General features: G+C 32.3%; 1 protein-coding gene across 1 annotated transcript; it reads right to left on the reverse strand.

Annotated features, from left to right (window-relative positions):
• Nucleotides 1–43,508: 43,508 nt before the first annotated feature.
• PRR16 (proline rich 16) lies at nucleotides 43,509–327,622 on the reverse strand. The gene is given in 4 exon segments (XM_074281522.1): nucleotides 43,509–44,738; nucleotides 160,277–160,584; nucleotides 160,586–161,179; nucleotides 327,243–327,622. Coding segments are annotated over 3 exon segments (915 nt in total). The 5' UTR covers nucleotides 327,399–327,622; the 3' UTR covers nucleotides 43,509–44,738; nucleotides 160,277–160,419.
• Between the last annotated feature and the right edge of the window lie 249,094 nt (nucleotides 327,623–576,716).

Here is a 576,716-nt window from a genome sequence, read left to right on the forward strand (position 1 = left end):
CCTAACTCCCAGCCTTACTCTTACTAGAAATTGCTGGGTTATGTCTATGGAGAAGGGTTGGTTCCTAATGACCTCAGAATCCTAGATCCATGAGATACTGCCACTTCTAATAATCCTCAGACTTTATCAACATGTTACTTATTGTTAATAAACCATTTTGAGTATATTAGTTTAACAAATGTGACATATTGAAAAAGTAGAACAAAACAATTGGTATAAAACTATCTCCCTAAATAACTAGAATAACAGTCTGCCCTTGCATACATAATTCCCCTGGAAAGAATGGGTTCAAACTTAAAAAAAAAAAAAAGAAATTACTGAGAAATAGGTGACAAAAAAAAAAGGAAATCCTTTCTCACTCCTTTTTTTGAGTCCTATTTGTAGAGGGTCAGAAGGTCACAGATAATGGGGGAACTCTGAGTGAGGTATAAGATCCTTCAGCCCAGAGAGAACCTGCTGACAATGTCTGGTTCATCTCCCCATTTCCCTTGAGGGCTCTTAGCCTTTCTGAAAAGTCAGGGGATGGTAGCAACCTGTGTTGTAATTAAAGCAGAGTGATATCAAGTGGCAAAGAGATATTTACACACAATAGCAAGTTGGTTATATGGTACCACATGCACAGTATATAGTTAGCACATGCACAGTGTTGCTTTGTTTATATAAGGGTAGTAGGGTACATAAGGCTGAGAAAATTTGGAATAAATGGGTTATATATTTCATCATTCATGTGAGTCCCTTCTCTTTATTCCTCTTCTAAGACCAAGGACTTGGGCTGGTACCAAGATTCTCCAGAGAGCTAGTTTGGACACAGCACTAATGAAATTCATCTTAAGCATGGCTTTCTGTTGATCTCCTAGTACCAGTATCTTCCTTTCTAGAATTCAGTCTGCCCTTTTCTCTTTATTACAAGGTATGAGGCCGCTATTAGCCTAAGTCTTTGCACAATCATCTCAAGTATCTTTGACATCACTGGCTAATATTATCTTTGGTACATTCTGTTAATCAGGTTTTCAGTGGAACGTCAATAGCTCTGATGAATCTGAACAGTGTTATCACTATATTCTAATTCACTTAAGACCAGGAAAGAAAAAAAAAAAAAAGGCAAAACAAAACATATAGACGTGTCAAGTGGAAAGATGGCCCATAACCCCATGAGTGAAGAAATGTAGGTTGATACTGCTTTTTCAACCTAAAACTCAAAACAATTCTTGTCTCCCTAAATTATTGTTCTTCAAACATTTTTAGTCATGTCTGACTCTTTGTGATCCCATTTGAACTTTTTTTTTCTTTTTTTTTTTTTTAAATATTTTTATTTACAAAGCATATGCATGTAATTTTCCCAACTTTGACCCTTGTAAAATCTTTTGTTCCAAATTTTCTCCTTTTTCCTTTCACCCCCCCCCCCACCAGCTGGCAGGTAGTCCAATACATCTTAAATGTGTTAAAATATATGTGAGATACAATATATGTATATATTTATACAGTTATCTTGTTGCACAAGAAAAATCAGATCAAGAAGGAAGAAAAAGAAAAACTGAGGAAGAAAACAAAATGCAAGCAAATAACAACAGAGAGAGTGAAAATCCTATGCTGTGTTCCACCCTGTGTTCCCATGATTCTATCTCTGGGTATAGATGGCTTTCTTCATCACTGAATAAGTGGAACTGGTTTGAATCATCTCAATGTTGAAGAGAGCCACACATTGGGACTTTTCTTGCCAAATATACTGAAGTGTTTGCCATTTCCTCCTCCAACTCATCTAATAAGATGAGGAAATTAAAGCAAAGAGAGTTTTAGTGACTTATCTATAGGCTCAATACAGCTAAAAAGTATCCGACAAATTTTAATTCAGGAAGATATCTTCCTGACTCTATGATCTATATTCTATCTACTACATTACATAGCTGCCTCTATAACTACCAAGAAGGAAAAGAGAGTGAGAGAATTTTGCTATGTAAAATGTCAAACTCTGAAAATAAATGGCGAAAGAGTCACAGCAGTTATTACGCCAATTGTCAAACTCTGAAAATACCAAAGAGCTCATGGAGGTCAAAGGTAGATATGAACCAGTTCTGCCCTTTTGCTGCTGTAAAGTTCATCTAGAGAGGGAATGCAAAGGATTGTTTTTATGCTAATGTCCCTAGACCTAAAGTCAGTAAAATAGGATGTCTCCTAATAGTTAAAAAAAAAAAAAAAAAAAAAAAAAGGAGCAAAAAGAAAGGGTGGTTTTTTCATGGGGATCCTAACAAAAGTACATCCAGCCTATATCTACTGAATAAAAAATTCTTCCTGTTCTAATAAGTTAGGAGATTTTTATTATTATGTATGCACCACTCAGAGATGATGGAGCCATCTTGATTAGTGATAAAAATGTGGTTTTAGATAAACTGAACATTTCCAAAGTGCTCTGAAATCATTACCAGACAATGCTGAATTCACTGACCATTTACCTCAGTTTGAATTTAATCTCTCTCTAGTTTAAATTCCAAATGAAGAAGAGGTTTTGAAAATCTTGAGGTTCCTTTATGTGGCAAAGCACCTGGTGCTAATTCTATTCCAGTTGAGATTTAGATGATGAGGTTGGGGGGGGGGGTCCATTGCTCAAACAAAAATTGACTGAAATTTTCTGAGTCATATGACAAGAGAAAAGTATTCCCTAGGAGTTCAAGGATGCCTCCATTGTCCAACCTTATAAAATATCTGTGACATTCACAGGGTGGTCTTTCTCTTATTCATTGTTGCCAGAGTCTTCCTCAATAGGCTATTCTTCACTTGATAAAGAGTCATTTACTGGAAAATCAGTATGGCTTCAAAAGAGGCCAAAAAAGCAGTTGTGATATGGTATTTCTGTTATGGATATACATAAAGAGTACAAGTATAATTTGATTTTACTGATATAACATAAAAAAGGAAATATAAATGGAAAGGGGATAGCATCAGAAAAAGGGAAAAAGGGAGATAAAAAGAGGGAAACTACATCCCATAAAGAGGCAAAGAAAACCTATCATATCTGAGGGAATTTAGAGAGGGGGAAGAACATTGTGTGAATCTTACTCTTATCAGAGTTGGCTCAAAGAGAAAATAATTGACATATATGGTTTACAGAGAAACTTCTCTCACTTCATTAAAAATGGGAGAGGAAAAGGGAAAAGGAAAAGTAATAAGAGAAAGGTATAAGAAAGAGGAAGGGATTCAAAGAGGGTGGGAGGGATTCTAAAAAGGGAGAGCTGCATGAGGCAAGTGGTGGCCATAAGGTTAATACTGGGGAAGGGGGGAAGAGGGGTAAGAAAAAGAAAAGCATAATCTGGGGATAATAAGATGGAAGGAAATACAGAATTAGTAATTTTAATCATAAATGTGAATGGGATGAACTCTCCCATAAAGCAGAGGCAGATAGCAGACTGGATTAAAAGACAGAACTCTACAATATGTTGTTTACAGGAAAACATTTAAAGCAGGGAGATACATACAGAGTAAAGGTAAAAGGCTGGAGCAAAATCTATTATGCTTCAGATGAAGTAAAAAAGCAGGGGTACCCATTCTTATCTCAGATCAAGCAAAAGCAAAATTTGATCTAATTAAAAGAGATAAGGAAGGAAAGTATATCTTGCTAAAGAGTAGTATAGACAGTAGAGCAACATCAATACTAAACACATATGCACCAAGTGGTATAGCATCTAACTTCCTAAAGGAGAAGTTAAGAGAGTTGCAAGAAGAAATAGACAGCAAAATTATAATAGTGGGAGATCTCAACCTTGCACTGTCAGAATTAGATAAATCAAACCACAAAACAAAAAATTAAGGAGGTAAATAGAATATTAGAAAAATTAAGTATGATAGATCTTTGGAGAAAACTGAATGGTGACAGGAGTATATTTTCTTCTCAGCAGTTCATGAAACTTATTCAAAAATTGACCATGTATTAGGACATAAAGACCTCAAAATTAAATGCAGGAAGGTAGAAATTGTAAATGCTTTCTTTTCAGATCACAATGCAATAAAAACGACATTAAAAAAAAAGTTAGGGGAAAATAGACCAAAAAGTAATTGAAAACTAAATAATCTCATTTTAAAGAATGATTGGGTGAAACAACAAATTTCACCCAAGAAACACAATAATGTCACCCAAGAAAATGACAACAATGAGATATCATACCAAAATTTGTGGGATGCAGCCAAAGCAGTAATAAGAGGAAATTTTATATCTTTCAAGGCTTCCTTGAATAAAATAGAGAAAGAGGAGAGCAATAAACTGGACTTGCAACTCAAAAAGCTAGAAAAAGAGCAAATTAAAAACCCTCAATCAAATACTAAACTTGAAATTCTAAAAGTAAGAGGAAAAATTAATAATATTGAAAGTAAAAAAACCTATTGAATTAATAAATAAAACTAAGAGTTTGTTTTATGAAAAAACCAATAAAATAGATAAACCTTTGGTAAATCTGACTAGAAAAAGGAAAGAAGAAAATCAAATTATTAGTCTTAAAAATGAAAAGGGAGAACTTTCCACCAATGAAGAGGAAATTAGAGCAATTAAAAGGAGTTTCTTTGCCCAGCTTTATACCAATAAATTTGATAACTTAAGTGAAATGGATGACTACCTCCAAAATATAGGTTTCCCAGATTAACAGAGGAAGAAGTAAATTGCTAAAATAGTCCCATTTCAGAAAAAGAAATGGAACAAGCTATTAATCAACTCCCTAAGAAAAAATCCCCAGGACCAGATGGTTTTACATTTTTATTCTACCAAACATTTAAATAACAATTAGCCCCAATGCTATATAAACTATTTGAAAAAATAGGGAATGAAGGAGTCCTACCAAATTCCTTTTATGACACAGACATGGTACTGATACCTAAACCAGGTAGGTTGAAAATAGAGAAAGAAAATTATAGACCAATCTCTCTAATGAATATTGATACTAAAATTTCAAATAAAATATTAGAAAAAAGACTACAGAAAATCATTCCTAGGATAATACATCATGACCAATTAGGATTTATACTAGGAATACAAGGCTGGTTCAATATTAGGAAAACTATAAGTATAATTGACCATATGAATAACCAAATTAACAAAATTGAACATGTGAACATCTCAAAAGAAGCAGAAAAAGCATTTGATCAAATCCAACATCTATTTCTATTAAAAACACTTGAGAGTATAGAAATAAATTGATTTTCTTTCAAATAATCAGTAGCATCTATTTAAAATCATCAGTAAGCATCATATGTAATGGGGAGAAACTAGAACCATCCCCAGGATGGAGCAGGAGTGAATCAAGGTTGTTTACTATTACCATTACTATTTAATATTGTATTAGAAATGCTAGCTTCAGCAATAAAAGCTGAGAGATTAAAGGAATTAAAGTAGGTAATGAGGAAACCAAATTATCACTCTTTGCTGATGATATGATGGTATACTTAGAAAACCCCAGAGATTCTACTAAAAAGCTATTTAACCCACACCTTTAGAAAAGTTGAACATAAGTCATCTTATATATCACTAACAAAATCCAACAGGGTTAAAGTTACAAAAAGAAATTCCATTGTATAAAATATTTGGGAATCTGTCAAGGGAAAATAAGGAACTACATGAGCAAAACTACAAAACACTTTCCACATAAATAAAATTAGATCTAACCAATTGGAAAAATATTAAATGCTCTTGGATAGGGCAAGCAAATATAACAAATGTGACAATACTACCTAAACTAATCTATTTATTTAGTGCTATTCCCAGATTCCCAAAAAACTATCTTAATGACCTAGAAAAAATAACAAAAAAGTTCATATGGAAAAACAAAAGGTCAAGAATTTCAAGGGAACTAATAAAAAAAAATCAAATGAAGGTGGCTTATTGTACCAGATCTAAAATTATATTATAAAGCAGTGGTTACCAAAGCCATTTGGTATTGGCTAAGAAATAGACTAGTTGATGAGTGGAATAGGTTAGGTTCAAAGGACAAAATAGTCAATAACTTTAATAATCTAGTGTTTGATAAAACAAAAGACCCCAGCTTTTGGGATAAGAATTTGACAAAAACTTCTGGAAAAATTGGAAATTAATATGGCGGAAACTAGGCATTGACCCACACTTATCACAGTACATCAAGATAAGGTCAAAATGGGTTCATGACCTAGTCATAAAGAATGAGATTATAAATAAATTAGAATAACATAGAATAGTTTACTTATTAGACCTGTGGAGGAGGAAGGAATTTATGACTAGAGATCATTATTGATCACAAAATAGGAAATTTTGATTATATCAAATTGAAAAGTTTTTGTAAAAACAAAACTAATGCAGATATTAGAAGGGAAGCAGTAAACTGGGAAAACATTTTTATAGTCAAAGGTTCTAATAAAAGCCTCATTTCCAAAATTTATAGAGAATTGATTTTAATTTATAAGAAATCAAGCCATTCTCCAATTGATAAATGGTCAAAGGATATGAACAGACAATTCTCAGACAAAGAAATTGAAACTATTTCTAGCCATATGAAAAGGTGCTCCAAGTCATTATTAACCAGAGAAATACAAATTAAGACAACTCTGAGATACCACTACACATCTGTCAGATTGGCTAGAATGACAGGGAAAGATAATGCAGAATATTGGAGGGGATGTGGGAAAACTGGGACACTGATACATTGTTGGTGGAATTGTGAACAAATCCAGCTATCCTGGAGAGCAATTTGGAGCTATGCATACCCTTTGACCCAGCAGTGTTACTACTGGGCTTATATCCCAAAGAAATCTTAAAGAAGGGAAAAGGGACCTGTATGTGCAAAAATGTTTGTGGCAGCCCTCTTTGTAGTGGCCAGAAACTGGAAACTGGGTGGATGCCCCTTAATTGGAGAATGGCTGAATAAATTGTGGTATATGAATATTATGGAATATTATCGTTCTGTAAGAAATGAACAGCAGGGTGATTTCAGAAAGGCCTGGAGAGACTTACATGAACTGATGTTGAGTGAAATGAGTAGGACCAGGAGATCATTGTATACTTCAACAACAATACTCTATGATGATCAATTCTGAAGGACGTGGCCCTCTTCAACAATGAGATTAACTAAATCAGAGCAGTAATGAATTGAACCAGCTATACCCAATGAAAGAACTCTGGGAGTTGACTATGAACCACTACATAGAATTCCCAATCCCTCTATTTTTGTCTGCCTACATTTTTTATTTCCTTCACAGGCTAATTGTACACTGTTTCAAAGTCTGATTCTTTTTACACAGCAAAATAACTGTTCGGACATGTATACATATATTGTATTTAACATATATTTTAACATATTTAACATGTATTGGTCTTCCTGCCATCTAGGGGAGGGGGTGGGGGAAGGAGGAGAAAAATTGGAACAAAAGGTTTTGCAATTGTCAATGCTGAAAAATTACCCATGCATATATCTTGTAAATAAAAAGCTATAATAAAAATGATAAGATATGAGACACTGAGGTCCTTTCTTGAACTAAACTGTCAAGTATTCAAACTACTGCAGAGAGTACAATTCTGTTGAGCTGTCACATTGTTTGAATACCAAATATAAGCTTACCCAAAAGACTATTTTATGGAGAACTTGCACAGAGCAAGCACTCATGTGGTCATCAAAAAAAAGTGATAAAGGGACACTGAAGGTCTCTCTTTAAGAAATTTAGAATTGATTGTATGTTATGGGAGACACTGACACAGGACCAATCAGCATGATGTACCCTAATCAGAGAAGGTATGGTGCTCTATGATCAAAGAAGAATCAACATAGCTCAAAAGAAACACAAGATGCACAAGGTTAGAGAATCCACTCCAAATGCTTATATGAATCATTTGTGTCCTACTTGTGATTGAGCATTCCATGCTCATATTGGTCCAATCAGCCACAACTGACTTGACTCTCACATAATGATCTTATTTTGTTCCTCTTTCAAAATAAAGGACAACAACCATATAGCATTAGACCCTTTGTCCCAAGTATGATTCCATCTCTTGTACAATCAATCACTTAGAACACGAATGTTTCAGGTCAGAGTTTAACTGGTAAATGTTTAACAACTGTATAAAAGTATATATGGTGTACTTTGAAGTTTCATTTACATTAACATTTTCTTTATCACTTTCTTAAGTCTAAACAATTGACAGAAAGATAAAACAAATTCACATTTATCATTTACCAATTTCCAAGATATAAATGCTATTAAGGCAGCTTCAGCACATCTCTGATTTTGAAAATAAAAACAAACACCACCACCAATTCCTTTAGTAAAATATATTCATTGAATTCATCTAGCCATAAAAATGGTGTCAACATCAGGAAACAGAGCAGGCAGATCAAAAGAACTTGGCCAGAAAATTCTTTGAGGTCTGAAAACTTCCCTTCCAAAGTCTAAAAATTGTTTTTAATATGCTTTTCTTCCAAATAATCCATAGATGGTCACCAGATTAATCCATCTTGGAACAAAGTTCGCTCAAACTGCTACACATCTGTGCCACAGATGACTATGTGGACAGATACATTTACACTAGAATCCTAGCCTATAGTAGTCTATCCCCCCTGACCACTAGTTGACAATTATCCTGGTGAATAAGGTCATAGATGTAATTTTCAGAGAATAAATCTATTGTCCTTGCAGCAAAGCCAAATGGCCCTTACCAAACAGCAACAATAGCCAAGCCTCTTCCTGAGCCATCCAGCTGGCTGAGATTTACATTAATCTGACTCTTAAATCTAAATTTCTAACTCATCATGCTGACTAGGGCTTGCCATTATCTTCTTTGCACTCAAATTATCTTTTTATATCTCCCTCCTTTCCATGGTTACTTTCAATTTGCATCTCACTTAACCTGCCATAAAATTATCAACTACCAAGCTTGGTGAGGCCTATAAATTAGAGTAACCCTGAACCTTCTTCTCTATTGGTACTATGGAGATGATTCCTAAAACCTAAATATTATTATGAACGTTACTCTCTATATGGCCACTGCTACCTTCTCCTTTATATTGTTGATAGTGTCTCTATCAGTTATCAATGTATTATTCATATGACTGCACACTACTACATTTTTTATTTTTTTTTGTTGTTTTTGCCAGTGCTTGCTGAACTTTACCTCATGGAAGAATGTTACTCATTTTTTCCATGTCTAGATTGCTAAATGAGTTTCCTCCTTCTCTTCTTAAGTTGTATTTTGTTGTTGTTTTTAGAGAAGCCATTGATCAGATTCCACCCTTATTAACTATTTTGCTCTTGGCTCCATATTTGATCAATGAGACCCTGAGAGATCAGATAAGCAATTCTTTTCATAAAAATATAGTCAGAAATTTCCAGGTAGAAGAGTTCTTCAGGTTGTAAGTTGTGGTCCAAAAGAAAGTTAAAGCAGGTAAAATCAATAGAACTGAGAAAGATTTGGGTTCAAAGCACAGAGAGTTGTGGGCTAAGAAAATAGAAGGGAAACCTGTGTTCACCTTCTTATTTTCACACATCCAAGTGAGAATATATATTATGAGCTAAAAAGCTATGCAAGCAGATATGGGGAAGATTGAGACAACTTTGTTCTTAAGAAAATTTATCAGGAACCCAGCTATGGCTTTATGGTATAAAGACATCCCTATTAGTGATCCTCTGATATCCTGGGTAGTTCTTTTACAATGACTTTTATGTCCTTACACAAGTTTTTAATTGCTTTTACCTTAGATGTTTTTAGTGGATATTAGCTTCAGTCTTGGTGAATTTTTTAGTTTGTTTGTTTTTTCCTGCTTTAAATAGGATGTGAAACCATAATTGACACAACTGGCAATGAGTATGAAATTATTGAACAATATTATCTTTTAATAAACTGGAGAGGATAAAAGGGAGATGTTGTATGGACTGCATTTCACAATCTGTGCCATACACAGGAAAATGATCTTAGACTAGCAAGTAGCAGTTCTTACAGTGCTGGCAATAGCAGAGCAATGTAGATAGCACTGATACTTTGTCCTGCAGGTGATGTAGCTCTGCAGGGAGTGATTGCATCAGTAATACAGGATAATGGAAAAGTTATTTCAACTCCCCATTTTATTTAATTATTTATCCTCTAAAAGAACTTCTAATTAATTATCAAAATTTTCTGTTTAATATTTTAAATTAGATTTTTTTTTTTGGTTTCAGAATTGTTATAAAGCATTTCCACCCTTCTAAATTGTAGCTTAAGAAATCTCTTAATTTTTTACCTTTGCATTATTGGTGGAGTATTCTAGGGTACATAAGAGAACCCCAAATATATTGGGATTCTAGGATTTCTCTAACATGGATTACCGAAGTGGGGAGTGGTGACTAGATATATTGGGGTTTCAAGTCAGTGTCATGAGATGAATAAAAAGGATTTGTTAACTTAGATCATCTCCAAATTAAGAGGTGAAGATTTTATTATTATAACATTGATGGGCTTGCTAAGAGAAACTAGCTAAAACAAAAATTTCTAGAAAACTTGCTGCCATAAGACAGCCAGCTCTTAATGAACCCAAGACATCATAAGGTTAGTTGTTAAAATGGAATTAGCAGGGGATTATGGCATTGGCTGGCAGGCCAACCCTAAAAGAATAAGTATCCTAAAAGGAATTAGAGAAGTACAACATCAGTAGACTCTTTTATAGGAGGAAAAAAAAACCTTGATTTTAATATCATAATTTGACTTTCTGATAATATACAGTAATTGTTGGGTCAAGGCAACTTTGTCAATGCAAGTAATTTGACAAGTAAACTGTCAATGTTCCTCCCTGTTTTCCCTGTAGGAGTAGCTTGAGAATTTAACTAGGTAGGGGCCCACTCCAACAAAGGGTCACTTAAATTCAATAAAAACTTTCTCTGGTTAGTGGCTCTTCCCATGGGCCCATCTAGTTACTGGGTTGCTAGAAGAGACATGGCCTTTTTCTGGGATCTTATTCACTACTTCATAGCTTTTTATTTTCAAAATATATAAAAAGAATTTTCAACATTCACACCTGAAAAACCTTTTAAAATGTTCTCCCCTCCTCTCTCCTCAGATATCAAACAATCCAATATATGTTAAACATGTAATTCCACATTTATCATGCTGCACAATAAAAATCAGATCAAAAAGGAAAAAAAAAGAGAAACAAAAAGAAAGCAAACAACAACAAAAAAGTAAAAACTCTATGTTGTGATCCACACTCAGTCCCCACAGTCCTCTCTGGGTGCAGACGGGCTCTCTCCATCACAAGTCTATTGGATTTGGTCTGAATCAACCTCATTGCTGAGAAGAGCAAAGTCCACCCTAGTTCATCAATCAGAAAATCTTGCTGTTGCTATGTATAATGATCTCTTGGTTCTACTTACTTAGCATCAATACATGTAAGTCTCCAGGTCTTTCTGAAATCATCCTGCTGATTGTTTCTTACAGAACAATAATATTCCATAACATTCATATACTTGTTCAGCCATTCTCCAACTCATGGGCATTCACTCAGTTTCCAGTTCTTTACCATTTCCAAAAGGATTAGTACAAATATTTTCACACATACATTACTCTCATTAATTTTTTAAACATTTTTGACATATTCCAACTTGAAAAAGAAAAGCTTTTTTATTTTGTGTTTTCCTTCCTTCCTTCCTTCCTTCCTTCCTTCCTTCCTTCCTTCCTTCCTTCCTTCCTTCCTTCCTTCTTTTCTTCCTTTCTTCTTGCATTCCTTCTTTCCTGCATTTCTTTTTTCATTCTTTCCTTCTTAGATTGTGGAATTCTAAATTACTGATAGTATCCTAGAACTTAACCAGGAATGTCCTTTATATGTTTACTTAATCCATTCCCTGACTTCCAGGGGATAATGTAAGAATTGGAAAGGACTTCAAAGATCACATCATGTCACAATTATATGGAAAAAATAATTCTATGACATATTCAACAAATAATCTCACAGCTTTTCCTTAAAATGCTACACGTGAATTAACTCCTAAGATAAACTATTATACATTGAGATAGCAGTAATTGTTAGTAATTTTTCATTAAAGCAACCTATTTTTTTCCCTCTATGAAATTTCTATCCATTAATCCATATTAACGGATCCAAACTAATTCATTTTAATAGTTGAATTCTCTTGGGTCAAGCAGAATAATTCTAAGATTTTTAGCACATGGAAATCCCTCAGATTCTTTAAGTAAGCTGTCTTTTTTCCCTTAACAACTGAAAACTGCAGTTTATTCAATTGATCTTCGTAATGCATAAACTTGAAGTTTTTCATTGCCCTAGTCAGGCTCCTATTAACAATTTCCAGATGATCAATATACATTAATATTACATTAAATGTGGTTTGACCAGAACAGAGGTCAGAGGAATTAATACTTCTTTGTTGCCATTCCCTCATTCCTGGAAATTTGACTTTTAGTTCAATCTGACTAGGATAGTTTTTTTTTTTTTTTTGTTTGCTTGTTTGTTTGTTTGTTTATTTTTTCTGGTTATCATATGCTACTGACTTATACTGTAGACAAACTAGTATTATTTTCCTTTAATTTGTACTCTTATGATTTTTAATGGTATTTGTAAGATTCCACAAATATCTTCTAATAATTTTCATGTTCATTTTATCAAATTCAACTTACTATTCTAACTTGTTACTATGTCTTTTTATCTTGACCTTAAAATCTATTGTGTTAGCTGCTTACCAAGCTATTCATCATCTGAAAATTAGAAAAACTTCCCTTTTTTGTCTTTATTTGAACTATTGAGAAAACTGTAAAAATGGGGCATAATTAACTTTATGTAAGTGATGTTCCACTAGAGACCTCCAAAGTTGATATTGACTCAATTATGAATATATTTGGTGTTGAGCCATTCAACCAATTGAAAATGCCCTCCAAAATACCATTACTTAGTTGACATTTCTTTATTTAATGCATGAGAATAATGTGTTTTATTCAAATGTTTAAGTAAAATCCAAGTAAACTGTAGTTATATCACTCCCTTCATCTAGACTTATCACAGAAAATGATATCTTAAAATACTCTGTTCTCCATAAAACCATATTGATTTTCTTGTTTTGATTACTACTGAAGCCAAATCTTTAATATGTTTTAGATTTTTTTCCAAAAATTAATATCAAAGTCATGAGCTTATAGCTTACAAAATTTACTCTTAATCCACTCCCCTCTCTCTTTTTCAAAAATCAAATATTTTCTCTTCTTTCTATTTTTCATGATTGTTTGAGTTTTCAAAGATTGGTAACAGTTAACATTATTACATTTATTGGACTTAATCTGGCCATGGTGACTTCAAAGGATTAAAGGTAACTTTTTATTCCTTTATTTTATTTAAACTATAACTATACTTAAACTATATTGGTTTTTACTTACCTATCATCTGTTTTTGCTCTGTTCTTTCTGCTGCAAAGATCACCTATAAGAAGTAAGAGGTGAGCAGTTTTGCTCAATTGCCTCCATTCTAAACAGTAATCTTATACATTTTCTGACTCTCCCATTTTTCTTCATTGTAGTTGGGGAAAAGAATCCTTTTTTTTTTTTTTTTTTTTAATGTTCTTATATTTTCTTCCTATCCTTGACTCATTCTGATATTTAGTGCTACTTAAAAAGTTCTAGAAAAAAGGGAAATAAAAACTTCTAATCAAAATCAACATTCATTATCTGTAGGTAATGCTTCCTCATTTTTATTTTTTAAAATTTTGTATTTCATATTTTTATTTTCTCTAGTTTTGACCTCAGTTAAAATAGATAATTATTAGCCAACATCAATATGATTATGAAAACTATTAGTAAATAAACTCCTCCCTGAACTTATCTTAAATGATTTATTTTATCATACTTTCAGAAAACTTAACTCAAATGCCTTCTTATGTAGTCTTTCTTTTATGTCCTTTGTTACTAAGTTTTTTTTTTTTCTCATTTGACTTTACATAGAACATTGTTCTATATCTTTATGATACATTTATATGTAAAATTTTATACTATAATTATTTGTGCTTTTATTTACTACTACACTCTAAAGGTGCAAGGGCCCTATTATTTAAACTTTGTTTCTCTTGGTAATTTGCACAGTGCTGTGCCACATGGATTACAATGAATATTTGTTGCGTTTCTAAATGAATCAATGATTACTCATCATTATAGTTCTCAAGAATCTTTTAGCAGTTCTTTTCACTTTTTTAAAATTGTCAAGTATTTATTTTTTTCACTCCTCAATTACAAAAGACAATGAAAGCAAAATACTTTAAAGAAATGTGCTTAGTCAAACATCTTCTCATATTTTCTATCTTCAACAATGACTATCTTATTTTGAATATTAATCCATTACCTTTCTATTTGGAAGTGGATAGCATTCTTCATCAATGGTCTTCTGTAAATGACCGTTTTTCACAAATGTACTTTGTAATGGAAAATAAAAGGCTGGACACAATAAATGTTCCACATGGTATTGAATACACAATAATTTGAGGCATTATCCTTGTTGTAAAATAATTCTTGGAAATTCATGTCTTTCAGATAATTTTCCAATAATGGCAATATATTTGTTCTAATTCATCCACAGTCTCTTGCTGAACCTCTTGTGCTGAGAAACCTGAATTTTTGAGATGGCTAGTTAGGTTCAAAGGTATAGCCTCTGGCTTTTGAACAGTCAAACTTAACTAGTATACATGGGAATCACTTTTAGCAAGCTTTGATTTCCTTAGGGTCAGAATGTACTATTTTTTTTCCCTTCAATGGCTGATTTTTTTGCTCCTTCTTGTCTGTTTTTGGTATTTTTTTTTCATATTTTGATACTTTGTATTACCAAGCTTTCACAACATATCCTGAAGTGTCTTCTTGCATTTAATTTTTTCTTCTTTTTTAATTTATTCAATTTCAAATTATAAGTTGGGATTTTTCCCATTTTATCAACTAAATGTTTTATTATTTATTATTGCTGTTATTATCTTTTGTTGTATAATGGAAATAAGTAAGAATACTTAAAATACTTCACAGAGTTGTTGGCAAACAGAAATGAGAAAATATATGTGATTCATTTTCAAACCTTATAATGTCAGCTATTTTTGGTTTTGTTTTCATTTTTGTTTTGATCTTGCCTTTTTGTCATTTTAATAGAATTCAGAGAGTAATTGTGGTGATAAGTCAATGTACTGCCATCATTCTATTATATTTGTTCAGTGAATTACTGTAAGGTAGTTAAATTGACTTTCTTGTAATTAAAAAAAAAAAAACAAAACAAAACAAACAAACAAAAAAAAAACTTTGAATGTGAGTTATTTATTTTTTTTTAAGAAACACAGAAAACATCACCAGGACAACTGCAGCAGTATATAGGACAATAAGGATGATATGTACTTAATCTTCTTCCCATATGATTTTGATTTTCTCTATTATGTCTTCATATCTTGAATTTTTTTTTTCTTTCCACAGTTTGAAGACTATGTGTTCTTGGGTGTATTGACATTTCTTTCAAATATTCTTAAATGTGGTTATTAGTTCTATTTGACAAAATCTTATTTTATATCAGTTTATTTGATCTGTGCTCAAGAATATTTTAGGTTACACTAATTTATGGAAGTTTTTTTTTTTTTTTTTTATTCACAAAGGAATAATATTATTATTAACAACATTATTGAATAATAATGACAATAGTTCTAATTTCTGAAGTGATTTAAAGTTTACAAAGACATTTTTTCACAAAAACTGTGTAAGGAAAAGCTGAGCGAGATTAAGTGATTTTTTCAAGATTACAGAGCATAGGTATGCTTTGAATTCAGGTTCATTGATGTACTGGCCAGAGGTACTTTAAAGATCTTCTAATTCAGTCTCCTAATTTTTACAAATGTTTCCTAGGGCCCAAGAGTCTTCCATCTTTTGCAAAGGGGATCTAGTTCTGGCCTCAAGAATAAGAGTAACTGAGTCATTGATAGACAAGTTATATAGAAAAGAATAAAATCCCTGTGGCTTTCCATTAAAAATTTCATTCAAGCTTGTTATCACATTAATCAGTATTTTTTTTTTTTGTTGTTGACTTTATTTTTCTCATATTTATTTATTTATTTTATTTTATATATATATATATATATATATATATATATATATATATATATATATATATATATATATATATATATATATATATATATATATATATATATATATATATATATATATTATAATATTATCCCTTGTATTCATTTTTCCAAATTACCCCCCCTCCCTCTATTCCCTCCCCCCGACGACAGGCAATACCATACATTTTACATGTGTTACAATATAGTCTAGGTACAATACATGTGTGTGAATATCATTTTCTTGTTGCACAATAAACATTAGAATCCGAAGGTACATGCAACCTGGGCAGACAGATATTAGTGCTAACAATTTTCATTCCCCTCCCAGTGTTTCTTCTCTGGGTGTAGCTACCTCTGTCCATCATTGATCAACTGGAAGTGAGTTGGATCTTCTTTATGTTGAAGATTTCCACTTCCATCAGAATACATCCTCATACACTATTGTTGTTGAAGTGTACAGTGATCTTCTGGTTCTGCTCATTTCACTCAGCATCAGTTGATTTAAGTCTCTCCAGGCCTCTCTATATTCCTCCTGCTGGTCATTTCTTACCGAGCAATAATATTCCATAACCTTCATATACCACAATTTACCCAACCATTCTCCAACTGATGGACATCCATTCATCTTCCAGTTTCTAGCTACAACAAAAAGAGCTGCCACAAACATTTTGGCACATATATGTCTCTTTCCGCTCTTTAGTATTTCTTTGGGATATAATCCCAGTAGTAGCGCTGCTGGGTCAAAGGGTATGCACAGTTTGATAACTTTTTGGGCATAATTCCAGATTGCTCTCCAGAATGGCTGGATTCTTTCACAACTCCACCAGCAATGTATTAGTGTCCCAATTTCCCCACATCCCCTCCAACATTTGTCATTATTTGTTCCTGTCATCTTAGCCAATCTGACAGGTGTGTAGTGGTATCTCAGAGTGGTCTTAATTTGCATTTCTCTGATCAGTAGTGATTTGGAACACTCTTTCATGTGAGTGGATATAGTTTCAATTTCTTCCTCTGAGAATTGTCTGTTCATATCCTTTGACCATTTATCAATTGGAGAATGGTTCGGTTTCTTATAAATTATGGTCAGTTCTCTATATATTTTGGAAATGAGACCTTTGTCAGAACCTTTGTTTTTAAAAATATTTTCCCAATTTGTTACTTCCCTTCTAATCTTGTTTGCATTAGTATTATTTGTACAGAAACTTTTTAGTTTGATGTAATCAAAATCTTCTATTTTGTGATCAATAATGATGTCTAGTTCTCCTCTGGTCATAAATTCCTTCCTCCTCCACAAGTCTGAGAGGTAGATTATCCTCTGTTCCTCTAATCTATTTATTATCTCCCTCTTTATGCCTAAATCATGGACCCATTTTGATCTTATCTTGGTATATGGTGTTAAGTGTGGATCCATATCTAATTTCTGCCATACTAATTTCCAGTTTTCCCAACAGTTTTTTCCGAATAATGAATTTTTATCCCTAATGTTGGAATCTTTGGGTTTGTCAAAGATTAGATTGCTATAGATGTACCCTTTTTTGTCCTTTGTATCTAATCTGTTCCACTGATCTACCGGTCTATTTCTTAGCCAATACCAAATGGTTTTGGTGACTGCTGCTATATAATATAGCTTTAGATCAGGTACACTTAGACCACCTTCCTCTGAGTTTTTTTTCATTAGTTCCCTTGCAATTCTTGACCTTTTATTCTTCCATATGAATTTTGTTGTTATTTTTTCTAGGTCATTAAAATAGTTTCTTGGGAGTCTGATTGGTATAGCACTAAATAAATAGATTAGTTTGGGGAGTATTGTCATCTTTATTATATTCGCTCGGCCTATCCAAGAGCACTGGATGTCTTTCCAATTATTTAAATCTGATTTTATTTTTGTGGCAAGTGTTTTGTAATTTTTCTCATATAATTCCTGACTTTTCTTTGGTAGATGGATTCCCAAATATTTTATACTCTCAACATTTGTTTGGAATGGAATTTCTCTTTGTATCTCTTGCTGTTGCATTTTGTTAGTGATATATAAAAATGCCGAGGATTTATGTGGATTTATTTTGTATCCTGCCACTTTGCTGAAATTTTGAATTATTTCTAGTAGCTTTTTAGCAGAGTCTTTGGGGTTCTCTAAGTATACCATCATGTCATCTGCAAAAAGTGATAGTTTAATTTCCTCATTTCCTACTCTAATTCCTTGAATCTCTTTCTCAGCTCTTATTGCCGAGGCTAGCGTTTCTAGTACTATATTGAATAGTAATGGTGATAGTGGGCAGCCTTGTTTCACTCCTGATCTTACTGGGAAAGGTTGCAGTTTATTTCTATTGCATATTATGCTTACTGACGGTCTTAAATATATACTCCTGATTATTCTAAGGAATAATCCATTTATTCCTATACTCTCAAGAGTTTTTAGTAGGAATGGATGTTGGATTTTGTCAAATGCTTTTTCTGCATCTATTGAGATGATCATATGGTTCTTATTAATTTGATTATTAATATGGTCAATTATATTAATAGTTTTCCTAATATTAAACCAGCCCTGCATTCCTGGAATAAATCCTACTTGATCATAGTGTATTATCTTGGAGATGATTTTCTGAAGTCTTTTTGCTAATATCTTATTTAAGATTTTAGCATCAATATTCATTAAGGAGATTGGTCTATAATTTTCTTTCTCAGTTTTTGATCTACCAGGTTTAGGTATCAGTACCATGTCTGTGTCATAAAAGGAGTTTGGTAGGACTCCTTCATCCCCTATTTTTTCAAATAATTTATATAACATTGGGGCTAATTGTTCTTTAAATGTTTGGTAGAATTCACATGTGAATCCATCTGGCCCTGGGGATTTTTTCCTGGGGAGTTGATTAATAGCTTGTTCTATTTCTTTTTCTGAAATGGGACTATTTAAGCAATTTATCTCCTCCTCTGTTAATCTAGGGAGCCTATATTTTTGGAGAAAGTCATCCATTTCACTTAAGTTATCAAATTTATTGGCATAAAGTTGGGCAAAGTAACTCCTTATTATTTCTCTAATTTCCTCTTCATTGGTGGAAAGATCCCCCTTTTCATTTGTAAGACTATCAATTTGATTTTCCTCTTTCTTTTTTTTGATCAAATTTACCAAAGGTTTATCTATTTTATTGGCTTTTTCATAAAACCAACTCTTGGTTTTATTTATTAATTCAATAGTTTTTTTACTTTCAATTTTATTGATTTCTCCTTTTAATTTTTGTATTTCGAGTTTAATTTTTGGTTGGGGGTTTATAATTTGGTCTTTTTCTAGCCTTTTAAGTTGTAAGCCCAATTCGTTAATCTTCTCTTTCTCAATTTTCTTCAAATAAGCCTCTAAAGATATAAAATTTCCCCTTATTACTGCTTTAGCTGCATCCCAAAGATTTTGATATGATGTCTCATCATTATCATTATCTTGGGTGAAATTGTTAATTGTTTCTATAATTTGCTCTTTCACCCAGTCATTCTTTAAGATGAGATTATTCAGTTTCCAATTACTTTTTGGTCTATTTACCCCTAACTTTTTACTGAATGTAGCTTTTATTGCATTGTGATCTGAGAAGAAGGCATTTATTATTTCTGCCTTCCTACATTTAATTTTGAGATCTTTATGTCCTAATATATGGTCAATTTTTGTATAGGATCCATGAACTGCTGAGAAGAAAGTATATTCCTTCCTATTGCCATTCAGTTTTCTCCAAAGGTCTATCATACCTAGTTTTTCTAATGTTCTATTTACTTTTTTAATTTCTTTCTTGTTTGTTTTGTGGTTTGATTTGTCTAAATCTGAGAGTGCAAGGTTGAGATCTCCCACTATTATAGTTTTACTGTCTATTTCTTCTTGCAGTTCTCTTAACTTTTCCTTTAGAAAGTTAGATGCTATACCACTTGGTGCATATATGTTTAGTATTGATATGGCTTCATTATTTATGCTACCTTTCAGCAGGATATAGTTTCCTTCCTTATCTTTTTTTTTTTTTTTTTTAATTTTTTATTTTATTTTATAATTATAACATTTTTTGACAGTACATATGCATGGGTAATTTTTTACAACATTATCCCTTGCACTTACTTCTATTCAGATTTTTTCCCTTCCTCCCCCAACCCCCTCCCCCTGATGGCAAGCAGTCTTATATATGTTAAATATATTACAGTATAATTTAGATACAATATATGTGTGTAGAACCGAATTTTTTGTTGCACAGGAAGAATTGGATTCAGAAGGTAAAAATAACAGTTTACATTCATTTCCCAGTCCTTTTCTGGATGTAGCTGGTTCTGTCCATCATTAATCAATTGGAATTGGATTAGCTCTTCTCTATGTTGAAGAAATCCACTTCCATCAGCATACATCCTCGTACAGTATCATTGTTGAAGTGTATAATGATCTTCTGGTTCTGCTCGTTTCACTCAGCATCAGTTGATGTAAGTCTCTCCAAGCCTCTCTGTATTTCTCCTGTTGGTCATTTCTTATAGAACAGTAATATTCCATAACATTCATATACCATAGTTTACCCAACCATTCTCCAATTGATGGACATCCATTCATCTTCCAGCTTCTAGCCACTATGAAAAGGGCTGCCACAAACATTTTGGCACATACAGGACCCTTTCCCTTCTCTAGTAGTTCCTTGGGGTATAAGCCCAGTAGTAGTATGGCTGGGTCAAAGGGTATGCACATTTTGATAACTTTTTGGGCATAATTCCAGATTGCTCTCCAGAATGGTTGGATTCTTTCACAACTCCACCAACAATGCATCAGTGTCCCAGTTTTCCCACAGCCCCTCCAACATTCATCGTTATTTGTTCCTGTCATTTTAGCCAATCTGACAGGTGTGTAATGATACCTCAGAGTTGTCTTAATTTGCATTTCTCTGATCAATAGTGATTTGGAACACTCTTTCATATGAGTGGAAATAGTTTTAATTTCATCATCTGAAAATTGTCTGTTCATATCCTTTGACCATTTATCAATTGGAGAATGGCTTGATTTCTTATAAATTAAAGTCAATTCTCTGTATATTTTGGAGATGAGGCCTTTATCAGAACCTTTAACTGTAAAAATTTTTTCCCAATTTGTTACTTCCCTTCTAATCTTGTTTGCATTAGTTTTGTTTGTGCAGAAACTTTTTAATTTGGTGTAATCAAAATGTTCTATTTTGTGATCAATAATGGTCTCTAGTTCTCCCTTGGACACAAACTCCTTCCTCCTCCACAAGTCTGAGAGGTAAACCATCCCATGTTCCTCCAATTTATTTATGATTTCGTTCTTTATGCCTAAATCTTGGACCCATTTTGATCTAATCTTAGTATGTGGTGTTAAATGTGGGTCCATGCCTAGTTTCTGCCATACTAATTTCCAGTTTTCCCAGCAGTTTTTGTTAAATAATGAATTCTTATCCCAAAATTTGGGATCTTTGGGTTTGTCAAAGATTAGATTGCTATTTTTATTCACTATCTTGTCCTGTGAACCTAACCTATGCCACTGATCAACTAGTCTATTTCTTAGCCAATACCAAATGGTTTTGGTGACTGTTGCTTTATAATATAGCTTTAAATCAGGTACACTTAGACCACCTTCCTCTGACTTTTTTTTCATTAGTTCCCTTGCAATTCTCGACCTTTTATTCTTCCATATGAATTTTGTTGTTATTTTTTCTAGGTCATTAAAATAGTTTCTTGGGAGTCTGATTGGTATAGCACTAAATAAATAGATTAGTTTGGGGAGTATTGTCATCTTTATTATATTCGCTCGGCCTATCCAAGAACATTGAATGTCTTTCCAATTATTTAAATCTGACTTTATTTTTGTGGCAAGTGTTTTGTAATTTTGCTCATATAATTCCTGACTCTCCTTTGGTAGATATATTCCCAAATATTTGATACTATCGACTGTTATTTTGAATGGAATTTCTCTTTGTATCTCTTGCTGTTGGATTGTGTTGGTAATGTATAAAAATCCTGAGGATTTATGTGGATTTATTTTGTATCCTGCGACTTTGCTAAAATTCTGAATTATTTCTAATAGCTTTTTAGCAGAGTCTTTGGGGTTCTCTAAGTATACCATCATGTCATCTGCGAAAAGTGACAATTTGATTTCTTCATTTCCTACTCTAATTCCTTGGATCTCTTTCTCGGCTCTTATTGCTAAGGCTAGAGTTTCTAGTACTATATTGAATAGTAATGGTGATAGTGGGCAACCTTGTTTCACTCCTGATCTTACAGGGAAAGGTTCTAGTTTATCACCATTACATATGATGTTTACTGAAGGTTTTAAATATATGCTCCTTATTATTTTAAGGAATAGTCCATTTATTCCTATACTCTCAAGCGTTTTTAGTAGGAATGGATGTTGGATTTTATCAAATGCCTTTTCTGCATCTATTGAGATGATCATATGGTTTTTATTAATTTGATTATTAATATGGTCAATTATACTAATAGTTTTCCTAATATTAAACCATCCCTGCATTCCTGGTATAAATCCCACTTGGTCATAGTGTATTATCCTGGGGATGATTTTCTGAAGTCTATTTGCTAATATCTTATTTAAGATTTTAGCATCAATATTCATTAAGGAAATTGGTCTATAGTTTTCTTTCTCAGTTTTCGATCTACCTGGTTTAGGTATCAGTACCATGTCTGTGTCATAGAAGGAATTTGGTAGGACTCCTTCAATCCCTATTTTTTCAAATAGTTTACATAGCATTGGAGTTAGTTGTTCTTTAAATGTTTGGTAGAATTCACTTGTAAATCCATCTGGTCCTGGGGACTTTTTCTTAGGAAGTTGGTTAATAGCTTGGTCTATTTCTTTTTCTGAGATGGGACTATTTAAACTACTTACTTCTTCCTCTGTTAATCTGGGCAAGCTATATTTTTGAAGGTATTCTTCCATTTCATTTAAGTTATCGAATTTATCGGCATAAAGTTGAGCAAAGTAGCTCCTAACTATTGTTCTAATTTCCTCTTCATTAGTGGTGAGTTCACCCTTTTCATTTTCAAGACTATCAATTTGCTTTTTCTCTTTCCTTTTTTTAATCAGGTTTACTAAGGGTTTGTCTATTTTGTTGGTTTTTTCATAAAACCAACTCTTAGTTTTATTAATTAATTCAATAGTTTTTTTACTTTCAATTTTATTAATCTCACCTTTTATTTTTTGAATTTCAAGTTTTGTGTTTGTCTGGGGGTTTTTAATTTGTTCCTTTTCTAGCAATTTTAGTTGTAAACCCAATTCGTTGGCCCTCTCTTTCTCTATTTTATGCAGGTAGGCCTGTAGAGATATAAAACTTCCCCTAATTACTGCTTTGGCTGTATCCCACACATTTTGGTATGATGTCTCATTATTGTCATTTTCTTGGGTGAAGTTATTAATTATGTCTAAGATTTGCTGTTTTACCCAATCATTCTTTAGTATAAGATTATTTAGTTTCCAATTATTTTTTGGTCTATTTTCCCCTGGCTTTTTATTAAATGTTATTTTGATTGCATTATGGTCTGAAAAGGATGCATTTACTATTTCTGCCTTACTGCATTTGATTTTGAGGTTTTTATGCCCTAGTATATGATCAATTTTTGTATAGGTTCCATGAACTGCTGAGAAGAAAGTATATTCCTTTCTGTCTCCATTTAGCTTTCGCCAAAGATCTATCATATCAAACTTTTCTAGTATTCTATTTACCTCTTTGACTTCTTTCTTATTTATTTTGTGGTTTGATTTATCTAATTCTGAGAGTGCAAGGTTGAGATCTCCCGCTATTATAGTTTTGCTATCTATTTCCTCTTGCAGCTCTCTTAATTTCTCTTTTAAGAATTTAGATGCTGCACCACTTGGTGCATACATGTTTAATATTGATACTGCTTCACTATTGATGCTTCCCTTTAGCAGGATATAATGCCCTTCCTTATCTCTTTTAATTAGATCAATTTTTGTTTTTGCTTGATCTGAGATGAGGATGGCTACTCCTGCTTTTTTGGTTTTGCCTGAAGCATAATAGATTCTGCTCCACCCTTTTACTTTTAGTTTGAATGTCTCATCCTGTTTCAGGTGTGTTTCCTGTAAACAACATATAGTAGGATTCTGACTTTTAATCCAGTCTGCTAACTGCTTCCTCTTTATGAGGCAGTTTGCCCCATTCACATTTATGGTTAGAAGGACTAATTCTATATTGCTTGCCATCCTATTAACCCCTGCTTATGCTTTTCCCCTTTCCTTCCCTTTTACCCTCCTATCCAGTATTAAACTGGTAAACACCACTTGCTTTTCACAGCCCTCCCTTTTTAGGATCCCTCCCCCACCTTAAAGATCCTCCCCTTATTTTACCCCTTTTCCTCGAAATTACTGTATTCCCTTCCCCTTAGCTTACTCCTTCCCTTTCACTTTTCAATGAAGTGGAAGAAGTTTCACCATAAATCGAATATGTCTATTGATACACGCTATGTTCATCTCCCTCCTTTCTTTCTCTCAGATATAATAGGTTACCTTTGCCTCTTCATGAGATGTAGTACCACCACTTTGTACTTTTTTATGATATAATCTCCTTTCCACCTCTATTTTCTAAGACAAATTGTACATATGTTCTTTACATATTTTTTTGACAGAAGTATAGTTCTCAAGGTTTCTTTTTACCTTTTTTAGAAGTCTCTTGAGTTCTGTATTTGAAGATCAAACCTCTTATGTAGGTCTGGTTTTTTCATCAAAAATAGATGGAATTCATTTATTTCGTTAAATGTCCATCTTCTTCCCTGGAAAACGATGCTCATTCTTGCTGGGTAAGTTATTCTTGGCTGCATACCAAGTTCCTTAGCCTTTCGGAATATCATGTTCCAGGCCCTGCCTTCTTTTAATGTGGACGCTGCTAGATCCTGTGTTATCCTTATTGTGGATCCTCCATATCTGAATTGTTTTTTTCTAGCAGCTTCCAATATCTTTTCCTTTGTCTGATGGTTCTTGAACTTGGCCACTATATTTCTTGGCGTTTTGATTTTAGGGTCCCTTTCAGTAGGTGATCGATGAATTTTCTCAATGTCTATTTTACCCTCTGTTTCCAAAACGTCTGGGCAGTTCTCTTTGATAATTTCCTCGAAAATGGTGTCCAAGCTCTTTTTTTCCTCCCATTTTTCAGGGAGTCCGATTATTCTCAAATTGTCTCTCCTGGATCTGTTTTCCAGGTCTGTTGTCTTTCTGGTAAGGTACTTGACAGTCTTTTCAATTGTCTCATTTCTCTGGTTTTGCTTGACTCCCTCTTGGTTTCTCCTTGAGTCATTCATTTCTACTTGTTCCAGTCTAATTTTCAATGATGTATTTTCTTCACTCACTTTTTTTATATCTCTTTGTAATTGTCCAATTGAGTTTTTATCTTCTATGGAATTTTTTTCCATTTTATCCATTTTATTTTTTAGAGAGCTGATTTCTTTTTCCAGCTCACTAATCCTGTTTTCCTTGGAGTTGTTTACCTTTTCCAGCTCACTAATCTTGTTTCTCAATGATTTGATTTCTTTATCCATTCTGTCTTTGAATGCATGGGATGACTTCTCCAGGCTCTCTTGCCAAGCTTCCCTTTCCTTTTCCCATTTCTCTTCCAGCTCTCTTGTGAGAGCTTTTTTTATTTCCTCTATGAGGTTCTTTTGTATTGAGGAGCAGCTTATATCCCTCCCAGGGGATACATCTGGGGACATTCTGTTCCTAGTCTCCTCAGCATTTGAAGTCTGCTCCCTCTCCACACAAAAGCTGTCAATGGTTAGAGCCCTTTTGAATTTTTTATTCATTTTGTCAGAATCAAAGAAAACAAACTGACAAGAGAAGCAATTGGTCTGTTTTGCGGGGGATAGGGCTGGATGTTATTAATGGGCTTCCTCTACAGACTGGGGATAGGGCAGCAGAGAGCCACTAACAGAACAGCAATGATTGTACTGAGTCTGCGCTCTGAGGCTCCAAGAACGCACCGAGTCAGTCCAGGTGGGGGTTGGGGGTGGCCGGGCTCTGAGAGACGCTGGCTTTCTGGGGTTTTAATCTTCACCTCCGGTGTTTACACCCTCTCTGCTGCTCCTGGCTTGCTGCCAAGACGGAGCATCCACACTGGGGCAAAAGCCCTTTCGCAGAAACGGCAGAGATCACACCCCTCCCCCTCCGGTCTGAGCTGTGTGAGCTGCCTGTCTTGCTCTGGCTGTCTGCCCTCAGTCTGCGCCCAGTCTGATTGACCCTCCCCCGAACAAACACAGACCTTTTCTGGCGACTTTCAAGGATGTCTTCTCTTGGTGATAATTTGTGGATTTCTTTCTGGGTCAAGCATTAAGTCAGAGGCTTGTCATGAAGTAAGTTCTGAGAGAAAGCGAGGAGCTCAAGCAGCTGTCTGCCTCCACGCCGCCATCTTAGCCGGAAGTCTCCAGGCTTCCTTATCTTTTTTAACGAGATCTACTTCTGCTTTTGCTTGATCTGAGATAAGGATAGCTACCCCTGCTTTTTTGGCTTTACCTGAAGCATAATAGGCTCTGTTCCAACCTTTTACCTTTACTCTGTATGTATCTCCCTGCTTTAAGTGTGTTTCCTGTAGGCAACATATTGTAGGGTTCTGCTTTTTGATCCAATCTGCTATCCGTCTCCGTTTGATGGGATCGTTCATCCCATTTACATTTACAGTTAAAATTACTAATTCTGTATTTCCTGCCATCGTATTATCCCCAGATTATGCTTTTTTCCCTTGACCCCCCTGATCCCCCTCCCCGATATTTAATTTACAGACCCCCCCTTGTGACGTGCAACCCTCCCTCTTTTTTTTTTTTTTTTTTTTAGGATCCCTCCCCCCTCCCTCCAAGTCCCTTCACTTATTCTCCTTTTCCTTTTCCCTTTTCCTCTCCCCCCTTTTAATGAGGTGAGAGAAAATTCTCTGAAAAACAAATATGTTAATTATTTACTCTTTGAGCCTCTTCTGATGAGAGTAAGATTCACACAATGATTCTCCCCCTCACTAAGTTCCCTCAGATATGTTGTATTTTCTATGTCTCTTCCTGGGATGTAGTTTCCCTCTTTTTATCACTCCTTCCCCTTTTTCTGAACCGACCTCCTTCCTTTTACTACACCCCCCTTTTTTTCTTTTATATCAGTAAAATCAAATTATCCTTGAGTATTTTTTATATACCCACAACAGAGTTACAGTTCTCAAGGGTTCTGTGTACCTTTTTCTGTTTCTCTTCAGTCTTGTGGATGTAGATCAAATTTTTTGTTTAAGTCTGGTTTTTTTCTTAGAAACATATAGAATTCCTCTGTTTCATTGAATGACCATCTTCTTCCATGGAAAAAGATGCTAAACTTAGCTGGGTAGTTCATTCTTGGTTGCAGTCCTTGATCTTTTGCCTTACGGAATATCAGGTTCCAGGCCCTTCTATCTTTTAATGTGGAGGCAGCCAGATCTTGGGTGACCCTTATTGTGGCACCTTGGTATTTAAATTGTTTTTTTCTAGCTGCTTGCAGGATTTTCTCCTTTGTGTGGTAATTCTGCAGCTTAGCCACAATATTGCATGGTGTTCTTTTTTTAGGGTCTATTTCAGAAGGAGTTCGATGAATTCTTTCCACATCTACTTTCCCTTCTGTTTCTATTATCTCTGGACAGTTCTCTTTGATAATTTCCTGTAAAATAGAATCTAGGCTCTTTTTTTGGTCATAGTTTTCTGGAAGTCCAATAATCCGCAGATTATCTCTCCTAGATCTATTTTCCAGGTCTATAGATTTTCCCAGTAAGTATTTGACGTTGTTCTCCAGCTTCTCATTTTTTTTGTTTTGTTTGACTGATTCTTGGGTTCTCTGTGAATCATTCATTTCTATTTGTTCCATCCTGACTTTTAAGGAGTTATTTTCTTCTTTCACAGTTTTTAGTTCTTTTTGTAAATGCCCAATTTCGTTTTTAAATGAATTATTTTGCTCTATTGAATTTTTTTCCATTTCCCTAATTTTTTTTTTTTGAGAATTATTTTCTTTTTCCAATTCAGAAATTCTATTTTCTTGAGACTTTTTTATCTTTTCCAATTCAGAAATCCTACTTTCCTGTGTTTTTTTAACCTTTTCTAATTCACTAATTTTGTTTCCCTGCATCTCCTGTGAATTCTTTATTTTTTTCAACTCCAATTTCAGGACGTTGTTATTCTCTATCATAACTTCCCTTTCTTTTCCCCATTTTTCTTCGATCTCCCTCAATTTTTTAAGAGCTTCTTCTAGGAGAGAGTTATGTGATGGGGGGCAGGAATCGTTCCCCTTTAGGTTGTTGTCTGCTGATTCTCTGCTGTCAACTTCCTCGGGGTTGGATACCCGCTCTTTCTCTGTATAGAAGGAATCTATGGTTTTTCTAGCTTTTTTGCTCATACTTAAAAAAATGTTTTGGGGTCTGTCCCTGGGGTAGGAAATTATTTACTTCTTTACCAGCTTCCTCCCAGACCGGATGGATGCAGCGGCTCCTGCGCCTGAGCTAAGATAGAGCTCTGGGAGAGAGTTCCCCACCCCCTCCCTGGAAGTGCCTCAGAGGTGATTAGCACTACTGTGCTTCGAGGGCGTAGAATAGTGAAGACAGCACGAAGCCCAGCCTATGTGTCCGGGTAAGGAGTGGATGTTTGCAGCAGGTGACGTGAGAAGCCCCTGTGCTCAAACTGGAAGTGTCTGCCAGAAACCGCGGTCCCTAGTTCAAAGGTTCCGCTTCTCTGGGACTTCCTGGAGCTGAGTTCCACTCCCTCCAGCTAAGCTAGGCAGTGTGTGTTGCCTTGGGCCGTATCCACCCACTTGTCAATCTCTTAACTATTCTCAGGTGGTAGCTGAGGCCACACCCCCTGGTGCCAAGAGTTCCGCCGAGTCACCCCCAGGATCGGGGAAAATCTAATTTGAGTTTTAAAATATTTTGGCTTTCTCTTCTGAACTGCTAAATAATTAGCAGAGAAGAGCTAACAGCCTGTGCCAGATTCCTTTACCTCAGTGGCTTCTCTGATCCCAGAGCCCTTCCCAGCGCAATGGGCGCAGTGTGCCCCTACCCCACCATCTGTGCTGGTCTTTCTTATTCCTCCCCTGAGAACTGACCTTTCCTGTTGAAACTCCAGATTCTCTTCAGCTGGTAAGTCGTGCTTCCAGTCCTTGTGGTATCTATCAGTCCTGAGCTAATTCTGAGACTTAATTTATCTAATTGGTTGTGAGGGAGTGAGGACGTTCACTGAGTCGTGTGTTTCTTCTCCGCCATCTTGGCTCCGCCCCCAATTTATGGAAGTTTATGGAAGACAGTGAGCTTATGATACATGTCTCATTGGTGCTAAATTTTGCTGTTTGAGGATTCTGAATGATTTTTACTATTCTCTTTCACACTCTGAATTGCTTCCTAAGTCTGGATTCCTTAAATGTTTCTCCTTATGATATCATAGTCTAGAATTGTTATAATAAACCTCTATGTTACTGTAAAAATTGGCATGATAATTATTTTATGTATATTCATAATAAATAGCTATTTATTATTATCACTCAGCTTCTTATTGAAATATTGTTGGTTGAGTACATATGACTGTCCTTTCAATTCTGGTCATGGATCTTAAACATTTTCAATGGCTCCTTCCAGTAGTTGAACACTTTTGGTTTCAATCAACACATTTAGTGGTAGGAAGACAATTTTCATTTTGGGCCCTGAGAACATCTATCAATTATTCCTTTATTTTTAAAAAGGAGATGTTACTTTTTCTTTAGCTTTTCAGAAGATAATAACTTCTGTATTTCATCAATAACAGACATATTTTTGAATCACTACATTATAAATGTTTTCTTTTTTTCTCATCCAAGATGTATGTTAGCATAATATTGTTTAGGTATTGATGGATGCAAAATGTGTTTTTGCCATTAAGATCTGATTTCAAGATTCCAATTAATCTTTTGACACACACATCTTTCTATCTAATAGTTTTATGAAAGTTTTTCTTACTTAAGGAACATTAGAGATTTGTACAGCTCCTTCATAAATTGCTTCAAATCAACTTCTTATTTCCAGTTTGCAATCTATTGTCTCTAATCTTCCTTTGCACAAGTTAAACATCATACATAACATTTTGACATCATTACAGAAAGAATCTATAAGATTATATTTTCAGCTTGTTACTCCTCTTCCCTCTAGCGCTCAGTGAATTGACAAGGTTTAACATATTCTATTTACATTAAGTAAATATTTTGGTATGACTTTCTTTTACATTTGGAAGTCATGTTTATTTCTACTCAGAGAGATCTTAATATATTTAAGATTCGGATGAAGTATAATTAGCTTAAACTTTGTCCCTAAAAATGTTACATAGTAATTGTTCTGGAAATAGTTTTTAAATAGCGAACAGTTTTTTATGTGGACATCAAATACTGTTTCTTCTGTCTGTTTTATATAGTTTCAATATACAGATTAATTACTCCTATGGAACTGAAACAAAAGGGCAAAAGTAAACAAAGCAATAATATGTTTTAGCACTTTTAGACAGCTTGTTCAATATCTAATAAATAAACAACGTTATGATTTATTCCTCTAAGATTTTTTGGCACACTATTTCTTGCTCCTTACCTACTTTATTGTTCTCTTATGAATGTTTATAGATTTTTTTTTACTAATGTAAGTTGTAAATATTTTGTATAAAGTATATAAACATGTCATTTTGGAGAGGTCACTAGTGTTCTCATTATGCACAAGTTCTACCATTCAGTGAAGTAATTTGCATTGATTACTTAAGTTTGTTTTACTTAAGGATCACCTTTCCATTTTTTTTTTCCTAGTATTAATATGGTCCTAATTTGTGATAAAGCCAAATTAACACTATTAAGTAATTCATTGATGGACCATTGTTGGCTAAGTAGCATTTTGAATAATAATTTTGTTCTAGTATGGTTCTGTTAATACAGGTAAAAATAGATTTGTGTCAGAAAGAAAACTGAAAAATTGTCTTGATAATAATCTAATTATCCTATGAAATATTTATCAATAATTTTCCATTTATCGAGCCCCATTGCTTTCTACAGAAAAACTAGAATTTCCATTATTTCCTTTGGCATGTGTCCTATTATTAATTATATCCATGTATCAACTTTCTGTTTCTCATTTGATCCAACTTATGTTTCTATTGTGTTTCATTTCTCATGAGACTTAGATAACCAGAGATATTTCTCACAAACTTCTTCAAGGGTCCTTTCCCATTTTAACCTTTTTTTTGTTTGTTTGTTTTTTTTTTTGTTTTTTGGTTTTCTTTTTACGTCTCATACTTCCATAGTCAATATTTTTTTCATATATGCTTAATTGATTATTTTATCATGTGTGTGTGAGTGTGTGTGTGTGTGTGTGTGTGTGGGCTGCTATGGTTCTTTGTTTACCTTATCCCCTTTGGCTAGTTAAGAGAATCACAAGTTTCTATTTTTTTGTTGCCTTTAATTAGACAATAAATCATTCAAATATTTTACTACATTACCAGCCAGATACTGAATCTATCAATGCCTTTGTGAAAATCTTTAATTGCTTTCTCATCACTTCTGCCATAATAGTATTTTTGCTACATGTTCTCAAAGATAATAATCAAATATTTATCTTCAATTCTATTTTTCTTATTCTGTCAACTACTGCCACATGTTGTTGTGTGCTGATCCTAAGATGTTTTATTACTTGTTGTCAAATACTGCTGAGAAATATGTTTAATCATAATGATATTAAGAAATGCAAACTTTGAAAAATATTTCCTTTAGTATCATTGTTCTGCCGGTTGATCTCAAAACAGGGTTTTGAGAATTCCAGTCTTATGTATGTCCATCTTCCCTGTCCCTTCCATTTAAGTTATTAAAACTTTTATTTTGTTTATTCAATAATTTTCAGAAATTTACATTTAATAACTTTTAATGGCCTCAAGTCCTTCACCTTTTCTTTCATTAACAACTTGATTTCATTTAAAAAAAAATATGTGCTATGTAACCTTAGGATCAAAGTTATATATCTTTGTTTTTAGTTTATTGCTTGTTTGATTATTCTCTCTCTCTCTCTCTCTCTCTCTTTTTGCTGAGGAAATTGTGGTTAAGTGACTTGCTCAGGGTCACATAGCCAGGAACTGTTAAGTGTCTAAGGCCAGATTTGAACTCAGGTTTTCCTGACTTCAGAGCTGGTACTCTATCCACTAGACCAAATAGCTGCCTTTTGTTTTATTATTCTCCAACATAGTTCTTGTAATGAATTACAATGAAATATTTCCAGCAAGAAGATATGGATATTTCTGAATCTATTCTAATAAATCTTGCTTCCTTGTGATATTAGAAAAGAAAGGAATACCTTTCATTCAACTGTACTCTATAATGATAACCATGATTGTTTTTGAATGGGGTTAAGTAGCTCCATTTATTTTTTAGGTTCACAGAAGCATTTTCAACACCCTGGTTAGTATGCTAATTCAATCAGTGCTAGTGCTAGGGACCAATAACATTTCCATATCCTACCGAGCCTTAGGACCATGTCTTAAACCAAAACCAATATGATTTTCATTAACTGGCCATCAATAAGTCCCAGGCTAGATCCCATTTGGTCATTGTTTGGGTCCCAGATTGAATGTAAATAGCAATCATCTCTGCTTTGACCAGAAACACTAAGGGTCTTCCCCTCATTACATTATTTATTTAGTTTAGTTTTTTTTTTTTGTTTGTTTTTTGTTTTTTTTTTTTTTGTTGGGACTAGGTATAAAAGGAAATTGTTTGCCTCAATCCTAGCCTTAATCACTGAATGGGTACAGCCTCAATCAAACCGAGATTTGTTGAAGACTTTTGTTTAAAAAGTCCAATATCTCCCTTTGCATCCAGGACCATCTCTAATTGTACTGATCTGTCTCTGGCACCGATCCAAATGGCTTTGGAAGGGAAAGTGAGCCAGGAATATTGCACAACCTTCCCTCACTTCAATGCAAATTAATAAATTGTGGTTATTGTCAATGTTTGAACTTTGAAGGGAATTGTTTTTCTTATTGTTGTTGTTAACTACCTTTTTTTCCTATCTTCTAATTTGTTGTGATTGGCAAATAGAATGAGTATTTTTTTCTTTTATCTAGGGATCTTTTATCTATAATGAAATAAACACTAGTATAATAGCTACAAAACCTCCATTCTTTTTCTGGCTCTGAGGCATTATATAAAATGGAGAAAGTGATGAATTTGGATTTAGAAAACATGGATACTATCCAAGCTTCGCTGTTTAATATTTATGTAATATTGGATATGTCATTCCATCATTAAAGGATTAATTTTTCTCAACATTCTTTACCTTCTCCGAAATTATTGTGCTTTTTCCATTCAGTTCCTTCTTGGTTGTCTAAATCAAAACTTACTCCATAAATATGTTTCTTCTTCTGTTAGGATATAGATTCCCTGACTATATCTATTATCTTGACTTTTTAAAGTTTGTGTCCACAACATCTAGCACAATAATGGAAATGTAGCATGCAATAAATTCTTGTGGACTGACTGATCCTTAAAATGAGAATATTGGACAAGATAATCTTAAAGATACTTCCTACTAAGTGTTAATTTGGATAATTCACTTCAATCCTCTATCTTCAAAATAAGGAAATTAAAAAATCATCTAATTTCTCTTCTAGATTTAACATCCTACCACCTAAAGTAATTGATCAAGAGTAGTGGTTATTCATGTTTCCCAAATCAACATCAAACCACTGGGAAATAGATATTTATTGATTTTTAGTTTTTCTTTTTGTCCTATCCATATGACTTTTGACAGCTTATCTTTTCACTTTGTTCTGTTATTTTTGCAAAGCCTAGTAGAGGTTGGAATGGACTAAATTTTTAGAGCCATCATTAATTCTTTTAAAGGAATACTATTTCTTTCTTTCTTTTTTTCTTTTCTTTTCTTTTCTTTTCTTTTTTTTTTTTAAGGGAGAGCAGGAGATTAATTACTTAGAGCAATGGTCTTCATTTTTTTTTTTAATGAGACATACCTCAAATAATTTTTTATTTGCTTATGTAATTACATTCAGGAATTCCTATAAGTGCTTCTAAGAGCATTTTTTTTTCAATATTTGAGTTTTAATGTCTATCATAGATTAGAAAGATAATTCAGAAAGATATATATATATATGGAAAGGCAAGTAATGTCTCATTAGCTTCACTCACAAAATCATGATAATTTTCTATCAATTCTATCCACCAATAATGTGAAAATTTTATTGAACTGTGCTTAGCATAGTTTTTGATTTCTTGATTTTCTTGATTTTATTCAGTTTTCACTGTAAAGTAATCAGAAAATGCTATTTTTTTACATTTTTGATATTTTCTCTCTTCATTGAAAAGATTCTTAATCAAGTTATAAAATAGTCTCCATCTTTTTACATGCACAGCTGAGAAATTTTTTACATGTCACATATCATTTTCAACAACAAATTCATATAATGATGTAAACATCTTCAAATATTTATTTTCACAATACTCTCTTTATAGATGTTTCTTTCAAAAAGCTGCTATTTTCTTATTTGTTAGTTTAAATGTCATTTTAAAATTTTATTTATTATTATTTATATTGAAGGGGCAGAGTGTTTTTATTTTAAAATAAAAAATCTGTGAATAGTATATTCCCAACAGACATTTATGACAGAAAAGATGAGAAAATTCCCAATATGTTCTTTTGCAAAAGAAAAATGTGTAAATCATCTTTAATCTACACAATCCTTTTTTTTATTTACACTTCATTTATTGTTCTTACTGGTTCCAACTCCACAGAAACAGATGCCTCCCATAAGGTTTGTCTTAGTGTATCCACCACCCTCCAGACTCTCTCGGTGTAGTGTATCCCTTCATTACATTGTGATCTCCTTAATGACATGCATGTTTTATTTTTTATTAATTATATCTCCAGTGTTTAAAAGTGTCTGGCACATGGTAGGCACTTAATAATTGTTTATCGGTTTATGTTTATTGAATTGTAAAAATTTTGCTTCAAAAACAGAATTAACTAGTGAAATTCTGTGAGATGTAATGATTGTGTAATATATAATCACATATATATATTAGATATATATGAAATATTATAATCATTTGCATAATCATCGTTTACTAGAGTAACCTGTTTGCTTCAGGTTACTTTCTAAGATGATACATTTCCAAAAAGAAAACAATACACATTGAGTATATGAATTTTCTCATCTGGAAATTTCCAATTCCAAGGAAATCATAGGTCCCTATTACTTCATGGAAATGAACTTTTAAATTAATTAAATGACACAACTAGCAAAAAAAAAAAAAAAAAAAAAAAATAGTGAAAGTAATACTGAAAATTCTCTCACCAAAAAAAAAAAACCAACAAAAAAACCAAAATCCAAACAGCTGATGGCTCTTATTTACAAGGCTGTGGCTTCAGAATTCAGAAACCGCAATCAACATATAGAGTAATCTGAAGGTGTGTATATGTGTGTATATGTATGAGGGCAGGGAGGGGCACATGCATAGTGGCTGCAGGTACCCAAGTCATATTTATGGTCCTTAGCATTTGGACATCTGGTGCAAAAGAGTAGTTTGTGCAATGATTCAGGTTAGTGGCAGGAGGTTTTGGAATGTTTGTGAGGTAATAGTAGATTATAAAGTTGGTGAGAGTTGTATTTTAAACATTTATTGGAGCTGGTCAAGGGAAGGTTGTGCTGGTAAATGTTTAGCAGATGTGGTCTGTGAGTGTGTGTGTGTTGTAGCAATTCCTTATTTCTGACCCAAACATGTTTACATTGAAAAAAGGATGACCTGTTCTTGCAAAGTTAGAGCAAGGTCCATCATACTCCTTAGGATTATCTTGATATACCTTATAAAGATAAAATTCTGGTGACACTATTGTCCAACAAAAAAGCTTTAAAAGATTCTAATCTTCCCTAAAAGTTTAGCAGATTTCCTTCCTAGCCACTGATACTGATACTGATAAAATACTGATAAAAGATAGATGAATAATGGACTCTTTCCCCACAGGTTGCTAATTTTTTCTAGTAAATGTTCATCTTAATTAACTAAGTCAGTCAATCAATAAGTATTTATTTCATGCCTGCTATGTGTCAGTCACTGTGCTAAGTTTTGGGAAAACAAAAACAAACAAAAAAAAATGGCAAAAGATAATCCTTGTCCTAAGAGATTATGCCTCACAATCTGATGGGGAAGACAATAAACAAGCAAAACACATTTAAGCTAGCTATCTAGAAGAGATAAGGCACCATAATTAAGAAAATTTGGAAAATTCTTGTAGAAGATGAAATTTTAGCTGGGATTAAAGGAAGCAAGGAAACCAGGAGACAAATATTAGGAGGGAAAGCATTCTAAACATGGTGAACAGTCAGAAAAAATTCCTAGAGTTGAGAGATTGAGTATCTTGTTCAAGGAAGAACCAGGAGGTCTATGCCAGTGAATAGAAAAATACATGGAAGTAGGAAACAAATGTTTGGGTTTTTTTGTTTTTTGTTTTTTGTTTTGTTAACATGGGGGTAACTTAAATGTTTTTTTTTTTTTTTCTTTTCCCTCTTGATTGATGTCTTTTATATTCCAATATATCTAAGAAAGAGGTATTGGATGAAGGTCTAGGCTGTGATTCATGTTATTTGTGTTTTTCTTTCATTTCCAAGAAAACTGATAGCATCACAATGGGTGATTCTTTGACTTGCTCATGAATTGGATTTAAGTAAAGTAGAGTTTCACAAAGTTAATTGTATTTTCCAGTCATTGAAATCCAGTGGTAAGGCAAAAGTCATAGTGACTTGTGATGGTTTAGAATGCAGTGGATGACCTTGGAGTCTGTGATGTCTGATTAAGATCTAAGTTCTCCACAAAGCCCTCTTCTACATTTTCATGAATGTTGGAACAAATTGTTCTCATCTACCCATTCTGCCAAGGGAAAGTTGTCAAATTTTCCTAATTCACTGACAGATTTGCGGTCTGTCAGTTATCCTCCATGTGGTTTAGCCCTGCCCAAGATGGTTTTACTGGGGTGCAGCTGCTGTGGTTGCTACAACTTCTTGGAGTCCACCAAAGTTGGATAAGCAGCTCTAAAAAGGTTCAGAAAGCTCTCACACCAGAGGCACTAATCCTCTCTGGATACCTCTTCTATTCTGTATGATTTATGTAATTGAAAACTCAAGACAGCAATTTTAACTGAAAAACCACAGGGCAACAGGGACAACATTTTCAGATTTTCAAGAGTCTATCCATTATATAAAATATCTGCACAATGCTGAGTTAGCACTGAGAGAAATACAGTTTAAATAAGATAAAATGTCTTCCTTTAAGGATTTTCTAGTACAGTAGCATAATAAAACACAAATACATAATATTACATGATAAATACAAGATAAAGTTGATGTAAGGTCACAGAAAGAAGGCCACCAAAATTTTCACCAGCAGAACATTGAAAATCAAGCTTTCCCGCTTAATTTCCCAATTTAGCAGTTGGGTATAGAAGAATCTAAACTGAAAAGATAAGTACACTTGAAAGCTTCATTGACAAAATGGAGGCTCCTTAGGGCAAGCTTGTTCCCAAATTGGGATAATTTGCCTACTGTTAAAGAGGACTGATGATCTGTAATTAGAAGAAGGTAAAGGTGACCGCCTTTATTCTCTCAGAAGGTTAGGATCAGCATTTCTTCAGACAGCATAGGAGTCATGTTGATAGACAGGCTCTTTTTGCAGAGATTTGTTAATATAAAGCAGCTGCTTCCTCAAATGTTCATCTATTTTCAAATCCAAAATGAAAGCATGCTTCTTTTCCCTCTCTGCTTTGCTTTTTTCTCTGAATTCTAAATTGGGCTATGAAACAGGATTATTTCACTCAGTGACACATCTGGGTATGTAATTGATATCAAACATGCTGGAAAAATACATTTGCAAGGTTTTTAGCTAACATGTCTATGTTAAGTGTGCATAATCCCAAGTGACCTCTCCAGGCAGAATGGACAGTTCTTTTTCTTTTTCTTCTTTTAACTGAAAAAAAAAACCCTTACTTAAAGAAATGAATCCATTTAATTCAATAATTGTTTTGTGTTTACATGTAATAAACAAGCAATCATCTACATCTTACTGGAACAATAAAATAATGGAATTATATTTAGAGCACATGTTTTTTGGGTCTTTTTTGGAGATTACTGAGTTTTTGAAGGATGAAATAGTAAAATAGTAATACTACTTATTTTTGCCTTTGTAAACATATTTTGCTCTTTAAAAGAAATATTTTATTATGTAAATATATAATGGCAGTTAGTCAACATTAATTAGGGGATAGGAATTGGACTCATTATTTCATTGGCATAGGGAATTCTTGGGTAAGGAAACATGTTCTGCCAATATAGATCAGCCCCTTCTCTGCATCATCTGTAATTTATTCTTAAAGAGATTGAGACACTTAGATTGTTAAAAGGTTAAGTGAGTTCCTCAGAATCACAGTTAGCGTATTTTAAAGGCAATATCTGGATGCAGATCTTCTGGACTCAAGATCAGTTCTTGATACTTCTCTCTCCTCATTTTTTTCCTACGGGAAACCTAAGGTCCATAGGGAGGGAGAGAAGAGCAATTTTTGAAGCTAAAAAACACTGTATTTTTATAGTGTTTCAAGGAAGAACAAATCTCACATTTTGGACTACAATTAATAATTTGTTTTATTAAAAAGATGAGTTCATTCCACAGAGACTTTTAATGACATATATTTAAAAAAGATGCCCACATGGTCTTCATGTTTATTGAAACCGCATGCAAAATGGAGTTTCAAAAACATTGTACTTTCCAAGTGTGGGAATGTAATTAAAATAATGTTTTATCTTCCATAATGTATATTTATCTCTTTAATCTTCTGTTACCAAAAGTAGAATCTTCCTCTACATTTTTCTAACATAATCATTTAATGTACAAAGTGACATTTTGCAGAGAAAAAACAATCACCTGTTACCTCTTCAAACCTAGTTTTCCTGGGCTTTCCCATTTCTGATCTTTGTTCCTATAAATTAAGAGGTATTTGTCCATAGAAAAAAAAGCAACTGATGCAAAACAAAAAAACCAATAAAATGCTTAGATACACAATGATTTAGGATGCTTAGTTGATATTCTTTTCCTATGAAAAGATCACATATGTGCTTCATGGGAAAAAAAAACACTCATTGGTTATATTTGCACGTGCAAAATTAACTGGAGAATCAAAGTGAGTAGGAGAATTAAGAGAATAAGAGTGTTTGAGGAAAAATTAAATTTAATAAAAAATATTTTACTTTAATTCTCTGTTTTTTTCAGGTGAAAGAACTTTCTAAAGTTTAAGTTGTAAATGTGATTTCTTTTTGTTTGTTCCCAGTATTAAGCAGTTTTCAATGCCCAGAATATTTTTGACTGAAAATACATTCTTATATCTAGTATACACAATATTATTTTAATTTTTCTTTTTAATATTTGTTGCTTACCATGCAAAGGTCCATATTGTTTCAGAAAAACATCGCTACTTTCATGAGAATGAAGAATATTGATTTGGTCTACAAATTGCCAATTCAGGAATAATATAAAAATGATCTTGTTAGAAATTTATGAATTCTTCAAATCAGCTGTAAGAATAAGCTCTTGGATCAAAACTATCAGTTTTATTTTCAAATTTAAGCAGAGAAATAAGGTATTGTAGTTTTGAATTAAATTAACCAGCAATCATTCTATATAATAATAAACACTTTGATGTATGAAATTCTTATAGGCCTAGTACTTATATACTGTTGCACTAGTGGACTCTAGTAGACCAAATTACTATGCAATTTTATAATTTTCTTTTTTCTTTTATTTATTTTTGCTGAGGCAATTGGAGTTGAATGACTTGCCCAGGGTCACATAACTAGGAAGTATTAAGAGTCTGAGGTCAAATTTGAATTCAGGTCCTCTTGACTTCAGGGCTGATGCTTTATACACTGTGCCACCTATCTGCCCTGATTTTATAATTTTCTTGTCAAAATCTCAAAGCCATTCAAATACCTATAGTCCATTAAGTCTAGATAAGTCCATTTTATATCTGATATGAAGTTTTTGAAGAATTTTTTTAAATTGAATAATGCTGCCAATTTTTGCATTTTAGTTTAGGAGTTAATTTTTTTCCCTACTCCTATTTTGTGTTTCTCAATATTTTTTTTTGTTAATATAAAATACTTAAATAGCTAGAACAGGTTCCCATTCCTTCATTTCCACAACTCTCTTTACTTATGTATAAAATTAAAATAAAGAGTAAAGTGTGAGATAGAAAATATTTTTGGCCCAAATAGCCTAGAACATTTTGCAAACACTTGCATCATATGAGTGAGCTGGAGGGTTACCTCTAACTCTCATGTTGGCTTAATTATGGAAATGCCAAATAAGGAAAAAGCCCTTTTTTTAATAATCAAAATGACATTTCCCCCCTTATCATCAAAGCATATTTATCTCAAATACATAATGTGAAATTGTGTCAATGCCTATTTTATAAGACAAAATAAGGGGAACCCTAACAAAATATTTTAGCATTAAGAGTCATAAACCCAGTTATATATATATTTTTAACTATGAAAAATATAACCCACAAGCTTTATGTCATAATGTACAAATGTTAAGTAAATTTTTAAAATTCCAGGACTGGCATCTTTTTTTTTTTAATTTTTGCCCCACCTAAAACATATAAAAAATGATGTACATGTTAATCAAAGACTCTCAAATCTCATTTATATATGCATTTTTAAAGTTTATAATTTCTTTATTTTTTTTTTCCTGAGGCTGGGGTTAAGTGACTTGCCCAGGGTCACACAGTGGAAGTGTTAAGCGTCTGAGATCAAATTTGAACTCGGATCCTCCTGAATTCAAGGCTGGTGCTCTATCCACTGCACCACCTAGCTGCCCCTTGTTTGTAATTTCTAAAAAAAGTAAATTCTGGAATGGATTATACTGTATCCTCTCCCTCCTTAACATAATATTTTCCAAAACCAATGAAGGCATAAATGATGAAAACAACTAGATTGTATCAAATTATTAAAAAATATATATAGATTGAAGAGATACATGTTCAGAAAAGGAAAGAAGCTGGGAATGTAGTAAAAAAAAAGTAATACCTATAGAAAGATTGCATACTACATGTACTCATAGAATATTAAGTAAAATAGACAAAAGTCCCCCCACGCTGGTAGTTTTCTTATAAAGAATTTATAGGAGGCAATGGGAAAGGGTTATGCAGGATATGAAGTTGAGGATGGATTATCATCTGTTGGAAGAATATCCACATTGCTGAAAAAATATATTTATCCTAATATAGAATAAACCACTCAATGTGTAACATTTACCTAAAAAGAAAATCATTTGTTTTGGTTTTCAAGCAGTTAGATTTTAATATTCAGGACCATTTTAATTCATTCACCTTTTAACTGTTCTGGTGAAATTGTGGATTAATCTCTGGGACGTTGAATTAGCTAAAAATGTTGAATTTCAAATTCCATGTTAGAGTAAATGAGATTTATTTTTGCTGGAAAAATAAATTGTTCAACAATAGTAGTCAACATTTAAAATAGTAGTTTAAAGTATTCAAAACACTTTATATGTATCAGCTTGTTGCATCTTCAAAGTAATCCAGTGAGGTGAGAACTGTTGTTTTCTCTATTTTTCTGCTAGGGAATGTAATACTCTAAGCAGTTAAGGTCTTGTAATATAGTTGTAAAGTTTCTGAGACAGAATTCCAATACTGCTTTTTCTCACTCAAAGCCCAGCACTTCAAACACTACATTTCTAAATGAACATTCTAAAATGAGGAAGAAAATGAAAATAATAAAAACTAAGGCAGTGATGTTGTGAAATGTATATTTCTGAAGTGAAGAAACTGAAAGTCATCAGAAAAAAGATAAGGAAAAATTAAAAGTCTATATCATAGATGTATATCACTAGTGAATAAAATCAAATTGTGTGAATGCTTACTTTATAAAACAAAATAATCATAAATTCAAGGTCATCTTCTTTCTCAGTTTATATGCTTTACACTCTTGTTTTCTTTAAAGAAAAAGCACTAATTTAATTGCCTATTTAGGCAGTTACTGAGTTGGTTAGCTTTAGGAACATTCCAGGCCCAAGTTATAGTTTGGATTTTGAATTATAGTCCCTAAAGCTTCACACACATATTTACTTCATGACATTTACTTAAATGGATGATGATGTTTGTATTTGTTTATTCTTAGTAAGAAAAGGCATTTTAAAATTACTTAATCTCATCTGATGTAAGTAGTAATATAGAGCACCAATCAGAAAAATAACAGATCCATGGTATTTAAATATATATTTGTGTTATGGATATGTAATTTAGGACAGAATGATTAAGTCCTACATTCTTCAAATTTGACTTCTATAAGCTATATGCTTAATTACATTATGTATCATTTAAAATATTCCCCAAATGAATAAAAGTATATATAGTTTTATTGTCTGGATTTATTATTTTGATTTGGTTTTAAATGCTTGGAAGGATTTTGACTCTTCTATATTGGTTTCAAATTATTCATAGCCCAAAGCAACTTAAATGGCTTAAAAAACAATTTGAACCAGCATATACTTCCCTACTTCAACAACCAAGCTCACATGGGGCCTGGAAATGTGTTCCTTATACAAAATACTATATCATTTTCATGTATAAATTCTTTGTTTTCAGTTGATCAAATCATGCATGACAAATTCATTCATGGTTATGTTACAAGATACTGCAGAAATGTCAAGGGAACTTGTAGAAAGTTAAAAGATTTAAGTGAACACAGCATTAGTGCCTCTTACTCTGGAAATGGGGACTTTAATGATCTATTTTTATGGCAAATACTATTCACATTTTCCACAATTTATAGAAGCTATTAACCATTTAAATACTAATAGTCTGAGGAATCAGAAATAAGTGTTTAATAAATATTTATAGATTGAAAAATGAACAATCTTGATCATTGAGTCTAAACTGTTCAGCCATTCTATTATGAACATGGCTTTAGATGTGATGAGAAATATAAATATACCTCTGGTTAGCTTATGTATAATTCTAAGTACCAACAATCATATGTGAAGTCTGACATTTTTATCCCATTTGCCAACTTCTGCTGAATCATATCAGAAAACCCAAGGGATTCAGAGTATTGTTCTGAAAACCAAAATTGTAATAAGAACTCAACCCAAGCCCATTTGTCAAGTGGTCTGTCATCAATATCTGACAATTTTCTTCAGTAAGTCACCTCTCATGAATATCAAAATAATCTCCTAAATGAAATCTATGGTTAAAAATATCCCATTTCCCTTTAAGACTTTCAGTGGAAACATATTTCTATTTTACAGGCACATAGTGTTTGAATTTTCAGTCTGTCAGTTATTCTGAATTAATATGACAAAAGAGTTGCTATGTGTTTCGAGAAAAAAAAATATTCTTCAGGTAATGAAAAGCAATTTGGATACGCAACAGTAAATAATACAAACAACACATTTATTTAGAAAAATAAACTGAAAATGCTGTTTGTTACATTTTTTTTCATGAAGCATAGATAAATGGCTATAAAAACTTTTTATATGTCAAATACATATTAAAAATGATTTTTGTTTTTATTATCAAGTGGGAAACAGTGTCCAAGTTTAGACAGAATGTTTGACTGTACAATTCATTGAATTTGACTTCTTGGTTATTGTAATGATATAAAATGATTATCATGTAAAAAAATAATCAATCCCTTTTAAATTTACTTGATCACACATATTTTTGGGGTGATTTTTGTGGTTTATCAAATTTAAGAAAGGATTATTTTCACTAAATGTAAGTCCTCTCCTCCTTCAGAAGAAAAAAGGAATGTTTTCTTCACAGTTTTTCAATATTCCCTTTTCAGAGCATCTACAAGAAACAGTTTGTTAGCTGTCTAAAATCTCATGGGACCATCTGTGCAAATACCAGCACATATCATTACCCTGAATGGAAGTGACAGTGCAAACATTAGAAGTGCATTGAGATGCAGTTGGTAAGAGCTGACTTTCCCCAAACCCTCTCTTCAAATATGTAGGAAGGATTGGGTGCAGAATCTTTTCAAGCATTGAGCATCAATACTGCTGTTCCTCTATGGCTTTGAGTTTATTCATGGGATGGTGACAATCTTCTTTCTCCAGAAATGGCAATGTTCCTTTTGTCCAATATGTTTTACTACCATTACTTAAGTGCTCTAGCTTTCCATTTGGCTTACTTTGAAAGTTTCTTTTGGGAAAGTAATTCTAACTAGAGGTATCATTTTGTCCTTTCTCCTCCTTGGCAAGATTCCCTCCCCTCTACCTATCATGAACAAAAAAATAAATAAATAATTTTATGGCCTAATTGCTAAAACTTTGTTTCAAGTTTCATAACTCATGAAGTAACTTGCTTTAGTCCTTTTCATCTATATTGTATTTTCCTAATAATCTCTAAGTGAATGAAACTTAAGGCTGTGGCTTTTCTTCAGGGCTTTCAGCTGATGGCTGTTGGGTTCAAGGCAGATGAAATGATGCAAACTATTCCAGTAAAATCTTGTGCTCCATCTCTGAGGGCTTTGCTTCTCTGAGGAGGGTCAGGTTCTTGGTTCCATTAATCAGCTCTAGGTGGCAAGAAGTCATGGTGATGAATCTGATGTGAAAATAATTAACTGACATGCCTCCAAAAGTAGATATTCCTTTCAACCTAAAAAAATATCAGAAAGAAGAAAAATTGAGATTAAATACATTTTAAAAAGGAAATTTATTTCTTGAGCCTCATTTAAAAAACAAAAAATGTTATTAGAAAAAAAGAAATTCATTACTAATACCATGCATGGGCCATTCTAAAAATCATCATTAGAAGTCATTATACTTTGAGGATTTTGGAAACCAACAGTTTATTTTAAATATATAGAACAAAATCAAATTTTGTGCATTTGAAAGCAAAATTAAGTCTGATTATCTTTTTAAATAAAAATCATTTAATATCCACATACTCGTCATCTATAAAATGATAAGGTTAGACTAGATTTTAAGCTCCTTTCAGCTCATAATCTATTATTATTAACCTATGTCTTTAGTTTATGGTATATTGTATAAATTTCTCAATTATGAAAATTTATCAAAGTATCTTAAGCTCATGCCTGGCAATGAGATTTTAAAGTTTCAAATAATTTCATAAGAAGACTAAGTTTTCTAGACAAAAAGTCCTAACTTAAGGAAGAATTCTAAAACATGACTATGAAGGCAGTAATGATTTTCTTATAATGAAAAGTTATTGTAATTGGTAGAGTTTTGAAACATTCTGCTGGGTTTAGAGTTGGGGGATCTGGACCCACATCTTGCTTCTGATACTTATTTGTGTGACATTAGCCAAGTGACTTCTCAAATAATTCATCAACTTATAAATGTAGTAGAGAATTTGAAAGACTTATTATGAGACCCAAATAGATAAACAATATAATACTTTTTGTAAACTGATATTTCTAAATGCTGGATATTAACAAGAATAGACAAAAGATAAAGTGTATTATGAATTTTAAAGTGTTGTGGAAATTCTACTTATATTATTCTATGGAATGATCAATAAATGTTGATTTTATTATTACAAATAAAATGTCCTGTTTGCTTACCTTTAGGTAATTAGGAAATCTTGTAATATTATTATAATTAATTATGGTCAGAGTATCAAATTCAACTAGCTAATGCTTTATTGAATTATTTTTAAATGCTCTATCAACTACTCTGGATGTTACTCTGGTCTAGTGAGTGATAAACAAAGAATTCAAGTTGAATCTTGGATGTAATTTGTTTTTCACATCTTGTGACTTTTAATTTTTTATGTTAAACATGGTGGAAAATATGTTAAATCAATATATGCATGCATATTTATACAATTATCATGCTGCATAAGAAATAAAGAGAAGCAAAATAAAATACAAACAAACAATAACACAAAGAGTGAAAATGCTATGTAATGACATAGATATAATTTATTTAATCAGTCATATTAATCATTAAAATTACGGTTTTTTTAATGGAAGAATGAATTAAGGCAAAACTAATAATTCTGGAATAATATATAAATATTATCTATCAGTTGGAGAGAATGTGGGAAAATCAGGATTCTAATACACTATTGGCAGAGTTCTGAATGAATCCAATCATTGTTGAGATATATTTTAAATTATGGCCCCAAAGCACCAAAACTGTGCATGCCTTTTTATCCAGTAATACCACCACTAGATCTATGTTTCAAAGAGATCATCAAAAAGGGGCAAGGACCCATATGTGTGAAATATTTATAAGAGCCTTCTTAGTGTTGGCAATATATTGAAAATTTAGATGATGCTCATCTATTGGAGAATGGTTAAATGATCGGTGGTATATGAATATAATGGAATACTATTATGGAAGAAGAAAGATTGAACAGATCAATTTCAGAAATATCTGATGCAAAGCGAAATGAGCAGAATGAGGGAAACACTGTGCATAGTATCAGCAACATGGTGTGGTGATCAACTATGAATGATTCAACTCTTTTCAGCAACCTAATGATTCAAGAAATGTGCAAAGAATTCATGAAGCAAATGCTATCTATATCCAGATAAAGAACTAATAGACTCTGAATGTAAATTGAAGCAAATTTTAAGCACTTTATTCTTTCTCATAATTTGCTTTTTCCTTTTGATTTTTTTTTTTTGGAACTGTGAATAACATGGAAATGTTTCACATGGTAGCACATGTATACACTATGTCAAACTGCCTACCATATTCAGAAAATTGAAGAAAAGGAAAGAAGGGAGGGAGAAAAATTTGGCACTTAAAATCTTGTAAAAATGAATACAGACGCAGATAGATAGTGCAGTGGATAGAGCACCAGCCCTGAAGCCAGGAGAACCTGAATTCAAATTTGGCCTCAGACACTTGACACTTTTTAGCTGTGTCACTCTGACAAGTCACTTAACCCCAATTGCATCAGCAAAAAAAAAAAAAAAAAAAAAAAAAAAAAAAAAAAAAGAGAATACAAAAAAAATCTTCTTTTAAATTTACAAGTGAATTCTACCAAGCATTTAAATAACAATTAATTTCAACATTATATAAACTATTTGGAAAAACAGACAAAAAAGGAATTCTACTACATTCTTTTTATGATACAAATATGGTGCTGATACCTAAGCCAGAAAGAGCCAAAACAAAGAAAAAATAATTATAGAAACATTTCCTTAATGAGTATTAATCCAAAAATTTTGAATAAAAAGGTAGAAAATTGATTACAGCAATTTAACATGAGAATACTACACTATAACCAGGTGGGATCTATGCCAGAAATGCAGGATTTGTGCAATATTAGAAGAACTACCAGTATAATTGACCGTGTCAATAACAAAAGCAAGGGAAGTCACATTATTATCTTAATAGATACAGAAAAAGTATTTTGACAAAATATAATACCCATTCCTATTAAAACACCAGAAAATAGGGGAATAAATGGGATTTTTCTTAAAATGATAAGTAGCATACATCTAAAACCATTAGTAATCATTATCTCTAATGGGGGTGAGATAGAAGACTTCCCAATAAGGTCGGGGTGAAACAAATATAGTTATCACTATTATTCAATAAAGCACTAGAAATATTAGCTTAACAACAAGAGAAGAAAGAAAAATTGAAGTAATTAGAGAAGAGATGAAGAAACAAAATTATCACTCTGTAGATAATATGATGGTATACTTAGAGAATGCAGAGAATCAACTAAAGAAGAAATACTTAAAATAAAAACTTTAGCAAAGTTGTAGGATATAAAGTGAATCCTCATAAATCATAATTTTTATATATTTTCAACAAATCCCATCAAGAAAAGATAGAGACATTTCATTTAAAATAACTATAGATAATGTAAAATATTTGGAAGCCTCCTTGCCAAGATAATCCTTGGAAATAACAAATATTACAGTGAGACCTGGTCAAATTCCATCTATTATAAAAATAAAATTGATTTACATTAAATTTAAAAGTTTTTGCAAAAACAAAATGTATGTAACCAAAATTAAAAGAAAAGCAGAAAGATGGGAAACACTATTTACAGAAAATATAATTGATAAAGGCCTCCTTTCTCAAATATATTGTGAAATTGTATTCTTATCTTGAATACAAGACAGTTTTCAGATGAAGAATTTAAAACTACTTATAGTCATATGAAAACATTTTCTAAATCAATATTGATTAGAAAAATGCAAAATAACAAAATACTAAGATCCTATCTATCAGATTGGCTAATATCACAGAAAAAATATAAATGTTGGTAAAGATATGGAAAATTTCAAGCAATAATATGTTGCTGGTATAGTTGTAAACTGATCCAACCAATTGTGGAGGGCAATTTAGAACTAGGCCTAAAAGGCAATCAAACTGTACATACTCTTTCAGCAATTCCACTGTTAGGTCAGTATCTCAAAGAGATCATCAAGAAGTGGGAAGTATCTATATGTTCTTTTCTTTTTTTTTTTTCCCTGAGGCTGGGGTTAAGTGACTTGCCCAGGGTCACACAGCTAGGAAGTGTTAAGTGTCAGACCACATTTGAACTCGGGTCCTCCTGAATTCAAGGCTGGTGCTCTATCCACTGTACCACCTAGCTGTCCCCTATCTATATGTTCTAATATATTTATAGCAACTCTTTTTGTGGTAGCAAAAAGTTGGAATTTGAAAAAAAATTATCAGCAATTATAAAATTGAAATAACTTCAACTGGGGAAATGATTTCTCCTAATTGCCTAATTGCCCTAATTGCCACTAATTGTGGCATATGAATGTAGTGGAGTGTTATTGTGATATAAGAAATGATGAGTAGGGAAATATCAGGAAAAAACAACAAACAAACCTTGAAAGATTTATTTGAACTGATATGAAGTGAACAGAACTAGGAGAATATTATATACATTAATAGCAATATTATGTGATAATCAATTATGCCTAATTTAAAATAAAAAAATGCTATACACATTCAGGGAAAGAACTAAGAAGTTATAGTAGTATAAATAGAAGTATAGATCAAAGCATGCTATTTTTACTCTGTATGTGTTTGTGTGGGTGTCTTTTCTATTTTGTTCTGTTCTTTCACAATATAACTAATGTGGAAATATGTTTAAAGATTGTGCATATATATGTAATCTATATCAAAATGTTGGCTTTTTTTAGGAAGGGGTGATGGAAGATATGGAGAGAGAGAAAGACCTAAACTCAACATTTTATAACAAATATTGAAAATTATCTTTATATATAATTAGAAAAAAGTACTACCCCCACCCTCCGAAAAAAGAATGTCCACTCTGAATAGTGCTTTAATACTATATGACATATAAAAAAGAAAGAAATCAGAACCCTGTTCTTGGAAGTGAGATAAGAAGACCACATCTTAATATAATCTTAGATTGTCAGAAGTAAAGAAAAACTGAGCATGTTTTCTGGTATTTGTCTGGTGAATGCACCGTAGTGCTGTCATTTAATTAAGTTACTAGCCAAAATTTTTTGGAAGTACATGTGTTTAGGAACACATATTCACCAACATCTTACCTAAGAAGGAATTGACAGTTACATGTCAATTTAAAAATACATAATACATATACATGTGTATAAGTGTGTGCCTATTCATATGTGCAATACATATATGTGTATACACATGTATATAATATATACACATATTATATATACATATATTTTATGTGTGTATTCATATATATACATATATGCATGTATGTGTATATTCATGTGTTTGTTCTATGTGCTTAAGGAAGAAAAAGAAAATGCATACCGACAAAAATGATGTTCCAAAGATTCCCAGGGATATAAATATTAAAAAATTCTTTTCAACTTATAATGTTTATAATGTCTTTGTTGATTATCACAAAATCTTTGACTCACTTCTACAGTGATAGTTTATTAAATTAACACATCTATAATATATATCTAAGTACAGGGGAAATGTTACAGTATATTGTAATGTTCTCATTTGGTTTTCTGGAGGTCTTGGAACAGCCTTCCTTTAAGTCGAGTAATCATCACAAGAACAGCCAGGTGTTAAAGTTCAAAAATTTTTATTGTCTCCTTTGGCCTGGTGCTCAGCTAGCTTTCTCATGGCCTTCTTGTGGTTTCAGTGGAGAAAATGCAGGAGGACAGGCCAGGCACCACAAGACTGATGAAGATGGAAATGAATCTTTTTCTTCTTGATTCTGAGAGCTTGAGCTCCTGCCTCCAGTCTGCTTGTCTTCTCTGATGCTCTCTCCGAACCTCTTAATCTCCCAGGAGAGCCACCAGAAGCCTGACTAAGGATGGAATGAATCTCATCCAGTCCTTGCTGGCTGTTATATACTATACTATAATTACATTATCATAGGTGTGAATCTTGTGGAACTATATTAAGTACTAAGTACATGTACTGAACTACAGAAGTATTAAGCACCACGTTAAACTAGATAACCATTGTCTTTATCAATTCCACTGACTTAATACCTTGTAAGAATCCTTGTTTCAAGTTCAGAGTTCTAGGCCATAAAAGTATATAATGTCTACATGAGAAATGTCTCTATTTAAAATTATATCAGCACAGTAATATAAGAATGCTTGCTAGAAACATCATGTTTTTCAGAGTGCTTAAATACATTATCATCTCTCCCAAGTAGAATAAGTGTGGTTTCCAAATTAAAGGAATCAAAGCAAAATATAGTATTAATCACTTGAGGTATATAAATAATATCAAGCAATGTGTCTGCAATGAAAGACAAATTAAAGAGCTCTAACATCTTGCTGAATCTTTTTTTTCCCCATTTATTCTGATTGTTATGCTATATCTGGTAGAATGGATCATTCAGAGCTTGGTGGTTTAAACAATCTAGTTAATAAAAATTGTATTCAAATTACTACCAGGCAAAATGGCTTCCAAGGTGCTTAAAAGGGAAGTTCATGATATTAAAAGTAAATGAAAGCTGATGGAAAGGAAGTAGAAATATTTGGCAGTAAGGTTTGCTGGGATCTCAGGAATTCTTAGAAAAAGTCCTAAAAACTGAACTGTACATTCCACTCACAGATGGATTCCTGATCAATCTAACCACAAAGTTAATTTAAAAATCAGTTAAGTGAAAATGGATGTATTTTACATTTACTAGATACCAAATATTAAGTTGTGGAAAGACAAATACAAATACAAAGAAAAATAGTCCTTGTTCTTTAGAAATGTGTATTCTAATTGTTGCAGAGAAGAAAGACAACACTTAAAATAGAGAGAATGGACGGTTCTTACATGAAGACATTGTATAAAATCCAGAAAGTCATATAGTGATGTAGGATAGCAATAAAGGCTAGTTGGCCTGAGGCCTTCTTCACAATGGAGGTGCCAAGAGTAACTAACCAATGGGAGGAGAGAACTTTAATGACAGATAGATTTTTGTCACAATAAAACAGCTTCAAGGATAAAGGAAACTTCTAATGCAAGGAATGTCAAAGAGACTTCCAAGCTGAAAAGTCATATTAAGTTTAGTAGCAAAGTATTGGGAGTATGAAATAGAGTTAGAAGGTGAATGAAGAAGAATTTGGATTTTATTCATTTGTGGAATAAATTTTGCATAGCCATTAAAACAAACAAACAAAAGCAAACAAACAAGAAGCACACACACAAAGAAAATCTTCTTCCCTGAATTCAAAGAACTTAAGTTCTACTGAGGTATGCATTGTATAAAGCAATATGGAAATAATTGGAAAGAGAAATCATTCAGAAATCATCAAACACCCAAAGGATATCGAAAATTTTCATTTTCATAATATTTTCATTCATTTTTTTCCTGAAAGTTGGTGGTTCATACAATGGCATTATGGGTTCATGTTTCTTTTTATGCATGTTAGTAGTGTCCTAAGCCATCCTAGAGGTACTGCTTGATGACTATACATTTTGAGAAGAATGCTTGCAGGATGCCTACATTTTTTTCTTAAAACAGACATTTTGGAAAATGGCTTGTTGGCAGATGAATTCTATAGCAGTACTAAAAAAGTCACCAGAGCATTTATGTAAGTAATAATCACACTAAGCTTATTTCCCACTTTCATTTATACCAGAGTCAGGTAGAATAGTTCAAAGGGAATTAATAAAGGTTTCATAGCTTTACTTTGTCCAATCTGTCCCAAGTATAATAGATGACTATGACAAATTTTCAAAAAGAGAGCTATTTCAATTTGCCTTCTCCTGGAAATAACAATTTCTGACATTTTGCACCAGAAATTTCCAAATTCCTTTTTCTCTGGGGAAACACACACATACACACACACACACACACACACACACACACACACACACACACACATACAAGATGGATTCAGATTTAGCAAAGTAAATTTAATGGGAAGAATAAAGAATGAATCAGGATGTTTACTTTCTGAGTGGCTAAATTCATCACAATGAAAGAGAAAATTGATGTAATAGTCTTAAAAAAAACTATCCGGATCCAGCCTTAGAAAATGTGCATATATAATGGCTCTAGTAATAAGCCCTTTTCAATTTTGTTAGACTAGTTTTTGCCACAATTAGGCATAAATAGTAATTTAGTGACTAAATGCCATTTATAAGTTATTTTTCAAAATTTCTATTTATTTTCACCATATATTGGATTCAAAATGATAATTTGGAAAATATAGCTGAAATTAGATGGACTACAATGAAATGATTAATGCCAGTTCCAATGATCTTGTGATGAAGAGAGCCCTATACACCCAGAGAAAGGATTGTGAGAATTAAATATGGATCACAAGATAACATTCTCACTCTTTTTGTTGTTTCTGGCTTGCATTTTGTTTTCTTACTCATTTACTTTATTTTTTTATCTGATTTCTCTTGAGCAGCAAGAGAATAGTATAAATATGTTTATACATATTGGATTTAACATATATTTTAACATGTTTAACATATATTGAATTGCTGGCTATCTAGGAGAGGGTGTGAGGGAAGGAGGAGAAAATCTGAAATACAAGGCTTATGCAAGGGTCAATGTTGTCAAATTATCCATGCATATGTTTTGAAAACAAAAAGCTTTATAAAAAAATTAAAAATGATTTTGATCTTAAAAAAATTAAATGGACTTCCTCATATTCTGTACACTGTTTTCATCTTCCTGATTTTTTCATATTCCAAAACATGAAGGAACTGCTCACAAAATGAGAAAGAGGGGTTTGTGTTGTTTTAAAAATAATTAAAACGATGGGAAAATGGGGAAGGAAGAGGTAGAATGGGAAAAATTCTTATCATATAAATGAAGGGCATAATAAAGAGTTTTTATGGTAGAGGGGAAAGTGGTATGGGATAGAGGGAAATGCTTGAATTTCACTCATTAGAATTGGCTCAAAGAGGAAGAATATATATATATATATATATATATATATATATATATATATATATATATATATATATATATATATATACACACACACAACAAGTATGATATACAAAACTATCTTACCCAACAGGGAAATATGAGTGGAAGCGATATTGGGAGATGGATGATAAAAGGGACTGTAGATAAAGAGAAGCAGTGGTGAGAAGCAAAACAGACATTTGAAGTGGGACAGGATAAAAGAAAGAAAAATAGAAGAAAATGAGATAGAGTGAAATAGTCATCATAGCTGTGAATGTGAATGGATGCACTCACCCCCAAAATGGAAATGGATAGCAGAATGGATTAACAACCCAGAAGTCCAACAAGATGTTGTTTACAAGTGACACACTTGAAACAGAAAGATATTTAGGTCTTTATCTCTACAGGTTTAAAATGCTTCAGCTGAAGTGGAAAAAAAAGGCAACAATAGTAATCATGATCTTAGAAAAAGCAAAAACAGAGGGCAGCTAGATGTGCAGTGGATAGAGCACCAGCCCTGAAGTCAGAAGGACTTGAATTTAAATATGACCTCAAGTCACTTAACACTTCCTACCTCTGTGACCCAGGTCAAGTTACTTAACCCCAATTGCCTTAGGGAAAAATAAAAGAAAAGAAAAGGAAAAATACAGAAAAACATAAGGAAAAGTCATTTCGCTAAATCCAAAGACTGCTGAATAATATCAAATGCATTTTACATCAAGTTTCTCTAATAAAGGTCTCATTGCTTAAATACATAGAGAACTTAATCCAATTTACAAATGGCCAAAAGATATGAACAGCTAATTTTCAGACAAAGAAATCAAAGTTTTCTGTAGTGTGGATGTGTGTGTGTGTGTGTGTGTGTGTGTGTGTGTGTACAAGTTCCAAATAGAGAAATGCAAATTAAAACAACTTTGAGGTACCACTTACACCCATCCAAAATGACAAATCCTGAATGGGGTGAGGGAAAATGGTGCACTAGCACACTAATATTGGATTTGTAAATTGATTTTAGAATTCTGGAAAACAATTTAGGACTATGTTCAAAGGGCATAAAACTGTACACACTTATTGATTCAGTAATACCACTACTAAATCTGTACCCCAAAGAGATCAAAGAAAAAGGAAAATGTGTGTATCCTAAAATATTTATTGTCTATTTTTAAACTTTTGTTTATTTTGTGTTTTTTTTTTTTTTTTGTTTGTTTGTTTTTGGTGCAAAGAATTGGAATTCGAAGACAACTGGAAAACGACTAAACAAATTATGGCATATGATTGTAATAGAGCATTATTGTGCTGTAAAATTGATGAGGTGTTGGGTTCTGAAAAAAAAACAAAAAAGCCAAAGTCGACATGAACCTATGCAAAGTGAAACAAGAAAAACTGGGAGATCATTGTGCACAGAAACAGCAATGTTGTAATGTTGATTTATTTTTTTTTCATGATATGGCTAACATGGACATTTATTTTCCATGATTCTTTGTCATTCATTGCTTGTACTTATGAAAAGTTACTGCGTTTTATGGCCTGCAAAATTATATCTGATTAAATTCATTCACTGAGATCTTAATCTAGCTTAATTACATTGTCAGGAGCTTTATTTAGTCATTATATAATTGACAATTCAAAAATATTTGAGACAAAATCTCAGAATTTAATGACCATTAAATTATATTGATCACTTAGAATAGAAAATTCTTGATGGGACCGTAATGTGAAAAATATTGATCTCTCCTTAGCTTAAACTTGGTTTTGTCAAATATAAATTTTGAAAATAACTTTACAATACAGTAAACCCAAAAGCCTCTCGTTAATATAATTGCATAAATATGTTGCAATAACATTTTGAAATTTAACTTAATACATTACTTGCTTAATAGCCTACTATGCCTTTTAAAAATAAATTATATTAATTTGTACTCTGTATTATTTTAATGGAGCCATATTAGAGTAAACTTTAATTGTATAGCATGTTCCTTTCTTAGAAATTTTATCGGTGACCAAACCGAAAGTACCTCTATCTCATAAGACATTTTCAGGAAAAAAGTATTATTAAGTGAAGTAACTTTCCTTTGTTAATATTTTTAAATATTTAAAAAATTTTAGAGTTATTTCTATTTTTCTGTCTTTTGCTTCAAATACTTACTTTCTCCAGTGTACCCTTATAATCATTTGTTTCCTCCATGAAGAAGTAACAAGTACATGGTATCTTTATAGAGCATCTTAGGAAATGGATATGGAGAATTTATTGCTTCTTGGTTTGAAGCAAATGGTCATTTTAACTTCATATAATTTATGATAGCAACATTAAAATTTCAATCTAAAGGTCTTAGGCAAGTTCAACTTCACTTGTATTTGCTTATATGTGTTGTTAAATTAAGTTCTTAACCAAAGAGAAAATTAATTGGATAACAGCTGAATTCCTTATGATAATGATACTACAATATAAATTGTAGACTGATTAGCATATTCCAATATCTCTTATTTATCTAATTTGATGGTCAAATAATGTTTGGAAGACAACCAGAATACTTGATGGGGAAAGATCACTCCAAGAATCCCGGATCACTAGCAATTCTATTAAGTAATGTCAGAAACTATAAGAATGGATTTACATTTCTATTCCAAAGAAAGATCCTTTTCCTTCTAAGGTAAAGGTCTGCAACCTTTTTTTTTTTTTTTTTTTTTTTTCCTTTTTTTCCCTACCTGTTTGGCATGCTGGTGAAACTTATAGACACTCTTACAATGTTTTGAATGCATAAAATAAAATATAACAGAAATAACTATATTGAAATTCAGTTATCAATAAATATATGTGCATATGAGATGAAGTTATTAACATACTTAATGTACATTGTGTATATATATATATTACACATATCTCTTTCTTTAGATATATATTTATATGTATGCATTTATTTGTATATAATTCATGGACATAGGTTTAGAACATCTACTCTAAGGAATAAATATTACAACATATGGGTAGATTGCTTATGTTGGGTCAGTTTATCACCTTAAAATGAGAAAAAAATGTTTTCTTTCTTTGCCATCTCAGAGATAGAGTGCTTTTTTTTCCTAAACCAAGTGACTTTCAGGTTTTTAATTATTTTGGTTCTGATAGTTGATTGTTTTCAATGTTATCAATAATTTTTTTTTTTACCTTTACCAATGATACCTACTCTGAAAGTCATTATGACTAAAGTATTGTAGGTTATGAGCAAAGGATGCTATTATTAATTAAAAATAGGGATGGGCTGGAGCCAGATATACATGGCTTTTGAGAATCCATTGTTAAATTTTCATTGAGATCATTTATACTTCAAAAATAAGTAATCTCTATCAGACAAAAACCTAATTTATTGTTTTGGTGATTACCTAAACTTAAGAAAGTATCAGTAATAAGCACTTAACTTAAAAGTATGTTCATACATTTGTTTTGAGAGCCTAGCAGTTAAACATCTACCAATACATTCATTCCTCTATTGTTATAAAATTATTGCTTGATCTCAACAGATGGGTCAGGGAATGATGTTATTACCACATTGGAAGCCTGATGATTGAATAACAATAATAATAACAACAAAGCTAGCATTTATATAACATTTACTAGCCTCTTTGAACTGAGCTAAGCACTTTATAATATTTGATTTACCTTCACAATAATCCTGAGAGATAATATTATTCCATATATATATATATATATATGAAAATTGAGGCACACAGAGGTTAAGTGACTTACCTGACATAACACAATTAGTAAGTAACAGAGTTTGGGTTTGAATTTCCTCTATAGAATCTCTGGCAAGAGGTCACTCAGAACAAAAGTTTCTTTTTTTTTTTTTTTCTTTCCTTCCTTCCTTTCTTGCTTTTTCTTCCTTCCTTCCTTCCTTGCCTTTTCTTCCTTCCTTCCTTCCTTGCCTTTTCTTCCTTCCTTCCTTCCTTCCTTCCTTCCTTCCTTCCTTCCTTCCTTCCTTCCTTCCTTCCTTCCTTCCTTCCTTCCTTCCTTCTTTCCTTCCTTCCTTTCTTCTTTCCTTCCTTCCTTCCTTCCTTCCTTCCTTCCTTCCTTCCTTCCTTCCTTCCTTCCTTCCTTCCTTCCTTCCTTCCTTCCTTCCTTCCTTCCTTCCTTCCTTCCTTCCTTCCTTCTTTCCTTCTTTCTTTCCTTCCTTCCTTCCTTCCTTCCTTCCTTCCTTCCTTCCTTCCTTCCTTCCTTCCTTCCTTCCTTCCTTCCTTCCTTCCTTCCTTCCTTCCTTCCTTCCTTCCTTCCTTCCTTCCTTCTTTCTTTTGAATTTTTATTATCAGGACACAGCAAAATGACTTAGAGTCTGGAAAATTCAAGACTTAAGTAACTAGGTAGTGCAGTGGATAGAGCACCAGCCCTGAAGTCAGGAGGACCTGAGTTCAAATTTGGTCTCAGACCCTTAACACTTTCTCACTGTGTGACCCTGGGAAAGTCACATGACTCCAATTGCCTCAGCAAAAGAAAAGAAAATTCAAGATTTTTCCAATTCTGATGTTATTCTCTGTTGCAATTTTTCTCTACATATTTAGGTTTTTTCAGACTTTACTAATTACTGCCCTCCATAGTTTACTTTCATAAGTCTGTGCTGATGCTTTTCCCTGCACATGGGATAGTGTTATGTTCTCCACCAACTCAAAATTCATCTCTATCAAGTTACTTAAAGTTTTGTTCAAATCTCGGTTTGAATATTTCCTCCTTCATAAAACCTTAAAAGTATTTTGATATTTGCATTATTGTGTGTGTATGTGTGATAATTAAGAAAAAAAAAATAACACACACAGACACCAAAAAAAAACCCCAAAACCAAAAACTAAAAACCAAAAACATTGCTGTTTCTTGAGAAAAAAACTGGCTATAAAGAGTTCAATATAATAATAGTGTTTCACAGATTTTTACCATGACTCTTGGAGACCAGTTTTACTTCTTTTGCAGTTCCTGGCTGCACTCTGAATGATTTGGCTTGAGGATTAAATTTGCTTCACGTGAAGATGTGGTGGAGATGTTTCATAATGCTAGAGTGATAGAGATGGAGCTGGCCTGAAAGCCAGCAAGATATAGTTCAGGTCCTACTTTAACATACTGATATATGATTCTGGGCTTTCCTGACTTCCTTAAATCCCAAATAAAAATTACAGCTCTTACTGGAAGCCTTCCCTAATCCCTCTTAATTCTAGTTGTTTCTCTCTATTGATTATTTTCTATTATCTTTTATAAATGTTTGGTATATGTGCATTTGTATAGTATCATCCCTTTTAGTTTGTGAGATCCTTTGGTACAGGGGATTGTCTTTTGCCCCTTTTTATAAAACCAATACTTAGCACAGTATCTGGTACCTAGTAATGCTTAATAATGTTTATTGATTGATAGATTAACTGAGCAAATCACTTAACTGCTTCATGCATCAGGCAACTCTCTAATATGTGTTGCAGAAATGACTACATTGATGGAGGGATTCCCTATAACAGTAAAATGAAAAATCCAGTCTCTGTCCTTTTACTGAGCTATAGATTCTGAATATAATAAGGTAACATTTAATAGAGTTAAATGTAAAGTCTTATACTAGGTTAAAAATGAACTTCATAAATACAAGTTAGAGGAGAGCTTAGCCAGGAAGCAGTTGCCTGAAAAAGACCTAAGGATTTTTATAGAGTGTAAGCGCAACATTAATCAATTATATTATATGGCTGCCAAAACAACAAATGTGACCTAAGGATGCATGAAGAGACACATAACTGCCAGAACTGGAGAGGCCTTTATCTCTGTGCCCTAGTCAGAATACATTTAGAGAGTATTGCATTCAGTTTAAGCATCATATTTTAAAAATGACATTAATAAACTGGAGAAAATCAAGAAGATGGTAACCAGAATTGTTGAAGAACTTCAAGACTGTGCCACATGAAAATGAATGAAAGGAATTGTTCATGCTTAGCCAGGAGAAATGAAGATTTAAGAAGAACATAATAGCTTCTTCTTCAAGTATTTTAAGGGTTGTCACATGTAAGAGGGATTATATTTGTTACATTTGGCCTCAGAAGGCAGAACTAGGAACAATAGTTATAAATTTCCTAAAGAGGCCAATCTGGGTTTTGCATAATGAAAAAATAAACAAACAAACAAAACTTCCTAACAAGCCAAAGGTGAAATTGCAAGTTGATTAGTAGTTAACATTTCTACAGCTCAACTTCCCTGTCATCTAATACAAGTCAGTGTTAAAATCATAGATTGAGATCTGGAAAAAACCTAAGAGGTGATCAAGTCTAATCTTCTAAATTTTACAAATGAGAAACTGAAGGCCCCCAAAATTGAAGTCTCACATGCAAGTTGTAACAGAGATAGAATTTGAACTCAGGTTCTTGGATCCAAATCCAATACCCTTTAAATTTATTGTGTTTTGTTATCCCATTTTCTTTCAAAAATATTTTAAAAAAACATTTTTCATCACATAGTTAAAAAAACATCTTTTTAAAAAAACAGATTTGTAATTGCATAGCATTGTTGTTATGAAAAGAAATCTATTGCCACATAGTAGGGGAAAAAAAAAAAACATTCTATCTCCATTATTTTCTGATTTGGCCATTGAATCCATTTGAAAGGATGGCATTCCTTAAATTTCCAAAAGTAAGTTTTGGATTAAATTTTGAAAAGTCATATCTTTCCTCCAATTTTCCTTCATAGGTTTAGACTTTCCTTTGAAGTCAGAAATGTATAACTTTTTCGATGGATTTTACTTGGGATTTTAGCTCTAATTAAGGAAACAAAACATGTAAATTTAAGTAATGAACAACCTGAAATTTCCATAGGAATAGGAAGTTTATCAACTCTAAAATAAATTATTCTAGAAATCAACTAGTGGTTGAACATACTATCTTTAGTAAAGGTAAATCTGTGTTGTTATGAAAATTTTATGAAGTTGTGGTATGAAGGTAATGGAATATCATTGTTCCATAAAAAATGAAAAACAAGTTGATTATAGAAAGGCCTGAAAAGATTTTGAGTGAAACAAGTAGAACCAGGAATACATTGCACACAAAAACAGCAAGAATGTGAAATGATCAACTATGAAAGGGTAAGTTCTTCTTAGTTGTTCAGTTACCCAAAATAATCTTAATAGACTTTGAACAGAATATGCCATCTGCTTCCAGAAAAAGAAGTAAGGAAACAATGTAAATCAAAAAGTTGCAGTCACTTCTTTTTTATTTGTTTGTTTGTTTTTTATCTCTCCCATGGTTTTTCCCTTTTGCTCTGATTTTCTCTCCCAACATGATTCATAAAGCAATGTGTATTAAAAATAAATAAATTTACTACAATAAAAATTGTTTATATGTTCATATAGGGACATCTAGAATCTGGGGATTGTCTTGTAATACATGTTGAAATACATGTATACAGAAATATAAGGAAACCAAAATATGGAAAGTCCCCTTTAGTGCTTGTGCCAATTAGTTCTAAAGTGTTTTTTTTTGGATTTTGTTTTTGTTTTTTATTGCTTTTTTTATAGAATACATTGCTATAGAATCAAGTATTAAAGATGGTCCATGAATCTCAATTACTTTTGCACTAGCCTATCACATTAAAGATAACAAAAATTCTATATTCAAAAGAATGATAAAATCTGATTTGGAAGAGATTACAGAAGCATTTTTGCCTAACTTGTTTCTAAACTGTAATGTCTTTGACATCATCACTCATAAGTAGTCACCAAGCTTCTGCTTGACAACTATTAGTATTGGGGAATTACTCACATCACCTTTTGGATACCCTATTATTTGGGGAAAGGTAGTTAAGTGGTATAGTGAGCTTAGGGTCAGAAAGACTCATCTTCATGTGTTCAAATCCAGCTTCAAACACTAACTGTTTCTGAGCAAGTCAGTTAATCCTTTTTGCCTCAGTTCCTCATTTGTAAAATGATCTGGAGAAGGAAATGGCGAGCCACTCCAGGATCTTTGCTAAAAAAAAGTCCAAAATGGTGTCACAAGAGTGAGACATGACTGAACAACAATAAAAATTATATGGCAAAATCTTTATTTTCAGGCAAAATCTATTCCTTTTTTTCTCCTTCTGATTCATCCCAGTTCTGTTCTCTAAGAATAATCAAAACCAGCATAATCCTCTTTCCATATGACATGCCTTCAAAAAATATTAAGAGATTAATATGATCCCTTTTCTAATATCAATCTTCTTTTATTTAGGGTGAACATCTGTAGTTCCCTCATATGAGCTCAGATTCACAGAATCTCAGTTAGAAGAGACCATTATTTACAACTTATATTGAATGAGAATACAGTTATCTTATAAGGAAGCCAATTCCTTATTATAAGGAATTATATTATATATAAAATAAGGTCTTAACTTTTTTTTTCTAATGTCAAATCTAATTTTGTCACTTTAAAACTTCTCTGTATTGTTTTGAATTCTACCACTTAAAGCCATTTGTACATACCTCTAATTCCTTGTCCATACATTAACCCTTCAAATACTTGAAGAGTAACATGAGAGCAGGATGGTTTAATAGACTGAAAGCCAAGCTTTAAGAAAAATAAGCAAACAAAAAACTCTAATAGTTATCCAATGATGGGCAACGCATTTAAACTTCTAATACTTTAGGCCATTATCTAATTTGAAGGGAAGATGTTATTTGAATAACTAAAGTGAATTACCTCACTTAGAATTCTCTACAGTGTAAAATCACAGGTTAAGAGCCTATTACTATCTATTCCTCTTCTTCTATCTCTGCCTATACACACATACACAAAATCATGTCTCCAGGATATCATCATTTCCTTTAATCTTTCTTCACATGATAATGGAAGAAATCACCATTTATATCATAATATATGGTATGACCAGAGCAAACTGCAGTACCATCATGATCCTAGTCCTGTTCTTTTAATGTAGGTTTTGACTGGAACTGCATTCTTTGCTTTCATAATAATACTGATTATATGTAATTGTATATATAATATGTTATATAATATGTTATATAATATAATAATAAATTGACTTTCACACCAATATTTCTGAATCTATTATAGAGATATGGTTAAAAATTTTATATTTCTTCCTATCTCTTCCCCAGGATCTTTTAAATATGAAAGTTGATTTTCTTTTTAACTCTAATAGTGGATTTTGTTAGAGACCAGAATCAAACTCAGGTTATCTTGACTCTATTGTAGTGCTATATACATTGTGCCACCTTGCTGCTTCTGGGAAGTTTATTTTTAGCTTTCAGTTACAGCAAAAGGAAGATGATATGATCATCACATTTTTAGCAAACAGGCTTAATATTTTTTTTAATATTCAGCTTGTTTTTTTTAATTAAAGCTTTTTAATTTTCAAGAGATATGCATGGATAAATTTTCAACAATAATCCTTGCAAAACCTTGTGTTTCAATATCCTCCTCCTCCCACCCTCCCCCCTAGATAGCAAGAAATCCAATATATGTTAAACATGGTAAAATATATGTTAAATCCAACATATGCATATATGTTTATACAATTATCTTGCTGCATGAGAAAAATCAAATCAAAAAAGGAAAAGAAACATGAGAAAGAAAGTAAAATATAAGCAAACAACAACAAAAAGAGTGAGAATGTTATGTTATGAGCCACACTCAGTTCCCACAGTCTTCTCCCTGGTCTTCTCTTCATCACAATATCATTGGAATTGTCTTGAATCACCTTGTTGTTGAAAAGAGTCACATCCATCAGAATTGGTCCTCGTATAATTTTGCCATTGCCATGTAGAATCTCCTGATTCTGCTCATTTCACTTAGCATCAGGTTCATGTAAGTCTCTCCAGACATCTTTAAAATATTCTGCTGCTCATTTCTTATAGAACAATAATATTCTACAACATTCATATAACATAACTTATTCAGCCATTCTGGGCATCCACTCAGTTTCCAATTTCTTGCAACTACAAAAAGGGCTGCCACAAATATTTTTGCACATGTGGGTCCCTTCCCCTCCTTTAAGATATCTTTGGGATATAATCCCAGTAGAAACACTGCTGCACAGTTTGATAGCCCTTTGGGCATAGTTGCAAATATATCTTGCTTGTTTAAAATTTAATGTTTAAAAATTACAAGCTAGTTCTATTCCTGGCTTTCCTTTTACCTATGTGATCTAGAGAAAACTACTTAATATCTTTTAAATCCAATTTCTTGATGTGTAAATGAGACAATGAAAAGATGTTTGGATTGATTTTAATGAACTCCGTTTCCTTTCAGATCTAAACTATATAATATATGACACATGTTATGTATTTGACAAAATTGGCCAATATAGTTTATTAGTCATAGTGCTTTGAAAACATGGAGATGTGTTTCCAAAATCTAAATTATTTCAAGAAATAGTTCTTAAGGATTTATTATATGCAAAGCATGACTTCTGGCACTGGAGAAAAAAAAAAGACTAAAATGAAAAATAGTCTATGACTCCAATGAAGTCATTTTCCAGTGACTACAACACATAAGTAGAAAAATATATAAGTTAGAGAAAGAGATCACTAAGAACCAGAGGGAAAAGGAAAAGTTTTATATAGGATGTGGCATTAGAGCCAAGTTGAGCTGAATTTCAAAAGAAGTTAAGAATTCTAAGAGGTAGAAATGAAAGAATGTATTCTAGACATGTAGGATATGCTGAGCAAAAACACAGAAGCTTAAGAAGGAATGTGCATGTTGGTCAGAGATAGAATATTAAGTCACTCCAGCCTACTCAATACATGTGTTTTCTGATGTAGATAAAATTAATTTTTAAATTTCCTTCAACCATTTGTAAAATTATCTTCCTTAGAATAGAAATGATTTATTGTACTTGCTTTTTATATCAACAAAATATATGCAATATTTTGAATATAAAATAAATATAATTCACATGTCAATTTAAATGTCAATCTATTTACTGTTACTGGCTTTCTAAGTGCTCTAGTTCTTTCCTTCAATAGGCCAATATTATAGTGAGCTGATCATGCACATCCCATTTTTGTGGCCTTCAAGTAACAAAACATAAGTATACAAATTGGTGAGTGAAAGGAGGGAAAAGAAGAGTGAAAGGGAGGAAGAGAAAAGGAAACAGAAACACAAAGAGATGCACAGACAGAAAGAAACAGAGAAAACACACAGAGAGACAAAGGCTATCAAGAAAGCTTATCTTTCATTTAGGCTTGCTTATACTTACTCAAATGATCAAATAGGTATTTATGATATATCTTGAGTCAAATTCTAAAAGAGATACAAGGTTTAGATTTTGTAATTTAAGGAGATTATTATCATATTTTGATCACATTTAAGGGTATATCTCCCTTTTTGTCATTATAAAGAAATCAATTTTTAATGTAATATGAGATTTTGAAAATGTATTTAATATTTATGTAGTGCTTTACATTTTTTATTTTCCCTCTTGTAAACTTAGGGATGGGGATTTTTATTATTTTTTAGTTTGGTACATTTTTAGTGGGTTAAATTCTGAATGTGGAAACTGTCTCTACCTATGGAATTCAATAATTCTTTTTATTTTATTTTATTTTTAAAATTTTTATTTATAATTTTTGGCAGTATATATGCATGATTAATTTTTTTATAACATTATCCCTTGTATTCATTTTTCCAAATTATCCCCTCCCTCCCTCTACTCCCTCCCCTTGATGACAGGCAATCCCATATATTTTACATGTGTTACAATATAACCTAGATACAATATATGTGTGTAAATACCATTTTCTTGTTGCACATTAAGTATTAGCTTCCGAAGGTATAAGTAACCTGGTAGATAGACAGTAGTGCTAACAATTTACATTCACTTCCCAGTGTTCCTTCTCTGGGTGTAGTTGTTTCTGTCCATCATTGATCAAGTGGAAGTGAGTTGGATCTTCTTTATGTTGAAGATATCCACTTCCATCAGAATACATCTTCATACAACATTGAAGTGTACAGCGATCTTCTGGTTCTATTCATTTCACTCAGCATCAGTTGATGTAAGTCTCTCCAAGCCTTTCTGTATTCCTCCTGCTGGTCATTTCTTACAGAGCAATAATATTCCATAATCTTCATATACCATAATTTACCCAACCATTCTCCAATTGATGGGCATCCATTCATCTTCCAGTTTCTAGCCAATATGAAAAGAGCTGCCACAAACATTTTGACACATACAGGTCCTTTTCCCCTCCTCAGTATTTCTTTGGGATATAAGCCCAATATCAGCAATGCTGGATCAAAGGGTATGCACAGTTTGATAACTTTTTGGGCATAGTTCCAAATTGCTCTCCAGAATGGCTGGATTATTTCACAACTCCACCAACAATGTATTAGTGACCCAGTTTTCCCACATCCCTTCCAACATTCATCATTATTTGTTCCTGTCATCTTAGCCAATCTGACAGGTGTGTAGTGATATCTCAGAGTTGTCTTAATTTGCATTTCTCTGATCAGTAGTGATTTGGAACACTCTTTCATATGAGTGGATATAATTTCAATTTCATCATCTGAGAATTGTCTGTTCATATCCTTTTGACCATTTATCAATTGGAGAATGGTTTGAATTCTTATAAATTAGGGTCAGTTCTCTATATATTTTGGAAATGAGACCTTTATCAGAGCCTTTAACTTTAAAAATATTTTCCCAATTTGTTACTTCCCTTCTAATCTTGTTTGCATTAGTATTATTTGTACAGAAACTTTTTAGTTTGATGTAATCAAAATCTTCTATTTTGTGATCAATAATGATCTCTAGTTCTCCTCTGGTCATAAATCCTTTCCTCCTCCACAGGTCTGAGAGGTAGACTATTCTCTGTTCCCCTAATCTATTTATTATCTCCCTCTTTATGCCTAAATCATGGACCCATTTTGATCTTATCTTGGTATATGGTGTTAAGTGTGGATCCATATCTAATTTCTGCCATACTAATTTCCAGTTTTCCCAACAGTTTTTTCCAAATAATGAATTTTTATCCCTAATGTTGGTATCTTTGGGTTTGTCAAAGACTAGATTGCTATAGATGTGCCCTTTTTTGTCCTTTGTATCTAATCAATTCCACTGATCGACCGGTCTATTTCTTAGCCAATACCAAATGGTTTTGGTGACTGCTGCTATATAATATAGCTTTAGATCAGGTACACCTAGACCACCTTCATCTGACTTTTTTTTCATTAGTTCCTTTGCAATTCTCGACCTTTTATTCTTTCATATGAATTTTGTTGTTATTTTTTCTAGGTCATTAAATGGTTTCTTGGGAGTCTGATTGGTATAGCACTAAATAAAGTAATTCTTTTTAAATATTTGTCTGAGGAACTGAAATTTTAAGTAATGTCCATGTGACTATACAACTAATATGTGCCAAAGGCACTGTTCATAGGAAAGAGATGTTACATTTTATAGATACAATTGATCTATTTTTCATTAAATCCCAAAGAATAATAAGAATATTCATTAGGTTCTATGGTGCTAGAAATAGAATACTTCTCTGGACTATCCAAATATTTTTCTCAGTTCTATCTTTTTCAAATAATTTTATAATTACTGGTTCACTTTCTTGGATAAAGAGCTTGGATACTAAGGAAGGATGCTCTAGATGGTAAGTTCTCTTTCACTGGGAAGAGCTTAAATGCCTTTCTGGAATGAATCAACTTCCTCTGCAAATACCTTTTATACACTAGCTAGCATATGGATTGGCCACTTCTTTTTTTTTTTTTTTTTTTTTGGATTGGCCACTTCTAAGGGGGCTGATTAAAATTGTTTAAGATCTTTAGAGCTGATAAATCAAATTTCCTAAATCCATGTTAGTTGAATAACTTGCCATTCAGTATTAAATCTTGCTTGAAGGAGCTTGTCTCTAGCAACATCACACTAATTAAACCATTAGATTTAATACATAAAATTTATGGAATTGAAACTAGTACCATATAGAATAGATCTGCTATTGTTATTTGACATAAAATTATAAAATTCTGTAGAAGTCATATGAATGAGATATCCTTATCACAGTTTGCTGTACCTGCTCCTAAATCTTTTCTCCACATGTCCCTACACAGCTTACCACCTAAATAATCTTTAACTTTAACACTAATTCAGTCAATTTTCATGAACAGAAATTGACTCATCTAAAATTATACTACACATGTCTGACATTATTTTTTTTAATTTTGTGCCCATAAAACATGGTCTAAATATTTTCCTAACTACTAGCTCTTTCCCTTCACTGACAAACCACAGGCAGACATGCAATAGATAATTTAGTGTCTTTCTTCATTAAAATTGAGGCTACTTGATGTAATCTCATTTAGTTTCTTTCCTCAAAACTTCACAGGTTCATTTTCCATTTCCCCTTCTTATTTCCTGTGTCAGAGTAATAACTATCCTTGTCCTTTGGTACAGCTAATCCCTCTGCCAGTGACCTAAATATGATTTTGTCCTATTCATGCCAGAATCCTACTCTAGCATGATTCTCTTTTCTCACATGAATCTTCACTTTTGATTCATTATAGTTGTCTCCTCTACATTTTTTTTAAATAAATAAACCCCACTATTCCAACTCATTGAAAAACAACTCTCCATTTGCCCATTACTCTATACAGTTCCTCTGTGGTTATGTATGTGCTTCTGTCTCTTTCTGTCTCTGTTTCTGTCTGTCACTCTGTCTCTCTATATCTCTGTCTCTGTCTTTCTCTCTGTCTCTGTATCTCTATCTCTCTGTCTGTCTGTCTGTCTCTCTCTCTTTCTCTCTCTCTCTCTCTCTCTCTCTCTCTCTCTCTCTCTCTCTCTCTCTCTTATTACTCAATGAATCAACTCAAAAGATTCAAATTCTTCACCAAAACGTTTGTTAGTGTACTTTTTTACATTTTTTCTTGTGCACTTAATCCTTATCTCACCTATGGAACTATTGGTTATTCTTTAAAGTATATGAACACTGTGTCATTAAAAAAATCTTTATAAATATTTTCTTTATTAAGCCTTTCAAGATTGCATGAGAGAATTATTATTAATGATATTCATCCTCTTGAGTACATCAGATACTAAGATGGGACTTCTAATTGGAGTTTTAATACCTAATATGAAAAATTCTAGTAGGAGCCTATAAGTCTATTTGGCTATTTTAAATATTACTGAATAGATTGCAGATACAAGTGGACAAATTGTTTTACCAAAAAAAATAATATATATAAGTTCTCTATCACTAAAAAACTATTAGTTAATGATTTAATTAACTATAAGAATCTGGTAAGAAATTTTAGAAATCTTCTTATTTGCCTAAAATAATAGAGGTAGTGGATAGCAAGACAGGCAATTTATCCATGTATTTTGATTTCTGATTCATCATTCTTTCTGGAACATAACAACCAAAACACAGTCTAGATTTCATTAAAATTCTTTTCTAATAGTTAACCATAATTCCATTTAATGAAAGAATGATCATCACTGATTATCAAGGGCCAAAAATATGGCAAACTATATATACATATATGTGCACAATTCATAACTCTGTTTCTAAAAAATGTAATTATTATGTACTGATTTAAAAGGAGCAATAAAGACATTTTAATAATGTAAAATGTGAGCTTCTAATATAATCTTTGTCTAGTTTAAAGTACTATTTTGTAAAAAACATTGATTTAATTAGAATTCTTGTTGAACAAATATTTATAAAAAGCTCAATTATACCCATATTAAAAAAAACTATAGCAGAAATGATTTTTAATGGATATAGCCTAAATTAGGCAAAATAAAGATATTTATTAAGTAGTTAATATGTCTCTAATTTTGGTAAATTAATGGGCTTCGTGGTGGTTCTGTGAATAGAGCTGTGGGCTTACAATCAGAAAGATTCAGCTGTCTCATGAGTTCAAATCCCATCCTCAGACAGTTACAGGCTATGTGACTGTACACACGTCATTTAACCCTGTTTGCCTCAGTTTCCTCATCTCTAAAATGAGCTGGAGAAGGAAATGAAAATTTACCTTAATAGTTTTCCAAGAAAATGACAAATGGGGTCAAGAATAGTTGGATAGGACTTTAAAAAAAGGACTAAATAACAGCAACAATAGCAAAGGGGTCCTTACAAGCAAATTACACTTTTAATTGTGAAGATAACACCTTTTAGAGAAGACAGACAATTCTATTATCCATTGTTGTTTATCTGGATATAGAACAGTTCTGTGGGAATTTAGATGAGGAGAACAAAAAGGCAGACTGGATTTGAGGAAAGATTCAAGAAAAAGACTAAATTTGAGTTCAGAACTAAGATATAGAGTCTAAAATGACAGACCTTCTTATCTTAGTTTTTTCTTATTAAGAAGTAAAATTTTGTTTTTTAGTTAAATTCAATTGAAATGATGAAGAAAACACAAAATTTAAATACTCAGTTTTGTCTGTAAGAAAGAGCTTTCTGAGAGTGTTCCAAATCACTACTGATCAGAGAAATGCAAATTAAGACAACTCTGAGATATCACTACACACCTGTCAGATTAGCTAAGATGACAGGAACAAATAATGATGAATGTTGGAGGGGATGTGGGAAAATTGGGACACTCATACATTGTTGGTGGAGTTGTGAAAGAATCCAGCCATTCTGGAGAGCAATTTGGAACTATGCCCAAAAAGTTATCAAACTGTGCATACCCTTTGACCCAGCATTGCTGTTATTGGGATTATATCCCGAAGAAATACTAAAGAGTGGAAAGGGACCTGTATGTGCCAAAATGTTTGTGGCAGCTCTTTTCATAGTGGCTAGAAACTGGAAGTTGAATGGATGTCCATCAATTGGAGAATGGTTGGGTAAATTATGGGTATATGAAGGTTATGGAATATTATTGCTCTGTAAGAAATGACCAGCAAAAGGAATACAGAGAGGCTTGGAGAGACTTACATCAACTGATGCTGAGTGAAATGAGCAGAACCAGAAGATCGCTGTACACTTCAATGCTGTATGAAGATGTATTCTGATGGAAGTGGATATCTTCAACATAAAGAAGACCCAACTCACTTCCAGTTGATCAATGATGGACAGAAATAACTACACCCAGAGAAGGAACATTGGGAATTGAATGTAAAATATTAGCACTACTGTCTATCTACCCAGGTTACTTATACCTTCAGAAGCTAATACTTAATGTGCAACAAGAAAATGGTATTTACACACATATATTGTATCTAGGTTATATTGTAACACATGTAAAATGTATGGGATTACCTGTCATCGGGGGGAGGGAGTGGAGGGATGGAGGGGATAATTTGGAAAAATGAATACAAGGGATAATATTATAAAAAAAATAAATAAAAAATTAAAAAAAAAGAATTAGCAAGGCAAATTAAGGAGCAGAATTAAAGTAGAAGGTTAGAAGGGATAGGAAATAAGAGCTATACAGAAACTTCACAATTTGTTATGCAAAAAAAAAAAAAAAGTAGAGCTAATAATCATTTATCTTAGCCCAAGTCAAACTTAAAGATTCAATAAAGAGAGAAAACTACATAATATATCAGTCATATTAAAATTGTTCAAGGTGCATATTTACATTTGGATAAATGTGTATACATGTAGAGATGTGTATGTGTATATAGATACACATTTATGTATGTAGATCTGTAGCATTAATATATATGTATATATATAAATATACTAGTGCTTAACTGTACTCAGCTTGGGGTGGGGAGGAAAAAGGGGAAAAAAGAATAAAGACTGTTATATATTTCAACAACAACAAAAAAAAATAATAAAAATCACTCTCATTTCAATGGAAAAAAAAAAAAAGAAAGAGCTTTCTGGCTGGTTGAAGTCCTTTCTCTGGCACATATTGGTTGTATGACCTTGAACAAGCTGTTTACTCAGTTTGAGGCAACTTTTTTAGACCATAAGCTGCAAACAAGGTGTGATTTTGCATTACTAGAGGCAGTTTCCTCATTCTGTAGTTTTTATACCTGGACAAGGAAACTTCTGTGTAGAAACCTTCAATATATGTAATATGTGGCTTTGCATTTGAATCGGCATTGGATCTATGATTTTATTAGTTTGGTGAACTATAGGTCCTTTGCTGCTCTGAATTTTTATGGCATATATCATTACATAAAAAAAAGATCTTATTCTTATTAAACATTTAGGATTTGGTATATTACACTTAGAATTTTTGGAAAATCCATCACGCATTTATATTTGTGGAAACTATTACCCAAAATGTTTGTAAAATTAGAATCACATGCTAGGTAATCAAATAATACATAGTCTATTTTCTATATTTCATTGACTTATTTTATTATGGGAAGATACTCTTTTTCTATAACCATATTCTAACTTCATTTCTTTATTCCTCTGGGTAACTATAAGTATAACTTGTACATTCCAAAATCCTAAACATGCCAGATTTGATAAAACAGAAATAGCAGTCTTAGTTTTATAAAGGACAAACTCAGATACTTTCTAGAACTGCTGATTTTCTAGGCCAATGCTTCCTCCTCCCTTCTTACTCCTTTAGGGAGAAAAGATGCTAAGGACTTGGCAGAAGAGCAGCAGTATTTGAAGAGCTTGTTATCTCCTCTGTTGAGAACTATTTAACTCAGCTCTGCAAGGAGAGGTATTTATCTCAGCTGCCTTTAAAATTCTTGGTGCATAAGAGGAAAGTGCTGAAACACAAAGATCTCATTTCCTCAGCATTGTTCAACAGCATTTTCCAGATAATTGAAGCTTTCATCTTCTAAACACTATTTAAAAACTTTTAATCATATTTAATGGAAGATAAGTTAAAGTGCATTAATTTTCCTCTTTTCATGATCATATATAATTAAATCTATTTTCTGTGGTTTAATTATCCTTATGAACCTTTATTGTTGTAGCAAAAATTATTAGTGGAACTTTGATCAGCTGTATTGGGGCATCTCCAGTGGAACTGGACATTTGCTAAGGAATCTTTTTGAGAAATGAGAGAAATTTGAGAAATGAGAAACTAGAAGGACATATCAACTTGTAATCTATTGCTATTCCTGGAGGAGAGGGTATATGAAAATTAGTGTGCTATCATTTAGGTCAAAATTTTGTGAAGGAATTCATTGCTCCCCTCCTGTAATCTATAATAACCTAGGAAGGACTCTGAGCTCTATTTTGGGACTTCCATTTTTGGAGTGTTCTTTATTATTGTTTTCTCTTCCTTAGGTTTCCAGCAAGACAGAAAAGAAGGAATTTTTTCCCTCTCCCCTCCCTCCAACTTCAGTAGCAATGCTAACTTACTTAAGAAACACATGGCAATGGTAATCAACTTGAAGTTGCATAGAACATGTGTCCCTTGAAGCTGTCTTGATTTCTGATTTTTGTTTTTGTTTTGCTTGTTTTGCTTTGCTTTTCCTCAGTGCATCAGACACTAAAAATTTTGATAAATATGCCTTTGGTATATGTCTCATGTTTTATTTTCAAATCCCCATGCAATCTTCTATTTATAACAGCTCACTATCTTCTGTCTCTCCTGACCTGATCCTCCTCATCTGAACCAGTAATTTAGCCTTCCCCTTACTCCAAAATGAAGCATTTTCTCCCTGGTGTGTTGTAGACTGTAAAGTGTATTTGGGGTGGACTAAGATCTCTGGTATGAGAATTGTTTTTTTCAAGGTTGCTCATACACTTTCAATGGCTTGTACTCAACTCTCACCTGTCGTTCCAAAAATCTATAAAATGCTCAATAGCCACATTGTGGCAAACTGTCTTGAAAGATGGGTTAAACCAAGTTGAAGTTAAATGATGAGCCTCAAGACCATTGGGAGTTAAGGAACTGTGTACTCCAAGCATGTGAAGACTTTCCCCAGTAGTAAATGGGGAAATGGCTAGGAAACTGGCTGAAGCAAGCATTATATAGTTGTTAGAGATTGGTCTTACATTGAAGATGCCATGGTATATTGGGCTATTGCCAGTCATCTTTATTTTTGTTTTGCTGCTGGACCTATATGAGCCTATATGCCACTGGAAAAAGACCTATATGTACAATAATATTCATAAAAACTCTTCTGGTGACAAAAAATTGGAAACTGAAGGAATGCACAACAACTGGGGAGTAGCTGAACCACTTGTGGCATGTAATTAGATTGTAATAGTATTGTGCTATAAGAAATGATGAGCAGGATATACTAAAAATACACAAAGAAAAACTTGGAATACTCATATGAACTGCTGCAAAATTAAATGAGTAGGACCAGACATTGTACACAGTAACAACAATATTGTGAGATGATTATATGTGAATGAATTAGCTATTCTCAGCAATGCAATGATCCAAAACAACTCTGAAGGACTTATGATTTCACAAAAAGACTATCTATCCCCAGGGAAAATAATTGATGGAAGTCTGAATGCAGATCAAAATATATATTTTTTCCTGCTTTCTTGATTTTTCTTGTTTTTTTTTAATCTATGTTTTTTCTAATATGACAAACATGGAAATTATGCTGCATGATTATACATGTATAACATATCAAATTGCTTGCCTTCTCAATGTGGAACAGGAAGAAAGGGAAATAATTTGGAAATAAAAAGTTTTTAAAAGGTTGTTAAAATTGTTTTTACATGTAGTAGAAAAAATAAAAATGCTAGTTTTAAGAAATTAAAAAATCCATTTTTAATGGATAAAAGAACAAATCAAAGAAACAATAATTTCAGTAAAAAAAAATAACGAGACAGCATTGCAAAGTTTGTGGGTTTCAGCCAAAGCTCTACTTAGAGGAAAATTTATTATCTTTTCATCAGTAAAAATCGGAAAGATCAGATCAATGAAATAGCTTTGAAAATAAAAAAAAGAAAAAGAATAAATGAAAAATGCAAAATTAAAAAGGAAAATGAAAACCTGAAAATCAAAGGAGAAATTAGCAAAAAAAAAATATTAAAATAATTGAGCTAAGAAATAATGCTAAGAAATATTTTACTGAAAAAAAACAAGTTGATAAACCATTGGTTAATTGGATTAAAAATAAAAAATAAATAAATTGCCAGTATTAAAAAGGGAAAGGTGAATGCTCTGCCATGATGAAGCTAAAGCCATTCTTCTTAGAAGTGATTTTGCTCAATAATTTGCCTATATCACTGATAACCTAAGTGAAACAGATGAATATTAAAATCAGAAGTGAAGAAAGAATGTCTGTTATCACCAGTATTATTCAGTATAGTACTAGAAATGCTATCTGTATTAATAAGAGAAGAAAAAGAAATTGGAACCCTATTATAGGCAATAAAGAAAACAAAACAAGCAGTTTTTGAAGATGACATGATGACATACTTATAGAACCCTAGAAAACTAAGTTAAAAAAATAATACCTAGCTGAAACAATTAACAAAAGTTGCTGGATACAAAATAAATATACATAATAGGCAATATCATATAATATAAAAAACAAGCAACCAAACAAACAAACAAAAACCCAAACAGCAACAGGAGATAGAAAAAGAAGAGAATATAATGACAGATAGTATAAAATATTTGGGAGTCTACTTGCCAAGACAAACCCCTGAATTATATAATTACAATTAGAAAACACTTTCCCCACAAAGATAGATCTAAACAATTGGAAAAATATAATTGCTCATGAATAGTCTACTTCAAAACAATAAAAATAGTAATCTTGATAATTTACTTCTCTAGTGTCATACCAATATGGTATGCTTTATTAAGCCAGAAAATAATCACAAATTTCATCTGAAAGAACAAAAAGTCAAGAATATTTGGGAAAGGGGGTTAAAAAATAGCCTAGCAATTCCAGATTTTAAACTACATTGCATAGTGGTAATTATCAAAACAATATGGTACTAAAAAATTGCTGGTAAAACTGGAAAGCAGTTTAGCAGAAATTAGCTAGAGACCTCTCATACTATCTATCAAGATAAGATCAAAATGAATAAAACAGTTTGATGTAAAGGATAATATAATAAATTAAAGGATCTTGGAAAAAATTAACCTGTGTGCTCTATAAATTAGACAAGATGTTATAGTCTAAGAGACAGAGGTGATTTCAAGGATTTTAAGGAAATAGACTAGATTACATGAAATTAAAAAGCTTTTGATTTTAATTAATTTTTTTTTTTGAGGCTGGGGTTAAGTGACTTGCCCAGGGTCACACAGCTAGGAAGTGTTAAGTGTCTGAGACCAAATTTGAACTCGGGTCCTCCTGAATTCAAGGCTGATGCTCTATCCACTGTGCCACCTAGCTGCCCCTAAAAATGTTTTTTTGAACAAAATTTTTAAATAAAGTAAGTTTAAAATTAACGGATTTTTTTATTAAAGCTTTTTGCTTTCAAAACTTATGCATGGATAATTTTTCAACATTAATCCTTTTAAAATCTTGTTATAATTTCCTCTCCCCTTCCCTTCACTCCCTCCCCTAGATGGGAAATAATTCAATATATATTAAACATGATAAAAATACATGTTAATTTCAACATATGCATTCAGAATTACAGAATTATGTTGCTGCACAACAAGAATCAAATCAAAAAGGAAAAAAAAAGTGAAAGAAAATAAAAAGCAAGCAAACAACCAAAAAAAAAAAAAAAAAGAGTGAGAATATTATGTTGTGATCCACACTCTGTTCCCACGGTCCTCTTTTGGGTGTAGATGGCTCTCTTCATCACAATATCATTGGAACTAGCCTGAATTATCTCATTGTTGTAAAGAGCCATGTCTATCAGAATTGATCATCATACAATCTTGTTGTTCCCATGTATAATGATCTCTTAGTTCTGCTCATTTCATTCAGTATCAATAACAAAATTTGTAAAAAAAAAAAAAAAAAAAAAAAAGTTTTGAATAAAAACCTTTAAAAGGGAATCAATATAGCCAATATTAGAAAGAAAATAAGAAACTAAGGGGGGAAAAAAAAACATTTTTTTTCCTGATAAAGGCCTTATTTTTCAAACAAATAGTGAACTGAGCCAAATTAAAAAAAAAAAAAAAAAGATATATTTCCTAAATCCAATGATTAAAGGATATAAATAGACAATGTTAAGGGAAAGAAATAAAACCTATCACTATTCACATAAAAATGCTAATAAATATGGTTGATTAGAGAATTGCATATTAAAATAACAAGTCTCCCTCAAGTCTCAGAATGGTTAACATGACAGAGACAAAAAGAACAAATGCTACAGTGAGGAAAAATTGGAACAATAATGAATTGTTGGTGGAGTTGTGAACTAAGCATTCTAGAGAACAATTTGGAACGATGCTTAAAGGGCTATAAAACTATGCATTCCTAGTCATAAGTCATTATACAAAGACATCAAAGAACAAGGAAAATCTCCCATAAATATAGCACCTTGTTTATGGTAGCTAGAAAATTAGAAATCACAGGGATGCACATTAATTGGAGAATGACAGAACAAGTTGTGACATATGGTTGTGATGGGATACTCTTGTGTTATAAGAAATGATAAAAAAGAAAGATTTCAGAAAGAAAATTGGGAGGACTTTTATGAATTAATGCAGAGATATGAGAAGAATTGTGACAACACTGTATAGTAATATTGTAAAGATTGTGAAATGTGAAAGACAGTTGCTTTAATCAAAACAATGACGCATGTCAATTTCAAAGAACTCATTCTTTTAAAAAAAGATGTCCAACTGAATGCAGATTGAAGCTTACTTTTTTTAAAAGCTGTATTTTTTTAAAATTGTTTTATCTTGTTAGTGGTTTCTTTTCTAATCTGACTAATATGTAATACTCGGGCTAGCCTTCTGGAGATCCTCCAGAGGAGCCTTGGTCTCAGTAGGATAGACACCATGAGAATGGACAAGAATAGAGTCGAAAGTCTTTATTGTCTCTTACACAGTCTGTGTCTGTCATAGTCCAACCCAGTCTCAGTCTGACCCAGACTCAGTCTCCTCCAGCAGTCTGCCAGCCTGCCAGTCTGCCAGTCTCAACCAATTTCCCTCTTAGTCTGACTTTGTACCCAGTTTAAATAGTCTGTTATAATTACATCATTACAGGAATATATGTATTGAATATGTGTAAACTAGAGAACTATTACATCACCATGCTAAGTAAGTACTAAGTATATATGTGAACTAGAGAAGGATTACCTCATCAGTTCCACTGAGTTAACACACCTTGTTTCAAGGATACTTCTCCAGAGTTCCTGCTATCTAAATTATTATGAAAATACATTTTTCATGACTTCAAATATATCAAATTGCATACCTTCTCAAGGAGGTGAGAGGCATGGGAGAAAAGGAGAGACTTTCAAAAATATAAATTTTATAAAATGAGTGCTAGTATTTTTTTAATAATTGGGAAATAGTTATTGAAATAAATAATTCAATTATTATTTAACAACCAGAAAGTCATGATAAAAAAGCCTAGACACCATATTTCTTGAAATTATAAAGAAATATTTCCCTAATATTTATATTCAGAGGGTTACATAGAAATTGAAAGAATCTACCTATCAACTCCTAAAAAAGAAGATTCCCAAATTTAATTCCCAAGGACATTTTAGCAAAATTCCAGAGCACTTATATCAAGAACAAAATATCGCTAACAGCCAGAAAGAAGTTATTCATATCTTGTAAAACCACAGTTAGAAGTTGAAAGCAGCAGAAGGGTTTCCAAAGTGGAGTCAAGATGCCAGAGTAAAGCCAGGAATCTACTCCAACTTTCCCACTTTCCCTTAAAAAACAGATGAAACCAAGCCTTTGAACAGAGTCTGATAGAATGAAACCATTCAAGATGTTCTGGAAAATGAAACTAATCAAGATGGGAAACATTTCAAGAAAGGTCAGTCTTACTTGGGTGAAAGGGGTATTAAGCCCAGATCAGATAGACTCTGGGAAAACTGATGAAAGGGTCTTAATCACAGCAAATCAGCAATTAAAATTTCATTCCTCACACAGTAAAATTGCAGATGAGAAAGCTAGGCTTTCAGTCCTAGTTCAAAACGCAAATTCTGGGAAACCAGGTTGTTTCCTGAAAAGAGCAGGCAAAACTACCCCCTGCAAAACCAAGGCTCAGAGTTGCACAGGAAACTTAGGACAACACTCTTTACCCTAGGAGCAGAGCTCAACCATAAAAGTCAAAAAAAAAAATACCAAAAGAAAATGAGCTTGATCATAGAAAACTACTATGTTGACAGGGCAGACCAAAACAATAACTGAGATGAAGACAAATTGTCCATAAAAAAAATCTGAAAAGGTGATATGAATTGGTCTCAAGCCCAAAGCAACTTCTTGGAAGTACTCATAAAAGATTTTAAAAGGCAAAGAAGAGAGGTAGAAAAAAACTGAGAAAGGAAATGAGAAGTATGCATGAGATAGTCAACAGCTTAGAAAAAGAAGGAAATAAATTGTCTGAAAGAACCCTTAAAAAGGAGAATTAGCCAAATTAAAAAAAAAATGAGATACAAGTTAACTGAAGAAAATCCCACATTAAAAACTAGAATGGGGCAAATGAAAGCTAATGACTCTATGAGATAAGCAAGAATCAGTCAAACAAACTAAAAAGAATGAAAAATGGAAGAAAATGTAAGATAACTCATTGAAAAAACAGCTGACCTGGAAAATAGATTCAGAAGAGAAAATTTAAAAAATGTTGGCCTACCTGAAGGCCATGACCAAAAAAAAAAGAACCTGTATAGCATTCTATAAAAGAACATTAAAGAAAACTCTCCAATATTCTAGAAACATGGGGGGAGAAAACTTATTCAAAAAATTCAGTGATCACTTTCAGAAAGAGATCCCACAAGAAAACACCAAGTCACATTGTTGCAAAACTCAAGAACTACAATCTCAAGGAAAAAACATTGCATGCTGCCAGACAAGAACAATTCAAATGTCAAGGAGCAACAATCAGTATTACAGCTTTTTCAATAAAGGACCAGAGGGTCTCTAATACCATATTCCAGAAGGCAAAGGACCTAGGGTTAAAACCAAGAATTAACTACATAGAAGATTTAGCATGATCTTTCAGGGGAGGCAATGGATCATCAAAGAAGTAAGAGACTTTCAAATATTTTTATCGAAAAAAACAGAACTAAACAGAATAATTCATCTACAAACACAGGACCGAAGAGTGGCATGGAAAGGTAAACAGAATAAAATACATATTATTTAAAGGTTAAACTGTTTATATATCAAGAAGAGAAAACCATATTTATAACTCTTGAGAACTGAATCTGTCACTGGGACAGACAGATGGGGTTATCACATGGATTGAGGGTGTGTTGTGAATGGACTCTGATGGGATGAAATCAAAGAAAAGGAAATTAAGTGATGGAAAAAAGTCTGTACTGGAAAAAGAGGAAAAGGGAGGTATAATGAGAATTAAATCACATGAAGAGGTGCAAAAGACATATTATAATCAATGGAAAGAAGGAAGGGGAATTAGCATTAAGCTTGATAATATCAGTTTTGATTCTAACAGAAAAAAACTTAATAATTCACTTAAGTATATACATTTATCAAACCTTATAAAGACATAGGAGGAGAAAAAAGAAGGAAAAGGGAAGGAAGGATAGAAGGGAGGGCAGAAACACTAGGGAAAAAAATAAGAGAAGAAGGGGAAAGGATGATAGAAAATAATGCAGAGGGTAGAATGGATTAAAAAAAACACTAATAAGAAAAGGGGGAAGAGAGATAGGAGATAAGGTAATGGGTGGGATGGGTTAAAACACTTCTAAAGACAGGGTGGAAAGAAAGAACAAACATATATACAAGGGAGAAAGGATGATGGAGGAAAATAGAGAGCTAGTAATCATAACTGGAATGTGAATGGAATGACCCCCCCCCCATAAAATGGAAGCAAATAGCAAAGTGGATTAAAAAATAGAATTCTACATTATGTTTACAAAAAAACAGATTTAACACAGAGGACACATTCAGAGAAAAGATAAAAAGTCTGGAACAGAATTTATTATGCTTCAGATGAAGTAAAAAAAAAAAAGTAGAAATAACAATTCTGGTCTCAGATAAAGCAAAAATAAAAATAGATCTTATTAAAAGAGATAAGGATTGAAAGTACCTCTCAATAAAGGATATCATAAACAATGAAATAGTAACAATAATAAATATGTATGCACCAAGTGGTACAGCAGCCTAATTATTAGAGAAAAATTTAAACCAGTTACAGAAGGAAGTAGAAAGCAAAACTACACTAGTGGGAACCTCAACCTTTTTTCTCAGAATCAAGAAAGAAACTAGGGAGGTTATAGGATCTTAGAAAACCTAAAAATGATAGACCTCTAGAGAAAATTGAATAGGGACAGAAAAAAATACACCTTTTTTCTCATCAGTACCTGGCACCTAGACAAAAATTGACCATGTATCAGAGCATAAAAATTTCACAATCAAATGAAGAAAGGCAGGCATAGTAATTGCTTTTTTTCAGACCATAATGTAATAAAAATTATAATCAATAAAGGGGCAGAGAAAAATAGACTAAAAACCAATTAGAAATTAAATAATCTAATTCTAAAAAATGAGTGGGTCAAACAACAAATCACAGAAACCATCCATAATTTCATCCAAAGGAATGACAATAATGAGACAACATGCCAAAACCTTTGGGATGCAGCCAAAGCAGTTCTTAGGGGAAATTTTATATCTCTGGATAGCTATATGAATAAAATAGAAAAAGAAGAGATCAATGAATTGGGCATGTAACTAAAAAAACTAGAAAAAGAACAAATGGAAATCTCTAATTAAATAACAAATTAGAAATTCTGAAACTCAAAGGAGAGATTAATAAAATTTAAGCTAAGAAAACTATTGAACTAATAAAACTAAGAGCTGGTTGTATGAAACAAAGAATAAAACAAAAAAAAACCTTTTGATTAATTTGATTAAAAAAGGAAAAAAATGCAAAATCATTTAAAATGGAAAGAATGACCATCAATGACAAAGAAATTAAAGTAATAATTAAGAACTATTTTGCCCAACTATATGGCAGCAAGTCTGACAGTCTACATGAAATGGATGACTATTTACAAAAATGTAAATTGCTCAGATTAACAGAAAAATCTTAAATAGTCCCATATTAGAAAAATATATTGAAAAAGCCATTAATGAACTCCCTAAGAAAAAAAAAAATCTCAAACCCTTGTTCCAGTTTTTCCCCTCCTTCTCCCCCTCCCCCGAGATGGCAGGTTGACCAATACATGTTAAATATATTAAAGTATAAGTAAATACAATATATGTATACATGTCCAAAAAAAAAAAAGAAAAAATAAAAAGAAAACATCTCCAGAGCCAGATGGATTCACAAATGAATTCTACCAAACATTTAAATAACATTTAATTCCAGTACTCTGAAAGCTATTTGGAAAAATAGGTAAAGAAGGAATAATGATAAATTCCTTCTATGACACAAATATGTTACTAATACCTACACAAGGAAGATCCAAAAAAAAAAAGAAAATTATAAGCCAATCTCCCTAATAAATATGAATGCAAAAATTTTAAATAAAATATTAGCAAAGAGATTACAGCAATTTATGAGCAGAATAATACACTATGCCCAATTGGGATTTATACTAGGAATGCAAGACTGGCTCAATATCAGGAAAACTATTACCATAATTGACCACAGCAAAAACGAAAACTACAGAAATCATATAATAATCTCAACAGATACATAAGAAAGTTTTAATAAAATAAAACACCCATTTCTATTAAAATACTAGAAATCATAAGAATAAAGGAACTTTCCTGAAAATAATAAGAAGTATCTTATCTAAGAACAATAGTAAGCATTATTTGTAATGGAGAGAAGCTGTACACATTCCCAATCAGACCAGGGTTAAAACAAGAATAACCACTATCACCATTATTTTTCAACATTGCACTAGACATGTTGGCTTTAGCAACAAGAAAAGAAAAATAAATTAAAGGAATTACAATAGGAAATGAGGAGATAAAACTATCACTCTTTGCAGATGATGATGATATACTTAGAAAATCCTAGAAAATCATCCAAAAACGTACTTGCCAACAGTGTTAGCAAAGTTGCAGGACATAAAATAAACCTACACAAATAATCAGCATTTCTATGAATTACTGACAAAGGCCATCAACAGAGATAGAAACATTCCATTTAAAATAATTGTATATAAAATAAAATACTTAAGAGTCTACCTGCCAAGACAAGCTCAGGAAATATATGAATACAATTACAAAATAATTTTCACACAAATAAAGTCAAATCTAAAGAATTGAAAAAATACCAATTGCTTTTGTGTGGGTTGAGATAATATAATAATATGACAATTCTGCCTAAATTGGTCTGATTGTTCAGTGCCCTACCAATTAAGTTGCCAAAACATTGTTTTATAGAACTAGAAAAAAATAATAACAAAATTCATCTGAAAGAACAAAAGAATATCAAGGGAATTAATGGAAAAATACAAAGGATGATGGCTTAGCATTGTCAAACCTAAAATTATACTATAAAACATAAGTCATCAAAACCATTTCGTACTGGCTAAGAAATAGAGTAGAGGATAAGTTGAATAGATTAAATACATGTGACAACAATCAAGACCTATAATAATTTAGTATTTGATAAACCCCTAGACCCAAGCTTCTGGAAGAAGAACTCAGTATTTGACAAAAATTCCTGGGAAAATTGGAAAATACTATGTTAGAAACTTGGCGTAGATTTATATCTCACAAACCTATATTTCACATACCAAAATATGGTCAAAATGGATACATGATTTGGGCACAAAATATGATACCATAAACAAGTTAGTTCTCTAAAGCACTATTGATTAGAGAAATTTAAATTAAAGCAATTCTGAGATACTATGTAACACATCAGAAATGGCAAGTGTTTGATGCGAGAAGGTAAAATAAGTACATTAATGAATTGTTGGTATAGTAGTGAACTGTTCCACTTATTCTGGAGAACAATTTGCAACTCTCTCCAAAGGGCTATAAAACTGAATTCAGCAAAACCATTTTGGGTTTGTACTTCAAAGAAATTAAAGATGAAAGAAAAGTACTGAAGTAAGAAATGATGATAGGAGCTTGTTTCAGAAAACAAAAACAAAAACAAAAACAAAAACAAAAACAAAACAAAAGACAAGACCCATTTGAACTGATGTTAAGTGTAGTGAAGAGATGAGGAAATCATTGTGCACAATAATAGCAATTGAAATGCTGATCAACTGTTAAAGACTTGGCTACTCTGATTAATTCAATGATCCAAGGTAATTTCAAAGGAGACAGATGAAAAAATATGACACCTCCACAGAGAGAACTGAAGAACTGTGGGTGAAAATTGAAATATAACTATCTCATTTTAATTTTTGTCAATATGAAAAAGATAAAAATGTTCTGTCTGATTTCATATGCATAATTGATACCTTATTGGTTCCCTTTTCTATGGATGAAGGAAAGTGGTAAAGAGGGAGAGACAATTTGGAACTCAAAATTTAAAAAGAAAAGACTGTTAAAATAAATAATAATTTGAGAGAGAAATAGAGACAGAGACAAACAGAGACAGAGACAGAGCTACAGAGACAGAGAAAGACATAGAGTCAGGGATTCTGAAGATGAACCTCAGAGAAAAATTCCTGACTTTTTGGTCTGAAACCTTTCCAAAAATATATCTGAGGTCCAATGAGCACAAGACAGAGCTCTTTATGCGCGGGGTCCTCTTGCCATGGGGGTACATAATTGTAGCATACACACCCTTGTTCTGCATCTGCTTTTGAGTTTCTTCCCATTCTTTCTCCAAAGAGAAGCTGTTAGCTGTCACTTCTCCTGCTGTTATAATTGTGATTGCCTTTAATAGCCATCCATCACTATCACCACCCCTTTAATGGCTCTAATCTGTGTGGATATGGTAATAAAACAAAGCTCATTAAATAGAAGCCATGTGGTATAGTATAAAAAGTAGTGGATTTGGAATCTGAAATTTAACAAATAGGTCTAAGTCCTAGATAGGTCTAAGTCCTAGACATAGCATGTTACTTTTCTGGACCTCAGTTTTATCATCTATAACATAATAGATTTTACTAGATAATTTCTAAGATCCCTTTAAGTACTAAGTTGTATCATTTTACAAATACAAGTCAACCATGCTCTTGTGGAGAACATAAAAACTAAGTTTTACTATAGGGTCCTTGTACCAGTTGTTTTAACATTTGAAGCTTTTAAATAAAATATACAATTAATATTTACTTAGATACAAAGATATGTTTCTCATTTTTTCATTAAAGTAATGGCAATAGTAACAAATCTTCATTTCTACATCTATCTGGAATTGCTTACAGCAGAAAAATAACAAAATAAACAAAAAATACTTCTCTAATTCAATCTAGGTTGTGAACAAATATGTGGTTTCTGCCATAGAATAAGTCATCTAACAAAAAACATGTTATAGCAAAAGCGGGATAATTTCACCATTGTGAGCAAAATTGACAAAGTTTTGTCCTATAAAATATGAAATATAGGCTACTGGAAATTCTTACAAGGTAAAAATATATCTCTAAACAGTAAAGTCCTCCACCCAGAGGAATCCAACTAGATGACAATAAACTACCTTAAGATTAAAGAAAAAAACTATAGATGTGTTCATTTAAACAAGCCAATATTTAAATAAACAAGACTATTTATTGAAAAACCTAATGGAAATTGGAATTGTTGAATATAGGTATTTTGTAAAGAAATTATATTTTAAAGGGCAAATCTGTTCTTCAAATCATAGAAGAAATTTATTCTTGACAAAATAATTTAATAAGCAAAATTCAAAGAGGGCAAAATGAACCTACCTAAAAACAAGCCTAAAAAGAATTTTGCTAGTTCTTCTTTTTCCTATGGGTAACAGGAGAGAAACAAGGTTAGAATATTTAATCAAAAAAGATTGTAAACAAAAAAACAGGTTACTCATATGAGAAACCAGCTAACACTTTAATTGTGATGTATTACTAGCTGACATTGTAATTTTTAAAACACACATTTATTTACTATTTTTCTTGTGAATTTGCATTTCACTTTTTATTTGCAGAAAATCTGATTCTACTTAACCCAGTTCAATTAAAAATAGTCTCAAAATTGTTACTGTTTTGCTAAAGACTGTTAAGTAATTTAACTATGAAGATAAAAATAAATGAATAGAAAGATAAAAGAAGAGGGAGAGGAGAGCTGGACAGACTTAAATACAAATTAAAGGAATACAAATACCCCTAGACTAATTGTCAGGAGACCTGAGTTATAATTTTTATCTTGCTCCAACAAAATTCAGTCTCTTTTTCTCTGTGGGTTTATTTCTTCACATGCAATATGAGGGGACTAGGGGATCTTCAAAGTCCCCATCATCACTTTGTTCTAAGATACTTAAACCGATATAAGGTCTATACACCAAGTTGCCTCCTGTGAAAACTGCTTGTTCAGAACATCATTTGGTGACCTGGTGCAAAGAAGATTTCATTATATTATTTATCCATTATTATATAAAGCAGCTTCTTCAACATCACATATATGAGTTATTCCTTCTGGAAATTTGGTTAGCATTTTTTGAAGTAATTAACATTTTTCCTTTATAGCAACTTTGTCACTTTTGTATTGTTAATTATAATGAAAAATATTAAGTAAATCTTTTAAAACCACTACCATATGGAAAAAAAAAAACTTTTGTTGATATAAAAGAATAATAGAAGTATTAGAGGTATTCTTTGTTCTGCATCAACAAAGGAGATTGAAGTTAACAATTCAAACAATAAAAATATGATTAGCTTACATCCCTGACAGGAGCCTAAATTTTTCACATTAAAACAAGCAAAGTCTTAATTCTAATATCTTTCTTTGGAACTGTTTTTATATTCCTAATTTGACAGTAATGAGAATTTGTTTTTGTTTTTTGTTTTTCAAAGAGGGGAAATGATAGATCAGATAATGGGTAAAGTAAAACTTCATTTTATTCTACTTGTTATGTGAACTGAGCTTATGTTTTATATATTAGAATAGAATCTCACCTTTTGGAAACTTTTCAATAGTCCATGATTAGTTATTTAATAGATTTTATAATATGTAATTTCAGATGAATTTTCAATTTAACAAACCTTTATTAAGCAGATATTATGGGTATTCTTTTACTTATTTTAAGATTTTTTTTAAGTTGGTACCAGCAACTGTATTTGGTTCTGAACTTAGATAGAGGGTATGTGTTTGACAATTACATTAGACATGGTATCTATTTTCCTAGAGTGTACCCTATTGGAGGAATAAAAATGTGCCTTCATTTCTAGTTCTTTGAATTTTCTTTTCCTCTCCTGTCAGACAACTCTTCATGCTGGGTGGTCACTCTACCCCTACTCTACTCTACTTCTCACAGTGGATGTACTCTCTGCCTCTGTTGCTTTTCTCTCTGAATGGCTGCTTCATCCAAGCACATCACTTTATAAAGAAATGCTCAGGTTATTTGTCTTCATTTCATTCCAAACTGTACTCCTGACTCTTCAGATTTTCTCTACCATGCTAACATAAAAAATGCTTTCATTTTTTTAATCACCTCCATTTAAGCTTACTTATTTTGTGTGTATTGTGTGTTTTTGTTTGTATTTGTGTACTCAGTGCTAAAGACAATTCCTGGGACAAAGTAAGCACTTAATAAATGCTTTTTTGCTTGACTTTACTTTGATTCTCATTTTCTAAAACCCAAGAAAGATCTGTGAATCCTAATGTTTAATCACTAAGAATTTTCAAAGCACAAACATGTGGGCTTTAAATAGTAAATGATAACATAAAATTAATAGCATTTGAACTAGGAATGCAAATATTAAACCAAAATACAAGATCTTTCCAAATGGATTACCATTCAGATCTTACCATGACCAAAGTGATTTATTAGAGTTGCATTCTATCTAATGAGGATGTATGTGCTAACTATGTGACAACTCTACTGGATACAGTCTCATCAGTACTTACCCTGGTAGATAACCATAACTTCTCAAACTGTTAGTATGTCTTCCCAGATCATTCCTTTATTCTAGGGTCTTCTAATTTTCACCTACATCTTGATACTACTACTATATTTGGAAAATGTTTTTTAGACTTTACTCTTGAGAGTTCTTCCTTTGTTCTTCTCCTTAATAGTTGTTTATTTTTTAAACCAAGAAAATACCAATAATTATTACAAATTTAAAAATAAAGAAATGTTTCTTGCCTTAGTTGAATTCAATTTTATGAGAATTAGTTGTTTGATAATCATATTTTTATTTGCAAGAAATTTCTAAGGGAAACATTTATAAGGGTAAAAGTATTACAAATTTCTTACACTCAAAGTACTTAGTAGTAGTTCAATTATATCTGATTTTTTCTGATCCCATTTGTCATTTTCTTGGCAGAGATACTAGATGGATTTGCCCTTTCCTTCTCTAGCTCACTTTACTGGTGAAAAAAATTGAGAAACATAATTAAATGCCTTGCCCACAGTCAAATACTTAGCGTATAAGGCTGAATTTGAACTCAGGTTTTCCTGACTCCAGCTTGGTGCTTTATCTTTTGAACCACCTGGCTGCTCTTATTCTTAGTAGTTACCATACAGCATTAAATCCTCCTTTTAAAAATCAAGATTGATAAAATATAGAAATGTAATAGAATTTAAAGATTTTTCTCCAAAAATGTTAGTGTAGACATAGGGTACCATTACAGGAAAAGGAAAACCTCACATCAAGCCAACATTTTGACTCAGATCAATCACACACATGGAACAGAATGCCAACTAAAAGCTCAGAATTTATTTGATAATGTTTAGTAAGATAACCAAATTAAGACAAAGGTATAGCTCTTTCTGAAATTATAGGAACAATCTTTCAATAGTACAGAAAATTCTCAGATGAGGAAATTCCTTTAAACTATTCAGGCCAATGGCATCTTTGTAATTAATATTCTTAGGGAATTGTCTAGACTCTAAACCACTGAGACTCTAATTGTTTTATTTAGGATCATATAAAGTACAAGGATAGAGATACTTGAATGCAAGTATTCTTGAAAATAAGGTCAGAGATTCTTTGTATCCTATATTGCATTGCTTCCCATTAAAATATGAAATACAATTTTAAAATGATACAAAAATGTGGAATAGACTTGAAAAATATATTTGAAAAACAAGATACTTTTCCGTCAAGTAAGAAGTTTAAAATCTTAAGAAGATGCAATACAAAATGATTAATGATCCAGGTTTTTTTGTTTGTTTGTTTTTTTGTTTGGCTTTGTTTTTTTTTTTTTTTAATCCTCATTTAGGCATCTCCCTCACTGACATTAAAAAAAGGCATATTAACTTAATCAAAATAATTGCATGTATATTTCTGACATAAAACTTTCTTATGTATGATTAGTGCTAATTTAATAAGAGAAAAATTGATGTTTTTCTTCTCTCATATATTCCATTCAGCAAGAAGATTTTAGTAATCTCTAAAATTTTGCATTTTTCCTATGACTTCAACTTCTACTATACTTGGTCTTGGAAGTTTCATGTGCCTTTTGTTTGTTTATAATAATTATAAGTTTAAAATTCTTGGTATCTACCTTAAAATCCATGCATTATATGATATTTTTGCTACAATCCGCAATTACCAATAATCAGGATTCACTTCCAATTATTCTGCCAAAATTTAATTCAGAAAGGTCACCAATGATTTCATAAGGTTCAAATTCATGAATTTTTCTCAGTCCTCATATTTTTGTTTTCTATATAGCAAAGCATTCCTCTGACACATTTAAATATTTGTACATATTTTTTCCTTTTGCTCCTATAACATGACATTTCACTAAATCTACTTTGGCTTCTCTGAGCTATCATTTTTGCTAGGTTCTCCTTTTTCCTTTTACTCTCCAAAAAGATGATTGTGTTTTAAGGCTTAAGCTCTTATTCAAAATACTCTCTTATTCACTCACATACATGTAAGCATAGCCCTCCTTAAGAATAATCACCCATTTTCATGATTTCAGTTATAATCACTATGCAAACACATTTAAGACACTTATTTTAAAGCTAATTTCTCTTTCACACTTTAGTAATCTATCTCTCTACTTACCCTATTGTATGTATCTTTGTAAACATAAACTCAATACATCTAAAATCTAATCTACTGCATAATCTTCCTTTCTCAATTCTCACCTTGCCCCAATCAAAACTGCAAATGAATCTGATTAAATTTTCCATGAGCTCTATGATGTCAGAAACTATATATTTGAAATATTTATATGGGTCAGCTATATGATGCAATGAATAGAATATTGGCCCTGGAGTTAGAAGGATATAAGTTTAAATATGGCCTCAAACACTTGACAATTCTTAGCTGTGTATCCCTGGGCAAGTCATTTAATTTCAATTACCTCAAGAAAAATAGGGGGGAAAAAATATTTGTATGTCTTCCAGGACCTTTCAATGCTCAAATGACCTATTTTTGTTTCCTTCAACAATATCACTTGAGTCTTAGCTATCCTTGTGTGACTTACCAGTATTCTCCTCAAAGTTTGACACTAACAGTCTAACTAGTGTTGGAGGGCTTCTTTACTTTTTTCTAGCATCATGAGAGTACTAACAGAATACTCTAGAGGGCCTTTTATTGCCCTTCACTCTAACCATTTGATTAGTTTCTTTTCTCTCAGACAATTTCTTGATGATGTCCTTTGCTCCTGTTCTTCATAGTTCCTTATTGGTTTTATATTGCAATCTATTAACCCTTACTATGTCTCACTATTATCCTCTGTGTAATATTATTTTCAGTTTTTCAGAGATTCTGACATTTTATGTCTCCCTGATACATAGGAACAATGATAAAATGTGTGTGTGTGTGTGTGTGTATGTAATGAGTTTCGGTGAATTTATTCAAGAATTAATTCCTTTTAATTTGATGGGTTCATAAAAAATTTCCAAATTCCCAAAACAAGCTAGCCTGATCTTATATCTCTTTTTAAAATTTTGGACACCTATTTATTCATGTTCATCAATCTACCAAAATATAGAAATATGGGGATAGATAGGTTATGTGTTTATTGGTTATTATTCATGTCATCCAAGAGATAGAACTTAATACGATAAGTACCATGCAACAAGTACATCTCAAGAATCTCATTATCCACAAGGAAAGACTTCTGAGTATACTGCATCTCCTCTATCACAATTCTAAGTACTAATTGGAAGCATTTAATTCCCTGTTTTATGCTTTGCCTGATGTTTATTATCAAAGACATTTTGAACAAGTTTATTTATCTTGTTACAAATTTCAATGAATTTTGAATGATAATGACTTATAAATAGAAAAATCTTACTATAAGAGAGTTTATGCTGATTTTTTCCCTACCAATGCTTGTGATTGTTTGATAAACATTGTTTGAATTAACTTGAATTCCACAAATTTTTGATGTTGTTTTTAATGAGTCCCAAAAGAGAAGTAAAGCTCTACACTATCATGTTGCTAGATCAAATAATCACTAAAAGTTAGTGAGTAGTCTTAGTTAATATCTAATAATCTTTAAATTGTTTCCTTTTTTACTTTATCCTATTTAAGCCACTGATTTTCATCCACTCAGTTGAGCTAGAGGCAAAAGTCTGGGTTATAGTTTTATCCTACATTTGACATTTTCTTAATGGGACTTTGATCTTGTGAAGTCTAAAATAAATCTGATAACAAGAAAAAATTTTACTTGTAAATTAACAATATAATAAAGCTCCATTAATGAACACAAGAAGTACATTAATCCGTTATAAATTATCAGCATTAAAACTGGTAAGTCATCCTATTTCAAGACTTTTTTTTTTTCTTTTGGTAATTCTAATTTTAAACTACCATTATTTGCTTGTCCCCTCATTTCAATGCAGATGTTTGCCAAACTCAACATTCCATTGCTAATTTGTTTCATTCCTACATGGCATTCTATATTCCTGGAATATAGTTCTTCCTTAGCTCTGTATCTTAGAATAGAACCAGCTTACATACTATTTCCTCTTTAAGTCTTTTTTTTTCCCCTTCTGATCTTGCCCTTCCATCCCTTATACATAAAGTCCAAATTGTTTGTTCTCTCTTTCTCATTTGTTGCTTTGCATTTATTTGTGTATATATTGTATCCATACCCCTATTCAACAGAAATAAACTTAAGAATGGATTCCTTGATTAGAGAAATGTAAATTAAGACAACTCTGAGGTACCACTTGATATCTTTCAGATTGATTAAGATGATTCTTAGTCTAATAAGAAATTTCTATAATTTTTTTTTTAATCAGTAAGTAAAAGATCCTTTTTTTTAATCAGGGTAAGAATTTGAATCAGAGTTCCTGAAGGTTGTGCTTACAGAGCATCACCCTTGGAAATTTTTTAGCATGCTAAAAAAGGTTTCAGATATATGTCAGGTTAATGATATGATAAATGACATATCTGAACCAATATTTGATGCAGCACAAGTTACTTTTCAGTTGCCTCAGCTTTTATAGCTATATAATAGGCATAATTATAGCACCTATACCTTAGGGTTGTTGTGAAGATTAAATTAGATAATTTTTGTAAGGCAATTGGCACACTATAGATATTTAATAAATATTTAATAAATGTCTATTCCTTTCCTTTCTGCAAAGTGAAGTAAGCATAACCAGAAAAAAAAATGTAGTGGATTACAATATGGGAAGGAATAACAACAAATAAAACATGGAAGACTATAATTATAAAGTTTGGTCTTGAAGAAAGTATAAGAAAAGGTGTTTTTTGGAAGCAAGGAAGTAGAATATAAAAATTGTAGGTGCTCTTGCTTGGTTTATGTTTTGACTAGTTTTGCTAATCTACTATTTTTCCACATTTCTTTTTTTTCTCTACAAAGATTGACTCTCTGAGTAGATGAAAGCATAAGGGATTTATGTGGAAATGAAAGTTGTATAAAATTTAAAAATATAAAGGTTACAGAAGAAAATGTTAAAATGTTTTTTAAAAGCAGAAGATATTTCCAAATTTCCAGAAAATCTCATTTCAATCTTAAACTGTGTTTCTTGATTAAGCAAAATCTATAATTTCAATTTGTAAATCAACCAAAAAAAAATAAGTTTGGAAAAGCCAAAATAGTGAATGATTCATCAGATTTCCCTTGAAAAGTCACTGAAGGAAATTGCCTTTTATGGGTTCTTTTTTCCTCTATTAAGTCACCTCCTATTAGGCTTGTATAACTAGGATTTTATAGGAACAAGTACATGTCAGAGCTGAAATGTTCATGACATCTACCTCTGCTGTGTTAAAGACTTAGACACAGCACTTCAGTGAGCCTCCTTCCATCAATTCCCTAAGCTTCTTTTCCATTATAATTATAATGTCCATAAATCAGGTACTAGCTAGTGCCATCATCAATTTTCTTATGGTTAATTATTATGTTTTATATAATTATAAAATCAATATTTCAATTGTTTCTATGGTTTCACTCAGAGTTCCTGTGATTCTGATGCACAGACTGCCTACATAAAATTCCTTTGCTAGCTAATAAATACCGGGTCCCACTAGATATCTATGTCAGCCTTATTCTTTCCACTATCATTTTCAGACATTGTTTCAGTCTATTTTTCTAGGCTGATCATAATTTATTCTCTGTCTTACAAAATGGTCTCCAGTGGCTACCTTCTTTTCCTCGCTGTTATTACTGTTGGATTATTCCAGTTGTGCCCAGTTCTTCCTGACCCCTTTGGGAATATTCTTGGTAAAAATACTGGAAATGTTTGCCATTTCTTTCTTCAATTCTTTTTGTAGATGAAGAACTGAGGCAGAGTTAATGATTGACTAGGGTTGCAGCTAGTGTCAGAAACCAGATTTGAACTCATTAAATCTCTTATCTCTGTATTTTCCCAAAAGCTTTCTCCCAGGCTTGGAATCTTTTCTTGTCATCTTTGACACTGGGAGTCCTGTGTTTCCTTTAAACTTCTACTGAGCCTTTTAAGAATGCTTTTAAAGTTATCTTTCTGGGTTCCTTAATAATTGTTATAGTCAGCTCCAATTACTGCATATTATATGTGTACATGTCTTGTTTTATTTATCTTTTAGCAAATTATCTCCTCCTTAGAGAGAAAGCTCTTAGAGGTTATTAAGAGTCTCATTTTTGTATTTGCACACCTAGGACTTTTGCATACTCATATTTAACACCTAGCAAATGCTTATTGATGATTGATTGGTGTATTACTACTTGATCTCATTCTTTAATATTAATTTATGTGCACTATAGATTTAGTTGGTACTATTCAAATTTATTTGCAATTTGAAGTTAGCAACATTTGACAAAAATTTAACTCTGTTATGTTGGTTGTTCAAAATGAATGAACACAGTGGGTTGGTCAGACCATGAATGTCTCATGTTGCTGAGTTGATTTCATTGCATTATATTTTCCATGCATCATATTTAAAACAAATTCTAACAATGTACTAGGGTATGCTGAGAACATAATTTTATTTGTGTTAACTTATGATATAAAATTTCCACTTTTGGAATATTGAGAAAGAATTACATTTAGATTGTTCATGGCAACTGAACATATTTATTCATAATTTCAATCTGAATGATCCTATAGCACTGGAATGGTCACAATTATGCTGACTTGGATTTAGAAACAATAGGCTTTGTGTTTCATTTCTCCAAAAAGAAGATAAAGACAATGTAACTCACAAAATAATTAATTAGAAAATCAAAACTGAGGATTACTGTAGTTGTTCTTATTTGTATAACATTTTATAGTTTTGTCTTAAAATATCCTGGTGATATTGTGGTATATGAATTTAATGGAATACTAATGTAACTATTCAAAACAATAGATAACAGAAGAAATGTGAGAAAATGTGACTATTCTGATGCAGAGGTAGTTAGAAAACAAGCAGGACAAAAATATGCAATGAGTATATTCTAAATGAAAAAATCCCATGGGACAATTGCATTTTTACATTAGTTACAAGGACCAATTGGTGGAAAGGTAGTGAAGGTATTTCCTTCTTGCACCATTTGAATGTCATAGAACATCTTGTTTTACTTATCTGTTTTAACAGATTATCCTCCTATTACAGAGAAAACTCTTAGAAGCAGTGAGACTTGCATTTCTATATTAGCACATCTAGGATTTTTGTATCCTAAATGTTTAGCACATAACAAATGTTTATTTGTGATTGATTGATGGGTTACTACTTGAAACTGTTGAGGGCAGTAGCCCCCTTTGATATTCCCTATTTAATCTCCAACTTCCTTGGGCTAGTTTCGGTTTTCAGCCCCCATTCTAATGATCTGAAATTCCTTTCTGGGGAGAGACTGAAGGAGATAACAACAGAGAATTCCTGCCTTATAGACAAATATCTCTAGAACCTCTTGGATAACATCTCTGTGCGAACATTGTTTTGATGACTCTAGTTATGTATATAAGGAAGGATGAAAAATGGAATCTTTGCACTTGGTGTATACCAGCCAGTGCCCGCCAACTGGCATCCCCTTGCAGGCAGTTTGGTCTTCCTGAAGGCCAAATGCCTGTCTATCCCTTTACTATCAATAAAGACTTTGCTTCCATACAGCATTGAGTAGCAAATTCATTTGCTACCGAACCCGCATGGTGGTTACTTTGGGAAGGAGAAAAAGAACTGACCCATCTCGGTTTAGAACCTCAGTTTACTCCTCTTCAATACTAGTCTTTAATATTCAATAATGACACTATAGATTCAATCAGTAATATTCAAATTTATTTGCAATTAAAAGTTAGTAGCATCTGATATTTAACTTTGTTATTCTGGCTGTCCAAAAATTAATGAACACAACGAGTGTACAAACCATGAATGTTTCATGTTGTTAAGCATGCACATGTTTGTGTGACATATATGTGTCTATATGTCTAGGTGTATTTATTATATGTATGTATCTGCATTTGTATGTATACATAAATATATATAATATACATGTATATGTTTATATTTGTATGCATGTATGCATATATATATATATATATATATGTGTGTGTGTGTGTGTGTGTGTATGTGTGTGTGTGTGTGTGTGTGTGTGTGTGTGTGTCTCAATCTCAAACTGAGACCTGTAAAAAACCTTAGCTTTAAAAAGTATCGTCTACTTCCATTCAGGATTATCTCCAGTCATCTTGTTTTTCATCTTGCCACTGAACTCAGATGGCTCTATAGAAGAAAGCAAAGCTAATATTTTGCATAATCCCCTTTCATTAAAATAAAATTTACTTGTATGTCATGGCATCAATTCCCTGATGTCATGGTCCTACTCAAGAATAAAGGATAAATTACAACAAGAGAAATGGGCACTATAGGAGAGGAATTTTGCATATATGAGAAAATATGATGATTTTGTTGATTTGGCAGTTACTTTCCCCCCTTCTTTGTTATATAAGATGACCCCAGAAGTAAATAGTATATTAAGAAATAAGAAAATAATCAAATATATTTTAAATTAAAATTAAAAAATGTTTTTCAAAGTCATTGCTGCAATTTTTATCTCCAAAAATAAAGGATATTTAAAACCAGAGGTACATACTATTAAAATGCCATACCTGGATATTTCAGTAATTTCTTACTTTTGAAATCTTTTTTGCCTTTAATTATGTAGATAATTCAGTTCATTTACCTAAGCATACTCTAAATAACAGAAAATACTTCAACAGAAATCTCTATATCACATGGCTTTTTTCTGAGGAATATTAAATTGCTGCATATATGTGAATATTTATTTTTAGTGTAGTTCTGTACAGAGAAACATTTCATTAAACCTAAGAAACTTGAAGCAAATGGAGTGTATGTTCTGAAAGTATTTTGCAGTTCTGTTTTTTTTTTTTTCCAAACTAAAGATCTCAGAAAATTCATAGTCTCAATTCAAACTGGATCAATTAAGTGTTCATTTTTTGTTCGAGAGAGTGGGAAGATAGAAAAATGGAGAAATGAAGAAGGAAGGATTTGGTTTATTTCATGGTTCAGTAACAAAATTAATATTAGAATTTAATTCTATATTTGGATCAGAATATGAGTAGAGTTTGTTCCAATTTCTTGGTTGATGATTCAGTTAGATTCAAGTCCCTAATTAAAATCTTTACTCAAAAGCATTGATTTCTGCCAAATAGACAAAACATTCATATGCAAAAACTTTCACCTGGAATGTTAGGGAATTGAACTTAATTAGATATATAAACAGGGTTAAGTGGTATTTTCAATTGAACTTTTATTGCTGGGTAAATCAGAATCTATTCACTCTTAGAAGTGCTTGCCCCACTCCACCCCATCTCTCACTGTCCATCTATCTCCCCAACCCTTGCTCTGTATTTGTATTTATATGCATAACTCTTCAGCAATTTCTAGGTATCTGTGGCCCAAAAGCAAATCTCTGTATTAATATGTTTTATATTTTGCACCATATATCTCCCTCCCAGAGATATCATTAGAATTTGGCTCATTTAACACATAATAGGGTCATTTCTGGAAATAGCAAGTCAAGTTACCAAACATTTATTAAATGTTTATTATATACTAGGGACTATGCTAAGCACTATAAAAAGCAAAGCAGAAAATGGTTTTTGCTTTCAAGGAGCTTGCTAAATAAGACAGATGAATAGATTACATATATATGTATATATATATATATATATATATACATATATATATATGTGTGTGTATATACACATATATGATATGGGCATATAGATACAGATATACATATATAGAGAGATAAGTTATACTAAAGATATTCATCAGCGGCAAGTCACTAGTATGAAGGAGGATCAGGAAAAGTATGATTTTGTCTGGGATTTAAAGAATATTATATATATATATATATATATATATATATATATATATATATATATATATATATATATATATATATATATATATATAAATAATTAGCATTATATATTATCAAAATATAGCATACATATTTATAAGATGTTCAGTTAGAGAGTCTATCCCAAAAGTTCATAGGGACTATTTGGGTCGGATCTGTGGCAGGGCATTACTAGCTCATATTGGTTTGATCAGCCATAGTCGAACACACAGTTCTTAACATAGTGATATTTTGATTCTCTTTAGAATCAAGGACAGCCACCATCTATACCATACAATATCCTAGGCTAAAAATATAGTGAAAGCAAAACAATTTTTAACTGAAAAAAGAAAGTACAAATGAGATAAACCTAAAACAGCCAATATAACCCTTCTTCCTACTCTGGTGAGTCCACTTACCCAAGACCTATATAATTCTCCACACATTTAAAACTAATTACTTTGTGTTTGTATCATTTCTTGAAAGAGAAAAGCAAATAGGATAGTTTACAAAATTGACCTGAAGTAGATGTGATAAATAGCATGGAACATTGGAAAGAATATAAGATCAGGAGTACAAGAATCAGAATCTTCATTCTATCTATGACATTGTCTGAATCATTTAATTCTCTTAAAATTTATCTGCAAAATGAGGAGTATGAATTGGGGTGACTTCAAATATCCCTGTTAGATCTTTGTGCCTTTGGATGCTAGATCTGGAACTACAAGATCTGAGTGTACATCCTTATTCTGCTACTTTTTTCTTATGTAACTTTAGCTAAATCACTGAATTGGGGGTGGGGGAGATGTCTTAGTTTCCTCACAGGTAAAATGAGGTGGTAGATTGAGGGAATAGACTAGATAATCTTTAATGATCTTTCGGCATCTACAATTTTAGTTCACTTAGCTCCACAACTAATGCAGATTAATAGTTGGGATTTTGTTATTATGGTGTTGGTTTGTTGTTATGTTCTCCTTACTTGTACCTATTTGGCCCTGAATTTATTTCTGGAATCCAGGAATTCAGTTCTGATCAAGAACTCCTCAAGAGGCTTGTTGATGTAATTCTTTTGTGTGTGTCTCAGAAGTCCTTTGTTTTTTACCACTGTCCCTAGATACTACCATCTCTATGTCCTTCTTCAGCTGAAACTTCATGGTTGCCTGAAAAGATGGCTCCCAGAAGATCACTTCTCTCTGAATTGCACAATTCTTTCTTTACTTTCTTTTTTAATTGGCCATTTCTTAGGATATGCCTTAATTTTATAATAGCCAATTGTCCTCAAAAGTCATCATTCAGACAGTCATCCTTAATGTGATGTCAAAAGATCACCAAGTACCTAAGGCAAGGCTCTTTCATGTCCTATTAAAGAAACATTATGAGTGTCAGGAAAAAAGTCCCAAATATGATGACAAATGGGGATTTTTATACTTCTTGCAGGAAGATATATTAAATGTTAAAATAAAATTGTTTAAACATGTTAATCTTGTCTAGGTTCTTCCTGGTCATACACTTTACCCAACAATGTAGAATATGAGGATAATTATTTTAGATAAATAGGGTCTGTCTTTACTTCAAATATGACATGATCTGAAAAAAACAAACAAATAAAAAAAAAACTTGTTTTCTAATCTTTTCTTTATGTCCCTACATTGGTTTATTCATCTCAAAATTTTTTCCTAGGCAGTATTCTCCAATAGTGCTATTTTTCAGTCATATTTAGTCATGTCAGACTCTTTGTGACTTTTTTTAAAGTTTTCTCATCAAAGATCATTTTACAGATGAGGAAACTGAGACAAACATCTGAAGGACTTGCAGCTAATGAATCATACATAAAGAATATACAGCTAGTGAGAGCCTGAGGCCAAATTTGAATTCAGTTCTTCCTGACTTCAGTCCTAGCATCCTATCCACTGTCCCATCTCTGTGCCTTCTACCCAATGGTACCATTCCCCATTTTGGGAATTTTCCATTCTAAGTTAGAAAAATTTAGATTCCTAACTTATTAGTTTCTCCTTGCTAATAAATCAAATTTTGGAAACAAAGAATTCTGAACTTTTATGAAATTCCTGAGCTTGTTTGATTTCAGAGTGACCATGCAGTCCTTGTAGTTGCCATAACTAAGGAAGGAATTAAATTGTCCTGAAGAATGGATTTAATATTTACCCAGTAGCCCAAGACCTTTGTGAACTCTCTTCAGACAAGGTCTGAAACTATCATATGTGAGATTCTTAGAGACATCTCAAATTGTATTATTCCCTTTCTTTTTTCCCAAGTTGGTACATTACATACAGCTGTGTGAAAACATAAACACTCTATTCTATTTTTCTTTTCCTTTTCCTTTTGCCCTTGCCTCCCACCTTAAGCAGTAAGGAAAAAAGATCCTTTTTTATATACCAAATAAAAGTACCTAGTGCTTTCAACTTTAACCAATTTACCCTTCTGCAAAGTTCCATTAATTATAGTAATAGACCCTCATGATGTTTAATGATAGCTTACAAATATCTCATCTATTGCTTACCTTAGGTTTGATAGTATAAATTAAAAAAAAAGGCTTAGCACTTTTTGAAAGTTATTTTTTTTCCTAAAAATATAATTCAAATTACTATGAAATTAACTGCAGATGAATGAGTCAACTAACACAGCTTTCTGAATGAGGAATATGAAAGATATCAAAATACATGAATAGGAGCTTAAAGCTTACAGAAACTTGCTAATATCTTTAATAAGGTGGTTGGATATTGGAATCTTAATATATCCAGTTTCTGAAATTAAGAATAACTAGATGAGAACTGTTTAGTTTTTGTCTTTGTCTCACCAGTTCCCCATGTATAGTGACATGAATATAGAAGATGACTAATAAATGTTTGTTTTTGTTAAATATCTAATTTATCTTTGATATTTCTATTTTGAGAGCCTTTAAATTACATCAATCACTCTTGCCCAAAGTTCCATCAGCTATGTGGAAGAATCCTCTTTCTTTCCTTCCTTCCTTCCTTCCTTCCTTCCTTCCTTCCTTCCTTCCTTCCTTCCTTCCTTCCTTCCTTCCTTCCTTCCTTCCTTCCTCTCTCTTTCTCTCTGTGTCTCTTTGTTTCTTTCTTTCTTTCTGACACAAGCTCCTAGATGGCATACCAAAAGCTTACTTACCACTTTTGTTTTTCTTTGTGGAGACAATTGGAGTTAAGTGACTTGCCCAGAGTCACACAGCTAGGAAGTGTTAAGTGTCTGAGGTCAGATTTGAACTCGGGTCCTCTTAACTTCTGGGCTGGTGCTCTACCCACTGCACTATCTAGCTGCTTTGCTTACTTGCCACTTTAAAGAATTAATTGGTCTAAGTTAAGTACAAACCACATACCTCATTGACCTTGGAATTCAGTTTCTGCAGCACAAGTGATGATCTTTGAACTAAATTTAATGGTATTTTAAATGCATCTTTATGATTTAAACCTTTAATAATCAATATTGTCTTATTAGTAATATCATTTACCCACTATTCATGTATTATAAAGATTGAATTATATTCCTTAATGCATTTTCTTTGCATTTCACAACATATCCAACTAGAAAACACTAAAGAGAAAAGACTGCAGTCTGAATGACAACTAACAAAACTTTCAGGATGTTTTAATTCCTAATAAATTGACCAAAATCTAACATCACCAAATAGATAGGCAAAAGCATTTATCCTAACTTTGCATTTTAGCAGTGTGGAGACTATGTTGAGTAGCATGATGAAATTATTCTGAAAATTAGAAAACCAAGCTTTAACAATACCCATCCTACTCTACCACAAACAATTGATATGACAGACAAATGAAATAAATTATGTAAATAACAACTTAAACATTAAAAATGTTATATTTTATCAGTACTCCTGTGTAAAGTATTTATTACTAAAATTTTTTACTTATACAAATTTTAATATTATCAAAATAACTTATCAGAATTATTATGCACTCATTTGTATTTTGCTCAATAGAGTTCATGTAGAAATAGTTCTAAAACAAACTTTGACTGTTGTTTTTCATATTTAATTTTTTAAATCATGGACAAAAATGCATTTCTGAAGCTGAATATACATTTTTTGGTATATTCAATTTATTTATTTAATATTTTCTTCCACATACATTTAAATTGTTGTTTTTTTTACATTTGTTTTTAAGTTTTTTGAGTTCTAGGTTCTCTCCCTTATCCCCATCTACAATTAAGAAACCACATGTGAAGTTATACAAAACATTTCCATAAAAGTAAGTTGTGAAAGAAAATATAGATTTCCCACCCCAATGAAAATAAAAATTCTCAAGAAAAAGTAAGTTTAAAAAAGGAGAGAGATAGAGAGAGAAAGAGAGAATACTTCAGTCCATATTCAGACACAATCAATTCCTTCTCTGGATATAGATAGGATTTTTCACCCTAAGTCTGTCATGGATAATTGCACTGTTGAAAACAGTCATTTATATCTGGTCATCCCAGAACTATTTACTATTATTTTGTATATACTACATTTCACTTTTCTTGAGTTCATGGGATTCGTTTGTTTGTTTGTTTCTGAGAACATCCTGCTCATCATTTTCCATAGAACAATAATATTCCACCACAAATACATACTATACTTTATTGAGCCATTCCCCAATTGATTGGCATTCCCTTAATTTCCATTTTTTCCCCTGAGAAAAAAGCTGCTATGAAAATTTTCTGTACATATAGGTCATTTTCCTTTTGTTTTGTTTTGAATCTCTTTTGGTATTCATGCCTACTAGTGATGTTGTTAGGTCAAAGTATGCATGAATTTAGAGCCCTTTAGGCACAAATCATCTTTTGATCATTTATCCATTGGAGTATACTTTTATTTTTTATAAATTTGATTCAGTTCCCTTTATGTTTGAGAAAGGAGGCCTTATAAGAGAAACTTGCTTCAAAATTCTTTTTACAATTACTATTGCCAATTATATTTCCTCCCATTTATTCTCTCTTTCTTTTTATCTTGTCCCTTGTCACAAAGTGTTTTACTACTGACTACTTCCTCCTCCAATATACTCTCTTTTTTAAATCACCTTCCTCCTTTCCCAAGTTCCATTCCCCTCCTGTTTTCCTGCAGGGTAAGATATATTTCTATACCCATAATGAGTATATATGTTATTTCCTCTTTGAACCAGTTCTGATGAGAGTAACTCACTTTACCCTCTCTTCCCTCTCTTCCTCTCCACTGTAAAAGCTTTTTTTTTTTTTGCCCCTTTTAAAAAATTAAAGATAATTTTCACCATTTCACTTCTCACTTTCCTGTTCTCCCAGTAAATTATTTACATTTCAGCCCTTAATTTCATCATTTTAAAAACAATATATTATCCCTTCATATTCAATTTACATCTGTGCCCTCTGTCTATATGTATTTCTTCTAACTGCCACAATAATGAAAAAAGTTCTAATGAGTTACAAGTATCATCCTTCCATGTAGGAATGTAAAAAAATAAACCTTAATAAGTCCCTTATCACTTTCCTCCTTATGTTTTTCCTGAATCCTGTAGTTGAAAATAAGATTTTCCATTCAGGTCTAGTCTATGCTGAATATAAATATTAAATATAACATCATCTTCTACACGCAAACAGAAAGCATGAAAAGTTAATATGATACATTTCTCCCATGATTTCAATATCTTCTAGAAATATATTTCTTCTTCTTCTATATTTCTAGAAGATATTGAAATTATGCGAGAAATTTGTATATGTATATGTGTATATATGTATACATATATACATATATATATATATATATATTAAAATTTTCATTACATATAACTTGGAATTTAGGAGTATTTGATACCATCATTCTTGTTCCATTGTGAATCAATGATTTTGTTTACAATTCAGACCATAATATTTGCCAATTCAACTATATTTTATTACTTGACTTTTCCAGAATATTTTGAACTATTTTTAAAAAGGATATTTGTCATCTATCAGACTACAAAAACATAGAAAGTTGTAGTATAATTATCATACCTACATGATATTAAAATTCTATATTGTAATAACATATTTTACAGTATTGACCATATCTATAAATAATCTACACTGATCACTAAGCCCAGGCTCTTTAAAGTCTATTATTGTGTAATTTTTGACAGCAATGACTTCATCCTGAAGTATCATAATAAAGTATTACCACAAATGAATTCTCATAGCTCATATTCAATGAATATATTATTGATTTACTATGAGCTGAGTTCATACAATTATTGTTTAAAGATGACCTGTTAAAATCCCTCTTGTATCTTAGCGATGTTATAATATTTGTTTGGAAGTAAAAAACATTTGATATTTTATAAAAACCAAACTTTATTGTTGTTTGATGAAGTTATGTTTACTTTTTTTCAAAAATATTTCTATAGTTTTTTGACAATGTTTATGATGTATTCTATTAGTTCTCATTTTTTGACAAAGGAGTGTTAATATTTCCATAATTTCCTTAGTGTGGTGCACCTTTTGTTTAATTATTAGTATAAGTTTATTAGTTGATACATTTATACATTTAAGTATAAAATATACATTGAATTCAGTATTACAAGGAATTAATTTCATTAAAGGCATATTTTTCTCTATCCAGATAAAATATTGTGGAGAATTTGTTCATTATGATTATAGCAAATATCAACTTTATTGAATAATTGTTTTAAAATAACTGACCTGATAATTAGATGATAATGATAATGAAGATGATGACAATGGTAATTTGTTTTCACATTTTAGCTATATGAAGATAGGTATATAAGACAAATCAATATCTAGCTATGATTCTTTTATATTTAATATATAGAGATATATAACACTAGTTACATTTTAAACAAGGTCATATATATTTTTCATTTCTTCTGCTTTATTTTTTATTCTGTTCTCAATTTTAATTATTAGATATGAATTATGGAATTTGAAATAAGTGAATATTTTCACTCTTTCATTTTCCATTTTCAGATTTTAATGACTCCCAGATTATATATCTTACTTTAAAAAATCCAGGCTTAGGGATGAAATGTTTTGGTTTTTTGTTTATTGTTGTTTTTTTGCTGTTTTTAGTCTTCTTTTAATAATTATTATGCACTGCTCAGCAAAACATTGTTTTCTGAATTGGATCTGGGAAGATTTTTGAAAAGAGATAGCATCAAACTTCACCTATAATTGTTGAGATTGATAAGACAAAAAGATAGATTGAGGTAGTAAAATGCTGAGGGAAGGTGGTAGAAATTTAAATGATATTAATTAAAAATCAGAAAGAGAATTTGAATGAATAACTAGTGGGGCAAAGTGACTTAGTGGTAATATGACATTTTAGACACAGATAAATGCACATTTTCATTGGCCTTAGAAAGAAAAACAAATGATTTCACCTAAAATTTCCTCATGATTCTTTGCAATAATATCAAGCTCTTTAAAAACACAAAAAATATTATATTGCTGATTCCACATTCCCCACTTTTTTTGTTCTTTGAGCATAAAAGGAAATCAAAATGAATATAAGGACTCCCTCTGCCCCTCACATACACATAAAATTCACAAGCTTGAAATAGGTAAAAGTTTCAATCACGGCACAGATTGGTAGACATCTTTTTACTGTGGAAAAAATAAAAAGATGGTTGCTGGGTATAAGGTATATGAGAGGTGACAATTTTTATATGTTCTCATGATGGTGTCCATGTAGAGAAAAACTGGTTTCTTTAGAACCTTATAATAAATATCTATATCAGCTTTTTCTTCACTACTAATATTTTATTATTCTAGCACCTTATACTGAAAATTTACTTTTGTTTTTGAGAAGCCATCTGGTTCAATATAATCTTGGACTAAAAACACCATTTGGTGTATACCAAATTGGGGAAGATCTAAATCAGATTAATTTGTGCTCTCTGGATATAGATACTTACATATGGATTGAAGAATCCTCTTCCACTCCAAATATTTCAAAAGCATACAAATTAGGCAGATTATATTGCAATTAACAAGATAGATCTTTACAATAAGATTTTAGACTTTATAGATAACATTAACTATACATAAATATAGGCAACAGGTTGTATGGCAACACACAAGAGGATAGATTCAGTTCATTGAATAATTGGCTCAGTCTCAGGAGGATTGAAATGTGGATTGTAGGAATCATGACTATGTCCTTCACATATATCTCTGACTTATTTTTCAGGGATATGCATAATGCTGGTCCATAAAGAGACAATTTGGAATAAACTCCATTTTTTCTGGGCCAGTCATCATTTTTTTTTTTTTTTGCTAATATTCACTGTGCCTAATGAACTTGAACTATGCATAGGAATAAACACTTGGATTCAGTGATACATTATAGATGTTTATAGTATAAAAGATATTGTTCTAGTCGCAGAGTTATTTCTATCAGCCTGGAGATCTCAGTCTTGGAAGAAAGCAGCATTTTAAAGAAGATTTTATGTGTAACTTTTGAGGCTAACTGTATGTGTGTGTATGTGTGTGTGTGTGTTACCTTTCTTTGTATACTTAGTGGGGTAATTCAATTTGTGCCACAGAGATGGAGAAAAAAAGGTAAAATAAGAATAATCCAAGAAAAACAATAAAATTATGAAAATAAAATCAACCAACTAGAAAAGGAGATCCAGCCTAAGGAAGAAAATGACTCCTTGAAAACTAGAATTGAGCAAGGGGAAGTCAGAAAAGTTATAAGAAACCAATAAAATAAAACAAAATATAAATAATGAAAACAATAGGAAAAATGTGAGACATCTCATAAGAAAAAACAAAAACAAATCTGAAGTACAAATTAAGAAGAAAAACCAAGAATAATTGGACTACCTAAAATTGACAACCAAAAAATTTATCTTGTGATAAGAACTCACTAATTGACAAAATTTGCTGGGGGAAAACTTGAAAATAGCATTGCAGAAACTAGGAAATGACCAATATCTCATAAATCTATACCAGCTACACAGTTGGGTATAATTTGATTCTAAAAAAGCAAAATCATGTAGGAAAAGGTAAAAATAAGTAACCATCTTATATGAATGAGATGCGAAAGTAAGAACTAACAGAAATTTGATGAGGAAGGTGGACTGGTAGTTCTGGAACTCTCATCATGAATGGGTTAAAGATCTAAATTACATATATACATCATACATACATATAGAGAAGACAGAGAGATAGAGACAGAGAGAAGCAGAGAGAGACAGAGACAGAGAAAGGATTTAAAAATCTTCTAAATTTAGAAAGGAAAAAGAGGGTAAGAGTATAGGGAAGGGAGAGAGCATAACATATTTTTAGAGAGAATCACACTTACCTCAAATCTGGGTGAAAAAGAGAACAGCACACACATTTAAAACAGAATAAAAATTCTGAACATATAAAGAAATAATAAGGTGAAGAAATGTGATGGTAGGGATTATATAAGGTTATGTAAATTGACAGGAATAGTATAAGTAAAATAGATTAATGAGACTGTGTTAAGAAGGAGGGAAAGGATGAGGGAAGGTGATAAGAGAGGGGAACAGGTTAATCAGGGGTTCTCAAACTATGGCCTGTGGGCCAGATGCAGCCCACCTGGTTATGGCAAATGGGCTGAGGGGCGGAGACAGAATGTGAGTTTTTGTTTTTACTATAGTACCACCCTCCAACAGACAGTGAACTGGCCCCCCATTTAAAAAGTTTGAGGACCACTGGGTTAAGTAATAAGAAGGCAAGATAGTGAGTATAAAGAAAAGCTTGAAAAGTGAGGAGAGATAGGAAATAAGAGATATGCACAAATAAAATAAAAAGATCAGTTGTAGAATTTATTAGGTTAAAAAAAGCAGGAGTAGCAATGATTGGTAAGATAAAGTTCAAATAGATTGATTAAAAGAGAAAAATAAGGAATATGCTACTTATGCTAATCAATATTGTTTTAAATTATTAAAAATAGCTAGACAGTATGAGGTTGGAATATTGCTGTGTTATAGAAAATGATGATTTGATAAATTTAGAAAAATATGTGTATGTGTGTATAATTATAGCTATCTATGAATGTGTATATATATATATATATATATATATGTATATATACATTTATATATGTATGTTTTTATGTTGTTAGAAGAAATTCATTTGATCCCTAATCTATTCCAATCTAGAATTAATCAATTTGATATAATTATATCAAAGTTCTGTATATAACGTATCTGGGCTGTGAGCTTACTTACCAATAGGAAGTTAGCAAAAGGCTCTCCACCCTTGTTTTTCCTTGTCATGATGACCAAGCCCAGTGTGGCAGAGATCATATCTATATGTAAAGTTCTTTCAAAATATTTTTGTACCTCCAGATCAATTATTGTCCAATTGTCCAATAAAAACAAATGACCATCTTAAGATTTATTGACTGTGATGTTTTGCACTATTTCCTCCTGAGCAAGCTAAGGAGAAGCAGCCCATCTTGTATGGAAATATTTCTTATTTCACCCAACTTGTGACTCTGCTGATATATTATTTTGCTTATTCAATGGAATTATTCTGTATTGACAAGACACATCTAGCTATGTAAAAACAGGACCCTAGAAGGAGGAGACATCTCAGATTGTGAGATTAGAAGGGGCTATGGACCCTTTGATAAAATGCCATTGACTTAGAACTCTGCCTCAGTCTCTTATTATAGGTGAGATAATTTTAATCACACACACATATATCGATACTTAATTGTAATGTTCTTGAGTGGGGGAAGGAAATGGGGTAAAAGAGAAGAAAATAAAAAGTATGCAATAGAGGACAAAAGCAAACTTATAAGCAAGCAAAGATGGACAGCTCTAAATACAAAGTGTCGTATTTATTATATTGGTTTTCTTGAAATGGAAATTTATTTATTTATATTTTGAAATGTTTCCTGTGTTTTATTTTGTGTTCTATTTGGCTTTTAAACTTTAAATAAATATATAATAAATTTAAAGAAGAATAACATTTCATGATTGTACCCCTAACACTCTGAATTCATTTAAACTGTACACACAAGACATTCATGTACCTGGTGAAACAGAAGCAGGAACTATGTGAAATGGGAGGACACCAGTTCTGATGGCAAAGCTCTTGGCTTTAAGTTGTACTATGACACTCATCACTTGTATGACTGGCAAAATCATTTATATTCCCTAGGCCTTAGTTTTCTTATCTGTAAGGGAAAGCAATTCTATATGAGTTCTAGACTGCTTTCCAGATATACAGCTATGATCTTAAAAGAAGGAGGAGGGACATAGAAGAATTAAACCTTTCAGTCTGGTCTAGATCTAAATAATTCAGACTTACCCTTTTTTGTGAATATAGGGAGAAGGCTCCTTTAACTCCCTTTTTTTGTTATATAAATATCAGAAAGTTTTTGGAACTGCTGATTTATGCAATATGACTTCACTTTATTCAATTTCTTATAAAAGTTATGGTTGTGATCTGACAGATGGGAAAACTTCCACTCATAGTGAAGAAAATGGGTCAGGGAGATCCCATCACTACCTTCAGAAAATTCTTACCTGACCTCTCTGGAAAAAAACACATATGTGGGAACTGATTTAAATATGTATGCATCATTTAGCATTTCTAGTTAGCAATTGTTGGTACTTTCCTCAAGGTGAGATTTACCAACAGAAACACTTTTGCCAGGATGGCACTTGAACTCTTAAATAATGCGTTATTCAATTTACAATTTCAAGGGATTCAAACTCACACAGTTTACAGTTAAAGCAAGGTACAATTATCTTTAAGTTAATATCAATAGCAGCAGATATTGGAAATGGTTTCTACCTGTACCATGATACACATTCAGGTATCCAGGGAACAAACTCCCAAACTTCATTATTTAAATTCAATACAGGTAGCCGGTTTAACATTTTTATTATTTTCAAAACCCTGTCAGTTCTTGTGAACTATAATGTCTTTGTGTTTTTAACTTTATAAAGCCGATTCGCAGTATCAAACCAACTGTTTAATACACTTTTTACTGAAATAGTGCCTTCATATTTAGTGGGAAGAGAGAAAAAGGTTTCAGAAACATTCAGAAACATTTTAAGCATTTGTTTAAAACTCTGTGTAGTTTTTAATCACTTTTAACTTATACTGTTTAAAACCAAATTCTTCAATATTCTACCTTTTATATTCATAGGAACTTTAAAATGTCCATTAGTTCTGATTTCAATTTATTTTAGCCACCAATTCATGATGTTTTAGATACCTGACATTTTATTTATCTAGTTCATCTTCTATAAAGGAATATTTATTTTCTAATTTGAGAGCATGATTAATAATTGTTACACATTTTAATTCATATTTTGGGGAAAAGTTTGAAATTAGGACATTTTGACAAAAAATCCAAGATTTTAATGCTTTTTTCTTCTGCACCTCAAAATGAAACCCCTGTTGTTGTTAAGGGAAAACTCCCCAACTAGGGTAATTAGTGTCAGAGAGCTTTCATTTGAATCATGGAACCAAAATTGTTGAAGAATTTTCTTTCTGCTCAAGCTCTTTTTTCTCTCCTTAGGCAAGGAAAATTTTCTTTGACCAAGGAAAAGCTAGACCATGATTATAGAAATATCCATGCCGTCCATCCTTTGTTGTAGTCTATAATTGTTGAAAGAATTATTTCAAATTATTTTTATTAGAAGTCATAATGTTAATAATTTAAAAATAACAAACCTTCCTTTACATTATTGGTATAAAAACAACTTCATTGTTGGATATTTTTGTATCATACTGCTATATATTCTTTGTTAATAGCCAATATTGTATTTATTATATGCACTTCAATGTTCCTTTACGATATTTGTCTATTATTTTTAATTTTTTTAAAAATTTAGATAAAGGGACAATAATTATCGCAGAGAAGAAACATAAGGATACTGATTTAGAATTATGAGAAATCTCAAAAATTAAAGTGATTGCCAACACTGAATCTATAATCCTATAATTTTATGATCATTTTTGAAACAAATACAATTTTGGTACCTAAACTAAGGAGAGATTAAGGATGAAAAAGATAGAATAATATAATTAAGGAATAATTTTGGTAAAATCCTTCTTTATTTTTACAAATAGATTCTATAATATGTTAATTTTTCTTTATGTGTTTGATAGAACTCATTTGGAAAAAAAAATCTATCTTTTCTCCCTCTAACATTTCCTAATTTATTTATGGCTTAATCAATTCTTCAGATCACTTTGAGTTGTTTGGAGTCTTTATTTCCTATACTGTTGAGCTAGATATTTTATTCTTTTAATTTATTATCCAGCTGTACTCCTCATACTATTCTTTATTATGCTCTAGGAACCACTTCATTCTGGAAGATAGCATCGGTCTTTGAACTACTTCACCAATACCCTCTGTCCAGGCCCTTTTCTCTGATTGAAGGATAGAAAGCTCTTCCAAGAATCTCCATTTAAAGGAAGTACCCAGACCATCCATGTCTTTAAGTTCTCTGGACTTCCCATTATCCCTTTTCCCTCCACCACTATGCTCCTGCCCTTGCCACATACTAAAAGGTACATTCTATATGACTTTTTAATAATTATTTTTAATAATAATTTTATTAATAAATAATATATATAATAAAATAAATAAAAATACATTTCATTTATATTATGCCCTTCATACTATATACTAGGCATTTAAAAGACATTCAGACCAGATAAATAAACTATCTGTGCTAATATAACCTTTTTAGATAACAGCTTAAAAAAATCATCTGAACAGGTCAGAGAGGGAAAAAAAGACAATTTTGAGCATAACTATTCAATCATTATGAAAAAAATGTTTATTTTAAAAGAAAAATAAGTTCTCTAACTTCCACATTTTGATCATTATGTTATTGTAATATACCTTCAGAATAAACTATAAACCTCCTCTCTTTATATTTTTAGATTACTTGTTTTCTTAAAAAAAAAATCCAAATGTTAATTTCCTCCAATACAGAAAAAACAATTGACTAGTGTGCTTTATGGAACCAAGAAATAAGGCCGATTTTTGTTAGCTACAAAATAGGGAAGAATATAATTACTTCCTTTTCAACAAATATTTCTGAGCTGAACCAAACATTAACCAATGACCTTCATGAGCTGAAATGATTATGTTGGAGAAAAATATACCACTAACTAGGTGGAATTTGATTTTAAGCTGGGGCACTACTCTGATATGTTTCTGATGATTCTTAACTTGTAGGAATTTTGAGTATTTCTCAGTCACAGAAAAAAGAATCAAAGAATAATTTCTTTAATATATGCATAAAAATTTCCATTTGTAAAGGACTGTTTTTTTAAAAAAACATTTCCTGTTGTTGTTCAGACTTTTCAGTCATGTTTACCTTTTGGATCCCTATTTGAGCTTTTCTGGGCAAAGATATTGGAGTAATTTGCCATTTCCATTTCTAGTAGATCACTTTTGTCAGGCAATTAGATGTTAAGCAGCTTACCCAGAGTCACACAGCTATGTATTTATATCTGAGGTTGTATTTATACTTAGGTCTTTCGCCTCTAGAACCAGTGGCCTTAATTTTTTTCCCATAAGGAAATATTTATATTTATATTTTACAAGGGACAATTGCATTAAAAGTATTGGGTAATCCAGTTAGTTTAGGATCATTAAAGAAATGGTGGATTGTCCATGAAAAAGTTTTAATTTCATACAAATTTTCTTCGGCCATCTTGTAAACTTGCAAGTAATTGTTTTGTTACTCTCTAACATTCTCTGCTATCAAACAGAATATGCAAGAGAGAATGCAAACTAATTTAAACAGTTGAGACAGAATAATTAAAAAGGTAAATTTTCTAGAGAAAGATATTCTAAATATATACTGTTTCATTTATGTACTATTTTGGAATCTTTCTCTAGCTGTTTGTGTAAGTATATGTGTACATTTCAAAAAATTATAAACTCCTATAAAGTAAGCATACATATGTTACCATTATATACATATATATATATATGTATTAACACATATTACATATGAATATACATATGTATATGTGTATATCTTCAAGCAGAGGCAATAAAAGACCTTGAATAATTGGTTTTAAATATGCAGTAATCTTATAAATATATGACATTCTGATATGTAACCAGGTTCCTCTTCTTATCTTGAATTGATGGTCTCCCTTTGTTGGGATGAGTCATGTTTAATATATGGTTATTTTACTGCAAGGAGGCTCTTACTAGGACATTAATAAGTTTAGAGGATTTTATAGGCCTTCTCCATAGGTGGAACTTTATAGGACTTTCCAGAGGCAAGATTTTATAAGTCATCAGAAGGTAGATAGTTTAACTAGGATCCTTGTGTTATTTTCCCTTTAAGGGTAAGGCAGAAACTCAACATGCAACTATAAGTTTGATGGGTCTCACAAGTCCATATGGAAAGATTTTTTTCATTCCTGGTTATGAGCTACAATAGAAGTCTTTCTTTTATTCTGACAAAATCACAGCCTTTGAATTCAGACTTCTTTGTCTAGTTTTCTGGACCCTTCATAGTCTGGAAGATCCTATATAACCATTCTTTATTTCTTCTATGTCACACTGCTACAAAACTGGATGTTCTATGACATACCTCACTCCAAACCTTTTCTATGGTCCATTATATTCTGCTTTCATATTTATTTATGTTGCTCCCTAAGTTTAGAATGCCCTCCTTTGCCAGAATTGTTACCTTTTTAAAAAAAGTCTAAATATACCACATCATTCATGGATCCTCATATTTTTCCAATCATAATAATCATCCCTATCTAATATTAAAAACTTATCTTTCTAGTCTCTAAAGTACCTATCATGCATTATTCTAAATCATAATTTTCTATTTTTGTATTTTACCTTTCTACTAAACTGGAGATTCCCTAAGATACTATGAACATGTTTTATTTGAGCTATATTTCCCTAGTAAGCTTTTAAAGTTTGTTGAATAAATGATACTAAAACCTAAAATGGGCAATATATTTTTACATGCTAAAAATAAGGAACCAATTATGTCTTTTTTTTATCATAAAATAATTATATGATTTTCTTTAAGACTAGTTCAAAATGTGATATGACCTTGTACATTGATATAAGAAGAAAATAGTTGAAGATGAATCTATGATTAAGATTTCCCACATCCCTTTAAAATGAAATGAAGTCACTGAACATTTTCCCAAAACATTTCTAAAGTAATATTTAGATATAAGATAGGCTAAATTTACAGACTCCTTTGTTTATTTGAAGTCTAAAATCCTCTTATTAGATTTCACTTTTTTTTATATGTGATCTTTAGATTTTAGAAAGTAAGTGAAATTTTAGAAATTTCAAAAGTATGGGATACTAGTACATGTTTGGTAGAATTGTGAGTTGATCCAACTATTTTGGAGAGTAATCTGCATCTATACTCAAAGGGCTATAAAACTGTACATAGTCTTTGACTCAGTAGTGCCACTAGTGAGTCTGTATCCCAAAGAAATCAGAAAAGAGAGAAAAGGCTCACATGTGCAAAAATGTTTACAGTAGCTCTTTTTTGTGTTAGCAAAGAATTGGAAAATGAGTAGATGCCCATCTATCGAGGAATGACTGAGCAAGTTGTGCTATATGAAAGTAATGGAATATCATTATTCGACAAAAAATGATGACCAATTTTGATTTTAGAAGTCTGGAAAGATTTACATGAACTGATGATGAGTGAAGCAAGAAGAACCAGGGATATATTGTATACAATAACAGTAATAATGTGCAATAATCTATATTGTGTTTAACTTATATTTTAATATATTTAACATGTATTGGTCAACCTACCATCTGGGGGAAGGGTGGGGAAAAGGAAGGGAAAAATTGGAACAAAAGGTTTTTCAATTGTCAGTGCTGAAAAATTACCTATGCATATATAGTAAATAAAAATCTACATAAAAAAAAGAATGTGTGATGATCAACTATGAAAGACTTGGTTCTTCTCAGTGGTTCAGGGATCCAAAGCAATCCCAATAGATTTTGGACAGAAAATGCCATCTGCATCCAGAAAAAGAACTAAGGAGAGGGAATGTAAATCAATACATGCTATGTTCACTTCTTTTATCTGTTTTTTTTTTCTTTTGTTTTTCCATAGTTTCTCCTTTTTGCTCTGATTTTTCTCCCCCAACATCATTCATAAAATAATGTGTGTTAAAAATAAAAACAAGCAAATATATATACAATAAATTTCAAAAGCATGTAGTTTTCTGGGAGTGAGTGGCTTACTCCTTTATAATTAATCCTTGGTATTGTTACTGATCTTGTGTCTGATCAAATTAAATATTTTTAAAAGTATTTCCTATAGAACCTGACATATAATAAATGCTTAATAAATACTTATTTCATTCATTCATTTTTTCCTTTTTTTTCTTTCTTGAAGAAGAAACCTTCTTTCTTCAGGAGATTAAGTCAACAAGCCCTAATCAAGTACCAATTATATGCCAGGTAAAATAACTTTGCCTTGACTAAATGATGATGACATTGATAATACATATAAGACAACCCTATTCTAGTGAGGGAGAGTATAAAGTTCAGATTCCTAATCTGTATCAGCAACATTTCCAAAAATTGTAACGCCTTCAAAGTATATGCATACACACACACACACACACACATACACAAGCACCAAACTTGGATTTCCTATCACTATTCTTCCTAAGAACTTCATGATTATGATATGAAAGCCTTTATTTTTCTTGTCTCTCAAATAATATTCTATATAGGCTAATAATATGTTGTTGATTTTTCTAATGTACATCTCTTATTATAAAATGTATTATGAACCTACACAGAAATAAGTTGAAGGAGAGAAAGAAGAAGAGGCTTTATACCATCCCATTCTAGTCCCTTTTATTGATAAAGTTGTTGAATGTTAAACACATAATTTGCCTAAGATTCTGAAATATGGATTACAAGCAAGTGTTCAATCTATTACAAATCAACATAGAGAAAGGTGCAGGATATGTCACAATTATTACTACAGTGCAGTACACAAATAAAAGCAAATATAAAACTGAATTTCCATCAACAAATGCCAGATGTTACAACTGACACCATTCCCAAACAAAATCAGAGATTGTAACTAAATAATCCATTCACCTCTTAAATCCAAGGTAAGATAAATTACCATGGGTGTCAACATGTTAGGGTGGGTGAGGGGAATCCTACTGTGGCTGAATTTCAGTTTCATCTTATGTAGCTGATTTTAAGAATAAAAAGCCAAAATTGTCATAGGGTGAATAGATTGATGATTTATGATTTACTTGCCCAGTAAAATACCTTCACCACAGACACTTTGTGATAAGATATTTATTGAACTGCTTTGGGTTTTTTATTTGTTTGTTTGGTTTGTTTTTTTAGCATCTGGAAGGCAGAATTTTACAAATTAAAGATTGTTCTGGTGGTAATTTATTGTAAGGAAGGTGGCATTGGAAACTATTTAGCATTCCTTTCAGCTTCCACTGACATAATAACAGTTGTTGGGTTTAGTTTGTGACTTTAATAGTTTGAAATTTAGAGGCACAAAGGGGATGAAAACGTTTTGAAACTCAAAAGATAGTGTTAAAAATATTTTAGGAAAACATAATCTTAAGTGATTACCAAAAGATTCAGAATTAGTGAAATTGCATCAGCCAAAAATTAAATGTATTCTGAAGAAAAGGAAAATAAAATGAAATTTGACATCTTATTAATTTTAAAAATCTGACTTCCTATGATAAAATTTTATAGGTAAATTGATGTTTCTGTCTATTCTCATAAAATATTTATTTTAAAATTCAAAGATATTCTACAAATGAAATAACTGAAGGAAATACAATAAAAATGAAAAGAAAACTACATAGGTGATGGGAGGATTAGCTCTCCTTTTTGAAACTCATGAGTATATGTTACCTAGTATAGATCAAACTGGGAAAGAAAAGAGGAAGAAAGAAAAATGAATCTATTGTAACACTTACCTGTGCCCAAATTTAATAGTGTCTTTTTAGCCACTTCAGAAAAGCTGTGGGGGGGGGGGGGTGGATAATAAGGCAAGATTTGAGTGGTTTTATAGTAATTACAGTTTGAGAGCTAAGGAAGATTCCAGGTTGTATAATAATAGAGTTACGAAGAAGATAATTTGTGAGACAGTTGAGCGTAGATCTGATGTTGTTATTTATAGACCTTCTTGAACTATACATGAGATATCTAAATAATTTTCTGTAATCCAAGCAAAAATTTAGCTCAGATTAGATAATGAAATTTTAGTGGAACAGTGAGATCGATGATGATCATGACCCTGTGCACATTTTGTGATATTAAGTAAAATAGGTGATCTTCATAAAGAATTTTTTTATTCTTACAAATAAGAACCTTCCAAAATATAGAAAATTTCATCTTCCATATTAAAATAAATAAAACGTGGTTTCAAGGAGCTCATATTCTTGTAGGGAAATTCAGTATTTATTGTCCAGTTAGGATGTTTTTATCTAGGCATCCTCAGGAATTTAGACTCAAGTCCCAATGCACTAGATTTTTCACAGATAACCAAAAAGAGTTTATTATTTATTTTCTATGTATCAAGAGTTTTGCTAAGCACATGAGAATATATACAAAGGTCCCCCAAAATGACAGTTTAGTTTGTTTTTTTTTGAATAAGGATAATAGTAGAAAACCAGAAAAAATGGGAAGAGCAAGGCAAATAGCAAGTTGCCCACATTAGAAAGAGTAGGAAGGAAAACATAATTCACCTGCATATTATGAGCTGAAATGTTTTAAATCACTCCTCCACTAATCAGAACAATGTTAGCCCAAAGTAGAGAAAGTTAAACGAATTAAGTGCCTGAGGTAGTGTTTAAATTCCAAGAGATGGTAAAGTGTAGTAGAAGAAAAGATCACAGAGGGTGATATGTATGTTCCTAAAGGGGTAACATACAGGGATTTTGGAAGCATTAACTTACTATTATTACAAATCACTTCTATGGCCTAGCTTTATTTCTGCTGTCTCCTGAAATGTTAAAGAGAATTTTATGCAGTATGACTCCTAACAATGATAATTTTGTTGTGGACATTTGTACTGTGTGTGTGTGTGTGTGTGTGTGTGTGTGTGTGTGTGTGTGTGTAGAGAGAGAGAGAGAGAGAGAGAGAGAGAGAGAGAGAGAGAGAGAGAGAGAGAGAGAGAGAGAAAGAGAGAGAGAAAGAAAGAGAGAGAGAGAGAGAGAGAGAGAGAGAGAGAAGAGAGAAGAGAGAGAGAGAGAGAGAGAGAGAGAGAGAGAGAGAGAGAGAGAGAGAGAGAGAGAGAGAGAGAGAGAGAGAGAGAGAGAGAGAGAGAGAGAGAGAGAGAGAGAGAGAGAATGAATTAGGGAGACAGAGAGAGGGAAGGAAGGGAAGGAGAGAGAGAGAAGGAGGGAGGGATCGAGGGAAGGAGGAAAGAAGGAGGGAGGGAGAAAAAGAGGAAGGGAAAGAGGGAGAGACAGAGAGAAACTGAATGAGTATTTTCATCTATCTGCTTCAATGAAATTATATGAGGGGTTCTTGAGTGAGGTGGAAATTGCATATTTTGTGTATGCCTTGAACACCTGGTAAATTGGCCTTATTTTCTTACCTAAGATCAATAACAACAATAAAAAGAGTCAGTTGCAGGTGTTTACTTTGAGAATGCTTATAACATTGCAACCAGACATTCAAATAATAGAACTCATGAGCCCTAAATACAATGGTTAATGGTTATGATTTTGAAAGTATGATGTCATTGTTTCAAGATTATACTGGGAAGGGATATAGAGAATGATTGCAAATACAGGGTGGGGTTTAAGACTCTTTTTTGATCTCTGTTGCTGTCTGACCACAAAAAAATATAGTAAAGAGCATGAAGAGAGGACTAATTAATGTTCCCCATAATTTTGTCAGTATCAATTACTAAAATATCATATCACTAGTGCAGCTAAGTTTGATGCTTGATACCTATTTTCTGATACTTGATACGGGCTTTAGTCCCAAGAAGGTATTTCTCTTTCTGACAAACTAGAGAATTCATATGGTAACTAAGACTATCTGACTTTGGCATCAATTATTAAAAATAAAAGTAACTGCTAAATTACTGCATTAAGGCAAATTGCCTACCTATTTTGTTTTTCAGTTTCCTACTATGTAAATGAAAATATTAATACTTGTCCTGTTTGGACAATTGGACAATTGAAAGACAATGGTGATTGTTTTCTAAGGTGATTTTTTTTTTTTTAATACAGGACAGTAATAGAATCCTGGATTTGGAGCCAGAAAGATTAGAGTTTAAATTCTACTTCTATAATTTCCTAGCTCTATGATCTTGAGGAAATCACTTAAATTTTCTTGCCCCAGTTTTTCCATCTGTAAAATAGGGATAACAGTAGATTCTCTCTCTTGCAGGGTTGTGATAGAGATCAAATGAGATAAAATTTGTAAAATGTTTTGCAAATCTTAAAATCCAGTATGTGCTAGATATTTACATTTGTATAAGATGCTTTAATTATTATCATTCTCCTATGTAAAACCATCCTGAAATCTACCCTCCCATACTGACACATGTCCTAAACCTCTCTATATTTCAGGCAACTTTCTGGAATGCATATTCTAAGTCAGAGTATTTATGGATCTATGTTTGTGGAGGGAATTCTCAAATAACTTGCACACAAATAGGTATTAAATAAATATTTGCTGAATTGATTATTAATATTAAATATTTCAGAACATTTTATGGCATTTTAATCACTATTTTTTTTTCTCTTACTTTGCCAGGTCAGAATATAATTTTCACTCATTTTTTAAAAATATAATTCATATATTATAAGACTTCTAGAACTAATATTATTGATCTTAAAAGTAAAATATCTAGAAATAATTACTAATGAACATTCTTTATATTTGTAGCCACTGATTGTAATGTAAATATAATTTGTTGGGATCTTCCTTTATGGGATGGAAAATTTAAATTCTTGATATATCTATTTAGTAAAGGACAGATAAAGATCTCCTAATCACATGCAAGTTTTTACATATCTTTATTTTATTTTTTCCTTCTCACAATCATTAAAGCTAGAGTGGTGAACAGAAAATTCAGGCCAATTGTAGGAGGGAGAGTCTAATGAACAGAGAGCTAGGAGACAGGAAGACCTGAATTCTAGTCTTGTCTCAGATATAAATAACTATGTGACCTTGGGGGGGGGGGCACTTCAGTTTTCAGTCTCTAAATAATTATAAGAAGAAAAAATGTTGGTTTTTACTGGTAAGAGACTTTTCCTTGGTTGAATTACCTATACCAATAAAGTTCTAAATTCATATGCTATTTCAATAAATTTATGCTTTTATACATTTGAAGTCTTTATGATGTTGTTTATACTGGCCTTAAAGGTGTAATACTTTTAAATTTTTTATGATTCCTTGGTTAGATTATTATAGGCACATTTTGGGGTGAAAATGAAAAACAAAACAGTTATGAAAATTCCTAATAGGGTTGAAAGAATGCCAAATTTGGAATATAAAAACTTGAGTTTAAATCTTAGCTCTTATTTCTTACTTTTGTTATCATTGTTCAGTTACTTTAATCATGTCTGAGTCTTTCTGGCCCCAGTTGGAATTTTTTTGGCCCAGAAGCTAAAATATTTGCTATTTGCTTCTCAAACTCATATTACTGATAGGAAACTGAGGCAAACATAGTTCAGTCATTTCCTCAGAGTTAAAGAGCTAGAAAGTATCTGAGATCAAATTTGAATTCAAGTTTTCCTGAATTTTAGTCCTGATGCTCTCTATCACTTGTCTCTGTCCCTGCTGTGGGAAATTGAACAAGCCCCATTATTTCTCTAGGTTTTCAGTTTTCATTATTACACCCACACCCACCCACCCACACACACACACACACACACACACACACACACACACACACATTTATATAAAAAAGATATATATACATATATAAAAGAGGCAAAACAAAACACAGAGATATATATGTGTGTTTTTTGTTTTATTGTTTTTGCTAAGGCAATTGGGGTTAAGCGAACTTCCCAGAGTCAAGCAGCTAGTGTCAATAGTCCAAGGCTGTATTTGAATTCAGGTCCTCCTGACTTCAAGGCTAGCACTCTATCCATTGAACCATCTAGCTGCCCCTCTCTGTAAACTTTTGAGGTTGGACTAATTCATTCCAATATTAGATATATAATAAATCATTTTCTTTAAAAATGAGGACTTTGCACACATAGACATATCCATTGATTTAGGAAATATGTAGTAAAACCAGGGTGGTATTTCAGGATCTAAAATTTATATTTATATAATGTTTTTATAAATTTGAGCCTTTAATAATATTCACATAAATTTGTTTATCCAAATGCAAGGAGTTTTATTTTATTTTTTTGTTTCCTCAGATATCACACTTCTAATGCATTTTTCTGAAATATTTTCTCATTGTTTCCCTGTTTTCAAGTTAAGAAGGTTGGACTAGTTGGCCTTTAAGGTCTCTATTAGTTCTATAAATCTTTGACACTGTTATTCTATAACTTGGATTCAAATCTTAACTCTTCTTCTTACTCCCTATGTGACAAATTCTATAATATTTTCATACCATAGTTTCCTTGTGGAGATTATATAAGGAAATCTTTGAGGTCTCTTTCACATCTAAATATATGATTTCATAATCCTATACTTTGTTCAAATAAAACCACAGTTTTGGACAATTAAAAATATTTTGTTTCATTGGGAAGTATTTGTACAATAAATAAATATATCTGTACAGATAAGAATTTGTCTGCCATTCCATTTGGATAAAACTTTATTGGTTACCCTTAGATATTATACAAGGAAAATGACACCAAAATTAAATGCTAGTAAATTAGTAGAAGAGGTGGAAAATAAATCTTCCATTTGTTGAAGCCTTGTTCATTTCACTTAAAACATGACAGTAGAATTGGTATAGATGATTAGAGATATAGATATATGCACAAACATTATATTTGTAGATGGAGAAACATACATATAATGGAATCAATTGAGTATAGAGAAAAAATACATTTTCTAATAATTTATTACCTTCAAAAATAACTTAATAAATATTCTTAGCATCCTCCAGTTGTTAGAGCATCTCCTTCCATTATTTTTTATCTCTTTCATATATATATATAAAATCTTTCATTTACATGGTGGCTGTATTGTAACCACAACCATACACACACACACACACACACACACACACACACACACACACACACACACACACACACACACACACACATCCTTAAAATCTACAACTCCAACTGGATCCCTATTCAGCCAAGGCTTAGTTTATGAGGAGCTTAGAAACTACTGAGGGAGACGGATGGATTAGGTTAAACATATCCATGGATAACGTAAGATATAGCCAAAATAGATACATAATTTTTTTGGGAAAGTTGTTAACAACTAGAGAGCAAGAAAAAACCCAGGTAGGAGATGACACTGGAATCAAGCTTTGAAGGTGATGGGGGAAACCCTGAAACTGTCCTCTGACTTTGGGGGAGAAGCCATGGGTGAACTTGAAACTCCTTGAACTCTTGAGAAACTCCTCTGGGAGAAAGCATGTCTCAAGGAATCAAGATGAAGTAGTTTCATTCTGTCATCTTGGTGGGACTAGCTGCACCCTCTATTGAGCTGAAAATTAGTCCAGGATCACTCCTACTTAGCTCAAATTTATGTGATCTTATTTAACTGGAAATCTAGGCCTGGGGTCAGTGACAACATTGAAGGAATTTCATTCAATTGATCTTTTATAAAAAAGGGCATTTTTAAACTCATAATTTGCAGAGGCCCAAAGCAGGACCATGCCTTGTCAAAGAACCTCTTTCTTTCTTTCTCTCTCTCTCTCTCTCTCTCTCTCTCTCTCTCTCTCTCTCTCTCTCTCTCTCTCTCTCTCTCTCTCTCTCCTTGGCATAGCTGCCTGTCAGGACCCCTGCCCGCTGTAAAGCTATTCTCTTCTCAGTGTTAACACCTCTGTTTGTCTCTCTGCCAGAATTTCTCTGCTAGGACCTTTATTTCTCTGCCAGGACTGACTTCTCAGTGCCAATAGAGCTTCCCTTTTCTCCGATCAAACTTATTGGATTTGTGAATTCTTTCATGTTGAATCTGCACTGACCAGAAGGGGAATCTCACACCTCAACTCTGCACTGCCACTAACTGCATCATTTGGTTCCCTAACAGCATCAAAGGCACTTAGGCATTCTAAGGGGCATGAGTGAATAAGGAAAGCAATCTAAGTATGCTGGATGACCCATAGCAATAGTTGGAATTTTTTCTGTAGATAATAACAAGTAGGTCAATTTGACTTGAATAGAGGATGCACTAGGAATGGGAAATAAATAAACAGCAGGGTGGAAAAGAAGATTCTACACTTTACAAATATTATTCAACTGTATGCACTCTTCCCCCATATTATAAGTTTTTCCAACTATCTCAACACTATTATTTACCACCAGCTGCACTGTCACAAAATATTTACAAAAGTGAAATTGCAATCATGATTTGTCTGCAACCCACAGATAATTATAATCATTCTTGTGATTCTGAAGGAGGTGGTTTCTTTGTTCTGCTGATCCTTGGTTTTGAAAAACAGTCTTATTTAAACCTTGACTTTCCTGTAGCAGCACTTTTGTCACTTTTCATATTAAAAGGATTGTGTGTTTGCTAAAGCCTGCATCCAGCCCACACGATCCTCCTTGTTCACTATATCTGTCACTGAAATTTTTAAAAATATGTCTTTAATTACCGAATTTGAACTATTTTAAGCTTCTATATAAAATAAACATTTATTGAGTCTAGTGCTCTACTACCTCCCCAGCTACCTACTCATTCTTCTCAGCAATCTGAATTTTCCCAGGGCTCATTCTCAGTTCCCTAGCCTCCAAAAAGTTGTAACTAGTTAAATGCCGGTAATAAATCTGGTGTTTGGAGAGTGTTCACTTTCACATTTGCAGCATATGTACTGTCATAGTAGTTAGTGCCATGGGAAAATGGCTATTTTCAATAGGTACTGTTCCAACATAGGTACTGTTCTACTTCCTAGACATAGCATTAAGCATAGCTTAATAATAATAAATAATAATAAATTATTAATAATAATAATTAATAAATAAGACTGTTTTTCAAAACCAAGGATCAGCAGAACAAAGAAACCACCTCCTTCAGAATCACAAGGACTCTTTCTCCCATTCATGACATTGATGACATTGATGAAGTCCTTGGTAGTTAGGTGGGTGCTGAGAGAGAGTTTGAAATATTGAATCTGAAGCTAAGCTATTTTCTGAGGTAAATAGGGAGGAGCACTGATAGGATTATAAATTGACCTTTGATTTTGATTAGGCTTTTTGTTACCTTTAAGTGGACTTCAATTATTATCTCACCCCTGGTTGAATTCTTAGCTGAATTCTTTCTTTTGACAAAACTATCACAACCCCACAGTTACACCTAATCAGAAAGCCAAATTATGTCAGCCTTTGAAGTTATATCTCCCATATAAAAGAACCTCTTTAATGGTGTTGATCCCCCACTAAAGAACTCAGATATCATCCTTCCTCTTATTAGAGAAACCTTGTAAAAAGTCAGACATTGTATAGAGAACTAGTTTTGGAATAGGGCTTTCAAAAAAAAAAAAAAATTGAGTGATTATTTTAGATGGGGGTTAGAGGGAAATCCATGACTTGCCATTTTTGTACCTGGATGTTATGGACCCCAGTCAAGTTGATCTTCTCCTCACTCCCCCTATTTTTGTCAAACTCAAATAGAAACAGGGGGTCATTAAACCATATATAAGGGTCCCTTGGACCACATATTGACTTAGGAAAAAATCCCACATATTAACATTATATATGTTCTGTTGCATTTTTATTTTAAAAAAACATTTCTTAATTGTACTTTAATCTAGTTCAACTTGTACTCAAGAGTATTGTGGACCACAATGTGACATGTTTGACATTCCTGATGTAAATCATCAGGTCTACTATAAACTTGTAATGGTCCTCAATGCTATGTTAGGAAATGAGTTTGAAAAAAAAAAAAAAAAAAAAGTTCTCCTTGAGTCTAACAAAATTCCATGGAAGATAAAAGAGTGGATATCATTGTTAAAGATACATGATATAACTTGTCTGTCACATTATAACCCTCCTGAATCCCTCTCATACTTGCTTTATAGATTAGGAGTAGGGATAATTTATTCTTGCAGTATAAGCATGGATGATGTTCTGGGAAGAATCTCACCTCAGTTTGCCAGAAGGGCCAGCTATTGTCTTATGAGTAGCAATAATATGAAGGGACCCTAAACCATGGTCAAGTATTATTTGGCAAAACCATTTTTATTTCATTATTAATATAGGCTGTGTGGTGAAAGAGGAATTACTGAAAATTTTAAGAGAATTATCATTTTTCTTATTGTGCATTCCCACTATAAATGTAAAGGCATCAAACAAAATATGCTTTGCTTCACATTGCAAGGAAGACACATAAGATCTAAAGTAGGAAAGAACTATATGAACTAAATCTGATCAATGAACTCTACAGTATTTCAGTGCCAATCAACATCTTCTTATTTAGTATTGATAGAATGATAGTAATGTTGTTAATATTGTTGTTTTTCCACTGATGATCAATTTTCTATTCTCAACTTTGGCATATCCTGGAACTTGCTATGTGCAGAATCATATTGCACCATATAAACCATGTGGCATATTATCAAGATCAGAACTTTTTCTATCAGGAATGAAATAAAATCATATCCCTTGACTCTGACCTTCAACTTTTGCCTCAATGAAGCAACAGACACTGAAAAATTAGGTGGAAAGAAAAAGGTGAAAGCTTATTGTTCTCATCTACTTCTTCCTTCTCTTTAAACTCCTCCTCCTCTTCCTCCTCCTCTTCCTTCCCCTCTTCTTCTTTCTTCTCCTCTTTTCTTCTTGCTTTTTCTCTCATTTAAAAACATTCATATACATAAATGATACAAATGTACATACACACATATTTATGTTCTAAATTTTATACTTCTAGTCTCCTTTCTTTTTAATCTACCTTACAACTTAACTATGTCAATTAAAAATCAGGCACAATTGAAGAACAGGTATGCTAGAAAGGGCTATTAGCTCTCTGAAACTTGGTTTAAAATCTTATATAAATGATCTTCTTCATAACATAAAACCTTCCTAAAAACACTATGTAATGGGAAATATACACTATGTAATATCTGTTACTCCATCTAATGATTGACAATGTAGTGAAGGGAACCGTTGAACAAGCAATGGGGTAATGAATTAAATTATTTTTATTTGTTCCATGTTTTCATTTCATGGCTTAGTTGGATATAGTTAGTGAAATCGCATAATTTGGGAGAGATGGACTAGAAGAGAAGAGTAATCTTCCAGAAGGGAAACATTTGGCAACTTTGGAAGGGAATTAATTCACAAACCATCCAGTGTAATTGCAAATAAATGCTCCTTACATAGTATCAAGACAGTCTAGGGAATTGGTTAGTGTTGAAACAGCAAATGCTGATGAAAATCTCCTCTTAGAACATAATATTATACATTGAAAAACAGAGACATTTTATTTTATGCAACTCCAGCTTCAATCACTCCTTTCTCAGATTTTGGCTAAAATTACTCTTAATTGTCAGAAAGAGATAATTAGGGAAATGGTGGGGGTAGAATGCCAGTTAACTATTATGTTATGAGTTAACTATTGTGTTTTGTGTGTGTGTGTGTGTGTGTGTGTGTGTGTGTTTTGGAAGCAAATGTAGTTAAGTGATTTCCCCAGGTCACACAGCTAGAAAATGTTAAACATCTGAGGCTGGATTTAAACTCAAGTCCTCCTGACTTCAGGGCTGGTGCTCTTCCCACTGTGCCATCTAGCTACCCTTGTATTTATATTTTGAAAATCCATAGATTTATATTTCAACCAGATTTCCAGTGGGGTTCATCACACACAAGCAAAATTATACAAGGTTTAGATCTCTTTTTTATATACATTCTTTCATAGTAAATTCACCAAGTTTCATGGATTTGAACATCATCTTGATATAGATTTCCAACTCTATATATTCAGGCTTAAATTCTTTCATAAGCTCCAGAATTACATAATGAACTGATTTTCATATATCTAGAACTGGTTATCTTGTAAGTATCTCAGAATTAACTTATCCAGAAGAGAATTATATTCCTCCTTAAACCTTTCTTTCTTCCTAACTCCACCTACTGTCAAAAACAATGCCATCTTCCCATTTGCACAAGATCTTAATCTCAATGTTCTTGCATTTACTCCACATGTCTAATCTTTTTCTAAGTCTTGATACATCTTCTTTTACAATATTTTTCTTATATTACTCCCTCACACCACCCCTTTCCACTCATATAACCATTACTCAAGAGTATTCTTCCATTATTCCATGACTGGATAATTGAAATTGCCTTGGTTGTTTTTTTCTGCCCCAACTCTCTACCATGGTGCTCTATCCATTGCGCCACCTAGCTGCCCCAGAATGTGTGATATTTTTGACTAAAACTTTATCAAATATTTGACCCAAATCCATTTGAAGACTTCCCTTTTTGTCCTGTGAATCAACTTTTCCATTTCTTGCAATCAAATTTACATATTTTATCTTTTGTAATTCACTCAACCCAATATTTGATTATAAATGGATCTCCTTTTCATAGCTGTGAGAAATACATGATTAGGTTTCTTCTATTTTTAATAGTATGAGTTTAAATATTGAAGTCTTCTATCCATTTAGAATGTATTGTGGAATATGGAATAAGGTGTTGGCCTATGTCAAAATTCTGACAGACCTGACTTCAAGTTTTCTTTCTTTTTTTTTTTTTTTTTAATCAACTAGGAAGTTTTTTCCTAAGTAATTTGTTTTCTTGTATATTGAACACTGGGTTATTGAATTATTTTTTTCTGATTTCTCTTATATAGTCTGTTCCATTTAATTTAATTTTATGCTTTTGACCAGTATCAAACAATTTTAATGACTGTTGCTTTATTATATATTTTGAGTTCTGGAAATGTTCTTCTCCATTTATCCCCAATTCTTTTCACTATTTCTATTGGTATTTTAGACTTTCTGTTTCCAATGACTTGTTTTATTTTATCAAGTTCTACATAGTACCTTTTATTATTTGATTGGTAGAGTATTGAAAGTGCAAGTTTACTTTGGCAGTTTATTATTTTTGCTTTATTAGTATAGCTTATTGGCCAATTATTTAAGTTGTTCTGTATTTCCATAAAGAGCACAGTGTATTGGAGTTTACACTAGTATTTGTGTGCTTTGGAAAATTAATTCCCAAATAGCTTATACAGCTTATAATTTTTTGGATAGGTTTTTCTCTTTCAGAAAGAGATAATAAGAGGTATTATCTCTTGAATTTTGTAAGCAATTAAATAAAATATAGAATATAATATTAAATATATGACACATTATTATATAAATTACATAATAACTTTGTTGTTATTATATAAAACTCCTATTCATTTTTAATGATTTTTTTGATAGACAAAGCTGTATAGAATTCTATCAATTTTATTAAACCTCAGGGACTTCATGAGGTGCTGAAAATAGAAAGATATAAACAAAACAATCTCTGTCCTGAAAGAGATTACATTCAAATTGTGAAGATGGTATCTAAATATATAGGTATACACACATAACAAGTTTTGAGCTAGTTTTTGAAATGTGTTATCAATAAATCTGAAACAGAATGAATTATTTCTTCCAAATTCACCTGTCTTCGACTAAATTCCCTGTTTCTGTTGAGAGTAGAAAAATCTTTCCAGTCACCCAGACTCAAAACCATAGCATTACATTGTGACTTATTATTCTCCCACAACCTACATATCCAACAAGTAGCCAAAACTTATCATTTCTAACTCCATAGTATAATTTATATCTTCCTTTTCTTTCTGCTCATATGGTCATGCTCTTATCACACCTCTCCTAAATTAATGAAATAGTCTCCTAAATCATCTCATTGCTTTGAATCACCCTTTCCTTTAATTTATATAGTTATAATCTGTCTCATAAAGAGTCAGTCTAACCACATTACTCTTCTACTCTGTACATCCCAATGTCTACTTATTGCCTCTAGAATCATGGGGACTCCTCTGTTTAGCCTGTAAAGTCCTTCACAAATTGTCTTCAATTTAACTTTCCAAGCTTTGACATACTGCTTCCACTTTTTCACTCAGTGATTCGAAGTGTCTCTTTGTTGTTCACATGTAAGACCATTTTATCTGTGCTTTTGTACTAACTATCCCTATGCCTTAAATATGCTCTTCTTCTCATTTCAGTCCCTTGTTTCCTTAGAATCTCTGTTAATTGCTAGTGCCTTCCAACTCCAAAGAATATTCAGCCATTTTAAAAATACTTACATAAAACAGTGGCTAGACTATGACTGACATAATAATCTGGTTAACATTAGGAGAAAAAAAAAAGTAGATGCCACAATTCTGATATAAGTATATTTCCCCCACTCCCCAACTCTACATACCAGATATAAAAGAAAGGACAGATGTTAGTAACATGAAAAAAGTGGTAGTACAGAAAGCATCTTGAAAAGTGGTCTCAGAGTGGGAAGCAGAAGCACAATTACAGCAATGAAGTTGCCAATCTGGAGTCTTGGGCTATGAGGTGTGTCTGGAAGTATCCATTTTTTGATGGAATTTCTGAAAAGGATTGAAAAAATGCTGATAATTGTTCAACTCTTTTTTTTTCCCCTTCTTTCTTCCTAAGAGAGGTGTGGCTATCCCTCAAATCACTATTTCCTTAGGGTTTATTAGCTTTCTGTTCCCTCCTCCCTTTTTTATTTATTTTTTTTTTGGGGGGAAAGATCATTTTCAAAGATATAGCCATTTGTGGATCTATGTATTCTAGGACTCAAATGCAGCAAACAAAAGGCAATAAGAATAAGAAGTGAGAAAGACAGACAGAAACAGAGACAGACAGACAGAAAGATAGAGACAGAGGTAGTAAACACAAAGACACAGAGATAAAGATTAGAATATGAAGAGACAGAGAGAAATGGAGAGACAGAAGAAAGAGAAAGAGAATATCTTAAAAGGGAGTTGGTATATAAAGAATAAGAAAATGATCTTGTTCATTCCCTAAAAGACAACCACCCATTGTCTATGGGATAAAATATATCGAGCATATATAATCATAACAGTATAGATATGTGTTTGTGACATCATACTCCATACCATTTAGAGTGAGTTAACAGACTAAAGATTATTTTATTAGATTATTTCATTACACATGAAAGTTAGATTTTTTAATAATTACTAATAGATGTAAACTTTCAAATTTTGTGTAAAATGAAATATGTAAAGAAAATAAGAAGCCTACAGTTACTTAGCAAGCAAAGAATAGTGTATTCTCTAGTGCATTTTTAGTGAATAAAGGGTAGATAGTTATATTTTCAAAATAAACAGGATCAGCAAACATTATAACAGGAAGGAAGTAAATTGGGATAACCAGTATATTTACAGCAAAAACACATTTTAAAAATCCTACTTAGATGCATTGGATGGAGAGTATACTAAGAAAAGATCAATTTTTTTGTACAGCTAACTGAGAGTATCTGGGGAAATTGTGTGACTATTGCCATTTGGCTCTTTTAGAAATAGATTTAACCAAACATGCCAGTGGGAAATAAGCAAAATAATTCTATCTGTGCTAGTGAATGGACCTAAATTTTTATTGTGTGTGTGTGTGTGTGTGTTTATGTGTGTGTGTATGTATGTGTGTGTGGCAAAAAAAAATTGCACAACTTGGAAGAGAGTGTTTTTTACATAGCCTTCTAGTTCTCAAAACAGATCCAGTTATACAAGACTCCAGCAGCTATGTTTGAAAATATTCCTGCATAGACCAGTTTCCTTAATGTTCATTTTATATGGAAAATGATATGATTTACACTATCTTTATTTTAACAATTTCCTGGGATTAGAAATGGTTCCTGTCCCAAAATTTCCCTTATTCTCCTGAATAGGAAAACTAAAATGGTGAAGAATATAAAATGGAAGTGATATGGGTATATTCCTCTGTAGTCATTTTGAACTGGGAAAATACAAATGTTTTTAAATTTAAATGTTCTTAAACTTATGTTAACTAATAATCAATAATATATCACATAATAGTTTATATTCTTATTTGATAAGAATTCAGCAGTCACAAAAATTTTGGAAAGCCATTTTGATGGTGACTAAACATTTCTATTCCTTCTTCTCTAGAGCTTGGCTCATATCTCCCTTTATGACAGAAATAAACTATGCATTTTCTATAGCACAGGAACTAAAGTCTTAGTGGACTGTGATCAAAGTGCTGTGGAAGATGCTAGACAGTAGCACAAATATCACAACAAATTCAAGCATTGTTATCTACTAACAATTAATATCACCACCAAGTTTTGGTTACTAAATTAGTTAAATTATTTAAGAATAGAGTTTATGACTTCTACAGAAGCCTTCTATCCTTGCACAGATATCTTTTAATAATTCAGCAAATCACTTGGAGTCTATTCTCAATGAGCTACTAATTCACTAAGACAATATGTCAGAAACAATTTAAGCCAACTAAATGATTGTTTAATATATGTAACAGTTCATAGGTAAACTATTGTAGGAAGGCTATTTGTTAGAGACCAACTTTTTGTTCCTATTTGCACTATGGCATAAACATAGATATATCATATTGTAATTTGTTAAAAGGAGAAATATAAAGATCAACTAATTGATGTAGTAGATAGAGCACCAGCTCTGAAGTCAGGAGGACCTGAGTTCAAATGTGGATTCAGACACTTAACACTTCCTGACTGTGTGACCCTGGGCAAGTCATTGAGGGGGGAAAAAAAGGAGAAATACACCCAAGCATATAATGAATTTTGGACCCAGTAAGCAAGTACTGGCAATAATCATTCCTTTGACTGAATCCACCAATATGGACATACAATAGTCTTCAATCAAAGCGACAGGCATAAGTAAACATGTCATCAGTTTAAGAACAATAATGATCTGGGAATTTCCTATTATCTACCTTCCATTAGTTGGTTATCTCTATAGGTGTACTCTTTTTGTTTGTTTTTTGTTCTTGTTGTTTCTCTGCTTCTGGTCACTCTCTCCTTCTCTCTCTCTCTCTCTCTCTCTCTCTCTCTCTCTCTCTCTCTCTCTCTCTCTCTCTTTCTCTCTCTGTTTCCTTACTATTTCAAATTATCTTTAAGGAGTTGCAAAGTCCAATACCAAACTTAAAACGATATTATAAAGTAGCAATCATCAAAACAATTTGGTACTGGCTAAGAAAGAGTCATTGATTAGTAGAATAGGTTAGATACACATGACACAATCATCAAGACCTATAGCAATCTAGTATTTGATAAACCCAAAATTCTAGAAGTTATTTGACAAAACTATTGTGAAAACTGGAAAATAATATGTCAGAAACTCAGCATAGACCCCATACCAAAATAAGGTAAAAAAGACCCCATAATTTGGTCATAAAGATGATACCATAAACAAAATAGGAGAACAAAGGATAATTTATTTATCAGATCTTTGGAGAAGGGAGGAATTTATTATCATAGAAGAACTAGAGAACATTATGAAAGGTAAAAAGGACAATCTTGATTATATTAAAATAAAAGGATTAAAAAGGAAGTACAAAACTGGGAAAAATCTTTACAGCCAATATTTCTGATTAAGATCTCATTTTGTAAATATATAAGGAAATGTGTCAAATTTATAAGAATACAAGCCATTCCCCAATTTATAAATGGTTTCCTTTTAACAAATAAGAATATGATATATATCTATGCCTATGTCATAGTGCAATTTTCAGATGATGAAATTAAAGTCATCTATAAGCCATATGAAAAAAAAAATGCTCTAAATCACTATTGATAAGAGAAATGCAAATTAAAACAACTCTGAAATACCACCTCATACATCTCAGATTGGCTGACAAGAAAAGACAATGATAAATGTTGGAGGGAATGTGTGAAAATTTGGACACTAATGAATTGTTGGAATTGTGAAATGATCCAACTATTCTGGAAAGCAATCTGGAACTATGTCCAGAGAATTATAAAACTGTGCAGACCCTTTGACCCAGCAGGACCATTACTGTATCTGTATTCCAAGGAAATCATAAAGGAGGAAAAGGACTTATATATGCAAAAATGTTTATAGCAGCTCTTTTTGTGTTAACAAAGAATTGGAAAATGACTAGATGCCCATCAATTTGTGAATGACTAAGCAAAATGTGCTATATGAAGATAATAGAATATAATTGTTCTATTAAAAATAATGAATAAGCTGATTTTAGAAAATCCTGGAAAGATTTACATGAACTGATGCTGAGTGAAACAAGCAGAACCAGGAATACATTATACACAAAAACAGCATGAATGTGTGATGATCAACTATGAAAGACTTGGTATTCTCAGTGATTGTGATTTAAACCAATCCCAATAGACTTTGGACAGAAAATGTTATCTGCATCCAGAAAAAGAAATAAGGAAACTGAATGAAAATCAACACATGCTATGTTCACTTCTTTTATCTTTTTTTTAAAATATATATCTCCCATAGTTTTTCCCTTTTGCTCTGATTTTTCTCTCCCAAGATGATTCAAAAAGCACTGTGTTACAATAAACAAATAAAAAAACAAAACTGTTATTTGGGGGGAGAAGGGAATTGCAAAGTCTTTGATATATTCTCTATGATGTTATCTTAATAAAAAGATGTCCTGTTGACAACATTAGTTCCAGGATCATGGTAACCCAGTAATTAAATCACTTTAAGCTCTCTAGCTTACATAAGGAAAAATATTTCAAACATACATCCATGAAGAGGGATTTTTTGAAGAACAAAACATACTAATAACTTGGTATGTTTAAAAATTTGGTGTTTAAAAACCAATTGAAAGAGCGAAAAAAAAAGAAAGAAAGAAAGAATGGTTTTGGTCAATTACATTAAATAACATAGCACCCCAACTATTATTAAATTTTCAGGGTGGGCATTTACATTTTTTAATTTGGTAAACTCTGAAAAATAGGATCTGAATTATTGTCTTATTGGTATATCAACTTAAGAAAGCATCAGTAATGTTAATCTAAAGTGTATCATGGGTACATTTTCCCCCCACTCCCAGAGTTAAACTTAAACCAATCCATCACTACTCCCACCTAAAAGATATTTGAATTTCACTGAAGTGTTAAATGAAAAAGCAAAATATACTATGCTTTCTAATAAGCTTTCATCTGACATGTACTAGTGATTTTTAATAATAATAATCTGCTGAAGTTTATATCAAACCATTCTGTATTATCAGAAAAAATATTCATTTTTAAAATTATCATTAGCTAAAATAATTTCTTTATACTGCATTTTGATGTTTTATTTGAAAATGTCCTGATCACTTTTTGAGCTTTCAAAAATATAATTCTTCTACCAAACAGCATGTTGCTGTTGCTTTTTTTTTTTCCAGTTATTTCAGGCATGTCCAATTTTTGTAATCTCATATGAAGTTTTCTTAGTGAAGATACTGGGAATGGTTGGCCATTTTCTTCTCCAGGTCATTAAACAGATGAGGAAATTGAGGCAAATAAGGGTAGGTGACTTGGCCAGGGTCAATCTGGCCTGAGGTCAGATTTGGACTCAAGAAGATAAATCTTCCTGACTCCAGCAATCTATCCTAGCTGCTTTGAGGAGAAAGGGAAGGTAAAATGAAAATCCTTTCTCAGGTTCTGCCAGTATTTTTCACATACACACTATTCATACCTACAGTAGCTTTTTAATTTAAAAAAAATAGCATTAACTAAATTTAAAAAGACTCCCTAACGGTTAAATGACTAATTAAACTTAATAATTAAATTTAAGAAGAAACATTAGCACCTTGAAAAGATGGTTAAAAAAAAAAGTCTTAAGCCATAAATATATATTATAGGAGAAGAGAACAAACACTTATTAAGTACATAGTATGTGTCAGACACTGTGCTAAGTGCTTTACAAATATTATCTCATTTGATCCTCACAACTCTTTTTAATTCCATCCTAGCATCCTTTCTGCTGTACCATTCAACTGCTTATATTAATTACAATTAATCATTTTCCTAGTGGGTAAAAATATCCTATTTAAAAAGTTAGTTAATTCTCACAAATTTCAAGAAATTTGATAAAAAAGAATAACCCATTATTGAGAAGTCTGTATTACAGAATATGACAAAACATATATTTTCATATACATATATGTGTGTATACATATAAATATACATGTATATATATGTATACACACACACACACACACCAGTGATTAAAATCTGTCAAAGACCTCAAAAGACATTAAGTCAAGGTATTTATTTTATGCTAAGTGAACTGGTCTTGGCAGAGGTGAAATTGTCCACATTTATGAAATTAGTAAGTAGTAGAGCAAGAATTTGAACTGAGGTCTTATGATGTACCTGGGCCTAAAAATTCTAGTACTATACTTTACATATATGGTAGACACATATGATAAGGTAGTTGGATTGAATTGGATCCCTCCTACCATATCATATCTCTATCATTTTTGAAATCTTTTATTTTATACATAATTGAGCAAATAATAATAAATGAGAAAAATTTAATCACATGATCAATAACCTGAAAGTTAAACAGCCCAAGTATTTATAGCTTAATGATCTCCCATTTCTTTTTTTTATACTATAATTGTTCATCAAATTTAAAAGGAAGAAGTGTGTACAATTACTGCCCAATTGCTTTTCTATCCAACATAAAAATGTTTGTCCAGAGTATAGCCATCTTGATCTTTAAGAATTTACTTTGAAGAAGAAAGATAATTAATGGTCAAACCCTGAAACATCCATTCAATAAATACAAGTGAAACATTGTTCTGGATATCATAAAATTTAACCATTACAAAATGGCAAGAGACAGACTTGGAAGTGCAGGGAATTGGAGAGGAAGAAGCAAAAAATTCCCGATGCCATCTGTAATAAATATGAAGCTGTACTTTGAAAATGATGATATCTAAACATCTGAAAATGAGGATCCAGATGTGAACTGACTTACTTTAAAGGGATAGCTAAATTAGATTCATGCATATATTCATTCTATTTTTTTAAACCACATTATACTACCTTCCTACAAATATATAGAAGAATAGTAGTTTCTCAAGGGAGTGAGTTTTCATCATTATCATCATTTACAAAGTACAGCTTCATATTTATTATAGATGGCATGGAAAATGCTTTTCTCCTTCCTCTCCAATTCTCTGAGCAATTACTTATAACAAAGATTAAAAACCAAAGGGAAAAACAAATTTTAGGAAAACTGAGATACTATGTATGACAGCAAATGTTATTTTGTTCTCATTTTAATGTCCCAATTTTTCTATCTTTGTCATAAAAAAGGGATATCAATTCCATCAACTTTTCTCTGGAGACAAAAGTAGTCATTTTAATTTTGGATTGTTTCTTTGTTTCTATGTTTCTTTGGATTTTTTACATTTATCAATTCTTAAATTACATTTATATTCTATTATATAACTTTACTAAAGTTAGTTCAGCCAGTATTCAATTGATGGGAACCTAGTATGCCTCTTGTGCTTTTGCAAAGTAAACAATGCCACTATGAATATTTTGGTATAAATATGCCCTTTTTGTGCTTGTCTTTATTGGATTATATAATAAGATTCCACAATAAGAGTAGGGTAGGATCACTGGATCAAAGCACATGAATATTGATTCATTTTCTTTTATTTTAGAAAAAGTTCAAATTCCTCTCCAGAATGTTTGTACCATTTCAAAATCCAAATAACAGTTCATTACTGGTCTTCTCTTCCTGAAGCTTATCCAACACTGATTATTTCTTTTTTCTGTCATCATTACCAATTTACTAGGTATGGAGTAAAACTTCACAATTGTTTTGCTTATATTCCTCTTCTTTTTAGTAATTTGAAGAAACTCTTCTTAAGGTTGCTAACAGTTTGCAATGTTTACTTCAGAAATTTGTTCATATCATTTGACCACTTAATCCTTCAAGGAAAAGTCCATATTCTTAATTATATGTTCTGATGATGTCACATGAGTGTTTACACTATCCCCTCAAAGCAAATTAGAATCATGGAGGCCCAAAACACAATGGAAAGCTGCAAAGAGAGTGTAAATATAATATGATGTGCTAAGAATTATGGCTTGCATGTGATATGAGATATAAAAGATATATCAAAGACACATACCAAGAAAAAAAAAAGTAAACCGGAAATGAAAAGTGATAGATAATCAAACTTAAGTTTTTTATTATATGGTACATCACTAACAGAGGAATAAAAAATAAAATAAGTCTTTAGCTCAACATTATACCCATAAGATGTAGTTATGATTTTTATTAAAGGATCTGGGGAAAGGGGAAAGGAGAATAATTTAACACAGATGATAAGATGAACTGTCACAAAGAATTGAAACTATACCAATAAAATCACTAAATTTTTGATACTCTGAATGAATGCAAAGATATAAAGTGAAAAAGAAAATATTGATACATAACAAGATATTTAAAACAGCTCTTTTTGTAGTTGTAAAGAATTCTAGAGGTACCTATATAGTGAGGAATACTTGAACAAATTATGATATATGAATGTTATAGAACATTATTGCATTGTAAGAAACAATGAAAGATGATTTCAGCACAACTTGAGAAGACTTATGTGAAGTAATACAGAGTAAAGTGATGAGAATCAAGAGAGCACAATTTGTAATAACACCACTGATTTAAAGAAAAATAACTTGAAAGTTTTAAAAAGTTTAATAGAAGTTATGGTCTAGCATCATTCCATTTCTTTGGGGGGGGTGGGAGCAAAATAAAGGGACTAGCTATTGTATGGTAAATCTGTTTGTTTCATTTATTATTTAACCCATTTCACTAGCCCATTCAGTGATTAATGCTAGGTTAAAATGAGGCAAAAAATGACCTCTTTTACTCAGTCAAAAAATAACATAAAACCCATTTGGGAGGTGAAGACTCTCAGGATATCTGGCCAAAATACAAACAATTACATTCTCCATGAGTTATCAGAATCTAAGCAATGCTCTAGTGAGGCTTGGGCTGGGAGCTATTATATAGCCCAATCAATGAGAGCCTGAGTAACATGAGTTTAAAGATATGGCCAATAAAAAAGAAATCTAGCCCATGAAGTTCAAGAAATTTCTTTGTGAGGAGCACAGATAAGAGTATGTTTCTCTGTGTGAACAGAGGTAGAGGAAAGAAGGAAAAATGAAAGGAGGAAAGAAGGAAAAATGGAAGGAAAGAAGGAAGGAAGGAAGGAAAAAGAGAGGGAGGATCAAAAGAAGGAGCTATATTTCCCAGTAGAAATTGTCAGTTGGGTCCCCAGTGCACTACTGCTACTATTGTTTATCCATCATTTTCTAAGAGGACCCTGATATCAGGAAAGAGATGTCATGACTTGCAAATAAATTAGATGTAAGTGAGGGAAGTGTTGAGCAAATCCTTATGTAAAGGCACTTAAATAGTGTAGTGCATAGAGCATTGGATGTACATTCAGGGAGTTCCAAATTAAAATCCTTTCTTGTGGCAAGTTGTATGACCCTTAGCAAGTAATTCAATCTTTTTGTCTCAATTTCCTCATCTGAATGTGAAGATAATAATCAGGGAGTTCTCATCTTCCTGAATTTTTGTAGGAAGATAATTTTTGTAAAACATTATACAAACCTTCAAACATTATGTAAGTTATAGTGTTATTGTTACTGGTGATATTACATGTTGATATTTTGAGTAATTTTAGTTTTCATTGAGTTTATTTTAAAATTGAAATGTCATGGAATATAATATATGTAATATAGATAACATGTATATAATATAATATAGAGTAGTATAAAATAAAACACTTTTTGCAGACTGGTTCATAAATAACTTACACATTTATATCCTCAATAAAGAATCTCCTGTGTGTATGTGGGGTATGTGTATGTGTGAGTGTATGTATGTATATAGCTTTATATATATATGTAAATATATCTTTTCTTAACTGTATCTTCTTGAGTGTGAAGTAGGGGGATGAAATGGAGATATGTGTGTATCTATGTATGTATATGTATATATATATATATATATATATATATATATATATATATATATATATATTTCTTGACTATAGCCTGCATGGGAATGGGGGAGGGATGAAAAGGGCAAAAAAATAAATAAATAAAAGAAAGTAAAAAAGGTATGCAGCAGAGAACAAAAGAACAATTTACAAGGAAGTAAAGAGAGACACTCATAAATAGAATTTCTTTTAATATACATATTTTCTCAAATTGGCATTTATTGTTATATATTTTGAATCCTCCCTGATGTTCTACTGGACCCATCATAATGTTCTCTTTTCTTTTGTTTCATTTTATTTCATATTGTTTTTCTGTTTTCCTTTTTCCTTATTCTGTTTCTTCAAGTAAAATAAATTTGAAAAAAAAAAAAGAATGTCTTATAGAAATAAATATTTATTCTCCATTTTCTAATATTTAAAAATAAGAATTCAAATTTAATAAATAGCAAATATAAAATATTCTCTGTAGTATTCTGTTTCTCTAAATCATAATCATTCTCTGGGGGTAGGTTTCTTGGGGAGCTCCTGGAGGCAGCCTTAGTTTCAGTTCAGTTCAATAATCCCAAAATGCAGCCAGGAGTTAAAGTCCTTTACTGTCACTTTCCAAATTTTATCTTCAGATCCTTTATTTTCTCCTTCAAGTCTTGTCTCCTTCACTTGGGGCTCAGCTACCTTTCTGGAGGCCTTCCTCTCTCTTTGGTTCCTGAGAGCTCTTGTCCAAGTGTCTCCAGCCAGCACAACAGTGGAATTTGAAATGAATCAGACTCTGAATCACCTAGTGTGGGAGTCAGACTCTGCCTCTGATAGTAGGCTTGTGGGTACTCCCTGGACTTGTGGGAGCTCCTTAAAAGTATACTATCTTAGTAAATACATTACTGAACTAGAGAATTGTTAAGTACCATGCTAAATTAGGTAATTATATCCATTCCAGTGACTTAGCACCTTGTAAGAATCCTAATAATTCTCTTCAATAGTTTGCCAATATCTTTTAAAGAGATTTAAAATTCCTTAGATTATTATTAGATTTTTAGAGAGGTTATTATTCAAGGCCCTCCAAGATTTTATCCTCCCCAAACCTCAGAGATAGCATATTGGGTTGGACTTGGAATAAAGAGTTTGGGCCTTAATTACTGACTCTTTTCATTGTTATTTCATTTTAGGCATATGGTTTTAACTCCCTGTGAATTAGTAGAATTGACAGGAACTCAAGAGTTTTGAGTTCTATTCCCCAACTCTTCCATTGTCTAACTGGTTTTCCTAAGTGATTTAACCTTCCCAGGCCACCAATTTGAAATTTGTATGATAAAGGATTTGGTGAGATTATTATTAATGTATTTTTGTTATGATATTCTGTAATTCCTTATTCCTTAAACTTAAAGTCACTGAATTTTTACATTGATACCTAATCACCTTTATCATTTTCTTTAAAATCACAAATAGTTAAAGAAAGCTAATTCTTTAGTGATCTTTCCATTATAGCTGATGTCTTTGAGTATATGATTCTTTGAGTTCAGCTCATTTCATTCTGCATTAATTAATATATAACTTGTCTCTAAGTTTTTCAAATATCTTTCCTTAATGAACAATATAGCTCTCTACAATGATCTGAAAGTTTTTGCCTTTTAATCTCTGGAACTTTATTTAGTCCTATGACCCCATTCATTCAGCACACTATTACCCCCTACCCTTTTTTTTTTAGTGTTTTTTTTTCTTTTTATTTTATTAAAAAAAACAGAATAAGAAAAACAGAAAAGAAATACTAAACAAAATAAAACAAAAACAAAAGAGAACATTGTCATGTGTCCAGCAGAACATTAAGCAGGCCATTTTGCCATCCATTTCTGTTTTATAGGTGAGTTTGGTGAGGTGTGATAAACTTGGAAGGTCTTAGAAACCCTAAAGCTAGCCGGCCTTGGGAATGCCACAAGCAATACTGGCCAATCACATAACTTAATATTAATTCTGTTGGTCAGTAAGCTGTAGAACTAAAAAATGGGAACTTTCCCACCCCTACAACTCCACATTTGTACTTCTAAACTATAATATTAGCATAACCAACAAATCTTTGTTTCTCTTTCTATAAAATTATCTTCTTTATTCTGACTCTTTGCTAAAACTCCATTGGAACTTTAACCCACTACGATCTTCTTGTTTCTAGGTCTTCCCTAAATTCCCTTTGCTAGATTTCCTTGGAATCTTAGCCCATTTCAATTGAAATCAAAATTAACTCCTTGATTCTTTGTTAATTCTCCTAGCCTGCTGCTTACTAAAACTTTGCCCTATAACTTGGAGACAAACTATGTGTGTGAATTCTTTTACCAAACCCATAATATCAGGGGAACCCTAATCTTGTTGGGATATCTTTCTCCTCAACAATTTCATCTCATTCACATTCACACTAAAAATTGCTAGTTATTATATATTTTCCTCCATGATATTTTTTCTCACTGTTTATTCTTTATTCTTTTTATCCTATCCCTCGTCAAGATTCTAATTTAGTTCTGACCACTGTCTTCCTAACCTATACCTTCTTCTAAAAGTCTCTACCTCAACCTAACCCCTTGTCTCCCTATTTCTCTGGAAGTTAAGAATGCTTTTATATGCTATTAGATTTTTTATTTCCTCAGCTGACTATTTCATAGAGGTTCCATTCTTGCATTTCTTCAGCAAGAATTTCTTTCTCTCCTTTTCCCCCATACTACATTTCTAGAATTAAGATCTAATCAGCTCTGACATTATGACTCCTGGATGTTTAGGAATGTAATCTCATAACCCCACTCATGTTCTCTGTAAACTTTTGGACAAAAATGTTCTTACCTCACCTATTATTTGTGCTGTCTCTACCTATTAAAATGTAAGTCCCTTGAATGAAGAGAATATCATTATTTTTGCATACCCACAGCTCTTCCTTTGTATAAGAACTTAATCATTGCTTATTCATTCATACATTCAACAGTAGTACACTACATTCATGCATTCACACACATCATCACAGGATTTTTCTCTTATTTTTCAACGGGCACTAATTTTGACAACAACACATTTTTGCCCAAACAAGCTGCTATGAGTATTTTGGCTTTTTTTTTTTTTTTTTTATTTCAATGATAACATGTTTTATATGACTCAGTTTGAACTCAATATGAGCTGCCTTCCCAGTTTCCTTGGACAGAGGCATCTTGTAAGTGGTGGTAACCCCTGGAAAAATGACATATTGAAAAATCTATAATTTCTACAGATATGTACCTTTCCCATGAGTCCTTCTGATGAGGAGAGCCCCAAAATTCTTTCTCTTTCTTTCTCTTTGACTTTGGGGGAGAACGCTAAGCTTTCCCTTGAGAGAACTGTCCCAGGGAATCAAGATAAAGTGGTTTTCATTCTGTTATCTAGGTGGAGATAGTTGAGTCTGGAGCTGGAAATTCCAACCCTATTGAATTGGAAATTAGCCCAGAGACACTCATTCAGTTCAAGATTTTCTATTCTGATACTAGCTCAAACTGCACCCAGTCCCCAATAAGAGCAACTCCCAGTTTTTAGCCATAAAATGAGCCATCTTGGGGCTCAGTCCTTGCAGGGGATCTAATATGCCATGCCAAGGAACTTTTCTTTCCCTGGCATAGCACAGATATAAGTAATAGTTTTACCTGAACTGAATCAAATTTATTCAAATCAACTTTATCACATTCCTCTTTTTATTTTAACAAACTCCTTAAAATCATTTAGTTCTTTATGCCCCCTCCCTATTTTCTTCCTAGTTTCAGTTCATTAGATTCTAAAATATATAGTGTTGCATCAAATAATTTCTTTTCTTTGGCAATCACTGAACTTGTTAATTGATTGCCATGCTTAATAATGTGTCACTTTTTATACTTGCCATTCTATTTCCTCTCTATTAATGACTTCTTTGGTCACTTTTCTTGTCTATAATTATTTATTCATAAATGTTGAACTGTGTCACATTTGAATTAAGTGGCTTTTATGTAATTTTAGCAAGAAATAAGGAAATATTAAAAAAAAGAAATAAGGAAATAATAATTTCCTGATAGTTAAAAACCAACCAGACTGTGTCTTATATAAAACAACAACAACAATGGGTTTTTTTATTTATTTCTTTTTAACGAGATGGGGAAGTTAAGTCAGGCTAAATGGGTGAAAAAACTAAATTTTGTCTTCTGATAAATTCATTAATGAATAAGAGAGTTTTTTTAGTTTTTGTCATATTATTAGATGATAAAACAAGAAATAATGGACAATTTTGAATACTTTATAGCAAAGAAGTGACTGAAAATCTGAAGACACAAGGCAGAAATTAAGGATTTTAAACCTGGAAGTGATTAAATTCCAGACCAACCTTACTTTGGAAGTCATTACTGCTATTATAAATTCCTTGAGTGGGGAGGAAGGGAAGTAGGCAAGAATCTATTAACCATTTATAAGTTGAAAGGTAAATATTTGAAGGTGAAAATGCTATGTGTTGCCATACATTGTGAGATTTTATGTACAGAGATATTTCTTCCTTAGAAGCTAAAATCTGAACAGTAACCAATGGGCAATTGGCACTTTAATGTCATTGGTCCATTAAGTTTACAGTTTTCCATATGGAGTAGAGCTGAGGGATTCTTTGCCAGCTGCTATGCCTAATTCTCATATGCTACAGAAACATGTCTAGTTTTCCAGAGCTGTTTGAAGCTTTTCAAATATCATGACATTTGGAACTGTGACAGCACAGTCTTTGTATCTTTTCCATGCATTTACACACTCTAATTTATAATATGATTATCTTAATCTCTAAATATTCTGGATTCCTTAAAATGAAGGACATCTTGTTTATCTTTGAAGCTCTATCATACTTAGCATAGTACACAATAAGAACCTAAATAAGTGTTCATTGAATTGCATTTTTAATGACTTATAAGGAAGTTTGAATATTTTCTCTATAAATGACTGTGGATTCTTTGGAATCTTTTTTATCATTCCCATAGAATAAATATTTAACATTAGCACTGAAATGAAAATCAGGAAGACTATAATTCTAATACTAATCCAATTAACTAGCAACAAAACATTCAGAATTCACTTTACTTTTGTAGACTTTTGTTTATTCATCTTGGAGGAGAAAGAAGGGAGGAGTTAGATTTAATGACCTCTAAGTTTCCTTCAGGTTTTAAGGTATTAATAATGAGTAGAAAAGAGACCACACTCCCTATCTCCTGACTAAAATCTTAAGAGAGCAAAAAAGGCAAGGGGAGTGGAGGAAGGGGAAGATTCTAAGTTTGCATCATAGGCAGAAACAGAACAGAGAATAACTGCAATATGGAAATTGTCACAGAACACTCATCAAGTCAGATTTCTTTAATTTGCATTAAAATTGCTTATAAGAAATTGAATAGTCAAATTAATGAGCTTGTCATACTTGTTATATTTACAACCTCCAAATTTTAAACACAAGAATACTTAGTCAAATAATTTTCTCTAATGGTGAAAATTAGTATTCCTTATTGGAGCAATGTATTTCTTTCCAAGGTCTGGTACTCATTGTGTGATTCTGGGAAAAAGCGTTTAACCTCTCTGAACTTCACTTTAGCCATCTGTAAAATGATAACTCATTACTTTATAGGACAATTATGGCAAAGCAGTTTGTAAGTTTACTTGACTTGGAAGCATCAGTTAATCTGAAATTAGAGGCCATAGGTTCAAACTCTACCTCTTATAATTATAACCTTGGCAATCAGTCAAATCTTTCTGTTTTCTCTTTTGTAAAGTGAGGGTTTTCTCTATAAATTCTTAAGCCATTATAGAATTGGAAATAAAAAGTGTGTGTGTAGGGGCTATCTTTTGAGACATAGGATTTTTCTATTGAATGTAATGGCAACTAATCAATTCATTTGAGTCTAAGACATATCAGTGCCCACTAAATTCAAATCCTTGTGCTAGAAAATAGATACAAAATTAAAACTAAATAGTTCCTGTTTTTAAGGACTCTACATTCCATAATATTTTAAAGTCATTTCATTTTTTTTTTAAACTCAGTGCAGAAATGGTTGATATAGCAATTTGGGATTTAAACCCATTATGATCTGCCTCAAAAATATCTACTACTTTTTTTTTTTTTTTTTTTTTTTTTTTTTTTGTATTTCACTGTCCTTCCAACACTACGCTAGATCCATTACAGAAAGATCTTCACTTCTGGCTCTTCAGGTTCTTCTCCAATTTGAGTATTTCATCTTTTATATTAGAACCTTTGGTTTTACAAATTTAGGGAAATTTGTAAATTTGTGGTATTGATATATCATTTTTACAAAGGATTTCTATTAATGCCACCATATCCTAGTTTGCACTATCTCACAAGGAAAACACACACACACACACACACACACACACACACACACACACACACATTCTTAGAAGGTTGCATAAGTTTCATCAGACTTCCAAGCAAGCTCATGTCATATATACATACACATACACAGAGCTAAGAATCCCCTTTTTAGCTTGGAAAAAAAAAAAAAAAAAAGAATGATGAGTTTGAAAAGATAGCTGCTTCAAGTATTTTAAAGACTGACATGAAGGAAATCTAGTCATATTCATAAAGGTTATATTATGACAGAACCAAGAATAATGGTGAGCATTTGCAGGGAGGAAAATTTAGACTCAAAATTAAGGAAAAGCTTGGAAACAGCAATTAATTTTAAATTCTCTGATCATCATTAATTCAATGACCAACCATATATCCAGAAGATCTGTGCTAAAAGATGCTTAGGTGAAAGACTTAAAATATGTGAATCTGGACATAGTCACTGTGTACTTGATTATGTTTATTATGCCAAAGGATTTTGTATGTTTGTTTGTTTTCTCCATTTTCTCTTGTTTTTTGAGCAAATATCACTTTTTATAACAGACTAGCTGTCAAAGACTCAATCAAAGCTATTAAATTCATAATCAAAATGACCCAAATTTTAAAAAGTCTACCGAAGAATTATTTTTAAAAATTAAGAAGAAAGGAAGGAAATTCTGACAGAAGCACAAAGAAGACATTTTTCAATATAATACATGGGATTGCTAAAATACTTTTTTAAAGTAAGTGGTATGAAATGAAGATTCGTGGTTTATTATATAATCCCTAATATTTTTCTTAATATTTAGAATTTTTTGTGGTTGTTAAGTTTAGGAATTTTTTTAAACACAGAAAGGAGAGGAAAAAAGTCTCTGTCTTTGGTTCCTTCTGATCTGAATAAAATTATTTATCTGTCTCTGAATAAGTTCTAGCAACTAACAGTTACTGGGCTAATTTCATGCCCCAATCAACCATTAAGAACAACTTACCAAATATAACTTCTATTTTCCCTTTTGTGATTTACCAGATGCATAGTAGAACTTATTCAAGTCTATCCTTTTTAATCCATTATTTATGCCTTTACTTTTTAGATGTCTTTTCTTTTAAGCAAGTATGGAAGCTATTGTTTTCTTAGAAGCTTTTAGTTAGCAGCCCATTATAACAATTAAATTATTGGCCTAAATATAATCCTAAAATCTTACTTTCAAGTGTACCTCTTATTTCATTATTACCAGATAAAACACATTTTTTTAATATAAAAATGCACTTTCCAAAAAAAATTAGGAGATAACAGATTAAGGATCATTGGAAGTTTTCAGGCAAATAATTAATTCTCTGGAATATCATAAAGGAAATTCTTGTTCTGGCAATAAGCTGAACTATTTGTCCTCTAAGGTACTTGTTTCAGCTTTAAAATTCTGAAATGAAATGAAAATTCATTCTATAATTTATGGAATACCCAGAATGTATTGTATTCTGGATTTCTTATTAGTAGTGTTTTGGATAGTGGTCCCTGGCCAATGGATGTTGTATTCATATTGGTGTATTAATTAGTGGCTAGATTATAAACCCTAGAGCATTAAAATAAAGAACTATCATAAATCCTGTTTATCATATTCAATTAAATCAAATCAAACTTTATATATTTATCCTGAGTGTAACAAGAAAATATATACCTATATTTTCCATTATACAATAAAACATGTTCTATATCAATATATCAAATATGAGGGTACATTTTTTTTAAAAATTCTTTTTTTCAGAGCAATACTTTTTAAATATTTGGAGTTAAATAATTTTGGAAAAGATATGCATAAGAATTATTATTTATAGATATAATAGTCACAACCTAAGAAGACCCTAAAAATGGCAATTACATCTTCAAATAAGTAACATACATATAATCTTTCTTTTATGCCATTTCATTTTATACTGTTTCATGTCAAAACATTTTAGTGCATCTTTATAGCTTTTAAGTTACTTTTAACTTCAATTGCAAATATTGTTCTTTCATTTAGACATGTATTTACCCCTTTTCTTGGCCTAATTATATTTTATGTAGATAATATTTTCTATTACACCCTTCTATGTTGGGTCTTTCATACTATTCTAACTTGCTAACTACAGAATTCCAAAGTGTCATTCCGCAGTCTAGAAATTGCTCATTTCAAATTCAAATAAGGAATTTTGTGTCACTTGAAACAATAAACTTTTTTATTTTCCATCCATGGCTCTGGGAATTTTCCTGAATCTATCTAGCCATCTTTTTTTTTTTTTTCCTCTGTAATAAGTGTGATATACCAGATAATTTCTAAGATCTCTACCTGTGGTTTTGATCACATTTCTATAATTCCATTTCCTAGGTCATCTCTAAAATATTCACAACTTTTTACCTAACTTTTATGTTCCATACAAGTTCTAGATATGAATTAATATTGGTAGGTACAATATCTCAGAATAGCCCTAGAACTTTTAGGGATATCACTGATATTGTCTATGACTCCTTATGGAGAAAATATTCTTTATTTATTATTAGCTTTTACTTGTTACACTCATTTAACAGAAATCTATTTCATATCTAGTATGGCAATAAAATTGTGCTTGGTGTAACTCCAGATGATCATATATATATGCATGTATGTAAAATATATTTATGAATATGTGTATGTTTGTACATATATATGTATACATGATTCCTTCTCACCAGGAGCTTACAATATAAAAGAAGACATAAAACTAAGTAATGACAAATTGAATAATAATAGAAATCAATGGCATATGATTGGACACATAATGAATAACTAGTGCTGGAAATAAAATTCACAATCATACCTTTGTGAAGCATGCCTTCACTATATACTAATTATATACAGGAATACTATATTCATTGATGAGAAATACACAAAATATAAATAAGATATGAACCACATTTTCATGAAGACTATAATTGGGAGACATGAAATATATCCCCAAAAGCCATACAATTCTCTCCAACTTCTAGACCCATTGGTATAAGGAAATTCCAGTAGGGGAATGCTTTTTTCTCCCCCCCCCCATCCCCAATACACCAAAGAAGATTAAAAACTTTTTTTGTAATTCTAAGACTTAGAAAGTAGTCTGCACCCCAGAGAAGATAAGTGACTTCTCAAGAGTTACACATTATATGTGAATCAGAATTGAATTCAGACTTATCAGTCCTAAGGTCTGCACTCTATCCACAGCTTCATTTTATTTTTACTTTTTATTTATTTTTACTTTTATTATTGTATAAGAAGAATAAATTAGAAATACAGAAGTAAAACCCAAAATTCTATCTATAGACCAAGGAGGAATAAATCATTAACAACTTATGGTTGAAAAAAGATGATCTGTTCAATAAGAAATTTAATTTAAGAGAGGAAAGATAGATGGGAGTTCGAAAAGGGTACAACATGAAAAAAAGGCACAGAAATGAAGGAGGATGAAGCATTCATGAGGAATGAGAAGTAGTCTAATTTGGCTATATTATGTGTAGGTAAGTCTTTTGAAATGTACCTTGAAAGGCAGAGTGGTATCAGATGCATTAAATCATAGACTGGTAGCTGGCAAGGACTTTAGAAATAATTGCTGTTGTTTTTCCCCCCAAGTTTTTCATTTTGCAAATGAGATATCTGAGACCTAAATGGATGAACAAAGTCAGAAATATAGTGTTTTTTCAATTGTATTTCAATTTTGTGAAGATCCATAAAATCCAATTAAGGAATTTAAATCTCATTTAGTAGATAACTAGAAGAAACTAAATATTTTGAGTTTGAGATCTTAAAAGACCAGATTTCATCATAAGAAAGATTTCTCTGTCAGTATAATGAAAGATAAATTAATTAGAAAGGCCAAGAGAAGAGAGGTGGAAGAATTTGTTAAAAGATTAATAGTACGGTGGTTGTTAATGTAGGCCTAAAATAGAGTAAATGTGAGAATAAATAAAAACTGGGAATAAAACTAAGGGATAAATATGAGAGATATTGAAGAAGTATAACTGACAAAATTGGGAATGATTTAGATATGTGATATGAAGAAGAGAAGATTAAAAAAGTAATAGTAAAGTATCAGACTTGGTAAAGTAGATGAATCTTGTGATGGTCAGAAACAATAAAGTCAGAAAGAAAAGATCAGGTTTTTTGTGGAAATGGGAGTGGACGGGAGTATTAATCTTTGTCTTAGACAACTTGAGTTTGAGAATGTGATAGCACATCCATGAAATAAGTTCTGTAGACAATGTGAAATCTGGGTTGAGAGGTCTGGAAAAAGTCTTTGACTAAATATAAATTTGTAAATAATGTTAATATCAAAAATATTTTTAAAATGCAATTTAGGGGAACAAACAACTGGCAAAATAATATACACATGATTACAGCAATGTAACAATAAAAAGTGTAAAACAAAATTGAAATTATAATGGTCAAGCTTGGCCATAGAGAAAAGATGAAAAACTGGGTTTCCCTCAATTTTACTACCGAAGCCAGGGACTGTGGTCCTTCATACAATGTTGAATGTATTTTCATATAGGATTATGCATCAGATGCTTTGCTAGAATTTGCTTTTCTAATCTTTGTTAAAATAGGTTATTCACACAGTAGAGGAAAGAAGTACAATATGGTAAAATATAAAGTAAAACAAAAAGGTATCAATAAAACATATAAACAAGAATCTAAATGAAGGTAATAAATATATTACTGAGGCCATGGGTAAGATAGGAAATTGAAATGAACATACATTTTCCAATATCCTCAGGATTTTTGGAGGGAAAAAATAAAGCAGGGTTTCTTCCTTCTAGTTTGTGTTGGTCAAAGGAATGGAGGACCATGTCAAGGCATAGAAGGTATTGTAGTCATGGTTCCTGAGACTGAAAGGTAGTGATGCAAGTTGCCTTCTTGGATCATGGGAAAGAAATACCACCACTGTTGGATGATTTTTGAAAAAAAGATGGATTCCACAGTGTTTGGATTTGTTTCTAGAAGCTGTATCAGCTAGAGATATGTAGGAAAGATTCATTCATTGATTATCATGATTTTTTTTTCCCCTCAAGTGTTCAAGATGTAAACCTTTACAAAGAGGATTCAATCTTATAGCAATTGCCATTAAACCTTTCACTACCTAAGTCAATTGTAATTTCTTAGGAAAGGAGTTGTAACCTTGGGAAATGGTCAGGAAAAATAGTGCTACAAGTGGTGATTTGTTAGGCAAGCTATCTTTTGACTTTCAATAAATATTATTCTCTATAATTTTTTTTTAATGCCAATGCATTGTAGATAGGCTACAATGACATGGTGACTTTAAGCATTCATTGTAGAACAATGAAGCACTGTAGAGTAGGGAAATATGATAGTTTTGTGATGGTAAATTGGGCCATCTTTTATCTTGATTCTTATTTTCTCAGTCTCAATTAAGTCAAATTCATAGGTAAATCAAAACATTAGCCTCCTGATTTCATTGGTTCTCTGTGAATGAAGGTTGAACCAAAACAATTCCCAAAAAAATTTAGTTCCTTGTTTTGAGTTTGTAAGGCTGGATTATGTATACATACATACATATACATATATATATATATGTATATATAAAATTCCTTTATTTTTGCTCAGAAAATTGGGACAATTTACTTGAAATATAACTCTGAAATAATAAGCTTTTAAAACGACCATTGTGTTTCACACGGAACCATCTGACTATGTCTTTAAACTCAAATCACTCAGGCTTTCATTGAATGCCCACAGTCCAAATTTCTGTGGCTCATTGCTTAAATTTTAATGGCTTAGAATGAGTGGAAATAGCAACTATTTTCTATTCAGGCCAGAACTCTGAAGGTCTTCCCCTAAAAGGTTGATTTTGTGATGGCAAATTGGACCACTTTTTAAAAAATTAATTCTCATCTAACTCTTAGTCATTAAATTGGTATTCCCTCAGACAAAATAAAGTCCAAGGTCACCCAGTGCATTTCAGGCCATTTCCAGTCAGATAGATTTTTGTTTTTCTACAGGCCTTCAATGACTCTAAAGGAAAGAATTAGACTGACAATTTTGCATAGCTCTGCCTCACTTAAATCCAATTCATGTGAAGTCAAATCATCACCTTCCAGATGTCACTGGGTTCTCTTTGAGAATGGAGGTTGAACAATAACAGCAACAACAAGGGAATTACAGTAACATGTCACCAAGATCAAACACTCTGACAGGTTAGATTTATATTAGGAATATAGAACTGGTCTAATATTAGGAAAACTGTCAGCATAATTGGGCATATTAATAACAAAAGCAATAAAAACCAGATGATTATATCAATAGATACAAAAATTCATTTGGCAAAATATAAGACTCATCCTTGTTGGGCAAACTATATATCAAGGGAATCTTTTTTAAAACAATAAGTAGCAGGGGCAGCTAGGTGGTGCAGCCCTGAAGTCAGGAGGACCTGAGTTCAAATTTGGTCTCAGACACTTAATATTTTCTGGCTGTGTAATCCTGGGCAAGTCACTTTCCCAAAGAAAGACAAGTCACCCCAATTGCCTCAGGAAAAAAAATAATAATAAGTAGCATTTATTCAAAAGCCAAGAGGAAGAATTAAGTGTAATTGGTTTAAACTTGAAATATTCTCAATAAGATCAAGACTTAACCAAGGATTTTCATGATCACCACTGATGAGGTTCTGAATGGTGGGTGTATTGAGCAGAGAGAAAATGAAAACTTGATCCTTCTTATAAATAAGAAAAAGGCACTGAGAGAGATCAGTTTAGCTCCATCATCCTACTCTCTATGAAGGTAGTCCAGTTAGAATTCCAAATTATGTCAAACCCCATCCTCTGTAGGAATCTTGGGCAGCTTCACCTTGCCATGTCATGTCAGAAGTTCAAGTCATGTCCCCAAGGGTAGATTTTCCCTATAAAACCTACTTATTACCATACCATACTCACTGCCCTCCTTTGAGTCAGTCCACCTCGAACTCTGCCTCATAATGCCTTTCCCCTTATCCCATGCCTTATGGTCTCTCCTGACCCTATCATGTCTTGTAGTATCTCCCTAATTCTACTATGCTTCTCAACTCCACTTTTCCTCCTTTTAGCTAGTTAATTCTTTTGGGGTACTAAGTTCCTCTCAGTATTTAAGCTTGCCAGCAAAGGGCATGCCCTAACCTCATGGAGTATTTCCTTTTTCCTGACAAATGCCAAGTTCTACTAGGGAACTTGCCCTTTCTATCCCTTTCTATGCTTTCCCAATTTTATTTTATATTTACTATCCCTGGCATATATTATGTCCTTTCATTTTGCCTATACCCACTTCCCTAAATAAATCTGCTTTTTGTTGAAGAGAATGGCCATTGTGAATTCTTAAAATGAACAGACTTCAACATTTGGTATCTACCATCATCTGGTGTCTGCATCAATCATATCAACCATTATTATTCAGTTTTGTACTAGAATTGTCAACTATAGAAATAAAAGCAAAAAGAGAGAAGAGAAAAGAAAAGAAATTGAAGGAATAAAAATATCAATGAAGAAAAAAGCGATCACTCTTTTTAGATTATATGTTGGTATGCTTACCAAAAAATAAAAAATCAACTAAAAGCCACTTGAAACTGTTAACAACCTTAGCAAAGTTTTAAGACATAAAATAAACCCAAACAAATCATCAGTACTTCTGTATGTTACCAATAAAATCTAGCAGCAATAGGAAAAAAAATTCAATTTGAAATAATGGCAGGCAACAAAAAATACTTGGGAAGCTGCCTGCTAAGATAAATCCAGAGTTTGTATAAACACAATTGCAAAACACTTTTCACACAAATAAAAGCAGATCTAAACAGCTTAGGAAATATGAATTACTCATGGGTTGTTGAAGTCAATATAACAAAAATGACAATTTTTCCTAAATTAATTCTGAAAAAAAAATGGAAATCAGTTTTGTATAAACTAGGCATAGATCAACATCTTACTTCATATATAAAAAATAATGAATTTAGGGTAGCAATTCTTAGTTAAAAATGCAAAGCACAAGATGCAAGGCACCTGTAATGAATATACAAGAGCATTTTCTTTGTTAAAAAGTACCTTTATTACAAGAAGAGTTATAGACAACATGAAGAGACACCAGAACTCGTAAATATGAAATAGATTTAGAAGGGTATATGGTTAGCAAATAAAGGGGTTTTTAACAAGTAGAGAGGTAAAAGACAAGTTCCCTAATGGATATCACAATTAAACAGGAGAAAGGGAATATGCCATGAGGTTGCAGTACAACACTGACAGGCACACTAAGTTCATAGAAGAGTTTGGCACACTTTAAGAGTTAGCTATAACAAGAAGAAAGATACCATGAGATATGGAGGAAGGGAACAGAAGAAAGACAATGCTAACCCCAAAAGGATTCAGGAAAGATGATAAAAGTCATGGGTAAATTTATAGGGGAAATTTAACATGAAGGGGTTTGGCATGCTAATTTGACTTTCTGATTGGATATAGTACCTTGGGGTTTCCCAAGATGTCCCAGAGTGAGTTGGATTGTAAGGTTGTGCTGATCCCATCAATGCCCTTCCCTATTTGCCTCAAGGGTTATTATGATCTTATCAGTATATCATGCTTTCTCTTCTAATGCTTATCTAGCTTCTCAGGACCACATGAATAAGGATAAAATTTAAAAAAAAAATAGACATAAACAAATTAGGGAGCATGGGAAAATGTATCCATCAGGTCTATTGATAAGGGGAAAATTTATGACCAAAATAGTTTTAGAAAGAATTATGGAAAGTGAAATAGATAATTTTGACTGCATGAAATTAAAAAGGTTTTGTACAAATAAAATTAAAGCAGCCAAAATTAGAAGGAGATTAGGAAACTGGGAAATAATTTATGGTAAGTTCCTTGATAAAGGCCTCATTTCTCAAATATGTAGGAAATTAAGACATTCACATAAATAAGAGCCAACCTTTAATTAAAAATTGGTCAAAAGATATGAACAGGAAGTTTTCAGGAGAAGAAATAAAAGGTATCAACTTTATCACATGAAAAAAAATGCTCTAGTTCACAACTAATTAGAGAAATACAAGTTAAAATAATTCTGAAATACTGCCACATAACTATCAGATGGGCTAACATAAAAGAAAAGGAAAATTACAAATACTTGAGAGGATTTAGAAAAATTGAGGCACTGATGTACTTTAGATGGAGTGGTGAGCTAAGTCAACAGTTCTAAAGGACAATTTGGAACTATCTCCAAAGGGCTATAGAACTGCATATATCCCTCCAGGAGATCAAAAAATTTTATACAAATATTTTTATAGCAGCTCTTTTTGTATGTCAAAGCATAGGAAATCAAAGATATGTCTATCAATTGGGAAATGGTACATGAGTGTGATAGAATCCTATTTTTCTATTAAAAAAATGATAAACAGGATGGTTTTGGAAAAGTTTGGAAAGACTTACGTGAAGTATAGCAAAGTGACATGGGAAGAACTTTGTACATAGTAACAGAAATATCAGCTGTGAAAGACTTAGTCACTCAAAAACAAGACAATCCCAAAAGAACTATGATGGAAAATGTCAGCCAACTTCAGAGAGAGAGAAGTAATGAACCCTGTATTCAGATAGAATTATCCTTTAAAAAACAAACAAACAAACAAACAAAACAAAACAAACAAAAAAAAAACACCTTTCTTTTTGTACATTTTATTTGTGTTTTCTTTTGTAACATGATTAATAGCATAGTATGCTTTGCATGACTCCCCATGTATAATCAAAATCAAATTGCTTGCTTTCTCAAGGAAAGGCAAGGGATAGAAAGAGGGAAATTGGAAGTCAAATTTTAAATTGTTAATTATTGTTACATTTAATTCATAAATATTTAATTTAATAATAAAAAAGAAATAAAGAAGTGAATTATCCAAGTATAAGTCAATATTAAAATTCTGTCTACCCAAAGATGACAGTAGATTCTCTTATTTATTTTGCTATTGAAAGGGAAAAAAATGTTGACAAATACAAATAACTCCACCTTAATACAGTCTATTTTTGTTATTCTCCTTACATTATATCCCATTGTGACTTAATCACATTTTAAATAGAGGCTCATTTGCTGAGCATCTCCATGCCACTCTTTAAGCTTCTCTTGCATCACAAAAAAGTCAGCATGATAAAATCCAATTGCTTACTATAAAATACACACTGGGTAATTGCTACACAATCAAGCTGTTAAAATGCTGCAGTTTTATGCCCTATACTGCTGTGTACAATATCTGATAGTACTAGACCTGCCATTACTTTAGAAATATGCAGTTTTTCAGTTAGTTAAAATAAATTCTGAGATGTTCCATCCTTGGCTTTAATTACTCCATGTCATACCTTACACACAAGCTCAGAATATACAATAGAGACCTAGGGGCAGCTAATGATTTTCAGATTAAATGTTTCATATAGCATCTTCTATTCAATGATGCTATGTTTTATTTTTAAAGATTTTACTAAAAGAAAATTATTCCTTAACTTGGAAATATTTATCATTTTATCAGAGTATATGATAGCTAAATCTGTGATTACATTAACGACATGAAATTAAGGAGGGATAAAGTGTGAAGACCTAAACTGGAATACTCTAGAACATGATTTGTATCTTAATGGAAAATATTTTATGGTGATTTCACAAAAATGAGGTTTATAATTGGGTTATAACTTTCCAAATTCAATTATACAAAGAGTTCTTTATGGAATCAATCAAGAAAATATAATTAGAACATGCAGATAAAGACTTTCATATATTTTGAATGATATGTTTATAGGGCTATCTGATTATTTAAATTCATGTAATTCCCTCAGACTAAAATGATTAATTGAGCTATCCAAGTGAAGCTAAACATCACTGTAACATATTTTCATTATTTCATCAAGCTATTTTGGCATTAATAAAAGGTCATATGGATATAATCCTAATTCCTTAAGTGAATGGAACTGATTTGATTGACAAAATTGAATAATTCCATATTCATTATTGAGCATTAGATCTAAACTACAGAGCAATGGATATAAATACCTTGTCAGATTTCTTCCTAATACTATAAGGACTGAAAAAAAAATGATACATATTTTTCTTATCCCCACTTATTTTCTTTTTTTGGGGGATCTCTTTGTTTAAAATTAGAAACTATTTAAAAACAAAGAACATTTCAAACTTGTTATTGGCTGGTTTTATCTATAACTATTATAAAAGGACATGCAATAATGTTATTATTTTCATTATTTTTCTCCTGCTATTTTTACTCAAGTTCTTATAGAAATAATGACATCTTCAGTGAAAATAATGCAGCTTGGATTTAAATTCTAAACATGAAACTTATTTCAAGATGAAAAAAAGTCTTTTCAGGTATGTTCAATAACAATAGATGTTATTATAAAAGATAAATAATTGCATAACATCTTTAAGGAATAATGTTTTTACTAAAATACAGATGTTTGGCCTATAGAATACTGAACATTTAAATTAAGATAAAACAGATATTTTTCATTTAAAATACACTGCTCTTGATGTGATTTTTTTTGAACTTAGCACTGAAGGAAAAAGGAAATGAGGTATTTTCTATTTTGTGCTTTATATAGCTTGTGCTTCAAAATTTTATTTTTAGAAGTAAGCTAACTATAAAATGATAATTTGTGTTCTATGTCACCATAATTACAGTTTTCAAGACAAATATGAAGCTTCAGCTTAACTAATTTCCATGTTTTGGAAGATTATATAGTTTTAAATGAAAAGATTACATTCAAATGAATGTTGGAGAATTATCTTTTTGGCAAACTGAAATATTGGTACAATAAATTCTAGAAGTATGTTAATAAAAAAATGAAGTAAAAGAATTCAGCAAATAAATCCTAAATAGATTCCAAATATTAGTAAGAACAGAAACAAACATGAAAATATCTATGCACTTGGAACATATTTTTAAAATAAATGAAAAGCAAAGAGAGAGGGAAGGTCTAAGAATGGGGAACAAGTAGGCCTGTTAGAGATCACACAGAAGGTGTGATTTGACCTGAGTATGAGAAATTAATGGGCTTTTATTTGGTTTCCAGTTATTAAGGGTGAAGGTTATCTCCCCCAAAAGAATCTAAGAATGTAATCTCCTTTGGGAGGAGGCACAGAGGGACTGGCTTTTGTAATCAGAGGTAGTGGTCTGAGATTTGAAAAGAATCTTTTATTCTTTGCCCCAATCCCTCCTCTCTTATCTTCCCCCCTTCTATGATGTAACCTCATTGTGGGCAGGCATTGGCTAGGTAATTAGAGGTAGATATTCTTATAGGGTAACTTCTATAACATCCAATTAATAGGGAATGGGAAGAAGGACTTGTACTTGAGGAAAGGAGGTAAAAACTGCCTTTGTAGTTTCAAAGTAGTAGTGTCTACTAACCCAGACTCCCATTTCCCCCCCCCCCCAAGGCTGGGGTTAAGTGACTTGCTCAGGGTCACACAGCTAGGAAGTGTTAAGTGTCTGAGATCAGTTTTGAACTCGGGTCCTCCTGAATTCAGGGCTGGTGCTCTATCCACTGTGCCACCTAGCTGCCACCTAGCTGCCCCCCCAGACTCCCATTTTTACAAGTATTTAAAATAAATCTTTCCTGCATTCTTCAGTTCTTGGTAAGATATTTGTTTTTTACATGAGTATTGAGGGATGCCTGAAAAGCTAAAGACAAATGAGAAAACAGAACATTCCAGGTGTGAGAAATACTAAAACCTTAGGTTTCCACAGAGTGCTGCATGCTTCAAGGTAGTGAATTATAAGTATCACTGACCAATGGGTTTTCAGAATGTGAGAAATTATGGAAGGTTAAATTGCCATAGACAATTAAGTTTCAATCTCTCAGAAGCCTAGAACAAACAAGGAATTGGGGAGCTAGAAAGGTACAGGTAGACTCAGCCAATCAAAAAAGAGTCTTGTGGTTTGAGAAAACCACAAGCTTAAGATCCAGCTCAACCTGGTTGGCTTCAATGAGCTGATTTAACCAGATCACTATTATGCCTTCTTAGTAGGCTAAAGAATATAACAACATACTCAGCTAGGAGTATTTTTCTGCCATTTTTGCACATGGGATTTATGATGAGGGAGGGGCTACATGCTTATACATATTTAAGAAGAATCATAGAATGGACTTCTTAGAAAGATAGTAATTCAGAAGGGAATGGGACAATCTGTTCTCTGAAGGGAGGGGACTATGTGGAATTAAGTATCAAGTTTCTCTCACTTCTATGCTCAATGCTCCCTTTTCTCTAAGAGGAGCTTGGCCGTCTTCTGGTCAAAGACTTTAAATTTTACTTGATATCTAATTTTCAGCATCAAGTATGGTTCTAACACAAGCATGGCAAATAACTAGTACAAAGGCATAGAATACACAGATAGGGTATTTTATGCACAGTAAGTAATCCAGTGTTTTAGTTCATAGATTATATGGAGCATATTGTAAAAAGACTAGAAAAGTTAGGGGAAGAAGGAAAAGATACAGACAGTGAGGGACTATACATGCCAGAAGACTTTTTATTTAATCTAGGAGCTTTCACTGAAATGGTGCTTACTAAGGAAACATGATGATACCATTGGAGCTATGCTTTAGGAAAAATACTTTTGCAACTTAATTTAGGATAGATTAATATAAAAAGATAGTTGAGAGTGGGAGACAAAAAGATGCTTTGCAAATAATACAAATAAGAGTTGATGAAGGTCTATATGATGGCTATTTCAGTAATGAACTGAACTGACTACACCCAGCGAAAGAACTCTGGGAGATGCCTATGAACCACTACATAGAATTCCCAATCTCTCTATTTTTGTCTGCCTGCATTTTTTACTTCCTTCACAGGCTAATAGTACACTGTTTTGGACATGTGTATATATATATATATATATATATATATATATATATATATATATATATATATATATATATATATATATATATATATATATATAATGTGTGTGTGTATGTATACTGTATTTAACTTATACTTTCACATATTTAGCATGTATTGGTTAACCTGCCATCTGGGGGAAGGGGGGGGGGAGGAGGAGAAAAGTTGAAACAAAAGGTTTTGCAGTTGTCAATTCTGGAAAATAACCTATGCATAAATGTTTTGTAAAAATAAAAAAAATATTAAAAAAAGATGATGGCTATTTGAAAGGACAGTAAATTGGATAATATATTGGACATGCAGATTCATATGAGGTAGAATACATATAATGAGTTCATAGTATAAAGGAAATGGCAAAAACAGAAAATAAGACTGGTATTCTAAGTTTGATTATACACATATTTATGAGGATGGGGATGTGTTTGTTGAATATATCAGATTCTTTTTCTTTGGCTGATAATTAAAGTTTATACCTATTCAATCCTATGAATTGTTCCTTAATACACCACTAATAACAATGATAAATAAAAATCAACAAAAAAGCTGTTTATTCACTTTCTTAATCAATTTGATCTAAAAATAGAATGTTAGTTCTTTAAAATAAATGGTTATAAACAGCTACTTAAATCACTATAATCTTAGAATGTTAGAGTTGCAGGAGATTTTAGAACACCTAGTTCATGTCCCTCATTTTTTAAGGACAAAAGATAATCTTCAAATAATATAAATTGTAAGTCACAAGGCAAAATTCTAAAATAACACAACTTAGAACTATGAAATTAAAAAAAAAATCCTCTCCTTTTATGGATCCCCTATAATTCTGAGGCAATTAGGAGACCAGCACCAATTTAAATCCTTATTATATACTACAGATTTGCTCCAGAATAAAGAATCTCCTGATTGAAGAAGAAAGAAAGAAAGAAAGAAAGAAAAAAAAAACCCAAAAACAACCAAACAAAAAAAAATGGCTTTATTTCAATGGTTGTCTAAGAGAAGTCCAAAGACTTTAATTTGCCACAAGGGTCTGTATCTTAAGCTGTACTCATCAACATGTATAATATGAAAATACCTGTAATTTTATTTCGGGAATAAACTAAGATTTTTCATAAATGCAGATATTTCAAACATGATATAGCTACAATAAAATAGGTAATGTGTTGCTTCATTAAAGTAATCCATGGGCAGAAAAAGAAAAGATTTTAAAACCATATTTTTTTTCCTTATCCTAAATGATCATTTAGTTGCTTCTGCGGTTTCAGACCACTTACTAGTCACACCATCAAATTGAAAACTTTGGATTATAAAAATGTCAATATGTATTAATAATTAGATAAGATGAAGCTATCACTTGGTTTCCTTATATGGCACTCAGAGATTGATATTTAAGCATGATCAAATAAGTTTAAAACATTGCAAATATGATCTTTTAAAAAGGAATATATATATATATATATATATCATCAGTAATATTCCTTACTTTAATTTTTTTGACCAGAGTTAACAACATGACTAAATCTCTGGGCAGAGATTTATGACTTAACAAAAATAAATAAATAAATAAATGAACAACCTTTCTTATGACATATCAATATCAATTTATTTATCTGTCTGTCTAATAAAATAAATAAAATTCATATTACAATTTAAACCACCTATAAGTAAAAAATCCATTCTGAAATCGGTATTAGCACAGAATTTTAATACTAGAAATGTTTTGTTTATATTTGAGATTTAATTATTATTCTCTCCACTTACCAGGTGATTTTATGCCACTTCACTGAACACAGGCTGTAATATATTTGGGCTTCTTATTGCTTGAGTAGAAAGTGCTCATCATTATCTATTATTTTATGTTTATAATATAGAAAAAAATGAAAATAGTTTTCAAGTGGCATACATCACACTGTTGTAGTGGTTGATTTCCTCAAGATGGTCTTCTGTGGTTTAGGTGCAGTGGGTGGAGGCACAGTTGCAGGTCTGAGAGGCGGAAAACTGTTACTGTGGCTTATTCCCAACCCTCCATTTTCCAGAGGAAAAGGAGGGAGAGGAGGTGGGGGGGGGAGGGAGAGGAGGGCACTGGTGAGGAAGCTTTCCTGGCATGTGGAGGGGGTCGCTGTGGATGTGGACCTCTCGGTTTTTTATGTTATACCGGACATCACAGTCGGGACAATACCCATGGTATTGCACCTTTTCACTAAATCGTACCCGTTCCCGTGTTCCTGCCTGGGGACACCTGTCCTTCTGAGGTCTGTGCATCAGAGGTTGCATCTGTACCTTCTCCAAGTTACTACCAGGTATACAGCAGATGTCCCCATTGGGAATTTTGTTTGATGCTCCAGTTAAACCTCCATTTCGGAGAAGTGTGCCATTAGTTTTTACAGGCTTGATGGTTGGCACAGACCTGTGAGGATCATCACATTTCACAGGTGTCAGTCGGGGAGGAGGAGGTGGAGGATTAGGTTTTCTCAGGACTGTGAGGATAGCCGAAGGATGCACAGGTGGCTTGATGAGTGGTACATTGGTATGCACTTTTATCTTCTCTAAGCTGGATGCTGTCGTACTGCTGGAGCTGCTGTTCAGTGTATCCGTTTTGGAACTGTCTGTCATCTCATCCTCCAGCTGTAGGTCAGAGGTCAGTGTGTCAATTTGATCAACCACCTGCATGGAAATCAGAAGGAAAAAAAAAAAGATGAAGAATAGCCTCTTAAAAAAGATAATTAGAACAATTTAGGCTTCCCATTTTCAGTCCTCTCCATGACATCAAATTGAACAAGTGATAAATACTAACCATTCATTGACTTATAAAATGACTTTTGAAGTCACTAATAAAGCAAAAGCATTTATCATGTGACATATCCTGTTCAATTGATCAAAGACAAAAATGAAACAGCTTCTATCCTCAAAGAGCTTACAATTTTTTTGGAAAAAAAAAACACTGTAAAATGAGCAATATCAGTATTTTAGAATAAATAAGGCTAGGTAATATTACAGTTTTTTCCTTTACCTAGCAATTCAGAAATGGAAAGAGAAGGGTAGCTAGGTAGCACAGTGGATAGAGCACCAGCCCCAAAGTCAGGAGGAATTAAGTTCAAATTTTGCCTCAGACACTTAACACTTCCTAGCTGTGTGATGTTGGGCAGGTCACTTAAGACAACTGCCTCAGCTAAAAACAAAACAAAACTGGAAAGAGAAAATTGGAGACTGGTTGTTACAGAATTAGGAAAAAGACTCTGTGCATGAAATATTTATGTAAAGGCAAAAAATCTAAATTCATTGTTTACATAAAAGGAAATAAGTGTCCCAAAATGAGACTGCTAAATGACATTAAGAAAAAGGTTTCTTACATGTTTCATTATTGAGTTATCTAAATTTTAATATTATCAAGAAAAGATAGAGATAAACTAGACTGCTTTTTGTTGTTGCTATTATTTTTAATATTATAGTAATAGAAGTATTAGTATTACAATGAGTTCTAAGTTAGGAAGATAATAGTTTGCTTGGCCAGATGCATTGAGACTAGGCAGAAACCTAAAAAGACAATGGTTTGTAGTAATACTGGTGATGGTGGTGGTAGTAGTAGTAGGATTAATAATAATAGTATTAAGAAGAGAAGAGATAATAAAAAGAAGATGAGAAGGAAGAGATTACATTAAAGCCCAACTCAAGTATCTCTACAATCTAATTGTAGGACAGAAGTAGGACAGAGAAGGACCGAAATGTAAGGGAACAGTAGCCTCCTGAGACTCTGTGTGCCATGATACTATTTACAAAAGCTATGAAGGTCTTTCAGGCACTCTAAAACAGACAGAATTCTGATTTAAAGGATATATTGATTGATACATATTGTGGAAGAGAACAGTAGAATATTTGTACATTTCTAGGTGTACACATTTTAGCACCTGTCAAATGCATAGCAAGACCTGATTAGGTGGCTGAAACACCAGAAGCTTGCCTTCTTTTATAAATTAAGACATAATATATCCCCAAAAGGGACCTGTATGTGCAAGAATGTTTGTGGCAGCCCTCTTTGGGTGGCCAGAAACTGGAAACTGAATGGATGCCCATCAATGAGAGATTGGCTGAATAAATGGTGGTATATAAATAGTATGGAATATTATTGTTCTGTAAGAAATGACCAACAGGATGATTTCAGAAAGGTCTGGAGAGACTTACATGAACTGATGCTGAGTGAAATGAGCAGGACCAGGAGATCATTATATATTTCAACAACAATACTATATGATGATCAATTCTGATGGATGTGGCCATTTTCAACAATGAGATGAACCAAATCAGTTCCAGTAGTAATGAACTGAACCAGCTACACCCAGGGAAAGAACTCTGGGAGATGACTATGAACCACTACATGTAATTCCCAATCCCTCTATTTTTGTCCGCCTGTATTTTTGATTTCCTTCACAGGCTAATTGTACACTATTTCAAAGTCCAACTCTTTTTGTACAGCAAAACAACTGTTTGGACATGTATACATATATTGTATTTAATTTATACTTTAACATATTTAACATGTATTGGTCAACCTGCTATCTTGGGGAGGGAGGAGGGGAATATTAGAACAAAAGGTTTGGCAATTGTCAATATTGTAAAATTACCCATGCATATATCTGGTAAATAAAAACTATTAAAATATAAAAAAAAATTCTAAAATTCTGATTTGGAAGTTATATAGCCTGGATCTGAGGCCCAGAGTCACTATTTATTGGCCATGGAAAATTCATTTAATATCTCTGAGTCTTAATTTCCATGTATGTGAAATTACAAAATTATTGCGAAATTACAAAATCATGAAGTAAAAGAAAACTCAAAATAAAATAATATAATATAATATATCCCCATACAACAGATATAGAGATTGAAATATTTTTGACTATTCAACAAATAATCCTATAGTTGAAATAAAATGGTTCCACAATTTCCTTTGATCCACAAAAGTTTAACTTATTTTAATGAATGTTACCACATCAAATGTTCATAATAGGTAAGATGTGTGAACTGAAAAAAATAAAAAAAATTAAAAAATAAAACTTTAAGAATGTAGGGATCTATTAGAAGAAATCAAAATCACATAAGAAACGTATTAATTACATATAAACCCTGTTATTTTGTTTCCTATTAGGCTTTCTAAATAAGTTTTAATCAGTCTATAGAAGATTGACTTATATACTGATACTTTTATTTATTTACAAATAGCATTTTGATCTGATTATGAAATAATTTCTAGAACATTAAATATAAAACAATTAATATGAAAAGAGAAACTTTTTTTCAGGACTAACTCTACCCAAACTCCATAGAAAAAGATGCGAGGGAGATAAATAGCAACATGAACAACAATAATCATTATTCACTCAAAATCAAATCAAGTTTTGATGGTGTGAGATAATTTGTCATAGGAGAATTGGGTAACAACAGTCAGAGAGATTTATAGTGGAGAATTTATGTGCCTTTGGATGGTTAAAAAAACTGGGAGGATTTAGCGTACAAGAAGCAATGGATTATTGGGCTAAAATATATGACTCAATGGTTCATTCAATCGGTCAATGAAATGCAGCTACATATTTAAAAAAGAAAAGAAATATAAAAGATGTTACAATATTACAGGATGACTCTAGTTGAAAACATTATGATCCTTGAGGACAGCAGGACAAATAGTGTTCCCTTTTCTTCTGAAACCATACCAAGGCAAGACAGGAATAAATGAGAATACAAGACCTACCCTCTAGAAATACTTCTATACCTGCATTACTGACTGTAAAAGCAGACAGATCACAAGTATACATGAAATGGACTGAAGATATGAATGCTTTCATTAAGTTTGAGAATTATAGAGATAAAATAAAATTGGAAACATCTTACCAGTAACTAGAAAAAGCTATTTTTTTTTTTAGTCAATAACAATCTCAGCTCTGAGTCAAACAAAGCATACTGAAAGACAGTGCAATTACAAGAATTAATTCCATCATTAAACCAAGATTAGGTGAAATAAGACTGGAAACAGAGAACTTGTTAAACTCTGTAGACAAAAAGTTTAAAGAACCTGAAGAGATTAAATCTTCTTAATGTAAAATTCATATATTCTACAGAATAATGACAGAGAAAACAAAAATAATGCTAAGGTCTCAAACAGTTTAAAGAGATGATATACATACTTAGACACTGATTTCAAATAATTCATTTTGAGTTCAATATATTCAACCACTGGGTTACTATACCAAAATATAATACAAAAATGTTGTTTGCCAAAAATTGTAATGAATAAATTCATTTTCTAATATTACTTTACAGAAAATATAAAAGTACTTTAGGACATGGTCCACTCTATTATGAATGGTGGATACTTCTATGGTATGAACTACAGGAAAAGTAAAGCAATTAGAATCTTCCCAAGGACAAGAATCATCCATCATTATGGTAAAAATGCCTAGAGAAAGTTATTAAAGCCCTAAAGAAAGACATTAGAAGATTAAATCAGTATCTAGAGTGATGTGCAAATTACTTGGTAAGAAAGTAAATAGCTAAACATGCTGACATATAATAAGCCTTACAACTTCTGATTTATTTTTTTAAAAATTTATATGTAATGTCTGCATTATGCCAGAATGATTTATTGTACATGATTTGCTATTGAGTTAACAAGATAGTAAGACCTATTCTTAATTAAACATTATACAAGGATACATAATAGCTTTAATGAAGAGTTTATTTTCCCCCTGAATCTAGATTTGATTATGGCCAATATATTTCCTTTTCTTAAATTAATTTTTTTTAATTTTAAAGCTTTTTATTTTCAAAACATATGCATAAGTAATTTTCAACATCCACTCTTGCAAAACCTTATGTTCCAAATTTTTTTTCTCCCCACCTTTTCCCTCACCCTTTTCCTTAGATAGACAGTAATCCAATATATGTTAAACATATGCAGTTATTCTATACATATTTCCATAATTATCATGCTGCCCAAGAAAAATCAGAACAAAAAGGGAAAAATGAGAAAAAAAGCAAATAAACAACAACAAAAAAATGAAAATACTATGCTGTGATCCATACTCAGTCCCACAGTCCTCTCTCTAGGTGCAGATGACTCTCTCTATCACAAGACCATTGGAACTGGCCTAAATCACTTTGCTGATGAAAAAAGCTACATTCATCAGAATTGAACATTATATAATCTTGTTGTTGCTGTGTCCAGTGTTCTCTTGCTGTTTATTCATTTCACTTAGCATCAGTTCATGGAAGTTCCAGGACTTTCTGAAATCATCCTGTTGATCGTTTCTTATAGAAGAATAATATTCCATAATATTCATATACTGTAACTTATTCATCCATCCTCCAACTGATGGGCATCCATTCAGTTTCTAGTTCCTTGCCACTGCAAAAAGTACGTACTATAATTTTAGAGAAATTTGAATCAAATGAGTTTCTGCATCACTTATGCTTGTAAACCTTCATCTTTTGGTTTAATTTCTTAACCTTAACTTTTTGTTATGTTTTCGTACTATAAAAACTTGTCACAATTTTTTTTCAATTTTGAGAATATATATTTTCCCAGAAAAGTTGTGTTCATCAGTATATATGTGTATATGTGTATATACACATATATATATTATAATTTAATCAAAATCTCCAGATTTTATAAACTTAGATGGAGTTTAAATTAAAAAAAAGATTGTCTTGATGATGATAAACATTGTTTTTTATTTATAACAGTATTTATAAGGTTTTTTAAAAAAATATATTGGTCTTTTTATTATTCTCCTAGCTTCAGGAAACCTATATGGAAAAGGAACTAACAAAATTTTCTTCAGGTGCCAACTCACTCTGAAGACCTTTGCTTGCTTTATACTTATAAAGCATTAATAATCTCATCAAAAAAACTATCAAAAAAGCATTTAAAAACTCATCAATTAAGCTCTTTTGCCTTAGCAATTGTTAATAATTGTCATTCTTTTTCTTTTTTTTCATTTCTATGCTTTTCTTTTTAACCCTACTGTTCTTTGTGCTTAATGTGGATGATCTTTCATTTTGAGCTTGAATGATCTTTAAAACACTTGATTTCTTGATAGTAATAGTGACTGTAAAAATTGCTGTTGATGTGTCTTTTTCTAAATGCTTTAATTTTTTGTATGATAATATCGATTTTTAAATAAAAAGCAAACAAAAATCCAACATGTGTTTATTTCATGAAATCCAGCACTCACCTGACAGTAGTCTAGTTAAAGGGAGGCAAAGTTACTCAGTTTGATTTCATTTGGTGAAATGCCAAAAAAAAAAAAAAAAAAAAAAAAAGCACTAGTGCCAATAAAAGTATGCCCACAAAATTACTGTTGCACAAAATGAAACTAAATAAAAAATTTTGTTCTTGTCATGTCATTTGCACTCTATAGTAGCTGCTACAGTAGAAATCTGTCCCATTATATCCCACTAAAGAAATTAACACCAGAAACAATAGCAACAAATAAACATGTAGAACAGAATCTAGAAAACAAATGAATATCAAAAATTCTGGAAGCAGTTTATCAGGTATTGAATACAAGCCAAAAAATGAAGTTGATACAAGTAATGTAAACTTTGTAAAGAACAAATAAAAATTCAATATAAATTTAAAATCATTACTACAGAGACTTGATAAAGAAAAACATTAAAGGAAAGAAAGAACTACAAAAGTAGTTATATTTATAACATTTATGGTAAGGAAATTCAACCCACAATAATGAATGCCATGTTATATCACACAAAAAGTTTTTACACAATTAACATTTAAAAAATAAAGGGTTATTTCAAGGAAGGTGACAGAAACTTGCTGACTTGTCAGTAAAATAATTTTACCTTACTCCATCCTAACTCTAGCCTCTGAATTATTGGACAGATGTATAATATTAGCTTGGTAGTAATCTTTTAATTATTTACTCATTTATTTACTTAAATGAATTGAAGCACTGCCTTCAGCTTTTCACATATTTTGAAAAAAAAAGATATTCTAAAAACCATAGTGTATTTTCCAAAAGTACATAAAAGTATTTCATCACAATTTTAATCTTCTTATTTCTTTGATATCAGTCTTTTATTTAATCCTGTATCCTTTTTTTTTTTTGGCACGGTTTCTGAAAAAAAAATCTTAAACAATATATTCCATATAAGAACCATCACTTAAAATAATTCTCCTTTTTTTGAGACTGAATCTATCCAGAACTAGTAATCAATTTAGAACCTTGTAACAACTACAGTTATCTATTTGCTCCCTAATCAATCTCCCTTCTTTCTCATGGAATTCAGTACCTATTTCACAATCTTTCTTTCTATCTAGCACTTGTTCTTATACAATGGGAGTTCAATATAGACACAAATGTTTCCTTCTTGGAATCAATTCTTCATTCTTCTCATTTACCATGATAAGTACCATCCCTCAACTTTATCCTATATTCTACATTACCTGCATATCACTGTAATGGTCACCACTTTAATTTCTTACCCAGAAGTAATCTACTTCCATGATTAAGAATTCCTAAATTTCTTTATCCAACCAAAAATTCCTATTATTTAGTATCTACCTATGTTTTATTTTTTCTAATCCCATTTCTCACCCTCATTGTGACTTCCAGTTTCTCTATCCCTCAGGAGTCCATCAGGTTATTCACCCTGCCCTTGCTTCACTTCTTAAGATTAACCCTGTATTTAGTCACTTCAGGCTTTTCTTCTCTGCCTTCACATTCTTTATCCTTTTTTCTTAATGTAACTGGTCAGCCTGACTCTCCAGGGGTCAATCTGAGAGTCCTGTGCTTGTGGTTTCTCCATAACTATTCTAGTCAAATCTAATATTTTGCTGCTTTCCAACTATCTTTAGTGCCATAAGTCTGCTCATTTTCCATCCTTCCTTCCTTTTTCACTTCTCCTCAGGAGATAGTAATAAATTGATACTATCATTTCTAGAAATAATGTCACTCAATTACCCTATGGCTCAATTGACTTTCTCTTTTATTTTCTAGTTCAAAACAACTCTCACTATCCTTTACTTCCTTATGCGTTGTCTTTCCCTTTCAGAATGTAAACTCCTCTAAGGTATGTATTATCATGCTTGTATATATGTGTGTATGCATTCGTGTGTGTGTGTGTGTGTGTGTGTGTGTGTGTGTAGTTGTAACACATAGCACAGCAACTTGACATTAATTGCTAATAAATACTCCTACCTTGTCAAAACCAAAATCTGCACTATTTTCATTTTTCTCCTCTACATCTACTAATATGATGCTAAAGATAAATCTCATTGGCTCAGTACACTACAAATTCATGATATCTAATCTCAACTGTACCTTCACTGTGGCAAGGCAATCCTTTTGCTGTCTTGAACCTCCACAATGGCTAATCTTGTTTCCTACTCCTCCATCAACTATTAGATGCCATTAATAGGCATTATAATTGTTCTATATGATTCAAGTATCTTTTTTCTCTAATCCATTATTTCCATAACAGGAGAGAAAAGATGATGTTTTTAAGCATAGGTTTGTTTATGTTATAACCCTGATTAATAAGCTATGAGGACTCTTTATTAACTTTTAATGCCACTTTTCTTTTTTTGCATTTTTATCATCACAGATCATTAATTATTTTTTGTGGTATGGGATACTGTGGATCTTGAAAAAATCAGAAAGATAAATACTATTCACCCCTAAATATTTAGTATATAAAAAGACAATATGAAGAATCAGTAAGTATTTAAAATATCTATCATACCTAAAAGGCAACACAGTTTTTAATAATTTCAAAATTATACAATATTAAGACTGGACATAAGGATTTATACTATAAATTTCTTATTTCCATGGAGGGTTTTTCCACTTTCCCAATCATTCAGATCCAACAATAATCATCTTCAACCCTTTATTCTCACTTACCACAAATATTCAACTTGTTGCCAAGTCTTTTCACTTCTGCTCTACATCTATCACATCCATCCATTTTTCTAAATTCTTATTGACTCTACTCTAATCTTGGCTTTATCATCTCATGTTGGATTGCTACATAATTTCCTAATTGATATCCCTGCCACAAATTTCTCCTGCTTCAATACATTCTCCCTTAAGTTTCTAAAGTATTTTTTCTTAAAAGTGTTTTTGCTTAACTACATTTTTAGCTATGTTATTCCATCATTAGTTATTCCCTACTATCTATAAGATCAAATGCAAACTTCTAAGTTTGGAATATGAAGTCTACCACAGTCTGATTCTAACCTACTTTTCCATTCTATTTATACATTATTCCCTTCCATGGTATTTTAAAGTTCAGCGAAACAGTCCCTGTTCCTCACAATGTTCAGTTTCTTGTCTCTGTTTATTTCCACATGCTGTCCTTTGTGTGTAGAATATACTTCCTTTTTATCCCTCCTTCTTAGAACATCTAGTTTCCTTCAATATTGCCCTACCTGACCACTTACATGTTTATGTAATGGTGGTGGGATACAGGGATGATTTATACCAAATCCTACATACATTAAATTTGAGCCTACTCTCAAGAGTGTGTGAGAAGAGGAATGAGCATGATCTTGGACTGAGTAAAACCTTTAGTAATTAATATCCTTGTTGTACAGTACCAGTAAATAGCCTTTTAAAAAAGTTAATTGATATCCACTGGCCAAATAATAATGAGGAGATATTAATTGGATAATCAATAGTGGTGGGAGAACACTGGATGAAGACTCATGAGGACTATGATAAGGAAATTTACTCTGACAACTCCGGGAATATTTAGAGAAAACTTCTGAGGGGGAGAGTAGTTAATTAGCCTCTGGGAATCCTATACACAAATGTGAATATAAATTGGGAGAATGGGTCCAGGGAAAATGTATCTTCTTGGGCCTATATCAGAGAAGACATTCCCCATTAAGGTATAAAGTACTTCAGAATAAGACTTGTTTTATTCTTTATAAACTCAGATCCTATCATGTGCCTGACATTGACTAAGTGCTTAATAAATGCTTATTGATTGATAGATCTATTGCTTTTGTTTGTATTTGTGTGTGTGAGACAAATTTGTTTGTCCTTTGTATTCTCAATACCTAGCACAGTTTCTGGCAGACAAAAGGTTATTAATATTAATAAAATACTTATTGGCTGATTGATTGATTATGGTGGTGAGTTAGGTGTGAATGTTGACCTTATTGCCTCCAAAATCTGTTTTCATCTTTGCATGATTTCTTAGGTGACAACTTTCAACATTTAAAGAAATAGATGGATGGATGGATGGATAGCTGTATCTATATCTATATATCCATTTGTACATCTATAGCTAGCAATCTATTAAAAAACTCAGAACGCAGAATGAAGTTGTTAAAAAATACTGCACATTTTCTAAAAGTATTCCCTGTATCAAGACAAAACAAACAAAATGTTGTGGTTTATTTTGACAAAGCTTCACTAAAAATGAAGAATATCAATAAAAAGCAATTAAAAAAACCCCACATTACTTCTAATGTTCAGGTCAAAAAAGAAAATAAATGTTTTTTTTTTCCTTCTAGCTTGGTGTACTGCAGAAAAAGCCTACAAATCTCTCATACTTATATTAGATGACAGCATTAATCATACTCTCTCTAAGTTCTAAATTTGGTTGGTTGATTGGTGGCTTACTGTGGACTAAAATGACAACACTATGTTAGAGTCAAGTTACAATCCATCCAGTTGTGACTGATGCTCACTTGGAATGAAGTTTTGGAATGGCTTCTCCAACTTTGCATATCTTACATTATTTCTGAGCTAATTCAATTCTGCTCTGTTCATAGAGAACAGCACCTTCTCTGAGGAGAACATGCCATGTTGGGCAGTCCTTTCTTGAACTAAACTGCCAAGCATTGCAATCAAATGCAGAGAGCACAACTCCATTAGGTTGTCCCCATTGTTTGAATGCCAAATGTACACTTGCCAAAAAGATTATTTTATGGATAATTCACACAGGGCAATCACTCACAAGGCGGTCAGAAAATTTGATACAATGACACTCTCAAGTTAACTCTTAAAAACTTTAGAATCAATTATTTATCTATAAGATAGTTGCCCCACCTATATTATGGTTTTCACAAGTTTTTTTTAAGAAAATAAGATAAAATATGCATAGTACTTTTCAAACTTTAGTGATGTGTAAATCAGTTATTATTACTAAAATTTAATAATTTACCTTTTCTATTATAATGAAGACCTCTGCAAAATCTGACAACAGAAAGTTATACAAAATACATTATTCTTGCTAAAGTTTCACAATATTGTAGTTGTGTGAGATATATCATTTTTTTTTGTTCTAACTGGTTTAGATCAATTCCACAAAGATTAAAGGATCAATTTAATGGTACCTCTTCATGGTGCTGACAGAAATATAAAGTTTAGATTAAGCATGGTTTCTGTTTCCGTAGAGTTTATAGTCTCTGGGGAATTCATGGCACAAATTGATTATTATGACATAAAGTAAATTGTACTATATTGCAAATTTACCATGTACATTGTGCTTCTGCTCCCCTACTCAATCAACAGGGAGAGCATCTTTACTGACTGGGTACTTGGGAAGGGTATATGAAGATATTTGAATTTGAGTTTAACTTTAAATTTAAAGTATATTTAAGAATTATAACACAAAGTGATAAAATATTCCAGATTTAGGCAGCTATGTGAGCAAAGACATGGAAGAAACAAAAGGAATATTGGGAGAGGAGCTTTCTTAAGTAGTGGCATAAAGTTTGTAAATATATTATGTGGTGATTATGAGATAAAAGTGGTTCTACATTTTGAATTTTTTTAACATAAAGAAAGGATTTGCTATATAAAGCTTGAACTTTATATAGTAGGCAGTTGGGAACTACTGATAATTTGTGAGTAGAAGAATCTCATGATCATATCCATACATAGAAATTAGTGATAGCTCTAATAGGTATGTTTATCATGAAATATGGAAATGGTATTTTCCAGGACAATAAATCCATGTCCCAATCATATAAGTAGTCTTATAAATACAAAAGCTGGGGGTTTTAAAGAGAGTAATAGAAACATACAACATGTCTACAAAGTGGCAGGTACAGCAACATATTAATAATTCTGATACATATTAGTAAATACCACAAAACTGGCATAAATCAATTAGGGTTACAGGACAGAGAAACAGCAGATTTTAAGATTTGAACTATCACAAAAAGAAAGACTCTGAATACAAAGAACAAGTCTCTAAAAAGGAATAAACTAAAACAAGCTCCAGGCTAGGGAGAAGCACATCTGTAATGCAGCAGTGGAAATTAGGAAGTTAGGCTTTGGATAACTTGCTTTATTAATTCTTATTAAATCAATTATTTTTACTAGATGAAGGAGTAAAAATTCTGTCAGTGCCCTATAAATTTTGATAATGTAGGTTAAAGCACCCATCCCAATGATTCGGGTTTGGTGTTTTTATTTCTTCTAATTACAGTGTATATATTTGTGTGTAAATATATGTGTATGCTTATGTACTTCTTTTGCATTCACATTTTGCCCAAAGTACTTTTGCATCTATAGCAAACATCTTAGAGAAGAAACCTCAAGGGATTTACAGGCATCTGACATTCTGAATAATCCTTTCCATTTAGAAAGAACAATAAGATATTGAGGCTTTTAGTAAAACCTATGAACTACATCTAAACAGGACATCAATAAAAATGAAAGATAAAGTAAAAAAAAAAAAAAAAAAAAAAAAAAAATAGAAAAAAAATACAATTATAATACGGAAAAAGTTGCTTGTCTATTTTTGATAGAGATGATTTTTTTAAAAAAAAGTTCAGTACAATGATGAAATCACATGTCTGGAGAAAAAAAGGTATGTGTGTATACATATACATATATATTTTTTAAAAAATCATTTTAGCATTACTTGAGGTGAAGGGCAATAAAAATTTATATAATAACTACTTTATGTTAGATATTATGCTAAATGCTTTACAAATATAACTAACCTGATGTTTTGATACTGATGATTAGTGATTAACTGTTATTTCACTTAATACCATACATGTGTAATTTGCATTTATATTATTCATTAGACTCAGTTTTTAATCTATTTTTTAAAAATTTATTTAATTACCTAATTTATTTTTTCAACCCCAAACATATCACAAGTTAGAGAGAAAAAGAACCAAGTGGTGTCCATCCTAACACACTAAGGATTCATGTACCTAAAATAGATTTTGTGACTATTATCTAATGACTAGCCCAAGTAAGATTAGATTAATACCACATCAGAAGTTTAAATACAAGATGGATATTTTCGGCCACAGTAAATTACAACTATCTGGGAATCTGGGGAGAATATATGCATACTGAGAAATAATTCAATAGCATAAATATTTAAAGCATTAAAGTAATAAACAGAATAATGATTAAATTTAACATTTTAAATTAGGAAACTGTAACCACAACATAATTTTTGTTAAGCTACTTAAAATATTGTGAACATATATATGTATATATATACATATATATATATAAACATACACACACATATATATATCATGAATGAAATATATAGAGAGAGATATACGAAAATATAGAACCACTTTTCTCTTTAACCATAGTCAAATATAATTTGAATGAATTTTAAATGTCTACATTTAAGGACTTCATTAAAACATTTAGAAATATAGCTACACTAAATCATTCTTTGTTTCTATGAAAGCCAATGTCAACAATATTATTAGAGAAGAAACAAATATATCCCATACAAAAAGTAATATTTAACTTCATTTCTTTTAAAATGTTATTTTAGTATGAGACTAATAAACATTAACAAACATTTCAGCATAAAAGAAAAAAAAAGTTGAGTGCATGGCACTAGTTTTTAGTATAAAATTTGCTGCCTTATTTTCTAGACAAAACAAAAATAAGGTTATGCACATAATTTCTGCTCTAAATATTTAAATAGTAGATTATATATATATATATATATACATACATATATACATGTATGTATATATATATATATATATATGTATGTATATATATATATATATATATATATATAGTAGCCTTAATGAAATTCGAAGGATAACTATTGTTAATTTTTATATTTTGCTAGTGTTGGCACAGAAATCAAAATTTCCTGGAATCTATTTAAAAATCTTCCTTTTAGCTATCCCATTAATGTTTACCACCATTGCTCCCTGACTCTTCCAGCAATCTTTGAAAATCTCCCCATTTAAAAAAAAAATTGACATTTATTTCAATAGTAGATAATAAAGAGCAATAAAGTTCAAAGCTACAATTGCATCACCAATTGTCATAAGAAATAATATGCAAAATTGGATAAGACAATGGGTTTGCATTTGTGTGTGTGTAAATAACTAAGGGGCAGAATCCATTTTCAATAAAATAAATATTTTTTTTCTGTTTCTAGTTTTTGATTTTTTTTTTTTTTTGGCTAAGCAATTGGGGTTAAGTGACTTGCCCAGGATCACATAGCTAGAGTTTTTTTTTTTTTTTTTTTCTTATAAAGAACAACAGATAATTAATTGGGGAATGGCTGAATAAGTTGTGGTATATGAAGGTAATAGAATTTTTGTTCTATAAAAAATTACAAACAAGCTCATTTTAGAAAGGCCTGGAAAGATTTACATAAATAGATGCTGAGGGAAATAAGCAGAACCAGGAATACATTGTACACAATAACAAGAAGAATATGTTTTGATCAACTACAAAAGACCTGATTCTTCTCAAGGGGTCAGTCATTCAAAGCAAGTCTAATAGAATTTGAAGAGAAAAGCCCATCTGTATCCAGAAAAAGAAGAAAAAAGACTGAATATATATAACTTGCTATGTACACTTTTTTTTTTTTTTTTTTTTTTTTTTTAATCTCCAATGGTTTTTCCCTTTGGTTCTGATTTTTCTTTCCCAACATTCTTGATAAAGCAATGTGCATCAAAAAAGTTAATTAATATATTAATAAAAGAATAACATTTTCTAATTTTATTTTATTTTAATTTATTTAAAAAAGTATTATTTAATTAAATTATTTCATTATTTTAATTTATTATTAAACAGAATCTAAGAATAAATTTAATTTAATTTAATTTATTGGATCAAAGATCCAATCACAATATCTTAAAATTTGTATGTATGTGATTTGAATATTGATTTTTACCTTTGTATACTTTCTGGCTTCCCTTTCTGTTCTAAATGGTAAGGGCACTGAAAATGTATTCTAGATTCATGGCATATTAATTAGGAAACACAATATTTTTCTTGTGACCATTAACAATTTGGGGAAGAATCCAAATACATATTATAATTTCATAATATTAAATATTAAACCTACTGATTAAAATAAATATTTATGTAAATATAGATGATATGGGTGCAGATAGATAGTAAGGTATTACACATTTCTCTATATCTAAATCTATCTATCTAACTATATACAGACTAAAATAAACAAATATTATATGTGGTGAAGTACTTTATTCATCCACCCATCTATTTATCTATTTATTTATCTATCTACCTATCTACCTACCTACCTATTTATCATGTAGTAAAATGGGCCTCTAGTTCTTCAACATTTTCAAGAGTTCACGACTCCTTTATTTTGGACACCCCTTTCATGAGTGCATAGGGGAATTCTGCTAAATCCTACTAAAAGATTTCATGAGTTTCCATAACCAAGATATTAATTATCTTGGCCAAGGTTATGCATTAAAACTTGAATAACTTACCTAATCTCATTAGCAAATATCTTTACTGAATTTCTCTACTGTTGGTCATTGAACTTATATTTGATTATTTGATTATTAATGTGATTGAATCTATCATCCTCTTGCTTGGGCTAAAACTACATTTATATAATCTCAAATAGAACTGCTCTAAAAACTTTTAAAAAATCCTTTCTCTTACAAAGTCCCTACTCTGAAGTTTCATATTGATTAGTGTTGAACCTGTACCAGACCCTGTGTCAGGTTGCACCAAGTTGTAATTTTTTTTTGAGAAATGATTTTATCTGCTGTTGAAGGACCAGAATAGAATTTGTACTTTGGGTACAAAAAGGCACATCACCAGATGGTTGGACACCAGGCAATGAATTTATTTTGGTCAGCAACTCATGAATATCCACCAAAGTGTGGAGGGATTGGCAATCTGTTTCAGTTGAGTGGGGTGCCCATAAGAAAGTGTGCATGGAAGAACCGGAAAACACTTGCTTCAGTGTCTTCATACAAATAACCCAACTTTTTTGGACCTCTTCATTTGCTAAATATAAGAACTTATGGTGAAATGGAAATTATTATAACATGGAACTGATTTGAATAATATTATTACTGCTTTGTAATCTAATACAAAGCAAACTTGCACAAGATTATTACCCTGGTGACTCTTCTTCCTAGTTTATTTTGTCCAAAGGAAATAATAAATTAATAGCACTTCCCCAATAGGGGATGGGAAGTACCACACCAGAAGAAACATTATTTGGGGGTGGGAGAACAAAAGAGACTACAAATGACACATTCTAAATATTTTCAAACATTGGTAGAGATAGTGGTAGCATAAAAAAGGAATTATGATTGACTAAAGTTCAATTTTTATTTCCTACAGTAGCTATGGTAACAGTGAAACAGGTAACATTTTCTCCCCACCTCACTTCAAAATAATGTGTTATGACTTTTCTATAATATCATTATTTTATTTTCCTATAATATCCAAATTAAAATATTTCAATAATGGTTAGATAAAGAAAATATATGTATCAAGGAAATATAGTGTTACGGTAGAAAAAGCAGAGCCTATACAGCCAAATAACAAGATTTGAATCCTTGACAGTAGCTGTGATTTTTAACTATAAGAATTCCTTCTATCAAAGAAGACAAGGAAGACCAAGTCATTTGTATCTAACATTTTGATAATTGCTTGAGTTCCAGAGAACTACATGAATTATACAGCTTTCATGTCTGAGATAGCATTTTGAACATAGGTCTTGTGTGGTCTTTATCTACTTTATCTACTATGCCATGATAATAAAGAAGATAATTAGTCTTTGATTCAAGAAAGGAAATCTGAGTATGTCAGAGTACATACTGACAACAGTGACCTATCAGGTAGTTTTATACTTAAATCTGATTGCACTTCTCAACTAGAAATGGAAATCAAATGTCAGAACAACTCAGCTTTTTGTCTAATCACCAGCATGGGAACATTTCAGTAATAAAAATAAATCTAAGTATCCTCATACCACTCTATAGCATTAGAACATTTAAAATGAGTGCTCTGAGGAAAATGCAGTCATCTTTTCCCAGAAATTTCACACTCACAAAACCACGCAAACACATACAAACAGAAAAACCTTACAATGGGGGATACAGAATTCAAAAATTTAGAGAGAACTAAAATATTAGAATTAAACAAAAGAGATGAAAAATTAAAAGATCAAATGATGATATCAATGAATGAAAATGAGAGGTTTAGAAAATAGGATGAAGAAAGATAATTTAGGAGAAAAATATTACTAAACAAAAAACTTTATATCATACTTCAAGAAATGACTAAAGAAAACTACCTGGAATTATCAAGCACAAAGTGAAAATAAAAATTTAAACATACTTTGTGTCAGTCACTTTGTTTAGGTCCTAGTCCTACAGAGAAAAAAGAAAATGAAATTGATACTTCCTCTTTATCTGTTGCTATTGTTTCTTTTACTTAGCATACACAGCTTCAGCAAAGCCTTAGTAGGGGGAAGATACAATTACCTCCTTTTCTGAACCTCTATGGTATTTTATACTTATAAGGGCAATAGATACAGGCTTCTGAAGTCAGGAAGGCCAAAATTCAAATTCAACCTCATATACCCAATAGTTGCTTGACCTCAAGTAAATCATTTAACTTGTCTCCAATGCCTTATCTTTAAAATGAAAACTACAATAATGCATACCTTTAAGAGTTGTTTTGAGAACGAAATAAGATATTTGTAAAGCACATAACATAGTGTTTGGACCAACAAAGTGTTAACTATTAAAATTATCATTATCAAAATTGTTATTATAAACATTAACAAAACGTGTGTCCAAACCAAGGAAATTATGAGTCTTTGAAATATCAAAGCAAAATCAAAAATTTGACTTTGTTTGCTTAATGAAACATATATGTTAAATCTCCACACAAATACTTCTTTATGCTACTTATACAGTGACAATCCTGTGTAATGAAGAAAATGCACATTTACACATTTTCTTCATGGGGGAAAAAGCCAAGAAACTAGACATATCAAAAACATTTTTCTGATCTTTTTCTATGATTTCATTTTAGGGCTGCAACATTTTGGTCTCAATAACTCCTTTATACTCCCAAATTCTTAAGGAAATCAGAGTGATTGTCTATATGGGTTGTACACATCAGTATCTATCCTATAAATAAACCAAACTACTTTGAGGTATTATTTAGATAAAAATTATATAAATTATGGAAATAAATTTTAATCTTATAGACCCAATGAAAGTGTACTGAGGAATCTCAGGTTTACCTATAATTTGAAAGCCATTATTATAGAAAACTCTTAGTATGAGAGAAGAATATATTGGGAGAAAGAGAAAGGGAGAAGTGGGATGATGCAAATTATCTACCATAAAAAAAGAGGCAAGAATTTATAATGGAGGGAAAGTGGTCAGGAAAGGTTGATTGAGTGGGCATAACTCTCATCAGAACTGGCTCAAAGAGGAAATAAAGTAGATGCAATTTAAGATGCTTAAAGAATTACAATATCACATTGGAGACTAAGGAATTTACCCAGATTATATGTAAAAGCAGTATTTGAACCAAAATCTTAACTCTCCAGCTATCTTTCTAAGGAAAACCTCATATTGCTTCTGCCATAGCATTAAGGCTACCAAAGGCCTAAAAGTAGACACAATGAATATATGTGAGTATATTCAGGGGGAATAATAAGACTCAAATGTCAGAGAACACCCAATACCTTTTCAAATAAAAGGGGAACAAAGGAACCCTGGTATACAGCAAACAGTTGTTTCAGATGAGATAAATGAATATTGGGTAAGAGACAAATAGCAGGCTTTCTATCAGGATTTTTCTCCTAGTTTTTAAAATCACACTGAGGCAAGAGAACTTACTGTCTGCAGACATAAAATAAAGTACATGTGAAATCTGGGCAGTTTATGTAATTACCCCCATTATTTCATCTGTCTGGGAAATAAAGGTAACTATCTTGACCAAGAGGGAGTAACAGAAATTCGGTCATGCAGTCACACTTTCTAATATCAGATCAGGTACAGAATCACTTCTAATTCAACATGAAAAATGAGAGGTGACTAAGCATTGGCTCAAGAAGTTATGAAATATTTTGACCCAAGGGGCAACTTTAAATGAAAATATAAATGTAATTCAATTTTCTGTTGATGCAGGTGTAAATGCAGTGTCTAGAATGTCAGATCTTCTGGAAATCCCTGTTTGCGGATACTCTGTGTGTTAACTTGCCCCATCCATCTGCCCGGTTCTCCCTTAAATCCCATCAGCCTGCTTTTTATTAAAAATTTGAACAAAATTAAATATCATTTGTAATACTACCACTGTCTGACATTTTTCCCCAGCTGTTTGCTCAGCATACTTAGACACTTCCAATTGCCATTTTTTTCAGCCATGTCTGCTGTAGGTCCAACTCTTCATACAGAATTGAGGAACCATAAAATTATAAACAAAACCCATTTTTTGCTTCAAACATATCTGAGATGTCAATAGTTATTTGAAACATAATATAGCTATAACCAAGAATATGCTGGTAAATGTTTAACAATTAGTTCTCAAAAAACACATTTTCAGAATATCAGAGCATATGTAATCTGCATTATAGAAAAAAAATTTTCCATCCCTTTTGTAAGTCTAGACAGTTAAGAAAAAAAATCAAGTCCTGTAATATGCCAATTTCCAATGCATAAATACTTACATTGAAAATTTAATAATCTTTAAACAGTACAAGCTGGGTCCTCTACACCAAATCATTTTGGGGCTATTAAAAAAGCAAACAAACAAACAACTTAACACTTTTCCTAGTTTCCTGGCATTGGAAACCATTTCATGATATTATAAAGAGGGAAGTTTGCAATTAATTTTAAAGAGAATACCAATAATCTAGAGTAGGAGACCAATGATAAATTGTACATTCAGCAACACTCTCCATTCCTTTGAATTGCTAATAGTGTTCACAGCATATAATACTCTAATTGCTATTAGTGTTTAAAAAAAAAAAAGCTGATCTTAGAAAGAATTCAATATACCAACATAGACCTAATTAAATTATCTACCACATCTACAACATTCTTCTACTTATTAATGCATGGATGCCTTATAGAATATTCTACTTCAATTACACAGAAAGCACTGTGTTAAGTTGATTCTCTAGGATTCTTTAAGTATACCATCATGACATCTGCAAAAGAATGATAGTTTTATTTCCTCATTTCCTATTTTAATTCTTCAATTTATTTTTCTTCTCTTATTGCTAAAAGCTAACTTTTTTAAGTAAAGCATTGAATATTGTTGATAATGGATATCCTCATTTCACTTCTGATCTTATTGGGAAGATTTCTAACTCATTCCCAATGCATATCATGTCTGCTGATGGTTTTAGATGGATGCTACTTATTGTTTTAAGAAAAACTCCATTTATTACTATGTTCTCTAGTATTTTTAATAGAAATGAGTCCTCTATTTTGTCAAAAACTTTTTTTCTGCAGCTATTAAGATAATCATATGATTTTTTGCTAGTTTTATCTTTGATGTAGTCAATTATGCTCATAGTTTTCTTAATATTGAACAGCACTGCATTCCTAGTATAAATCCCACCTGGTCAAAGTATATTACCTTGCAGATAAACTCTTTTCTAATATTTTATTGAAAAACTTTTACATCAATATTCATTAGGGAAATTGATGCATAATTTTCTTTTACATTTTTAGCTTTTTCTGGTTATGTATCAGCATCATACACATATTTTAAAAGAAATTGTTTTTCCAAATATCTTATATAGTATTGGAATTAATTGTTTTTAAGTGTTTGCTGGAGTTCACTTGTAAATCTATCTGGCCCTGGAGATTTTTTTCTTTAGGAGTTTACTGATGGCTAGATCAATAGTATGATATAACACAATATTAATAATTATATTAAGTTACAAAAAATTGATTCATTCTCTTCCTTCAATTCCTGAAAATATTTTTAAAGAAGCATACAAAAAGAATTGAGTTTACAAGAATTAATGTTTTAAGATATACAACTATCTAAAAATGCTACCTATAACTTCTATAGTAAAAAAAAAAAAATTTCTAACCCACTATTGATAAGAAAAAACACAAATTAAGACAACACTTAAGTACCACTACATATCACTCAGATTGGCTAAGATGACAGGAAAAGATAATGATAAGTATTGGAGAAGATGTGGGAAAATTGGAACACTAATGCATTGCTGATGGAGGTGTGAGCTGATCCAACCATTTTGGAAAATTGTGATCCAAGCCAATTCCAATAAACTTGGGATGAAAAATGTCATTTGCATTCAGAGAAAGATTTATAAAGACTGAATGTGGATCAAAACATGCTATTTTAATTTTTATCTTTATTTTTCCCTTCTCATGTTTTTTCCCTTTTGTTTTGATTTTTCTTTCTCAACATGACTAATATGGAAATATATTTAAAGTGATTTTACATATATAACCTATGTCAAATTGTTTGCTGTATTGGGGAGGAAGAAGGAAAAGAAGAAAGGGAGAAACAAAATTGGAAGTAAAAATCTCATAAAAGTGAATGTTGAAAACTATCTTTACATGTAATCAGCAAAAAATAAAAACTCTTAAGTGAAAAAGAAAGAAATAAGAAGCAAGTCTGAATGCAAATCAAAACATACCATTTTCATTTAATTTTTTTTTATTTGCTGGTTTTCCCTTATGTTTTTTTTTCCTTTTCTGATTCTTCTTTCACAACAGGATTAATATAGAACTATGCTTAATATGATTGTACATATTAAAAAAAAAAAAAGGAAGAGGTAGGGCCAATGGTCAGGTAAATTTGTAGTTAATAGCTTGTAGAGCTAATTCAGTACAATATTCTGATCAGCTTACTTCACCTCTTTTTAACTATAATAATCAAGAAATAACATATGTAGTGATTTTTGCAAATAAAATAGGCTACATGTAGTCTTCATTTTAAGGAAAGGTGTGTCTGACACCTTCTACAGAATTCTATTGAAATATTCTGGACATAAGATTAAAAGTAAAGCAGAAAATTGGAGAAAAAATTTTACAAACAAAGATTCTGATAAAGGTTTTATTTCTAAAATATATAGAGAATTGACTCAAATTTATAAGAACACAAGTCATTCTCCAATTGATAAATGGTCAAAGGTTATGGACAGACAATTTTCACATGAAGAAAATAAAGCCATTTCTAGTCATATGAAAAAATGCTCTAAATTACTGTTGATAAGAGAAATGCTAATTAAGACAACTCTGAGGTACCACTACATACTCTCAGATTGACTAAGAAGACAGGAAAGGATAATGATAAATGTTGGAAGGGATGTAGGAAAACTGGGACATTAATACATTGTTGGTGGAGTTGTGAACTGATCCAAATATTCTGGAGAGCAATATGGAACTATCCCCAAATGGCATGTGCTTCTTCCCTTCAGGTAATGGATGAAGAAAGGAATCCAAGAGAAGAGAGTAAGGAAGAGGGGGGCAGTGGGAAGTCTATGATTAAAAGGTTACATGATTAAAGTAAGAAAAGTCCTACTGAGATTTTGCCCTAGTTTTGTAGGAGTGGTTTTGTCTTGCTGAAATCATACATAAACAGGCAACTTAGCATTTCATGGCCTTCCACGTGCCTTTGCCACATTTTTCCCTTCCTTTTTTTCTCCTCTTCTCTTTCCTTTAGAACTAATACACTGAAAATGGATGCCCCAGGATTCTACTGCAATGTCCTCCCAAAAACATCATGTCCTTTTTCTCTATTAAATTTTATCAATATCATGTTCCATTTCTTCAGAGTCCTGCATGATAAAGGTTGGTTATTTAATAAATGAATCCAACCTAAAATGTTAATGACTTTTATGCATTTTTCCTCTGGGATTCTTTTATATTAACTATTAGAAACTCAATGCTTTAGCTTAAATATTAAGAATTACAGAATTTTAGGGATGGGGAGAGCATCAGATATCAAATAATCTGATCTCATTTTGCTCTTCAAGAAAGAAATACAGTGATATGTAATATTTACCCACTATCATATATGATAACAAGTGATAGTGGTAGACTGATTTCAAAAACAAATGCTTGACAACCAGTCCAAGTGAGTGTTCTTTCCATCCAATTACTGTCTCATTAAATATATACATACATATTGATATTGATACCAATATCAGTATTGATATAAATGTGTATGTTGTATAAAATTTAAAAAGGAAAGGATGCCACTGTTAGAGAAGTCCAATGTACCACATAGATTCTAGGGGTAGCTACAAAGTAGACAACTGTCATGTCAACAGAGAAGATAGTTTTAAAAAGTGTTAATGTTTGGTTGCTCTCTTTCTTATTACATTATCTATTAAAAAGGTTATTTGGGATTGACAGAAATCATTTGCTTAAGTTTCAACAATAGTAATATTAAAACCCAAACTCCCAGATGCTTCTGACCTCAAATTAGCTCTCTATTAAAAATATTATGGTTCTATTGCCTCACCTATAAAACATAATCTTATTTGTGAGTCTAGAGAAAGAAAATGAAAAATAATTTAGCAATTTATCTAAAACAGATATATTTATTTATTTTAAAAGCAGGATCTCCAGTATATAAGAAAGCTGATTTATGTCTACATGACTATATATATATATATATATATTTCCCTATATGTGTGTGTGTGTATGTAAGCATGTTGTGTTGAGAGTGAAAATTGAATTAATGCACATAAAGAAGGATGTAGATGGACAAAATGGATAAATTTCATAATCTGCCCAAACAGATTTAGTGAGATAAAACTGAATTTAGTAACATTGTTTCTTAAATTATGATGTATTATGAAGACTAATAGAGACTAATACTATCTCCCCTTAGAGGGTTTCCTGGGATATTGATAACTTTAATTCCCAGAGACAAAGAGCCAGTGTCTGTCAGAGGCAGAGTTTGACCTCCACTTTTAACTTCCAGATCATTTTTATATCTACTATTACTACCACTACTACTATAAACATTTTCACAATGTAACTGTTAATGAATGATTGTTGAATTAATTAAGAGTTATAGTCATTGTTTTAGAATTTACATAAAGTCTTAAGAATAGTCGATTTATAGAATAAAGAAGTGATACCAATGAGAAAAAAGTCTCTCAAAAATGTAATTTATTAGAAAATATTCTCATTTCCCCTCCAAAAAAAAAAGTCATTATGAATTTTACTTAAGCATTAAGTTTTGTGCCAGATGAATTTTTTTTTAAGTTCTACAAAGTACATTTTTTGGTAGCTGGATAGGTAAAGTACTGAAGTAGATTAATGTAAATAGACTAATTCAGGTAGAAGTGGCATTTTCATTATAATAGCTTGAAGGCCTACCTATGAATAATTGATATTTTCTTAATTGTTTAGATCTAACTTAATTTGTGTGAGAAGTATTTTGTAATTGTGTTCATATAGTTTCTGAGTTTGTCTTGGCAGGTAGACAAATAAATATTTTGTTTTGTTTATAGTTATTTTAAATGGAATTTCTCTTTGTATCTATTGCTGCTGGGTTTGTCAGTAATGTATAGAAAGGCTAATGGTTTATGTGAGATTATTTTATAATTTGCAAGTTTGATGATGTTGTTAATTGATTCTAGTAGTTTTTAGATGATTTTCTTGGATTTTTTAAATATTCCATCGTACAATCTGCAAATAGTGATGCTTTTGTTCCTCATTGCCTACTCTAATTCTTTCAATTTTTTTTCTTCTTTCATTGCTAAGGCTAATATTTCCATTACAATATTGAATAATTGTGTGAAAATGGGCATTGTTGTTTCATTCTTTAATGTTTGCTGATGGTTTTAAATAAAGGCTACTTATTATTTTGAGAAAAAAAATCAATTTATTCCTATGCTTTCTAATTTTTTATTATGAATGAATATTGTATTTTGTCAAATACTTTTTAAAATCTATTGAGGTAATCATATGATATATGTTAGTTTTGTTATTGATATGATCAATTATACTTAATACTTCCCCTTAAATTGAATCCCTTGCATAACTGATATAAATCCTATCTAAACATAGTATACTATCTTTGTGATAAGTTGCTGTAATCTCTTTGTTAATATTTTACTTAAAGTTTTTGTATCAATATTTACTAGAGAAATACTTATAATTTTCTTTTTCTATTCTGGCTCTTCCTGGTTATATCAGCATCATAAAAAGGAATTTTGTAGGATTTCTTTTTCATCTATTTTCCCAACTAGTTTGTGTAATATTGGAATTAATTGTTCTTTAAATGTTTGGTAGAATTCACTAGTTAATCCATTTGATCCTGGACAACTTTTCTTAATAAGTTCATTGATGACTTTTTCAATTTTTTTAAATGTTCCTTTAAAATATTTCCTCTTCTATTAATCTGGGAAAGTATATAATTTTTTGTAAATATTCATCCATTTCATTTAGGTTGCCAAATGACCGCCTACAATTGGGCAAAGTAACTCCTAATTATTGCTTTAATTTACCCTTCATTGGTAGTAAATTCAACATTTTCATTTTATATGCCAGTAATTTGGATTTCTTTCTTATTTTAATCAGATTATCAAAAGGTTTATCTATTTTGTTTTGTTTTTTTTTTCATAAAACTAATTCCTAATTTTATTTATTACTTCAATAATTGTCTTACTTTCAACTATATTAATCTCTCTTCTGATTTAAAAAAATTTCTAATTTGGAGGGTTTTAATTTGTTTGCTTTCTAACATTTTTAGTAGTATGACCAGTTTATGGAACTTTTCTTTCTCTAGTCTTCATGTAATTATACATATATTCATGTATCATAAATATCTAAAATATCCCCCTGAAAACTGTTTTGGCTGCATTCCACAAATTTTGGCGTGTCTCATTATTGTCTTTTGAATGAAATTACTGATTATTTCTACAATTACTTGTTTGATCCATCCATTTTTTTAGGATCCACCTAATTAACCCACCTAATTAATAATCCACCTAAAAAAATCCACCCAATTAATTTTTAATCTATTTATCCATGGCCCTTTATTACACATATTTTTTATCGAATCATTATCTGAAAAGATGCACTTACTATTTCTGCCTTTCTGCATTTGATCATGAGGATTTTATGCCCTAATGCATGGCCAATTTTTGTGTAGCTGCCATGTACCACTAAGAAGATATAGTCTATTCTATCTCCATTCAATTTTCTCCATAGCTTTATCATACCTAACTTTTCTAAAATTCTATTCACTTCTTTAATATCTTTCTTGTTTATCTTGTGGTTAAATATAGCTACTTCTGAGAGGGAATTTGCAATTCCCCAGCAGTATAATTTTGCTGTATATTTCTTGTAACTCACTTAATTTCTCTAAGAATTTAGGTGCTAAATTACTTGGGGCATATATATTTTCAGTAGTGATATTACTTCATCATTTATGATATCCTTTAGCAAGATGTAGTTTCCTCCCTTATCTTTCTTACATAGAACTAATTTTGCTTTTGCTTGGTTTTATCATTTACTATTCTGAGCACTTTTCATTGGATTGGTGGTAGCAAGAACAGTAGGTAGGGAGGCAACAGCCACTGATTCTAGTTACAGCTTTTTTTTTTACTAAACAGCTGGATAACTAGATAAGATATGGAATGTTATGATAAAAATGGTACCAGACATGGAGTCATGACATGTGAATTCTAGTCTTACTTCCTACTAACTAGTTTTGTGACCTAAGGGAAATCATTTCACTACTATGTTCCTCAAGTTCCTCATCAGTAAAGCAGAAATGAAAATATTTGCAGCTTACAAAAGTGCTGAGGAAAATATTATATAAATCTTTCCTCAAAAGGGTTGACACATGTAAAGAAGAATTTTAAAAATCATAAATTTCTCTATGAATGAAAGATCTTCATTATTAAAACTTGATTTTAACTTCAAATTCTTTATGGATTTTGAGAAAAGTTATTATGTATTAAATATCTAAAAAGACAAAACATTTGATTCCCTTAAGAAGCTTATATTCTTTTAAGAAGCTTATATGAACATACATAATTAAATTCAAAATATAAACCACCTAAATACAAAGTAATTTATACTCTGTTGGTTCTATCCTTTCTATGAAATAAGCTTGAGCTTCCTGATGTGGTTCCATTGGAATGGTCAAAAGATAGGCTTCAGACATTTTGGAAGTCCTTAGATATGTGTAGACTTCCTGATAGTCTACTCTTTTTTCCTTAAGATCCTTGTTTCCTCTGTCCCTTATTTGTCAGAGCACTGACTACATGCTCTCATCCCTTTACTTTGCTAAGAAGACCCCAAAGCTTTTGATAGGTGGTCTTCTTGTGCAGTCCTTTGGAAGGAGTAAATTACTGCATTTTCTTTTGGTTACTCCTTATCATTCTTTCTTCTAGTGTATTTTTAGACTGTGGCTATAGTATTTGTAGAAGAGTTGGGTTCCTCTAGGACCTTTTATATTTGCATTTTAACCAGAAGTGAATTTCTCCAACTACTAGTGCTACATCCCCTACTCCTGATCACTTAGTTACTTTCATCCATGATCTACACCATCTATATTATAGGTTTAGGGTCTGTAGCAGGAAATAGAGAAAACCAGTTTTGGATTTACAAGAAGAATACAAAGAAGAGTCAAAGATATGTCGAAGATAGAGTAATAAACTTGCAATCACAAAGGCCTAAATCCAAATTTGGCCTTACTTATTAACTCTGTAACACAGAAAATTGGTTTCCCCAATTGTAAAATGAAAGGTTTGCGCTTGTTGATTTTACTTAACAAACAATGTGAGGAAAATACAGAAAATGAATGTAACAACCCACAAAAAAAAAAAAAAATCAATGAAAATTTCCAGAGGGAAAAAAATATATAGCTTACCTGCCAGAACTCAGAGGGATTTGAATAAAATGAAACAATCAAACTCTGTAGAGGGACAGCAGATAAGACTCCATTCCAGATCTTGAATTTTATAGTAATTTGGCTCACCAAAACTCTCTTTTATTATTGAAATAGCAGACTGCTTATCAACATAATACATTAATTATCTAGCTACTGAAGCAAAATGCAAACACTAATTTTTGGATTAAAGGCAAACCTTTGAATTTAGGACAGGAAAAAGAGCCCACAATAGAGACTAAAGACATTTGTTAGAAAGATACTTGATTCAATGGTATGATCAACTTTACCCTGAATGCATATCTCAACTATTTGTATCTCTGTTTAATTAACCAAGATCTGGGGCTTAATCATTTATATCTCAGTAGATCTTGTTTGTTAGAGCTTTGAAGGGTCCATATTCTGGACTTCTCCACCTGGCCCTGATAAAAGTCACACCCTTCATTCTACTACAGGAGCTGGATTCCAACAAAACTCTGATTTAAAAAGATGGAAAGAAAAAAACTTAAAAATTAACAATTGAAAATCATACCCAAGTTTTAGGCTCCAAAATAGAAGTAGGCAAAAATGATAGATATTAAAATCAAAAGATCAAACAAAACAAACAAAATATAAGGCATATGATATATGTACATTTACATATATACACAAACACATATACACATACACATACTTTTATATATGAGAAAAGCAGAAACACTGTTGAGATAAAAAATACTTTAATTACTGGATTCCCTAAGAATAATCAATAAGTTAAGAAAAAGTACTGGATAATATATTTTTTAAAATTATAAATGAAAGCTTTTAATGTTTACTATGATATAAGCAAAATATAAATAGAAAAATTTCTTGAAAATCTTTTGACATTTCAAATCAAAAACACTAAGAATAGCATGGGCAAATTACAGATCTTTCAATGGGGGAAAAAATAATTTATTGTAAGCAAGATAGAAAGAATTAAAGTTCCAAGAAACTCTAGGCTTGATCATATAAAACTTTCAACTACTATAAAGAAAGTTTTTGAATACAATATCAAAATAAAGGCTTAGGAAAAAATTATAACAAAAAATCATTTACTTCTGAAAATGGAATGTGGTGCATCTGGAGTTGATTTTGTTATGTAAAGGGCATCTCATAAATCTCACTCTCATTGGAATCAGAAGAATAAATGTTTAACAGCCTTATCTTTCCTACATACATTTAAAAAGACTTTGATATAGATATAAACCAGTAGGGAAACCTATGGGGACAGAGATATGAGAAGGAACATATTAAGGGATGCAAAACTGGGAAGAAATACTCTCCTCTAAAACAAAATTTAATGTCAGAGAATTAATCACAAAGGAGTGGAGGGTTTAAAAAGAATAGTAAATCTAAGAACCAATAATGATCAGGGTCTGGATTAAGTAAAGAGAAGAGGTAAACAGTGTGATCAAATGTTTAAAATTTTAGATTATAAGTATTGATTTAATTTCTTTTTAACCTTTTATTTTTCTCTGTTGAGAGGGGTAGATAAAAGAGAGGAATATGCTGAAAGGCAGTACATTATCAATACAAAAATAATACAAATATAATGAATTCACTCATAAAAGAGAGGAGGAAAGAATTACAGAGTAGAAAACAGTATTTAACATATATTGTTTTGTTTTACACAAAACACATACAAAAAACAAATATTTATGCACAATTAAAATGAAAGCTTGGGCCATAATTTGTTATGCTTTAGATTAATTAAAACACACACATAAACACACACACACACACACACATAATGGTGATGAACCCTGCCAAGAAAGCATTAGACATGATTAATAGATAAGAATGATAACTAAGCTATGTTTAAAGGCCTAAGAAATAACATCAATACTTAAAATATATACATCATATTGCACAGAATCTAAATACTTAAAGGAAAAGCGAATGTAGTTAAACAATAATAGGGAAAAATATTGTACTCCTTTAAATCTATTTAATGAAGTGATAAATATTTAAAAACGAAAGAAAGATAAGGACCTGAATTTAATTTTTAGAAAAGTTAATATGACATTGCACTGACTTCCAAACTGAATTAAAATAGAATTTGCATTCTCTTTAACTGCATGTATCATCTTTACAAAAAATTATCACATCCTACAGTAGAAAAACCTCATACATGAATTTGTAAAAGAGAAAACATGAAATACAACTTTTAATGACTATAACACAATTAAAATTATAAGTAATAAAAGAACTTTGAAGGAAATCAAATCCAACAAATGGAGAATAACTGAACTCAAAGGAAATGGTGATATTTATTAAAAAGCAAAAGAAATCCCAGAAAAAGTAGATAATTACACCAAAGAAAATGAAAACAATAAGGCAGTAAGCCAACATTCTTGCTTTTCAACCAAAGTAGTCCTGAGGGAAAAAAGTGTATGTTTTTAAACTCTTTCATATATAAAAACAAAACAAAACAAAACAAAAAAACAAAAACAAACAAACAAACAAACAAACAAACATGCCTTGTATGAGGCTTTATTTTTAAAAAATGCATTTCATACATACACTTATATTCACAAACTAAACACAATGATAGAAATTGTATATCATTGGACTTGGGAAAAAACCCAATAAAGTAAAAAAAAAAAAAAATCTTTAGCTAATGAAATAAATAAAAAGCTATATAACAAATATAAAAATGACACTAGAAAATTCCAACATATAAAGAGGAAATAAATGAAATGTTAGATATAATTTATCCAGTTACATGATAGTAAAATGAAAAATAAAAAAGATATTTACAAAAATGTAAAATACAGCAACATTAATAGAATATATATTTTTTTACTTCTTTCCCTCAATTTTATTTATTTTTTATTATAGCTTTTTATTTACAAGATATATGTACAGGTAATTTTTCAGCATTGACAATTGCAAAACCTTTTGTTCCAATTTTTCCCCTCCGTCCCCCCACCCTTTCCCCTAGATGGTAGGTTGACCAATACATGTTAATTATGTTAAAGTATAAGTTAAATAAAATACATGCATACGTGTCCATACAATTATTTTGCTGTACAAAAGAATTGTACTTTGAAATAGTATACAATTAACCTGTGAAGGAAATCAAAAATGCAGTTCAACAAAAAATAGAGGGATTGGGAACAGAATATAATTTTTAAAAAATTAAAGAAAAAAAAAGTAAATTGAACAAAATATAATAAATTCCCAAAGGACAAAAAAAATCTCCAATATTAAATTAATCCACAAGGAAATTATCTGAAGTAATTAATAAATGATCCTAATTTTATAGAAAGTGTTTTAAAACTAGAGAAAAATGATATCATATTGATAAGGTTTAAGTTTTGGGGTTCTGAGGACCAAAATATGATGAAGTCTAGATTTAGGGTTGTCAGGGAACCATATGATGAGATTAGATTCAGGGAACCAAAATGAGATTAGATTTCTTGGTGGTCAGGGAGTTAAATGATAAGATCTAGTAGAAGGTTCGGGGTTCAGGAAACCAAATGGAGAGGTTTGGCTCTCCTGGGTCCCTTTGGAATTTGGTGCTTGAGTAGGGAATTTTGGGAACCCCTCTTCTGGTGGTGCAAAGATTCTTCATAAAGGAGTTCACAAACCCAAAAAAGCTAAATTAAAAAAAGAGATTTATTATTGGCAGAGAAATCCTGATAAAGAGGAATAGAGAAATCCTGACAGAGAAGCATAAAGTGTCATTAGGAAAATAGGTGAAGATAAAGAGAGGGTAGCACTGGAAGAGAATATTATTCAAGTGGGCAGAGGTTTCCTTGCCATAGCATAGCATGGTATGGCATGGCATATTAGGATCTCTGCAAAGAGAAGGTTTTAGATTGGCTTTTTTATAATAGAAGTTAAGGCTATAAGCCAAAGGGGGCTAGTGAGGGTTAGTGGATGGAGTTCCAAGTTGGCTCTTTCTGTCTACAAGCTGGGTACCTTCAGCTTGAGCTGGAATTGAATAGAAAATCTTCAATATTTAACATCTCTCAAGACAAATATGATCTAGACTCCTAACATAAGAGATGTCAGAGAAAAGAAACAACCAACTAATTAATAGTATAATAAATCTAGAAATAAAGATATTGAGTGAATTGCAATGAAGTTGCTGCATCAACATAAAAAATATTAAGGATTATAATTTGTTTTTGTATTAGGAATTCAGAACTGATTCAGTATATTAGGAACACTATTAATTAGACATGATGGTATATCAAACCAGTTCACAAAATCAGTTTTTTAAAATATTATAAAAATTTATACCTTGGAAATGGGCAAATAGTACAAATCAAGGTCTGACATGATATTGCTGAAATTCTATATTTAAGGAAATTTTAATAATGCAAATTAAAATGCTATGAATACATTTCACTCAAAGAGATGGTTAGTAAGGATTTACTAGCACATCTCTAATTATAAATATATTATTCCACATTAATAATAGGATAATAAAAATAACATGATTAAATCAGGATCTATGGAAATAAAATTTTCTTTTAAATCATCCAACTTTTATGATTTAAACACTAGAAAGCACCAGATTAGATGAATATTTCCTTAATATATTAAAACGCATCTTTCTAAAATGAAGAGCTAGAAATATCTGTGATTTAAAAACAAACAAAAAAAAAAACTAGAAATTTTTTCAAATAAATTAAAAAGTAAAACATTACTATTCATTATTCACCACTACCTATTCTGGGAAATTTTAAAGAACATAGAAGTTATACTTGAATTAATATCTTATGGTGGTGGAGCCAAGATAGCAGAAAAGATACCCTTCTTCCCTCATTACCAATTAGTTAAATCAGCCTCAAAAATAATGCTGGACTGATAAAAACCACAAAGATTAGATGCATAACTTATCAGCTGAAGAGAATCTGGAATTTCAACAGAAAAGGTTGGTTCTGAGGGGAGGAAAAAAAAGACCAGCACATACAAGGTTAGGTGCTAACATACTGTGCCGATTGGACTGGGGAGAACTCTGGGATCAGAGAAGCCACTGAGATAGAGGAATCTGACACAGGCTGTTAGCTCTTCTCTGCTAATAAAACAAAATAATTCATCTAAAAACTCAATTGGACATATAAAAAGAACTAAAAAATGTGAATGAAGAAAATAATCATTAAAAATCAGGAAAGAACAAATTGAAATGAATGATTCATTGAGAAACCAAGAATCAGTCAAACAAACAAACAAAAAAAAAATGAAAAGCTGGAGAATAATGTCAAATACTTACTGGGAAAATCTATAACCTAGAAAATAGATCTAGGAGAGATTATCTGAGGATCATTGGACTTCCCGAAAACTATGATCAAAAAAAGAGCCTAAATTCTATTTTACAGGAAATCATCAAAGAGAACTGTCCAGAAATAATAGAAACAGAAGAGAAAATAGGCGTTGAAAGAATTCATTGAACACCTTCTGAAAAAGACCTAAGAACTCCACGGAACATTGTGGCTAAGCTACAGAACTACCAAATTAAGGAAAAAATATTGCAACCAGCAAGGAAAAAACAATTCAAATATCAAGGTGCCACAATAAGGGTCTTTCAAGATCTGGCTGCCTCCACATTGGAGAATTGAAGGGTCTGGAAGCTGATATTCAGAAAGGAAAAAGAACAAGGATTACAACCAAGAATAAACTACCCACCTAAGATTAGCATTTTCTTCCATGGAAGAAGATGGTCATTAATGAAACAGAGGAATTCCATTTGTTTCTAAGAAAAAAAACAGATCTAAACAAAAAATTTGATCTACATCCACAAGACTGAAGAGAAACAGAAAAAGGTAAAAAGAAATCTTTGAGAACATATCTCTGTTGTGGATATACAGAAAGTTCACATAGATAATTTGATTTCATTGATATAATATAAAAAAGGGAAGTAGTAAAGGGAAGGAGAGAGTATCAGAAAAAGGGGAAGGAGTGATAAAAAAAGGAAAACTACATCCCAGGAAGAGGCATAGAAAATCTACCACATCTAAGGGAATTTAGAGAGGGGAGAATCATTGTGTGAATCTTACTCTCATCAGAGTAGGCTCAAAGAGTAAATAATTGATATATTTGTTTTTCAGAGAATTCTCTCTCACCTCATTAAAAGGGGGAGAGAAAAAGGGAAAAGAAAAAAGGGGAATAAGGGAAGGGTACAAGAAAGGGGAAAGGACTTAAAAGGATTGGGGAGGGATACTAAAAAGGGAGGGCTGCACATCACAAGTGGGGTCTACAAATTAAATATTGGGGAAGGGGTTCAGGGGGGTCAAGGGAAAAAAGCATAATCTGGGGATAATATGATGGTAGGAAATACAGAATTAGTAATTTTGACTGTAAATGTGAATGGGATGAACTGTCCCATTGAATTGAGGCAGATAGCAGACTAGATCAAAAGTTAGAACCCTACAATATGTTGTTTACAGGAAACACACTTAAAGCAGGGAGATACATACAGAGTAAAGGTAAAAGCTTGGAGCAGAATCTATTATGCTACAGGTAAAGCCAAAAAAGCAGGGGTTGCCATCCTTATCTCAGATCAAGCAAAAGCAGAAATTGATCTAATTAAAAGAGATAAGGAAGGAAACTATATCCTGCTAAAAGATAGCATAAACAATGAAACAATAAACATATATGCACCAAGTGGTATAACATCTAACATCCTAAAGGAAAAGTTAAAAGAGTTGCAAGAAGAAATAGACAGCAAAACTATAATAGTGGGAGATCTCAATCTTGCACTCTCAGAATTAGACAAATCAAACCACGAAACAAATAAGAAAGAAATTTAAAAGGTAAATAGAACATTAAAAAAAACCTAGGTATGATAGACCTTTGGAGAAAACTGAATGGTGATAGAAAGGAATATACTTTCTTCTCAGCAGTTCATGGAACCTATACAAATTGACCATATATTAGGACATAAAAATCTCAAAATTAAATACAGGAAGGCAGAAATAATAAATACCTTCTTCTCAGATTGCAATGCAATAAAAACTACATTCAACAAGAAATTAGGGGTAAATAGACCAAAAATAATTGGAAACTGAATAATATCATCTTAAAGAATGACTGGGTGAAACAGCAAATTATAAAACAATTAATAATTTCACTCAAGAAATGAATAGAACCAGAAGATCGCTGTACACTTCAATGCTGTATGAAGATGTATTCTTATGGAAGTGGATATCTTCAACATAAAGAAGATCCAACTCACTTCCAGTTGATCAATGATTGACAAAAACAACTACACCCAGAGAAGAAACACTGGGAAGTGAATGTAAAGTGTTAGAACTACTGTCTATCTACCCAGGTTACTTATACCTTCGGGAATCTAGTACTTAACATGCAACAAGAAAATGGGATTTACACACATATATTGTATGTAGGTTATACTGTAACACATGTAAATTTTATGGGATTGCCTGTCATCTAGGGGAGGGAGTAGAGGGAGGGAGGGGATAATTTGGAAAAATGAATACAAGGGATAATGTTATAAAAAAAAAATACTCATGCATATATACTGTCAAAAAAAACATTTTATATAAAAAAATAATAATAATTTTACTCAAGATAATGACAACGATGAGACATCATACCAAAATCTGTGGGATGAAGCTAAAGCAGAAATAAGGGGAAAATTTATATCTTTAGAGGCTTATTTGAATAAAATAGAGAAAGAGAAGATTAATGAATTGAGCCTGCAACTTAAAAAGCTAGAAAAAGACAAAATTAAACCCCCCCAACTAAAAACCAAACTTGAAATACTAAAATTAAAAGGAGACATTAATAATATTGAAAGTAAAAAAAAAAAAAAAAAAAAACTATTGAATTAATAAATAAAACCAAAAGTTGGTTTTATAAAAAAGCCAATAAAATAGATAAACCTGTGGTAAATCTGATCAGAAAAAAGAAAGAGGAAAATCAAATTATTAGTCTTACAAATGAAAAGGGGGATCTTTCCACCAATGAAGAGGAAATTAGAGAAATAATAAGGAGTTACTTTGCCCAACTTTATGCCAATAAATTTGATAACTTAAGTGAAATGGAGGACTACCTCCAAAAATATAAGCTTCCTAGATTAACAGAGGAGGAGATAAATTGCTTAAATAGTGCCATTTCAGAAAAAGAAATAGAACAAGCTATTAATCAACTCCCCAGGAAAAAATCCCCAGGACCAGATGGATTTACATGTGAATTCTACCAAACATTTAAAGAACATCTAGCCCCAATGTTATATAAACTGTTTGAAAAAATAGGGGATGAAGGAGTCCTACCAAACTCCTTTTATGTCACAGACATGGTACTGATACCTAAACCAGGTTGATCAAAAACTGAGAAAGAAAATTATAGACCAATTTCCTTAATTAATATTGATGCTAAAATCTTAAATAAGATATTAGCAAAAAGACGTCAGAAACTCACCCTCAGGATAATACACTATGATCAAGTAGGATTTATACCAGGAATGCAGGGCTGGTTTAATATTAGAAAAACTATTAATATCATTGACCATATTAATAATCAAATTAATAAAAACCATATGATCATCTCAATAGATGCAGAAAAAGCATTTGATAAAATCCAACATCCATTCCTACTAAAAACGCTTGAGAGTATAGGAATAAATGGACTATTCCTTAGAATAATCAGGAGCATATTTAAGACTGTCAGTAAGCATAATATACAACAGAAATAAACTGTAAACCTTCCCAGTAAGATCAGGAGTGAAACAAGGTTGCCCACTATCACCATTACTATTCAATATTGTATTAGAAATGCTAGCCTCAGTAATAAGAGTCGAGAAAGAGATTAAAGGAATTAGATTAGGAAATGAGGAAATCAAACTGTCACTCTTTGCAAATGATATTATGGTATACTTAGAAAACCCCAGAGATTCTAATAAAAAGCTATTAAAAATAATTCACAACTTTAGCAAAGTTGCTAGATAAAAAATTAATCCACATAAATCCTCAGCATTTTTATACATCACCAACAAAATGCAACAGCAAGAGATAGAGAAATTCCATTCTGAACAAATGTTGAGATTATAAAATATTTGGGAATTTAACCAAAGAAAAGTCAGGAATTATATGAGCAAAATGACAAAACACTTGCCACAAAAATAAAGTCAGATTTAAATAATTGGAAAGACATTCAGTCCTCATGGATAGGTCAAACGAATATAATAAAGATGACAATAATCCCCAAACTAATCTATTTATTTAGTGCTATACCAATCAATCTCCCAAGAAACTATTTTAATGACCTAGAAAAAATAACAACAAAATTCATATGGAAGAATAAAAGGTCGAGAATTTCAAGGGAATTAATGAAAAAAAAAGTCAGATTAAGGTGGTCTAGGTATACCTGATCTAAAGCAATATTATATAGCAGCAGCCACCAAAACCATTGGCTAAGAAATAGGCCAGTCGATCAATGGAACAGATTAGGTACAAAGGACAAAAAAGGGTACAACTATAGCAATCTAGTGTTTGACAAACCCAAAATACAAACATTTTGGGTAACAATTCATTATTTGACAAAAACTGTTGGGAAAACTGGAAATTAGTATGGCAGAAATTAGATATGGATCCACACTTAACACCCTATACCAAGATAAGATCAAAATGGGTCCATGATTTAGGCATAAAGAATAAGATCATAAATACATTAGAGGAACAGAGAATACTCTACCTCTCAGACCTGTGGAGGAGGAAGGAATTTATGACCAGAGGAGAACTAGAGATCATTATTGATCACAAAATAGAAGAGTTTGATGTAATCAAACTAAAAAGTTTCTGTATAAACAATACTAATGCAAACAAAATTAAAAGGGAAGTAACAAATTGGGAAAGTATTTTACAGTTAAAGGTTCTGATAAAGGTCCCATTTCCAAAATATATAAAACTGACCCTAATTTATAAGAAATCAAACCATTCTCCAACTGATAAATGGTCAAAGGATATGAACAGACAATTCTCAGATGATGAAATTGAAATTATATCCACTAATATGAAAGTGTTCCAAATCACTACTGATCAGAGAAATGCAAATTAACACAACTCTGTGATACCACTACACACCTGTCAGATTGGCCAAGATGACAGAAACAAATAATGATGAATGTTGGAGGGGATGTGGGAAAACTGGGACACTAATATATTGTTAGTGGAGTTGTGAAAGAATCCAGCCATTCTGGAGAGCAATTTGGAACTATGCCCCAAAAGTTATCAAACTGTGCATACCATTTGATCCAGCATTGCTGCTATTGGGCTTATATCCCAAAGAAATACTGAGGAGGGGGAAAGGGACCTGTATGTACCAAAATGTTTGTGGCAGCTCTTTTCATAGTGGCTAGAAACTGGAAAATGAATGGATGTCCATCAATTGGAGAATGGTTGGGTAAATTATGGTATATGAAGGTTATGGAATATTATTGCTTTGTAAGAAATGACCAGCAGGATGAATTCAGAAAGGTTTGGAGAGACTTACATGAACTGATGCTGAGTGAAATGAGCAGAACCAGAAGATCACTATACACTTCGAAAATGTATTCTGATGGAAGTGGAAATCTTCAACATAAAGAAGATCCAACTCACTTCCAGTTGATCAATGATGGACAGAAACAACTATACCCAGAGAAGGAACACTGGGAATTGAATGGAAAGTGTTAGCACTACTGTCTATCTACCCAGGTTACTTATACCTTCTGAATCCAATACTTAACGTACAACAAGAAAATTGGATTTACACACATATATTGTTTCTAGGTTATACTGTAACATATGTAAATTTTATGGGATTGCCTGTCATCTAGGGGAGGGAGTAGAGGGAGGGAAGGGATAATGAATACAAGGGATAATATTATAAAAAAAAATTACTCATGCATATATACTGTCAACAAAAATTATAATTATAAAATTAATAAAAAAAAGAAAATCTCTCATATCAGAAAAGTGGAAAAGAGATCTGGAAGATCGGGGTATGAAATAACTTCTCCACAACCACCCAACTGATATGGAGTGACAGAAAAGGAATTGACTGCTATTAGTACATACATTTGTGTATAATCCGTATCCATTAATGCATAACACACATTAAACATAATAGTATCATTCCCTCAAAAAAATCAATATCTCATTCTATATATCATAATGAACTCCAAAACAATATGTTAGACCTAATAAATATATTAGATTATTAAAAAAAAAAAAGTAGAGGATAGGGAGAAACACTTTCTTAACAAGAGGTAGAGAAAATGAAGATTAAAAAAAAAAAAACTATGGGAAAAGATCATAAAGCAATGTTCTTTGAAAAAAAAAACATCCAAATCCAATGAAGGAATAGATATAAAGATATATAAAAAGTTGCATTCTGTAATTAATAAATAGCTAAAGGATATAAGCAGTAATTTTTCAATGCAAGAAATGTAAACAATTATCAACTACATACAAGTGTACTAGATCACTATTCATAACATAAATTCAAATTAAAATACCCATGAAATAGAAACTATGACAAAATAAGAAAATTTCAATTACTAGAGAAACTGCAAAGATATATGCTACTAATGAACTGGGAATTCATTCTATAATTCTAGAAGGGATTTTTAAACTGTACTCTCAAATTTATGACCTTTTTGAAGAGATTATGAGTTAGAAACACTTTTACCAGGTATATACCCCACAAAAATCAAAATAAAACAATGCACACACATACATACATACACACACACACACACAGAGAGAGAGAGAGAGAGAGAGAGAGAGAGAGAGAACGAAATAGTATTAATATTAGTGTGAGGAAGGGGAATAGTCTCAGGCAGGAGGTGGCACTTGAGCTGATTTTTGAGCTGTCAGGAATTTGAAAAAGCAATGTTGAAGACAATATATTGTAACCTTGGAAGACAGTTTGTGTAAAGTAATCAGAGATTCCATGCATGATGAACAGCAAATAGACCAAGTTGGTAGGTACCTAATGAGGAATGTATAATGTGGAAAAAAAAAATATTTTGATTAAATTTTTAACTATGTGGAGGATAGGTTGAAGAGAAAGAATGTTGGATACAGAAAAAAGAAATAATAAATGATAATAACTATCCTTTATGTGTTATTTTACATATGTATGTAAATACATACATATATAAACATACATACACACACAAAAACATACAAATTCTATTTTAGATGAGGAAACTGAGGAAGATAGAGCTTAAATGAGGCTAGATTTGAACTCATTTCTTCATGACTATGGCTCCAGCATTTGCCTCCTGCTGTCAATTTGGATTCCATTGCCATAGTTTAATTAAAAAAAAAAAAAAAAAAAATTGGTGATAGAATGGCTTGGTGTGGGGGAAAATGGGATTTTCCATTGGGAATATCTGGAAGGGGTGAGTGTTTTATAGAAAAACTATAAATATTTGTTAACTGTTTGGTTATGAAAGGGCTTTAAGAAGAATGAATACCTTGACACCTAGAAAGCACTTAATTCTTGTTGATTAACAGAATAACTGACTTTACAATGGGAATATACTAATTGAATCTATTGAATGACAGTATTGAAAACCCCATAGTTACTTTATTCTCTGAGGACTCAATATACTAGTTGGGACAGGGACAGGGAATTCAGATCCTCTTCTACACATGCATGATACTATCTAATTTATTTACTTTCACACATTCAATCAATCCTATGTATGTAGACTTTTTTTGTTACAGAGGGAGGGGAGGAGACAAATGTTTTTAAATGATTAAGGATTCCTTAAATACCTTACTATCATGAGTCTATACTGTAATCATTATGTCTTATTTTGGTCAACACAGATATAGATGTGGAAAGTAGAGTAGATTCGTATTATTTTCTAATAATTCTATACTATTCCCTAGAAGCTGGATTTTGAATTAAATTGCTGACATAAGCTTATTTTTGCCATTATTTGCCTTTTTAAAAATAAAATTAATGACAAACAACAACAAAACAATACTTATTGACTATATATATATATATATGTGTGTGTGTGTGTGTGTGTGTGTGTGTATGTATATATAAAATGGAGCACTAATCTTTGTATATGTTTTATCAATCCTAACAGAAAATAGTTCTTTGAGATTAAGGACTATTATCTATTTACACTTTTAATTCTTCTAGTGTCTAATAGAATGCTTTTCACTTAAAACCAATAAATACAAATTCATCAAAGAAATGAACATTTAAATGACAGCAAACAAATATTGCAGTGAGTAGAAAACTCAACATGGAGTCAGAAAGATCTGAGTTCAAATATGATCTCAGAGGTATAGTTGTGTGACTCTGAGCACATTTAACCTCTCTCTATCTCAATTTTCTCATAAACAAATCTGGGATAATAATTTCAAATGATTATAAGAAGAAATAATATATGTTAAGAAAATTTTAAACTTTAAAACAGTAATAGCTCATGATGTAGACAATTTAACCTGGTTTTTTTTTTTCTTCCTCACCATTTCACAAAGATTAAAGACCATGAATACAATAATTTATTTACGTTATGAATCTTCTAATTTCCTTTCTCTTTTCAATAGGAACTCCTTTTCTATGTATAATATACCTATGGTTGAACATAATCAGGAAATATTTTACTCAGGTTTGTATACATATCTGTGTGCAGAAGGGTGGTGGTAGTGGATTAAGTGTTTACATAGCACCCATGATGTGTCAAACACAGTACTAAATGTTTAGTAAATAATATAAATAATATCTATATTTTAATATGACAATAATGGTTCAAAGTCAATCCTATCGAAATTCTTTAAAGAATTTATGTGAGTTACATCTCCTTGGGTTCTGATGGTAAAAGTCATTATAAAATAAATCAAGCAACCCTGTTATCAACTAGTATTTTTATGAAGTTTCTTCAATAGGTACAAAAGAATAATTTTAGATGCTTCTTTATAGATTGTAAACAAGAATTGCAACTGAATGCCACTATGGTGCCTCATTAAAATTTCTAATTTGAAGAAATGTTATAAAATGAAGACAATTCATTAATGTACTTCATTTGTAGCTTCTAGTGTAGCACATCAAAGAAAATAAAGAAAAATTAATATCAGACAGCTGTGCATTTCCAAAAAAATGAAATCTTCACTCACTGTTAATAATATGAATAATAATTTGCTCAGGTGAGTAGTAAATGCTAATGATTTTTAATTTTATATTACATGTTAACTTCATGGAAGAAGAGAGTTTGTGATTTATGTATGTATGTATGTAGTTATATAGTTTATATATAAGATTTGTATTTTCTAACATGATATTAGGTGTGGTTGGCCCTCACCATTGAATTATACATAAATGATATATTCAATTTTTAAGCTTTTATTCATCTATCTATATCTATCTATCTATCTATCTATCTATATACATATACATATATGTATATATATATACAGATGTATATATATATAAACATATATATGTATATGTATCTTTCCAGAATGATGATTTATCACAGAATACAACAGCATTATTGCTATCCAGAACTCACATAAATTAATCCCTAATGTCTATTACCATTTAAGAGAGATTTAATGTTCTGTTAATCTTATCTTTCTTGAAGAATAATCATTGTATACTACCCTTCACCCTTTTTTTTTTTTTTTATTCTTGAACATAATCAGGAAATATTTTACTCAGGTTTGTGTACATATCTGTGTGCAGAAGGGTTGTGATAGTGGATAAAGTATTTATATAGCACCCATGATGTGTCAAACACAGTACTAAATGTTTAATAAATAATATCTTACACGATCCTCTCAACAATCCTGGAGGTGTGTTGTTCTTCCAATTTTACAGGGAAATTGAGAAAAGCAAAGATTAAGTGACTTTCCAAGATCACATAGCTAGACCATGTAGGAGGCTAGATTTGAATTGAGGTCTTCCTGATGAGAGGTCTAGAATTCTATCTACTGAGACACATTATCTATTTTCATTTAAGCTCATCATCACATCAGATATACAAAGTGTATATGCCTAGGAAGCAGGTAGCCATCTTCATTGTTCTTAACTATGTTTAAATAGGATTAGAAGTGTTGACAGCTGAATTACATAATTGCCTTAAGGAAGTACTTCCTGCTGTTTTCCTTCATGAGTCATAAGGCAGAAAATGGAAGGAAGATACAAGAAAAAAGTAAGAAAGCTACATTATGAGGAATATCCTGCATATGTTAAAAAATATCCTCCAAGAATACAACAAGGAAGTGAGTTTTTATTCAAAAATAGGGTAAGGAGTGAGTCAGGGAAGGAGTATATCCATTATTTCTATACCACCTAAGACACACACACACACACACACACACACACACACACACACACGCGCGCGCGCAGATACAACACACACTCTAAGCAGATATATTTCTAATTGCTATATGCTGAGAATGATTAGTATCAAAAATCTCTAGAGAAAAAGTTTGCAGATTGATTATCTTCTCAAAAACAATATTAAAGTCATTATTTTTCTTTCTCCAATTTAGTATGATGCAAATAATATCTAAATCTCATCAGATAAATATATATATATATATATATGTATATCACTCGTAAGCTCACTAAGCTTAATTTCCTAAATAGCTTATCATCTATTTTTTTTTTTTTAATGGGCTAAATTATCTCTAAAGTCTCATCCAGTTCTAATATACTTTTATCTTGATTTTGGTTTTCCATTTTCATTCCTTAAATTAACTCTAGTATATTCAAAACACTTTTTAAAATTTATTCATGTCTTTTTATTATTTACTATTTTTTCATATTTTCTTTCCTTAAACTAATCATAGCATTAAAAAGTACTCTGAGGAAAAATGTGTGCTACTTCCTCAGGCCAGCAGTGATATAGCACTTAGTTACAAAATTCTGCATTTAGTCTCATTACTATTCCTCATAAGACCCCCAATGGGCAGTAGTCTATGTTATTTTTGTCTTATTGCAGGCACTATCCAATATAATACTTACCTCTTGGATATATTTTCTTTTGTAACAGTGTTATTGGTGATGCAAAGAATAATAAAGTGAATAGTTACCCTCTTGATTTAAAATATATATTTTTTCTTTTCTGCTAGTTATCAGTTTTCTAATCATAGCAAGAAATCTGGAAATGTATCAAAAAAAGGATTATTGAAATCCCTCTTTTTCTCTTCTTTTCTCTACTCCTCACTGTATCATTAAAGAACACAAACTTGTCAGGAAAAAATGCATGCAAGCCAACCTAAACAAATTTCCATTTTAAGAAAAGGAAAATAAGTTTTTGTTGTGTCCACAAGTTTATTTCCTTTTTAAAGAGTTTTTTTTTTCCAATTACATATAAAACCAATCATCTTTTTAATTGTTTTTTTATTTCTGAATTCTTTCTTTCACTATATCCTCTCACCCATCATCGAGGTTAGCAATTTTATATAAATTGTACATGTGCAGTCATGCAGACATATTTGTATATTATTCAAATTGTGAAAGAAAACACAGCTTTAAAAAAAGAAAAAGACAGTAAAAGAGAGAGTGCATTTTGATCTGCATTAATATTCCATCAATTCTTCTTTGGAGGTGAATAGCATTATTCATCATAAGTATTTCAGAAATTTCTTAGCTAATTGTATGATTGAGAATAAATAAGTCATTCAAAGATCATCTTACAATATTGATATGTAAAATAAGGCCCTGGCTCTACTCATTCGACTTTGCATTAGTAACTCCAAGTTTTCTGAAAGTATCTTGCTCTTCATGTCTTATAGCATAATAATATTCCACCAAAATAATATCAAACAATTTAGTTGTCTTCCAATTGATAAGTATCTTCTCAATTTCCAATTCTTTGTCACCACAAAGAGCTGCTATAGTTTTGATACAGCTCCTTTTCATTGATTTATTTGGGATACAGGTCTAATAGTTGTATTAGCATAATTCCAAATTGCTGTCCTGAAGGGTGAGATCAGTTCACAACTCCACCAATGATGCATCAGTTTGTAATTTTTTCTTAAGCCATATCACTACAACATTAGTTATTTTCCTTTTCTGTTACATCAACTGCAAAGGTTTCTTGGGAGCTCTGAAAAATTTGGAACTAATAATCTCGTAAAAATAAATGGTAAAAACATGTCTTAACATGGAACAGGGGGAAAATAAAATGCTACCAATAAAAAATAAAATCAAAGTATTATTTAATATGATTTTCTTTTATTTTTAGAAATATTATCCTTGGAATTTACAGGTAACTTTTCAGGTGAAAATTAGATTGCATTTTTTTATAAATGGGAAATACAATTATAATTTGGGGGAAATAGTAAGGTGTAATTTGATCTGAATTTGGATTCCATAAGTTCTTTCTCTGGAGGTATATACGATTTTTATCACGAGTCCTTTGAAATTATTTTTAAACATTTTTTGCTGAGAATAGCTAAGTCATTCACAGTTAATCGTTGTGCAATATTGTTGTTACTGTGCACAATCTTCTTCTAATTCTTTTCACTTCATTTTGCCTCAGTTCATGTAAGCTTTTTCTGGCTTTTTTTCTAAAATTGTCCTGTTTGTCATTTCTCTTAGCACAACTTGTTCAGCCATTCCCAATTGATGGATATTCTCCCAATTTCTAATTCTTTTACATCACATAAAAAAATTCTCTCAATATTGTTGTACAGATGTCTTCTTTCTTTTTAAAAATCTCTTTAAGATATAGACCTATTGATGGTATAGATGGATAAAAGAGTATTCATATTTTCATAGCCCTTTGCTCATAGTTCTAAACTGTTATCCAGAATGGTTGGATCAGTTCATGATTACATCAGCAGTGAATTAGTGACCCCCAAATCGTATTGTATTTTGAGAATTTAACACTAACTTATTTTTCATGCTTCCTCTTGAATATTTAAGAAAAATAGAAGGGTTCATGTTTCTACAAATAAAACTGCCTCTTTTAGTTTCTTTTAAAAAATGGACAAGAAATTGCAATAAAAGGTACTAGATTAAAAGGTAGCTGGAAGTTATTAAAGTTATTAAAAGTGACATTCTTTATCCATTTCATTTCTGCTCTTAGATTTGTTACAAATTAATGAATAAGGCCTTCATATTTTGATACGTTGGTAAAATATCTTTAGAAGGAAAAGAAAGAGAAAGAAATGGAGAGAATAGAATTAACCTGTAGTATTAATATGATAATCTCATAGAAACAAAAATTATTCCAATGTTATTTGATAATATTTTAAATGAACAAGATTATTGACTTTAATTTCCACCTAATTGTGAATGGATTAACACTGTCATTAATGTGTAGGGTTTTCATATAATAATGAGAATAGACCAATTGATGTCAACCTCCTTTTTGTACATCTTATTATTTCAGCTCTTTTAAAGCAAGATCTCTCTCATTTTTGCATCAAGAATGTTCAAGATTCTTTGAAAAATGAACAATAGAAATACTTATATTAAATAACTATATATTTGAGATAAGTATGATACATTCTGATGATGGAGATCCAAGGCAGAGATGAAATAGAAGAGGGATTTCTTATTGACAATAAATTTCTCCAGTAATCCATTTATATCAGGATATTGTATTTATTGCATCAAGCTCCAATACAAGAGAGTGAATCAAGAAAGAAATCCATAATCACTCAATGAGGTTTAATTTGCCCATCCTTCCAAGAACAACCAACTAAATAAAGGATATATATTGTACCAATCTCAACACATCTGAATGAATATCATATGAAGATTCTCCAACTCTGTCTTGGATTCCAAATGAACAAAAAACTGGACTCAAATTTATAAAGGAAGAGAACAATAGGATTCATTGATATTAAAGAAATAACAATGCACTTTCAATAACTCTAAGCTTCCCACAACTGTATAAAATTATATGTTTAATAGAGAAAAAAATACTGATTGATACCATGTATCAGCAAGATCTAGCCTAATATTGTTAGATGAGAATCATGCAAGGAAAAAGTGAATAACTGATGTAGGCAAGCTGTAATAAAATCAATGAGTAGTTCTAAAGGAGGAAGTATAACAATATAAAGAATTATATGACAGAAAAAGAATAAGGACAGATTATGTAATAAAGATGACAAATAAGTGGATGACCAAAACACTTCACTGCTACCTTCATTTTGAAAAAAAGTGAAGAAGGTTTCCATCATGTTGGGTAGGTAACTTATGCAAACATATCGTCAGAGTCATAAAGAATCATCAGTTATGCTGGAGGATGAATGGATGTCCATCAGTTGGAGAATGGTTGGGTAAATTGTGGTATATGAAGGTTATGGAATATTATTGCTCGGTAAGAAATGACCAACAGGAGGAATATAGAGAGGCCTGGAGAGACTTAAATCAACTGATGCTGAGTGAAATGAGCAGAACCAGAAGATCACTGTACACTTCAACAACAATACTGTATGAGTATGTATTCTGATGGAAGTGGAAATCTTCAACATAAAGAAGATCCAACTCACTTCCAGTTGATCAATGATGGACAGAGATAGCTGCACCCAGAGAAGAAACACTGGGAGGAGAATGAAAATTGTTAGCACTAATATCTGTCTGCCCAGGTTGCATGTACCTTCGGATTCTAATGTTTATTGTGCAACAAGAAAATGATATTCGCACACATGTATTGTACCTAGACTATATTATAACACATGTAAAATGTATGGTATTGCCTGTCGTCGGGGGGAGGGAATAGAGGGAGGGGGGTAAATTGGAAAAATGAATACATGGGATAATATTATAAAATATATATATATATATATATAATAAAAAAAAAAAAGAATCATCAGTTATGGATGGATCATGATTTAGATAATTGGATGCAATGTCCATACTGTGATTTTATAGTTCCATTTGCATATCAATCATTCCCACTTTTAGCTGGGAACTCCCAGCATGTTTTACCATTTCAGTTGCTGACTTCCTTGCCCACCCTCCCATAAATCCTGCCAAAATTTAATAATACGTGTATTTCATATACTTAATAAGTTCAACAAGTTCATATTTTCTTGTAAAAAGTTACCAGTCTGGCAGGGGCAAAGCCAAGATGGAATAATAAAGGAAGGATATAACCAAACTTTCATAACATTCCCTTCCAGATTTTACAAGAATTTCTCAAACCAAAATCTAGATTAGCAGATTCTATGATTAAAAGATCAGATTGAGATATTCTTTAACCCAAGATAATTTAGGAAATCAGAAGGAGAGATGTGTGACATTGTGGTAGAGACTGACCGAGAGTCCATTTGGATGAAACAACAGTTATGAGACTAGACTAAAGCAGCAGCAGCTTTTGAATCAATCAAGTCAGAGATCAGAAGGGGATTTAATAAATGATCTGAAGTAAATTACAAGAAACTCTATGTAGTAGCAGTGTCATGGTGGCCCATAAAAGCACTATTATTTTGAGGTGACAGGAAGTAGGAACCCTGAAAAGCCATATCAGTTGCAAGTCTCAAGAAATCAGGTACCCTTCCTGATAATCAAAGCACAGACCATTAAAATATTAACCATGTCTTTCCTCTGGATTAGTACTTGGATATAGAGAAAACCTCCAAATTCCAGAATTAGCTCTGAAAACAATAATGCAAAAGAAATGTGAATTTGTCATAGGGCCCATTCACTTATATTTTAAAGACAGAAGTTAATTTTAACATAAAGTTCAAAAAGTAAAAAAAAAAAAAAAAAAAAAAAAAAAAAAAAAAAAAAAAGGAAGGTGAAAAAAATGAGCAATCTAAGAAAAAAAAAAAAAGATATAAGGAACTAAGCTTAAAAACCTACTCTATTAGCAGGGAAGATCAAGATACAAATTCAGAAGAGAATGAAATCAAAACAGCAAAGCCTCAAAGGAAAATAAAATGTGAATTGTACATAAACCAAAGAAAAATTCTTGTGAAACCTTAAAAAACAAAACAAAACAAAAAAAAAACAAAACAAAACAAAAAAAAACTCTTTTTTCAAAAGCAAATGAAAGTGGTATAAAAATAAATGAAGAAATAAGAGTGAAGAAGTAAACTATGAAAAAAAGTAATAGCATATCAAAAGAGGTATTAAAATAGTAAATTAAAGTAAAAAATGAAAGTAATAAAAAAGCAAAATATACTTTAAAAATAGAATTGCCAAATAGAAAGAGGAAATTTAATAAAAACTCACTGAAGAAAATGCTTTCCTAAAAATTAGAACTGGGTAACTAAAAATTTTTGACTTTATGATACATCAAAAAAATAAAAATAAAACAAAGTCAAAAGAAAGAAAGGAAGACAATGTAAAATGCCTCATGATACTAAAAAAAAAAAAAAAATAGAAAAAGAACAAAATAAAAATCATTGATTGAACATCAAAAAAAAATCCTGAAAATCAAAGGATAGATTAATAAAATTGGGAAAAAAAACTTATAAATAATGGTAGAGTATCATTTTATTTATAAAAAAAGAATAAAATTGACAAAAATTAGTTATTTTTCCTCAATTATATGGGAGTAAAACTGACATGGATGAGTATTTCTGATACAACAAATTGTCCAAATTAAGAGAAAAGAAATAGAATACTTAATTAAACATAGCTTAGAAAAAGAATTTTTTAAAGTTATAAATTAGCTTCTTAAGAAAAAAATCCCCAGAAATAGATAGATTTTCATGCAAATTCTACCAAATATTTTTAATCTCAATATTTTATAAGTTATTTGAAAAAAATTGGTAAATAGATTCTACTAAATTTATTTTATGATAAAAAAAAAATAGTTTTGATATCTAACTCAGGAAGAGCTAAAACCCAGGAAAAAGGGAAAGAATTTCCAGTTCAGATTTTAAAAAAAATGTTTTATGTGTATATGTATGTGTCTCTGTACATATGTAGATAGATAGATATACACTGATATATAGATATGGATAGATAGATAGAAATATATATATATATATATATATATATATAGATATTAATTGGGAGATATTTAATTAAAAATGTAAATATATTTAAAAACAAAACAATATAATTACATTCTAGACAATCTGAAAATGTTTCACATTATATTTTGGGGGTGTTACAAACTACAACATAAGTAAACAACAAAATTTGCCAATTCACTTTATTTTTTTACTCTAGAAATTTATTACCTACTAAATAACACTTGAGCTAAACTAGTGCAGAAGCATGTTGTTATTAATACTATTTTATTCATTTCCTAAAATTTAACTCATCAAATTTGATATTTTCCTATATGTGCTAGCTTATATACAGTTTAAAATATAAACATTTTTATTTGAAGTCTTTTTTAAATATAGAAATTGATGAATTCTGCTCTATTAGGGTTTGTGTGTGTGTGTGTGTGTGTGTGTGTGTGTGTGTGTGTGTGTGTGTGTGTGAAGCAAATTATGAATCAATCTTGGGAGTTAATGAATCAGAAATAGTGATAGCTCCTTCCAAAGCTTACATTTCACACACAATAAAGGGGTCAAACAACTGGCCAAAAGGAGATTACAAATCTCTTTGATGGTACTAAAGACAGAACTCTGTAGCTTTGCACATACTAGGACAGGGGCATAATCCTGAGTGGCATTTCTATTCCTATAAGGAATACAAGTGTCTCAGAGCTTCCAATCACAGTGGAGTACACAGCACAGGACAGGAGAGTAGTAAACACATCTCTCTTTCAGATAATATCATGGGAAGAATTGAAAACTTACAAGTCCCTACAAGTATCTTTGAAAACAGGTGCATAAAGAAGAGTGCGTCTTCCATCATCATGTCAGATCTTCATGTTAGCAGAGTTAAAAGTCAAGAAATACGGTAGATAAATCAGCAAACAACAGAAGAAATCTGTTACTATGGTGACAAAGAATATAAAAACACACTCAGAACAAGCCAAAAAAGTCAAAGCTGCTACACCCAAGGTTTAAAGAATATATGAGTACATATCAGATCACAGAAGACCTCAGAAAATATTTTAAAAATCAATAAGAAAGGTAGAGAAAAAAATTGGTAAGATAAATGAAAAGTGCTGCAAGAAAATCATGAAAAGTGGAGACAAAAACAATTCTAAAGAGAGTAATGCATTATAAACCAATATAGACCAAATAACAAGAGAGGTTTGAAAATTCAATGAAAAGAACTCCTTAAAAAGCTAAATTAGCCAAATGAAAAAAGATATACAAAAATTCATTGAAGAGAAAAAACTACTCCTTAAAAAGCACAGGCTCAAAAATTCACTGTTGAAAAGAATTCCTTCAAAAATAAAATTGGACACATGGAGAAGAAGGTACAAATTTTAACTAAAGAAAAGAATAACTTGACAAGTAGAATTGAGAAAGTGGAAGCTAATACTTTCATAAAATATCAAGAAACAATAAAACAAAATGAATGGGGGAAAATGTTTAAGACAATGTGAAATATCTCATCAGGAAAAAATTAACCTGGAAAAATCCAGGAGAAATAATTTTTAAGATATTGTAATCCCTGAAAGCCATGATCAAAAGTAGCCTAAAAATAATCTTTTAAGAAATTATAAAGGAAAAATTCCCTAATATTATAGAGCCAAAGGGTAAAATAGAAATTGAAAGAATCAACCAATCACCTGCTGAAAGAGATCCCAAAATGAAAACTCCCAGGATTATTATAACCAAATTCCAGAGCTTCTAGTCAAGGAAAAACTATTATAAGAAGCCAGAAAGAAACAATACAAGAATTGGGGAGAAAGAATGACGCAAAATTTATTAGCTTCTATATTAAAGGATGGAAAGACTTGGAATATGATATGCTAGGGCGCAAGGGAAGTAGCATTACAACCAAAACCTACCCAGCAAAACTGAGTATAATCCTTTAGAAGAAAAATGGATATCCAATGAAACAGAGGACTTTCAAGCATTCTTGATGATGAAAAAAAAAAAAAAAAAACAGAGCTGAATAGAAAATTTGACTTTCAAATACAAGACTCAGGAAATACATAAAAAGATAAACAGGAAAGGGAAATTTTAAGGACTTAAGAAAGCTAAACTGTTTACATTCCTAAGTGGGAAGATGAAATATAATTCAAAAGAACTTTCTTATTATTAGAGCAAATGGAAGGCATAGGTGTGAATTGAATATGATGGAATTATAGCAATTAAAAAAAAAGAGGTGAGAGAAGAAAAATGCAGTGGGAAAAATGAAAACATAGAATAGAGATAAATTATCTGATGTAAAAGAGGCAAGAAAGAATCTTTGCAGTAGAAGGGAAGATAGGGGGGGATGTTTGAACATTGCTATCATCAGAATTAGCTCAAATTGAGAACAACATACACACTCAATTGAATTTCTAAATTTATATCAAAATATTTTCTTCTTAATAAGGGGTTTAGGGAAAGAGAGAAGTTGAAGCTCAATTTTAAAAACAAATATAGAAAATTAATTTACATGTAAATGGAGAAAAATATTATTTTTAAAAAAGAAAAATTTTTGAACTGCATCTCTACATTCCATGAAAATCAAATGAGAATATTAAACAATTATGTTTTCAACTAGTAAGAAAAATATCCATAAATATTTACCACTCTATACACTTCTAGAATTGTAGAGAACATTTTATGAAAAGACATGCTCTTTGTATTTCTGTGCTTGTTTCGAACAAATATGATGACAAACATAAGACATCTTAGCTGATAAAAACAAGGTCATGGATTGTGGACTATAATAATAAGACATTAGAACTAAAGAGAAATAGACTGGAATGCTCTATCACATTGCAAGAGAATGGTATCACTAGAATTAGAGATTCTAGTCATAGAAGTATGAAATGTTAGATTTAGAAGAGGTGAAATATTCTTTAGTTCAGTGATCTCATTGTATGCATAAATAAATGAATATTTCCCAACTCCAACCCTTAATGCCCTCAAAAAAGGAAATTGATATACACAAGGATACGGGACTGGAAACACTCAGATCCAGAGTTAAAACTGGATGTCAAACTCTTTTCCTAGGGACTTTGAACTCATACTATATTGTGTCTGCCCTGTACAATACATCCTATAAACTCACTGATTATGTAGTCACATTCATATAAAAATTTTAATTGAAAAACAGAAGGAAAAATTGTGATGATTTGCATTTATCATTGCATCATGTTAATATTGATAATTATCTTTAAATCAAAGTATGAAACAATTTCAGGGTCCCTGCAAAGATACTTAAAAGTATATATAATATAAAGTATATAGATTTTAATGTATTTTCTAAATTCTGTAATAAAGATCATAAGCTTTTATATATGTTAGAGAGTACTGAAAGCCAATAATTAACAGTAGAAAATTTATCTAATTAAATTAGCAGTAAAAACAAAAATAAGATAAGGATGACAACATATACGGATTGGAAATAATATGCTTCCATCCTGAAACATTAGCATTACTAGAAATGAAATATCTTTCTTTTTCTCTTCAATTTAATTTAGTTTCTCAAAAACAAAGAAAAAAAAAGTAGTTGAATGATCCTAACAGATCTCAGAGCTCTAATGAAAATGAACTTTAATGTTCACATTCTTAATTGAGAAAATTAGAATAACTAGATGCCCTTTGGGGGTAGATAGTCTGAGGGGGAGTGTAGTTGTATGAGCAACAAAACATTCTTAAAGACTAAACACATGTCCTTTGATACAAAGGAAAATATTTTTTTATGAAAAATATTGACAGCTTTTTTGTGATAAGAAAATATAAAATTACAATGAAAAAATTTTGTTGACTTTAACCAGTATATGTAATGAGTCCATTAATCTTCACTTTATAAAAAGATAATGATGTTTGTAGTCGTTACATATAAGTAACCTACCATCAAATCCTCATTATGAATAAGATATATGCTCTGAAAATCAGCTTTTAAAAGATTTCTGATACAGTGTCTCTGATACATGAAAATTTTAATAGGATTTTTTTATTCTCATCAGGACAGAAGAATGAAGTTGCCTTTTCATAGTGTATACATAATAACTATTAATTATTTTGTTTTTTAGAGAGCACTTAAAATAAGCTACCAGTGAATTAGCATAACTTTTAGTACTCAGGAAGTTATAGTTTGAATTTTTAAAAAGTATATTCCTTTAGATTATGTTAGACTTCTATCAAATTTCAAATTTAGGAAAAAATACCACAGAAGTTTTTGAAAGTAAGAATATTTTAGCAAATATTTCCCCGTATTAATTTAAAATGGGAAACTATGCTGATTTTATTTTTGTTTTGATAATGTCTGCCATGTTTCCAATCTTAATATTATTAATCTCAACTTTTGAAAATGTTCAGAAAGAATATTTCAGCTAATTTAAATATACTGGATGCTTTGTCCAAAGTATTGAAAACATCATTTCAAGTTGGGTGGGGCTGACCTTTTCAAGTATTTCCTGTTGTCCTGTTGTCATTGTCTGCCTGCAGCATTGTTTTCCCTGTTTTCATCATGTGGGGAGGTGGGAGTAGGTTATGGAGCTTCTGTTAAGAGAATTAGAAAACTTTTAAAAATAGTATATTTACCTCATATTGTCCAAAACATACTGAACAAGGTGCTGAAGATTATGAAAAGAAAGGCATTACTCAGTGAGTATGAATCATTTTACTTAATGGAAAAACTGAATGGAACGCAAAAAGGATTTGTTAGAGAAGTTGACCATATAGAAAATATATGTGGAAGGATTATGGAAAGAAAGGAACATCAATAATATAATCATTCAACAACATCTCTTGTCAAAAATCAAGAAATTTATTTTGATCATTTTGAGTAATTTAAAAATAATCTATCAATTTTTTTGAATTAGAAATAAAGAGTTCTTAAGTGCAAACTGTTACCATTTTTCTGTTTCATTTCTTTTTATAAAGTACATGATGCAAACATTTTGTTGAAAATTGTTTTTTAGAAATATGAACCCTATGATTGGATTGCTTGTTTATTAAACTCTTATCCCTCTCTTTCCCTCTAAAGGTGAACAAGAATTCTTTACTTAGATCTCAAACTAAAGAAAATTTTCTCATATATGTTGAGGTTATGTTTTACCAAATTTATTAGAGCAGAAAAGAGAAGAAATGTATGAAAGAACAAACTCCACATCTTAAATTTAATTCCCCTTCCTTTCTAATACTATACTTGAAGAGTAAGCACAGATCTACCTAGATAAAAGATTATCTCTCAACCTGTGTTCCTTATATTTTTGAAATTAAAGTGAATTACACAAATTGCAATTATTATTTTTTTCTCTTTTTTTTATTATATATATATATATATTTTATAATATTATCCCTTGTATTCATTTTTCCAAATTACCCCCCCCTCCCTCTATTCCCTCCCCCCGACGACAGGCAATACCATACATTTTACATGTGTTACAATATAGTCTAGGTACAATACATGTGTGCGAATATCATTTTCTTGTTGCACAATAAACATTAGAATCCGAAGGTACATGCAACCTGGGCAGACAGATATTAGTGCTAACAATTTTCATTCCCCTCCCAGTGTTTCTTCTCTGGGTGTAGCTACCTCTGTCCATCATTGATCAACTGGAAGTGAGTTGGATCTTCTTTATGTTGAAGATTTCCACTTCCATCAGAATACATCCTCATACAGTATTGTTGTTGAAGTGTACAGTGATCTTCTGGTTCTGCTCATTTCACTCAGCATCAGTTGATTTAAGTCTCTCCAGGCCTCTCTATATTCCTCCTGCTGGTCATTTCTTACCGAGCAATAATATTCCATAACCTTCATATACCACAATTTACCCAACCATTCTCCAACCGATGGACATCCATTCATCTTCCAGTTTCTAGCTACAACAAAAAGAGCTGCCACAAACATTTTGGCACATATATGTCTCTTTCCACTCTTTAGTATTTCTTTGGGATATAATCCCAGTAGTAGCGCTGCTGGGTGAAAGGGTATGCACAGTTTGATAACTTTTTGGGCATAATTCCAGATTGCTCTCCAGAATGGCTGGATTCTTTCACAACTCCACCAGCAATGTATTAGTGTCCCAATTTCCCCACATCCCCTCCAACATTTGTCATTATTTGTTCCTGTCATCTTAGCCAATCTGACAGGTGTGTAGTGGTATCTCAGAGTGGTCTTAATTTGCATTTCTCTGATCAGTAGTGATTTGGAACACTCTTTCATGTGAGTGGATATAGTTTCAATTTCTTCCTCTGAGAATTGTCTGTTCATATCCTTTGACCATTTATCAATTGGAGAATGGTTCGGTTTCTTATAAATTATGGTCAGTTCTCTATATATTTTGGAAATGAGACCTTTGTCAGAACCTTTGTTTTTAAAAATATTTTCCCAATTTGTTACTTCCCTTCTAATCTTGTTTGCATTAGTATTATTTGTACAGAAACTTTTTAGTTTGATGTAATCAAAATCTTCTATTTTGTGATCAATAATGATCTCTAGTTCTCCTCTGGTCATAAATTCCTTCCTCCTCCACAAGTCTGAGAGGTAGATTATCCTCTGTTCCTCTAATCTATTTATTATCTCCCTCTTTATGCCTAAATCATGGACCCATTTTGATCTTATCTTGGTATATGGTGTTAAGTGTGGATCCATATCTAATTTCTGCCATACTAATTTCCAGTTTTCCCAACAGTTTTTTCCGAATAATGAATTTTTATCCCTAATGTTGGTATCTTTGGGTTTGTCAAAGATTAGATTGCTATAGATGTACCCTTTTTTGTCCTTTGTATCTAATCTGTTCCACTGATCTACCGGTCTATTTCGTAGCCAATACCAAATGGTTTTGGTGACTACTGCTATATAATATAGCTTTAGATCAGGTACACTTAGACCACCTTCCTCTGAGTTTTTTTTTCATTAGTTCCCTTAAATTGCAATTATTTTTACACAAATAAGTTGCATAGAAAGAATAGACCAAAGACATTAGAAAGGGAATGAGGGCTCCTAGTTCTGAAAATCTACTCATATTGGGGAATGGATTAAATAAGTAATATTACCTGTATGCCACAAAGGGTATAGCACTTGCCAAAATCTATAAAGAAATGAAGGGGAAGGGATTTGTGGAGTGGGAAGCAAAGGGTGTGGGAAGAAGACAAGGAAGGAATCCATGGGTGGGGGGAGATTAAGTAATAGCAAGGCAAGTTGGGAGCAGAATTAAAGCAAAGAGTAGGCAGCAATAGGAAAGATATGTGTGTGGGGATATGTGGGGATGTTTTATGTATGTATGTATGTATATATATATATATATATATATATATATATATATATATATATATATACATAAATATATCCTTTATTAACTATAGGCTGCTTGGGGGAGGTATGAAAAGGGGGAAAGAAGAAAGTAAAAAAGATGAGCAGCAGAGAACAGAAGAACAATTTATAAGGAAGTAAAGAAAAGATGGACACAATATAATTTCTTCTACTAACATACATATACACACACACATACACACACACATACACACATATTCTGGATCTGGTAATTTGTTGCTACATATTTTGAATTCTCTCTGTGGTTCTGCTGTTCACATGACAATATTCCCTTTTGTTTTTGTATTTCTTTTCTGTTTTTCTTCTGTTTTTTTTGTTAATAATATATATATATATATGTATACATACATATATATATATATATATATATTTTTTTTTAAGTGAATTACACAAGGAGAAGAGGAAGTTGAAGAGTAGTAGGAAGGTACAGCTTGGATAGGGCAGGTATAGGGAACAGTAATTAACCTTTGATCTAAAATTGACCCAACTGTCAAAGGACATAGTATATTGATAAACTAAAACTATGGTGGTTCATCTAAATTAAGAGTAAAAGAAAATTAAAGCATTACTATTTATTAAACCAAGATATTTCACACAATGGCAAAGAAATATTAACTAGATTCCCTTTCAGGTTCTTGAGAACTTCTCAGTTGTGGAACTGTACCTTATATTTCATACCAACAGAAGTAAAGAAATGGTGTATAGGAAAGATTTAGAGGATTAAAGGCTAGATTGTTGATTAAAAAAAAATGAGTTCTAGGCAATAATCTACCATGGTATGGTTATATGACCTTGGAAAAAATATTTCTAAATCTAACATTCTGTGTCCCTTTTAGATTGTCAAAATTATAACACCAGTGATATGCTGGCTGAGTTTGAAAGTAGAGCAGACAGAGATCATCTCCTACAGGGTCTTTATTAGCAGATGGAACACAGTCAGCCTCAGCCCCTTGCTGCTTTACAAGTCAACAGCCTATTAACTCTATGAACTTAACCTCAGAACTGTGATGTAAGAAAAAAAACCTATAAATAGACTAGAGATATAATTCAGGAGAAAAAAAAAAAAGATTGATAGGCCTATTTACCACCAAAAAAATATTTGAGATAGTTTCAAGAATCATGTTGGAAAGAATTTGTAATATTGCAAAATGAAAGAACAAATTTATATTGAATATTTATACATTTTTGAAATTATATCTTGAAATTCCATCTCTCTAATTACAGTTTTAGGATTATGTGACATTTTTATAAGATTAAATAAAAAAAAACTTATTGAATCAAATGTTCTTATTAAACTGAGTTCTAAGTTAAAAATGGAATAATTATCAGTATAGAAATGAGTAAATAATAAAATTATACAATCTACAACTACCATAAAGAAACACTTCCTATGATATTTGAGAAGAATATTTTTGATTAAATGGGGGAAGAATGGTCAAAATGTTCTTGAGTTTAAATAAAAATAGATTACTTTTTCAATTAAAAAAAAAAAAAACTTCTAAAATTAAGCTCTCATCTGTGCTTCTATCCACAGATTTTATGTATTTAGTTTATAAACTTACTTTATGAGGAAAAAGGGCAGTCCTCATATTTATATTGTGTAACCATTGCTCAGAACATTCTTTGTCAACAGAAGCTCCCAGAACTCCTGGGATGAATGACTCAAAATCACAAACTCACTCCACATGTCTTCTGATCTCCAAAAAGGTCAAGGAATGTGTGTGTAGCAGAAGCACGACCAAGTCCTAATTGTTGGCACTCACGTGTCACTATACTCAAATAGCACAAACGCTCAAAGAATTTCCTAGCTTTATAGATACTATTTCTCTTTATTTTTTGTGTGTTTAGTATGTGTGTATAATGATGTATGTATTTTGTGTATACATGTACATATATAAACTTGAAAGATTTGTGATTTCATGTATGTACAATCCTTTAGCCACTGAACATTATAATCCCATTTGCATTTCAGTACATTGTCTTCATGAATTTCTGTCCTTTTCCCCAAAAAATGATCATCTCATGGTGAAATTTTACAAAGAGACACTTTTCACTTAACTAGGTTGGTAATCCTTGAATGACAGATTTATAACAGAGCACATTTCAAGCTCTTTCAACTTGGTATGCATTTCCAGAGTTTGCATTCTCTACTGAAATAATCTTTGAAAAGCAAGAGTTCTCTCTATGACACCATGAAGAATTAAAGTAAGATTATAATTGTTTTAAAAACAAATTCAGTTTTATTGTTTTACTGTTAGTGCCTATTTTTCTGGAAAAAAACCTGTTAGTGAGTCATTTCAATCATCCCTTGTTCAATTTCCAGCAAAGGTGAGTTGAAAAACTACCTCATTTGATTTAAAAATGTTCTCAGGCCAAACCAATTTAAACTGCTGAATCTACCATACTTAAAAAAAAATACATGCAAGCTTATTTCGTTTCTCTATTATTATGTAGCCATAATCAACTGGAAAATTTCCCAGTTCTAGTTGATGTTATTTGCTTCTATTTATCTGATAGTAAATGAAGAAAAAAGTTATTGCCAAAACAAATGATATTGGGTGAATATTTGTTTTTTCCTCTTTTCAGTCAGTGAGCATATGACTATTTTCTTCTTTATGGGGAGGGAGGTTAGGAAGGGGAGTGAGCAATGTCAGCACATTTATTTTCCTTTAAAATTTTATCAAAGAAACAGTTTATCTCAGAATTAAAAGTCTGACTAATAAAACTTTTATTAGGATCATAAAATTATATCCCTTTACCACCTTGAAGAAACCATTGCCTGACCTCTTTCGCTGCTAACTAGTGACTCCATCACCAAACAACTGTTTCAGGAAGGAACTCAACCAAGCACTTACTCCCAAATTCACTTTTCCATGCTGTCTTGTACTTGTAAGGATACCTTCCTATGCCCATTTCCAGCCTCTCTTTATATGCTATCTTCTCCCAACAGAATATAAGCTTTATGTGGGGATCAAAGTTGGATCAAAAAGTTAGTCTTAATCATGGTCAATCAGTGATCTTATAGTAAAGAACTGCATGTCTCAAGTAATTTATCAAGTTATTTATTTGAGATAATTAACAAATACTGTCATATACATGACAGTAGCATAAGGGTTAAACTTCTTAAGAGACATTTTAAAAATATTTAAGTATCTCTTTCTAAAACTAGCAGCATGAAATACATACCTAAGCCTAACATTATGTACTCATCCCCTATATTTGCTTTGAACATATTTTAAGACAGTGATATGCTTATAAGTTTTTGTCTGGGTTGGGGGAAATATACAGGACACACTTTTAAATACAGGATACTTTTTAATATATATGCTGCATTGGTAACCTTTTTTTCATTTCTTTTGAAGTTTAAATAGTCAAGAAAATAATCTTCAGAGATTCATTTATATTATTTGTTAATTTCTGAGATATAAATATTCATCTGTAAATTTAACCATCAACTCTCAGCTGGCTTCAGCAGAGCCCTGGAATGTTATGCAATATAAGTCATTCTTTTTTCCCCCCAATTTTACCTGTAAAATCATTTTATCTTTTTTTCCCTAAGGTTCAGGTCTAAGAAAGTAGTGTTCAGTATAGAAGTGCAGTACCATGTAATTGAATTTCTCAATAAGCATATAAAAGTCTGTATATCTTAAAATAGATTACAATAGATAAATAACTTACTATATGCACAGATTTATAAATTGGCAAATAATTCATATATCACTCTAAACACAAAAGATGATATTACAAGGAAAAATAGTGGTAAGAAATAAAAAGACAAAGTATTTACATAATAAACTTTATTTCTGTTCATGTCTTTCCTCTTCAAATTCCTAAAATACTTTGTCTAGACCTCCCATTTGCCCTTATTACATTCTCTCTCAGATTTATAGAATCTCAGTGTTTTGGGGGTCTCAGAAGACAGCTAGCTCAATTTGTATGCGTATAAGAATTCACTATACAACATAATCCAAATTTTATCGAGCCTATGATTTGAAAACTTTTAGTGAAGGAGAACCTACTTTATATTGATTCTATCCACTCCCCTTTATTTCAGGTTTAATTTAACCCTATTCGAATTCTCATCAATGGCTTCATTTTAATTCAATTTATATAATCTTATCCTAACATAATTTAAGTTCTTTTCTGTCTTGTTTGCTTGTATTTGTATCCCAATCTCTTAGGATAGTGATTAGAACATAGAGTGTGCTTGATAAATTATCTATTCACCTAATGATATCATAAGAAAGAAAGGTAGAGATGAAGGCAAGGATGAAGAAAGAGAGAGGAAGAGAGGAATAAAGACAAAAACAAAGAGAGGAAGTAGGAAAACAAAACAGTCTCTGTCCTGAAATAATTTACCTTCTCAAGCATGTATATTTGTGTATGTTTGTGTACAATACATAGAAATAAACATTAAATATATATAAATTAAATATAAAGTAATATGGGTGAGGGGTTTCAAGAAATGAAGAGAGAATTCTGTGTTCTGGGGCCAAAATAAATTACTTTAATCTCTCTGTTTACATGATTAAGCACTTTATACTTGGAAGATATATATATATACATAGATAGATAGATAGATAGATAGATAGATAGATAGATAGCTAGATATGAGGCTTTTCACCATCATGCTCATTCTTCCAAATTATCAGTAATCTTCCTAAAATGTGATGCCCAATACTAAATATAATACTCTGGAATGAACTTTAACAGAGAATGAAAAGGAATATTGCATTTGGAGTTAGAATTACATATAAATGATCTTAGACAAATCACCTCTCTGGTCCTATTTCTTCATCTATAAAATCAGGGTGTTGGGTTAGATAGTAGTTAAGGTTCCTTCCGACTTAAAATTCCATGATGCTAAAACAGAGTATAATAGAACTGTTGCATCTGTAGATATAGTCACATTGTTTACTTTTTAATGTGTCTTAATACCCTGTTAGAATTTTGGTATTTTTTCTTCTTTTTGAGTATTATACATTTACTGAGTCACTGAGAATGCATATTAAAGAAAAGGCATTATTTTCTGGCTCCCTTCTTCACACTAAGAAGCATGGGATCTTTTCCAACTGATTTGCATGTGAAATCTTTTACCTCTCTCATTTAGAACATGAGTTCCTTGAGAGCAGAAACTGTCTTACTTAGGATCCCACAAAACAGCACAGTGCTTTGCATAGTATCTTCATTAAACAAATGCTCTATTTATTCATATTTGTTCAAACACTATATAAAATATTTTTGCATATTATAATCTCTTCCCAATTATACTGTAAACTGACAGTAAAGATGTATTGTTTTACATTATTTTAAGTTCAGTGCCTTACAGTCTGATACATATTAATTGTTTTTCAATTAAAACAATTGGAAATATGAATCATTAACTCACTTCAAGTTATTACAGAAAGAATTTATGATGAACAGAGATGATCTCTGTAAATGACCAGGCAAGAGACTTTTATAGTGACTTTTTAAAAAGGCCCTTTTATGCAATAAGGAAAAAAATTTGCTCTAATCTTCTTAATCATAGAAAAATCCAATTTTTTTTCTGTCTAGAAACAGAAATATTAGTGTTTTGTATATAATTCTGGCACTAAATTAGTTATTAATTTCTCTAATTGCTTTAAGATTTACGTAATATAATTAAATTGAATGGATAAATCCTGAAAGGATTTAACATATAAATAAAGAGAATCACATATTTAGAATTATTATTAGTAAAATCAATAATAATAACTTGTTTTCATATTGTGCTTTGAGATTTACAGAGATCTTATATTTGTCATGCCATTTGATACTCACAGAAACCTTTGAAGGTACATGCCATTATTATCTTTATTTTAAAGATTAACAAACTGAGACTGAAAAATGTTACATGAGTTTCCCAGGATCTCAAACAAAGTAACAATTTGAGAAATATTTTATATCCTGTTTTATATTAATTCAGTGCTTTTTTCATGTTGTATCCTTCCTACATATGTACAAAATCAATTAATTTCAGAATATTGAAGGAAAATAAATTAATAGATTATATAATTCCCATTGTTTGTCTAACTCACACCATTATTAAGTTGCTGGCTTTCCAGAGGGAAAGCTGATACTATGCTAAGGGTTATAGAGATAATCCTGTGGTCCCTAACTTCCAAAATGCTAGCTCAAAAGTCTCCACTGGGGTTCTTCCCCTTAAAAATCAGCCAATAGCTCTTTAGCAGTCCCTTTCTTATATGGCATAGTGAGAAGATAAGCTCCAAGTTATTTCCTCTAACATCAGAGACATCATCTCCCAGAAATATCCACAGTCATAGTTCAAAAAATAATGTCTCATCCAAAATGTCAGTAATGTTGGGCAAGCTCCACCATAATTTGACTAAGTTTCTAAGTAGAACATGTTGTTTACTCTTCTTAGATTAATGCAGAGAGTCCCAAACATAGCCAGACTAGAAAACAGGGAGCATCCATCCTAAGGAAAGGCTTACTTGCTCCTGAATTCCAGGAGTCCTCCACAGGCTGGTGATTTGCAGGCATTCTTTCTGAGAACAATGTGATTGGCTAGGCTAGGAGGAGAAAATGAGATCAAAGCAATATGTGACTCTGAAACAGCAGGCCTCAAGGTACTTTCTTTCTTTAGTGTCATCACCCTTAGCTATGATCATTTCACTATAGAAAGCTAGAATTACCCTCATTTCTCCAATGAACTGACAGCTCACCAATACTTACTATTCCCAATGTTTAGTATCTTAGTTGAATGAGAAAATGTATTGCTGAACTGAGCTGAGCAAGTTGCTTGTTAATTGTGCTAGCTTCTTAACAGGTTCTGTCATTTCTGGAGCTTGGCCAGGAAGCCACTAAACATCGGCTGTCAAATAAGGCAGGATTGGACACTTTGCCCTTGGTTATCGACTTTCAATCTGAACTCAACAGGCTGTTGCTGTTCTGGGCTCTTTTCAGGATGAATCATCTTTATTGGACAAATAAATGACCGGGTCTCCTGGTCTACTTTTTAGCGGGCATTTGCGATGGTAGTCTCAGTCTTTTCCCACTATAATATATTTGCTGGACTAGGTTATAAACTTTAACTGGAATATTGCCATGATCTTCTGAGTTGGAATGCTACTAAGTACAACCAGCTAAGGAAATAACTCTTATTTTTGGATTGGCAGAAGGTTCCTTCCTTTAACACCTTAGTGATCTCAGCTCAAATGATGTACATAGTGTCTACCAAGAGAAAAGAGAGAGCTGACTTATCTCACCACCAATTTTTTCCTTGGTTTCAGTTCAGTCATTTTCACCTCCAAGTCTTTTGGGAATCTTAGTAAACTAAAGGCTAGGACAAAAGGTATTAAGATAGCTTATGGAATAAAGGCATCATTTGTTGTCTTTCTAACCTCTTCATGTGGAATTAAGAATTGAAGGCTCTCTCAGGGACTGTCCATCTTGCATTCTAGGCTTTCTTTGCTGGTTTTTTTTTTTCCCAATGACTTTTTAGCCTCTGAAAATCTTGGAGTTTTTGCTGAAGACTCACTGAAGCATCCCTCTTAAAAGGAATCTAGAATTTTTCATGTAGCAAGTTATAAAAACTTTTGTAACTTTAAAAGATTGCTGATAAAATTTAAACTAAGAAATCCAAATATCAAATGTACTCATTTACAAAATAACAACATCAAACATTTTACTTCTATAATATTATTAGCCAAAAAATCAACCGATGATTTAATAAATCTGCTATTTTATAAAAAAAAAAGTGTTTTATATGTATTGTGCACATACACAAAAATACACATATGTAATACACATTTATGTGAGTACATAAATATAAATACACATGCATTTATATTCTGTACATATGTGACAAACATATACACCATGTCTGGCCTATATGGTTTCACAAACTTATAATGTAAATCCCATTTTCACCAAAATTGCTACCAAGTAGCTTTGCCAATAAACTGCACTCTAAAGATAATTGTTAAATGTCCTTGGAATACCACCAATAAAATTTTTTGTTATAAGACAGAGTATGCTATAATACCTACTCTACCAATCATTCACTTTGGTTAAAAAAAAAAACAAAAAAACATCTGCTTTGAGATTTCAAAAACAGATTATTATATTAAAATATAATATAATGTCTGTTTATACATCTATATATTTAATAAATTTCATGGCATCATAAATCATTCTTCACAGTAAATAGAAGTATTTAATGTTGATATTTCAGAAAAAAATTTAAGTCTAAGAATAAAAGTTAAAATTTTAAACACATTTTCACCTTATGAAAATTATTATTTTTCCTGTAAGAGAGATCATTGTTATCTAAAAAGAGACGCTATGTGACAATGGATAATTAGCCTTAGTAGCAGGAAAAATTAGATTCAAACCCTAAATTCATACTGCCTATGGTAACATTTTTAGAATCTGTGATCCATGTGAGAGAAATTTCCATAATATGAGATCTTTACACTAATTTAATGTAGGTCTGGAACTCTCTTCCAATTTTTTTTAAAAGTTATTCCAGCACTGTCTTATTGGAGTCAATGGAATTTAAAAAAAAAAAAAAAAAAAAAAAGGAAATTTATTCAGTTGACACTTGAAATAAGGGACAAATGAAATAAATATCTATATCTGTGTGTTTGTGTGTGTGTGTGTGTGTGTGTGTGTGTGTGTGTGTATACATACATGCAACACTGGAGTATGCTATAAGATCAGAAAAGGAAACCATATTTATAGTGAGATCACCTTCTTCAAAACACAGCTCTGCCACTTCCTATATGTGCAGCCCTAAGGAAATCATTTGACCTCTCTGGCACTCAGTTCTTTCATCTGCAAAATGAGAGAGTTGCATTAAATTACATTTTATATTCCTCTATCTCTAAATCTATCATCCTTTCTAACAAGGGAGATTGTGATCAGTGTCTGTAGTTCCACTGCCCTTTTAGCATAGAGGTTTAATGTCCTAAAACAAGCCAGTAATAATTATTACACATATCTATAGAAAGAAGCTGTCAGAATAGTTTAAATTCTAACCTTTACTTAGTTAAGATGCATAGCACTTTAGTGATTTCTCAAGAGCAAACGTTAAATAATTTCAGAAGGCATGGAATAATGGGATGGCTAAAACAAGAAGAGACTTTAGGATCATGGCAATAGTATTGAATACTAAACATATATGTCTGGATACATCTGGTCAGGTTTGGCCAATCATCTCACCACACAAACTATATTCTAAAAGGAAATAACAGCAAATAAGGTAGCAGCAACGGCAATAACACTCTTTAGAAAACAAAGGTAGAAATACCTAGAACTCTATTTTCTTCCTCTCCTTGCCCTTGGCATTTATGTAAGCAGTACAATCACTTTACATTCACATAAAGCATACATACAGCAGGCAAAGTTGTCCTTTCTATAGTAGTAAAAACAACTTATCGTATAATTTATTAAGATACAAACTTCATTGTGGTTTACTTTCTTGGACTAATTTATCTTTGATATCATTCATAGATAAAATATCTGAATGATACTTTATTCATTCCAAAGCTACCACATGTTTTCAGGTAAACTTTGGTGAGAATTCCAGTATTTCTTAGAGACTAAAGTAACCAGGAGCCACATCTACATGTCATAAAATTAGCTCTTTGAAGAGAATTAGGCCAAATAAACATGCATCATCTATTTTTTAGGGATTCATTACTATATATAACAAGAGAATATAAAAACATATAAAGAAGGCAAAGAGAGAGAGACAGAGACAGAAACAGAAACAGAGAGATGATAGATATATAGATATGTTTCTTCTACTAATCCAAAAGTATACACACAAACACACATATACACAAATTAAAATTAATAAAGGGAATCTGAAGAAAAGCATCAATATCTCTTTCTAATCTTACTTAACATGTGGCCATAAGCACATTGTGCCATTGGTTTTTTGTTGTCATCCTTTCCTGATCTTAGGTGAATAAGATCACCTAAGGTCAACAGCTTGTAAGTTTTCAAGATCCAGAAGAACCTCTTCAATTCTAAGAATTGAAGCCCATTTTACTCGCAGCTGAACTGGGTTAAAACAACCCTTAGGAGTGGCCTATTGAACCTGTGGTATGATCTGTTGCTAAATAAATAGTGTGGCCAGTGATCAACTGGATGACTTTTTCTTTATCAGCTCTATCACACCCAGAAGTGATTTTGCTGGGAGGAAAGTTGCATGGCAACTACTTAAGTTTAATCTATGCAACCAAACTACTAGTGGATGGAATGTTAAATTCTTGCTACAGACGTTTTTAGTGAATATTACTTTATGAAAACTAATTGATGATAACTTTTTGTCTGTAAGATTAAAGAGATATCAACTGGTCAAAATTATTTTGGGCACTAATCACTGATTAGTAGCTATAGAAAATGAAACTAGATTAGTGTTCAAAGGAGAACACTGCCTAAGAGCCCAAACCAAAAGCATTAACAAAGATCCATAGATTTTTTTTTTTAGGGTTATTTTTAAAGACCCAGTGTGTTGAGTTAATAGAGTGGGAGCCTAAAGCCTATTAATGGAGGATAATCTCAGAGGAATGAAACTGTCAATAAACGGGTTGGGGGTTAAAGGAATAGGGAAAGGACTCCTACAGAAAGTGAATATTGAAAGAAAACAGACAGCAAAACAACTGTTTGGATGTATATACATTTATTGTGTTTATTTTATACTTTAACATATTTAACATATATTGGTCAACCTGCCACCTGGGGAGAGGCGAAGGAGGGGAAAAATTGGAACAAAAGGTTTGGCAATTGTTAATGCTGTAAAATTACCTATGCATATATCTGGTAAATAAAAACTATAATTAATAATAAAAAAGAATGACATTTTGCAAAATATAGGGTTTTAGCTGAGCCTTGGAGGAATTCAGGAAGCAGAATAAGTGAGCCATTCCAGGCTTAAAGAGAAGACTGTCATAGAATGCTGAACCCAGAAAGATGTGGTTTAAATCCCATCTTTGACTTTTAATATCTGTGTGAAAATGGGCAAGTAATTTAATAACTCTAAGCCTCAGTTTCCTCATATGCAAAATGGGACTAATGATACCTCTGTCATAGGATTATTGATGGGTTCAAATATCATAATTTGTGTAAAGCAACTTTGAAGGCTCATGAAAAGATATCTATAATTGTATAGAACTGCTTGTATTGTATTTTCAAATATATCACTGTAACAGACAAAAAAAAAAAAAGAATGTGGTTGTGAAGAAAAAAAAAAAAAGAAAACAGAAAGGTTTTAAAAGGCAGAGGTAAGGACAGAAAGAATTCTAGGTATGAGGAATAGCCTGGAAATCTGAAAGAGTTGGGAGAGAAGATGTCATGGATGACAATATCAAATAAGGTAGTATAGCTGGATTATGGATATATGGAAAGAAGTAAAGTGAAAGATTAGTCAAATTGTAAAGGGATTTAAATATGAAAGATTTTTATTTTTGATCTTGGAAATAATTGTGATCTATTGGAATTTATTAAGTAGAAGAGTGATAGAGCCAGACTTGTAATTTAGGAAAATCACTTTAGTAGTTAAATGAAGGATAGTCTATAATGGAAAGATGCTTGATGGTGGAAGGCCAAATTAAATAGCTATTACAATTGTAGCAGTCCATTTGAGAGGTAATGCAGGACTAATGGAAGTTTGTGTGGCAATATAAAAAGAGAATAGCATACAAGACAAATTGTAAAAGTAGAAATATTCAATTTCACAAGAAATTGGATATGTAGGATATATGAAACCTAATAGTTAAAGATGAAGCTAAACTAGTAAACCTGAGTGACTAGGAGAAAGTAAAAAAAAAATTAAGAACAGACTAAATGAGAAAAAAAATTCTGAGAAAACTAGAAAGCAATTTGCAGAAATTAGACTAGAACGTTTCATCATTCTCCTGATTCCACTCACCTCACTCTGTTAAAAAAAAAAATGTAATAATACTAGTATCAAATTCCATGCAAATCATACACTGACTAATTAATCAAATTCATGCATCTATAATAATTTGGGAATTTATAGCAACCAACCTCATTTTTTGTGACATTTATTTGTTTCTTAAAAACATTTCCACATGGGCAGCTAGGTGGTGCAGTGGATAGAAGACTGTTTATGGATCATGTAAAAGGAGATGGAATGACTTAAAGCAAAATTGGAGATTTCTCAAGATTTGTGATATGATCATGGAAGTTCAGAAGAAAATTAAGTTTGATTTATAACTTCAATATATGTATGACTTTGGGAGAAGGCAGATTTCTTAAAATTTTTCCATTTGTGATCTCTTTATGACCAATAAAGTTTTACATGACAGTAAGTCTAAAGATGTATAAAATAGGTATACAAAATCAAAGATTTCTGATGATAGCTCATAATTTTGTGACAAAAAATACATAAACTATTTTAAAAAATAAATGGAGTCCTCTCAAAGTCTTTTTATGACACAATCATGACTTTTATCTGCTCAAAGTCCCTGTGAGGTATGATTATGACAAGTTCTATTTACCTGTGACAAACAGACCTAAAATCTCTCATTGCTTATTCTTCTCTTTAGGTATAAAGACTTCAACTATAACCTCATTAGAAGGCATCTCTTCCAATTCAATTCAGTACTGAAATAATGTGATAATCAAAAATAGCATCTAGGCTCTTTTTTTCATCATAGTTTATAGGGAGTCCAATAATCCTTAGATTGTCTCTCCTAGCTCTATTTTCCAGGTCAGTTGTTTCCAATTAGGTATTTTACATTTTTTCCTAATTTTTTTTTTTTTTGTTTTGCTTGACTGATTCTTGTATCATTGAGTCATTCATTTCCATTTGTTCAGTTCTGAATTTTAGCAAATTTTCTTTCTTTCTTTTTTTTTACTTCTTTTTTGTATTTGTCTAATTGAATTTTTCAATGAGTTGTTTTGTTTTGTAGATTTTATTTTCCATTTCACAAATTCTGTTTTTTAAAGCGTTATTTTCTTTTTTCTATTTCACAAATTCTGTTTTCCTGGGAGTTTTTCTTTTTCTTTTCCCATTTTATCTAATCTGTCTTTTAATGAGTTATATGCCTTTTCCAAACCCTAATTTTTTTTTTTTTTTTTTTTTTTTTTTTCTAGGAGAGCCTTGTGTGGTGAAGGGATCAGGTTATATCCCCCTTTGGGCCTTCATCTGGAGACAATCTGCCTTACTCTCCTCAGGGTTTGAAATCAGTTCTCTTACTTTTTATTTTTTTTTTTTTTTAATTTTTTTTTTAAGTTAAGGTCTGCTTTTAGGGCAAGGAGGTTTTCCAAGTTTCCTCTACAAGCAGCTGGGACTGCACTGGGTCAGTGCTGACTCACTCCTAGTACTGGGTGGGCATGGACAGGTCTTGTGAGAGTCTGGCATTTGGGGGTTTACTATTGACCTTTTGTGCTTGAGTTGGATGTTTTATAACTTCTCTGCTAATCTACTGGCTTGCGACCACAGCACAGTGGCCAACACTGCTGTAGATTCCTTCCCATAGATTCTCCACCCCAGAGTAAATGTGTGTATATATGTATGTATATGTTTATGTATGTGTGCATTTATGCTTGTGAATGTATGTATTCATAAATATATCTGTGCTTAACTATAGCCTATTTGGAAACTGAGTGAGTAGGGAGTAAAAGGGAAAAATGAATAAAGTAAAAAATGCACAGCAAAGAACAAAAGAAAGCCTATAAAGAAGCAAAGAAAAAAAATGGAAATTTGTGAATATAAAGTCTTTTTTTAAAAATTACTGATGCTTTCTTGAAATGGAGATTCATTGTTATATATTTTGAATGCTCCCCGATGTTCTACTGGATATATGGAAAATCACAAAAAAAAAAAAAATTGTTTGTTTTCTTTTCTTTCTTTTTCTTATTTTTTTAAATTTTTCACTATGGCAGAAACTAGGCATGGACCTACATTTAACACCACATACTAAGATAAGATCAAAATGGGTCCAAGATTTAGGCATAAAGAACGAAATCATAAATAAATTAGAGGAACATAGGATAGTTTACCTCTCAGACTTGTGGAGGAGGAAGGAATTTGTGTCCAAAGGAGAACTAGAGACCATTGTTGATCACAAAATAGAAAAGTTTGATTACACCAAATTAAAAAGTTTCTGCACAAACAAAACTAATGCAAACAAGATTAGAAGGGAAGTAACAAATTGGGAAAACATTTTTACAGTTAAAGGTTCTGATAAAGGCCTCATCTCCAAAATATACAGAGAATTGACTTTAATTTATAAGAAATCAAGCCATTCTCCAATTGATAAATGGTCAAAGGATATGAACAGACAATTTTCAGATGATGAAATTAAAACTATTTCCACTCATATGAAAGAGTTTTCCAAATCACTATTGATCAGAGAAATGCAAATTAAGACAACTCTGAGATATCATTACACACGTGTCAGATTGGCTAAGATGACAAGAACAAATAATGATGAATGTTGGAGGGGCTGTGGGAAAACTGGGACACTGATGCATTGTTGGTGGAGTTGTGAAAGAATCCAACCATTCTGGAGAGCAATCTGGAATTATGCCCAAAAAGTTGTCAAAATGTGCATACCCTTTGACCCAGCCATACTACTACTGGGCTTATATCCCAAGGAAATACTAAAGATGGGAAAGGGACCTGTATGTGCCAAAATGTTTGTGGCAGCCCTTTTCATAGTGGCTAGAAGCTGGAAGATAAATGGATGTCCATCAATTGGAGAATGGTTGGGTAAATTATGGTATATGAATGTTATGGAATATTATTGTTCTGTAAGAATTGACCAACATTTCCTAATCATTCTAACTATTTACATATTTTCTACTATGCATAATGATAAACAAATCAAATTATAAACTACAGAATTTGGCTTCTTTCATCTCTGACCTCCATAAAAAGTCAGAACGTGGTCTAGATAGCCTCGTAATCAGTTCACAAATATAGGGAGATTTTAACATTTAGTCAAGATAGAGGATCTAAGGGCTTCGAGGTTCCCATATTCTATCTTTTTTTTTTTTTTTTTTAACTGAGGTAATTGGGGTTAAGTGACTTGCTGGGAAGTATTAAGTATCTCAGACCATATTTGAACTCAGATCGTCCTGAATTCAGGGCTGGTGCTCTATCCACTGAGCCACCTACCTGCTCTCCCACATTCTATATTGAGACACTGGAAAAGAATTTGAAGACTCTGACTTTTGAAAATCCAGGTAGACTGAATATGGGACATGGTGATCAGCATATGAACTCAGAGGACTCAAAAGGAGAAGAAGCATCTTAAACCTCCATAAAGAAAAGTATAATAAAAAGAGTCTGGCTCTTTCAAAAATGCTTATTTCAATAACTACAGTTGGAAAATGAGTAACTAAAAAACATACCACATATACACATATACATGTGCATATATATATATATATATATATATATATATATATATATTTCTATCTATCTATCTATCTATATATATGCACACAGGTATTTAAATACACACATACTTATCCATATGAATACATTATATGTATATAATATACATATAAATTTTGTATTTATGTATTAACACACATATTAAATATGTATATATTCATATGTGTGTATATACATATGTGTGTACTTCAAGTCTGACTGCATTACAAATGCACAAATATTTAAAAGATAAAAGAAAATGGACTTTTACATGAGTAATACATGAATACAAGAAAAAATGAAGCAAAAGAAACATTTAAAGCTCTACATGAACAATTTGAAAGAAAATAATACCTTAGAACAGAAATCTTAATCAAGAAATAGAATGCCTAGAAAATAGAATAAACTAAATAGAAATCAATGGCTTCATAAGAAGCAAAAAATACTAAAAGGAAATTTTTAAAAATGAAAAAAACATAAGATATTTTACAACTTAACATGGAAGCAGAAAGGAGAGCTTAAAAAGCATGATTTTTTTTTAAATGGGTATTTTATTTCAATAACACACACATATTTGTATTCTATTTAAATGGAATATTATTGTACTGAAAGAATAGAGAAATATATTATTTCAAAAAGACATGGAAAATACTCTGATCCTAAGAGGGACAGTTTTCATTTATGATTTCTTGAAATAAAGGGTATATATATTTTTTTCTTTATAAAAGTCATTTTCAGAGTATTCAATGATTCTAATTTTATCTCTACTTGACCTTTTTTTCCAGGTCAGCTATTTGTTTGAAAGATATTTTTTCGATTTTTTTTCAGTTCTTTGATTTCATATGTGTATGTATTATATATATATGTGTGTTTCTGTATACATATATTATATCATATGTACATGTAAATTACATTTTTTTTCTTTCTTCAACTTCTTTTGGATTTAGGCTTCACAGTGATATGGCTGGATAAAAGGGCAAGTATTGTTAAGTAATTTTTATATGTGTATATCATTCAAAATTGTTTTCTGGAATATTGATGCCTGCCCTCTTTGTAGTGGCCAGAAACTGGAAACTGGGTGGATGCCCTTCAATTGGAGAATGGCTGAATAAATTGTGGTATATGAATATTATGGAATATTATTGTTCTATAATATATGACCAGCAGGATGATTTCAGAAAGGCCTGGAGAGACTTACATGAACTGATGCTGAGTGAAATGAGCACAACAATACTATATGATGATCAATTCTGATGGAAGTGGGTCTCTTCAACAATTAGATGAACCAAATAAGCTCCAATAGAGCAGTAATGAATTGAACTAGCTACACCTAGTGAAAGAACTCTGGGAGATGACTATGAACCACTATATAGAATTCCCAATCCCTCTATTTTTGTCTGCCTGCATTTCTGATTTCCTTCACAGGCTAATTGTACACTATTTCAAAGTTTGTTTCTTTTTGTACAGCAAAATAACTATGGACATGTATACATATATTGTATTTAACTTATACTTTAACATATGTAACATATATTGATCAACCTGCCATCTGGGGGAAGGGGTGGAGGGAAGGAGGGGAAAAGTTGAAACAAAAGGTTTTGTAATTGTCGATGCTGAAAAATTACCCATGCATTTATCTTGTAAATAAAAAAGCTATTAAAAAGAAAAAAGGAAAAAAAAAAAAAAGAAACTACTGATCACAGACTTTAAAAAAAAAAAAAAGAATATTGATGCCCATTCACAATCCAACACCAATATTTCAGTGTCCCCATTTTTCCACAGCCACTCAAAAATTTATTATTTTTCTAATTTGTTATATTTGCCATTCAGATGGATATGAGGTAGAATCTCAGAATTGCTTTAATTTGAATTTTTCTTTTTGTAGAGATTCAGGCTTTTTAATCTATGACTATAGATAGTCTGGGTTTCTTTTCTTTTTTCTTTTAAGAACCGTTTTCATATCATTGAGCAATTTATTAATTAGGAAATAGTTATTATACTTATAAATTTGAATGTTTCTAATATATCTCAGAAATGAGACCTTTAAGAGAGAAATTTGTTACAAAGACTTTCTAGTTAATTGTTTCTCTTTCAATCTTAGTTTTATTAGATTTATTTTAACCTTCTGGAATCAATTTATCATTTTTATTCTTTTATATCTTATTTAAAAGGATGCTGTCAATCAGAATAATTCATACCATATAACATCAACATTATAAAAATGAATATTTTTGAGGAACTTTTTAAACTCCTGAAAAATGAAATGATGAGAGGGAAGTCAAGATGACAAAATAGTTAGAAGTGCATTGAGTACTCTCTCCATTCCTAAATATGTGTGTGTGAGCTATTATTTTAATTATTTTTACATGCTAAATATAGAAATACATTTTGTGTGACTTTACATGTATAATGGATATCATATTGCTTGCCTTTTCAATGAATGAGGGAAAAGTAGGGAAGAGACTTTGGAATTCAAAAAAAAATAAATGTTAAAAATAACACAAAAAATAAAAATCTACTATTCATTTATTAATTCAAAAATATTTACTGCATACCTCCTAAGTTAAAGTTATTTACATAGGTGTTTTAAGGAATTTTTTTTAAAAAATAATAATTCTAGCCACTTCAATTTAAGTCAGCAAGCATTTACTGTGAGCAAGGCCCTGTGCTTGATGCTGGGGATATGCAGTCTCATCTGTGCTGAAAAGCCATGAATTCTGGGCAAGAAGTAACCAGCTCACCAGGTGAGTGCAGAAACATTGGGGCAGGGATGCTGCTGGGTGGGTACTTGCAGGAGCGGGGAGCTCTTGGTTTGTGGTACCAGCTCAGAAGGGAGAGCTGAAGTGAAACTAGAGACACCATCCCTCCCCCATCCCATGATCAGATGTCCTTATAGTAATACTTCTCATTTAAAAATAAATGAACAAAAAAAAAAAAAAAAAAAAAAAAAAAAAAACAGCCAGAGACACTTACTATGGGAATAGGAAAGAGTGGTTTATCTTCAAAGTAAGACACTGAAGTAAAAACAAGCTTTTTCTACCCCAAAGAATAATGTGTATAAATATATACCAGTGTGTATTAGACTGTTTATGGGTATGAATGTAAGTATGCATGTATGTATACAAGTGTGTATGTATATATCTATGAAATATATCTAAATTTAACTATAGCCTGCTTGAGGGAGGTGGAAAGATAAAAGGGGAAAAAAATAATGTACAAAATGTGTGCACCAGACAACAAAAGCACAACCTACAAAGAAGCAAAGAAAATATGGACACTCATAAATATAATTTCTTCCACTACTCAATATCCTTTCGTGAATTGGAAATGTATTGTTATATATTTGAATCGTCCCTGATGTTCTGCTGAGCACATGACAATATTTTGTTTTTATTTCTTTTTCTTTTCTGTCTTTTTTCTATTCTGTTTCTTTTGAAATAAACAGAAAATTGAGATTAAAAAGGATGAATAGGAGCTTGGGAGATGGGAGATCTTACCTTTCTTTTTGTATATAGGACTAGGAACAGTGTACTACAAAAATAAATATTTTATAAATGTTTCATTTATTCATTCATACTTCAGTTTCATCTTATTTTTGTAATAATTATCAATATTTCCAAGGTGCTTTGACCACTACATCTTATCTACAACTCAAGATTTTGATTTTGTTTCTTTGTTTCAATTGTGTTTCAATTGCTAAAAAATTCTATCATAATACACAAAGCAAATTCCCAGTATCATAGCACATAACCAAGATATTTCTAGGTTTGAATTCCAACCTCTCAACATTTAGTAGTACATGTATAATTTAAGCAAACAAATTTATCCCTTTGATGCTCTTTAAACATTAGTTTCTTCTGTATAATTTAGTCAAACAAGTTTATCTCTTTGATGCTTTTTTCACAGGGTTGCTATAAGGATATGGGAGAACAAAAGAATAAAGAAAAAATTATTTATTTTTTAAAGTTTTTTTTTTAAGTAACAGCAGTGCTACAAAACACTATTTGAATGTAAGATAATTTTAATATGTCAATCAATACTGTTTATTTTTAAAACATTTATTTGGAAGATAGACTTATTTCATTAAAAAAATCATAGTGTCCAAGCATTATATGTAAATCTAAATTTCCTGACAGGAAAGAAATTTTAAAATCAGGTATCCTAATTATAGGACTGCAACCCAAAAAGTAAATATAGAACTATTTAAAAAATAGATGAAATTGTCTTAGACAAAATGATCACCAAAAAGAAATTCTTTGAAAGAAGGTTTTTTTCTCTTCTTTTGATCCAAATGATACATAAAATAAGCAAATTCATATAGTTCTTTCTGATTTCAGAGACAACTCATTTATTCTGGATCTATAGATGAATGACATAAGGATGAAGTTGTGTTCAAAAAGTATAACAGCATATATATGAATGGATATATTCTATAGTGGCCCAATTGAGTTCTTTCAGTACAGCCATTGTAAAGTCATATTGGGAGAAAGTTAAAAACATTCAATCTGAAGTATTATAAATTAAGACCTAATAATAATAATAATAAATGTATAAAATTATTAAAATATGACTTATATGTAAAAATAATATTATATATATATAAATAATTTTGGAAATGTTAGATCACATTTGTTGATAAAATGTAAATTTAAAGGACTAGTTCATTTTTTCATTTTATAGATATTTCTGCAGAACTTTTTTCCAGCTTCTAGACTCATAAACCCTACATAATGCTGCCAGAATATTTTTAAAATCTAAAGTTCTGATTATAGCATTCCCTTGGGATCAATATTTGTCATGAGAATTCCATTTTCTTTGGAAAAGTCAAACTTGTTAATTTGGCTTCAAGTCCCTCCATAACCTATCTGAAGCCTAACTTTTCCTCTCCCCTTCATACTCTATATTCTGGACAAACTGAATTATTTGTTATTCTCCCTGAAGCACTTTTGCCTCCCTTCCTCAACTGCTGTATCTTTGCTTTGGTGTGTTTTATATCTAGAATGTAGGGCTTTGTTAACATCTAGAATCCTACTTCTCCTCCATAATCTTGATTAAATGTAGCTTTCTCCCAGAAGACTTCCTTGATCTTGGAAAGCAGGGATCTTTTTCTCTAATATATTCACAAGATATGATTCATACTTGTCTTATGCATGTGCAGTGACTGTAAAATAGTTATAAATTTAAAAGACTTATCATTCTTACTTTATTTGTAAGAAATAATTATGTCTTGTTTGTCACCTTATGTGTATTCTTTCATGGGACAAATGTCCTATTCAATTTTTTGCTGTTTTTGCTTCTTCATGTTATATTGTTCCCTGAAATCAGTCCAATTACAGACTCCTCTCTAGAGGACCTTACAGTTCCTTCATCTGTAATATGTAATATATAATGTTTTTATGTTATACAGTCTCAATAATTGCTTAAGGAAGTCTGTCTCTTCTAATGCTTAGTGTGGTATTTTGAATATTTGAGGCAATTAATAAATGATTGCTGAATGACAATTCAAAGATAAATGAATTTAGCTCTCTAAAGGCATTTGGTAAATACTTTTCTTTCCTCAAGCCTAATGTGGGCTCAGTTTTTTCTTCTGGATTCATCCTTCCCATTCTACCTACCTGCTTCTTTCATCTTGAGTATTGATTTCATATATGGTATTTTACTATAAATGTGCAAGTCAAAACTAAATGGGATCTAGGCTTATGCTTCTTGCTGTTTCTTGAGTTGACTTAACATGGTAAAAACCAAACATTAGTGAATATTTATTTCTGGTTCAATCAGTTTTCATAATCCAGTACACAGATTATCTAAAATCAGTAATTCTTAATCTATGAGTCAGGTGACATAGTTGTTTTTTCCCACAAATTTCTCCAAGCCAAAAAAAAAAAAAAAAAAAAAAAAAAAGAAGGCAATTATGTACTAGAAATAGAAAAATAGACTAGATATAAAATCATTAGATTAGGAGCCAGAATTACTATATAAAAGTTCATGAAATTATACCACAAAACTATACTATTTAGAAGTCCCATTCATTATACTCTTAAACTGAAATACATACCAGCTGCACCCAGTTCATCCTTTCAGACTTGTGCTTTATCTATTACTGTGAAATGATCATGTCTAAACCCACAATCAACAATCTAGTATGAATCTTAAGAAGCAGTAGACACTTATTCTTTCCATTCATACAAAATGAAGAGAGAATGACTAGAAGTTTCCAAAAATCAAAAAAAGAAAAAAAAATGCCAGCAAAGAGATAAGAAAAGGAGAAGCTTTTGCAGATAAGGAAAAGAAACTAGAAATTGATATGGAGCCAGTCCTCTCTTCTCAGAGCTTTCTCTACTCAAGTTCTGGGCAAGGAACACTGAACACACCAAAGAGAAGAAATTAAGGACAATCCAAGTTGGGGTGTATGAGGTATAAGAAGGAAGTAAATGGGAAGTAGGTTTTAGGAATCTGCATAGTAAGGTACTTAAAAGGAGAAGGAAAATTATTAACAGGAATTCAAGGGAAAATCTAAGGACTTAAAGTTGAATACAGAAGTCTTAACAAAACTATATCACAATTAGAAAAACCATTAAACATATTAAAAAGTAAAGGATTAGTCCTTTAACTTGCCCAGGGTCACACAGCTAGGAAGTGTTAAGTGTCTGAGACCACATTTGAACTCGGGTCCTCCTGAATTCAAGGCTGGTGCTCTATCCACTGCGCCACCTAGCTGCCCCCCTAAAAAAGTAAAGGAAATTAAATATAAAAAGAGCAAAAATTCAAAATCCAGAATGAAATAAAAATGTATTGCAATATACAATGAAATTCATTAGTTTAAAATTTATTGAACTTCAAAAATATAATCACAGCAATTTTAAGATATTTTAATGTTCTCTTAAAACTAAAGCTCTTTTAAGAAAAATTAAAAGGAGGTGGGGGGAGTATTTAAGTATAATTGGACATTATGTGTGTGTGCCTGTCTGTGTTTTCAATGCCATCTGAGTGATAACCTTAATGAATTAAAGTGGTTCTCCTATCATACTTAAAAATACCAGACCCTATCATAAATTTCAGAGAAATTTTAAATAAATGTAAGAAAGAATGAAAATTAAAAAAAATAAAAATAACAGATGAGTCAGGAAACACATAACACACACATGCACACACAAATACCTAAGAGAAAACTAAATAATGACATATCAGATAATAAATAAGTCAAATTACAAATGAAAAGGAGAAGAATAACTGAGATAATGATGAAAATATGTCAAGGTGCCTATCTTGTAGTTAAATCATTACTCAGAGGAAAAACAAGTCTCTCTCTGAAAAAAAAAATAAATAAAGGAAAAAAGTATTAAACTATGTACACATTAAAAGCAGAAAATCAGTAAATAAACTCAAAATAGTCACAAAGGTGAAAATTAGAAAAGTATGGAAGAAAGATAAGGAAACAAAAAATTTATAGAAGTATTACACTTTATAGAAGTGATACACAAAATGAACATGAGCTTTTAAAAAATACTAACAAAACCAAAACAAGTCAAGTTCTTTTGATTAAAACTATCAAAGAAGAGAAAAAAATCACATTATATATAAATATTCAGTTTGACTAAAGCATTTGAAAAAGTGGTTTTATATTTTCTTTGTTACTTTGGTGACTAAAAGAAAACATTATTTGAAATTGATTTTTATACAAATGTATGTGTCTGACTTCAGGCTATAGGTGTATACCAAATCTAGAACTATTTAATAAATGTTGTCTCTATTCATGAACTTATGAAAGTGAACACTATTCTTTAAGCATTGAAATCTAAACACCTAAGTAAGTTAGATGTGAAATCCCATTTAAGATAAAAATTTAGATGGATTCAAATCAAATTCTAAACTCACTTTTTCAGGTAGTTGGGGTTAACTGACTCACAGTGTCACAGTTTTCAAAATAATATTTACTAAGTTTTCTGTTTTAAAAAATACCATAAAGATAATTCAGTGTTTTACAGAAATAAAAACTACAAAAATTAAGTGATCTTTTTTAAAAAATTCATTTTTCTTTCTCCAACTTTGTCCCCAAATTTAGATTAATTTATTGAATCAGACACTGCCGGCCAGTGAAGATTATGGGAGGCACTCAATTATTCCCAGAACTCAAAAAATATATATTATATATCTCTGGTTAGGATAATTTTCAGACCTTATAAGTAATTTTTTAACAAAGATCTCATTATTCCAAAGTCTTACAAATTTGAAATTGGACAATTATAAAAAGAGGTTTTTAAAATAAAATGTAGAAACCTTAATGTTGTCTAATTTGCTGAGATAAAATTAAATAACCCAAACAAGCCACAAACAACGTCTCTGTCTGCACATCCCACTGTCTGCAATGAGGTATGAATCATATTAGTGTGAACCTACAAGAACATTCAATTATTCATCCATTTTGAACTATTTCTTGGAATTCACTCATCTTTCAAAAAACATGTTGGCATATGGAAGCTGACTCTATCAAAAGTATTTGTTCCCTTATAATTAATGGAAAATGACAGTTTTAGATGAAACAATAATTATTGAAAATAAAAATAATAAAAATCACAAATATTTTATTTTTGACCAGCATTTACTCTATTTGTTCTTCACTTATCCATGTTTATCATCATAAAAAATCCTGCCAGTCTTTATTATCATAACATAGGCAGAGCCTAATGGAAATTTCTACAAAAGTTTTGTTCCTTCTGACATGAAGCAGAGAGAGAAAGACAGAGATAGAGACAGAGACAGAGAGATACAGAAAGACAGAGACACAGAGAGAGATAGAGAGAAAACACTAAAATGAAATGATTATTGGAGGCCTTTCTGTGGCAAAGTTTCTAATAGAACCACACACCATTCTAATTCAAATGAACTGAGCCTTTATTGTATGCAAGTAATTGTTATTTTAAATACTGATTTTATATAGATATTCAAGAACCTAAATTAGACTCTAGAAGGATGCCCCTTCCAAAAATTCTATAGTAACAATGAGTAGTGGTGTTTGGGACATCTAATTAGTTGAAAAACAAAGGATAATTCAGGCCAAAAAAATTACCTGATTTGCTGAACAAGGATTAGATTATTGCAAGAAGTTCTGGGCGAGAAACTAAAGAAAAGACAGAAGATGGAAATGTGATGGATGGAAGTTCTAGGAGCTAAGACAAAAGAAGAACCAGGATGCACTCAAAAGAATCAAGTTTGCCACCATCCCTCAAGCTGTTGTATGAGTGGTAGCCTCTAGTGTGACTTCTACACTACACATCTGTGGCTCACATGTCTCTTCCTTTAAACATTATAGGTACGTCACCTAATTCAAGTCATTCTTTTTACCTGATCTCAGGATAAGTTTATAACACACACAAGGAAATTCCTATTTGACCTTAAATAAGCTCTTAGAAAAGCAAAGATTTTCTCATAATGTAGAAGTTAGAACTATAAAATTGATCATCAGGAATCTAGAATTTTCAGTCTGATTCCAGATGGCAATTCAATTTTTTTTATTCAAATTGTTCAAAAAGTTTAATTTTTTTGTTTACAAAAGTTTAAACATATCTTTTTTTTTTTTCTGGGAGGGGATCTCGGTAGCGACCTATAGTAGTAGGAATATATATATATATATATATATATTTGCATATATTAAGTAACACAATATTTTCTCTAATTTCTCTGGACTTGGGTCAGTTTAAGATGTCTCTGTGTCATATCAGTCTTACCTAGATCTTCAAACTCATTATTTAAAGAAAAGCTGGCAAGAAGCTCCCACATGTAGCATAGTTATTGTGAAGAGAAAATAAATAATATCCATAAGGAGACTTGAAAACCTAAAAGTTCTATATAAATTCAATTATTATTGCCATTATTTTCTCCTGAGTATTGATTAATGAATAATATCAGTTTTGAAGAAAGTTGTGACTGGAGTGGTATATAGTTGTATCCTTAGCTCTGTGAATTTTGGGCTTCCTTGAATAATATAGAAAGAAATTAGTATTTAGGACAATTTAAGGCTTTAAGAATTAAGGACAAACAATAATCCTAACTTACTTCACTGTATGGTATAATAAACTTCTACACACAAGTGATTATGTATGTTATTCCCTCTTTGAACTGCATGTGACATAGATATCTTCAAATGAATATGTCCCAAACTGAAGTAATTTTCATTTACAAAAAATTCTCTCCTAACATTTCTCTTGCTATCAAGATTACCGCTATCCTCCCAGTCATCCAGAATCATAACTTAAGAGACATCCTAGACACCTCACTCTCATTATCATTGAAACCAATTTATTTTTAAGTCCTGTTGATTCTATCTGTCCCAAACCCCACATATACATTCTCTTTCCTCCTTTTGACACCATCTCAACTTTAGCATAGGGCCTTATAATTTCATGAATAGATCATCACTGTATTTTGATTGGTTTAACTTCTTTATATCTCTCTGCTACAGTTCACTCTCTACTAGGATTTCAAAGTTTTCTTCCTAAAGCAAGTGTCTATCATATCATTCCCCTATTCAATAAATAAATAAATTCAAAACAAAATGGCTATTATCTTTAGGATTAAATATAGAAATAATTTTCTCCACCGAATTTAAAATTCTTCTTTCTATCTTTCCAATCTTTTATACCTTCAGTTACTTTATTAGCCAGTGTTATTCCTCTAACAATGGCACACCAACTATTAAGTCTGTTGATTCTGTTTATCTTCACCAGATGTCCCCAAATTAGTTCCTTCCATTCTTCCACATCTTGGCTTCCTTGAAATCTTAAGACAAAATTCCATCTTGTATAAGAAATCTTTCATAATCCCTTTCATTTCATAGTCCCCTTCATTCATGTTTTTTCTTTGAGATCCTCTCCAATTTATGAGAGAGAGAAAGAAATGGAGAAAGGAGAGAGTGAAAAACTGAAAGACAGAGAGAGATAGAGACAGACACACAGACAGACAGAAAAAGAGAGAGGGGGAAGGAGAGAGGAAGAAAGAAAGGAAGGGAGGCAGAGAAACAGAGAGATAGAGACATAGAGAGACAGATAGAGAGGGGGGGAAGGAGGGAGGGAACAAAAAAGGGAAGGAGACAGAGAGAAAGAGAAACACAGAGAGACAGAGATTGTAGTGTTGTTTATATGTTGTCTTCCTCATTAGATTGTGAGCTCCTTAAGTGCAGGAATTATTTTCCTTTCTTTTTATACCCAATGCTTAACCCAATAACTGACATGTAGTAGACACTTAATAAAAGCATGTACTTTCACTAGTAAAATAAAGTTAACTTAATTTGGCAAGATCCAAAATTGTTTCTTCTTTCTGGCTCCCCTCCAGCTTATTGCTATCCTTTCTAAAATATAGAGTTTAAATGAAAACAAAATATCCCAAATGTGGTCTGTACAGATTAACATATACTGGCACTATGACTCTTCTCTCTGAGTCCTGGAGAACTCCTCTCTTAAGACATCATAATATCACATGTATTTTAAACCATTTTACTATTCTATTGACTTTACATGTATCTCTAAAATCTCAAAACTATTTTCAGATATAGTCCCTCTACTCTATGTTTTCACCTGTTCTATACTTGTGAAGATGATTTTGAACCCGTGTTGAATTTTATATTTATCTCCATTAAATTTGATCTGGAGAAACAGTGCTGGCTAGTGGCTAGTGGCCTGATCTCTTTGCCTGAAAAACCTGGGTTCACCTCTGACACTGGTTAGCAAACATTGGGAGAAATATTTAACTTCTCAATATTCTACTATATTCTCTAAGACTGATTTTATCAGTGAAAACCTAAGCCTATTCCTTATCCCTGTATATCACATTATTCAATTCAACTAATATTCTTTCTGTCTTTATGGATCCCAGCTCTGCTACCTAATGTGGTAGCTATTTCACCCATTTTAATGTAATTCAATGAGTAAAGCAGTTATGACTTTTCTAAGTCACTAATACGCATCTACATCTTTTCCACAAGACTTTTGTTGCCCTCTTAAAATCTAAGTGAACAATCCCTGAAGCATTTTTGATCTATAAACACAGGATTAAACTTCTCCTTATTTAAGTAGGAACCAGAGATGTTAAAATAAAAAAATAAAAATGGTACAGGAAGAAAGAAAAGACGAAGATAGATGCATATGAATTCTCCTGATGATTAAATTGAAGTTTTCTTGTAAGAAAACTTTGTCACAAATACATCTTTGTATACCTTGCCCCTAGTATAGTACCTTTTATACACTAATAATTTAATTAAGATTTTGGAAAGGTTCCTATCAAGAAGAGATTTATAACTTGTTCTCTATTGCCTATTACATGGAGAAGTAGGGAATATTGCAGAAAAATTACAAAAAAGGAAGATTTTGGCCAAATATAAGAAAAAATCATATGAAGAATTCATTTATGCAAGATTATTATTAACACAATTTCATGTTTCAGACTGAATGTTATATAAAGGAATGATGTGTATTTTTTCAGGTTTAAAAGAGCTAGCATATTTGGACCTATCATTCATCCTCTATTATATATTTTAGTATGATAACGATTTGATACAGAAAAATGCAGCCAATTTTCAATCCACATTGATGGAGCCAAGTTTTCATATTCACAATTATATTTCAATATGAATGTCTCATATTGCAAGAACTCTTATGATTTTTTAAAATTCAACCTTGGAGGCCCTACTATGTCAATTTATATCTAAGATTATATATTCCTAGAACTTGAAATGATTTCAGAGAAATATATTGCAACTTCCCACTCAAAAGAGGAATATTCTTTACCATTTTACTATACCAAACTGTAATTACCTAAAAATTCTCCTTGTCAAGTAGTTCACCACTTTATAGGATAGTCCATCACATTTTGTCAGACAAATAATTATCTCCCTTTAATTCCATCCACTGGTATTATTCTCTATAGCCAGACATCATAAAGCTACCTTTCTCACAACTGTACTTCAGATATCTGATTTTAGCCTCTCTTCTCCCTAAGTAATTTTATCTGTATTATTATTTATCATAGCAATGCCCCTTTACAAGATCATGACTAGCATGAAAAAAAAGTGTCTTGAATAGAGCAGAATATGAGATAATTCTTCTTTTCTTTATCATCTACTTATTTTAATGAAAAGTAGGATTGTATTAATCATTAATCATTTTTAACTACACTATTAATTTATATTTCAATTACAAACATCAAACTTTGTCCAAATGCCTTACTGAACTCTTAGCATTAATACATCAATGTCAGTCCTCAAATCAACTAATTTGGCAATTATGTCAAAAAAAAATAAGATTAGTCTTATACAAACTGTTCTTGATAATGCCTTTATTCTGTCTCTTTGTCATCATCTAATGATGTGGACAGGAATTAAATTTAACTTTTCCAATATATTTTGAAAAGTTTGCTCTCTTCCCTTTTTTGAAAACCAAAATTATATTTTTTCCTTCACTATAGCACCTCTCTCATTTTCCATGATTTGTAAAGACCACTGACAGTGATTCAGAAATCATTTGTCAGTTCTTTCTGTGCCCCAGATCATAATTTTTTTAGCTACAGTGACCAGAAGTAAAGTGAAAGTAATTAAATATCTAATATTACATCAAGGGTTCTATGGAATAAATTTAAATCTGACTCTCTAGGTTCAACCATAATTAATTAGAAGTGTAGGTGAGAAAATAAAAAATATTCATAGCAAATATTTTTAAAAGAATTAAAAACAAAATTTTCTTACATTGACTACATAAAAAAATAGAAAAGGGTGAAAATATGAGGCTAATTAGCCATAATATCATAGATTTAAAAGTAGAAGTAACCTTAGAAGTGAAATGGTTTGATTAGCATATTTTAAACATGAGGAAATTTGGACTTTTGCATGTGCCCAAGGTACAGAAGTGGTGACTGAAAGAAATGGGATTCTAAACCAGATTAAAATAAAACAGTATTTTAAACATAGCATTTTGACTCATCAAAGACGCCTCATGGAAGAGAAGGAATTGGATATGCACTTTTTTCACATGTCTATAATTTTTAACAGAGAAACCATATAACATTGGAAAAATTACATGGATAAAGTTACAGAGGGGACAATGACGGTGGCATGTATGAAGATAATGAGGTAATCAGCTTGATAGTAATAATGTATTTATTACAAAATAGTGAAAAGCAAAGCTATCTGAAGATATAGAAAAACTGAGTCAGATTATTTAGTAATTTGAGACACAGGCATTAGATTTGGTAAGCAATACAAAGTTGTTTTTTTGTTTTTTTGTTTTTTTTTAGCAAGTCATAATGAAAATGTTGTGTGTAAATGATTTGTCTAGCTGTTTATTTCTAAAGAGTTGAAGTAACCCCCCCAAAAAAGAGGAATATTAGAATTAAAAAAAATTCTCAAGAAGTGCAACCATATTTTAGGCACATTCAACTCTTCTAGTTTACTTTTCTGCAATAAAGAAGGGAGGGAATAAACTAGTGTTCTTGCCATATCAAGAGCAAAATACTTTAAATGTCTGGAAATGGTTGGTTTCAAGTCTGCCAAGTGCAAAAGAGATAGATTTTGGCTATACTTAAGAAATATATCAATAAAAAAGTTTATTTGTGGGAGAAAAAACAGATAAAACTTTAGATTTTTAAAGACTATGTTGTATAATTTCTAGCCATTGGCAAATCAAATGTAATTATGGTCCTATTAAATCAGCAATCTCCCTTTTAAAAACACAATCCTTGAAGTCCCAGACTTTTTCCAGAAATGAATATTCAAGTAAACAAAGTTACAGTACAACAAAAGAATCAAGAATTAATTATAACAAAGTTTGGTCCTTTAAAGCAAAAATCACTTAACCAGTAAGGAGCATCATATTGGACTGATCTTCTATATCTTTTACAAAATACTTAAATTTGGAAAAAATTAGTTTCTTCTTAACAACAATATGAACATAACTAAACTTACAATAATTTCTTTCTTCTTTCCAAGAAATGAAAGCACTAGTACTCTTTAAAGGAAAAAAAAAAAAAAAAGGTGTCAGTTCTGTAAGTAGGTTTTCCCAAGGTTTCTCTTCCCCTACCCTGCTGTGATATGGCTTTTAGTAAGGCAATGAAGACATTATTATGAAATGTTCTAGAACATGAAAGTACCCATTGCATAAAAGATAATAGCTACCACATGTAGTACTAGTAGTATTTAACAGATTATGGAACTTTGAGCTGAAATTCAGCTAATTCACTGAATTGTTGGAAGAAATTATGACAAAGACAAACAAATGATTCCTTTTTATGTAAAACATTTCATATTCTGCCTTGCTACTTTAAATAAGTGGCTCCCCTGTATCTAGATCTTCTCACAGAAAGAGGTCTTGTGATATTTAGAAGTGTTTGGGAACAATAAAAAATATTAGATGCATCATGAGGAAGTTTGATTTTAGTTAAAAAGTGGGAAATGATTTTTTAAAAACATATCTCTCACATTAACAATCAAATGTTAGTTTCTTTTAAATCACAACTTAGATGCTAACTCATAAACAAGAAATTTCATGAAGTCATTGCTCTTTTCTATTGCAATTATTTTGTTTATGCAATTTATTTGCTTTTCTCATTACATGTTATATCCCTCAATTTCCTTGAGGGCAGAGACCATTTTGTATTATTGGTACAATACCTTATTCATAGTGAGTATGTACTAAATTTAAGATGGCATGTGAATTTGATATGTGTATATCTACATGAAATGTCTAAATTTATTGACAGACTTCTCGAAAAAAGGAATGGATAGTTATTCTTTTATTCTTATCCACTGATCTTCAAAAGAAATTGTTTTGAAGGAAATAGACAGGTTGCTTTTCTTTTCTCTTATACAATGAAAACCAGACTGTATAAATGTGTCTACAATCCCTTCTAATTACTTCTGGAATAGGGACATAGTTTTCAAGTCCAAATTTGCTAGATTAACTGGTCAATATCCCATAAAATATTAGGGTACTTGAAGCTTACCACACTAGTCTGGTCTCTTTTCAGCATATACACAAAAGACCATCTCAAATAATAAATAACAAAGAAATCCATTTATTTCAACAAACAGAAAGCAGACTTTGGAGGAATTATATAGGTTACAATAAAGCCATTAATATTCTTCAATAGTGAATGACCATTTTAGATAACAGCAAGATGAAATATTTCAGTACAAGACAAAGAATTGTCTTGATTGCACACAAGAAGTTTCCTGAAGTATCTAGGGAGGCAAGCTGAAAATCAGGGACATTTTGAGAAGCAATTTTGCCCTCATCTTACAAAATCTCTCTTTGTCTCTATCTGTCTCCCTTTCTGTCTGTCTCTTATATTTCTAACTCTCTGTCTCTATATGGATATATGTGTCTTTCAATTTGTTAATATCTATTTCTGTTTGTCCCTCTACCTGTGCCTTTCAATATCTATTCCGTATCTGGTTCTGTCTTTATCTCTCTATCTCTATATCCCTTTATTCATCTTTGTATCTGCCTTTTTCCTTCTTTATATCTTTTTCTCTCATTCTCTGTCCCTTCCTACACCCTCTCCTTTCCTCTCCCTATGACTTCCTAAGAAAGTGTGGGAACCATATACTTGTCAGTTTCTCTAGGATAGTATGGGAACCATATGTGCTATCTTACAAAACAAGAAAAAAAAACTCTCATACCAACTCCATCTTTCATTCAGTATAATACAGAATGAAATTTGGCAGTCACCATGAAGCACAGGACACCTTATCACCAATCTGACTTTATGGGAGTTGCCTTAACATCTTTGTTGAAATGAATTAAATGACTTGCCTACAGTTACACAAATAGTAAGTAGGAGAGCTGAAATTTGAATGCATACTCTCTAAAACCAAATCCAATGATCTTTCTAACCCACCACATGGATATTGCTTTATATAGCTGTATATTATCATTAGAGTTGAATATTCCTAAGCAGAAAGTTAGAAACTCAGAATATTAAGAATGATAAAACAAGACATTCCAAGAAATTCTGATTTTAACTACTTGTAGATAATTAAATCTAAAACCATTTTCCTTAATTATCCTTACTGTCTTCCCAATGTCATATAATCAGATTCATTCTATATTGAATGGTAACTAAAAGGAAAGTTTTAGCTCAAATCAAATCTAATTCCAAACTATCTAATTAAAAATTTCAAAACTACTTGTTTTAATTTCCATTTATCCTGCCAATTTTCCCCATACCATCATACTGACTTCTATCTGTTACTTAAGTAGACTAAAATAAAGAATAAATTACTCATTCAAGTTTCTGTTAAAATTACCTTCAATAAGTGCAATTTGTTCTGTTCCCAAAGACCTAAAAACATTTCCTACCATCTTCAGCCTCAATAGATACATAAAGTTTGAAGTTCCTGCAGGAATCTTGAAAATAATCTAAATAACCAGTCTATTTCAGTGCTTTACATTCTATCTTTTCATATCTTAGCAGATAACAACAGGTTTTTTATTTTTGGACTATCACCAAAAGTTGATTCATTTCAAATGAAAATTAGTTATCATTGAACATGTTTCTCCCCAATAAGATTCTATTGGAAAGTAGGCCATAATTATAATGGGAATAATTTTGAGAAGAGGATTCCTTCAGTGTATTCTTTTTAGAGAATGATAGATATCCTCAGACATCTTACAGTTATAATACAAATTCCTTGATTTGGTAAGTTAATTTTATTGATAACTCCAAATCCCTTTAAAGAAAATATAGTCCAAAACTCAATTAATCATACTTTGAGTGAGGTAAAAAGATTAGTCATAGTTATTATGGATATTGAATGCTAAGGATACAATGAACTAAGGAAATAGGCACTACCCTGAGGAACTTGACATGTAGTACAAGGAATATAGCCCATGCATGAAAAATCAAGAGATTTTCTGACAAAATGATTTTGAAAAATTTGAGAAGGGCAAGTATGGTAGACAAGTTAGCACTTAAAATGAACCTTGAAGGGTTTTAAAAATTGGATATGAAGAATGTTGTAACTTAGACATTGAATACAATTAGAAAATGTGTATATGTATGCATGTGTATATACACACACATGCGCGCACACACGCACACGCACACACATACACACACAAACACACACACGCAGAGATGGGAGATTCCAAGACAAAATCAGGTTACAATTTCTAATCCAATTTGGCTTGAACATTGTATGTCTAAGAATGAAACAGGCATGGAAATATAAATTGGATGAAGTCTGTGGAGGATCATAAATTCTGGAATATAAGAGTGTACATTTCATCCTAAAGACAGTATGGAATCACTTAAGATTTGGGGTATGGGAATGACATCAGAACATGGCCTTTAAAAGGATCTTTTGGCAGTAATATGAAGTAAGGTTTATAGTGCAGTAAAAGTAGAAACAGAGACACTAGTAAAGAGACTGTTATAACACACTTTTTCCAGCTTATTTCTTCTTCTTACAAGAACTTGGAGACATTAAGCTAATCAAAAATTTCAATTATCTATGCAAGACAAACATAAATATATATGCGACAGAATCCTACCATGTACTCAAAATAGTTTGCATGCTTTGATGATTTATATTATTTATTAATAAAGTTTTATCAGCCTATAAATAAACTGTCTTCAGAAGGCAATAAAGTCTTCCTTAATATAGGTAATCTTAATTTATTGTGTTGTTAAAATTGTTCTGATATAATAAGAGAAATTGGGTTTCTGGATATCTTTTCAGGTCTCTGAAAGGAAAAAGACAAGCAATTTTCTTGGAAAACTTTCACTACTAAGCAAACTAAAGAATCTCTTCAAGACTGATGCTGAGTGAAATGAGCAGAACCAGGAGAAAATTATACACTTCAACAATGATACTGTATGTAGATGTATTCTGGTTGAAGTGGATATCTTCAACATAGAGAAGATCTAATTCAGTTCCAGTTGATCGATGATGAACAAAATCAGCTACACCCAGAGAAGGAACACTGGGAATTGAGTGTAAACTGTTTGCACTATTGTCTTTCTACCCAGGTTATTTTTACCTTCTGAATCCAATTCTTCCTGTGCAACAAGAAATTCAGTTTTGCACACATATATTGTATCTAGGATATGCTGTAACACATTTAACATGTATCGGATTGCCTGTCATCTAGGAGAAGGAGCAGAGGGAGGGAGGGGAAAATTCAGAAAAGAAGTGAGTACAAGGGATAATGTTGTAAAAAAATTACCCGTGCATATGTACTGTCAAAAAAATTATAATTATAAAATTAATTAAAAAAAAAAGAATCTCTTCAAGGACTGAGTATCCAATTTATGTATAAGAACTTGGGAATCATCAACAAAAAAGGTCGAATCTCTTATTTTTCCCATTTCTTTTTGGTAACATACATTAAAATAATAAGAAAAATGGCTAAGACCCAAGAAATACATACCACCAAATATTTCATTGCCAAAATTTGATTCTTCACCTCAATGGATGTATATTTTAAGAACCATAAAATCATCCATGAAGCACTTTTCATCTAATTTCTAAAGCATTATGTAATATTACATGTTTATATCTTTTATAAAATTGAGTTATGTTTCTGTGTCAAGGCTTCCTGCTAAAAATAAATCCTATTCATTTGACATAATCCTTGAGGGGGAAAAAGTGTGAGGTGATGCTTTTCAGGCTTCCCATGTCATATTCTGAAAGACACCATGTGATTCAAAAGACAAATCATGAAATTGTTTGAGAGATTTATTTAAATATTAAACTGTAGTTCAAGTCAAAATACATACCAATGTCTCTTTTACTTAACTAAATTCACTGTCTTTGATTTAATCATTTTTAAAAATTTTATATAAAGCAAGGCCTTGGGCTAACTCAGCTAAATCCATTTGTATATATGAAAAAAAATTACAAAACACTCCAACTCTTGGCCCTGGGCATTTTCTCTGGCTCTCCTCCATGGTCTGACTCCTTGGATTCCTTTAAATCTCAACTATAATACCACATTCTCCAGGAAGTCTTCCCCAACTCTTTTATTCTAGTGACTTCCTTCTAGTTAATTATTTCCTATTGATCTTGTACACAGCTTGCTTTTAATATGTTTGTTTGTATGTTCTTTTCCCGATGAGATTTTAAATTTCTTAAAGGAAATATCTTTTGCCTATTTTTTGTTTCTCTAGCTGTAATTAAACATTGTATTTAATAAATGTTACTGATTATAGAAAGGAATCAATTATTCAATCAAAAAGCATTTATGAGATGCCTAACATTTGTCAGGTAGTGGGGTTAGTACTCACAAAAAACTTGTATCCAAATGGAATAGACAATTAATTTATCTAAGTGGTCCATAAAGCTAGTCAATATAGTAATATGTTCCCCTTGTTTCTCTGGAAACACTAGGGTTTCATAACATATAGGGTTTCAATATAAGATTTTGAAAATAGCTTTAGTAGGACTGTCAAGGGAAGGCACACACCAAATTATAAAATAACTTCCCAGAAAAAATTACCCTAATTTCAGGATAGTAAGTAGTAATATGGTCATTAAGACTTTAGCTCACAAGCCCCTTCACACACTGTGTTTATCTTTAATAGTTAGACAAATTATATTATTAGTTCAATACAAAAGTTGGTGGAATTATGAACTGATTCAACCATTCTGTAGAATAATTTGGAAATTGTATTTGTCTGAGGAATTCTCTAAAATAAAAAGTAAGATAGCCTGGCAGGGCGACAAAGGGAATTATCCCATAGAAATAACAAATGTCAAACTGTATCACCTAAAATGAAATAATTAATCTTTAAGATATAAACTTAGCAGGATACCATTAACTGAATCTCTACAAATATCCCAGGACCATTTATTTTCTTAAAAATATTGAAGTTATTCTGTTTATGTGGGTTTTATCTATAGATATTTACTATGTCAACAATTAAAAACATTTTAATATTATGATGAAGGAAATTTTAACCTATAGATCCTCTGAATGGTCTCAGGGATTACTAGAGGTCTTTGGGCTACAGTTTGAGAACCATTAAACTAAGCAAATAAAAGATATGAGGAAGATGATTATCATGTTTCATTAAAGGGATAAGAAAATGAGAGAAATCAATAGAAGAACAAAATCAACATATCAAAAGACCTGTAATTCCTGACCCAGGTAGTATTAGAATTAACATTCACATTAGCTTCCTATTAGTAAACTGAATGATAAGTTATTCAAATCATTAGATGTAATTTAGCAATTCTTTTATCACTGTCGCATCAACTTGCTGTTCAATAGCCCAATAACAGAACTTTAATGAATCAGTTATACTTAGAGCCATTTTTATACATTTGAATATGCTTAACAAGATTAATCATGATTGAGTATTAAACTGATCTGAGAAAGCATTCTTCACCACCCTTTCTGTTGTTCTCTAAGAAATATGTATCAATTTGATCAATTATGATTAGTCAGTTGTGGGAAGATATTTTATATATGCCTGACTTTGGGAGGAAAGTAGGAGGATGGATGACATATCACAAAGGAAGTTGCAATAAATTAAGTCTGGCCTATCTGAAACCTAAGGTAAATTGAGATGTCATCCTTCTGGTCACCAACTTCATCAATCAACTGTCAAAAAACTACTCTCAATAAAGTGAGAAAGATGAGATTTTTACTAGATTTGTTTTTAAGACTGCCAGTCTTTTTTTTGATACAACTTTTTGGAAAATCACTTCTTTTTCCTAGGGATAATACCCTGCTTAGTTTTTGGAGGGCAATTAAAACAAAGATAATGTGAATACTAGTCTAGTTTAACCAGGCTTCCCAGCTTTTATCCTCTTTCTATAATTTTTATTTTTATTTTCATCAATTCTTTTCTTAAAGGCTAACTAAAAAATACAATTCCAATTTACAAAAGAACATAGAAAAAATACGTTTAAAGCCATATACATGTATGCATATTTACATATATATATATATATATATATATTATATATTCCAGTGAGATCTTTATATGAATATATATGTATATATTGGTAAACAACTCAGAAACAAAAAGAAGAAAGCTTTTTGAATGAGACTGTCTTCAAGATAAATAATGGGATTTTACATCATGTCTTACAGAAAACAGGGAGAAATACTTCCCAACCTGAGAGTTGCACATCATATGCCTCCCAGCCCTTTCCCAAATCTAATCATTAATTACAAAGTCATTTCAAATTTTTCCAAAATCCTCTTCCCCAAAACTATTTGTTGTTCACAGCTACCTTAATTAGGACATCAGGGAAATTAATGTTGCCCATACCTGGGCCAAATTGAACCATATAGGCCTTGGTCAATTTCAGGTCAGCCTGAATAGTTCCCTTGATTTAAAGTTTTCATAGTTCATAAATTCTCCTGCCTGTAAGATTTCCTATGCCCAGATTATAAACTAACTGATTAAAAAGTCTTAAACTTGCCCAATTTTTCTAATTTACAAACAGCAGCCATTATAATAACTCTCTGCACATTTATAACTTAAGTGCTCATTCCTTTGTCATTTATTAGTTGTCTCTGAAGCATTATTATATTAAATAGAAGCTATATTAATTTAATTGATAATTTAAGAAAAAATTATAAATGAACAATGAAAGAAGATAGAAAACAATGCTATTGCAAAAAAAAATCTGAAGAGAAATATTTTAACATGAATTTTGAAAGTTATTTGAACGAAAAATTGTTCTATAATGAAATATTATCAAAATGAAATTTGAATATACAGTATAAACAGTAATGCCATCCATTCTGACAATTATATGATATTAAGCAAATCACTTAACCTCTTTAGTTCTTGATTTTCCACTGCCAGAAGAGTAAGTTAAACTAGATAGCCTTTGAGGTCTCTTCTAGCTCTATATATATGATCCTATGAATGTTGAATGAGGAAAAGTAGAATTTATTATAGGAATATGAAGTTGCAGATAGAGACTTGACATATGAGATCCTCTGTAGATTTTCAAGGATTTTGGATATTGATGATACCAATTTTATATAATGTCTAAGTTTACTTTTAAAAGTATATTTTTCCTTTTTCTTTATACAAGTACTATCATTAGCCTTGTTCTTATACTGAATAGCAATTAACAGATTAGGAATTTTGGTACACATATAAAGTAAGAAGAAAAAGAAGGAAGCTATATAAAGAGAGGGAGAGGAAGATGATAAGAGAAAAGAAGAAACTCAAAGGAATAAAGAGAGGGTAAGCAGCAAAGTGGCCTTCTCCAGATGGAAAACTTATATGTCAGTATTATTTCAATAACTAATGAGAGAGAGACAGAGATAGAGATAGAGAGAGAGAATTTTTAAACAAATTGGGACCTGAACTGAAAAGAATGGAAATAAAATAGATTTTACTTGAGAGATTTTACAGTGTAAATCATCTTTAGCTGCTTAAACACACACACACACACACACACACACACACACACGTGCGCGTGCGCGCACACAATAGAATATTCTTTTTTTAAAATACCAAAATTCTCCTGTCATGCTCTATAATTCTAAATCTTGGAATATCACAAACTCTAAAGAATCAAAGTTAAGGATGATCCAAAAACCAATTGATTGAATACATTGCTTTTCAATTTGATTTCATAGTCCCTTTAAATTTTAGTTGCCTACATATATATATATATATATATATATATATATATATATATATATACATATATATATATGTATGTATGTATGTATGTATGTATGTATGAATGGACAAGAATGTGCTTTAGCATTAGAAATGTCCCTTATCCTTGAATTGAATTTTATTAAATCATGCTTGGAATAAAAAGGATTGACTTGGATTTGAAAAAACTAGGGAACCTTGGACCTGGGAATTGTTTGGTAGTTGTTGGGAAATACTCCTTGTATAGCCCTTGCCCAGGAATGGACTAAGTTTCATATAGTAAAACTAAGAATGATAAAAAGTGTTCACCATAAAAAGTAGTGAGATTTTTGAAAAAAGATGAAAGCCTCTCTAAGAGGAAGCTGAGTTCAAAGACAAACAAGCTAGATCTTGAGGGTACTGGTTTTTTAAGTAATCATGATTTTTCAAAAGCTTTCTTTTAAAGCCTAATTAAAAATTAATAAGCTTAGTTTTTAGGACCTAATAGAAAAGGGTGAATAGTTTCAGTTTCCTACACATGCACACTTACATATGTGTATGTGTATGTACCTTTCAAACATAAAGAATGTTGTCCCAAATCACAGAACTAAAAAGTACCTTAAGTTCTCTTGAATGAAAGAATATAAATCACTATACCACCTAACTATGAGAAGTAGATAGATAGATAGAGAGATCAATAGATAGATAGATCGATAGGTAGATATAAGAACATAGAATGATTCTAATTCTCTGTGATTCTAAGCAATTCACTTAATCTCTTTATGATTCATCTTTTCATTTATAAAATGGGGATAATATTAGCAGTTACCTTCCAAGCTTGCTGTGAATATCAAATGAGATTATGTATGTATATGAATATAGGAAATACTTCACAAAACTTAAGGTGCTGTACAAATGCTAGCTACTGTTCTTAATTATATCCCACTGTCATGAGCATTGCAAATATTAGCGATGTGCTTTTTTGTTTCAATAGATGACATGCTCTTTAGAATCTTCTGATATAATTTGGAATCATGGAAAATTTAAAAGTGTGTTGTTTGTTTTTTGGGGAATAGTGGGGGTTGTTTATTTTGTTTTTTTTCTCTGTGAAAATATTTAAGAAAAGCATGGGATGAAGAGAAAAAAAAAATGTATCCCTATATGTCCTTGTTGAATGGTAAGAATTGTTTCCTTTTCTTAGTAGAAATAATAATAAAATATAAAACTCTCAGTCATCTCTAGCTGCTATAGTTTAAACAACTGGAATATCTCTATATATTTTTAGATTCTATTCTGAGGTAGGAACAACATTAATATTACATAGGTAGGAATGCCTTCTCTCTAAGGAAATAGGTTATCCTTATAATTTGATTGTTCTTGGGAATTGGTGGTTAAACCATTAATATTATTTTCTCATGATATGAGGTCTAAAAAGTTCATCCTATTAAAAATTTGAAGTTTTAATGGAATTACAACTGCAACGCAAGACATTACAGCCATGGGAATATAGAGGCAGCATCTATTTTTAAATTATTAATTATATCATTTTCATCTCTTATTAAAGTAAATAAATTTATTTTATTGGATTTTATGGTGCTTAAGTGTTTCATTACATAACTATTTCTTAAGGTTATCACCACTGTAAATAGAATAGACAATTTTACTTCATTAGAAAAAATTTAAAAGTTTTCAATTTTCCCTCTCAGATCTCTAGACGGTAGTAAAGGAATTATTTTTATACCCGATATTAAATGTAAAGAATAGAAGAAAATTAACACATCCTTACTTTTACAACCTGAGGTAGTACAAAGACAAAGACCCACATGAGGCCATCTTCAAAGAAAGATTGTTCAGTCATTTTTCAGTCATGTCTGACTCCTTGTGACCTCATTTGAAGGTTTCTTAAAGGGGATAATAAAGTAGTTTGCTTTTCTTTCTCTGGCTCATTTTACAGCTGAAAAAATTGAAGCAAAAAAGTTTAAATAATTTACTCCAGGTCACACAGCTATCAAGTATCTAAGGTCAGAATTGAGTTTAACAAGAGTCTTCTTCACTTTAGAGCTTGGTCTCTATCCACTGCTCCAACTACCTATCTCTCAAAGATATGACAACTCAATAAATGAATCTATGAAAAATCATTAATTTGTAATTTCATATGTGCCAATCCCATGCTAACTGCTCTAAATGTGAATAAAAAGAAATGGCAGTCTAGTTCTTAAAGATATTAATTTCTAATAGGGGAAACAGATGATAAAAGGGAGTGGAAGACAGGGAAGATAATTTTGGTCTATTAAGTCATAAACATAGTATGAGTGGATCCATAAGGCAACTAATAAACATACATATCCCAAGGAACAATTACATTATACTATTAATTTGATTATTGCACCCAGAATATGAGGTAAAAAGATGAATAAACATTATCTAGATTGAAACTACACATACATACTCACATACAGTGAGCTATATACCTTTCTAGTACAATATTTAAAATGTCAGTGAAAATATATGCTATTAATATGTCACAATTAAAGATTACATATATTAAATAAAATAGGAAACTTCAAAACCTCTTTTTGTGGCAAAAGAAATTGTTATTCTCAAAAAAAAGATGATTCGAAGTATTATTTGTCAATTATTCATTTTATACGTTTGCATATGTATTTTTTCTATCAGAAAGGAAAAAAAAAAACTAAATTACATATTTTCTGTAGAAGAATGTATAGGAGGTATGTTTTCACATTCAGAGCTAGTCTTGTTAGCTCAAATATTTTGAGATCTGAGACGTTCACATTTCCTTATTTACATTTAATGATTAGGATAAGCATGTTTTTCTTGATTTAAAGGGCCAGTGGGTAGAGCTAGTAGGCCTAGAAACACAAATACTTGAGTTCAAATCTGGCCTCAGATATCTCCTATCTGTGTGGTCCTGGGCAAGACACTTAAATCTGTTTGTCTCAGTTTCCTTACATATATAAAATGGGGATAATATTAGTACTATATTGTGAGGTACTAATTTTAAAACATCTAGCAGAGGCCCTGGCATATAGTAAGTGCTATATGCTATATAAATGTTTATTTTTGTTGTTGTTATTGTCATTATTTCATTAGTTAGTAAGATTTAGAGTTGAAAAAATCTAAAAATACCTTTCTAAATCTGATTTTTCTTCTGCAACAAGAGAACTGTGTGGATGTGTACACATGTGTTGTATTTGAGATATACTTTAATATGTTTAACATATATTAGACTGCCTGCCATCTAGGGTAGGGAGTGGAGGGAAAGAAGGGAAAAGTTGGAACAGAAGTGATTGCAAGGGACAATATTGAAAAAACACCCATGCATATGTTCTGTCAATAAAAAAGCTATAACAATAAAAAATAAAGCTAAATCACACAAAAAAGAGAATATAAAAAACCATATAATGAGATATGTGTAAAGTGCATTAATTGTTCAGTCTGTATTTATTTATTATTGGTATTATTTTAAATTTCATCTAATTCAAATTCTTCATTTTATAGGTTAGGAAATTGAGTCCCAGAGATGTTAAAGAATTTATCCAAGCTAAAATAAGTAGCTTCAAAAAAGGAGGGGAGACAGGATTAAATTCCAAGTCCTCTGATTCAGAATCCAAGACTCATCACTTCAATTTAAATATCTCTATTGATATTTGATAAATGTAATGGTAATAGAGAAGTCTGAAAAGTGTTTTCTGTTTTTCTCCCCCTGTCTTTCTCTCTACTATTTTAGAGGGGAGTCATTAGCAAGTACATTAATTACTGATCTATTTGGTACTTCTATTTTAAAGGATAATTCATTTTTTTTATCTTAAAATATTATTTCTTATTGAAAAATGATGTGCTGGAAAAAAAATTGACAGGAAAGAACTCTGTTGTGAAATATGCACTCATTTCACACACAGTTGAGTAATTCAAATGTACCAGATTATCTCATTGAGTCTATAATGATTTCAATGTCCTATAAAACTTCAGAAGAAAAAAAAAAGTTGACAATACATTAAAGACAACATTATTTAATTAAATTTTCTAATAGCCATTCCCTGTTTTTTGGCTATAATTCAAAATTTTCTTTGTAACATTCATTCAAAATACTTCTTCTAAGTCTTTGTGTCTGAAGATTGATAATGCTAATGACTTCTACTAAAAACATTACTCTTCTAATTAGTAAAATTATATTACTAGCCATAATATTAAATATTATAGCAATATATAGAGGTTTATGTACCATGATTAATAATATTGCTATTATAGTAAACAATTTTAATATAAAATAAATAATTTAATTATATATATACACACATCTATATTTGTGAAACAAAGACCTATGTTTTTACAAATCATCATAATAAATGAAGATATTATTGGAATTGAAAGGCTCATTATTTCCCAGAAATTTACAAAGATTGTCTATGACTTCATGACATAGTAAGTCTAGATAGTTAGATATGTAGGTAGATAGATAGATGAAGAGATAAATAAATAAAGAAAACACTGAGATTTGGTCTATTTCAGTGGTAAGATTGAAACCTGTTTTCCTCCTCCTATGCCACAGAGAATTTAGCAAACAAACAAACAAACAATGTGCTTTATTGTCCTAAAGGAATTCACAAAGACTATATGTGACCAATCTAAGTATTATTCCCTATCCGATCCACAAAAATTACAGAAATCTATTAAGGGATAATATAAATAACCTAGGGAAACAAGTCATCATTCTTTTTTGTGCTTTTTGCTAAGAAAAATGAAGCATGTCCACTGAAACAATTTCAAACAACAATTTCAACAATTCAAAATATTCTAATAAACAAAAATCGACGACTCATTTATTAAAGCCTATTATTTATTATTGATTTTCATGTCCCTGTCTTCTCTTATACATCTTTGCATCTCATTCAGGGGTGTGGGGTGGTAAAGGCATGTATTTTCATTTCAAGGAAATTATTATAATAGAAATAGTTTACTGAAACTTAAATAAATTAAACAAAGATCACATAGCTGGAGAAAACTCTTAAATATAATCTCAAAATAAAAATCATATTTCAGAAGAAACAAAAATGAATATAACAAAATCATCTAAAAGAAATAAAATTCAAAAATTTTTTTTATTATCAGGCCCTAGATGAGATGCAAAATATGGACAATACATGCTTGTTAATGTTATGAAGTTTATAATCTAGTTAAGGATTAGGACACTTCAACAAATAATAAAAATGCTTTATAAATGAATTGGAATGTTGTGGAAAAATACTATTTGAGATGTTATGGGAGTGGGAAGATTGATAACTGAGAATCATGGAATCACATAGAAAGTGGAATTTATTTTGGAGCAATTTGAGAAAGACTCAGATTTTGGTATGAATATAATCACATTCATGGATATAGTTACATCATGGATATCTTTGGATAAGACTTATAACTTCACTGTAATATCCAGCACAACATCATCGTGAGTGTTAATGTAAATATTAAGTAATATATCATTTTTTTTCTTGAAAATGTTTCAGCTGTCTTGATAGAGCTCTCCTATAAGCGAGTTCTGTATAGGGTAGAGATAATATTTTGGAGTAATCAAAGTAGAGGTGATAATTGAAACTATATAAATGATCAATATTACCTCCAAAGGCCCAAGCCTGAACCTTTGGAAGTTATTAATTTAATGAGACAAGAAGTAGATATGGAATGAAGGAAATGGAAAGGGAGTAGCTAAAGAAGAAGGGGAAGAACAAGAAGGGCATGCTGTCTTAGGTCACAAATATAGAATATTAGGAGAAAATGATTAACAGTTTGGAATATTGCAGTTATTTCATGACTAAGATTTACATGAAATCAATACATATGGTAATTTGAAGATTATACGAGATCTTTGAAAGAATCAGCTAACTGAAACTAGATTGCAGTTAAGAAAAATATATAAATATAAATATTAATTTGACTTACTTTCAAATATATTATTTTAATTTCCCCACATATATTTAATTCTCCTCTCCTACCCAGTAAAGAAGAAAAATTATTTAGAAAAATTTGTACAATAGATCTACTCTGTCTAATATTATGTGGAATATTAGATATTTATATTCTCCACCTATGCAAAGAAAGGAAAAAACTTTCATTTTCATGAATTTTCTCTGGGCCAGATTTACCCTTATAATTAGATAATGTTTAATTTCAATTCTTTGCTCTTTCCATTTATATTATTGAATCTATGTTCTTATATATGCTCTCTCTCTCTCTCTCTCCCTCTCTTTCTCTCTTTATATATATATATACATATATATATATATATATATATGTGTATGTATGTATATCTTTCTTTCTCTTTCCCCACATATATACTCAATTTCAGTGTAAATGAGTTCTCATGTTTCTTGGAATTCTTCCTATTTTTTACTTTTATAATGCAAATTTCAAAAGGCAAAAGATAAAAACTTACAGACAAGAAAAACACTCCCTCCCCAACTGAATATAATCCTGTAAAGATGTTAGGGAGAAGGATATTTAATGGAATAAAGGATTTTCAAGGTTTTTGATGAAAAAGGGAAGCTAAGTAAAAAGAGAAATATAATTCATCAAATTCAATGTGCTATATGAAGATAAAATCTTATATTATATAGAGGGAAGAAAAAATGGGTCTCTCAGAACTATAAGATCTTAGGATAATATAATAATAAAAGTTGGAGGTGATATAAAAAAACTGGGGCACTAATACATTGTTGATGAAATTGTGAACATATCTAACCATTCTGGAGAGCAATTTGGAACTATGCCCAAAGGGCTCTCAATCTGTGCATACCTTTTGATCCAGGAGTGTCTCTACAGGGTTTGTATCCCAAAGTGATCATTAAAAAGGGAAAAGAAACCACATGTGCAAAAATGTTTGTAGCAGACCTTTTTTTAGAGGCAAGGAGATAATTAGAAAGTAAGTGGATGCTCATCAGGTGGGATACTGCTAAATAAGTTGTGATATACGAATATAAAGGAATATTATTGTTCTATAACAAATGATCAGCATGATGATTTCCAAAAGGTCTGGAGAGACTTACATGAACTGAATGCTAAGTGAAGTGAGTAGAACCAAGAGAACATTGTATACAACAATAAGATCATGTGATGATTAACTGTGATGGATTTGACTCTTTTCAACAATGAGGTGATTCAGGAAAATTCCAAAAGACTTGTAATGGAGAGAGCCATCTGCATCAAGAAAAAGAAATATGTGAACTGAATGTGGATGACAAGATAGTATTTTCACTTTTTATTCTTGCTTGCTTTTTTTTTCTTTCTCATTTTCTTTTCTTTTTGATCTGAGTTTTCTTGTGTAGCATGACAAATTTAGAGATATGTTTAGAAGAATTGTACATATTTAACCTATGTTAGATTGCTTGGTGTCTAAATGAGAATGTTGGGAGAAGGGAGGGAGAAAGGTTTGGAACACAAGATTTTGCAAGGATGAATGTTGAAAACTATCTTAGCAAGTATTTTGAAAATAAAAATCTATTAATAAAGATTTTTAAATTCCTGTAAAGTCTTTAAGAGATATAGGGAGTTAAAACAAAAAGAGGACTTGGCGATAGTTTATTGCTATAAAGTAGAAGTACAATATTATATTAAGAAAAACAATATCACATTATTATAGCAATGAATGAAGAAATAGCTTCTGACAAGAATATTCATTTTTAATAATAAACTCTAAAATTATCATAAATGAAATTCTTTTTAATATTCAATGAGCATCATTCTAAAACAAAGAACTAATATTATATATGTGATAAATGTTAGAAGACTTTCTGACAAAATTAAGGATAAAGCAAAAATATTCCTGATCATAATTATTATTTTGTTATAGTTATGAAATAGAAATAATAGCTATAGCAATAAGGAAAGAACTATTAATAGAATCCACAGTAAGTTTTTTTGTGTGTGTGCTTGTGTATGTGCATGTATTACAAACAACTATATACAACAGAAGTGTTACAACTACAGAAATGGAATATCTTTTAGTTTTATTACAAGAAAATATGGCAAAGTAGTCATTGAGAAAAACAAACAAACAAATATATCCAAGTCTATTTAAGGTAAGGAAAGAAAATGGAAATGAAGTGGGTGGTGATTTTTTTACTACTAACATTGATAGATTCAATACCTTTAAAAATTAAAATCAAGGCAAAACACTACAAGATCAGTATCCCAAAAGAATCAAAGGAAAAGTATAAGATCAAGATGTACTAAAATATTTATAGAAGCTTTTTTAAAAAAATGGTAAATAATTGAAAACTGAAAGAGAATTACTAACTAATTATTGTGACGAAGGAGAAGCTTTCAAAATTGAGAAGACATATAAATTGATGTAAAGTGAAGTGAATAGAATCAAGAGAACATTGTACAGAATAATAGCAATATTGCAACAATGATCAACTGTGAAAGACTTAGCTACTCTGACTAATGTAATAAACCAAGACAGTCATAAAGAAAAATTGATCCACTTCCAGGAAGAACACTGTTGATCATTGAGTGCAGACTGAAGTATAGTTTTATTTTATTTTCTCTTTTATTCTTGATTTTTTTGGGTCCAAAATGATTAATATACAAATATATTTTGCATGACAATTTTAAAATGGATATCATATTGTCTGCCTTCTCAATGAAATGAGAGAAAATGGAGAGAGGAAGAGAATTTGGGACTTATTTTTTCAATAATAAAAACAAATGTTAAAACTCTCAGAAAGGCAGCCAATACAGGTGAGGATGCAGCAATGTAGAAGAACATTTTGCCAGATTATGCAGCTACTAAGTTTGAATGTTTTTTTCTGTCAACACAGATTGTTATGGAAGGGAAAAAATGAAAGAAATCTTTCTTTTGATGAACTAGAAAAATGAAAATGTATGGGAATTGATTGATTTCCACTTGGATAAATTAGTTATGTTAATTTAAATCAATGGGTGTCAGAACCTGATAATGCTACTAAAAACCAGATAATGTGCAAATGAGGCATTTCACTCTCAATCAATTTGAAGATATGTTTTGAGCTGTAAAAGTCACAAAATAAAAAATTTGAATGCTGACCCAAATATCAATGGAAACAGGCAAATTCACTGAGATGTAGATAAAGTTCTCTGAACCTAGATATTTAAACAAAGGAAAGCTAATTCAGTCTAAGTTACTATAATATTTAAATGGCAATAATGTTTAGGTCATATTGTCAAAGTAGACTTATCTGTAATAGTTTTGGCAATTTAGAAAATGAATTTGCTTTTTAGTACTATATTAATTTGTAATAAATTTGAATTAAAGATATTATCTGTTGCTGTTAATAGATTTTAAATTATTTTTAAAATTTCATTACAATATTTCTATTAGACTGGAACCAATTAACCTATTTTATATGTAAATCAGTCAACAAACATTCATTAAGTTCTTACTATCTCCAGGACACTTGCTGACCTGGGGATACAAAAAGAAACAGAAGACAGTGCCTGCCCTTAAGAAGCATACACTCTAATGGGTGATAAAACATGAAAATAAATATTTATAAAAAAATATTATGCAAGAGAAATGGGAAATAATTAATAGAGGGAAGATACTATAATTAAGACTGGGAAAGACTTCCTACAGAAGATAACATTTTACTTGGGTTTTAAGGGAATGACTAGGCAAAAATGATGAGGGAGAGTCTTATAAGCGTGGGGGACTGCCAGAGAAAATGTTTGGATCTGAAAAAAGTGTCTTCCTTATGAAAAGCAAGAAGGCCAGTGTCACTGTAATCAGAGAACATTTCATGGATTAATATATAAGATTGAAAAGGGGAAATGAATGGATTTTAATGCCAAATAGAAAATTTTATATTTCATCCTGACAGGCAATGGAGCTTACTGAAAAGGAGGGTGAAATTGATAGACCTGCATTTTAGGGAAAACACTTTGGTTGCTAAATAAAGGATGGATTTGGAGTGAAAAAAAGACTTCAGGCAGAGATACTTACCAGCAGATAATTATAATAGTGTAGACATGAGGGGATAAGTGCCTGTACCAGACTAGTGACAATATCACAAGAGAGTGGAGTGTATTTGAATGGTGTTGCAAAAGTAAACTTATAAACCTTGGCAACATAGTGGATATAAAGGATGAGAGAAGGTGAAATGTAGAGGATGACATATAATTATAACTTTATTTCATACAAGATTGAAAAATCATTTCATGGGACTTATTATTTATGCTGATCAGAACCTAGTTTGATAGAAAGAACTTCTTTATAATATTGCTGGAAGACTAAATGAAATGACTGTTTATCACTTTGGAAGTTTTAAAATTTTATGTAAACATTATTATGTGTTTTTGTTATTACAGTTATGCTGAGGTTAGGAAAGGGACCCTAAAAGTTTGGGATAATAGACTGGTGTCATGAAGAGTCTCAAAAGAATTTATAGGTTTGAACCCATTTCCTAGTCAAAGGGCAACGTTTTATTATAATTGTAACATTACATGAGCTAAATTCCAAAAGAAATTAGCAAAATGCTAAGAGAGAGAAAGGATGTCCCTTTGTCTAGATTTCTACCATTGACATGGGCCATAGAATTAGGCGCAAAGGTAGAAGAGGAGTGGTCTCTGGAATTTTGTTCTCACTAACCACATTATCACTGGCCAGATTATCAGTCAGCAGTGAATTGAGGAGTGTTTTATTCAGAATCAGACAGATTGTTGTTCTTAGATTGGGAGTATAGGAAATCTTTGAGGCAGACTCCAAAACCAGAAGATTTACTGACTTATTGTTTTTTTTTTTTTAATTCATTTTTCCAAATTATCCCCTCCCTCCCTCCACTCCCTCCCCCCGATGACAGGTAATCCCATACATTTTACATGTGGTATAATATAACCTAGATACAATATATGTGTGTAAATACCATTTTCTTGTTGCACATTAATTATTAGCTTCCGAAGGTATAAGATAGACAGTTAGTGCTAACAATTTACATTCACTTCCCAGTGTTCCTTCTCTGGGTGTAGTTATTTCTGTCCATCATTGATCAACTGGAAGTGAGTTGGATCTTCTTTATGTTGAAGATATCCACTTCCATCAGAATACATCCTCATACAGTATTGTTGTTGAAGTGTATAGTGATCTTCTGGTTCTGCTCATTTCACTCAGCATCAGTTGATGTAAGTCTCTCCAAGCCTCTCTGTATTCCTCCTGCTGGTCATTTCTTACAGAGCAATAATATTCCATAACCTTCATATACCACAATTTACCCAACCATTCTCCAATTGATGGACATCCATTCAACTTCCAGTTTCTAGCTACAACTACTGACTTATTGTTATAACTGAAGCCCCTTCTAAAATCAGGGGACCTCAAAATCATATTATATCATTTTCCCCTCTCAATCAATTTGTACCCCAAATTCCTTTGGGACAAAGGGACAGAGATTTCATCTTCTGAAGCTGCTTCATACTGATAAAGGGGTGCAGAGCTGTCCCTACTTAATAAGGGTCCAGACTGAGAAGGGGAGGCAGATGACTTGAAAAAGGCAGCAACAGTATTCAAAGGGGTGCTAGGTATCAAAATCAATTAGCCAATTGTGTCTAGGGTGAACAAATAGTTCATAGCTTGAGGCCTGAAGGAAACAAATCTCACATGTAAGTTAAAAATTCAAGGGCCAAATATGAGCAAAAATAATTAAAAGTAGAATTACTAGGGACAATTGCCAGGAACCCCACCCAGAGGAAGGCTTGGGGGGAGGGGGTGGTGTTGGCAAAATGCCTCTCATCCAGATAGCTATTCTAGGATAAATAGCAAAGAATGTTTTCCCCCAAATTCTCACTTTTGTCTCCTTGAAGGGTGGGGGCAGTGTCTGAAGCAGTGGTGTTATATACAGTAAAAGGAGCACTTAGATGACCTAGGGTGCAAGCACCATAACAGGTCCCTCAGAAACATCAAAGTACAATGAAAAACCCATTTTACAAAGAAAAGCATATCCCTTAGGGGCACAGATTAGACCTAAGGTCAAGTTTTCAGTAGCTTCCTAGTTAGGTGTTCCCAAGGACGATTATAATTACATGATATTATATCAGTCGGTATGTTAGTTCTTAGGAGGTTAAGGAGAAGCTGCAAGGAAGGTGGTATAGAAGCATTATGAGTGAGTTTGCCAGAATAACTTTGGAATGGGTAACCTACAATTTTTTTATGTGGGAAAGAGATCTTTAATCTGATAGATTAACGTTACTCCTCTGGGGGGGGGTAGTTGATACAAATGGGGTACCATCCAGAGTGGGGTTGGTGACATTTGGGATTGAGGTCTTTACAAATAATGCATCAGGTCACATATGTGGGCTGCCTTGGGGATGCTGAGGGCAAATGCAACAATTCTGAATGCTCTCATTGTCCATGGAGCTCCCTAGCCAGATGAAGACTAAGGAGTTATCTCCCACTGGTGGAGAACTACAGAGTGACACCAGGAAAGCTGGAGAGAAAATACTAAGAACAAAGCTCTCATCCTTGGAGTGCTGTTGAAGATAAAGTGGAAAATAGCAAGAAAGTAAGAAAACTAATCTTAAATGCCTCACCCTTTGAGTTATTTGAGAAGTGAAGGCTGGGCCATTGTGGATCTTCAAGAGCAGGGCAGGCCAAAAAAAAAGTTCCCACCGGCTTGCCTCAGGGATTAGAAACTGGCCTGAGGGTGTTTGAAAGCACCCAGGAGAAAAGGTGTGTCCCTTTTCTTCAGCAACTACTTATATAACTATAAGAGTCAGGGAGCTGGGGAATTAAAGGTGCCATGGTCAGGAGCAATGATGCAGCAGCACTGGCCAATGAATCTGCAAGTCTGTTTCCTTGGCCTGAAATGAATCCCCCTTCTAGTGTCTTTTGGTCCATGGACAGCTTGCAATAATTGTAGAATTTCCCCTGCATATTTAATGGGTGAATTATAATTTTTTTTTTTTTTTTTGGTCAAAAGTCCTCTTTCCATATAGCTCCATGAGTGCACAAAATATGAAAAGCATATTTGGAGTCTGTATAGATATTCATTCTCATTCTTTTCTCCAGTTCCAAGAAAACTGGACTCAGCTGTGAATGGGTTGATAGACCATTCACTATCTGGTTTTTAAGGTCTCACCTGAGTGTTGTCAGGGAGCAGAGTGGCAGGATTAAGGGTATGGCGTACGAGGAGAGTCAAGTACAGAATGTCTAGCAAGAGAGTTTAACATGATGACAATAATTCAAAGTAACTTAGTTAATAGTTTTAGAATTTTCCTAATAGCCAAATAATCTTAGCTGTGGTTTCTATTCCCTTAAATAAATTTCTCTTTTGTTATAGGGAGAAAGCAAGATAATCCTTAAACTTGAGATAGAACAGATTTTAAAATGGACTTAACTTTAATTAATGAGATTCCCTAAATTCTGATTAAATGGCCTAGACAAACTGAATTGACATTTGGTTATTTCCCATTTTATGAAAATCATCTGGGCCCTCAGAAGTATGTCTCTACATAACTAGAGTTTTTACTCTTCTATTAACACTATAAGTGCAATGGGCCTTAATTAGAGCTTCTTTAAAATTGCTTTTACCATCATATCTCAGACAAATTTTCAAATCACTTTAAACACACAGAAATCATTTATCTGTTGGTCACATTTAAAAAAACCCATAAAGTTATCAAATATGAAGCAATTATATCCAATAAAGCCGTTAACATTCATATAGCTCGTTTTATGCTAAGCACTTTTGCAATCAAGTCTTCACAACAACTATTACCTCTTTTTACAAATCAGAAAACTGGGCAGAGATAAAATAATTTGTCATGAATTATATAACTAATGCATATCCACAATTGAGATAGAAAATGGTGGTCATACCAAATATAGGTGACTCACTTTCTCACCTCACACTGCCATGCTGTGCAGTGCCAGGCTGTTCCTGGACAGAACCTGCTGAAAGCTGGGTTGACTGGTGCCAGGACATCCCTATGATGGTAGTTTCAAGTGCCAGGACTTGGGGAATGCTGACCATGGAACCTGACCTCCACTCCATCCTCATTCCCCCAAGCTGGGTTGGGGAGATGTTTGGGTAAGGTTGTGCAGGGTCCCCAAAGCTGCTTCCCTTATTTCTATAGGTGAGGCAGAATTTGAGTTTTAATCTGATTTGAGATGAGAGGGGTTAGCAAACAGAGGGACATGGGCTATACTAATCTTGTTAGCAATCCTCACAACTGAGACTTCTGAGTGGAGTAGAGCATATGCCTTAATATCTTCTGGAGTGCTTTCCCAAAGGAGCAGAAAGGTGAACTCCAGACAAAATCAGAGTCAAGGAAGAATTAATAAAAAGTTTCTATTTACCTACTTTGTTTTTCCCTTTTCTTCCAGAATGGGGTAAATTCCTAAAATTATCCCCAATGTTTCAAGAATTTTTCTTGTAATCTTAAAATGACTAATTGCCAAACTTAATAATTACTGCTTTCAAAATTTTGAGAATCTGCTAAGGTGTTATTTTAATTTTAATTTGCTAACTTTATTTCTGTATCTCCCAGCTTGGCCAGAGATGAAGGCCACCAAAAAAAAAAAAAAAAAAAAAAAAAAAGTTAGGCTTTTTAAGAAAATTTCCCAGTATTGTAACTAAAGCATAGATATATATATATATTTTTTTTTCTTGCTGGTTGCATTTAAAATCTTTCCAGATAACACTAGCTCACAGATTAAACATGACACAAATATTTTACACAGAGATGCAGATACAGACAAAATGACATGAAAGAGAGCTGTTTCATCTTTGCCAAAAGCCATAAAATTTTGCCAAATGCTATCCTATAGCACTTTTGTCTTCTCTGGCATCCCAGAGAAGGTGAAAGAGTGACAAGGTTAACTTTGCTGAAAATTGCAAGAATTTCTCAGTCTGGGTCTCTCCAGTCAAGGAAAACTTGTTGAGTGTGGAGCTTATGATGACCCAGATAAGCTTTCTCCCAGTGACTCGAGGTGTTCCACAATAGGACTGTGGGAGAAAAAAATCGGGGACTTGCCTTGACAAAGAAGGAGTCAAGCCAGGGGAGGCCAGACTTTCCCTGTACCAGGTCACCAAATGTTGAGGTTGGGAAGGGATAACAGGTTTGAGATAACAGACTAGTTTCTCAAGGTATCTCAAAAGCATTTGAAGGCTTGAATCCATTTCCTATTCAAGGGGCAAAGTTTTGTAATTGTTTCTTTTCTTTTTTCCCCTGTGGCTGGGGTTGAGTGGCTTGCCCAGGGTCACACAGCTAAGAAGTGTTAAGTGTCTAAGATCAGATTTGAACTCAGGTCCTCCCAAATTCAGGGCTGTTACTCTATCCACTGCGCCACCTAGCTGCCCCAAAGTTTTGTGATTGTAACACCGTTACAAGTAGGCTAAATTACAAAAGAAATTAGCAAAGTTCCAAGAGAGAGGAGACAAGTCTATCATTGACATGTTAATTTTATGACCCAGAGGTAGGAGAGGAGTGGTCTCTGGAATTTGGTGCTCACTGACCAGATTATCAATCAGCAATGAATTGAGGAATGGTCTATTCAGAATCATACAAATTGTTGGTCTTAGATTGGGAATGTGGGAAGTCCCTGAGGCAGATTCCAAAACCAGAAGATTTAGGATTTACTGATTTGTTATAAGAACAGAAGCCTCCCTAAAATCAGGGGACCACAAAATCATATTACATCAGTTAGGTTCTATCAATACAATAAATATAACAAGAAATCGACTACATTTTAAAATCATTCAGTGCCATGCCAATCAAACTGTCAAAGGATTACTTTATATAGGATTACTTTATATAGTATGGGAAGAAGGATTAATTACATTTAAAGAAACAAAAAGTCAAAAATCTTAAAATAATCAATAAAATAAAATCATGTCTTAAATTAAGCTAAAAACATTAAAACTAATTGATTATAAATATATGTATAATACATATAAAATATACATATGTAAAATGTGTGATTTTTACAAATGTGTGTGTATATGTATATACAATATATAAACAAACAATAGTGTTGAAGAGAACCCCAAAATTCTTTCTCTTTCTCTGTCTCTCTGACCTTGGGAATGAGCCATAAAGGTAGAGCACTTGAGAAGCTCCTTCAAGAAACCTTGTCCTTGAATCCTGACACTATAAAGACCTCCCCCAAGGACAAACAGCTTCATTCTGTTATCTAGGTGGGGCTGGTTGAGTCCTGAGCTGGAGAATTCCAACCCTATTCAATTGAAGATTTTCTATTCAATTCCAGATCAAACTCCACTCACCAGTCTCCATAGGGAGGGGGAGCAGGCCTCGGATTTTAGCTAAAGGCTTCTGTTGTAAAAAGATCCAATTTTAAATTCTCTCCTTACAGAGGACCTAAAATGCCATGCTATGCCAAGGAAACTTCTGCCTGCTTAAATAATATTTTCTTTCAGAATTACCCTCTCTTTATCTCCCTCACTTATTTTCCCTTTTGAGACTTTATACCTCTCTGTTGGGATTTCTCTACTAGAAAATTTACTTCTCTGTCAGGACCTTCCCACTGAGGAATTTAGCCTTTCTATTCATGCTTAGCAAAGGTTGACTGTCCAATGCCTATAATAAACTTTTTTTTTTTATCAGTCTAGCTTTTGGGGTTCATAAATTCCTTTATGAAGGACCTCTGTGCTGCCAGAAGGGGGTTCCCAAAACTCCCTACCTTACACCAAATCCCAAGGGGACTTAGGGGAGCCAAACCTCATCATTTGGTTCCCTGAAGCCTGAACCTGCCACTAACTTAATCATTTAACTCCCTGACCACCAGGAACCCTAATCTCATAATGTGATTCCCTGAAATCTAATCTCCTCATTTAGTTCTCTGACCCAGAGTCAAGGGGAGACTTCCCTGAATCTAATCTCATCAATAGCACAATTTTTGACTAACCCAAAAACTGAAATTACACAGAAAAGGATTCACTATTTGACCAAATCTGCCTATAACATTAAAATCAGTATCATAAAAATTTAGTTTATATTGATGTTTTCTACCACACAATAATATAAACTATTAATGAACACATAACCCAGGTATTACAGCTTACATTATAAACAACTTAGAGAAGCAAGGGAAGAAAAGCTATTTACCACAGGGGAACTCTTAATATTTCATGGGAAATTGAAAGTCACAAATGATAAATGGAATATTTTGGATTACAAAATATTTACCATCTTCTATATAGTCAGTAAAGTTTAAATTAGAAAGGAGATTGATTACTTGGAAACTATTTGTAGAATATTTCTTTGATAAAGGTGATATATCATATATAATGTAAATATGTGCGTGTAACTCATTAAAGTACATAAGAATATAAGGCAGTCCTCAACAAACAAATAGTTAAAAGAGATTAACAGGAAGCTTTCGAAGAAAGAAATTCAAGTTATCAACAGCTATATTAAAAAAAAAAAATCCCCATCACTTTTAATTTATTGTTATTTAGTTATTTTTCAGTTCTGTTTGAATCTTTGTGACCCATTTCTGGTTTTCTTGTCTTGGAGTGGTTTGCCATTTCCTTCTCTACCTTATTTCATAAGTGAAGAACTGAAGCAAAGTTAAATAACATGAACACAAGTCACACAGGTAATAAAAGTCTTCCTGATCTTCGCCTGAGCATTCATTGTACCACCTAGTTTTCAAATTCACTAATCATTAGAGAAATGCAAATTAAAATAACTGTAGTTCTATCTCACATGCATTATATTGACATATATAAGATAAAAGAAAAGAATTACAGTTCTATGTTAGGAAAAATAAACCAACTGCATTACTTTTGAAGCAATTTGCAACAATGTCCACGAATTCATTAAGCTTTACATATTCTTTGACCAAATGATACAATTAAATCTTTCCTTTGGAAACCAATTAGAACCAATTACCATGATTTACATATAATTATCACTTTAAATAGTGCAAAATCAAGTGACAATTAGGATCTAACTGTGATAGCATCTCTATACTAGTTTCTTGGGAGAACCAAATGAAAGAATGAGCCCTGTGCCCCAAAAATTGATGAAAGAAAAGGGGGAGAAATAACCAAATTACATGTGTATATTTATGTGTTTGTTACATCATCTCTCTGGAAACTAAAACAAATTATAGCATATGAATACAAGGGCTGTAGAGGTGAATAAATCCATGAACAGCAAGGGTCTGGTCCAGAGACCTGCTCTCTTTTAGGGTAAGCTATTCAAACTAATTGGCTCACCAATCTTCCTAATAATGAATTATACAGACATACTTGATAAATTTAGGATAATCTTATTGGAGAATGCAAGAGACAGGAACAAAGCATTTTAACTACACTGTTTACCCCTTAACAAAGAATTAAAGACATACTTGAGGTAAATACATTTTTTCTGATGATTTCTACTACTTACTACTCTGTTTAGGCAAATACTTTGATATTTCTAAACATCACAACTTTTCTGTTGGTATTGATTAGCATCACACTATGCTATTTACAATTCTATGCTGGTAAGTACCTTGGTATTGATAGTTAAGGTGAATATTGAATTGTCAAAGTATGGATTGTGCATTAACCCTAGAAGGTATATGATGTCACCTAAAAATAGCCAATAAGAATGTAATACCAATTTAAAGAGTATATAAACCCTGGCTCTCAGATTAATAAATAGAGATTACAAAGCATATCTTCAGCCTGGCCTCCCATAATCATTCACACTTTTGCTATTCACTGGAGCTGAACTCCAACAAGGGAACATTATTGTGTTATTCTTTTAAAGAAATTTTAAAAAACATTTTAAATTATTTTAAGAAATAGCAAGAAGGATATATGCAGAAAAAATTTTGAATATATCTATAAATTTATGAAAAGTCAGAGGAAGTTAAGTGGTACAAAGGCTTTTCCTCAGGTCAAATTTGGCCTCATTCACTTATTAGTTATTTGACTTAAATCACTTAATTCTATTTCCCTCAGTTTTCTCATATGCAAAATAATCTGGAGAAGAACTAGTAAAAATTTTTTGCTAAGAAAACCCCAAATCTGGTCATAAATAGACACAACTGAAACAACTGTACAATAACAAAAATAAAGTGAAGTGGGCAGAACAGGAAAAAAATGCAATAAATACAAAATTGTAAATAGATATATCTTAAGAACTTTGATCATTGTAATCATGACTTCAGGAGACTAATATTGAAGCCTGTTTACCCATCACCTGACAGAGAAATAGAGGATATAACTTGTAGATTGGAAAATACATTTTCAGAAAACAGCAAGTCATAGATTTTAGAGTTCTTGTAATGCTGGAGAAACTGAGGCAAAATAGAGATTAGAGAGTATTTAATATTTTGTTTGAAAGGGAGAGATTTACTGGGACAAAATGGATCCATGGTTTGGTCCCAGGGCTGAATGAGACTATTATCTCAAAGAATCCAACAAAGAATCTGAGTTCTCAATGACATATATACATGTGGCTCAGTTACAAGGGGTAGACAGAGGCAGGGGCAGAGTCAGAGTGCTAAGAGCACCAGACATTCTGAGATTGGGAGAGGCATTCTGATAAGTAGGGAAGGGCTGGGGTCATGATGTCTAAGAGAGAAGACTTTTTATCTTTATCAAATATTCTGATTAGGAGGGAGAGGTAGTGTTGCAGGATTGAGCAGAACAATTAGAAACTGAGGCAGAACAATTCAGGGAAACCCAGACAGGACAATTTAGGAAAACTGAATCAGGACAATTAGTAAAACTGAGTCAGGACAATAAAAGAGAACTGTGGCACAACATTCTAGATATACACTTCCTAAGTTCCAGAGATTCAATAAAGAATCAAGAGTCTTATATACTACCAGGAGAAAATGATACTGCAAAATTTTGATTAGAGTAGGAAAATTTCTTTTTAAAAAGCTTCTCAAAAACTCTCTCAGTAAAGAATGAATCACTTAGTGTAAATTTTCAGGGAACAAGAGAACAGAGATGCACAAGGAAATTAAAAAAAAAAAAGTTGGGGGATAAGAAAAATAGAATGAAAAGTACAGAACAAAAAACAATGAGTAAAACATGGGGACCCAACTGAAATGATATATTAAAATTAATCAATTAATAAACATTTTAAACACTTACTTTTTACTATGAATATGGTATACATTTAATAAATGTATATGTATTTTATTAGAAACCCTAGAATAGTTTTTATCTGTTTCATTAAAGATTTAGTCATAGAATGTAAGATTTGAAAAAGAATTCAGATATTCAACAAATATCTGACCAAAAGCCCTTCCAGTGTTCCAGTCTTTTAAAAACTTCCAAAGATAGAGGAAGCTATTATAACACAAGACAGCTTTTGAAAAGTTTTACTTGTTGAAAGGGTATTAGGTATGTCCCCATACAAAAAAGCCTAAATAAATTATAATCTATTATTCTGCCCTAGTTTAAGGCCAAGCAAATTGTCCTTTTCCATTTCACATACAAGTCTTTTACATACTCAAATACAGTTAAAATCCCGTCCCTCACTTATCAAACTACAATATTTTTTCTGGGTCTCTTTCTGGATCCACTCAAGCTTCTTTAAGACCTTTCCTAAAATCCCTAACTCCCCAAATTATTGTAAGGCTCAAATTAAGTAATAATTGTAAAGCACTTAGCATAGTCCCTAAAACAGGATGCCTATACAAACATTAACCATTATTAATAGTACTTCAGTTGCCATGTAGTCCAACCCATTCACAAAGGGAATCTCTAAGCTAATATCATTCAGTCTCTGCTTAAAGACCTTCAATAAGAGGTCACATAAATCAAGGCAACCAATTCCATGTTTTTAATCCAAATTTAATGTTAGTAAGTTTTTGTTTTGTTTTGTTTTAATTTTTCCTGGCATTAAGCCTTTGAAAACTTATATACATTGCCTTTAAATCTTCCCTGGAGAAAAAACAGAACAACGTATATATGGTATCTTCCATTACATATGATAGAATTTCAGGTACCTGAAGATTAATTTCAGTTTCTTCATGACAGAAATATTTAAAAACTTATCAGATGTTAAGAAGGTAAGGATCTTCTCTGAATCCGCAGTACCCAGAATTCAATATAGTCTGACAAGCGTGTAGTGGGACTATTATTCTTCTATTCCTGGAAGTTACACCCCTTTTAATGTAGCTGAAGGTCACTGATCATCTTTTGTAGCTATCATCTCATGCTGTTAGCTTCTCATATTGATCTTGCAGGGCACTAAAACCCACAGATCTTATTTTCCTCCTTTTTTTTAGGTCAATTTCTATTTATCCCATGCTACCTCTATATCATACCTGGGGCCATTTTTGTTTTTGGACCCAAGTACAAATTTTTTCATTTATTCAATATTTTTATTTGGAGTGATCAGGTCAGATCATTTTTTAAAGAAAGAATTACCAGAATAATATGAAAGTTTAATAGTGCAACATAATAATGAATTGCAGCAAGGGGGAAGCAGGTAGATGATGTAGTAGATAAAGTTCCAGGCCTGGAGTCTGGAAAACTTATTTAACTGAGTTAAAATCTGACCTCATGCATTTACTAGTGGTATGACCATTGACAAGTCATTTAACCTTGCTTTCTCAGCTTTCTCATCTGTAAAATCAGTTGGAAAAGGAAGTGGCAAACTACTCCAGTATCTCATCTTAAAAAATCCTAAAATTGGGTACTGAAGAGATAGACACAACTTACACATTCATCATAATTTTCTTTTCACATGGACTTTCACTACTAAAATCTGGCACCACATTGCTTTTTAAATGCTGTGAGATTTTTTAAAATGTAAAACTGTGGTAAAATATTAATATAGTGTGAGACAATAAATATATTCTACCAATCCTGTTATTCATTGAGAGTATAAGAAAAAGGAAGTTAAAATAGAAGGTAAGAGAAAGGGATGAGTGACAATCAGGTTTCCTTTTTAGAGAGTCCTGATATCCAACACATCCTCTCTCCTTAAGAAAGTCTACAATTTAATGTAAAGGGTGGGAAAATACATAATGTATAACAAGGATTATCTTGAAAATGAAAAACCATCATAAAATACAAATTAATTTACTTATCTACCTCCATCACTTTTCTTTCCCACTCAAAACAAATGGCATTGACATTGAACTGCACATTCAATGCCTTCTTTTTATCTACATCAAAGAAATTTTAATTTTCTTTCCTAAAATTTCTGGAAGACAATAGAAAAATCAGAACACTGTTTTAGCAGTCAGTACTGGCTTCCCCTTATAGATTTATTGTTTAGTATATTACTTCATTGAAAAAAGCACTCTACTTCTGGACCTCATTCTTTTTCTCTATAAAAGTCAGGTGTGGAATCCTTGATCTCCAGTGTCTATTCTGGCTCTAAACTTTTGGATCTTATAAAATCATCAGTCTAGAAACACATGACATAATCTAATATAGTTATAACATCACATGACAAACTCACATTTACTTTATTTGTTATTTTCAGGGAAAACCATACTTAAATAATCATCAGCAAATTACTTTAAGGTCTCAAGATCCATAGGATATTCCCGAGTTACCTTTGCATGTGTCAAAAAACAGAGAACTTGGTTTCACTTAAAAAAGTATATTTCTTTCTTATAGTCGATGAATTTTGGAATAGGAAATTGCAACTCCTTCCTGGGAACTTACTGGATGATTGAATAGGAATCTACTTATAAAGCTTGAAATCACATTTGGTAGTTCTTTCAAGACAATTACACTTGATCAATACTTGCTATTGTAATGAAGACAGGAGGCTAAGTGGAAAGCAGTAAGACTAGTCCAAAATATATTCTTGGACACTAACAAGCTGCATTATAAAATTGGGTTATATTTAATTTAAAAGTGTTTACACAAGCAAAATAAACACAACTAAGATAAGAAGAAAAAAGAATGTTGGGAAACAACTCTTACAGAGAATCTCTGATAAAAGCCTCAATTCTCAAATATGTAAAGAACTGAGTCAAATTTATAAGAATATAAATATAACTCACTTGATAAATTGTCAAAGGATATAAACAGGCAAGTTTCAGAAGGAAAAAAAAAAACAAGATTATTTATAATTATATAAAAATTGTTCTAAATCACTATTGATTAGAGAAACACAAATTTAAGCAATTTTGAAGTACCACATTCCACCTATCAAATTGGCAGAAAAGAAAAATAATATGTATTGGAGAGAATATGGGAAAATCAGAACACATGCATCATTAGTAAAGTTGTGAACTGATCCAGACATTCTGGAAGGCAACTTGGAAATTGCCTAAAGGACAATTACACTGTGCATATCCAGCAATATCACTACTAGTTTTGTATTTCAAAATAATTACACACATACACACACACACACACACACACACACACACACACACACACAATCATTTGTAAAAAGCAGTCAAACAATGTGACAAATTTCATTGTTGTTTTGTTTTAGAAACTGCAGTAGCCATCACTCTTATTAGTCAGTAACCAACAATGTTGAGGTACAATCCTCCAAAAGCAAAAGATTATTATACATTAAAAGCTGAGATGAAAGTCAGTATTTTTTTTAAAGCAATAAAGCTTTTTTAATTAAAGTGTGCACATTTTTTAGACTATTGTGTACTCAATAAACTACAATATAGTATAAACAGAACTTTTATGTGCACTGGGAATCTAAAAAACATCATGTGCCTTGATTTATTGCATATTCATTTTATTATAGTGATCTGGACCTGAATCTGCAATAATTTTGAGCTATGCCTTCAATTTATTTTCTTCAAAGAGAAAAGCACAGTCAGAAGAGAAGTCCCACCCTTCATCATCATTCTACTCATGGATTTTATTACCAGCATGTTCTTCTCTCCCATTCAAACATAGAACTTATAGGAAAAGTAAGTGATTTTCCTTAAAAGGTAAGAAAGTGTGTCTAGAGAAAATAAAGAGTAATGATTTGAATTGTTGAAATGTTAATGATATTATAATCCTGCAAAACACCAAGAGAGTTATAGGTAAGCGTTTTGCCTTTGATTTGGTCAAGAAGGAACTCTTCCATTAAAAGTTTAGTGCTACATATACATATAGAAAGCAGAGACTGAAATAGATATAATCCAGATTGAATGGCTGTGGGTTTGCCATGAAGAAAATTGATAACCAAATGATTTTATTTGGTTTGGGGCTGAGAGTCTGAGACAAATGTGCATGCAATTTTAGAATTGGTTTATTAAAGATGCTCATAAATTGAAATAAAAAAAAAACAGATTTATTTTCATTGACTGACAGAATGATTTCATCTAGTTTTAAAATGTTATGATTCCATGATAAATTATTGCACTTGGTTCCAATTTTATCTCTGATAATTAACTATCTGTGGGATTAAAGGAAATTAAATTACACTTTTTTACTCTAATTTACAAAGTTGTATTAAACATAAATAATATTCCTGAAATGCTTTTTTATTTATAAACATCAGTTTTCACAATGGCTTTCATCTATTAATTGATAATAGGTAATGTGTTTTCTTAGGATTTCACTAACTCATTGCTATCTTTCTACTGGACTAAGATAAATCTGAGAGGTATTTATTATTCTTGCTTAGTAAACTTTTGTTAGCTTGGATCAAAATTTGGATCTCTGCTTCAAAAGGCTTCTCAAATAATCCTCTTTCATTTTCACAATAGCCTCATATAAATTAGATATTGGTGATTTTTTTTTTCATTTGGATGATGCCAAGATTACAAGTGGAGTGTCCTTCTGTTTGGCTTATTAGTTTAGGCAAGAATTCGTTATTCTTCCTTTCTAATAGGATGAATTTTAAATCTAAAAAACCCTGTGTCTATCAAATATAATTTTTAAAATTTATAATGCTATGATTTAGGATAAATAACAGTTTCTTAAACTCAGTGTTCTCATCTTTTTAATTAGCAATTGAATGATATTCTCTCAGAGGTCACTTCTGCTCTCTTCTTTGTCATCTTAAGATGCAAGGAATAGAGACTAAAGAACCATAGTTCAGGAACTCAGAGAGCAAATGACTAAAGGTACTAAATGAAGGATTGACCTTTGAAAGGAGAAGAGCAGGATGACAAGGAAAGGAGAAATATATATATATATATATATATATACACACACATAATATATGTGTGTATGTGTTTATATATATGCATGTATATGTAAACATATATACAAATAAATGAACACATATATGAAATGTATATGTGTACATAGCATATATAAATAATGTATATGTATATATAAATCTGCATTTATGTAATATGTGTGATAAATGATTGATAGATAGGTAAATAGATATTAGGAAGAAAACTTGGGATTTGACAGATGCAATTTGTCTAGACCTAAATAGTATGATTTTTCAAGATATATCCAATAGTTGGGGTAAGAGAAGTAATATAATAGAGATGATCAAAAGCTGTGCATTAACATCATGGAAACAGAATTTTAAGAAGATTTTGACAGTGTTAATGGTGATGATAAGTATCTTGACTATGGTATATAATCTTTAGGAAAACATAGTATGTCAAAAAGAGTTTTGGAATTAAGCGTCAATGAACTTAGATTTGATTCTATGTAGCACTTAGTAATTGTGTGACATTAGATGATGATTTAGTCAATAAACATTTATTAAACAGGAATTATGTTAAGCACTCAGGATACAAAAGGAACAATGAAATCATCTTTGTACTCAATGATCTCATATACTATTAATGCAAGGAAAGCAATTTACTTTCAAGAGCCTTAGCTTAAAATTAAAATGGTTGGACTAGGTGTTCCATTATTTTCTTCCAGCTCTAAACCTGTGGTTCTTGGATCATGGTTTAGTGAAAAATGTTCCAGTAGGATCAATGTCACAGTTGGAGTCTCAGGTCTTTTATTAATCTTTTCAATTGCTGTAGCTTAACCTCTTTGAGTTTCAATTTTTACATGAAGACTAGGACTACAGGAGTATAAACTTCCATCCAGCAATAACTCCTAAATCTAAAGGAAAATGATACATTGTCTTACATTCCTCATGGTGAGCAACTAACAGTGGTATGCTCTGGTAAAGCTGACCTTGGCAATCCCTCTTACTTTATATTTGGATACTTTATGTAAAGACACCTTCCTCTATAGTGCTTCTTATTATATGTAACTGTTGCTTAGGGACTTGATATTCTTTAACTCAGCCTCTATGCCCAAATACCTAGATCTATGTTGAGCCAGTACCCTCTAGAGATTTAACTTCTGGAAAGGGTAGTAATGTGATTAAACTGAGCACCCCCAAATCACACCCTTTCTTCAAACTAAAAAGTCTGTGATAACGTAACTAAATTTTCTTCATTTCCTCATTCTAATAACTTCCTTTCAAAATGCTGGCATCATTCTATTAATGTGTGTATATATGTGTATGTGTGTATGTATGTATATGTATGTGTAATCTCTTTGGTTTTTCATAAGACATGATCCTTTCATACTTGTGATAATGACTGCCAATACTATAACCCATGCAGATAACAGGCTCCTGTTTCACAATGATGAATGAGATGGAGAGTAATTTTTAAAAATAAATCTTAATAACTTCAACTGGGAAGTAGTTTTAACTATAAAGGTAAATTGGTTTCTAACCTTTCAATTACAAATTATATTCCTACATATATTAGCAGGATACTGTCAAACATGTCTAATGTTGTTATTTAGAATTTACATGGTACTTCAGAACAAAAAACATTCTAACAACCATGGGTTCAAATAATACATTCAAAAAATACTGATTTCAGGCAGAAAATATTTTGCCACTTTAATCAGAGATAATAATACTAAGCAACAATGATTTAATGACAAAATTAAAACTGAAGATAATAAGACACAGAAAATACAGAGACTATGTGTTTTGCCTGCTTCTTATATACTAGAATTATGGGAATATATCAAACATTACTAGTGCTGATGTCCAGTTCTCATTCAGAAGATCAATCCATCTCTGCTGCCAAAATTCACTATTTGAGGCAAATAAGTCAATATTGTGCTTAGTCTTAGCATTCTTGGATGAATGATGGCATTCCCTAATAAATGATGGTATTCTTTAATGATTGATGCTATTCACTAAAGATTCTATCCTACACTGATATCTTTCTGTTTCATTTTTACATATAGTCCTTCCCACACAATTAGCATTTCACTGTATGTTCTTTCATTTTTTAACAGCCATAGCAATCAATAAACATTTAATAACTGCTACTATATGCCAGCATTGTAATAAATATTCAGGATACAAAGAAAAGTAACAGGCAGTTCAGAAGAAGTAATGTTCACTCATTCTTTCACATATTTTTGTGTAATGTCCCCAATAACATTTTAACTTCCTTATAGGCAGAGAATGGGTATACTAATTATATTTACTCTGAATGAAAACAATAACAATAGGCACATAACTAAACTTAAATGCCTACTGAAATGATTTTCAAATGTCATTATCTTCAATTGACAGAAAGGAGATTTGTGAGGGGGGGTGTGGATGTGGGTTCTGGTTGGGAGGAAAAATATGAACATTACATCTATCAATGAAAAATACCAAATATCTTGCTACATTTTATGATTTGCTATGTCCCAGGACCTAGAAACCTGACTTTTGGTGATTCTCCACTTCTGCTTTCACTAAGAAGGTCCTTGAATTACAGTCTACTACTCAAAGTAGTCCATTACTTCCAGTTTGGTAGACTCTGCCATAACTTAGAATCCATTAATTTAGCTTATAAGAATGCAGCTTCTCCAAATAATAATAAAACACTAGACAAGCATTTTAGTGCAGAATTCAAAAATATATGGTTTGATTCAATTCATGTCTACATTTAAAATGCATTGTTTCAACTCTTTAAAGAGCCAAAAATTTTGCATATCCTATAACTTAAAAAATAACCACATGTAACTAAAACCACTTTTTAAAAATTGCTGGTTACCACAGGCCAAACATACATTAAAGCAACAATTCATATACTTTAGGAATAAAAAAAAAGCTTACTAGAGAGAAAATTTAAAAAAGGGTGAAAAGAGAAAGTCAATTTACAATCATCAAGAATGAAAAATGAGAATGGTTCAAGGAAAGTATAAAGTAAAATAAGTGAGGAAGTTTAATAAATGTTGACAGAAGGTATGCAGCAGAGAGAGTGAAAGATCAAGCAAAAGGAAAGAGATGAATTTGGGTGAAAAAGCAAGAAGTACCATGAAACTCAGCTAGGAAAAATAAAGACAAAATTAATAAATGGAGAAACACATTGAGAGAGAAAATAAGGCCATTATGGTCTATTTCATTTGTAGGAAATTGTCTTGTTTACAAGTAGATTACAATCAGGTCTTTCAAAATTGCTTCTCTCCTCCTTCCTTCCTTTTACTTTGAATTAAGGCAATCTAAGTCACAAAAATTGTGAAATCTCAAACAATATAGCACAACACATAAGGATTTCTTGTATTCCATGAAAAAACTGCATAAACCAGAACTAGAAGAAATGTTGTTTTGTATTGTTTTATTTTGATTTTAAATGGCTGGCTTATTAACTCTTAAATTTTTTTAATACTTAGGTACTTATGCTATTCCTGTGTTATTGTAGCTAATTGTAAGAATTAGAGGGGAGAAAAAGTAGAATGGAATATATTTTTAATCAATTTCATTGATACCCTAGCACATATAAGATAGTAATAATAATTGATTTCAGGAAATTTGCAACCATTTTAAATTGTACTCATCAAAGAAATATAATTGTCATATATTTGATACCAGGCCAAAAGCTTACCGAAGACAGATACCTTGCCATATTTTTCCTAAACTTTCTCTAGTCATGTTCTTTCATCAGAGTAAACACTTAATAAACATTTCTTAAATTAAGATCTTTATACATTCACAGAATCTGCAAAATATAAATCAATATAAAATTTTAACAAAAGATATGATGCCTCCTAAAATGAGATCTCATCTACCCAAGACATAACACATTAGTGCCATGAATCTTTGAATATATTTAGACAATTTCCTCCACTCCTAATATAATACCAAAAGTTTATTATCCAAAGCTATCCTCCAGAAAAAAATCAAGGAAAATCTGGCTTACAGATTATAATTAAATCATAGTGATCTCCATGGGTTGTGGTATTTATAAACTATGTGAATATAAAGCATTCACAAAATAAATACATGAAATACAAGGGATAAATTATTATGAAGGACAAAGATTTATTGGTATACAACTTTTTTTGTTAAACAATTAAAATTTCACATTGTGAATTTATGAACAAAATAAATATGTAGGTAAAGATTATCCATGACATGTTTGGAAAGTAAACAATGTCAATCAATTATTTGAAGTATTCAATTTTTCTCCCCCCCTTAGGAAACAGACCTGGTTTATACTAAATAATGACATGAATTACTAAGTAACTAATTTTAATAAGGTCTTTCTTAAAACAGTGATATATTGAGGTTTTTTATATGTGTTATATAATTAGAATTACTATGTTTTCTAGCAACAAACAATTATTACATCACTAAAGAGATGAATATTGTACATAGATGTTAAATTATAATCATTGAGTGAGGTTTAAGAAAATATGCTAATGAATTGAAAATTGACTTTCCAAGCCTTTCCTTTTCCACAGTGAAAGTTTGAATGCTTAGCTACACTTGAATGCCCAGTAATGGTAAATAGGAATAAATACTGAAACACAGAATGCAAAAATCATGTCTCACAAACATTATCTCTTATTTTTATTGCATAAGAAATTCCTTCCTAGGGGCAGCTAGGTAGAGCAGTGGATAGAGAACCAGCCTTGAATTCCGAAGGACCCGAGTTCAAATCTGGTCTCAGACACTTAACACTTCCTAGTTGTGTGACCCTGGGCAAGTCACTTAACCCCAGCCTCAGGAAAAAAAAAAAAAAGAAATTCCTTCTATGCTAACAGTGTACTCCTCATCAATGATGGAAAGAGTTATCTCTGTCATTAGGAAACACTTCAGTTTTACCTGAATAGAAGTCAATATTAAATTAGAAATGACCTAACATTAAAATAGTTGGTATTCTGTCACAAGTATATAACCCTTTGCCTTTTGTAATGTAAATATTTGATTCCATATTTTTCAAAAGGAATTTAGGACTTCCTTAATGTTCACCTACCAATTCAATTTTGGCATATACTAAATGTACAAAAGTAAATCTTGCTGCACACACAAAGAAAATTTTCCAATGCTGGCACTTTTGAATTATGACTGTGCTGTTTTGTAAACAAATTTATTCTGAATAAATGACCAGTAGATTACAAGTTTGAAAGTCTCTGAAATATAGAATTCATTTTGGCTGATAATTTTTTCATTAAATATGAATATAATTAATATTTCTGTCTGTCACATCACAAACATTCAATTCTGCTATATTTGAAAGTGTGATCAACTACTACATGATAAGCAGAAATAGGTCTTCATAATAATATTCTTCCTTCAACCTTCCTTCTCCACTTCCTTCTCACAATTCCAGATTTAGAATATAAAAGAACTGATAGTGTTTATCATGAAATAAGCACAATGAAGAAAAATAAAAGAGTGAAATGTGAGTTTTACATACATATTCCATTTCTATAAAATGAGATTGATCTGTTTGTTCACTTTGTCTTCATAATAAATATCACCAGTCAGATTCATCAATAATATGATTAGCACTCTAATAATAATTAATTTGATCAGTACATCAGTCCATTTATTTCATGCATATATATGTATATATTTATACATATACATACATAAATATATTGTGTGTTTCATATATATGCTATATATGTATATGTAAACATATATTCAGAATTTCAACCAAATTTTCTTTTTCTTATAAGGACCCCTCAATCATGTCCTGCCCTGATTACCACCAGTTAAGAAAGTTTCTCAGCCTAAAATATTCTTTCTGGCTCCTTTCCCTCAAAAGAAATGCATTTGTCTAGTCTTTATAAATGAATGAAGTTAATGAATAAAAGAAGTGATTAATAAATAACAAAGTATTTATTAAGTCCTTACCATGTACTTATTATGCTAAACACTAGAAATTAAAGTATAAGTAAACAAGGTTATCTCTATCCTCAACAAACTTGTATTGTAATAGAGAAAAGCAATAGATATGGGGGAAGTTGTAGCCAGAGGAAGAAAAGGGGATGGTGATTGGTGTCAAAAATCAGATGATAGATCCTTTTTTTTCCAGAGAGGGTAATATTAACTGAAGGGTGGGTGGGACAAGGAAGGAGAAAAATGTTTAAAGGACAGGTTATAATGTATGGGTCTTTGGCCCTATTAAATTATATAAATTTATTCAAAACCATTGTTATCACATCACGAAGATATCAATTGCCATTATGCTGTGTTCTAAAGAAAATGTCAGTTAATTTGGAGAGAATAGGCTTCTTCTGAAACATCTGATCAGAATACCCTATTCTTCAGGCTCCTAATTTTAGCCTCTAGCAATAATTTTTAATATAAAATTTTATTCATCTTCCCCTGAAAGAAGTGTAGAAGTAAAAAAAAAAAAATACAGTGAGTTCAGAAGCTGCTTTCATTTCCTAATTCAAAGCACTAAATTAATACAAGGAAACACAAGTGAGAATTCAAGCAGATGAGTACAAGAGCTCCTGTACATGTTAGATATTCACTTATTTATTTATAAGTCCTCATTACTGGATATGTTAGTGTTTTATGTCTCTGCAACTAATACTAGTCACACTATATGGGTTTACAAGTGGATATGATGCAGTAAGGCACAATGAAAATGGATATATATATATATATATATATATATATATATATATACATATATATTAATGTAAACATATATATATGGATATATATACATATATATTAATGTAAACATATATATATGTATATATATATATTAATGTAAACATATATATATATATATATATATATACATACACACATACTTATGAATACCCATTTATATATGTGTATATATAGATACACTTTATTTTTTACTAATCCAGTAGTTTTCCTGGTATAGAGAACTTTCTTTGAGTACCTTTGGCTATGCTTTGGCATATAAGCATCTTTTGACAACCTGTATTTTGGGAAACTTCCTGGAGAGACAGAATTGCACAGTTAAGAAAATCTATGTCTCAAGTTATGCTTTGGCTCGGGGAAGAGAGAGGGGAGGGAGGAAAGGAGAAAGAAAGAGAGAATAAGAGATAGAACTTTGGAAAGATGATAGATATACATTTGTTTGTGTGTGTGTGTGTGTGTGTGTATGAATATTTAGCAACTTAAATATCTGCAGAACAATTCCAGAACCATTTGAATTGATAAATTTTCAATTAAAGGATCCCTGATTTTTAAAGTATTTTCTCAATTCTTAATATTAATATTTTCTCAGTTCTTTTTATTATGAAAGTTTGGGGCTAAAGGATTCAGATTCTCCAGAATCCTACTCAATAGAATTTACTTGTAAAAGTGGAAAATTCACTACTATTCCATACCATACTTTTTCAAACAATTGTGACTTATACAATTACCAAATGTTTGTAGCTTCAGTCCGATATTATATACTAGACTTAGCTGTTCATCTAACTAATAGAGTCATACTAAAATCCTAAAAAAAAATCTCTAAGAACCTCAGTTACAGTTGCTCCACTGTAAGATTAAAACTTCTAACTCATTCTCTTTAGAAGACAATATATATATATATATATATCTATATATATATCTATATATAGATATATATAGATATAGATATATACACATATACACATAGATATTTATATACACACATACATATATACATACATGTTTTACATGTGTATATGTATATACATACATATATACATACATTTACATGTGTGTATATGCATATTTGTGGATATCTATATCTATATAAATTAAAAAAAATATCAGTAGTAAGTTAGCTTCTTAACTAGAAATTTCCTTTGCCAATAAAATGATTTACACTGATTTCTGGTCATTAGTGGACTTTTTAACATGAAAAATAGATACATAAAAATGCTAAACTGCAGAGTTGAATATGGTCCTGAGAGTTTAAGTAACTTGTCCAGCATCTCAGAATTACAAATAGCTAAAAGGATGATGACACAACAAACATAGAAAAAAGTCCTCTTTGAGAATGTCCAATACCAGTGAAGCTACCAATGCAATAAAAAACAAAACAAAACAAACAAATAACAACAAAACAAAAACAAACAAACAAACAAATAAATAAATAACTGCAAGAACATCCTGTCAGAAACTTGGTTTCTTCCTCAATTAGTCAGTACCAGTTTCCAGCAATTTCAAATTCCTGAATTTTACTTTCTAGACAAAATAAATATCTAGCACTGAATTAAACTATTAATAGATGCACTTCCTTCCTTCCTTCTCTGCATTTTCAGATCATTGCCAAGATATTCTCAATTTTTTTTACTGGTTATGGTAGTTAATTTTGTTCACTTAGACCATTTAGGTACTTTATCTAAGACTAAGGTCAAGACATTTCCACTTAAAAGCATTCAAAAAATCAAAAGTTTCATTTCTTTAAATGTAATAGTAAAGTTCTTTAAAACTTTCATTTCTTTAAATTTCAAGAAAAATGTAGAGGATTTATTTATTTTTAATAAGTATAAAAAAGAACAGTGAAAAAGAGGAAAAAGTTAGGGGAAAAAAGACTTATGTTCAGCTATGGCTTTGTAACTGACTAGTTTTGTGACCTTGAACATGTTCCTTCTCCTGCATGGTCTTTTTAAATAAGTGCTTGAATTAAAATCATTGGATGATTAGGTTATAGATTTAGAAAAGATTAGATATTATGTTTTAAGTTTTACAAATAACTTTATATACATTATCTATGTAACTCATGAAAACAAATTGAGAGCTAAAGGATACATGATCATAATGATGATGATAATGATATCTAATATTTATGTAGTGTTTCAAGGTTTACAAAGCACATGTTATCTCATTTGATCCTCACAACAACCCTCTGATATTAGTACTATTATTATCCCCATTTTTCAGAAGAAGGAACTATAGGTGAGAGGCTAAGTGAAGTGGCCAAGATGATACAGCTCATACTATTCTAAGACAAAATTTAAACTCATGTCCACATGACTGCAAGTACCACCCAGAATCATTCAAATGTGATCGGGTTTAACTCCTTCTATTGATGAAAAAAGCAAGCCTCAGAGACGTTAAGTGACTTGCACATAGTCATTCAGGTAATTGGTGGCAAAGATGAGACTTTTAACTGAGATCACTTGATTCTAAATTTGGCATTCTTTTCAATATATCATGTTGATTTATTGAACTTCATGAAAATACCCAAAGGCAGCTAATAAATGAATTATTATTGTCATTTTATTGATGAAAAATGAGACAAAAATGTTCAATGAGTTGTCCATGATTAGATAATTGTTTATAAAAGTTATTTGTATTGAAGGCTATATTAAATCTAGGTCTTATTCACCAAAATTGAAGAAATAGCTCTTGTATTATGATGTAAGCTTGTTAGGATTACTAAGTGAGAACTGAGGTTGTCTGGATAGTGACAAGGTGAGAATTCAGGTTGGAGGGAGCAAGCCCATTGGCTGAAGTGGTTCTTCCCAGAAGCCCTTGCATTATCCCACGCCCATTCTCTGGGAGGATAAAAAGCAACAGTGGGCCTGGAAAGTGAGATCGGCCTGGAGAAGGATAAGAGCTGGAGGAGATTCAGAGCCAGGATTCAAGAGAAAGACTCTGCATTGCATCAGGCTTGACGGGGCTCTCTGCAGGAAGGGAAGTCACTTCTAAGGACAAGAGTTAACAGCAACTGCCTGGAGACAACGGTTCACTACAGGAAGAAGAATCTGTCTGAGAGATTTGAGTAGAAGACACAGCAGATCTCTTCCCAGAGAGTGATCCGGCAGCTTCTGGAGACGACAGCTCGTTACATAAGCTCTTTCAGGGAAACAAGTATTTTGCTCTTTTAGTTGTATCCCCAGAACCTAACAGAAAGTATGACCCACAGTAGGGACATTATAAATGATTATTGATTGGTTCCATGTTCAGTATTCTTTTTTCTCTAAAGTTCTTTCTAACTATGATTCTATATTTCTAAAATTCCATTTTTAGAAAACTTCACTTTCTCTGATCCAGTTTCTCTTCATGTTTTGTTAATGTTTCATATCAATAATTAGACAATGTAATTATTTCAAGTATAAGAATTTCCAGTGGTAGAAACTATTTACACAGACTGTATTTATGAAGAATTTTTTTTTCTTTTTGGTGAGTCTTAATAAGTGGCAGAATTAAGACTTGAACCTGTCTTTCTGATGCTCTATTATTATACCATGGTGCTCCCAATGGATTGAATGTATCACCTGGAATTGAGAAATAGCTATATTTATTCCATAACACTCAGAAACCTGAGTTAGGTGTTAAGAGTAATACAAATTAGCTTTAAAAGTTTGTTTATTAAGGCGATTTAGATATACGATCCAAGTATAAGGTCAGGAAACACTGAATGTTGCCTAACACTATTGAATCTTGGCCACAAAGGTACAGGACACAGAGTACCCCCAAAAAAATATTTTTCAGAAATGTATAATTGTAATGATAATTAACTTGAAAATTACTCTTAGTACAAAACAAAAACATTAAAATATAATCCCAGATATACAAAAATTAAATTTATTATCATAACCTGTTAATTAATTTCATTAAGTGAATATTGTTATTTTAGCTTGCTTTTTAAATAGCTCAGAAAAATGATATTAAAGAAAATTAAGAAGACTTTACCTGTTGTGAATCTTCTTAAATTTCTTTGATGGTATGCTGTTAAAGTGCTTAAAAAACAGGCTGAAAATAATAATAATACATATTTAATTAATTTAATTAACAGATTATATCAGTCAATTGCATTTAACTTGAATTGATATTTCAGATCTTTTAAGTGAGAATCAATTTGACATGCAATACTTTCATTAGTTAAGTAGCATCAGGAAATAAGTAAGAAATAAATGCTGCTCTTTAATAACTACAATATCTTTAATTGTGATTCATGATCCAAAGCCAAATTTCAGTGGAAAATACTTTGATTTGAATAGTATCTCTACATTTTAATATAAAATAGATAGCTCTTGAAACTTTTTAAAAATCTCCCTCAGTGACTAGCACAAGACCATGAACATAATAAGTAGGTATGCAGACTTTTTTGTTAGATGAATGAATAATGGTACTATTAATTATCAATTCTAATTAACATCTTCACTGAAAAGAAGTCAATATTTTGTTGTATATAGAATGCTACACCTGAAATGAGAGGAATGATAGGTCTAAATCTCTCACATAAGACACTAGTTGTATTACCATGAGAAAAATAATTATATTTCTTTGGGCCTCAGTTTCCTTAGCTGTCTAGAACCTAAACAAACCTAAAGCACCTACTTCACAGGTGTGTGAGGATCAAATGAGATAAGATATGGGAAATATTTTATAAATCTTATAAATATGAGGTTCTATCATTTTTATAACAAATGAAAATTAAAAAAAAAATAACCACCCTGAAGAGTTTATGAACATCCACATTATCATGTTCTCTTACTCTAGGTATCTTTTATTTGTTCAGTCCTCAATGAAATCAATGCATATCTTTTCAAACTTTGAAATTCTTGTCCACACGTAACATAGTCCTTTGATCTCTGAAAAGAATAAAATTCCCTCTAGGTTTTTTTTTTTTTTTTTTTTTTTTTTTTAATTTTAAAGATACTGATTTCTGGTAGTTAAATCAAGATGGCAGAGTGAAGCCAGGAAGCTGATCAATCTCTCCCAATTTCCCTTGAAAACCACATAAAATCAAGCCTCTGAATAGAGTCTTGATAGGGTGAAAAGGGTGTTTAACCTAGCTCAGACAGAGTCTGGGAAAGCCAGTGAGAGAGTCTTAATCACATCAGATCAGCTGTGTGATCTCAGTAGTGAAGCAGACTAGTGGGCCAGCTTCCAGTGCCAGCTCAGAAGGCAAATTCTAGGAAACCAGGTTTTTTTCTGGGAAACCAGGTTTTTCCTGGAAAGAACAGGCAAAGCTACCCCCTGAAAATACTATGGGCCCTTTAACTCAAAGGCAAAGCTTAGAGGTGCACAGATAGCTTGAAATACTGCCCCCTTTACTCCAAGTGTAAAACTCTACCACAAAAGTCAAAAAAAAAGGAATACCCAAAGACAAGAAAAGAAAATGAGCAAGAAACAGAAAAGAACTTTGACCATAGAAAGCTACTATGACAACAGGGAAAACCAAAACACCAAGTACAAAATGTCCATAAAGGAAATCAAAAAGAATAATATGAATTGGTCTCAACCCCAAAGAAGCTTCTTCAAAGTGCTGATGAAAGACTTTAAAAGGCAAATAAGAGAGAAGAAAAAATGAATAAAGAAATGAGAAGTATGCAAGAGAGAGAGTCAATAGCTTGGAAAAGGAAAAAAAAAAACAATTTTCCTTAAAAAATACAATAGGGCAAATGCAAAAAGAAAAATCCACTGACGAAAACAACACCTTGAAAAATAGAATTATCAAATGGAAAAAGAGATACAAAAGTTAACAGAAGAAAACCATACAATTAAAAACTAGAATGGGGCAAATAGAAGCTAATGACTCTATGAGACATCAAGAATCAGTCAAACTAAAAAGAAAGAAAAAAATGGAAGAAACCATTTTTAAAGATACCAGTGCAACATTTAACTATCAATTTGGAATTCTTCACTCCTGCTGAAAGACTGTTCTACTTTCAGTTCCAATCTTTGGTTTCCTTAATCTCATGAGATATCATGCTTATTCTCTATTTTGGAGACAAATTAGAAGTCCAAAAGGAGTCTCCACTGTTATGATCCAACATCATTTTAAACTGAAATTTTCTCAACATATTTTCTTGAGTAACTCAAGAATGTTTTCAGAATTCAGATTATGAATAAAAGATCAATAAAAAGATTCACAAATTTATATTGAGGCTTTAAGATATTAAGGTATTATGGTATTATTTAAGGTATTAAGATTGTTGGGATATTTTGCACTTTAACTATAGAGCTGATAACATCAGACCACAGCTTTTACTTCCCATTATTTTTTAAAAGTCATTTTCTTTACTGCTTTCCTAATTGTACAAATATTAATGAATGACTTTGCTTTCAGACTTTATGTATGCTAAGTAATAAATACATTAACATTTGTGTAATGTTTCGATGTTTTCTACCCAATAACACACTGCATCTAGTACTATTAATGTTATTCCCACTTTAAAAAAGAAAAACTGAGGCTCAGAGTTTAAGTAGCTTTAAACATAACACAAAAGCTCATATCTTTAAATTATATTGGAATCATGACTCAAATTCAAAGATCTTTCCGTTGTACTGAACCATAGTAACATCATTCTCAAACCCCTAGGTCAACAAAAGAAAGTTATGTAATTCTTATCTCTGGCATCTAATATAGATATGATGAGAGCATAGCAAATCGTTCTTCAATTTTCTGAGAAAATGAGTCACCTGTCTCCATGTAATCTTTTGCTACTCTTAGTCTCTATTTTATACACAGCCTATGAAAAAAAAGCCTAACAAAAGGTAGATATATAACATAAATCACAAAAAAGGTCACTATTTTCATAAATTATTCATTACTGCACATTTAGGTCACACTAAACTCTATATTGCATTTTGAGAAAACTATAGCATATTATAGCAGGCACAAACAGATGCCATATGTAGTTAGATAATGATGTTTTATCCATTAAATCATTCTACTGTTCACAGTTCAAAATGAATTATCAATGAACATGCTGAAGAGAAAATTTGATTATGTACTTCTTTGTCCTTTTATTTGTGTTCTTAATAAAATGCCTCTAATGGAAAATGGCTTTTCTAATAGTAGATCCATCCTTACTTTTCTAGATAAAAATAATATAAATTAGAATAATATAGAGAAAATAATTTGATAATATAACATATTTACAAACACCATGCACAGTATATGAAAAGAAGTTTTTAAACCAGCTTTTTCAAATTAGCTGTGAATGATCACAACATTAATTTTTGGAGTTTGGTTAAGATCTCAGTGCAGTATAGTAAGTTAGCAGAATATATGAATAAATATACAACTTGCTAATAAAAGTATATTCAGCAAAAGAGTAAAAGAGAAACCACATATACTTATTTACAACCCAGACTCATAGTGATGTTATCACTAAAAATTTTTTTCAGAGTAGAAAATTTAAAAATTAGTAAAAAGAACTATAACAATGATATTGCATTATGTCTAGATATCAGAACATCTGTTTCACAAGTCATTGAGAACCTGTAAATTATTATTTAGGGTGGGTTTTTTGTTTTGTTTTGTTTTGTTATTTGGTGATAAGCCTTTTTTTCAGTTAGCTTTTCAGATCTTTGGCCAGACACCATTTCATTGTCCATAAACAGAGATTCATAGATTTTACAAACCTTCATTCTACAGATAAGGTCTTTCCCTTAAGCCACTTGAGTGACCTCCATGGCATGAAAGTGTCAAAGGAAAACTCTTAAAAGTTTTGATTCAGTTTAATGCCATGCACTAAATGCCAAATTCAGAGAGGTTACTTTTCACTGGAGAATGTGATAAGGAGGGAGTAGTCATGGAAAGTCTTGTGAAGAAGAGGTCTTTGAATTGGCATTTAATTATATATATATATATATATATATATATATATATATATATAAATAAAACCTCAAACATTAGAGATTGGATGGAAGGAATCATAAATTTATTAGATTGCTAATATGTACCAGTCAATGTGAAATCGATTTGTAAGTTATTTCATTTGATTCTCACAACAGTCCTATGAAGTTGATATCATTATAATCTCCTCTTATAGCTAAGGAAAATAAAACAAAGCAAATATAATAATGAAGCAGAGAGATATGAGAAGTAGGAGAAACACAATTAGGAAGTTATTGTAATTATCAAGTAAAAAAGGAAGAAAATAATGAACTTAACTTACAAGAACCATAAAGAAACCAACTTACTTCATACACTCTGAACCCAAATTGGGCATATCTCTACATAAAGTCATCAGTACTTTCCTGCTCCAAGTGGAGAAAAACAGATAGAAGAGGAAAAAAGATAAGGGCAGAAATAGCAAGGGAGTCAGTGGAAAGAGAAGAAGGAGGAAGAGAATAATGAAGAAAAAGAGAATAAAAAGGATAATGGTAGTTAGAAGAGAGAAAAGATCAAAAAAGAAAAAAAAAAAGAGAAAAAGACTGAAAATACTTTTTTTTTTTTTTTTTGAGTAATCATCAGTAGTCACTAGAAAGAACGCCAGGAAATTATTATAAGAAGGAACACAGTCTCAAAGGTCATTCATTATAAGAGTGTAACAACAAGAACAGAAGAAGGATTACACTTGTCAAAACTGTTTAATTGACAAGAAAAGATAATGATAAATTTTGGAGGGGATTATGTAAACTGGGTCACTAATGCATTGTTGGTGGAGTTGTGAAATGATTCAACCATTATAGAGAACAATCTGGAACTATGCCCAAAGAGCTATAAAACTGGGCATTCTCTTTGACTTAGTAATGCCATTATTGGATCTGTATCCCAAGGAAATCACAAAGGAAGGAATAGAATCCACCAGTGCAAAAATGTTTGTAGCAGCTCTTTTTGTGGAAGCAAAGAAATGGAAAATGAGTAGATAACCATTAATTGGAAAATGGCTGAACACATTATAGTATATGGAGGTGATAGAATATTATTGTTCTATAAAAATGATAAGCAAGCTGATTTTAGAAAGACTTGTAAAGATTTACATGAACTAATGATAAGCAAAACAAGCAGAATCAGAAATACCAGAAATTATATTAATATACAAAATAATAGCAAGAATGTGCATGATCAACTATGAAAGACTTGGTTCTTCTCAGTGGTTCAGTGATCCAAAGCAATTCTAATAGACTTTGGAAGAAAATACCATCCACATCCAGAAAATGAATTATGGAAATTGAATGTAAATCAACACATGCTATGTTCACTTTTTTTTTTCTTTTTTTAATCTCTTCCATGGTTTTTCCCTTTTGCTCTGATTTCTCTCTCCCAACATGATTACTAAAGCTGTGTGTGTTAAAAATAAAGAAAAAAGAAAAGAAAAAAAATTGGGGGGCTGAGTGGTCAAATTAAACCAAAAAAGTTCACTTCAATCTATTAAAAATGTTGAAATTAAAAGTTTTTTTAAACCAACAACATATATTTTCATAGAAACAAGATCAGTAACTCACTAAAATTTCAAAATTAACACAAGTACCTAATATTTAGCTTTCTGATATCTTCTGAAATAAAACAGGAAACTACAATTAAATTCAGTACAGTCTCCCATCAATTTTCATTGTCTTTTGTGCATCCTCATAATTTACATACCTTTTTTCAAAGTAATCACAAGAACTTTTAACTTCATGAAGAAAAGGCAATAAATACAAGATACTATTAAAGTTATAATTTCACTCTTTAAGAAGGTATATAAAATGCATAGTAGTCAACAACTGATTGTCTACCTACTTAAAAATGAAAGCCCTTTGAGATTACATAAATACTCTCATTAAAGCAATGGTGGTAAATATATAAAATAGCAACTAAAATAGAAAAAAAGGCAGTTCATCAAGTACCTATTGTGCATTTCAAACTGAATTGCTGAAGACATCTATTTTTATTGCAGAGACCAGTGATTCCAAAAAGAATATAATCTCTTTTCCTAAATCCTTCATATATATATACATAGGATCATAATCTTGCAAACATCCTTAAAACCTCACTCTCCATCTACCAAGATATCCAATCAATTGCTAAACCAAACATTTTCTACTTTCACGTCTCTTACATCTGACTTCTCTCCAATGACGCAGCATCACCTTACTTCAGGCCTTCATAATCCCTCCTATACTATTGAATTGCTCTAATTGGCTTCCCTGCCTTTACTTTTTTCCCACTATCATCTTTACTCCATCATGATACGAGAGTGATTTTCCTTAAATATTATCCCCAGTTAAAAATCCCACTGATTCCCTATTGTCTCTAATGTAAAATATGAATCCCTATATATAGCTTTGAAATACTTTCCAATCCGATCCCAGTTCACCTTTTCTGCATCATTATAATATATTGCTTCACTCCTTCTGCTCTACAGTCAAGACAAACTGGATTCCTTCTCTTCTTTTACTGTGACACTTCATCTCTTGATTCTGTTTCTTTGCAGAGGGCAATTTCCATTTCTATACTGAAGTTTGCCCTCTCTTCTTCCTCTTTGGATCTTTTACTGCCCTCAAGAAATATCTCAAGAGGTACCTTCTACAGAAATTTTTCCTGATTCCTACAACTATTTGTATAATGGTGTTCTTTAATTATGCTGTAGTTGACTACTTACATTTATCTTCTATTGATTCTCTATAAGTGTGTGTCTACTCTGTGAGAATGTAAATTCTTTCACAGTATACTATTTGCTTATTTTTTGGTCTTTGTATCATTGGTGCCTACCACAATGTCTGGCATATGATAGATACTTAATACTTATTAATTATGAAAAAAACCAATCAAACTACGGTACATCTCAGTTACCTCACCCATAGATTTTACTGTTATATGTTGAGTTGAAGAGAATCATTAAAACTGTATTTTGTAGAGTTTTGAAGACATCAAATACACTAAGCTTCAAATAGTTTGAAGTGTTGACCATAATTAAATTGGAGAGAAAATAAAAATACAATACCATAGATGTATAAAATCCCAACAATTATAGCTAACAGAAATAACCATAAAACTCTTCATAATTTTAGATTATTGTGATCCAAAAATTAATTATGCTACCTTTGTTACTTTGAATTACTCTGCATTTTCAAAGAAATAATTGCATGGCACAGAAAACTTGACTATTCTAATATACAATGTTCTAAACCTTTGAAAAACCACTTTATTAACTTTTTTTACTCTTTTTTAACTCTAAAATCATCCCCTAATGTATGTTTTTTTGTTTCCCTCTTGAATTCCATCCTTGACATTATTTCTTTCTCCTCAACATTCTTTTTATCTTCCCCATCAAGTACCCTGTATAAATAAATGTATTATCAATAGTCAATATGCCATATATTTAGAAATGCAGCCTGAAATTTTATCATAATGCAGAACTAATTCAATCCTAATCAAAATTAAATGACAGATTTGCATAAAACTCTGTCCTTTTTAATGAAGAAATAAAAGAAAGAGCTTTGTAAATGAGATATTATCTTTTGCAGTTTTTCCAATGATGGTTCCCAAAGGGAAAACTCTTAAAGATATTTTCTTTCAAGGTAATATTCGGTATACAGGACATGAAGACAAATAATAGCATGTTAGTCTGTTGGTAAGGTAAAATATTTATTAGATATTATATTCATAAACATTAAGGCTCACATAATACAGATGTTAAATATTGAAACATTCCAAAACCTACTGTCTATGATTAATTAGACAACCATAAACATGCACACAATATCATACTGTTCTGTTACTGCTCCATTAAAAAGAGTAGTTTCCCTCAAGGGTGTGCAATGGAACCTGTTAGGATTACAAGGTGAGAACTCAGGTTGTCTGGACAGTGACAAGGTGAGAACTCAGGTTGTCTGGACAATTACAAGGTGAGAACTCAGGTTGACTTGACAGTTCTCTGGCTCAGACCTTTGGTTCGGGCCGTTAAAGGGAGTTTACACCTTAGGAATTCTAAGAGGAGCAAGTTCATTGGTGGAAGTATTTCCCCACACCCCATTGAGTTCTCACATGCTTATTCTCTGGGAGGATAAAAGAAGGGCAGCATTGAGTCTGAGAAAATCAACTCTGGGATAGAGTTTTGATGCCAAGCAGGCTGAAAGGAGACCAGTCTGATTTGGGGACAGACAAGAGCTGGAGGAGATTCAGAGCTCCCAAGAAACCTGCTCACAGAGGAAAAGATTTTACAGATTTCCTCCCAGAGAAGGATTATTTATAATTGAGCAGACGATCGGACCCTCACAATTCAAGAACTTTACATATTGGCACCCAATGCAAGGACTTTTGCTTATGCTGACAAGGACTTATTCTGAGCCCTTCAGAGGAGCTAGACCAGACCATTGCAATTGAACCTGATAATGAACTTAAGTTTAAGTAGATATGAATTCGTCTGAAAAAAAAGTGTTTTTTTTATTGTCATCTCTAATTCTATTTAATAGTGCATATAGTACAACATAAAAATACTTCAACAAGGCATAGAGAAAGAAAAATAAAATCTGTCGATAAGCCATAAGAAAATGTCATCTTTAATTGGCTCTCCCCCTAATTCTTCATCTCCCCTACTTTACCTGCAAAGCAAAAAACAATAATCTTAAATACTATTTCATTATTTTTAAAAGCAATAGATCAGTGAAGATAATAATTAATTTCACAATTAATGATTTGAGCTTTTTCTCTTTTTTTATATTAAATTAGAAAAACTGAGTTGTGTTATTTTACTAATCCATTCATTGTTAGTATTTCACAATGCAAGCTCCAGAGCTTCATTTTACAATGGAAAAAAGAAATATTAAAATATAACATTAAAAACTTCAAAGCTAATAAAATCATATCTTATAGAATTCACCTAGTCATAGCACCTTCAAAAGGTTCTTATTTTATATTACTATGTACAGAAATGATTCAGCTATTTCTGAACAGTATATCAAACTAGATATGTAACTAATATATACATTCCAATATAATATTAATTTTCTTTTAACATGACCTAAATACTTAAGTCAATTATTTCAATATTCTTCTTGCATTTTCTGTAGGGTCTAATTGAAAACTGGTATATAAAAGCATAAAACTGCATATAAAATGCATACAGATAAAGGAAGATATAAAGGGCATCATGATCTCCTGAATGTAATTGAATACATGAATACTTTTTTTTTAAAAAATTGACTCCATTTTAATAGCATCTTTTCATTGTTGATAAAACATATTAATTAAGAAAAGTAGTAATATTTGTGGACTCTACAAGGAGTGGATTAAAAAATCAGTAGTCAAATTTCAAATGCAGAATTCTTCAAATGTTTGCATACTTGTTATTAACAAAAATTAATCTACTTCTATATTTCATTTAACACAGAAATCCCACTATTAGGAATTCCTAAGAAATGTAAAGATAAACATAAACAAAAATATATGTATATATGTAGGTTTTAGCAGCATTCTGTAGTACCAATGTTTGGAAACAAATTAGGCAATATGGATTATCAATGATTAAAACAAACAAAACAACTAGAGTATATTAATATTATTGTATATTATGAAATGATGGCTATGAAAAATTCAAAGAAATACAGGAAAATATACAAAAAGCAATTCAGAGAAAAAGTAACAGAAGAAGCAAATGAGCAATATTTTAAAAATACTAGAAAATCTTCTAGAAAAAAATTATCAAATTAAAATAAAACTTAAATATCCAGAGAACAAATATAATGTAACATATTTATCTCTATTATGATAGAATATTAATGAAAGGCATCTATTAAATGAAAAGCAGCTAGATGGCAAAACAGATTAGAGCACTGAATCTGGAAAAGGAAGACCTGATTTCAAATCAGTCTTAGATGATTAGACCATCTGTCTGTTTCAAGTTCCTCATCTAATAACAATAATAATAATTAGCATTTGTGTATATGCTACTATATGGCAGGCATTTTGCTAAGTGCCTTACAAATATTACCTCATTTGTTCAACAAAATAACCCTGGGAGGTAGGTGCTATTATTCATTTGAGAAAGCTGAAGCAAACAGGTTAAATTACTTCACCAGAGTCACATAGCTACTAAGTCCAAGCCCAGCATTCTATCCAAAGTTCCAGTGAAGTGAACTCTAACCTAATCCATCTTCTCTCCATTGTCAAGAAACCAATGCATACTATTTCCATGATCAGGAATGATGTGAACTTTAATCAATCCATTCTGTTCCCATTGTTATACAAACAGTGAAACCAAATTCCTGGGAATGTCTTGTTAACATGTCTAAGGAATATTAACATACATGTGCCAGGTTGTTCTCAAACAGGACCTTCCCTAACTTTTCCCTAGTTCTCTGGATCCTGTGCTTATTTTCCTCTGACCGTTAAAAAGCCCCCTTCACTTACAACCATTGCTTTCAATAAAGGGCACCTTTTGGCTATGATAACATCTATTTTGAATTTTTCACATTTTTAAATCACTCTCCAGCAACTTGCTACTTTATCACTGCATAATTGTTTCATCTGTAATATGGGGTTAATAATAATGCCTACCTCTCAGGGTTATTGTAAAGATAAAATGTGATAAGTGATAAAATGTATTAAGTGTTTTGTAAATCTTAAAAGTACAACATGTTATTATTATAAATAAATTTGCATCCAAACTACATATTGTCTACTTTGTTTTATATTATTACAGTGGTAATTGAGGGAGAAGATAAAAGAATTGCATAGTAAAGAAAAAAGGAAAATTTATAGATTTTTTTTCTTCATTTGTTATTGCTGATATGTAACTTCATTAATGTAGAGAACTATTTGTGGGAAAAATCTTTATCAATATAGATCAATAGTTTTCTGTTAGTTATTCTTAAAGTGACTCCATATGACTACTAAGCTAGTTTGAGAAGAACTTACATGTCTTTCTTACTCAAAGGTCAGTGTTTTCTATTCAGTCCACCAGATAATCTTTTTTCTTCATTATAAATTACTTGTGGGGACATGTTCCCTTTAGATATTGAGAAAATAGAAGTCTTAAGAGATAAAGTCAAAGACACTGAAATGTAAGGATCAGGCCTTTTCAGATATAATTGAAGCATTCCACACGTAGTAGAGAATCTAAAATCTTGAATAACTTAATAATATCTGAAAGGCTTACAGAGACAATGTCTAAGATCTGGTGGAAAATAATTTTTGAGGGATTTCCATCAAAATCAACTCTGGGCTAAAGGATTTTGCTCTTTAAGACAGAGCCCACTAGCACTTGAGGCAAGGGGAAAATAAAACAGAACACACAAGCCTGAGGTTACAAGTGGTTGAATCTATACCTGCCCCTCAAAGAGAGAGCCCTTGGAATAAAAAGAGTGGCTTTATCTAGCTCTTTTTGGGAGCCAGCCCTGTTTGTCCATGAGGTGACCTATCCATTACAAATAACAAATCCCACAATGAAGTTCGTGCTAAGGCTTTGAAAAGAGAAATACTATAAAGGATTATAACTCAGTTGTCTTGCCTATAGGTACACCTGTGCCTCATTATGGCTGTATTCAATATGAACGCATGCCCATATGTATATTTATAGGAAAGTATATCTCACATTTTAGGGGGAGGGGATGCTCTGTGACTACTTATTTTTTTAGATAATCTTTGAATAAATATCTAAACTAAATTTTCTAAAGTTAACTGAATTTACTTGCTGATTATTTAATAGGAAACATACTCCTGGAGACATGTGAACTACAGTCTTATGAGCAGTCAGTCATTCATAGGGCACTCCCTAGAACTTGAAAGAGCAACCACAAACAAGTAATCCAATCTTTCATTACTTAGGGTAACTTAAATTTGGGGAGGAATTGCTACACATTTATTCTTAGAGGAAGGAAGAATTTCCCTGGGATTAGGAAATATAACCACTTTCATAATTTGAACTATGAGCTTTATGTGAATAAATATTGTATGTTTCAAAATATCTGATATTCCTCAAATTTCACTTGATTCTTATCACATGATTGCTGGATATCTTCCCTTGGAAATTCTATCCCAAATGAACATTTCAAATGCTAAACTCCTCCTAAGTATACCTCTACTTCCCTTTAAGTTCAGTCTTCTCTTTTAATAGTGCAATCATCTACCACTCATCCAAATTTAAAATATTCATGCCAACATTGTCTTTTTACTATCCCTTGATCCCTTGGATCGAATGATCACCTACTTTGACTTTTCTTTTTTTATATAATTCCAAAGCCTTCTGAATCCTTTTCACTTTTAAAAATTCTTCAACTCAAATCATTATCTTGTTCTTGTTCCTTTACCTATAGAACCATTGCACACAAAAACTGGAAGAAAAATAATTTTTCTGTTCCCTATAAACTATTTTTATTCTTTGCTATTTGTTCCTAAGATCTTTCTCCTGGAATAACAAACACAGGATCTAGGTAATTCTATCCATTTTCTGCTGTCAATTCTCCTCAACACTCTTCCATTAGTATTATTTGTATTATTTTCTTGCCTTAGATAAAGGAGTACAAGGTGAGCTATAACCTAGTACAATTCCAATAAACTTTGGACAGAAAATGCCACTTCCATCTAGAAAAAGAACTAAAGAGACTGAAATGCATACTTTGTTCATTTCTTTTTTTCTGTTTCTGATTTTTATTTTTTTTAATTTCTTCCATGGCTTTTCCCTTTTGCTCTGATTTTTCTCCCCCAACATGATTTATAAAGCAATGCATATAAAAAATAAAATTGCTACAAAAAAGAGCTTTTATTCTGTTTCTGTTTTTTTTTCATCTCTACATGATTTTTCCTTTTTGCTCTGATTTTTCTCTCCCAATATGATTTATAAAGCAATGTGTATTAAAAATAAAATTACTACAAAAAAAGAGAGAACTACTTGTCTTGATGTTTTTTTCTCCTTAGATAACTTCCCTTATTTCAGCCTTTTGCATTTATAGGTTCCCAGAAATCCATTCTGGCAAACCTCAAGTCTTTTTTGACTCAATTTCCTTTTTTAGACTCTCAAGTCATGCAATCTTACTTATCTAACTTACTAATACTTTCAAATATCTTCACCTCAACATCCTTAAAAAATTATTACTAAATAATTTTGTTTAAGAGGATAGTCTACCTCTCAGACTTGTGGAGGAGAAATTTATGACCAGAGGAGAATTAGAGGTCATTATTGATCACAAAATAGAAGATTTTGATTACATCAAACTAAAAAGTTTTTGTACAAACAATGCTAATGCAAACAAGATTAGAAGGGAAGTAACAAATTGGGAAAATATTTTTACAGTTAAAGGTTCTGATAAAGGTCTCATTACCAAAATATATAGAGAACTGATCCTAATTTGTAAGAAATCAAACCGTTCTCCAATTGATAAATGGTCAAAGGATATGAACAGACAATTCTCAGATGATGAAATTGAAATTATATCCACTAATATGAAAGTGTTCCAAATCACTACTGATCAGAGAAATGCAAATTAAGACAACTCTGAGATACCACTACACACGTGTCAGATTGGCCAAGATGACAGAAACAAATAATGATGAATGTTGGAGGGGATGTGGGAAAACTGGGACACTAATATATTGTTAGTGGAGTTGTGAAAGAATCCAGCCATTGTGGAGAGCAATTTGGAACTATGTCCAAAAAGTTATCAAACTGTGCATACCCTTTGATCCAGCATTGCTGCTATTGGGCTTATATCCCAAAGAAATACTAAAGAGGGGAAAGGGACCTGTATGTGCCAAAATGTTTGTGGCAGCTCTTTTTGTAGTGGCTAGAAAATGGAACATGAATGGATGTCCATCAATTGGAGAATGGTTGGGTAAATTATGGTATATGAGTGTTATGGAATATTATTGCTCTGTAAGAAATGACCAGTAGGAGGAATACAGAGAGGCTTGGAGAGACTTACATCAACTGATGCTGAGTGAAATGAATAGAACCAGAAGATCGCTGTACACTTCATTGTTGTATGAAGATGTATTCTGATGGAAGTGGATATCTTCAACATAAAGAAGATCCAATTCACTTCCAGTTGATCAATGATGGACAGAAACAACTACACCCAGAGAAGGAACACTGGGAATTGAATGTAAACTATTAGCACTATTGTCTATCTACCCAGGTTACTTATACCTCTGGAATCCAATACTTAACGTGCAACAAGAAAATTGGATTTAGACACATATATTGTATCTAGGTTATACTGTAACACATGTAAAATGTATGGGATTGCCTGTCATCAAGGGGAGGGAGTAGAGGAAGGGAGGGGAAAATTTGGAAAAATGAATACAAGGGATAATGTTATTTAAAAAAATACTCATGCATATATACTGTCAAAAAATTTTTATAATTATAAAATTAATTTTTAAAATTTTGTTTAAATTTCTTTGGCTAGCATTCAAGACCCTTCATAAAAAGATATAGGCATGTCTTTCCAGCCCTTACTACAAATATATTTTTTTCAGAATCCTATGTTCCAGTTAAACTAAACTATTTAGCATCCCTGATAAATGTCTTATGCTAAATTCGCGCTTTTATGTTTTGTTCCTAATCTTCCCTAGGACCAGAATGTTCTCCCTCTACAAGCTTTTACTTTCTATCTTTTGGAATTATGACAATTCTTTAAGACCTAGTTCAACTTCTCTACTCTCATTTGAAGTCTTCCCCAATTATATTTCCTCTTACCCAAGTCATCAAGATTTTTTTATACTCCTCTATCTCAGGCCATAAGTAACCTTTAGGGGTAGAGCCAAGATGGCAGAGACTCACCTGGACTCCCTCTGAACATCTGGATACTGTAATGAAACAATCCCTAGAGTGTCAAAAACTGGTGGGGTGTAATAATTTTCTAGGCGTGAAATGTAGAAAGCCACAGGAAAAGTTTATCACACACGGGTAAGAATGGAACAAACTCCAGTACAGGCTGTACCAGCACAAACTGGGTTCCAGAAAACCAAGAGCAGGTTTTTGAAACCACTGAATCAGCAGTGACAGCAGCTGTTTCCAGAGCTTTCAACATACAGAGTAAAGGGGTCAAATAACTGGTAAGAAGATAATAGGAGTTTCTTTGCTCGCACTGAGGTTGGACTCTATTGTTTTGCCCATGCTTGGATACAGGTCACAGTACTGGGTGTCAGTCTCAGGGCAAGGAGGGGCACTAACAGACCATAGCTTGCAGCACCCTCCTCATAATTCCAGGGAAGAAAAGAGACTAGAGTACAAACCAGGAGAGTAGTAAACACACCTTAAATTATACAGCCTTGGAAGAACTGAAAACTTACAGTTCTCTCAAACAAATCGAAAACAAATACTTGTGTCAGTGCCCACTCTATCCTAGAAATAGAACTTTAGTTTAACAAAAGCTAAAAGTCAAGAAGAAGACTGGGGAAAATGAGCAAACAATAGGAAAGAAAAGAAAAATAGGAAATAGGGATTTTGCTAATTACTTAGAAAATTACTATGGTAACAAGAAAGATCAAAAGCACACATTCAGAAGCTGGCAACAAAGTTAAAGCATCCCAAAGTCTCCAAGAAAAATAAGAATTTATCTTGGGCTATGGAAGAGCTCAAAAGAAATTTTGAAAATCAAGATATTTTTCTTGCACAACATGAAAAATATGGAAATATGTTTAAAAGAATTCCACATGTTTAATCTATATTGGTTTGTTTGCTGTTTGGGGGATGGGGATGGCAAAAGAAAGAAAAATTTAAAGCACAAGGTTTTGCAAAGGTGAATGTTGAAAATTATCTTTGCATGTATTTGGAAAAATAAAATACTATAAAAAAATAAAATCTCGGAAGAGGTAGAGAAAAATTGGGAAGAAAAATAAGAATAATGCAGGAAGATCATGGAAAAAAAGAGAGTCAGCAGTATGGTAAAGGAGATGCGCACACATACAACTGAAAAAAATAATACTTTAAAAAATAGACCAAATGATAACAGAGTTACAAAAAGCCAATAAGGAGAAGAATTTCTTGAAAAGCATAATTGGCAAAATGGGGGGGGAGATATATGAAAATTCATTGAAGAAAAGAACCTTAAAAAATATAGAATTGGCCAAATGAAAAAGAAGGTACAAAACCTCATTAAAGAAAATAATTTCTAAAAATTAGAATTCAGGAAGTAGAAACAAATGACTTTATGAAAAATCAAGAAACAATCAAAACCAAAGAAAATTTTTTTTATTTTATTTATAAATTTTTTGACAGTTTATATACATGAGTAATTTTTTATAACATTATCCCTTGTATTCATTTTTCTAAATTATCCCCTCCCTCCCTCTACTCCCTCCCCTTGATGACAAGCAATCCCATACATTTTACATGTGTTACAATATAACCTAGATACAATATATGTGTGTAAATCCCATTTTCTCGTTGCACATTAAGTATTAGATTCCGGAGGTATAAGTAACCTGAGTAGATAGACAGTAGTGCTAACAATACATTCACTTCCCAGTGTTCCTTTTCTGGGTGTAGTTGTTTCTGTCCATCATTGAGTAGATAGACAGTAGTGCTAACAATTTACATTCACTTCCCAGTGTTCCTTCTCTGGGTGTAGTTGTTTCTGTCCATCATTGGTCAACTAGAAGTGAGTTGGATCTTCTTTATGTTGAAGATATCCACTTCCATCAGAATACATCTTCATACAACAATGAAGTGTACAGCGATCTTCTGGTTCTATTCATTTCACTCAGCATCAGTTGATGTAAGTCTCTGCAAGCCTCTCTGTATTCCTCCTACTGGTCATTTCTTACAGAGCAATAATATTCCATAACATTCATATACCATAATTTACCCAACCATTCTCCAATTGATGGACATCCATTCATGTTCCAGTTTCTAGCCACTACAAAAAGAGCTGCCACAAACATTTTGGCACATACAGGTCCCTTTCCCCCCCTCAGTATTTCTTTGGGATATAAGCCCAATAGCAGCAATGCTGGATCAAAGGGTATGCACAGTTTGATAACTTTTTGGACATAGTTCCAAATTGCTCTCCACAATGGCTGGATTCTTTCACAACTCCACCAACAATGTATTAGTGTCCCAGTTTTCCCACATCTCCTCCAACATTCATCATTATTTGTTTCTGTCATCTTAGCCAATCTGACAGGTGTATAGTAGTATCTCAGAGTTGTCTTAATTTGCATTTCTCTGATCAGTAGTGATTTGGAACACTTTCATATTAGTGGATATAATTTCAATTTCATCATCTGAGAATTGTCTGTTCATATCCTTTGACCATTTATCAATTGGAGAATGGTTTGATTTCTTACAAATTAGGATCAGTTCTCTATATATTTTGGTAATGAGACCTTTATCAGAACCTTTAACTGTAAAAATATTTTCCCAATTTGTTACTTCCCTTCTAATCTTGTTTGCATTAGTATTGTTTGTACAGAAACTTTTTAGTTTGATGTAATCAAAATCTTCTATTTTGTGATCAATAATGATCTCTAGTTCTCCTCTGGTCATAAATTCCTTCCTCCTCCACAGGTCTGAGAGGTAGACTATTCTCTGTTCCTCTAATCTATTTATGATCTCATTCTTTATGCCTAAATCATGGACCCATTTTAATCTTATCTTGGTATAGGGTGTTAAGTGTGGATCCATATCTAATTTCTGCCATACTAATTTCCAGTTTTCCCAACAGTTTTTTCCAAATGATGAATTTTTATCCCTAATGTTGGTATCTTTGGGTTTGTCAAAGACTAGATTACTATAGATGTACCCTTTTTTGTCCTTTGTACCTAATCTGTTCCACTGATCTACCGGTCTATTTCTTAGCCAATACCAAATGGTTTTGGTGACTGCTGCTATATAATATAGCTTTAGATCAAGTACACCTAGACCACCTTCATCTGACTTTTTTTTCATTAGTTCCCTTGCAATTCTAGACCTTTTATTCTTCCATATGAAATTTGTTGTTATTTTTTCTAGGTCATTAAAATAGTTTCTTGGGAGTCTGATTGGTATAGCACTAAATAAATAGATTAGTTTGGGGAGTATTGTCATCTTTATTATATTTGCTCGGCCTATCCAAGAGCACTGAATGTCTTTCCAATTATTTAAATCTGACTTTATTTTTGTGGCAAGTGTTTTATCATTTTGCTCATATAATTCCTGACTATTCTTTGGTAGATGGATTCCCAAATATTTTATACTCTCAACATTTGTTTGGAATGGAATTTCTCTTTGTATCTCTTGCTGTTGCATTTTGTTGGTGATAAATAAAAATGCTGAGGATTTATGTGGATTTATTTTGTATCCTGCCACTTTGCTAAAATTCTGAATTATTTCTAATAGCTTTTTAGCAGACTCTTTGGGTTCTTTAGAACTTAGGGAATCCCAAATAAAGAAAAATATAAAAAAACAATATGAAAAATAAATGACCTGGAAAATGGAAAATAGAAGAAATAATTAAAAAATTATTGGACTACCAGAAAGCCACTATCAGAAAAAATTGTCTACATCATCTTTCAAGAAATTGCCAAGGAAACTTGTGCTTTTATTCTAGAACCAGAGGGTAAAATAAAATTGAAAGAATCCATCAATTACCTCCTGAAAGAGATGCCAAAATGAAATTTCACAGAAATATTATAGCCAAATTTCAGACCTCCCATGTTAAAAAGAAAATACTGCCAGCATCCAGAAAGAAACAATTTAAGTACTAGGGAGCCATAGTCAAGACAAACCACACTGGGAAATGAATGTAAACTGTTATTTTTACCTTCTGAATCCAATTCTTCCTGTGCAACAAAAAATTCGGTTCTACACACATATATTGTATCTAGAATATACTGTAATATATTTAACATATATAAGACTGCTTGCCATCTGGGGGAGGGGGTTGGGGGAGGAAGGGAAAAAATCTGAATAGAAGTAAGTGCAAGGGATAATGTTGTAAAAAATTACCCATGCATATGTACTGTCAAAAAAATGTTATAATTATAAAATAAAATAAAAATTAAAAAAAAAAAAGACAAACCAACACTTGGTAGCTTCTACCTTCAAGGATCAGAGGACCATGATATTCTGGAGAGCAAAAAAATTAGGATTACAATTAAAAACCTCCTACCCAGAAAAAAGTTTAATCATGAGGGGGGAAGGGAAATGACATTCAAAGAAACAGAGAATTTTTTAAGCATTCTTGAAAAAAAATAGAGCTGAATAAATGAGTATCACATATAAGATTCAAGAGGAGCATAAACAATAAATAGGAAATGGAAATCATAATGGAATTAGTAAAATTAAACTGTTTACATTCCTAGATGAGAAGATGATAATTTCAACTCATAAAAGTTTTATATCATTTCTAGCAATTCTTTTCTGGTACCAAAGAATTGAAAATTGTGTGGATGGCATCAATTGGGAAATGGCTAAACAAGATGTGTTAATTTTGTTGTGATGGAATATTATTGTGCTATAAGAAATGATGAGCAGGATTCTCTTAGAAAAACTGAAAAGACCTACATGAACTGAAGGAAATGGCTATGTGAAATGTATTATGTAAAAGTAAGAACAATACTGTAAGAGGATCAGCTGTGAATGAATGACTTTGCTATTCTCAGCAATACAAGGATCAAAGACAACTCTGAAAAATGCTATCCATATCCAAAGAAAAAAACTAATGATGTCTGAATAGAGTTTTAAGTATATAATTTTCTTTGTTTTTCTTGAGTATTTTATCCATTTTAATAACAATTAATACAGAAATATATTGCATGACTGTATATATGTATATGTGTATATACATACATACATATATGTGTATACACACATATAAACATATATTAAATTACTTGTCTTGTCAGTGAGGGGCATTGGGGAGAGAGGAAGGAACATAATTTGGAACTCAAAGTTTTAAAAATTCATGTTAAAATGATTTTAATATGCAGTTGGGAAAAATAAAATATTATATTTTTAAATAAGTAGATCTTAGCTTTTACCTCTCATATGTATTTTTCATATGTTATTTTGCATTATAACTATTTGCTTATGTGTAGTGTTTTCATAATCTGAATTCCACGTGGAGACAAACAAATCATTTTTTAAAGTTGTAGATTTCCCCTAGTACCTAACACAGTGACAAAAATTGTTTGTTAAAATTCCTTGTTATCCTCTCCTTTCTAATGCTTAACAACATGCAACATCCCAGTGTTCAAAATCCCTTGTGAATTTTTCAAGATTTCTGAGCAACTTTAGTGGATAAAAGATAACAAGTTAAAGAAAGAGAATGATTACAAAAAAGTGGAATGCTTGTGAGGGTTTTTGATTTGTATAATATATAAATATGTACTTTTAAAAATGAAATTAGATAAGGGGAGCAAAGAAAGTTGGGGGGAAGAAAATGGGTTATGGAAAAGAAATTATATCAAAAAAGTGAAGAAGTAGAAGAAAGAAAATGTGTCCTTTGGTTTTTATAAGTATATAATGTGTAAGAAAGGTAAGGAAGGATTAAGACTTGGGGCAAAGAAAAAAGATAGGTAAGGGAAGCAATGACAAAGAAGGAAAAATCAAAAGAGTGGTTAAAATAGAAAGAAAAGGAAGAATCTAAATAAAAGAGAGTTCAAGGAACTCAATGTGTTTTGTGTTTTCCCCTACATTCGAAAGAATAATCCAGAAACTGTCAAGTTGTAACCATGAAACAGCTACTCTAATATGCTTATAGGCATGTCATTTATGAGGAATGTTAGAAGACTAACATCAGAGTAATAATTATCTGTATATGTAACTGAATCAATTAACATGCTCTGAAGAAAATAATATACTTTACATATAATATACATTACATATATTTAATACACAGTATATTGAATATACTGTGTGTTAAATTAAAATATACCTTGATTTTCCAGATACTTTTTTTGTTAAAATAAAACATAAGCAGTCAAATACAGAAAAGAGTAAGAACTTCATAAACAACCATATGCAAAAGGAATGATTCATTTTTAGCACAATTCAGTAAGAAGACAGATGGCTCACACTGAATTTTTTGCATTTATTTTAATTTTTTTTACAAAAACTCTTCTGATATATTACATGAACCTTATTACATTAAAGAAGCATTAAATAATGCAATTTCCTCTTGCTACCTTAAAACCTTCTGAACAAGCACTGGGAAAGAGAAGTGAGTTTTAATCTAGAATCCAAATATTCCCTTTTCCAAGTCTGGCTCCCACTTCCCAAAGATATAGCATTAAATTTCTGAATGCCTTATTAAATAAAAACTTAAAAATAATGTTGAATCATGGAGAGAGTATTGAAATTTGACAATGGAATTAAGATCATAGATTTAGGGCCAGAAAAGATCATATAGTATAATCCTCTCATTTTACTGGTAAGGAAAATAAGGTCCAGAGATATTGAAGTAAGTTTTTCAAGGACACAATAATAGTAAGTGGCAGTAGATAATCTGAGATACCTTGACAAGACAGCAATCTTTCCACTGAATCATACTATATTATTTTAGTTGCTTTTTATGTTCTTTTGACATTGGAATTTTCACATTCTGAATCATATCAAAGTTATTTGGATGCAAGTCTTCTACTTTTTTCAAAATAATTATTTTCAAGATGTAAGATTTCTATGTAAGATAATAAAGTTTTTAATAATGATACACCATTTATCTGTATGCTCATATAAAAAAAAAAGATGGTTTTTTCTAGCAATAATGCAGGGAAGTATGTAGTAAAATATGACTTCTACTTTTCCAGTGAGGAAACTAAGGTTGCTTGAATTGCCCATGTTCATAAACGTTTAAGATTTAATGATTAATTGCTTATGTGATAGAGCATTTTCAGATTTATTTATATAGAGCATTTACAGATATTACCTGTCTATTTTCACACCAAACATTTCAAGTGAGATATTTCTTGTCTTGTGAGTCATCATTAAGTTGTGTCCAACTTTTCTGGGCAAAGATAATATAATGCTTTGTCATTTCATTATCTATTGAATTCCCATTTTAAAGATGAGGAACTTAGGCAAATAGGGTCAAGTTGCCCAGAAACACACAACTAGTAAGCATGACAGGTCAAATTTGAACCCAGATCTTCCTAACAGGGCTGATTCTCTATTCAGTGTATTACCTGGCAAGTAAGCCAGTAGGGCAGGACAGAGTGGCATTGTTGTGTGAGGACAAAAAATAAAAAATAAAAAAATAAAAACAAAAAACACACACACACCCTTAACTGGCTACAAAGCTCAAACCATGCTTAACTCATGAAGTACTGAGACAGAACTAAGTATACACATAATTAGGATGAATGACCCTACTGATCCCTCACTTTCTTTTCCTTCTTGACAGTTAATAAAACAGGACTTCCATAAGTTTCCAGATAAGAGGACAGGCAGTAATCACATTGCCCTACCCAGCTGTCATGGACCATTGGACACATGAAACTTTCTCTCTCTCCCTCCCTGTCTCTTTTTCTCTCTCTCTACATCTATCTCTATCTCTGTCTTTCTTTCTATATGTCTCAATTTTCTTGATCTTAGGTGAATGTTAATACCAAAATGTAAGTATCTAGGTGATAGTATGTGATGGAGAGATATTCATCAAATGTCCCACAACTGGGAATAGTCAATCTCAGAATCCACCAAAGCTGGTGAATAACCCAGAAATTTTGAGAAGTGAATAAGCAACAATGGTGAGATGGATATGCCCAAGTAAGCAATTTACAGAACATGGGAAAAAGCTTTAGACTGAAAAGGCAGGTATCCTAATTCAACAAAAATAATCAAGCTTTATGACAATTAATAATTTCTCCTACTCTATCACCTGACCAATGAGAAAAGATGAGGGGTGGCCAAAGGTCTGTTTGTGGAATCGCATTCACACACACACACACACACACACACACACACACACACACACACAATTGGATACACACATACACATACAAATGTGGTAGGTAACTGTGTGGGGGGGGCACACTTGTGTATATTCATCCCAGGATAACCACAGTTTCAGGAAACAAGATCTAAAGGAATAAAAGTCCATCTATGAATTCCAGATAGTCACCAATATTCACAACCAAGCAGAAACTCACACCTAATAATAACTTTATGAGAAGTTAAAAAAGAAAAGAAAGGATTTAAATTGCTAAGAAAACAATAAATTAAGCCTTTTTTTTCTATAGAGATATATTTTAATCTTGAGTCTCTTTTGGATTCTTTACTAATATTTAGATGTGGCCATTATACAGGCTTTAACCAACCTTTACTTGAGAGTTAGACAAATCACTCTGATCTATAATAATATGATGTAATTTAATTTAATTCAAGCCATATATATATATATATATATATATATATATATATATATATATATATATATATATATATATATATATATATATATATATATGTCTGCATAGATATGTAGATATATCAAAATCTATACACATGCACTACTAGTTGGTTATCCCTTGGGGAGTCTAACAGTTAGTATGGGAGTGCAGTTAAAGAAGTTATTTTAGAGACAACACTACAATTAAAGGTAGGATTCCAAGCAGTTTTCATGGTTCCAGGTCTACTGTACTGTCTTGCGAATTTTGAAGTGTTGTATCAGTTACTTTACACATTATGCCTTCTATTCCCTCACTTTCTCCTCATCCAGGTGGTGTTCAATAAATTCTTATAGAATGAATCAGCATAGGAATGTACAAAGAAAGTTCTCAACAAAGCAAAGAATAAATGTCAAAATTGTAAGGTTCAATTTAAAGCATTGTCATTAACCTTAATATTTATGCTCTCAAAACAATTCTATCCTTTACAACATAGAATATCATTACTCATTGCACAAATAAGGAAGAAGAAAAAAGAATGAAGAAATTAATCTTTAAGTAAATAAGCATTCTATTTTTTCTGAAGGGGAGCAGGCTACAAATATTCTATTTAGAGGAGATATTTTCAAATTATTAAAACCCATCTGACTATAATAACATATAAGCATAACAATATTAAATCAAAGCAAAATAGCCATTAAATTAAAAAAAAAAGTTTACCTAAACTATATTATTTTTCTTCCTAGGATAAATCTATTACAGCAAAAATGTTGCATTGTTTGCTAAAACTATTGGGCTCAAAAATTATAGAAGTTATAAATATCTAGGTTTCCATCAATATTTTTATCAAACAATTGTTTGAAAAATAAGAAATTCATTCATTTTGATATGTATAAAAAATGATTTTTTTTCCACTGAAATAACATTTTTTTTGTATTCATAGATAATGATTTCTCATTTTAGGAAGAAACTTTTATGATACCAAGGGAAAGAAGGGAAATAAATGGTTAAAATTATCTTTGCAAGAAGGAAAAAAAAATTGTCTTTTTTGGATTTTCACAAAATTTGGTTAAAAAACTATCTTTGCAAGAAGTTAAAAAAAACTCTTTTTGAATTTTACAATTTTTTTGTTTTTACCTGCAAATATGTTTCTAACAATTTCAAGCCATAATTGATACATGGGACCCTTTACAAAGATTTCTACAATGCCCATTTTAAAGATTAAGGCATAAAAATCCTTTCAGTCAGTAAGCCATTCTTGGTAGGGATAATGTTTTTGGCCATAAAATAACTAAAAGAATCATCATAACATATATGCTGTTCTTCAGTATTGCCCTTATTTTATATCATGTTATTCTTCTAAATTATTTATTGAATGCATTTTCAAACATAGCCAACATATGCATTTCTCTAGCTTGACTACAGTTATTTATTAGATGATAGTATATACATATAAATTCACACATATACATGTATGTGTATAGATATGCTTATATGTTTTTTGTATGTATACATATGCATATGCACACATGATATATGTACATCTTGTGCACAAAGCATACATGTGAATGAGCACATGCATGTTTATATGTGGTTAAGTATCCATGCATGCAGGGGCAAGGAAGGAAAAAAGAAAAAAGAAAGCAAGGATGGAAGCAAGGAAAGAAGGGAAAGAAAAGGGAAGGAAGGAGGGAGAAAAAGGAGGAAGAAGGAAACATTTATGACTTTTGAGACTATATTTTAAGTAAAAAAGATAAAAACCAAAATTTAAAAGGTTAAAAAAAATCAGAGTATAATTATCTTCTACGATTACAATAGGTACTTGTAGTTTATAGGAGACTCGAAAAAGGTTGTTATTCCAGACTGGTGTCATGAGTGATTCAAAAGAATTTGCAGACTCAGATGCATCTCCAAATCAAGGGGCAAAGTTTATTATAAATGTAATTCCAATTAAACCAGGCTGTTCCAAAGGAATTTAGCAAGGAGCAAGAAACAAGAAGATAATTTTATAAGAAAGAGAAACAAAGAAGAGGTTCAGGTCACTGATTTTATGGCTTAGAAGTACAATTGGGTAGTGATAGAGGTGGGGCTGCATCCTTTATTGCTTGTAGAGTCTTGAATAGAGGTGGAGCAGCAACCATCATTGAATTCTGTGACTTACTCAACAAGGTGTTCTCTGACAGCCAAAATTGTTTGTGACACTCCCAAGGCTAGGTGGCTTTAGGGTTTCTTAGAAATTGTTACATTCTCCCAAGGAACTATACCTCATCATACTGATACAAGAAATATCACTTCATAAATATCCAAATATGCCAAAGTTATATAAAAGAAACTGTTCTTACTTATATTATAAGAAATACTGCTTAAAACAAAGGGGGAAAAAAAGATAATTCTTCTCCAGTACATCATTACTAAGGAATCCATGATGAAGACCCTTCTGAATGGAGACTTTCAGTGATCCCTGAAAAATGTGCAAAGAACCCAAATATATTTTGAATATACCACACAGTGATTATTTCACCAAATAGAATGGATACTACACTAATAGATCAGATAATCATAGAATGTTTGATACTCTAGCAAATGAATTAGGCTACCTTTTTAAAACTGTAGCTAGCAATCTTCTACAAGTATTAGTGTGCTTCCTGTTAATTATCAGGGAATAGACACAATTAATGTTTAGCATATGTATTTGCAAAAGTGACCAAGTAAATACAGTTCTACAAAACATTCCCTATCACAATACTAGTAAATAAATATCTGGAGAAAGAGTGGGAACAAATTTGTGAGTACAGTGGTAGGAAGACACATATGGGAAATGAATGTGGCCAAAGAAACTCACAGCTACAGAATTTCAATATTGTTGAGTGAAAGATCTGAGCTGGATATCTTGTTCATCTGGGCTTGATCCCCACAGGACACAGTATCTTTGCTTGGTGAGTAACTATACTGTATTCTTTGCTAGAAAGATAGTGTCCTAGAAGGAATAAAAAATAGGGAATGAGAAGAAAAAGGAAAGAAATCTTGCCCTCTCCCCTCAAAAATGATAATCCTTCAGAGGCCTATTTCATACTACACTTATGTCCCTTTAATTCTAATTACCTCAAACTAATTAGTTGTCCCTAGAGTTTAGTTATTGAAAGCCAAAGAAAGGTTTGTTTAATTTTTGTTGGTAGTATTTAAACTGAAATTTGGTCAAGCAGGGAATGAGAATTGGAGGACATTTCAATCATAAGAATGGTATAATTAAAGTCATAGAAAAAGGGAAATGGACAACACATTCATGGAATGGTGACCACTCCATTTTGGCAAGCTCATTGAATATATATGTCAAATAACATTATACTAAAATTAAACAGATAACATAAGGTTAAGAAGAAAAGAAACTCATTTTCCTCATTTCTTTGCAGAGGGGGAATACTATGCATATATTATATTGGATATAATGCTAGACAATTGATGTTTTTCTTTCTTTTCTTTTATTCTAAATTAAACCCCCCATTTGTTCTTTATTATAGATTATAGCTTGCTAAGAATGGGGATATATTTGAAAATGAAAGTGATATGAAAATAAAATAAGAAACAATTTTCTAGAAATGTTTTTGTTTTTCTGAATGCAGATTCTAAATGAGTGGGAAAAGTTCACTTTTTTTTTTAAACAAGATATTAGTAATAGACAATATATTCACTACTCTAACAGCACCAATTTGAGTGTTAAAAATCCTAATACATCCTTTTCATGTTCAGAATCTGTCTTTGATATTTGAAAACTACATATAACTAATTGAAGAAATATCTGATTGGTCAATGTCCAATGCCAAGTCTTATTGGGATCAATACTTATATTATGAGAGTTAAAATCATCCTTTAATCATTCTTGGACTTTTACCTTTGCAAAGTAGTTTGGTTTAAGTATAGAAAATTCTCAAAACAACATGTTTGAAAAGAAATATCATGTGAATAACAATAAAAATAATTCAATGATTTTATTATTTATTACTTCAGTGCTGCTTGAAACATTCTTTAAAATATTTTTATTACTAACTGAATTTTGAAATAAGTACTTCAAACTGGTTCTATGATTAGTCTGAATATATTATAAAGGGCAGAATATGTTTAATGACCCACTTCAGATACATTTCAAATAAACAAGAAATTCCTCATATTGGAACAATGTGCCACTGAAACTAACATATTTTCTTCTTTTTTTTCTTTATTCTTTGAATAACACATCTTAGATTTAGTAATTATATCACTGTGTGAAATGCCAAACAATATAATTCTATTGGCATTTGATAACATAGCAAAGTCCATTCAGAAATTAAAAGGTATGAGAATATTCTATAGATTACTTTCTCAAATTTATTTTGTCTAAATAAACCAGGTGGTATAGTAGATAAAATATCAGTAGATAGATATATCAGTATAAAAAATAGACCTAAATTCTAATCTAACATCAGACATTTTGTGTGACCCCTGGAAAGTCACATAACCTCTTTTAATTTCCTCAACTGTACAATGGAGATAAGAATAATACTTACCTTCAGGACAGGTTGTTAAAAGGATCAAATGAGATCAAATTATAAAGCACTTAACTTAGTTCGATAATAGCTACTATATGTATTAGGCATTTTATTATTATTAATGTGACATATATGTATATCACATCTATATTAACCAAAATATAATAATAATATGGGATTTTCCAAATGAAATGTCATAAAACTCCAAATGAATGACAGTTATTAAGAAGTTTCAAACAAAAAAAGTAATAAAATTTTTATATTATCATTATATGACTGATATTACACATATATGTATATATAATTACACATATGTGTTATATATATATATGTATATATATATAATATAAAATCTCACATTGGAGCAAATATATATCATATAATATATAAAATATATATCATATTCATCCAACTATGTTAAACAAAAATAGATGTTGATTAAATACCATACATTATTATAAATTCCAAAGTTGGAAGGGACCTCAGAAATCATAGAGTCCAATGTGTCACTGGAACAAAGTCCTATCTACAAAAATATCAAATTAAATTAACTTAAATTAAGTGATATTTCAGTGATTGCTTGACAAACTAAAGTGTTTATGAATTCACTTTTACTTGAGGCAGTTCACTGAATATTTAAATAGCTCTAGTTTTCTTTATGTGATATTGAATTTACTCATTTACAATTTCCACTGATCCTTATTCTGCCTTTTGTGGTAAAATAGAATAAATCAAATTCCTCTTCCACATAGTAGCTCTTCAAACCCTTGAATACAGATTGTCACTCCTAAAGCCACATTCTAAGTCTTCTGTGCTCTATGAGAACTCATTAATGAAAAAACAAAACAGAAACACCTTCAATAGCTTTCTTATGAAAAGCATTAGCCCTCATTTTTCTTAATAAGGAATTTTATGAATTGTTGCTGTTTAGCCAACATATTTATCTATTAGTTACTATGTTAACAGCAGTTTTTAACTATGTTAAAATTCAAGGTAACAAATATTACTATTATTATGTATTACATTAACATTCTTATGTATTAGAGAGTATATAATAATGCTTGACCTCAGGAACATATACTAAGTATAAATGGAAGGTAATTTCAGAGGAAAGATGCTTAGGGATTTGATTAGATAGGGAAGGTTCACAACCACCAAAAAAGGCCTTTTAGAATAGGAGAGATTTGCTGTTTTTCCTTTTTTCTCAAAGAGGACCAAGACATCAGGGAAGTGATGCTATGACATCCAAGTGTTTTGGATTTATGCAAGGGAGGGCAGTGCAAGGTCTCTGCCTCACTTTCCCTTCCAGAGTCATCTGGGTCTAGTGGCAAGATATAGATCAAGATGAGTGGACATGAGTGGACATGACTCTAGACTTTGGCTTTTTTGAATTAAGATCTTCAACAGATCTCAGTTTGATTGCACCCATTCAGTGATTAAAGCTAGGTAGCAATTGAGGCAAAGAATTTTATCTTTCCCCTAATACAAAAAAAAAAAAATCTAAATAAATGAATGAATAAATTTGGAAGGGGGAGACCCTCAGAGTTTCTGGCCAAAACAGAAATGACTGCTACTCAGATCCTGAATCTGAAAGGAAGGGAAGGTAGTCAGGAGGTTAAGGTAAAGAAGGAAAGCATCTGCTAGATTTTAATTTCATTATTAAGAATATCTCCTGCATCTCTCAACAGTTGTTTTAGGAGGAAGAAGCTTTCAAATATAGTGAATGAGAATGAAGAAGATATATTGTTGGAAGAGAACAATACTTGAAATGGCTAAGATAAAAAGAGACAAGATAAAAAAATAATAATAAATTATCTTTTTAATTAAAATTATCAAAATACAGTATATATTTTAATATATTTTGTATTCCTCCAATAACACCCATAAGTTGTATTATAAACAAAGCTTTGAGAAAAACCTGAGGCTTCTAGTTTCTAGTTCCTTCTATTTTCTGTTATCATGAGTAGAGGAAAGATTTGAAAGCACTTTTGTTCATTATTTATTTTTTCTTTCATTTTATTTACTTTTATTTTTATTCATTTGTTTATTTTTGTGGTTCATGAATAATATCAAACTTTCTCAAAGTTAGATTCTTGTAGTAATTTTCTCAAATTACTATAATAATAAAATAATAATAATAATAAAAGAGAAACACTAAAATATATGATTCCAGAAATAGTCATACAAAAAGTAAAATATCTGTCATTAAAGGAAACACATTAAGCAAATTAGTACCAGGTTTTCATGTCAGTGTAATAGTGAACAGGAACACCTGTGTCAAATGAATACCAACAAGCAATCCAAACAGTCTCATTAAACATTAGTTGTCATACCTCCAGCCAACCACAAGGAAAGATTTCTCTGCTTTATAACTCCCTTAGAAGGAAATACAAACTGCAATTGGCTCATGTCAGACTGCTTGGGCACTATTTTTAAAGAACCAGTATTTAGAAGAACTTCATTCTCACATATCTCTCAGTGAAAATGGATTATCCTCCACCTGCTACAAGTTAATGGTTTATATTTGCCCAAAATACTCTTGGGCCTCACATCTATTTTCAACTTTAGAGATGTAGAAAAACACTACTTGGATGAGCTAATTTCTATTGGTCTCCTATGGCAATCCAAATGTTACTCATCCTCTAAGGCTCAACTAAAATCCTTCTTTCTTGTGGAAGCTTTCCCTGAATAGTCACTGATAGCTCTTTAGAGTACACCTCTATCTAGTAGTAATTTGTTTGTATTATTTAACATTGTTTTATGTTAGTCTTTTCTTCCTACATTGAATGTAAGTCCCTTAAAGACCCTGTCTTACATTTCTCTCTTACATGTCCCACACATATATCACAGCAGAACTCAGTAAGAATTTCTTAATCTTTTTGAGTTTTATTCTCATTCTTATTTCCTCTTCCAAAGAACAGAATCACCAAGGGATTACTAAATGCAAAATTCTCTTATTATATGATTATTACTAGAGAATCTTACAAACATATAATTATATTAGATTTTTTTCAGGATTTACTTATCTTGTCTGGAGAAATATTATTTAAACCCTTTGAATTTATGTAATAAACCATAATTTAGTGAGACAAGCTTACTTTGAAGGCACTGGAAAGATTTGGATTTCCTTATAATTCTTTAATTCTTCAAAAATAAAATTCTAAACATAGAAAAATTCTGATAATTCCATTTTTTCTCATCTGTCATTTAAATGTGAAAAGGGTACTTTCTGAATTCAATAATAAATCACATGTTTCTACCTTAAATTTACAATGTTAATTCTTAGTCATGTAAGCATGCAGTGATAAATATGATTTATCATACTATTTAGATGTTTTTGATGACTTAAAGAAAATTAGTTTAATTACTAAAACTCTTAAGGAAGAAACATATCACACTGATAGTGATACAACTGAGGAAAAATTCAAACAAAATTTCAATTCCATGATCATAGCAGAAGATTTATATTGTGATAAAAAGCAGAATATTGAAAAAAAATATTGTATTTTAATTAAAGTAAAATCAATGGAAAAATAAAAAAATATACTATATAGAAATTGGCACTCTGACCCATTCATGACCATAAAAAACCCTGTTCTTTGTAAGAACTATTTATTAATCGTGTCAAAACATCTGTTTCAAAACATGCTACTAATGATGAAGGAATTCAAAGTCTAAATGTGAGAGTCTACATTTAATATATACTAATCTTAAACTGGAAAGTTAGCTTAACAGCAAGTGGAGAATTTGTGTCAGAGATAGAAGACCTGGGTTCAAATTTCTCATAACGCAGTGTCTACATGACTACAGACAAGTTATAACTTGACAATGTTCCAGGCAACTAAGAATATGTAACTGCATATTTGTAGGAGTTTTTTTCATCAATGAAAACAGACTGGGTTGGGGAAAAGAAATCTAATCTTTTAGAACATTTCTTGTAAATGTTTATGAATAATTATAGCAACTTTTATTTTTTTTCACACTATACATGTCTAATATAGCAGGATTGCAATTTAGAAAATCTCTAAGCACTACATTAAAAGTAAATTTAATCCTGTGCAGCCTAACTTATAAAGATAGATGGGGGACAACTGCAAGATGTCAAAAGGTTAACATGCTCTATAAATATATTCTTAAAATAGTTACAATATATGTTATAGTTAACTAAATGACCAATGTTTTAAAATTTTAGAGTATGTAGTTTAACATGCAAACACTATACTGTTTGGAACACAAACACTGAATTATAGAGCCTAGTCTAGCATTCAAAGTTTCAGCTTTACACTGATACATGTTATATTAGTACAACTCCCAAGGGGAGGGGGGGGTAGAGAATGTTGGTGCCCAATGAAAGCATCCATACTTACTTGCATTTCTTACATTCCTGAACATTACATTATGTTGTCTCATAGTTGTGATATTTGATCTATTTGTTTTCATACTCCCTATATTTTCTTTATATCTTTATTCTAAAGTAACAAATTGCTTATAAAGAAATCATTATCCTGTTCAGATCATTAGAATTCCAATTTTAATAACCAATCTTGGTTTAAATAAATGACATTTATAAATAATAACTAGATCCCAATACTGCCAAGACAGTTAGCTCATTAGAAATGAAGTGAGGGGGTAGGAGTGAGGAACAGTGACAGAGAAACAGATAGAGAAAATCTGATAGATAAATAGATCTATCCATAACTATATTTAGTCTATTAATCTATAGTAGCACAAGAGTCTAAAAAGGTTTTCTAAAGAACCACAAGGTAGTTAAAACTTTACTAGACATGTAGTCTTCAGTTGATCAAGGGCAATGATTCAAATGTGAAGAAAATAATATGTGGGGTTTGTTAAACCAAATTAGACTGTAAAATAAGGAAATTAAAGGATTGTGCACAACTGAAAAGACATGGAATTATGATTCTCTTTATTTCAATCCTAATTTAATGAAGACAGCAAAAAACACATATTGTCACTGCAGCTTTCCCAGATCCTCAGCAACACTGTAACAGTAAATATTTATTTCATTAAACAGAAGCCTAATGAAAGGAATGTGTTCAAATTTTAGTTTAAAAAAAATGCATGCTTCTAACAAAAAACAAAACAAAAACAAAAACAAAACATAATAGGCTGCCATACATGTCAGAAAAAAAGGAAAACAAAAGAATGATCAGCATCTTTAGACAGAGAATTTCAGCCTATAACCTAACCATCTGTCAGCAAGTAATATGAAGAAAAACGAACAAGTTTTAATCTTTTAGCTACAACAGCATTTGCCATTGGGGAGGGAAATCATGGTAATTACACTTCTGTCTGAAGATTAACCTACAGGAACTGACACTTGCCACTGGCAAATTGAACCGCGTTGATGAATGTGATGTTTTAACAGACTTGCGGGAAGGAGGGAGAGGGTGTAAAAGAAGGAAATCCTTGTTTTGGCTATTACCCAAGTCAAGGAAAGAAGTGTGTGTGTGTGTGTGTGTGTGTGTGTGTGTGTGTGTGTGTGTGTGTGTGTGTGTATGTGTGTGTATGTGTGTGTGTGTTGGTTTGTTTGTTGGGGTGATGGGGTAACCCTTAGAGGCCAGATGCTCAAATCAGTCACAAAATTTCACCTCTCTAGTCTCCCTGAAAGGATTAACTATCTGAGATAACCCTCCTTCAGTAGCTTACTCCCACCGCCGCCACCTTTTTAAGTTACCATTTAAGCTCTCAGCCAACCCCAAGATAAGAATTCTCTCTCTGAGAAGGAAACCGGGGGCGCCAATTAGGAAGCAGAATAGCGGCAGCAGTAGCAGAGCCATGCCAGCTCTGCTCTGCTCCAAACCAAGCCAAACCAAGCCCCGTTAGCGGAGGCGGTCACCAGACACCGCCCCGCCCAGCTCCTCTGTAACTCTGCACACTCCTCCATCTCCAAGCTGTGATGAGTTCGGCAGTCTCAGACCTGAAGGCATTCTTCTTGCCTTCCCATAAATATCAAATAAAGCTTCTGAGAAGACAGTAGAAATATTCACCAGTGTTACCCACTCCAAGAAGCGAGTGACCAAGTTACAAGGACCGTGCGTAAACACACACACACACACACACACACACACACACACACACACACACACACACACACACACACACACACACTTACTTTGTATCCTAGAATGAAATTAAAGAATTTACGGAAAGAGAGAAAAGGCAGAGGGGGGAGTAGGGAGGTATGGAGGAGGATGCTTCAAGAATTAACCGAGACCCTATTCCAATATAGAGAGTTGGGATCCCTCTGTCCCAACCACAGCCTCCTTCCTTACAGCCGAGCCTTCACCAGATCCGGGAAAATGAGCTGCCCCGGGTCCGACCCAACAGATCCTAGCCAAAAGCGCCTAATTCGCGTGTCTAGAAGCAGCTCATCTACCAGCACTGAGCGAGCGGACTTTCCAAATTAAAAAAGGGATCGTATGACTGAGAAAGAGGAAGCAAAAGGAACATCATAAACCCTCTCCAATTCCACTGATTATTTCTTTTCCAAGGCGAACCCAACCCCCCACCCACTCCTCTCCGCACACTAGCACACGCACACTTCCATCCACCGGTGCATAGAAACACTAGTTGATTTCTTCACGAATTAAAAAAAAAAAAAAGTGTAACAAGTCTCAGCAAAAGGGGCTGGAACAAGAAAAGTATGTTTGCGAAAGCTTTCTTAGTTTTTTTTTTTTTCCCGGGAGTTTAGAAATCTGCCAGTTTCCAGTGAAACTGGGTGCCCCCAGTACTCCGAAGAACGGGAAACGCAGCATTCCCTCTCCACCCTGTAGCCTCTCACCTCTTTAAGTTCCTTGGCCACGTCCTTCAGGTCCCCTAGGACTAATTCCAAATCCTCTACGATGATCTTGATCTGCTCCTTCACCTTGGTTTTGGAGGCTGCTGGTTGCCCCTCGGTTGGAGAGGAGGAGGTGGTCCCCTTGGACTTGGCTGACATACTTTGGGGGCTGGGGCAGGTGGGCAGGGGACGCAGGTCAGGACAGTTGGTCCAGCGTAAGCTGTGTGCCCCGGTCTGTGGCTCCAGAGCCGCAGCCACCCTGCTCCCCCAACATGTTTGGCTCTTCCTGAACAGCGGGTCTCTGCGCTTCGCTCTCTGCCAGGCGGCTGCACTGTGGTGCTGCCATCAACTCCCAGAGAAACTGCACTGAGAGCGCCCGGGCTGCAGACTGGCGAACAGCGCGCCTGCGCCTGCCTGCCGTACACACCACTCTTGCACACGAACCCCCTCTTTCCCTCACGCAGGCACACAGGGGAAGAAACACAGGGAACCTAGGAGGGAAAGGAAGGGGCAACCCGTCCCGCCTGGATCCCTTTCCCACAACAGTAGTGTATACCAATGTTCAGATACATGGTCTTACCACTGCCATAATCTTTCCTCATACCTTAAAAAAAAAAAAAAAAAAAATTCAAATAAATTTAATACACATTTATTAAGCCATACTTTGTGCTGGGCCACACCAGTCTGACCCTGAAGATATAATGATGACAAGCACCCTACGACACTTCTTCAAAAAGGCTATACTCTAAGGAGGTTCACAAAAAATTGTTACCAATTATAATTTGATTAGGAGAAAAAGAAAGATTTTTTAGAAATGATCTAGAAAATTTGAAGAAGGGTCTTACAACTAGCAGGATTAGGAATTACTTGATGGAAATGATAAGTCTAAATATAACATACCTTGAAAGAAGAGGATTTCAACAGGAGAACAAGAATTGTGCTCAGTCCAGTCAGAGGTGCAATGTGAGAGTCCAATCAGAAGCCATAAAGCACTAGACATTTCTGGAAGCATTTAGTAGTTCCCCTTACATTGAATTTTAGAATATATAAATGATAATACCATGAATCCTGCATAGATCCTATTTCTCTGCAGTGCTTTTACCTGTTAGGTAGGGGTAATAGAGCTGTGGTTTAAAGGAAGGGTGGAGATCAAACTTTGGAATTCCTCTACTGCCAACCTGAAAAGTATGAACATTGCCTTAGTTGATAAGTTCTAGCTTTTGAAAAAGAAGATCTGGGTCTAAATCTTCCTCAGTCATTTGCTAGCTTGATGACCAGTAAATCAAGCTTGATTAATACCACCTTCTAAGAAATGCCCTTTTTTTATCCTTTTTAATTCTGGTGACTTCTCTTGCTTGATTATTTCCAGTGTGTCCTATACATAGCTTAATCATCTATATTTTCTTCACCTTTAGACTGTGACCTCTTTGAGAGCATGTGCTGTTTTTTTTTTTTTTTTTTTTTTTTTTTTTTTTGTATACCCATTTTAACACAGTGCCTGACACAGTAGGAATTTAATACATTTCTTTTTGACTGACCCTGACCAAGACTCTACGACACTCAAATTATGTCTGGACTCTTTTGTTATAATCATTTTGTAATTTGTGGCAGGAATGTAAGCTGGTCTTGAATTTCCATCATAAATCCTTCCATTTAGGCCAGTAAATACAGGTCTTAAGCATCCGTTTGATGCTTCTTTGTCACTTCTTTATCTGAGTCTAGGAATATGTTACCTCTGCAGAAATTTTTTGTCACTCTTTGATCTTGGTCATTTCAGAGTTTCCATCTGAAAACAAATCACTTTCAATTACATGATCACATTCAGTGGAATATATCTGTTATCAGCTATGTGAAGAAATATCTGCTTGTTCCAAAAATATTTCTGTTGTTGTTAAACATGTTCTGTTGTTAAATCCAAGTGAAGTGGATTTAATTAAGGCAGAAAGACAGGCCTCCCCTAGATGGCAGGTAGTCCAATACATGTTACATATGTTAAACTATATGTTAAATCCAATATATGTATAAATATTTATACAATTATCTTGCTGCACACACAAAAAAAAAATCAGATCTAGAAAGAAGGAAAAAAAAAAAAAAAACCTGAGAAGGGAAACAAAAATGCAAGCAAACAATAACAGAAAGAGTAAAAATGCTATGTTGTGTCCACACTCAGTTCCCATAGTCCTCTTTCTGGGTGTAGATGACTCTCTTCATCACTGAACAATTGGAACTGATTTGAGTCATCTCATTGTTGAAGAGAGCCATATCCATCAGAATTGATCATCATATAGTTTTGTTTTTGCCAAATATAATGAATAATCTCCTGGTTCTGCTCATTTCACTTAGCTTCAATTCATGTAAACCTTTCCAGGCTGCTGAAATGATCTTGTTGGTCATTTCTTATAGAACAATAATATTCCATAACATTCATATACCATAATTTATTCAACCATTCTCCAAATGAGGGGCATCCATTTAGTTTTCAGTTTCTAGCCACTACAAAAAAGGCTTTCACAAACATTTTTGCACATGTGGGTCCCTTTCCCTTCTTTAAGATCTCTTTGGGATATAAGCCCAATAGTTACACTGCTGGATCAAAGGGTATGTACAGTTTGATAACTTTTTGAGCATAGTTCCAAATTGCTCTCCAGAATGGTTGGATGCATTCACAATTCCATCAACAATGTATCAGTATCCCAGTTTTCCCACATCCTCTCCAATATCCAGCATTATCTTTTTTTGTCATCCTAGATAATCTGAAAGGTGTGTAGTGGTTTATAATAATTCTTGTCCCAAAAGTTGGGTTCTTAGGGTTTGTCAAACACTAGGTTGCTATAGTTATTGATTATTTTGTCCTGTGAAACTAACCTGAACCTGAACACTGAACAACTACTCTTTTTCTTAGCCAGTACCAAATAGTTTTAATGATTGCTACTTTATAATACAGTTTTAGATCTGGTACAGCTGTGGCCCTATGTTTTCTTAAAAAGCATGTAGGTTTTTGTGATAACAGTTGCAAGATAACTTAAAGTCTACTTTACAATTCTGAAAGTAGCCTATAAAGCTGTCATTTGTTTTACACATGTTCTTTTTTGGTTTGGATTTCGGATTATCATTTCCTTTATGTATTTATTCACAGCCATCTTTTTGAAGTTTTAGTTGGCATCATCTCTATTCATTAGTTGAATGTGACCAATGGATTCAATCTCCAAGCTTTTAGTCTCTAAGGTATCTTTTTATTGTTGTTTTTTGTTTTGTTTTGTTTTGTTTTTTTGTTTTACTTTTTTACAATAACAATTTTACCTTTATGAAGTTAAAATAACTTTTTGATATCCCTAAAGAGACTAAATAAAAACCCCCAAAGACATATATACATATAGGTAGATAATAAATACATTTAATAAGATATTTAATTTGAAATTTGATTTTTTTTTTTTAATTTGGAAGCCTTCTTTGGTCTTACATTGGAGAGAATATAATGAATTTACGCTTAACCAAAATATAATTAAACTGTCTTCCTGAAAAATGCCATATATTATATCAATTGTTTTTGGTATTATTCTGTTAGTAGAGGGTTTCACAGAGTTTTTCGTCTGGACATAAAATATTCTGGCATTCTCACTACATTTGCATCTGTTTTCTATTTTTTCAGTACATAAATAAGCCTTAAGTACAGAACTGAATCAAAAGTTTTGTGATAATCACTGAAAGAAAAACAAATATTATAGTGGTTTGAAAGAGATGGTTCAATAAGTGACAAATCTAGAATATCTTTTACAACGTGGGGACTTGTTAACCCACCCTTTTAGTTACTCGAGCAAGAATAGGGTTTTTCTTTGTTTTTAGTGATATAGATACAAACTGTGAATACTTTGTATACATTAACAAAGATGAATTTACTTTTATTTGAAAGAAACTTGGTGTATTCATATTTTAGTAGCAGATAAATGATTTAGCTTATTACAAAGAGTAAAATCCGATTAGAGTTTGAAAAGTGGTAAAATTCCTTGTTAGCACTTCATGTCCCTTTGTGAAAGATTTGACCAATAATCATAGATCTTACCAACTTCTCCAATTTCCAGTTTTGATGATTTGTACTTTCACTAGATTAGATTTTTTCTTGGTTAGAAAATTTAAAAAAAAAAAAAAAAAGTCTGCATACTGTTTCTTGAGGAGATACTTCTCACCTTTGATTTCTTTATTTTCTAGTCTCTATAATACAAATTTGACTTTTAATATTATTTATTCTAAACTTAAATAACTCCAAGATACAAAAGGCATTTCTATAAAGATAGAACAGAAAAAGAGAATTGTATATGAAACTCAGAATTGTCATTTAATGATTCTTGTTTTATACCAATATGATAATTCTACTTGTTACTTTCAAAGCTATTTCTGCCAATCCATGTGCCCTACTCACATTACTTCTTGTGTTCCTTTCAGTACATTAAAAAAATGTTTCATGTGCCTTCTTTTCTTTTGCTTCATTTACTCAATTCTTTCTATTCCTATCTTTATACCCAAAGAAAAGCTGAGAGAAGGTGGGAAAATCTTATGACAAATAAGTATAGCCAAGTACAAATTTCTTTCTTCTTTCTTTCCTTATTTATTTTATTTCATTTATTTATTTATTCATTCATTTATCTATCTATCTATCTATCTATTTATTTATTTGTTTATTTTTGGCTGAGGTATTTGGACTTCAGTGACTTGCCCATGGTCACATGGCTAGGAGTGTTAAGTGTCTAAGGCCAGATTTAAACTCAGGTCCTCCTGACTTCAGGGCTGGTGTTTTGTTCACTGTACTATCTAGCTGCCCCTTTTCTTTCTTTCTTTCTTTTTTTTTTTTTTTTACACTCATCACATCTCTGTTAGAAGATAGTTGACATGCTTTAAGAGAGAACAGTTGGTAATTGCATTGATAAGAGTCCTTTTTTTAATAGCTTTTTATTGACAGAATATATCCATGGGTAATTTTTCAACATTGTCCCTTGCAATCACTTTTGTTTCAACTTTTTCCTTCCTTCCCTTCACTCCCTCCCCTAGATGGCAGGCAGTCTCATACATGTTAAAAATATTAAAGTATATCTTAAATACAATATATGTCTACATATTTATACAGCTCTCTTATTACACAAGAAAAAGCAGATTTATAAAGATAAAAATAACCTGGGAAGAAAAACAAAAATGCAAGCAGTTCACATTCATTTCCCAGTTTTCTTTCTCTGGGTGTAGCTGCTTCTGTTCATCACTGATCAATTGGAACTGAACTGGATCTTCTCATTGCCAAAGATATCCAATCCATCAGAATTGATCATCATATAATCTTCTTGTTGCCATGTATAATGATCTGATTCTGCTCATTTTACTCAACATTAGTTCATGTAAGTCTTCCAGGTCTCTCTGAAATCATCCTGCTGTTTTCTTTCATACAAAAGTATATGATTATATTCAACAAAATTTATTCAACCGTTGTCCTCTGAGGGGGAAACACTTTTAATGGTGTTTTATTTTCTTCCAGTTACATGTCAAGAAAAAATTAGCATTCATTTTTACAAGATTTTGAATTCCATTTTTTTTTTTGCCCTCCTTTTCTCCTCTCCTCTCTTTTGGAGATAGTAGCCATTTTGATATAATTTATACAAGTGTTATCATGGAAAATATTTCCATTTTAATTACAATTGGGAAAGAAGAAACTGATCAAAAGAAAAAAGCACAAGAATAAAGTAAGATAAAATTATGCATTAATCAGAGTCCATCAGTTATTTATCTAATTGTGTATGGCATTTTTCTTCATAAGTTCTTTGTACTTATTTTGGACCACTGTGTTACTGGGAAGAGCTGAGTTAACCATAGTTGATCACTTTATAACTTTGCTGACATTGTGTACATTATTTTCCTGGTTCTGCCCAATTCAAACTTTTAAGGCATTATTTCCCTCAGTTAGCTTTTGTACTTTCTTTTCCATTTGGTAAATGTTATCCTTTAAGGAATTATTTCCCCCTCAATGTATTTTTAAAAAATCTCCCTTTTCATTTGGCCAATTTTAATTTTGAACAATTTCCCAAGCTGTTGACTCTTATCACTCTCATTTCTTTCCCCATTTTTTTCTCTTGCTCACATATGATTGTTAATCTCCTTTTTTAATTCTTCCATGAATTCTTTCTGGGCTTTTAACTACCTTTTTTGCCCATACTGCTTCTTCTGTTTGTGTCTTGGTCTTCTCTGTCAGCATATTAGTTTCCTCCCTGCCCCCTTGTTTTTTGCTCATTTTGTGGGGGTGGGGTTGTGGATTTTTTTCCTTTATTTTAAATTTAAGCTCTACTCCCCAGGTGGAATGAGAACTGTTTCAGGCTTCTTGTGCCAGGCGCTATAGGCTCTGGCCATCAAAGTGGTGCTGTACTGATGCTATTCTGAGGCCCATGGGGGGGGGGGGGTCTTTCATATCTGGTGCTGTGCTGAGGATTTAGGGTGAGAGATACCTGTCTTTGCTTCAGGCTGTAGGTATCTGGCAACTTATCTGGTGCTAGTTGGGTCCTAGCGTTTGTGACTGGCCTGTGCTAAGTCTTGGCGGGGTGCTTCTGAAATTCCCTAAGCCTACAGGGAAGCATACAGTGTTCTTGCACTTAGAGGATGTGTTGCCAGGAGCTGGGCTGATACACATGGTGGTCTACCCTTTGGAGACTGCTTTCTTACTTGGGACCATTCTGAAGCACAGAGAGGTCCCATTGCTTGAGATAACCTGCATACCTGAGGCTGTACCAAAGCAAATAGTGCTTTCCAGCTCTGAAGCTTGGTGATTCCCCTGGCCATGCCAAAGCACAAGATGGATCCTGGTATTGCTACTCACTCCCTCATCCTCACAAGGACTTTTCCTGATTTGCAAAGATGGGGTTTGCTGCTGGCTCATTGGGACACTTCCTGTCTCTGTCTGTGTCCCCTCTTACCTGAGTGAGACAGAACTCTCCTATATCCTCTAAATTTCCTGGGCTGAAAGATTATTTTACTCCATTTCCTTGTTGGTTCTACCCCTCCTGGTAGACCTGTCTTGTACTGTTTTATGACTGGCTGGAGGAGAGCATGGGAGAGTTACAGGTATTCATTGCTTATTCTATTATCTTTGCTCCTAGAAGTTTGACCCAACCATTGCCCAATTGATGGGCATCTCCCCTTTTATTGTAGTCCTTGTTTTTCTTCTTTTAAGCAAGTTTACTTTGCTTGTGACTGTGTTCTCTTTGGTATTTTTAACCAATTTAACCAATTATGAGAAACAAAAAGTTCCACCTCTTTAAAGATGTATATTCCTTTATATTCTAGTTTATATATTCCTTTATATTCTAGTTTATCCTATTTATCCTCCTTTCTCTTTTTCTTTTGAAATTCTGAAAGCCAAATCACTCTATTTACAAGTACTGATTTTATGATTGCTCTTCTTATTTTTATATAATATCATTAGTACACTTCCAAGACCTTTAAGTTCCAAAAGACCCTATTATTTTCTCTCTCCCATTAAAATTATTAGAATTATTGTAACATTATCATAGATATACTTCCAATTGCATGAATAAACTTATCTTTCTAAATTCTTCTTTATAGTCACATTAGTTTTTCAAAGTTCCTACTCGGATCTTTTTTTTTTTTTTAAATCAGTAATGAAGGCATCAAAATAAATCAATAATTCTTTTTTCTCTACTCTCCTAGTCTCCCTGTGGGTCCTCTGAGTTAGTTCACTCTCCTCTAGCTCCTGAGTTTAGCCCTACCCTGAAAATTTGAAGTTCAGAGTTCTGGATCTTCAGTGCTATGTCCTAGGACAGACTGATAGAATTTTGAAGTTCCTTTGAACTTGAGCTATCTGAGTGTTGCCACACAACATTGTTAGTGTCCTTTCTCCATAGCTTTAAATGTTCTCTCTCTGACCAGCCTTTGACTTTCGGCTTCTCTGAGGCTTTTTCAATGAGATATTTAGGTTTCTCTCAGAAAAAAAAAAAAAAAAAAAAAAAAAAAAAAAAAAAAAATTATAATTGTCTGTGCTGGAACTGTTAGCATCCCCTTTTTCCTTTTCCCTATAGTAAGTATTCTAGGTAATTTATTGTGCAATGTTGCATCAGAATAAGTCAATTATTATATTTTAATTGGGTTCCATGATCATCATTTAACCTGATATGAATTTTAGGTTTTTTCCTGTAATTGCTATTGAGAATTGTGCTTTTCTTGCTCATCCAGGCAATCATCTTGAATGAAATAAAAGTTGTTTTGTATTAAAGTTGTTGATTACTGTGTGGTATGGAAATGGTGAGGGGTCACCATTTAATAAAAAAAGCTGGAGAGAGCTCTAGAGAAAAGCAAAGTTTATTGTACATTCTCGCAAGAAGGGTGTCCCACTCTTCCAGTAGACTATCGAAGAGAGGAAGCACCTCCTGTGGGCAGGACAGCACCTTTAATCCCTAAGGCAAAACGCCCCCTCCCACCACTGACCCTCATCCTCATTGGCTGAGAGTCTTACATTCTAAACGCGAGATCTACCCATGAAATTGAACTTGACCAATACGTACATAGTTGCCCATATTTGGATGAAATAGGGAGATATCATAGGAGGGGAAGGCAATGCCCTTTGCTCGAACTTCAGAGTCCTTCAGGCCTACTCGAACTCTGAAGTAGATGAAGCCTTACTCGATTTTCGCAACTGTCTTGAAAGATCTCACCTCATCTCATTCATTACTATTTAATTTTCTTATTCTTTGTGCCACTTACACTCTTCATTTCCTTAACTTTGTTTTTTTAGCTGAGGCAGTTGGGGTTATATGACTTGCCTAGGGTCACACAGCTAAGAAGTGTTAAGTGTCTGAGGCCATATTTGAACTCATATCCTCCTGACTTCAGAATTGATGCTCCAACTCCTTCACCACCTAGCTACCCCATTTCCTTAATTTTTTATTATTTACTTTTAATTAACATTAAAGAGAAAATAGAATTTCTGATATGCTTTTGTTTTCTAGATTCCTCTCTCTCTTATATGTATGTATAATCAAAGGATTACTAATGGTTATGGTTTCAGGGGAGTAGGATTCTTTCCTGGATAAAGACCAGAACACAAATCTGGAAAACAGAAACCATACCTCTTCTTAGATCATACCACCTTACAAGCACTAAAAATTTACAGATCCCCCAAACAGCAGCATACACACACACACACACACACACACACACACACACACACACACAGCATCAAATTTAGGGAGGTGCCTTACTGACAGGGGAGAGCCCCTCATTCAGAGGTCATTTACCTTGAACTTTGCCTTCCTGTCCCATCCAGATTCCTAAATCCTATCTCACTCTAGAAATCAACCCCCATTGATGATAACTACCACTAATTAGACTTTCTATAGAGTTGAACTGATGATAATTACCACTAATCAGACTTTCTATAGAGTTGAACTGAAACCTATTCAAATCCAAAATTCCCTATTGTTTCAATAGCCCCAAGCCCTGAACTCTGACCATAAAGCTAAGTACTCTGGATGAACCACTTAGAAAAAAAAAAAAAACTCCTAATCCCATTTGAGAGATTTTGTGTGCTAAGAGACTTGCTTTCTTAGTGATATTAAGAAATAAACTTTCCTATTTCTTTTCCACAGAGTTAACACAGTGAATTCTTTCACATGATTCACACCATGTCTTTCATGCCATAGCCTGGATCCCCAACATTACCACATCCAGGTGAGCAGAAACCAATTTTACCATAAATTTTAGATGAAAGAAATATTCTGGGAAGCAAAGGAGCAAAGATGGCAGATTGTAGGCAGATTAGACAGATGAAATCTCTCTGTGTTTCCTTATAGATAATTTTAAAACAATGCCTGAAATAAAATTTGGGAGTGAGAGAACAAATAAAAGGTCAGGGTAAGACTTTTTTTTTTTTTTTTTTTTTTTTTTTTGCCAATGAAAACTTAGGAGGTTAGCAAGAAAATTCTGTGATACTGGAGTAGATATCCATTCAGAATGCTAACACATGATGGCAGCAACAGCAGTCATAGCAGCAGTACCTGAGAACTCTTAGGCCACATATCATAGGGGGTTAAGACAATAGATAAGAAAGAACTTGCAGGGGACTTCTTCCTGGCACTGAGTATAGGTGGTATTGATTGGCAAGTCTATTGTCTACCTATGTTTCTGAATCACAATCCCATGACAGATTGAAGTACTGGGAGTTAGTCAAAAGGGAGCAGGAGACCTGATGGCACTTCCAAGGCAAAGAGAGTTCCAACATTTGTGGCTAAAGGGAAGTAGGGGCCCTTCCTGGGAAAAAAAAAAAAAAAACCTAAAGTGCAGACCAGAAAAGGATACTGTTCCCAGGTTCACAAAACCTCAAAAGCACCAAAAACTTGCAGACCTCCTGAATTATCTTTGAAAATAGAAGCGAAAAATGTCTGAAGTTTGGGACAGTGATTCCCCACCCCCAGATGAGTAGAGTGTAACTTTAACATAAAGTTGAAAGTCAAGAAATAGGTTGGGAAAATGAGCAAGCAACAGCCAAAAAAACAAAAACCCCAGATAGAAGATTAAAGAAAGAATTTGACCTTAAAAAGCTACTGTGGTAAAAGAAAATGTCAAGACAAAAATTGTTAGGATTCTTACAAGGTGCTAAGTCACTGTAATGGATATAATTATATAATTTAGCATGGTACTTAACAATTCTCTAGTTCAGTAATGTATTTACTAGAATTCCATGAGATTCACACCTTTAAGAGAGCATACTTTTAAGGAGCTCCCACAAGCCCAGGGAATACTCACTAGCCCATTCTCTGGGAGGATATAAGGAGCCAGGATTTCAGTGGGGAAATTCCCAAGTCCAGGAGATTCACAAGTCTAAAGAAAAAGCTTGCTTATGGACTTTTGGGAGATTCAGAACTAGGATTGACTTCCATGAGATTCACAACACAGAAGCCCACAATCCCACTCTTGGAGGTGGAGTCTGATTCATTCCATTTTCAACCTTTGTGCTGGCTGGAGGCTTTGGATTCAGAGGGAACTAGAGGCTGAAGCTGGAAGAGACAAAGGACTAACAGCAGAGCTCTCAGGAATCAAGGTGAGAGGAAGGCCTCCAGAAAACTAGTGGAGTCCCAAGTGAAGGAGATAAGATTTGGAAAGAGACAGTAATGGACTTTAACCCCTGGCTGCATTTGATGAAACCGAACTGAAACTAAGGCTGCCTCCAGAAGCTCCCCAAGAGACCTGTCCCCAAGAGAAGGATTACAACCTAGAAAAAGAGAACATGACAAAAAACTAAGAAGAAAATCATGTGGGGAAAAAAAAAGTTACCAAAAATCTCAAAGGAAAATGGAGCCCAGAAAGAACTTTTGAAAGGAAAAAAAAAAAAAAAAAAAAAGAGTAATAAAAGAAAAAAATGGGTGTGAATGAGAAGCAATGTATAACAATTTTGAAAATAGAATTATCAGATTGGTAAAAGAGGCACAAAGATACTAAAGAAACACCTTAAAATTAGAATTAGGCAAGGGGAACCTATATTAAAAACAATAAAACAAAGTCAAAAGAATGAAAAGAAAATAGAAGAAAATGTCAAATATTATATAAAAAACAAGCAATTGATCTGGTAAGTAGATTAAGGACAAATAATTTAAGAATTGCAAGATTACCTGAAAGTTATGATTAAAAAAAGAGGATCTAGACATCATCCTTTAAAAAAAAATTATCAAGTAAAACTGTCCTGATACCCTAATTCCAGAGAGAAAAATAGAAAGAATCCACTAATTACCTCCTGGAAAGGATCCCAAATGAAAACTTTGAAGAATATCATTACCAAATTCCATATCTTCCATGTAATAGAGAACATACTTGCAGCAGTCAGAATGAAAAAAAAAAATTCACGTATTTGGGATCACACATGATTTAGTGGCTTTCATTTTAATGGACTGAAAGGCTGGGGATATGATATTCTAGAAGGCAAAGGAATTGGGATTATAACCAAAAATCACCTTCCCAGAAAAACTTAGTATAATCTACTAAGTGGAAAAAAGAATATTTAATAAAATAAAAGACTTTCAAATAGTCCCAATAAAAAAACAATTGCTAAATAGAAAATTTGACTTCCAAACATAAGATTGATGAGAAACATAAAAAGACAAAAATGAAAGAGTAATCATAAGGGCCTCAACAAAGTTAAAGTATTTACATTCTTATATGGGAAGATGATACATGTAATTCCTAATAATTACATGCCATTATGAGGACAATTAAAATAAGTTTATGTGAGGCCATTAAGATGAGACCACTATGTTGGAATGATCTCCAAAAAATAAACAGGTGAGAAAAATAAATGCACTGGGAGAAGAGGGAAGAAAAAGATAGAATATGGAAAATTTTCTCACATAATAGAGCCATGCAAAGAAGGTGATTTACAATGGAAAAGGAAATAACTGGTGGCAGGCAATTATCCAAATTCATTTTCATTGGAATTGATTCAAAGAGGGAAGAAATTTTGCATACACACAAAACAATATGTTTTTTACAAGAGACACACTTAAAACAGAAAGACACACACACACACACACACATACACATACGTCTGAAGCAGAATCTAATATTCTCAAGCAGGCTATAGTTAAGAAAGGATATATTTATATACACATATGTAGATATATACATACACATACTTACACACACACACACACACACACACACACACACACACACATCATTCCTATCCTTGCACATTCTTTAATTCTGTTTGCCTTGCTATTACATAGCTTCCCTCCATTCTTCCCTTGTCTTCTTCCAGCACCTTTTGCTTCCCTGTGCACCCATCTCCCCCCTTTATCTCTTTACAGATATATAGTGTTGCCTATTTAATCCATTCTTGACCTAAGTAGGTTTTAAGAACTATGGACCCTCCTTTCCTTCTAATGTCTTCTGTGTCTAATCTTCCTTTGCACTTCATTTGTATGGTATAATTGCTATTTGTACTTTAACTTTGCCCCAACCTTTCTTTTGAACTGCCCTATTGTTAATGTCTACCCTAAATATATGCTATACATTTCCTGTAAAAAAAAAAAAAAAAAAAAAAAAAAAAAAACAAACAAAAAAAAAAACTAAACAATTTGTCCATGTTGAGTTGCTTGAAATTAATCTTTGATATTGGCTCTATATGTTAAATTTTCTATTAAGTTCTGATTTGGTTGATAGTCCTGAAAATCTGTAAGTTTATTGAATGTTCAGTTTTTTTCTAATTCAATATTATAGATAATTTTGCTGAATATGATATTTTTGGTCACAAGCCTATTTCTTTTGATTGTCCATTGATATAATTCCAGGACCCGCAATCTTTTATTGTGGCTGCTGATAAGCCCTATCCAATTCTAATTGTAGCTCGAGTATATTTGAATTGCTTTTTCTTTTTTTTTTTTTTTAATTTCTTTTTTGCAAAATTTTCTCTTTGATATGGGAGCTTCAATCTTTGGCAATAATGTTCTTATATGTTTTCCACAAAAGATCTTGTTGAGGTGGTGATCAGTGGAATTTTTCAATTTCTATTTTCCCCTCCAGTTTTACTACTAAAAGACAATTTTTTTTTTTTTTTTGGGGGGGGATCATTTCTTGTGTCAAAGTTCTTTTTTTTTTTTTTGTCACTACTTTGAGGCAGTAAAAATTATTCTTAGATTTTCTCTTCTTGATCTGTTCTCCAGATCTGTTGTTTTTCTTATGTTTCAGATTTTGTTCTATTTTTTTTCCTTCTTTGTCATCTGTTTTGTCATTTCTTAGTCTCTCATAGCTTCATTGGCTTCCTCTCACCCAATTCTAATTTTCAAAAAGTTATTTTCATCTTTGAGACTTTTAAATCTCCTTTTCTAGTGGGTTGACTTTTTTCCCATAAAATTTTTTGTTTTTCTTGGATGGTTTTTACTTTCTTTTTTAGTTTTTTTTTCAATGCCTCTCATTTGATTTTTAAATTCTTTTTTGAGTTCTTCTATAAATTCTCTTTGGCCATGCAGCCATTTTGTGGTAGTCTTTGAAGAAGAAGTTTCTTTCTTTTTTTTTTTTTTTTTTTTTCTCTTCAGTGTTCTATGCTGAAGATGAACCCCATTCTTCCATGTTCTCCTATCTCCCAGTATGTTAATATGGTGGCATTCTTTCTTTACTGGTAATTTTTTTTTTTTTAAATAAGAGGTATTAGTGTAATTACTTCTAATCATGGTACTCTGGCTTTACTATTTTTTCTCCTCTGACCAGAAATCCAAAACCAAAACTTCTCCCCTCCAGCAAGTGCCCACAGCCAACAGCATCCCTGTCCTATTGCCTCCATGCTCACCAGGTGCTGATTCCTTCTGACCCAAGACAGCCCCTGGCAGCACAGCTAGGCCTGGTATTCCTAATCAGCCAACATTCCTTCAGTCTTCCAGGACCCAGACTCCACTCCACAAACAGTCCTTGAGGTGAAAGTCTCTGTGGTTCCTGCTAAGTCTCCAACCATATTTAGTTAATTTGAGGGTTCCCCACTTGATGTTTTAATGGAACCAACCCAGAGGTGTTTTCACTTTTCTTTGGATCTTCTCTGGTCTTTCTTCAGAGAGTCTAAGGTTGTATCAGGAGGATACCCTGTTGTGCCCCAAGTCTTCTTGATTTTTCACCAGTCTATGTTCACCCTGAGGCACACATTTGTTCTATTTGTGAGGGAAACTGGAAAAGCTAACCTACACTACCATCTTTTCAGAATCCTCCTTACAAAATTATTTATAACAGTTCTTTTGAAATGGCAGAAACTTTGGGATTGAGATTTTCATGAGTTAGGGAGTGGCTGAATAGACATGCAATTGTTGATGGAGTACTATGCTGTGGGAAATGATGAGGGCATTCTTTTGGGAAAAAAGCAAAAAAAAAAAAACAAAAAAAATAGCAAGATGTGATATAAACTAAAGTAAGAACTGGGAAATCATTGTGGACAGTTGTAATGATGATAAATTGTAAAAATTTAATGACTTCAGCAATACAATAATCCAAGACAATTCCAAAGGCCTCGTGATGAAAAAAAAAATTAGTATCCATTTATGAAGTCTAAGCAAAAATTGAATATAATTTTCTGACATTCTTTATTTTTCTCATTTAGGGCTTTTACAGAAATGTTTTGTATGATTTCACATGTATAATTGCTATCTTATTATTTTCCTTCTTAATAAGTGAAGAAGGGTATTGGAAAGAGAGAGATAATTTGTAATTTCAAGTTTAAAAGAAAATAACGTTAAGAAGAAATAATAAATCTGCTGGAATCAAGAAATGTTTTTACTGCCTTGAAATATTCCTTTATTCCTCAGGTTCCAGTTCATTTTGCCCATGATTCAAATTTGGAAAATAAGATTTTGACATGAATATTCACGATCATCTAACTAATAGAATCATACCAAACTTATCTACTTTTACTGATGAACATATTATTGAAGAAGTTTAGCATATTCAAATTAAAATAAAGTAATGGACATGGAACATAAATTTCATTCTGATTAGAATTGGATCCATTCTCTTCATTGGATAAGGAAAAAAAAAAAAAAAAAAGAAAAAGAAAAAGAAAAAGGTATTGTTCCAAGCAATAAGAATAGGTTGTGTGATGCTCCTTGTTTTGCTTAAACACTTTCCTCAATTTATCTTGATTAATACATGGATATCTATTGTAAAGTTTATAAAAAGGTGCAGGGTGTAGGGGAAGGAGAAGGGAACTAGTTAGAATGAGATAAAGCATTCAGTGGGAAGGATTGCATTGAACCAAGACTTTTCTTTATTTAACTTCAATGAATAATGATACACCTTGATTATTTAAATTGGAATGATTTTTATTCAAGTTAAGAAAGTTGCCATCTTAATATTTAACACTAATCCTCATGAGTTTTTGTTAGTACCAGTTTTCCTTTTATGATTTCTCACTACAAAAATATCAATATGATTATATCTATATTTCTCTTTCTTTCTCTCTCTCTCTCTCTCTCTCTCTCTCTCTCTCTCTCTGTATATATATATATATATATACATATATATATATATATATATATATATATATATATATATATATATATATATATATATATATATATATATATATATATATGTATATATATATATATATATATATTCTGTTGTATGGAGGCTTTGAAGTTTTTCTTTACATTTTCTGTGAAATAAATTTGCAAAATTTCATATTTATTCAATGATGATTTTAGTAGATACTGGCTGTTTTGTTGTAATTGATCTACTAATTACATTTATGTCATCAAATTTAAAACTGATTTTGTATAATCCAAGTCTAAGTATGCTCATTTCTTTGCAAAATCACTTGAGTTAGCATTGCTTCTTCTTTTTTTAATCATTCATTGTGTTATTTGGCATATTTTTTGGAATTTAAATTAATTAAATATTTTAGTGACCAGGATTTTTACAATTATCTTAGTGACTTAAGTAGCTTTTAAAGTTTTATCTTCTATTATTTTTTCTAATCTAGAAATAAAAATGGGAAGAAGTCATGTGACCTAGAGCTAAGGATACCATTGATGCTTGATAAAATATACTTCAAATAGTGATATAGTACTTGCAAATAATAGAAATATCCATGTACTCTTATTTTCTTCGTATGCACTCCAGATTTGCCCACTTGGGTAGTCTTTGTTATTTGCATAAAGTGTTTCCAGCACATAAGTTATTAATATTCCTGATTTCTTTAACATAAGTCTAAACATATACATATGCACACACATACAAGTGTATATATTCATATATACATATATTATATATATATATGCATACACATATATGTCTATGTATATATACACCTAAACACACATGTATATATCAGAATGTAAAGGAACACTATTTATTCTACTGTCCCCTCTATTAAACTATTATCATAGTACTTAAAACTTAAAACTTAAAAGGGTTGCCATGGGTTAATGGAGAGATCAATCTGATTTTGAATAAGGTGACTCCTAGTTTATAATATGGTCATTATACATTTATTGTGCTTCCCCATTTAGTGAAACAGTTCTATCACATTTATCATGTTACTACTCCAGTAATTAGTAGACAATTAGTTATCAGTGTTCTTGCCAGGCCATGGCAACTACTGTAATAGTCTATAAAGTAGTCTATAAAGTCCCACTAATATATAACTTTTATTATCTTTACTTTACTTTGCAATTGTGTCTTCTTTCCTCCATTATATGGAATATATATTGGGACTTGAAGGGGTTTATTATGATTTTGAAAGATACTGTCATTGTTATTTTTGTTCTTCTTCTTCATTCATTCATTATTTCATTGAAACCTCAATTCAAGCATGGCATCTTCAGCCTCTAACTTTCATTAGAATATTAATAATTTTATATTTGTTGATTCCAAATGATTGTTTATATCCTTGAAGGAAGATTAATGCAATGTGAAAAAAAAAACTATTTATGATATTTTTTGATACATTTATATTACTTTCTTTCAAATATAATTAATTAACAAGATTATAGCATTAAAGACAGAGTTGGCATGTACTTGTGTAGGGGATTTAAAGAGTAGAACCAAGATAGCTACTCAAGCTTTCCCAGTTTCCCTCTAAAAACCACATGCAACCAAGTCTCTGAACAAAATCTGATTAAATAAAACCACTTTGCAGCTCAAAATATATTGGAAAAACTTCAAGAAAGGTCAGTCTCACTAGGGTGAAAGGGATGTTCAGCTCAGCTCAGATAGTGTCCAGGAAAGCCAGTGAGAGGTTCTTAATCATAATATTGGCACCCCAGGAATGCAGTCTGTTTTCTGAAGATCCTAGATAAGGTTACCTCTTGCTGTGAGCAAAACACCAAACATAAGGGAATCCTGTGCTCAAAGCTCCATGGAAAGCTTGAGACAGCACAACTTGTACTCCAGGAGTAGATCTCAACCTCAAAAATCACAAAATAGGAAAAAATAAATAAAGAAAGAAAAAGAGCTGGAAATAGAAAAGAACTTTAACCACAGAAAATTACTGTGGTGCCAAGGAAGACCAAAACACCAACTCAGAAGAGGACAAATGCCCATATGAGAAATCTCAAAGGGTGAAGTGAATTGGTCTGAAGCCCAAAGAGGCATCTTGGAAGCACTCATAAAAGATTTTAAAAAGCAAATAAGAGTGGCAGCTAGTTGGTGTAGAAGATAGAGCACCAGCCCTGAAGTTATGGAGACATGAGTTCAAATCTGGCCTCAGACACTCTGAGCAAGTCACTAAGCTCCAATTTCCTCAGCAAAACAAAAAAGAGAGAGAGAGAGAGAGAGAGAAGATAAGTTGGTAAACAAAAGGAGAGGTATGCAAGAAAGAATCAACAGTTTGGAAAAAAAAAAAGAAAAAAAATGAAGAAAATGGCTTCTTTAAAAATACTATTGGCCAAATGAAATAAAAAATCCACTAAAGAAATCAATTTCTTAAAAAACACAATAGGCCAAATGCAAAAATAAATAAATCAATCAATCCACCAAAGAATGCAAAACCTTGAAAAGTAGAAGAAACAAATGGAAAAAGAGTTATAAAAGCTAACTAAAGAAAATTGTCCTACATTGCCAAACTAGAATTGGGCAAAATAAAAGCTAATGACTCTGAGACATCAAAAATCTGTCAAACAAACTGAAAAGAATGAAAAAAATGTGAAATATTTCATTGGAAATCAGCTGTCCAGGAAAATAGATCCAGAAGAGACAATTTTAAAATTATTGGTCTATCTGAAGCTCACAGCCAAATAATGAGCCTGAATACCATTTTTTAAGATATCATCAATGAAAACTGCCCTGGTATACTAGAACCAGAGTAGGAAATCATCATTGAAAAAATTTATTGATCACCTCTGGAAAGAGATCCCACAAGGAAAACCCCCCCAAACTATAATCTCAAGGAAAAAAATATTGCAAGCTGCAGGAAAAAAAAAAAAAAAACTGAAACTAAAATATAAAAAAAACAAAACAAAAAAACAATTCAAGTATTGAGGAGCCACAGCCAGGATCTGGCAGCTTCTATAATAAAGGATAAGAAAACCTGGAATACCATGTTCAGGAAGGCAAAGGACCTAGAATTACAATCAAGAATCAAATACTAACAAGAGTGAGAATTATCTTTCAAGGGAGAAGATGAATATTCAATGAAGTAAGGGACTTTCAATCATTTCTATAATGAAACTAAACAGAAATTTTGATTTTCAAACTCAGGACTCAAGAAAAGCATACAAAGATAAACAATAAAAAAATTATATTCAATAAAGGGTCAGGGAAAGATAGAGTAAAAACCAAGTTGAAATTAAATCATCTAATTCTAAATAATGAGAAGATCAAACAACAAATCATAGAAATGATCAATAACTTTGTCTAAGAAAATGACGATAATGAGATTACATACCAAAGCCTATGGGATGCAATCAATGCAGTTCTCAGGAAAAATTTTATGAGTCTAAATAGTTACATGAATAAAATAGAGAAAGAGAAGATCAATGAATTGAGCATGCAAATAAAAAAGCTATTAAAAAAAATTTAAAATCCCCAACTATCAAATTAGATATTCTGAAATTCAAAGGAGAGATCTATAAAATTAAAACTAAGAAAATTATTGAACTGATTAATAAAGTTGAGCTGGTATGATTAAAAAAAATATGAATCTTTGTTTAATCTGATTAGAAAAAGAAAAGAAAAAAGCAAATTATCATCATCAAAAATGAAAAGGGTGAACTTTCCACCAATGAAGATGAAATAAAAGCAATAAATAGGAGCTATTTTGCCCAACTTTTTGCCAACAAATAGGATAATCTAATTGAAATGAATGAATATTAACAACAACATAAATTGCCCAGGTAAACAGAAGAGGAAATAAATTACTTAAATAATCCTATTTTAGAAAAAAAGAAATTGAACAAGCAATCAATGAACTCACTAAGAAAAAATTTCCAGGGCTAGATGATTTCCAAATGAATTTTACCAAACATTTACAGAATAATGAATTCTAATACTATGGAAAAATAAATAAGGAGTCCTGTCAAATGCCTTCTTTGTCACAAATATGGTATTGATACCTAAACCTGAAAGAGCCAAAACAGAGAAAGCAAATTACACATCAAGCTCCTTAATGAATATTGAGGCAAATTTTAAAAATAAAATATTAAAACAAAGATTCCAACTTACTAGCAAAATGATACACTAAGACTAAGTGGGATTTATAATGTATGGAATGTATGGCTTGGTCAATATCAGGAAAACTATCACCATAATTGACCATATTAATAACAAAACCAGCAGAAACCATATCATCTCAATAGACACAGAAAAAGCTTTTGACAAAATACAGCACCTATTTCTATTAAAAAACAACAACAACACTGGAAAGCATAGGAATAAAGGGAGTTATCTTTAAAATTATACGCAACATCTATCTAAACCATCAACAAGCATCATTTGTAATGGGGAGAAGCTTGAGACAGTCACAATATCAGGGATGAAATAAGAATGTCTATTATCACCAATATTATTCAATATTGTACTAAAAATATTGTCATTAGCAGTAATAAAAGAAAAATGAATTAAATGAATGAGAATAGACAGTGAAGAAACAAAACTATCATTCTTTGAGCATTTTATGATGATATATTAAGAGAATCCTAGAGAATCATCCAAAAGTCTATTTGAAACAATTAACAGCTTTAACAAAGTTGCAGGATATAAAATAAACCTCACACAAATCATCAGCATTTCCATATGTTATAGTGAAGTCCAGCAGCAAGAGATGGAAAGAGAAATTCCATTCAGAACAGTTGTAGACAAAATAAAATATTTAGGTGTCTATCTGCCAAGGAACCCATGACCTATATAAATATAGTTACAAAACAATTTTCATACAAACAAAGTTAGAGCTAAACAAGTGGAAAATATCAATTGCTCATGGGGAGGCTGAACTAATATTACAAAAGTACAATTCTACCTAAATTAGTCTAATTGTTCAGTGCCTTGCTAATCAAGTTCCCCAAAATTATTTTATAGAGCTAGAAAAAATAACAAAATTCATCTGGAAAAACAAAAGTTCAAGAATATCAAGGAAATTAGTGAAAAAAAAAAAATTCCAAAGGATATTGGCCTAACAATACCAGAGTTTTAACTCTGGTATTGTTAGGCCAATATCCTTTGGATTTTTATTATCTATTATCTATTAACAAGCAGCAGTCATTAAAAACTGACTAAGAAATTGAGTGGTGGATCAGTAAAGTATATTAGACACACCTGACACAATAATAAATAATTATAGCAATCTAGTGTTTGATAGACCCTCAAACTCCAGCTTCTAAGTTAAGGATTCACTATTCCCCCAACTTGCTGCAAAACCTGGAAAATAGCATGTCAGAAATTTGGCATACATCTACATCTTACACTCCATATCAAAATAAAGTCAAAATGGGTACATGATTTAGGTATAAAAATAGGAGAGCAAGTGGTAGTTTACCTATCAGATTTTTGGAGAAAGGAGGAATTTATAGTCAAAGAAAAACTAGAGAACTTTATAAAATGCAAAATGGACAACTTTAATTACATTAAATTAAACTCTTTTTTTTTTTTTTTTGGCAGAAACAAAACAAGCACAGTCAAGATTAGAAGGAAAACAGAAAGCTGGGGAAAATATTTGCAGCCCGTGTTTCTGATAAAGCCCTTATTTCTAAAGTATATAAAGAACTGAATCAAATTTATAAAAATTCAAGTCAGCCCCCAATTGATAAATGGTCAAGGATATGAACATATATATGAATTTTCAGATGAACAAATTATAGCCATCTATACACCATGTGAAAAAATGTTCTAAATCACTATTAGAGAAATACAAATTAAAATAACTCTGAGGTACTCTCAGATTGGCTACAATGACAGGAAAAGATAGTGGTAAATATTGGAGGACAGATGGGAAAACTGGGACACTAATGCATTGTTGGTGGAGTTGTGAAATCATCCAAACATTCTGCAGCAATTTGCAACCATGCCCAAAACAAACAAACAAAAAAAACCCCCACCCTATAAAACTGTACATACCCTTTTGATCTGGTAGTGACATTATTGGATCTGTTGTAAAGGGCTGAAACTGTGAATAGGTGCACTGGAATCAGACAACTGAACACTGAAGGCTACTTACCTATTGGACAATAACTATTAGCATATGCTTAGAAAAATGGCCCTTCTCACTATTCCCTGCTGGCTCCATCTTTTGGTGTATACAGATAATCATAGGAAGGATTAGGGGGTGGGGTGAGATAAGCTGGAGTCATTTTGGAGGAGGACAGCGAGAAGGGAGGTTGGTGGAGAGCTTATGGCAATTTTGTCGATCCTTTCACTGCTTCCCCTAAAGACCAAGGAATTTTGCTTATCCTCACTCTAGCTGATTCTGAGGCCTCCAGGAAGCTAACTTAGACTTTATAGTCTTTTTTCCAAAGAAATAAAAAAAAAGAGGGAAAAGGACCTACATGCACAATATGTTTGTAGCAGCTCTTTTCATGGTAGCAAACAATGGGAAAATGAGAAGATGCCCATCAATTGGGGAACAACTAAATGAGTTATGATATGTGAAAGTAATTTGAATATTAATATTCTATAAAAATGATGCTGAGCAAAACAATCAGAACCAGGAATAATACATAATATACTGCAAGAATGTGCAATGATCAACTATAAAATACTTGTTTTCTCTCAGTGATTCAGTGATCCAAAGCAATCCCAATAAACTTTGGACAAAAAATGACAAATGCATCCAGAACAAGAACTAAGGATATTGAATGTAAATCAACACATGTTTTTGTAAATCAATACTTTTTTTTTCTGATTTATTTTTCTCTCTCCCATGTTTTTTCCCTTTTGCTCTGATTTTTCTCTCCCAACATGATTCATAAAGTAATGTATGTTAAAAACTGTAAAGAGCTGAAACAGAGATGCACTTGAATAGCCAAGCACTTGAGGCTAATTATCAATTGGACAATACTCTATTAACATATGCTTGGAGAATGGCCCTGCCCAACTATTCTGTGCTGGCTCAATCTGTGGGTGTAGACTGAGAATTGTGAGAGAGATCAGAGGGTGGAGTAAGACAAACAGGAGTGACTTTTTGGGAGTGGAAAGAGAGAGAAAGGAGGTGTGGGGATTCCTGTGTCCATTCCTCTCATTTCAACCAAGAATAAAGATCAAGGAATTTTGCTGATCCTGACTCAGGTTGATTCTAAGTGTCCAGGGTGCTAACTCGGTCTTCACAAAAAACAAATAAATTTACTAGGAAAAAATTTAAAAATAAAAATAAACATTTCAAAAAAAGATGAACAGAGTGATTTTAGAAAGGTTTGGAAAGATTTACATGAATCAATGCTGAGTGAAACAAGAAGAACCAGGAAAACATTGTACACAGCAACATAAAGATTGTGGGATGATCAATGATAACAGACTTGCTTCTTCTCAGCGATTCAGTTATCCAAGGCAATCTCAATAAATTTAGGATGGAAAACACCATCCTAATATATAGAGAGAACTATGGAGACTGAATGTTAATAAATTTGAATGTTCAATTTTTTTTCTTTTGCTTCTGTTTTTTTTTTTTTTCCTCTCCTAGTTTTTCTCTTTTGTTCTGATTTTTCTCTTTCAACATGATTCATAAGGAAATATTTAGAAAAATGAATGCATGTATATAACAAAAAATGTTGTTTGTACATGTAACTAGGGAAAATAAAAATAAAAAAAATCAAAGAGTGTTGGAAGGAAATTTGCATGTCATTAATTTCATCTCTCTCATTTTATCAGTTAGGAAACTGAGACACTAAGGTTGTGAGGTATGCTTGGTAATATAACTAGTTAATATCTAAGATAGGTTTCAGACTCCCATCTTCTGGACTCAAGATCTTATTAACTATGCTATATTTCCTGATCTTTTAGGTCAATTTCTTCTTTCAATTGGGAGTTATACTGCACTTCATTCAACTTGAGATTAAATTTGGATTTAGGTCAGGCATAGCCATAATATGCTTAAGTTGTACACTGAAATTTTTTTATCAATTGTCCTTGGCATATTTATGGCATGTTGAAAATGGAGTTCAGTTTTCTATATGGACATCATATATGCAAATATTCTCACTATAATTCCTTTACTTTTATATATTTGCTATTAACAAACCATGAATTAGTGTCTAAGTCTAAGGCTTTATAATAATCAATTATTCTATATGGGGTATTATAAAATGCTACTAGGACATTTCAGGGTTTCTTATTCCATAATTACCAAATAAATAAAAAGTAGCTCTTTATACCTTTGAGACATTTTGGCATACTCCATTATCTTCTTAGCCAACATTTTGCTTTCTTCTAAGATATATTTTATTTTTCAGTGAGTCAAGCTGGGAAGGTTTATATAAAGTACATAAATGTATAATTGGCCTATATTTAGAGGAATCGCTGATGTTCTCAGTTTTTGGCAGTAAGTAGGTGATGCCTTCTGTTAAGAAGACTACTATATGGCTTGTATTTGAGAGAAAACTTGCAAAAATGTTTCACTAGGAATACATGTGCTACTCTGAAACATTTGAGCCAATATTATGAATCTTATCCAGCTTCACCACTTTCCAGTTTTGCAGACACACTAATTTCAGTTGTCTTTGTTGATTTAATTTTTCTGTTGTTTACCTGTTTCCTATTTTTCTAGTCTCCATTTTTATTGCTGGCTTTCTTGAGGTACAGAGAGATCAGTTATTTCCCATATCTTATTACTTTGGTGGTTTTCTCTTTTCTTTGATTTCTTCATTTTTTAAGCCACTCCAGTCATTTTTCTTTAATGTCAAATTACCATTTGTTTTATTATTGAGAATAATAAGTAGCTTCAAGGTTTATAAAATATTTTCCATACACGTACATATACTTGTTAGCTCATTTGATCCTTACAATAATTTTGTTGATACAACAGTTTATCCAGTATGATTTTTTGACTTTTATTTTCTGCTGATTAAGGTAATTTTCCCTCTCCCTCTCCATCTCCCTTCTCCTTCTTCCTTCTCTCTCTCTTTTCTTTCTCCCTCCTTTTTCATCTCCTTTCCTGTCTCTCTCTTCTTTGTCCTTCTCTTTCTCATATATACACACATGGATGCGTATGTTTTCTGCATTCCATTCTATATAATTTTTCTTGTTGCCTTTAAATGGTCACTCCAGTGATGCTACTAAGTTTTCTACTACATTTGTCCTGGTGAGATCCTTTCTATATATTTAAGATACCTTTCCTATTATAATATCAGATATCTATCTTCTGGATCATTTTGTGATAGGTCCACTTTTCCTTCTATACATCCTACTATGGTAATGGCTGTTGCATATGTAGCTATGTATAGGTCTTGAATTTTTTATGCCTTTTATCAAATATTGTAGGAGAATGTTTCATTCATAAATGTTAAAGCAAATGTGAATTAAAATATATTATTTTTTTGTTAAAGTTGGTCTATTACATAGACTTACACTATTGAAATTGCCATCTAAAGGTGTAATTTCTTTACTTTACAGAGCTATTTGAGACACTGGTGTTATTTTTTGTCAACCATTCTATTTTTAGTTGTAATATTCTGGAATTTGCACTAATAAGAGATATTCAGTGGCTTCAGGTTCATCAATGGTTAAATTTTTAGATTTCAGAGTAAAATCAAATTCATCTCTTTTGGGTTTAGGCGTGAAGTTCATGGTCACCCTAAACTGGATGGCAAAAATGAAACATAGAGGGCTATTAAGAAAGAAAAAAAATTATGAAATTATAAGCTATAATTTGTAAAAATCACTTTACAATTATTTGTGATATATTATTGGCACTTATTGAAAACAAGTTAAGTTACCTATCTAAGAACAGGTATGCAGGATTCATACTCAGATGCTCTGATGGCAACGCCTGCGCAATGTACCATATTGCTTTTTTTTTTTTTTTTTTTTTTTTTTTTCAGGCTCATTCAGGGAGCTTACTGAGTATTTGAGAAATGCAATACATATCTACCTGCTTTACACAATTTAATTAATTTAGTTTTCTATTCTTTTTCATTACAATTTTTCAATATATTTTTTTCTTTCCTCAAAAGAGAACTCAGTGAAAATCAGAGATCATTCTGACAGATCTTTTTTTCCTACTTATTGATTTAAAAAACTCATTAAGCATTACTTTTTTATCTCTCCAAACTGAAAACGAAAAAGAAAAGCATTTTAACAAACAAGCATGAACAAAAAAAGTCAATGTATTTTTTCAAGAAGTTCAAGAATGAGTGTTTTATTCTTTATATTAGGCCATTACTTCCCCCTATATATAAAAGAAGGTAGCATTCTTCCTCGTTCAATCTCTTGAATTGTGGTTGATTAGTGCACTGCTCAGAGTTCTCAGATATTTAAAAGGTATTTATCTCTATATTATTGATAGTAAAATATAAATTGTTTTCCTTGTTCTTCTCGCTTCACTCTGTGTCAGTCCTTGCAAGCCTTTCCAGGATTCTTGGAAGCTATTTTAAAAAACATGTTTTGTAGGATAATAGCATTTCAATACAGTTCCATAAGAAAACTTTAGATTTTAGGTTCTGTATTACAAAAAGTATCTATGAATATTTTGAAACATATACTTCTGGAGGGCGGAGCCAAGATGGCGGAGAAGATACACACGACTCTATGAGCTCCCTTCTTCCCTCAATACCAATGAGATAAATTGAGCCTCAAAAGTAGCGCTGGACTGATAGAAACCACAAGGACTGGAAGCATGACTTACCAGATGAAGAGAATCTGGAGTTTCAACAGGAAAGGTCAGTTCCCAGGGGAACTGGGAAGAAATGCCTGCACAGATGGTTGGGTGCTGGCACGCTGTGCCGATAGCTCTGGGGAGGGCTCTGGGATCAGAGAAGCTACTGAAATAGAAGAATCTGGCACAGGCTGTTAGCTCTTCTCTGCTTATAAAACAGCAGTTCAGAAGAGAAATCAAGCCACTTTAAAATTTAAAGCCAGAGACTGGATCTTCCCGATCCTGGGGGTGACTCAGCAGATCTCTACACTGTGGGTGTGGCCGACTCAGGCTGTCCAGGCTTTCACCTGGGGGTAGTTAAGAAATTGAAAAGCAGGGACACGGCCCAAGGTAACACATAGTGCCTTGCTTGGCTGGAGGCTGTGGAACTCAGCCCCAGGAAGTCCCAGAGAAGCGGAACCTTTGAAATAGGGACCGAGGTTTTAGGGCAGATACTTCCAGTTTGAGTGCAGGGGCTTTTCAAGTTATCTGCTGCTGACATCCATGCCCCACCAGGACACATAGGCTGGGCTTTGTGTCGCCTTTACTGTTCAGTCTCAAACCTCAGGGAAGCCGCTAGGACACAGCTCCCTCAAAGCACAGCAGTGCTAATCACCTCTGAGGCACTTCCAGGGAGGGGGTGGGGAACTCTCTCTCAGAGCTCTCTCTTAGCTCAAGCGCAGGAGCCTCTGCATCCATCCCGTCTGGGAAGAAGCTGTCATAGAAATAAATAAATAATTTCCTACCCCAGGGACAGACACCAAAAGATTTTTTAAGTATGAGTAAAAAGCAAAAAAGAACCATTGATTCCTTCTACACAGAGAAAGAGCGGGTATCCAACCCTGAGGAAGTTAACAGCAGAGAGTCAGCAGATAACAGCCTAAAGGGGAATGATACCTGCCCCCCATCACATAACTCTCTCCTAGAAGAGACTATTAAAAAATTAAGAGAGTTTGAAGAAAAGTGGGGAAATGAAAGGGAAGCTATGAAATTGGAGTTGGAAAAAATGAAGAATTCACAGGAGATTCAGGGAAACAAATTTTTTTTTTTTAAATTTTTATTTTATTTTATAAATATAACATTTTTTTTGACAGTACATATGCATGGGTAATTTTTTACAACATTATCCCTTGCACTTACTTCTATTCAGATTTTTTCCCTTCCTCCCCCCACCCCCTCCCCCAGATGGCAAGCAGTCTTATATATGTTAAATATATTACAGTATATTCTAGATACAATATATGTGTGTAGAACCGAATTTTTTGTTGCACAGGAAGAATTGGATTCAGAAGGTAAAAATAACAGTTTACATTCATTTCCCAGTGTTCCTTTTCTGGATGTAGCTGGTTCTGTCCATCATTAATCAATTGGAATTGGATTAGCTCTTCTCTATGTTGAAGAAATCCACTTCCATCAGCATACATCCTCATACAGTATCATTGTTGAAGTGTATAATGATCTTCTGGTTCTGCTCGTTTCACTCAGCATCAGTTGATGTAAGTCTCTCCAAGCCTCTCTGTATTTCTCCTGTTGGTCATTTCTTATAGAACAATAATATTCCATAACATTCATATACCATAGTTTACCCACCCATTCTCCAATTGATGGACATCCATTCATCTTCCAGCTTCTAGCCACTATGAAAAGGGCTGCCACAAACATTTTGGCACATACAGGACCCTTTCCCTTCTTTAGTAGTTCCTTGGGGTATAAGCCCAGTAGTAGTATGGCTGGGTCAAAGGGTATGCACATTTTGATAACTTTTTGGGCATAATTCCAGATTGCTCTCCAGAATGGTTGGATTCTTTCACAACTCCACCAACAATGCATCAGTGTCCCAGTTTTCCCACAGCCCCTCCAACATTCATCGTTATTTGTTCCTGTCATCTTAGCCAATCTGACAGGTGTGTAATGATACCTCAGAGTTGTCTTAATTTGCATTTCTCTGATCAATAGTGATTTGGAACACTCTTTCATATGAGTGGAAATAGTTTTAATTTCATCATCTGAAAATTGTCTGTTCATATCGTTTGACCATTTATCAATTGGAGAATGGCTTGATTTCTTATAAATTAAAGTCAATTCTCTGTATATTTTGGAGATGAGGCCTTTATCAGAACCTTTAACTGTAAAAATTTTTTCCCAATTTGTTACTTCCCTTCTAATCTTGTTTGCATTAGTTTTGTTTGTGCAGAAACTTTTTAATTTGGCGTAATCAAAATGTTCTATTTTGTGATCAATAATGGTCTCTAGTTCTCCCCTGGACACAAACTCCTTCCTCCTCCACAAGTCTGAGAGGTAAACCATCCTATGTTCCTCCAATTTATTTATGATTTCGTTCTTTATGCCTAAATCTTGGACCCATTTTGATCTAATCTTAGTATGTGGTGTTAAATGTGGGTCCATGCCTAGTTTCTGCCATACTAACTTCCAGTTTTCCCAGCAGTTTTTGTCAAATAATGAATTCTTATCCCAAAATTTGGGATCTTTGGGTTTGTCAAAGATTAGATTGCTATTTTTATTCACTATCTTTCCCTGTGAACCTAACCTATGCCACTGATCAACTAGTCTATTTCTTAGCCAATACCAAATGGTTTTGGTGACTGTTGCTTTATAATATAGCTTTAAATCAGGTACACTTAGACCACCTTCCTCTGACTTTTTTTTCATTAGTTCCCTTGCAATTCTCGACCTTTTATTCTTCCATATGAATTTTGTTGTTATTTTTTCTAGGTCATTAAAATAGTTTCTTGGGAGTCTGATTGGTATAGCACTAAACAAATAGATTAGTTTGGGGAGTATTGTCATCTTTATTATATTTGCTCGGCCTATCCAAGAACACTGAATGTCTTTCCAATTATTTAAATCTGACTTTATTTTTGTGGCAAGTGTTTTGTAATTTTGCTCATATAATTCCTGACTCTCCTTTGGTAGATATATTCCCAAATATTTTATACTATCAACTGTTATTTTGAATGGAATTTCTCTTTGTATCTCTTGCTGTTGGACTGTGTTGGTAATGTATAAAAATCCTGAGGATTTATGTGGATTTATTTTGTATCCTGCGACTTTGCTAAAATTCTGAATTATTTCTAATAGCTTTTTAGCAGAGTCTTTGGGGTTCTCTAAGTATACTATCATGTCATCTAGGGAAACAAAATTTGTGAATTAGAAAAGGTTAAAAAATCACAGGAAAATAGGATTTCTGAAGTGGAAAAGACAAAAAAGTCTCAAGAAAATAGGATTTCTGAATTGGAAAAAGAAAATAATTCTCTAAAAAAAATTAGGGAAATGGAAAAAAATTCAATAGAGCACAATAATTCATTTAAAAACAAAATTGGACACAAAAAAAGAACTAAAAACTGTGAATTAAGAAAATAACTCCTTAAAATTCAGGATGGAACAAATAGAAATGAATGATTCATTGAGAACCCAAGAATCAGTCAAACAAAACAAAAAAAATGAAAAGCTGGAGAATAACGTCAAATACTTACCGGGAAAATCTATAGACCTGGAAAAATAGATCTAGGAGACATAATCTGCGGATCATTGGACTTCCCAAAAACTATGACCAAAAAAAGAGCCTAGATTCTATTTTACAGGAAATTATCAAAGAGAACTGTCCAGAGATAATAGAAACAGAAGGGAAAGTAGATGTTGAAAGAATTCATCGAACTCCTTCTGAAATAGACCCTAAAAAAAGAACACCACGGAATATAGTGGCTAAGCTGCAGAATTACCACACAAAGGATAAAATCTTGCAAGCAGCTAGAAAAAAAACAATTTAAATACCAAGGTGCCACAATAAGGGTCACACAAGATCTGGCTGCCTCCACATTAAAAGATAGAAGGGCCTGGAACCTGATATTCCGAAAGGCAAAAGATCAAGGATTGCAACCAAGAATAAACTACCCAGCTAAGTTTAGCATCTTTTTCCATGGAAGAAGATGGGCATTCAATGAAATAGAGGAATTCCATATGTTTCTAAGAAAAAATCCAGACTTAAACAAAAAATTTGATCTACATCCACAACACTGAAGAGAAACAGAAAAAGGTACACAGAACCCTTGATAACTGTATCTCTGTTGTGGGTGTATAGAAAGTAGGCATGGATAATTTGATTTTACTGATATAAAAGAAAAAAGGGGGGGTGTAGTAAAGGGAAGGGGGTAGTATCAGAAAAAGGGGAAGGAATGATAAAAAGAGGGAAACTACATCCCAGGAAGAGACATAGAAAATACACCATATCTGAGGGAATTTAGAGAGGGGAAGAAACATTGTGTGAATCTTACTCTCATCAGGAGAGGCTCAAAGAGTAAATAATTGACATATTTGTTTTTCAGAGAATTCTCTCTCACCTCATTAAAAGGGAGGAGAGGAAAAGGGAAAAGGAAAAGGAGAATAAGTGAAGGGACTTGGAGGGAGGGGGGAGGGATACTAAAAAAAAAAAAGGGAGGGCTGCATGTCACAAGTGGGGTCTATGAATTAAATATCGGGGAAGAGGTTCAGGGGGGTCAAGGGAAAAAGCATAATCAGGGGATAATATGATGGCAGGAAGTAAAGAATTAGTAATTTTAACTGTAAATGTGAATGGGATGAATGCTCCCATCAAACAGAGATGGATAGCAGACTGGATCAAATATCAGAACCCTACAATATGTTGCCTACAGGAAACACACTTAAAGCAGGGAGATACATACAGAGTAAAGGTAAAAGGTTGGAGCAGAATCTATTATGCTTCAGTTAAAGCCAAAAAAGCAGGGGTAGCTATCCTTATCTCAGATCAAGCAAAAGCAGAAGTTGATCTAGTTAAAAGAGATAAGGAAGGAAACTATATCCTGCTGAAAGGTAGCATAAATAATGAAGCCATATCAATACTAAACATATATGCACCAAGTGGTATAGCATCTAACTTTTTAAAGGAAAAGTTAAGAGAATTGCAAGAAGAAGTAGACAGTAAAACTATAATAGTGGGAGATCTCAACCTTGCACTCTCAGATTTAGACAAATTAAACCGAAAAACAAATAAGAAAGAAATTTTAAAAGTAAGTAGAACATTAGAAAAACTAGGTATGATAGACCTTTGGAGAAAACTGAATGGTGATAGAAAGGAATATACTTTCTTCTCAGCAGTTCATGGATCCTATACAAAAATTGACCATATATTAGGACATAAAGATCTCAAAATTAAATGTAGGAAGGCAGAAATAATAAATGCCTTCTTCTCAGATCACAATGTAATAAAAGCTACATTCAGTAAGAAGTTAGGGGTAAATAGACCAAAAAGTAATTGAAAACTGAATAATCTCATCTTAAAGAATGACTGGGTAAAAGAGCAAATTATAGAAACAATTAATAATTTCACCCAAGACAATGACAATGATGAGACATCATACCAAAATCTGTGGGATACAGCAGAAAGAGAAGATTAATGAATTGGGCCTGCAACTTAAAGAGCTAGAAAAAGACCAAATTAAAAACCCCCAACCAAAAACTAAACTGGAACTACAAAAATTAAAAGGAGAAATCAATAATATTGAAAGTAAAAAAAAAAAAAAAAACTATTGAATTAATAAATAAAACCAAGAGTTGGTTTTATGAAAAAGCTAATAAAATAGATAAACCTTTGGTAAATCTGATCAGAAAAAAGAAAGAGGAAAATCAAATTGTTAGTCTTACAAATGAAAAGGGGGATCTTTCCACCAATGAAGAGGAAATTAGAGAAATAATAAGGAATTACTTTACACAACTTATATGCCAATAAATTTGATAACTTAAGTGAAATGGATGACTTCCTCCAAAAATATAGGCTTCCTAGATTAACAGAGGAGGAGATAAATTGCTTAAATAGTCCCATTTCAGAAAAAGAAATAGAACAAGCTATTAATCAACTTCCCAGGAAAAAATCCCCAGAACCAGATGGGTTTACATGTGAATTCTACCAAACATTTAAAGAACAATTAGCCCCAATGCTGTATAAACTATTCAAAAAAATAGGGGATGAAGGAGTCCTACCAAACTTCTTTTATGACAGAGACATGGTACTGATACCTAAACCAGGTCGATCAAAAACTGAGAAAGAAAATTATAGACCAATTTCCTTAATGAATATTGATGCTAAAATCTTAAATAAGATATTAGCAAAAAGACTTCAGAAAATCATCCCCAGGATAATACACTATAATCAAGTAGGATTTATACCAGGAATGCAGGTCTGGTTTAATATTAGGAAAACTATTAGTATAATTGACCATATTAATGATCAAATTAATAAAAACCATATGATCATCTCATTAGATGTAGAAAAAGCATTTGACAAAATCCAACATCCATTCCTAATAAAAACTCTTGAGAGTATAGGAATAAATGGACTATTCCCTTAGAATAATCAGGAGCATATATTTAAGACCGTCAGTAAGCATGATGTGCAATAGAAGTAAACTGCAACCTTTCCCAGTAAGATCAGGAGTGAAACAAGGTTGCCCACTATCACCATTACTATTCAATATAGTATTAGAAACGCTAGCCTCGGCAATAAGAGCCAAGAAAGGGATTCAAGGAATTAGAGTAGGAAATGAGGAAATCAAACTATCACTCTTTGCAGATGACATGATGGTATACTTAGAGAACCCCAAAGACTTTGCTAAAAAGCTATTAGAAATAATTCAGAATTTTGCAAAGTGGCAGGATACAAAATAAATCCACATGAATCCTCAGCATTTTTATATATCACCAACAAAATGCAACAGCAAGAGATACAAAGAGAAATTCCTTTCCAAACAAATGTTGAGAGTATAAAGTATTTGGGAATCCATCTACCAAAGAATAGTCAGGAATTATATGAGAAAAATTACAAAACACTTGACACAAAAATAAAGTCAGATTTAAATAATTGGAAAGACATTCAGTGCTCTTGGATAGGCCGAGCGAATATAATAAAGATGACAATACTCCCCAAACTAATCTATTTATTTAGTGCCATACCAATCAGACTCCCAAGAAACTATTTTAATGACCTAGAAAAAATAACAACAAAATTCATATGGAAGAATAAAAGATCTAGAATTGCAAGGGAACTAATGAAAAAAAAAGTTAGAGGAAGGTGGTCTAAGTGTACCTGATCTAAAGCTATATGATATAGTAGCAGTCACCAAAACCATTTGGTATTGGCTAAGAAATAGACCGGTAGATCAGTGGAACAGATTAGATACAAAGGACAAAAAAGTGTACATCTATAGAAATCTAATCTTTGACAAACCCATAGACACCAACATTAGGGATAAAAATTCATTATTTGGAAAAAACTGTTGGGAAAACTGGAAATTAGTATGGCAGAAATTAGATATGGATCCACACTTAACACCCTATACCAAGATAAGATCAAAATGGGTCCATGACTTAGGCATAAAGAATGAGATAATAAATAGATTAGAGGAACAGAGGATAGTCTACCACTCAGACCTGTGGAGGAGGAAGGAATTTATGACCAGAGGAGAACTAGAGATCATTATTGATCACAAAATAGAAGATTTTCATTACATCAAACTAAAAAGTTTCTGTACAAATAATACTAATGCAAACAAGATTAGAAGGGAAGTAACAAATTGGGAAAATATTTTTAAAGTTAAAGGTTCTGATAAAGGTCTCATTTCCAAAATATATAGAGAACTGACCCTAATTTATAAGAAATCAAACCATTCTCTAATTGATAAATGGTCAAAGGATATGAACAGACAATTCTCAGATGATGAAATTAAAACTATATCCACTCATATGAGTGTTCCAAATCACTACTGATTAGAGAAAGGCAAATTAAGACAACTCTGAGATACCACTATACACCTGTCGGATTGGCTAAGATGACAGGAACAAATAATGATGAATGTTGGAGGGGATGTGGGAAAACTGGGACACTGATACATTGTTGCTGGAGATGTGAAAGAATCCAGCCTTTCTGGAGAGCAATTTATGAACTATGCCCAAAAATTATCAAACTGTGCATACCCTCTGACCCAGCATTGCTGCTATTGGGATTATATCCCAAAGAAATACTAAAGAGCAGAAAGAGACCTGTATGTGCCAAAATGTTTGTGGCAGCTCTTTTGTTGTAGCTAGAAACTGGAAGTTAAATGGATGCCCATCAATTGGAGAATGGTTGGGTAAATTATGGTATATGAAGGTTATGGAATATTAATGTTCTGTAAGAAATAACCAGCAGGAGGAATACAGAGAGGCTTGGAGAGACTTACATCAACTGATGCTGAGTGAAATGAATAGAACCAGAAGATCGCTGTACACTTCAATGGTGTATGAAGATATATTCTGATGGAAGTGGATATTTTCAACAAAAAGAAGATCCAACTCATTTCCCGTTGATCAATGATGGACAAAAATAACTACACCCAGAGAAGGAACACTGGGAAGTGAATGTAAATTGTTAGCACTACTGTCTATCTACCCAAGTTACTTATACCTTCAGAATCTAATACTTAATGTGCAACAAGAAAATGGTATTTACCCACATATATAGTATCAAGGTTTTATTGTAATACATGTAAAATGTATGGGATTGCCTGTTATCAGGGGGAGGGAATGGAGGCAGGGGGAGGATAATTTGGAAAAATGAATACAAGGGATAATATTATTTTAAAAAATTACTCATTGTGAAAGAATCCAGCCATTCTGGAGAGCAATTTGGAACTATGCCCAAAAAGTTGTCAAACTGTGCATACCCTTTGACCCAGCATTGCTGTTATTGGGATTATATCCCAAAGAAATACTACAGAGTGGAAAGGGACCTGTATGTGCCAAAATGATTGTGGCAGATCTTTTTGTTGTAGCTAGAAACTGGAAGTTGAATGGATGTCCATCAATTGGAGAATGGTTGTGTAAATTGTGGTATATGAAGGTTATGGAATATTATTGCTGTGTAAGAAATGGCCAGCAGGAGGAATACAGAGAGGTTTGGAGAGACTTAAATCAACTGTTGCTGAGTGAAATGAGCAGAACCAGAAGATCACTATACACTTCAACAACAATACTGTATGAGGATGTATTCTAATGGAAGTGGAAATCTTCAACATAAAGAAGATCCAACTCACTTCCAGTTGATCAGTGATGGACAGAAATAACTATACCCAGAGAAAGAACACTTGGAAGCAAATGTAAATTGTTAGCACTACTGTCTATCTACCCAGGTTACTTATACCTTCGGAAGCTAATAATTAATGTGCAACAAGAAAAAGGTATTTACACACATATATTGTATCTAGGTTATATTGTAACACATGTAAAATGTATGGGATTACCTGTCATCGGGGGGAGGGAGTGGAGGGAGGGAGGGGATAATTTGGAAAAATGAATAAAAAAAAATTACTCATGCATATATACTGTGGAAAAAAATCTAAATAAAATAAATCCTAGGTTGAAAAAAAAAAAGAAACATATACTTCTTATTTTGATATATGTGGAATATAGATTTAATAGTGTCATTTCTGGGCCAAAGAATATGCAGACTTTAATAGTTTTTTAGCATGTTCCAAATTGTTTTCCAGAATGGCTGGATCAATTTATAAATTTATATTGATAGTTCATTAATTTGCCTGTTTTTTAAACAGTTCTTCCAGCATTTGTTATTTTCCTTTTTGGTCAACTGTCTCAATATGATAGGCCTGAGGTAACACATCAGAGGTGCTTTAATTTCCATTTTTTAAAATTATAAGCAATCTGAACTATTTTTATATGCTTAAGGATGACTTGAATTTCTTTATTTGAGAATAGCCTGTTCTTATTGTTGAGCACTTTTCAGTTGCCTTATGGTTTTTTCTTATAAAATTGAATTAGATCCTTATACATCTTGGAAATGACACTCCCTTCCCCTCAGAGAAACAGCTTACTTAACTGTGATCTTTAAATATTAGCTACATTGGATCATTTTTATGCAAAATCTTTTAAACTTTTATATAGTTGAAATTGTCTATATAATGTCCTAGGATCTTCTCTATCCCTCTTTTGGTCATGAATTTTTCCTTTTTTTCATAGATGTAAGACCTTTTATATCTAGATCAAGTACTGATTAAGTTGTTTCTTTTTATATGATATAAGGTGTTGGCTGAACCCTTATTTCTTCCAGAATTCAGTCTACTTTTCTCACTAGTTTTTGGCAAAAAACAAATTTTTATTTCAGAAGCTGAAGTCTTTGGATTTTTCAAATGTGAAGCTATGGTGTTCCTTTTCTTCTATATATTATGTATCAAGTCAGTTCCACTAATTGACCTCTTTATTAATTAGTAGGCTATACAAGAGAAGTAAATAAACATTTATTAAGTGACTACAATTTGTCACTAACTTTGCAAAGTGTTCTATAAATACTCTCATTTGATCCTCAGAAAAAAATACTATTAAGATCCCCCTTTGTAAATTTCTTTGTAAATTTCACTATTAAATAAATGCTATTATTATTATAGAAGTATCCAAATATCACAAGTCTTTTTTTAAATGTTTCCATATCCAAAAGGCCTGCTCTTCATCATGTGACTAGCTGACCGGAGCCAGACAAAATTTCATACATTTTCCACTTTCCAAGGCATTTCTACACTTCCATTCAGTGTCTTCAAAACAGTTCCAAAAACAAGTTTACAACTTCACCATATGGAGAGATCTATCAGCCAAGTGTGAGCATTTGTCTGACTTCAGGAACATATGTCATAATTAATTTTGTTCTCTAGCTATTGGTTATTGTTGCTATATTTTTCTATGCAATAAAATAAAGTAAAAATAAATAAAAGCTGCAGGTCTGTTTCTTTTTTCCTGTAACTTTCATGATAATGTATCAACTACATAACTCACTGTAAGTAAAATATTGCAAGATTAAAGATGAGATAGGAGTAAGCAATAGATGAATTTGGGATCTAAGTTTTTTTTAATTTTTTTTCAATTAATTTTATAATTATAACATTATTTGACAGTACATATGCATAGGTAATTTTTTACAACATTATCCCTTGTACTCCCTTCTGTTCCGAATTTTTCCCCTCCTTCCCTCCACCCCCTCCCCTAGATGACAGGCATTCCCATACATATTAAATATGTTATAGTATATCCTAGGTACAATATATATGTGCAGAACTGAATTTTGTTGTTGTTGTTCCAAAGGAAGAATTGTATTTGTAAGGTAAAAATAATCTGGGGAGAAAAAGAAAAAACGCTAACAGTTTACACTCATTTCTCAGTGTTCCTTTTCTGGGTGTAGCTGATTCTGTCCATCATTGATCAACTGGAATTGGATTAGCTCTTCTCTATGTTGAAGATATCCACTTCCATGAGAATACATGGGATCTAAGTTTTAATTAATAGAGCCTTGAATATAAATTTCTTCACATTGTATTGATAGTGCTATTCAGAAAGGAAGAACAAAAACTTGACTTTCTCCTAAAGACCACAGATCTTGTTCTTACCTATTCAAAGCAAGATGTTCCTTCACCCATATTTGCTTCATAGAGACATGAAAAGTAAATAAGCATATTCCTAGTTTCCCCTTTTATAATATATCACAATTTCTTCTCTACTCAAAAAGCTTTAGTGACTGCCTAGTATCTATAGAGTAAAATATAAACTCCCTAACTAAAATTAAAAATCTACAAAAATATTCCAAGTTAATTTTTATACCTAAAATTTCATTTTTATCACCTCCATAAACTTCATAGTCTAGTTAAATGGCAAAAGTTTTATTGAATGTGTTTTCCTAAAGTATCCTAATCTTAGGAGACTGGTAGTACCAGGAGATGATTTTAGATGTTATATCTTTAAAAATATAGCTGCATAAAAAAATCAGGAATGAAACTTATGCCCTTTATAATAGGATCAGTGTTTTCCTGATGCAACTGCCTTCAGTTGTATGCTTCCTCTCATAGTTTCTTCACTACATGCAAATTTATTGGCCCCAGATTCCCTAATGAAGTTTCCTATTCTGGGGCCATAAAAAATCTAAACATTTTTTGAAATTAGAGCCTCTCAGACTTGGTGGGTGCCTCAGACCACTTAAACTTAAGAGGGGTTTATAAGCTTCAATAGACATACATGTCTATTGACATACACACAAAGGTTATGAAACTCTTTGTTAGTATTTTTATTTAGTTCTTTAAAATGACACTAATTAATTTTATTTGTAAGATTAGTTGAAAATATTTGAAAAAATGAATGTGCCATCTTTCTGAGGAAGATATACATATATTCTGAAAAACAAATTTATAAGGATTAAGTAAAAGAAAAGACTGGTACAGAAAGATTAAAAAAAAAACAACAAAAGTGAATTCATTCAAATACACATTAATTATTATGTATATTTTCCAAGCATATAATCAATAAGTTGTTGTTATTGCTGTTTCTGCTTGTTTTTGTTTTGTTTTTTAAGTGATTTTGAGGTTTCATTTCAACTAATGTTATGATTACATTTTTAAGTTTGTCAGGTTCTTTCAGGTGAAGAAACAGGTTCAAAGACACTAAGTAACTTGCCTGTCATTATAGTGTGGCTGATGCAAGATTTGAATTTTTCTCGTAAGGACTTGAATCCAGTACTACCTTCAATATAAAAATGTAGAAAAATGGGAATAATATTTCTTATGAACTAAGAGGATTAGGTTTTAAGATCTGGCTTTTTTTACTTATATAATTTTGGATACATTATTTCAATTCACCAGGTCTGTTTTCTCATCCAAAAAATGAGAATTGACTTATTAGATTAATTCCAGTTCTCAAACTATGAAGTTCCAAAAAGACTTCAGACAAAAAACAAACAAATAAAAAAAACTTGCTATCCACATTAGAGAAAGAAATATTGCATATAAATGTAGATCAAAGCAAATTATTTTCATTTTTTTATGTGATTTCCTCTTTTTGATCTATTTTCTCTTTCACAATATGACTAATAAAGAAATATATGCATATGATTGCACATATATAATCTATATCAGATTGCTTGCAATCTTTGGGAGGGGAAATGGAAGAGAAAAAAAATGAACTCAAAATCTTATTTTAAAAATGAATGTTTGGAGCAGCGAGGTGGTGCAGTGGATAGAGCACCAGCCCTGAAATCAGGAGGACCTGAGCTCAAATCTGGCCTCAGACACTTAACATTTCATAGCTATGTGACCCTGGGCAAGTCACTTAACCCCAATTGCCTCAGCAAATAAAATAAATAAAATAAAAAAGTGAATGTTGAAAACTATCCTTACTTACAAATGGAAATAATAAAATACCACTAAAGAAAGATATCCGGAAAGTAGTCACCACCCTTTCTTTACTTCTCCTGAGTGAGTACTTATGACCTTTGGATAGCCTAAATTATTAGGAAGTTTTTCTTTATATAGAAATTGAATGAAATCATTTGAATCCTACACATTTTCTGTGATGAAAGGAATATAAATGACTGTCTTATCAGATAGTCATACTGTAATTTGTATACATTTTTAAGGAAGGATACTATTCAGAAGGGACCCCATGTTTGATGATTCTAGAAATGAGTCACACAACTATTATTTTAATAACTTATGTAGAGATTGAATTAGGAGAGGGGAAATAAGGAGTCAGTTAAGCATAGAGATGAAAGGGAAAGACAAAGATATTTGGAGAAAGAAAAATAGAGACATAGTGAAATAGGAAAATATAGATTAAAGACAGAAATATGGTTCAAACAAAGACATAGAGAGAATGTAGGAGGAGAGTAATAAGGAATAGAAAGAGAGGTGGAAGTGGGGTATCTCCCTATGCCATGAAGGATATTATCTGGAATTTGAACATAGAGTTTCCACATTCCACATTTTAGCTTAATTTTAATTTAATATTGGAAATATGCATTTCTTAGGATTCATAATTACCTATGTTAATTCTATTTATTTATTTTTGTTATATTTAAAATTCCAAATATTTGTTATATTTGAAGCTCTTTCCTTCTCTACACCTCACACTGGAGAAGGCTTCCATTTTACACACACACACACACACACACACACACACACACACACACACACACATCCATATATACATACATTTGCATGTAGGTACTTAAAACCATACAGTGAATACTTATATTTAATATCCATACTTTCTCTGGCGATTGATAGCATCTTCTTTTTTAGAGCCTTTGTGGTTGATTTAGGGTACTTATAATTCTCAGAATAACTTAGTAGCTCCCAATTACTCTTTGAACAATATTGGTGCGACCATATACAATATTCTATTGGTTCTGCTACTTGACTCTTCAGTATTTCATGCAAGGTTTTTGTGTTTTGTTTTTTGTTTTTTTCCTAAAACAAACCATCAAACTTGTTTAGCCATTCACCCATTGATGGGCATCCTCTCAGTTTCCAGTTCTTTGCCATTACAAAGAGAGCTGCTATAAATATTGTAAAATATTTAGATTATTTTTCTTTTTAGTCTGATCATCTTGAGAAACACACCCAATAGTGATATTTCTGTGTCAAGGGATATACACAGTTTAACAACTCTTTGGCATAATTTCTGATTGCTCTCCAAAATGGTTGGATCAACTCAGTTTCATCAATAATGTATTAGCTTCCCATTTTTTCCATATTCCCTCCAATGTTTGACATTTTTCCCCTTATATATTTCTAGCTAATCTAATTAGTGTAAAATGATATCTGAATGTAGTTTTAATATGAATTTCTCAAGTCAATAATGATTAGTTTTTTTCATATGAATCTCTCTCTCTTTCTCTTTCTCTCTCTGTGTGTTTATTTCTTCATTAAAAATCTTCCTGTTTTTATTTATTGATCATTTGTCAATTGAGGAATGTCTTATATCCTTTTGAATTTTTCAAGGTTTTCTAGATATTTGTGATTTGAGGCTATTATCTTGAAGAAGGGACACTGAAATTCTAAAAATCCTTGAAGGAGAAAATCTCCTTCAACTGCCTCAGTGAGGAACCTCCCCCAAGGGTAAACAAACAAGACAATTTCATTCTGTTATCTAAGGGGTCAGTTCAGTCTTGAAACTCATTGAATTCTATTCAAATTCCAGCCCAAGCTAAAACCCCGCTTGTAGATCTCTACCTGGAGCCCCCTTTAGCTTGTAGCCAAAGATCCTTTTATAAAAGAGCCAATCTAAAATTCTCTCTTTGCAGAGGTTCCAAACATGCCATGCTATACCATGCTAGGCTATGCCAAGGAAACTGCCTGCTGGAATAATATTATTTTCCAGTGTTATACTCTTTTTATCCTCACCTATTTCCCTAACCTGACTGTATGCCTCTATGTCAGAATTTCTAACCTTACTTCGCAATCCCTAGGTTTTTAGGTCTGTAAATTCCTATACAGAAAATCTCTATACTGCCAGAAGGAAGAACCCCCAAACTCCCTACCCTTGTGCTGAATCCCAAGGGAGTGTAGGGGAGCCAAACCTTTCTATTTGGTTTCCTGAACCCCCAAACCTGCCACTAGACCTTATCATTTAACTCCCTGACCACCAAAAATCCTAATCTCATTTTGGTTCCCTAAATCTAGACCTGATCATTTGGTTCCCTACCAAAGGGAACCCCAAAACCTAAACCTCATCAATCTGTGAAATTGAAACGATCTTGACTTTATCCCAAAATTTGCTGCTTTCCTTCTAGCACAGATTGTCTCAAGTTTCAATATATATGAATGAGAACACACATGTTCCAGAAAATAAATGAGAGACAGCAGACTATAATGGACAGAAAACTGGACCAGGAATCAAGAAATGGGTTCTAGACCTGGCTTCATTGGCTTTATTTATACAAAGCACTTTTAATTTAATGTAACCAGATATCCATTTTATATCTCACAATTCTATATCTTGTTTACTCATAAATTATGTTTGTATGAATGTTGGACAGTTAATATGCTCATTGTTTTTCTAACTTACTTATGATATCTTCATTTGTATGGTAAGTCATATATTAATTTTGACTTCATCTTGGTAAACAGTACAAGATATTGCTCTATACCTTATTCTATCCTCATGTACCACTTTCTTACTTCATTTGTGAATAAGTTTTAAGGGAAAATATGGAATTCCTAAAAAGAAAGAAAGAGAAGTTTTATCCCGGTTGACATTATATAGATCATGAAGGAATGAATATATTCTCTGAACCCTTTTCCTTCTTCTCATCTATCAATCCAATTGACACCTTTCATCACTGAGAATAATTAGAATAACTTATTTCATGCTACAAGCCATATTTCCTTTTTCCTACCTTCCCTGCAGACTTATCTTTCAGATATCTCCAAGCAATAGGTTTTATTCTGCAATTTCATCACATTGATTAATGCAAGTTATCAAATAGTAAATATAGATGGGTTTTAAAGAATCATGGACTTCAATAAAGTAATGGAATAGTTAAGTGGAGTATTTCTTGACAGAGTGAAGTACTTATCAGTCAGAAATTTTGTCCCTTTTTAAAAAGACTTGTAAGTATTTCTCAGGCTAAAAGATATTAATTGCATAGAGATTCTTGGTTCCATTCCATAATTGGGGGTTTAGATAGCTATGTCAAAGGTTGCTCACCAATACAGGAAGATCCACACTTTAAAATGCTAGATGATATATAGAAAGGTTTCTCTGTCTCTATTTTTGACAACACTACTTTTTGGAGTTTGATAGTGCTCCATCAAAGTTCCTTTGAGGGAGATTATAGTTATGAGGATCCATCAGCAGGAGTACACACTTGTCTAGGTAAGCCTAAAACTGTACTCCTAGGTCCTGGCAAACTCTTACGTTTTATATTTCTTTATCTCAATAGAAGTCACCAAATGGTAATTCTGTAAGCTGGGATATTTTCAGTTTCTTTATCTAGCTCATAAATCTTAGAACTTCTAGATTGTTAGTTTCCTGAAATATACCCAATTGGAGATGTGTCCTGTTATTATTTTGCTTTTCAAAGAAAATAAAAACTAGAAAGATCATCCTGAATTTAAAATAATTGAATCATTCTTGGTAAAGTATGAGATTGGAAGTCCAAGCATTTTTGAGCAATCCATATTGAAGTTGAATATGAAATGCCTCTTCAAAAAGCTCATAAAATCATCTTTACTTCACAAGATGAATCATAATATGATTTATTATCATTCTATGTTTGAAGCATTCATTAAAGGCATTTACAAAACTTTTGTGTTTAGATCATTTTTTATAGTGTTCTTGTTAATTTTCTGGAAGTCTCTGGAGCAGCCTTCTTTTCAATAGTAATCACACACCAAGAGAATAGCAAGGTCTTAAAGTCCAAATTCTTTATTGTCTCCTTGCCTGGGGCTGGGCAGCTTTTTTGAGAGCTTTTCAGACTGGCCTTGGTCTCAGTGAGGGAAGTTCAGGGAAGCCAGCCACCATGGTGGTATGAGATGAAGTGAATGAATCTGGCTTTGAGTCCCAGGGCTTGTGCTTCAGCCTTCAGCCACCACAAAGGTAGACAATGGAATGAATCTCTCTCACATTCCCTGCCCGCTGTTATATACTCTATTATAATTACATCATCATAGGTGTGAATCTTGTAGAACTATATTTATGAGTACTAAGAACATGAACTAGAAACTGTTAACTACCATGTTAAACTAGATAAAGCATTATTTTATTAATTCCACTTAGCACCTTGTAAGAATTCTTGTTTTAAATATAAGAGTTCTGGCCCATAACAATTTTTATTGTAGAAAAAGAAATACATAACTGCATTATCCCCAATATTCATTTGGCCTAGCAAGTTTTTTTTTTTTGTTTTTTTTTTTTTTTTTTCTGAGAAGGGATATTGTTAATGCTTACAGAGTAAATATAGATTTGAACCATACTTAAGATTTGTTTTTTTTTTTTTTTTTTTAAATTTCTCTGAATGTGTATGGGCATAATAAAGAAAAAAAAAACTGACTCCATCTCTTTTGGGTTAGACTAACTCTAAGATGAATCTAGATTCTTTATAAGACTAGAGCAGATGCCCCTAATGGGAAAGGGTAACTAGTCCATAGGTTAAAATCTAATTATGAAATTAATGTTAGAGCAAGGAGGAATACTAGAATTCATCTAGATCTAACCTCATTTTATTGACAAGAAGATCAAAACCCCCAAAAGCTAAGTGAATTGCTGAAGGGCAGTAAGAGAATGAATTCCTAATTAATTCATGGAATTGCTAATTAATTGGGATAGGCATGAGAGTTCTTAAAGTACTTGACATGGAAGACTCCATGGCAGTAGGAAGAGAGCCTGCAATTACACTTTGAAAAGGCATTAAAGACAAAAGGCAAAAAAAAAAAAAAATCTATATATATAGATATATATATATAGATATATATATAGATAGATAGATAGATATAGATATAGATATAGATATAGATATAGATATAGATATAGATATAGTATAGAAATGTGGTAAAAGGGATACAGAGGTAGAAGGTGTGAAGACAGGGATTGGGTGGTAAAGAAAGGTTGGAAATTTAAGAAAGATAATAGATAACAGTGTTATGCCACTGTTCTACCTCAGTTTCCCTGCACTAGTTTCCCTTATTGTCCTGGCTGAGTTTCCCTGAAATTGTTCTATCTCAGTTTCCTTAACTGTTCTGCCTCAATCCCCTTAAGTTGTAAAACCCCTCTGGTTCATTAAGACTGAGGAACATTTGCTCTAAGGTTATAAATTGTCAATGGGAGATGAGGAGCAAATCAGACATCCTGGCTCCTAGTTCCCTCTGCCTTCAATGAATTTGTGACACTGTCCCTCTAAAATATTCCAAGAGATAAGATCATCCCAGACACTTCAATTGACATCCTTACTTCTGTTTATTCAAAAATCCTGACTCTGGCTTTTTAGTAAGACTTTATTGCTCTCTCCATCCTGATAGAACCAAAAAGTTCTGTAAGAACTTTTCCCGCTCTTCTTTGTTTGAAAGATATAAAGGAATCTGGCATTCTCCCATTCATCACTGGATACTTTGAGACGAGAGTCCTGTCCAGTCAATTAAACTCTCCAATTAATAAAATATTAAAAACTCTCTAATCTCTATCTTGCCTCAGTTTCTCTAGCATTACAACAGAAAGTCCCACATGTATTAAATTTGAGAACCATCAGCTGGTTTTAGTGAGGACATCTTGAACTGTCTGAGATATATATATATATATATATATATATATATATATATATATATATATATATATATATATATATATACATACATGTCATAAGGGCAAAAGGCTCTTGCATCTAGGGATGGATGATTTTCCCTTATTTATTAGTCTAAGGATGTGAATTTTGGTGAATAATTCATATAGTTTGCTCCTTCAATCTTTGGACCACTCTAGGTTTGCTTTTAAAAGTTTACTTTATGCTATTGCTTTGTCCTGGCTCCTTATAAACTTATTATACTGATAAGAAGGGAAAAGGAGCCGAGGAGACTAGAGACAGATGAAAATTTTGCACAAAATTGAGGACCAGGCCAAGACCATGTAAGGCTTTTTAAAGACATTCTCAGTTTTTCCTTCACAGCTGAAGCTCCTCAAAAAGGTTGCTAGCAGCCTATAACCATTGATAAAATATTTACTTATTCATGTTGCTGGGTCTTTCCATATTTCTAATACATGTTATCACAACTAGCCTAGAAGCAGGATGACAGACATTTTCACATGGTCAATTTAATTGGCTAAATTGCTTATATATACCAACGATATGCCCCAATGCCTACAAGTTAATAATAAAAGGAATACTTTTGTTTTCAAAGTTAAAGGAAGGTTGGTCAGGCAAAATAAGAAAAGGTTCACAATGCCTTCTTTGATATTGCAATAGCTATACAAAGGACATAACAACTAGTGACCTTATGATATAGCATAATTATCATGCAAGCTATTAAATGTTTTCTAAGTGCAAGATATTTGGAGCACAACCCAAAGAGGTATAGAAATATGGGGATATTTAAAATAAACACGGAAAGAGAAAATCACTCAGGATCATACTCCCCAAGTTTGAGACACAGTGTTCTACTAAAAAGATATTTTATCTTGCTCACTTGTTTTCTCTTTGTTGAATCTCACCAAGCTCAACCACTGAAATATAGTGAAAATCTAGTCTTACTATCAATCCAGATACATAATCTCTCTTTGCTTTCATAGGTTCCCCACAGGGATGTCAGAAGAAAAGAGATGTCTCCTCATTAAGCTAACACCTGCAGCTTTCTTGCCACATAGATCAAATTCCATCCTTCCAGGATTACAGTAATATGGAACGTCTACTTTGCCACTTCTGTATAGTATGTTTTTATCAGGCTATAGCCTATTTTCCTTTTAGTATTATAAACTATTACTTATCCTATTTTATTTTACTTTTACTTACCAGCTTCCCTTTCTTATTTTCTTATTATTGTTTTTATTAAATCAATCATTCTTAGTTATATATTACTTTTGCATGGATCTTGACAACTTTTGTGTGCACAATTTCATTTGATCTCTTTGTTTTTAGCTACATAAGCAAGAGTAGTATTTGTACACTCATTTTATAGATTAAGGAATTGAGGCTTATGTCACACAATTAGGAAGATAAGAAAAACAAGTTTTCTTTCTCTTTTCATTGAGTCTAAATTACATGTTAGGTTTATTGTATTTAGAACTGGAGAATACTTTAAAAATCACCTAGTTCAATTCTAATTTTACAGCTGAGAAAACTGAAGCTCCCCCCACCCAAATGAAATGATTCATTCAAAAAAGCACACAGGTCAATCAAAGACTGAAATATAGATTTTCTTTAGTCACATCTAGTATTATATACTTACAGTATGTTACCTTCAGCATTCAATTTCTAATAAATTCTATATGTCTTTTTCTACTAGCAGGGAATGGGGTATTTGTTAAGTAATGAACTACACCCTACTGTTCATTTAGAAATTTAAGTAGCAGAATTTTCTTGTTAAAAAAAAAAATCCTCCCTAGCCTTTTTGATTGGTTGCATAGAGAACACATTGATGAATATGGCACTAGAACTCAAGTCCCTGGATTCCTCTTATATTTTTTCTCTGACTCTAAGTTACTGAATCTGATGAGGTTTAGATTTGGGGTACCCCAATGAAAATGAGGTCTACTGGTGGCACAAGCAGTTCTCTGTAAAGGAATTTACAGATCCAAAAACCTAGACTGATAAAAGAGGTTTATTATGAGGATTGGAAGTAAGGTTAAAGCCTAGTTAAAGGAAATAGGTGAGGATAAAGAGTGGAAGACACTGGAAACATTCCAGTGGACAGAGAGTCTTTGGGGTGCCAGGCATGGTGCTGGCATGTTCAGACCCTCTGCAAAGAGAGGGCTCCAGTTTGGCTCTTTTATAATAGGGGGTTTTGGCTCCAAGCTGAAGGGGGCTTGTGGGTGGAGTCCCAGATTGGCTCCTGACTGGTTTTCAGCCAGGGTTAGAATTTTAATTGAATTCAATGGGTTTTGGGACTGAGCCATCCCCACCCAGATAACAAAGGTGAAACTGTGCTTGGGGTAGAGTCCCCTCACTGAGGCAGAATCGAATAAGGATTTTTTAGTATTTTTCAGAGTTTTGGGGTTCCCTCTTCAAATCTTATTTCTCAGAGATGAATTTTTACAGTTCTGCTGACTTCCTCATGAGTTTGTAAGTCAAGGATATTATGAATTTGTTTACTTAATATCCAAAATGGGGAGGTATTCTTTACTACTATAGTGATTCATAGGGATGAATCCAAATTACTGCAAATAGAAGACACTTGGAAGATGCTACAGGTGAGAGGAAAAAAAAAAAAGCCCAACTCAGACTTTTGAGTTGTTCTGGAACCTTAAATCAAGAAAAAAAAATGAAATTATTGTACAGAAATCCCATAACATCCTTTAGGAGAATAAAACAGACACAATTAATGCATATGAGTATGTTGTATTTTAAAACATTGTTGCTGTTGGAGGAAATGAATAGTTTTGTTTTGCCTATACCTACTTTGTATAGTAAGTTCCTTTTAAAGAACAAACTTAAGTTTTATTGTAGACATTCCTGCTTGCACCCAAATTAATGGATAATTCACCATATCTGAGAATATGAGATAAGACTCTCTTTGGAATCTGAATTATACCTGGTCCTGGTTTATTTAAAAACAAACAAACAAACAAACAAAAAACAATAAAATAAAAACATGATATCCTTAATGCAACTTTGTAGGTTCTATGATTAATGCAGTCATATTAACTAATCAAAAAAGACCAGGTAGCTTGTTTTTAAAAGCAAGGGAAATCAAACCATTAATTTTTTTTAATAGAAAGTAGACCACAGATCTAAACAATTAAATTGTGAGTGAATCACATTGACTCTAGGACATTTTCTTAAACTATGATGACTATATCTTCTACCTCCTCAATATACTAGTGTGGAAAATCCAAGAAAAGAAGATAAGAAATCAAAGCCAAAGCCATTTTCTTAGAGTGTTTACCTTTTGGATTACAGGGACAAATTCATGATAGTATTTCTAAAATTTCTAGTGGGTTTTGGTAGTTGCCTTGAATACAGTACTATATTGTTAATTCAGTGTGTTTCTATGATAAGCTCTTGAAAATAATTTATTTCCATCTCACCATAACAGATTAGTCAGATGTATACATACATGTTCTTGTTCAGTCTATGACAATCAACAGCATTCTTCTCTGACAAACAAAGCAGAAAATTTATAGGCAAAGAAACAATTGGTGAAAATTCTATGAAATCCACACTGTGTAAAACATCTGCAATAATAAAATCCATGGATTTAATTCTCTTTTAACAAAAGTTCATCATTTTAGCCTCTGTAAGGGGAGGGAATTAAAGGGAGAGGAAGGGATTCTAAAGAGGGAGGGCTGTGTGAGGCAAGTGGTGCTCATAAGTTTAATACTGGGGAGGGGTAAGAAGAAAAGAAAAGAGAAAACATAATTTGGCAATAATAAGATGACAGGGAATATAAAATTAGTAGTTTTAACCATAAATGAGAATGGGGTAAACTCCTCCATAAAGCAGAGGCAGATAACAGACTGGATTAAAAGCTAGCATCCTACAATATGTTGTTTAAAGGAAACAAACTTGAAGCAGGGTAATACCTACAGAATAAAGGTAAAAGGCTGGAGCAGAATCTACTATGCTTTAGGTAAAGTCAAAAAAGCAGGGTAGCCATACTGATCTTACATCAAGCAAAAGCAAAAATTGATCTAATTAAAAGAGATAAGTAAGAGCACTATATCTTGCTAAAGAGTAGCATAGATAATGAAGCAATATCAATACTAAATATATATGCACCAAATAGTATAGCATCTAAATTTCTAAAGGAGAAGTTAAGAGAGCTGCAAGAAAGTTTTCCCACTTGGCTTGGATTAGTTTTAGCCTTCAGATAATAATGGATAAATCTAATAGCCTGTAGCAAAGCTGATAATTTTCACATTTTTTTAGAGTAGGTTTTTGCATGCATGATTTTAATTTTGAATTTGTACCTTTTAAAAGTGATTTTAGTGTAAAGTGTAAGAGTCTCATCTAAACTTAGTTTATTCCAAATGCTTTAGTGTTTCCTCTACTTTTCTTGTTCTTTCATCAAAAATTTATGTTCTTAAGTTTATCCATCATTGAATTACCATATGCAATAGCTCACTTTTAAACTAACAGAAGTATAATAGTCCATGTGTTCATGTGGCTCCTTTTACTTCATAGTTTATGAAATTTGTACTTAACAAAAATTATTAATAAAATCACAACAGATCAAAATCCCATATTAGAAATTTTCCTAACATTTACAGTGGGTTAGATTCATTCTACTTTAAGAAAGTTTTTTTTCAACTCACTCTAATTTTTCTTTCTGTATTTCACCTTGTTTAGCATATACCGTGTATACAGACATATGATACAATTCTTTGTGATAAACTATGAATTTTTATACAAATAGAATTTTGGACAAAAGAAAGCCTAACAAAAAGAAACCAATAAAAGTTTATATAACAAAGAAGCCTATTGTGTTACAAGCATGTACAAAGTGAATTGGAAAAAGTATAAAAGACATTAGCAAGTTAGACCTTCTTGAAGAGAAATAACAGCAAATTTGTGTTATTTGTTTTAAGTTACCTACAGGGATCTAATGGCCATTATGATTACTCCTTTCTTAGAAGAAACTCAGCTCTTTTTTTATCACCTTTCTTACTCATTGTCCCCTTGCCTGCTGCTTCTCTTGCTCAGTTCATTAAGTCCTAGGACAGGCTGAGTGCAACTCCCACCATGACATCCAATTCTCAGTTCCTAAAGTCTAATTTTTTTTCTTATTCTGTGCTTCAGAAATTTGGCTGTCTCTTTTCCAAATTTCTCCGAAGACAGAGTGGGGACATGACCATTTGTACTATAAATCTCCAAATGCCAATTCTCATACTCCTATTCCCCAATTTCGTTATTTATAAGAATATAAGAAAAAATTATATTTGCATATCTTTTTGCATTTTTTATTTTAATTTTTTATTGTTTTCTTTATTTTTCTAGTTATACATATATGATGCTTTTAATTTTTATTTTTACTTTTTTTTTTTTTTTTTTGAGGCTGCAGTTAAGTGACTTGCCCAGGGTCACACAGCTGGGAAGTGTTAAGTGTCTGAGACCAGATTTAAACTTGGGTCCTCCTGAATTCAGGGCTAGTGCTCTATCCACTGCACCACCTAGCTGCCCCTATATGATGCTTTTAAATGTACTTTTCCTTATCATGATGGAAGAAAGAAATCAGAACAAAAGGGGAAAATCACAAGAGAAAAAAAATCAGAAAAAAGGGAGAAAATGAACATAGTATATGTTGATTTACATTCATTTTCCATAAATCTCTCTCTGGAGCAGATGGTATTTTCTATCTAAAATTTATTGGGATTGCATTGGATCACTAAACTATTGAGAAGACCCAGATCTTTGCATGATAATGCTATTATTGTGTACAACGTATTCCTGGTTGTACGTTTCACTCAGCATCAGTTTGTGTAAATCTTTCTAAGTCTTTCTAAAATCAGCTTGCTCATAATTTTTCATAGAACAATAATATTCTATTACTTTTATATACCATAACTTATTCAGCCATTCCCCAATTGATGGGCATCTACTCATTTTCTAATTCTTTGCTACCATCTTTGTGCATTTTAAAAAAATTTATTTTTTTCAATGATCTTTTCCTAATTGGGCTATGCCAAATATAATTCCCTTATAGTAAATGTTTAGCAGTGCAATATAAATTAACATGTTGTACACATCAATGGATTTCATATCTAATCCCACATATTTTGTATATCATCTCTATGTAAAGAGGTAGGAGGCATTTTTAATTATACTTTGAAAATACTGTTAGTCACTGCTTTGGTTAGATGAATGAAATATTTCTTAGCTATTTCTTGTCACATTATTTCTTTAAATAATTTTATAAACTTCTCAAATTCCAAAAATATAAATATCTCACATATTTAAAGAAAGAGATAATGAGGATTGTAGATGAACTGTGAATATTATTGTGTTGGAATACACAGGAGAGCTATTGGAATACATGGTAGCCACCTGACAGTGGCACTGGAAATCTAATTCAGAATGGAATTCCTCTTCTGAGAGGATGATACAAGGAGACTGAGAGGCATTTGCTGTTCTCTGACCTCTCTCCTCTACCTTCTGTCTTTAATTTATCTCATTTCTAGTCCGCAAAACATGGTTTAGCAAAGGCTGCCTTGCAACTCTTTCAGATATTATGATCCACAGCTATGGAGGCTCTCGAAGCCCTTAACACTATTGAATATTTTGTTTTTATAGGTATTGTATATTTGTAACATGCCCTCCTAGCAGTTACTATTACCAGTCTCTCCGCGTTCCTAGGCCCTAGAGTACCTTTGGCCACTGACTTTTGCAGTGTTAACTAAATCTATTAACTTGCCTCCTCTGAGGCCTTCGAAGTCTCTGACCATAATTTCTTGAATCATAGTTTAATAAGTGATAGCATGCTCAAGAACAGTGACGTGTAAACTTAAAAGCCTTTATTATACCTACTCACATAATTCCCTGACTTAATGCCCTGACTTGTTAACTCCCTAGTGAACATGTGGTCTGAAGACCCACGTGTTTACTATTAAACTCCTTACCTCTCTGGCTATCCATCTGCTTGGCTTGACTACCCCAGGTTAAAGAGAGAGCCAAGTTAAAGAGAGCAACTTGCTGCCTGCAGTGGGATGATAAAGGACCCTTACATATATGAATTGTGAATTCTATTGTATATATATATATATATATATATATATATATATATTTTCATATATATATATATACATATATACATATATATATATATATATACATATATATATATGTATATATATATATATGTATATATATATATATATACATATATATATATGTATATATATATATTTTATCTTCTATGTTATGTTGAACATAATAGTATAGTACCCATACTAACCTAATTTTCAGAGTTTTTATGTCTTTTTAAAGTATATTTATTATATATTTAATTGACCTCAAAGTAGAAAACATATTTATGAAATTATAGCTCTTGGTTATAGTTTCAAATTGCTCTCCAGAAAGATCGTCAATTCACAACTCCACCACTGGTGATTTAGTGTCCCAATTTTATCACATTCTTTGCAACATCTGCCACTTTCCTTTTTTATTGTATTAGCCAATCTAATAGATGTGAGTTGTGAGCCTCACAGTCAGGAGTAGCTCAGTTCAAATCCAATCTTATACACTTACTAGGTATGTGGCCCTGTGCAAGTCACCTAATCCAGTTTGCCTCATCTTTAAAATAAACTGGAGAAAATAATAACAAAAAATTCTAATTTCTTTACCAAGAAAACCTCAAATAAGGTTACAAAGAGTTGGGAAAGACTGAAGAATGACTGAACAACTTCAGGAAAATCAGAGCTTATCTTTAGCTCTATAACATTTATTGACCATTTATTGAATTCATTCATACATTTATTTGTTTTCAATAGCATTTTCTCTCTCCAAATACATGAGAAAATAGTTTTCGACATTCATCCCTGTAAGAACTCATGTTCCAAATTCTTTTTTTTTTTTTTTCTCTCCCTCACCATTGCTCTACTCAAAACAGTAATCAATCTGATCCAGTAGATCTACAACATTTAGAGGGGATAAGTAGGAGAAACTTTTTTACTTTGGTGACCAATATCCTTACATATACCTTACCTTCAAATCTTCTCCAGGATCAAGTTCCTAAGAAACACAGTTCACCAAATATACTGAATCTAAAGTAGTTATCTCTTGCCAAATAAAATTTGCTATATTGAATTAAAAGTTACTTTCAAAGAACAATCCTGCCTCTAATAAAGTCAATTATATTTTTATTCTTTTCATATTTTTTATTTTATTGAGCTAGCTTAGAAATAATTTCTCAGTATTTTGACAAATAAGTTACATGTATTTCCTTGGTAAGTATTTTATCTGACCCAACCAATTCTTCCATCTTCATTTACATAAATGTCATTTTAATGACTATATGTATACACACACATATATGTATATATTAACCTTATTGTTTAACATTAAAGATGTTAAGTCCATTGTCACTGACAATGAAAATATGATATGAGAAATGCTAATAAATGTATCCCATTTTCTATTTGTTTTCTTGAAAATTTTATTGAAATTTGATGCATTCCTAGACCAATAAAGATGGTATGGCATATGTTAGGACATTTTCTTGTGTCGTTTATGAAGTAAGTTAGTAGCAATTCTTTACCATAGACTATTTAGCTAAAAAGTAAAATAATACTATTTTTGCTACTAGTTAGCTAAAATACTGTATCTTTAAAACTGCATAACTAAAGACTTTGTCATCATTTACATCTGACTATGAAAGACTTCTTCATTTGCACCATGTGATACTGAAAGAAGACTCAAACTCCTCCTCTCCCGGGTCATGACACACTGAAGAATGGATCAGAGACATTTTTTTTTAAACTATAGGCACAAGGAGTATAGTAGAAGTCCTAGGATTCTGGAAGTCCAATAATCCAGAACAGATTTTTCATGCAGCCCCGATTCCACTGTCTTGAGGAACAAGTACACTGAGCAAGAGCACTGAGCAAAGCTATGAGTTTAATAACCTTAAAGAAAGTTTAATAAAAGTCTGACAATTTACTAAGATTATATTACTTATAATCATTCATCTTTTTCTTCCACAGTAAATCAGAAATGATTTTATATTACATATTTGTGCTGGTCATGTCAATACACAAATATGCATATATCAAAATAGTTTAGTGTCATATATCTATATGTATGAATTATAAAATTGTCACTTCTAAATAGATAAATGGTCAGATCTAGTTAGCTACTTAGACAGGATGCTTAAACCTTATCTGAAAAAATGATATGAAATATTTTTCTCCCCATTTGACTAAGTTCCTTCTTATCCTAAATGCCTTAATGTTGTTTGTGAGAAAGCCTTCCAGTTTCAAGTAATTAAAGTCATTTATTTTATCTTTTCTAATTGTTTTTTATTTTACTTGGTAAAAAAAATAGATCATCTACTTAAAATAGTGAGAGGCATATGATAATTCTCTCTTCTAATTTTTTTTAAAAAGCTATGATGTTTAATAATAAGTTTATATCATTTTAGGATAAATTTTGTAATGTAATATATAGTGTCTATCTAGGCATACATTTTGCTGGGTTAATTTTCAGTTTATTCAACAATTTTATTAAATAGGGAACTTTTCCCTGGGTAATTTATATTTTCCACTTTATCTCTCATCTAGGCTGTCCTATTGCTCTAACTTTCTTCTTTAACCAATACCAGATGGTTTTGATGATTGCTGATTTTTTATATTTTTTTGAGACCAGGAATTGTAAATCTCCCCTCAACCTTATTTCTCATCATAATTTTTTTTGCTATTCGACATCTTTTTAAAAATAAATTTTGTTATTTTATTAACTTTTTTCAAGTATCCCTGTAATAATTTGATGGCTATACAATTGAAAGTGTAAATTAATTTTGGTTGTATTGTCATTTTTGTTATATGGACATGGCTTAGTCAAGAGCTTTGAACCTTCCTCCAATTACTTATGTTGTTATTTAATTCTTTAAAGAACACTTTGTAATTGTATCTATATGACTTTTGTTTGCTTTATAAGATTGATCTCCAAATATTTTATATATTCTGTAGTTATTTGGAATGAGATTTATCTTTTTATTATTACTTATTGTGTCTTATTATTATATTAAATATTGACTTTTGAGGATGTATTTTTTAGTCTGTAACTTTACTGAGTCAATTAATTGACTCAGATGGTATCTTTGCTGATTCTTTAGGATTTTCCAAATAAATGATCTATTATCAGCAGAGTTAATTTTTAATGTCCTCTTTACCTATCTTTATTCATTTAATTTCTTTTGCTTTTGTTTTTTTTCTATAATTAGCATTTCCAGTACTATATCAAGAATAGAGAAAAGAATAGGCATTTTTTCACTCTGTTTTATGCAAAGTATACTATGTCAAAGGTTTTTTTTCCTCCTTTACTGAGATGAGCATGTGGTTTTAGTTTTTTGTTTGTTTTTAATTGCTTAATTCTGTTAATTGTTTTCCTAAGAGTGGATCATCATTGCCTTTATGGTATAGTTCCCAATTTATATTTATGAATGATATTATAGATTAGTAGAGTCTGCTTGATAGGATTTTGTTTAAAATTTTGAGTCATTGATAATTATTAATATTGAATTATAGTTGTCATTCTATATTCTTTTCATTTAGATATTAGTATTATTTTGCCTCAAAGTATTCTGGTTGAGCAATTTCTCAGTTTTTAAGAACAATTTCTATAGTATGGATGGTAAATTTTCTTTAAAAGTCTGACAGAATTCTCTTGTGAATTCACCAAAACTAGGAATATCTCTCCACCTTGGTGTTATGTTCTGTCTTGTTTTTGTTTGTTTGTTATACTGTTAAGTGAGTTTGCTTGTTATGAAACTGGAGGTTTAAGATCTCTGTCTGGGCACTTTCTACTTTGAGGGCATTTCTCTATTTCTTTTAAAATTGTTATTACAGAATTATTTTATTTATTTATTGTGGTTTTGCCATATTTTCATTTTGCTTATTTGCTGATTATATCTTTGCTCTCTTTTTAATCAGTTAAAAGTTTAAAAATTTTATTGGTCTTTTCAAAGAACAACCTTTTAGTTTCATCATTACAACATTTTATTTAAATGGATTGGAACCAATCCAATCTATCTCCCTTTTTGTGGTTACTTTAGACTTATTTATGTGTTGGATTATTTTTTAAATTTAAAACTCATATGCAGTTTATTAATTTTCTATTTTTTTATTTTGTCAATGTGTTTGTGAAGTAATGATTTTTCCCTTAGAAGAACTTCAACTATATAAAAAAATTTTTTTATGTTACTTTGTCATTATCATTTTTCTATAGTTATTTTTTTTATTATTTGTTCTTTGACTCATTCATTTAAGATTCAATTGCTGTCTCCAGTTGGGTCTATATCTTTTATTTGCAGTCTCTGGACCGATTTCAATTTTTATTGCCTTATGATTTATATGTACCCATTAACTATGATTTTTTACTTTTGTTAGTAATACTTTGTAATATGCACTTAACACCATATACCAAGATAAGATCAAAATGGGTCATGATTTAGGCATAAAGAATGAGATCATAAATAGATTAGAGGAACAGAAAGATAGTCTACCTCTAAGACCTGTGGAGGAGGAAGTAATTTATAACTAGAGATCATTATTGATCACAAAATAGAAGATTTTGATTACATCAAACTAAAAAGCTTCTGTACAAACAATACTAATTCAAACAAGATTAGAAGGGAAGTAACAAATTGGGAAAATATTTTTAAAGTTAAAGGTTCTGATAAAGGTCTCATTTCCAAAATATATAGAGAATTGATCCTAATTTATAAGAAATCAAACTATTCTCCAAATGATAAATGATCAAAGGATATGAATAGACAATTCTCAGATAATGAAATTGAAACTATATCCACTCATATGAAAGAGTGTTCCAAATCACTACTGATCAAAGAAATGCAAATTAAGACAACTCTGAGGTATCACTACACACCTGTAAGATTGGCTAAGATGACAGGAACAAATAATGATGAATGTTGGAGGGGATGTGGGAAAACTGGGACACTAATACATTGTTGGTGGAGTTGTGAAAGAATCTGACCATTCTGGAGAGCAATTTGGAACTATGCCCAAAAAGTTATCAAACTGTGCATACCCTTTGATCCAGCAGTGCTACTAGTGGGCTTATATCCCAAAGAAATACTAAAGAGGGGAAAGGGACCTGTGTGTGCCAAAATGTTTGTAGCAGCTTTTTTCATAGTGGCTAGAAACTGGAAGATGAATGGATGTCCATCAATTGGAGAACGGTTGGGTAAATTATGGTATATGAAGGCTATGGAATATTATTGCTCTGTAAGAAATGACCAGCATGGAGAGACTTGCATGAACTGATGCTGAGTGAAATGAGCAGAACCAGAAGATCACTATACACTTCAACAACAATACTGTATGAAGATGTATTCTGATGGAAGTGGATATCTTCAACATAAAGAAGATCCAACTCACTTCCAGTTGATCAATGATGGACAGAAACAACTACACCCAGAGAAGAACACTGAGAATTGAATGTAAAATATTAACACTACTGTCTATCTACACAGGTTACTTATACCTTTGGAATCCAATACTTAACATGCAACAAGAAAATTGGATTTACACACATATATTATATCTAGGTAATACTGTAATACATGTAAAATGTATGAGATTGCCTGTCATCTAGGGGAGGGAGAAGAGGGAGGGAAGGGAAAATCTGGAAAAATGAATACAAGGGATAATGTTATAAAAATTATTCATGCATATATACTGTCAAAATGTATAATTATAAAATTAATAAAAAAGCAATACTTTGTGATATGGTCAATTTTGCAGAAGTTCCAAGTATTGCTGAGAAATATGTACATACTTTTAGTATCCCCATTTAAAAGAAACAATTTTAGCTCTAGTTTCTTCAGGAATTTGTTTATTTCAACTTTTTGTGTCTTGTTTTTTATTTCAATTCAGACATTTCAAAACTGAAAAAGGGAAGTCTCCTATGTCTTCTTGAAATTCAATTAATTTTTCAAAAATGAATTTGGATGCTAAGACATTTGGAGAGTATAAGTTTATCATGATCATTTTTGCTGACTGATTTTTTTTCAACATAATTTTTTCTCTTTTTTATTTTTCAAATGTTTGTCTTCATTTTTGATTCATGTTTCTTTTAGATTCACTTGTATATATATATATATATATATATGAAATATATGTGTCTCATAAACTACAGTTTATAGGTTTTTTAAAAAATTTAATAGTTTTTATTTACCAAATATATACATGGATAATTTTACAACATTGACAATTGCCAAACTTTTTGTTCTAATTTTTCCCCTCCTTACTCCCCTCCCCCCCACTGATGGCAGGTTGACCAATACATGTTAAATATATTAAAATATAAATTAAATACAATATACCTATACATGTCCAAACAGTTGTTTTGCTGTACAAAAAGAATCAGAGTTTGAAACAGTGTACAATTAGCCTGTGAAGGAAATAAAAAATGCAGGTGGACAAAAACAGAGGGACTGGGAATTCTATGTAATGGTTCATAGTCATCTCCCGGAGTTCTTTCACTAGGTATAGCTGGCTCAGTTCATTACTTCTCTATTGGAACTGATTTGGTTGATCTCATTATTGAAGATGGCCTCATTCATCAGAACTGATCATCATAAGTATTGTTGTTGAAGTATACAATGATCTCCTGGTCCTGCTCATTTCACTTATCATCAGATTATGTAAGTCTCTCCAGACCTTTCTGAAATCATCCTGTTGGTCATTTCATACAGAACAATAATATTCCATAATATTCATATACCACAATTTATTCAGCCATTCTCCAATTGATGGGCATCCACTTAGTTTCTGGTTTCTGGCCACTACAAAGAGGGCTGCCACAAACATTCTTGCACATACAGGTCCCTTTTCCTTCTTTAAAATCTCTTTGGGATATAACCCCATTAGTAACACTGCTAGGTCAACGAGTATGCACAGTTTGATAACTTTTTGAGCATAATTCCTAAGTGCTCTTCAGAATGGCTGGATGTATTCACAATTTCACCAACAATGTATCAGTGTCCCTATTTTCCCAAATCCCCTCTTAGGTTTTCTTTTCTTAAGTGAGTCACTCTTTTTCATTTTGTGGAGAATTGTGTAATGCACATATATTTTAAGTTATGAGTTAGGTTTTTATTTTCCTTCTTCTGTCTCTATTTTTTAAGTTATGAATATTTCCCTCTCTTGCATAAATATAGTATTAAGTTCCCTCAGTTACTTTACTTATTCTCCATTACAGATAATGCTTCTGGTTGCTTTTACATAAATACCTCTTATTATTTTAAGGGAAACTCCCTTTATTCCTATGCTCTCTGGTATTTTTAATAGGAATGGTGCTATATTTTGTCAAAAGCTTTTCCCATATCTATTGATATCATGTGATACTTGTTGGTCTTCTTATTAATATTGTCAATTATGGTAAGGGTTTTCTAAATATTTTACCAGCTCTGCATATATTCCTAGTATATATCCCACTAGGTCGTTAGTGTATTATCCTGCTGATGAATTGATATATTCTCTTTGCTAATATTTTATTTTATTTAAAATTTTAGCATCAATATTCTTTAAGCAGTTTGATCTATAATTCTCTTTCTCTTTTTTGGCACTTCCTGGTTTGAGAATCAGTACCATATTTATTTAATAGAAGGAATTTGGTAGGATTCCTTTATTTTTCAAGTATACATAATATTGGAATTAATTGTTCTTTAAATATTTGGTAGAATTCACTTGTGAATCCATCTGGCTCTGGAGATTTTTTCTTAGAGAATTCATTAATGGTTTGTTCAATTTCTTTTTCTAAAATGGGATTATTTAAGTAATATATTTCCTCTTCTATTAATTTGGGCAATTAATATTTTTGTAAATATTCAGCTATTTTGTTTAGATGGTCAGATTTGTTGCCATGTAGTGGGCAAATTGGCTCCTAATTATTGCTTTAATTTCTTTTTTTCATTGATGGTAAATTCATCCTTTTCATTTTTGATACTGGTAATTATTTACCTTTCCTTTTTCTAATCAAATTAACTAAAGGCTTATCTGTTTTGTTGGATTTTCATAAAACCAAATCTTACTTTTATTCAGTATATCAATAATTTTCTTAGTTTCAATTTAATCAATCTCTCTTTTGAGTTTCAGAATTTATAATTTTGTATTTAATTAGGGGCTTTTAATTTATTCTTTTTCTAGCTTTTTTAGTCACATGCCTAATTCATTGATCTTCTCTTTCTCTATTTTATTCCTGTAGTTATATAAAAATATAAAATTTCCCCTAACAACTGCTTTGAATGAATGGTTTTCAGCTGAAATAATCAAAACATAAAAAAAAAAAAAAAAAAATTCACTACTGATTGGAGAAATGTTAGGATTCTTACAAGGTGCTAAGTCCCTGGAATAGATATAATTATCTAATTTAGCATGGTACTTAACAATTCTCTAGTTCAGTAATGTATTTACTAGAATTCCATGAGATTCACACCTTTAAGAGAGCATACTTTCAAGGAACTCCCACGAGCCCAGAGAGTACCCTTTGACTCAACCTCAGAGGTGGAGTCTGATTCCCACACTCTAGGAGATTCAGAGTCAAGAGAGTCATTCGAGATTCCACTGTGGTGCTGGCTGGAGACATTGGAAAGACGAAAGGCTAGAGACATTCGGACAAGAGCTCTCAGGAACTAAAGAGAGAGGAAGGCCTCCAGAAAGCTAGCCAAGCCCCAAGTGGAGACAAGACTTGAAGGAGAAAATAAAGAATCTGGAGATAAGATTTGGAAAGAGACAGTAAAGGACTTTAACTCCTGGCTGCATTTTGGGATGATTAAACTGAACTGAAACCAAGACTGCCTCCAGAAGCCCCCCAAGAGATCTGCTCCCAGAGAAGGATTATAATTTGAGAGAAAGAGAACATCACAGAGAAATGTAAATTAAAAGAATTCTGAGGTACTCCTTCATACCTATTAGAATGGCTAATAAGGCAGATGTAAAGGGCTGAAACTCTGAATAAGTGCACTTGAATCAGCCAACTGAGCACTTAAGGCTAATGACCTATTTGAAATAAGACAATGACTCTATTAGCATATGTTTGGAATTGCTCTTCTCACAGTTAATGCTGGCTCAATGTTTGGGGTTTAAGAGAATTATAGGTAGGTAATTGTAGGTAAGGGGTGGGGCAACAGGACCAGGAGAAGGAAGGTTGGTAGTGAGCTTATGGCAGTTTTTCTGTTCTCCCACTAAAGACCAAGGACTTTTACTTATCCTGACTCTGGTAGTTCCTGAGCCCTCCAGGGAGCTAGTCCGGACTTCACAGGCAGAAAAGGAAAATGACAAATGTTTAAAGGAATTTGGAGGAAATAATTCATTAAAGCACTGTTGGCAGAATTGTTCCAACCATTCTGTAGAGCAAATTGGAACTATGTCCAAAGGATTATAAAACCAGGCAAAGCCTTTGACCTAGAAATACCACTACTGGATATGTACACCAAACAAGATTTTTTAAAAAGGAAAATAAGTTATATGTGTATATATATATTTATACAAAAATGTTTATAGTAGCTCTTTTTTATGGGCAAAGAATTGGAAATTGAAGGGGTGCCCATCAATTGGAGTATGACTGAACAAATTTTAGTGATTATGATAAAATTCTGTGTTATAAGAAATTATGAACAAGATGTTCTCAGAAAAATCTGGAAAGACTTTCATGAGCTAATACAAAGTGAAATGTACAAAGAAAGAACAATATTGTAAGATGATCAGCTCTGAATGATTTGGCTAGTCCCAATAATACATTGATCTAAGACAATTCTGATGATGAAAAGTGTTATCCAGCTCCAGAGAAAGAACTGATTGTGTTTGAATACAAACTGAAGCATACTTTTTAAACTTTCTTTCTTTTTTTTTTTTTTTTTTGGAAGAGGGGAGTATCTATGTTTTCTTTCACAACATGATTTTCCTGCAAATGTTTGACATGTCTTCACATGTGTTCCCTCAATGAGGAAATATGGAGGGAAGAAGAAAGAAAATCTGGAACTCAAAATTTTAAAAACAAATGTTAAAATGTTTTACATATAACTGGGAAAAATAAATTACTAAATTATGAAAGAAGACAAAAATTAGTTCAAATTGTTTAAAGAGCATTCAATTTGAAATGTATGATAGGCAGATGCTGGAGTAGAGCTCAGGAAAAACAATTGTTTAGATATAATGTTGTGAATAATGTGCATAGAGATAATATTTGACCATATGGGAGCTAAGGATATCACAAAATCCAATTTAGGTACTCAAGAAATACTTGTTGATTGATTATTATCTAAGTTATATGGATTATTACAAATATTAATTTAGGTATTTGCATCTAGCTTCCCATTCATTCTACTGTACTTAAAAGAGGTGATGGTGCCACAATTGGCTTAGATTGGTATTATGGGCCAGAAACTCTTAACTTGAAACAAAGGATTCTTACAGGATACTAAGTCACTGGAATGGATAGAGACAATAGTTAGTTATCTAATTTAGCATGGTTCAGTATGATTCATTTAATCCTACAAGGAGATGTTATGGCCAGAACTTGAAACAAGGTACTAAGTGGAATTAAGGAGACAACAATTATGTAGCTTAGTATTGATTTAATCCTACAACAAATAATGGTTTCTAGTGTTATAATAATTTCTGTATACTCAGTGTGGGGCATATAAACTAGAAGTTCTCCTGGCCAGAGAGGACAAGTGCACTAGAAGCTCTCAGAGGCTGAGACATATTCATTCCATCTTCCACCTTTGTTGTGGCTGGAAGCTGAAGCACAAACCCTTGGAATTTGGAGAGATTCAGAGGCCAGAGAAGGAGGCAGGAGCTCAAACTCTCGAAACCAAGACTACAGAAGGCCTCCAAGAAAGATAGCCGAAGCCCCAGCAAAAGAGACAAGACTTTGAAAGAGATACTAAAGGATTTGGACCTTAACCTCTGGTTACACTTGTGGGGTGATTACACTCAACTGAAAGGAAGGCTGCTCCTAGTGACCCCAAGAAAACTTCAATAGCGAACATTACATTTTAGAGAGAATATTACAGATTGGCACTTAGTTGAAGTAGTTTTATAGCATCTTTAAGCTACAAAACAGCTCCTTAACAACAAGAATTGTATCCATTTTATAAGTGTAAGAAACAGGGACATCATGGTTTGAAGTCATGTTATGAATTTATTTAAACATCCTGTTAATTTGAATCATGCACTGCAAAGCATAGAGTTAAAAAGGAGAAGAGACTGTGTAACATTTACTTGGGATTCACCACCTACTAGTCAACAAATTAATATATGACTGTTCATAAGATATCTCCTTGGGACAAGCACTGTGCTAGGACTGGTTATCCAAAAAAGCCAAGATTTAAAAAAAAAAACAATTCTATTGGTAAAAACAGCATGCAAACTTAAAAATACTAAATAAATAAAATTCTTTTGTTAAGGCATGAATAGTTGAGGGGGTCAGTAAAGTCTTCAAAAGGATATGGATCTTGAAGTTAGCAATGAAATATGCTAGAAATTCTAAGGACAACTGAGTGGATCAAGTGTATAGACTTCTAGGCCTGGATTCAGAAGAATCATTTTCTTTAATTCAAATCTATACTCAGATATTTACTAGATGTGTGACCCTGAGTCTGTTTTCTTCAAGTACCTCAGCTGTAAAATAAGCTGGAGAAGGAAATGGCAAGCCACTCTAATATATTTGCCAAGAAAACTGCAAATGGGATCATCAAGTGTCAAACAACTGTAATGATTGTGCAATAACAAAAATTCAAAGATTTAGAGGGAAAAAATTTTGAGATATGAATGCATTTTATCCAATAGTGACTGATCAAAACTACTCTGGTATGTAGCAATTATTATCACCAATAAATATAATAGGTTTTATTGTATTTATAAGTAAATATACTTCTCCATTTATTTCATACTACAAAAATTTTACCTAATTCACACCTAGACACAAAAGTATTTGAAACATTAAGAGAAGTTGGAATTTTATCTTAATTGGGATTTAAAATATTTTTTCTCTTTGTAATATAGACCAGTAATTCACATAATAATTAATATTTTGCTTTTCTTTTGAAAAGAGTTCATATCACTTAAACATTGAGAAGTAGCTTTTACTCTTGTATTAGTTTCTTTTTTATTATCATGATAGATTTTTCTTTACAAAACATATGCATGAGTAATTTTTCAACATTGACTTTTGCAAAACCTTTTGTTCCAAATTTACCTCTCCTTCCTCCCATCCTGTCCTCTAGATGGCAAGTAGTCCAATACATATTAAATATGCTAAAGTATATGTTAAATCCAATACATGTACATATATTTATATAGTTATCTCAAGAAAAATCAGATCTAGAAAGAAAGAAAAAACCTGAGAAGTAAAACAAAATTTCAAGCAAACTATAACAGAAAGAGTGGAAATGCTATGTTGTGGTCCACATTCATTTCGCATAATTTTTTTCTCTGAGTGTAGCTGACACACTTCATTACTGAACAAATGGAACTAGTTTGAATTATTTCATTGTTGAAGAGAGCCACATCCATCAGAATTGATCATTGTATAATTTTGTTGATGCCATGTATAATGATTTCCTGGTTCTGCTCATTTCACTTAGCATCATTTTATGTAATTCCAGGACTCACTGATATTATCCTATTGGTCATTTCATAATATTCCATAACATTTATATACTATAATTTATTCAGCCATACTCCAAGTGATGGGCATCCACACAATTTCCAGTTTCAAGCCACTACAAAAAGGGCTACCACAAACACTTTTGCTCATATGATTCCCTTCTCTTCTTTAAAATCTCTTCGGGATATAAGCCCAATAGTAATAGTGTATAGTTTCAAATTACTCTCCAGAATAGTTGGATCCATTCACAATTCCACCAACAATATATCAGTGTCCCAGTTTTCCCACATCCCCTCCAACATTTGTCATTATCTTTTCCTGTCATCTTAGCCAATCTGAAAGGTGTGCAGTGGTATCTCAAAGTTGTCTTAGTTTGCATTTCTCTGATCAATAGTGGTTTGGAGTACCTTTTCACATAACTAAAAGTAGTTTCAATTTTTGCATCTGAAAATTGTCTCTTCATATCTTTTGACCATTTATCAATTGGAACATGGCTTGATTTCTTATAAATTTGAGTCAATCCTCTATATAATTTGGAAGTAAGGTCTTTATCAGAACTTTTGAATATAAAATGTTTTCCCAGTTTATTGCTTCCCTTCTAATCTTGTCTGCATTAGTTTTGTTTGTACAAAAACATTTAACTTAATATAATCAAAATTCTTTTTCTAAAATTAGAATATTTAAGCAATTTACTTCCTTCTCTGTTAATCTGGGCAACTTATATTTTTGTAGGTAATCTTCAATTTCACTTAGGTTATCAAATTCATTGGCATAAAGTTGGGCAAAGTAACTCCTAATTATTGTTCTAATTTCCTCTTCATTAGTGTAAAGTTCTCCTTTTTCATTTTTAAGACAAGCAATTTGATTTTCCTCTTTTCTTTTTCTAATCAAATTTACCAAGAATTTATCTATTTTGTTTGTTTTTTCATAGAACCAACTTTTAGTTTTATTTTATTAATTCAATAGTTTTTATAAACTTTCAATTTTACTAATCTCTTTTATTTTTAAGAATTGCAAGTTTAGTATTTGATTAGGGAGTTTTAATTTGCTCTTTTTTTCTTTTTTTAATTATTAATAGTTTTTATTTACCAGATATATTCATGGGTAATTTTACAACATTGACAATTGCCAAACCTTTTGTTCCAATTTTTCCCCTCCTTCCCACCTCCCCCAGATGGCAGGTTGACCAATACATGTTCAATATGTTAAAGTATAAATTAAATATAATATATGTATACTTTTCAAATAGTTGTTTTGCTGTTCAAAAATAATTGGACTTTGAAATAGTGTACAATTAGCTTGTGAAGGAAATTCAAAATGCAGGTGGACAAAATTAGATTGATTGGGAATTCTATGTAGTGGTTCAGAGTTCTTTCGCTGGGTGTAGCTAGCCCAGTTCATTACTGCTCCATTGGAACTGATTTGGTTCATCTCATTGTTGAAAATGGCCACATACATCAGAATTGATCATCATATAGTATTCTTGTTGAAGTGTACAACGATCTCCTGGTTCTACTCATTGCACTCAGCATCAGTTCAGGCAAGGCTCTCCAGGCCTTTCTGAAATCATCCTGTTGGTCATTTTTTACAGAACAATAATATTCCATAATATTCATATACCATAATTTATTCAGACATTCTCCAATTGATGGGCATCCACTTAGTTTCCAGTTTCTAGACACCACAAAGAGGACTGCCACAAACATTCTTGCACATACATGCCCATTTCCTTTCCTTAAAATCTCTTTGGGATATAAGCCCAGTAGTAACACTGCTGGATCAAAGGGTATGCACAGTTTGATAACTATATGAACATAATTCCAAATTGCTCTCCAGAATGACTGGATGTATTCACAATTCCACACCAACAATGTTTCAGTATCTCTGTTTTCCTACATCCCCTCCAACATTTTGTGTTATCTTTCCCTGTCATTCAAGCCAATTTGACAGGTGTGTAGTGGTATCTCAGAGTTGTCATAATTTTCATTTCTCTGATTAATAATGATTTGGAGCATCTTTTCATATGACTAGAAATAGTCTCAATTTCTTCAATCTGAGAATTGTCTGTTTATACCCTTTGACAATTTATCAATTGGAGATTGGCTTGATTTCTTATAAATTAGAGTCAATTCTCTATATATTTTGGAAATGAGGCCTTTATCAAAACCTTTGACTGTAAAAATGTTTTCCCAGTTTATTGTTTCCCTTCTAATCTTATCTGCATTAGTTTTGTTTGTACAAAAACTTTTCAATTTGATATAATCAAAGTTTTCTACTTTGTGATCAATAATGATCTCTAGTTCTTCTTTGGACATAAATTCATTCCTCTTCCACAAATCTGAGAGGTAAACTATCGTATGTTCCTCTAATGTATTTATAATCTCATTCTTTATGCCTAGGTCATGAACCCATTTTTACCTGACCTTGGTGTACATTGTTAAGTGAGGGTCAATGCCTCATTTCTGCCATGTTAATTTCCAATTTTCACAGCAATTTTTGTTAAACAGTGAGTTCTTATCCCCAAATATGGAGTCTTTAGGTTTGTAGAACTCTAGATTATTAAAATTATTGATTATTTTGTCCTTTGGACCTAACCTATTCCACTTATCAACTAGTCTATTTCTTAGCTAATACCAAATGTTTTTGGTAACTGCTGCTTTATAATATAATTTTAGATCTGGTACAGCTAGGCCACTTCATTTGATTTTTTTTTTCATTAATTCCTTTGAAATTTTTGACCTTTTGTTTTTCCATATTAACTTTGTTATTATTTTTTCTGGGACATTAAAGTAGTTTTTTTTTGGGAGTCTGATTGGTATAGTGCTAAATAAATATATTAGTTTAAATAGTATTGCCATCTTTATTATATTTGCCCACCTTATCCAAGAGCATTTAATATTTTTCCAATTACTTAGATCAGACTTAATTTCTGTGGAAAGTGGTTTGTAGTTTTGCTCATATAGTTTCTGATTTTCCCTTGGGAGATAGATTCCTAAATATTTTATACTATCAGTAGTTATTTTAAATGGAATTCCTCTTTGTAACACTAACATTTTGAATTTTGTTAGTGACATATAAGAATGGTGATGATTTATGTGGATTTGTTTTGCATCCTGCAGCTTTGCTAAAAGTAGGAATTATTTCTAATAGCTTTTTAATACAATCTTTGGGGTTCTCTAAGTATACCATCAAATCTTCAGCAAAGAGTGATAATTTAGTTTCCTTATTACCTACTCTAATTCCTTTAATCTCTTTCTCCACTCTTATTGCCAAAGCTAGCATTTCTATTTTTTTTTAAATTTTTAAATTAATTTTATAATTATAACATTTTTTGACAATAATATGCATAGGTGATTTTTTTTACAACATTATCCCTTGTACTCCCTTCTGTTCCGAATTTTCCCCTCCTTCCCTCCACCCCCTCCCTTAGATGGCAGGCATTCCCATACATATTAAATATGTTATAGTATATCCTAGATACAATATATATGTGCAGAACCGAATTTTGTTGTTGTTGTTATAGCAAAGGAAGAATTGGATTCGGAAGGTAAAAATAACCTGTGAAGAAAAACAAAAAATGCAAACAGTTTACACTCATTTCCCAATGTTCCTTCTCTGGGTGTAGCTGATTCTGTCCATCATTGATCAATTAGAACTGGATTAGATCTTCTCTATGTTGAAGATATCCACTTCAATCAGAATATGTTTTCATACAGTATTGTTGTTGAAGTATATAATGATCTCCTAGTTCTGGTCTTTTCACTCAGTATCAGTTGATGTAAGTCTCTCCAAGCCTCTCTGTATTCATTCTGCTGGTCATTTCTTACAGAACAATAATATTCCATAACATAACATACCATAATTTACCCAACCATTCTCCAATTGATGGGCATCCATTCATTTTCCAGTTTCTAACCACTACAAAAAAGGGCTGTCACAAACATTTGGCACATATAGGTCCCTTTTCCCTTCTTTAGTATTTCCTTGGAACATAAGCCAAGTTGTAGCACTGCTGGGTCAAAGGGTATGCACAGTTTGATAACTTTTTGGGCATAGTTCCAGGTTGCTCTCCAGAATGGCTAGATTCTTTCATAACTCCACCAACAATGCATCAGTGTCCCAGTTTTCCCACAGCCCCTCCAACATTCATCATTATTTGTTCCTGTCATCTTAGCCAATCTGGCAGGTGTGTAGTGGTATCTCAGAGTTGTCTTAATTTGCATTTCCCTGATCCATAGTGATTTGGAACACACTTTCATATGAATGGAAATAGTTTCAATTTCATCATCTGAAAATTGTCTGTTCAAATCCTTTGACCATTTATCAATTAGAAAATGGCTTGATTTCTTATAAATTAGAATCAATTCTCTATATATTTTGGAGATGAGGCCAATATCAGAACCTTTAATTGTAAAAATGTTTTCCCAGTTTGTTACTTCCTTTCTAATCTTGTTGGCATTAGTTTTGTTTGTACCAAGGCTTTTTTATTTGACATAATCAAAATTTTCTATTTTGTGATCAATAATGATCTCTAGTTCTTCTTTGGTCACAAATGCCTTTCCCTTCCACAAGTCTGAGAGGTAAACTATCCTATGTTCCTCTAATTTATTTATAATCTCATTCTTTATGCCTAAACCATGGACCCATTTTGATCTTATCTCAGTATGTAGTGTTAAGTGTGGGTACATGCCTAGTTTCTGCCATACTTATTTCCAGTTTTCCCAGCAGTTTTTTTTTTCAAATAATGGAATTTTTTTATCCCAAAAGTTGGGATCTTTGGGTTTGTCAAACACTAGAGTGCTATCGTTATTCACTATCTCGTCCTGTGAACCTAACCTATTCCATTGATCAACTAGTCTATTTCTTAGCTAATACCAAATGGTTTTGGTGACTGCTTTATAATATAGTTCCAGATCAGGTACAGCTAGGCCACTTTCATTTGATTTTTTTTTTCATCAATACCCTTGAAATTTTTGACCTTTCTTTTTCCATATGAATTTTGTTGTTATTTTTTCTAGGTCATTAAAATAGTTTCTTGGGAATCTGATTGGTATGGCACTAAATAAATAGATTAGTTTAGGGAGTATTGTCATCTTGATTATATTCGCTCAGCCTATCCAAAAGCACTTAAATGTCTTTCCAATTTTTAAAATCTAACTTTATTTTTGTGGCAAGTGTTTTGTAATTTTGCTCATATAATTCCTGACTTTCCTTTGGTAGATATATTCCCAAATATTTTATACTATCAGTAGTTATTTTGAATGGAATTTCTCTTTGTATCTCTTGCTGTTGGATTGTTTTGATAATGTATAAACATGCTGAGGATTTATGTGGATTTATTTTGTATCTTGCAACTTAGCTAAAGTTATGAATTATTTCTAATAGCTTTTTAGCAGAGTCTTTGGTGTTCTCTAAGTATACCTTCATATCATCTTTAAAGATTTCCTTATTACCTACTCTAATTTCTTTAATCTCTTTCTCAGCTCTTATTGCATCTATTGATCATATGATTTTTGTTAGTTTGGTTATTAATATGGCCAATTATACTGATAGTTTTCCTAATGTTGAACCAGCCCTGCATTCCTGGTATAAATCCTACTTGATCATGATATATTATCCTGGGCATCATTTTCTATAGTCTTTTTGTTAATATCTTATTTACAGTTTTAGCATCAATATTCATTGGGGAGAGCGGTCTATAGTTTTCTTTCTCCGTTTTCAACCTACCTGGTTTGGGTATCAGTACCGTGTCTGTGTCATAAAGGGAATTTGGCAAGACTCCTTCATTCCCTATTTTTTCAAATAGTTTAATATAATATTGAGGCTAATTGTTCTTTAAATGTCTGGTAGAATTCACATGTAAATCCATCTGGTCCTGGGGATTTTTTCTTAGGGAGTTGATTAATAGCGTGTTCTATTTCTTTTTCTGAAATGGGACTATTTAAGCAATTTATCTCCTCCTCTGTTAATATAGGAAGCTTATATTTTTGGAGGTAGTCCTCCATTTCACTTAAGTTATCAAATTTATTGGCATATAGTTGGGCAAAGTAACTCCTTATTATTTCTCTAATTTCCTCTTCATTGGTGGAAAGATCCCCCTTTTCATTTGTAAGACTAACAATTTGATTTTCCTCTTTCCTTTTTCTGATCAAATTTACAAAAGGTTTATCTATTTTATTGGCTTTTTCATAAAACCAACTCTTGCCTCTGTTTGTTCTACCTCCCTGTCTGCACTGGCATCCTCCTACACCCAACCAAAACAGACCTTTTCTGGTGATCTTCGAAATTATCTTCTGCTGATAATGTGTTCTATTCCCAATATTCATGGATTCTGTTAGTCCAGCATTATTTCAGAGTTTGAATTTAGTAATTAATGTGAAGGTATTAGGAGAGCTCAGAAAGCAATGTGTGTTCTCTGCACCATGTTGGCTCTGCCTCCCCATTAGTTTTTCATATCTTAAATGTAATAGCATCATCAGAGATATTTGATATAAAGATAATTTTCTTCTTGACAGCTCTTTTTTTTCTCTGGAAGACCACTGATTTTGTTTGAGAAAGTTTTCAATTTGATGTAATAAAATTCTTTATTTTATTTTCTGTAATTTTGCCTGTTCCATAACAGCTCACCCCAAACACGTGAAAGGTACCTTACTTGATATTCTTATAATGTTCTGTGGTGTGACCTTAAATATTCAGGTCTTATTCATTTATAACTCCTTTGTGCTTCATGATAGTTAATATTTATATAAACCTAATTTCTATGAATTTCTTTCCAGTTTTCTCAACAGTTCTTACCAAATAGAGTGTTTTTCAAAAAACGTGCCCTCAAATATATCAAGCATTGGGTTATTAAATTCAACATTTTCATTCTTTTTTTACCTAAGTTGTTATCACTAATATTTTCTGTTTTTATAACCAGAGCTTAATAATCTTATATACAATTTCTGCTATATAATATAACTTGAAATCTTAAAACATTTATTTTTACTTTTATAAAATTTCTCTTAAAGATCTAGATACTTTGTTTCCCCAAGTATTTTGTTATGACTTTGTTTAGTTCTATAATGTACCTGATAATTATTTTTTATTTCATGTGATTATACACATAGAACTAACATATTGTATAGAGTTAGTATATCTTTTCTCTCATCATTTCTTTTACATATGCACACATGCACACCCATAGTCAGAGGCAACTCGCAAAGATTATTACTTGCAAATCATCATGTGGTATCTCAACATTTTTCACAAAAGATTGTGGAACTACATTCTACATGATATTTCTAATGACATTAAGAAGATTAAAAATACTATTGTATTTCATTTATATTTTCTAAAAATCTATCTTGTATAGATTAAGATGGACAATAATTCACAATGTGATGCCACACACATCCTAACGTGAACTTTGTTTTCCTTAACATCAAAAATGAGGAATTAGGAATTACTTTTTGTGATGTAAGTAGAATAGAAAGAAGAGAAGAGAGAGATAATTGTCATAATGGGGAGTTACAAAAGAAAAGCAGCACCAAATGAAATGTTAGAATGAACCAGATATCAGAATGTGTAATAATGATAAAAATTATAATAATAATAACAACAGCATATATGTAGTATGTTAACATTTTGCATGTATTTATAAATATTATTTCATTTGATCCTCATGAGTTCCTTAAGATATAGGTGCTATTATTATCCCTATTTAATAAAGGAGGAAACTGACAGGTGGTAGTTAAGTGACTAACCTAGAGTCAAACATTTACTACATAGAGGCAGATTTGAATTCAGAACTTCATGATTCTAGGCTGAGTGGTCCATGCACTATACTGCTTTAACTATTAAATGAGTCATTAGAAAAAATTTAAAGAGTATAGAAATCAAAGACAAATCATGTACTTTACCATTTTCATAGTGACCCTAATGATAGGCATCAAATAAAGGAATCCTTCTTAAACAAAAGAAAACTCAGGAAAAAGATATGAAATATAACTAGAGTGAGTCTGAACATATATCTGTAGGACTCCTGGGAATAAATTTGGTTCCAGGTCTACCTCAGGGACATGAATAATAAATGTAATGTGAATTTAACTAACTGTATATTTCTGATTCCTACAGAGGTTGTGAAGTAAAATTACATTGTCATAGTTCCTTTACTAAAATTTTCAGCCAAATAAATTATCAATTTTCTTACTTTTGCAAACCAATGGAAGTAAAGTAAGAATCACATTTTTTCTGCAGTATTCAGAGCAGAAGTTTTCAGAATATCAGATAACTGAGATCCAGAGAAAAAGGGAAAGAACTAGACCTAAGAATACAAAATTCAGAAGTCTGATCACAGTAGGAATTATGTAATAAGCTGTTTAGTAAAGTTAAATAACAACACACACACACACACACACACACACACACACACACACACACACACACACACACACACCAGGATTTTCATCTGGTTTTGAGACATTCACTCCCAATTTAAATTATCCATAAACTGTAATCTCTTATGCAAAACATTCCTCCCTCTTTTAGAATTTCAGTGTCAAGTCTATCCTCACTGCTGAATTGCCAAAAAAAATTTGTGAATAAAAAACAGACAAGAGTTAAGAATTGCTATTTTCCATAGACATGGGTGGGTCGTGGATGCTGCTTATGTTTTGAATAGCTGAAATATAAGGAATTGTGTGTGCTGCTGCTACTGCATCTGCTTTCACAGATGTTAGAAAACCAATTAAGAGTTAGCTTGTATAAATGGAGACATGCTGCATCACCCTCCAAAAAATAAGATATCATATGCATATCAATAATAGGCATAGAAACAGTGACTGCCAATAGCATTAAGTACAACAGTTATCACACTGTGTTCTGTAGGAGTGGGAGAAAAAGAAAAGTGAATCAGAAAATCTGCCTTGTTAGGTTTTCTTAGATTTTCAGCCATTTCTTTCATTTTTCCTTCAAACTCCCAGTGCATTCTTTTTTAATGCCCACAACTATAGGTTTTATTGATATCTAACCCAAACAGCCACAGACATGTCTAGCTGAGCATCCCAGAATAAAATCCTGAAGTTATTCATATCATCTCCTCATTGATGTGGGTACTTACATTCTAGCTAACTAAACAACTCTTTTTTTTCACTGTGTTATTTTGTTCTCTGCCTATACTTGAGTTAAACATTGTTGGTGCTATTTTAGTTGCCACCTGATATCATATTAGAAGCATCTGGCTATGTTGTATCTCTAAATGAAATGACAGAAGTTTTGGGGATGAGTCTGTGCATAATGTAATTTGTAATCCCCTAAAGTCTTTTGTTCTTATAAAAAATATAATGTATGTCAATAAATGATATATCACTCAAGAGGATAAATTTAATTAAAACAGTTATTTCTTGTAGCAAAAGAGATAAATTTAAATTAATTTGACAAGATAGACATAAACTGGAAAGCAAACAAAAATCAGGATAACCTTTGAAGCTTGTTGTGTTTCATTTTACTTATAAATTTAAGACACCTACCCCTTCATGTCTCCATACACTACAACTAAAACTATCATAATAATGTGTCTTCTGGTGGTACTCAAATAAACATTTTATTCAACAAACTAAACAGAATGTTCAAGTCCAAGGATACATGTCTCAGAGGGAGAGAATTTCCATGTTTAAGTGAATTCTTATTGACTAATGATGCTGTAATAATAATAAATCTGAGGCTGTCACTTTTGACTCACTGGCAAGGATGTATACATTTTTATCTGTGTTTACAAAAATTATTTATGAATTGAAATGATCTATCAGTCTCTTTACAATCATTCTAATGATAAAAGTATGTATTTATGAGAAGTCTAGTTAAGGTTACAAGAATTCTCCCTCTCCCTCCCAAAAAAACAACTATTATTAAGCACTACTATATTTCAGGTACTATACTAAGCTGTGGGGATACAAAAGGAAGCAAATGATAGTTCCTGTACTCAGAAAGTTTACAATATAGTATGGAAGAAAATATGCAAACAAATATATACATATATATATATATATTTACATGTATATGTATATATATATATATATATATATATATATATATATATATATAACTTATTTATATCTGCATCTCTCTCTCTATCTATTGGGATAAATAGAGAATAAATAACAGGAGGAAGACATTAGAACCAAGAAGTGTTGAGAAAAGCTTCATTTGAAATATAAGGTCTTTATTGAAGTCAGAAAAATGGAGTGGAAGAGGGATAGTATTTCAGGAATGGGGTATAGGGCATAAGATTTCTAGGTAATTTCTTAGAACTTAAAAATCCAGTATATTGTTCATGTAATATCTAAGAAGCTAATGTCACTATATCAAAGAGTACACATTTGGGTATAAGGTATAAGAGTACTAGGAAGATAGAAGGGTTCTAGATTATGAGGGCCTTTGAATGCCTCATTGATAATTTTTATTCATTATTGTAAGAAACAAGGAGCTTCTGAAGTTTGCAGAATGAGGGGATCACACACAATATGTGTAGGAGCAGAATATGTGAAAAAATCTGCTTTGGACCTGTGATTTTAAAATGTCTATGGTGAACTTTCTTTGAGATGTCTGAAAGCCATTTGGAGAAGTAGGCAGACAGGTAGGGGTAACATAGGTAGATTTGTGAATCATTGGCAGAGAGGCGGTAATTAAAATTCATCAATAAATCATCAACAAATATTTGGTGAATAAATTACTAGCTGAATTATGTTAATTGGGAGATTTGACTGAAAGTGGAGTGGATAGAAAACTGACATTAAAGTCAGTAAGCCTGTGTTCACGTTCCACTTTTTATACTAAATATGTGATATAATGATAGCCATGTAACTTCAGAATGCCAGAGAATTATTGATAAATTTTTTTTTATCTCTAGAATAACAAACAGCTGCCAAGTTCATTCATTCATTCATTCATTTCATTAGTTAGTCATTTAAGCATTGCACAAAAGTTTTATCAATATAATGGATATTGAGCACTGTGCTGAGTGATCAGGAAAATACAAGTTTTACTCTTGTGGGATGATAAGATTTTAAACACTAATAATTATCTCAGATATTACATGATAAATGAACTGTACAGAGGCAGCCATGTGGCTTGGTTCAAAAACTAATATTGACCAGATTCTTCCCATATCTAATCTGTACTAATAGAGAATTCCAAATCTAAGCATCAGCCCAATTCTCTAATTAGCTGAGTTATTCAGTCACAATATATGTTATACAGTATCATAATATCTTGTTTCATTTGTTATATTGATTCCAAGATCAAGACAAAACCAATATCCATTTCTAAGAAATATGAATCACTTGTTTATCAATGTATATTTTAGTGATGTATTAATCAGATCTGGGCAAAAAAAATTGTTTTTCCATGAACTTGAGAAAAGTTCTAATGCTCAATATAGTCTTAGATGACTTTTGTCTTTTTTCAAGTTTCAGTAACCACCAGAGAAATTTGGTGGGAGAATGAAAAACTAATTGTTGCTCCATTCCCATATTAAGTAATTTCACTACAGATCTATGAAATTCAATATAGCATATTAAAAAAATCTTATATACCCAGATTGCAGAAAGATAAATTGATATAAAAAACTTCTACAGCCTAAAGGAGATTTTTTTTAAAAATTCATTCCAAAAAACAAATTTCTTTGTGAGGAACAGCTAACATCATAGAATCAAAACAACAACAAAACAAAACAAAACAAAACAAAACAAAACAAAAAGAAAAGAAAAGAAAGAAAAGAAGAGAAAAAAAAAAAGAAATGCACTCCCTTGAAACAGAGGGAAATACCCTGCTGGAATTAAATGAATTGAGAACTCTAATGACCTTATGTTTCATTCTAATAAAACAAGGAAATAAATATTTTAGTATGTTTTAAGTTAAAGAACAATATTTGTTCTTTGTTTACTAGATTATGAACTCTTTGAAATTATTCATCTTTGTATCCCACACAAATCCTGATCCATGCTAGTAGGCTTTCAATAAAATTTAATTGGAATTATTTTGAGTACCATCAATATTATTTTAAAGAATACTACTTTTTCTGTAAAAACCAGAGATGTAATGTTCATGTTGGTTTTCTGGAGGTCTTGAGAGCAACCTTCTTTCAGTCAAATAATCACCACAAGAATAGTCAGATATGAAAGTCCAAAGTCTTTATTTTTTCCTTCACATTCAAGTTTCCTTGCCTAGGATCTGAGCTGGCTTTCCTTTCAGACTAGCCTTGGTCTCAGTGGGGGAAGTTCAGGAGGCCAGCCCCCAAGGTGGTGGAGATGAAATGAATGAATCTGTCTCTCCTTGGCTCCGAGAGCCAGTCCTCTTGTTTTCCTTGGCTCTGTCTCCAAGCCTCTTGGTCTCAAAGGAGAGCCAGCAAGAGCCTGACTGAAGATGGAATGGATATGTCTCTGGGTTTCTTTCCTTCTGAGTCCTTCTGAGTCTCTCTCCAAGCCCTTTTGAGTCTGGTGTTGGCTCTGACAGGTCTTGGTCTCAGTGGGGGAAGTGCAGAAGGACAGGTCAGCCACTATGAGGCTGATGAAGATGGAATGAATCTCTTTCCTTGGCTCCAACAGCTTGAGCTCCTGCCTCCAGTCTGCTTGCCTTCTCTGACTCTCACTCTGACTGAGTTTGTCACAGCTTTATATGTTCTACACTGAGTATAAACCAATCATTATATCATTAGGAAACCATTATTTGTTGTAAGATTAAATCAAGCATACTGAATTTAGAGACCTATTAATCACCATGCTAAACTAGATAACCATTGCCTCCTCAATTCCACTAAATTAGCACCTTCTAAGAATCCTTGTTTCAAGTTCAGAGTTCTGGCCCATAACACAGAGGCATACTCATTTCTAAAATATATAGAAAAATGACTCAAATTTATAAGAATTCAAGCCATTCTCCAATTGATAAATGGCTAAAGGATATGAATAGATAATTTTTAGAAGAAGAAACTGAAACCATTTGTTGCCATAGAAAAAGGTGCTCTAAATTACCATAGATCAAATAAATCAAATTAAGACAACTCTGAAGTACCACTACACATCTTTCAGTTTGGCTAAGATGACAGGAAAAGATAATGATGAAAGTTGGAGGACGTGGGAAAATTGGGACACTAATACTTGTTGCTGGAGTTATGGATTGAGCCAATGATTCTGGAGAGCAATTTGGAGCTGTGCCCAAAGGGATATCAAAATGTGCCTACCCTTTGATCTAGCAGTGTTTCTACTGGGTCTGAATGGCTGAATAAGTTATGTATATGAATGTTATGGAATATTATTGTTTTACAAGAAACGATCAGCAGGATCTTTTCAGAGAGGCCTGGAGAAACTTACATGAATGGACACTAAGTGAAATGAGAAGAACTAGGAGATCATTGTATACAGGAAGAACAAGATAATGCAAAGATCAATACTGATGGACATGGGTCTTTTCAACAACGAGATGAGTGAGGTCAGTCTCAATGATCTTGTGATGAAGAGAGTCATCTACACCCAAAGACAGGACTGTGGGAACTGATTTTGTTCTCATTCTGTTGTTATTTACTTGCATTTTCTTTTCTTTCTTATTTTTTCCTGTTTGATCTGCTTTTCTTATGTAGCAAGATAATTGTATAAATATATATACATATATTGGATTTAACATATTTTAACATGTTTAACATATGTTGATTTGCTAGGTAAGGGAGGAAATGAGGGAGGGGGGAAATTTGGAACACAAGATTTTGCAAGGGTCAATGTTGAAAAATTATCCATGGATATGTTTTGAAAATAAAAAGCTTCAATTAAATAAATCAGGAGCATAATTCAGTTTGCTAATTATAAGCAATTAAAGATAATCAAAAATGGAATAGATTGCCTTGATAAATCAGGATTTATTCAAATATAATATCCAAATGATAAATCAGGATAATCAAAAAAAAAAAAAAAAGATTCCTTATTTTTGAATAGCCACTTGACATATTTATTGCACAGGGGAATCTTGTTCAGGTATAGGTTGAACAAGTTCACTTCTTAAGTCTTTAAGAATCTGACAATATGAGATATACCTAAATTTGCCATGTAATTTTTATAAAATAAGATTGCATTTTGTTTTAACACAACAGACATTATTTACTAAACTCCTAAATGAAATGCTAATATACCTCCATGCATTCCTCTAAAATACATTCTCTAGAATTCACTTTGCAAAATAACAACAAAACCCCACATCATTGTGTGATTTTATTAACTAAAATCAGTTTTATCTTAAATAATTTAGTACCTGTTGCCTTCTAATTCAGATTCAGATTTGTTGGGTTTTGTGGATTTTGTAAGAGAGAGCATCTGTCATAGTGGATAAATAGCATACCTTTAATTTAAAACAAAAAGTTTCATCTCTGTGTGACCATTGAGGATTACTTATATACTGGATAAAGAGAGTATCCTCATCAGAAATTCTCTTTTAAAATTTATTAACAAATATATAACAACAAATATATTTATTTTTCTACAGAAATGCATTTTATTCCTTTTGATAAAATATTATCATTCTAAATTGTCACAAACTCTTTTTATATTTCTCAGAACTCTTCACATTTCTTGTTGCTTTCAGAAAAAAAATATAAAATATATTTATAAATGTAGTCTGGTTTCATCCCTTACTTAGATTGAGCGATTTCATAATAGTTCGAATTTTTTATTATTATAACTTTTTAATGACAGAACATATGCCTGCATATTTTTTTTACAACATTATCCCTTTCATTCACTTCTGTTCTGACTTTTCCCTTCCCTCCCACCACCCCCTCCCCTAGATGGCAGGAAGTCTTATACATGTTAAATATGTTATAGTATATTCTAGATACAATATAGGTGGGCAGAACCATACAGTTCTCTTGTTGCACAAGAAGAATTGATTTCAGAAGGTAAAAATAAGCTGGGAAGAAAAACAAAATTGCAAATAGTTCATGCTCATTTCCAGTGTTCCTTCTCTGGGTATAGCTGATGCTGTCCATCATTGATCAATTGGAACTTAATTGTATGTTCTCTTTGTTGAAGATATCCACTTCCATCAGAATACATCCTCATACAGTATTGTGGTTGAAGTGTATAATGATCTCCTGGTTCTGCTCATTTCACTCAGCATCAGTTCATGTAAGTCTTTCCAAACCTCTCTGTATTCATCCTGTTGGCCGTTTCTTACAGAACAATAATATTCCATAACATTTATATATCACAATTTACCCAACCATTCTCCAATGGGCATCCATTCATTTTCCAGTTTCTAGCCACTACAAAAAGGGCTGCCACAAACATTTTGGCAAATACAGATTCCCGTTCCCTTCTTTAATATCTCTTTGGTATATAAGCCCAGTAGTAACATTGCTGGATCAAAAGGTATGCACAGTTTGAAAACTTTTGGAGCATAATTCCAGATTGCTCTCCAGAATGGTTGGATTCATTCACAGCTCCACCAACAATGCATCAATGTCCCTGTTTTCCTGAATCACATCCAACATTCATAATTATTTTCTCCTGTCATCTTAGCCAATATGATAGTTATGTAGTGGAATCTCAGAGTTGTCTTAATTTACATTTCTCTGATAAATAGTGCTTTGGAACACTCTTTCATATGAGTAGAAATAGTTTCAATTTCAGCATCTGAAAATTGTCTGTTCATATCCTTTGACCATTTATCAATTAGAAAATGACTTGATTTCTTATAAATTAGAATCAATTCTCTATATATTTTGGAAATGAGGCCAATATCAGAACCTTTAATTGTAAAAAAAAAATGTTTCCCCAGTTTGTTACTTCCCTTCTAATCTTGTTGGCATTAGTTTTGTTTGTAGAAAGAGTTTTTTTTTTTTTTTTTGACGTAATCAAAATTGTCTATTTTGTGATCAATAATTATCTCTAGTTCTTCTTTGGTCACAAATTCCTTTCTCTTCCACAAGTCTGAGAGGTAAACTATCCTATGTTCCTCTAATTTATTTATAATCTCGTTCTTTATGCCTAAACCATGGACCCATTTTGATCTTATCTTGGTGTATGGTGTTTAGTGTGGGTTTCTGCCATACTAATTTCCAGTTTTCCCAGCAGTTTTTGTCAAATAGTGAATTCTTATCCCCACAAAAGGTTTGACAAATTCTAGATTGCTATACTTATTAACTATTTTGTCCTGTGAAACTAATCTATTCCACTGATCAAGTAATCTCTTTCTTAGCCAATACCAAATGGTTTTGGTGATTGCTGCTTTATAATATAGTTTTAGATCAGGTACAACTAGGTCACCTTCATTTGATATTTTTTTTCAATTAATTCCTTTGAAATTCTTGACCTTTTGTTCTTCCAGATGAATTTAATTGTTATTTTTTCTTGGTCATTACAATAGTTTCTTGGGAGTCTGATTGGTATAGCATTAAATAAATATATTAGTTTAGGGAGTATTTTAGGGAGTCATCTTTATTATATTTGCTCGGCCTATCCAAGAGCACTTAATATTTTTCCAATTATTTAAATCTGCCTTTGGTTGGAAAGTATTTTGTAATTTTGCTCATGTAATTCCTGATTTTCCTTTGGTAGATAGATTCCCAAATATTTTATGGTATCAATAGTTATTTTGAATGGAATTTCACTTTGTATCAGTTGCTGTTGGATTTTGTTGGTGATGTATAAAAATGCTGAGGATTTATGTGGGTTTATTTTGTATCCTGCAACTTTGCTAAAGTTGTGAATTATTTTAATAGTTTTTTAGTAGAATTGTTGGGGTTCTCTAATTATACCATCATATAATCTTCAAAAAGTGATAGTTTGGATTCCTCATTACCTACTCTAATTACTTTAATCTCTTTCTTAACTCTTATTGCCAAAGGTAGCATTTCTAGTTCAATGTTGAATAGTAATGGTGATAGTGGGCAACTTTATTTCACTCCTGATCTTAGTAGGAATGGTTCTAGTTTATCCCTATTACATATGATGTTTACTGACAGTTTTAAATATATGCTCCTGACTAGTTTAAGGAAAAGTCCATTAATTCCTATACTCTCAATGGATGCTGGATTTTATCAAATGCTTTTTCTGAATCTACTGAGATGATCATATGGTTTTTGTTAATTTGGTTATTGATATAGTCAATTATGTTAATAGTTTTCCTAATATTGAACCAGCCCTGCATTCCTGGTATCAATCCTACTTGCTCATAGTGTCTTATCATGGACATGATTTTCTGTAATCTTTTTGCTATTATTTTATTTAGGATTTTAGCATCAATATTCATTAAAGAGATTTGTTCTATAATTTTCTTCCTCAGTTTTCAACCTACCTGGATTAGGTATCAGTATCATGTCTGGGTCATAAAAGGAATTTGGTAGGACTCCTTCAATTCTTATTTTTTAAAATAGTTTATATAGCATTTGAGTTAATTGTTCTTTAAATATTTGGTAGAATTCACATTTAAATCCATCGTGCCCTGGGATTTTTTTCTTAGGGAGTTGATTAATAGCTTGTTCTATTTCTTTTTCTAAGTAAGATGGGACTGTTTAACCAATTTATTTCTTCCTCTTTTAATCTGGGCAAGCTATATTTTTGAAGGTATTCTTCCATTTCAATTAAGTAATAAAATCTATTGGCACAAAATTAGGGAAAGTAACTCCTAATTATTGCTATAATTTCCTCTTCATTAGTGGTGAGTTCTCCCTTTTCATTTTTAAGACTAAATTTGATTTTCCTCTTTCCTTTTTTAATACGATTTACTAAGGGTTTATCTATTTTGTTGGTTTTTTCATAGAACCAACTCTTAGTTTTATTTATTAATTCAATAGTTTTTTTTTTTTTACTTTCAATTTTATTAATCTCACCTTTTATTTTTAGAATTTCAAATTTAGTGTTTGACTGGGAGTTTTTAATTTTTTTTTTCTTTCCTAGCATTTTTTGTTGCAAACTCAATTCATTGACCTTCTCTTTCTTTATTTTATGCAAGTAGTCCTTTAGAGATATAAAATATCCTCTTATTACTGCTTTGTCTGCATCCTACACATTTTGACATGACATTTCATTATTGTCATGTGCTTGAGTGAAGTTATTAAATATGTCTATGATTTTCTGTTTTACCCAATCATTCTTTAATATGAGATTATTTAGTTTCCAATTATTTTTGGTCTATTTTCCTCTGGCTTTTTATTGAATGTAATTTTCATTGCTTCATGATCTGAAATGGATGCATTTACTATTTCTGCCTCTCTGAGTTTGAATTTAACATTTTTATGCCCTTGTATATGATCAATTTTTGTATAGGTTCCATGAACTGCTGAGAAGAAAGTATACTCCTTTCTGTCTCCATTTAGTTTTCTCCAAAGATCTATCATATCAAACTTTTCTAGTATTCTATTTACCTCTTTGACTTGTTTCTTATTTATTTTGTGGTTTGATTTATCTAATTATGAGAGTGCAAGGTTGAGATCTCCCACTATTATAGTTTCACTGTCTATTTTTTCTTGCAGCTCTCTTCATTTCTCTTTTAAGAATTTAGATGCTACACCACTTGGTGCATATATGTTTATTATTGATATTGCTTCATTATCTATGCTACCCTTTAGCAAGTTATAGTGTCCTTCCTTATCTCTTTTAATTAGATCAGCTTTTGCTTTTGCTTGATCTGAAGTCAGGATGGCTATCCCTACTTTTTTAACTTCACCTGAAGCATAATAGATTCTGCTCCAACCTTTTACCTTTACTCTGTATGTATAGCCTTGCTTCAAGTGTGTTTCCTATAAACAACATATTGTAGGATTCTGGTTTCTAATCCAGTCTGCTAACCACATCCCTTTTATGGGAGAGTTTACCCCATTCACATTTATGGTTAAAATTACTAATTCTGTATTACTTGCCATCTTGTTAATCTCTGCTTATGCTTTTCTCCTTTCCTTCCATCTTATCCCCCTACCTAGTATTAAGCTTGTGAGCACCACTTGCTTCTCACAGCCCTTCCTTTTTAGTATCCCTCTCCCCAATTTAGAGTTCCTCCCCTTATCTTACCCTTTTTCCTTACAATTTCTGTATTCCTTTCCACTTAGCTTACTCCTTCCCTTTTCATTTTTCCCCTCCCAATTTTCACTGAGGTGGGAGAAGTTTCACCATAAATCGAATACTCAAAACAAAATAAAACAAAACACAAATAATTACCAACAAAAGATATCCTTGAAATTCACCAGAAAAGGTCTATTTTTGCTTGTGGGTGGAGATGGTTAGATCAGGTGCATATTGAAGGCAGGCAGGGAGAGCACAGCAGGCAGCTCACATGGAGCAGATCTGAGGGAGGTGGGGTGTGATTTCAGCCATTTTTGCAGGGAGAACTACTTTACCACAGTGTGGCTACTTTGCCCTGCCAGCAAGCCAGTAGATTATAAGAGAAGCTACAAACACAAGGGATAAAGACTATCACCACAAAAAGCTAGGGTCTCTTGGGACCTGGTCACACCCACCCAGAGTTACTCAGCACACTCTCAGAATCTCAGAGCATGGATGCAGCCCAGCTATTGCTGTCCTGCTAGTGACTTACTGCTGCCCACTGCAATCTGTAGAGGAAGCTCGGTAATACCATCCAGCCACCCTCCCCCCCCCCAAAAAAAAAGTGAACTGGATTTGTTTTTAGGTTTTGTTGTTGTTGTTGTTAGTTTGTTTTCTTTGATTTTTCTTTGAAAAAATGACCAAAACATTAAAATGGACTCTAAGTATTGATAGATTCTATATGGATAGAGAGCAAACTTTAAACCCTGAGAAGAATAAAAACAGATTGTCTCCAGATGAATCCCCAAAAGGGGATATGATATGGTACTCAACACACAAGTCTCTCATACAAGAAATTAAAAAGGCTCTCAGAAGAGAGCTAGAAGAAAAATGGGAAAAGGAAAGGGAAGCTTGGAAAAAGCGTCTGGATAAGTCATCCCATGCATTTAAAGATAGAGTGGATAAAGAAATAAAATCCTTGAAAAACAGAATTAGTGAATTGGAAACAGTACATAACTCCAAGGAAAACAGAATGAGTGAATTGGAAAAATAAAATAGCTCTCTAAAAAATAAAGTTGATGAAAAGGAAAAAAATTCCATACAACCAAAGAACTCACTTAAACACTCAATTGGGCAATTAGAAAAAGATATAAAAACTGAGAAAAGAAAATAATTCATTAAAAATCAGAATTGAACAAATGGAAACGAATGACTTGAGGAGACACCAAGAATCAGTCAAGCAAAACTAAAAGAAAATTTCCCTTTTTTTCATTAAAAATGTCTCTAGCTTTTACAGCAAATTAATTTTTGAACACATTTCTTAGTTCTACACTTCTTTTTTTTTTTTTTTAAATTTATTTTTTTATTCATTTTTCCAAATTATCCCCTCCCTCCCTCCACTCCCTCCCCCCGATGGCAGGTAATCCCATACATTTTACATGTGTTACAATATAACCTAGATACAATATATGTGTATACCATTTTCTTGTTGCACATTAAGTATTAGCTTCCGAAGTTATAAGTAACCTGAGTAGATAGACAGTAGTGCTAACAATTTACATTCACTTCCCAGTGTTCCTTCTCTGGGTATAGTTATTTCTGTCCATCATTGATCAACTGGAAGTGAGTTGGATCTTCTTTATGTTGAAGATTTCCACTTCCATCAGAATACATCCTCATACGGGTATGCCCATTTTGATAACTCTTTGGGCATAGTTCCCAATTGCTCTCCAGTATGGTTGGATCTATTCACAATTCCGCCAACAATGTATTAGTATCCCAGTTTTCCCACATCCCCTCCAACATTTCTCATTATATTTTCTCTTACAGTCTCTTCTTACACAGTTTTCTTGGTGATATATAGAAATCCTGATGATTTTTGTTTTATCTTATGTCCTGCTACATTTCCAAAATTATTGTTTCAACTAACTTTTTAGTTTAATCTCTTGGATATTAAGTATATGATCATACAATAGGCAAAAGAGATAGTTTTAATCCAATCCTCATGCTTCCTTCCATTTATTTTTCTTTTATTTTTAGCATTATTTTCTTTTTAATTTTTCTTTATTTTAATGCACATTTTTTTGTTTATCCTGTTGAGAGAGGAAAATTAGAACAAAAGGAAAAATGCATGGGAAAGAAAAAAACGAGGTGAAGATACCATGTGGTGATTTACATTCAATCTTCAATGTTCATTTTCTGGATGCAGATGGCATTTTCTATCCAAAGTTTTTTGGGATTGATTTGGATCATTGAAACAGTGAGAAGAACCAAGACTTTCATAGTTGATTAGTATGTATTCTTGCTGTTACTTTGTACAATGTATTCTTGGTTCTGTTTGATTTATTCAGCACCAGTTCATGTAAATATATTCAGAACTTTGTAAAATCAGCTTATTCATCATTTTTCACAGAACAATAATATTACATTCATAAACTTCATAAACTACAATTTGCTTAATATTTCTCAATTGATGGCCATTTGCTAATTTCCCAATTCTTTGCTACCACAATATTAAAAAAATATTAACATAATTGACTACATAGATAACCAAACTGACAAAATCATATGATTATCTCAATAGATGCAGAAAAATCATTTGACAAAAATTTGGCACTCATTTCTATTAAAAACACTAGACTGTATAAAAATAAATGGAGTTTTCCTTAAAAGAATCAGTAGCACCTACTTAAAACCATCACCAAGCATCATATGTAATGAGAATAAAATAGAACCATTCCCAATAAGATCAGGGGTGAAACAAGGTTGCCCATTATCACCATTAGTATTCTATATCATATTAGATATGCTAGCTTTGGCAATAAGAGTGGAGAAAGAGATTAAAGGAATTAGAATAGGTAATGAGGAAACCAAATTATCACTCTTTGCTGATAATAAGATGGTATACTTAGAGAATCCTAGAGAATCAATTAAAAAACTACTAGAAACAATCCATAACTTTAGTTGCAGAATACAAAATAAATTCACATAAACCATACGCATTTTTATATGTTACCAACAAAATTCAGCAGCAAGATATAAAAAGAGAAATTTCATTTAAAATAACTTTTATCTAGATAATATAAATTATTTGGGAGTCTACCTGCCAAGGCAAAATGAAATTTTTGGAACTATATGAACACAATGACAAAACATTTCCTACACAAATAAAGTCAGATCTAGTCAATTGGAAAAATATTTAGTGTTCCATGAGTAGGCCTAGGGAATATAATACAAATGACAAGACCTCCTAATTAATCTACTTATTCAGTGCCATAACAATTAAACACCCAAGAAATTACTTTAGAGCTAGAAAAAATAATAAAAAAGTTCATCTTGAAGAGCAGAAGTTCAAGACTTTCTTTTTTTAAATTTTTATTATTATATATATTTTTTCCAAATTACCCCCCCTCCTTCTACTCCCTTCCCCTGATGACAGGCAATCCCATACATTTTACATGTGTTACAATATAACCTAGATACAATACATGTGTGTAAATACCATTTTCTTGTTGCACAATAAGCATTAGATTCCGAAGGTACATGTAACCTGGGCAGACAGATATTAGTGCTAACAATTTACATTCACTTCCCAGTGTTTCTTCTCTTGGTGTAGCTACCTCTGTCCATCATTGATCAACTGGAAGTGAGTTGGCTCTTCTTTATGTTGAAGATTTCCACTTCCATCAGAATACATCCTCATACAGTATTGTTGTTGAAGTGTACAGTGATCTTCTGGTTCTGCTCATTTCACTCAGCATCAGTTGATGTAAGTCTCTCCAAGCCTCTCTGTATTCCTCCTGCTAGTCATTTCTTACAGAGCAATAATATTCCATAACCTTCATATACTATAATTTACCCAACCATTCTCCAACTGATGGACATCCATTCATCTTCCAGTTTCTAGCTACAACAAAAAGAGCTGCCACAAACATGTTGGCACATATAGGTCTCTTTCCACTCTTTAGTATTTCTTTGGGATATAAGCCCAGTAGTAGTACTGCTGGGTCAAAGGGTATGCACAGTTTGATAACTTTTTGGGCATAGTTCCAAATTGCTCTCCAGAATGGCTGGATTCTTTCACAACTCCACAAGCAATTTATTAGTGTCCCAGTTTTCCCACATCCCCTCCAACATTCATCATTATTTGTTCCTGTCATCTTAGCCCATTTGACAGGTGTGTAGTGGTATCTCAGAGTTGTCTTAATTTGCATTTCTCTGATCGGTAGTGATTTGGAACACACTTTCATATGAGTGGATATAGTTTCAATTTCTTCATCTGAGAATTGTCTGTTCATATCCTTTGACCATTTATCAATTGGAGAATGGTTCGGTTTCTTATAAATTAGGTTCAGTTCTCTATATATTTTGTAAATGAGACCTTTGTCAGAACCTTTGCTTTTAAACATATTTTCCCAATTTGTTACTTCCCTTCCAATCTTGTTTGCATTAGTATTGTTTGTACAGAAACTTTTTAGTTTGATGTAATCAAAATCTTCTATTTTGTGATCAATAATGATCTCTAGTTCTCCTCTGGTCATAAATTCCTTCCTCCTCCACAAGTCTGAGAGGTAGACTATCCTCTGTTCCTCTAATCTATTTATTATCTCACTCTTTATGCCTAAATCATGGACCCATTTTGATCTTATCTTGGTATATGGTGTTAAGTGTGGATCCATATCTAATTTCTGCCATATTAATTTCCAGTTTTTCCAACAGTTTTTTCCAAATAATGAATTTTTATCCCTAATGTTGGTATCTTTGGGTTTGTCAAAGATTAGATTGCTATAGATGTACCCTTTTTTGTCCTTTGTATCTAAAGTTCAAGACTTTCAAGGGAATTAATGAAAAAATGCAAGTGAAGGTAGCCTACCTGTATAAGACCTAAAACTATATTATAAAGCAGCAGTCATCAAAACCATTTGGTATTGGCTAAGAAATAGAATTATTGATCACTAGAATAGATTTGATTCACAAGACACTATAGTAAATGACTATATTAATCTAGTATTTGACAAACCCAAAGATCCCAGCTTTGTTTGTAAGAACTCACTATTTCACAAAAATTACTTGGAAAATTAAAAATTAATATGGCAGAAATTAGGCATTAACCCACATCTAACACCCTATACCAAGATTCATGGTTTGGAAAGAAAGAGTGCTATTATAAGTAAATTAGAAAAACAAAGGATAATTTACCTCTCAGATCAGTGAAGAAGGAAGGAAATTTGTGGCCAAAATAAAGCATGAGTATGTTATCAAATATAAAATGGATAATTTTGATTATGTTACCTAAGTTTTGTATAATCAATGCAGAAAAGATCCAAAGGGAAGCAATAAACTAGGGGAAATTTTTATATTACATATGAAATACTTCATAGTCTAACAGTCAAGACAAACTCAGGGTTTATATGAACACAGTTATTAAATAGTTTTTGTACATATTAAGACAGAGCTAAACAATTGGAGAAATATTAGTTATTCATAAGCAGTCTATATCAATAAAATAATGATAATTCTAAGGAAGTACACTTATTCAGTGCCATACCATTTAAACTACTAACATTATTTTTCATATGGAAATATTTATTCATCTGGGAGAACAAAAAAATTCAAGAATATCAGAGGAATCAAATTTAAAATGTAAAAGAATGCAGGCTATCAGTTCCCTGTTTAAAATATGCTATAGAATGAAAATCATTAAAAATAAGTTGGGTAGCACCTAAGAAATATGAATAGGGGGTCAATGGAATAAAATATTTATTCAGCAGTAGATTGCCATAATCATCCAGTTTTTGACAATGCAAGGATTAAAGCTTTTGGGATAAGACCTCATTATTTGACAGAAAATTGTTTCAAAAACCATAAAGTAGTTTGGCAGAGACTAGGAATAGTGCAACATCTCATATCCTATACCAAAATAAAACAAAAAATGCATAAATAATTTAGACATAAAGGTTGATATTATAAGTAAATTAGGGGAGCATGGAGAACTTTACGCTTCATATATATGGATAAGGGACTAGTTTATGTCCCAGCAAAAGAAAAAGAGAAATAAATTGCAATGTTTTGATTACCTGAAATTAAACAACTTTTTCACCAAAAAAAAAAAGCTATGCAGTCAAAATTAGAAAGAAACCAAAAAATTAGGAAAATTTTTACATCAAGTTTCTTTAATAAAGCTTTTATTTCTTAATTATATAGGCAACTGAACCGTGTGTGTGTGTGTGTGTGTTTGTGTGTGTGTGTGTGTGTGTGTGTGAGTATGTGTATGAACAGTTATAATAAATGATCAAAGAACATATAAATAGGCAATTTTCAGAAAACATCAAAGCTATCACCAGTTTCATGTTTAAAAATGCTCTAAATTGCTACTGATTAGAGAAAGTCAAATGAGATATAAGGTAGTATCAAATTGGAAACATAATAGACAGACTAATGATGCATAGGATGTAGAAAAATTGGGATACTAAAACACTATTACTCACAAGCACTATACTTCACAAAACTAAACTAATTTAACCATTCTGAAGAAAAATTTGTAATTATATGTAAAAGCCTTATAAAACTGTATATACCTTTTATCCCAGTAACACCACTACAAGGCCTTTTCCCAAAGAGAAAATAGAAAGTAAAGAAGATTTATTTAAACAAAAATATTTATAGGAGCTATTTTTGTAGTAGTAAAGAATTGAAAATTGAAGGACTGAATAACTTCTGATATCTGATTATAATGGAATTTTAAAAATATGAAAGATGCTATGAAAGTGATTATTAGAATTGTTTCAGAGGAAAAAAAAAACAAACTCAAAAGATATTTGTGAACTGATACAGTTAAGTGGATACAACCAGGAGAATAGTGTATACTGAAACAGAAGAGTTGTAGTAATGATCAGTATTCATAGATTTATCTACTCTGATCAAGACAATAACCCAAAAATATTAGAAAGGACTCATGGTGAAAAATGTTATCCACTGTCCAGAGAGAGAGCTCAAGGAATTGGAATGCATACTTTTAAACTTTCTTTAGTTTTCTTGTTTTATTTATTTTCCTTTTTTAAATGTGGCTAGTATAAAATGTTTTCCATGACTTCACATATATAATTGATATCAAATTCCCTGCCTTTTCAAGAATGGCGGAGAGACAAGGAGGCAGAAAAAAATGAAACAAAAAAGAGATTGTTATGTTTTTACATGTACATTTACATGAGATAAATGAAATGAAATAAAATATATGTATATGAAATGAAATAAATCTATGTAATTTAAAATCATAGAAAACAACATGGGGTACTTGAAGGTAAAATGATTTTACCAAGGTCATAAACAAATTGATATCAGAATCAGGCTTTAAAATAGTTTTTTGTTTGTTTGTTTGTTTGTTTTTTATGATATTGAAACCCTTTCCTTTTTATGTGCAAGCTGCTTGTTTACTTATAGCCAGCACATTCAAATTGATGGCTTATTTCTTTTGGTAATAATAATCATAGTTGAATTTAAAACAAACTGAATGATACTAAAAGTATTGCATGAATAGAATTCTTCTCTATAATGTATGAACTTCCATTTTTTGTTTGATCACTTAGCTCCTTGTCTCACTTATAAAATAATTTCTTTAAGTTGCTTTATATATTATGTCCTGTATTTAAATATGTTGCTAGGATTCCTGTAGTTCTGTTTGTGTAAATTCTCTTCCAGACCTTGGTCTGCTAATGAATGATTCCATTGATATACTCAATACACACAGCTTTTGTGGGAATGGCCAGGCAATTTTTTTTAACTTGTTTACAAATTCTTTTTACTCTCCCACCATCCTTCCAGAGAACATTGGTTAGTCTAACTTTCAAACTATTTCCTGTGAAAAAAGTACCTTTTTTTTTTTACTGCTGGCATTCACTCCAGTCACACATTATTGCAAACATCTGGAACAGAAAAGAAAAGCACTCTTTGGATTTTCTCCAAAAAATGTCTCAGTCAAAGGAAACTGAGCAAAGGAATTGTGTGGCCAAATGTGCAATGTAGAAATGAGAAAGGATCACAGTGAGATCACCAAAGAGGTGGGAAGAAAATCAAATATTTAATTTATATGACTAATATAACAGTTGTCTCCAGTTAGTGATTACAACATATTCATTTATAGCAATGTTTCTTCAATATTTTTACATTTATACAACAAGAAGAATTTTATGCATGTGTAAAGTGTACTAACAAACCTAGAATCATTTCCAAATTACCCTGAAACTTCTCTAATCTTGGAAATTAAATATTAAAAGTACTTTTGTGGACCATGATTTCACAATTCTTGGATTTCCTGGATCTTATTAAATAGCATTAATTTTGGGGGTGATGGGCATACTGATTTTCATTTTTCTTTATGTTTAATGGAGTTTTGAAGAACCAAATTTGAAGATAAACAGTTATCATGTTAATAAATAGTTGCTACAATTTGGAACTATGCCCAAAAAGTTATCAAACTGTGCATACCCTTTGACCCAGCATTGCTGTTATTGGGCTTATATCCCAGAGAAATACTAAAGAAGGGAAAGGGACCTGTATGTGCCAAAATGTTTGTGGCAGCTCTTTTTGTAGTAGCTAGAAACTGGAAGATGAATGGATGTCTATCAATTGGAGAATGGTTGGGTAAATTATGGTATATGAAGGTTATGGAATATTATTGCTCTGTAAGAAATGACCAGCAGGAGGAATACAGAGAGGCTTGGAGAGACTTACATCAACTGATGCTGAGTGAAATGAAAAGAACCAGAAGATCACTGTACACTTCAATGCTGTATGAAGATGTATTCTGATGGAAGTGGATATCTTCAACATAAAGAAGATCCAACTCACTTCCAGTTGATCAATGATGGACAGAAATAACTACACCCAGAGAAGGAACACTGGGAAGTGAATGTAAATTGTTAGCACTACTGTCTATCTACTCAGGTTACTTATACCTTTGGAATCTAATACTTAAAGTGCAACAAGAAAATGGTATTTACACACATATATTGTATCTAGGTTATATTGTAACACATGTAAAATGTATGGGATTACCTGTCATTGGGGGGAGGGAGTAAAAGGAGGGGGGGATAATTTGGAAAAAAATGAATACAAGGGATAATGTTATAAAAAATTGCTCATGCATATATACTGTGGAAAAAAATCTAAATAAAAAATAGTTGCTACAGATTAATTATTTATTAATGATTTTATTAAATACAGAAAATAATGCATTGAGATTGAATAAAAATCATTTACCTCATTGAAGAGCAAAGGGGTACATTAGATGAGAAGAAGTATATATAAATATAAAGGAAATTATAATAGTTACAACAATAATAGCTAGAATTTATATAAACTATTAAGGTTCTCAAAGTGTTTTGTAAACATTATTTGATTTAATCCTCACAACAACCCTGGAAGGAAGTAGATAGTATTATTAGTACCATATATATATATAATTAGAGATGAGGAAACTGAGACAGACAACAGTAAAGTTACATGCCCTTGATCATGTAACTAATGTCTGAATTAGAATCTGAATTCAGGTCTTCATGAGTCCAGGTCCAGTGCTCTATCCACTCTGCTGCTTATAATAATTAGTTCTTTGAGGAGTTCAAAGCATTTATTTAAGATATTGATCTTCCCATCAACCCAGGGGCTAAATACAATAATTATTCTTTTTTTATAGCTGAAGAAACTGAAACAGAAAGGCAAGTGATTTGCCCAGGGGTATGAAGAATAACATAAAATGAACCTAATTCTTCTATGAACTACTCAGAGTAAGCCTGAACATACACAAACACACACACAGACTTACCAAACACAACAGCATGTAAAGATATATCAAACTCAATAAGAAAATATGTAGAAATATTAAGGAGGAAAATAATTACAAGAATGGGAGAATAATGACATATAAAATAAAATTCTGATCCTAAAGTAGGAATTAAAAACTGTGAGTATATGTGGAATAGGAGGGAGCAAAAAGCTGGGATGAAAAGGAATATTTTTGAAATAAAGAATGGCTGAACAAAGTTTGTTAAAGTAACGTAATGGAATGCTATTACATTGTAGGAAATGAGGAAATCAGTGATTACAGTCATGTTGGAAATCATAAAATGATGTAGAGTGAAGTAAACAAAACTAGTATGAAAATAATAATGTCCATTTATATACTATACTGTATATAGCTTATCTCATTTGGTCTTCACAGCAATCATGTAATTTTAGTGCTGTTATTATCTGTAAAAAAGTGTATGTATGTGTATATATATGCATATACATATGTATATATATACTCTTATGGATGAAGCTAGCATTTCTTATACAATGGTAATCTAATGGTGATAGTGGCAACCTTCTTTCACTTCTGATCTTACTGGGAATGGTTCCAATTTATCCCCATTACATATGATGATTACTGATGATTTTAAGTAAATGCTACTATTTTAAGGAAAACTCCATTTATTCCTATACTCTCAAGTATTTTTAATAGGAATAGATGTTGGATTTTATCAAATGCTTTTTCTGCATCTATTGAGATGATCGTATGTTTTTGTTAATTTGGTTATTGATATAGTCAATTAGGCTAACAGTTTTTCTAATATTGAATCAGCCCTGCATTCCTGGTATAAATCCTACTTTGTAATAATGTGTTATCCTGGAGATGATTTTCTGCGTCTTTTTGCTAAGATTTTATTAAGATTTTAGCATCAATATTCATTAGGGAAATTGGTTTGTAATTTTCTTTCTCTGTTTTCTATCTACCTGGTTTAGGTATCAGTACCATGTTTGTGTCATAAAAGGAATTTGGTAGGAGTCTTTCATTCCCTATTTATTTCAAATAGTTTATATAATATTGTAGTTAAGTATTCTTTATATATTTGGAAGAATTCACATATAAATCCATCTGGTCCAGGGGATTTTTTCTTAGGAAGCTGATTAATGGCTTGTACTATTTCTTTTTTCTGAAATGGGACAATTTAAGCAATTTACTTCCTCCTTTGTTAATCTGGGAAACCTATATTTTTTAAGGTAATCACCCATTTCACTTAGGTCATAAAATTTATTGGCATAAAGTTGGGCAAAGTAACTCCTAATTATTACTGTAATTTCCTCATTATTGGTGAAAAGTTCTCTCTTTTCATTTTTAAAACTAACAATTTGATTTTTTTCTTTCCTTTTTCTAATCAGATGTACCAAAAGTTTAACTATATTGTTGGTTTTTTCATAAAACCAACTCTTAGTTTTATTTATTAATTCAATAGTTTTTTTTGTTTGTTTTTTGTTTTACTTTCAATTTTACTTTCAATTTATCAATTACTCTTTTTAGTTTTAGAATTTTAAGTTTAGCATTTGATTGGGGGGCTTTAATTTGCTCTTTTTCTAGCTTTTTAAGTTGTAAGCCCAATTTATTGATCTTCTCTTTCTAGATTTTATGCAAGTAGGCCTCTAGAAATATAAAATTTCCCTTTTTTTACTGCTTTGGCTGCATCCCACACATTTGGTATGACATCTCATTATTGTTATTTTCTTGGGTGAAGTTATTAATTATATCTATGATTTGCTTTTTCACCCAATCATTCTTTAGGATGAGATTATTTAGTTTCCAATTATTTTTGGTCTATTTTCCCCTGGCTTTTTATTGAATGTAATTTTCATTGCTTCATGATCTGAAATGGATGCATTTACTATTTCTGCCTTTCTCCATCTGAATTTGAGGCTTTTATGTCCTAATATATGGTCAAGTTTTGTATGGGTTCCATGAACTGCTGAAAAGAAAGTATACTCCTTTCTGTCACCATTCAGTTTTCTCCAAAGATCTATTATACCTAGTTTTTTTAATATTCGATTTACCTCTTTCATTTCTTTCTTATTTGTTTTGTGGTTTGATTTATCTAATTCTGAGTACAAGGTTGAGATCTCCCACTATTATAGTTTTGCTGTCTATTTCTTCTTGCAACTTTCTTAACATCTCCTTTAGGAAATTAGATGCTATACCATTTGGTGCATATATGTTTAGTATTGATATTGCTTCATTGTCTATGCTATCCTTTAGCAAGATATAGTTTCTTTCCTTATCTCTTTTGATTAGATCATTTTTTGCTTTTGCTTGATCTGAGATAAAGATGACTACCACTGTTTTTGTTTTTGTTTTTTTACTTCACCTGAAGCATAATAGATTTTGCTACAGCCTTTTACCTTTACTCTGTATGTATCTCCCTGCTTTAAACCTGTTTCCTGTAGACAACATATTGTAGGGTTTTGACTTTTGATCCAGTCTGCTATCTGCCTCTGCTTGATGGGAGAATTCATCCCATTCACATTTATGGTTAAAATTACTAATTCTGTATTTCCTGCCATCTTATTATCCCCACATTATTCTTTTTAATTTTCTTTTTTCTTTTTTTTTTTTTTTTGCCCTCCCAACACTCTTTCCCAGTATTAAACTTATGGGCCCCACTTGTGTTATGCCTTTCACCCTTTTTAGGATCCCTCCTTCCCCCTTTAAGTCTCTTCCCTTTTCTTGTAACCTTCCCTTATTGCTTTTTTCCTTTTCCCTTTTCCTCTACCACTTTTTAAAGAGGTGAGAGAAAATTATGTGTAAAACAAATATGTCAATTATTTTTTCTTTTAGCCAACTCTGATGAGAGTAAGATTCACACAATGTTCCTTCCCCTCCCTAAATTCCCTCTCTAAAGGTTTCCTTTGCCTCTTTGTGGTATGTAATTTCCCTCTTTTTATCCCCCCTTCCCCTTTTCCTGACACTATCTCCTTTCCATTTCTACTTCCCTTTTAATGTTATATCAGTAAAATCAAATTATACATGTAGTCTTTATGTATGTGCACAACAGAAATATAGTTCTCAAGAGTTCCTTTTACCTTTTTCTGCTTTTCTTGAGACCTATAGTCAGAGATAAATTTTTTTGTTCGTATCTGGTTGTTTCATTAGGAATAAATGGAATTCACCTGTTTCATTGCATGTCCATCTTCTTCCCTGCAAGAAAATGCTCAGCTTAGCAGGCTGCATTCCAAGTTCTTTTGCCTTTTGGAATATCAAATTCCAAGTCCTGCTATCCTTTAATGTGGAGGCAGCCAGATCTTGAGTGATCCTTATTGTGATACCTCAGTGTGAATTGATTTTTTTCTTCTGCTTGTAATATTTTTTCCTCTTAGTCTGATAGTTCTGAAATTTGGGCACAATATTTCTTGGAGTTTTTATTTTAGGATCTTTTTCAGAAGGTGTTCAATGAATTCTTTTGATGTCTATTTTACCTTCTGATTCTATTACATCTGGGCAGTTCTCTTTGATGATTTCCTGTAAAATAGTTTAATAATCCTCAGATTATCTCTCCTAGATCTATTTTCAAGGTCTGTCATTTTTCCAAGTAGATATTTTACATTTTTATCCAGTTTTACATTTTTTTTTGGTTTTGCTTGACTGATTCTTGATGTCTCAAGGAATCATTCATTGCTATTGTTAGTTCTGATTTTTAATGAGTTATTTTCTTCATTAGCTTTTTTTACTTCTTTTTGTATATGTCCAATTGAGTTTTTAAATGAGTTGTTTTGCTCTATGGAATTTTTTTCCATTTCACTATTTATTTATTTATTTATGTGAGTTGTTATTTTCTTTTTCCAATTCATAAATCCTACTTTCTTGGGAATTCTTTATCTTTTCCAATTGACAAATTCTACTTTCCTGTGATTTTTTTTGCCTTTTCCAATCCACTAATTCTGTTGCCCTGCACTTCCTGTGAATTCTTTATATTGTACAATTCACATTTCAGGAAGTTGTTTACCTTTTCCAATTCACATTTCAGAAACGTGTTACTCTCTTGCATAGTTTCTCTTGCCTTTCCTCATTTTTCTTCTAACTCTCTTTTGAGATTTTCAATAGTCTCTTCTAGGAGAGAGTTATTTGGGGTATTATCTGGAGGCTGCTACTAGTCTCCCCAGGGTTGAAATCCTGCTCTCTTTCTGTATAGAAGCTATCAATTGTAGTTTTGATTTTTTTACTCATTTTTTAAGCCATTAGGGTCTGCCTTCAAGACAAGGAGGTTAACAATTTCCTCTGCAGAGCAAGGATGGGTATATGAACAGTAACTGTCCTCTCAATGGGCTGCAAAGAGCAGCCGAGCTGCGGGAGGGCTCTGGGAAGAGCTCCACACTGGAAGTGACTAAGCTTGGGTATCACAGGCTAGGCTGTACAAGTGCCCTGAGAGGAGCCCCACTGTGAGGATTAGCGACTGCCTTCAGGCTATAGGCTAAGCAGCAAAAGTATTACTTCTCCCCACAAAAGCCTACCTTGTTTATTATCAGTCGCCCTATCCCTCACCACACAGGAAATGTGTCTGCCTGGGCAGCATAGTCTAACTGGGGAAATTCTACTACCCCGGGCTGAGTTCCCACTGTGCAGATGAGAGGCTGCACCGGGCTGTGCTCCCTGCTGTGCAGGTTTGTGACTGCTCCCCAACAAGACCCCCTAGCTGCAGAATGCCATTTAAGAACTGGCAATATTCCAGATAATCTTCGGCCGGTAAGTTGTTGTACTTTCAATCTTCATGAACCTTACCAGTCTAACACTATTTTTTGAGGCTGATTTTAAAAATTGGTAGTGAGGGTATGAGAGGAGCTTAGAAAGTCATGTGTGCCTTCTCTGCCATCTTTCCCTCTCCTACTTTTTAATGAGATGAGAGAAGTTTCTCTGTAAATCAAATATGTCTAATATTTTCTCTTTGAGTCAAATATCATGAGAATAAGATTCACACAATGTTCTTCTCCTTCTCTAAATTCCCTAAGATATAATAGGATTCCTTTGCCTCTTCATGGGATGTATTTTCCCTCTTTTTATCTCCCCTTTTCCTTTTTATCTGATACTATCCCCTTTCCACTTCTACTTCCCTTTTTTGTATAATAACAGTAAAATTAAATTATACAAGCACTCTTTATGTATGCCCATAGCAGAATTACAGTTTTCAAGAGTTCTTTTTATCTTTTATGCTTCTCTTGAGTGTGATAGTTGGAAGTCAAATTTTTTGTTTGGCTCTGTTTTTTTCATTAGGAATAAATGGAATTCACCAGTTTCATTGCATGTCCATCTTCCTCCCTGCAAGAAAATGTTCATCTTAGCTGGGTAGTTTATTCATGGCTGCATTCCAAGTTCTTTTGCCTTTCGGAATTTCAGGCCGTTCAATCCTTTAATGTGGAAATAGTTAGATCCTAAGTGACCCTTATTGTGGCTCCTTGGTACTTGAATTGTTTTTTTTGTTTTTTGTGTGTGTGTTTTTTTTTTTTTTTTTTCTGGTTGCTTATAATATTTTTTTTCCTTAGTATGATAGTTCTGAAATTTAGCCACAATATTCCTTGGAGTTTTTATTTAGGGGTCTATTTCAGATTTAGAAGGTATTCAAGGAATTCTTTTTTTTATTATTATTATATATTTTTTGTAATATTATCCCTTGTATTCATTTTTCCAAATTATGCCCCCCTCCCTCTTCTCCATTCCCCCAATGACAGGCAATCCCATACATTTTACATGTGTTACAATATAACCTAGATACAATACATGTGTGTAAATACCATTTTCTTGTTGCACAATAAGCATTAGATTCCGAAGGTACATGTAACCTGGGCAGACAGATATTAGTGCTAACGATTTACATTCACTTCCCAGTGTTTCTTCTCTGGGTGTAGCTACCTCTGTCCATCATTGATCAACTGGAAGTGAGTTGGCTTTTCTTTATGGTGAAGATTTCCACTTCCATCAGAATACATCCTCATACAGTATTGTTGTTGAAGTGTATAGTGATCTTCTGGTTCTTCTCATTTCACTCAGCATCAGTTGATGTAAGTCTCTCCAGGCCTCTCTGTATTCCTCCTGCTGGTCATTTCTTACAGAGCAATAATATTCCATAACCTTCATATACCATAATTTACCCAACCATTCTCCAACTGATGGACATCCATTCATCTTCCAGTTTCTAGCTACAACAAAAAGAGCTGCCACAAACATGTTGGCACATATAGGTCTCTTTCCACTCTTTAGTATTTCATTGGGATATAAGCCCAGTAGTAGCGCTGCTGGGTCAAAGGGTATGCACAGTTTGATAACTTTTTGGGCATAATTCCAGATTGCTCTCCAGAATGGCTGGATTCTTTCACAACTCCACCAGCAATGTATTAGTGTCCCAGTTTTCCCACATCCCCTCCAACATTCAACATTATTTGTTCCTGTCATCTTAGCCCATTTGACAGGTGTGTAGTGGTATCTCAGAGTTGTCTTAATTTGCATTTCTCTGATCGGTAGTGATTTGGAACACACTTTCATATGAGTGGATATAGTTTCAATTTCTTCATCTGAGAATTGTCTGTTCATATCCTTTGACCATTTATCAATTGGAGAATGGTTCGGTTTCTTATAAATTAGGTTCAGTTCTCTATATATTTTGGAAATGAGACCTTGTCAGAACCTTTGCTTTTAAAAATATTTTCCCAATTTGTTACTTCCCTTCTAATCTTGTTTGCATTAGTATTGTTTGTACAGAAACTTTTTAGTTTGATGTAATCAAAATCTTCTATTTTGTGATCAATAATGATCTCTAATTCTCCTCTGGTCATAAATTCCTTCCTCCTCCACAAGTCTGAGAGGTAGACTATCCTCTGTTCCTCTAATCTATTTATTATCTCCCTCTTTATGCCTAAATCATGGACCCATTTTGATCTTATCTTGGTATATGGTGTAGATCCATATCTAATTTCTGCCATATTAATTTCCAGTTTTCCCAACAGTTTTTTCCAAATAATGAATTTTTATCCCTAATGTTGGTAACTTTGGGTTTTGTCAAAGATTAGATTGCTATAGATGTTCCCTTTTTTGTCCTTTGTATCTAATCTGTTCCACTGATCTACCGGTCTATTTCTTAGCCAATACCAAATGGTTTTGGTGACTGCTGCTATATAATATAGCTTTAGATCAGGTACACTTAGACCACCTTCCTCTGAGTTTTTTTCATTAGTTCCCTTGCAATTCTCGACCTTTTATTCTTCCATATAAATTTTGTTGTTATTTTTTCTAGGTCATTGAAATAGTTTCTTGGGAGTCTGATTGGTATAGCACTAAATAAATAGATTAGTTTGGGGAGTATTGTCATCTTTATTATATTCGCTCGGCCTATCCAAGAGCACTGAATGTCTTTCCAATTATTTAAATCTGACTTTATTTTTGTGGCAAGTGTTTTGTAATTTTTCTCATATAATTCCTGACTTTTCTTTGGTAGATGGATTCCCAAATACTTTATACTCTCAACATTTGTTTCGAATGGAATTTCTCTTTGTATCTCTTGCTGTTGCATTTTGTTGGTGATATATTTTGGTATGATGTCTCATCATTGTCATTATCTTGGGTGAAATTATTAATTGTTTCTATAATTTGCTGTTTCACGCTGCCATTCTTTAAGATGAGATTGTTCATTTTCCCATTACTTTTTGGTCTATTTACCCCTAAATTTTTACTGAATGTAGCTTTTATTGCATTGTGATCTGAGAAGAAGGCATTTATTATTTCTGCCTTCCTACATTTAATTTTGAGATATTTATGTCCTAATATATGGTCAATTTTTGTATAGGATCCATGAACTGCTGAGAAGAAAGTATATTCCTTTCTATTGCCATTCAGTTTTCTCCAAAGGTCTATCATACCTAGTTTTTCTAATGGTCTATTTACTTTTTCAATTTCTTTCTTATTTGTTTTGTGGTTTGATTTGTCTAAATCTGAGAGTGCAAGGTTGAGATCTCCCACTATTATAGGTTTACTGTCTATTTCTTCTTGCAACTCTCTTAACTTTTCCTTCAGAATGTTAGATGCTATACCACTTGGTGCATATATGTTTAGTATTGATATGGCTTCATTATTTATGCTACCTTTCAGCAGGATATAGTTTCCTTCCATATCTTTTTTAACTAGATCAACGTCTGCTTTTGCTTGATCTGAAATAAGGATAGCTACCCCTGCTTTTTTGGCTTTACCTGAAGCATAATAGGCTCTGTTCCAACGTTTTACCTTTACTCTAGATGTATCTCCCTGCTTTAAGTGTGTTTCCTGCAGACAACATATTGTAGGGTTCTGATTTTTGATCCAATCTGCTATCCATCTCCGTTTGATGGGAGTGTTCATCCCATTCACATTTACAGTTAAAATTACTAATTCTGTATTTCCTGCCATCATATTATCCCCAGATTATGCTTTTTCCCTTGACCCCCCTGTTCCCCTTCCCCGATATTTAATTTACAGACCCTCCTTGTGATTTGCAGCCCTCCCTTTTTTTAGTATCCCTCTCCCCCTCCCTCCAAATCCCTTCCCTTATTCTCCTTTTCCCTTTTCCTATACCCCCTTTTTAATGAGGTGAGAGAAAATTCTCTGAGAAACAAATATGTCAATTATTTACTCTTTGAGCCTCTTCTGATGAGAGTAAGATTCACACAATGATTCTCCCCCTCACTAAAGTCCATCAGATATGGTGTATTTTCTATGCCTCTTCCTGGGATGTAGTTTCCCTCTTTTTATCATTCCTTCCCCTTTTTCTGAAACGACCTCCTTCCCTTTACTACACCGCCCTTTTTTTCTTTTATATCAGTAAAATCAAATTATCCATGAGTACTTTTTATATACCCACAACAGAGTTACAGTTCTCAAGGGTTCTGTGTACGTTTTTCTGTTTCTCTTCAGTCTTGTGGATGTAGATCAAATTGTTTGTTTAAGTCTGGTTTTTTTCTTAGAAACATATAGAATTCCTCTATTTCATTGAATGACCATCTTCTTCCATGGAAAAAGATGCTAAACTTAGCTGGGTAGTTCATTCTTGGTTGCAGTCCTTGATCTTTTGCCTTACGGAATATCAGGTTCCAGGCCCTTCTATCTTTTATTGTGGAGGCAGCCAGATCTTGAGTGACCCTTATTGTGGCACCTTGGTATTTAAATTGTTTTTTTCTAGCTGCTTGCAAGATTTTTTCCTTTGTGTGGTAATTCTGCAGCTTAGCCACAATATTCCATGGTGTTCTTTTTTTAGGGTCTATTTCAGAAGGAGTTCGATGAATTCTTTCCACATCCACTTTCCCTTCTGTTTCTATTATCTCTGGACAGTTCTCTTTGATAATTTCCTGTAAAATAGAATCTAGGCTCTTTTTTTGGTCATAGTTTTCGGGAAGTACAATGATCCGCAGATTATCTCTCCTAGATCTATTTTCCAGGTCTATAGTTTTTCCCAGTAAGTATTTGACGTTATTCTCCAGCTTCTCATTTTTTTTTTTGTTTTGTTTGACTTATTCTTGGGTTCTCTGTGAATCATTCATTTCTATTTGTTCCATCCTGACTTTTAAGGAGTTATTTTCTTCATTCACAATTTTTAGTTCTTTTTGTAAATGCCCAATTTCGTTTTTAAATGAATTATTTTGCTCTATTGAATTTTTTTCCATTTCCCTAATTTTTTTTGATAATTATTTTCTTTTTCCAATTCAAAAATTCTATTTTCTTGAGACTTTTTTATCTTTTCCAATTCAGAAATCCTACTTTCCTGTGATTTTTTAATCTTTTCTAATTCACAAATTTTGTTTCCCTGCATCTCCTGTGAATTCTTTATTTTTTCCAACTCCAATTTCAGGACGTTGTTATTCTCTATCATAGCTTCCCTTTCCTTTCCCCATTTTTCTTCAAACTCTTATCTTTTTAATAGTCTCTTTGAGGAGAGAGTTATGTGATGTGGGGGGCAGGAATCATTCCCCTTTAGGTTGTTATCTGCTGACTCTCTGCTGTTAACTTCCTCGGGGTTGGATACCTGCTCTTTCTCTGTGTAGAAGGAATCTATGGTTCTTTTTGGCTTCTTACTCATACTTAAAAATTCTTTTGGGGTCTGTCCCTGGGGTAGAAAATTATTTATTTATTTCTTTACCAGCTTCCTCCCAGACTGGATGGATGCAGCAGCTCCTGTGCCTGAGCTAAGAGAGAGCTCTGGGAGAAAGTTCCCCACCCCCTCCCTGGAGGTGCCTCAGAGGTGACTAGCACTGCTGTTCTTTGAGGGCGCTGTGTTCTAGTGGCTTCCCTGAGGTTTGAGACTGAACAGTAAAGACGGCACAAAGCCCCGCCTACGTGTCCCGGTGGGGCGTGGATGTCTGCAGCAGGTGAGGTGGAAAGCCCCTGCACTCAAACTGGAAGTGTCTGCCAGAAACCGCGGTCCCTAGTTCAAAGGTTCCTCTTCTTTGGGACTTCCACAGCCTTCAGCTGAGCCAGGCAGTGTGTGTTGCCTTGGGCCGTATCTGCCCACTTCTCAATCTCTTAACTAGTCTCAGGTGGGAGCTAGGGGCCACACCCCCAGTGCTGAGATCTGCTGAGTCACCCCCAGGATCCGGGAAGATCTAATCTTTTTTAAATTTTTTGAATTTTTAAAGTGGCTTAAATTTCTCTTCTGAACTGCTGTATTATAAGCAGAGAAGAGCTAACAGCCTGTGCCAGATTTCTTTATCTCAGTGGCTTCTCTGATCCCAGAGCACTCCCCAGCGTGATCAGCGCAGTATGCTAGCACCCAGCTGTCTGTGCTGGCCTCTCTCCTTCCTCCCCTGGGAACTGACCTTTTCTGTTGAAACTCCAGATTCTCTTCAGCTGATAAGTCGTGCTTCCAGTCCTTGTGGTATCTATCAGTGCAGCACTATTTATGAGGCTAATTTATCTAATTGGTTGTGAGGGAGTAAGGACTTTCACAGAGTCGTGTGTATCTTCTCCGCTATCTTGGCTCCACCAGGAATTCTTTCAAAGCCTATTTTGCCTTCTATTTCTATTAAATCTGGGCAGTTTTCTTTGATGATTTCCTGTAAAATAGTGTCTACGATCTTTTTCAGGAAGTCCAATAATCCAATCTTAAATCTCTCTTAAATCTATTTTCCAGGTCTGTTGTTTTTCCAAGTAGATATTTAAATTTTTATATATTTTTTCATTTTTTTGGTTTTGTTTGACTGATTTTTGATGTCTCAATCAATCATTAATTTCTATTTGTTCAGTTCTGAGTTTTAATGAGTTATTTTCTTCATTAGCTTTTTTTTTTTGTACTTGTTTTTATGTTTGTCCAGTTGAGTTTTTAAATGAGGTAGTTTGGTCTATGGAATTTTTTTCCATTTCACTAATTTTTAATGAGTTATTTTCTTTTTCCAATTCACAAATCCTACTTTCCTGGGAGTTCTTTATCTTTGCCAATTCACAAATTCTGTTCCCCCGGGAGTTCTTTACCTTTTCCAATTCACATTTCAGGAAGTTGTTTTCTTTTTCCACTTTATCAAACATTTTTAATAAGTTATATGCCTTTTCTGTACTCTCTTACATAGTTTCTCTTTCCTTTCCCCATTTTTCTTCTAGCTCTCTTTTAATATCTTTTATAATTTCTTCTAGGAAAGCCTTGTGTGATGGGGATGAGGTTACATCCTTCTTTGGAGTTTTGTCTGGAGACTTTCTGCTATTACTCTCTTTGGGGTTAGAAACCTGCTCTCTTTCTGTAGAGAAGATATCAATAGTTAGAGTTTGTTTGGCTTTTTTACTAATTTTTTTAAAAAGCTCTTAGTATCTACCTTCAGGGCAAGGAGATTACCAGCTTCCTCTATAGAACAGAGATAACTAGATGGACAGTAGTTGTCCTGCACACAGGCTGCAAAGAGCAGCCCAGCTGCAGAAGTGCCCTATGAAGAACCCTGCAGCGGAAGTGTCACTGCCCTGGGAAGAGCAGCTGCACTGCAGAAGTTTCACTGCCCAAGCAGAATTGTGGCTGCTCTGGGCAGAGCCTCCCCCTGCCATGCAGAAGTGTGGCTGTTCTTGGCAAAAACTCCTCCCTGCAGAATGCTGCTGCACAGCTGTGATCCATGTTGAGGCACTTCTGGTGCTGGGTGCGTGTGACCAGGTCCTGTACACTCTACCTTTGGAGTTTGTATAACTTCTCTGCTGATCTTCTGCTTTGCAACCAAAGCAGAGCAGATAACATGTGGTAGAGTCCTCCCTGCAAAATCTCCACTCTGGGAGACTGGCCCGCCCCTGGTCCACTCAGTGTACTAGCCTCTGCAGTTTACCTCCCTGCCTGCACTGACCTGCTTCACACACACACACCCACTCTCCCTATCCCCCCCACACTCCCCTCCCCATTAGGACAACCCTTTTTTGTCAATCTTCCAGATTATTTTTGGCTGGTAATTTGTTGTACTCCCAATATTCATGGATTTTACCAGTCAAGCACTATTTCAAAGGCTGAATTTTGTAATTAGTAGTGAGTGTATAGGATCTTAGAATGAAGCATGTGTCCTCTCTGCCATCTTGGCTCTACCCTCACTTTGGGGATAATTAATGTGGTGACACATTGTCTTCCATGTAGCTTGAGGAGTATTTTAAATGAATACTATTTGAATTATATAGGGTTTTTGTTATTTCCCATTTAGGAATGTAAAGGGAATGACTTTTGTAGAGGTTTCAAAGGTGTAAAACATGTTCAGGAATGTAGGATGAAAATATGACTATTATTTCCCCTACCATAATGATTATAAAGGAATGAGGGAAATACCACATATTAATGATCAGCTAATATGTAGAGAAGGAATACAGTTAAATATCATAATCTGAAAAAATTCATTGTGTACTTTGGTTATATTCAAAAGATTTTATGGAGATAATATTTATTAAAGCTACAAATAGATATCTAAAACTGAAGAGAGGCCTGCAAGTTATTGGGATAAAGGCAGGAAATGAAAGGAGATGTATTAGGGAGCTGGAATAGCTCTTCTTTCTGAAAAGTTAGGGAAATTATGAAGGAGAAGATTGCTATGTTAGTTTACCTCACAAAAAATTTCTACTTGAAGCAATATCATATAAAAGAAATCCCTTTTTTTCACCTGGCATGGTGGTTTGGACATGGCAATCTAGTAAGGGCACCATATAAAAAAATTCAAAGTCTAAGGAAGGGAGAAAGAGAAGGGAGTGGGTGGAGCACAAACAGCATCCAAGAATAGCTTAGACTAAAGCAGATTCCAGGTATGTAAAAACATGTTTTGTAAGAGAAAATACAAAAAATATTTTACCAAAGGCAGAAAAACAGTTTTCAGAAAATTTAAACTTCATTAGAGAGAGTGGCTATTGAGAACAAAATAAACCTAACTGCTATCCTGGCTTTCCAGAATACTTGACTGAGCAATCATCACAGATCCAAGTTGAAGGTAAGATGCTAATTCATCAGCCCCTCCACCACCCAAATGTTTAATAATTTGATTTATCAAAACTGATGGAAGATTATAATGGTAATTACAAGTTACCACTTCATGTTTAAGTTGTTGTAAAGGAATGCTTTTTTTGTGTGTTTTTAATATTTCTCTTAGGGAAGGGAATAGATATCTGCCCTATCCAAATGTATGTTCCACAATACATACTAAGATTTTTTTCTATTCCTCTTTGAGGAGAGTGCTTACACTTGAGACAAACCTAAAATTTTATTTATTATCTCATGAATTCCAGACAAGGATGTAAATAACCAAAGAATTTGAAGGAGAAAAATAGAACTTCATCTTTTTCTTTGGGTCTCAGGTTCTCTCAAATAGATCCCAGTGCATAGGGATCCAGAGTTTACATCAGCCATCTTAGTAAGAAAGACAATGCTGTGTATCCACCCACAAGGCTTAAAAACATGCTTAATATGATCCTCTGCTCTATTTTATCCATTGTAAAAATTTAAATGAAAAAATTCATAAATATTACATATAATTTTAAGTCAAAGTTGAGCTTATTAGTTCTATAGTCAGATATACATTACTTAAATAATAGAAATCAAATCTTAGTCCTTCCAATATTATATATGCTCACATTTTAAAATTTGAAAAACCACAAGCTTTGTGGTTGTTTTTCCCTTGATCTTAAAAAATAGTTGTGAATTTTTGTTTATTGTAGTGGAAATGAAATTCTATGGACATTTTGCATACCATGATCTAATATTACTTCAAATTTAACTATAAAGAAATGCATCTTCCATCATAAATTCTAATATTTTCATTTTCTAACATCACATTTAAATTGGTGAAAACTATCCAATTTGCAGGAAAGGGCAATGGAAAATTAATCTTAAAAAGCATTTGATTTTACATATGTTTTAAATAAAATTGTTGCTTTAAATGGCTTAATTAGAACAGTTTGTCATACAAACTGAAAACTGTAATAATGATATCATTTTAACCACTGAATTTCAGCAGAAATAGAAAGACAGACAAAGGGAGGGAGTAAAGAGAGAAGTTTTGTTACTGAACTTTGTTCTTTTTATGCATTTTAAACCTATATGTTTAGTTACTTCAAAGGAAATTGTCACTAAAAAATGAAGATACTGAAAAACACATTAGACTAGAGCAAAAATAAAAGATCAATTTCTCAATTCAATCTCACATTGTACCTTCAACTTTCAATATATGCTTACTCTTTTGCTGAATGTTACATAATTTTTTCTCAAGTCAATGTCATTTTCTACTATAGCAAAGATTAGAGAGCTCGCCAATATCAGTTATTGGTTATCTCAAAGCCTGCTATATGATTTGCTCCCACATATAATTTTGTCATCCTGAGTTCTAGTGCAATGTAAGAGTAAATTTGTATATTTCCTCATTAATTAATAACATTTCAACATATCTGTCAATCAAAGAAACTCAGAGCCCTACCTCAATTCTTCAAAAATTATTAATTTAATAAACTGGAGAAATCTCCTTTTGTAATAGTAGTTATCCCTTATCTCTCTACATATATTAAATCTCTTCATCTTCCAGAATTAAATAAAAAAAGTTTTTAATATATGCTTTATCTCAAACATTTACTCCATAAATCTCCAGCAATTTTCAAGAAAATGTCCCTGCTCTTTCCATTAATATCTCCATATCATGCCTTTAGAATGACCTCGTTTATGCTTTTGGCACTTAGGTGTGCTCTGCATAGTGGACAATAAATAAAAACATTACTATTCCTGGGGCAGGGAAAGTGTACAAGATGAGCAAGGATAAATTTGTTCCAAGCTGTACTTTAGATCTCATTATAGTATCTTTTTTCTACAAATCCAACTATCTCCTAAACTTCCTTATCAATGCTAGAGTTATAAATCTCCTAGTCACACAAAATCTCATCACCCACCGAGCTAGGACAAACAATATGCTTTTTAGGGTTCTTTCTGCTCAGCCATGTTTACCTTCAGACAAATTGCAGTACATGTTCCAATTCCTTGACTTCTTGAGTAAACCATTGCAATCTTTTGAAGTGCAAAAGTCATAACTATCTCCAAAAGCCCTTTCTCTAATAATAGGAAAGAATAAAAACAAATTAATAAAGAAGAGGTTTATGGTTTCATGTATCATATATTAGCCAGGATTGGCAGCTAGCAGCAGAAGGGGAGTGCCAGCATTACTTATTTCTTTCAGCAAAAGAAGCTTCATTCATCTTTGACTTCAGACTATATATTGTCTCAGTTTCTTTGCTAGTTCTTTGGTGTTTTCTAAATAAATAAAGTATGCAATGATAGGAATAATTTATCTTTCCTTTCGCAATTCTAATACTTTTTTTTTGTTTCTCTTGCTTTCTTATTATAGCTAGCATTTCCAAAATCATTTATCATACTAGTGAGGAAAGGCAACGTGTTTATTTCTATATTTAATAGGAAAACTAAGACTGTATCCAGTTGGAATTAGTTCCACATTTAGGATTTAAAAACAGGCTTTTATGATATATTTTAATTTGTACTTCAATTATTATAATTTATAGTTGTTTTTTTTTTCAGATAGATTGATATAATATCTTGTCAAAGGCCTTTCTTGCATCAGTGAAAAAAATCAAGTAGCTTTGAGCCCCTGTCTTTTTAATCCAATTAATTACAGTCATTTTATTCCTAACATTGGATATTACTGTACTTTTATAAATCCAACTTAGTAATAGTTAATTCTTTTTATCATAGTCCTTTTATTTTATTTTATTTATGTTTATTGAAGCTTTTTATTTTCAAAACATGCGAGAATAATTTTTCAAAATTGATACTTGCAAAACCTTGTGTTCCAATTTTTCCCTTCCTTCCCCCTACTCCATTATCTAGATGGAAAGTAATCCAATATATTTAAACATTATAAAATGCATGTAAATCCTATATATATGTATAGTATGTATAAAATAAAATTAGAGCAAACAATAACAAAAGTGAAAATGATGTGTTGTAATCCAGACTCAGTTCCCACAGTTCTCTCTCTGGGTATAGATGGCTTTAATCATCACAAGAACATTGGAACTGGCCTAAGACATCTCATTGTTGAAAAGAGCCACACCCAGCACAATTGATCATCATAAAATCTTGCTATTGCTGGTACAATGATCTCCTGATCCTGCTCATTTTACTTAACATCAATCAGTTCATGTAAGTCTCTCCAGGCATCTCTGAAATTATCCTCTGATTTTTTTCTTATAGAACAATAATATTCTATTAAATTCATATGCCATAACTTTTTCAGCCATTCTTCAACTGATGGACATTCAATAGTTTCCAGTTTCTTGTCATGTTGTAGTCCTTTTAAAGGATTAAATGTAAAATGTTATATTTTTATTACTGATATGTGGCCTGCAATTCTCTTTCTATTATTTATCCCTAAGTGTTTTAGGAAATAGAATTTTTTCTCATAAGAAACACATAGAACAGTTGTTTGTTTATTTCTTTCTTTCTCAATTTTTGAGAATAGTTGGAGTAGTATAATATCATTTTCTTCTTAAACATGCCAGAATTCATCTCTAAATCAGTATTGAACAGAATTCTCTCATACCTTTTGACAGTTTCTTTCTGACTTTTCCAAAATGATTTTCTGAGATTAAGTTGGATAACTTTTAAAGATGAAGGAACAATACTAATTTTTTTTCTTTTATCTTTTTTGTGTTTTTCCTTTTTTTAAATTAATTTTATAATTATAAAATTTATTTTTGACAGTATATATGCATGAGTAATTTTTTATAACAGTATCCCTTGTATTCATTTTTCCAAATTTTCCCCTCCCTCCCTCTACTCCCTCCCCTAGATGACAGGCAATCCTATACATTTTACATGTGTTACAGTATAACCTAGATACAATATATGTGTGTAAATCCAATTTTCTTGTTGCACGTTAAGTATTAGATTCCAAAGGTATAAGTAATCTGAGTAGATAGACAGTGGTGCTAACAATTTATATTCACTTCCCAGTGTTCCTTCTCTAGGTGTAGTTGTTTCTGTCCATCATTGATCAACTGGAAGTGAGTTTTATCTTCTTTATGTCGAAGATATCCACTTCCATCAGAATACATCTTCATACAGCATTGTTGTTGAAGTGCATAGTGATCTTCTGGTTCTGTTAATTTCACTCAGCATCAGTTCATATAAGTCTCTCCAAACTTTTCTGAATTCATTCTGCTGGTCATTTCTTACAGAGCAATATGGAATATGATATTCCAAAGGGGAAAGTAACTTGGATTGCACTCAAGAATCATGTATCCACCAAAAATTAAGCCTTATCTCTCAGGGGAAAAGATGGATATTCAATAAAATAGGGAATTTTCCTTTATTTTTGATGAAAACAATGGAGATGAACACAAAATTTGATCTTTAAATACAGAACTCAGGAGATGCCTCAATATAAAAAGGGAAGAAAGAAACTATGTTTTCTTAAAAGATACATTGTTTGCATCCTTATGTGGAAAGAGAACATGTTTAACTATTGAGAACTGTATCTTTGTTAGGGATATAACTAGAAGATATAAATGTAATATGATTTTACTCTGATGATATGAAAAAGAAGCTATAAATAGAAAAGATATGGTACTAGAAGAAAAGGAAGGGGAGGTAAAATGGGGCAAATTATATCATATGAAGAGGCAAAAAATCTACTACAGTTGAAGGAAAGAATGGAGGGGTTGAGCATTGTGGGAACTTAAATTTCACCTGATTTGGCTCAAAGAGAGAATATCAGACATATGTAGTTTAATAAAGAAAGTTATCTCATCCTATAGGGAAGCAGAAGGAGAAAGGGAAAAGGAAAGGGGGAGATAAAAGAAGGGAGAACAGAACTAGAAGGGGAAAGTGATTAGAAAGTGGGGAGTAACTGTAAAAGAGGAGGGCAGATTGAAAGAGAGGATGATCAGAAGTTAAACAATAGTGAGGAGGGAAAGGAGGAAAGAAAAAAGAAAAATATAACTTGGGAAAAACAAGATGATAGGAAATATGGAGTTAGTTTTACTGTAAAAGTGAATGAGATGAACTCTTGCATAAAATGGAAGCAGATAGCAGACTGGACAAAAAGCCAGAATCTTACAATATGTTGTTTACAAGAAACACTTTTAAAGTAGAGTGATACATACAGAGTAAAGATAAAAGCCTGGAGGACAATCTATTTTACTTCATATGAATTAAAAAAAAAAAGCAGGAGTCGTGATCCTGATCTCAGATAAAGAAAAAGGAAAAATATGTCTAATTAAAAGAGACAAAGAAGGATAATACATCTTTATAAAAGGTACCATAGATAGGGAAGTAATACCAATACTAAACATATATGTACCAAGTAGTATAGTATCCAAGTTCCTAGAGGAGAAGTAAAGAGAACTGCAAGAAGAAATAGATAGCAAAAGTATGCTAGTAGGGATCTTAATCTTACTCTATCAGAACTAGATAACTCAAATCACAAAATAAATAAAAAAGAAGTTAAGGAGGTAAATGGAATTTTTTTTGGGGGGGAAACAGTATGATAGAACTTTGGAGAAAATTGAATGGCGACAAAAAGGAAGATACTTTTTTCTTGTCATATATGGAACCTACATAAAAACTGACAATGTATTAGGGCATAAAAACTTTAACATCAAATGCAGATGCAGAAATAGTAAATGTATTTTTTTCAAATCATGATATAATAAAAGGCCAGGAAAAACAGACCAATAATTAAGTGGAAAATAAATAATCTAATCTTAGATTCTTAGTGTGTGAAACAATTAATTACAGACACGATCAATATTTTAATCCAAGAGAATGACAATAATGGGATAATACACAATAATGGGATAATATACCAAAATTTATGGGATGCAGCCAAAGTAGTTCATTGGGCAAGTTTTACATCTCTGGATGCTTACTTGAACAAAATAGAGAAAGAGAAGATAAATGAATTGGGTAGGCAACTAAAAAAGCTAGAAAAAAGAACAAATTAAAAGCCCCCAATTGAACAATAAATTTGAAATTCTGAAAATAAAAGGGAAAATTAAGAAAACTGAAAGTGAGAAAACTATTGAATTAATAAACAAAATGATCAGTTCCTTTAATGCAAAAATTAGATAAACCTTTATTTGATTAGAAAAAGGAAAGAAGAAAATCAAATTGTTAGTATCAAAAATGAAAAGGGTAAACTTTCCACCAATGAAGAGGTAATTAAAGCAATAATTAGGAGTTATTTTGCCCAATTACATGCTAAAAAATCTCATAATCTAAGTTAAATGGATGAATACTTACAAAAAACAGATTGCCCAGATTAACAGATGAAGAAATAAATTATTTAAATAATCCCATTTTAAATAAAGAAATTGAACAAGCTATTAATATTATCAAAGTTAGGCATGATAGGCTTTTGGAGAAAATTGAATGCAGTCAGAAAGGAATGCACATTTTTCTTAGTGGTACATGGAATCCACACAAATATTTACCATGTATTAGGATATTAGAACCTCAAATAAAGGCAGAAATAGGAATTGGAAATATGTTACCAGATGGTTCTATTTTGATAGGCTGCTGGATTACCTATAGATTTCAATATTCCTTATATTCCTAATTTTAATGTTTTATGTATATGGCTTCTGGATTAGAAGGAGTCTTCATACTGGTCTTTCTAAAGTCATCATATCTACTTCACATTATGCACACATGCTTGGTTGGTTGGTTGATTGTTGTCTTCTTTTCAAGAGAACCAACATAACATCAGTATGTTAAGACTCAAGTTACAGTGTATACAATTGTGGTTGATCAGACCAAAATGAGCTCTGCCAAAGATCAGGCACAAATAGTTCCTTTGAACATTTGGGATGGCTTCACTAACTGTGTATTTTGTGTTTCATCTTGGCTAATTCAATTTGGCTTTGCTCATAGAACACAAGAACCTTCTCTGATAAGGTTATACTATGGTGGGCAGTCCTCTGCCACTGTCTCTCATGTCATGTAATTGAAAGGAAGAAATGAACAATAGCTCCATGATTGCAACAACTTAATCACTCCATCCCAGTCTCTGTGACTTGTATTTACTATTGCCAAATATTCTCTTTTACCATCAAATCTATGAGCTATAAATCTACTATGAATCTGGATAATTTTTAAATACATGTCATTTTCTGATTATTTGGCACCTTTGCACCAGCAATTACTAATCAGTTTTATAATGGGAATCGCTTCCATGTATAGCTTTTCCAGATATTTCTAAGATATTTTTGTTGTTGTCTGAGTACTTTTTTAGATAAATGAGAAATTTTATAGGAATGATTAATATGAGGTCTTGCTTAGGCAAATGGATGTGAAAGCTTCTTTGTGTCTTTTTTAGATATATAGTTTTATTGCTTTAAAAGGGAACCTTAAAAAAAGACTAAAATTGAATTAAAGAAATTTCAATTTCAATTTTTAAATTAAATTTAACTTTTGGAAGAATATGTCCTAAACTTTAAGTTTTTCTATTTTTGATAGCTACTGTCATCCAAGTTTCCAACTTTAGAGTTATACTTCTGCTTTTTTGTCCTTCTTTGTTCTCATATCCATACATTTTTTGGTTTCTCACCTTCATTCACAGTCTATGTGTCATTTTTATTCCAAGCTAATGGATAGTCATCATCTGGATATGACAAGTCTCTTGAAAACTAGCCAAAGAGAACTTTGCTCTTCTTATATCCAGCTACAGCTATGTCAGATTGTTCTTGTAGCATATAGCATCTTCATAAAGTTCTTCTCTGTAAAGGAAGGTATCTACTTTTTTACTACCTTATTCAAAAAAGGATTTAGCGACTAGTTTCCAGATATTACTCCTGACTCTTTTCTTTCTATCAATACTAGAATTATCTTTAATGTACTTGACAAATACCAACCTGTTATGTTTAATTAGTACTTCACATCTCACCTCCTTAAATCATTCTCACAACATCTCACTCTTTTACCAATTCAGGCAATACAACTTTGATTTTATTGCCATTAAACCTTCCTAATATCAAAATTCTATTATGAGAGAGGCAAATCAAAAGCCTCACATCAATGTTGCAAACTTTTAATTTTAGCTTATCTTTAATGCATGTACCACAACATATAATAATTATATCTGCACAAAAATCAAGCTATGTAACTATAACATATATACTTTCAATTTCAATCAGATTCATCAAATTGAGACACTGTCATAATACAAACTTCTATGTGTTGTATCTAGAACATAATATTAGAAAATTAGTAAATAACTATGCTATAATAAAATTCTACAGCAATTCATAGCAAAAAGAACAGAAAAATATTAAAAATAACTTGTATAATTTTCTTGAAAATGAAATTCTAGGAATCTTCTAGAGCCAGTGCTTTTTCTTTTTTTGTTTTTTCTTTTTTTAGTCTTGGCTGCTGTATTGTTGGCAGGGAATACTGATCTCTACTCACTATTACTCACCAATTTTGTAGTACTCAATAAAATTTTATTAAGTGTCTACTATATGTCATGCACTATACTAAATGCTGGGCATATAAAAATAAAAAGAAAAGCAGTCCTTACCCTTGAGGACCTCATAATTGAATGAGGGAAGGGAACACATAAAAAAGAGCTGAAGGGGAGAAGGGGAGGCAGTGCCTACACAAGAGGACATAGTGAAGTTTAGGCAAAAGAGGTCAATGAATAAAAAAAAAAAAGTTGACTACTCTGTGAGCACTCTTTAAATGGGAGCTTAGAGAATGATTCCTTACTCTCTAGTCTTTTAGTCATAAAGATACTGATTAGGTGTGAGAACCAAATTCATGCAATCTGAAAAAATGAAGTATTTTCTGGTGACGAATTTTCCTGGAAGCATAGGGATGGTGGAGTTTAATCCAAGAAGTTTAGCTGGTAGAAAATGAAGAATAGGCTAATCTGTATGTTTTTATGAAGAAATCTTTTTTTTATCATTTAACAGACCAATCAGAAAGACCAAAAGTATTTACTAATGATGTATGAGTACCAAAGGAGAGTGAATAAATTCAAGGATGGATCCAAGAGGGAGTTTTTACACTATTCCACCTTGATGTCTCTCTGATCTTATTATAGCATCCTTTTCCAGAGCTATCTTGGGTCAGTTGTTGGGCAATATATTCTCTCATGATCAACAAACAAATCCCTCTGCACAGGATAAGGGCAGACTGTTCATTTAGATTTACATGTTTATCTGTTTATGTTGTATTCTCCAATACAATGAAACATTTTTGAACATAAATACTTGCGTCTTTTTGCATTCTCTTTAGGCACTACCATAGTGACTTGAACATAGTAGATACTTAAATACTTATTGGGAAAGAAAAATGAGTAGATTTGTATTTTTTACTAACTTTAAAAGTTAAGAGACATGAAATAATTTTTAAACTTTGTTCAAAAATTACTACAGATCATTGTCAAAAGATGTCCTGTATCCTAGATATTTGAATGTATTAAATACAGGTGATACTGTCCACTTGTAATGAAATTGCCTTAAACTGGAATAATAGATCCAGTTGAAAAGTGGGTATAAGAGAAATTAAAAAATGATAGGTTCTTCTGAGAATACATATATTTGAAACTTTATAATATAAAAAAAGTTTGAAAAGAAGCAAATCCTCCTTTAAAAATAGTTCCCCAAATGAAATAGGATATTAGATGAATTGTAACCATAGAAATCTAAAGATTTTAATGAAAAGATAGCAAATCATGCAAGGGTGTTTGGCCTCTCTATGGAAGGAAGCAATATTGTTTTAGTAATTAAAATCTAAACAGATATCATTTCAATTCCTCAAGATCATGCTACTTTCAGGTTCAAAGATAGTATACAAAAGCAACAATTTCACATTTGAAGCACTTTTCTAAAGAAGAGGATTACATAAATGTGAGATAATGATGCTACTAAAATTAATTAATCACTAATAGATATAAGACAAAACAAAAAGCATTACATGTAAGACTTTTATTCTGTTATTGTAGTTAGTTTTTGTTGATGATGATGCATTAATCATTTTGCTCATGGGAAGTAACTATATGTAATGTGTCTAAATGTTCTTTGGATGAATTGAATGGAACCACAAAAGACAAATAGTCTTAAAGTCAGACACTATTTCATTTACAGGAATTTATTAAATTTGTGAAACAAAACTCTGGCAGTCTTTCAGACTTGTGATTCTAATGCCAATCCTTCAAGTTATAAATTACAGCTGTTTTCTGGAGGTTCTAAGAAACAGTAATAGTGATTAGAAAATGTGCCAGTAAGGAAAAAGTCCCAGAACACATCTGAACACAAAAAATACCTGCCATTTAAGAAAATCTGCTACTAACAAATGTGAAAAAGTAGCTATATAATGTCTCAAAAATGATCACACATTCAACTGCATCTTGTTTGGTTATTTCCTTTCATTCATTTTAGTTTAATTAATAACATAAGTCATTATTGTGGGAGAGGATTCTCGAATTTCTATGTAGTGTATTTCTAAATTTGTGTTGTTTTTCCAAAGATGAATGCACTTTCCCCCTTTTGTTTGAGAAAATTAACAAAATGGGATTAAATGAAAATTTCAGTAATATTAGTCTAAATTAAAGGGTCTGTACAAAGATGGAGGATCAGTAGTATAAAATTTTTCAATTAAATTTATTTGACTTGCTTTCTTATTTCAAGGGAAAGTGAACTGAAGAGTACATACTATATTTCCAATATTTGTTTCACTCCCTTAATAATAATTCCATAAGTTTATTGGCTTTTAATCTATATCCATATTTGTATTTGATTAATATAATTTAGCACTCATGCAAACTAGATAACCATTGTCTTATCAATTCCACTGAGTTAACACCTTGTTGTAAGAATCCTTGTTTCAGGTATACTTCTCCAGAGTTCTGGCTCTCTACACTTATTAATAAATGTCCTTGTATAATTACCTATGTTCTATTCACTTAATTAGTTAGAATGCACAATTAAATATTACTTTTGATATTTTTTATATTACTTAACATTGCTTACTTTGATTTTTTTCTTGCTTCAGATCTTTTGAGCAATTTCATTGTATAGAACTGAAAATGAATAAATTGAGTCACAAAAATTTTTAAATATCATCTGGGAACCAATCACCATGTTCAGCATTGAAGAAATTTTAAATCTACAATTTCATCTTCTAAATGCATCTATGTATAATGATTATGATCTTTATTTCTTCTAAATGAGAAGATATGGATGATATAGTTCATTTCACTGTGAAATTAAATTACAGGTAGATTTCTGCTATCATTCAATAAATGAGTATGTGTGTGTGTGTGTGTGTCTGTGTGTGTAAATATTTAACATTAGTCGAAGGAAGTTAGACCCAAGGAAGCCCTGACCCATTTTGAACCTAGTGTTCAATATTTCATTTGCTCTGGCTAACTCTGTGTTGCTGGTGTAACTTAGAGATATATGGGCTGAACTTGCAAGCTGATTCTCTCTGGGAGACCCTTAATGCTGCCATCCTTGGCAAAAAATTGAATCCAATATTTACTTTGTGTGACTTTGCATTTGTTACTCTAGGCACCGAGTCTGTTCTTCAGGCTCCTTTCAGAGATTCTAGAATGATGACCTGGGCCACAGGAATGCTTTCATGATCAAATCTAGGAATCTTCATGCTTCTGGCCTATCTTAGAGCTTTGGGCATTGAACTTACTTTTCTGAACCAACTTCTGAACATAGTTCCTATTCTGATCATTTACTATAGCTAAAATTAGTGATATTAGACTGGAAAATGATTCAGTGTTGTTTCTTCTTTGATTTCTTAATCACTACTCTTTTTGGCAATTTTCTAACCTTGTTGGTAGAATAGTTGTGGGAGAAGTTAGGCTGTATTGTTTTTTCATACTCCACTAATTTGGAGATTTTAGGAAATTACTTTTTAACTAACAAAGAGATCAAGACAATTAAAAGAAATAATGCTGATACTTTTAATTATGAAAAGATGACCAAAAAAGGTTTTACTCATACAAACAAAGTTAATGTAATCAGAATTAGGAGGGAAAAAGTTGGGAAAATATTTTTTAATCAAATAACCTTGATGATGTTCTGATATCCAAATTATATAAATAATTAATAGAAATAAATATATAAACTCACAAGTCATAATTGATCAAACTTTAATAATAAATACTTCTCAAAAAGAAATATAAGCTATTTAACAAATATATAAAATATTATTTAAAATTATTAATAAGAAAAATGTAAGTTAAAGCAAATTTGAAGTTTTACATAACACTTAGTAAATCAAGATGACACAAGGGAATAACCAATTCTGTAAGAGTTGTACAAAGACAGACGAGCTAAAACACTCTTAGTAGAACTATGAGTTGCTTAATCTACTTTGTAAAGAAATTAGAAATTGTGATTAGAAATTGATTAAAATGTGTATGTACTTCAAAACAGATACTGTTATTAGATTTAAGTACTTCAGTAATAAATATAGTATTCCCATATACATCAATATATTCATAGCAGGACTTTTCTGCAGTATTATAGACTTAAAACAATATAGGTAATTATTAAGAAATGACTAAAGAAATTGTGTTATATGAATGTAATGGTCCTACTGTGTAGTAAATGGTAAAAGCTTCTAGATGGTGACCTATTTGAATGTCCCCTCCTGTTCCCTCTCTTCTTCAGTTGTCTGTCCTCACAGTTCAAAACATTGCTGTGCTATTGCTAGCAAGGTTGGTTTCCTTAATTTGTGTTACTGAGTTAATGGGAAGAGATTGAGGTCCTTTGTATTGCTGTCCTAGACACATGCTTGCCCTTTTCCCTCCATCTTTCTATTCTCCTGAAGAAATCTTCTATAACACAGACCATTGCTTACTAGGGCACTAGCTATCCGTTGTGTCCCAGCAACCTTTTGTTAGTGTGTTGTCATGCTTCTAGCTGGTTGCCATGGCCAAACAAATTTCCAAAACTTAGAATACTAGATGAACTGATACATAAACCAGATTTAAAGCCTGGCTGATCTGTTTGCTACCCATATAATCTAAGGCAATTCACTTTACATTTATAGAATCATTCTCTTATCAGTTTCTTGTACTTACTAGGTGCTAGGTATTTTTGCATTAGTTTGGATTGCATCTGTAAATCGAAGGTCTTTAGTTAGTTAATTAATATTTAGGATCCTTTGCAACTCTGAATAAACACATCCCAAAAGTCTTAGTGCATTTAAAGGCTTTTAAATAGCTTTCAAATGCACTAAGAATTCTGGGACAATTCTAGATGCTCATAATATGTTTTAAAAAACAAGGGGTATTTGTTACTGGATTCTATCATACGTCTCTCTGGAATAACTTATGCTATTCTCCTAAAGACTGTTGATTATAATTCTTAAAGAACAGGAATCCTTACTAATAAGAAGTTTGTAAAATGTCTTGTAACACTTAATTTTTTAAAAAATTGCTAAATTCATAGTTGAATTGTTTTTCATATCTTAGACATATCATACTGTTCACATAAACAGCTGGATCCTCATAGAAACAGATGTCTAGAATAAAAGTGAAAATACATTCATTTATTAAAATGCTTTCATGGGTTTAAAAGTTTGGACTCATGCTGATTGAACATTTGGATATTTTCTTTTTTTAAGATTTCATCCAGATATGTGGTAATATGGACCATCTAAAGTATTTATCTTGTATCTAAGAAACAAGCTTAGTGCCAAGGGAACAATAGGAAAAATCATAATTTCTTTTTTATTATTCTCCTTGTCTTTTAAATTATAGCTGCCTCATAACAATATAATGAAACTTTTTAACCTTGCTGTACCATCTGCAGGAAATATACTCATATAATTTAAATCTAATTATTTGTAATATAATTTCGGTTCTTTAATATAAAACATTTTAGGGTAGAATCTCAGTTTAGAAATAAGCAGTTAGATACCTATATTCTCAATCTAGATTTTGTTGTTAATTTTGTTATTAAATTTCTTAATTTTCTTTTTAAGTAGAGAGATGTCCCTTATCATTTTTGAATGTGAAGCCAGATTGCATTGGATTGAAAGAGTTAGTAAATTTAAATTCATTGTGTATCATTTACCTGACCATACTATACAATAAGGACATAAAAGTACTAGTTCTTTGTTCACCTGTCATTATGAAATATCTAACAAATTTATCTATTTTTTTTTGTCTCAGTATCTATAGGTCATTTTATTTGTAAAATGGAGTAGGTAATGCCATTGATTTAAGTATGAGTAAATGTAGAAAAAAATAGCCCGTTTACTTGCTTGGAATGTGACTTACCCAATGACTGAAAGAATTTTTTTAATGTATAAAAATCTCTTGCCAAAACTCTATTCTGAAAATTATCCAATACTATTGAGAAATTTTCCTTCAGTTTTCATGTAGTACATTATGATAACGTATTCAAAGACAGTTCAAGAAATTAGTTTAGAGAGACTATTTTCTTAGAAATTCTAATGCTCTCAACTAACTCATTTACAAATTGTATCAAATAACTTGTAAAATAGTCCTTGGTAAGGTTATCATTTTACCCCCTACAATACACCTCATTATACTTTTTTTGTTCTTATATGTATTCTTAATAATATCCAGTACTCGATAATGTGACGATTCTCACAGCAATAATAATTTTAAGGAAATTTAATTGATTTGAAGCTAATAATCTGATATTCAAGGAACAATTTGAATTGATAATGTTTTCTTTCACTTGGCAGTAACCAATTTATCTGATTAAAGCTATGTACTACTTATACAAATTATTTGTCAGGTGGAAATAGGGAAATTGTTTTAAATGATCACAGATATAGAACTGGAAGAAGACTTTAGGGGAATTTAATCCAACCCTTTCCTTCCCAGAGAAAGCAAGGTAGAATTTAGAAAGATCTAACTTAGAACTGGAATTTGAACTCAGATTCTCTGATTCCAAATTCACTACTCATTTTTTATTTTAAAAAAGCTTTTTATTTTCAGAACATATTCATAGTTTTCAACATTCACCCTTGAAAGTCTTGTGTTTCAATTTATTTTTTCTCCTTCCCTTCCCTCAAGCCCTCCCCTAGATGGCAAGAAATGCAATATATGTTAAAATGTGTGATTCTTCTATACATATTTCCACAATTATCATGCTGCACAAGAAAAAAGGAAAAATTGAGAAAAAAAAAAACAAAATTCAAGCAAACAATAACAAAAAGTGAAAATACTATAATGTATTCCACACTCAGTCCCTATCCTCCCTCTGGGTGAAGATGGCTCTTTCTATCACAAGATCTTTGGAACTGCCCTGAATCACCCTGCTGTTGAAAAGAGTCATGCCCCTCAGAATTGATCATCATATAATATTGTTGTTGCTGTGGACAATGTTCTCTTTGTTCAACTTATTTCACTTAGCATCACTTCATGTAAATCTTTCCAGGCCTTTATGAAATCATCCTGTTGATAATTTCTTATGGACAATAAAATTCCATAACATTCATATATCATAATTTATGCAGCCATTCTTCAACTGATGGACATCCCCTCAGTTTTCAGTTCCTTGGCACTACAAAAAGGGCTACTACAGACATTTTTGCACATATGGTTCCTTTTTCCTTTTTTATGTTCTCTTTGGGATACAAACCCAATTGCAATCCTGCTGTATGAAAGGGTATGCACAGTTTCAAAGTCCTTTGGCCATAGTTCCAAATTGCTCTCCAGAATGGTTGGATTATGTCACAACTCCACCAACAATATATTAGTGTCCCAGTTTTCCCACATCCCCTCTAACATTTATAATTATCTTTTCCTATCTTTTTAGCTTATCTGAGAGGTATGTACTGATACCTCAAGTTGTGTTAATTTGCATTTTTCTGACAAATAGTGATTTGGAGTATTTTTTCATATGCCTATAAATGGTTTCATTTTCTCCATCAAAAATTGTCTGTTGTTACACTTTGACCATGTATCATTTGGAGAATGGCTTATATTCTTATACATTTGAGTCAATTCACTGCAGATTTTAGAAATGAGGTTTTTCTCAGAAATTTTGGATACAAAATTCTTTCCCAGTTTACCACTTCTAATCTTGTCTGCATTGGGGTTTTATTTTGTACAAAAAATTTTAAAATTAATATAATCAAAATTATCAATTTTACATTTAATAATGTACTCTCATTCTTCTTTGACCACAATTTTTTTTCTTCTTCACAAATGTTAAATTTAGACTATCTTTTGTTCTTATTTGCTTATAATATTATTCTTTATGTGTAAAGGTCCTGTTGTCTCTCAATTGTAATCCTTCTCTGGGAGGAGATCTCTTTTCTATAAAATCTTTTCGCTGTGAGCAGGTTTCTTGGGAGCTCTGAATCTCCTCCAGCTCTTGTCCTTCCCCAATCCAGACTCCTCCTCCAATCCACAGTCCCAACTCAACTGACTTCAGGGTCAATGTTATCTTCTTTTATCCTCCCAGAGAATGGGCGTGTGAGAACTCAAGGGCTTGGGGGAAAATTACTTCAACCAATGAACTTGCTCCTTTTAAAGGTTGTGTAAACTCCTTTTCATATGTAAACTCCTCCTCAGAATTTCAAAGGGGTAAACTCCCCTTAGAGGCTGGAACCAAAGGTGTGAACTAGAGAATTGGTAAGTAATGACTTAGCACTTAGTAAGAACCTAACATTGATGTCTAAATCAAGAACCCATTTTGATCATATCTTAGTATAGACTAGTAAATGTACATCAGTTTTTAGTTTCTGCCACACTAATTTCCAAAGTTCTGGACAATTTTTGTCAAATCAGCTATTGATGATTTCTTGAAAGATGCTGTCTAGGCTCTTTTTTTTTTTTATTGTGATTTTCAGGTAATTCAATAATTCTTAGATTGTCTCTCTGGGATCTAATTTCTAGGTCAGTTATTTTTCCTAATGGGATATTTTATATTTTCTTCTATTTTTCATATTTTTAGTTTTGTTTGACTGATTCTTGATTTCTTATTAAGTTATTTACTTCCATTTCTTCAATTCAAATTTTTATTGAATTATTTTCTTCAGTTAGGTTTTTTTTTTTTTTTTTTAATTTTATTTTGCATTTGGCCAAGTGAACTTTTAGATGAGTTGTTTTGTTCATTGGATTTTTTCCCATTTTAGAAATTCTGTTTTTGAAAGAGTTCTTTTCTTTTTCTATTTCGACAAAACTATTCTTTAAGAAATGAATTTCTTCAAAAAATTTTCATGTTTCCTATTCCAGAGTTCTCATTTCCTTTCTCTATTTTTCTTCTCACTCTCTTTTAAGATTCTTTTCACATTCTTCCTAGATACTAGAGCGTCTTTTGATTTGGAGGCCATCTTATACCCTATTTTGAGCCTTCATCTGATGATGTTTTATCTTTAGTGTCTTCAGGATTTGACTTCTGTTCTTCCCTGTGTCCCTAAAAGCTATCTATGGTCAGAGCTCTTTTTGCTTTTTGGATCATTTTGAAAGGTTGATATCTACTTTTAGAGTGAAAGGAACATTGTCCCAAGCTTCCTGTACAGGTGATAATGGCTTTATACTGACTGGGGGCTGATACTGATGGCTTTCTTCCCATGGTGGGTGGGTGTGGTCAAGTCTCCAGTTATGCTGGTGTTTAGGAGTTCACTATTTGCCTTCTGAAGGTGTTTTGTAAGCCTCACAGTCTGCTGATCCACCATCTTCTGAATCAGGGAAGACTGGTAAATGCTGCTGTATGTTGGCTATGAGCCCCCCATTAGATTCTCTCAGTGCTCAGAAGTTTCTCCATCCTGGCCTCCCTACACTGCTCTGCACTACTATTGTGCTACCCTACTACTTCTTATTGCCTGATTGAGACAGAAATTTGCTGCAAAATATTTTCTGCTAGAAATTGTTATACTCTAAATATTTGTGGGTTCTGTCACTCCAAAGCTCATTCAGAGACTTGATCTGATTTTGATCTGAGGAAAGCCAGGAAGAGCTCAGACAAACATCTGTCTACTCTCCACCATCTTGAATCCATTACAAATTCATAAGATTCACTTGCCTAGAGTCACATAGAGATCAAATTTGAATTTGGTCTTCCTAACTTCAGCTCCAGCACTCTCCCTACTTGTGTCAAATGAATATTCACTGCTTTAGATAAAAATGTGTGGTACATGAATGAAATGATATATAGCTGTTCCATGAGAAATTATTTAACATGTATTGGTCTATCTGCCATCTGGGGGAGGGGGTGGGAGGAAGGAGGAAAAAAATTGGAACATAAGGTTTTGCAACTGTCAATGCTGAAAAATTACCCATGCTTATATCTTGTAAATAAAAAACTACAATAAAAAATGCATCAGTTTTTTAAAAAGATCAAAGGTAAAATCATCTCAAAAATTACTTTTATTGTGTTGACTTCTGAAATGCACTCCTATTATTGTTTACTCAAGACACCAATTAAAGTTTCTTTTTAAGAATTCTCTTCTTTGAGGTAGTATGAAGGTTATATTCAATTAAGTAATTCAACCAAATTTCTTCTACCCTATTTATAGTAACTGGTTCTCTATTTTCAAAAGAATATATATTTCAATCAATAAATACTCAAAAATGTTAAACTGAGTCTAAAAAGTTTTCAATCAACTGGAGTTATATTTCAAAAAAAGAAAAGTCATTTGATGATCTGAGTATATTTAGCCATGTCTTAGGGACCACTTATGCAATTGTAAACCACTTTATAAAGATTAGAATAGAACAATTTGAGGAAAAAAAAGTGTTCTAGCAAAAATCCTGAGGTGTAAATGCTTTAAGAGAGATAAAGTTCTTTCACCCCTTCACTACTTAGGTCTTCTTTTCTCCATTCCCAAGTTTTGAAGACCTTAAACAGTTTGGGATTTCCCATCATCATTGTAGGATTGTACCCTGAGACACTATCAGCTGTGTCTACACTTGGTTCCAAGATTACAATATAAGAAGACATGTGTATAGGTCCATAAGAATCCCAGAAAGGAAGTTATACTACACTAAAAAAAATTCAAGAATTCCTAAAGAGAAAAAAAGGAATTCCAGTAACTAGGACCTGTGAATTACCTACTTGCCACATATTTATTTTTGCTTCCAAGCTTGAACTTCCTATGGACTTTGTAGTGGTGGGAGATTTCATAACAGTTTGGAGGTAGAAGGGGGGAATGGGATTTTACAACTTCTTACTATGTTCCTTTTTCTAAAAACTAATTAAATCTGTCTCTATTTGAAAATCAACTGAAATTTATGGTGGTTAAACAACATGAGGTAGAATGGGAGCAGATAATTCAAATGCTATAAGAATAGAAATAGAACCATCTGAAATCCCTTTAGAGTAAATCTACATCCTTGAGAGGACATGATTCTTATTCTTTGGGAACTCAACTTTTTTGTATAAGTGGAAGTTGATTTAGAAGCATCAGAGCATGTATTCTACAAAAATAAAAAATAGTTTGACAGTTCACCCTATGTATCTGCTCAGCTGTGACATGAAAATAGATTCTTTAAAGATGATATTTAAAACTAAATCTCTTAACAAATAGTAGTCAAAATGCAACATCTTTGTAAGTGGAAGGCAAGTCTTCTTCTCACATCCTTAAAGTTATACATACAGTTTATCCTTCTGACTTCTTGAATTTAGAATGGCATTGTTCAATATTCCAAAACTTTTCAATGTCAAGATGTCCATTTCTATGGTTTCTGTAGAAGAGGCTAATGAATGTGGTGCTATAATTACAGTGATGGAAATGGAAGAACAACTACAAAACAATAAAATCAGATTATGTCATTATAACGATTAAAAACTTGGTACAAAAAGAGATAAGAAATTCTATTTTCCTCCCTTCTTTGCACACATAGGAAGCTATAAAATTTTGTATATATATATATATATATATATATATATACACACATATATATATATATATATACATATATATATAAATTAAAAATTAATAAATAAATATAATAAATAAATAAAATTAAAATTAAAATAAAATTAAATAATTATTATATAAACCAATTTTCACTTTTTGTTATTGTTTGCTTGAATTTGAATTACAAAAAATATTTTTGAAGTAATTGCTTTTTTCAACATTCATATCACCTCTCTCTGCCATGTTATGACATATTAATATCTCCTCATACTGGAAACAATGCGGGAGAGATATGCAGAGATTCCTGCCTAGAGTGAACTCTTTTTTTTTTAATTTATAATTTTTTTGACAGTATATATGCATTAGTTCTTTATTAGCCCTGACACTTGCCAGGTCCTCAGTAAACTAACTGAAAAATAAAAATTACTAACAGTCACATAATGTGTCTGAATAGCTGTAAAAATGTGATTTCCTGTTTAGTCCCATGATATAAGGGCAGTGCGGGTACTAAATGATTTGGGGGGGACTGGAGTCAGGTGTCTTTTTCTTTAGTCCCTACTACTGTAGGAAGTATTCAAGGATCAGCTGAAGTTACCCTGAAAAGATTAAGAGGGCTATTTCCTACCCACAGGGCCTGATAAGAGAAAATGTTGAGATATATATATATATATATATACATATATATATATATATATGCATATATATATATATATATAAAACATCAGGTTTGGTTTATATAATAGTTATTTAATTTTATTTTAATTTTTAGAAAGAATTGCCTTTTAGGAGACCAAAAGAGAGAAGCTATATTGAGAGATATAAAATTGAAAAAGAAAAAAAAAATACAAGTTCATATCAACATAGATTTTATTGAAGGATGTTGCCATTTTACAAGATAGGTGATGCAAAAGCATGTAAGAATGTCTGTTTCCAATATACCTTATAGGCATATGGTAATGTTTCATGTTTTACCAGCTCTTTTGAGTGAGAAGGACATGACATAGTAGTTTTCTTAGATAAACTTTATTTAGTGAAGTAGAATGATCTTTGGCAATAGGTATCTTCATTATAATGGAATTCTAGGAGAGCTAATTTTGAACTTGAGTTATTTTTACTTTTAGAGAAAAAAGACCTGATCACTGGGCTTATCAATAATATTTTTTTTATTTTTAATTGTCTTTGAAGCTTTTGTATGACTTTAGCACTGAATTATATTGTGTGTGTCTGAGTTCATAGCTTTTCTTCCCAAACTAATGACTAGTTAGTATTGATGTATATTCATTATTGAAACTTAACTGTTACTATTATAGTTAAATCTGAGAAATTTAGGAAGATATCTCAAGGTGGACAACCTTCTCAATTAGTACAAGCTAACAGTGCCATAGAATTGTGGGGGGAAAAAAACAAAAACAAAAACACTCGACTTCCTGAAAAAGTTGAAGGGGGAAAATGTTCAATTTCAAATATTCAAATTATACAATTATAAGCATGACTATAACAATTGAATAGCAAGAATAATCACATTATTCTGTGTTCTTATGTATAAATTTTCCCTGAAGTGATACAAATCACAACACATATATGTTTAAGAGGCTCAGACACAGACACAGACCCAGAGAAGATTCCAGACTCCAGACTTCATCCTTGACCAACCTCTTGGTGGCTCTCCTGCCTTCCTACTTCTCCACGTAAAGACCAAGGCCCATCTAGAGAACCTCCAGAAAGCTAGACTGGACATTACATTTTGGCGCCTTGGGCCATTTTTTTTGGAGACTGAAATATTCTCTAATTGGTGGCTACAGAGAACTTTCATAATCTTCATTTTTTTGATTGAGCTTTGTTTCAAAGAAGAGCTTAGGATCATTAAAAGAAAGGGAAGCTGACTCACTAATTTCTTTTTAATTATGGGACCAACTCATTATCTATTTGCTTCATATGCCCAACAGATTATTTGTGGACAAATTCCAAAGAGTTTCCATCCAATAGCAAACTAATGTATGAAAAATTGACTTTCTTAAATTACTTGGTTTCTCCTCTGTGTATACTTATCCCAATCCTTTTTGAATAATTTATCTTGGGAACTAAAACAGAAAATCATGCAAATCATTTAAAGGATCTTGCCATCTATGAGGAAACCTTCCAACTGAATTTTTTGCTACATATTCTTTCTGATAGCGGTGGATGCTTTGGGTGAGTATATATTTACTTAATTTATGACTTATTTTATATCAATTAAAAAGTATTATGAATAAATTTTGCTTTCTATTTTATCTTTGAAGGCATATTATAACCGCTACATAATAGCAAGCATAATATATGGCAGCAAATTGTAACAGAGAATAAAACACTAAAATTGGAGCAAAAAAGAACTGAGTTAAAATCCAGCCTTGGACACTTAGTTATGCCACTTAATTTCTGTTTGCTTGAGTTTACTCACCTTTAAAATGGGGATAATGATAGCACATCCTTTCAAAGCCTGAAGAATCAAATTCTAATTGAGATAAACATACTCTAGATATTGTTTGATGCATAGTCAAGGCATATGCATCCTAGAAAGACTCAGACAGAGTTAATTACTTTAGGTTGGTTAAAAAGAATGGTTCATTCAGCAAAGAAGACTATGCTCTCGAAGAGAGAGGAGGCTTGATCATCATGAGGTGAATTGGAAAGAAGTTCAGATTCTTTGAGTTCCAGTAAACAATCAATACTCCAAAGTTGGTGCATGTAGGTTGGGAGTTTTGTGAAGATTCTAATAGGAGAGAAGGAAATATAGATTTAGCAATATGAAAGAAATGTACTGACTTGACAAATGCATTGGCTTTTTAATATGTTTAAATTGCCATTGTACTTTAAGTTTCTGTTTACTTTTCTGAGCAATGCTATGTATATTAATAGAATGGTGTACGCTAGGTTTATGGAGAGCAGCTAGGTGACTCAGTAAATAGAGCACTGAGTCCAGATCTAGACTCAGTTCCTTATAGCTGTGTAATTCTGGGCAATTTCCTTAACTCTGACACATGTTCCTCATCTATAAAAAGAGCTAGGGAAGAAAATGGCAAACTACTCCAATAGCTTTGCTAAAAATAAATAAATAAATAAATAAATGAAAACCTCAGTTGCAGTCATGAAAAGTCATAGAGTACTGTAGAACAAGGTTTATAGAGTAAATATTTTGTAGCAACATGTATCATCTTGTGGATCCAAGCCTTTAGAAAGAGTTCAAGTATGGGAATAGCCTTAAAGATTTGCAATATTTTTTCAAATGTTTCGTGAATGATTTCATAAATATACGAAATTCAATCAACATATATATCCAATATATGTTACTCATTTGCAACTATTCTATACATATTTCCACAATTATCATGTTGCACAAGAAAAATCAGATCAACAAGAAAAACAAATAGAAAGAAAAAAAATTAAGCAAAGAACAATAAAAAGGTGAAAATACTATGTTGTGATCCATCCTCAGTTCCCACAGTCCTCTCTCTAGATGCAAAGGGCTTTCTCCATCACCAATCCATTGGAAGTGTCCTGAATCACCCGGTCATCTTGTAATTTCGCTTTTGCTATGTACAATGTTCTCATGGTTCTACTCACTTCATTTAGGATCAGTTCATGTAAATATCTTCAGGCCTCTCTGAAATCATCCTGCTGATTGTTTCTTGGAGAACAATAATATTCCACAACCTTCATATACCATAACTTATTAAGCCATTCTCCAACTGATGGGCATCCACTCAGTTTCCAGTTTGTTACTACTACAAAAAGAGCTGCCATAAACATTTTGACACATATGGGTGCTTTTCCCTTTTTTATGATTTCTTTGAGGCATAAACCTAATAGAAACACTGCTGGATCAAAAAGTATGCACAGTTTGATAGCCCTTTGGACATAGTTCCAAATTCCTCTCCAAAATGGTTGGATCAGTTTATTTCTCCACCAATCATATATTCACGTCCCAGTTTCCTCATCTTCCCTCCAACATTCATCACTATCCTTTCCCATCATTTTATCAATCTGAGAAAAGTGTAGTGGTACCTCAGAGTTGTCTTAATTTGCATCTCTCTGATCAATAATGATTTAGAGCATTTTTCATATGACTGTGAATGGTTTTAATTTTTTCATCTGAAAATTGTCTATTCAAATCCTACCATTTCCCAATTGGAGAATAGCTTGAATTTTTATAAATTTGAGCCAGATATCCATACATTTTAGAAAAGACTCCTTTATCAGAACCTTTGGAAGTAAAAAGAAAAAAAAATCACAATTATTGGTTCCCCTTTAATCTTATCTACATTGGTTTTATTTGTACAAAAACTTTTTAACTCAATATAATAAGTTATCCATTTTGCATTCCATAATGTATTGTAGTTCTAATCTTTTGTCACAAATTTCAATATTATCACAACTAAGCTGTCTAATCTCTAGAAATTATTCCATTTTCATTTAATTGTCTAATTTATTAGGATTTTATCCAAAACCACTATCAATGACTTGGAACAGTCTGCTTAAGAAAGCATACAATGGTCCTCATTACAGAATAATATTGTGTTAAAAAGAATAATGCATTTTCATTAGTTCCCTTGCAATTCTCGACCTTTTATTCTTCCATATGAATTTTGTTGTTATTTTTTCTAGGTCATTAAAATAGTTTCTTGAGAGTCTGATTGGTATATCATTAAATAAATAGATTAGTTTGGGGAGTTTTATCATCTTTATTATATTCGCTCAGCCTATCCAAGAGCACTGAATATCTTTCCAATTATTTAAATCTGACCTTATTTTTGTGGCAAGTGTTTCATAATTTTTCTCATATAATTCCTGACTATTCATTGGTAGATGGATTCCCAAATATTTTATACTCTCAACATTTGTTTGGAATGGAATTTCTCTTTGTATCTCTTGCTGTTGCATTTTGTTGGTGATATATAAAAATGCTGAGGATTCATGTTGATTTATTTTGTATCCTGCCACTTTGCTAAAATTCTGAATTGTTTCTAATAGCTTCTTAGCAGAGTCTTTGGGGTTCTCTAAGTATACCATCATGTCATCTGCAAAGAGTGATAGTTTGATTTCCTCAATTCCTACTATAATTCCTAGAAGCTCTTTCTCGGCTCTTATTGCCGAGGCTAGCGTTTCTAGTACTATATTTAATAATATTTAATAATTGATAGTGGGCAACCTTATTTCACTCATGATATTACTGGGAAAGGTTCCAGTTTATTTCTGTTGCATATTATGCTTACTGACGGTCGTAAATATATGCTTCTGATTATTCTAAGGAATAATCCATTTATTCCTATACTCTCAAGCGTTTTTAGTAGGAATGGATGTTGGATTTTATCAAATGCTTTTTCTGCATCTATTGAGATGATCATATAGTTTTTATTAATTTGATTATTAATATGGTCAATTATACTAATAGTTTTCCTAATATTAAACCAGCCCTGCATTCCTGGTATAAATCCTACTTGATCATAGTGTATTATCTCGGGGCTTATTTTCTGAAGTCTTTTTGCTAATATCTTATTTAAGATTTTAGCATCAATATTCATTAAGAAAATTGGTCTATAATTTTCTTTTTCAGTTTTTAATCTACCTGGTTTAGGCATAAGTACCATGTCTGTGTCATAAAAGGGGTTTGGTAGGACTCTTTCATCCCCTATTTTTTCAAATAGTTTATATAATATTGGGGCTAATTGCTCTTTAAATGTTCGGTAGAATTCACATGTAAACCAATATGGTTCTGGGGATTTTTTCCTGGGGAGTTGATTAATAGCTTGTTCTATTCTTTTTCTGAAATGGGACTATTTAAGCAATTTATCTCCTTCTCTGTTAATCTAGGAAGCTTATATTTTTGGAGGTAGTCCTCCATTTTACTTAAGTTATCAAATTTATTGGCATAAAGTTGGGCAAAGTAACTCCTTATTATTTCTCTAATTTCCTCTTCATTGCTGGAAAGATCCCCCTTTTCATTTGTAAGACTAATAATTTGATTTTCCTCTTTCCTTTCTCTGATCAGATTTACAAAAGGTTTATCTATTTTATTGGCTTTTTCATAAAACCAACTCTTGGTTTTATTTATTAATTCAATAGTTTTTTTACTTTCAATATTATTGATTTCTCCTTTTAATTTTTGTATTTCAAGTTTGATTTTTGGTTGGGGGTTTATAATTTAGTCTTTTTCTAGCTTTTTAATTTGCAGGCCCAATTCGTTAATCTTCTCTTTCTCTATTTTCTTCAAATAAGCCTCTAAAGATATAAAATTTCCCCTTATTACCACTTTAGCTGCATCCCACAATTTTGGTATGATGTCTCATCATTGTCATTAACTTGGGCGAAATTATTGTTTCTATAATTTGCTGTTTCACCCAGTCATTCTTTAAGATGAGATTATTCAGTTTACAATTACTTTTTGGTCTATTTACCCCTAACTTCTTACTGAATGTAGCTTTTATTGTATTGTGATCTGACAAGAAGGCATTTATTATTTCTGCCTTCCTACATTTAATTTTGAGATCTTTATGTCCTAATATATGGTCAATTTTTGTATAGGATCCATGAACTGCTGAGATGAAAGTATATTCCTTTCTATCGCCATTCAGTTTTCTCCAAAGGTCTATCATACCTAGTTTTTCTAATGTTCCATTTACTTTTTTAATTTCTTTCTTATTTGTTTTTTGGTTTGATTTGTCTAAATCTGAGAGTGCAATGTTTATATCTCCCACTATTATAGTTTTCCTGTCTATTTCTTCTTACAACTCTCTTAACTTTTCCTTTAGAAAGTTATATGCTATACCACTTGGTGCATATATGTTTAGTATTGATAGGGCTTCATTGTTTATGCTACTTTTTAGTAGAATATAGTTTCCTTCCTTATCTCTTTTTATTAGATCAACTTCTGCTTTTGCTTGATCTGAGATAAGGATGGCTACCCCTGCTTTTTTGGCTTTACCTGAAGCATAATAAATTCTGTTCCAACCTTTTATCTTTACTCTGTATGTATCTCCCTGCTTTAAGTGTGTTTCCTGTAGACAACATATTGTAGTGTTCTGACTTTTGATCCAGTCTGCTATCCGTCTCCATTTGATGGGATCGTTCATCCCATTCACATTTACAGTTAAAATTACTAATTCTGTATTTCCTGCCATCATATTATCCCCAGATTATGCTTTTTCCTTTGACCCCCTTGAACCCCTTCCCCAATATTTAATTTATAGACCCCCTTGTGATGCACAGCCCTCCTTTTTTTAGTATCTCTCCCCCCTCCTTCCAAGTCCCTTCCCTTATTCCATTTTCCTTTTCCCTTTTCCTCTCCCCCCTTTTAATGAGGTGAGAGAGAATTCTCTGAAAAACAAGTACATCAATTACTTACTCTTTGAGCCTCTTCTGATGGGAGTAAGATTCACACAATGTTTCTCCCCCTCTCTAAATTCCCTCAGATATGGTGTATTTTCTATGCCTCTTCCTGGGATGTAGTTTCCCTCTTTTTATCACTCCTTCCCCTTTTTCTGATACTACCCCCTTCCCTTTACTACTCCCCCCCTTTTTTTATATCAGTAAAATCAAAATATCCATGTGGACTTTCTATATATCCACAACTGAGATACAGTTCTCAAGAGTTCTGTTTACCTTTTTCTGTTTCTCTTCAGTCTTGTGGATGTAGATCAAATTTTTTGTTTAAATCTGGATTTTTTTCTTAGAAATAAATGGAATTCCTCTGTTTCATTGAATGACCATCTTCTTCCATGGAAGAAAAATGCTAAACTTAGCTGGGTAGTTTATTCTTGGTTGCAATCCTTGATCTTTTGCCTTTCAGAATATGAGGTTCCAGGCCCTTTGATCTTTTAATGTGGAGGCAGCCAGTTCTTGAGTGACCCTTATTGTGAACCCTTGATATTTGAATTGCTTTTTTCTAGCTGCTTGAAATATTCTTTCCTTTGTATGGTAATTCTGCAGCTTAGCTACAATATTCTGTGGAGTTCTTTTTTTAGGGTCTTTTTCAGAAGGTGTTGGATGAATTCTTTCGATGCCTATTTTCCCTTCTGTTTCTATTATCTCTGGACAGTTCTCTTTGATGATTTCCTGTAAAATAGAATCTAGGCTCTTTTTTTGGTCATAGTTTTCAGGAAGTCCAATAATCCTCAGATTACCTCTCCTAGATCTATTTTCCAGGTCTATAGATTTTCCCAGTAAGTATTTGGCGTTATTCTCCAACTTTTCAATTTATTTTTTTTTTTTTTAATTTTGTTTGACTAATTCTTGGGTTCTCAATGAATCATTCATTTCTATTTTTTCCATCCTGATTTTTAATGAGTTATTTTCTTCATTCACATTTTTAGTTCTTTTTGTATATGCCAAATTGAGTTTTTAAATGAATTATTTTTCTCTATTGAATTTTTTTTCCATTTCCCTAATTGTTTTTTAGAGAATTATTTTCTTTTTCCAATTCAGAAATCCTACTTTCTTGAGACTTTTTTTATCTTTTCCTATTCAGAAATCCTACTTTCCTGTGATTTTTTAACCTTTTCTAATTCACAAATTCGGTTTCCCTGAATCTCCTGTGAATTCTTTATTTTTTCCAACTCAAATTTCAGAACGTTGTTATTCTCTATCATAGCTTTTCTTTCCTTTCCCCATTTTTCTTCAAACTCTCTTAGCTTTTTAATAGTCTCTTTGAGGAGAGAGTTATGTGATGGGGGGGCAGGAATCATTCCCCTTTAGGCTGTTATCTGCTGACTCTCTGCTATTAACTTCCTTGTGGTTGATTACCCGTTCTTTCTCTGTGTAGAAGGAATCAATGGTTCTCTTTAGCTTTTTACTCATATTTAAAAAATCTTTTGGGGTCAGTTCTTGGGGTAAGAAATTATTTATTTATTTCTTTACCAGCTTCCTCCCAAACCAGATGGATGCAGCGGCTCCTGAGCCTGAGCTAAGAGAGAGCTCTGGGATAGTGTTCCCCTCCCCCTCCCTGGAAGTGCCTCAGGGGTAATTAGTTTGGCTGCATGCTGTGAGGGTTGTCCAGTAAAGGACCCCGCTGTGTGTCCCAGAGACTTCCCTGAGGTTTAAGACTGAACAGTAAAGGTGACACAATGCATCCTGTGGGGTGTGGATATTAGCAGCTGATGTGAAAAGCCCCTGCGCTCAAACTGGAAGTGTCTGCTCAGAAACCGTGGTCCCTATTTCAAAGGTTCCACTTCTCTGGGACTTCTGTGGCTGAGTTCTACAGCCTCCAGCCAAGCCAGGCACTATGTGAATTAGATGTTGCCTTGGGCTGTGTCCCCGCTTTTCAAGGTCTTAACTACGCCAAGGTGAAGCCCTGGACAGCTGAAGGTGGTTTTCAAAGCCCTGCCGAAATTTGTTAGGTCACTCCCGGATTGGGGTGGTTCTAGTATATGGCTTTATATTTTAAAGTGGCTTGATTTCTCTTCTGAACTGCTGTTTTATAAGCAGAGAAGAGCTAACAGCCTCTTCCAGATTCTTCTATCTCAGTGGCTTCTCTGATCCCCCCGAGTTCTCCCCAGCTCCATCGGCGCGGTGTGCTAGCACCTCACCCTATCTGCCCTGGCCTTTTTTCTTCCTCCCCTGGGAACCAACCTTTTCTGTTGAAACTCCAGATTCTCTTCAGCTGGTAAGTCGTGCTTCCAGTCCTTGTAGTTTCTATCAATCCAGCGTTATTTTTGAGGCTGATTTAACTAATTAGTATTGAGGGAAGAAGGGAGCTCACAAAATCACGTGTATCTTCTCCACCATCATGGCTCCGCCCCTAGAGTGAACTCTTTATGACATGTACTCTTTACAATGTCCTTCACTAGCTTCCTTCCTTCCTTCCTTCTTTTCTCCCTTCTTTCTTCCCTTCCTCTCTCCATTCCTTCCTTTCTTTTTCTTTCTTTCTATTTCTTTCTTCCTTTCTTTCTTTTTCTTTCTTCCTTTTTATAAGAAAATGAAGAAGTAGAATATAAACTAAAATAATGAATTGACTTTCTCCTCTTTTCATACAATCTGTCAGTGCACTGTCCTGGAATTCATTAAGAATTCATTAATAGTATCCTCTGTATAGACCAAAGGGAGATTTATCTTTCAGTAGCAGAACGTAACAAATATTTTTCCAATCATAATTTATATGGGCAAATTTATATAGACTGTCAAATTGAAAGAAAGAAGTCAAAACTTGCTGCTCAGTAAAGTACTTACTTTAAAAAAATGTGATTAGAACAATCTAGACACTACTTGTATCAATTAGAGATCAATTACAGATTATTATCTGTAATCTAAAATTCATGATTTGACAGTAACCAAAAAATATCAGTTAATGAACCTTTACAAACTTTGGTAAGGTTGTTTCTCCAGTGCAACAATCATGCAAGCCTTTCCATCTCAGTAGAATCTGCTCATGTTTATGCTTTGCTGGAATAATGTTTAAAATTCATTATAGTATAACCTTAACATCACAAGGAGACATAAGAATAGGAGTCTAGTAGAAAGTTAGCAGAGTACATTCACTCCATGTTGTGATTCCATTTCAAAGGTTATACTATTCATGAGAGTGCTCTGCTCATATATAGATGATCTAAAACAAAGATGTGAGTCTTGTAATCTCTCACTCTATATAAAAACCCTATAAAGTTGAAAGTGTTCCATTACCCTTATATTAAGAAGGAGAAAAGTAAAACTTTGGAAGAGAAGTGATTGTAGGGGTGTGGTAGAGACAGTTTGTACTGGTTTGTAGCAGCTGATTGTAAATTTGCTGTGTAATCTTTTATAATGTGGAAATGAGTGAATGCTACAAATCAGAGGTTGTTTTTAATTGCTTTTTGAAATTGTCCAGGCTTAAAAAACTAGTGACAAATATTAATAATGCAGATTAAATTTTAAAGTGTAGGTTTTTTTTTTTTTTTTGAAGAGCCAATTCTTAAGCAATAACCACTGATTCCCTGATCACATGGTAAAGTAAATTATGAGCATAGTAATAGAATCCATCAGTTTGATTCCAAATCCAATATATTTACTACTACACTGCAGCCAATTATCCTGATGTTTATCTCCAACAAGAACAGACAAATGTTCAAAGGATCTATCAATCTATGTTGTTCCTAGAATTATGTTGCGTATTTCAAAAGAGATTTCCAAACTCTGAGACCTTCATACCATATAAATACATTTGCTTGTATTTTTCAGTTTTTAAGAGTGCTTAACTACAGGAACACAATATGTCATTAGTTAGAGCTTAAAGAGATCTTAGCAACCAGCTGGGGTAAACTATAGACAACTTTACTTGTCCTTTTTTTTTTTTTTTTTTAACTTTAAACATTAACTTGCCTCTTTATAGTGTCTACTTTTCCTGATTAAGAACCTCCTAGAACTAAACAAAACAAAGAAAATCCCTTTTCAATATGTTAACTGCAGATATTTGAACATCAGATACACCATTTATTTCATTATACAATTTTATATTAACCAAGCCAAACAAAACCAATTCCTTTTAACCTACTGTCATAGTACTCAAGTTCCTTCACAGTCATAATGGCCCTACACTGGAAATTCTGTGCTTTAAAAATTATTCCTAAACTGTAATGCATAAAACTAAATCAATTCAGTGTTACCCTACAGAACAAAACCATCTATAGCTGTCTACATGTCCTCATCATTCTGGAAGGTTTAAAATGTTTCTGTAAGCATCCTTATCTCTTAAAAAAGACTCTTAACATTTGTCAAGGCTTCTTTTCTGATAGTATTTTTTGTTTTAAGTCATTCAAATAACTCCATATATCATTTAAAAACTCCATTTTTATCATTTAAATAACTCCATTTCTTCATGATACTTAGCATACTTATTATCATACTTATTATTCTATGATTTGAAAAAATTAAAATAAAATTCCCTAATAATTCCCCAAACAAGTATTTCCTTCCATGTCATCGAATCCTCACAAGCCTTCTGCTGTTCTCTCACTTGGTTCAGGAAATGTTTTTCATTACAAACTTATTAATTGCTTTAATGCACTAATACTTTTTTTTTTTTTTTGTAATCTTGAGACATTTTCCTCCATTTATCAATAATACACATTAATTATAATAAATGATGAACTTCCACTTAGGGAACACTGAAATATATAAAATAAATCTCAAATTTTACATGAATGGTCAAAAGACTCTACCTATCAAATGATTTTTTCCATGTAATCTAGACCTTTTCAACCTCTAGATTTTTTTCTTAAATAAATCAATATGTGAATATTTACTTTCAATAAAAAGTCATATCATTCCTTAATTATATCATGATCATATCTATACCTGGACTTTTTGTAATCAATTTGGTTCTTATATAAAATACTAGAAGTCCAAATTTATGCATCATTCCCTATTAATGATAAAGTATTCAACTCTAAAAGAGGTTTCCTATGTCTAATCTTTTATATATGATCATGGTGCTCTACATGTACCAGGCATTGTGCACTTACAATTGTTATCTTATGTGGACCTCACAATAGCTCATTGACTTAAATATTGATATTATTTTCTTTTAATAGTAGAGCAAACTAAGGCACAGAAAATAAAGTGACTTACCCAAGCTCATACTGACACAGGAAACCCCTCTCTTCTAAAAGTCAGTCACCTTGAACCCAGATTCCTTAATTCTATCTCACCCTAGAAATCAACCCCCACTTCTCATTAAGTACCACTAATTAATCTTTCCATAGAGTTCAGCTGACACTAACCAAATTTTCTATAGAGCTGAACCAAGGTTAAGTACCACTAATTAATTTTCAAAAGAGATGAATTAATGTTAAGTACAACCACTTAAGCCTTCTATAGATTTGAACTACCACCAATTAAACTTTCTATAACTTTACTGAAGCCTATTCAAACCCAAACTTCTCTATTGTTTCAAAAGCCCAAGACATGAACTCTGATCATAAAACTAAATACTCTGGATGTACCAACTTGCAAAACTCCTAATCCCATTTTGGAGCTTTTGTCTACTTCTCTTAGTTATCTAAAAATAAAAAAACTTTTCTTTTCTTTGCCAGAGAATTGAATGAGTAAATTCTTTTACCAGACCTGCACCTTGTTTCACACATCATAAGCCTGGATCCCCAACAATACAACTACTAAACATTTGAGGTTAGATTGAAAATCAGGTTTTTCTGTCTCCAGGTCTAGTTAGTTCTCTATTACCTTGTATTAATTACCTATCAGAATACTCCAGGCTGAATGACTTAGCTAAAGTCAAATAAGTTATCTCATGAGAAAAAAATCAAACTTCAAGGCTTATTCTTACTTTCAGTTATCAGTAATTTTTTCAGGTTTCTAATAAGCTGTCATAGTAGAGAGAAAGGTGTCCTACAAGTTTGGATGAGCTGTGTTGTGTTTCCTTCTTCTGCTGTGTACTGTAAACCATTTATTTAGTTTCATTTTAGCACTTTTCCTGGAAAGATCAATCAATCTGTCTTGGTACTTTAGGTTCACTGCTAGGAAAAAAAAAAAAAAAAAAAAAAAGAGAGGTGACAGTTAATGAAAGGGGATTTTACTCAGCCATAGCAGGGAAAATGTATTCACCTACCATATTGAGTGGCAAAACTTGTAATTATCACACACATCTCTCCTGCTTTTTTAGTGCCAATGATGGTCTCCTCGGCAAGCATCAAGGGGCTGCTGGAGTTTCTAAAGTTTTTATTTATTTATTTATTTAGTTAATTGTACTATATCAACCAGAAATTTATGTTAGAGGTCTGTCTCCAAGCCAATTATGTCTATAGGATATAACTAATACTTCTTAAGGAATGGGTCCTTAAGATACTGTCCACACAACAGCATTTTCCTAAGACTATAAGTTTCACAGAAGCTGCCAATTTTCAAAACTAGAAAATTCTTATCTTAGAATTTCCTATACAAATCAAATCTCTTGACCATAAATTCTCAGGAATAGGAATTACTTACATTAGTCATTTAAAAACAGTGTTAACCTTTTTCTTGCCATAGATTTGCATTTTCTCATTAATTATCATAACAATTATACATGCATAATACTATAAAGGGCTGAAAAGTCTGAATAGGTGAACTAGAATCAGACAATCAGGCATTTAAGGCTAAGTATCAATTGGACAATACTCTATTAGCATATGCTTGGAAAATGGCCCTTCTCACTATTGGTGCTAGCTGGATGTTTTGATGTATTGTAGGAGGGATAAGAGGTAGAGTAAGACAAGCCAGAGTCACTTTGGAGGAGAACAATGAGAAGGGAGGTTGCTGGCGAGCCTTGTAGAGGTTTGCTGTCTCCTTCACTTCTCACCCTAAAGACCAAGGACTTTTGCTTATCCTGATTCCAGCTGATTCTGAGGCCTCCAGGGAATTAATCCAGACTTCACATAATACAGATAGAGAATTAGAGAAATGAATAGATAGATAGATATTTGTTCATAGTGTTCTTTTAGAAACTTTCAAAAGAGTAGAGGTGAAAATTTTCATTATGCACTGAAGTAACTTCAACTTTATTTTAGTTCAAAGGAGTAACAGATAATAACTACTAATAAAAAGTCTCAGTCATTTAGTGTCTACAATGGGCTTCACATAGAGCAGGTATCCAAACTCCAATAGAAGTCTCAGAGCCCTTCCAGATTCAAACATATATCATTTGAGACAAAATGCCAAGATCATACAAATGGGAGGTTTCCTTGTTACCTATAGGACTAATAAAGTGAAAATTTTTTCTAAAGTACACATTACAAGGGGAGGAATAAGAAACAAAATAGGAATGAGTTATAGAAATATCAGTGAAGGATAGGGAAGAAAACCTTAATGGTATCCTTCAAGCAAGCAGCTGAAAAGAAGGTCCATACCTGTCAAACCAGTACTATTCAACCAGCCAAAATCCTTAGATCAGACATTTTCTGCATCATTTAATATAGTGATTAAGCCATATGTGATGTTTAACTATGATAACTTTCCATAATTTTGAATCATCCTTGTATCATTAGCATAAATCCAACTTGACTTTAATGAATATTTTATATACACACAAACACACACAGAGATACCTTCTACAAGCAGCATTTTCTAATCCCTCTTAATTCCAGTAACTTTCCTTTCTTAATTATTTCTTATTAAGCTGATGTATGTCATGTTTATATTTGTATGTTGTTTCTCTTAAATGGTTATAAGTTCCTTAAAGGATTTTTTGTCTTTTCTTTAGTGCTTAACACAATGTCTATCATATAATAAGTGCTTAAAATATCAACCAATTGATTGATTTGTCCTTTGAAAAATGGGTTTAAGTTATATATTTGAGTTAGTTTACTGTAGTCCCCAATATTAGGTAGTTATTGGTGATGTCTGACAAATTGCCAATTCTCTGAGCAATTATTTTCCAATCAGATAATATTCCCAAATTAATTTTTTTCTAAAGTTTATGGAATACACGTATGTATACATATGTTTTATGTACAGATATAAACATATGTGAGTATCTATGTATGTATACACACATATATACACATAATACATATATAATACACATATATGTATATCTATAGTTGCCATTTCAGTCTTTTACTAGGATTTAAATTTTTAAATTTTTTATTACTGCTTAATTATAATATTTGTCAATAGTTCTCTTTCCTTTATCTTCCCCTGGTTTTAGAGGCATGATTATTTCATTTTCATTCGAACCTTAAATATTATATGTATTTTATAGGTTTATATATGTATATGTATATGTATATCATTGGGTTTTGCTTCTGTAACAAAATTACCTCTGTTTCATTTTATTAGATTGTTTTGGCACTTACATTTAATATTTTTAGATTTTTGTTTTTCATTTGTTCATTATTGATTTTTAATCCATCTTCCTCTTATAAATGAAAAAATTAGTATTTTGTCCTTGTGATGTATATTTTAAAATCTATTTTGATGCTAATATTTTCAATATATATTATCTGTCCTCCTTACTTTTTTCTATCCTTCCCCTAATTCTTGATTTTACAAAAATCTATAATTTGTATTTTTGCTCTAAATTTGTTATTTACTTCTTTCCATCCCCCTTCACTTTTACCCAGTTAAGCAGTAAGTTCAAATCTTCCCTATGTTCTTCACCTCCAATTGTAAGTTTAAAAATTAATTTTCCTTTACTATATCATTTATCCTTTGATTTATTCTCTTCATTCTTTTCCTTTCCAATCTGTTCTGAGTATCATTATTATTTTTTTATTCATGAACTATAGCCCTTTATTTATTTATTTTTTGCTCTCTCTGTTTATGTCTCTCCTGGGATTAAAGATTCTGAAGTAAGCAACTTTAGTTTCTTCTAACCAAATTCTTTGTTATTATCTTTATAGATTTTGCCTGTTTTATTTGTTTCCTATTCCTCATTTTTAGAAATATCAGTTCATGAAAGAACTTATATTAGGTTAAATTAGTTTCTGGGTGTCAGATATTACTCAGTATCTCACATCTGGAATCCTACTGTTATCTCACTGTTTGTGTCATGATCAGTTTCTTTATCCAAGGCTATTTCATTATATCTCTGATGACAATTGCTCATTGGAAATCATATATCTCTTCTCTTCATAAGAAATACGTTTATGAAGGCATAATATTCTCTTGGAGAAAATGTTCTCCCAAAGCAAAAATTATCCTCAATCTAATCTCTTCATAGCCTTCCTTCATTATCATATATATGCATTCATGCTCTTATGTGGTTTTCAGTAAGACTCCCACATTGTTTGAGAACTCCACAGCTACAATTTTTCAATCCTATTCTCTTACAAGGTATTCCCTTTATTACTTGCAACACGTCATTGGAACAGAGAAACAGAGAGAGAGAGAAAGAGACAGACAGACAGACAAAGAAAGAGAGAGAGAGAGAGACAGAGACAGAAACAGCAAGAGAGGCAGTGAGAGACAAAGAGACAGAAAGAGAGACAGACACAGAGACAGAGTCAGGGAGAGAGGCAGAGAGAGACAAATAGACAGAAAGAGAGATAGACACAGAGACAGAGTCAGGGAGAGAGACAGAGAGAGACACACAGAGTTGGAGAGAGACAGAGAGACAGATAAAGAAAGAGATAGATACATGAATAAATCACTCCAGAACAACATATCTACTTTTATTTATTTTTTTCTCACAGTTCTTAAATTCCAGTTTACTCTCTATTAAATTGTGTCTTTCCTAAAAAGCTTTTGGTATCTTTGTTCTGTATTTACCTAATGGGTAAATTTCTTCTGCTCCTCCTTGTCCCTTTCTCTTTCTCATTATTTTGTTTGCTTTATTTTATGTGGTAAATATCTTTTGGAAAGTGGAAGATGAATAATATTCTTTTTTTTTTTTAAATGAATATTCTCTCTTTTTGAGTGTCCATTTTTTTCCCACTTCTTAGTATGCACAAATTGACTGGGTATATTAATTTTTGGGATTGGAGTTTTGTATTTAATCATGTAATATCCCAATCCATTATTTTATTTATTTATTCTGAAGTTAATAAATAGAAGAATTTTTATAACATAGTAGAATAGAAAAAAACTGCAAAAGTATAATGTTTAACTTGCTATTGCTTTTAAATATATAATAAAGCTATCATATAATTTTATTGTCCTACCCCTAAACTAGAGATGGTTACTATTAGACACAAATGTGTGTCCACAGTATATATGTATGTGTATATGAATATAAAATAATTCTATGCATATATTTATTTATAATTTCTTTCTCTAGGTACAGATAACATGTCATAACTATTTTGTTGTTACTTTGGGTATTTATAACAATTAAATTGACTTAATTGTTCAAAGTTGTTCTCAAAATAATACTGCTATCACTGTATAAAGAATTCTCTTGGTTCTGTTCATTTTGGTACTTGGAAAACAGACCAAGTAGTGATATTGCTAGGTCAAATTGTACACACAATTTAATAGCTTTTAAAGCATAATTCCAGTTTGCATTTCTACCAACAATTAATTGGTATCCCAATTTTTTTTCCATATCCCTTTCAATATTTGTGTCTTTCCTATTCAGTATAAGTGATGATAGGTGTACAATGATAGCTAATTTTAAAAAACTTCATATTTCTTTAATCAGTAATGATTTAGAACATTTTATATACTATAAATTATTTTGATTTTTTTATCAAAAGAAATATACTGTGACCATTTCTGAACTGTGAAATAAGTCAATTCTTACAGATTTAACAAGATTCTTTACATATTTGAATTATGAAAATTTATCTAATTATTCCATTTCCTTCTGCAATTTTTCATGACTATTAAATAATCTTATAATATTTAAACACCTTATCTTTATACTTGAGGAACTATATATTTAATATTTACTAATATGTTGCTTTTTATTGAATTTGTTAAATTCAGCTACCATTTGTCTTAGAATTGGAAGCATGTGTGTATGTGTATAAATGTACTCATGTATGTGTAGTTAAATTTCTGATATATAATCTGCACATTTTTCTGGATTCATAATCAATTATATATTCTAAGAAGTTCTGGATAATTTTATTTTATTATATCCTGTACTGATTTTAGGTTGTTTTATTTATTTTTTTTTTTAACTTGTCAAATTCTCTAGGAGAACTATAATTCTTAAGTTTAGGAATTTTATATTTATTTCAGCATCTTTGTGTTCTAAATATGACAGTCTTTCTTTCAATTTTCTAAAAATATACTCTTTCAGTATTGATGGAAACTATGTAAATTTATAAAAAAATTATAAATTTATATGTTGAATAAGTTCCCCTTGTTATGGATAAATAAAGCACTTTTTGTTAAATATGGAATGAAAGAGGAGAGCTTTAATTCATTCCAATATGTACCAAACTTACAAAAGGAATGGTCTGTGAATGTTTCAGCTCATAATAAGATTGTACTTATTTTTCTCATATATTAATTTTAGTTTTTTTATTTTTCATAAATGCCTTTAATTTTGACCAAAATTCATTGCTAACATTTTATTTTATAGATTTTTTTCCCCTACTCTGAGCCATTTTGAATCTTTGAGCTGTTGTTCAATATTTTTTGGGAAACACAGAATATTGTTTTTTATCAGTCAGTTTTAGTTTCTTTATTTCAAATTACAATGTATGCTAATAAAGTATTTTTTTCTGAATTTTGCTCATTCTTTCTTAGAATCATGTGTCATTATTTTTATATCTTTGAATGCTACAGTTTTACCAAGATTTTTTTCTCTCTCAATAGATTCAGTGTATTTTTTTCTTTTAAAAAGTTTAAATATTGTATTTTTTCCAATAGCATATAAAACCATTTTAAACATTTTTTAAAATTCTGAGTTATAAATTTTCACTTTTTTATTCTTATCTATACATGACCTAAGATGATAAGCAATTTGATGTAGATTATATATGTACAATCATATTTCCATATTAGTCATATTGTGGGAAAGAAAAGACCAAACTTCTATACACACACCATTACACACAAAATGAAAATAATATGCTTTGATTTGTATTCATTCTCCATGAATTCTTTATCATGAGTATTTCAAAATTATCTAGGATCAGGAGCCAAGATGTCAGAGAGAACACACCATCTATCTAAGCTCTTCCTTATCCTCAGACTACTTCTTTTATGAATGGCCTCAGAATTAGTTCTTGACTGTCAAAACCCACTAATATTGGGAGTACAACAAATTACCAACATAAGATATTCTCAAAATTTTCCAGAAAGGTCTGTTTTTACTAGTGGGCAGGGACAGATAGGCTTCAGGCAAGTAGGTAGCATGAGCATGGAAAACAGCTCCCACTGAGCAGACCAGAGAGGTCAGGGTGTGGTCTCAGCTGGTAGAAAATTTGCTCGGAGAACTGTACCACAGTGTGAGCTACTTTGCTTTGGCAGCAAGCCAGTATATAAGCAGAGAAGATATAAACACAAAAGATAAAAAAATATAACCCCAAAACTAGAGTATCTCAGGACGTGATCACACCTACCCAACACCTGGGGTGACTCAGCAGGATCTCAGAGCACAACCCAGTGCAGTCATTGCTGTCCCAGTGCTGCTTCACTGCTATTTCCTGTTGTCTGTAAAGGAAGCTTGGTAACACCACAGTGCCTTAAAAGCAGAGTGTAGAAGTTGCAATGGTGGGGGCGGAGCCAAGATGGCGGAGAAGAAACACACGTCTCGGTGAACGTCCTCACTCCCTCACAACCAATTAGATAAATTAAGTCTCAAAATTAGCTCAGGACTGACAGATACCACAAGGACTGGAAGCACGACTTACCAGCTAAAGAGAATCTGGAGTTTCAACAGGAAAGGTCAGTTCTCAGGGGAGGAATAAGAGAGACCAGCACAGACGGTGGGGTAGTGGCACACTGCGCCCATTGTGCTGGGAAGGGCTCTGGGATCAGAGAAGCCACTGAGGTAAAGGAATCTGGCACAGGCTGTTAGCTCTTCTCTGCTAATTATTTAGCAGTTCAGAAGAGAAAGCCAAAATATTTTAAAACTCAGATTAGATTTTCCCCAGATCCTGGGAGTGACTCAGCAGATCTGAGCACCAGGGGGTGTGGCCTCAGCTACCACCTGAGAATAGTTAAGAGATTGACAAGTGGGTGGATACGGCCCAAGGCAACACACACTGCCTAGCTTAGCTGGAGGGAGTGGAACTCAGCTCCAGGAAGTCCCAGAGAAGCGGAACCTTTGAACTAGGGACCACGGTTTCTGGCAGACACTTCCAGTTTGAGCACAGGGGCTTCTCACGTCACCTGCTGCAGACATCCACTCCCCACCCGGACACATAGGCTGGGCTTCATGATGTCTTTACTATTCTACGCCCTCGAATCACAGTAGTGCTAGTCACCTCTGAGGCACTTCCAGGGAGGGGGTGGGGAACTCTCTCCCAGAGCTCTATCTTAGCTCAGGCGCAGGAGCCTCTGCATCCCTCCGGTCTGGGAGGAAGCTGGTAAAGAAGTAAATAATTTCCTACCCCAGGGACAGACCCCAAAAGATTTTTTTAAATATGAACAAAAAACCTAGAAAAACCATAGATTCCTTCTATACAGAGAAAGAGCGGGTATCCAACCCCGAGGAAGTTAACAGCAGAGAGTCAGCAGATAACAACCTAAAGGGGAACGATTCCTGCCCCCCATCACATAACTCTCTCCTAGAAGAAGCTCTTAAAAAATTAAGGGAGTTTGAAGAAAAATGGGGAAAGGAAAGGGAAGCTATGATAGAGAATAACAACGTCCTGAAATTGGAGTTGGAAAAAATAAAGAATTCACAGGAGATGCAGGGAAACAAAATTTATGAATTAGAAAAGGTTAAAAAAACACAGGAAAGTAGGATTTCTGAATTGGAAAAGATAAAAAAGTCTCAAGAAAATAGAATTTCTGAATTGGAAAAAGAAAATAATTCTCAAAAAAAATATTAGGGAAATGGAAAAAAATTCAATAGAGCAAAATAATTCATTTAAAAACGAAATTGGGCATTTACAAAAAGAACTAAAAACTGTGAAAGAAGAAAATAACTCCTTAAAAGTCAGGATGGAACAAATAGAAATGAATGATTCACAGAGAACCCAAGAATCAGTCAAACAAAACAAAAAAAATGAGAAGCTGGAGAACAACGTCAAATACTTACTGTGAAAATCTATAGACCTGGAAAATAGATCTAGGAGAGATAATCTGCGGATTATTGGACTTCCAGAAAACTATGACCAAAAAAGAGCCTAGATTCTATTTTACAGGAAATTATCAAAGAGAACTGTCCAGAGATAATAGAAACAGAAGGGAAAGTAGATGTGGAAAGAATTCATCGAACTCCTTCTGAAATAGACCCTAAAAAAAGAACACCACGGAACATTGTGGCTAAGCTGCAGAATTACCACACAAAGGAGAAAATCCTGCAAGCAGCTAGAAAAAAACAATTTAAATACCAAGGTGCCACAGTAAGGGTCACCCAAGATCTGGCTGCCTCCATATTAAAAGATAGAAGGGCCTGGAACCTGATATTCCGTAAGGCAAAAGATCAAGGACTGCAACCAAGAATGAACTACCCAGCTAAGTTTAGCATCTTTTTCCATGGAAGAAGATGGTCATTCAATGAAACAGAGGAATTCTATATGTTTCTAAGAAAAAAACCAGACTTAAACAAAAGATTTGATCTACATCCACAAGACTGAAGAGAAATAGAAAAAGGTACACAGAACCCTTGAGAACTGTAACTCTGTTGTGGGTATATAAAAAATACTCAAGGATAATTTGATTTTACTGATATAAAAGAAAAAAAGGGGGGTGTAGTAAAGGGAAGGAGGTCGGTTCAGAAAAAGGGGAAGGAGGGATAAAAAGAGGGAAACTACATCCCAGGAAGAGACATAGAAAATACACCATATCTGAGGGAACTTAGTGAGGGGGAGAATCATTGTGTGAATCTTACTCTCATCAGGAGAGGCTCAAAGAGTAAATAATTAACATATTTGTTTTTCAGAGAATTTTCTCTCACCTCATTAAAAGGGGGGAGAGGAAAAGGGAAAAGGAAAAGGAGAATAAGTGAAGGGACTTGGAGGGAGGGGGGAGGGATCCTAAAAAAAAAAAAGGAGGGAGGGTTCCGCGTCACAAGGGGGGGTCTGTAAATTAAATATCGGGGAGGGGGATCAGGGGGGTCAAGGGGAAAAAGCATAATCTGGGGATAATACGATGGCAGGAAATACAGAATTAGTAATTTTAACTGTAAATGTAAATGGGATGAACGATCCCATCAAACGGAGACGGATAGCAGATTGGATCAAAAAGCAGAACCCTACAATATGTTGCCTACAGGAAACACACTTAAAGCAGGGAGATACATACAGAGTAAAGGTAAAAGGTTGGAATAGAGCCTATTATGCTTCAGGTAAAGCCAAAAAAGCAGGGGTAGCTATCCTTATCTCAGATCAAGCAAAAGCAGAAGTAGATCTCCTTAAAAAAGATAAGGAAGGAAACTATATCCTGCTGAAAGTTAGCATAAATAATGAAGCCATATCAATACTAAACATATATGCACCAAGTGGTATAGCATCTAACTTTCTAAAGGAAAAGTTAAGAGAACTGCAAGAAGAAATAGACAGTAAAACTATAATAGTGGGAGATCTCAACCTTGCACTCTCAGATTTAGACAAATCAAACCACAAAACAAACAAGAAAGAAAGTAAAAAAGTAAATAGAACATTAGAAAAACTAGGTATGATAGACCTTTGGAGAAAACTGAATGGCAATAGGAAGGAATATACTTTCTTCTCAGCAGTTCATGGATCCTATACAAAAATTGACCATATATTAGGACATAAAGATCTCAAAATTAAATGTAGGAAGGCAGAAATAATAAATGCCTTCTTCTCAGATCACAATGCAATAAAAGCTACATTCAGTAAAAAGTTAGGGGTAAATAGACCAAAAAGTAATTGGAAACTAAATAATCTCATCTTAAAGAATGACTGGGTGAAAGAGCAAATTATAGAAACAATTAACAATTTCACCCAAGATAATGATAATGATGAGACATCATATCAAAATCTTTGGGATGCAGCTAAAGCAGTAATAAGGGGAAATTTTATATCTTTAGAGGCTTATTTGAAGAAAATTGAGAAAGAGAAGATTAACGAATTGGGATTACAACTTAAAAGGCTAGAAAAAGACCAAATTATAAACCCCCAACCAAAAATTAAACTTGAAATACAAAAATTAAAAGGAGAAATCAATAAAATTGAAAGTAAAAAAACTATTGAATTAATAAATAAAACCAAGAGTTGGTTTTATGAAAAAGCCAATAAAATAGATAAACCTTTGGTAAATTTGATCAAAAAAAAAGAAAGAGGAAAATCAAATTGATAGTCTTACAAATGAAAAGGGGGATCTTTCCACCAATGAAGAGGAAATTAGAGAAATAATAAGGAGTTACTTTGCCCAACTTTATGCCAATAAATTTGATAACTTAAGTGAAATGGATGACTTCCTCCAAAAATATAGGCTCCCTAGATTAACAGAGGAGGAGATAAATTGCTTAAATAGTCCCATTTCAGAAAAAGAAATAGAACAAGCTATTAATCAACTCCCCAGGAAAAAATCCCCAGGGCCAGATGGATTCACATGTGAATTCTAACAAACATTTAAAGAACAATTAGCCCCAATGTTATATAAATTATTTGAAAAAATAGGGGATGAAGGAGTCCTACCAAACTCCTTTTATGACACAGACATGGTACTGATACCTAAACCAGGTAGATCGAAAACTGAGAAAGAAAATTATAGACCAATCTCCTTAATGAATATTGATGCTAAAATCTTAAATAAGATATTAGCAAAAAGACTTCAGAAAATCATCTCCAAGATAATACACTATGATCAAGTAGGATTTATTCCAGGAATGCAGGGCTGGTTTAATATTAGGAAAACTATTAATATAATTGACCATATTAATAATCAAATTAATAAGAACCATATGATCATCTCAATAGATGCAGAAAAAGCATTTGACAAAATCCAACATCCATTCCTACTAAAAACTCTTGAGAGTATAGGAATAAATGGACTATTCCTCAGAATAATCAGGAGCATATATTTAAGACCTTCAGTAAGCATAATATGCAATAGAAATAAACTGCAACCTTTCCCAGTAAGATCAGGAGTGAAACAAGGTTGCCCACTATCACCATTACTATTCAATATAGTATTAGAAACGCTAGCCTCGGCAATAAGAGCCGAGAAAGAGATTCAAAGAATTAGAGTAGGAAATGAGGAAATTAAACTATCACTTTTTGCAGATGACATGATGGTATACTTAGAGAACCCCAAAGACTCTGCTAAAAAGCTACTAGAAATAATTCAAAATTTCAGCAAAGTGGCAGGATACAAAATAAATCCACATAAATCCTCGGCATTTTTATATATCACTAACAAAATGCAACAGCAAGAGATACAAAGAGAAATTCCATTCCAAACAAATGTTGAGAGTATAAAATATTTGGGAATCCATCTACCAAAGAAAAGTTTAGGAATTATATGAGAAAAATTACAAAACACTTGCCACAAAAATAAAATCAGATTTAAATAATTGGAAAGACATTCAGTGCTCTTGGATAGGCCGAGCGAATATAATAAAGATGACAATACTCCCCAAACTAATCTATTTATTTAGTGCTATACCAATCAGACTCCCAAGAAACTATTTTAATGACCTAGAAAAAATAACAACAAAATTCATATGGAAGAATAAAAGGTCAAGAATTGCAAGGGAACTAATGAAAAAAAACTCAGAGGAAGGTGGTCTAAGTGTACCTGATCTAAAGCTATATTATATAGCAGCAGTCACTAAAACCATTTGGTATTGGCTAAGAAATAGACTGGTAGATCAGTGGAACAGATTAGATACAAAGGACAAAAAAGGGTACATCTATAGCAATCTAATCTTTGACAAACCCAAAGATTCCAACATTAGGGATAAAAATTCATTATTCGGAAAAAACTGTTGGGAAAACTGGAAATTAGTATGGCAGAAATTAGATATGGATCCACACTTAACACCATATACCAAGATAAGATCAAAATGGGTCCATGATTTAGGCATAAAGAGGGAGATAATAAATAGATTAGAGGAACAGAGGATAATCTACCTCTCAGACTTGTGGAGGAGGAAGGAATTTATGACCAGAGGAGAACTAGAGATCATTATTGATCACAAAATAGAAGATTTTGATTACATCAAACTAAAAAGTTTCTGTACAAATAATACTAATGCAAACAAGATTAGAAGGGAAGTAACAAATTGGGAAAATATTTTTAAAAACAAAGGTTCTGAAAAAGGTCTCATTTCCAAAATATATAGAGAACTGACCATAATTTCTAAGAAACCGAACCATTCTCCAATTGATAAATGGTCAAAGGATATGAACAGACAATTCTCAGAGGAAGAAATTGAAACTATATCCACTCACATGAAAGAGTGTTCCAAATCACTACTGATCAGAGAAATGCAAATTAAGACCACTCTGAGATACCACTACACACCTGTCAGATTGGCTAAGATGACAGGAACAAATAATGACAAATGTTGGAGGGGATGTGGGGAAATTGGGACACTAATACATTGCTGGTGGAGTTGCGAAAGAATCCAGCCATTCTGGAGAGCAATCTGGAATTATGCCCAAAAAGTTATCAAACTGTGCATACCCTTTGACCCAGCAGCGCCACTACTGGGATTATATCCCAAAGAAATACTAAAGAGTGGAAAGAGACATATATGTGCCAAAATGTTTGTGGCAGCTCTTTTTGTTGTAGCTAGAAACTGGAAGATGAATGGATGTCCATCAGTTGGAGAATGGTTGAGTAAATTGTGGTATATGAATGTTATGGAATATTATTGCTCTGTAAGAAATGACCAGCAGGATGAATACAGAGAGGCCTGGAGAGACTTAAATCAACTGATGCTGAGTGAAATGTGCAGAACCAGAAGATCACTGTACACTTCAACAACAATACTGTATGAGGATGTATTCTGATGGAAGTGGAAATCTTCAACATAAAGAAGATCCAACTCACTTCCAGTTGATCAATGATGGACAGAAGTAGCTACACCCAGAGAAGAAACACTGGGAGGGGAATGTAAATTGTTAGCACTAATATCTGTCTGCCCAGGTTGCATGTACCTTCGGATTCTAATGTTTATTGTGCAACAAGAAAATGATATTCACACACATGTATTGTACCTAGACTATATTGTAACACATGTAAAATGTATCTGATTGCCTGTCGTTGGGGGGAGGGAATAGAGGGAGTGGGGGTAATTTGGAAAAATGAATACAAGGGATAATATTATAAAATATATATATATATATAATAAAAAAATAAATTAAAAAAAAAAGCAGAGTGTAGGGTTGGTTTCTTTTTTGTTTGTTTGTTTGTTTTGTTTTGTTTGTTTTGTTTTGTTTTGTTTCTTTTTTGTCAAAATGAGTAAAAAGTTAAAGTGGGCTCTAATCATAAATGGCTTTTAGACTGATAGAGAGCAGACTTCAAACCCTGAAGAGACTAAAAACAGATTGTTTCTAGAGGAAACCCCAAAGGGATCTGGTCCCCACCATACAAGGTTCTCATAGAAGAAATTAAAAAGACTCTTAGAAGAGAGCTAGAGGAAAAATGGGAAAGGAAAGGGAAGCTGTGCAAGAGGGTCTGGATAAGTCATCCTACTCTTTAAAAGATAGAGTGGATAAAGAAATCAACTCTCTGAAAAATAGAATTAGTGAACTGGAAAAAGAAAATTGCTCCCTAAAAAAATGAAATTGACGAAATGGAAACAAATTCCATAGAACAAAACAACTCATTTAAAAACTCAAATGGACTAATACAAAAAAAAAATAATAAGGTAAATAAAGAAAATAATTCATTAAAATCAGAATTGATCAAATAGAAATGAATCACTCAAGGAGACACCAAGAATTAGTCAATCAAAAACCAAAAATGTGAAAAAAAAGTTGAAAAAAAATACCTACTTGGGAAAAACAATAGCCCTGGAAAATAGCTCTAAGAAAGATAACCTGAGGATTATTGGACTGCCTGAAAATTATGATGACAAAAAGAGCCTAGATATTATTTTCCAGTAAATTATCAAAGAGAACTGCCCAGATGTTATAGAAACAGAGGGTAAAATTGACATTGAAGAATTCATTGAACATCTACTAAAAGAGATTCCAAAATCAAAACTCCAAGAAATATTGTGACTAAATTCCAGAAATATCAGATCAAGGAAAAAATACTACAAGGAGCTAGGAAAAATACAAACAAACAAACAAACAATTCAAATACAGAGGAGCCACAATAAGGATTAATCAGGATGTAGCAGCATCCATATTCAAAGGGCTTGGAATCTGATATTCTGAAAGGCTAAGGAACTTGGTATGCAGCCAAGAATAATTTCCCCAGACAAAATGAGCATTTTTTTTTTCCCCAGGGAAGATAGACATTCAATGAAATAGGTGAAGTGAATCAATTTCTGAAGAAAAAAAACAAAAACAAAAACAAAAACAGAACTAAACAAAAAGTTTGACCTCCAAATATAGGATCAAGAGAAGCATAAAAAGGTAAAAAGAAATCTAGGGAACTATATTTGTTACTAATATGCATAAAGAATACATGTAAAATTTGGTTTTACCGTTATAATATAAAAAAAGGAAGATAGAGGTGGAAAGGAAGTTGTACCAGACAAAGAGAAAAGTGGAGATACTATATCTCATGACGAGGCAAAGGAAATATATTATATCTGAGGGAAAGGAGGGAGGGCAATGAGCATAATGTGTCTTACTTTCATCAGAACTAGCTTAAAAGAGCAAAATATTAGACATATTCCATTTAAAGAGAAACTTCTCCCACCTCATTAAAAAGTGGGAGGGGAAAAGTGAAAAGGGAAGGAGTAAGCAAAATAGAAAGGAGTACAGAAATTGTAAGGAAAAGGTTAAATAAAAAGGGAGAGACTTGAAGATGGGGAGAGGGATCCTAAAGAAGGAAGGCTACATGAGGCAAGTAATGCCCACAAGTTTAATACTGGGGAAGAGGGTAGGAGGGGAAAAAAGAGAAAAGCATAAGTAGGGGTCAACAATATGGCAAGTAATACAGAATTATTAATTTTAACCATAAATATGAATGGGATAAACTCCCCCATAAAGTGGATGTGAACAGCAGACTAAATTAAAAGCCAGAATCTTACAATATGTTGTTTACTAGGAAACACACTTGAGTCAGGGTGATTCATACAGAGTAAAGGTAAAAGGCTGGAGCAAAATGTACTATGCTTCAGGTGAAGTCAAAAAGGCAGGTATGGCCATCCTGATCTCAGATCAAGCAAAAGCAAAAATTGATGTAATTAAAAGAGATAAGTAAGGGCACTATATCTTGCTAAAGGGTAACATAGATAATGAAGCAATACCACTATTAAACATTTGTGCATTAAGTGGTGTAGCATCTAAATTTTCAAAGAAGAAGTTAAGAGAGCTCAAGAAGAAATAGACAGCAAAAACTATAATAGTGGGAAAAATCAATCTTACACTCTCAGAACTAGATAAATCAAACCACAAAATAAATAAGAAGTTAAAGAGATAAATAGAATCCTAGAAAAGTTAGGTACGATAGATCTTTGGAGAAAAACTAAATGGAGACAGAAGGAGTACACATTCTTTGTGGAAGGAGTACACTCTTCATGGAATCTATACAAAAATTAACCATATATTTGGACATAAAGACCTTAAATTCAAATTCAGACAGGCAGATCACAATGCATTAAAAATTAGATTCAATAATATTAAGTGCTCTTGGATAGGCTGACCGAATATAATAAAGATGACAATATTCCCTTAATCTATTTATTTAGTGCCATATCAATCAGACTCCCAAGAAATTATTTTAATGACCTAGAAAAAATAACAACAAAAATTCATATGGAAGAACAAAAGGTCAAGAATTTCAAGGGAACTAATGAAAAAAAAAAATCAAATGAAGGTGGCTTAGCTGTACTTGATTTAAAACTATATTATAAAGCAGTGATCTCCAAAACCATTTGGTATTGGCTAAGAAATAAACTAATTGACAACATTTGACAAACCGAAAGATCCCAACTTTTGGGATAAGAATGGAGAAAGCATGGACTCACAATTAACACCATACATCAAGATAACATAAAAAATGGGTTCATGATTTAGGCATAAAGAACAAGATTACAAATAAATTAGAAGAACATAAGATAGTTTACTTCTCAGACTTGTGGAGGAGGAAGAAATTTGTGACCAAAGAAGAACTAAAGATCATTATTGATCATATTAGAAAATTTTGACTATATCAAATTAAAAAGCTTTTATACAGGGGCAGGCAGGTAGTGCAGTGGACAGAGCACAAGCTCTGAATCAGGAAGACCTGAGTTCAAATGTGGCCACAGACACTTCATACTTCCTTAGTTGTATGACCCTGAGTAAGTCACTTAACCCCAATTGCCTCAGGGGGGAAACAAAAGCTTTTGTACAAACAAAATTAATGTAGACAAGATTATAAAGGAAGCAATAAATTGGGAAAACATTTTTTACATTTAAAGTTTTTAATAAAGGCCTCATTTCCAAAATATATAGAGAATTGACTCTAATTTATAAGAAATCAAACCATTCTCCAATTGATAAATTGTCAAAGGATATGAATGACAATTTACAGGTGATAAAATTGAAGAAACTATTTCTACTCAATAGAAAGGGTGTTTCAAATCACTATTGATCAGAGAAATGCCAATTAAGACAACTCTGAGATACTACTACACACCTGTATGATTTCCTATGATGACAAGAAAAGATAATGACGAATGTTGGAGGGGACACAGGAAAACTGGGACAGTGATGCATTGTTGGTGGAGTTGTAAAAGAATCCAACCATTCTGGTGAGTAATTTGGAACTTTGCTCAAAAAGTTATTAAACTGTGCATACCCTTTGAACCAGAAGTGTTTCTATTGTGTCTATATCCCAAAGACATCTTAAAGGAAGGAAAGGACCCTACATATGCAAAAATGTTTGTGGTAGTCCTTTTTGTAGTGGCTAGAAATTGGAAATTTAATGGATGCCCATCAATTGGAGAATGGCTAGACAAATTGTGGCATATGAATGTCATGGAACATTATTGTTCTGTAAGAAATGACAACAGAATGAATACAGAGAGGCTTGGAGAGACTTACATTAACTGATGCCAAGTAAAATGAGCAGAACCAGGAAATCACTATACACTTCAACAACAATACTGTATGAGAATGTATTCTGATGGAAGTGGATACCTTCGGCAATGGGAAGATCCCAATTCAGTTTCAATTGATCAGTGTTGAACAGAACTAGCTACACCCAGAGAAAGAACACTGGGAAATGAATGTGAACTGCTTGCATTTTTGTTTTTCTTCCCAGGTTATTTTTACCTTTCTAAATCCAATTTTTCTTGTTCAATAAGAGAATTGTATAAATATGTACACATATAGTGTATTTAAGATATATTTTAACATGTTTAACATATCTGAGACGGCCTGCCATTTAGGGGAGGGGGTGGAGAAAAGGAAGGGAAAAGGTGAAACAGATGTGATTGCAAGGGACAATGTTGAACAATTACCCATGCAGGTGCTCTGTCAATACAAAGCTATAATAAGAATAAAAAAATTAATTATCTGGGATCATTCAATTATTGAGAATAACCTTAGTCATTCATACCCTGATCTCCTTGTATTATTTTTTTTTCCTATATACAATGTTCTTTTGTCTCTGCTCACTTTCTGTTGAATTTGCTAATATAAGTCTTTCCCAATCATTCTACAATTAACCTGCTTATCATTTTTTTGTAGTTTAATAGTATTCCATCGCAATCATATACCACAATTTGGTTAGCCATTCCCCAACAGATAGATATCCTTTTATTTCCCATCTTTTTGCTAATACAAAAAGAAGTGCTATAAATATTTTTGTACCGAGATCCTTTCTCCTTTTTAATTGTATCTCTGGAAAACAGATCTATCACTTGTATTGCTGAGTCAAAATTTAGACGAAGATTTATATCTTTTTAGATAGAGTTCCAATTTACTCTCTAATAAGTTCACAACCCTAATACCAATGAGTTAGTGTCCCACTATGTCTACACTGCCTCCAAAGTTTAGTATTTTTATTTTCTGTCATATTAATCAATCTGACTGGCATGAATTGATACTTGAGAATTGATTTTTTTTTGCATTTTTATGCTAGTAATTTATTTTTATTTCTTTCTAAATTCAAATTACCAATGCTTTATCCATTTTATTGTTTTTCCCCATAAAAACAGATCCTAATTTGTTTTCTTTCAATTGTGCTTATCACTTTTTATTTTCAGAATTTCAAATTTGACATTTAATCAGATTTTTAATTTGTTGGGTTTTAGTTATTTTTAGTTTTATGCACAATTTTTAATCTCTTCTTTATAAATATATGTTGTGTGTCATTCTCTTTAATAAAACTTATTGTTTGAGTTTATGATTTTTTCTTTTATCCATTCATTCTTTGGATTGTATTTTTGCTTTCAATTTGACTTTTATCCTATCTTTCCATGGAATTTTAGTAAGGGCAATTTTTATTTCATTGTGATCTTAAAATGAATCATTTAATATATTTGTTTTTCTGTATTTGGTTGTCATGTTTTTACACCTTAATTCATTGTCACTTTTTGGGTAGATTCCATGTACTGCTGAGGAAACAAAAAGGTATATTTTTGTTATCATTCTTCCCCCGGAGGTCTATCATATCTATATTTTCTAAAATTTTAGTCACCTCTCTAACTTATTTTTTTAGTTTGTTTATTTTGGTTAGATTTATTGCCTTCTGAGAGGGAAAAATTGAAGTCCCCTACTAGTATAATTTTACTGTGTGTTCCTCCTTTGGCTGAAGCAGAATAAATTTCTACTTTTCCATTGTGCATTCCTCTTTGTTTCAAATGTATATCTTGTATAAAAAACTAAAACAAGAGTATATTTTAGGATGCTGGCTTTTAATCCAATTTTCTTCCATTTTATAGGTGAGTTCATTTCAGACACATTAAGAGTTATGATTACTAAATGTGGATTTACCCCATTCTAATTTCCTCTATCCTTTCCTCATCTCTCTGCCATGTTCTTTCTCACAAGTATTTCACTCTTGACCAGCTTCTTTCCTAACCCACCTTACTTTCTATCAGTTTCCTACCCTCATTTCTCTCTTACTCTCTATAGGGTAAGATAGATTTCTGAATCCAACTGAGTATGGATGCTATTTCCTCTTTGAATCAATTTTTATGGGAGTAAGGTTTAAGCATTGCCTGCCACCCTCCCATCCAGTGTTCCCCTCTACTATAATAGTTCTTTTGTGTTTCTTTTATGAGAGGTAGTGTTAGGTTCTTACTACGTGCTAATGAGATAATGAGATATTAGGTTCTTAGTAAGTGCTAAGTTGGTATTTGACAATTCTCTAGTTCCGGCCATGACTGGGAGTTTTACTTGTGAATTTCTGGGGAAGAGCTTGCATGCTTAGGAGGAGCAAGTTCATTGGTTGAAGTAATTTTTCCCAGAACCCCTTGCATTATCCACACCCATTCTCTGGGAGGATAAAAGAGGGAAGTCACTTCTCTGGACCAGAGTTAACGGCAACTGTCTGGAGACAGTTCTCTACAGGAAGAAAAATCTGTCCAGAAAGATTTGAGTTGACACAGCAGATCTCCTTCCAGAGAGCGATCGGCAGCTTCTGGAGACAACAGCACATTACAAGGTAGTTTACCTGATTTTGCCTATTTTTATCCCATTTTTCTTTCTCATGCCTATTTTTTTTTAATATCTTGAACAATACTCACCCATATTCTCAGTTTATATATTTCTTCTAATCTCACTAATAGTAATAAAGTTCTTAAGACTTAAGTATTTTCCTTCCATGTAGGAATATATATGTGTGTGTGTGTGTGTGTGTGTGTGTGTGTGTGTGTATGTAGTTTAGTTACCAAATCTTTTATATTTTCTTTAAATTTATATTCTTCTCTAGAATTTTGCATTTAAAAATCAAATGTTCTGTTCACTCTCTTCTTCTCAAGAATGCCTGAAAATCCCCTATTTCACTTAATATTAATTTTTTCCAAATATTTATACTTGTTTTGGTGGTTAAGAGATTCTTGGTTGTAAATCTTAGCTCCTTGGTTCTCCAGAATATCATATTTCAAGTCTTCTGATACTTAAATATAAAAGTAGCTCAGTATTATGCAATCCTGACTGTAACAGCAGTTTGATATTTAAATTGTACATTTCTGTCTGCCTGTAGTATTTTCTCCTTGCCCTGGGAAGCCAATCCAAAAGTTTCCATTTTGGGATATATTTTAATAGGTGATCTGTGGATTCTTTGGATTTCTATTTTACTTCCTGGTTCTAAAGATATCAAGTCACTTTTCCTAGATAATTTATTGAAATATGATTTCTAGGCTATTTTTTTGTTAATGACTTTTAGATTATCTAATAATTCATAATTTATCTCTATTTATTTTCCAGATAAGTTGTTTTTAATAAAATATTTTACATTTTCTTCTTTTTTCATTCTTTTATTTTTATTGTTAATTGATGTCTTATGAAGTCATCAGCTTCCACTTCCTTCATTCTAAATTTGTACCTCCTTTTCTATTAGCCAATTTTACTTTTCAATAAGTTGTTTTCTTCAATACATTTTTTAACTTTTTTTTCAATTTTTGTGCTTACTTTACCAAGCTATTGATTTTTTTCTTCATTTTCTTGCATCACATTTATTTTCCCACTTTTCTTCCACATGTTTTATTTTATTTTTAAAATCCTTTTTTGAACTCTTTGATAATTCCTTTTTTTCAGAGAGGACTACTAACAATTTGCATTTTTCTTTCAATCTTTATATGTAGCCATTTGAAATTCTTCTCTTCCGAGTTAGCATTTTTTATCTTTCTTGTCATTTTAGTAACTTTCTGTGGTCAAGTTCTTTTCTGTTTGTTTGATTAGCTTGCTCATTTTAGTCCATATCTTGACTTTTAATTTTATGTTAAAATTGAGTTCTGCTTTTGAAACTGAAGGAGCATCTGTCTCTAACTTCAAGATTTTTGTATTAATGTTTTCAGAGAAAATTTTGGCAGCCCTTAATGCTTCATTTTTTTGAAGTAGAGTGATCTAATGAGATCTCTCTATCCTCTGCCTGTTTTCTAGTTTGTGAGTCATTACAAGAACTTTAATCTATTCCTGACATGTGACCAGGATCTCCACTCCTCTGAGGTATGACATTATAATATAGTAATACTTTTTCTCACCTTGGGACTGTGACCCAGTTTGTAACTCAACTCCCCTTTTAGATACTACACAAAGTGCCAGTAAAGTATCCCTTATAATCTCTTTTTGACCAATAATCTGACTCTTTCACATCTGTGGACTAAGATTCTATAAGTCACTGATGCTGAGTATGTTGACTCCAAGACCTGGAATGGCTGGGAGTGCCTTGCTGTTGGCTTCCCTGAGTGTGGCCTGTTCATGGTCCTGGGTCAACTGTGTTGGAATGTACTGTACTCTCATCTCATTAACAGAGAATTTTCAGGTTGACCATCTAAATTAACTTTGGCTATTATATTTTCTTTTCATCATTTTGTTTGTTCTATCATTTCAGAATTTGTTTTGCAATATCATTTTAAAATTGCTTGGAAGGAGAATTTGGGAGAGATCAATTGAAGGAAAATCAAAACATACATTCAGAAAAAGATAATAAAGTCAAAGTTTCTAAATCCAAAGCCTCCAAGAAAAATAATAATTAGTTTTAGACCATGGAAGAGTTCAAAAGGAATTTTGAAAATCAACTAAGAGAGATAGAGGAAAACTTGGGAAGAAAAATGAGAATGATGCAAAAGGAAATACAAAAAGCACTGAAAGAAAATTCACTGAGGAAAATAATTCCTTAAAAAGTAGAATTGAGGAAATGGAAGCCAATGAGAAATCAAAATATAGCAAAAAAAAAAAAAAAGAATGAAAAAAATAGAAAACAATGTGAAATATCTCATTGAAAAACAAACTGACACAAACTGACCTGGAAAATAGATCCAAAAGAGATAATTTAAAAATTATTGGTCTACCTAAAAACATGATCAACATAAAAAAAGTTTCAAACTGCCTGATATTCAAGAACCAGATAATAAAATAGAAATTTCCAAAATGAAAACTTCCAAGAATATTATAGTCAAACTCAACAGAAATAGAGAACTTTTGAGGTTTTATGATGAAAAGACAAGAACTAAATAAAAAATATGCCTTTCAAATAAAGGCCTCAAGAGAAGCATAAGGAGGCAACAGAGATATCAAGAGATTTATTGTAAATTAATCTGCTTACCTTACTATATGGGAAGATGATACTGGGAATTCATATGAATTTTCTGATTATTGGGGCAATTAGAAGACATGAATATATACATATACACACATATATGTATATATACATACACATATATATACATACATATACACATATATATGTGTATATACATACACACACATATATACATACATATACACATATATATGTGTGTATATACATACACACATATATATATACATACATATACACATATATATGTGTATATACATACACACACACACACACACATATATATATATATATATATATATATATATATATATATATATATATATATATGGAGAGAGAGAGAGAGAGAGAAAGGATGCATTGGTGATTTGAATATTAAGGGATAATATCAAGGGGGAGGAGAAGGAATACACTGGGCGAAAGAAAGGGTAAGGGGAAAAAAAGGAAAATTTAGTAGTATAATGTGTCTGCCACAAAAGAGTCAAGAAAAACTTTTCCAGTGGAAGGGAAAGGATAAGATGAACTTACTCTCATGAATTGCTTCAAAGAGGAAATAACATACATTCTTAATATGGGTATAAAACTCTTGTTGTACCCTGCAGAAAAGTAGGAGAGGAATGGAGATATGATAGAAAAGAGGGCATATTGAGTGTGGGAAGTGGTCAGAAGCAAAATACTTTTTTTTTCTATTATTTTTTTATTAATTTTTTATAATTATAACATTTTCTTTGGCAGTACATATGCATAGGTATTTTATTTTTTTTTTACAACATTATCCCTTGTACTCTCTTCTGTTCCGAGTTTTTCCCCTCCTCTCTTCCACCCCCTCTCCTGGATGTTGGGCATTCCCATACATATTAAATATCTTATACTAAATTGTTTCTCAATGATTTGATCTCTTTATCCACTCTGGATAACTTCTACAGGCTCTCTTTCTAAGCTTCCCTTTCCTTTTCAAATTTCTCTTCTAGCTCTCTTGTGAGAGCCTTTTTGATTTCCTCTATGAGATTCTTTTGTATTGAGGACCAGATCATATCCCCCTTAGGTGATTCCTCTGGGGACAGTCTGTTTTTAGTCTCCTCAGTATTTGAAGTCTGTTCTCTCTCCATACAGAAGCTGTCACTGGTTAGAGCCCTTTTGAATTTTTTGTTCATTTTGTCAAGAGCGGAATCAAAGAAAACAAATTGACAAGAGAAACAATTGGTCTGTTTTTGGGGGGATGAGGCTGGATGGTGTTAATGGGCTTCCTCTACAGACCGGGGGTAGGGCAGCAGCGAGCCACTAACAGGACAGCGATGGCTGCACTGCATCTGTGCTCTGAGGCTCTGAGAACTCGGAGTCACTCCAGGTGGGGTTTGGGGATGACGAGGTTCCGAGAGAAGCTGGCTTTCTGGGGTTTTAATCTTCACCTCCAGTATTTACACCCTCTTTGTGCTGCTCCTGGCTTGCTGCCAATTCAGAATATCCACACTGGGGTAAAAGTCTTTTTGCAGAAACAGCAGAGATGGTACCCCTCCCCCCTCCAGTCTGAGCTGTGTGAGCTGCCTCTCTTTCTCTGGCTTGCCTGCCTTCAGTCTGTGCCCAGTCTGTTCGACCCTCCCCCGAGCAAACACAGACCTTCTCTGGCAAATTTCAAGGATGTCTTCTGTTGGTGATTATTTGTGGGTTTCTTTTCTGGTCAAGCATTAACTCCAAGGCTTGTCATGAAGTAAGTCCTGAGAGAAAACACGGAGCTCAAGCAACTGTTTGCCTCCATGCCGCCATCTTGGCCGGAAGTCAGAAGCAAAGATAGAGTGGGTGAAAGGAGAGAATGGAACAGATAGGAGAAATACAGTTGGTAATGATATTTGTGAAAATAATTTTGAAACAACTCCCCCAAAAGATGGTATGTGCCCAAATAATACCACTTCTAGCCATATATCCTAAAAGAGATTGTTTTAAAAGGAAATGGGCATATATGTACAAAGATATTTACAGCTGCTCTTTTCTTAGAGAAAAGAATTGTAAATTGAAGGAGTGTCCATCAATTAGAGAATGACTGGATGAACTGAGGCATGTGATTATGATAGAATATTATTGTTCTATGAGAAATGATGAGGAGGATGGTCTCAGAAAAATTTTAAGTTTTCCACAAACTCCTACAAAATAAAAAGTACAAAGTAAAAGCAATGTCAAAGGATTAGCAGCTATAAATGACTCTTATTCTCAGTAATACAATAATCAAAGACTACTGTGAAGGACTTATGAAAAATACTATCCATATGCAGAGAAAGAACTTATTGTGTCTGAATACAGTTTGAAACATGTTTTTATTATTTTATTTTTCCTGTTGTTTTTTTGGGGGTGTGGAATCTATGCTTTCTGTGTCACTTTTATAGAAGTGTGCTATATAATCTTACATGTACCTTCTCAATAGGTGGGATAGGGGAGGGAGGAAGAAAGAGAATTTGGAACTCAAAGTTTTAATAATAAGTGAAAAATCATTGTTTTACATGAAAGTGGGAAAATAAAATATTAAAAAAGAATAATAATGAAGGGCCCTAATCAGCATGCAAAATATTATAATGTAGATCTCTCTTATTGATTTAGAAAAAGATTTTATCCTGTTAAGAATTATGTCTTCTGTAAATTTAGCTTTAATTATTCTACATCTAGCACACATAATTCTTCTTGGAAAGTAAAATTTGAAGATGTTTGGAGATAATGATCTTGATAGAGAGATGAGAAAGCTGCCATGTGTAGAATAGTTATTAAATTATTCCTGGTAGCTTTTAACAATATATCAATTCTATGACTTTTCTAAATGTTATAAAGAATGTATGTGGACATGTAGAACTCAAGTGCTTTGAAAATCTTTGTGCTCTAGCAGATTTCTGTTATATGTTTTAGTCTATTCAATTGCTTTTCTGATTGAATTTTCCTGATTTCCATTTTTGCTTCTTTATATAATTCCCAGAGTATTAAGGCACTGAAGGTTTCATTTTTCTTAGTGATGAGATTCTATCATAGAAATTCTGGGAAATCTTTTACTTTGAGAAGCAGGGATGTATACTGGAAAGAATATTTAGCTTTGTTATGGGACAGTACTCCAAATTTTACTTCTGTCACTTTTGGGATATTAGATAAATGACAGCCAACCTAATTCTCAGTCTTCTCTCCTATAAAGTAAGGGGGTGGGGACTGATGAGTTAAAAGTATCTTCTTTGTTAATCATCACTTTTATTTCTTTTCTTCCTGACTGTTTGATCTATAAATACTCAGCAAGGCTGTGTTTAGTACAGTCTCATACCAAACATTTAGAAAGTTTATTTTTCTCTTCTACTGCCTTTTGCTGTTCCTCATAATCTTCAATCATTTTCATCTGCAATATTTTGCAGTAAAGCATGAAACCAATTTTGCTTTTGGTTGACTTGCCTTTCTCTTGGTATAAAGATTAAATGTTTTCTGTTGGTAATTTGGGGATCTTGGGGCCTCTTTCTTCTGATAATTATTTTATATTAACTTTGGGGAAATGACAATAATAATTTTATACATATATCATTTATCAGTATCATCACTTCATGAAAATGTCAGACCAGAGATATTTTAGTTATACAAAATTTCTTATTCATATTTTTAAACTTTCTTTTAACTTGATCTTAATTTGAATCTTTGTTCTAACTAGTCACTAAAATGACAACTATGTTGATACTTGTGCATTTTGCTACCTATGCTATTCAGAGAATTTTTTTATTCTCATCATTTTTCAAGAAAAAAGGTATTCATTTTACAAATATGTGAACCCCCTTTCCCAAAAAACATTTTCTAACATTTTCCTCCTAAAAATTTCTAATGGGAACAATTTGGTATTAATGTTCACAGATAGCAGGCAAGATCTGCTGTTTTTGATTTTAGTTAAGATATCAGAAATAACTAGATGGTTCAGTGATAGACTGCTGAACCTGGAATAAATAAGATCTAAATTCAAATCCAACATCAGACATTACATAAATATATGACCTAGGGAAAGTTACTTAACTATTGTCTGTCTCATTTTCTTCATCTGTTAAATTACTTAACTCCCATCACTTAACTTGTGAGTGCTCTTGTGAATATCTAAGTGATATTTGTAAAAAAAAAAAAAAAAAAAGTAAACTTTAATGGACTTTAGTGTTAATTATTTTTAAATAATAACCATTCCCACCATTTGTAGAATTAAATGGACCTTATGCCTTCAAGAACAGTCACATTATGCCACCAAAAAGCATTAGAGTAAAAACTTATGGAGGAAAGGGTTTTGTGAAAGAAGGAATAAAAGAAAATAAGTTATCTAGTTAATATAGAAAACTAAAGTAGTCCCTGCTTTGTATGTAAGGAATGAAATAATTCAAATGAAAATAAGGAAAATTCTCTTATATATTTCTTGTAAGAAGAGGCAGCTTGACAATAAAAGATAAAAGGCCAGTCTGTAATTCAAAAACAAGCAGCCTGATATTTTGTCTCTGATACATACTGGTATTTACTCATGGGAACATCCCTGAGCAACTATCTATTAGTTTAAGTTTCAAAATAATTTGTTCATCTGTGTTCTCAGGTGGGAGATTCATTCACTAATAAAGTCAGAGATCAAGACCTTTCTCCTCTCAAAAAAGTCCCATAAAAATACTATTTATTTAAAATGAATAAAAATATTTCCTAAAATATATTAAACCATAATATTTTGAATATAAATTAAAATCTATTAAGTCAATATATTATTGACATACATCAGATGTGCATTTTTACTTATGTCTTAACAAAGAAATTTTCTACACTCTATCCATTAAAATTGATGCAGCCTGTTGTAACAAAACTGAAACATCTTTCTGACAACATAAGTTATCACCATTTTCCAGCCTGTCACATACAATTGAGCTATAACAACTCTAAAAACTCTTTGCCATTCCTTATATATAGCAAATGTGTAATTAAGCAACACTTGACCTTACTTTGGAAGATAAGCTCTTGTTCTGCTGCTCCATATTAAACAAAAAACAACATTTTGAAACCTCTGGTCTATCTTATAATCAGAATAGATTAATAAAGTTATTTTGTTGATTCATAGTATTAAAATATTTCAGTGTCTCATTAACGCCATATAAACATGATAAAGTATGTGTTTTTTTTTTTTTTTTTTACTACTAATTAAATGAATGAAGGAAAATTCTTTTGAATTCAAATTGTGTACATGGTACCTGTTTTCTAACTTTTCCAAGCAACTAGTGAAAAACTAGCAATTTTAAATCACTCCCAATAAGCATATGTTTGTGCATTGTTATCAGATATACAATTTTGACCCGTCCACATTGAAAATGTTTTTCATATGGTTGGAGGCTCTTAGTGGGTTGAGATTCATTCCTCCAACCACTTCAGGAAATTATAGGGACAGATAACAAGGACGATATGCAACATGTTCCTTGATCTTATACTAGTCAAAATGAGAATATGCAGAGCCACAGAATGGAGATTCTTTCATCAATTAAGTTTCATTTCCACTAACTTTTACTCAGCTTTGGTTTTTGAAATGGAGATTTGTTTTGCCAGTGTTCACTAAAATTTCATAGGATCTTGAATATTGAACTTTGTAAGATAGCTTTAAAACAATGACAGTACTATACCCATTTTTTTTTTCCTGCTGGATTGCCGGGTAAAATGAGGATTGTTGCTTATGCTAACAAACAAATCATGTAATTTTGCAATTAAATAAGAGGTATTTTATAGATTGGATTAAGTTTTGACTCCTCTCAGTCCTAAATTAGATTAAAATACTGAATGAAATGAGGTGAGATCTTTCAAGACAGTTGTGAAAATCGAGTAAGGCTTCATCTGCTTCAGTGTTTGAGTAGACCTGAAGGACTCTGAAGATCTAGTCAAGGGCATAATTGAGTCCCCCTCCCATGATGTCAATTTCTCCCTATTTCAGCCAAATATGGGCAACTATGTACTTATTGGTCAAGTTCAATTTCGTGGGTAGATCTCAAGTTTAGAATGTAAGACTCTCTGCCAATGACGATGAGGGTCAGTGGTGGGAGGGGGTGTTTTGCTTTAGGGATTAAAGGTGCTGTCCTGCCCACAGGAGGCTCTTCCTCTCTTTGATTGTCTGCTCGAAGGGTGGAACTCCCTTCTCTCCAGAATGTACAATAAACTTTGCTTTTCTCTAGAGCTCTCTCCAGCTTTTTTTTTTTTTTTTTTTTTTAATTAAATGGTGACCTCTCACCATTTCTGTACCACACAATACCTACATTGTAGGTACTGGCTATAAAGGCTATAAAGGCTGTGGTTTCTCCTTGCTTCTAGAAGAGAACTATGAAATCATGAATTGATAACTTGACAAGCAATTGAATTGGATTTAATTGAGAGAGGGCTGTGCAAGGTCACCTGCCCCATTTTTGTCTCCAGAGCCATCTGAATCCAGTAGATAGATATAGATTAGGGAGCCTGGAGATAGCATTGGATAAGATGAGAGTTAAGGTCTTCAAAAAGTATCAATTTGACTGAGGCCACTTCCATTCAGTGACTAAAGTTTAGTAGAAACTTAGGAAAAGAATGATCTTTTTTACCTAGTTAAAAAAAAACAAAAACAAAATCAAAAACAAAAACAAAAACAAAAACAAAAACAAAACAAAACAAAACAACAACAAAAAAAAACCCAAACCAAATATGGCAGGGGACACCCTCAGGGTGTCTGGCCAAAGCATAAATGACTGCTATTTACAATCACTTTGAATCAATGAGGACCCAAGTAATGAGGACTTGGGGCTTGATCTGGATATATTATTGGCCAATTTAAGACTCATCCCTTACAAAAAAATCTGACCAGTAAACCCTAAAGATATCTTGGAAGTATTCAGCTATCAAAAAAAAAAAAAAAAAAAAAAAAAAAAGGTTTTTAAGTTCATCTGCAGATAAAGATATGATACCCTATGTGGACAGAGGGAGGGAAAGGAAAAAAGAAAAGGGAGGCTGCCTCACTTTTCCTGTCCAGAGCCTTCTGAGTCCAGTGGCCAGATATACATCAGAACTACTGGAGATGGCCCTGATTGCAGGTACTGAGAACACTGTAATTAAGACTTTTCATTCTATTCATTTTCTCCTTTATTCTTTTTTGCTGCTAATATATTGTAGAATCAAATTCCCTAATCATAATATTTATCATTTTAAAATTCTACGATCTTCATAGGTGAGATTTCTGGAAAAACAAAAACATTGTATTCTACTATTTCCTATTCACATTTCTGAAATCATCACACATTCCCATGCCTCCATTCGCTCAGTCTCTACCTCTTTCTTTCTCTTTGCCTTTATAATATCTGACCATATTGTTAACACTTACTGTTATCATCATGCTCTAATTCAATTCATCCAAAGCCACAGCAATAAGAATAACTACTATTATGACTTAGCCCCTTCTTCTCTTAAGCCTGGGTCAAAAAAATATATGATTGCTCCTTTTCTCCCCCTTCCTCTTTCTTACTTAAGAGACCTTTCTGTGTGCTTGCTCTTCTCAAAAAATGTTTTATACATAAGGGAAGCCAAGTCCTGACATTTAATTCCCTATTTACTACTTTATTAGCTTGTACTAACACTCAAAGGTTGGACACCAAAAGACAATAGCTATGCTCTGGTTCTAGAGCAGTCTTATCACTTACAAAATTCCACCAGCATGCTTTCTCATACAAATCACTAAGTAGGAACAATGAACATTTAGAAAAGGTAATTACTAACATAATGATAAAACAGTAACTATAAAATATTCTTATACACACATATATATACATATATATATATGTGTGTATATATATATATATATCTACATAGGCAGTTTTTTTTTATTATATATATATTTTTTTTTATAACACCATCCCTTGTATTCATTTCTCCAAATCACCACAGGCAATCCCACACATTTTACATGTGTTACAATATAGTCTAGGTCCAATACATGTGTGTGAATATCATTTTCTTGTTGCACAATAAACATTAGAATCCGAAGGTACATGCAACCTGGGCAGACAGATATTAGTGCTAACAATTTACATTCACTTCCCAGTGTTTCTTCTCTGGGTGTAGCTACCTCTGTCCATCATTGATCAGCTGGAAGTGAGTTGGATCTTCTTTATGTTGAAGATTTCCACTTCCATCAGAATACATCCTCATACAGTATTGTTGTTGAAGTGTACAGTGATCCTCTGGTTCTGCTCATTTCACTCAGCATCAGTTGATTTAAGTCTCTCCAGGCCTCTCTGTATTCATCCTGCTGGTCATTTCTTACAGAGCAATAATATTCCATAACCTTCATATACCACAATTTACCCAACCATTCTCCAACTGATGGACATCCATTCATCTTCCAGTTTCTAGCTACAACAAAAAGAGCTGCCACAAACATTTTGGCACATATATGTCTCTTTCCACTCTTTAGTATTTCTTTGGGATATAATCCCAGTAGTAGCGCTGCTGGGTCAAAGGGTATGCACAGTTTGATAACTTTTTGGGCATAATTCCAGATTGCTCTCCAGAATGGCTGGATTCTTTCGCAACTCCACCAGCAATGTATTAGTGTCCCAATTTCCCCACATCCCCTCCAACATTTATCATTATTTGTTCCTGTCATCTTAGCCAATCTGACAGGTGTGTAGTGGTATCTCAGAGTGGTCTTAATTTGCATTTCTCTGATCAGTAGTGATTTGGAACACTCTTTCATGTGAGTGGATATAGTTTCAATTTCTTCCTCTGAGAATTGTCTGTTCATATCCTTTGACCATTTATCAATTGGAGAATGGTTCGGTTTCTTATAAATTATGGTCAGTTCTCTATATATTTTGGAAATGAGACCTTTGTCAGAACCTTTGTTTTTAAAAATATTTTCCCAATTTGTTACTTCCCTTCTAATCTTGTTTGCATTAGTATTATTTGTACAGAAACTTTTTAGTTTGATGTAATCAAAATCTTCTATTTTGTGATCAATAATGATCTCTAGTTCTCCTCTGGTCATAAATTCCTTCCTCCTCCACAAGTCTGAGAGGTAGATTATCCTCTGTTCCTCTAATCTATTTATTATCTCCCTCTTTATGTCTAAATCATGGACCCATTTTGATCTTATCTTGGTATATGGTGTTAAGTGTGGATCCATATCTAATTTCTGCCATACTAATTTCCAGTTTTCCCAACAGTTTTTTCTGAATAATGAATTTTTATCCCTAATGTTGGAATCTTTGGGTTTGTCAAAGATTAGATTGCTATAGATGTACCCTTTTTTGTCCTTTGTATCTAATCTGTTCCACTGATCTACCGGTCTATTTCTTAGCCAATACCAAATGGTTTTGGTGACTGCTGCTATATAATATAGCTTTAGATCAGGTACACTTAGACCACCTTCCTCTGAGTTTTTTTTCATTAGTTCCCTTGCAATTCTTGACCTTTTATTCTTCCATATGAATTTTGTTGTTATTTTTTCTAGGTCATTAAAATAGTTTCTTGGGAGTTTGATTGGTATAGCACTAAATAAATAGATTAGTTTGGTGAGTATTGTCATCTTTATTATATTCGCTCGGCCTATCCAAGAGCACTGAATGTCTTTCCAATTATTTAAATCTGATTTTATTTTTGTGGCAAGTGTTTTGTAATTTTTCTCATATAATTCCTGACTTTTCTTTGGTAGATGGATTCCCAAATATTTTATACTCTCAACATTTGTTTGGAATGGAATTTCTCTTTGTATCTCTTGCTGTTGCATTTTGTTAGTGATATATAAAAATGCCGAGGATTTATGTGGATTTATTTTGTATCCTGCCACTTTGCTGAAATTTTGAATTATTTCTAGTAGCTTTTTAGCAGAGTCTTTGGGGTTCTCTAAGTATACCATCATGTCATCTGCAAAAAGTGATAGTTTAATTTCCTCATTTCCTACTCTAATTCCTTGAATCTCTTTCTCGGCTCTTATTGCCGAGGCTAGCGTTTCTAGTACTATATTGAATAGTAATGGTGATAGTGGGCAACCTTGTTTCACTCCTGATCTTACTGGGAAAGGTTGCAGTTTATTTCTATTGCATATTATGCTTACTGAAGGTCTTAAATATATGCTCCTGATTATTCTGAGGAATAGTCCATTTATTCCTATACTCTCAAGAGTTTTTAGTAGGAATGGATGTTGGATTTTGTCAAATGCTTTTTCTGCATCTATTGAGATGATCATATGGTTTTTATTAATTTGATTATTAATATGGTCAATTATACTAATAGTTTTCCTAATATTAAACCAGCCCTGCATTCCTGGAATAAATCCTACTCGATCATAGTGTATTATCTTGGAGATGATTTTCTGAAGTCTTTTTGCTAATATCTTATTTAAGATTTTCTGCTGGTCATTTCTTACAGAACAACAATATTCTATAACATTCATATACCACAATTTACCCAACCATTCTCCAATTGATGGACATCCATTCATTTTCCAGTTTCTAGCCACTACAAAAAGGGCTGCCACAAACATGTTGGCACATATATGTCTCTTTCCACTCTTTAGTATTTCTTTGGGATATAATCCCAGTAGTAGCGCTGCTGGGTCAAAGGGTATGCACAGTTTGATAACGTTTTGGGCATAATTCCAGATTGCTCTCCAGAATGGCTGGATTCTTTCGCAACTCCACCAGCAATGTATTAGTGTCCCAATTTCCCCACATCCCCTCCAACATTTATCATTATTTGTTCCTGTCATCTTAGCCAATCTGACAGGTGTGTAATGATATCTCAGAGTTGTCTTAATTTGCATTTCTCTGATCAATAGTGATTTGGAGCACTCTTTCATGTGAGTGGAAATAGTTTTAATTTCATCATCTGAAAATTGTCTGTTAATATCCTTTGACCATTTATCAATTGGAGAATGGCTTGATTTCTTATACATTAAAGTCAATTCTCTGTATATTTTGGAGATGTGGCCTTTATCAGAACCTTTAACTGTAAAAAAGTTTTTCCAATTTGTTACTTCCCTTCTAATCTTGTTTGCATTAGTTTTGTTTGTGCAGAAACTTTTTAATTTGGTATAATCAAAATTTTCTATTTTGTGATCAATAATACTAGTTCTCCCTTGGACACAAACTCCTTTCTCCTCCACAAGTCTGAGAGGTAAACCATCCCATGTGCCTCCAATTTATTTATGATGTCGTTCTTTATGCCTAAATCTTGGACCCATTTTGATCTTAGCTTAGTATGTGGTGTTAAATGTGGGTCCATGCCTAGTTTCTGCCATAGTAATTTCCAGTTTTCCCAGCAGGTTTTGTCAAATAATGAATTCTTATCCCAAAATTTGGGATCTTTGGGTTTGTCAAACACTAGATTGCTATTTTTATTCACTATCTTGCCCTGTGAACCTAACCTATGCCACTGATCAACTAGTCTATTTCTTAGCCAATACCAAATGGTTTTGGTGACTGTTGTTTTATAATACAGTTCTAGATCCGGTACAGCTAGACCACCTTCATTTAATTTTTTTTTTCATTACTTCCCTTGAAATTCTTGACCTTTTGTTGTTCCATATGAATTCTGTTGTTATTTTTCCTAGGTCATTAAAATAGTTAAATAGTTTCTTGGGAGTCTGATTAGCATAGCACTAAATAGATAGATTGGTTTAGGGAGTATTGTCATCTTAATTATATTCGCTCAGCCTATCCAAGAGCACTGAATGTCTTTCCATTAATTAAATCTGACTTTATATTTGTGGCAAGGTAAAAATAATCTGGGGAAAGAAACAAAACAAAACAAAAAAACAAACAAAAAACAATGCTCACAGTTTACACTCATTTCCCAGTGTTCCTTTTCTGGATGTAGTTGATTCTGTCCATCATTGAGCAATTGGAATTGGATTAGCTCTTCTCTATGTTGAAGATATCCACTTCTATCAGAATACATCCTCATACAGTATCATTGTTGAAGTGTATAATGATCCCCTAGTTCTGCTCATTTCACTCAGCATCAGTTGATGTAAGTCTCTCTAAGCCTCTCTGTATTCCTCCTGTTGATCATTTCTTACAGAACAATAATATTCCATAAGATTACCCAACCATTCTCCAGTTGATGGACATCCATTCATTTTCCAGTTTCTACACACTATGAAAAGGGCTGCCACAAACATTTTGGTACATACAAGTCCCTTTCCCTTTTTTAGTATTTCCTTGGGATATAAGCCTAGTAGTAGCATGGCTGGGTCAAAGGGTATACACATTTTGATAATTTTTGGGCATAATTCCAGATTGCTCTCCAGAATGGTTGGATTCTTTCACAATTCCACCAACAATGGATCAGTGTCCCAGTTTTCCCACAGCCCCTCCAACATTCATTGCTATTAGTTCCTGTCATCTTAGCCAATCTGTCAGGTGTGTAATGATATCTCAGAGTTGTCTTAATTTGCATTTCTCTGATCAACATTGATTTGGAACACTCTTTCATATGAGTGGAAATAGTTTCAATTTCATCATCTGAAAATTTTGACTGGAGGTTTTTAATTTGTTCCTTTTCTAATTTTGTCATTTGCAATCCCAATTCATTAACCTTTTCTTTTTCAATTTTATGCAAGTAGGCCTCTAGAAATATAAAATTTCACCTTACTAGTGCTTTGGCTGCATCCCACACATTTTGGCATGACATCTCATTATTTTCATTGTCTTGGGTGAAGTTATTAATTATGTCTATGATTTGCTGTTTCACCCAATCATTCTTTAGGATGAGATTATTTAGTTTCCAGTTATTTTTGGTTTATTTTCCCCTGGCTTTTTGTTGAATGTAATTTTCATTGCAACATGATCTGAAATGGATGCATTTACTATTTCTGCCTTTCTGCATTTTAATTTGAGGCTTTTATGTCCTAACATATGGTCAAGTTTTGTATGGGTTCCATGAACTGCTGAAAAGAAAGCATACTCCTTTCTGTCTCCATTTAGTTTTCTTCAAAGATCTATGATATCTAACTTTTCTAGTATTCTATTTACCTCTTGACTTCTTTTTATTTATTTTGTGGTTTAATTTATCTAATTCTGAGAGTGCAAGGTTGAGATCTCCCACTATTATAGTTTTGCTATTTCCTTTTGCAGCTCTCTTAATTTCTCTTTTAAGAATTTAGATGCTATACCACTTGGTTATTGTTTAATATTGATATTGCTTCATTGTATATGTTACCCTTTAGCAAGATATAGTGCCCTTCCTTATCTCTTTTAATTAGATCAATTTTTGTTTTTGCTTGATCTGAGATCAGGATGGCTAGTCCTTCTTTTTTGACTTCACCTGAAGTATAGTAGATTTTGCTCTAATCTTTTACCTTTACTCTGTATGTATCACCCTGCTTCAAGTATGTTTCCTGTAAACATCATATTATAAGATTCTGGCTCTTAATCCAGTCTGCTATCCACTTCCACTTTATGGGCAAGTTTGCCCCATTCATATTTATGGTTAAAATAACTAATTCTGTATTACTTGTCATCTTGGTAACCCCTGTTTATGCTTTTCTTTTTTCCTTCCTCGTTACTCCCCTCCCCAGTATTAAACATGTGAGCACCACTTGCCTCTCACAGCCCTCCCTTTTTAGGATCCCTCACAGCACATTAGAGTTACTCCACCTTTCTTACCCCTTTTCTTCACAATTTCTGTATTCCCTTCTGCTTAGGTTACTTCTTTTCTTTTCACTTTTCCTCTCCCACTTTTCAATGAGGTGGGAGAAGTTTCTCTGTAAATTGAATATGTCGAATATTCTTTCCTTTAAGCCAATTCTGATGAGAATAAGATACACACTATATTCATCCCCTTCCCTTCTTTCTCTCAGATACAATAGATTTCCTTTACCTCTTCATGAGATGTAGCACCCCCACTTTACCCTTTCTCTGGTACAATTTCCTTTTCACCTCTAGTTTCTTTTTTATATTATAATTGTAAAATCAAAGTATGTGTGTGTTCTTTATGTATATTTATAACAGTAATATAGTTCCCAAAATTTATTTTTATCTTTTTATGCTTCTCTTTAGTCCTAGACTAAAAAGATTTGATTTGGAGATCAAACTTTTTGTTTAGTTCTGTTTTTGTTTTTGTTTTTGTTTTTGTTTTTTTTGTTTTTTGTTTTTTGTTTTTTGTCAGAAATAGATGAAATTCACCTATTTCATTGAATATCCAAATTCTTCCCTGGGGAAAAAATGCTCATTTTGGCTGGGTAAGTTATTCTTGGCTGCATACCAAGTTCCTTAGCTTTTCAGAATATCAGATTCCAGGTCCTTCAATCCTTAATGTGGACACTGCTGGATCCTGAGTAATCCTTATTGTGGCTCTTCTTTATTTCAATTGTTTTTTTTTTTTTTTCTAGCTGCTTGCAGTAATTTTTCCTTGGTCTGAAAATTGTGTAATTTAGCCACAATATTTTTTGGAATTTTGATTTTTGGCGTCTCTTTCAGTAGGTGATCAATGAATTCTTTCAATGTCTATTTTACCCTCTGTTTCTATAAAATCTGGGCAGTTCTCCTTGATGATTTCCTGGAAAATAGTGTTTAGGCTCTTTTTTTCATCATAATTTTCAGGAAGTTCAATAATCCTCAGGTTCTCTCTCCTGAATATATTTTCCAGGTCAGTTTTCCCAAGTAGGTACTTGACATTTTTTTCCATTCTTTCATTTTTTTTCATTTTGCTTGACTGATTCTTGATATCTCCTCAAATCATTCATTTCCATTTGTTCAATTCTGATTTTTTGATGTCATTTCTTTTTTTTTAAATATATTTTAGTTATTTTATATACAAGATATATGCATGGGTAATTTTTCAGCATTGACAATTGCAAAACCTTTTCTTCCAACTTTTCCTCTCCTTCCTCCCACCCCTTCCCCCAGATGGCTGGTTGACCAATACATGTTAAATATGTTAAAGTATAAGTTAAATACAATATATGTGTATATGTCTATACAGTTATTTTGCTGTATAAAAAGAATTGGATTTTGAAATAGTATACAGTTAGCATGTGAAGAAAATAAAAAATGCAGGCGGACAAAAATAGAGGGATTGGTAATTCTATGTTGTGGGTTCATAGTCGTCTCCTAGAGTTCTTCTGCTGGTTTAACTCATTACTGCTCTATTGGAATTGATTTAGTTCATTTCATTGTTGAACAGGGCCATATCTATCAAAATTGATTATCATATAGTATTTTTGTTGAAGTTTACAATGATCTCCTTGTCCTGCTCATTTCACTCAGCATCAGTTCATGTAAGTCTCTCCAGGCCTTTCTGAAATCCTCCTGCTGGTCATTTCTTACAAAACAATAATATTCCATAATATTCATATACCACAATTTATTCAGCCATTCTCCAATTGATGGGCATCCCCTCAGTTTCTAGTTTGTGGCCACTACAAAGAGAGCTGTTGCAAACATTCTTGCACATACAGGTCCATTTCCCTTCTTTAAAATCTCTTTGGGATATAAGCCAAGTAGTAACACTGCTGGGTCAAAGGGTATGCATAGTTTGATCATTCTTTGAGCATAATTCCAAATTGCTCTCCAGAATGACTGGATATATTCACAATTCCACCAACAATGTATCAGTGTCCCTGTTTTCCCACATCCCCTCCAGCATTCTGCATTATCTTTCCCTGTCATTCTAGCCAATCTGACAGGTGTGTAGTGGTATCTCAGAGTTGTCATAATTTGCATTTCTCTGATTAATAATGACTTGGAACATCTTTTCATATGGCTAGAAATAGTTTCAATTTCATCATCTGACAATTGTCTGTTCATATCCTTTGACCATTTATCAATTGGAGAATGGCTTGATATCTTATAAATTAAGAGTTATTTTTTCCATATATTTTGGAAATGGCTTTTATCAGAACTTTTGACTGTAAAAATGTTTTTCCAGTTTATTGCTTCCCCTCAAATCTTGCCTGCATTAGTTTTATTTGTACAAAAAACTTTTCAATTTGATATAATCAAAAATTTCTATTTTGTGATCAATAATGATCTCTAGTTCCTCTTTGGTCATAAATTCCTTCCTCTTCCACAAGTCTGAGAGGTAAATTATCTTATGCTCTTCTAATTTATTTATACTCTCATTCTTTATGCCTAGGTCATGAAGCCATTTTGATCTTGATATATGGTGTTAAGTGTGTGTCAATGCCTAGTTTCTGCCATAATAATTTCCAATTTTTCCAACATCAATTCTGATTTTTAATGAATTATTTTCTTTATTTACTTTTTTATTCCTTTTTGTAGTTGTCCAATTGAGTTTTTAAGTGAGTTGTTTTGTTCTATGGAATTTTTTTTCATTTTGCCAATTTTATTTTTTAGAGAGCTACTTTCTTTTTCCAGTTCACTAATTCTGTTTACTTTGGAATTGTTTACCTTATCTAATTCACTAATTCTATTTTTCTGGGATTTGATTTCTTTATCCACACTATCTTTAAATGAGTGGGATGACATCCAGATACTCTTGCCAAGCTTCCCTTTCCTTTCCTCATTTTTATTTTAGCTGTCTTATAAGAGCCTTTTTAATTTCTTCATGGAGAGTCTTTTGTCTCGGGGACCAGATCATATCCTGCTTTGGGAATTCATCCAGAGACAATCTGTTTTTAGTTTCCTCAGGCTTTGAAGTCTGTTCTCTTTCTGTGTAGAAGCTATCTATCGTTAGATCTTGCTTTAATTTTTTTCTCATTTTGTCAAAGAAGAATCAAAGAAAACAAATAAACAACAATATCCAAAAAAACCAAATGTTGTCTGCTTTTTTGGCCTGAATGGTATTACTAAGCTTCCTCTACAGACTGCAGGAGGTAGCAGTGAGGCAGCAGCAAGACAGCAATGGCTGCCTGCTCTGAGACTCTGAGAGCATGCTGAGTCCCTCCTGGTGCTGGGTAGGTGTGACCAGGTCCCAAGAGATCCTAGCATTTCAGGGTTATAGTCTTTACCCCCCTGTTTTTATTGCTTCTGTGCTGATCTGTTGGCTTGCTGCTAGGGGAAAGAAGCTCACACTGGATAAAGTTCTCCCTGCAATTTTCTGCTGTCTGAGATCACACCCCACTCCCCTCTGATCTGCTCAGATTGAGCTGCCTTCAGTGATCTCTCTTGCTTGTCTGCAGTCTGTGACTGATCTAACTGTCCCCACCCACAAGCAAAACCAGACCTTTTTGGGCAAATTTCAAGGATATCTTCTTCTGTCAGTAATGTATTTGTGGGTTCTTTTAGTCAAGCACTAATACCGAGGCCTTGTCATGAAAAAAAAAAAAGTATTCTGAGGGCAAGAAAGAGCTTAGATAGATACATGTGTCAAATCCCCCATCTTGGGCAGAAGTCAAGAATGGGGATTTCATGGAAAGAAGACACAAACTATAGGATATTATGATTGTGTGTCACACATTTATGGATTATAGGTAGCTCAGCTATCCTCCTCTTTTTTAGTATCTCATTGTCTGTTCTTTCTTCCCACAGTCTTCATGAAGTTCAACTCTCATTTTCCATGGCAAGTTTTCTCTTGAATCCATAGTTGCTTTTCTTTGACATGGGTATTATTACTGAAAGCTTCAACTTCCATGTAATAGGCATTTTCTTTCTCAAGCATTTTCTTTTTATTCTGCCTAGCTGAAGAGACTGTTTCATTGCTCTTTCTACTGAATCTTTACTTTTTGAAAATTGCATTTCCACCTGCTAATTGGGTTGTATTCCTGGGTTGAATAGTTCTACTGCTGTTACCAATGGGCAGTGACAAAAGGAAAAGAAATCGCTTCCTCTCTTCTGTACTTTGAACACTAGTGTCTGACTCTAGCATTAAGCTTTTTAATGTCCCCAGGGTCATGGCAAATTTTAACTTATTCAAAGTCAGAATCTTTTTAATTCTATTAGAGAAAAGTGTTCACAATTTTAAAACTGATCAGTGGATTAACATCTTGTTAAAACATTAACACATTCTTTAGACATGATTATATGCTGTGATTATATCAACTGATGGGAGGGCCAAGGATATATCCTTAAACTATCATAAAATATTGATTCACTTACAGTATTAGAGGGTGTGATAGAGACAGCTCACACCTTCTTATTGAGAGTTCATTGTTAAATTTTCAAGGCTACATACCAAGACTTCATTTGTTAGTTTATAGACTGTCTATATATTAAGTAATAGAAAAATAGTGATACATATTAAAGTTAAAAGGATGTCATAAACATATATGTGTATTTATATCTATATATTTTCTGGAGAGCTCCTTGTAAAATGTTTATTAGATTATCTTTGATTATATCGTCTCTCCTGATTCTTTTGATGTCTTTTGATGGCCATTGATGTTATTTATTGTTTCAATGACCCTAAATGATGCACAAAGAGGGTTTTTATAGGAAATAAAGAATTTTATTTTACTATCTCATTTTAAAAATTGTATTTGTTTACCTTTCTTATATTTCTTTTGTTGAATGAATTTGTCAAATATGGTCATATCTAATTTCTTTGTAAAGAATATCTTAAAATATTCTTTGATTTTTTAAAACTCCTTCTTTGATGATAGTATTTTCTATTAATGATTAAGGTTATATTTTTGAATATGTCATGGGGGTATACAAATTATACTACTTTGTTATTCTGGATGTTCAAATTCTTTTTTCATTTGATTTAGTAGTTTTGTGTAATTTTTTTCTGCAATATCTGCAAAATTATTTTATTTGATTTTGACCTTCTTAAGCATGACAATTATGTTTTCCAGTTAGCTGAAGGTGATATGGCTTATACTATTTATTCTATGTTTATTTGATAATTTCATCATATTTATTTTAATTTTATTCTTTTTAATTCTATAGCATTTAGGAAAAATTCCTAAGTCACTAAAATATAATGAACAGGAATCTAGTAAAATTACTTGTACCATTTTCATTTTTCTTGGAGATTGCATTGCATTTAGAATATTTATTTGTTGTAGATTTTAGATTAGATTAAATTTTTATCTCACTTGCTCTCTCTTCACTTTATCAGTCTTTTATTGCTTGATTATTTGTGAACACCTACAGTAATTTTCTTTTCTTCTTATTATTCCTTTGATTTAATTATCATCTTGCTGTTACTTTATAATGAGAGGAAGCCATTTAGCCATTCTGCTGTGAGTTCTCTTCCTTTCTTCTCTGTAACACTCCTCTTATCCTTGGTGAACTTGGGCACTCAAAATTGAAGATAATAATGCAGATGAGGGATTAAGAGCACAGTGGGATTAAGAATTCCTGATCTACAGAAAAAAGAAAGAGGAAAATCAAATTGTTAGTCTTACAAATGAAAAGGGGGATCTTTCCACCAATGAAGAGGAAATTAGAGAAATAATGAGTTACTTTGCCCAACTTTATGCCAATAAATTTGATAACTTAAGTGAAATGGATGACTTCCTCCAAAAATATAGGCTCCCTAGATTAACAGAGGAGGAGATAAATTGCTTAAATAGTCCCATTTCAGAAAAAGAAATAGAACAAGCTATTAATCAACTCCCCAGGAAAAAATCCCCAGGACCAGATGGATTTATATTTGAATTCTACCAAACATTTAAAGAACAATTAACCCCAATGCTATATAAACTATTCAAAAAAAATAGGGGATGAAGGAGTCCTACCAAACTCCTTTTATGACACAGACATGGTACTGATACCTAAACCAGGTCGATTGAAAACTGAGAAAGAAAATTATAGACCAATTTCCTTAATGAATATTGATGCTAAAATCTTAAATAAGATATTAGCAAAAAGACTTCAGAAAATCATCCCCAGGATAATACACTATGATCAAGTAGGATTTATACCAGGAATGCAGGGCTGGTTTAATATTAGGAAAACTATTAGTATAATTGACCATATTAATAATCAAATTAATAAAAACCATATGATCATCTCAATAGATGCAGAAAAAGCATTTGACAAAATCCAACATCCATTCCTACTAAAAATTCTTGAGAGTATAGGAATAAATGGACTATTCCTTAGAATAATCAGGAGCATATATTTACGACCGTCAGTAAGCATAATATGCAATAGAAATAAACTGCAACCTTTCCCAGTAAGATCAGGAGTGAAACAAGGTTGCCCACTATCACCATTACTTTTCAATATAGTAGTAGAAACGCTAGCCTCGGCAATAAGAGCCAAGAAAGAGATTCAAGGAATTAGAGTAGGAAATGAGGAAATCAAACTATCACTCTGTGCAGATGACATGATGGTATACTTAGAGAACCCCAAAGACTTTGCTAAAAAGCTATTAGAAATAATTCAGAATTTTAGCAAAGTGGCAGGATACAAAATAAATCCACATAAATCCTCAGCATTTTTATATATCACCAACAAAATGCAAGAGCAAGAGATACAAAGAGAAATTCCATTCCAAACAAATGTTGAGAGTATAAAGTATTTGGGAATCCATCTACCAAAGAATAGTCAGGAATTATATGAGAAAAATTACAAAACACTTGCCACAAAAATAAAGTCAAATTTAAATAATTGGAAAGACATTCAGTGCTCTTGGATAGGCTGAGCGAATATAATAAAGATGACAATACTCCCCAAACTAATCTATTTATTTAGTGCTATACCAAGAAACTATTTTAATGGCCTAGAAAAAAATAACAACAAAATTCATATGGAAGAATAAAAGGTCGAGAATTGCAAGGGAACTAATGAAAAAAAAAAGTCAGAGGAAGGTGGTCTAAGTGTACCTGATCTAAAGCTATATTATAGAGCAGCAGTCACCAAAACCATTTGGTATTGGCTAATCAGTGGAACAGATTAGATACAAAGGACAAAAAAGGGTACATCTATAGCAATATAATCTTTGACAAACCCCAAGATACCAACATTAGGGATAAAAATTCATTATTTGGAAAAAAACTGTTGGGAAAACTGGAAATTAGTATGGCAGAAATTAGATATGGATCCACACTTAATACCATATACCACGATAAGATCAAAATGGGTCCATGACTTAGGCATAAAGAATGAGATAATAAATAGATTAGAGAAACAGAAAATAGTCTACCTCTCAGACCTGTGGAGGAGGAAGGAATTTATGACCAGAGGAGAACTAGAGATCATTATTGATCACAAAATAGAAGATTTTGATTACATCAAACTAAAAAGTTTCTGTACAAATAATACTAATGCAAACAAGATTAGAAGGGAAGTAACAAATTGGGAAAATATTTTTTAAAAGTAAAGGTTCTGGCAAAGGTCTCATTTCCAAAATATATAGAGAACTGACTCTAATTTATAAGAAATCAAACCATTCTCCAATTGATAAATGGCCAAAGCATATGAACAGACAATTCTCAGATGATGAAATTGAAACTATATCCACTCATATGAAAGAGTGTTCCAAATCACTACTGATCAGAGAAATGCAAATTAAGACCACTCTGAGATACCACTACACACCTGTCAGATTGGCTAAGATGACAGGAATAAATAATGATGAATGTTGGAGGGGATGAGGGAAAACTGGACACTAATACATTGTTGGTGGAGTTGTGAAAGAATCCAGCCATTCTGGAGAACAATTTGGAACTATGCCCAAAAAGTTATCAAACTGTGCATACCCTTTGACCCAGCATTGCTGTTATTGGGATTATATCCCAAAGAAATACTAAAGATCGGAAAGGGACCTGTATGTGCCAAAATGTTTGTGGCAGCTCTTTTTGTTGTAGCTAGAAACTGGAAGTTGAATGGATGTCCATCAATTGGAGAATGGTTTGGTAAATTATGCTATATGAAGGTTATGGAATATTATTGCTCTGTAAGAAATGACCAGCAGGTGGAATACAGAGTGGCTTGGAGAGACTTACATCAACTGATGCTGAGTGAAAAGAACAGAACCAGAAGATCGTTGTACACTTCAATGCTGTATGAAGATGTATTCTGATGGAAGTGGATATCTTCAACCTAAAGAAGATCCAACTCACTTGCAGTTGATCAATGATGGACAGAAATAACTACACCCAGAGAAGGAACACTGGGAAGTGCATGTAAATTGTTAGCACTACTGTCTATCTACCCAGGTTACTTATACCTTCGGAAGCTAATACTTAATGTGCAACAAGAAAATGGTATTTACACACATATATTGTATCTAGGTTATATTGTAACACATGTAAAATGTTTGGGATTACCTGTCATTGGGGGGAGGGAGTGGAGGGAGGGAGGGGATAATTTGGAAAAATGAATACAAGGGAAAATATTATAAAAAAAATAGAAAAAAAAAAAGATCCAACTCACTTCCAGTTGATCAATGATGGACAGAATTAACTATACCCAGAGAAGGAATAATATAAAAAAAATTACTCATGCATATATACTGTGGAAAAAAAATTCTAAAAAAAAATTCCTGATCTATTTTTTCCTTTCTGTCTAGATAGTCTGTAAAGTAATACAATGGCAAAAATCAAAGTTCTTTGTTTCTTCTTTGCCCTTAATCCAGATTTTCACTATCATGCATTCCCCTTCAGTATCCTCAATTTCTTTCTTCTTTTTTTATTAATAGTTTTTTTTTCAAAATACATGCAAGACATTTAACATGCATCTTTGCAAAACTTTGTCTTCCAAATTTTTCTCCTTCCCTTCCCCTGGACATCAAGCAATACAATATATGTTAAATATGTGCATTTATTCTAAACATATTTCTATATTTATCATTCTGCACAAACAAAATCAGGACATAAAGAGGAAAAATGAGAAAGAAAAAAAGCAAGAAAACAATAACAACAAAAATGAAAATACCATGTTGTGATTCACATTCAGTCCCCATGGTCCTCTTTCTGGATGCAGATTGTTCTCTCAAGTCCATTGGAATTGGCCAGAATCACCTCGTTGTTGAAAAGAGCCAAGTCCATCACAAACCATTTTATAATCTTGTTGTTGCTGTATACAATGTTCATTTGCCTCTATTCACTTCACTTAGCATCAGTTCATGAGCCTTTCTGAAATCATCTTGCTGATCATTTTTATAGAATAACATTTCATTACATTCATATGTCATAACTTATTCAGCCATTCCCTAACTAATGGGCCTCCCCTCAGTTTCCCAAATTTATGTCAATTTTTCTTCATATAGAATGTATATTTTCTGCTCTCCTTATATTTATTCTTTCTACTTAAAGTTCAATCTCTTTTTTGTAGTTTTGTTTGATTTTTTCTGGTAATATCTGTAAAATACTTTTTTGTTTTATTTTGATATTATTAAATGTTATGTTTGTGCTTTCCAGTCAGTTGAAGGTAATGTGGCTTACTATTCTACATTTATATGGTAGTTGCATCATATTTTATTTTATGTCTTCTTTTAATGAATTTTCAAAAATTCCATCCCACTAAGTCTCAGTGATAACTATAAGGTCAACTTCGCCTCTTTGTATTATGACCTCTAATTATTTTTATTAATTGCCTAAATTTTAGCCACTTATGTATAAACACTTGAAGCCATGGGTTTTACTTACTGTTTCTTTTCTTGTATTTTGTCTTCTATAAACTTCTAGTTTTCTCAATCATAAACCATTTTCTTTTTTTATAATGTACTCTTCACAATGTCTTACATAGGGAAGAAATACAATATTTCTACTAGAGACTTAATATTCTTTCCTTTATTGGACATAATCCATGTTTGTCCATGTATCTTTCATAAGCCAATGTGTCCAAGCCCAAATTCAATTCCCTATACTTTGTTTTAGGCATGCTTACTTCTCTAATTAATTTTATTTTTTTGAATCAATGTACAACAGGGAATAAAACCCAATCTATTTCCCATAATCTTTGGTTTCTTGCCTAGGATATCATCATCCTACAAAGTACTCTTTTAGATTGTGTTGGACATTATCATTTGTGCTCACATGAATCACCAGAATTATTTGTGAAACATTTCAATAGTTTTGGGAAGTTCTCCATTATGCCTTAGATACATGCCTAGGGAAGATAAGAGGATTGTCTATTATCAGGTTGACAAATAACTACTGCAGTACCCAGAGCACAAAACCACTAACCACAGCTACCCTTTTCTCTTCATACTTTTATGGATGATCTCTTGCTTGATAGTTTCTATGTTTCTACTGTATAATACTTTCAAGAAGGGATGTCTTTTTTTCTTATCAGAGAATTCAGCTTTCTTCTGTTCAACAGTAGTTCAAATCTGTTTTAAGGTGTAATTGTATGGCTGGCCTTTTCTTTTCCTTTCTTTATTATATAACATTCTTTCTTCTATTCTCCAACATTCTGACAAAGATCAAGTTCCTCTTCCTTTACCTCTGATTTTTCCCCTATTGAAGCCTTGCTTCTAATCTGCCTCGGGGACATATTGTCCTTCCTAAAAATATAGAGTTAAAGAGACTTTGTCAAACTTTTTTCATATTGTCTTCCAGGAAGGAGATTAGTCTACAGATAAAAACAGTAGAAATACAAACATTTAATGTGACATGCAAGCCCCTAAACAATCCTTCCCTTTTTCTACAATGGATGATTTTTTTCAATCTTTAACAAAAGTAAACAACTTACGCATATTTATGTTTCAATTCTAAGCAAATGATCTAATGTTTTAGAACTCATTATGTACAAATCTCATAATTTCATTGATGTAGAGAACTTGCTATTGAGGAAACTCACTCTAAAAAATGTAAGTTTTGTTTTTTTCCTTGCAATTTATATTCTTAGAAAAATTACTGAGAAAGATACAGCTTTGTGTCTAGCTTGTCTAGAGTCATAAATCAGTATGTATCAGAAATAGAATCTGAACCTATATCATTCTGGTTCTGAGTCCCAATCCTATGCTATTTCATTTCAGCTAGTTATCTTGTTAATGACTTCACAACCTCAGTAAGTTGTCTTTCCTCAGTCTCATGGAACCTCACTGGTTCCATGGCCACACCAACCCCTTTGGCAGTCTCTCATTTACTTCAACAAACATCCATTCTATGAACTTATTCTGCTCTATAATTGTCCACTTACTTTTCCCCTGTCAACTCCTTTTCTTCTTTTCTTTCTTAAATTGTTCTTGTTTTACTTAATTTTTTCCTTTTTAGGTCCTACTCCCAAATCTTTCTTGATTCTCTTTACCCCCTTATTTTTTTAATGCTATATCTTTCTTGAAAAGTTATTATTCTGTGCTTCTCTAATCCAGAATTTGGATGAGTACTAGGGGCTGAAGACTGTTCTCACTTATCTTTTTTAATTTTACCCAAATTTTGTCAAAAGTTTCCTGTGCAAAATACATTATTTGTGATTTTATGAATCCAAATCTCTCTAAGTGATCTACAAATTTTGTCCTCATTTAACTCAAACTCATCCCTCTTTTCCTATTCATTCTACCACAACCTTCTCTCACTGATGCTGGAATTAGAAGAAATTTGGAAAATATTTAATAGATCAGTGAGTTAAAGGGTAAAAATAGTGTAACATTTCTCATCTATTTCCTAATTCTTTTGTAGAAGAGTTGAAGCAATTTACAACTATCAACTACCACTCTATTTTAGTCTTTCATCATTTTTTCCCATTTTGATATGAGATAACTCAGAAATGTTTTCATTTGCATTTCTCATGTTATTGGTGATTTGGAACATTTACTGTTGTAGTTATTGAAGGTTTGTATTTTTCTTTTAAACTTTATCTGTTTACATTCCTTGAGAAATTATATATTAAGGAAATGTTCTTAGTCATATGTTTGTATCAATTATCTACATATTTTGTGTATGAGATTATATCAGGAATGCTAGTTGCAAAGATTTTCCTAATGTGCTAGTTTTTCTTCTTTTTTTTTGTATTTTTTTCATCTAAAAGCTCTAAGGTTTATATATTTTGTCTTCAGTAATCACCTCAAACCTTGTATCATCATGGATTCTTTCCTTTAACCACTGCTCCAAAAAAAAAAACCCTCTCTCTCTCTCTCTCTCTCTCTCTCTCTCTCTCTCTCTCTCTCTCTCTCTCTCTCTGTGTGTGTGTGTGTGTGTATGTCTGTCTCTGTCTCTGTCTTTCTCTTTCTTTCAATATGTATATATGTATATATATATATATATATATATATATATATATATACACACATATATATATAATATTCAGTTAATGTATACATTAGCAACTTAGTGTGCTACATACATGTGCTAAAATTAATTTGCTCTTATGATTTGTTAATTTAGTGTGTTTTACTGAGCTAAATTTCCATTTTTGATAAAATTATTTTCAAAAAATACTTTATAATATAGCATGTAATCTGGAGAAGCTAAGGGCCTTGAGTTCTTATTTGTAAAATAATATTTTAGTTTTTTCTCTTTTTTTACAATGGTATGTAAGACAGTTTTTGACATTCATTTATATTTTTAGTTCCAAATTATCTCCTCCATTTCTTACTTCTCATGTATTTCTCTAATCAATAGCAATATAGAAATTTTTTATGATTATAGATAGCTTTGATTTCTTCCTTGAGAATTGCAATCATATCTTTATCCATTTATCATTTAGGGAATTGCTTGTATGCATTTCAGTCATTTATCTATATATTTGAAAAATGAAAGCTTTATCCAAAATATTTTCTATAAAAAAATCCCCAGCTTTCTATCTTTTAATTTTCACTGCATTGATTTTTCTTGTGAAAAGCCTTTTTACTTTATTTAATACATTTTTTTAAAATATCCATTAAATATCTTGTAATGTTCTCTCTCTCTTGCTTGTTCATAAATTTTTTTTTATTTATAGAAGTGGCAAGTAAACTATTTCAAGTTCTCCAAATTTGCTTATGATATCAACCTTTATGTCTAAATGATGTATACATTTTGACTTTATTTTGATATAGAGTGAGATTCACTCTATACCTAGTTTATACCAAACTATTTTCTAGCTTTCCCAGCAATTTTTAATGTCTGTTTATTTATTTTTATTAAATAGTGATTTCTTGTCTTCAAAGTTTAGATCTTTATCAAACACTGGATTGCTATGGTGATTTAATACTGTGCATTGTGTAACTAATGTATTTTAATGATTCACAACATTTCTTTGCCAGTGAAAGACTGTTTTGATAATGATCATCTGGATACTATCATTTTATGATATAGTTTATAGTCTGGTACAGATAGATCACCTTTTTTCACTTTTTAAAAACTAATTCTCTTGATATTCTTGATCATTTGTTATGTCAGATGAATTTTGGTACCATTTTTGGTATTCTGATGCTCTGGCAGATGGATAAGTAAATTAATTTAAGTAAAAATATGATTTGTGTTATATTGACTTAGAATATCCATGAGCAATTAATATTTTTCCTGTTGTTTAGATCTGACTTTAATAATGTGTAAATGTTTTGTAATTGTGTCATGTCTTGGCAGGTAGACTCAAGTGTTTTATATTGCCTGCACTTATTTAAAGTGGAATTTCTCTATCTTTCCCTGCTTGGTTTTGTGGCTAATATGTAGAATTTCTACTGATTCATGTGCCTTTATATATCCTACATTTTTGACAAAGTTGTTGATTATTTCAACTAGTTTTTAAATTGATTCTCTAGAATTCATTATTATATTTCATTTGCAAAGAATTATGGTTTTGTTTCCTCATTGCCAATTCTAATATCTTCAATTTCTTCTTTTTTTTCTTCTCTCATTAGTATAATTATCATTTGTCATACAATATTGAATAATCGTGATGATACCAGGCATCCATACTTTATTTCTGATCTTATTGGGAAGGCTTCTAGCTTATTCCCATTACAGATAACTCTGCTGATGATTTAAATTAGAAACTACTTTTCATTTTAGGGAAAGCTCCATTTATTCCTATGTTTTCTTGTATTTTTTAAGATGAAAGAGTGTTTCAAAAGCTTTATTGTGGCTTTTAAAATAACTAAAAGTTTTTTTTTAAATTTGTTTTGTTATCAATATGATCAATTATACTGATAGTTTTCTTACTATTGAATCATCTCCTCTTCCCCATTTCGGGATAAAGCTCTCTTGGTTGCAGTCTTTGTGATATTATTGCTGTAATCTTTGCAACAATATTCATTAGGGAAATTGGTCTATAGTTTTTCTTTCTATGTTTTAGCTCTTCTGATCTAGTTATCAGTATCATATTTGTGTCATCAATGGAATTTTGAAGGACTTCTTTCACTATTTATTCACATAGTTTATTGTATTGTATAGTATTGCAATTATTTTTTAAATAATAGTAAAATTCATTTGTGAATCTATGTGGTCTTGGGGAAATTTTTTCAGCTTGACAGATTGTTCATTTTTTTTTCTCAGATAGGTTATTCAGAATAATTACATGCCTACTTATGTCTAACAGTAGTCATCTCTGGGGTGGAAGAAGAAGGCAAAGAAATCCATGTGTCAAGGCACCACAGTTAAGATCAAATGAGATTATGCTGAAATTATTGTAAGAAAAAATTTGCAGTGCTTACAACCAAGAATAACCTGATTTTGCAAAACTGAGAAAAATTGTGTTTTGGGAAGAGCATTTAGTAGGGAAAAAAAGCTTTCAACCATGTCTAATGAAGAGGTAAGAGACTTACATATAATCTGGTCTGAGAATCCCTGAAAGGAGGAGGTAAAGCATCTTATATATGTTCTTTAGGAATCTTCTTCCTATTGGAAACTTGCTCAATCAGAGGCCAGAACTGATGTTCCAGGAATGGACTTAAGAAGAGTTTCTGATCAATTTAAGTTTTGATATTGTTACCCTAATTCAATTCTCAAACTTCTACATACATACAGCATAATAAAAGGCATGGAGATAGAAGTCATTAGAATAAATATTAAAAGATGTCTACTAGTTCAGATCAACTGGTAAAAAGGATGCATAACAGGAAATAATGTAAAATCAACTTAAAAAGAAGGCTTGGAATCAGATTCTGAAAGGTCTTTAATGTGAGGTTATAGAAGTTTTACTTTACTAATTAGTCGTTAAAAGATAAATTCTTTAGCCTCATACTGAAGACCATGTAGACCAAGAGAACTTAAGAATATTAATTCCAGAGCTGCTATGAGAAAGCTCTAATAAGATTTAAGTGTAAAAGTGAATCTTTATAGTTTTTCCTTCTAAAGTTGGCCATGATTTTGTAATAAAGAAATTAAAAGTAGTTTAAAATGTGTAAGTTCCTATAAAATGTATCTGTGAAGCCTTACAAATGACAAGATCTCTTAAATCACAAAGTCTGCATGCCTTTCTTGGAGAGTATAACATACCCAAGTTATTCTATGCAAACCTTTAAGAGTCTTACCTGACCCCAGAGAAAATTCCCAATTCCTTTTGAAAGTGCCAAATGTTTAAAATTCTAGAATTTGTTCATTGTCTAGGAAGTAAGCAGGAGTATCCCAGGACCAATTGGCCTGCACACTTCCTGACATATGTTGGTTGACTATGTACCAGGAAATTTGGCATTCAAAAGTGCCCATGCAGACCTTAGTTATAACAAAATCCTACCTGTGGGATTCAAGTTCCAGCTTTTTTTTGGCAGGAGAAGTAGAAGGGTAAATTGCATGGCTCAGGAAAATGCCTTAGAGAAATTAGTAAAACAAAAAAGAAATGGAGCAAAGCCAGTTCAACATATTGCAACCTCTCTTCATTTGGTACCCAAGACATTATAAATTTTGACCACAGTGCTAATCAAGATTATAGAATCATAAATAATAGAAGAATAAGATTCTTGCAATAGGGAAAATAAATTAATAAAAGTTTAATAGGAAACACATTTAAGGAAGAAACAAATTTGGACAAATAAAAAGGTATTTTAATACTGAATCAATAACAGACTACATTTTCTCCTTGAAAATAGGAGCTATTTTTGCCATTCTTTGTGTCCTTAGAGTTCATCACAGTATCTGGCACCTAGTATAATGCCTAAAAATGTTAGCTAACTGACTGGAGAATTGGAATATGTGTACTCCCTTCAGTAGTCACTTTGTTGTTCAGTCATTTCAGTTGTATCCACCTCTTCATTTAGGGTTTTATTGACAAAGATACTGCAGTGATTTGTCATTTCTTTCTCCAATTAATTTTACAAATGAGGAAACTGAGGCAAACAGGATTAAATGACTGGCCCAAGGTCACAGAACTAATAAGTGTTCAATCAGAAGCCAGGACTGATGTTCCAGGTCATGGATTTAGGAATAGTTTCTGATTATTTTAAATTATGATGAATCTAAACTATAGTCATCCTAACCCAATTTTCAAATTACTACATCTTGGAAAACAGCATAATAAAAGGAGTGTTGATTTGAACTTAGGTCTTACAATTTCCATGCCTGATGCTCTTTTCACTGTGCCAAGTCATTAGCATTAGTTAAATGAATTCAGTTTCTATTAATTTTTCTTCCTGAGAAATCTACAATGCTTAGACAACTTAGAAATAATTTAATACAGACCCAGGGATAAATACATGTATTGTGCATTTCTTTGTTACAAGAAATTAAATTTGTGAGCAAACTCCTTCAGAACTACTATTGCTGGAAATAAGCTTCTCTGCAATTTGTAACTTGAGATCAATGAGAGATTTAATGAATTGCTCAGCCACATTGCTATTATATGTCAGAGGTATATCTTAAACCTAGATCTCCCTGGCTTTGAATCTGGCTTTCTTTCTACTATGCCAAGTTCTTTCTCAAAATATACATTATATTTTTATATCTTTTAAACATTTACACATTTGCAAATCATTCACAATTATTAAATCTATAGCCTTTATCCCAGGAGCTTAATATATTTATATACATGTTTATATATGGATGATATGTTTGTACACATAGACACATATTTCATATATACACTTATATATAAATGAATATGTATCTTATAGATAACTACACATATTATTTATTTACATCACCAAATACATATTCATGTTTTCATATATATGTATATATTTATGTATATGTTAATTCTGCTTATACTTGGATTCCAAATTTCTCTCAAATAGAAAAATATTTATTTTTCTTCTACTGCTACTGCTATCACTCCTCTATTGAAGTTCACAGTACCAAAATGTTCTATTCAATCGAATTCATGGAAACAATTTTCTATCTATTTCCAGGTCATTTTTTTTACTTAACTTAGGGAGTTCAGTCCTGATTTTTTGTATTGCTCTCCTCACAATTTCCACCCTTAAACTAGGGGAATTCATTATCAAAATTGATGCTCTTTGAATATCTCTAACTTCAAATTCCTCATTTGTTTCAAATGCCATGAAATCTTCTTTCACTGTATCTCAATCACACATGGGAATATTCTCATCCTATATTTCACTATTACTCACAAATATTGCACGTAATTTTTATCTAGGTTCAGAGGGTATTAAGACAAGCTCAAAAGAGTTACTGAGACAGACAGCATGAAGAGCAGGAATAGGATGGTGAAAGGCAAGTAGCATGAAGAAGAAAAATGGGAGAGAGTGAAACTTACACCATCACTCACATAACCATGGCTTAGAATTGAAAAACATTACGCAGCACCAATTTAGTGGGGGATGGGGAATTCACTAACTCTTTATCTGTGGCATCTTAGAGTAAGTTTACTAATATATCCTAATCATCCTAGTTACTGGTAAATCTTTAAAGTCAAAATGTCTACATCATCTCAAAGCATCATCACCTTTTTTTTTTGAGTGCACTTAAAATTTATTTTTTATTATAATTTATTATAATATATATTTATTGACAGAACATATGCTTGGGTGATTTTTTACAACATTATTGTTTACACTCACTTCTGTTGTGACTTTTCTCTTCCCTCCCTCCACCCCCTCCCCTAGATGGCAAGTAGTCTTATACATGTTAATTATGTTATAGTATATCCTAGATACAATATATGTGTGCAGAACTGAACAGTTCTCTTGTTGCACAGGCAGAATTGAATTTAGAAGGTAAAAATAACCTAGGAAGGAAAACAAAAGTGCGAACAGTTTACACTCATTTCCCTGTGTTCCTTTTCTGAGTGAAGCTGATTCTGTCCATCATTGATCAATTGGAAATGAATTAGATCTTCTCTTTGTCGAAGATATCCACTTCCATCAGAATATATCCTCATACAATATCGTTGTTGAAGTGTATAATGATCTCCTGGTTCTGCTCATTTCATTTAGCATCAGTTCATGTAAGTCTCTCCAAGCCTCTCTGTATTCATCCTGCTGGTCATTTCTTACAGAACAATAATATTCCATAATATTCATATACCAAAATTTACCCAACCATTCTCCAAGTGATGGGCATCCATTCATTTTCTAGTTTCTAGCCACTACAAAAAGGGCTGCCACAAACATTTTGGCACATACCAGTCCCTTTCCCTTCTTTAGTATTTCTTTGGGATATAAGCCCAGTAGTAGCACTGCTGGGTCAAAGAGTAGGCACAAATTGATAACTTTTTTGGCATAATTCTAGATAGCTCTCCAGAATGAATGAATGAATGAACCATTACAACCATTACAAAATGCTCCATCAGCAATGCATCAATGTCCCAGTTTTCCTGCATCCCCTCCAACATTCATAATTATTTTTTCCTTCTTAAGATCCTGTCATCTTAGCCAATCTGTCAGGTGTGTAGTGGTATCACAGAGTTATCTTAATTTGCATTTCTCTGATCAGTAGTGATTTGGAACACTTTTTTATATGAGTGGAAATAGTTTCAATTTCATCATCTGAAAATTGTCTGTTCATATCCTTTGACCATTTATCAATTGGAGAATGGCTTGATTTCTTACAAATTGGAGTCAATTCTCTATATATTTTGGAAATGAGGCCTTTATGAGAACCTTTAACTGTAAAAATGTTTTCCCAGTTTGTTGCTTCCCTTCTAATTTTGTTTGCTTTAGTTTTATTTGTACAAAGGCTTTTTAATTTGATGTAATCAAAATTTTCTATTTTGTGATCAATAATGATCTCTAGCTCTTCTTGGGCCACAAATTCCTTCCTCTTCCACAAATCTCAGTGGTAAACTACCCTATGTTCTTCTAATTTATTTATAATCTCGTTCTTTATGACTAAACCATGGACTCATTTTGATTTTATCTTGGAATATGGTTTTAAGTGTGGTTCCATGCCTAATTTCTGCCATATTAATTTCCAGTTTTCCCAGCAGTTTTCCCATTCAAACAGTGAATTCTTATCCCAAATGTTAGGATCTTTAGGTTTGCCAAATACTAGATTGCTGTAGTTATTGACTATTATGTTTTGTGAACCTAACCTTTTCCATTAATCAACTAATCTATTTCTTAGCCAATACCAAATAGTTTTGGTAACTGCTGCTTTATAATATAGTTTTAAATCAGGTAGAGCTATGCCACCTTCATTTGATTTTTTTTTTCTTCATTAATTTCCTTGAAATTATTGATCTTTTATTCTTCCATATGAACTTTGTTGTTATTTTTTCTAGGTCATTAAAATAGTTTCTTGGGAGTCTGATTGGTATGACACTAAATAAATAGATTAGTTTAGGGAGTATTGTCATCTTTATTATATTTGCTCAGCCTATCCCAGAGCACATAATATTTTTACAATTATTTAAATCTGACTTTATTTTTGTGGAAAGTGTTTTGTAATTTTGCTCATATAATTCCTGACTTTCTTTTGGTAGATAGATCCCCAAATATTTTATGCTATAGACAGTTATTTTGAATGGAATTTCTCTTTGTATTTTTTGCTGTTGGAGATTTTGTTGGTGATGTATAAAAATGCTGAGGATTTATGTGTATTTATTTTGTATCTTGCAACTTTGCTAAAATTATGAATTATTTCAAGTAGCTTTTTAATAGAATCTTTTTGGGTTCTCTAAGTATACCATCATATCATTTGCAAAGACTGATAGTTTGGTTTCCTCATTACCTACTCTAATTCCTCTAATCTTTTTCTCTACTCTTATTGCCAAGGCTTGCATTTCTAATACAATATTGAATAATAATTGTGATAGTGAGCAACTTTGTTTCACTGATCTTACTAGGAAAGGTTCCAGTTTTTCCCCATTACATATGCTGCTTACTGGTTGTTTTAAATATATGCTCTTGACTATTTCACGTAAAAGTCTATTTATTCTTATCCTGTCCAGTATTTTTATTAGGAATGGATGTTGAAGTTTATCAAATGTTTTTTCTGCATCTACTGAGATGATCATATGGTTTTTGTTAAATGGTTATTGATACAGTCAATTATGCTAATCATTTTCCTAATATTGAACCAGCTCTGCATTCCTGGTATACATCCTACTTGATTATGATGTATTATCCTGGGGATGATTTTCTTTAATCTTTTTGCTAATATTTTATTTAAGATTTTTTGCAATATTCATTAAGGAGATTAGTGTATAATTTTCTTTCTCTGTTTTCAACCTACCTGGTTTAGGTATCAGTACCATGTCTGTGTCATATAAGGAATTTGGTAGGACGCCTTCAATCCCTATTTTTTCAAATAGTTTATATAGCATTGGAGTTAATTGTTCTTTAAATGTTTGATAGAATTCACTTGTAAATCCATCTGATTTTGGGAATTTTTTCTTAGGGATTTGGTTAATAGCTTGTTCTAGTTCTTTTTCTAAAATGGGACTGTTTAGACTATTTACTTCTCCCTCTGATAATCTGGGCAAACTACATTTTTGAAGGTATTCTTCCATTTCATTTAAGGTATTGAATTTATTGGCATAAAGTTGGGCAAAGTAACTCCTAATTATTGCTCTAATTTCCTCTTCATTTGTGGTGAGCTCTCCCTTTTCATTTTTAAGACTAACAATTTGATTTTCCTCTTTCCTTTTTTTTTTTTTTTCAAATTTATTAAGGGTTTGTCTATTTTGTTGTTTTTTTCATAGAACCAACTCTTAGTTTTATTAATTAATTCAATATTTTTTTTACTTTCAATTTTATTGATTTCTCCTTTTATTTTTAGAATTTCAAGTTTTGTGTTTGACTGGGGGTTTTTAATTTATGCTTTTTCTAACATTTTTAGTTGCAAGCCCAATTCATTAATCTTCTCTTTCTCTTTGTTCTGCAATTAAGCCTCTAGAGATATGAAATTTCCCCTTATTACTACTTTGGCTGCATCCCACACATTTTGGTATGATATCTTTTCATTGTCAATTTCTTGGGTGAAGTTATTAATTATGTCTATGATTTGCTGTTTCACCCAATCTTTCTTTAGTATGAAATTATTTAGTTTCCAATTATTTTTGGTCTATTTTCCCCTGGCTTTTTATTGAATATAATTTTCATTGCATCATGATCTGAAAAGGATGCAGTTACTATTTCTACTTTACTGCATTTGAGTTTGAGGTTTTTATGTCCTCATATATGGTCCATTTTTGTATAGGTTGCATGAACTGCTGAGAAGAAAGTGTACTCTTTTCTATCTCCATTTAGTTTTCTCCAAATATGTATAATATCTAATTTTTCTAATATTCTATTTACCTCTTTGACTTCTTTCTTATTTATTTTGCAGTTTGATTTATCTAATTCTGAGAGTGCAAGGTTGAGATCTCCCACTATTATCGTTTTGCTGTCTTCTTCATTTCTCTTGCTGCTCTCTTCATTTCTCTTTTAAGAATTTAAATGCTACACCACTTGGTGCATATATATTTAATACTGATATTGCTTCATTGTATATGTTACCCTTTAGCAAGATATAGTGCCCTTCTTTATCTCTTTTAATTAGATCAATTTTTGTTTTTGCTTGATCTGAGATCAGGGTGGCTACCCCTGCTTTTATGACTTTACCTGAAGCATAGTAGATTCTACTCCAACCTTTTACCTTTACTCTGTAAGTATCACCCTTCTTTAGGTGTGTTTCTTGTAAACAACATACTGTAGGATTCTGGCTTTTAATCCAGTCTGTTAACCACTTCCTCTTTATGAGGTAAACCCCATTCGCATTTATAGTTACAACTACCAATTCTGTATTACTTGCCATCTTGTTAACCCCTGCTTATGCTTTTCTCCTTTCCTTCCCCCTTATCCACCTCCCCAGTATTAAACTTATGAGCACCACTTGCTCCTCACAACCCTCCCTTTTTAGTATCCCTCCCTCACTTAAAATTCCTTCCCCATCTGAACCCTTTTCCTCACAATTTCTGTATTCCCTTTCCTTTAGCTTACTCCTTCCCTTTTCACTTTTCCCCTCCCACTTTTCAATGAGATGGAAGAAGTTTCACCATAAATCAAATATTTCTAATATTTTTTTTCTCTTTAAGCCAATTCTGATGGCAGTATGATACACACTATGTTCATCCCCTTCCATTCTTTTTCTCAGATATAATAGGTTTCCTTTGCCTCTTTGTGACATGTAGTACCCCCACTTTACCCTTTTCTTGGTACAATTTCCTTTCCACCTCTAGTTTCTAGAACAAATTATTCATGTGTTCTTTATATATCTTTATAGCAGAAATATAATTCCCAATATTTCTTTTTTACCTTTTTAGGTTTCTCTTAAGTTCTATATTTGTAGATCAAACTTTTTGTTTAGATCCATTTTTTTCATCAAGAATAGATGAAATTCACTTATTTCATTGAATGTCCATTTTCTTTCCTGGAAAAAGATGCTCATTTTTGCTGGGTAAGTTATTTTTGGCTGCATGCCAAGTTCCTTAGCCTTTCAGAATATAATATTCACAGCCCTTTGTTCCTTTTATGTAGACACTGATAGCTCCTGGGCAATCCTTATTATGCCTTCTCCTTATTTGAATTGATTTTTTCTAGTAGCTTGCAGTATTTTTTTCCTTCATCTGATGGTTCTGTAATTTGGCCACTATATTTCTTGGTGTTTTAATTTTGGGATCCCTTTCAGTAGGTGATTGATGAATTTTTTCAATGTATATTTTACCCTCTGTTTCTAAAACATCTGGGCAGTTCTCTTTGATAATTTTCTGGAAAATAATGTCCAGGTTCTCTTTTTCATCATATTTTTCAGGGAGTCCAATAATTCTCAAATTGTCTCTCCTGGATCTATTTTCCAGGTCTGTTGTTTTCCCAAGAAGGTATTTGACATTTTTTTCCATTGTTTCATTTTTTTGGTTTTTACTTAACTGATTTTTGTTGTCTTCTTGAGTCATTCAATTCCATTTGTTTGATTCTGATTTTCAATGAAGTATTTTCTTCATTCACTTTTTTTTTTTTTCTAATTATCCAATTGAGTTTTTAAGTGAGTTGTTTTGTTCTATGGAAATTTTTTTCCCTTTTGCCAATTATATTTTTTAGAGAGCTATTTTCTTTTTTCAATTCACTAATTTTGTTTTTCAAGGATTTGATTTCTTTATCCACTCTATCTTTAAATGAGTGGTGGGCTGACTTATCCAGCCTCTCTTGCCAAGCTTCCCTTTCCTTTTCCATTTATCTTCTAGTTCTCTTGTGAGAGCCTTTTTAATTTCTTCTATGAGAGTCTTGGGGGCTAAGGACCAGATGATTTCCTCCTTAGGGGATTCATCTGAAGACAGTCTGTTGTTATTCTCCTCAGGGTTTAATGTATGCTCTCTATCCATCTAGAAGCTATCAATAGTTAGAATGCACTTTAATTTTTTGCTCATTTTGTCAAAGAAGTGTCAAAAAAGACAAACTAACAAGAAAAATAAATGGTATTTTTTTGTTTTTTTTTGTTTTTTTGTTTGTTTGTTTGTTTTGTTTTGTTTTTTGGGGGGAAGAGGACTGTATGGTGTTACCGAACTTCTTCTACACTCTAGGGGGCAGCAGCATGGCACTAGCAGAACAGCAATGGCTGCACTGTGTCTGTGTTCTAAGACTCTGAGAGTGTGCTGAGTCACTGTGGGTGGGTGTGACCCGGGCCCAAGAGATGCTACTTTTTGGGGGTTATAGTCTTCACTTCCTGTGTTTTTAACTTCTCTACTTGTCTACTGGCTTGCTAGCAGCCAGGGCAAAGTAGCCAACGCTGTGTTAAAACTCTCTCCACAGAAACAGATGAGATCTCCCCTCAAGTCTGCTTAGCTGTGCTGCCTGCCTTACTTTTCTGTGCTGTAGCTGCCTGCCTTCAGTTTGTGCCCAATCTAAAACCATCCCCACCCACGAGCAAAAAGAGACCTTTTCTGGCGACTTTCAAGGATATTTTCTCTTGATAATTATTATTTTTTCAGTCAAGCACTAATTCTAAGGCTTGTCATGAGATAAATTATTCTGAGAGAAAATGCAGAGCTTAAGCAGATGTGTGCATCCTCTCTGCCATCTTGGCTAGAAGTCCCATCACCTTTTGTTGATCTGGAACTAGCATTCTAGAATTTTTCTAGGATTTACACATTAGGTCCCGACAACAGCACCCAGATAATTTTTCCTAATTCAACACATATTACCAAGATGTAATTTTGGTTAATATATGATGCAATTTGTAAATTTCATTCTTTTGATCTTTGAGATTGTAGATGAATTCCAAGTTTTTCCTTGTTATCTTATTTTGTTATCATTACTTTATAGTAGCTATTTATAAAATAACAATGCCATATATTATTTGAAATATAGGGGGAAAGTCAGAGGTACCAGAACACAATACAGTTTTAATAAGATTACAAATTTTTTTGATTTTACTTTTCTCTAGGTCTCTTTTTTTCCTCTTTTAAAGTATTCTTTCTGTGCCTCATGAATTCCAGACTCTTCAATTTTTGAATAACTTCTTAGGTTCTGGTCTAACTTTACTTTTCTCCTTTTCCTAATTCAGTTTAACACTGTCTTCATCTTTCAAATCCTTTCTCTGCTTGTCTTCTTGCCATTCATCCCTTGCCTAAACTCAGTCCAGGATTACACTATTAAATGTCTTTTCTATTCATGCTCACGTGCAAAAAGAAACTGGAAGAAATCATATAACTGTATTCATTAGATACATTATAAATACATGCTAACCAACTTCAATTCCATTTTCAATGAAGCAAAACAATCATTTTCTTATTCTCTGGTTCTCACTCTTACTACCTTCTGACCCTAGACTTTATTATAAACATTTTCTACTCTGTTCAAATTTTTCATGCTTACATGTTTTTACCCTACTTCCAGCTAAGAATATCACATCTTACTTTAACAAAGAAAATTATAACCATTCTTCTTGGACTCCCTCATCTCCCATTCTATTTAGCTTATACCACTCTAATTCAAATGTAAATAAACAAATTATTTTTGTTTATTTGTTTCTGTAGATATTGTCATATGTATTTATTTTATTTTTAATCTATGGAACAAATATTTCCATAGTTGTGTATAACAAAAATGATGATTGCACATAAAATTGCAAATCTATTATATGCAACTTGATATTCCATAAAACATATAATAAAGTTATTATATAAATATATTTTCCACTTTTTTCCTTCCTTCCCATCCCCCACCCTAACTCTAGAGGTGGTTATTTAAGACATGAGTAGGCATGTGTGTGCATGTGTGCATGTGTGTGTAAAATTATTCTATACTTCTTTCTATATATCTGTTCTTTCTTTGGATGTATTTCAAACTGAATGTCCTGAGATATTTTAAACTCAAAATATTTAAGACAGACGGCAATATTTTATCTTCCAAATATACCATTATTTCAACTACTTTTTTTTTTCTGTTGAAGGCACCACCATCCTCTGATTTCCAGGTTAAAAATCTAAGTATCATTTTAAACTCCTCATTTTAATTCCTCATATAGGCTATCTATTTCCTCTAAGAACAGTTATAAGCTCCTTTATTTAGCTTTTAATATCTTTCATCCATCCCCAATCTCTTTTAATCACTTTTATTTCTCTTCCTAAGTTCATTAATATAGCCAAACTATCTTCCTTTCTGTTCCTTACATAAAATACTCTATCTCTAATCCCTGCACCTTTAAATTGATCTTCCAAAATTAGCCTTACTACCCTCAAAGTCAGAAGGATCTGAGTCCAAATCTAGTCTCAGACACTTAACACTTCCTAGCTGTACAACACTAGGCAAGTCACTTAATCCCAATTGCCTCAGCAAAAATAAATAAATAAATAAAGAATAAAAAGTTAGAATTAGGCAATTCACTTATGACTTCAGGAAAGAAATCCCCAAATAAGAATTTTAAGGAATATTATAACCAAATTTCAAAAATATCAGATCAAGGGGAAAAAATACTACAAGTACCAGAAAGACATAATTCAAATATCAGGGAATCACAATCAGGATTACACAGGACTTAGTACCTATAATATTAAAGAATCTGAGATCATGGAACAAAATACTCCACAAGGCAAAGAAGCTAGGACTTTCAACAAAAAATCACCTATCCAGTGAAATTAAATGTAATACTTGAAGGGGGAAGTGGTTATTCAATGAAACAGGATTTCAAGAATTCATAAAAAGAAGACCAGAATTGAACAAAAAATGATATTTCCAATATCAAGACTTAAGAGAAGCCTAAAAAGGGAAAAGGGAAAGAAAACGTAAAGTACTCAATAGAATTGAATTGTTTACATTCCTTCATGAGAAAATAATACTTGTAATTCTTTAAAAAAATTACATCTTAATATTACATAGTATAAGAGAGTATGGGTATACGGTGAATTGGAAGGAATGACATAAAAAACCTTATTAAGGTATGAGAAAAGAGGAGTATATTGGGTTTATAAATTATTTCACATAGAGGGGAATCTATTAAAGTGAAGAGAAAGATGGGAAAGTGGGCAATGAGCACCATTTGGACTTATTCTCATCAGTATTGACTCAAACTGATGATGTTATACATAGCCAACTGAATAAAGAAATCTATCTTACCCAAAAGAAGCATAGGAAAAGAAGAAATTAAGTAATATCGAGGCATGAGTAAGAGTGGGAAGTGACAGAAGAGAGGGCAGATGGGGGAAGGCCATAGAAAGAAGCAAAACACTTTAGAGGATGGAAAGAATGAAAAAAGAGAGAAGACAAATGAGTCAAAACAGAATGGAGGGAAATACACAATTTGTAATAACTGTGATTGTGAATGGGATGAATTCGCCAATAAAATGAAAGTGAATAGCAGGAAGGATTAATAAATGAGAATCCTATAATATATGGTTTACTAGAAACACACACACACACACTCAGTAAATGTAAGTAGTAAGAGCAAAATCTATTAAGCTTCAGCTGACACTAAGATAAAAGCAAGGGTAATAATTCTGATCTTAGACAAAACAAGGGCAAGCTTAGAACTAATTGAAAAAGATAAGGAAGGAAATTACATCTTTCTAAGAGGTATTATAGAGAATGAAGTAATATCTATATATACATATGCACTAAGTGCTTCTATATATACATATGCACTAAGTGCTATAGCATTCAAATTATTTTTATTTTATTTAGTATTTTATTTTTCCCAATTATGTGTAATTTTTTTTAATTTTGAAGACTAAATTTTCTCCAATATTCTATTACAATTATATATCATAACTTGTTCAGCCATTTCTTAATTAATGGATATCCCCTCAATTTCTTTTCTTTGCCACCACTTAAAATGCTGCCATATATATTTTTGTGCAGATAAGTAATTTTTTTTTTATCTCTTTGGGATATGGGATTAATGGTGATATTGCTCAATCAAAAGGTATGCATAGTTTTATAGCTCTTTGAGCATAGTTTCAAATTGCTCTCCAGAATAGTTGAATCAACATACATCACCAATAGAATATTAGTGTTTTAATTTTCCCACATCTCCTTCAATATTTATCATTTTCCTTTTCTGTCACATCAGCCAATCTGAAATGTATGAGGTAATAGCTCAGAGTTGTTTTAATTTGCATTTTTCTCCTCGTTATTTGAAGCATTGTTTTATATGACAATGTATGGATTTGATTACTCTGAAAACTGCCTGTTCATATCCTTTGATCATTTAAAAATTGAAGAATGGCTTTTAATTCTACAAATTTGATTCCTTTTTTTATACATTTGAGAAATGAAGTATTTTTAATCAGAGAAATTCATTGTATTTCTTTTTCCAGAGTAATGATGGGCAACTATATATTTCCTTCCATACTTCCCCCCTGTTTATTCTTTTACCTTGTCCATTCTCAATAGTGCTTTGCTTCTGACTTTTATGTCCCCCAAACCATCCTCCTTTCTATTAGCTCCTCTACTTTTTTCTTATTCTTTTGCCTTTTTACTTTCCTATATAGTAATATAAACTTCTACATCCAACAAATTTTTATACTATTCTCTTTTTAAGCCAGTTCTAATTAGAGTAAGATTCATGTTCTTCCCTCCCCACTTTTCACATTTCTCTGTCCATTATAAAATCTATTTAAGTTCTCTTTTATAATAGAAAATTTATCCCATTCTGCATCTTCCTTTTCTCCTATTGTATTCTTCTTTTTCATTCCTTAATTTTGTTTTGTTTTTGTTAGATAACTATACCGTGCAACTCACACCTTTGCTTTGTGTCTATCTTTACTTCTTTTTTTTTCTTTGCTTACCTAGCTTTAATCAATGAATGGGCATTGCCCCAACTATACTGAGATTTGAGAACTATTTTAACTTAAAAAGGCCAAGGTGTTCCACTGCATCAAGGATCACCTCCAGTCAAACTGACCTATATCTTGCCACTGAACTAGATTAATTTTTTTGAGTAGTTAAAAAAGGTCATTTTTAATCTCATTTCTTACTAGCTTTAATCACTGTATTGGTGTTGTCTCAGACAAACTTGAGACCTGGAAAAGACCTTAATTTAATAAGGCCAGGGTCTTCCACTGCATCAAGGTCCATTTCTAATTGAGACTGATGATTTTGAACAGCTTTCCCTCATTTAAATCCAATTCACTTTCAAATCATAGCAAATCACCTTCCTAATGGCATGGTCTTCTTTGAGAATGAAGGACAAACAAAAACTCCTTCTAATTGTCCTAATAATAAGAAAACTTTTAGGTATTATAAATATTATTTTTCTCTATAGGAGTATAAGCAGTTTAACCCAGTGCTTCTTAAACTTTTTTCCACTCATGATCCCTTTTTACTTGAGAAATTATTATATGATTCCAGGGATATAAAATAAGTACACAAATCAAATATTTATTGATAGTTACATGACCCCATCATCCCACAGTTTAAGAGACTTTGGTTTATCCTTATCAAATCTCTTGTGATTTCTCTTTCATGAAAAACCTTTTTATGCTTTTGAAACTTATATTTGAAAGTCAGTTTTCCCATTCAGCTTTGGTTTTTCATCAAGAATGCTTTAAAATCCTATATTTCTTTCAATGATCCTTTTCTCCCCTGAAAAATTATACTCAGTCTTGCTAGGTAAGTGATTCTTGGTTGTAACTCAAATTTTTTTTTGCCCTCCTGAATAGTCATATTCTAAACTCTTTGACTTTTTAATGTTGGAGCTGCTACAAACTGATAAATTTGTGTTGTCCTGATTATGGTTCAACAATACTTGAATTGTTTCTTTTTGGCTGCTTGCAGTATTTTCTCCATGGTCTGTATGATCTAGAATTTGGCTATAATATTCCTGGGAGTTTTCAATTTTGAATGTCAGGAAGTGACCAGTGAACTCTTTAAATTTCTATTTTCCCCTCCAGTTTTAGAATATCAGAGCGTTTTTCTTGATAACTTCTTGACAGATGATGTCTATGCTTTTTTAATGTGATTTTGGAGATAGTCCAATACTTTTCATCCAATAATGACCTTGATATAGTTTCCATGTCAGTTTTTTTTTCAATATGATATTTTACATTTTCTGTGATTTTTTTCTGTACTTTGATTTTATTTGGTTGTTCCTTGATGTTTTGTAGAATCATAGTTTCCACTTTCCCACTTCTAACTTTTAAGAAATTATTTTCTTCAATGGCCTAAGATCAATTCATATTCTTTTCTTTGAGATTTTGGATGCAGGAACTTTGACTTTGTTGCCATCTTCTGAGCGTGTGTTCCATTCTTCCTTGTCACTGTAGTAATTTTCTCTGATCGGAATTTTTTTCAGTTGTTTCCTAGCCTATTTCTTAAGTTTTAAATCTTTGCTAAAGTAGATCTTTGCTTCCCAAATGAAGGGGCTACTCTTCCAAATTCTAGTTGGTTTGTACAGTTGTTTTCAGGGGTAATTCTGAGGAACCACAAGTTGTTGGCTCTTTCAAGTGTTATGACATAAGGAGAAGTGTGTTTACTACTCTTCTGTACTCTATATCTGATTCATAAGAGACCATAAGCATTCTTTTCAACTTTGGAACTGTGATTAGGATACCTGCTTTGCTATGCTAGTACTCTCACACTGAAATTAATATGCAGCACTGTGATCCAATTTCAAGTATAGATTATACCACAAAGACCTGGCTGGGGACCAGCAAAAGAAATCCCTATAAATATCTTTTTGACCTATTGTCTGATCTCTATACTAGCTATGAGCTGACAAGTCTGAAAATTGCCCCTGCTGCCATTAATTCAGTCTTCTCAAAGCCTGCTCTTTGGTTTCTGGTATAGGTTGCATAGGACTGTACTCCTCTCAATATGGTACAAGACCTTTCTTGCCGATGTATAAGTTATTTGGGGATATAAAGTTGCTTCAATTTTCTTTTTGTGCATTGTGTTGTTCTAGAATTTGTTTAGTGCTATTATTTAAAGGTATTTGGAAGAGTTTGAGGGAGAATTCAGGAAGTCATTTCTTTTACTTCACCATCTTGGCTCTGGCATGTGAGCATTCAAATTTTTAAAGAAGTTATGTGTGTTATGGATTCATGACCCAACAAGAAAGAGAGCATTACAAAATATAAAAGAGATAATTTTGATTTTATTAAATTTAATTTTTAATTTTTTTTATTTATGCATTTATTTATTTATGACCAAAACTAATGCTACCAAAATTAGAAGTAGAATAAAAGGTTTAAAAACAATCTTTACAATAAGAATACTGAATAAAGACTTAAAGTTTCAAACATGTAGAACTGACTAAAATTTATAAGAATATAAGCTATTCCCCGACTTCCAGCCAAGCTGGCGGCATGGAGGCAGACAGCTGCTTGAGCTCCACATTTTCTCTCAGAACTTACTTCATGACAAGCCTCTGAATTAATGCTTGACTGGAAAAGAAACCCACAAATAATTACCGATAGAAGACATCCTTGAAATTTGGCAGAGAAGGTCTGTGTTTGCTTGGGGGAGGGTCAAACAGACTGGGCGCAGACTGAGGGCAGGAAGTGAGAGCAAGGCAGGCAGCTCACACAGCCCGGACCAGAGGGGGGAGGAGTGTGATCTCTTCCATTTCTGTGAAAAGACCTTTACCTCAGAGTGTATACTCCGTCTTGGCAGCAAGCCAGGAGCAGCAGAGAAGGTGTAAACACCGGAGGTAAAGAATAAAACCTCTGTTCCAACCTTTTACCTTTACTCTGTATGTATCTCCCTGCTTTAAGTGTGTTTCCTGTAGACAACATATTGTAGGGTTCTGCTTTTTGATCCAATCTGCTATCCGTCTCCGTTTGATGGGATCGTTCATCCCATTTACATTTACAGTTAAAATTACTAATTCTGTATTTCCTGCCATCGTATTATCCCCAGATTATACTTTTTTCCCTTGACCCCCCTGATCCCCCTCCCCGATATTTAATTTACAGACCCCCCTTGTGACGCGCAACCCTCCCTCTTTTTTTTTTTTTTTAGGATCCCTCCCCCCTCCCTCCAAGTCCCTTCACTTATTCTCCTTTTCCTTTCCCCTTTTCCTCTCCCCCCTTTTAATGAGGTGAGAGAAAATTCTCTGAAAAACAAATATGTTAATTATTTACTCTTTGAGCCTCTTCTGATGAGAGTAAGATTCACACAATGATTCTCCCCCTCACTAAGTTCCCTCAGATATGGTGTATTTTCTATGTCTCTTCCTGGGATGTAGTTTCCCTCTTTTTATCACTCCCTCCCCTTTTTCTGAACCGACCTCCTTCCCTTTACCACACCCCCCTTTTTTTCTTTTATATCAGTAAAATCAAATTATCCTTGAGTATTTTTTATATACCCATAACAGAGTTACAGTTCTCAAGGGTTCTGTGTACCTTTTTCTGTTTCTCTTCAGTCTTGTGGATGTAGATCAAATTTTTTGTTTAAGTCTGGTTTTTTTCTTAGAAACATATAGAATTCCTCTGTTTCATTGAATGACCATCTTCTTCCATGGAAAAAGATGCTAAACTTAGCTGGGTAGTTCATTCTTGGTTGCAGTCCTTGATCTTTTGCCTTTCGGAATATCAGGTTCCAGGCCCTTCTATCTTTTAATGTGGAGGCAGCCAGATCTTGGGTGACCCTTATTGTGGCACCTTGGTATTTAAATTGTTTTTTTCTAGCTGCTTGCAGGATTTTCTCCTTTGTGTGGTAATTCTGCAGCTTAGCCACAATATTCCGTGGTGTTCTTTTTTTAGGGTCTATTTCAGAAGGAGTTCGATGAATTCTTTCCACATCTACTTTCCCTTCTGTTTCTATTATCTCTGGACAGTTCTCTTTGATAATTTCCTGTAAAATAGAATCTAGGCTCTTTTTTTGGTCATAGTTTTCTGGAAGTCCAATAATCCGCAGATTATCTCTCCTAGATCTATTTTCCAGGTCTATAGATTTTCCCAGTAAGTATTTGACGTTGTTCTCCAGCTTCTCATTTTTTTTGTTTTGTTTGACTGATTCTTGGGTTCTCTGTGAATCATTCATTTCTATTTGTTCCATCCTGACTTTTAAGGAGTTATTTTCTTCTTTCACAGTTTTTAGTTCTTTTTGTAAATGCCCAATTTCGTTTTTAAATGAATTGTTTTGCTCTATTGAGTTTTTTTCCATTTCCCTAATTTTTTTTTTTGAGAATTATTTTCTTTTTCCAATTCAGAAATTCTATTTTCTTGAGACTTTTTTATCTTTTCCAATTCAGATATCCTACTTTCCTGTGTTTTTTTAACCTTTTCTAATTCACTAATTTTGTTTCCCTGCATCTCCTGTGAATTCTTTATTTTTTCCAACTCCAATTTCAGGACATTGTTATTCTCTATCATAACTTCCCTTTCCTTGCCCCATTTTTCTTCGATCTCCCTCAATTTCTTAAGAGCTTCTTCTAGGAGAGAGTTATGTGATGGGGGGCAGGAATCGTTCCCCTTTAGGTTGTTATCTGATTCTCTGCTGTCAACTTCCTCGGGGTTGGACACCCGCTCTTTCTCTGTATAGAAGGAATCTATGGTTTTTCTAGCTTTTTTGCTCATACTTAAAAAAAATCTTTTGGGGTCTGTCTCTGGGGTAGGAAATTATTTACTTCTTTACCAGCTTCCTCCCAGACGGGATGGATGCAGCGGCTCCTGAGCCTGAGCTAAGAGAGAGCTCTGGGAGAGAGTTCCCCACCCTCTCCCTGGGAGTGCCTCAGAGGTGATTAGCACTGCTGTGCTTCGAGGGCGTAGAATAGTGAAGACTGCAGGAAGCCCAGGCTATGTGTCCGGGTGGGGAGTGGGTGTCTGCAGCAGGTGACGTAAGAAGCCCCTGCGCTCAAACTGGAAGTGTCTGCCAGAAACCGCGGTCCCTAGTTCAAAGGTTCCGCTTCTCTGGGACTTCCTGGAGCTGAGTTCCACTCCCTCCAGCTAAGTTAGGCAGTGTGTGTTGCCTTGGGCCGTATCCACCCACTTGTCAGTCTCTTAACTATTCTCAGGAGGTAGCTGAGGCCACACCCCCTGGTGCCTGAGTCACCCCCAGGGTCCGGGGAAAATCTAATCTGAGTTTTAAAATATTTTGGCTTTCTCTTCTGAACTGCTAAATAATTAGCAGAGAAGAGCTAACAGCCTGTGCCAGATTCCTTTACCTCAGTGGCTTCTCTGATCCCAGAGCCCCTCCCAGCGCAATGGGCGCAGTGTGCCCCTACCCCACCGTCTGTGCTGGTCTTTCTTATTCCTCCCCTGAGAACTGACCTTTCCTGTTGAAACTCCAGATTCTCTTCAGCTGGTAAGTCGTGCTTCCAGTCCTTGTGGTATCTATCAGTCCTGAGCTAATTTTGAGACTTAATTTATCTAATTGGTTGTGAGGGAGTGAGGACGTTCACTGAGTCGTGTGTTTCCTCTCCGCCATCTTGGCTCCGCCCGGTAAAGAATAAAACCACCAGAAAACTAGCCTCTCTTGGGACTGGCCACCCCCACCCCAACCAGTAATGACTCAGTGCATTCTTAGAGCCTCAGAGTGCAGATGCAGCGAGCAGCCATCTCTGTCCTGCTAATGCCTCACGGCTATCTCCAGCAGTCTGTAGAGAAAGCCCAGTAACACCATCCAGCCCCATCCGCCCCCACCAGAAACAGACCAATTGTTTCTCTTGTCAATTTGTTTTCTTCAATTCGCTCTGACAAAATGAACAAAAAATTTAAAAGAGCTCTAACCATTGACAGCTTGTGTATGGAGAGAGAGCAGACTTCAAAAACTGAGGAGACTAAAAGCAAATTGTCTCCAGAGGAATTCCCTAAGGGGGATATGATCTGCAACTCAATACAAAAGAGTCTCATAGAGGAAATCAAAAAGGCTCTCACAAGAGAGCTAGAAGAGAAATGGGAAAATGAAAGGGAAGCTTGGCAAGAGAGCCTGGAGAAGTTATCCAGAGTGGATAAAGGGATCAAATCATTGAGAAATAAAATTAGTGAATTAGAAAAGGTAAACAACTCCAAGGAAAACAGGATTAGTGAGCTGGAAAAAGAAAACAGCTCTCTAAAAAATAAAATGGATGAAATGGAAAAAAATCCCTTAGAAGATTAAAAACTCAATTGGACAATTACAAAAAGATATAAAAAAGTGAGTGAAGAAAATACATCATTGAAAATTAGAATGGAACAAGTAGAAACAAATGACTCAAAGAGAAACCAAGAAGTAGTCAAGCAAAACCAGAAAAACGAAACAATAGAAAAGAATGTCAAGTACCTTATGGAAAGACAACAGACCTGGAAAACAGATCCAGGAGAGACAGCTTGAGAATAATCAGACTCCCTGAAAAATGTGAGGAAAAAAAAAAAGCCTGTACACTATTTTCCAGGAAATTATCAAAGAGAACTGCCCAGACGTTTTGGAAACAGAGAGTAAAATAGACATTGAAAAAATTCACCAATCACCTACTGAAAGAGACCCTAAAATCAAAACGCCAAGAAATATACTGGCCAAGTTCAAGAACCATCAGATAAAGGAAAAAATACTGGAAGCTGCTAGAAAAAAGCAATTAAGATATGGAGGAGCCACAATAAGGATAACCCAGGATCTAGCAGCATTCACATGAAAAGAATGAAGGGCCTGGAATATGATATTCCGAAAGGCTAAGAAACTTGGTATGCAGCCAAGAATTACTTACCCAGAAAAAAAGAGCATCCTTTTCCAGGGAATAAGATAGACATTTAACGAAATAAATGAATTTTTATCTATTCTTGATGACAAAACCAGATCTACACAAAATGTTTGATCTTCAAATACAGAACTCAAGAGATTTATAAAAAGGTAAAAAGAAATCTTAAGAACTATATTTCTGCCATAAAGATATGTAAAGAACACATGTATAATTTGTCCTAGAAACTAGAGGTGGAAAGGAAATTATATCATAAAAAAAGAGTAAAGTGGTGGTACTACATTTCATGAAGAGGCAAAGTTAAGCTACTATATCTGAGAGAAAGAAAGGAGGGGAATGAACATCGTATCAATATTCATATTTGATTTATGGTGAAACTTCTTCCACTTCATTGAAAAGTGAGAGGGAAGGAGTAAGCTAAGGAGAAGGGAATACAGAAATTATGAGAAAAAGAAGTAAAATAGGAAGAGGAACTTTAAGGTGGGGGAGGGATACTAAAAAGGGAGGGCTGTGAAAAGCAAGTGGTGTTCACAAGTTTAATACTGGGTAGGGGGGTAAGAGGGAAGGACAGGAGAAAAGCATAAGTAAGGGTTAACAGAATGGCAAGCAATGTAGAATTAGTCATTCTAACCATAAATTTGAATGGGGTAAACTCCCTCATAAAGAGGAAGCAGTTAGCAGACTGGATTAAAAGCCAGAATCCTACTATATGTTATTTATAGGAAACATATCTGAAACAGGGTGATACATTCATAATAAAAGTAAAAGGGTAGAGCAGAATCTACTATGCTTCAAATGAAGCCAAAAAAGGAGGGGTAGCCATCCTCATCTCACATCAAGCAAAAACAAAAATTGATCTAATTAAAAGAGATATGGAATGGCATTATATCCTGCTAAAGGGTAGCATCAATAATGAAGCAGTATCAATGTTAAACATATATGCACCAAGTGGTACAGCAGCTAAATTTTTAAAAGAGAAATTAAGAGAGCTGCAAAAAGAAATAGATAGCAAAACTATAATAGTGGAAGATCTCAACCTTGCACTCTCAGAATTAGATAACTCAAACCACAAAATAAATTTACCTCAAAGAGGTAAATAGAATACTAGAAAAGTTTGATATGATAGATCTTTGGCGAAAACTAAATGGAGACAGAAAGAAGTATACTTTCTTCTCAGTCTTGCAAAAATTGATCATATACTAGGACATAAAAACCTCAAAATCAAATGCAGTAAGGAAGAAATAGTAAATGCATCCTTTTCAGACCACAATGCAATGAAAATTACTTTTAATTAAAAGCCAGGGGAAAATAGACCAAAAATAATTGGAAACTAAATAATCTTATACTAAAGAATGATTGGATAAAACAGCAAATCATAAACATAATTACTAACTTCAGCCAAGAAAATGATAATAATGAGATATCATACCAAAATGTGTGGGATACAGACAAAGCAGTAATAAGGGAAAGTTTTATATCTCTACAGGCCTACTTGCATAAAATAGAGAAAGAGAAGGTAAATGAACTGGGTTTACAACTAAAAATGCTAGAAAATGAACAAATTAAAACCCCCCAGACAAACATGAAATTTGAAGTTCTAAAAATAAAAGGTGAGATTAATAAAATTGAAAGTAAAAAAAAAAACAAAAAACTATTGAATTAATTAATAAAATTAAGAGTTGGTTCTATGAAAAAACCAACAAAATTGACAAACCCTTAGTAAATCTGATTAAAGAAAGGAAAGAAGAAAATCAAATAGAATATAAGCCATTCCCTAATAGTCAAAGGATATAAACTAGCAGTTTAAAATGAAGAAATCAAAAGTATAAATAGGTCTATAAAGAAGTTCTGTAAATCACTTTTGAAAGGAGCAATGCAAATTAAAACAACTCTGAGACACTCCCTCATAACTATCAGATTGACTAATATAATAAAAAGAAAAATGATACATTTTGCGAGGTTATGGAGAAATTTGGATATTAATGAAATATGGATAGAGTTGTTATCTGAGCATTGTAAAGAGAAATTTGAAATTATTCTATAAGAGTAACCAATCTGCATGCCCACTGCATCCCAAAAAGATCACAAAAAAATATTCATAGCAGCCTTTTCCATGGTGGAAAATATTAGAAAGTGAGAAGATTCTCATCAATAATCTCTGGTATGTGAATGTAATGTTATACCATTGTGCAGTAAGAAATGCTGTACTGGCAAATTTCAGAAAAAAAAACAAAATTTTATATCCACTGATGCAAAGTGAAATGAGCAGAACATTGCATGACAATAAATTATGAATGACTCATCAACACAATGATCCAAGTTAAGTACAAAGGCCCCTAGAAGGAAAATGCTATCCATATCTGCATAATGAACTGATGGTCTCTGAATGCACATCAGAGAATACTTTTTCAATTAATTAATTTTGTGTAGTTTTTATTCCCATTGATCTGTTTCTTCTTTCTGTAAGTAATATGGAGATATGTTTGACATAATAGCATATGTATAACTTTTCTCAAATTGCCTACCATTTGAGGAAGATAGGAGGGAAAGAGGGTGGGGAAGGCTTGTGTAATTAGGAAAAAAAATTAAAATGCTATTTAGAAATAAAATAACTGCAAAAATATACATATTGAATATATTTCTTACTCCTTTTTAATAAAGATCATTATTGAATATATATTTCAGTTAATTTGCTCTGCAGCCTCTAACACCCCCCCCCATAAAAATACACTCCATTTATTTTTAGGTCACCAACCTTACTTTCACAGGGATTTTGTGTTCTAAGATTTGGAACAATGTAGCTTTTTTCAAGGGATCATTTTGTTAAAAACATCATTCTTGTTCTGTGAAATGATTTGGGATCAATACGAATACAACTTTCAAAACTGGATGCTATCTAATTTCTTCTATGTTAAGTAGAATTAGTTGTCTACTATAAATGTATACTTAGTCTAGTTCACTCACACTATCTGTATTCTATTTTACCAAGTTGCTAGGGTTGAAATTTGATAGTATCTTTAGTATTAAGGGAAAAAAATAAAAATCTTAACAAATTTGTTCCATTCTATACCTCTTTTCCACCTTTCTGGCCCTAATACCTAGAAATGCACTCAAGAGATGTGACCAAATTTTCTATAGACTTGTTTTTGATTACATTGCTTTTTTTCTGGTTTATGACATCATACTGATTATAATCTTCTGCAACCCTCCTCTGTAATGTTTATCTAAAACTATTCTAAAATGTTTTGTTTGCCTTCTCCTCAGATGCTCACCATTTCCAAGGCATCAGTTTCCTGTCTCTTATTGGTCAAAATCAAGTCAGAAATAAATATTGCCAGCTATTCTGTTTATGAGAGACTTCTATCAAAAGTAGGAAAGAATGAAGTCCATCAGAATAACAATACCCTGCTCTACTCCAGTGGTAGTTGAGTAATCTGTATAAGAAATTCACTGTCACTTTCTTGAAATTGACCAGATGTTCTCTAATATCACCTTGCCTATATATTTCCAAATATATTTCACATTTTTTCCAGATAGATATTTGTATGTTTGTGTGTCTGCATCTGTCCTAAATAGTTTTATACAAGAAATTTTATACTACATTGACTCATAAAGTTGTATCTAGATTTACTCTAATAGTTATTTTTATTAATATTTTTCTAGCCCTTCTATAATTCACCTTTCTACAGAAAAAAGAGTAGTACTGTGTCAGAGAGCAGATCATTCAGAAGAATAGTCTCACTATAAAAAGAGGGTATTGGAAAATTGAAGAAAGAGGTGATGGCAAAAAGTCTGCAAATTTCCTGAATTGCTCCTATTTTCCCTCAGAAACAACCTAAATAAAGCCTCTAAACAGATTATGGGTTAACAGTACCCACAAAAATTGACACTGAAGAAATTTTCTAGGTTAAGATAACATACAAAGTTCATATATTAAATTTTACATATATTTCTACCATTTAACATATATTGGACTACTTGCCATTTAGGGGAGGGCATGGGGGGAGGAGGGAAATTGGAGCACAGGGTTTTGCAAGAGCTAATGTTGAAGACTCATCCATGCATATGTTTTGAAAAATAAAAAGGGACCTGTATGTGCCAAAATGTTTGTGGCAGCCCTTTTTGTAGTGGCTAGAAACTGGAAAACGAATGGATGCCCATCAATTGGAGAATGGTTGGGGAAATTATGGTATATGAATGTTATAGAATATTATTGTTCTATAAGAAATGACCAACAGGATGAATACAAAGAGGCTTGGAGAGACTTACATCAACTGATGCTGAGTGAAATGAACAGAACTAGATCATTATACACTTTCAACAATGATACTGTATGAGGATGTATTCTGATGGAAGTGGATATCTTCAACATAGAGAAGAGCTAATCCAATTACAATTGATCAATGATGGACAGAATCATCTATACCCAGAGAAGGAACACTGGGAAATGAGTGTAAACTGTTAGCATTTTTTTGTTTTTCTCCCCAGGTTATTTTTACCTTCTAATCCAACTCTTCCTTTGCAACAATAAGAACAACAAAATTCGGTTCTGCACATATATATTGTACCTAGGATATATCATAACATATTTAATATGTATGGGAATGCCTGCCGTCTAGGGGAGGGGATCGAGATAAGGAGGGGAAAAATTCAGAACAGAGGGGAGTACAAGGGATAATCTTGTAAAAAAAAATTACCTATGCATATGTACTGTCAAAAAATGTTATGATTATAAAATTAATTAAAAAATAAATTAAAAAATAAACTTGGAAGTTAGAAGGGGTTCATTTTCATCATCAGATGTATTCTGATGGAAGTGGATATCTTCAACCAAGAGATCTAATTCAGTTCCAATTGATCAATGATGGACAGAATCAGCTACACCCAGAGAAGGAACACTGGAAGATTGTAGTAACAGTAAACTGTTTGCATTTTTGTTTTTCATCCAGTTTATCTTTACCTTCTGAATCCAATTCTTCCCGTGTAACAAAAAATTTGGTTCTGCACACATATATTGCATCTAGGATATACTATAACATATTTAACATGCATGGGACTGCCTGTCATCTAGGGGAGGGGGTGGAGGTACAGAGGGGAAAATTCTGAACAGAAGTGAGTGAAAGGGATAATGTTGTAAAGAAAAAAATCACAGAAATGGAAGAGATTGCATCCCTCCCCATTCTGGTCTGAGTATTGTAAGCTGCCTGCCTCACTCTCTATGCTTGCTCTCAGTCTGCGCCCAGTCTGTTCATCCCCTCCCCCAAGGTAATAGAGACCTTTTCTGGGGAATTTCATCCATGTCTTCTGTTGGTGATTATTTGTGGGTTTCTTTTCCGGTCAAGCATTAATTCTGAGGCTTGTCATGAAGTAAGTTCTGAGAGAAAAAGTGGAGCTCAAGCAGCTGTTTGTCTCCTTTCTGCCATCTTGGCCAGAAGCTAATTTCCAAGTTTCTTGGCAGTTTCTTGGATTGTTTCTTTCCATCTCCTTGCTGATTCTACTATTCCAGGACATGGCATGTGGTATTATTCCATGGTTGCTCAGAGGTGAATATGGGAGAATTATTATAATTCACTGCTTTGTCCACCATCTTGGCTCCTAAAAATATTTTTCACCTTTGATTTTTCAATGTTGCCTTTGTTTAGCTCTGTGTAAACTGATTGTGGCTTTCCAGTCTTTGAATTGTTTCTTTCTGATCACTTGCAGTAATTTCTGCTGATTTGATAGTTCTGAATTTAGCAATGTTTCTTGAAATTTTTATTTTGGGATTTCTTTCATTAAATAAATAGTGCATTCTTTTTGCACTTTTTTTCAGTAGTTTTGAGACATCAGGGCCAAATTGTTAGTCTTAAAAATGAAAAGGGATAACTTTCCACCAATGAAGAGGAAATTAGAGCAATAATTAGGAGTAACTTTGCTCCATTTTATGGGCAAAAGAAATTTGATTGTTTGATCCCATGGATGCATTGGTACAGGATGGGTTGGGTTGTTTTATAACTTAATTTTTCTATCTTACCACTTGTTAGGAAGATGACAAGATACAATATTTTTCTCCCCTTCTCCCCTCTAATTGCAGTTACATCATCTAAATGAGTATACTTTCCTTTCCCTTCTGCTGGTACTTAGCCAATAAATCATTCAATTCAGCCAGAGTATGCTCTTGCTGTGTAACTAGGTCTTCAGTTATGTTTCTCACATACCCAACTATTTGGGCTCTGTGTAATCTCTTCCTCCTCATCTATGATCTCTATACCATCCTATGAATCTTCTGCATTGTGTCTTCCCAGGGGTTCTGGCTTTTAGCACAACCTTCTTTGCTATTTACAATTAACTGGACCTGTGACCTGGAAACTTTTACCTCTCCCAGTTGAGCAAAACAACAGGCAAGGGAGAGTAGTTTCCCTTTCATTTTTTTTTATGAACCCTGTAGCTAGTAAGATTGTGGAAGAGCAAACATGTTATTCTCATTAGAGTTTCTTCTCTTAGTGCCTCATTTTCCTTTCTGCTTTTAGCTGGGATTTACTGACCCAGATGGCAGCCAACAAATGATACCTACAGTCTACTGGCTCGCTTTGCTAAAATAAAGAACCTTCAATTCTTCAATGAAATTCCTGGCATTTAACAAGTGTTTCCATACTTATACAGTGGGCTACTAGCACCTAGCATGAATACTGTCTGTACTTCGCACAGCAGAAATAATCTAAGACAGGCTTCTTTCCTCTACAGAAACCTTTCTCCCTAGCCCCATTTTTTTGGTCTCCTAGAAACTATACCAGTTTTCAGGGAACAGGTCATTCAGAGGGACATTCTCAACATAAGGTGAGGAGACTGTAATGCTGAAGATGCAGTCTGTTGCCAGTGTGGAAATATATAGGATTCATTTGGGAAGTGGCCCCTCTGCCTTCTAGCCAAGTGGCAGCGAAAATCGGGTCACTGTTGTCACTGATGTTCCCTCTCTCTAAATAAATAAATAAATAAATGAATGAATAATAAAGAAAGAAAGAAAGGGTGTGTGTGTGGAGGTGGGGGGATGGCAAGGAGGGCAGCAGGAGGTTTTCAGAGCTGCCTGCTGTGCTCTTTCTCTCCTGTGAGATCTCTTGGAAGATGTGGTTCCAAGGGGACAGTAGTAGATCTAAGTGTCAAACTCCAAAATAATCAAATTGTATGTAGGAAAAACAGATTATGAAAGTCTTGCTGCCAAGTAATGGTCCATGGTCACATGTGTGATTACATGAGGTTTTACATAGTTATATAATAATTGAACTTTGTCACTGTAGTATGACAATCATTCTCAAATGGAGATTATACCAAAGTCCCATCACTGCATTCCTGCATATCAAAATAGAAGTGTTTACCCTCATTTCACAAATAAGGAAACTTATAGTGGAGCCAAGATGGTGGAAGCAAACAAATCTTTGTCAGAGCTCTCACTGGCTTCCATTAGATCAACACCAAATCAAGCCTCTGAAGTGGTTTTTGATTGACCAAAACCACACATATTTTCAGTGTAACAAATTTCCAACAAAAGATATTTTTGAAGAATTTCACAAAAGTTCTGTTTTGACTCAGCAAGTAGGAGACAGCCAAGCACCAGTGAAGTATAGGGACCCAGGGCACTATGGTATCCACATATTGGAGGGAATCAATTAGGAGGTTCTTAATAACACCTTCCAGGCAGATAATGAGCTCCTGAACCCTATAATAATGTGGGATTTGGCCATGCCCACTCAGCACAGGAAGTCAGCAGTACTGGATCCAGGGCAGCATTCAGCCTCTGTTGTCTGTAGAGGAAGCTTGGGACAATTGACAATTAACCCTTTGTCTTAAAAGCAGACCTCAACCTTTAAAAATAAGCAAAAAAGCAAGAAGAGCTTTGATCACAGATAGCTTTTGTGGAAACAGAGAAGAACACTCTTCAAAAGCTAAGGACACTAAAGACAAATACTTTCTAAATGAAGCCCCAGAGCATCATGTGAGTTCATCATAATCTCACAAGGCTCTCTTGGAAAAATTCAAAAAGGGTCTTACAAGAGACTTAGAAGAAAAATGGAGAAAGGAAATGAGAGCTCTGGAAAAGGAAACACATAAATTGTTTGAAGAAAATCATTCCTTAAAGAAGAGTTTTGAGGAAATGGAAAAAGAAACCAACTCACTGAAAAATAAAATTTGTGAAATGGGAAAGATATCCCAATGACCAAAACACTCATTTAAAATTTCAGTTTGGGGACTTCCGGCCAAGATGGCGGCGTGGAGGCAGACAGCTGCTTGAGCTCCTCGTCTTCTCTCAGAACTTACTTCATGACAAGCCTCTGACTTAATGCTTGACCCAGAAAGAAATCCACAAATTATCACCAAGAGAAGACATCCTTGAAAGTCGCCAGAAAAGGTCTGTGTTTGTTCGGGGGAGGGTCAATCAGACTGGGCGCAGACTGAGGGCAGACAGCCAGAGCAAAACAGGCAGCTCACACAGCTCAGACCGGAGGGGGAGGGGTGTGATCTCTGCCGTTTCTGTGAAAGTGCTTTTGCCCCAGTGTGGATGCTCCGTCTTGGCAGCAAGCCAGGAGCGGTGGAGAGGGTGTAAACACTGGAGGTGAAGATTAAAACCCCAGAAAGCCAGCGTCTCTCAGAGCCCGGCCACCCCCAACCCCCACCTGGACTGACTTGGTGCGTTCTCGGAGCCTCAGAGCACAGACTCAGTACAGTCATTGCTATTCTGTTAGTGGCTCTCTGCTGCCCTACCCCCAGTCTGTAGAGGAAGCCCATTAATACCATCCAGCCCCATCCCCCGCAAAACAGACCAATTGTTTCTCTTGTCAGTTTGTTTTCTTTGATTCCTACTCTGACAAAATGAACAAAAAATTCAAAAGGGCTCTAACCATTGACAGCTTCTGTGTGGAGAGGGAGCAGACTTCAAATGCTGAGGAGACTAGGAACAGACTGTCCCCAGATGTATCCCCTGGGAGGGATATAAGCTGCTCCTCAATACAAAAGAACCTCATAGAGGAAATCAAAAAGGCTCTCACAAGAGAGCTGGAAGAGAAATGGGAAAAGGAAAGGGAAGCTTGGCAAGAGAGCCTGGAGAAGTCATCCCATGCATTCAAAGACAGAATGGATAAAGAAATCAAATCATTGAGAAACAGGATTAGTGAGCTGGAAAAGGTAAACAACTCCAAGGAAAACAGGATTAGAGAGCTGGAAAAAGAAATCAGCTCTCTAAAAAATACAATGGAAAAAAATTCCATAGAAGATAAAAACTCAATTGGACAATTACAAAGAGATATAAAAAAAGTGAGTGAAGAAAATACATCATTGAAAATTAGACTGGAACAAGTAGAAATGAATGACTCAAGGAGAAACCAAGAGGGAGTCAAGCAAAACCAGAGAAATGAGACAATTGAAAAGACTGTCAAGTACCTTACCAGAAAGACAACAGACCTGGAAAACAGATCCAGGAGAGACAATTTGAGAATAATCGGACTCCCTGAAAAATGGGAGGAAAAAAAGAGCTTGGACACCATTTTCGAGGAAATTATCAAAGAGAACTGCCCAGACATTTTGGAAACAGAGGGTAAAATAGACATTGAGAAAATTCATCGATCACCTACTGAAAGGGACCCTAAAATCAAAACGCCAAGAAATATAGTGGCCAAGTTCAAGAACCATCAGACAAAGGAAAAGATATTGGAAGCTGCTAGAAAAAAACAATTCAGATATGGAGGATCCACAATAAGGATAACACAGGATCTAGCAGCGTCCACATTAAAAGAACGCAGGGCCTGGAACATGATATTCCGAAAGGCTAAGGAACTTGGTATGCAGCCAAGAATAACTTACCCAGCAAGAATGAGCATCATTTTCCAGGGAAGAAGATGGACATTTAACGAAATAAATGAATTCCATCTATTTTTGATGAAAAAACCAGACCTACATAAAAGGTTTGATCTTCAAATACAGAACTCAAGAGACTTCTAAAAAAGGTAAAAAGAAATCTTGAGAACTATACTTCTGTCAAAAAATATGTAAAGAACATATGTACAATTTGTCTTAGAAACTAGAGGTGGAAAGGAGATTATATCATAAAAAAATATAAAGTGGTGGTACTACATCTCATGAAGAGGCAAAGGTAACCTATTATATCTGAGAGAAAGAAAGGAGGGAGATGAACATAGCGTGTATCAATAGACATATTCGATTTATGGTGAAACTTCTTCCACTTCATTGAAAAGTGAAAGGGAAGGAGTAAGCTAAGGGGAAGGGAATACAGTAATTTCGGGGAAAAGGGATAAAATAAGGGGAGGATCTTTAAGGTGGGGGAGGGATCCTAAAAAGGGAGGGCTGTGAAAAGCAAGTGGTGTTTACCAGTTTAATACTGGATAGGAGGGTAAAAGGGAAGGAAAGGGGAAAAGCATAAGCAGGGGTTAATAGGATGGCAAGCAATATAGAATTAGTCCTTCTAACCATAAATGTGAATGGGGCAAACTGCCTCATAAAGAGGAAGCAGTTAGCAGACTGGATTAAAAGTCAGAATCCTACTATATGTTGTTTACAGGAAACACACCTGAAACAGGATGAGACATTCAAACTAAAAGTAAAAGGGTGGAGCAGAATCTATTATGCTTCAGGCAAAACCAAAAAAGCAGGAGTAGCCATCCTCATCTCAGATCAAGCAAAAACAAAAATTGATCTAATTAAAAGAGATAAGGAAGGGCATTATATCCTGCTAAAGGGAAGCATCAATAGTGAAGCAGTATCAATATTAAACATGTATGCACTAAGTGGTGCAGCATCTAAATTCTTAAAAGAGAAATTAAGAGAGCTGCAAGAGGAAATAGATAGCAAAACTATAATAGCGGGAGATCTCAACCTTGCACTATCAGAATTAGATAAATCAAACCACAAAATAAATAAGAAAGAAGTCAAAGAGGTAAATAGAATACTAGAAAAGTTTGATATGATAGATCTTTGGCGAAAGCTAAATGGAGACAGAAAGGAATATACTTTCTTCTCAGCAGTTCATGGAACCTATACAAAAATTGATCATATACTAGGGCATAAAAACCTCAAAATCAAATGCAGTAAGGCAGAAATAGTAAATGCATCCTTTTCAGACCATAATGCAATCAAAATAACATTTAATAAAAAGCCAGGGGAAAATAGACCAAAAAATAATTGGAAACTAAATAATCTTATACTAAAGAATGATTGGGTAAAACAGCAAATCATAGACATAATTAATAACTTCACCCAAGAAAATGACAATAATGAGACATCATACCAAAATGTGTGGGATACAGCCAAAGCAGTAATTAGGGGAAGTTTTATATCTCTACAGGCCTACCTGCATAAAATAGAGAAAGAGAGGGCCAACGAATTGGGTTTACAACTAAAATTGCTAGAAAAGGAACAAATTAAAAACCCCCAGACAAACACAAAACTTGAAATTCAAAAAATAAAAGGTGAGATTAATAAAATTGAAAGTAAAAAAACTATTGAATTAATTAATAAAACTAAGAGTTGGTTTTATGAAAAAACCAACAAAATAGACAAACCCTTAGTAAACCTGATTAAAAAAAGGAAAGAGAAAAAGCAAATTGATAGTCTTGAAAATGAAAAGGGTGAACTCGCCACTAATGAAGAGGAAATTAGAACAATAGTTAGGAGCTACTTTGCTCAACTTTATGCCGATAAATTTGATAACTTAAATGAAATGGAAGAATACCTTCAAAAATATAGCTTGCCCAGATTAACAGAGGAAGAAGTAAGTAGTCTAAATAGTCCCATCTCAGAAAAAGAAATAGACCAAGCTATTAACCAACTTCCTAAGAAAAAGTCCCCAGGACCAGATGGATTTACAGGTGAATTCTACCAAACATTTAAAGAACAACTAACTCCAATGCTATGTAAACTATTTGAAAAAATAGGGATTGAAGGAGTCCTACCAAATTCCTTTTATGACACAGACATGGTACTGATACTTAAACCAGGTAGATCGAAAACTGAGAAAGAAAACTATAGACCAATTTCCTTAATGAATATTGATGCTAAAATCTTAAATAAGATATTAGCAAATAGACTTCAGAAAATCATCCCCAGGATAATACACTATGACCAAGTGGGATTTATACCAGGAATGCAGGGCTGGTTTAATATTAGGAAAACTATTAGTATAATTGACCATATTAATAATCAAATTAATAAAAACCATATGATCATCTCAATAGATGCAGAAAAGGCATTTGATAAAATCCAACATCCATTCCTACTAAAAACGCTTGAGAGTATAGGAATAAATGGACTATTCCTTAAAATAATAAGGAGCATATATTTAAAACCTTCAGTAAACATCATATGTAATGGTGATAAACTAGAACCTTTCCCTGTTAGATCAGGAGTGAAACAAGGTTGCCCACTATCACCATTACTATTCAATATAGTACTAGAAACTCTAGCCTTGGCAATAAGAGCCGAGAAAGAGATCCAAGGAATTAGAGTAGGAAATGAAGAAATCAAATTGTCACTTTTCGCAGATGACATGATGGTATACTTAGAGAACCCCAAAGACTCTGCTAAAAAGCTATTAGAAATAATTCAGAATTTTAGCAAAGTCGCAGGATACAAAATAAATCCACATAAATCCTCAGCATTTTTATACATTACCAACACAATCCAACAGCAAGAGATACAAAGAGAAATTCCATTCAAAATAACAGTCGATAGTATCAAATATTTGGGAATATATCTACCAAAGGAGAGTCAGGAATTATATGAGCAAAATTACAAAACACTTGCCACAAAAATAAAGTCAGATTTAAATAATTGGAAAGACATTCAATGTTCTTGGATAGGCCGAGCGAATATAATAAAGATGACAATACTCCCCAAACTAATCTATTTATTTAGTGCTATACCAATCAGACTCCCAAGAAACTATTTTAATGACCTAGAAAAAATAACAACAAAATTCATATGGAAGAATAAAAGGTCGAGAATTGCAAGGGAACTAATGAAAAAAAAGTCAGAGGAAGGCGGTCTAAGTGTACCTGATTTAAAGCTATATTATAAAGCAACAGTCACCAAAACCATTTGGTATTGGCTAAGAAATAGACTAGTTGATCAGTGGCATAGGTTAGGTTCACAGGACAAGATAGTGAATAAAAATAGCAATCTAATCTTTGACAAACCCAAAGATCCCAAATTTTGGGATAAGAATTCATTATTTGACAAAAACTGCTGGGAAAACTGGAAATTAGTATGGCAGAAACTAGGCATGGACCCACATTTAACACCACATACTAAGATTAGATCAAAATGGGTCCAAGATTTAGGCATAAAGAACGAAATCATAAATAAATTGGAGGAACATGGGATGGTTTACCTCTCAGACTTGTGGAGGAGGAAGGAGTTTGTGTCCAAGGGAGAACTAGAGACCATTATTGATCACAAAATAGAACATTTTGATTACACCAAATTAAAAAGTTTCTGCACAAACAAAACTAATGCAAACAAGATTAGAAGGGAAGTAACAAATTGGGAAAACGTTTTTACAGTTAAAGGTTCTGATAAAGGCCTCATCTCCAAAATATACAGAGAATTGACTTTAATCTATAAGAAATCAAGCCATTCTCCAATTGATAAATGGTCAAAGGATATGAACAGACAATTTTCAGATGATGAAATTAAAACTATTTCCACTCATATGAAAGAGTGTTCCAAATCACTATTGATCAGAGAAATGCAAATTAAGACAACTCTGAGGTATCATTACACACCTGTCAGATTGGCTAAGATGACAGGAACAAATAACGATGAATGTTGGAGGGGCTGTGGGAAAACTGGGACACTGATGCATTGTTAGTGGAGTTGTGAAAGAATCCAACCATTCTGGAGAGCAATCTGGAATTATGCCCAAAAAGTTATCAAAATGTGCATACCCTTTGACCCAGCCATACTACTACTGGGCTTATACCCCAAGGAACTACTAGAGAAGGGAAAGGGTCCTGTATGTGCCAAAATGTTTGTGGCAGCCCTTTTCATAGTGGCTAGAAGCTGGAAGATGAATGGATGTCCATCAATTGGAGAATGGTTGGGTAAACTATGGTATATGAATGTTATGGAATATTATTGTTCTATAAGAAATGACCAACAGGAGAAATATAGAGAGGCTTGGAGAGACTTACATCAACTGATGCTGAGTGAAACGAGCAGAACCAGAAGATCATTATACACTTCAACAATGATACTGTACGAGGATGTATGCTGATGGAAGTGGATTTCTTCAACATAGAGAAGAGCTAATCCAATTCCAATTGATTAATGATGGAAAGAACCAGCTACATCCAGAAAAAGGAACAATGGGAAATGAATGTAAACTGTTATTTTTACCTTCTGAATCCAATTCTTCCTGTGCAACAAAAAATTCGGTTCTACACACATATATTGTATCTAAATTATACTGTAATATATTTAACATATATAAGACTGCTTGCCATCTGGGGGAGGGGCTTGGAGGAGGAAGGGAAAAAATCTGAATAAAAGTAAGTGCAAGGGATAATGTTGTAAAAAATTACCCATGCATATGTACTGTCAAAAAATGTTATAATTATAAAATAAAATAAAATAAAAAAAAAGATTGAGAAAAAAAAAAAAAAAAAAAAAAAGAAACTAAAAAAAAAAAAAAAAAAAAAAAAAAAAAAAAAATTTCAGTTTGCCAAATGCAAAAGGAGATGAAAGACCCAACTCAAGAAAATAATCTGCTAAAAGTTAGAATTGAACAAATAGAAGTGACTGGTCCAATGAGACATCAAGAATCAGTTCAACAAAACAAAAAAAAAAAAAAAAAAAGAAAAAAATAGAAGAAAATGTAAAGTACCACAATGGAAAAACAACTGACCTGGAAAATAGATCTCAGAGACAATCTAAGAATTACTTAACTTCTTGAAAACCATGAGGAAAAAAAAAAGAGTGTAGACAACATCTTTAAAGAAAATATCGAGAGTTGGAGCCAAGATGGTGGAGAAGGCACATATGATTTTCTAAGCTTCTCTCATGTCCTCACGACCAATCTTTGAATTCAGCCTCAAAAATAGTGCTTGACTGGTGAAAGTCATGAAGATTAAAGGCAAAATGACTTACCAGCTGAAAATAATCTGGAGGACTGCCAGAGCAGGTTTGTCCTGAGGGGTGGGAAAAGACTGGTTCAGGCAGATAGATAGGAAAGACTGGCATCTTGACTGGACCAGGGACAGGGCCTTCTAGCCTCTATGGCTAGAAGAATAGTGGAAATGACTCTGCCATAGGCTGACCACTTTGCCTTGATTGTAAAGCAGTGGACCAGCAGAGAGATTAGAACCAGAGGTATAGGATGCTCTAAAAACATCAGAACCTAACAAGATCTGGCTGTATACACCCAACCCAGAGGTAACTCAGCATAGACCAGTGCAACTGTGCAGCTGTATTCTGCAGCACAGATAGGGCAGTTGCAAATCTACAAGGCAGGAGGGGTGCAGCCCAGGGCAGCCTCTAATCTGCACAGGGGCTTGGCCTAGGGCAATAGAACTTCACCAGCACAACTGTGCTTCCTTGGGCACAGCCGCTTCTGGTGCCTTGTGGGATTATTCAATGGGCACCTGCTATAACCCACATCCCCACAGCAGGCTTTGACTTGGGATAGTGACAGTTTCACTACTCAGCCTCTAGCCTAAGTGCAGTCGTTAATCTGCACAGCTAGGTTCTTCTTAGGACACACCACACAGCTCGGCCATGAAGGCCTGAGTCATGTCCATTGGGGAACTATTTCCCAGAGCACTCACGTACCTGGCCTACTCTTTGTAGCTTGTTGGCATGGTCCATACACTTATACCCGTTCTTCAAATGAAGCTGGTAATCTCCTGGCCCTGAAGGCAGACCCTACAGGCTTTAAAAATGAGTAAAAAATCAAAAGGACAATGGATAGCTTCTATACAGAAAAAGAGCAGGTTCTTAACCCTGAGGAGACTAATAGTAGACAGTCTCCAGACAAATTGTTGGTTCCCAATACAAAAGGCTCTCCTAGAAGAGACTATTAAAAACCTTAAAAGAGAGGTAGAAGAAAAATTGGAAAGGAAAAAGAAGCTATGCAAGAGAGTAACAATTTCCTGAAATGTGAATTGGAAAAGGTAAAAAACTCCCAGGAAGTGCAGGGAAGTAGAAGTTGTGAATTAGAAAAAGAAAAAAACTCACTAAAAAAAAAAAAAAAAAAAAAAAGTGAAATGGAAAAAATCAGAACCGAACAAAAAGAAACGAATGATTCCTTGAGACATCAAGAATCAATCAAGAAAAACAAAATAAATAAATAAATAAATAAAAATGAAAAAATATAAAGAAACACTAAATATCTACTTGGAAAAACAACAAACCTGTAAAATATATCTAGGAGAGATAATCTGAGGATTATTGGACTTCCCGAAGTCCAATACAGGAAATCGTCAAAGAGAATTGCACAGAAGTAATAGAACCAGAAGGTAAAATAGGCATTGAAAGAATTCATCAAACACCTTCTGAAAAAGACCTTTACAAAACAAAACAAACAAACAAACAAAAAAACCCAAAAAACAAAAAACAAAAAAAACAAGGAATATTGTGGCCAAATTTCAGAACCATCAGACTAAGGAAAAAATGTTACAAATATTACAAGCAGCCTCAAATACTGAGGTGCCACAATAAAGATCGAAGCGCCTGGAATCTGATATTCCAAAAGGCAAAAGAACTTGGAATGCAGCCAAGAATAAACTACCCAGCTAAGCTGAGCATTTTCTTCCATGGAGGAAAATGGACATTTAATGAAACAGATGAATTCCATTTGTTTCTAAGGAAAAAAAAAATCAAAAAAACCCAAATCTAAACAAAAACTTTGATCAGCAACCATAGGACTCAAGAAAAACATAAAAAGGTAAAAGGAACTCTTGAGAACTGTATTTCTGTTATGGATATACATAAAGACCACATGTATAATTTTATTTTACTGATATAACATAAAAAAGGTAAGCAGAAATAGAAAGGGGATAATGTCAGAAAAAGGGAAATGGGGAGATAAAAAGAGGGAAACTACATCCCATGAAGAGGAAAAAAAAAAACTATCACATCTGAGGGAATTTAGAGAGGGGGAGGAACATTGTCTGAATCTTAATCTCATCAGAATTGGCTCAAAGAAAAAATAATTGGAATATTTGTTTTATATAGAATTCTCATCACTTCCTTAAAAAGTTGGAGAGGAAAAGGGAAAAGGAAAAGAGTAATAAGGGAAAGATACAAGAAAGGGGAAGGGATTTAAAGGGAGGAGGGAGAGATATTAAAGAGGGAGGGCTGTGTGATTCAAGTGGGGCCCATAAGTTTAATACTGGGGAAGGGGTCAGGAAGGAACAAAGGAAAGAAAAAGGCATAATCTGGAGATAATATGATGACAAGAAATACAGAATTTGTAATTTTAACTGTAAATGTGAATAGGATGAACTCTCCCATTAGATGGAGGCGGATAGCAGACTGGATAAAAAGTCAGAACCCTACAATATCTTGTTTACAGGAAACACATGTAAAGGAGGGAAATACATACAGAGGAAAAGTAAAAGGCTGGAGCTGAATCACTTCAGGTGAAGTAAAAAAAAAAAAAAAAAGCAGGGGTAGCCATCCTTATCTCAGATCAAGTAAAAGCAAAAATTGATCTAATTAAAATAGATAAGGAAGGAAACTATATCCTGCTAAAGGGTAGCATAGATAACAAAGTAATATCAATAATAAACATCTATGTACCAAGTGATGGCATCTAACTTCCTAAAGGAGAAGTTAAGAGAGTTGCAAGAAGAAATAGGCAGCAAAACTATAATAGTGGGAGATCTCTACCTTGCACTCTCAGAATTAGATAAATCAAATCACAAAACAAATAAGAAAGAAATTAAAGAGGTTAATAGAATATTAGAAAAATTAGGTATGATAGATCTTTGGAGAAAACTGAATGGTGAAAGAAAGGAGTATACTTTCCTCTCAGGAGTTGATGAAACCTATACAAAAATTGAACATATGTTAGCACATAAAGACCTCAAAATTAAATGCAGGATGACAGAAATAGTAAATGCTTTCTTTTCAGATGACAATGCAATAAAAAACTACATTCTACAATAAGTTAGGTGTAAATAGACCAAAAAGTAATTGGAAACTAAATTATCTCATCTTAAATAATGATTGGGTGAAACAACAAATTATAGACACAATTAATAATTTTACTCAAGATAATGACAATGACGAGATATCATACCAAAATCTGTGGGATGCAGCCAAAGCAGTAATAAGGGGTAATTTTATATCTTTAGAGGCTTACTTGAATAAAATAGAGAAAGAGAAAAATCAATGAATTGGGCTTGCAACTTAAAAAGCTATTCAATATTGGATTAGAAATGCTAGCTTTGGGAATAAGAGTTGAGAAAGAAATTAGAGGAATTAGAATAGGTAATGAGGAAACCAAACTATCACTCTTTGCAGATGATATGATTCTATACTTAGACAATCCCAGAGATTCTACTAAAAACCCATTAGAAATAATTCACAACCTTGGCAAAGTTGCAGGATACAAAATAAACCCACATAAATCATCAGCATTAACAAAATTCAACAATTAGAGCTAAAAAGAGAAATTCCATTTAAAGTAACTACTAATAGTATAAAATATCTAGGAATCTATCTGCCAAGGGAAAATCAAAAACTATATGAGCAAAACTACAAAACACTTTCCAGACAAATAAAGTCAGATCTAATCAATTGGAAAAATATTAAATGGTTTTGGATTGGGTGAGCAAATATAATAAAGATGACAATACTACCTAAACTAAATCTATTTATTTAGCACTTTACCAATCAGACTCTCAAAAAACTATTTTAATGACCTAGAAAAAAATAAAAACAAAGTTTATATGGAAAAACAAAACATTAAGAATCTCAAGGGAATTAATGAAAAAAAAATAAAATAAAATGAAGGTAGCCTGGCTGTACCAGATCTAAAATTATATTATAAAGCAGTGGTTACCAAAAACATTTAATATTGGCTAAGAAGTAGACTAGTTGGTCAGTGTAATAGGTTAGGTTTAAAGGAAAACAGCCAATAACTTCAATAATCTCATGTTTGACAAACCTAAAGACCCCAGATTTTGGGATAAGAATTCAATGTTTGACAAAAATTGCTGGGAAAATTGGAAATTAGTATGGGAGAAACTAAGCATTGATCGACACTTAACACCATAAACTAAGATCAGGTCAAAATGGGTTCACAACCTAGGCATAAACAATGACATTATAAATAAATTAGAAGAGAATAGGGTAGTTTACTCTCAGACCTGTGGAAAAGGAAGGAATTTATAACCAAAGAAGAACCAGAGGTAATTATTGATCACAAAATAGAAAAAAAAATTGTAGAAAGAAAACTAATGCAGACAAGATTAGAAGGGAAGTAATAAACTGAGAAAGCATTTTTACAGTCAAAGGTTCCAATAAAGGCCTCATTTCCAAAATATATAGAGAATTGCCTCTAATTTATAAGAAATGAAGCTATTCTCCAATTGATAAATGGTCAAAGGACATGAACAGACAATTCTCAGATGAAGAAATTGCAAGTATTTCTAGCCTTATGAAAAGATGCTCCAGTTTATTATTAATCAGAGAATTGCAATTTAATACAATTTTGAGATACCACTACACACCTGTCAGATTGGCTAGAATGACAGGGAAAGATAATGCAGAAGGTTGGAGGGCATGTGAAAAAAATGGCACATTGATACATTGTTTTTTTTTTAAATTTAATTTTTATTTTATTTTATAATTATTACTTTTTTTTGACAGTACATATGCATGGGTAATTTTTTACAACATTATCCCTTGCACTTACTTCTGTTCAGATTTTTTCCATAACATTCATATACCATAATTTACCCAACCATTATCCAATTGATGGACATCCATTCATCTTCCAGCTTCTAGCCACTATGAAAAGGGCTGCCACAAACATTTTGGCACATACAGGTTCCTTTCCCTTCTTTAGTATTTCCTTGGGATATAAGCCCAGTAGTAGTATGGCTGGGTCAAAGGTATGCACATTTTGATAACTTTTGGGGCATAATTCCAGATTGCTCTCCAGAATAGTTGGATTCTTTCACAACTCCACCAACAATGCATCAATGTCCCAGTTTTCCCACAGCCCCTCCAACATTCATTGTTATTTGTTCCTGTCATCTTAGCCAATCTGACAGGTGTGTAATGATATCTCAGAGTTGTCTTAATTTGCATTTCTCTGATCAATAGTGATTTGGAACACTCTTTCATATGAGTGGAAATAGTTTTAATTTCATCATCTGAAAATTGTCTGTTCATATCCTTTGACCATTTATCAATTGGAGAATGACTTGATTTCTTATAAATTAAAGTCAATTCTCTGTATATTTTGGAGATGTCTCCTTTATCAGAACCTTTAACTGTAAAAAAGTTTTTTTCCAATTTGTTACTTCCCTTCTAATCTTGTTTGCATTAGTTTTGTTTGTGCAGAAACTTTTTAATTTGGTGTAATCAAAATGTTCTATTTTGTGATCAATAATGGTCTCTAGTTCTCCCTTGGACACAAACTCCTTCCTCCTCCACAAGTCTGAGAGGTAAACCATCCCATGTTCCTCCAATTTATTTATGATGTCATTCTTTATGCCTAAATCTTGGACCCTTTTGATCTTAGCTTAGTATGTGGTGTTAAATGTGGGTCCATGCCTAGTTTCTGCCATACTAATTTCCAGTTTTCCCAGCAGTTTTTGTCAAATAATGAATTCTTATCCCAAAATTTGGGTTCTTTGGGTTTGTCAAACACTAGATTGCTATTTTTATTCACTATCTTGCCCTGTGAACCTAACCTATGCCACTGATCAACTAGTCTATTTCTTAGCCAATACCAAATGGTTTTGGTGACTGTTGCTTTATAATACAGTTCTAGATCAGGTACAGCTGGACCACCTTCAGTTAATTTTTTTTTTCATTACTTCCCTTGAAATTCTCGACCTTTTGTTGTTCCATATGAATTCTGTTGTTATTTTTTCTTGGTTATTAAAATAGTTTCTTGGAAGTCTGATTGGTATAGCACTAAATAAATAGATTAGTTTAGGTGAGTATTGTCATCTTAATTATATTCGCTCGGCCTATCCAAGAGCACTGAATGTCTTTCCAATTATTTAAATCTGACTTTATTTTTGTGGCAAGTGTTTTGTAATTTTGCTCATATAATTCCTGACTCTCCTTTGGTAGATATATTCCCAAATCTTTTATACTATCGACCGTTATTTTGAATGGAATTTCTCTTTGTATCTCTTGCTGTTGGATTGTGTTGGTAATGTATAAAAATGCTGAGGATTTATGTGGATTTATTTTGTATCCTGCAACTTTGCTAGTTCTGAATTATTTCTAATAGCTTTTTATCAGAGTCTTTGGGGTTCTCTAAATATACCAACATTGATACATTATTGGTGGAATTGTGAATATATCCAGCCATTCTGGAGAACAATTTGGAATTATGCTCAAAGTATTATCAAACTGTGCATATCCTTTTGATCCAGCAATGTTACTACTGGGCTTATATCCCAAAGAGATTTTAAAGAAAGGAAATGGACCTGTATGTGCAATAATTTTTGTGGCAGCACTCTTTTTAGTGGCCAGAAACTGGAAACTAACTGGATGCCCATCAATTGGAAAATGGCTGAATGAATTGTGGTATATGAATATTATGGAATATTATTGTTCTGTAAAAAATGACCAATAGGATGATTTCAGAAAGGCCTGGAGAGACTTCCATGAATTGATGCTGAGTGAAATGAGCAGGACCAGGAGATCATCATATACTTCAACAACAATACAATGATGATCAATTCTGATAAACTAGGCCCTCTCCAACAATGAGATGAACCAAATCAGTTCCAATAGAGCATTAATGAACTGAACCAGCTACACTCAGTGAAAGAACTTTAGGAGTTGACTATGAACCACTACATAGAATTCCCAATCCCTCTATTTTTGTCTGCCTACATTTTTGATTTCCTTCACAGGCTAATTGTACAGTGTTTCAAAGTCCAATTCTTTTGGTAAAGCAAAATAAGTATTTGGATATATACATATATTGTATTTAACTTATACTTTAACATATTTAACATGTATTGGTCAACCTGCTTTCTGGGGCAATGGTTAGGGGGAAGGAGGGGAATAGTTGAAATAAAAGGTTTTGCAATTATCAAGGCTGGAAAATTACCTATGCATAAAATTTTTTGTAAAAGTTAAATAAATAAATAAATAAATACATTATCAAGGAAAACAGCCCTGCTGTCCTAGAACTAGATGGCAAATTTCCCAATGAAAGAATTCACTGATGACCTCCTGAAATATACTTCAAAATGAACACTCCAAGGAGTATTGTAACTAAGGTTCAAAATTATAAGTTGAAGGATAAAATATTGAAAGATAGAAAGAAACAATTCAAATATTGAGGAATAACAATCAGGATTACTCAGGGCTCATAGCTTTCATCTTAAAAGATCTAAGGGCTGGAATGATAATCTGAAGGTCAAATTAGCTTGGATAGCAGAAAAAAATCAAGTATCCAGCAAAATTATATCTTATTTTTTAGGGGAAAAGTTGGGTATTCCATGAAACAAGTAAACATTTATTTCTGATGAAAAGATAAGAGCTGGACAAAAAACTTGATCTTCAAATACAGAACTCAAGAGAAGCATAAATACACAAAAAGGAAAAAAAAAATCCCCTCTCTTTTAAAAGTTAAAAAAGTTTACATCCCTCTATAGAAAGATGGTATGTTTAAATCTCTAGAAATGCATCTCTCTTATGAGTATACTTAGATGGTGTAGGTTTAATTTGATCTTTTTATAATCATTTACAAAAAAGAAACTAGAGGTGGAAATGGGATTGAACTGGAAAACGAGGAAAGGAGAGATAAAATGGGGTAAATTATATTTCATGAAGAAGCAAAAAAGACCTATTACAATTGAGGCAAATAAGGAGGATAAGCATTATGTTTATGTTCCACTGGATTTGGTTCAAAGAGAGAATATCAAACATATTTAACTTTACAGAGCAACTTGTCTCACCTGGATGAAAGTGAGAGGGGAAAGAAGAGCAGAAAGGGATGAAGGATTGTAAATGGGGAGAGTAATTTGAGGGAAGTGGCAATCAGAAGCAAAATATTAAGGAGGAGAGAAAGAGGGTATAAAAAGAGAGAAGTATAACTTAAAGAAAATAAGATGAGGGAAAATACAGAGTTAGCAATTTTAACTCTGAACTTGAGGGGGATGAATTCCCTCATAAAATAAAAGTGTGTAGCAGATTGGATTAAAAGCCAAAATCTTACAATATGTTGTTTACAAGAAAAACATTTAAAGCAGAGTGAAACATACAAAATAAAGATAAAAGGCTGGAGTAGAATCTATTCTGCTTCAGCTGAAGTAAAAAAAAAAGGGAGGAGTAGCAATCCTAATCTCAGATCTAGCAAAACAAAAAATGAATCCAATTAAAAGAGAGAAGGAGGAAGGAAGAGGCCAAAAAAAAAAAAAAAAAAAAAAAAAAAAAAACCCTATTATACTTGAGGGAAAGAAGAGAGGGTAATGAATAGTGTGTGAATCTTCCTCTCATCGGATTTGCCTTAAAGAAAGAATGTTAGATATATTTGGTTTCACTGACAAACTTCATTCACTTTATAGAAAAGTGGGAGGAGAAAGGAGAAAATAGAAGGGGTAGGTTAAATGGAAGGGGAAACAGAAATAGTAGGTGAAAGGTATAAGAAAGAAGGAGGGTCTCTAAAAGGGGAGCACTGCTTGAGGCAAGTGGTGCTCATAAAGAAAGTACTGGTGAGGAAGGAAAGAGGAAAAGGAAATAGGAAATAGGAAAGTTGGGGGTTAATAAGATGGCACGAAATACAGAATTAGTAGTTTTAACTGTATATGTGAATGGGGTGAACTCTCTCATAAAGCATAAGCAGATAGGAGACTGGATTAAAAGTCAGAATCCTACAATATGTTGTTTACAAGAAACACATTTAAAGCAAAGTGATATATACAGAGGAAAGGTAAAAGGATGGAGCAGAATGTATTATGCTTCAGGTGAAGTAAAAAACAAACAAACAAACAAACAAACAAAAACAGGGGTAGCCATCCTGATTTCAGATCAAGCAAAAGCAAAAATTGATCTAATTAAAAGAGATAAGGAAGGAAATTATATCTTGAAAAAAGGGTACCATAGGTAATGAAGCAATATCAATATTAGACATATATGCACGAAGTGGTAGCATCTAAATTCCTAAAGGAGAAGTTAAGAGTGTAGCAAGAAGACATATACAGAAAAACTATAGTAGTAGGAGATCTCAACCTTGCTCTCTCAGAATTAGATAAATCAAACCACAAAACAAGAAAGAATTTAAAGAGGTACATAGAATACCAGAAAATCTACATATAATAGATCTTGAATGGAGAAAGAAAGGAGTGTGCACTTTCTTTTTGGCAGTTCATGAAACCTATATAAAAATTGACCACATATTAGGACATAAAGAACTTAAAATCAAATGCAGAAAGGCAAATTAGTAAATATATTTTTTTCAGATCATGATGCAATAAAAATTGCATTCAATAAAAGGCTAGGGGAAAATGGACCAAAAAGTTTTTGCTAACTAAATACTCTCATCCTAAAGAATGAATGGGTGAAAGATCAAATCATAGAAAAAATTCATAATTTTATCAAAGAGAATGACAATAATGAGAAAACATACCAAAATTTAGTGGGATGCAGACAAAGCAGTAATAAAAGGAAATTTTATATTTCTAGATGCTTACTTGCATAAAACAGAGAAAGAGAAGATCAATGAATTGGGCTTGTAACAAAAAAAAGCTAGAAAAGAACAAATTAAAAACCCCCAATCAAATACCAAACTTGAAATTCTACAAATAAAAGGATAGATCAATAAAATTGAAAGTAAAAAGACCATTAAATTAATAAATAACACTGAGTTGGTTTTATGAAAAAACCAACAAAATCGATAAACCTTTAGCTAATTTTATTAAATAAAGGAAAGAGGAAAATCAAATTGTTAGTCTCAAAAATGAAAAGGGAGAAGTTTGTACCAATGAAGTGGAAATTAGGGCAATAATTAAGAGTTATTTTCCCCAACTTTATGGCAATAAATTTGACAACCTAAGTGAAGTGGTGGAATACCTACAAAAATATAGATTGACAAGATTAACAGAAGAGGAAATAAATGGCTTAAAAAGCCCCATTTTAGAAAAAGAAATAGAACAAGCTATTAATAAATCCCCTAAGAAAAATCCCCAGGACCTGATGGATTTACATGTAAATTCTACTACACATTTAAAGAACAATTAATTCCAATAATATATAAACTATTTGAAGAAAATTGGGAATGGACTCCCATAAAATTCCTTTTATGATGCAGACATGGTACTGATACCTAAACTAGGTAGGTCGAAAACAAAGACAATTATAGACGTATCTCCTTAATGAATATTGATGCTAAAATCTTAAATACAGTATTAGCAAAGAGAATACAGAAAATGATCACCAGGATAATACACCATTCATCTCAGATGCAGAAAAAGCATTTGATAAAATCTACCACCTATTCCTATTAAAACCACTTGAGAGTAGAGGAATAAATGGACTTTCCTTAAAAACAGTCAGTAGCATCCATTTAAAGCCATCAGCAAGCATCATTTGTGATGGTGATAAACTGGAACCATTCCTAAAAGATCAGGGGGTGAACAAGGGTGCCCACTATCACCATTACTATTCTATATGGTATTAGAAATACTAGCTTTGGCAAGAAGAGAACAAAAAGAGATTAAAGGAATTTGAGTAGGTAATAAGGAAACCAAATTATCACTCTTTGCAGATGATATAATGGTATACTTAGAGAAAGCTCCAGAATCAACTAAAAAGCAATTAGAAATAATTCACAACTTTAGCAAAGTTGTAGGATACAAAATAAATCCCCACAAATCATCAGCATTCATATACATCACTAACAAAATCCAACAGCAAGAGATACAAAGAGAAATTCCATTTAAAATTGTCGAAAATATAAAAGTTTGGGAATCTATCTGCCAAGAGAAAGTCAGGAACTATATGAGCCAAACTATAAAATGCTTTCCCACAAATTGTCAGATCTAAGCAATTTGAAAAAATATCAAATGATGTTGGATTGGTCAATCGAATATAATGAAGATGATAATACTAACTAAACTAATCTATTCATTTAGTGTTATATACATCCAACTCCCAAGAAACTATTTTACTTACCTAGAAAAAACAATAACAAAATTCATCTGGAAGAAAAAAAGGACAAGGAATTCAAAGGAATTAATGCAGAGAAAAGCAAATGAAGGTGGCTTAGCTCTACCAGATTAAAAACTATATTATAAAGCAGCAGTCATCAAAACCATTTGGTTTTGGCTAAGAAATAGAGAAGTTAAACAGTGGAATAGGTTAGGTTCACAGAACAAAATAGTCAATGACTATAGAAATCTAATATTTGACAAACCCAAAGAACCCAGCTTTGGGATAAGAACTCACTATTTGACAAAAAACATCATATACCAAGATAAGGTCAAAATGGGTTCATGATCTCAACATAAAGAATGGGGTTATAAAAAAAATTTAGAAGAACATAGGATAGTTTACCTCTCAGATTTGTGGAGGAGGAAGGATTTTTTGACCAAAGAAGAAGTAAAGATCATTATTGATCACAAAACGGATAATTTCGATTATATTAAATTAAAAAGGTTTTGTACAAACAAAACTAGTGCACATAAGATTAGAAGGGAAGCAGTAAACTAGGAAAACATTTTTACATCCAAAGGTTCTGATAAAGGCCTCATTTCTAAAATATATAGAGAAGTGACTCAAATTTATAATATTTCAAGCCATTATCCAATTGATAAATGGTCAAAGGATATGAACAATTTTCAGATGAAGAAGTTGAAACTATTTATAGTCACATGAAAAGGTAAATTACTATTGATCGGAGAAATGGAAATTAAGACAACTCTGAGACACTACTATACATGTCTCAGATTGGCTGAGATGACAGGAAAAGATGACAAATATTGGAGGGGATGCTGGAAAACTGGGACATTAATATATTGTGGATGGAACTGTGAATGGATCCAACTATTTTGGAGAGTAATTTGGAATTATGCTCAAAACGTTATCTTAACTCTGCATATCCATTGACTCAGCAGTGTTACTGGTAAGCTTATGTCCCAAAGAGATCTTAAAGGAGGGAAAAGGACCCACATGTGCAAAAATGTTTGTGGCAACCCTTTTCGTGGTGGCTAGAAACTGAAAACTGAATGGATGCCCATTAATTGGAGAATGGCTGAATAAATTATGGTACATGACTGTTATGGAATATTACTGTTCTATAAAAAACAACCAACAGGATGATTATGGAGAACCTTAGAAAGACCTACATAAACTGATGTTAAGTGAAATGAGCAGAACCAAGATATAATTATACATAACAAGACTATATGATGATCAATTTTTATGGACATGGCTCTCTTCAACAATGATATGATTCAAACCAGTTCTACTTTTTCAGTGATGAAGAGAGCCATCTACACTCAGAGAGAAAACCATGGGAACAGAGTGTGAACCACAACATAGCATTCTCACTCTCTCTCTTATTATTTGCTTGGATTTTGTTTTCTTTCTCATTTTTTTCTTGATCTGATTTTTTTCTTGTGCAGCAAGATAACTATATATATATATATATATGATTTAACATGTATTTTAACAGGTTTAACTTGTATTGAATTATCTGCCATCAAGGGCAAGGATTGGGTGGAAGGAGGGGAAATTTTGGAACAAAAGGTTTTGCAAGAGTCAGTGTTAAAAAAAAAATTACCCATGCATATGTTTTGTAAATAAAAAAGCTTTATGTTGTGAAATGGGAGACAACTTCCAGTGGCTGCTGGAAGTATAACTCAGACCTGTAGAATGGGTCACTTCCTGTGAGAGGATGTTGATGATATAAGGAGACTTAGAGGCAGTTGCATTCTCTGACCTCTCTCCTTTTCCCTCTTGCTTCCAATTTATTTCATTCCCAATCCATAAGGAACACCTGCATCAGCAAAGGCTGCTTTGCAACTCCTTCAAGTCTTATGATTCACAGCTGTGGAGGCTCTCTGAGAACTGACCTGCCTCTTCACTTAGGCATGGTCCTTAACATCTTTAATAATGAAAAAAAGAGTGAAGGAAGAAAAGTACATTTTGCTAAAGTGTATCATAGAAAATGAAGTAATATCAATATTAAAACATATGCACCAAGTGGTATAACATCTAAATTCTTAGAGGAGAAGTTGAGAGCTGCAAGAATAATTAGACAGCAAAACTATATTAGTTTTGCTCTCAGAGCCAGATAAATCAAACCATAAAATAAATAAGAAACAAGTTAAGGAAGTAAATAAAATTATAGAAAATTTATCTATGATATTCCTTTGGAGAAAATTGAATGGAGACAGAAAGGAGTATACTTTTTTTCTCAGTGGTATATGGTACCTATAAAAAATTGACCATGTATTATGGCATAAAACATCAAAATCAAATGCAGAAAGGCAGAAATAGTAAATGCATCTTTTTCAGATCACGATGCAATAAAAATTTCATGTAATAAAGGGCCAGGGAAAACTAAAACAAAAAGTAATTATAAACTAAATAATCCAATTCTAATGAATAAATGGGTGAAACAAAAATCATAGAACAATTAATAATTTCACCAAAAGAATGAATATAAAAAAGTATGAATTATACCAAAGCAGCTTTTAGAGAAATCTCTAGATTCTTATTTGCATAAAATAAAGAAAAAAATAAACACCCCCAATTAAATAACAAACTTAAAATTCTGAAAATAAGAGATTAATAAAACTGAAATTAAGAAAATCATTGAACTAATAAACATAACTAATAATATTTTTTTCATAAGAATGAACAAAATTCAGAAACCTTTAGTTAATTTGATTAGAAAAAGGAAAAAAGAAAATCAAATTAGAACCAAAAATGAAAAGGCTGGATTTTCCACCAATGAAAAGAAAATTAGAGTAATAATTAGGAGTTATTTGGACCAATTCTATGTCAGTAAATCTATTGGGACATGTACACTAACATTGTATTTAATTTATACTTTAACATATTTTACATATATTGGTCAACCTGCCATCTGGGGGAGGGGATGGAAGGAAGGAGGGGAAAAATTGGAACAAAAGATTTGGCAATTGTCAATGCTGTAAAATTACCCATGCATATAAAAGCCATAATATTTTTTTTAATTAAAAAAAATAAAATAACTGGTGATAATATAAATATTTGGGAATCTACCTACCAAGACAAAGCTATGAACTATATATAGTAGTGTTACTACAAAACACTTTCAACAGAAATAAAGTCAGATCTAATCAACTGGAAAAATATGAAGTGCTTCTGGGTAGGTCGAACAAATGTAATAAAAATGAAAATAATTAATAAATTAGTCTACTTATTCAGTGCCATGCCAGGCGTACTGCTGAGAAATTATCTTAGAGATCTAGAAAAAATAATAACAAAGTTCATCTGGAAAAACAAAAGGTCAAGATTTCAAAACTAGTAATGGGGGGCACCAAAGTGGCGCAGTGGATAGAGCACCAGCCTTGAATTCAGGAGGAGCCGAGTTCAAATCTGGTCTCAAACACTTAACACTTGCTACCTGTGTGACCCTGGGCAAGTCACTTAACCCCAGTCTCAGGGAAAAAAATATTAATGAAAAAATGTAAATGAAGATGGCCTAGCTGTGCCACATCTAAAATGATATTTCAAAGCAGCAGTCATCAAAACCATTTGGTACTGGCTAAGAAAAGTCAATCAGTGAAATAGGTTAGGTTCATAGGACAAAATAGTCAATGACTACAATAATCTAGTGTTTGAGAAACCAAAAGACCCCAGCTTTATGCATGAAAACATGCTATTTTCCAAAAAACTGCTGGGAAAGTTGGACACTAATATAGCAGAAACTAGATATTGACCCATACCTAACACCACATACAAATATAACATGATTTAGACATAAAGAGTGATATCATAAGCACATTAGAATAACATAGGATAGTTTACCTCTCAGATCTGTGGAGAAGGAAGGAATTTATGACCAAAGGAGAAATAAAGGTCATTATTGAAAACAAAATAGATAATTCTGATTATATTAAGTTAAAAATGTTTTGCACAAACAAAACTAATGCAGACAAGATTAAAAGGGAAACCATAAAATGGGAAAATACTTTTACATTCAAGGGTTCTGATAAAGATCTCATTTCTAAAATATATAGAGAACTGACTCAAATTTATAAGAATTCAAGCCATATATTCAGTATAATGGACACAGTATACGAACAAACAATTTTTGGTGAAGAAATTAAAACTATTTTAGTCATATGAAAAGGTGCTCTAAATCACTATTCAGCAGAGAAATGTAAATTAAGACAACTCTGAGATACCACTACATACCTCTCAGATTGACTAAGAGGACAGGAAAAGATAATGATGAATGTTGGAGGGATGTGGGAAAACTGGGATACTCATACATTGTTGGTGGAACTGTGAATGAATCCAACCATTCTGGAGAGCAGTTGGGAAGTATGCTCAAAGGATTATCAAACTGTGCATACCTTTTGACCCAGCAGGGTTTCTAGTATATCCCAAAGAGATCTTAAAAGAGGGAAAGGAACCCACATGTGCAAAAATGTTTGTGGCAGCCCTTTTCGTAGTGGCAAGAAACTGGAAAATGAATGGATGCCCATCAATTGGAGAATGGCTGAATAAGTAATGGTATATGAATGTTATAGAATATTATTGTTCTGTAAGAAATGACCAGCAGGATGATTTCAGAGAGACCTGGAGAGGCTTACAGGAAATGATGCTGAATGAAATGAGCACAACCAGGAGATCATTATATATGGCAACAACAAGATTTTATAGTGATCAATTCTAATGGATGTGAGTCTCTTCAATAATGAGATGATTCAGGTCACTTCCAATGGTTTTATGATGGAGAGAGCCATCTACACTCAGAGAGAGGACTGTGAGAACTGAGTGTGGATCATAACAAATAATTTTCTCATCAAATTATACTATATTTTAATCTATTATAATGATGCATTTCATGTAGATTTGAATGTAGGTACTAGTTTGTTTTCCTTTGGTTTTTATATTCCTAATATAATGTTTATATATAACTGAACCATAATTCATTCTTGCTGATCTGAATTGAATTGAGGTAGCAAAACTGGTAATAAAATTGAGGTCTTCTGACTCTAGGTTTACAACTCTTTTCACTCCACCATGCGTGGCACAAATATTTTCCCTATCTTTTCTCCATAAAGATATTGCCTATCTTAATAATTGGCTTATTAAACAGAAAAACTAAATCCTCCTAGAGAGTATAAAAGCTATTATTTTCAGAAATCCTCCCTTCTTTCAAAATCTATCTCAGTTGCTATAAAATTTTCCTTACCCACTTAATTTTATATGAGCAAAATTCTCACAAAATCCTCACAAAATTCTGAAGACATTTTGGTTAAAAATCCTTCAGTCTGTTCTAATTTGTAATATAATTATTTATGTTCACTGAATATCACAGTCTTTGAACATATGAACCATATTCTATTATTTTTTATTCAATGATCACTATTCCAAAACATTATGTGGTATATGTTTCAGAGACACGTGTTCATTTGAATTGAATTGTAGGTAGTGAAGAAACTTTAATTTTAATATTTGAAGCTTATGTTATTTCAACATAGTTTATAAATTGATTTATAATTTAAAAACTACATTGCTTTGCAATAACTTTGAGAAAAGTAGTATCATGATTAAAATTTCATTTTATACAAGTGTTAGGTTCTTACTAAGTGCTAATGAGATAATGAGATATTAGGTTCTTACTAAATGCTAAGTAAGAACCTAACATACAAGGAATTTTAGACTTATAGAAATAAAATGATTTGCTTATTTCTACTGAGGTAAATGTCAAATTAGGACATGGATTCTGATTTTCTTTTCACACAAAAGCTGTTTTATTTTCTTCATTTAGAAGGACTAAAAATCATCTTGTCAATACCTAGATAAAAAATGCTTGAAAGAAATGTACAAACTGTGACCTGTATTAAATATTACACTGTACACAGTTCAGTGTGGCTGAACTTTATAACACAAAGAATAGAGAAAATATATGAATAGCAGAAAAGTGGGAAAAGAATAAACTATAAAGAAGTATGTAAGCAACAAATGACTATGTTGGATCCTGGAGATAATAAGGAACCAAAGGAATTTAATTGAGTAGGGAAGGGGAATCACATGATTCTGCATACATTTTAGGAAACTCACTTTGATAGATTATGTGGAGGATAGATTGAAATAGGGAGAGACTTGATACAATGATATTAATTAGAGGGGTATTCCAATAATCTAGTAATGAGGAACTATATTAGGACAATGTGTGAATACAGAGAAAAGGGCACACATAAGAAATACTCTGAAGGTAAAATGACAAGATTTGCCACCTGACTGGCTATATCAGGTGAACAAGAGAAATTAAAGAGTTTGTTAAACAAGATAATTGGGAGGGTTACAGTTGCCATGGCAGCAATAGAAAAGTTCAGAAGAAGGAAGGGTTTGTGAGGGAAGTTAATGTTTTGTTGTGCACATGTAAAATTTGAAGTATATCCATCAAATATCCAATTCAGTGATAGATATTTAGTGGTATGGAATTGAAGGGGAAAAAAAGACCAAGACTAGACATAAAAAAATCTGAGAATCATCAATATATGTATGATAATTTCCTCATGAAGAAATGTTCAAATGTATAGTGCAAATATAAAAGGGTTTTAATCACACTTTTGGTGGATATCAACAGTTAGTTAATTTCAAATAAATTGAGATACAACAACAAAAAAAACCTGATATGTAGTAATCATACAGATACAAGGCAGACTAAAGAAAAATTACTATCAAAAGAATGTCATGAAAACCTATAGAGTAGAGAATATTTAGGATGTGATTAACAGTGTCTAATATTTACTTTATTAGGTTTCTGGAAATGCCCGAGGACACAAAGTAGCCAGGATGTCCTATTTCAACTTGGAGATATGGTCAGCACTGCTTCCCTATTGGCCCAAGGTCCTTTCTTTCAAATTCAAAGAGATGGCTGGAATAAACTATCTTCAGACTCCTGTCATAAAGTCTTCCTTTGCAAATTATTCTTCTCCTTTTATTATCTATCTGTTAGGAAATGTCTCTAAGTTTTTCAGTGTATGAATGAGCAATTTGAGTCCAAGAGATAATAAAGTGACTCAACAATAAATCCTTTACCAAAGTTAGTCTGAGAACTCAGATTCCCAGCTTTCAAGTAGTGTGCTTCTACGTCACAAAAGAAAACGAATAAAAATTATATGATTTTGTAGTATTTTCTCCTCAAGAAATAACTTGAGAATCCTGAGATGATAAGTGGCTTACCCAATGCCACACAGTATATATATCTAAGGTAGGGTTTGACTCCAACCACAAAGATTGAGTATAGGCCTAAGCTCCTTTTGATCACTGTTTTGGTTTTCATGGTTCAAATTGAATGTAAATAGCTTTTGTTTCTTTTCTTGCCAGAATTCTAAGAGTTTACACTCCCAATTTATTTTTACTTTCCCCCCCCCCTAAGGAAATTGGGGTTGTGACTTGCCTTGGGTCACACAGCTAGGAAGTATTAAGTGTCTGAGGCCAATTTTGAACTAAGGTCTTCCTGAATTCAGGGCTCTATCCTCTGTGCCACTTAGCTGCCCCTTTATATACCTTTAAAAACTTCAATATTATTTTGCTTTTCTAATTACATGTAAAGATAGTTTTCAACATTCATTTTTATAAGCTTTTTTACTTCTGTTTTGTTTTATTTTTGTCCTGCTTCCTTCCTCTATTTTCCCTTTCCCCTGGAAAACAAGCAATTGGATATAGACTATACATGTGTTCCCCTTTTTTTGGCCTTATTTCTTATCTAGGTTTAATCCCTGATGCAGAAAAACTGATACCTGGAAAAGACAAGCCTAAAAAGGACTAGGTCTCTCACTGAATTCAGAACCATATCCAAAAATCCTGCTCTGTCTTGTCACTGCACCAAGATGGCTTTGAAAGGGAGGGTGAGTTTGGTGACTTTTCACTATCATCTCTCACTTAAATCCAATTTACTTGCTAGTCAAGTAAATCATCAGTTCTTGATGTCAATTGGTTTTCTTCCAGAACGAAGTATAAAAAACAACTATTACAATGTTTTGCTCAGAGAATAACTTCATGAAGACTCTACATGGAGAATGAATGGCAAGGTTGTTTTATTCCTATGTTGTGAATTTTTTTGGCCACATATTATCCTGACTTATGTGCTTGCTATCGACCTTTCTGTAAGTTTTCCCCCACCCTTCCCTTGAGAACAATGTATTTTTATCTGAAAATGTGCCTCAGATTTATGGGGGAGGGTGTTTTACAATTATTAGTAATGCTATGTTATATAAAAGAACAAATGCCTTTGCTATGATTTAATTGAGTCTATTGAAGCATGGGATGCAAACAAGCAAAGTAGTGTCTATTTAGAATTCCTTAAAATATGATATAGCAGTTACCTTTTGGGGAGTAGCCCAGAGGAGATATTACACATATTTTATTTTATTTGACAGAGAAATGCATTGAAATAGTTCTATTCTTCTCTTTGCAGAAAGAAGCAAATTCATGTTTGAAAAAGTTAAATACATTGTTTATAGACCCACAATATTAGAAGTAAAATTTGAAGTCAGACATCTATGGTTTCTTTTTTTTTTTTTTTTTTTTTTTTAATTATATATATATATTTTATAATATTATCCCTTGTATTCATTTTTCCAAATTACCCCCCCTCCCTCTATTCCCTCCCCCCGACGACAGGCAATCCCATACATTTTACATGTGTTACAATATAGTCTAAGTACAATACATGTGTGTGAATATCATTTTCTTGTTGCACAATAAACATTAGAATCTGAAGGTACATGCAACCTGGGCAGACAGATATTAGTGCTAACAATTTACATTCGCTTCCCAGTGTTCCTTCTCTGGGTATAGTTATTTCTGTCCATCATTGATCAACTGGAAGTGAGTTGGATCTTCTTTATGTTGAAGATTTCCACTTCCATCAGAATACATCCTCATACAGTATTGTTGTTGAAGTATACAGTGATCTTCTGGTTCTGCTCATTTCACTCAGCATCAGTTGATTTAAGTCTCTCCAACCCTCTCTATATTCCTCCTGCTGGTCATTTCTTACCGAGCAATAATATTCCATAACCTTCATATACCACAATTTACCCAACCATTCTCCAACTGATGGACATCCATTCATCTTCCAGTTTCTAGCTACAACAAAACGAGCTGCCACAAACATTTTGGCACATACAGGTCCCTTTCCGCTCTTTAGTATTTCTTTGGGATATAATCCCAGTAGTAGCGCTGCTGGGTCAAAGGGTATGCACAGTTTGATAACTTTTTGGGCATAATTCCAGATTGCTCTCCAGAATGGCTGGATTCTTTCACAACTCCACCAGCAATGTATCAGTGTCCCAATTTCCCCACATCCCCTCCAACATTTGTCATTATTTGTTCCTGTCATCTTAGCCAATCTGACAGGTGTGTAGTGGTATCTCAGAGTGGTCTTAATTTGCATTTCTCTGATCAGTAGTGATTTGGAACACTCTTTCATGTGAGTGGATATAGTTTCAATTTCTTCCTCTGAGAATTGTCTGTTCATATCCTTTGACCATTTATCAATTGGAGAATGGTTCGGTTTCTTATAAATTATGGTCAGTTCTCTATATATTTTGGAAATGAGACCTTTGTCAGAACCTTTGTTTTTAAAAATATTTTCCCAATTTGTTACTTCCCTTCTAATCTTGTTTGCATTAGTATTATTTGTACAGAAACTTTTTAGTTTGATGTAATCAAAATCTTCTATTTTGTGATCAATAATGATCTCTAGTTCTCCTCTGGTCATAAATTCCTTCCTCCTCCACAAGTCTGAGAGGTAGATTATCCTCTGTTCCTCTAATCTATTTATTATCTCCCTCTTTATGCCTAAATCATGGACCCATTTTGATCTTATCTTGGTATATGGTGTTAAGTGTGGATCCATATCTAATTTCTGCCATACTAATTTCCAGTTTTCCCAACAGTTTTTTCCGAATAATGAATTTTTATCCCTAATGTTGGTATCTATGGGTTTGTCAAAGATTAGATTGCTATAGATGTACCCTTTTTTGTCCTTTGTATCTAATCTGTTCCACTGATCTACCGGTCTATTTCTTAGCCAATACCAAATGGTTTTGGTGACTGTTGCTATATAATATAGCTTTAGATCAGGTACACTTAGACCACCTTCCTCTGAGTTTTTTTTCATTAGTTCCCTTGCAATTCTTGACCTTTTATTCTTCCATATGAATTTTGTTGTTATTTTTTCTAGGTCATTAAAATAGTTTCTTGGGAGTCTGATTGGTATAGCACTAAATAAATAGATTAGTTTGGGGAGTATTGTCATCTTTATTATATTCGCTCGGCCTATCCAAGAG

This window comes from Sminthopsis crassicaudata, chromosome 1 (genome assembly GCF_048593235.1).
Source record: "Sminthopsis crassicaudata isolate SCR6 chromosome 1, ASM4859323v1, whole genome shotgun sequence".
NCBI lineage: Eukaryota > Metazoa > Chordata > Mammalia > Dasyuromorphia > Dasyuridae > Sminthopsis > Sminthopsis crassicaudata.